We start from the raw sequence: 546,470 nt of genomic DNA, 5'->3' as shown, positions 1-546,470 counted from the left end.
CTAGCGATATAGTAATAATTATTATTCTCCGTTGATGAATCTTCCATTTTCATCCAGATGGCCCAACCCTGTCATGTGTACTGACAGCAGTGAGTTTACAAGAGTTATCGGTCACTCATTTTGTGTTGTACAGAGAGAAATGGGTGGCACAATATAAAGGGAGGAGGTGTTGTCTATGCGAAAGGACTGACCAGTATAACTTGTGGGAAATAAAAGCAGCTGGTACAAACTTTTCTGACTAAAGCCACTAGGTGGTGCAGTGGATACAGTTCTGAGGCTGGAGTCAGGGGGCCTGAGTTCAAATGCTACTTCAGAAACTCACTAGCTACGTGACTTTGGGCAAGTCACTTCCCCTCTGTCTGCCTTACTTTCCTCATCTGTAAAATGAGGACCACAATAATATCTACCTCCCAAGGTTATGAAAATCAAATGAGATAATATTTGTAAAATACTCTGCAAACTTTAAAGTACCATATAATTGCTAGCTGCTGCTACTACTACTACTATTACTACTACTATCACTACTACTACTACTACTATCTTTATTTTATTATTATTGTTGTTATTGTTATTATTATTATTATTATTATTATAGCAAGGGAAACAACTTACCCAGCTCAATCTCTTTCCCCCTCATAGAGAGAATGGCTGAGTGGTTCAGTTTTGAGGCAAGGAGGGAAGACTGTAGTTCATCTCACCCAGTTCCCTCTCTGCCATTGGCTCTCAGGGCAGCGAGGATTGGGCTTCTTTCTCCAGCTGTTACCTCCAAACAGCAGCTTTCAGAGTCTTTGTGGGAAGCGACAGAGCATCGCAAATGCTTGACTCTGCAAAGTCCACAGTGTTAAGATGAAAGGTGACCCTCTGGGACGATACCGCATCCCCCAGTTTCTTGAGAACGCATCCAAAACAACTCCTCCCCAGCCCCCAGTTCCAAAATGTTAGGGGTTGGTGGAATCCTTGGGAAGTATCTCTTTGTCTCTCTCTGTCTCTGTCTCTGTATGTGTGTATGTATCCATGCATATGTGTATATGTATATATGTGTGGTATACACGTGAGTATGTGTGTGTGTATATATATATGTATATATTTATTTTGTATATTCCTGAATTAGAATCTGAGAGTCAGAATAATTATATATATATACATATATATATATATATATATACAGACACATATACATATATACATATGTATACATATGTACATGCATAATTATTCCGAGTCCCAGATTCCAATTCAGGAATATACAAAATAATTTTCGATATAAATACAACATAATTTCCATATGCGTATATAAAATAATTACATATACAATAATATACATTTATTAAAATGATGTTGGTGACAAGGATGGAGAAAACACTAAAATTGGGAAGATCAAATTTGGTTTCTTGTCTGAGATGGACCCTAAGCTGTGCTTTGAAGGAAGCTAGGAATTCTACAAAGTGGAAGTGAGGAAGGCTGGAAGATGCCTTATATAATGTTGCCTAAAGGGAACAGCAAATACGTCAGTGTGGCTGGAAGTTCAGATTGCAGGAGGGAACAAAGGGAGATCAGGATGGAGGCCACTCATGAAGAGCCTTAAATGCCAAACAGAGGCATCTGCATTTTAACCTAAAGGCAAGAGGGAGCCAGTGTAACCTCCTGAGTGGTAGAGTGGTATGATAAGTCCCATCAATTTAATGTTGTGGTTAATCCTTCATTTGTGAAGAGGATCAATGATGTCAGGTTGATGATGTCTTGACTCCTGAGTGAACTGGACTCAAGTGAGGCAGAGCTGTATAGTCATCAGCCTCACCCTCTCTTTCAGAGTCACTATTGATTTAATATCTGTGTGAAGGAGAGGTTGAAGAAAGGAAAAGACTACAGGCAGAGAGACCCAGTAGGAAGCTACGGCAGTAGCATAGGCAAGAAGCGATGCGGGCAGCTTGTATGAGCAGAGAGGCAGGGATGGACGGGAGAGATGTTGTGGCGGAAGGATCGTCAGACCGTGGCAGGTGACTGGCTGTGCCGTTACAAGTGGGAAGCTTAGTAATAAGTCAATACACAAGGAGTAAAAGGGTTATTTACAACAGTGAAGGTATAGGTTAACCAGCACGCATTCGTGGTGGGCCTGGCATGGTTGTGTGACTTTTCCTCAGCAGTGCTCGGTGACAAGACTGGAGAACATCGATGGTGGGGAGAATCTGGGGTGGGAGCTCAGAAAAGAATGAGAAGGAATGGACAGGGATGGGGGAGCGAGGGTAGAGAACAGCATTGGGGTGAACTAGTTAAATATGTAATAAAATTGAGAAAGAAGGAAAATGAGGCCAGAATAAATAAGGTCAGTGGACTAGGAAAGCCGGAAGAGTAAAAGTAACTGAAGGCTGCAGTGAAGGTGGATAGGTGTAGCAGGGATGAAGGTAGGGGAAAGCTACAGGAACAGTGAAAGGACAGGTTTGGGTCAGATACAGGCAGAATAATTGTGAGTGAGGAGATCAAAGGATTTGTTCTGTGAGGTTTGGATTCAGTCAAAGGGCTGCACTTGAGTACCTAGAGGGCCACAGATTCCCCACCCAACTTATACTTTCACTCCAGCTTAGCCACACACAAGGAGAATCTTATTTTTGATCTTCTCACTCACAATTATTCTGTCTCCACTATCCATGTGGCTGAGGTTCCTCTATCTAACCCAAACCTAACCTTCACTGAACAGCAGGACACACTTTTAAGTTTCATCTACTTTATTAGCATTTAATCCATCGCTTTCCTAAGCCTAAACAATCAATAAAACCATAACTCAAGGTCTGATTTGTAGCATTTGGCCGTTTCCAAGGTTGGGTGGTTGCTGCCCTTCATTCTCGAAGAGGACCAACATGGTACCACTATGTTGGAGTCAAGATACAGTGTGTCTGACTGTGGCCAATATGAGCTTGGGAGGTTCTACCACAGGTCAGGCACAAATAGTCCATGTGAACATTTGGGGTGGAGATGTCGCTAAATCTGTGCATCTCGTGTTTCTTTTGAGCCACCGCAATTCTGCTTTGCTCATAGAGCACAGCACCTTCTCTGATGTGGGCACGCCATGCTGGGTGGTCCAGTGCCAGTGTCTCCCATGTCTCATGATTGATTCCCAAGTTCCTCAGAGAGACCTCGAGGATGTTCTTGTATTGTTTCTTCTGACCACCATGTGACCATCTTCCTTGTGTGAGTTCTCTGCAAAATAGTCTTTTAGACAAACATACATTTGACATTTGAACAATGTGGCCAGCCCATTGGAGTTGGGCTCTTTGAAGTAGAGTTTGAATGCTCAGCATTTCAGTCCGGTACCTTATCTTGCTAGGGGATCTTTAGAATCTTCCTAAGACAATTTAGGTGGAAGCAATTTAGTCTCCTGGCATGGCTTTTCACAGATTGTCAGCTACAATGTATTAAATACAGGCCATCTTAGCAGGGGCATTCCAAAGGCGATAAGACCCAGTCAACAAGAGCTCAGGACCTTCCACGGGTCATAAGTCCCTGGCAGCAAGGCCTTGGATTTTCCACATGCCATCGAACACTGGTGTTTGACCAATAGCATCCTAAGGCAGTGGATAGAGTGCCAGTCCTGGAGTTAATTCAGTCTCAGACACTTACTGGCTGTGTGACCCTGGACAAGTTACCTAACCCTGTTTGCCTCAGTTCCTCAGCTATAAAAGGAGCCTGAGAAGGAAATGGCAAACCACTCCAGTGTCTTTGCCGAGAAAACCCCAAATGGGGTCACAAAGAGTTGGACGTGACTGAAACAACAGAACCACGAGAAATCCAAGAGATCTAAGGAAGTTGTGGTTTTGAAGCAAAGGTCACTAGGGAATGGGGGTGAGGGGAACTTGCTGAGACTTAAGAACCTTGTTTCCAGTGTAGTGTGCTTAGGAGTGTATGTGTGGGAAGGGGTAGAGGTAGTACTAATAACAACGTAATCCTTCTAACAGGCCTAACTTATACAGTATGAATCTATCTGGTAATTCTAACACAATTAATATACTCATCAATACGTGTGTATTAACTAATTGTAACTCTTATTCCAATAGCACTAATTAACAAAACTAACTCAGACTTAATCCTATTCTACTTCACTCACTCACTTGCACAATCACTGATACCCATTAATGAACCGAGTAGATACTGATTAAATTGTCTAGGGATATCAAAACTATCTTCACACAGTTCTTTTGGTCTGTAGCCGGTTAGAATGAATTACCCACATCGTGGTTTGCCAAGGAATATGTGTTGTTTCAAAGACAGCCACCTCTTCCCCACAGGCCGTTCTACAACTATTACAATTGGATTATCACCCCCTGGCTGGAAGTAGAAGGAGCCAATTCTATGATTCTGGACTAGTCCAGAAGGACAGGGCACTGAGTATTGAGTGACCTGGGTCCTCACTGGTTATACCACAATAGATTCATACACCTCCCTAGCCAAGAAGAATAAGGTTCCAGCTTGGATATTGATTGGGAAGAGGAAGGGAAGATAATAAGATTTATTAAACACTGTAGGCCAGACACTGTGCTAAGCGTTTTACAAATATTTTCACATTTGATCCTCAAAACAACTCTGGGAGGCAGGTGCTATTATCCCCATTTTACAGATGAAGAAACTGGTAAAGTGACTTGCCCAGGGATATACAACTGGTAAGTGTCTGAGGCTAGGTTTGAAATCAGGTCATCTTGAATGCTGGGGCAGCTAGATGGCACAGCGGATAGAGTACTAGGCCTAGAGTCAGGAGGACTTCTCTTTGTGAGTTCAAATCCAGCCTCAGACACTTACTAGCTGTGTGACCCTGGGCAAGTCACTTTACCTTGTTTGCCTCAGTCTCCTCATCTATAAAATGAGCTGGAGAAGGAAATGGCAAACCAGTCCAGAATCTTTGCCAAGAAAACCACTAATGACATCATGAAGAGTAGGACGGTTGAACTGAAAAAATGATAACTGAACTTCCTGAATCCAAGTCCAGGGCTTCATTCAGGGCTCTACTCTGCTGCCTTCAGATCTGTTTGGATTGCCACGCACCACCAGCACCACACCCCCAGCTCCTTGGCTCAGCCCATACTTCCCAATGTCACCATGACATCTGCTGCCACGGTGCCAGGAAGCTCATCACCTGCTGCTGTGCCCTGTGGACACAGATGTCATTTGCTAAAGTTCCCTCCCTCTGGTGACATTTACCTTACACTCGATGCTACCTTATGGAAACACCATCCCTTTTGAGAGCGAGACCAGCTGAGATGTTGGGCTTAGGGCCATTCGAGACAAGGCAACAAGCATTTATTAAAGGCTTGCTATGTGCCAGGCACTATGCTAAGTGTTGGGGACACAAAGAAAGGCAAAAACAGCTTCTGCTTTCCACGAGCTCACATTCTAGTGGGAGAGACATCATGCACCCAGCTGTGTACGTACAAGATATATCCAGAGTAAATGGGAAATCATCTTGGAGGAAAGGCATGGAAGGACTGCAAGCCCAGTCTTCTGAGTCGGATAGGGTAAATTCCTTCCAACTCTTCCTTCACCTTCGAGTGCAGACAGCACACTTCCCCCACCCCCCCACACCCCCCACATAATCTGTGAGTCTTTCTTAGGCTGGGGAAAAACATATCCTGTATACCACTTTCCTTCTGTCCTTTTACCTCCCACCATTTTCCTAGTAACTAGTATCTGGCAATACAAATTGTTCTAGGCCAGTTTTGGTAAGCCTCAAGAACGCATTAGGAATTGTTGGTGGAGTTGTGAACTGATCCAACCATTCTAGAGAGCAATTTGGAACTATGCCCAAAGGGCAACCAAACTGGGCATACCTTTGTTCCGGCAATGCCACTTCTAGGTCTGTATCCCAAAGAGATCATAAATAAGAGAGAAGAACCCACATGTGCAAAAATATTGATAGCAGCTCTTTTTGTGGTGGCTAAAAGTTGGAAATAGAGGGGATGCCCATCAATTGGGGAATGGCTGAACAAGTTGTGGTATACGAATGTAATGGAATACTATTGTGCTATAAGAAATGAATAGGCAGACTTCAGAAAAACCTGGAAAGACTTGTATGGACTGATGCTGAGTGAAGTGAGCAAAACCAGGAGAACATTGTACACAGTAACAGCCACATTGTGTGATAACCAACTCTGATAGACTTAGCTCTTAGCATTACAATGACCTAAGACAATTCCAAAAAACTCATGATGGAAAATACTATCCACATCCAGAGAAAGAACTAAGGAGTCTGAATGCAGGTTGAAGCATACTATTTCACTTTTGTTTTTAGTTTTTCCCTTTGTTCTGTTTCTTCTCTCGCAACATGACTAATGTGGAAATGTGTTTTATATGATTGTACATGTATCATATATCAGACTCTGCTGTCTTGGGAAGGGGGGAGGGGAGGGAGAAAAAATTAGAACTTAAAATCTTATAAAAATGAAATTTACATGTAATTAGAAAAAGTGCTATTTACATAAAATAAATAATAATTTATATAAGATAACATAATAATATAATGTATTTTATATGATATAACAATATATTATATAATATAATAAATAAATAAGAGTTTAAAAAAGAAGCATTAGGAACATTGGAAGAGAAGGATATGAATAGTTTTCCTCTGCTAGTGAAGCCTTGTCCTCTTCACACCAGCAAAGATAGGGACACCTCAAGATCTAGAAAGCTAAGGAAGATGCCACCAAAAACAGTGCTTGTTAATCCATTCTATACACTGTAAATGAGGAAACAACCTATAATCCCATATAAAGAATGTCCATTTGATTAATATATAGCATTGCGTGATGTCATGGGAAAAGCACCAGACTTGCTGTTAGGATTCAATTCAACTCAACAAGCGTTTCTGATTCTTACCTTTGTCACTAGTGTGATCTCAAGCAAGTGACTTCTCTGTAGGTGTCAGTTTCCCCATTTGTAAAGTGATGAAGGGGCAGCTAGGTGGTGCAGTGGATAGAGCACCAGCCCTGAAGTCAGGAGGACCCGAGTTCCAGTTGGACTCAGACACTTAGTTAGCTATGTGACCCTAGGCAAGTCACTTTACCTCAATTGCCTCAAGAAAAAATCTAAGGTAAAGTATGTAAGTTGGACTATGTGATCTCTCAAGGTTCTGTGAGTCATTTTGTTGTTATTAATGGCACCTGGTAACAAACAGTTCGTTTTTCCACAGGGGATTACAAATGTAAATTAATTAAGAGAAGGGGCACTGGTAAGAGTAATAAGACAGTAGAAGGCAGGCATCACACACACGGAGGATGAGAGTATCAAGGGTCATACTTCAAACTGTAACTCTCCACAAACTAGAATCTCACCAAAGGGGAGGAAGGTATGGGCCCCATAACATGAGGCAACATCAATGAGTATATGGACAAAGGTGTGCAAAATTGGATTCAGGTGGTCTCCATTAAAAGCAGCTCTCTGCCCCTTCATCTCAGACTGTGTGTATCTATTTCTAGGGTCTTGTCTTCAATAGCTTAGAGGACTTTGGGGATTCATTTCATTTTATTAATCTCTCTTTCTGTTGATATTCTCTCCCATAAGTCAACTTTGAGTTGGCTCATTAATATGATTACAGAGTGACTGGGAAGATTTGTGACCTGGGGGTAGGGGTAGGGATCATCATTTGCCCATCTCCCTACACACCTCCTACCAGATATGGCATCCCTTCTTTTTCACAGACTGACTATATTCCTCAGTCTCTATCTGTGGTACTAGCAGAGGGTGCTGGAGCCAGTGAATATTTATACCTTGGATCTCAGCTTCAGAGGCTGCATTGAGTACATAGTTATCTGCAAACAGAAAATCATGCACCAACACTCCCTCCACTTTGGTCTTGGCTTGTAGCCTTTTCAAGTTGAAATCAGAATTTACCAAGGTAGCTGACCTTGATAGATGTAACAAAGCCTGGATCAATTCTCTGCTGCTTGAGCTAATTTTGGCCTAACAATTAACACCAAGAAAACACAGGTGCTCCATCAGCTACCACTACACCATCCATACGTGAAACCATCATTTTCAGCAAATGGAGAAGTTTTGAATGCTGCAGATAAGTTCACTTACCTTGAAAGTACTTTCCAGGGATGTACACATTGATAATGAAGTTGGCACACAAATTGCTAGAGCTAGCTCAGTGTTTGGGAGGCTCCAAAGGAAAGTGTGGGAGAGAAGAGGTATTAGACTGACTACCAAACTGAAGGTCTACAGAGCCATTGTGCTGATTTCATTGCTGTACGCCTGTGAAACCTGGATGGTATACCAACGCCGTACCAGGAAACTGAATTGTTTGCATTTGAATTGTCTTAAGAAAATTCTGAAGATCACCTGGCAGGATAAGATACCAGACACTGAGGTCTTTTCTCCAACTGAACTGCCAAGCAATGTGCTCACCACATTGTTTGATTGCAAAACATATACTTGCCAAAAAGATTCTTTTATTGAGAACTCACACTGGGGAAGCATTCACATGGTGGTCAGAAGAAGTGATACAAGGACACTCTCAAGGTCTCTCTTAAAGACTTTGGAATTGATTGTATGACATAGGAGACACTGGCATATTATGGTATGGCGTGCCCTCATCAGAGCAGGTGCCATGCTTTATAAGCAAAGCAGAATTTAAGTAACTCAAAAGAAATGCAAGATGCGCAAATTTAGAGAATCCACCCCAAATGTTCACATGGACTATTTGTGCCCAACCCGTGGTAGAGCATCTGAGCTCGTATTGGTCTGATAAGCCACAGTCAGACCCACTGTAACTTGACTCTAGCATAGTGGTGCTATGTTGGTCCTCTTTGAGAATGAAGGGCAGCAACCACCCAACCTTGGAAACGGCCAAATGCTACAAATCAGACCTTGAGTTATGGTTTTATTGATTGTTTAGGCTTAGGAAAGTGATGGATTAAATGCTAACAAAGTAGATGAAACTTAAAAGTGTACCCTGCTGTTCAGAGAGCTGTGTTAAACACTGACTAGCACATCCCTGGTTAGTAGCTAATAATTTATTTTATATAAAGGAGGACATTAAAAGACATAATGAAGAGAAGGTAAAAAGGTGATTGAATACTCTAACTGAAGGAGCAGAAAATATTTTTTCCCTGTTTAGGTTCCTTCCGCTGTGAGAGAAAGAGAGGAAAACCTCAGAAAAATTTTTTAGTTAGCAGGGGTTGACTCCCCAACTCAGAAAAAAGGGAAGAAGGGTAATGTCTCTGAGGGGAACTCTGCTTATTTTACAAATCATTATCTTTATCAATGCAAGAAGCACTTTCATACCCCTCAGAGGCTGAATCCAGCAGTGGTCATAGTCTTTTTTGAAAGAAAGAGCTGGGAGTACAAGTGCCTGAGAAATCAAAATTTCCCAATATGACTCCAAAATGAGGGGTGACATGAAACTCCAAACCTGCTTCCTTACTCTCTCTTTCTCCTGGTGTCTTTTTTCTGGAATTCTCTGGGAAAAAACAGTCCCACCGTCCCCCAATTCCACAATGTAATTGCTGGTAGATTCTGGGGAAACACTTCTCATATCCATGATGATTCCAAAGTGAGGTCCCTAAATCTTTCTTGGGCCAGTGGAAACGGAGGGAAGAAGGAAGAAGAAGAAGAAGAAGAAGAAGAAGAAGAAGAAGAAGAAGAAGAAGAAGAAGAAAGAAGAAGAAGAAGAAGAAGAAGAAGAGAGAGAGAGAGAGAGAGAGAGAGAGAGAGAGAGAGAGAGAGAGAGAGAGAGAGAGAGAGAGAAAAGGAAAAAAGAAAACAGTGAGTGATGGGTGGCTTCTGTCTCTCTGTCTCTGCCTCTGTCTCTCTCTCTCCCTCCCCTCCCCTTTCCTCTCCTTTCTTCTCTTTCTTCCTATCCCTCTCTCCCTCCCTCCTCCCCTTCCAAAAGCAGAGCAGCTAATTACATCTTGGTTTGCCTTAATGGTAATTTTATCCTTCATAAGGTGAAGGAACCAGCCAGATCAAATTCTGTTCTGGATCTGATTCTCACTCACAGAGGGCTGGCTTTCACTAACCACAGAGGCCCTGGTTACTGGGGTGGAAATTATGGGGACCCTGGGGAGAAGTGACCACTACCTCCTAGTGTTCATAATAGAGGAGAGGAAATCAGGGGATATTCTGACTCCTGCCCTAGCTTTTGGGGAAAAAATGGATTTTGAAGTGTTCAAAGGAAAGACTATGGACTAAAATGCTTCAGAGGAAATCATCAGAGGAGGGATGAGTGACATTCAAGAATGAAATTCTGGCAACACAAAGGGAAATAATTCCAATGAGGAGTCAAAAAATGGATTTGTCTGAAGAGACTGATGCAGATGCATGGGGAATCCACCAATACCCTTAGATAGAAAGAAAGAAAGAAAGAAAGAAAGAAAGAAAGAAAGAAAGAAAGAAAGGAAGGAAGGAAGGAAGGAAGGAAGGAAGGAAGGAAGGAAGGGAGGGAGGGAGGGAGGGAGGGAGGGAGGAAGGAAAGAAAGAAGAAAGAAAGAGAGAAAGAAAGAAAGAAAGAAAGAGAGAAAGAAAGAAAGAAGAAAGAGAGAGAGAAAGAGAAAGACAGAAAGAAAGAAAGAGAAAAAGAAACAGAAAGAAAGAAAGAAAGAAAGAAAGAAAGAAAGAAAGAAAGAAAGAAAGAAAGAAAGAAAGAAAGACAGAAAGAAAGACAGAAAGAGAGAAAGACAGAAAGAGAGAGAAAAAGAAAGAGAGAAAGAAAGAAAGAAGAGAGAGAGAGAGAAAGAGAAAGACAGAAAGAGAGAGAAAAAGAAAGAGAAAGAAAGAGAGAAAGAGAGAAAGAAAGAAAGAAAAGAAAGAAAGAAAGAAAGAAAGAAAGAAAGAAAGAAAGAAATGTACAGAAGCCAGAAACAAGTCCTGACAACAGAAGGAGGTTATGAGAGAATGCACACGGTCCTATAAAAACAGCGTCAGGATGCTGAGTGAAGTGAGCAGAACCAGGAGAATATTGTACACAGAGACAGCAACATTGTGTAATGATCAACTTTGATAGACTTAGCTCTTCTCAGTAATGCCCTGATCCAAGACAATTCCAAAAGATTCATGATGGGAAATGCTATCCACATCCAGAAAAAGAACTATGGAGTCTGAAGGCAGATCAAAGCATACCATTTTCACTTTTTTTGTTCTTTTTTCTTTCTCGTGGTTTTTCACTTTTGTTCTGACTCTTTTTTCACAACCTGACTGATGTGGAAATATGATTAATATGATTGTACATGTATAACCTGTATCAGATTGTTTGCTGTCTTGGGGAAGGAAGGAGGGAGGGAGAAAAACTTTGGAGGTCAAAATCTTATAAAAGTGAATGTTGAAAACTTTCTTTACATGTAATTGGAAAAAAAAATAAAATACTATTAAGTAGGAAAAATAGCACCAGGCATTCAAAAGCTCACAAATGAGCTGAAGTTGGCAAAGGAAGGGAAGGACAACAAAAAAGGTTTGTTCATTTTTTTAATCTATACTGAGATAAAAATAGAGGTCAAAGAAAGGACCTGTGTTTGGGGTGAATGGAGTGATTATAACTGATAACGCCAAAAAAGGAAGAAGAGCTGCTCTTTTTTTTCCCCCTATTTTCTCTGCCAAGTAGAATGACCTTTATTTACACTGGAAATGTCAGAACAAAAATGACTAAGAAGGAGTTAATGCCCAAGATAAGTAAGAAGATAATAAGAGAGCATCCAGATGTCCTGGATAAATTCAAGACACCTAGGCCAGACTTCAATAATAATAAATTCAAGTCAGCCTTAGGCCCTGAAAGAACTGGTGGGTGTGATGGCTGAGCCACTGGCAGCGATACTCGACAGAATGTGGAAAACTAGAAAGGTACAAGATTGGAGAAGGGCTAATGTATTGATTTTCAAACAAGAGAGAGGAATAAAGCCTGAATGCTGCAGGATGGGAGTTTGGCTTTGATTCCTGGGAAATTCTAGAATAAATCATTAAGGAGATAGCTGCTGAACACCTAGAAAGAACAGCTAGCCATCAAGAAGAGATTACGCAGGACAAACTTCATTTCCTTTTTGAACAAGATGACTAAACTGGTATATGAGAGGATTGTTGTGCATGTAGTTTTTCTAGATTTTAGCAAAGCTTTTGATAAAGGGCTTCATGTTACTGTGAAGGAGTTGGGAAGAGACGGATTAGGTGATAGCACAATCAAGATAAATTCATAACTGGTAAGATGGCCAGACTCAAAGAGTAGGTGTCAAAAGGTCAATGCCAACATGGTGAGAGGTCTCTATTGGAGTATCCCAGGAATCTGTGCTTGGTCCATTTTTATCAACATTTTGTATAAAGGCCCAGATGGTATGGTCATCAGATTTGCAGATGACACCAAGCTAAAAGGGATAGTAGACACAGTGGATGGCAGGGTCAGGAGCTAAAAGAGTCTAGACAGGCTAGAACATTGGGCTGAATTGAACAAGAAGAAATTCAAGGAGGATAAATGTAAAGTCGTCACTGGTACAAGATGAAGGAGAGGCACAATTAGACAGCAGTCATTCAGAGAAACAAAAGATCTAGGATAGTGGATTGCAAGCTTAATATGAATCAGCAATGGGATGTGGCATCCAAAAAACTCTAATATACCTTTGGGCTGAATTAAGAGGGTTATGGCTTCCGGGAATAGGCAGGTAATGGTTCCACTGTACTCAACAGACCTCATCTGGAGTCTTGGGTTTAGACCTGGGCATGATTAACTGAAGAATATTCAGAGGAGGGATGATGAAGGGCTTTGAATCCATGATATATGGAAGGGTTGGTCAAAGAAACTGGGCATCTTTAGCTGGAGAAAAGAAGCCTCAATGGGGCATGATTTGTTTGTTGTTCAGTTGTGTCCAACTCTTCATGACCCCATTTGGGGTTTTCTTGGCAAAGATACTGGAGTGGTTAGCCATTTCCTTCTCCACCTCATCTTACAGATGAGGAAACTGAAGCAAACAGGATTAAGCAACTTGCCCAGGTCACCAGCTAGCAAGTGTCTGAGGCCAGATTTGAACTCAGGTCTTCCTAATTCCAGGACCAGTGCTGTATCCACTGCACCACCTAGTTGCCCATGGCAGCTATCCTTAAATCATGTGGAGAAGCCATTAGACTTGTTTTTTTCCTGGCCCCAGAGTCTGAACTAGGAGCAAAGAGAGGAAGGGTCAAAGAGGCTGATGCTGGCTTGGTGTCAGGAAACACAGTGAGCACTGACCCAAGTAGAACAAGCCACGTCAGAAGATGGCAGCCTGCCTTTCCTTGGAGGACTCCAAGTCTAAGCTGGATGAATCCCTACAGGATATCTTCCTTTGGGGTATGGATTGGACAAGATGGGCCACTGGGAGGGATTATTTACATCGTCCTGTGGCTTCTTCCAAAAACATCTGGCAAAGAGATGAAAAATCACAGAATTTGGGAATTCGAAAGGACCTCAGTGGCCATCTTGACATTACAACAAGAAGTGAATGAGTAAGGTACCCTAATGGGAGGCCTAGAGTAAAGCTCTGGGGAAGAGAAGAGGAAAAATGGATTAAGGCAACATGAAATCAGGGAGAAAGATTTGCTTATAAGGTACAAAAGAAGATGGATTCTCTAGTCCTTGAGGCACCTCATGGGACTGTACAGGGCCTCAACCTAGAAACAACAGTGCAAAAGAAGGCTTCAGAAACAGAGACACCTGGGTTTGGACGTGTGTTTTTTTGAGTTGGAAGTGGTCTCTGGCAAAAGGAGACTGCCAAGAAGTGCTGTAAGGGGTCCTTGTAATGGGAAGCAACTGGAACCCAATTGCTGGAGGTCAAGGAAAACTGTGTTAAGAAAACTTGGAGGGAGGGATGGCAGTGGGGACCAACTGTTGCTAATATCTTCTGAGAGCAGCCAGAGTTAAGAGTTACAAGAAGAAGAAGAAGAAAAGAGCTACAAGAAAAAACAAAGCTGTGTAGACAGAGACACCATGGAGAGGGCCACCCAAAGCAACACCCCAAGCACCACTGCCCAGGCCCTACTCAGGGCCACTGGAAGCAAAGGGACTTTCTCAGGGAAAGGACTCTTACAGATGAGTGTCAGTATTTTCTATAGCCTCCAACTGAACTTCTGTTTATTTACTTTAATCATGAATGAGAGGCAACCTGGCAGCATCCCAGGATAGGCCTGAGATTCAGGAAGAACCAGGTTCAAATCCCATATCTGTGTTGGCTATGTAACTCAGTCAGGCATTTAACCCTTCGGTGCCCTGGACATCTCTCTAAAAAAGAAGTTTCCTTGGTAGGTGAAATTCACTGACCCATAGCTTCCTACCCTGATGAAATCACAGGTTCAGACCAAAAACAAAACAAAAAAACCCCACCCCAATATGTAAATAAAACTGTTCATATCTTGATTCTTGTGAGCCTTCATGCTTGTAATGGAAAGTTGTAACTACACCACTAGTTAAGGGTGGAGGGGAGGGGAAAATCAGCTACTGGAATTATCACATTATCAATGAGTGAAGGAAGTGAGAAATTCCCCCAAATGTGCCTGACCTCTTTCACAAAAGAGGAAGACATAAACACCATGGTTACATTTAATTTTAGTTAGGATTCAAAGTAGCAGACACTAAGTGAACCCTGTCTGCCCAGGTACGAAGTTTTAATAATATATTTTAATTAATAATATAATAATGTATTTTTCTGTAGTATGTATGTATATATATATACATGCATATACATATGTGTGCATATATGCTTATATATTATATTTCACTATACATCATTGAGTAACAAAATAAATGGTACTTATCAAACCGAGTCTCTCAGATCAAAGAGAAACTCTGCTACAGTCTAGCTAACCACATCCTCTTCTTTCAACAAATTTGAGTTAAGCAAGTAATAGAAGAACATTTCTCCTTTCCTCTATAGAACAGAATACTACTAGGAGAGAAATGCCATCAGAGGAACTCTATTCCATCATGGGAATTTGGATCGCCCTTACAAATGGAGACAGACAAAGTAGTTGAGGCTGCTAACCCAGCACTTCTGCTAGTAAAACCTTTGTCACTGTTACTCATTATTCCTTCATCTTTAATAAAGACAAATAAAAATGCACCCCCACTGCCTCACAAATGACTGCCTTTTTTCTCAGTAAGGGTCAAGGGACAGGATGTTCTGGTAAATCAAATATTCTGGCTTTTGACTTTGTAAGCCCAGTGACTATCACGTCACAGCTCCTGGCAAGGAGCTGACACTCAATAAATGCTTGGTGATGGACTGATAGTGTAATGTACCATACTGGAATGCCCATTTTAAAAGTTAGAATGCTGCCCAACACATTTAGCACTTAAATTAAACTAAATGTAATTTCATCTTTCTGTGATGATTCAGGCAGATGATTCAGAAATCTATTGAAGGCTACTACAGAAATATCATTTAAGAGAGATTTGCACTGGATAGTGGGTTTGATTTTTTTTATAATTAGACCTATGATCTCATTGATGTGAGTAGGTCCCAGTGTAGAAATGACATATCCAGGGCAGTTAGGTGGTACAGTAGATAGAGCACTGACTGGATCTGAAGTTAGGAGGACCTGAGTTCAAATCTGGCCTCAGACCAAACACTTCACACTTATTAGCTGTGTGACCCTGGGCAAGTCTCTCATCCCCAATTGCCTAAAAAAAAAAAAAAGAAATAACATATCCAGTTGCAGATAGGAAACTGATCGGTAATTAATAAATAGTCTGAAAGCAGTAGTTTTTACCCTGGAAGTGAGGAACTTTTTTTTCAAGAAATATTTTTATTGACTTCCTTTGTAATCCTTTGTATTTTATTTTATGCCTTTAAAAACATGAGTCTGTGAAGTTCAAAGACTTAATCAGACTGCCAGAGGAGTTCATGATGCCAAGTTTAAGAACTGCTGTCTTACAGAGTTGCCCAGAGGCAGAGGCCAATTAAGTGGCTTGCCCAGGGTCACACAGCTCGTATATCAGATTTGCTGTTGTTCAGTTGTGTCCAACTCTTCTTGACCCCATTTGGGGTTTTCTTGGCAAAGATACTAGAGTGGTTTGCCATTTCCTTCTCCAGCTCATTTGACAGATGAGGAAACTGAGGCAATCAGGGTTAAGCGACTTGCCCAGAGTCATACACCTAGTGTCTGAGGCTGGATTTGAACTCAGGGAACTGAGTCTTCTTGACTCCAGACCCAGCACTCTATGCATTATGGTGCCATGTAGCTGTCCTTGTCAGAGGCAAGACTTTAAATCTTTCTGACTCCAAGGCTGCCTCTCCAGTATGCTGGAAAATAAACCAGTTTTATTGTTTTCATAGAATTTGGAGCTGGAGGGGACCTTAATGAACATCTAATGTAACCCCCTTATTTTACAGATGAGGAAACCCAGACAGAGAGAGAGAAAGTGAATTGGAATTCAGAAAGGTAGCAAATGGAGCAGTGGTATCTAAACTGAGGTTTTTTCAATTCTAAATCCATCACCCTGCCTGCTAGGCCCCTGGCCTCATTCATGACTCTCTATCAAAGGAAATTAAAGTTTGCTTCCCACAAAATCTTGATTGGGAGTGTGGGGAGAGGAAGGAGTGAGATAAATTGTCAACTTGGAGAAAAGAAAATAAAGATCGAAGCACAGTGAGGCCATAGGGTAGAGAGGACACTGGGCCTAGAGTCAGGAAAGAAGTCTGTTTGGAACCAACCTTTGGATATTGGTTGTATGACCATGACCACGTAACCTAACTGGGCCTTAGTTTACTCATCTGTAAAATGGGAATAAGACTGTGAGCTCACTGAGAGCAGGGACCATGATTTTGCCTTTCTTTGAATCCTTACTGCTTAGTATCACAGAACCTGGCACGTAGTAGGTGCTTAATAAATGCTTATAATGCTTGTGATTGACTGGCTCAAGGGTTAAATGAGATGATGTATATAAAGCATTTTGAAAACACTGGAGAAATGCAAATCAAAATGACTCTGAGGTACCACATCACACCTATCAGATTGGTTAACATGATGAAATGATAAATGTTGGAGATGTGGAAAAATTGGAACACTAATGCATTGTTGGTGGAGTTGTGAACTGATCCAACCATTCTAGAGAGCATTTGAGAACTATGCCCAAAGGGCTATAAAACTGTGCATACCATTTGACCTAGCAATACCACTACTAGGTCTCTAACCCAAAAGAGATAAAAAACAAAAAGGAAAAGGCATGATGAAGGCACCTGTCAACATTCACAGGAAATTATGCATGATGGAATGAACAGAACCAGAAGAAGCCTTTACACAATGACCACGGAAATGTGAAAGATAACAGCTCTGAAAGATTTTAGAGCTCTGATCAATGCACTGACCAACCCTGGCTTTATAAAAGACTGATAAGAAAACATGTCTCCAACCCTTTAGCAAGGGTACAGGAGGAGGCATCCATCTTCAGACATGTACAATGTGCTGATTTATTTTACTTGTCTATATTTATTACAAAGTAGAACTTGTCAGGAGAGTATGAATTAGTGGGGAATGATAGAGATGCTATAGGTGCACATATATGTGTGTGTGGGTATGCGTGCATGTGTGTATATGTACAGTTATCCTTTCTACATTGCAACTTTGCCCGTTGCCGTTTCAGTATATCAAGGGTCTGCGTAAGAAATTAAATGGGAATTTTTTGAGAGTCTTGCAGAAGCCGCAGACGACATGGGAAGGCCAGCAGGTGACACAGAGCCTATGACCAAATACTTAACCCAAATTCTACAATAAGGTACTGTAAACACCCCATAAAAGAAAAAGAAAAACAAATTCTGACTTCTCTGGTGTGAAGGGAAGGTGAAAAATTGTGTGTAGATTTTCCAGATTGCGGGGTTACCATGCTCCTAAATGTGCCACATCCACCCCGTGATGTGGAAGGGATGTATGTATGTTTAATTTAAAAGTATCGATGTAACATGAAAAGTACATAGGAGGGGAAAAAATCAATAGGGGATACAAACATGTCAATTTTGTTACTACCTTGTTAAATGTTACACTCATTTTTAAAGTAGCAAGCAGTTCATAACAGAGGTGAATAATTTTATACACCATCTTTTTTGTTCTTTTTGTATTTTGAAATGCTTGTGTTCACTGATGATGAAATTGACAATGAAAAAGGAAAAAATTATAGATTTGAGAGTCTCTCCTTCCCTTCCTCCTCCCTCCTTCCTCTCTGCATCCCTCAGTTCTTTAACATGGAGGCTCTGGAGATGCAGGTCCCCTAGGTCGACTATGACTAAAGCCACGTGGTATTTAGGAAGCTCTGTCTCAAAGCAGACCAGCTGAGGCAGGAATTGAAAGGAAATGATTAACTTGCAATGGTCAGCATCAACCACCAGAGGTCAGACCTCTAAAGGAGAAAGGAATCTCTAACCACATCCTCATGCCCCACAAGTTCTCCATGCTGCAATGAACCCCCGAACATTGCATCAGCTTCCCGGTCAGGCTTCTATATGACTCACAAAAGGGACCTACATTCGTCAAACATCTGAAGCTGACAGATAAGGAGAAGATAAAACTAAATGTCTTTCTAGTAAATATGAACTATTATTATTAGAAAACTGAAGGTTTCCCAGCTCTGGTTGACTTACTAGGTGAATTAGAGACTATTATTGGTTTTTGGGTTTTGGGGGGGGGTTGTTTTTATTGTTTTTGGTGAGGCAGTTGGGGTTAAGTATTATTGTTTTTATACAACTGTGTCATAGGCTAGGGTAGGTGCTGATTTTTACAGAGACAAAAAAGACAAAGCTTGGACGTCTTTCCTGAAGGCCAGAGTAATAATGGATAAACTACAGGAATTTTCTCAGAAAAGTAACTTATCAGAATCACTGGATGCATCCCAGAAGATAATGCATGGGAGCCAACTTTTTATTTTTTCCTCCTTGTTCTTAAGCAAACCTAAAGTAGGTTTAATAGTATTTTTAAATTAATTTTAAAATAGTTTTTTAAATTAATTTTTAAAAAATCAGTCTTCAACAATTTCAATACATATTCTAAGAGTATTTCTGCTCCTTCTTCCTCTACCCACAGATGGAGGGACACACAGACAAGCTCTCTCTTTGCATATTTACCAGCCAGTTTGTGGCTATGGTGGTGTCAGGGAGCCATGGGAAGAGCTGCAGGACACACTGGAAATAGATCCACACCGGAAAATGATGGGTTCTTAACCCAGCTCCCTGTGTGGCTGTGGGCAAGTCACAAGTTTTCTGGATCTCAGTTTTCTTTCTTTGAAAACTGAAACAGTTGAATTGGATGACCTTCAAACTCCTTTCCTGCTTTAAATGTACCATCCTGTGGTCAGCCTATGTTAAACTGTCCTAAACTCAATATCAATTCTTCATTTCTGAGAAATAAGAGAAGACTTAAATGGCCCTAGAACATCCTTAAAACCACCCACATGCCTACTGCTATCCCACACAAGGAGTCACCAACTCATTCACATGCATACTATTCAAGACAGGGCAAGTTGTCACACATACAAATAATTGTGTAAAAAGGTTGAAATAGAATCTATCCAGAGGTGTTCTGGTGAATATTTAATAACCAGCTCTCTGAAAAGAAAGCCACGCTTTTAAGTTTAATCTGCATATTAACATTTCTCTTTCACTGTCTTAAATCTAGATAGTCATCAAAATCAATATACCATCATAAACCCCATCATAAATCAAGCTCTGCTTTGTGGCATTTGCCAATTTCTGACATGTAAATGCTCACAATGAATAAGCTTGTATGAACTGGTTCCAATTCACCATTGAATCTATCTACATTTCCTGGTAGAGTGGGAAAAACGCATTTCTCTGTACCCTATCCAATTCAATCCAATTCAGTCCAACAAGTATTTTCATAAAAAAAAAAACAGTTATGTAAATAATTGTTAAGCAAACATAGATACCTGGGATAGCTACTCTTTTTTTTCCCTTTCCTAACCAATCAAACCTTCATGATTATTCTTATTAGAGTATATTAAATGTTTAAGATCTCCATATCCATGCTAAGGGCAGATAGATGGTGCAGTAGATAGAGCACCAGGCCTGGAGTTAGTAAGACTCCTCTGCCTGAGTTCAAAGCTGGCCTCAGACACTCACTAGCTGTGTGACTCTGGGTAAGCCACTTAACCCTGTTGGCCTCAGTTTCCTCATCTGAAAAATGAACTGGAGAAGGAGATGGAAAATCCACTCCAATATTTTTTGTCAAGAAAACCCCCAAATGAGGTCCCCAAGAATTGGACACAACTAAACAACAATGCCAATCTGTGCTAGGCCTTGTACAGAGAGCTAACCTGTAGAGGCTTGATAGAAAAGAAAGCACCCTGAATTTGGAAGCCGGAAACCTGAATTCAAACCTGAAAAGGCCATGAGTTTACTAGTCCTGCATGTGGGCAAGTACCTGGGATTCATTTACTCAGCAGAGAGGATTTCCATAGCAAAGTTCCCCAGGCTGACGAAATCTATGTAATCTAGAATTATAGTAGTTGTTAGCTAGAAGTTAATCAAGTTGGAATGCTGTATCCAGAAGAGTTGCTTCAAAACAAGCATGCTGTTTTTGTTCCTAATAATCATCACCTGGCCTTGCAAGTTTTTTTACTTTTAAATTTTAAAGAAAAATTTAAATTTTTAAAATTAATTTATTTTGATTCATCAACAATCACTTCCATATGCTTTTGAGTTTAAAATTTTTCTCCCCCTCCCTCCCCACCACCCTCTCCAAGATGGCGCACAATCTGATATAGGCTATACATATACATTCCTATTAAACGTATCTTCACATTAGTGATGTTGTAAGGAAGAATTAGAATCAATAGGAGGAACCACTGGAAAGAGGAAACAAAACTCAACAGAAGAGAAAAAAACAATAGCAAATAGTACGCTTCGATCTGCATTCAAATTCCATAGTTCTTTCTTTGGATGTGGATAGCATTTTCCATCATGAGGCCTTTGGAGACGTCTTAGATCTTTGTATTGCTGGGAAGGGTTAAGTTTATCAGTATTAGTCACCACACAACATGGCTGTTACTGTGTATAATGTTCTCTTGGTTCTGCTTATTTCACTCAGCATCAGACCATACAAGTCTTTCCAGGTTTTTCTGAAATAAGCTTGTTCATCATTTCTTATAGCACAATAGTATTCCATTACATTCATAGACCACAACTTGCTCAGCCATTCCCCAGTGGATGGGCATCCTCTCAGTTGCCAATTCTTTGCCACCACAAAAAGAGCTGCTATGAATATTTTTGTACATGTGGGTCCTTTTCCCATTTGTATGATCTCCTTGGGATCTAGCCCTAGAAGTGCTATTGCTGGGTCCAAGGGTATGCACGTTTTTATAGCCCTTAGGGCATAGTTCCAAATTGCTCTCCAAAATGGTTGGATCATTTCACAACTCCACCAACAATGCATTAGTGTTCCAATTTTCCCATGTCTTCTCCAACATTTATCATTTTCTTGTTTTGTCATCTTTGCCAATCTGATAGGTGTGATGTGGTAACTCAGAGTTGTTTTGATTTGCATTTCTCTAATCTAATCACTATTAGTGATTTAGAACATTTTTTCATATGACTATTGATGGCTTTAATTTCTTCATCTGAGAACTGCCTGTTCATATCCTTTGACCATTTATCAATTGGGGAATGATTTGTATTCTTATAAATTTGACTTCATTCTCTACATATTTTAGAAATGAGGCCCTTATCACAGAGACTGGTTGTAAAAATTCTTTCCCAATTTTCTACTTTCCTTTTTAAAAAATTTTTAAATGTTAAAGAAAAATTTAAATTTTTAAAAAACTCCATATTTGAGACCCTAAAAGCTCCTAGCCAATGTTGTTCTCTCTTGTAATTCTTTGAAGAACACAGAATGAGGTAATTCATAAGGCAGGAGACTTGAGTCATCTCCATGAGTGGTTCCCTATACAACTTCATAACTTGGTTGGAGGAATCCCATAAGGGGAGCATGCTGGAGCTGCTCTAACAACCTGAATGGGGCCTTCCTACCAGCAGGGTAAACTGAGGCATGCTTGAGAGACAGGAGACTTCTGTGCTGCTGCTTACCTAGCTTTCAGTGCCTTTTCTGTGGCATCTTTCTATGCCCTTTGGGCTACATAGACCCTCCAAATAACCCTTGCTCCCCTTCACTCAATATTGGCTCTGGAAAGGGAGTAGATCATGTATACTTTAGTGTAAATGGAATACCTCTCCCATGGGCATTTGCATTTTACATTTTATCTCCTAATACAGAATGGGTCTCTTGTTAAAAAAAAATTGTAGATATCTTCCGGAAGTGGGGGAGATAATTTTTTTAGAGTGGGAGGCTCTTCCCAAAGCCTCCAAAATCACAGCAGTAGACCTCATGCTCTGTCTAGGACAGAGTCAAATCAAGTCAAGTCCTGCCCAGTGCTCTTTAAGCCTACCTTTGAAGAAACTCAGGGATTTGGAAACATACAAAGTTTAGTCTGGGTTTTGCCAGCCCATACAGATAAATTAGGACAAGATGTCCCTTCCTCCAGCATTTGCCTTTTGACAGCCCTCAGTTTCATTGTGTTACTATCAATTTGTCTAATATCCCAGAAATCGTGGGAGGAGTTATGCATTTTCTAGTTCTACCCACACCCACCCCAAATGAAACTCAAAACCACCAGAAGTGATCTATGAAAAGATTCAACATTCCAGCAGCAAGCCAGGTGTCAATACTATGGCTTTTCCATTAGACTGTTAGCAATCAGACGTAGAAACCAATGATTCCAAGCACGGCAAGGGGCCATACCAGGGAACATGTGCCCAGAGCTCCCCTGGAAACTTCTAGAGACTCCGAGGATGCGGTGACCCATTTCTCAGGCTTTTGGGGAATGAGAAACTTCCTTGTTTCTTCTGGCTATGTGTCAGCCCAACAGCAAAAGGTGTTGGCATTTTAGGATGAAACCTGAATGGTCCCTGTCTTCTCTCCAGGACTTATGAAAGCACCAGCGGGGCTGACGGGCTGCATTTGTTAAAAGGAAAGATGTTTTCTAGCTTGGCCCCTTGGCTACTTCCTAGGTGGCAAATACTTTGAACTTGGACCCTAGACTTCCAAAGAGAAGGAGTATGGGAATGGACTGGGCTCTTCTCCCAACCCACTCCATGCGGTATGTGTCCTCAGCTGGTGTCTGGGGCCTCTGTCAACCTTTCCCACTGTGTATGTCCTCATCGGAGTTGGTGACACTATGACTTTGAAAGGTCTAGGGGTTTTTGAGTGAATTAGTGGCAGCAACCACTGGGTCACCAGCAGAGCAGAGACATATATGGGAAGCAGCTGAGCCCAAAGGTCAGAGGTTTATGGTTTGGAGTGGAGCAACTGTTTCCCACAGGGGAATATAAAATGGTTGATTTCTTTCGCCTTGCAATAAGGTTTGTGTGTTAGCCTCCTGGCTGATTACAACTGTTGTTATAAATTAAATGACTGAAGCCAGTCAATCCTGCTCACTCTGTTGACACACACTAGGATTCTTCTTTCTGTGTATACATAAACCACCTGTCCCACACCTGAATTATATTGCACATTGGGTACCTTTGTTGCTCCCCTCTTTGGCAGAACTATAGACTTGTAAGCTATAACTAACACAGTCCCAGGGTGTCAGGGTGGGAGATTGTTAGTGAGGCAGTGCGTGTGAGAGAAGGGAGCTCCTCTCAGCAGAGGCAGCCTTCCCCAGCAATGAACAAAGCATAAACCTCCATGGATGGGTTCACAACAGGGAGGAGCCGGTGCCCCAGCTCCTACAGATGTAATCAGCTCACAGGTTCTTTGCTAGACAAGTGTTCCATTCATTTTGACAGTTTGAGTTTTATTGTGATTATAAAAGGAAGGAAAAAAAGGAGGCCAAGGTTTTACAATCTCCAAAGATTCATAAAGACTCCAGTCAGTCAACAAGCCTTTATAGAGCTTGCCAGACACTATGCCAAGCAATGAAGTTATAAAGACAGGCAGTTAGGTGGCTCAGTTATGATAGAGCCCTGGGCCTGGAGTCAGGAAGATCTGAGTGTAAATCCAGCCTCAGACACTCACTAGCTGTGTGACCTTGGGCAAGTCTTAAGTCTGTTTGCCTCAGTTTCCTCATCTGTCAAATGAACTGGAGAAGGAAATGGCAAACTACTCTGTGTCTTTGCCAAGAAAACTCCAAATGGAGTCATAAAGAAATGACACAATAACACCACCACCAACAAAACCCCACTTTCTCTGCCCTAGAGGAGCTCACGTTCTAATGGAGGGGATAAAATGCAAACCACGGACATACGACGAATGAATGTAATAAGCATTTATTGAGCACGGCCTGTGGGAGAAGTACTTTGCTAAGACTGGGGATACAAACAGAACAGTCAGCCAGTCCCTGCTCTCAAGGAGCTCACCTTCTTAATGGGGCAGATAATGCCCAGGGAAGGTTTCAGCTGTGAATCAGATGCAAGCTCCCATGGTTCTTAGGTACAGTGGCAAGGCAGATGTGAATGCTGCCCCTCTCTCTTTCTCTCTCTTTTTTTCAAAATGAAACAGCTTTATTAAGAAAAGTAATTGCTCTCCAGGTTCCAGTCCTGATTTTCTTTTTTTTTCCCATTTAATTTTTCTTTTCTTTTTTCTCAATTGCATGTAAACAAAAACTTTTGACATTCATTTAAAAAAAATTTGAGTTCCAAATTCTGTCCCTCCCTTCTCCACTTTTTGATAAGGCAAGCTATTTGAAATAGATCATACATGTGCAGTCATGCAAAACATTTCCATATTAACCATGTTGCAAAAGAAAACGCAGACAGAAAAAACCCCACAAATAATAAAGAAAGTTTACAAAGTCAGCTCTGATCTGCATTCAGACTCCATTGGATATTTCTCTGCTGGCGGATAGCAATGCCTCCTCCTTCATGTTATTTCCACTGATAAAAACATATCTGTTTCCAGATGCGGAACCATTTGACAGTGCTGAAGACTTTGGTGGCAAGAACTTGCTTTTCTGGGTCTTTAATAGATGCAGCTACAGTACCTGGAGCAGCTGTTACCAGGCAGCATCTCCACAGGGGCTGATTCCCAGTATGGTACTTGAGGGCATTGGGCTGCAAACATTACTATTCCCAGGACTCTTGGGTTCAGTGTACTGGGATGTCTCTGAGAGGATTTGAGTCTGTTTGTGGCCTGTTGTTTGCTGACGATGGCTGGCTTCTTTCCCACAGCAGTTCTCTCCCCAAACCCTCGCTGGTGGTTGTGAGGACTGGGCTGGAAGCAGGATCGGTAGAAAGTGGTATCACTCCCAAGGACTGTTGGTGATGAGGAAAGTGGGCCCCCTCTCCACAGTAATCTCTCCCCCAAAGACAACTATGAGGGCTTGGCTGGAAGCAGGTCTGGTAATTCAGAGAACACTGCTATTCCCAAGGCTCTTGGGTTCAGGGTCCTGGGCTATCTCTGCTGAGGTCTGAGGGGAGATGGTGGACAAGATGGTAATAGTGGTTTAACTTGCCTGGCACATTCTGCCTCCTGTCTCTCCCCTATGGGGCCTTGCTACTTCAGATAACAATTCCTACCCATTGTATCCAAGATGTATACAGTGTATACTGTATACTATATACAGTATTCCCCAAAGGGAAGTCAATAGTATTGGGGACATGAGAGTGGGGAAGGGAAGGAAGGTTAGTGATGGAGGATAGATGAGTAAAGGCCTCTCGAAGAATGTGGGATCTGAGTTGAGTTTGAACTTTGCTTCCTAGGTACAGGGAACAGAAGAATTTTGAGCAGAAAAGAGACACGTCCAGATCTATACATTAAAAAAAAAATCACATTAGCACTGGCATAAAGAACAGATTGCCAGTAAACAAGCATTTATTAAGCACTTACTATTTGCCAGGCACTGTGCTAATCATTGGGAATACAAATACAAGCAGAAAGACAATCCCTGCCCTCCAGGAGCTTACATTCTAATAGGGGAAGATAACACATAAAAGGGCAAAGAAAAGCTTGGGCTGGTGGGGAGGAGAAACCAGGGCACTGGAAAGTATCCATTGTTGGGGCTTGGTAGAGAAAGTATGGAGTACAGCCTGAAAAGAAATGAAGACATGGCAGGCCTGGGCCCACTCCCTCCTTAAATAGAGGTTCTGGGAGGAGCCATCCAATTAGAAGAGAGGCAGCAGCAGGGATGGAGGGTACTTCCAGTGTGTGAATTCCAGGCTGGAGTGAGCTTCCAGATGAAAAGGTTTCTGGGGCATGGTACAGAAAGACCAGAGTGCAGCCTGGGGAGGAGGAGATCAGAGGGAGAGGAGAGTAGAGAAGGAAGACCGCCGGGCAGGCTGTTGCGATGGTCTAGGTGGCAGGGTGTTCCTAATTCGAAGAGAAACAAATTCAAGAGAAATTCTGGAGGTTAATCAACAGGGCTTAGTCATGGATCACATGTGGGAAATGAGGGAGAAGAAATGAGAATCAAAAAGAACCCAGAGATTCCAAACCTAGGCATCAACATCAGGTCAGAGGCAGAAATGGTAGAGCCAGAAGGAGCAGCAGGTTTACGGGGAAAAGTAAGTTCGGTTTTATCCAAGTTGCACTTGAGATAGTTATGGGGCACCCAGATAGACATGCCTATTAGGCAGTCAGATAGCATAATATCATAGATGTTGAGCTGGTGTAGACCATGGAAAGCATTTGGTCCTATCCCTGCATTTTGCAGGTGAGGAAACTGAAGACTAGAGAAGTTTAAGTGATTTGCCAAGGTCCCATAGGAAATAAGTGATGAAGTCAGGATTCAAATCCAGCACCATTTCCATGGCGCCACATTGCCTCCCAAATCACACTTCCTCAGCCCAGAGATCAGGAACTAGAGCTGAGAAGAAAACTCCAGGGAAATCGAGAGGAGCTCCAAACACAAGGAAAGACCCAAATCAGAGGCACCAGAAAGCATCATGGCCTCATAGCTTACCTCAAGCATTTCAGAAGAAGTGGCATGTTCTGTCTAGATTTCTTCACCTGTGCCACATCCACAGGATGTAGTCACAATTTCTGTAAAGACTGCATCTGCCAGCGCATTCATTCGACTTGTGGGGATGGTTTTAAATGTCTGGAGTGCCAGAAGAATCCCTGGATCAATCAACAACTGTCCATAGTAGCACAGTCCTTCAAATTGCTCCAACCTCCCTTGAGGAGGAGCCCGAATCAGAGAAAAATAATCGAGACAAAATTACCTGAGGAAATCACTCTGGATCTGGAAACTGCCCATCTAGGAATCATCATATCCATAGATACGGAAACAATGAGAGAAAGAGATTCATGGAAGAAATTGCATTGTACTGTGGAGAGATCTGATCTATGTGGTCCTGTTCTAGCCACTCAGATCTTCACGTCTGGAAGACAGTATTGGGAGGTGACTGTGGGAAACAGTTCTGCTCAGGATGTTGACTTTTGTGAGAACTCTGTAAATACAACTGGGGAGGTTTCACCATCTTCTTCTATTGGATACTGGCTTTTGATTCTAAGACAAAATAAGTGTATAGTCTGTACCACACCTAGGACCAGAATTCCCTTCAGAGGAAAATTACAAGCTAGGGATCTTCCTGGATTACGAGACAGGAGACATAGTGTTTTATGATGTAGACAATAGATGCTGCATTGATAGATTCACCAGCTCCTTTTCAGAGCCTCTCTGGCCTGTATTTTTCATTGACCTCTACTCCAAGAATGAAAATATTCTGACTGTTGACTCAGTGTCAGATGAGGCTGAAGAAGCCCGAGAGCATGACCATGACCATGATCGTGACACTTCCTTCATGACACTTTGTGACACTTCCTCCAGACGGGAACCCCAGTCCCTGACCCACATATATGATCTTTTTATTCCTATATTGTGGTGTGCTTCACTTTGGCAGCAGGGAGAAATTTTGTAATATGCAGGCAATGAACTGCATGCTAGGAGGAGGTCAGCATAAGATAATAATAAGAAGAAGAAGATGGTCCCCAGATGAGAGACAAAATATGCCCCCAAAACCATGTGAGTTAGAAAATTCAAAAATGAGGAAGTTGATTTCCAAGAACAGTGGAAGAACAATGACGCATCACAGAATCAAAAGTAAACATAACAAAATTATAAAGATCAAGTGGGATTCAGAGGCAGAGATCCGAGAAGATACCCCCAACCTACAGCTTGGTGGTAGTGGGAGCTCCACGGATGTTACACACTGTACATCTTTTGGTGCTGTCTCAATCTGTCAAACAATTATGCTGATTTTTTTTCTCTCTTAAAAAACCCCCACTATTTGTTTTATGAGATGGCTCTTGGGGAGAGGCAAAAGGGAGGAGCATTCATGGGACACTATGGTCATGTAAGAAGCAGAAAACACCAATAAAAATTATTTTTTTAAATGGAAAGTAAGCAGAACCAGAAAAAGGTTATGCCCTATCATAAATATTATAAAAAGCAAGAATTTTGAAGATTCTTATAAACTGATTAAAAATGAAATGAATAGAACTTAAAAAAGAATTTATACAATAAGAATGCTGTTTTTTTTTAAAAAAAAGCAACTTTGAAAGCTGAATGAACTATGATCAATAAAATGGCTGTCTGTGATTCCAGAGGACTGGCGGTGAAACAAGCTATCCATTACAGAGATGTGAAAGACTTAGGGTAAAGAATGAGACATGCTTTTTTTTATTCAGCCATTGTGGGAATTAGAATTTTATCATGCATGTTTGCTGCAATAAATTTTTTCTCCAATGCAGTGGAAGATAAGAGTGAGAAAACTGATTTCTCTTAGGTTTTAAAAATAGTGATGGGAGGAATGTTGAGAAGTGTTGGTTGCAATTTCAGATGACATCACTGTATTATTAATTTTACTTTACTGTTTTACTCTTGTTATAAAAACCTTTCACAAAGTAGGAATGATTTAAATGTAATGTAAAAATGGAATATGAATAAAACTTTTTAAATACTCTAAAAAAAATAGAAGTCTGGAATAGAGGTACAGATGTATAGAGTCAGGAATTATTTACGTAGTGGTAGTAATTGAAACTGGGGGAAAGGATGATATGGTCAAGGGAGAGAGAAGAGGATCAAGGGCTCATTAAGGGCTAGAGAAGCAGATGACAAGTCAGCGAAGGAGGCAGGGAAGGAGTGATATGAGAGACAGGACAGGAACCAGGAGCTGTGATGTCTCTGAAGCCAAGGGAGCAGCATATTTGATAAACTTTTATTAAGTGCTTATTATATACCAGGCACTGTGCTAAGCACCAGATAAAACAAACAAACAAAAAAAAGTATGAGAGTCCCTGCCCTCAAGGAGCTTACAATCTAAAGGAGAAGAAGAAATGCAAATACACAGAGAGAGAGAGAGAGAGAGAGAGAGAGAGAGAGAGAGAGAGAGAGAGAGAGCTACATTCAGGATAAATAGGAAATAATTAACAGAAGGAAAGTACTGGAATTAAGAGGGGTTAGAGAAGGCTTCCTGTAGAAGGTGGGATTTTTGTTGGGACTTAAAACAAAGTCAGGGAGGTCAATAGTCAGAGTAGAGGAGGGAGAGCGCTCCAGTCACGAGGGACAACCGGAGGCTGGAGCGATTAACAGTGTTAGAAGTTTCAAATAACAAAACCCAAAGAACTCTGGCATTTTGTCGCCGTGCAGTATCCTTCCGTGATCTCTTTAACAAATGGGCTCTGTGGCCTAGCGCTCCTTTCCTCCAAGCCAGGTCACCCATCACCGTCTGCCATGGCCCACTGCCTGACAGGGGCAGCTTGGGAGCCACCACTAAGGTTTACATCATCACAAGAAGAACAAGCAATATGGCAGCAATCCTGTCCAGCGGTTCACCCGTAGCAACCCATGACTAGTACCGAAGGCGTCTGGGCTCCACTTCTAGAACAGCTCCTGAAGTGCTGAGTACCGTGGGGAAGTGACCCCCCCCCCAATGCCTTGGTCTTCCCAAGTCAGACCCAGGCCACTGGTGGGCAAGCCACTTCTTTGAGAAGTCAGAGTCATCCATTCATAACAACTGTATCGGAATCCCCAGAGCACTCAGGAACTTTCCAGGTTGCTCATGGCATGATCATCTGTGACCTGACTCAGGAGGCCATGAGGAAGCACCAAGTCAGCGAGCCCAGTAAGACCTGCCCTGGGCCTTCTGCATGAGCAACAGCACCCTCTTTGCTGCTTCCCACCCCCCCTGCTTCTGAAGTGTGCTAGGCATCAGAGCCCATTTCCCCCTCTCCTCCCCTCCCCCCCTTCCCTCTCCCACCTATTCCCTCAGGGTAGACAGTTGAGTGCGTGTGTGTGTGTGTGTGTGTGTGTGTGTGTGTGTGTGTGTGGTTATTTTTAAGGAAAACCAAAGCAAAACACCAAAAAAAATGAGTAAAAACCAGGTTTTTTTTACTATCTGAATCACCTATGTGCTTTCCAGCAGCCTCAGTAACTTACTTACTTTGTATTCAACAGACGCTAACAAACTTTGAGCAGTCAAAAAAAAAAAGACAAGGAAAAAAAGAAGTTTCAAATAGGTCAAGGAGGATGAAGACCATTATACTTGGCAGTAAAGAAGATAATGGGAGGCTATGTAGCATAGTGGGTAGAGCACTGGCCCTAGAGTCAGGAGGATCTGATTTCAAATCCAGCCTTAGACACTTACTATCTGTGACCCTGGGCAAGTCACTTCACCCTGTTTGCCTCAGTTCCCTCATTTGTCAAATGAGCTGGAGAAGGTAATGGCAAACCACCCCAGTATCTTTGCCAAGAAAACCCCAAATGGGACCACAGAGAGTTGGACACAACTGAAATGACTCAACAACCAAAAAGAAGATAATGGGGGTAGTGGAAGGGAACAAATGTTTATTAAGCATCTACTATGTGCCAGGCACTGTATTAAGTGCTTTGGAAATATTATTTCACTTGATCCTCAAAAACTCCTGAGAGATAATTATAATCTATTATAACCCCCATTTTACAGTTGGGGAAACTGAGGCAGAGGTTTAAATGCCTTCCCCAGGGTCACACAGCTAGTGAGCGTCTGAGGCTGGATCCTAACTCCAAGTCCAGTGATCAGTTTATCTGCTGCCTCAGTGGTAACCACTGAGAGAACAGTTTTAGTATAGTGATAGGGGCAGAAGTGGGGATTCAAAGGTTTTCAGAGAAAGTAGGTAGTGAGGAAAAAGAGGTATCAGAGCCAACTTTTTCAGGAAGATTATCAGTGAAGGAGAGAGAGAGGTGGGAGATTAGCTGAATGGGGTAGCAGAGTGAAGACAGGGCTTTGATTGAGGAGATCTGAGCATGTGTCTAAGCATATAGGAAGGAAGAAAACCAGATCTAGAGAACTGATGAAGGGACTGACTGTAGTATAGAGGATGGTCCCTCTTTTGTGACCAGGGAGGAGGAGAGAGAGGGCAAGGATGAATGCAAAACATTCAGGAAGCAGGAAACTTCAGGCTTTTGGTCCAAGGCCTCTCAGGCTTCTCCAAATGAAGGAATCTAGGTCATTTGCTGCAAATATGGGGGGATGGGGATGGAAAAGGAGAGAAGAAAATGTTTATAACCGATCTATGAAAAACAAGATTGAGAGTGGATAAGGGAAAAACAGAAAAGATCGTGTAGGCACGGCTAAGGTCGTATAATAAATCTGCGTGGGTGAAGTCAGCCCAAGCCTTCCATGATCAGCCAGTTACAAAGTTTTTATGAGCTGCAGCAAATCTATGAGGTAGATTAGTATTTTTATCCCTAATGAAGTTCACAAAAGCAAGATGACTCACTCAAAGTCACGTAGAGAGCAGACATAAATTAATTTATCTTTCTTCTCCCATCCCTAAACTATTCACTATTCCTATTACAGTATCTTTTCTCCTGACAAATGGGGTAAGAACAACCTTCTTCATTCCACCATTCTCAGGGTTCCTGGAGCTACAGGGAAGAATAAGACCCCTCTTCGTAGCCTGAGACAGGACTGGCACTAGACAAAATTCTACAGAAGGTCAAGTCCATCATCCATTTTCCCTCCCGTCATGTTTTATCTACATCCCCACTCCCTCCTCAACAAAGTGGCCTCAATCATTCTGCAGCCCTAGTCAAAACTTACCCCCAAATCCTTTATGTAGGATTAGCCTGGGAGCTTTATTCCTTTTGCAGCATTTTACTAGGGATTGGAGGCTTGAGCCCTTTAAAGCGATTGAGCTCTAAAGTAGAATTTCAGGCACCTGCTCATGGGTAAGGGATATGGACACCTTGCCTGGTGTCCCTGACACCCCACCACCTGGCATTCTGGCAAGCTCAGTATGAGTCAGCAGTATGAAGTAGCCGCCAAAAAAACCAAATGCCGACATTAATAGAAGCAGAGTGTTCAGAAAAACAGAAGTGATAATCCCACCATACCCTGCCCTGGGGTGAGACAATTTCTGGAGTAATCATGTCCTGGTCTGGGAACCACATTTTAATGTGGACAAGTTCCAGGAAAGGACAGCCAAGATAATGAGAGTCCTTGCTATACAAGGACTAGGGGTGTTTAGCCTGGAGAAGCAGGGGTAACAAGAGACCTGTTCTATCTTTAGATATCTATCCCCATCTGAAGGGTTGGTTATGTAAAAAGTGAACTAAAATTTATCTTGTTTGGCCCTGGAAGGCAAAGGCAGATATAAAAAAAAAATTAAGGAAAAACTACTTGATAATTCAAGTTGTCTCCAAATAGACTACACATGATTATCATTCTTGTTTGGCAGCTATTGGGGAAATAGCCCTTACAGGAATTACAACGATTGGCAGTCTAGCCTTCAAAGATGAAAACTGGAAGGTAGACAGAATGCTAATCATAAGCTAAAGTAAAGTTGCTCCCGGACACCCAATCCCAGTCCATAGGAATTTGAGTCTAAAAAGATTAAGCCTGAAAGGATTAGCTATCAAGTAGGACCCCAGTCTATGTCCTAATTATTTTGGGTACTTATGGCAAAGAACCTGCTTTGGGAGATTAAAAAGTTTCCTTAGCTAGGAGGCTAGAAAGGAAGAGATAGCACATTCTATAAAAGGTGGGGGAGGGGGAGCAAGTAAGTTTTTCCCCCATAGGAGGGCTACTGTTGGTGATATTGCTGGGGCAAGAATGGTTGTTTTTCTAAAAGAGCTATAAAAAAGCACCTGGCTTTGAATTATAAGAGCATGGTAGAAATCACTCTTCTTATGAAGGAGGATAAGTTACAATACAGATACGTATAATAAACAATACTGCATGATAAATGCATCAGAAAGGTATAAGACAAAATTTTATGTGAAATCCCAGTGGGAAAGCTGGTAATTCACTTGTAAAGTAAACAATTTCATTTTTCCTGGTTGCAGTCTCTCCAACCTGAAGATCTGAATATGTTATCACTTACTCAATAAACTCCAAACACTCTTGTTATCTCTAGGATAAAGTATTGGCATTTAAAGCCCTTCACGAGCTGGCCTCCTTCCTACCCTTTCAACCTTTGATGTAACATGAATGCTCCGGCTTTTTTCTCTTGGAGAACGAAGCAAACTACATCTCCCCTCAGAGTTTGTAGGGGTCTCTTCTCCACTGCTGTTAGCTCAATCCTCTACCAATTGTGCTCTTCCCCTTGGCAAGGGGCTAACTCCGAGCTCCTTGGTTCCATTTAACCTCTTGACATCAGGCAGCTTTTATAAAAACAGACTTACTTCAAAGATACAACAAGAGCAAACCTATAAACATTTTCCCGAGTACCTCAAGGACATACTCTTCCCTATGCTACCTTGGTGTCTAGATGAATAGGACCCAACGAACCTTAGCTCAGTTCCTAAATAGCACTGATTCTGCCAAGTTCATGTCCGACGGTGATATCTCTAATGGATGAGTCCTTATGTCAGTTTCTGCTGGATGGGGAATCCAGAGGTCCTCTTGAAGCATTGGTCCTCATGTCACATTATCCTCCATCTCCTGTTTCCACTTCTATGCACACTATCTGTCCTCCATGTCAGGAATACTTTCCTTCCTCACTTAGACTCCCTGGCATTCTTCAAGACTCAGCTCAAATTCTACTTTACACAGGGGATCATTCCCAGTCAGATGGTAGAGACTTCCCTTCCAAAGTGACCTTTTAGCTACTTTGTATGTATCTGGCATATACCCTTTCATGTACAGGTCATCTCCTCCACTGAGATGTAAGCTCTTTAAAGGTACAGACTGTTGCATTTTATTTTTATCCCCAGCTTTTAATACAGTAAGCACTTAATAAATGCTATTTAATTGATTGATGTCACATTATTGATTCATAGAGCTTTTAGTCTACTAAAGCCTACAGGCCTTTTTCAGACAAACTGTTGCCTGGCCCCTTCTCACCCATCTTATACCTGAAGCCATTTTTTGTTACCTGTGGGGGACTTAGCACTTACTGCTATCAACTTTCATCCCAACTGATTTGGCCCGATGTTTCCGGCCTGTCAAGATCACCTTTGGATACTGACTGCCCTTCAGTATGTCAATTATCTCACCTAGCTCTGTCCCATACACACACACACACACACACACACACACACTTCCACTGTCAGTTCTTTGCAAGATTGAATTAATCAATCTGAACTGATTCCTTACTGAAAAAGAAAGCAGCTTTCTCCTCCCTAGTCCTCAGGTATCTCTCTTTTGCTTTTCAGAACACAGGTGACCTCCCTCAAAAGGATAAATGGAAAGAAAACTGGGCATCCCAGACCACAATTAGCCCAGATGGAGAAAATTGCTTCACCAGCATTCCACAGTCCTTAGCCTTTTTATGCATCTCTTTAGCTCTGGGCGAGGCTTTACTTGGTACCACCTTCACACTTTCTCTTGGTAATTGCTCTATTTCACTATAATTAACAACCACGCCAAAAACTGATTAAGGCTTTGATGACCCCAAGGTGGAATGCTGAATTTGCTGGGACTGGGTTTTGTTTATTACTTCATAAACAATTCCATTTGTCACCAAGCGTTGACCCAACACTCCCGTGCTTATCTTCACAGTTGCCACATTCTCTTGCAGTGACATGCATTGGTCTGATGGATGGTGACCAGTCCCAGTGCAATTGAATCTATCGAAGAGCCAGGCGGTCAGGGAACAACAGAGCAGTGCTCGAGACTATGTCACAGCTAAGGTTGGCCGCTGGGATTTGCTTCAAGAGAATTTGAGGGTGCAAAGTAAAATAAACAGGACTTCCCTCTGGCTGGTGGGAAGGTCTTTGGACAAGGAGAACAAGACTCTTCAGTTTCCTATACAGCATCACTATATGTCCAATGCAACTTAACTCATAAGATCATAGGATCCTTTGTTTAAAACTTAAAGGGACAATAGAGGCTAATGAATCCAAACCCCTCCCGTTTTACAAGTAGAGGTTCAGAGAATTTGAGTGAGTTGTTTGGGGGTCACACCGCTGGTAAATGTTTGAGGCAGATTTCTAACACAGTCACAGAGGCTTCCAATGCTCTATCTACTATTTCAGGTAGTCATTCTTCAATAAACTTTTATGACACCTTTACTATGTGTTGAGTTGTAGGTGAACATTCATTAGATGTGATGCTAGAAATGTCCACCTTTCCAAAACTACTCTTCTTCCAGGAATGCTATCTATTTATGTATCATGGAACACCACAATCTCCAGAGAATCATAATTGCAATTGCTGGTGACCCAAAAGGTAAGGGGAAAACATATCATGTGTCTGCAGAAGGCTGCCCCTCATGTTACCAGTGATGATTTGGCCTCAAGAAATGGCATAGGATGATGAGATCATAGATATAGAAGATTTAGAAAGGACACATTGGAGATAATCTCAGAGGGAAGGCATTAAGAAGAAAGACTTCACAAAAGGTATAAAAGATAGGCTCCTTGAAACTGAAAAAGAAAATGAGCCCATTGTGCCTTGAGAAATAAGTCTAATCGATGGCCAACCCAGTGTATCCTTGTGTATCCATGAGATACTAAAAGAACCCATGGAAGGCCTCCCTCATATTGGGTAGATTCTCTTTGGAAGATTATGGAAAGACATGGACAAAAATTACCCGTTATAAGAGTATAACGTCATAAGAGCAGATTAAGTATTGGATGGGTTTAAATCTGCATCTGTGAATGGAGTGCCCACACCAGTGAGATCAAAGATTCACTGTAGTATTGAAGAATAGGTGCAAGACACTGTGCTAGACCCTGGGAGATCAATGAGATAAGACCCCCCACCTTTCTAAGAGCTTACAATCTAATGAGAGGACAAGCATGTGGTAACTACATTAGAGTGAGATAAATGCACAGGAGTGGTTAAAGAACTGCTATGAATATGAGTAAGTGATGATCATCTTCACTTGGAGGAGGGGAGGGTGAAGAGGAGAGAGCCACCATGGAAGTCTTCATGGAGGAAGTGGCACCTGAGTTGGGCTTTGAAGGAAGGAAGGGATTTCAACAAGAGGATGGAGGAGTCCTTTTCTAACATCAGGGACTGAGGTACAATTAGTATATTTGGCACCTCCTGGAGCACATCATTATTTACCACCCCTATCCTATAATTATTTTCAGTAATAATCATAAAATGAAATTAATAATGACAGGCAGAAAAGAAATGCAGACCGCACTTTGTACAGATAATCATGCCAGTAAAATTTTTTAAATAAAAAAATCACAAAAGGAAAAAATTAATGATGAATACTTTTTAATTACATAAATGTATATTTGAGAAAAAAAGGGAGGGGACCATACCAACGAATTGGTCTGTTGCAGTTTACTTTTTCCATTTTTGAGTCTCCTGCAAATTTGTCAATGAATCTGTCAAAATTGATCTTCACATACTCATGTTCAAATAACCAGTTTGGTCAGATTTGTAAGTCAATAAACATTTATTAAGTGCCTACTCTGTGCCCAGCACCGTGCCAAGCACTGGATCTGTCAGACTCTCTTCACTCATAGTTGATTAAAGAACACTTTATTCATTTTAGTTTTTAAATGTTTCTTTCACATGAAAGAACAGATATAGTTAAGGAAAGTCTTACAGATAAGAATATTTGGCAGAAATTGATAAAAATCCCATTTTGCAAGTGAATTTTAACAAAACCAAAACACCTGCAGAAAATATGATGTAAGTAACCACTAAATTGTACCACTGATGCAACATTTTATTTTCTTGGTTCCTTCTTTATTTTTAAAACAATTAACAGCATAAGAAAAATAAATTTCCAGAAAATTTTATTTTCTCTAGAAAATTCTGAGGACAGAATACTTTCAGCTGGGGGAGTAAGGGAAAGTTTAATTGAGGAGCTATCACCTGAGCCAAGCCACTGAAGAAGAAAACAGAGAGTGCATTTTGAGCACGGAAATCAGTCTATACAAATACACTGAAAACTGAGAGTGTAGGATGAGATCCAGGAACAGCTGATGGTCTAGTGTGGCTCCTATGCTAAGTGCTTGAGGGCTAGTAACGTGAAAAAGAAGGCTGAGGTCCATGAAACCACAGCAGTCAATATAGTATAAGATTATGTGCCCAATTGTGTGTGAGAAGCACACACTGGCTTTCTCTTACTGAAGTGCTTTGTATAGGGTTTGGGAAGAAAGGAAGAAAAAAGAAAGGAAAGAAGGAACAAAGGAAGGAAGAAAGAAGAAGAAAAGAAGAAAGAGACAAAGAAAGGTAGAAAGAAAGGAAGGAAGAGAAACTAACATCTTTCTTAGTGATAATAATAGACATAATAAATTCATTTTATATATTTCCTCCTAAAACCAGCACATTATATGGTGGATATTTTTGAAGAAATGGATTACTCAAAACAAACCAGTGAAAGGTACTTATACTTATATTGAGATCCAGAAAAATAAAGTCACCAAGTATCTATTAAGCATCTGTTATGTAGCAAGCACTGTGCTAAGCACTAGGGATACAAAGAAAGGGAAAAGATAATCCCTGCCCATTGATTGATTGATTCAAGCAGTAATTAGTCTTACTTTTAACTCTATAGCTTACATTCTACTGAGGGAGACAATGTGCAAATAATTATGTACAAAAAAGACATAAGCAGGATAAATTGGAGATAATTAAGGCACTAACATTAAGGAGAATCAGGAAAGGCTTCTAGTAAAAGGTAAGCTGGAACTTGAAGGAAGCCAAGGAAATAAGATATGGGGATAAGGAGGGAGAGATTCCAGGCACAAGGGACAGCCAGTGAACATGCCCAGATTTGGGAGATGGAGTGTCTTGTTCAAGGAACATGCTGCAACAAAGCCAGTGTTACAAGGTCGCAAGTACATGGAGGAGAGTAAGGTAAAAGGCACTAATTGTAGATAGCCTTCTCAAGGAGCTTAGCCATGAAAGGGAAGAGTGATAAAGGATGAGAGCTAGAAGGGATGGATGGATCAGTGAAGATATGAGGATAGGGGAGCCATGGGAGTGTTTGTAGGCAATAGAGAAACAACCATTAAACTAGGAGAAGTTGAACATTAGTGAGAGAGTAGGAATGGTAGAAGGAGTGACCTATTGAGAAGATGGGAAGGAATGGGGATCATTTGTGTACCTAAAGGGGTTTGCTTTGGCAAGGAGAAGGGCCACCTCTTCATGGAAGGCAGAGTGAAGGAGTTAGTAGCAGAAGGCATCTGCGTGATCTGAAATGAGGAGGAAAAAAGGGAGCTCTCAGCAAATCGCCTCAATTTTTTCAGTGAAATATGAGGCAAGGTTCTAAGCTGAGAGAGTAAGGGGAGGGAGAGCCATGGGAAGTTTGAAGAAAATTGTAAAAGTCTGGAAAAGTTGTTCTGGTGAGTGAGACAGAGAATCAATGAAGGAAGTGTAAAAGGATTGCCTCTATGAGATGGAATAATGGATAAAACAGTTACAAAACATTTTTGATGTTTCCCAGTTTTAAAAATACCTGTCCTGCAAATGAAATAGGAGTAAAGTCATGCTTATTGATTACTTGATTGGTTGAGAGAAGCAATTCTCATTTTTCTTAAAGACTCAGATAATTACAAATATAAGTGGGTAAAGAATCCATCAGCCATGGACAAATATGACTCATTTGTTCTTGTTCTATCTTGATAACAATGGTTAATAGGCTTGTCTTGTGATAGTATTTTGAAGCAAATAACATGAACCATAGAATTTCATTATGTCTTGGCTATGGGTATATCAAGAGTTCTCTGGTTTATCAAAGTGATGCAAATTCTACTGCCACTTCTAACATCTTATTCATGTAAAATCGGGTTTTCTGTTATAGCTGTTATAAAGACAGAATACAGATTCTTAATGAGTGACTGAAGAAGCATGAGAAGTAGAAACATCATTCATGGTGCCATATTTTAAGAAAAAGCAGTGAAAAAACAACATCATCCTTCACATTAATATTATGTTTGTTATGATATTACCATATATTTTATGAATTATAAACATGAAAATTATAAAAGATTTTTATCAGTAAGGTCTTGTGGTCATTAATGTTATTTATATATTTAATATTTGTATGTTGTTATAAAAAGTATAATAAATTTTATTTTGTTTGGATAAAATATAAGCTTTTATAAAGAAATCTTTCCTGCAAAGATTTAGCATAAACACGAGTTATAAAGCATTTCCACAGCGTGGGAGAGGGAATCACACTCTTCCATCCACCTCCTCCATCCCTGGGAAGCATGGAATCACACTGGAAGCAGCTGCTACAAAGAATTCCCCTAACCAAAGTTCATTTTCAAACAGAGCATCATCACTGGATGGATGAGTTCTGCCTCAGCTACCACTCGGCCGGGCCCAGTCTCAGCTACTATCTCATCTGTGCTTGGCCTATCTTGGCATACAGCCTAGCTCCTGTACTTGTGGTACTCACTTCTCTGACCTTTCAAAGCTCACAAGTTCACAATCTACTCCAACATTCCACCTTAAAGCAGGAAATAATAAACACAAATAGGAAAAGAGGCCTATATGCCACAAGTCACTCAGGATCAGAAATAAGGGAGGGAGTAAACATTTATTAAGTACCTCCTATATGCCAGACTTTACAAATATTACATTTGATTCTCATAACAACCCTGGTGCTGTTATTAGTCCCATTTGACAGCTGGAGAAACTGAGGCAGACAGACGTTAAGTGATTTGCCTACGGTCATACTGCTAGTAACTGTCTGAAGCTGGATTTGAACTCATCTTCCTGATTCCAGGTCCAGCACTCTATCCACTGGGTCACCTGCTTACCGGATAAGCAGTTGGCCCCAGAAGCCTGCTGCTTCCGTTGCTATTACCTCTGACGGGAGCGGCAGCAGGGCCATGCAATCTCTTCTTCATGCTAAATGAGAGAGGACCCGTCTCTAGCCCAGAGTCCACAGTAACTCGCTCACCTTGCTCCAACACCAACCAAGCAGAAAAGAATACACCCTGTGGTCAGTTAGTGCCTTCCGAATGCGGCTTTAGTTCTAGTTCAGCCATCGGTTTAAAAAGCTTATTTCTTCATCATGCGGTTAGCAGACTAGAAAATAGTCACGATGGTACACGCTCCAAAGTCCATTTGGGAATTACCTGAGAACGTGCTGCACATGCTCAGAAGGACGTGGCTTTGTTGGCCCGTCCCCACCTCCTTTATGCAAGGTGTTATGCTGGGAGCTGGAAATCCGAAAGTAGAAATGACAAATTGTTCTGGGTTTTAAGGAGCTCAGATGGAGGCTGAGGAGAGGAGGAGGGGGAGAATACAGAGTATAAGCAGGTAACCCAACAATCCGAGGACGGACATAGCACTGACGTCGAGCTGAGAGGTTCTTAACATTTTTTTGGTGTCATAGATCCCTTTGCTTTACGAATCCCTTCTTAAAAGAATATGAAGAGATCAAACAACATGCTAAAGTTCACTTAAGGGGTACTGAAAATAAAGATGGATTTCCACCCCACCCCACCCCCCAAATCGCTACAACCCTTGGTGTAGGAGGAACAAGAAAAGAAAGTCTTCTGTGGGGGGTGACGAGAATTCAGTCTTAGATGAAGCTCTACGTTCCTTTCTGCCATGGGTGTCTGATTCTTAACGAAAGAACCTTGGAAAGAAAGGCTCGGTGAACTAAATGAAACTTAGCATTTCAAATACTTTTTCAAGTTAACTCGGGCTTTGGAGAGTCCTAGAAATCCTAAGTTCACACAGAGGAAAAAAAACTGCCTATGATAATAAGATGGACTGTCCATTTATTAGCTCTTTCAAAAGAAGTTTATCATTGGAATCCTCCTTCTCTCTGGTACTTTTTGTTTACTCTTCAGTGTTGCCTGAATTCCTCCCTCTTTATTCCTCCCATCCCCTACCCTACATTCATACCAGAATCCGGTGCTATTATGGCACTTGTGTTCAACAGAAATTGCTCTTTCAAGAAGGAACTCACCAAGTTATGCTTCCCTGTAACCTGAGAAGACTTGAGTTGGATAAGCCGGCAGAATATAAATGTTTTGAGAACAGAATTGTTTTGAGATTGTGAGAGAGAGAGAAGTGAGAAGATCCTGGGGAAGAGAGGAAAAGATAGAAAATAGTTACTTGGCAGAGCGCAGATGATAAGAAGCTACATCATCTCCCCACACTGCTGTTCCATCACTTCCTATGGCATCATGGGAACTATAAGAGCCAAAACCATCCACTTCTGGGCTAACCCTACCCCAACTCATTTCCCATTAGACAGTAATGCTTCTATATCCAGCAAACACAACAACAACAAACCAACCACAAACCACCCTATAATTGGAGGAGGGGCCCATGCACAAGTTACTGTACCCCAGTTCCCTCATCTACAAAATTAGGGAGTTGCCCTTGAGAGCCTCCAAGGTGCTCTTCAATTTTAAATCTACAGTCCTTTGATCCTATGAACTATAATTTGGACATATTTTTTGCATGTGGGCCTTAAAATACACTTAAATGTGCAGAAAACACACAGTACATAGACATATTGGTGGAGGAAAATGTGTGGGTTGTTTAGAATGATTGATGTTTGGGAACAAGTTCTACTTAATAGAGGCATAAGAGGGTTTTTCTAAGATTTGTTATCTCCAGGCACTTCTATAACACTTATTAAGGAGGTGGCTGGGTCAGCACATTAACCTTATTTACAGATGGCTATCGAGAGGCACAGATAGGTTAAAGGAATTGTCAGGTACCACACAGAAAGCAAGATACAAACCCTACAATTTTATTATTTGGAAAAGGAGGTGGCCCCACCCCCATAGCAGTAGATTATTTAAATTGTGCATTTAATTCTGAAGGCTCTTTTTAAGAAAGACTCCTTCAAGAGAAAGGAAGAAAGATATAAATTTGTAAGCTGCTGACTAATGGACCTCAATGATCTGTGTTTAATGGGACAATCTTTCAAACAAACAAACAAACAAACTGGAGAAACCTTAATTATTTGGATAGCAAGGAATGTCCTGACCCTTTAATTATTGATATAGATGGCAGGATTGGTGATAGCAATATTCATGGACACAAATAGGGACATCTCATTTTGATGTTCTCCTTGAAATGGTTCTTTTTTAATAGTATTTTATTTTTTCCAATTACATGTAAAGACAAATTTTAACATCCATTTCTTAAAAATTTTTGAGTTCCACTTTTCCTCCCTTTCTCCTTCAACTCCCTCCTCTCTAAGATGGTAAGCAATTTGATATAGGTTATATATGTGCAACCGTTAAAACATATTTCAAAATTATTCATGCTATGAAAAAAGAAACAGACCAAACCAAAAAACAACATAAAAAAATAAAGATAGTGTGCTTCAGACTCCATCAAGTGTTTCTCTGGAGGTAGATAGGATTTTTTTCTAATTTAATATTTTATATTTTCCCCCAATTACATGTAAAAACAATTTTAACATTCTTTTTTTTTTTTTCAAATTTGGATTCCAAATTCTCTCCCTCCCTCCCTACTCCCCTTCCCCCACAATGAGAAGACAAATAATTTAACATACATGTGTAATCAAGCAAAACACATTTCCATGTAAGTCATTACTGTGAAAGAAAACAGACCAAATAAAAAGGAAAGAAAAACAAAGTAAAGAAAAGTATGCTTTAATCGGCATTCAGACTCCACCGGTTCTTTCCCTGGAGATGGCCAGCCCCTTTCATCATAAGTCCTTCAGAATTGTCTTGGATCATTGTATTGCTAAGAAGAACTAAATCAGTCACAGTTGATTTTCATACAAGATTGCTGTTACTGTGTATAACTTCTCCTGGTTCTGCTCACTTCATTTTGTATCAGTTCATGTAAATCTTTTATATACATATATATATATATATATATATATATGTATATATGTATATATATATATATGTATATATATATATATATATATATATGTAAAGGTTTTTCTGAAATCAACCTGTTTGTCATTTCTTATAGCACAATGGTATCCCATATTCATATGTATTCATATTCAATAGTATCCCATTACATTCATATACCACAACTTGTTCCTTGAAATGGAAGGCTTCCTTTGATACCTCACCTTGGTATGAGTTCTCAAAGGCTGTTCCTTTAAGGTGATATAGAACGGTGAAAGAACTCTGGATCTAAAGTCAAAGGACTGGGCTTTAGTTCCTAACTCTACAACTTACCTTTGATCCTCATAACAATTCTAGAAGGGTTGGTGCTATTATTATCTCCATTCTACAGATAAGGAAACTGAGGAAGACAGAGGTTAAGTGACTCGCTCAAGGTCACACAGCAAGTAAATGTCTGAGGCTGGATTTGAACTTGGGGCTTCCTAACTCCAGGCCTGGCACTCACTATGCCATGACCTAGCTGCCTACACTCTCTACTCTTATCTACTCTCTACTTCCTCCTACTGCTCCCCTCTGCCTCAAGCAAATAGATATAAAACACAAGTCCCCAGTTGGCAGGAGCACTCCTAGCCCATAGCACCTTCTAGTTTTCTTATTGTTTCTGGTCCAGATCCGAGTTATTACTGGTATGAGGAATTCTTGGTGTGGAAACTCCCTCCACCATGGAGCTCACCCTCAATTCCTACAGTCTATAGTCTTAGCTACAGGAGGAGTGGACTACATATAGTGCATGTCATGGGGTGCACACCCAGAGAATTAAAAACAAAAATGAAAAGTGAACCTTCATTAAACACTCAGTCATAAAAGACATAATTTTCATTCATCAAGCCAAACAGACTAAAAATTGTCTAAATTTAAACATAATACTTAATGTGTAGCATGCAACAGCACGTATGGCATGTTGCTGAGTCATGTCTGACTCCTCATGACCCCACTTGGGGTTTTCTTGGCAGAGATACTGGAATGGTTTGCCATTTGAAGGCAAACAGGGTTAAGGGACTTGCCCAGGGTTACACAGCTAGTAAGGGTCTGAGGTCAGATTTGAACTCCCAAAGATGAATCCTCTTGATTGCAAGCCTACTGCTCTACCCACTGTACCATGACTATACAAGAACTCATTGCTGGAGAAAACACCCAATGAGGAAATGTTACTCTGAAGTCAGTAACATTTTAAAACAAATTTGTCATTTATTTATAACAAGAGCTCCTGCAATACGTTTGAAAAACAGTTCATATGTGTGAGACATTATTTAATTCAGCCTTCAAGACAACATTTTCCTTATGCTCTAAGCTGAGTCCTATTACATATTTAGTTGTCACTTAAAAAAAGACCAAAGCAACAGTTCTAGGTACACCTTTGGATACGTTGATCCTCTGCAGCACGCTAGGGCCTTCGGGGAAAGGTGGCCTATGGTTGAGAACAGAACATTTCAGGTTTACAAAGTGCTTTTTCTAACATTGTAGGACAGGCAATACCCGTGTCACGGGAGGAGATAGTAAGATTTTGTGTTAGCCAGATTACAGCACAAAAGTCTTCCCTATTATTATTATCCTCATTTTTACAGAGGAATAAACCACAGCTCAGAGAGGTTGTGATTTTCCCAAGGTCACCCAGCTGACAATGGTTAAAGACAGCATTCAAACCTAGGTCTTTGGAGTCCAAGAGCAGATTCTAAGACTTCCAATAACACAAGGCCCCTTGACTTGTATTTATTCTCAGTAAAGTATAAATGACAAATGTCAGATCCCTTCCTCAAAATGGATTGGGGTTGGGGTGGGAGGAGTGCTGAGAACGGTGAATGAAAGTGAGGGTAAAAAACAGAGGTGAAGATGGAGGACCATAGGAGGCCCCACCTTAAATGTTCTACTTACTATTCAATTTTTCTAAGGCCTGAGCTCGGTTCTCAGGGCTTTTGTTTACTAACACAAGTCTTTGGGGAATAGCCAGCTCACAGCAGAAAAAGAAAAACCAAACTCCTCCCTCCCATACACACACCCATAAAAGAAGAAAGATGCAAAAGTAAAGGAAAGGTCAGCGATTCAGTTTGTGAATTAGAAAGCATTTGAGAATCAGTGAGGCAAGATATCTCTAATTTTCCACACATGGCCCATTGTGTGTGCCCTTCAGACACAGAATGCAAACAACTCCATTCCCTGACCTGGGGCTTCTCTGGCAGCTCATCTGGAAAAGTGATAGTCTGGTGACAGTTTGATTAAGGCCTCAATCTTTCTACTTCTACCGTTTTAGATGGGAGTAAGAAGCAAATGAGTCTGTTTCCCACTGGTCTTTGAGGGAAACTTGTGAAGGAGGATTGTGCTTCCCCAACTAGGATGTGGTAGATCACTATTATGACCAACTTCTACTTTCAAAAAGCATCTCATGAACAAAACAGTGGAATTTTCTAGTCCTGGAGAACACTGAATAGAAAGAAAGAAGAACATTGGCTCTAACCCAGTGTCCACCTATGGGTAGGGAGGTCTGTTCATAGAATCCAGAACCAGAAGGGATGTTAAAGATTGCTTGTTCTCACCTCCTAATCTTATAGAGAGGAAAACCAGGGCCCGGAGAAGGAAAATGATTTGCCAGTGGTCACACAGGTAGTAAACAGCAGAACCAAAATTCAAACTCAGGTCTTGCCTCTGATATTTGCTACTGATACGACCTTGAATGAGTCATGTAACTTCCTTGGGCCTCAGTTGCCTTAATAGTGAAATGAAAGATTTAAACTAGATGGCCTCTGAGGTCCCTTCCAGATCTAGACCTATGATCCAATGTTCCTACGAACTCTAGGTCTGGTGAGTTCTCCATTTTGTGACTCGGTTGTTCACTTGTGATCTCCATTGCTGTCAGTTCATTCCACTGTCTTGTATCTCTATCTTGGGTTCTTCTTCCTCTGTCTGCCTCCCCTCTTTTTAAAACAGTTCCTAAAGGATCTTCAATAAGTGAGTTTGTGTTCTTTCTTAGCCCTTGTTGACATAGTCCAGCCCCAATCCCTCTGCCCCTGAGTCTCTGCTTTGGTCATTTGAGGCCACAGAGAGTTTTCCTTAATAAATTAGAGGAGGGCGGAAAATCTCCATGCTAGCAGCCACTGCTAGTATTCTCCCTTTCCCACCACATCCCACCATTACAGCTTGAAGGAATTCCCATAGAGACAGAACAAAATTTGGCTACAACCCCTTAGGGAAATTTTAAAAAATCTTCATCAGAAAAAGGTTGGGATTGACACAGGCCACAGAGACGTTGTATAATAAACAAGGAAAGAACACCAGATTTGAAGTTAGAGGCCCTAGGTTTGACTTCTAACTCTGGTACTTACTCCTCTGGTGACCTTAGACAAGTCACTTCTCTGGGGCACAGTGCAAAATTGAGGGGCTAGACTGAGTGATTTCTACTGTCTTTTCTGTCACTATGAGCCCATAAAGTGTCCTAGGCTAACCTGACAACAGAACATCTGTATTAGGGATCAAGTGAGTGGGGCTCAACTCTTCACAGTCAGGATGGGATAGTACAACCTCATTCTACTATTGTACTTTGTGCTTTTATATTTAATATTCCACAGATGATGATAATAATTAATGAGAGATTAATTTATTTTTATTATTATTATTCATTAATGGCACAGAGATTAGAGGTCAGTCCCAGAGTCAGGAAGTCCTGGATTCAAGTTCTACCTTGAATACAATACTAGCTGTATGACTTTGGGGAAGTTACTTTACCTTTCCTTTCTACAGTGAAATCAATAAAAGTTCAACCCCTTCCCCCATAAAAACTATTATCATTATTTGCAGCTTTCCCACTCCACCCATGGACAGCTTGCTTTCCTCTCCTCCCCTAGAAAAAAACCATTATCCTCCTTATCTCCTTTCTCTGGCTCAGTTCCTCAGTCAATAGATCTGTGGTACTGGGCAGGTACCTTGGATGACTCGTGTTTGTGGTTGACTTGTTGTTAAATTCACCTGCTTCAACTGCAGAGAAATTGAGGATCTGGACTTTGTGCCATCCTTGACCAAACATCAGACACCGCACAGGGTTTGCCCATGTTATCTTTCTGACGCATGGGAAACGAGCTTCCTTTGAGCTTTCAGTAAAGGTTGAGTTACCTTGACAGCCATGACATAGAGAGAAGGTGAGCACCATATTGTTGAGGGATCTGGGAACGGACTCTGTCTTACTGTAAGCTAGTGAGAGAAGCCAAAATTTGAAGGGACCTTTGGCAAGAGCAAGATTGAGTGGGATACTCACTGCTTCCAACTTCCTGGTACTGCCATGACATCAACTAACTCACCCCAATTGACCCAGGGAATTATTAGCGTATCTTGCAACTACTCATACAATTTTTATAAATCTAGCTGTAGAAAAGCTAGGTGGTGCAGGGCGTAGAACTCTGGACTCGGAGTTAAGAAGACATGAATTCATGTCCCGATTCAGATACTTACTAGTTATGTGAATGTGGATAAGACACTTAACTTCTAGGTGCTTCAGTTTCCTCATCTGTAAAATGGAACAAATAATAACCCTTCCTCCTGGGAGTGTTATGAGGATCAAACACTTCATGTGCTATGATAGTCCATATGTAAAGTGCTTTACAGACCTTAAATATAGCATTTATAAAGCACTATATAAATGCTAGTTATTATTATTGAAGTTGTTGTTATATCTGAACCCAAGGCCTTATACCACACTGTAAGGTCAGAACCAGGTGGCTGGCCTATTCCTGCCTTCCTTAGGGACAAAGTATAGGAAATTTAGGGGATGTGAAAACCCAAAAATTCCTGGAGGAAAGACAACATTGTCACATGGGTACCTCAAGATGAAAGATAGCTATTGGGCATTCTGGAGTGGGGAGAGAAAGGGCCAGAAAGAAGGTAGGAGTTAACGGAAGGGTTGCCAAGTAACCTATTTGTTAAGAAGCCTGAATGGACTTCTTTATAACATCTCCTCTTTACCAGTCAAGTCAAGTCAAGCCAAATCAAGAAGAATTTATTTCAGAGGAAGCAACCACACCATTCAAGAGGGTGCCACCATGTACAACCCTTGAGGTCATCTACAATTAAGGTAAATGTGTATAATAATTGCACATCATTTCTCTAGAATATAGGGTTTACAATGCTTTCTCCTCACAATTATGAGGAGACAATAGTAGCATTACTACCCGATTTTGCAGAAGAGAAAACTGAGGCTCAGATAAAGGAAGTGACTGGCCAGGGTCACAGAACTAGTAAGTGTTGGAGATGGGTTCTGAACCCAACTCTTCTGTGCTTTCTATACTGCATCTCCCAGAAGGAGAATGAGAGTCATCAGGTAATATACTACTTTTGAAAGAATATTGGCTTCAGGTTTCCATTAAAGATTCAGCAGTAGTATGCCATTTGGCAGGGGCTAAGATTATAAGGGAGGAATATAATGGAGTATGACACATTTTAGCAAAAGTATGAGCAATCTGGAAAACATCCAGAGGAGGGCAAGACTGAATACTATTCCAAATAAGTATAATTGGAACATGAAGTTCCCCTGTGTGAATCAATCCCCATAAATGTTGCCCTTCCCAGAGGAGGTAGGCTACCCACTCACTCTCTGGCCTAGCTTGATCACTCCAACCTGCCCTCATATTGGTAGGTCTGGGTTCCTGGACCATGCAGTTATAATACATCCTCTCTCAAGGTCGTAGAGGTGGCCCTGTCCCAACTACACACCAACATAGCTCTTGAACCCCCCATCAGTGTGCTTCCATGCATACAAAACCTTCAAGTTAAGTCAAAAAACATTCATTAAGCACATACTATGTGCCAGGCATTGTAGTAATTTTTAGAAAAGCAAATATAAGCAAAAAAGAAAAACAACTCACAGTGATGATGCCATTCACTCTTAAACATAATTATTTACTTAACAATAACAAATACAGTAACAATACAATATAGGAATTCAATGCAAATGTAGGAATAACCAGTATATCATAGTCCAAACATACAACTGGATCATACTCTTCCACAGTGGACTGAGCATCTATGGGGAGAGGGGGTACACCAATAAACCTAGCATGAAGACACATGAATGAGAAAAGCTCGCTCTTTGGGGGTAACTCATAACTCTGAATTGCAGACCTTGATGTCATTGGTCCATTCAGGAATATCTACACCACCCGAAACCTTTTCTATGCCAACTGCCCTCTTTCTGGTCCCCACTGCTTTCCTGCCAGGCAGATCCCTTCTCTTCTACTCTCAAAATGATGAAGCATTGCATAGTTCATTTAGCTAATAATCACCATTTTAAAAAAAGATTATTTATTGCCAACAATCACCCTTAACAGATGATCACAGATTTAGGGTTAAAAGGAATCAGGAAGGTCAGCAAAGCTAATTCCCTCATTTCACAAATGAGAAAACTGAGGTCCAAGAAGGCTGGATAATTTGCCCCAAGATCATACAGGTTGAAAGTAGATGGGCTAAGAAGGATTCTCTATAGATAATGGGTCTTCTGGATATTCTGATTTGCAAATTACATAGTCCTGAGCATCAAAAAATAACAGAAAAATCACAGAGCCTCCTCAATGAAATTCATGATTTCTCAAGAGTTTGGCCCAATAACTTAGTTGAAGAAAAGCAAAATTAATGAAAAATATCTATAGTCTTTTGCGCATGGCTCATAGAGCACTTTGATTGTCCCTCTCTATTGTACTTACCATGTATCACAGTTACGTGCATTACGTCCCGCATCCCCCTCTTGGATTATGAATTCCATGACAGTTGGGACTGTCATATCTCAACGCTGTATCTCCCTCAGCCCTAGCCTGGGGCTCTGCTCATAGATCACATTTAACAGATGCTCATAGAGAGAGTTTAATAGATGTTGATGGAAAGTAAGGGACCACTGGAACATGCAGAGTTTATGTGTCTTTACCCCAAACCTCACAATCAAATAAAGGATGGAAATGATTGATCATCTCCTATCCTACAGTCTGATCTCTTAAAGTGAGACATGCATTTAGGTACATGATATCAGACACATCCTAATGTGTGATTTCTCTAAATCAAAGCAAACCTTGAGGCCTCATCCATCTTCTATCAGCCTTCTAAAGATTATCACAATTTATCTGAGATGTTGTATTATGGGTATTGGCAAAATAGGTGTTCTCATGGTCTTATGGGATTTAAATTTCTTTTGATTCTTTGAGGCAAAAACCCCAGAGTTCTTTGCAGGAGGTGACACGTATCAGGCATACACGCCTCTACAGCTATGACCTGAGCTGGGTTCCTTCTAGAACTAAACAGTCATTTCCAGCTATTTCAGATGATCCCAAATCCTCCTTCCCCCACTTCCTGGGGCTTCACTGAGTACAGCCCAAGAGATAAGCCAATGAGGGTGAAAGCACCATCCATACATTTTACTTCCAACCTCCAACTCTCTGTCATTTAGATAATAGATAAAAATGTATTCCACATAGATCACATAGGCAGCATTTTCCCCAAAATAATCATGTAAGGTCAGCGGCACAAGCATTATTACCCCCTTTTACAGAAGAGAAAGCTGAGGTTTGGGAAAGGGGAACAGCTTGTCCAGGATTGCCTAAAGTGCAGAGGCTCAATTTGAACCAAGGCCTCTACTAAAACCAAATCCTGCATGCCAGTCTGTCTGGAATGAAAGTACTTTGTGAACCTAAAAATACTTTGTGATCTAAAGGATTTCCCTAATGAGACAACTTGGCTGGGAGGTCTTCCCAGATATGGTTGGGAGATGGAGTGAGGGAAATTCCCCATTTCTTTTAGCTTTATCAGGACTGCCAGAGAAGCCTCCTCATCTTAGTGATAGTAGCCTGAAACCAGCCTGTTAAAATGTTTGACTATTTTCTCTCCTCCATCTAACAGATCAATAAGAGACAGCACAGGGTATTAGAAAGATCCCACACTAGAAGACAGGAGAAATGGGTGCTGATTCATGTGCTGTGTCCCCTTGGTCAAGTCACTTTCTTTGAACCTTACAGAGTCCATCCAGCTTTAATATTTTACGATTTAATGAACAGAAATAAATCCACCTTCACTTCAGCCTGTCATTTATTTACAAGATTATAGGATTTTGTTGGAAGGAACCTTAGAGAGTATCAAATCCAACCCCTTCTATGATCCTGAATTCTGAAATTCCTCTCTGATCATAAAATCCTGTCCTTTCATCTCTCTTTCTGGCTTAAGACTTTTAAACCTTTTCATCATCCTCAATGGCATCTCCACTCCTTCCAGGACCCTTTTTTTCTAGTCTATCACGCCATATTTGGATTCACTTTTTTCTCCCTTTGCAGTCTTGACCCAGCAGTCAGTCAATTCAACTCTGTCCTGTTTTCCTCTCTTGAATCCCAAGATCTCTTACCTTTCCATTGTTTGCATCTTGCTACCTCAACCCCTTTGCTACCTTCCAACTTTTCTGTTCCTACTCCTGTGCTGCTAAATTTCAATGGAAGAAATCATAGGCGAGTGCTCGCTGGGTCCACCTCAGATTCATGTTATCCAATCCTAGCCTTGACTGCCACAATCAATCCTTCCATTCTTCCCTGATCAGCTCCCTATCAAGCTCTTCTCAGCAGCATTTCCAGCCTTTATTCTTTTTCCTCAAGCCCCCAACCCCACCCTCAGCCCCACTCACTCATCACTGGTTTTACCTCCTACTTTAGTGAGAAAATCACGGCCATTTGTCCTTGGGGTCCCCTTGACTCTCCCCAATCTATATATCCCACCCAGATCCGTACTGAACTACACTCCCACATCACCAATTGCCCGCTAAGCAGCCCTACCTAGACGCACCTCAGGCATCTCACACTCGTTATGGCTGACATAGAACTCATTATCTTCCCCCAATCAGTTTGCGCTCCTGAAGGCCCCACTCTTCCAACTGAGTCATCCATGATTTTCCCTTCTTCCTCATGTGCTTGTTAGTGATGACAAACACCTACTATGTGCCAGGCACCATACTAAGCAGTGGGGATGCAAAGACAGGCAAAAGACAGACCCTGCCCTTCAGGAGCTTACATTCTAATGGGGGAAGCTACAGTAATTAAGTCCACATGAGAGATATAGAGAATGTTGCCAATTCTTCCAATATAGGAACTCCCCAGTGGCCCTCTCTCTCATCACATGGTGCGCCACTCTGGCTTAGACTCTCATCGCTTCATGCCAGGATTATTGTACTAATCTCTCTCATTCTACTCTCTCCCCTCCTCAATCCAGCCTCCACACACATGCAAAAATAATTTCCCTAAGCCTCTGGTCTATACATATCACTCTTCTATTCAAAAAACTTTAGTAGCTTGCTATTGTCTCTGGGATAAATTTACTGTTTGAAGTCTTTCCCAGTTTGACTCTAATGGACTCTCCTCCACACTCTCTACATTCCATCCAATCTGGATTGTTGAGCTGATCCCTTAACCTGACATGCTGCCTCCTGCCTCTGAGGACTGCATTCACACAAGCCATCCCCCAGGAGTGGAATATACACCCTTCTTCTTTGTATCTCAGAATCTGCATCTCCCTCCAAGGTGCCACTCTCCCTGTAATGCCTTCCCTAAACCCATCTCTCCCTCTTCAAATGACTTTATATTCATTTATCCGTGTACCAGTAATCTGCCCCCATCCCTTCCCTCTCCTCCAGTAGACATAAGTTCTTTTAAATTATGTTGTATCTCCAGAGCACATGGCAAACATTTATTACACTTTATTTTATTTTTTCCTTAATGTAATAAAACAAGCATTTCCATAGCATAGTACAATAAAATAAATAAAATAAAAATAAATAAATAAATAAAAAAGATGATTGTACAGGACACTGCAAACCTACTGAGCCCAACTTGCTATTCTTTTCAAATATACAACAAAATCATCCTGTAATTTTCTTTTTTTTTTCTCCCCCACCACCAGAGATGACTACCATTAGACACAAGTAGGTGTATAGATAGATAGATAGATAGATAGATAGATAGATAGATAGATAGACAGATAGATAGATAGATAATTATTCTATACACAAACTTCTATTTATCAGTTCTTTCTCTGGAACACAAGGCAAGCATTTACTATACATTTGATGAAGGGAATTTTACAGAAGAGGAAACTGAGGCCTGCAGGGAAGAAATGTGTCATCTGAGATCTGCAGGCTCAGAAGCCAGTTCTTCTGAGACTTTGGTGACACCACTGTTGTACCTTTTATAACTCACCTCTCTTCTCCTGCTGTCTGTAACTGAACTAGGCTGCCTGCTAGAAAGTCAAGAACCTATCTTGGGGTTCATGATTTAACCCCCATCCTTCAGCCTTGCCTGGAGCCAAGTTTGTCATGGTTGAAGACACGGTCCCCCCCACTTCTGTGACCCCTCTTGCCATTTCTTCAACCATTGCCTCTTCCTTAGAAGCAGTCACGTCACAGGGTCACAGTTGGCCTTAAAACCAGTCTGACCCAGGTGCAAATTCTGTCTCTGATAGCACAAGTCACTTAACCTTTCTGTGCTCTGGGCCCCTCTGTGAGACTATGAGTTACAGACCTGCATTGGTAGAAGGACTTTCCTTACCTAGACCAGTGAAGGAGGCTCAGCCCTGACTCAAGTTCAGGGGAAGCAGAATAGGTTTTGCTCCATAATAGGCTTTTGCCTTTGTTTTGATTCTGTGTGAGTCCTTATGCTTCAGGTGTTTCTTATAAACACCATACTGCTGGCTTCTGCCTTCCTCAGTACCTGCCTCTCCAGCCTTTGAATGAATCCCCTTTGTTGGTACCAGTGAGCCCCTTGACCACCACATGTACCAATGTACCACACACACACACACACACACACACACACACACACACACACACACACACACACACACACACTCTCTGACCTCTTTTGCCCTCAAATACCCATCCACCTCTCCAGGAGAATGCTGTCCCTTTTCCTGGTTTTTCTCCCTAAGCTCCAACATGTAAGAGTTCTGATTTTCTAATTACAGTGCAAAGCTTTGGCAGCTGTTTCTGATGCAACTCCACAGCCAAAGTAATCTCCGGTGGCAGCATTGAAATGCATGCTCCCCTCCCCAGACAGGCTGGCAACAGAAAGTGAGCAATTCCAAAGCATCTTGCATCAGCCACCCAGCCCCTACTTACATGGGTGGGACCTGATCTCAGCTCAAGAGAATAGCCTTAGGAAACAATACCATATCATGGGCCCACACTTGGCAACCTGACTGCTTGGGTTCATTTATAGAATGAGAATGAATCCGCTCCCCGTAGGCTCACCTTTCTTGAAAGAAAGAAAGAAAGAAAGAATGCTGTTCCACCTCTGTGTGGGCAAGGATATGGGTGCAGGGGACCAGCCCAGGAAGCATCTGGCTTCTTGGATTGAAGTCAGATTGCTGCTTGTGGAGCACGGGATTATGTCTGTGACAAAAGCTCAATTAGAGACAAGAGACCCTCTTAGAGTCTACGCTCAGCCACAACTGCTTCAAATAGGATCACAAGATTTAGAAACCAAGGGGCCTCTGGGATCATTCCTACACTGTCAGTCATTTTACAGGGCAGGAAACCAAGAAGCATGGAGCGATTTGGCCAAGTCCACAGGGAGCAGAGCCAGAGTTTGGGAGCGAGGCTTCTGATCTGAGATTCGTGTCTCTTCCCATTATACCTGGTTGCTTCCACCATTGGGATGGTGTTGTGCACGACTAATTCAGCTCACCACAAGAGCAAGGATCCTATACTAACTTTGAAGGCATAAGGCCAGTTTAACCTTCTATCTCGAATGCGCATTGAGGAGGCGGGAGACAAGATGGAAGCAACTCCATTTAATTTTTACAAAGCATTCCCTGAAGTAGTAAAGTAACAGGAACTTCTTCTCAAGTTACAATGATGTAGAGCTAGTATATGCACAGTGTATGCACGTCCTGTGCATTTATCTGACTCCAATCCCAGAATAGACTGCTAATGACCATACAATAACTAGGGGAGTTAAAGATTGTTAAAGATCCATAGAATGGAGCACGGAACCAGGTGACCTTTGCTCATAGATCAGTCACCCAAGAGGGGCCTCGGCCCATCAGTGAGACCTCATGAACAGCCTGTGGCCCTCAACATCCTTACAGATCCCCAACAGGATGGAAGCAGATGTTAGAAATAGGCTTGTCACCAAAAATTTAGTATCAAGAAAATTTATTACAGAGAAAGTCCAGAGGATTTAGACGTTTCTGGCCAGAAGCGGGCTCCACCCCTCTTCAGGAGGGGTGGGGCCTGAATGCAAGGGCAAGTGTGCTTTTATGCAGTTGAATTCGGCGCGAAACCTCCCAGGCCTGGATTGGTTCATCCCTTCCCAGGTTACACCTTTCCTTACATGTTTCCCCTTGATATGCTCAAGTATGTTCCCCCTCCTTTGGTCACATGTCCCATGACTCGTTAATGAGGCTCTAATTTTATGTGGGGTGTGTCAGATAATAGTAATGAAGTTAAGTAAGCAGGCGCACTAACATTTTTCAGGTGTCCTCAGGTTGACCCTAACTGGTCTGAGCTTGCTTGACCCTTATCTTGATTTTAGGGTCTTTTTGGAACAATTTACTTACTTTTTATTGGCTAAGCCCCAGCCCACCAGGAAGTGTACTACTTCCTGGAGCTGTTGTTCTTTAAATCTCTGCATTATTCTACCTGTGGAAACATAAGCCCTTCTAACTCTAACATACAGAAGTGGAGATAGCCCTGGTGGAGATAGACCTGGATTTGGTGACAGACGACTTGGCTCTTTAAACATCTGTTTTTCTTCTCTCTGGGCCTCAGTTTCCTCAACTGTAAAACTCAGTTTCCTCACCTGTAAAATGAGGTGGGATGACTTTTAAGGTGCTTTTCAGCTCTGCATCCTATGAACTGATTTCTAAAGTGCCTTAGGTAAAACTATCCTTAATTTTTATGTATGGATGATATAGTCAAGAGAGGCCCCAAGAAAAGCTTCTGTTCTCAGATCATACAGAACGGAGTTCAATCTTGGGTCCAAAGAGAGGAGGTCAGGTTTCTCACTGTGGTGCTGTATCCCTGCCCTCCAGAATAAGTCCAAGAAAATCTCTGAAGCAAAGTTTAGGTATGGCTCATGTCTCCAGTCTCCCAGAAATGTGAATACGCTTCTAGGCATTCAGGATAGACTGTGGATATAAGGTATAGGACAGCTATTTATTTCCTCCACCACAGGAATAAGATGTAAAATACTTATAAGCACCATTAACAAATACAGAAACATAAATGATCTCAAATAATCCAAGGAAAGCATATCAAGTATAATGGATTATTTGAGATGTTTTATATTTCTGTATGTTCCTCCTCTCCTTTCTCTGGGGCCCTGTAACTACCACCTCCTCTGCTGACTTAAAACAGAGCTCTGTACTGTGGCAAGCAAGGAGCTCAGGACCCAAGCAAAAGTAGAAATGGTGGCCAAAGGAACGCATTTCTGTCCAGTGAAGGTGCTCAGCCTGGCAGTGTTCCCTCCTGCCCCACTGCCAGGTCAACCCTGTTTGCACTTCTTGACTTATAGGCTCCAGATCTGCCTGGCTGTGCAAAGGAATGTCCTCTCCCAGGTGGGGTAACTAGGAGTGAGGAGGAAGAAGGCAAAAAGGGCAGGCTGCCCACTCACAAGGCCTGGAGGCTAGGCCCATCCTATCCTCTTTCTGCCACAAATCATCTGTGTGACCACGCCATGTCCCTTCCCCGTCTATAAAATAAAGGGGTTGGACCAGAAGCGTTCTAAAAGTCCCTTCTGGCTCAAAAATCCTATGATTCTGTAGTTCATCTTAGGTCATAAGGAATTAATAATAAAAAGTCATATATGCTATATATCATAATCAAGATTATTAATAACATTTATGTTATTAATATAATCGATAGTGTTACTTAATATTATAATTGATTATAATTTATATATATTATATATATAATTTACTTAACATTACTAATCATATAATTTGTTGTTCACAGTCATGTCTGCCTCTTTGTGACCTCATTTGGAGTTTTCTTGACAAAGCTACTGGAGTGATTTGCCATTTTCTTCTCCAGCTCGACAGATTAGGAAACTGAGGCAAACAGGGTGAAGTGACTTGCCCAGGGTCACACAGCTAGTTCATGTCGGAGGCCAGACTTGAACATAGGTCTTTCTGATTCCAGGCTGAGCACTCTTTCCACTGAGCCACCTAGCCTCCCCAGTAATATTATTGTTATTGTTATTATTATTGTTATTAATATTATTGTTATTATAACATGTAATGTTATTCATTATAATTGAAATTATGTACTGAAATTATTAATAATATAATGTATAATGCTATTAATTATCATTGATATTACTAATGATATTAAATATATTATATGGTATGTTATTAATACTATAATTATAATAACAATAGCTAGCATTTATCTAGCACTCTAAGGTTTGCAAAGTGCTTTAGAAATATTATCTCATTTAGTTCTCACAGCTATGGAAGGTGGCTGCTATATTATCCCCATTTTATAGATGAGAAAACTGAGCTTAAGAAAGGTTCAATGACATTAAGGTCACATAGCTATAACATGGGATACTTAAAGGATCGAGACAGATTCATACTTTAAGAGAACTGAGGAACGTGTGACTGTACTTGTGATTTAGTCCACTTGTATCTAGTTTGCACCACAAAATTTCCTCATACTAATTTTAACTAAAGAGATAGCACGGCACAGTAGAAAGAAGGCCAGCCTTGAAGTCAGAAAGCTCTGGGTTCAAATTCAGCCTCAGAAGCTTAGATCGGTGACTCTGGACAACTCACTTCACTTCTGTCTGCCTCAGTTTCCTCATCTATAAAATGGGGAAATAACCTACCTCCCAGGGTTATTGTGAGATAATTATGAAGCACTTAACACATAGTAGGTGCTTAATAAATGCTTGTTACCTTCCCCTTCCACTTAACCCCTTTGATGAATTACCAATCTGCATCAAAGAAGTGAGTTTCCCCACATGGAGTTGTCCATGCTAATGAAATTACAAGTTTGGACCCCTCCAAAACAAAAAAAAAACAATTGTGAACTGAAAGCATCTGTTTTTGATCTGCAATCAAAGTGTGTGAGTTCACATTCTACATTTAGTAATAGGACCTGGGCCTCTGTTCAGTCTGTTAGGAAACTCCCTCCTGATAAATAGGGCCCAATTACACTTTGGGAACCTCCTCACTGCTCTATCTCACTGACCCCACTCAGACCGATTAAGCAGTCAATTAACAAAAACCTATAGGGTACCAGATGGTGTGTTTTAAGTGTTGGAACAGAGACAAAAATTTTTAAAAATTAAAAAAAAAAAGACAAACGCTCTCAAGGAACTGGGAACTGCCCGATTTGCAATTCCCTTGAGGTCAAGTCACCCACAACCCTTATAAGCACACAGGTTTACAAGGCTAGCAATATAAACAGGGGTTTATTTAGCCATGAAAGGAAACTGGTAGGACTCAGGCCAGAGCTCACAAAATTAACAAGCCTCTTCCTCCTCCCCCTCCTCTCCACCCTTTTTCTCCCCCAGGCCTGTACAGTACTTGTACCTGGTACACTGAACGTGCCCTGGGAAGGTCTCCAGCAGGGAATGTGGGAGGATTTGCTGCTTCTCTTCACAGTTCTCCAGAGTATCCCATTTCTCCCCGGAAGCTTCCCATTCTAGCTGTTCTCAGCAGATTTTGTGGGTCACTGCTCCCCATCTCAGGCCCCTCTCCCAGCCCTGCACTGCTCCTCCCTGGGCTGACATCTCTAGAAGACAGTGGCAGATGTCTTCAGTAGGGGATTGAATCCTCCCTTTCTCTCTACTTGGTCATTCTCCTGAACTCCCCAAACCTATCATTCTTCTCAGCTCCTAGCAGATCTCAATTGCTCTTTTTTCTCAGGGGACCAGGTCATTATCAGAGGCCAAAGAAGGGCACTCTAGCTCTCTCACTTCACAGGATGGGTCTCTTACTGTAAATGTTCCTCCAGATCAGAGTTGGTCACATTGATTTGTGCATAATGACTTAAGACAATCCTCTAGAACTTCACTGACCATTCACATCAGCATCCTTCAAAGTTAGAAACACAAATTCTTAACTATTTTTTTTTTTGACCTGGACCCCTTTGGCAGTCTGGGGAAGCCTATGGGTCCCTTCTCAGAATAATGTTTTTAAGCAATAGAAGGAAATGTCAAATTTCAGTTAGAGGTTAGTGAATAAAGATGTAACGTTTTCCCATCCAAGTCTATGGACCCCCTGAAATGTATCCATGGACCCCAGATTAAGAACTCCTGGTCCCAAAGTCAGTCAAAAAACCATTATTAAGTGCCTACTATGTGCCAGGCATTGTGCCAAGTGGTAGGGATATAAAGAAAGGCAAAAGACAGTCCTGCTTGCAAAGAACTCCCAGTCTAGTAGGAAAGACAACATGCAAACCACCACTACAAACTCTATATAGGATATATTGGGTTAAGTGTCAGAGGAAAGGCTCTAGAATTTAAGGAAATTGAGAAAAGCTTCCTATGTACTTTACAGCACTTTGAAGCAAGTACTCCAGTACTTTACAATCTCATCTGATCCTCACAACAATCCTGTGAGAGGTGCTATTATGATCTGTAGAATACAGGGGGTCACACAGTTAATAAATGTCTGCTATAGGATTTGACCTCAAGGCTTTCTGACTCTAAGCCCACAGCTCTATCCGTTATGCCACCTAGCTCCTTCTAGAAAGCCAGTGTAAATGCTCAAAGTCTGGAGAGGGAGTGACTTATCTGGGGAGCCGTAAAGAGGCCGGTGACATTAGATCACAAAGAACTTGGGAGTAAGGTATACAAAGACGGGAAAAATAGAAGGGACAAATGAGAACACACCTCTTTCTCCCCATTTGTCTCACAGTTCATTGTAGTTTGCTATGGGTATGTGGGCAAGGTAATCACAATTTTCCAGGGCTCTTGCTTGAAACATGTCAAGGATCACCCAAGGAGGAGCCAAACCTTCCCCACCCACCCCCAGCTTTACCACATGCTAGAGGAAGAAGAATTTATCATCTCCACTAGTAGCAAAACGACAATGTTCTGGTACTATATCATCTATGGGATCCCTACCTGTTTTGAAGCCTGTGCTATGGGTGTGGTTGGGAAAGAAGTAAATATGTAAGAGCATAATGAATAATGGAGGGGATGTGGAGGCTGACATTTGGAAGGAGGACCTTCTCAGAATCACATAAGTGCCTCAAAGCCCATCCAGTCAAACCACAACTGAATTTATTCCTTCTCACCTCCATGGCCTCACAGAGTAACCCAGCTACACTCTCAATGGCTCACCATTAAAGGTATATATATATATGTATGTGTGTGTATGTATATGTATATACATATACACATACACATGCACACATATATACACACACATAAATACACAGATATAGAGATATAGAGAGATTTGATTATATATATTTATGTATATAAAGATATATGTTTCTATGTGTGTATGTATATACATACATATATACACATACATACATACATATATATGTGTGTGTGTGTGTGTGTATATATATATATATATATATATATATATGTATATATATATGATCAATAACAGACTGAAAGATGGCAGGGCTCACAGGGTCTGATCTCAGAGGTTCAGGAGCTGTCTCTCTAAATCCTGAAGCAGATTCATGGTGAATCACCCACTTTCTACAGCTATGCTCCAACATATGGGCCACATCTTCCCCATAAACCACTTCCCCCTTCTTGACCACAACTAAAAATACTGCCTTCTGTCTGGCAGGTGCCAGCACCACCAGCCAGGTGTTTCAGAGTTCCAGAGCTTGAACATCCTAACACATCTGATAGGCTGGGAAAGAGAGTCAGCTCCAACCCTCAAGTCAAACTTGGGCTGGATTTCAGAATGGATATCATCTCCTCTGATGTCCTTAAAGTGTGATCATTGTGCTTAGAGTTGGAATGACCATCTAGTCCCAGGGTTCTAGAGCTTTCTATCCATGAACTTTAAAAAAAAATTGATAACTATTTTGATATCATTGGTTTCCTTTGTAATTCTGTGTTTTATTTTATGCATTTAAAAACACGATTCTGAGAAGGAGTCCATAGGTTTCACAAATCTGTCCAAGGGGCCCAGGACACACAAAAAGGTCAGGAATTCCTGATCCCATCTAACCCCATCTTTTTACAGCGACATTTTCACCTGTCCTGCCCCTAATACATCTAGTAGATAGTACATCTGATGACCTCCTATCCATGATATCTTCCCTAATTAGAGCTGGAGTTTCTTGATAGCAAGGATTTTTGTTTTGATTTTTCTATTTGTATCCCCAGTGCTTAGCATATAATAAATGCTTTTTTGTCCATACTGTCCATTGATCATTCAGATTGAGGCTTGAGAACTTGCAACTTGTCCAAGGTCACACAGGTAGAAAGTCACAGAACTGGGATTTAGATCCAAGTCTTATGACCCAAACAAGTCTAGGGCTCTCTCCACAACACTGTGCTGCTGCAGTGGGGCCCAGGTGGATATTGGCCCACTCCTCTAGGGGTTGGCCAGAAGATGACTAGTGAGAGAAACAGTCCAGTCCAGTTGGCTATTCTTGACTGTGACCCCAGGCAAGCACGCTGATCAGGGCTCATTGAAGAAACAGGAGCTAAGCCTCCCTCCAAGCACACACCCATGCCCAGAGAGCTCAACTTTGTGACTTGACAGGCCCTGAGCGGAATCAGATCTCTGGCCTGAGCTTTTGAGGCAAGGCTGCCAATGGGTTCACAGATTGGGGAAATGATCCTTTTGAGGTTTGCTGGCACCTAAGCACTAAGAGGAACTGAGATCTCTCAACTTGCTTTGCACAAGACCATTTGAACAACCACTTAATGCAGAGCGTAATGAAGTAGGGCCTATGAGTGTAGACCCTGGGGAAATAAGTCCCTGAGCCTGGAATCCAGCAATCTGACGTGGGAATGAAGTTGAATCTATTCTTGCACTGGAAGTTGGGGCCCTCCTCCAATGATTCATATTGGCCTGCATGTGATCTCAGTTTCTCCGTGACTTATGCCAACAGCCTATAATTTCTAGAACCTACTACTAATATTTTTATTTCATTCTAACAATTTCCCACAAGGATGCCGCTGGCATCCCCAATTGAAGCCTCCTTGATCACAAAGAAAGACAATGAAGCAAAACTACAGGATCCACCACTCTGTTTTTTTAGAATTAATTAATTTATTTTAAGTTTCCAACATTCATTTCCATAAGCTTGAGTTTTAAATTTTCTTCCCTTCCCCAAGACAGTACGCAATCTGATATAGGCTCTATACATACATTCCTTATTAAACATAATTTCACATTAGTCAAGAAGAATCAGAACCAATGGGAGGAGCCATTGCTTCTCAGCAATGTGGTCCATTGATAACCAGACTCGGTGGAATGGGATAGTTGCCAGGGAGACTGGCTGAGCTGGTTGGAGATAGGAAAGGGGAGTAGAACATAAAGCTATGGAAGGCTCGTGGAATTTTAGGGAACATCTAATCTAACCCTCTTGCTTCATGGGTGAAAAGGGATTTAAACGTCTTGCCCAAGGTTATATAGAACGAAAAGAAGCTTAAGAGTGGGATGGAGAGAAAGGGAGGGGTGTGTGTGTGTGTGTGTGTGTGTGTGTGTGTGTGTGTGTGAGATGGCTGGTCATATACCCAAAAGTCTTTGAAAGTGATCCAGGAAAAAAGCTGTCCTCCATTACTTTCAGCAAATCACAGAATGAAAGGATCAAAGCTTTATAGTCAGAAGGGCCCTTAGAGGTAAGCTAGTTCAACTGACTCATTTTACTAACGACTAAACTGAAGTTCATAAAGGCCATAAACAGCAAAGGCAATATTTTAATTTAGCTTTTCTGACACTCCTTTCAGCACTCTTTACCACATGCCTAGAGGCCATCTCCAGTCGTCCTGATCTATATCTTGCCACTGGACCCAGATGGCTCCAGAGGAGAAAGCAAAGCCAGTGACTTTGCACAGCCCTGCCTCACTTAGAGCCAATTCACTTGCAAGTCATGGTGTCATCTTCCCGACATCGTGGTCCTCTTTGAAAATGAAGGACAAACAATAACAAACAGCAACAACCATGTGCCCAAGAGAGCAATATGGTGTCCTATAGAGCGCCAGTACTGGAGTGAGGAAGACCTGGGTTCAAGTTCTGCCTATGACACATTCCAGCTGCGTAAAGAGAAGCAACCTCTCAAGGTCCCCAAAGCCAATCCTCTTGTCTGGGCTATAAAACTTTCCAGCGCTGCAGAATCTAGGGAACGTTTAACAAAATAATAAAGACATAATACAACAGAGATAATGTGAATTTGTAGTTTTCTAAATCAATATGTGACCCTGCTTCTCTTTGAGTTTGACGCTATTGCTCTAGAGCACAGGTGCTTAAACTTGGATCAGCCCCACCACCGCCAAGGGGGTACGTGGAGAGAATGAGGGGGGGCAGTTTGTGAACTTAGGGGGGAAATGACATCTTTATTTTCACTAACTTTAGCATTTCCTTCAATTTATGAATGAAGGCAATAAACATTACTCTGAGAAGGGGTTCATAGGATTCACCAGACCACCTTGGTCTAGTCTAGGACTATAAATTGCATCAAGTAGCCAGTCTGTGTCAATGGGGGAAACATACCAAAGAGTTTCCTATACCAATGAACTCATAGGATTGTACCAAAAATAAATCACATTTGCATTCTCTCTGTGGATCCTGTTCTGGTAAAATATGAAGTGAAGGATATTACCAAGTGTTAGGACCTAATTCTCAAGCAATAGTCTATCAGTATGTAAGAAAGAAATTAATTAATGAACAAATGCTTTTCTTCACAGACTGGGTTCACTAAATGCCCAAATATGGAAAAGGATTTTTAAAATATATTACCGACCTAAAAATTACCTTCTGCTTCCCAGGCACCACCATCACCTAACAGGGTCTTGGCTCCACAGTTCATATTTTGCATATTTAAGTGGAAGCACCAATTAAGGTAAACACAGAAGGCCCAGACTTCTGGAATGAACCAATCAATCAAAAAGGTAAACTAGGTGCAAACAAGGTCTTAATCAGTTTGGGAGGAGTGAAGTGCTTTAATGTGGGATAAAAGCAGAATGAAGTTATACAGGAAAATATTTTGTGATTACCAGCTGAAAGAATCAGGCACACCTCTGGCCTATGTACACATACATGTAACACAGTAACTTATTTCAGAATTATGCATGCTGGCAGCAGACCTGTTTAGTAATGGAGCAATTCTGGCCCAATTCCCTGACAGGGAATTGCTTGGCAAACTCCTCAGCTCACAAGTTCTATTAGAACTGTCAGAGGTCTCACTGATGATGATGATGGCAGTGCTTCAGAGTGACTGATAGCAGAGTCTGAATTGGGAGCTGAGTGACACACCCAGGAGAAACAAGGCACTCAAAGAATGGTAGCTTCAGGGATGTTCAAAGACACTGGTTTTTGAAGGTCATGTCTAAGAACAACTTTGTTCCACAAAGAAACAAAAGAACTCCCAGTAATCAGGAGCTATGAGTCTAAACTTTAGCTGCATCTGCTCTCTGAGTTTAACCCCACTATCCCCAGACACCCCTGTACATGCAAGGGGACAGTGTGCCACGGGTGATGTTTCTGTAACAATTGACTTTGCTATACCTGCTTAGTAAATACCTTTTCTAAAAGCTAATAAACTGGCTGATAATAAATGAAGAACATATTAGATTGGGGCCCGTGAATGACAATAATAGAAACCTTCAGCTCCTTAGACTTATCCCTAGAAGAGTTAGGGGTGAAGAATTCAAAGGCTTTCTGTGGATTCTGCCTGCCAGTTTGAGTAGGAGTTGAGGACAGTAGCTCAGGCAGGAAAACTACATAAGGATAATAATTTAAAGCTAGAAGGGACTTCAGAATCCAACCTTTTCATTTTATAGATAAGAAAACTGAGACCTAGAAAGTTTAATCCTAAATTCTTCAGATAACAACATCAAAAACAACAACAATAATAATAGCTAACATTTATATATCACTTTTAGGTTTACAAAGTGCTTTACATATATTATTTTATTTGATCCTCACAATGCCCCCATGGGAATGTGCTATTATTATTCCCATTTAACAGATAAGGAAACTGAGGCTGAGAGGTTAAGTGATTTGTGAAGGGCCATACAGCTCATAAGTGACTGAAGCAGGATTTGAACTTACACTTTCTTAACTCCAAGTTCAGCATGCTCCACTGGGATGCCTAACTACCTCCAGCACTTTCTCTACTATACAAGGTAGATTCCATTCCCAAGTCGAACCCCTGGTGGGTTTCAAAGCTGATAAGATCTCCTAATGTTCTCAAAGTCACAGAGTATTTTTAAGAATGGATCAGCTAATTATACCACTGTGTTTTACAGATGAGGAAACTGAGACCCTGGATAGTAAGGCGGCTTGTCAAAGACATGTAGGTAGTGAATAACAGAGCTGAGATTCAAACTCATGTCCTCTGAGTCCAAATTTAGTATTTCATTCACTATTCCAAATTACCTACTACCATATTCAGGCAAAACAAGTCAAATTCTCCTTTTGAGTAGGAAATTCTAGTCCCAGAGATAACTGGATCTTCCTAACACTAACACACACACACACACACACACACACACACACACACACACACCCATAGATTAGCAAATAGTACCTTCCCATCTACTAATGGGGATCATTTAAACATTTTACAATGTCCTCTATTCTTAGAGCCCTTATCAATCATAGATAGCTCAAATATACAGTTTCACATAAACGTCCTAGGGCACCTCTCAGCAAGTGATTCACATTCAACATGTCTCAGCAGAGCATGCTCTGGGAACATCCCCAGTTTCCTCCATCAGGAGCCAACGCTTGGGGAAACAGATCAATAAGCCTGGAGAGCAGGCTTTCAAGTGACATCGCGAAGGTTCAGAAACATGCCTTTTAGTACACGCTCCAAGCCCCAAGCCAAAACAAAACAAAACAGAACAAAAAAAAAACCACATAGTTAACCAGTGTTGAAACATCTTGGAAGACCTGGGAACATACAGTACTCAACACAGTCTGTTAGAACTTAGATACAGGTGTATTAATGAATGGTTGCCAGCCATCTATCAGAACTGTGAGCAGAGATTTCTTGAACAAAATCTGGAGAACCACACGAAGACCCTTCACTGGGTCTGTGAATCTAAGGTCACTAATCTTGGTGCAATTATTTCAGAGGGACTAACCTTAAGCAAAAGTTAATTTTAAAAATTCTTATTTTCAGAGGAAGAATTAATTGATGGAGTTTGAATGTCGATTGAAGCATACTTTTTACTTTATTTTTCTTGGTTTTTTGTCTGTTTTCTTTCACAACATGGCTAATATGAAATATGTTTTACATGATTGCACATGTATAATCTATATCAAATTGTTTGCTTTTCTCAAAGAGGAGGAAAGGGAGGAAGAGAGGGAGAGAATTTGGAATTCGAAATTAACAAAAGATAAATGTTAAAAATTGTTTTTTCCATGTCATTGGAAAATAAAATATGAAAATTTCCCCCCAAAAATCAGATTCTCAGAATTAAAATGAACTTTAAAGGTAATCTCATTCAACTTTTTCATTTTACAAATGAGGAAACTGAGGTTTAGAGGGGGTAACTGATTTGCATAAGATCACAGAGCCTGGATTTGAATCCCAGACCTTTGGTTTCACCCTCACTCTTTCCACATGGTTGTTGCCTCCAAGGTTGGCTGCCTATATGGTATGAACTGAGGGACACTGGTCCTATTGACTTGTTATCTTTGATTTCTACCATTACAGATTATAATTGGAGGGTTAAGAAATTGCTCATTGTTAAAATGAAAACTCCTTTGAGGCTACAGAGTTGGGTCTGGATCCTAGGTCTGTCACTGACCACCGGGGCAACTGTAGGCCAGCAGCTCTCAAACTTTTTGTTCTCAGAATTCCTTTATGCTCTTTGAGGACTAACCCCAAAGAGCTTTTGTTTAAGTGGGTTATACCTATCTGTATTCACCATATTAAAAATTAAAACTGATGAATATTTACAATGTTTGTTCATTTATGAATATAAATAATAAACCTAGTACATATTAACATAACATGTTATTGGAAAATAACTATATTTTAAAAAAAACAGTGAGAGGAGTGGAATTATTTTACATTTGTGCCAATCTCTTTAATGTCTGGCTTAATAGAAGGCAGTTTCTGCGTTCAATCTGCTGCAATCCATTGTTTTCACTGGAGTATATGGCAACAGTGATTACCCTGACCCCCACTACATGAAGGCCAGGTATGCTACATTTCACCCTTTCTCCTAGATTCTCTGGTATATTTAAGGAGTTTGGGGCTGTCTAGTCTCTTAGTCATTAGGGAACAATGGTGTTCCCTCAATTTTGGAGGTCCCCTGAACCTTAGTTCCATCGAACCACTTAACAGTAGGATTTGCTTATACAAAGGAAAACTTACTTCAAAGATATAGCAAGAAGAAACCTATGTCTGGGAGGCCTAATCCCTCATCCCCACCCCACCTCAGTTTTGAGGAGAGGAAGAGGATTACATTCATAGTTTAGATCACTTCCTATATAGCACAGTCCCATCAACTCCCAAATCCAAAGCCTCTCTTGGGCTTTAGACACCCTGGCTTCTCAGGGCTTCCCTGATGGGGCTGACTACAACATCCCCCTGTAATCCTTCCTCCAAAATCACCATGATGCTCTTCTGGGTCCAGGGATTCTACCACCTGTGACTAGAACTGAAAAGGATGAACGAAACAGACTACACTAAAGCCCCTAAGCCTATTTCTTGGGGTCATAGAGTAAAAAGGAAATGGGGAGAAGATTACCCTTCTGACTCAGTTCAATTCATAGTGCCCATGCTGTGGGTGAACAGAACCTTGCATCTTCTCGATGCAACTGGAAAGAGACCAAGAGTGTCCCAGCCTAGTGATTTTAAAGATGGCAGCCTGTTCTAGTTAAGCAGCCCATGAATGGAAAGACACTCCTCCTGCCCACATGGTAAGGAAACACAGAATGTCTTCTCTCAGAAGCAAGTCCTTACCATCACCTATGTGGCTCTGTTGGGGTGCTTGGGTGCTTATGTTTGGGTGCTTGTACTTGGACCCCAATTTCTCCTTAGCCTCAGAAACACCGTCTCTGACAGTTTCTCCCCAGCCCAAGGGCACTGTACCTAGCAATTACTCATGAGTGAGCCCCAGCAAGACCCTTATCTCTCTCCCTGATGCAGTTCCAAACAGCACCTGAAGGATTTATTAGTTTGAACTGGCTTTGCACTGGGTCATAAAGACATTTTTACCCACTGGACTATCTCCTACCACCCTACCTCATTATCTACATCCTGGGCTCCTCATTAACTGTATTCTAGACTTAAGACATATGTATACTCCCTACATCTATCTTGTCAAACAAGACACTGATTGGTGGCAGACTGGACAACTCTCAATTACCCCTGAACTCTAGTTGACTTAGTGACTTAGCAGGCCTAAAACCACACCTCCATGTGGCCTCCCTTGTGGGCTTTTCCCAGTGAACTCTGGGTAAAACGCCTGTACAGTAGATACAAGTGAATGTTTCTTTAAGAACTGACCACTCCTTAACCACTCCCTAATCCCACCCTGAATCGCCTAGTTAGCATATTTGACACATGTCTCATATTTTATACTATATAAACTTTAGCTATACTGTTTTAAGATTGCAGGTTCCTTAAGAATCCTTGCCCACTGAAAAGCGTAATAATAAACTTTTTGCAACTTGACTTAAGATTGCTTGAGTTTGTGAATTCATTCCAGATGAACCATTTTGTACTTTGGTTTTTTTTTTTTGAGGGGTCCCAACCTCTCAATCCTCATCAGCTCCTTCCATGTTAAATGAGCTGGGCATGACCCCAAACCCTATTACACTATGGAGGAAATCCAGCTTCACAAAGATATATACTTGAAAAAGAGAGGAGTACCTTAATAGTGATTCCAGATAATTACAGATATTCTTCTTTGATATTATACCAAAACTCGGCAGCAGTAGCTGGAAGATACAGTGGATAGAGATCTGAACCTGGAGTCAGAAAGACCTGAGTTCAAATCCAGCATCAGACATTTACTAAGCCATGTGAATGCAAATCATTCAACGTCTGTTTGCCTCAATTTCCCCTGCAAGCTGATAATAATAACACCTACTTCCCAGGGTTGTGAAGATCAAATGAGATAATATTTGTAAAGTGCCTGGTACATAGTAAGAGCTTTTCAATAAAAGCTTGCTTCCTTCCTTTCAATGCATAATTTTGTAACATCACACCTGGGTCATTTGGAAAATGTTGGCTCACTGAGTTATGCAGATCTTCCAAATGATGACATATTACATTATGCAGTATTAAGAAAAACACATTCATTGATATCACCAGCAATCTAATCAGAAAATCTTTCACTATTGGGAAGCTGCCAAGTCACAATGGTAGATACAAGATTTCCAAAATTATAATTTTCACTTGAATTCTTGAATTTTATCATTGGCCACAAATACTTGAAGTTGTTTTCCTTGAAGTGAAAGGCTCAAGAGTTAGCCAAATACTCATGTTTGAATAACCATATTTTGTTAGTCATCCTTTCAAGTAAAAATTATTTTCCATGGAAAAAAAGTGATGAATTCAGCTTGCAGCTCAATGGTACTTGGGCTTTTCCTTGGACTTAAGGGTCAAGATTTACTAAAAATTAAACATTTTTATTTCTTCATCAAGAATATTCTGAAATAAACTGCCATTCAATCATTCATTTATTGTATGTACTCATAAGTGCATGGTGGTGAAGTATCCAGCTGTTAGCCTAGTTTGATGCCAACTCCTTCGATTTATGGTAAAGCACCAGTGGTTTTGCCTACCATGACTTGTGCATTCAGTATAAACACCAATATAATTATTCTTGTGGGGGGGAGTGGGGGAAGTTGGGGGTGATGTGAGATTTGAAAAAGTTATTCAACACTTTGCTTATCTGAGCACCACTTGTGTTTGCTGCCAAGCATTCACTTAGATCTTTGATGATAGTAGGCGCCGATAATTAGCTGAATACAAATAAAACAGCAAATCCAGACAAGTCCCCGGTCTCTACGTTTGTCCACTTGTAAAGCAAAATCACTGTTCTACTGACAAGATACTAACTCAGTATTCATATTAACAGCTAAATCTTGAATTCACAATCATGTAGCCTCTGGAAAACTCATGAGAGAAGGAAAGTGGAAAAAAAAGGCAAATAAGGTCTTAGTATTAATTAATTAACTAAGGGGCAGCTACATGGTGCAGTGCATAGAGCACTGGGCTTGGAGTCAGGAAGATTCGTTTTCATGAATTCAAATCCAGCCTCAGACACATACTAGCTGTGTGACCCTGGACAAGTCACCGAACTTTGTTTGCTTCAGTTTCCTCATCTGTAAAATGAGCTGGAGAAGGCAATGGCAAACCACCCCAGTATTTTTGCCAAGAAAAGCCCAAATGGGGTCACGAAGAGTCTACTGGTACCAAAAATGACTGAACAACAATAAAATTATTATGAAAATAGTTTTGACTTTGGGGAGCTCCTAGAGGTATGCAGACCACACTGTGAGAACCCCTGCCTTAGGCAATTGCCCTCCTGTCTCTGGCTCTCAGTTTTCTCATCTAGAAAATGATGGGTTTTGACTGATTTCTAACATAACTCCCAGTTCAAAATCCTCTAAACCTATCATTAAGGCATTAAGTTACTGTAAGAACAGGTTTTCATAAGAGAGGGGGGTCACAGAAAACATGAGGCTATTGGGCTTCTCAGGAGAAAGAAAGCATTGAAAGAAGCTCTTTCCACTATGCTAGACAGCATTTTCTAGTCTTTTTTTTTTTAATATTTTGAAAAGAGACCTGGATTTGAGGTCCGAGTCCCTGCTCCTTATTCTAAGTGTAACTGTGAGTCATTCCCCCCACTCCTTGGACCTGAGTTCCATCATCTGTAAAATAAGGGGGTTGGTCTAAACAATCTCTGAGGCTCCTTTCAATGCTATGCTCCTCAGAGACAGAAGAATCAGAAGACTAAATTCAGTTAGTCCGCAGACATTTTTAAAGCACCTACTATGTGCCAGAGGTCACACTAGCTAACTTTGAGTGTCTCGCAAGGCTCTGTCCTGGGCCCTCTTCTCTTCTCCCTCTATAGGATTTCACTTTGTGATCTCACCAGCTCCCATGGATTCAATTATCTTCTCTATGCTGGTGATTCTTTTTTAAAACCATTAATTAATTCATTAATTTTTAGTTTTTAACATTCGCTTCCATAAGCTTTTGAGGTTTAAATTTTCTCCTTCTCCTTCCTCTCCAAGATGGCATGCAATCTGATATTGGCTCTACAGATACATTCCTATTAAACATATTTTCACATTAATCGTGTTGTAAAGAAGAATTGGGACTAATGGGAGGAACTATGAGAAAGAAGAAATACAACAAAACAACAACAAAAGAGAGAGGAAATAGTATGCTTTGATCTGCATTCACACTCCATAGTTCTTTCTTTGGATGTGGATAGCATTTTCCATCATGAGGCCTTTGGAGATGTCCTAGATCCTTGTATTGCTGGGAAGGGTTAAGTTTTTCAACATTAGTCATCGCGCAATGTGGCTGTTACTGTGTGCAACGTTCTCCCAGTTCTGCTCACTTCACTCAGCATCAGACCATACAAGTCTTTCCAGGTTTTTCTGAAGTCCACTTGCTCATCATTTCTTATAGCACCATAGGATTCCATTACATTCATAGACCACAACTTGCTCAGCCATTCCCCAATGGATGGGCATCCTCTCAGCTTCCAATTCTTGTCCACCACAGAAAGAGCTGCTATAAATATTTTTGTACATTTTCCCATTTTTATGATCTCTTTGGGATACAGCCCTAGAAGTGCTATTTCTGGGTCAAAGGGTACACACATTTTTATAGCTCTTTGGGCACAGTTCCAAATTGCTCTCCAAAATGGTTGGATCACTTCACAATTCCACCAACAATGTATTAGTATTCCAATTTTCCCCACATCTCCAACATTTATCATTTTCCTGTTTTGTTGTGTTGGCCAGTCTGATAGGTGTGATGTGGTACCTCAGAGTTATTTTGATTTGTATTTCTCTAATCAATAGTGATTTAGAACATTTTTTCATATGACTATAGATGGTTTTAATTTCTTCATCTGAAAACTGCCTACTCATATCCTGTGACCATTTATCAATTGGGGAATGACTTATATTCTTATACATTTGACTTGATTCTCTATATATTTTAGAAATGAGGCCCTTATCAGAGACACTGGTTGTAAAAATTCTTTCCCAATTTTCTACTTTCCTTATAATCTTGGTTGCATTGGCTTTGCGCGAAAAATTTTCAATTTGATGTAATCAAAATCATCCATTTTGCATTTCATAATGTTCTCCATCTCTTGTTTGGTCATAAATTCTTCCCTTCTCCGTAGATCTGACAGGTAAACTATTCCTTCTTCTCCTAATTTGCTTATGGTATCATATGCTGATGATTCTTAAATCTACTTATCAAGCCCTAACCTTTCAGCTGACTTCCGGTCTCACATCTCCAATCTCCTATTGGCCATCTTGAACTGGATGTCCTAAACTCAATACAACCAAGACTGAACTCATTATCTTTTTCCCTAAACCCTGCCGTCTTCCTAACTTCTATATTTCTGTCAAGGGCACCACCATCTTCCTGGTGATCCAGGCTCACAATCTAGATGTTGACTACTCATTCTCTCTCACCCCTCCCCCATATCCAATCACCATATCTCTGTATGTTCACAGTGCCTATAGGGTTCTGCACACAGTAGTCAGTTAATAAGTATTAGCTGAATGACTGACTGCTTTTGAATAAATGGACACTACTTTTTGAAGAAATGATTTTGAATTTTATCAAGAATAGGCCTTATGCTTAGGGAATCCTTGGCTTGGATACTTTTAATACATTAACATTTGTCTACAAGTAGGAGTAAAGAACGGTCTATGACGTCTTGGATGGGGACATGGGGTTTCTCCCAACCTAAGGAGAGATTAATGAATGGTCCAACCAGAGGATGAGTCTTTGCAGGAATGACCAAAAGAAGATGAGCAAGATTCTTTGACTACACAAGTGCTTTTTACCAGTCCTGGAGAAGACAAAGGTCAAAGGTCAAAGGTCTAGGATGCCTTCTGCCCTTTACCCCATAAGGCTGTCTTTTATCCACAAAATGAATCAAATGAAAAAATATTTATTTCACATCGACTGTGTACAAAACGCTGTGTTTAAGTGCCATGGGAGATATAAAGGAACACAAGACAGGTCACTTTCCCCAAAAGCTTATGATCTGGTAGAGGAGACATGGCTAGAAGTCAGGAGACCTGTGTTTAAATCACAGCTGGACCAGCAGCTCACCATGTAAGCATGGGTAAATCACATCACTCCTCTGGACCTTAGTTGCCAAATGAGAGGGGTTGCACTACATAATTCCAACTCTAAAATTCTCGATGCTTTTGTAACACTTCCATCACTGGGTCTCTTATGACATAGAGAGCCCAGGTATACTTTTGGCAACTTCTCCCTCATCTGGTTAATTATCCCCACATAGAAGATCTAGGGATTTCAATATCTGTTGTGGTAACATTGGAACCATAATGAGGGTGAGTCCATCAGGAGTCTCACCTAGGGCAGAAAATTTAATGACCACCAAAATACCATTCCAGGGCCTGCTTCCTCTCCTGCTCATCCCACCACCACAGAGCTGATAGTGACAGCACTAAGTTTGTTCCATATGTATATTCTCTTCCTTCAGCAGTATAGAAATCTGTTTTCTATCTAGTGCAAAAATGTGACCATATGACCCCTCCCCCCTTTAATAAACCTTAATGGCTCCCTATTACCTCTGGGATCAATCCGTTTAGCATTTAAAGCTCTCCTATTATTATACATTACTCCCCTCCATATACTCTACAATGGAGCCTTATTGGATTATTTGCTGTTTGGGATGCTCAATCTCCCTCCTCCCTACCTTTGTCTTGGGCGTCCCCCATACCTAAAATGTTCTTTTTTCATCTCCTCCTCTTATGATCTCTTGTTTTCCTTAAGAGTCTGTTCAAGACACTATCTTCAGGAAGACTTTTCCTATCCCCCAGCTGTTACTGCCTTCTCCTTTAAGATTACTTCTATTTGTGTATGTGGCTATGCCATCAGAAAGTTAAGTTCCATGGGGGCAGAACTATTTTCATTTTTTTTCTTTGTATCTCTAAGACTTAGTGAATGATAAGTGGCTGATCCATAGCAAAAGCTTGATAAATATTTACTGGTTGGTTGATTTACCTCTGACCCCCTCCTTTTCCACAATAATCTATTCCTTGCCCCAGGCACAAAATTGCTAGTCTGGGCTATGGCAATCACCAGCTTCCCTTTTAAAGCTCACAGGTTCACAAGGCTCAATTCATTAATAGGTTTACTTAGGATTTAATGGAAACCAGGACTCAGATTAGAACCTGTAGAAAATATCACTACTCACCTGGGAACAACCTTCTCCCTTTCCCCCATCTGTATTTCAATCATTTCCAGTACTGTCCAGGGTAGGGGTCTAGCAGAAGCTTCTAGGAGTTGCTCCCCCAAATCAACGTTCTCCTGCGAGACTCCTCACAACATTGCTTGTTCTTTGTACGTCTTACATCTATCTGCTAAGCGATGTATAGGCCACCAGTCTTTGGATTTCCTCAGTTCCCACCCAGTTTAGACCAGACCCCCTTTGCAGTTCCACATTATTTTGTCTGTAGTTCTTTGTAGATCCCAGGAGATGGCGCCAGGAATCCTTAGGGCAGGGTACAGCCCGCTCTCAAGGGAGACCCCAAAGTTTAAGGGAGAAGTGCACCACATTTCCAATTTTGCCACAGTGTGTTTTCTGCCCAACATACACAAGAAATCCACCTTCCAGGGACTACAGGGATCCTCTCCCCCTATACCTGAACAAGCAGGTCTTCACACCAATTCCAAATTATGCCATGACACCCTAACAGCCTGCGCTCCCATGTCCCCTAACAAGCTGATGATGTACTTCTTGCACGATGGCGTCATCACTCCCCAGGGGTACAGAAGCTTCCATTTGATTTCCCTCTGGGCACCTGGAAAAAATATTATGCAAATTACCCAGGACTGCTTCCTGAAATATCTAAGGGGAGGAGGGAGGAGGAAGGAGGAGGAGAGAGGGAGGAGAAGGGAAGGAGGGGGGAAGAAGATGGAAGAAGGTGGAGGAGAAGGAAAGAAGACAGGGAGGAGAAGGGAGAAGGGGGAAGGAGGGGGAAGGAGTGGGGAGAAGAGAAGGAGAGGAGGGGGGGGAAGAAGCAGGGAAGGAAGGGAGATGGGGGAAGACGGGGGAAGACAAGGAGGGAGGGGAGAGAGGAGGGGGAGTAGAGTCGAAGACGGGGAGGATAGGGATAAGAGAAGGAGGAAGCGAGACCCGGGTACTCGCTCAGGTGCTACTGACCACGTAGGAGACGGAAGGATTTGTGGTTCTTGCAACAATCTAACAATACAGAGAAGTGTAAACGTTTCACGTGTAAATAATCGAAAGATAGCTTTTAAGCCCAGGTCTCCAATATATACCCATGTAAATCTCTGCACCGCTATCTCGCTCATTTTAAATCGTGAAACCTTTCTTCCTATAAATTAATCCATCAAGTAATAAATATTTGCTGAGCAGTTACTCCGTAAAAAGACCTCGCTGTAGCCCGATCACCTAGTGTTTGACCAGTTGGCCCAGCAATTATCACAGGAACAGGGGCATGTTCCTGATGAGTTCCAGGAAGATGATTTTTTAAAAATGTTTGTAACCCTAAAGCCACTGTGCTACATGCTTTGGGGATAAAAAGACTGATAACAAGTGATCCTTGTTCTCAGGGGTCACACGGGCTAGCTGGGGTGACAAGACACAGAAATGTATTCAAAAAATAGCTAAAAACTTTTAACTTAACTTTGTTAAGTTCAAGGTTGTTTCTAAGTTTAACTATTTATAAGCATATTTAACTGGTTTAGTTATTATTCAAAGTTAAAATTTGATAGTGAAAGAGGGGAAAAGAGAAAGCAGAGAGAGGAGAGAAAAGGAGATAGAGAGAGAAGAGGAGAGAGAGGAGTGAGAAAGGAGAGAGAAAAGCAGAGAGAGGAGGGGGGGAGAGAGAGAGAGAGAGAGAGAGAGAGAGAGAGAGAGAGAGAGAGAGAGAGAGAGAGAGAGAGAGAGAGAGAGAGACAGACAGACAGACAGACAGACAGAGACAGAGACAGAGAGAGAGAGACAGAGAGAGAGAGACAGACAGACAGACAGACAGAGAGAGAGAGACAGAGACAGAGAGAGACAGAGAGAGAGAGAGAGAGGAGAGGAGAGGAGAGGAGAGGAGAGGAGAGGAGAGGAGAGGAGAGGAGAGGAGAGGAGAGGAGAGGAGAGGAGAGGAGAGGAGAGGAGAGGAGAGGAGAGGAGAGGAGAGGAGAGGAGAGAAGAGAGAGAGAGAGAGAGAGAGAGAGAGAGAGAGAGAGAGAGAGAGAGAGAGAGAGAGAGAGAGAGAGAGAGATTGGTCTCATAGCAAAATTAAGTGAGGGACAGGGATGTAACATAAGAATCCTGGCATCTGGGTCAAATTCAGTTGAGAGACAGTCTGATTATGGCTTTAGTTGTGCCAAGCAAAATGGTGGCCCACTTTCTCCTCAAATCTCTGCCCTCTCTCCCTTCTCCTGACAAGACAGCACCATGCCACAATTTAATTTAGCAAATGTTTAATAAATACCCAGTATGTGTCGACCTCTGCATGGGTGGGAGTACAAAAAAACAAACTAAAACCATCCCCGAGTTCAAATGGCCTACATTCTGCTGGAGGGTAAGGAGGATAACACTATGTACACAGAGAAATACAAGACATCTCCAAAGTAAAAATGAAGTCATTCCTGGGGTGGGGGTTGGGACAGAGTTCAGTAGAAAATGAGAACAACATTTTCCCAAGAAGGCTCTGTGGCTGTGGGTCATCCAATAACATGACCTCAGAAAAATTGTTGTTTGGTCGTTTTTCACTGTTGTTTGACTCTTCTTTGTGACTCCATTTGGGGTTTTCTTGGCAAAGATACTGGAGTAGTTTGCATTTCCTTCTCCAGTTCATTTGACAGATGAGGAAACTGAGGCAGACAGTTTGCCCAGGGTCACACAGCCAGTAAGTGTCAGAGGCCAGATTTGAACTCTGGAAGATGAGTCTTCCTGACCCCAGGCAAGGTGCTCTATCAACTGCCACCTAGGTACCCCTCTGAAGAATTACAATGGATATTAAAGAGGCAAATATCATTTTCATCTCAAATGTTCAGAGAAACTTTAAGAACATCTGAATAAGACCCTGAAGGAGAGATTAGATTTGAATAGCCAGAAAGGAAGAGAACAGTGTAGGTGAGTTAAATACTATGAATATATTTTAGGCTATGGCTAATATGGGGGGGGGTTGTTTTTCAGGACCGTGAATGTTTATGATGACGACTTTCTTCTATTTTTGTTCAATGATGGAGGAAGAGGAGGAAAAAAAATCCTAGAGAAATGGGGAGTAAGACCAATGTGGTTGGAGTGGAAGGTTCATATAAAGGTATAAAGTCATGGGAGGGGACTCAGAGATGGTCGAGTTCAACTCACCCCCCCCAACATAGAGGAAACTGAAATCCAATGAAGAGTTGACTTGCTCAGCAGAGGTGAAATTCAAGCCTACCTGTTATGAATTTAAATCTACAATTCTTTCTTTTTAATTATTAATTTTTAAATATTTTAAAATAATTCTGTTACTTTCCAATAACTCCTCCTTCTCCATGGAACTCTCCCTTCTAACAAAGAAAAACAGTTAAACAAAATAGAAAAAGTGACACCACATAGAACATTTTGTACCTACCTCCTCCTGAAAGCAGAGAAAACTGTTTCATCAGTCTTCTCTGAGATGAAGACTAATACACTCTAAGGGGGTTGTGTATATTGTCCTCTTCTGCTTGTTTTTTCTGCTATGAATCGATTCATATGAGTCTTCCCATATTTCTCTAAATTCCATACACTCATCATTTCTTACAGAGTAATACCACAAAAATCCCACATTATATTTGAATACCACAGAAAGCTTTGAGTGTGAGCCCAGAGATCAGCTGTAATCCAAGGCTCAGTCTTGCTAAGTTCAGAGAATCTCGTTGCTGGAAGGTTGATTATCAGGTGATGATGAGTCTTTATGTCCAAAGTATCTCTTCAAACTATCTAAGAGAGGAATTCTTAACTAGGGGTCTGAAAACATGGTTTTTAAAATATTTTGATAACTGCATTTTGGTATGATTGGCTTCCTTTGTAATCCTATGCATTTTATTTTAATAGTTTAAAAACATTCTGAAAAGAGGTCCACCGACTTCACCAGACTAAAGCTATAAGTCACAGTGGATAGAGCATTGGACCTAGAGTCAGGAAAATCTGAGTTCGAATCCAGCCTCAGACACTTACTAGCTATGGGGCTCTGGGCAAGTCATTTACCACCTGTCTGTCTCAGTTTCTTAATCTGTAAAATGCAGATAGTAATAGCACCTACTTCCCAGGGTTGTTGTGAAGACCAAACGAGATCATAATTATCAAATGCATAGCAGAGTACCTGGCACACAGTTGTTTGTCCTTCATTTTTGAAGAGGACCAGGGACATCACAGATAATGACTTGACTTGCTTGTGAATTGGATTCAAGTGAGGCAGATTTAAGTGCTTAAAGTTGTCAGCCTCACTCCTTCTTCTAGAGTCACTGAAGTCCAGTGGTGAGACAAAAGTCAGGATGACCAGAGATGGCCTGGGATGCAATGGATGCCCAGGAAGTGAATGATTTCTGTAACAGGGCCACTTCTCCAAGGAGAAGAGCATCAAGGCCAGGAGAATTCTTTAGGGGAAGGACTGAAGAAAGTGCAAGCCAGGCCTAGGTTGGCCAGGAGACCTGGACCTTCTGAGCTGTTTGACTAGCACAAGTGTGAGATGGATATAAAATATCCTAAATATCTGTTCAGCAGCCCCACAAAGTCCTCCAATGCTACCACTCAAACTGTTGAGATAGTCAAAGATGACTCTCTTCCATGGCAGAAAGAAGTGAGAAAATGATATTAATGGACAAATTAACCTTGAAGATCAATACTGATGCCCACATCCAGAGGCCAACAGCATCAAGCCAACCTCTTTTAAAGCAATTAGCTGTTCTCTTTCTCTGTCTCTCTTTCTTATCCATCCCTATTCAGATTGATTTTGTGGTCATTTCTTTCTGTAGCAGGAAGCAGTTGCCATAGACTATTAGAATGCGGAGGAGAGAAGGAAGTAGGGTGAAAGGAGCTCAGAACTGGAAATGGTGGGTGAAACTAATAAAGATTAGCCCCACTGAGTGGAATTTCAACAGACTGGTAATTTTTGAAGAGTATTTATGGGCTTGGGTTAAATCTATCCTGATTTTTGGGAGTGAGGCATTTAATTATTTTACATGAACATTAACACCATTTTAAAGTCCCAGGAGCCAGGACGGTGGAATGAGCAGTAAATCACAGTAACTTTCCCATATTTACCTCCAAACCACTATAAAATAGCACCCCCAAATAAATCCTGGAACAGGAGAACAAGAAAAAGATGGGGTGAAACAGTCTTTGAGCCCAAGAACTTTGTAAGATCAGCAAGAAAGGTCTATTTCACTTGGGTAAAAGGGGAGCACAATCCCAACAGGCCAGCAGCAAGTCCCACCTCAGCGAAGGAGTGGTAGATCCTGAGCCCTGGTGTGGTGGAGCAGGGAAACATCAACACCAACACCTGGACCCCCCATGTGCTTCAGCATAGCCAAGGGAATGGGGCAGACTCCAGCTCTGAGAACTGCCACGTGTAGCCCTGGACAAACAAGCAAACTCCAGAGGCTAAACCACTACATGCTTCAGTGTATCCCCAGGGAGGCACAGAAACACCCCACTGGCCTCAGCACATGCCAGACACCAGCATTAGACCCCAGCTCAGCACCAGGTAAGCTGCCAGACCCCTACAGCTTCCAGCAGCATCAGCCCCTCCCCACCCCACCCCCGCAATGCAGAACCAGACACGAGTGTTCTCTGTGGGCCTCAGGGCAAAATCAGTGCACCACCAGGTAAACAGCCAGAGCCTGAGCCCCTGGCACAAGAAAACTGAGACACTGCCCCTTCCACCCTGGGAGCAGAGCTTATAATTTAAAGCAAAGGAAAAAGGCCAAAAAAAGATGAGCAAAAAAACAACAAAAAATGAATCTGGCCATAGAAAGTTATTATGGTGACAGGGAGAAGCAAGACACAAACGCAGGAGAGGACAACAATGTGAAAACACCTACGGGCAAAACCTCAAAGAAAAATGGGGAGTGGTCTCAAGTCCAGAAAGAACTCATGGAAGAGCTCAAAAAGGAGTTTAAAAATCATATAAGAGAAGTAGAAGAAAAACTGGGAAAAGAAATGAGAGTTATGCAAGAGAATTTTGAAAAAAAGAATCAACAGCTTGGAAGAAGAAAACAACTGCTTAAAAAGTAGAATTGGCCAAATGGAAAAGGATGTACAAAAATCCACTGAAGAAAACAACTCCTTAAAAAGTACAATTGGTCAAATAGAAAAGGAAGTACAAAAGCTAACTGAGGGAAAAAAAATCCTTAAAAATTAGAATTGGGCAAGTGGAAGCTAATGAAACTATGAGACATCAATAATCAATCAAACAAATTCAAAATAATGAAAAAAATAGAAGAAAATGTAAAATTCCTCATGGGAAAAACAACTGATTGGAAAATAGATCCACGAGAGTCAATGTCAGAATCTTTGGACTACCTGAAAGCCATAATCTAAAGGAGGACCTGGACAGCATCTTTCAAGAAATTATCAAGGAAAACTGCCCTCGTATCCTGGAACCAGAGGGCAAAATAGGCATTGAAAGAATCCACCAATCACCTCAGGAAAGAGATCCCAAAATAAAAACACCAAGGAACATTAAAGCCAAATTTCAGAACTGTCAGGTCAAGGAAAAAGTACTGCAAATGGCCAGAAAGAAATAATTCAAATATCGGAGAGCTATACTCAGGGTTACATAGCACTTAGAAGCAGCAATATTAAACAATCAGAGGTCACGGAACATGATAGTCCAGAAGACAAAGGAGCTAGGACTACAACCAAGAATCACTTACCCTGCAAAATTAAGCACAATACATCAAGGGAAAAATGGTCATTTTATGAAATGAAAAGATTTCAAGCTTTCATAAGGAGAAGACAAGAATTAAACCAAAAATTTGGTCTCCAACATCAATATCCAAAACAAGCATAAACAGATAAAAAGGGAAAAGAAAACATAAGGGATTCAACAGAGCTAAACTGTTAACATCCCTACATGGGAAGATGGCATTTATAAATCTTAAAAATTGTGTCACTAATAGCACAGACAGAAAGAATACACATGGACAGAGGGTACGGGTATAAGGTGAATTTGAGGGAATGACATAAAAAAATTAAAGGATGAGAAAGAGGGAGAAGGAAGGGAGAGGTAGAATGGGTAAATTATTTCACGTGAAGAGGTGTGAAAGACCTATTACAGTAGAGGGGAAGATGGGAGGGTGGGCGATGGGTATTGCTTGAACCTTATTCTCATCAGTATTGGCTCAAAGAGGGAATAATGTACTCAATTAGTTGAATATGGAAATCCATCTTACCTGACAGAGAAGTAGGAGGGCAGAAGATTAAACAAAGGGGTAGGGAGTGGGGACAGACAGAAGGGAAGGCAGATGAGGGGAGGTGGTAGACAGAAGCAAAACACTGGTGAGGAAGGAAAGGGTGAAAGGAGAGAGAGGACAAACAGGAGGAAAACTAGGATGGACAGAAACACACAGTTAATAATCATAACTGTGAATGGGAATGGGATGAGCTCTCCCATAAAACAGAACTAGATAGCAGAGTGAATAAAAAACTAGAATCCTACAATATATGGTTTACAAGAGACACACTTGAAGCAGAGAGACACACAGAGAGTAAACATAAAGGGCTGGAGCAGAATATATTCTGCTTCAGCTGAAGTAAAAAAAAAAAAGCAGGGGTAGCAATCTTGATATCAGACAAAGCAAAAGCAAAAATAGACCTAATTAAAAGAGATAAGGGAGGAAGCTACATCTTGCTAAAAGTACCATAGACAATGAAGTAATGTCAAAACTAAACATATATGCACCTAGTGGTATGGCATCCAAATTCTTAAAGGAGAAGTTAAGTGAGTTACAGGAAGAAATAGACACAAAACTATACAAGTAGGGGACGTCAACTCTCAGAACTCAATAAATCCAACCAAAAAAGAAAAGAAAGAAAGAAACTAAAGATGTAAATAGAATATTAGAAAAGTTAGATATGACAGACCTTTGGATAAAACTGAATGGGAACAGAAAGAAATATAACTTTTTCTCAGCAGCATGTGACACCTACACAAAAGTTTACCATATATTAGGGCATAAAACCTTCAAAATCAAAGGTAGAAAAGCAGAAATATTAAATGTATTCTTTTTAGATCAAAATGTAATAAAAATTACATTCAACAAAGGGCAGTGGAAAGATAGATTAAAAATTAATTGAAAACTAAATAATCCAATCCTGAAGAATAAATGGGTCAAAGAACAAATCATAGAAACAATTAATAGCTTCATTAAAGAGGATGAAAATGACGAGACAACATGCCAAAATTTATGGGATGCAGTCATAGCAGTACTTAGGGGGAAATTTATTTCTCTAAATTCTTACATCAATAAAATAGAAAAGGTCAGATCAATGAACTGGGCATGCAACTAAAAAAAAAAACAACTAGAAAAACAACAAATTAAAAATCCCCAAATGAGCACCAAATCGGAAATCCTAAAAACCAAAAGTGAGATTAATAAGGCTGAAAGTAAATATATATATATGGAGAGAGAGAGAGAGAGAGGGAAAGAGCACTAATAAATAAATCTGGCAGCTGGTTTTATGAGGAAAAAAAAGGCAATAAGATAGACAAGACATTGGTTAATTTGATTTCAAAGAAGAAAGAAAAAAACCCCAAAATATCCATTATCAAAAACGAAAAGGATGAAATCATAACCAATGAAGAAGAAATTAAAGCAGTCATCAGGAAATATTTTGCCCAATTATGTGTAGATAAATCTTATAATCAAAGTGAAATTGATGAATATTTACAAAGACTAAAGATTAAATTATCCAGATTAACAAATCAGGAAACAGAATGCCTAAATAATCTCATTTTAGAAAAAAAAAATTGAACAATCCATTAATGATCTCCCTAAGAAAAAATCTCCAGGGCCAGATAGGTTCACAAGTGAATTGTAATGAACGTTTAAAGAACAATTAATTTCAATACTATATAAGCTATTTGGAAAAATAGGTGAAGGAGTCCTACCAAATTTTTTTATGACACAAATAACGGTACTGATACCCAAACCAGAAGAGCTAAAGCAGAGAAAGAAAATTATAGAACAATTTCCCTAATGAATATTGATGCAAAAATTTTGAACGAAGTATTAGCAAAGTGATTACAGCAATATATTACAAGTATTATACACTATGACCAAGTGATATTTATACCAGGAACACAGGGTTGGTTCAATATTAGGAAAATTATCTACATAATTGACCATATCAATAACAAAACCAACAGAAATCATATGATTATGTCTGAAAAAGTTGAAACAGTTTTTAACAAAATACAGCAGGGGCAGCTAGGTGGCACAGTGGATAGAGCCCCGGCTCTGAAGTCAGGAGGATCTGAGTTCAAATCTGGCCTCAGATTTGACACTTACTAGCTGTGTGACCCTGGGCAAGTCACTTAACACCAATTGCCTAAAAACAAACAAACAAACCCCCCACGAAAAAAAACCCAAAATACAGCACCTATTCCTAATTAAAACAATAGATAGCACAGGAATAAGGGGAGCATTCCTTAAAATAACAAGCAGTATCTATCTAAAACCATCAGCAAGCACTATCCGCAATGGGAATAAGCTGGAAGCCTTCCCAATAAGATCAAGGGTGAAGAAAGGAGGCCCATTAGCACCACTATTATTCAATATAGTACTAGAAATGTTAGCTATAGCAATAAGAGAAGAAAAAATAAGTAGAAGGAATTAGAATAGGCAATGAGGAAACAAACTATCACTCTTTGCAGATGATATGAGGGTATACTTAGAGAACCCTAGAGAATCAAGTAAAAAACTACTTGAAATAATTAACAACTTTAGCAAAGTTGCAGGATATAAGATAACCCCCCCAAAATCATCAGCATTTCCTTATGTGACCAACAAAACCCAGTAGCAAAAGATAGAAAGAGAAATTCCATTTAAAATAACTGTAAACAACATAAAATACTTTGGAGTCTACCTGCCAAGACAAACCCAGGAACTACATGAACCAAATTGCGAAAGACTTTTCACACAAATAAAGTCAGATCTAAATAATCGGGAAAATATCAGTTGTGTCAGGGTAGGCTGTGCTAATATAATAAAAATGACAATTCTGCCTAAACTAGTTTACTTATTCAATGCCATACCAATTAAACTACCAAAATATTATTTGATAGAGCTAAGGGAAAAAATAACAAAATTCATCTGGAAGAACAAAAGGTGAAGAATATCAAGGGAATTAATGAAAAAAAAAATACAAAGGAAGGTGGCCTAGCAATACCAGATCTCAAACTATATTATAAAGCAATAATCATAAAAACTATCTGGTACTGGCTAAGAAATAGAGTGATGGATTAGTGGAATAGATTAGGTATGTAAAACACAGCAGTCAAGACCATAGTAGCTTAGTGTTTGACAAACCCGAAGATCCCAGCCTTTGGGATGAGAACTCATTATTGGACAAAAACTGCTGGGAAAACTGGAAAACAATAGGACACAAACCAAGTATATACCAGCATCTCACACCTTATACCAAGTTGAGATCAAAATGTATAATTCAGACATAACGGGTGATACCATAAGCAAAATTAAAAGAGCAAGGAATAGTTTATCTGTCAGATCTATGGAGAAGGGAAGAACTCATGACTAAATAAAAGAGAGAGCATTGCAAAATATAAAATAGATAATTTTGATTATATTAAAATAAAAAGCTTTTGAATAAACAAAACTAATGCAACCAAGATTAGAAGGAAAGCAGAAAACTAGGAAACAATCTTCACAGCAAGTGTCTCTGATAAAGGCCTCATTTCTGAAATATATAGAGAATGGAGTCAAATTTATAAGAATACAAGCCTTTCCCCAATAGGTAAATGGTCAAAGGATGTGAACAGGCAGTTTTCAGATAAAGAAAACAAAGTTATCTATAGACATATGAAGAAGTGCTCTAAATCACTTTTGAGTAGAGAAATGCAAACTAAAACAGCTTTGAGGTATTACCTCACAACTATCAGATTGACTAATATGACAAAAAAGGAAAGTGATAAATGTTGGAAATAAATGTGGGAAAATTAGGACACATACGCTGTCGGTAGAGTTGTGAACTGATCCAACTGTTCTGGAGCAATTTGGAACTATGTCCAAAGAACAACCAAACTGGGCATACCCTTTGATCTAGCAATACCACTAGTAGGTCTGTATCCCAAAGAGATCATAAAAAAGGGAAAAGGACCTACATACGCAAAAATATGTATAGCAGCCCTTTTCATGTTGGCAAAATTTAGGAAACTGGGGGATGACCATCAATTGAGGAATGGCTAAATAAACTGTGGTTTATGAATGTGATGGAATGCTATTGTGTAATAAGAAATGATGAGCAAGCGGATTTCAGAAAAACCTGGAAAGACTTGTATGAACTGATGCAAAGTGAAATGGGCAGAACCAGGAAAACATTGTATACAGTATTAGCCACATTGTGTGATGATCAACTATGAATGACTCAGTTCTTCTCAGCAATGCAATCATCCAAGACAAAGGACTCAGGAAGGAAAAGGCTACCAACATCTATATAAGGAACTTATGGACTCTGAATGCAGATTGAAGCATATTTTTTTTCACTTACTTCATTTTGTTTTGTTTTGTTTTGTTTTCCTTTTGATCTGTTTCTTCCTTCACAACTGTGACTAATACAGAAATGTTTTACATGATAGCATATGTATAACCTATATCAAATTGTCTACCATTTTAGAAAGAGGGGAGAGGAGGGACAGAAGGAGGGAGAAAAATTTGGAACTCAAAATCTTGTAAAAATGAATGCTAAAAATTGTCCTTACATGTAATTGGGGGAAAAAATAAAAATACTATTTAAACAAAATAAAATGTTACCTTTTCCCACCCAGGCTACACCGCTTAGCCATTCTATTTCTTGTCTTGGTACCTTATTACAGGCTGCCACCAATGGCTGAAATGTACCTCCTCCTCCTCCTCCTCCTCCTCCTCCTCCTCCTCCTCTTCCCCCTCCTCCTCCTCCTCCCCTTTGCTTCTTAGAATATCTCACTTCCTTAGAATTAGAAATCTCAGTTCCTTAGAATATCTCACTTCCCCCAAGCCTTTTCCGATCTCTCCCCACCCACTCAATTATTAGTAACCCCTCCCTCCTCAGATTGCCTTACATTGTGACTTCTCTGTAGATTTGTAAGCTTCTAGAGAGAAGGGACTGTTTCTTTTTTCCCTCTTTTCACAAAAGCACAGTCCCTAACCTCATGGTTAAGATACTGACACAGATAACACAAGACATGCTACAGGGGTCAATCAGAAGTCTTCTGCTCAACTGAGTCCCCCCAATCCGCTCAGGCTACTTCCTTACTCATAGTCAGACTAGCAGGTTGGGTTGCCAGAGTGCTGTTGACTATTTCAACCATCAAGGAAGGCTCTATGGGTTACCCTGAGAACTGAGAACTAGTACTGTGGTTCATGAGCCTCCACCTGTGAGTTCCCTCATTGATTATCAGTTGATATCAGTTCACCAACCGAACAGTTCATTTATAGAAATAGATATTTACTAAAGTAAAGAAGAGCAGATGACATAAGACATTCTCCAAAACCAGGGACATACCTTCTCTGCTTATACAGAGTCCAAGAGAAAGTAGATCCACACTTGGAGAGCACTTGAGGCAAAAGGTTGATTTCCCATTCCTGGTTTGGAAAAGTCATCTTCTCCCTTTTGTGTGGAACTCAAGAAGGTCCTTAAGCATGGAGTAACTTTCAGCTGGGCACCTTGTAGAACACTACTACATACATTTGATTATGTAACTCAATTAAAAAAGCATTCTTTGTATCAGGATGTACAACAGATCCTTCCTTCCTCCGTCCCTCCTTTTCTTCCCCTTTCTCTTCCTCCTTCCCTTCTACCCTTTTCTCCCTTCCTTCTTCCCTTCCTCCCTCACTTCTTCTTTCCTTCTCTCCCCCCTCCCTCCCTTCTTTCATTCTTTCCTTCCCTCCTTCCTTCCTTCTTCTCTCCCTTTTTCTTTCCTTCCTCCTTCCTCCTTTCTTCTTTTCTTTTTTCCTTCATTCCTTCCTTTGGTCCCACCTTCCTTTCTTCTTTCCTTCTTCCCTCCCTTCCTTCTTCCCTCCCTTTCTTCCTCTTTCTCTTCCTTCCTCTCCTTATCTTCCTTCCTTCCCCCTTTTCTCTCTCTCTTCTTTCCTTCTTCCTTCCTTCCTTCTGCTCTAAGAAAAATCAAGGGAAATAGATTCTTTGGGCTCCTTCAGGACTCATCCGGTGCTTTTCTCTGTTTGGACTTCAAGTGGAAGGGGATTTTTTAGCTGCCCACTCCCAGAAGCAGCAGCAATGAAGGCTAAAACCCTATAACGAGGAGAGCGTGGTTTTGCCTTGGCAAATCTGAAGCCCTGACTACCTTCTTCTGCTTCTGTTTTCTATCCCAAGCACAGACCAGGAAGCAGCGATCCTGAAAAATGGATGTTTCCTTTTCCTGTGCTCAGAGAAGAAAGCAGCAAGAACATGTTCCCCAAGCCAGGCATTGGCAGCTGCTCTTGCTTCTGGGGCACTGGGAGGGGGGCCTTATGAGCTTCTCAGACAGTGAAATTGTGAAGTGAATATGAAATGTCCTCAGTATCTGCTCATCAGTCCTACGAAGCTGTCTACTCTCGGAAGGTTGTTGTTTCATGTTCCTATACTTTTAAATGTAGATTTATGAGTCTTTTGTGTTTAGGCATTTTCTGTGTTAGAAGAAATAAACCACTGTCTTCTTATTGATATGCATTTTATTCAATGAGTATTTTTTTTCTAGACCTCGTTACCCACTTTTTAGGGAGGCCCCAGACACAAACCCTATCTAAGAATGGTTTTAAAGATTTTCCCTCCAAAGGCCATGGAAATGCCCCTCTTTGACAAAAGCCCTCTTCCTTTAATTTCATCAAGTAGTACAGGAGACTCAGTTAATCAGAGGACTTTGATCAAACCTCCCCACTCCTACTGTGTTATTGTTTAATCATTTCAGTCATGTCTGACTCTTCGTGACTCCATTTGGGGCTTTCTTGGCTAAGATACTGGAGTGGTTTGCCATTCTCCTCTCCAGCTCATTTGACAAATGAGGAAACTGAGGCAAACAGAATTACGTGACTTGTCCAGGGTCACACAGTTAGGAAGTGTCTGAGGCCAAATTTGAACTCGGGTTCTCCTGACTCTAGGCCCTGCTCTCTATTCATTGCATCATCTAGCCACACTATAACATGACAAGGGCTTCAGAGAAAGACAAAACAGTGCTATGTGGATCTCCCCCTCTGAATTCCTATAGCACCTGCTTCCTAAACCAGTTGATGGGTAGTTACCATCAACTACCTTGTGTCATTAGTCTTTTTTAGGCTTTGTTTAATTTTTTTTAATTAATAAAAATCTATTTTCTCTTCCTCTCATTCCCCCGTCCCTACTCCCACCATGGAAAAAAAGAAAAAGAAAACCCTTGTAACCAATATTCCTAGTCAAACAAAACAAATTTCCTTATTGGTCATGTCCAAAAAATACAACTTATTCTGCACCTTGAGTCCCTCCCCACTCTCCCTCTCAGTAGCTAGGTAGCAGCCTTTAGGAAAAGAGGTCTCAAGACTTTCAAAGTTGTTTGTTTTTACAATGTTCTTCTCAATGTAGAAATTGCTCTCCTGATTCTACTTTGGTTTATAGAAGTCTTCCCATGCTTCTTTAAAACTGTCCAATAGAAGTCTTTCCATGTATTTATGTCTTTTCTCTCCAACTAGATCAATGAGGGCAGGGGCCATATCTTATACTTCTTTGTATGCCCAACTGGGCCTAGCACGGTGTTTTCACATAGTAGGGGTTCAACAAATATTAATTGATTGAATCCAAGGACCTGGACATTCATGCAAATGATAGAATAGAATTGTAGGCTTTCACCCAACATTTGGGACCAGAAAAACCACTGAATAGCTGGTGACCTTGAAGAAGTCTATCTGTGCTTAATTCTCTCAACTGTAAAAATGGCACTACCTTACCAGGTAATAATAATGATAATAACAACAACAATAATGTTAACATTTACATAGTGTTAACTACGTGCTAAGCACTATGTAAGCACTTCATAATTATTATCTCATTTCATTTTGACAACAGCCATGGAAGGTAGGTGCTACTATTATCTCCATTTCACAGTTGAAGAAACTGAGGCAAATAGCAGTTAAGCGACTTGCCCAGGATCACACATCTAGTCAGTGACTTGAGGTTGGATTTCAACTTGGGTCTTCTTGACTCCTGGCCCAGAGCTCTATCCACTGTGCCACCTAGCATCGTTAGGTGAATTCTAAAGTTCTTTCCAGCTTTAAAATGTTAAGATTCTCTGAGGATCTATATGGATTTGGGGCCTCTGAGTTCAAGTCTTCAGTTAGATATTGCTGAATGGACATTGGCAAATCCCTTCCTGTCTCTGAGCCTCAGTTCTGTAACCTGGAAGATGAGGGAATTGGATTGTATCACTTCTCAGGTGCTTTCCAGTGCTAAATCCTCTTTGGACCTGGCATCGCCAGCCAGCCATGACCGAAGAGCAAAGACTCGGGGCTCAGGAAACTTTTGCAATATAAAAGTAAATCCCAGTGATTACCAGTGCTTTTAAGTCAACAAGCCCTGTCAGGGCTGAGTGTTTCAGAATGGCTAATTACTGTGGGACAGACAATGCAGGAATTTTGAATGTGGTAACTACCAGTGCCTCAGGCCCATAGCATCCAAAACAGCATGTCCTTGATACACAGAGTACCAGTTAGGGAAGCCAAGAGACTTTTCTACAAACGGCCAAACTTGTCGTAAGGACATAAATTTTCCTCATGGGACTAAGGTTACTCAGAGGCTCTGACTCTCACCCATGGTACTGAAGGAAGACCCAGAGATGTTAGCTAAAGGATGGTGGAAGAAAAGACTCAAAGTCAAGGATGAAGAATTTAGTCTTAGTTCCAAAACGACCTAGCTCCTGCCATCCATCCCTCCCTCCATTCATCCACCTACCCATCCCTCCATCCATCCATCCATCCATCCATCCATCCATCCATCCATCCATCCATCCATTTATCCATCCGTCCATCCCTTCATTCATCCATCCGTCCATCCCTCCATTCATCCACCCACCCATCCATCCATTCATCCACCCACCCATCCATCCATTCATCCACCCACCCATCCCTCCCTCCATTCATCCACCTACCCATCCATCCATCCATCCATCCACCTACTCACCTACCTGTCTTTTTATGTATTTATTTGTGAAGGGCATCGAACATCTGAAATCCTCTTAGGAAACACACATGAGTCTCATGGCTCTCTGGAAACAGGAAAATAACCTGAGTTTGCCAAATATGGGCTACGTAGAAGGAGTTCTAAACAAACAAATCTTGGTCTTGTGCCAGTCTAACTGTACGAAAGGACTGCATGTACTTTTCCCACTTTTGTGTGTGGTCTGCAAAGACTGGGAAGGGCCTGCAGTTATGCTAAGATCAGAGATCCAAGCTGGCCTGTTTGAGGGTTCCTCTACACAGCACTCTATCCCTCACCTTTACCTCTTTGTCTAGATCTATGACCCATGCCTGCCTGGAATGCTCTTCTTCCTCACTTCTACCTCTTGGAAACCTCAGCTCCAGGGCCGCCTCCTCCAAGACACCATTCCTGACTCCCCCATTTGTCAGATCTCCCTTGTTCCCCCAAATTCATTTCAGCCTTAGACACATACTAGCTGGGCAAGTCACCTAACCTGCTTGCCTCAGTTTCTTCATCTGGGAAATGGCAATAACAATAGCACCTACCTCCCAGGGTTGTTGTGAGAATCAAAGAGATAAAAATTTCAAAGCATAGAGCTGGGCACATAGCATAAATGCTAGTTATTAGCTATTATTTGTATGCATTTTTTACTTGGGAAATAATGTGGTATGGTGATGAGTGAGAACCGTCCTTGGAGTCAGGAACACCTGAGTTCACCTACCACCTATGTGACCTTAGGTAGGTGCCTTAACCTCTTGGGGTCCCATGTAACTCTCCATGGGACTGTATATTCCCTAGGAGTCTGCTCTACACCACTTGAGGGAGTTTCCTCTCCAAAAGTTCTTGTACCAATGAAATCACAGGTCTAGACCTGAAACCCATTTTGGTGGGGGGGGGGGTACTTATCTGCATACTGGAATGTAAGATTTTTGAGAGCAGGGACTTTTTTGGTCATTTGTCAGCATCTCCAATGCCCAGCATATATTATGACAAGTTATAAAGCCTTAACATTCCTTATAAAATTGACTAGAAAGGAAGACTGCTGGGCCAATCCAGTGTCCAGGGGGGCCATTGGTTCACAAGAATCATCTAATTCTGTCATGCCCAATGTAAGGATTCCTTTTCTAACATCTTTCAGAACTGTATAATAACACAAATTTTCCCAGTTCTATTATATTTTGGGGCTTACAAAGCACTCTCCTCACAATAATTTTATGAGGTAGGGAGTATAATTATTATTATCAACCTTTTTCCAATGAGGAAAATGAGGTTCAGAAAGATGACCACGAAACAAATCACAGAATTTTAGAACTGAAGGTGCCTCAGTGACCATCTAGTTCAACACCCCACTCATAAATATCAGAGCTGAAATTCTAACTTTAGTTGGCTCTGCCCATTACAGCAAGGATTTCTAAACTTATTTGTGTCATGGGCCCCTTGAGCCCTCATGGTAAAGCATAGGGGCCCTTTCTGAGAACAATATTTCGAATGCACACAATATTTAGGATTACAAAGGAAATCAATTATATTAAAATACAGTTATCAATTTTTTTAAAAGTTCACAGACAAAAAATAAATAAATAAAAATAAAAGTTCACAGATCCCAGGTTAATAACCCCTGAACTATACCATGCTGTTCCCAAATTATCTAACTTCTTCCTAAATGCTTTCAGTAACAGGGAACTCACTCCTTCACAAGGCAGCTTTTGCCATTTAGGCAACAGTAGTTGTTAAGAAATTCTTCCTAACATTTATACAAAACCTGCTTCCCTCTAACTTTTAATTCTCTTCTCTGTAGTTTATGCAAAACAAGCTTACTCTTTTTAATTGATAGTTCTTCAGATATTTTAAGACGATAACCATGTTGTTGTTTAGGTTTTTTTTTTTTCAGTCTTGACCAACTCTATAATCCCATGTGGGTTTTTCTTAGCAGAGATACTGGAGTGATTTACCATTTCCTTTTCCAGATCATTTGACAGATGGGGAAACTGAGGCAAACAGGGTTAAGTGATTGCCCGGGTTCACACAGCTAGGAAGTGTCTGAGGCTGGATTTGAACTTAGGTCTTTCTGACTCCAGGCCTGACACTCTCTTCGCTGTGCCACGTTGCTGCCCTATGTGCAGATTATTTGAGTTTTATTTGAGTTTGACACCACTGACCTAAGATCACACAACCAGAATCTGGCCCTGAACCTGGGTCTTCATGGGCTGGAGGCCTGCTTTCTCTGTTACATTATAACCCAACTACCTCTTACACCAGAGAGATGCCCAATAAATACGAACTGTCTCCAGACAGACTGCAGCGAGCTTGTTAGATGGGAGAGAGGGGTGAATTCTTTGCCTGTCTCAACCCATTTTGCTCAGATAATAGCGAGAGGATGTCTTCTTGTTCCACCTCAGATTTGCAAAAGCAAGTTTTCATAGAAATACGGTCACCCAGACCTTTGAGCTGCTCGTGTTTCTCAGGCATCTGTGCTTTTACTTGCAAAACTGAGTCACCCTTTGCCTGCGGTGGAATAAAGGGTGTCTTGTTAGAACTGGCGCACAGGAAGCTGAAGGGGAATTATGCAGCGTGCTTGTCAGGGCTGCACGCACAAGGCAGATTTATGAGGCTTTTTCTGGCTGGGAAATGGTGCTTCAGGCAGACAGGGGGGCTGCTGGGAACCCAACAGGAGGCCGGGGCTGGAGAACAATGCCTTCCAGGTCCCAGGTTTTGCCCAGTGCAGCAGGAGCCAGAGCCAGAGATCATGGTTTTAAGCTCCAGGAGAAAGAATTCAGTTTAGGCATGTGGACTAAATTGTGCAGAAGGCATATGTCCTGTCATATCCTGGCAGGGGATAGGGGGATGTTCTTAGTAGGAATAGGATTAGAGGGAAAGGACAGAGGGCTTAGAGTCACGAGACAATCACGTTATTAAGAGTTGGAAGGAGCCGCGGTGACCAGCTAATCTAAGTCACACACAAAAAGGAATTCTCACTATAATCATACCGCAGCTATACCACATAATAACAAGGGATTGTTCAGTCTCTACTTAACACCTGCTAGGGTGGGGACCTCACCCCCTCTCCAGGCAGCCCGTTCCGCTTTTGGAGAGACCCGATAGGAAGTTTTTCCCGAAAACAAGCCAAAATTCACCTTTTTTGTGTGATCTCCTTTTGGGACATAGCTCCTGATTTATTGTTGCTGCTTGGTCATTTCAGTCGTGGCTGATTCTTCCTGACCCCATTTGGGGTTTTCTTGGCTGAGATACCGGAGTGGTTTGCCATTTCCTTCTCCAGCTCATTTGACAGATGAAGAAACTGAGAGTTGTCCAGGGTCATACAGCTGGGAAGTGTCTGAGGCCGGATCTGAACTCAGGAAGATGAGTCTTCCTGACTCCAGGCCCCCAAATTCTGTTTGACACCTAGTTGTGCCCTAAGCCCAAATAGAAACAAGGGGAAAAGAGGTTCACAGAAGATAAAATGAATAATTCTGATTAAATAAAATTAAAAAGATTTTGCACAAAATAAAATCTAGTAAAACTCCAATTAAAAAGGAAACAGTTACCTGATGAAAAAAATCTTTAGTCTCACTTCCAAAATATAGAAGGAACTAATTCAAATTTATTAGAAAAAGAGCCATTCTCCAATTGATAGATGATCAAAGGATATGAACAGGCAGTTCTCAAGAGAAGAAACCTAAGTGATCTATAGCCATATGAAAAAAATGCTCCAAATTACCGCTAATTAGAGAAGTGCCTATTACAGCAATTCTTCAATTCCTCGAATACTCTTCAATGTGGCAAAGATAATGAAAAAGAAAAATAACAAATGTTGAATGAGCTGTGGGAAAACAGGCACACTGGTGCACTTATGAGGTGGGTACAACCATTCTGGCAAGCAATTTGGAACAATGCACAAAAAGTTACTAATCAGTGTATGCCCTTTTGACTCAGCTATGCAACTGTTGGGGCTATGCCCCAAAGACCTCAAAGAAAGATGAATGGGTCCTTTATGTACAAAAAAATATTTACAGTACCTCTTTTGGTAATAGCAAAAAACTGGAAATTAAGGGAATGCCTATCAGTTGGGGATGGCTAAGTAAGTTGTGGCATTTTGAATGTGACGGAACGTTATTATGCTTTAAGAAATGAAGAAAGAGATGATTTCAAAGAGATTTATATGAGCCGATACAGAGCAAAGCAAGAAGAACCAGGAGAACAATTTACACTATAAGAACAATATTATATTTGTAGCAGCTCTTTTTGTCGTGGCAAAGAACTGGAAACTGAGGGAATGTCCGTCATTTGGGGAATGGCTGAGCAAGGAGTGGTATCTGAATGTAATGGAATACTACTGTGCTACAAGAAATGATGAGCAGGCTGACTTCAGAAAAACCTGGAAAGACTTACATGAACTGATGCTGAGTGAAGTGAGCAGAACCAGGAGAACATTGTAACAGGAGAACAGTAACAGCCACATTGTGTGATGACTGACTTTGATAGACTTAGCTCTTCTCAGCAATGCAAGTATCTAAGACATCTCCAAAAGACTCAAGATGGAAAATGCTCTCCACACCCAGAGAAAGAACTAGGGAGTCTGAATGCAGATCGAAGCAGACTGTCTGCTCTCTTTGTTGTTTTGTTTTGTTTCTTCTTTCTCATGGTTCCTCCCACTAGTTCTAATTCTTCTTCACATCATGACTAATGTGAAAATATGTTTAATAGGAATGTATAAGTTGAGGCTATATCAGATTGCGTGCTATCTTGGGGAGGGGACAGGAGAGGGGGAGAGAGTTCAAAACTCAAAATTTTATGGAAGTGAATGTTGAAAACTAAAAATAAATAAATTAATTATTAAAAAAGAACAATATAAGAACGAACACTTTTGAGGAATTTTATAAACTGGGAAAGAATGAAATGAACAGAAGTAGGAAAACAATTTTTATAATAAAGTCAATATTATAAAAACAAGTAACTTTGAAAGTTGCAAAAACTGTGATCAGTATTTTGATGATCTATGATTTCACACGATCCATGATGAAACATGCTATCTATGAAGAAGCATGCATTTAGGGTGAGGAATGAGACATAGGCAGCACAGTGGGTAGAGTGGGGGATGTGGAGTCTGACTCATCTTCCTGAGTTCAAATCTGGCCTTAGAAATTTGCTAGTTGTGTGACCCTGGGCAAGTCCCTTAATGCTGTTTGCTTTAGTTTCCTTATCTGTCAGATGAATTGGAGAAGGAGATGGCAGATCATTCCAGTATCTTTGACAAGAAAACCCCAAATGGGGTCACAAAGTGTTGAACACAACTGAAATGAATGAACAACAGATGGAGGGAATTTGTTTTGTTTGTGCATATTTGTTACAAGGATTTGTTTTTCTTTTCTTTTTCCAATATGATAGGGAAATGAAGGGGGAAAATAGATTTCTGTTATTTTTTTTTTAATAGAAAAGTTGGATGTCAAATGGGGCATGCACTTTCAAGTGAGATCGTTATATTCTTAGTTTTACTTAACTGTTTTACTTTGTTCCACTTCTTGAAGCAGGAGTAATCTCTGATTGTATATAATATGAAAAACAAAACACATCAATAAAACTTTTTTAAAAGATCTCTCCTTTACATAATAGCCCTTCAGATAGTTGAAGGCGGCTATCATGTGTAATCAATAAACATTTATTAAGCACCTACTAGGTGCCAGGCGCTGTGCTAACTACTCCATCTCTCCTTCACATAAAAGTCCTTCAGATATTTGAAGGCAGCTATCATATATAATCATTAATCAATAAACATTTATTTTTTTTCATGGTAAATTCCTTTTTTTATTAATTTATTTTGATTTATCAACAATCACTTCCATAAGCTTTTGAGTTTAAAATTTTTCTCCCCCTCCCTCCCCACCTCCTTCCCCAAGGTGGCATGCAATCTGATATAGGCTATACATATACACTCCTATTAAATATGTTTTTATATTAGTGATGTTGTAAGGAAGAATTAGAACCAATAGGAGGAACCACCAGAAAGAAGAAACAAAACGGAACTGAAGAAAAAAATAGCAAATAGTATGCTTCGATCTGCATTCAGACTCCATAGTTCTTTCTTTGGATGTGGATAGCATTTTCCATCATGAGACCTTTGGAGATGCCTTAGATCCTTGTATTGCTGGGAAGGGTTAAGTCTATCAATATTAGTCATCGCACAACGTGGCTGTTACTGTCTACAACCTTCTCCTGGTTCTGCTCACTTCACTTAGCATCAGACCATACAAGTCTTTCCAGGTTTTTCTGAAGTCAGGCTGTTCATCATTTCTTATAACACAATAGTATTCCATTACATTCATGTACCACAACTTGCTCAGCCATTCCCCAGTTGATGGGCAATCTCTCCATTTCCAATTCTTTGCCACCACAAAAAGAGCTGCTATGAATATTTTTGTACATGGGGGTCCTTTTCCCATTTGTATGATCTCTTTGGGATATATCCCTAGAAGTGCTATTGCTGGGTCAAAGGGTATGCACTTTTTCATAGCCCTTTGGGCATAGCTCCAAATTGTTCTCCAAAATGGTTGGATCATTTCAAAACTCCATCAACAATGCATCAGTGTTCTAATTTTCCCACATCTTCTCCAACATTTATCATTTTCCTGTTTTGTTATGTTGGCCATTCTGATAGGTGTGATGTGGTACCTTAGAGTTGTTTTGATTTGCATTTCTCTAATCAATAGTGATTTCAATAAACATTTATTAAGCACCTCCTCTGTGCCAGGCGCTGTGTTAAGTGATCTTTGAATCTTCTTTTTTTCCAAGTTAAATAGGCCAATTTCCTTCAACTGATCCTCGTGAGACATGATCTCAAGGCTCTTCAGTATTCTGGCTGTCCACCCTGGACATTCTCAAGCTTAATAATGTTCTTCATACTCCAGATCAGGTCTGATGTGTGCAAAGCGCTATGGGACTATCCTTGTGTTTTCCTAGAAGCTACTCTTCTCAAGGTCACATTAGGCTGCCATATCACACAGATGACTCATACTGAGCTTGCAGTCCACTAACACCCTCAGATTGTTTTTCCAGAACAGTTGTTATATAACCATGCCTCCCCCATCTTCAACTTGTGAAATTGACTTTTGCCCCAAGTACATGAATTTACATTTATCCCTATTACATTTCATATTACTAGGTTTAGCCCAGGGCTCTAGCTTGGCAAGATTCTTTTGGAGCCTCTGCCATCCCCTATAATAGTTAACTTCCCCAGCTTGGCATCATCTGAAAATGTTATGAGCAGGCCATCTATGCCTTATCTAAGTCATTGATAAAAATGCTAAACAGCACAGGGCCAAGCACAGATCCCTGCTGTACTTCCCTGGAGACCTCTTGCCATGTTGACATTGAACCTTTAACAATTACTCACTGAGTATTACCATCCACCCAGCTCTGAATGCATCTAACCACATGATCATCTAATCTATCTCTCTCCATCTTCTCTACTAAAATAATATGAGGTACTTTATTCAAAGCTTTGCTAAAGTCTGGGTAAACGGTATCCATAGAATTCTCCTCATTTCCTAGTTTAATAATCTTGTACAAAAAACGTTTATCATCACTCTTTCCCTTTCCCTTGCCAACTATCTCTTTAACATTCTGATCTAGGATTTTCCCAGGAAAGTGAGTCAAGTTCACAGAGGCCTATAGTTTATAGCCCCTGTTCTCTGTCTTTTTGGAAAATCAGGACCCTATTTTCTCAGCTTCAAGTTTGTGGTCCCTTTCCTGTTTCCTACAATCTTCCAAATACCACTGACAATCACATATGCCAGTTCTTCAAGGGCCAGGTGACTTGAATTCATCCAGGGCATTTGAGTGTGCTGTTACTGCTGCTGCATTTTGTATGCCTGAGAAATCTGGAGAGTATAGCAGCGCCATGCCAGGAAGCTGAATCGCTTCCATTTGAATTGTCTTTGGAAGAACCTGAAGATCACCTGGCAGGATAAGGTACTGGACACTGAGATCCTTTCTCAAGCTAAACTGCCAAGCATTCAATTTCTACTGCAGAGAGTGCAACTCCAATGGGCCAGCCACGTTGTTTGAATGCCAAACCTATGATTGACTAAAAGACTATTTTATGGAGAACTCGTACGAGGCAAGAGCTTGTACGGAGGTCAGAAGTGATACAAGGACACTCTCAAGGTCTCTCTGAAAAGTTCTGGTATTGGTTGTGAGACGTGGGAGACCCTGACACAGGACCACCCAGCATGGCGTGCCCACATCAAAGAAGATGCTGTAATCTATTAGCAAAGCAGAATGACAGTAGCACAGAAGGAATGTGAGCTGTGCAAATTTAGAGACATCTCCACTCCAAATGTTCATATGGATTATTTGTGCCCAATCTGTGGTGGAGCCTTCTGCACTCATACTGGTCTGATCAGCCACAGCTGGACACACCATAACTTGACCCCAACATAGTGATGCCATGTTGGTCCTCTTGGAGAACAAAAGACAAGAACCACCCAACCAGCTTCTCTTGGGAATTATCTTGGACGTTAAATCCCTGTCATCCCCAGTCTAAAAATCATTCTTCTTGACCAAGAAAAAAATCAGAATTATGCAGCTTTGTCTCCTCTCTGTCATGATCAATATGCCATCCATTCCAAGCCCAGGCCCCTCCCTTCTTTGACCTCTTTTCCCCAGTGTCACTAAGAAACAAAACAGAAACCCGACCAGCACCTTCAAGTCTATTGCCAGGCTGGGCTCATTCTGAGCATTCCCAGGCTCTGTCCTCATCGAACTTAGATTCCACCAGTGACTACAAAAGTGCAGAGAGGTAAACACAAGCAACTGAGAAGTACAAGAAAGTGAGGGAAGAGAGGGAGAAATAGAAAAGTCTTCCTAAAACCCCTGACCGAAACGTGGAGGAGAGGCAAATGGCAAAGGCAAGGAGGAAATGCATCACGGGCAGCAGATGCTGCTGATAGAAAAGTACGAGGCTGGGAGATGGAGTGGAGCTTTTGGGGAGCAGCTAGCAGGCTGGTTGGGTTGAAACACAAAGTACTTGAAGGTGGGCGATATGAAATATCTGGCAAGATAGGTGGGACCCAGAACGTAGAAGGCTTTAATTGCCAGTCTCAAGAAGTTGTGGTTTAGCCTAGAAGCAAGGAGCCGCTGAAAATTTTTGAGCAAGGGAATCACATGGTCAGACCCATGATTTGGGAAGATTAATTTGGTGGTTGTGTGGAGGGTGGATTGAAATGAGGAGAGTCTAGAGACAAAGAGACCGCACAAGAGGTTTTGAACTAGGGTTTGAACTGTGGCATCAACTCTGTGAGAGGGCAGAAGGGGAAAGAGGGGAGAGATGTTGGAGAGGTGAATTACCCAGGCTTGGTGCCTGATTGGGCATGGGAGGAGGAGAGTCACGGAGGGCTGTATGATTGGCCAGATAATGGTATCCTTAACAGAAATAGAGAAGTTTGGAGGAGGGGGGAGTTTTGGGGAGAAGGTAACCCTTTCCTTGCAAACAACCCTGGAAGCCAGAGGGTACAAACGGGATATCCTCATTTTACGGATGAGAAAACTGAGGATCAGAGAGATGATGTTATTTCCATTTCAGACAGGTTGAGTTTGAAATGCTGATGAGACATAAAAAAGTGGAGGTGTCTAGTAAGTAATTGGCAAAGTGAGACTGTTCAGTAGAGAGATCAGGCTTGTATATATAGGTTTAGGAGTCTCATTTGCATACTTTGATATTTTATTGATTGATGTTGATATCAAATATTGATAATTACAAATATAAATAGTAACATATTTATTTATATTTATAATTATTTATTATAAATAATCATAAATAAATTAATTTATAAATGAATAATAATAAATTTATATCTAATTTGCATAATTTGATCCCAGAGGAACCACTCCTTTTTTTTTCTTGATGAACCCAGAGTAGTTTTGTTCCATGTATAAAAACCTTGGGTCTGGAGATCTGTGTTCACATCCTTATTCTCACACTTAATAGCTATGTGAACAAGTCATGTCATCTGCCTAAGACTGTTTTCTTGTTTTCTTTTTTTTTCTTGATAATTAATTTATTTTTAGTTTTCAATAGTCACTTCCCTAAGATTTTGAGTTTTAAATTTTCTCTTCCCCCCACTCCTCTCCCTCCCTCCCCAAGATGGGGTGCAGTCTGAAATAGGCTCTACTTATACGTTCATATTAAGCATATTTTCCTATTACTCATGGTGTAAAGAAGAATTAGAACTAATGGGAGGAACCACGAGAATGAAGCAATAATATAAAACAACAAAGGAAAAGGAGAGCAAATAGTCTGCTTCCATCTGCATTCAGACTCCAGAGTTCTTTCTCTGGCTGTGGACAGCATTTTCCATCATGAGTCTTTTGGAGTTGTCTTAGATCCTTGCATTGCTGAGAAGAGCTAAGTCTGTCAAAGTCAGTCATCACACAATGTGGCTGTTACTGTGTACAAAGTTCTCCTGGTTCTGCTCACGTCACTCAGCATCAGTTCATGTTAAGTCTTTCCAGGTTCTTCTGGTCTGCCTGCTGGCCATTTCTTATAGCACAATAGTATTCCATTACATTCAGATACCACAACTTGTTCAGCCATTCCCCAACGGATGGGCATCCCCTCAATTTCCAATTCTTGGCCACCACAAAAAGAGCTGCTATAAATATTTTTGTACATGTGGGTCCTTTTCCCATTTGTATGATCTCTTTGGGATACGGACCTAGAAGTGGTATTGCTGGGAAGCCTCAGTTTTCTCATCTGTAAAACAGAGGTGTTTGTACCACCTAGGTCACAGAGTTGTGATAAGTGTTATTTTTACCAGGACAGAGTCAAGGACCAGACCAGTGATTTCACTGGTATAAGGAATTCCTAGGTGAGTCAGCACCTTCTCTGTAACTTATAATCTTAGAGAATTTCCTAGGGCCCTGAGTGGGTAACTTGTCCAGGGTCACACATCCAGTATGTTTCAGAGATTGACCTTGAACCCAAGTCTGCCTGGGTTCCCCTCCAGCTCACAGAGCTGGGCTGTCAATCTCCATAGTAAATAATGACATCATAATTCAATTAGGTGGCTTTCCCAAGATGGGAGGAAGTAAACCCAGAAGGCTTTGCTGGTCCTCCTCAATCTTAGTGCCTTCTCTCCAAGGCTTTTCTCCCAAAGTTTATCCTATATCTTGTACTTAGTTTTTTGTGTCTTTTCTCCCCCATATTTGACTGTAAGCTCCTTGATAACAGAGTCTGTTTTTCTCCCCAGCACTTAGCAGAGTAGACGCCTCATAAATGCTTGTCTACCGAGTGAGTAAAACATGAGAACAAGCTATAGGTTCCCAGACTGGCCCCTTGATCTCCTAGATCCCCATATGTAATCTCTTTCTGTGACTCATTGTTAATTAATGCAGGATAATCTTGTCACCAGATACCCCAGGACAACTGTCATCCCAGCCCCCACCAGATTGAAGCTAGAGTTCTTTGTTTTAAAACCAGTAACCAGAAAGGACTCTCCATCTGCCACATGCCTGGATTCAGACCAGCTGTCTGAATTTAGCCCATTGGAGAAAAAGTGTATGGTTGACGAATCCTCCTTGTGTTAGTAGTAAAGGTGAATGAGACTGGAAAAAACTGATGGATGCTTGATTATATTTATTTGTTACAAGGTAGGGCTTGCATGGAAGGTGAGGGGCAGGGAGTGAATTAGTAGGGAGGGAGGGAGGAAGGAAGAAAGGAAGAAAGGAAAGTAAGAAGGAGGAAGAAGAAAAAGGGAGGGAGGGAGGAAAAAGAGGGAAGGGAAGAAGGAAGGAGGGAAGAAAAAAGGAAGGAAGGAAAGAAGGAAGGAAGGAAAGAGGGAGGGAGGGAAGGAAGGAAGGAAGGAAAGAAAGAGGGAGGGAGGGAAGGAAGGAAGGAAAATCCAACAGATGTGACAGAACTACTTTTCCAGTTGAGATACCCTGCCTTATGAAGAGCCATCCCAACAGCCAAACCATCTGTTTGGCCCAGCCCAACAGCAGATACGCCCAGCCTATAAAGACCTTATGCACTTTGAGTGAGTCCAGTTGATCATACGATGATTCATCCATCACCAATGCCATGACCCCACACCTCCTAGTCAACTTCTTGAGAACTCTGAAGAAATAAAAGTCATTAAGGCTCTATATTTCTGAGGTTATAAGTTATAAGTTCTGAGGTTATAAGTGCCTTGGACGCACGTGTTTCTAACATTTATGCCTCATTACCACTATATGAGTTTGTGCCCACTCCATCCCCTCATGGGATCTTTGTGTATTTGGGGGAGTGTGTAACCTAACTTTAAGAAGCATTGCTTTGTAATTACTGTTCTTGCTATGCCAAATGTCTTTTCTAAGAACTCACTGAATCAACTGACTGATTACTCATGGGAAGCACCTCAGTGGGGGCTCACACTGTTAGGCATAGTCTCTCGGTGCTGTCCCTAGAAGCCAAAGCAGCAGATGCTCCTCTGGGGATCCAACCTTCCAGTTAGAGGGGGTTGCAATATATAACAAGTAAAGAACTAATGAAAAGAACCATAATAAAGAATGTCATCAAGGAAATGAACAATTAAAAAAGAAGATGGAAGGGCTACATGGTAAAAACAAAAAGAGCAAATATATGACCTCTGTTCTTCCCTGGTACCATCATGATAGCAAGGGAGAGGAAGGAAGGACCTCAAAACATTAGATGGACTCTCTGTAGAGAACTTATAGGAAGGGGCAGCTAGGTGGTGCAGTGGATAGAGCTCCAGCCTTGGAGTCAAGAGGACCTGAGTTCAAATCTGGCCTCAGACACTTGATACTTACTAGCTGTGTGACCTTGGGCAAGTCACTTAACCCCTATAGCCTCACCAAAAAAAGGGGAAAAAAAGAACTTATGGAATGATGTGAACAAAAGGGACACGGGCTGGGCAGGTTTACAAGAGCTGCAATACCCACCCCTGGAAGGAGGGTCACATAATGAGATCAGAGATGCTTTTGAAGATTTGAGTCATCGCTCACCCATAATAACGGAATATAGTGTATAATCCCAAATCATATTTAGCCTTGGAAAGTAATGGGGTGTTGCTGGTATAGTGGGTAGAGAGCTGGCTTTGGATCCAAGAAGCCCTGAGTTCAAATCCTGCCTCCGACACGTACTGGTTGTATGACCCTGGGAAAATCACTTACCTCTCTTAATGCTCTAGGTAACTGTGTAGAGAGAAGGCGCTGACCTGTATTGGCAGGGGGAGTTTCCTTACCTGGGAGTCCCTATACCAATAAAATTAGACATCCAGGCCAGATCCTTGTTGCTAATTATCATCCTGATTAGGCTATTATGATTAATTTGTATTCCCTAAGAGTTCAGAAATTACCTGAGGGCCAGGATGGGAAGGTAGGAATGGCAGTTCAGAACCTTTCTGGGGACCTAGGGAAGAAAACTGGGGAGAGGCAGCTAGGTGGTACAGCGGATAAAGCACTGGCCCTGAAGTCAGGAGGACCTGAGTTCAAATCTGGATTCAGACCAAACGCTTGACACTTACTAGCTGTGTGACCCTGGGCAAGTCATTTAACCATAATTGCCTAAAAAAAAAAAAAGAGACAGACTATTGGATATTTTAAAGTAGGAATGGTTGGTTCACATTAAGATAGTTGAGACAGTCTCTAATGAATGTCCCAATAATGCAATTTTCTTTTTTCCTGAGGTGTCATTAAAGGGCTGAACTAGGATTACTATAGTCAGACTGGGTCTAGGTCACTCTTGACTGGTTTCCTAATACGTATCTCAAACTGACTTTATCATTTCAATCCTGATGTCTCCAACACAAAACTGGTCCTTTCCATATTCATTTGGCCACATTTCAGCTCAGGTACAGAACTTCAAACCCATTACTGTCTATCAAATGGGAAAAATGGGGAGGGAAGGTGGTAAGGGAACTTGGAATCACAGTAATCCTGGCTCTGCCACTGACTTCTTGGGTGATTTCAGGCAAATCACATAATCTCTCTGGGCCTTAGTTTTCCCATCTGGGTTACTCCCAGAATTCACACTCAGTCTCTAGGGGTGCAGCTTCCCAGGTTCAAGGTAATTTGTGGGTGTGTGCTTCTAAGACTGTATAACTCATGAGCCCCCACTGGTGTATGTACCTTTAACAATTAGCCAATGAACATAATTAGCTCAAAGTACAAAAATAATAACAAAACATCCCCCCACAAACATGTGTTGTACTCTCTTGTGATACCCTCATGATATCCCCCTGGGTCAGCTGCTCTGTTCATCGGGTTTCTCAGTTTCACTCCCTTTTCGTCTCTGCAGCTCAACTCCCATCAGCCGCAGCTGCCTCTTTTAGCTCACAAAGATCAGACCCCTCAGAACTATCTTCTGCCGTCACTGCTTGGCTCACTCCATTCCCTGCTGTGTGTGGCATCTCCTACAATGGCCAGTACAAGGAGGGAAGAGAGAAAAATGCCTTTTTGCTCCACTCCTGAAATAAGGAAGGATTCTTTTCCAGGAGTTGGGTTCTTCAGTCAGAGGCTACACTCTAGAGCTGTCTCATGCTTCAGGTCCTTCTTGGAAAGTATATCCTGATTTTTTTTTTTTTTTGCTGAGGCAATTGGGGTTAAGTGACTTGCCCAGAGTCACACAAGAGTATACCCTGATTTTTAGAAGGGCTATTAAGAACATGTAAAATCCTTGGCCAACCAGTAGTTAGCATTCCTATAATTCCATCAGTTTTGATCAGAGAAATCCTTCACATCTTGTAAAGGAGTAATGAAGTGTAAGACCTTTCTTACACTTCATTTTAAAACTCCTTGTCTCTGTTACTTTCCCTTATCTTCTATATCATCATCTAAGCTGAAGGGAAATCAGTTGATAAGAGTTGTTCTGATCAACTCCTCCCCATATATATAAATGTATATATAAACTCTGAGTAAATGATCCTATGAGAGTTAGCTGTCCAAATAGCCTCAAAGAAAGTAAGTGAAAGGGGAAGCTAGGTGGCGCAGTGGAGCTCTGGCTTTGGAGTCAGGAGGACCTGAGTTCCAATGTGACCTCAGACACTTGACACTTACTGTGTGACTGTGGGCAAGTCACTTAACCCCTATTGCCTCACCAAAAGCAAAAAAAAAAAATTAAGTGGAACAAAAATTGGGGAAGGGGATTACGTAATTTGAAATTCTGGATAGGTTGAATCCAGGCTTACACAATTGCAATTCACTTAGGAATAGAGATTTATAAGTGGCAAATCCCTTGGAGATCTATCCTTCCCCCTTCATTTTACAGAACAGGAAACTAATACCTAGATAAAGAGAGTGACTAGATTTCTAAGTAGCCCCAAACTAAAGCTGGGGCAGATTCATTTGGGAGTTGTGAAAAAGATATAGGAGGTGGAGATATAGCTGGGCAGAGGACAGTCTGGAGAAGGGTGAGGAGGGGGGAGGGAGCAGTGGTAAAATCACAGTGCATGTCCCTGTTTCCAGAAGATCACCAGAGAGGCACAGGACCATGATAGGCCTAGAGAAGGAAGTTAAGGAAGTCTACTCCAAGTAGGTACCCATCCATCCCAACAGCCAATCTGTTTGGCCCAACCCAACAGCAGATACGCCCATCCTATAAAAACCTTATGCACTTTGAAAAGCACAATTGGTCCCATACTGAATACAGGAGTGACTTGCCCAAAAATCACACCAGCACTTGCTGAGTTTTGAACCCAAGCTCTCTGTCTACAAATCCAGCAGTTTTTTTTAACCATTCCATGCAACCTCTTTCATAACAGAATCAAAAACATCTCTCTGTAGTGTTCCCCCCCCCCCCAAATAGCAAAATGTTAGAAGCTAAAAGAAGTTACTGGTAGGATAGTAAGATCGTTTTCCTATCTTGGCTGGTTTCCCAATCTTTTTTTTTTTTAGCAGCACCATCACTTCATTCCAGGTGTTAGTATGGGCCTTTAATTAAAGTTATTCTGGAAGACCAGACAGTGGGAGCTACCAGTCCAAGGAAAGGCTTTGGGCATGATCCTCTGAAGCTCCCAATTTTCCTGTCAGATTTGGGCTTCTTTTCAGGGTTGAAGAGTACCTAATAAATGACAGGCTAATTTGCAAGCCTGTAATCTCCTAAGTCTGTGTTCTTTACACAAGGTTTGCATGGAAAGAAATTAATGAGCCACAAACTGGAGGTATGCTTCAAATACAGGACAGCCAGAGTGTAGGCCAACTTATAAGGTGCTCTTTAAATCATAGCATGCACAAAGACCAGGGTGTCATTAACCCTTCCTTTAAAAAGTTCTTTCCTCTTTCTCCTTCCCCATGACCTTCAAATTCTTGCCCTTAGCTGGGTGGGAATGTGCGGGTGGTGGTGCCAGGAGTTCTAAGTGGATGAACATGCAAGTTTGAATTTAGGAAATAGGGTCTGATGGTGGGGCATATAGGGTCTCCAGTCTCCGAGTTATCAAGGGTTCCAGGAAACACCAGTGTCTCTTGATAAGAAATTTGTCCCTGTTTGGAATTGGGAAGGGCCATGTTTGTATATGTGTTAATGGAGCAGGGGAACTTTAGAATAGAATTTTACAACTAGAATTGAAGATTGGCCAGTCCAACCTCCACGTTGTATAGACAGGGAAACTGAGGCCCAGGAGGTTGGGATCCACCCAAGGCCACAGAGATGATAAGCATGAGGCAAGGTTATGGAATGAGGACAGCATGAAAACTAATAAAGATTGAGGTCCCTTCACAGGGTCATAGGATTTAGAACTGGAAGAGGCCTCAAAAGCTTCTCTATTCCAACCCTTTCACTTTACAGTTGGAGAAACTGAGGCCCACTACAGCCAAGATTCAAGCCAGGGTCCTCTGGTTTCAGTTCAGGGCATGTTAATTCTAAAGCCATAAAATCCAGACATGAAAGAGAAAGGCAGAGAAGTCTTCTTATGAACGTCATGAGATTGGGAACTGATGTAGTGAGATAATTACGGGTGAAGGCAGGGAAACCTCAGAAGTGATCACTGTAGGTAGGTAGGTATACACACATGCCTGGAGCAGGCAATCCCCCAACTATGCGCGGCCACTCTTTAGCCCTACCATTCAGACCCTGGACTATGGGGTCTAATGAACATTTGCCCATTTGGAGTGGATCTGTTAGACTATTAGCTTGTGTTTGTTCCCGGGGATTAATCATGTGATATTGTTGATAGAAGGTAAGCTCCTCGAGGGCAGGGATGCTTTCATTTTTTTCTTTTTATCCCCAGTGCCTGACACTTAGTAGGCCCTTCATAAATGCTTTAAAAAAAATTGATTACTCAAGAGGTCAAAGAGAACTGTTTCCTGCTGGCTCTCAGAAGCCCCCATGTGACTGGAGTTCCCCTCTTCTTCAAGGGCTAACCCCAGTATCACTTTCCTGATAAAGAATCCACCTGGTTTGACTCAAGTCATACAGTCTTGGTAGATTTGCAGGACATTTGCAAGACAGGGCGGTCACTGGTGCCAGAGGCTCTTCGGTGCCTTTGCAGCTCAGTGGGAGTAGCAGAAGTGGGAAAGAAGGACAGGAACCCACCCATGTCCCCTCCACCAGAAAAAGAATGAATACTAGGGCAAAGAAAAGAACAGACCCACAGCAGTGGTATTAGAAATGTAGACAGGCTCTTCTGCTATCTTTTATATTAAAGACACAAAAAAGAGAAACAAAACCATCCACATACAACAGATTGGTTAACAAGAGAATTTTTTAAAAAACTGAATCAAAAACCATGTTATTTTAAAAGTAGAAATGATTAAGTTATTATTATTGGCTGCTGGCTAATGCCAACCTTAAGAAAAGTTAAAGCAGACAGGAACGCAAATATATTAAAGCAACACTTAGGCAAATCATGGCTAACAGGTGTATTCTTTAAAAATAAATAAGAGTCCTACAGCATCTTTAAATTAGCAAAACAGAAAAAATGACAAGGCTTAGCAAAATGCATAATAGCTATGTTTAGATTGATTTTTTTCTTTCAATTTTAAAAATCAGCAACCATAAAACAAGTTCCCAAGATACTTGTTGACAGTACTTTTTTTTCCCCAAGGAAACCTTCAAAAAGAGAAAGATTACTTATCGTGCAAGCATTGTCCCTCCTCCCTTCCCAAAGCTACCCTTTAAAAATTATATCGAACAGCAGTCAGAACCAAGGAAAGAGAGGGCAGAGGGCTTTTTCAAGGGCTGCGTGGGCTTCCTGGGAGATGACTGATCCAGAACAAAGCCTCTCAGGGGGATGGCCATTGAAAGAACACCATGAGAAGGCTTCCTGGACCCATGTCTTCTGAGTCCATTTCTTCCTGTTAAGCTATCAGGACGTGGTCCAGCCCCAAGAGGGGGGTCAAGAAGTAAAGGTCTTCAATCAAGACGTATCTCCCAAAACACCAGGCTAGTTAGACATCCTCTTGTTGGAAGGGACCTACCCTGGTGCTAAAGTTTCAAATATTCCCACTTTCAATAACCTAAAATACTAAATTAATTTTGGAAATTCACCTTGGCTCCTAAGGAACAAAGTGACTGAGCTTCTAAATTTGGAGAGAAAACAATCCCATTGGTAAAGGAGTGCAAAAATGGTGGGGAGCTCTCTACTGGTGTGTAGGCATAACTCGATGAGCAGAGACTGGCCCTTTTACAGGGTAATTTTCAACCCTATATGGTCATTCATCACTACGAATCATGAAAAATTAGAGAAGGCATAGCGTAGGCTGGGAACCAAAGGCTTCAGGCATTTTTGGCTATGGGATCTCAGACAAACCATTTTATTACTCTAGGCCTCGGTTTCCCCAAATTGTTAAGACTAAACTAGCTGGTCTCTAAAGTCCCTTCCAATCCCATTATGAATCTAGTGCCTTGATTTAGGCAACTGGCATGTTTACCTTATAATACACGAGGCTAGATGAGCCTTTTGAGGTCATTTAAACACAAATTCCTCATGTGACGGATGATGGAAGTCAGGCCTGGAAAAGTTAAGCATCTAAGATCACATAAGTGATAAATAATAATAAGTGATAAAACTGGGACTCCAAATCAAGTGTTTCTAGTGCTACCCACCCCTCTCCCTTCTCCTCCTCCCCCACTGTTGCCTCTTTATAGCTGAATTGCTGAATCAAAACCACATTTTAAGCTCACCCAAATATGGCTACTTACAAGCCCACAATGCCATGCTTCATGAACTGAAAATCTAGGGTGTAAAGGAAATTGTACTTATGAAGTGTGGGCAGATATCAAACACTGAAGCATTTAAGAGAAAAGGGATTGGTCAGTAATACGGTCTTGACGTCCTGCTCGAACACAAGTACCCAAGAACTACAGCCAGCTTCAACTTTGACAGGGTCAGAGCCGACTAGGCCTTTTTTCCCTCTATCCCAAGGAGCTTCCAAGGAGCGACGGCTACCAAACACCCATTTCCCACTGACTGAGGTTAAGTGCCCCTCTGTTTCCTCTTCAGAGGTCCAGAGGCAGCTTCAGCTTGGCATACGGATGCTGGTGTTGGCCAAATCTGGCTATTAATTTGCTTCAGAGAAATGCCCTTGCTCCACACCTCCCTTGGGACTTGGTCTAGAGTGCCCCCTGGCTCATGAAGACCCTTTATGCTCACAGTGACTGGTCTCTACGTTGATGTGTCAATGTTCATCAGTACGTAACGTACGGGAGTTGAGGGGGTGGTGGCAATGCTGCCAGCAAGCACATGTGTTGTGCTCACCCACACATCCTGCTAGGACCTTCCAGGATGGATCCATTCACTGCATTGATGGTAAATCCAGGAGAGAGGGAACCTCCGGGATCACACCTAAGCCTCTCTTCACTCACCATCAGGACATGGGAATTGTCAACAAAATCACGTAATGTGGCAGGAGTTTTTCAACCCAGAGGCTAACGGGTCAATTTTTAATTTTCAGTTTGAAAGCCCCATGTCTTGGAAATAACCAGTTTTTACTTCGCAGATCAGCGAACTGAGGCCCAAAGAAAAGTGTCTTGCCTGAGGTAATAGAATTAAACTCATCTTCAGACAGCTCATCCTGTGCAGGATCCGCATCCAGGACAGTTTGGATTTTGGCCTAATGCCCATTTTCCTGCCTCTGGGTCTTCATAATGCCCTTTCAAACCACCCCTGAATGTCAATAGCCTGCTTCGAGGTCAGGCTCTAAGGTCACTTTTCTAGGAAAGCACTCCTGCCCCTCTCTTTCCCACAAACCTCCAAACGGCAGCCCAAAATGTGATCTATATCTTCTGTCTTTCCTTGTACCTTGCTTTCTCCCTGAGGTGCGAATCTTTCTCAATTCCTTTAATGGCCAGCCAGAAAAATCAGAAGAGAAAGATGGCTAGATAAATGATAAACGATAGACATGATGAATAACAGATATAAATGGATGGATGATACACAAAGTGCTAGGTAAATGACAGCAACAGATGCTATAGAGAGATGACATACATTGATGACAGATACATGATATAGAGGATACAGACAGAAAGAAAGCACTTTGAGGTTTGTAAAATAAGACTTTTCATTAATCCATCTGATCCTAACAATTCTGTACTATGGGTTTTATTATCCCCATTTTGCAGATGGGGAAGCTAAGGCTGACAGAGGTTATAAAAGCTGCCCAAGGTCACAAGAATGAGGTGAGATTTGAATTCGTGGTTCCTGATTCCAAGTCTGCCTTTACCCATTATACTGCAGTAACTCTATTAGTCACAGGCTAATGCCTCTCTGAGTGGAATGTGAAATAAAATGAAGCTTCTGTCTTGGGACTTCACCTCTAACTTGTTGGAAATTTTGTTTATAGTGTCTGCACCTATTTGTTTACAGTGTCTGGGGGCCGTGAATTGGTTCTACCCAACCAGGCAATACATGTTTCTGAGTAGGTGTTACCTGTGGCCTGGAAGCAGCCTCTTTGCAATAATATTAGCCACAGGGTTGCCACCCACTCTGCTGTGTACCCACTTAATCCTCTGGATTGCCCAACTAAGAATAAGACATATCAAGGCAGATTTGCTCCATCTCACTTGCATGTGTCTCAAAGCCCACATCAGGGCAATGTTCAAGATCGTCTGTTAGCCATCTGCCACTTCAGGCCCTTGGTGGGCTCTCCACCACGTGGCTGTCTGGGGCACTTCCCCCCACCCCTGCTTCCCAGCCACAACTGGCCAACAGTTGCTACCACTGACAAATTTAGCTGGATTCAGACCCAATACAACTTGCCTGGGATGTTCTCTAAAGGTCAGTTCTTTGTACTATTGAGGCTGCTGGTGACACAAAGATCTATGCCTACCCTTTTCATCTAAAGCGCTCTGAAATGGCCAGAGTTCCAGAGCAAGGTGATAAGTGCCAGGCTGCACTTCCTCAGCACCAGAGCCCTCATCTATTTACAGAATATCATGAAAGAAGGGCAATTTAACTATAAAAGGTCAGTTTTCTCATTCTGTGAGTTCCCAACAGGATTCACCCTTCAAGTAGCCTGCATACAGGTTTCAGGGAAGGGTTAACAAGATTTGCTCATATGGAGGAGACGCTGTGAGGTTGGGGAAATGTATGACACATTTCCTAGGTATAACAATCAAGATGAATATGGTCATGAGTGAGGGGACAATTGTACTTCCACATTAAGGTGGGCTGTGAAGAGTCTTTTTTCACTTCAAAGCAGCAGAAAGACTGGAAACAGATGTCCAACAGGTATGGATAAATAGCCACCACTGGTTTAGGATGGCTTGGGCTGTCAGACAAGCTGGCGGCCTTCCCTGAGAAGGAAGTTGGGCAGAAGGCTCTGGACTAAGTGGGCACTATCAAAACCTACTCCTTTCAGCCCTTTCCTGAAATAAAGCAGACCTTCCTAGCCTTGGCTCTGCAGGGAGTGCCCTTCAGCCCTGACTAAACTGGCCTGAAAAAGCTAGAGTCAACCATCTCGCCTGTGTCCAACCCAGCACGGGTGCACAGTTTCCTGTCCTGTACACCACTGTTCCAGGCTAAGGCTCAGGGACAGCTGCACTCTTGCATCTGTTCTGACCGTCGGAGGGAGGCACCTGGGTCCTCCTTGCCTTCAGCCGGCACACACGTGAACTTGTATGTGTGACTGTACAGGACCAGGCTCCAGGAATGGCCTGAGGCCTTGAGGAGAGAAGGGTGGGAGTGACAAACAAACAATAACGAAATGAGAGCTGCTGAGCCTGACCCGAACAGCCCCTAGAGCCCTAAGCCTCTCCGGACCTCAAACCCAGGGGCCTGGGAGCTCCTTCCCTATCTCTGGCACATTCAAAGATCAGTAAACTAGGCAAGGAGCTCTCTGTGTGGGGGTTAAACTCACTGAAATCTCCACAACGGGGGGCTGCTTAATCATTTAGTTTTGTTCTTTGGAAAGGGAAACCAGCCAGTGAGTAGAAACTACCTCCAGTCCCTAAGGTAAAAATAAAAATCCAGAGGTTCAGTTTGAACTAGCTCCATTTATGACAACTTAAAAAACCACAAACCAACAACCCAACATCATTGTGCGGTAACACAAAATGAGGAGCGGAAGCAGACCCTCCGTGGGCATCAGTGCAGGCCCCCATTTCAAATCAACATTGTATCAAGTCTCAGTAGTTCTGTCCACTTGTGCCCTGGAGTGTCTGGTCTTCGGAAGACCCCCTTCTCCAAAGTTGCGAGACCACTGGAGAAAGGTCGACAAAGGAGTGCTGCTTGAACTGGAGTCAATGTGTCATGCCATCCAGAGGTACGTGGGTACAGTTGGCAGCATTGAAAAAATAATATTCTCACTCGTAAAAAGAAATCGTATCGCCGGCATTTACTAGACTGAACCTTAAGTTAAAAATAAAATAAAATGAAGGAAAACAAAAAAACTCCCCAAAAATAACATCTAGCTTTCAGTCACCAATCCAAAGTCTTAATGCCTAATTCAGCAACTTGTTCCCTGCCCCGTCTGGGGGTCCTGAGGAGGTATCCAGGAGAGATTCATTTGTACCGCGGGTCTGTCTTTCAAAGCTGCCGGGCTCAAGCAGAGGAAGAGAGAAGGCCGGCATGGCAACTCTGGCCAGGCCGTCGGGAGGATGGGATGAGGGCGTGGACGTCGCCGGGCTCACTCGTTTGTCTTTCTGAAGGAATGGGTGGGTGTGTTCTTTCCAAGTGACCTCTGTGTGTTCCCTCTTAAAGGGTTACTGTACTCAGGACTCCTGCGGAACCACCTCCATGAGCTTCTGGCACAGGACTGTCGTGCAAACTGTTTGGGAAGAAAAGGAAACCAGGTGATGTGGACGGGCATGGGTGGGAGCAGCCTGCCTGCCCGTCAGTCGGACAAGAACACTCGCCCTTAAAGGAGGTCAGCCCGATCAGCCCACAGAGTGAACATCTGTGCCTGCACAGCGCAGAGTGCCCATCTGACGGCTTTAATACCAACGAGCCACCGCCCTGTGATGGAGAGGGAAGGGGAGACGGGGGGCAGACAAGCGGCGCCCGCCACATGCCCGCTACGGTGCCAAGCACTTGTTATGAATGTTATGCCCTTTGATCCGCACAAAGATCCTGCAAGGCCAAAGCTCTTATTCTCCCCATTTTGCAGCTAAGGAAACTAAGGCAGGCAGCAGTTGAGCGACTTGCCCAGGGTCACACAGCTGGATTTGAACTCGGGTCTCCTCGAGCACAGGCCCAACCCGTAACTAGAGGAAGGGTCTGCGCCGCGCACCGTGGCCGGGTCCCGACACTCACAGATGCCTTGAAGCAGCCACTTGGGTTTGTTCTGCCACCAAACGCCGATGAAATAAATCGGAATTCCCGTGAGGATGATGACAAAGCCGATTGCGCACTCCACCGGAGTTTTCCAAAAAGAGACAGCTATCAGGAACAGGCAGGCCAGTATGAAAAAGACAGGCAAGACGAGGTTCACCTGGGGGCGAGAGCGGACACCGTAAGCGGCCAGGAGAGCTGAGAGAAGAGCACACGTCATTCGGAGCCTGGCGTTCCCTCACCACTTTCCACTGCTTCTATCCCGTGCCCGCCGGGCCCTGAGCTTCCCGACATCTCAGAGGGACCCGCACGGCAACTTTCACAAGTTAATATACACCCCCGCATGCACACTTTTAAATTAAGTGTCTGCTACACGCCTGGCACCATGCTAAGCATGAGTATTTAGTATCTCATCTGATCCTAACAACCCTGGGAAGTAGGTGCTATTTTGATCCCCATTTTACAGATGGCGAAACTGAGAAGACAGCAGTGAAGTGACCTGCCCAGGGTCACCCAGCTAGTGAATGTCGGAGGCCAGATTTGAACTCAGGTCTTCCTGACTCCAGGTCCAGGGTCCTACCCACTGAGCCACCTGGCTGCCCCACTTGTTGGCAGGAAGTAGATGAGCAAAAAATGAGCTCCTGAATGAGCAATCAGCAAATTAAGCCCACTACTACTCCCTCCGAGCAAAAAAGCTCAGCTTTCACAGAAAATGTGCAGACCTAGCAGGATGTGACCTAGAAGTTGTTTTCTCAGGTTCTAACTTGCTGATGTCCCCAGAGTCTGCTGAGGAGGAGGCGCTATGGGAGCTGAGGAAGCTCCTCAGAAAAGTTTTCTCTTAGGCTGTAAAACAGCACCTTAGGAAGGCACCTCCAACTCCATGTTCACGGATCTGCATCCTACAGAACAGGGAGACTTCAGAGTCTCAAACACGGGACAGAGTTAAGAGTTGGGAAGGTTAGGCTCTGCTTGGCCACTAACCATGCTTAGGCAACCGCAGGCCCTCCCCCACTGGGTACAATACAGGTTAACGCCTGTGGCTTTCTGTCAAGTCCCTCCAGATGATCTGAGAAGGACACTCCTGTTGAGGTCCAGCGTGGCCTAGGGAGGAGGGGCTCACTCCCCACCCCACTTCCAGGCCTTGAGATTCTCTGACCCCAGTCATCTGCACAGCCAAAGGTGCTCCTGCAGGATTTTCATGCCTCTTGGGGCTCCGTAAATGATTCACCCAGTGGACCATCTGCCCTCCCCGTGGGCAATCAAAGCCATCCAAAGGGTCACAGAGCCTCCCTCTCCGATGCTCACGGCCTCATCTCCACCATCCATCGGCTGGAGGGCAGGTCTAGGGCAGTGTGAGGGGAGGCCCTACAGACTCGGTTCTGTGACCAGTCCCAGTGCTTACTAAGAATTCATTTGGATTATCCCATCATAAGCTAGAAACATGGGATTCTGTGATGTCTTCAAGACTTCTCAGGAAAAACCTCTTCCTGGGTATTCTAGGAGGCCAGAAGTAACAAAGGACCAAAGGGAGGGAAGCAGGGTGGGGGTGGGTGGTGGGAAGGTGTCAGCCTGCCACTTTGGAGGCCAGAAGGGGACCGTAGTGAGGACTCGGGTGGGGAGGGGGTGTCCCCAAAGGTCTTCAGGCTTATCCCCAGCAGGTGGAGCCAGAATCCAAACAAGCCCATATTTGCTTCCAGTGTAGATGGAACGGATTTCCAAGCACACAGGCAATGTTTGTGGAACTTGCATATCTAATTTAAACAAACAGGAACAGAGACCTGGGATGTACCCAACATTTGCCAGGACGTTGCAGAACACAAAATTCTAGCTCCTTCAGTGAACAGACAAGCACTACGCCAGGCCTGCCTGTCACCCTAGTTGTGCTGGGGCCGTGAGGAGGTCGCACAAGATGAGCTTGTATGAGGGGGCCCAGGCTCACCTCATTTGGCTTTGTCTTCCTCTGCACTGTGCCCCAGCAGAGCCTGTAGAATTCAGCTAGACAGGCAGATGTTTCTCAGCCAACCCTCAGCCAACATTTTCTCTTCCCTGGCCTGAGTGTCGTGATCTCAGTAAGGAGCAGACGGACACCAGGCTAGGAGTCCTACCTAGGAAGGGCATTCCCTTACAGGTTTTTTTGTAGGCTTTCCCTTCTCCCTCTGAATTCTGCGAGTCAGCTCCACCAGCAGGACAGTGTATTTACCACAATGGTGAGAAGATCTGGGGCCAAAACCAGTGGTTGGAATGATCTGGTAATAACCTGGCCAAACCTTGATAAGGGTGGAATGGAAACGATTTGATCTTTTCTAGAGGAGCCAGGGCAAGTGTCTCTGAAGATGCCAGTTTAGCTGTGCCCTTAAAAGGCAGACAGTGAGCACCACCTTTGACGTTAGCTGGGCATCTCCCCAAAGACACAGCACAGCCTCTGGGGCCTGGCCAGCAGATTAGACTTTTCTCCTTGGAATTCTGGTTTACAGGTCTCTTCTTTAGCTAGTATTTTCAAATCCAATGGCAAAACAGAAAGAGAACTGAGGGATGGATCGGAGGGAGAGAAGGCCTCTCTCCTTTCTAAGGCTTCTGAAGGGGCCAAGGACAGGATGGCCAAAGATAATTAGTCTCCATGCTCCACTCTCTAAAAACAGGCCTCCACCTTGACTTGGAGGGAATACACACAAAGACAAGGGGTCTGTCTATGTGACCTGTTGCCCAAGGAAACTCCTAACTTCTTTGCTAAGCCTGCCAACAAGGCAGGAGCTGCTTATGAATGCCCACTGTGAGGTGGGCACCTGCCAATCAGGAACTGGATGGGCACCAGGAACTAGCTTCAAAGTGCCCAGAGAAGAGCTGCTTACTGCCTGCTTCATTCCGAGGGCTCCAGGTATTGTGTTAACCTCACTGTGTGGCCTGGCCTTTTGCGTAACCCCAGGCAAGTATAACCAGGGAAACAAATTCATGGGAAGCAAAAGTCATTCCCTGAGGAACCAGAAGCCTGAGTTAGTCCCGGCGCTGCTGCCCTGTGGGGACACAGCGGGGACGGGCCCCCTCGGCTTTCACCTTGCTAGGAGGACATTCAGGGAAGACTTGCTGAACAATCTGCAGAAAATCCAGAAGCCCCGAGTTGGAAGCACACACATCCAGGACCTTCCCAAACAGAAAGTAAACCTCTCTGAGCAAGGGAGGAAGATTCCCAAGAAATATAATTGCATCTCTCACCTTTATGGGTCTGTTCAATTCTGGCTTCTTAAAACGGAGCCACATCATCCCGATGATGGCCAGGGCCACACAAAGCCAGTTGAAGAAACTGAAGAAATTGATGACGGAGAAGATGTCATTGGAGAAAGCGTAGAGCAGGGTCATGGCGCACTACAAGGCACAGACAGAAGCTCGGTGAGCCTGCAGGCTCAGGTGCATGGTGATCACCATTTACCACTCTCATTGTCAGTTAGACTGACACCAGTCTGAAGAGCCTGAGCTTCATTATTAAGATGTATTATTTTTAAGGACAAACAAAACACATTAGGAATAAGGTGTGTGTGTGCGCGCGTGCACGCACATATGTGTACATGCACACATGCGTACAAATCCTTTGTCAATGAAAAGGGAGAGTAGCTTATCCTAGAGAACTGGTAAAACTAATGCTATTTTGGTCGTCCAGCAAGGGGTACAGAGTACCACTGGAGAGGGAAAAATGCTGTCTAAAGAAACTTTCAAAGATTTCCTATTTTCATCTGGCTTCCTTGGGTTCAAATCTCAGCTAAAATCCCAGCTTGTGCAAGAAGCCTTTCCCGATTCTCAGCTCCCCAGCCCCTACCAGGGCCTCCCTCCCTCTGCTGATTCTCTCCAGTTCATGCCGCCTCTATCTCATCTGTGTCTTGCCCATTAGAGGGAGGAGTCCCTTGAGAGCAGGGATGGCCTTTCTACATATACCCAGAGCTCACTGTGGTGCCAGGAACCTAGAGGGAGCCTCATCAGCACTCAGTGACTGATTCTCATCTCAAATAATGTCCTCTTCACGAGGAGCAGCGACACAGGAGATACATGAAGTCAGAAGACCTGGGATCAAATCTTGCTTTGGGCCCAGGCTACACTAGCAGAGTCATTATCAACTGCTGAGCCCAGGTTTCCTCATCTGTAAAACTGAGATAACAAGGGCACTTGCGTGGATCAATTGAGATTATTCTCATAAAGCCCCTGTAAAGCCCCTAACACTGTCCAAATGGGAGCCATTAGCCAGGGGATGGGGGGTCCCCAGGGGAGGAAGAGGAGGACACAGGCTGGCTTTGGGGTAACTTCTTCATGATGGAAACGACACTGGATTTGAGTCAGAGCCATGGGCTTCTGTCCCAGCTCCTCAATGCCACCATGATGTATCTCTAGAGAAGTCACTTTCTCCCTAGGGGGCTGTACTATTTCAGGTATGTCCCCTGGCTGTGCCCCATGCCTGGCATGCCCTCCCTCTGGGCTAAGACCCCACCTTCTACAAGAAGCCTTCATTGCAGTGCCTTCCCTCTGAGATTCCCTCCAATTGATCCTGTCTGTATTTTGTCTGTGCATGGCTGTTTGCATGGTGTTTCCCTGTTAGACTGGGAGCTCCTTGAGGGTGGGGGCTCTTTTCTGTCTTACTTTGTAATATCAGCACTTAGCACAGGGCCCAGCACTTAATAAATTCTCGTGAATTTGGTGTGACTAAATGATATCCCAGATCTTTTCCGATGCTAGCATCCTATCATTTCTATGTGCCTATCAGAGCAGAAAGCCTGTATCTGAAGTCCCAAGCTCCAAGCTCAAAGCTGGGCTCTGCTTCTTGACCATGGGCAAATCACTCCCTCTCCTGGGGTGGCCTCTGACCGCTCGTTTATTTAAAATAAAGGTTTGGGCCTGGATCAGGAGTCCCCAAACTGGGGAATGTGCACACTCAGGGGATACAGAGAGAGAACAGGAGTGTTTGGCAAACAGGTATACTGTTGCTGAAATTAACTAATCCATCTATTTCCTTTCTCATGGACTGGGGTATGGGAAGGGACACAGGGGATAGGCTAAGGTCCCTCCCAGCTCAGAAGGTGCAGGCAGGTCACTGTGACTCTGCAGCTACCCTTCCTCCACCCCAGGGTGGCAGAAGTAGGGACTGGGGAGGGCTTACCGTGAATACGAGTGATGGCACAGGAGTGAGGTTCTTGGGGTGGATCATGGAAAGGATAGAAGGCAAGTGGCCCTCCCTGGAGCCTACAAAAAACAACCTGCGGGAAAGAGGAGAGGCAGGCATTTTTTCCTGTTCTAGTAAGACCCCTCCCAAGAACGTGACCAATCCCCTTCCCGGGGTTTGTAGATATTCGCGCCACTTGAGGCACCAGACAGAGTTGAGAGAGAGTGAAAAGCAGCCGGAAGCTACAGTGAAGGAAAGAGGCAGATGGAAACCCAGCCACGCACAGCCCCTTCACTGCCTGGTGCCCACCTCCCTCCCCAGGGCCTCAGTCCAGAGCAGCTACTGGTCCTGACCAGCCCTCATCCTCCTACGCCAGCCCCCAGTATGGCCACTGCCTGTGCCCTGACAATGCCTGGCCTCTCTTTCCCAGGAATGTCATCCCCGGAGGTGTCGACTGACTTTGTGGAAGTGGGAAACCTTTAGGACAGGCCAGAGGACTACCTGGAGGAGGTGAAAAGTGAGCCATTGACTGATCCAAAGCATGACAAGCCCACGAAGACAGGGATGATCCAGGACATGACGCCCAGGTGATAGTTTCCAAAGTCCTACAAACACAGAACTCGCAATTAGGAAGTTACTTCCCATGAAGGAAATGAGGAAATCACTTGTGACTCATTATTTACTGGCATATAATCAAAGTCCTCAAGCAAGAGCTTTCAAATCTCTTTTAGCCCTAAGTCCAAAATCACAGTCCTATAGAGGGAGGTCACTAGCATGCATGAAAACTAGGTAAGAGCCAGTCATTTTACACAAGCTACTCGGCAGGCCCCTCAGTGTTGGGCTCTAACTGGGAACTCACTGGGAAGGCACCACCAGTATGGCTCCTCGGCCTCCTCCTTGTGAGGCCAATGGTAATACGAGAGCAGCCAGGCGCACTGTGATCCCACTAAAGAGACCTCTGAGCTCCTAAGCAGCAGGAGGACGTGTTCAAACCTGCTTACGAGGTAAGGGTCACAAATGAAGGCAGGATAAGACCTTGGAAGGGGGGCCAAGTCCAGGGGAATTTATCTTCCCTTCCAGATGCTGCTTGGGTCAGCAGAGAGGAAGAGGAGGAGGACGACATCATCACAGCAACTCTGAAGATGGAAAGCTAGACGAGCACAAAGTGACTACCCTCCCCAGGGCTCTCTATCCACAAAGGGTTAACTGCTCAACTGTCTCCAAGAACAGTGGAGGGCACTGGAGATCCAGAGGAAACCACTTTTACTACATTTACCAGACACCTCTGTTGCTAGGCCACTGATCTCCAAAGATAATGCTTCTTAAGAAAAGCCAATTTAATCCTGCGCCAGCTGCCCAATCCACCTGAGGACACTGTCCATCAGAACTGGGAAAAGGAACAAGGAACGTACCACGGCCACAGCTTCTGAACTCAGCATCTGCTCGGTGGACAAGGTGGTGAAGTAAGCCAGGTTTGTTAGGACGTACACTAAGGTGACCAGAGGAAGCGAAATGATGATGGCCAGGGGCAAATTTCTGAAAGAAGAACAGTCTGGTGAGCGGCGGGAGTTTGGCAGCCCCAAAGGGCATCTGCCTCTTGGCAGGTCAGCTACACCACAAGGAGGCCCTGAGGGCCTGGGAGGAGCTGGGAAGGGGCATCCCATCCGAGTCTCACCCCCCAGTTTGGCCCCCTTCCCAGCAGAGCTTGAGGAATACTGGGCATGCTTTCTGGCTCTGTTTAAGAGCTCCAGGGAGTCCTCTGGCTGTCTGCATTCTCCGTGGGGTGACAAAAAGGGAATCATCTATCAGATATGTATGTGATACCTTGGAGACCCCATTATCCACCCTGGTGGAAACCTACTCATGTGCATATCTGGACCCTGGTGAGGACAAACGACTCAAATAAAGAAAATGAGTTTTTTGTCAGCCCCGACAATGGGACCCAGGCCATGATTGGCCGAGAGGGTCCAGATCGATGGAATGATTGTCAATCACCCAACAAGTGCATCAAAATTTGGGCCAAAAAGCATAAAACTAACAAGAAGCCTGAAGTACACTACATTTCAATGGGACAGAAACGAATGAGGGGAAACATGGTAATTCCTCTGAACCTCAGTTTCCTCTTTTGCAAAATGGAGATGACTTGTACTACCTACACTTAGTTGCTAGAGTGTTTTGAAAATAAAATTGATATTCATCAATTAGTAAGCATAAACACTATGTTAGCCAGCTCTAGTGCATGATATTAATGTTGATGATTCTAAATGATCCACATGTGTACATCCTAAACCTCCAACAACAGACAAGAAGTGTTACTGAGAATAACCCTAAGGCTCCAAGAGGTTTGGATACTATCCCCTCACCATTAAAATCCAGTCCTATTACAGAATCCAACATGGTGTATACCAGGAGCTACAATGAAGAGCTGATTTGTGTTTCAATGACTGCCCAATACCTATTTTTGCTCTTACCCAGCATCGCAGCAAGTGCTTGATAAAATAATACAAGGCCTGCCTGGAGCAAATTCTACTGTCTTGATTCTAACCCTACCCCTCTCCCCCAATATATATAAAAATAAAAAGACTAACTCAACTTGGATTCTCATAGCCCTAGACCGAGTCTGCCCCTCTCCATTTAGAAATGAGGAAATGGGGGCTCCAAGGCCTTCAGTGACTGCCTAAGGCCTCACATGCAGTAAGGGGCAAAGCAGGGCCTGAAGCCAGGCCCTTGATGGGAAGCCCAGAAGACTTGTCCTCTGCACCTGGAGGTCGCGGTCCCATGAGGAAGCAGTGAAAGCAAGGACACTAAGCCCCTTCCAAACAACGTAAGCAATGTGCCTGTGAACATACCAATCTAAGGTACTCTAACTACAAAGACAGGTCAAACTACTGAACAGGACACTGGAGTGTGAAGCTATTTTCCTAATCCCTACCTACCCCGGCAGGGGCCCTCAACCTTGCCACCTCCCCAGCTCTCAGCCACGGGGCTCCCCCTGCTCACTCTCCCCTAATTCTGAATCTCATCTCCCACGTCTGGCCCCAAAACAGCCCATTACCAGATGGTGAGACAAAAACCTCAATCAGCCCTCCTCCCCTCAGGAACTTCACAGGGCTGGCCTTCTGGTGCAATGGGAATGCACAGAAAGACAGGGGGGCCTGAAAAGCTGCCCCATCGCACCCCAGCCCAGCCATCCTCCTCAAATCCCTCTGCTTCTGCTGATGAAGCCTTTCCTTGACCACTCAATCCAGCCCACAGATGACACGCCCTCTGGCCCAGGTCACGCACTGTGCGTCACTTCAGCTGGACGAGGAGCTCTTTGCAGGCAGGGCCCCCATTCCATCTTAAACGTCTCTGTCTACCCCCAGGGTGCAGAAAATCAGGCTGATAATGTTGGCTGACATTCCACCTTGCGAGTGGAGGTGCAAGATGACTGCCTGTGGGTCAGGGCCTTGGCTGAAATCCTGGACCTACTACCTGCTACCTCTGACCTTTTCCTCTATGAAATGAGAGGGCAGGTCTATAGGATCCCTAGCAGCAGCTACCTCCAAGGTAAGAGAACGAGAAAGGCGCCTAACTGAGAACCAATAACCTTCCACATCAATACACAGTACCGGTTGTGAGGCATCTCCACGGGCCTCGACACCAGCTGGCAGGGACCAAAGGAATCATCTCGGCCGCCTCTTACATAAGTCCTAACTGCCTTCTGCTCGGCTGGACAGTGGCTTGTGCTGGCACTCAGACCGCTCTCATGCTTACAGCTCCCTCCCTTCACACCACAAAGGTAAGGAAGACTGGCCGGTCTTGGAAACGGAGATGGCCGCCTGCCTCCCTTCTCCTTCAGCTTTTACTGCAGTTTCCTTTCTTCCAAGGGAAATCCTCGGTGCATCAGCGTTTGAGCAAACACACTTGAGGGCAAATGCTTCTCTATTTAAAAAATAATCTAATGACAGACCTCCTCATTTAGCTGCCCAGGGAGCTCCCGTCTCCTGCCTTCCAGACCAACCATCTCTCCAGCCTGGCCTGAAGCAGCCCTGAGCTCAGTCCAGCTGCAGCCTTATCAGAGCCCTGGCCAGCTCTCTGAGTCCATGCTCCCAATGGCATCTCCGCAGCTCTTCCAGTGGGTTGGCCTTACCTCTCCTGGCTGTGTGCACTTGTGATTCCAAACACCAAATGTTAACAGGGTGGGGCACAGCTCCTTCCAAGGAGAGCCAGAAGGTGAGGTCCCATCCTTGGGCCCTGTCTCCTCAGCCTCGCACCCAAGAGGAAGGCCAGTGGCGATCACAGGATCGCAAAGTGAGAGGTGTCTGGTCCAACCCCCTCATTTTATGGATGAAGAAGCTGAGGCCCAGAGATGGGTACTGACTTCAGAGGGCGCCACAGTGCACAGCACCAAGAGTCAGGAGGACCTGAGTTCAAAGCTAGGCGACCCTGGGTGAGTCCTTTAATCTGCCTGCCTCAGTTTACTTATCTGTCAAGTGGGAGGAATAGCAGCACCTACATCTCCAGGGTGGCTGTGAGGCTCACACACTTGTAAAGCATCTCGCAGACCTTAAGTTGCCATGTAAATGCCAGCTGTGACCAGCGAGTTCTTGGCATATGTGGTGACGCGAATCAAAGCTCTTTCTGCTAACCCGTGGCTAGATCTGTCCCGAACTCTCAGCACCCCAACCTCCAAGAAAAGGGCAACTGGTTTTTATGAGGGAAGCAGGACCGAAGTGTTACAGGCGTGGGGTTGTGGTAAGTCTTGTTTTATTTGACTGGAGACAGAACACTACCAAGTCCCATCACATACAGCATCAGCTCACACGCCTGAACACTGGGTTCATTTTCAGAAGAGCCCAGATTATTCTGCAGTTCATTAGCATCATAATCATAATGTCTCCATTCATCAAACGTACCTGTAAGGGTTTATCATCTCCTCTGTGACAAAATTCAAATAATTCCTGAAATTTAAAAGACAGAGTTTAAATATTTCCCCTCACCGGGGTCTTCAGAAAACTGACAATGAAATCAACAGAGATGGGAGAATAGGCCAGAAGTAGCTGCCAAAGAAGATCTCCCTCCCACCACCCCTGGGGCTCAGATCTGGTAAGAAAATGGGCTCCAGGGCCTCAAGGGCTGAGGATAAATCCTCTGGACATGACTCGGTTCCAATGGAGGGCCGTCCTGGCTCCAAGGGCTCCCAACATGACACAGAGCTTTCCAGACCCGAGGAATAGATACCTTGGGGTGGGTTCACAGTCCACAAGCTAAGCCTCACCTGCTTCAAAGTTAGGCAATGGCCACCCAGATCAGGAGAGACTCTTAGGGCAGGGTCCCAGGTTATTTCCCATCAAACAGAAACCTAAGTGCTCCAAGAACTCCTAAGGCTATAGTGAATGAGGTAGTAGGCAATGTCACCTCCTCGTAGGGTCCTAAGAAACCTTCTCCTAAGAGGTTCACCCTTCAACCTCTGAACCCACAAGAGCACGGGCCTGGACCTGTGATCCAGTGCTTGGCACGGCACCAGGCGCACAGTAGTGCCCAGCTGCTCTCCACCGCCTGACCAGAGTCCTCAAGGGTCAGTCACCTGGCAGACAGTCCTGGTGACATTCCAGTTAGCCACAAGAGTTCTCTATTCTCTTACTACTGAACTGAACTCTCAATTATCCAGCCTGCTGGAGGGAGAAGCAGCGACGGGGCGCCACAGTGCTCAGAGCACCAGGCCTGGAGTCAAACTCATCTTCCTGAGTTCAAATCCAGCCTCAGACACTTTACTGGCTGCGTGACCCTGAGCAAGTCACTTTACCTTCTTTGACTCAGTTGCTTCATCTGTAAAATGTGCTGGAGAAGGAAACGGCAAACCACTCCAGTATCCTTGCCAAGAAAATCTCAAATGAGGTCACAGAGAATCAAACATGACTACAACTTGAACTGGAGGGAGGGGGAAGTGTTTACACGTTCATATCTTTGGAATGTAGACTTTAATGTGGGCATGTCTGATGTAAAAGAGAGGGCACATCAGAAAAAAATGGAGTCCCTCCAGTCTCCTCAATCTATTCCTCTGTTCCTTGGTATCCAAGCCGGAGGCAGTATTACCATCCATGTGATACAGTTGCTTCACTGTCCCCCTAAACTGCCCTGTCTCTGTAAACTTTGATAGATTAATTAAGTAATGGTTCATAACTTTGGGATGGTATCAAAATATTTGAGTTGAAGAGGCTTCTTATTAGGTGGCAGAAATAAAGGAGAAATTATCGGTAAACAAGGATGCCCAGGGACTCCCATCACAATGATCTCTCAGTGACTGTGGAAGCAGCAAATGGAAAGTGAAGTGTGCAGGGGAACATGGCTGAGCTGCACAGCCCAGGACTGCCTACGAGGCCAGCCATGACCTACTCCATTTTGCTCTAATCAGTTTTTTTCCTGAATCGATGGATACTTGGAAGGTGTGTTTCCACAAGAGCCCCAGGCTCCCAGATCTGCTGCCATCCAGGCAAGCAGGTGTTCCTTGTTGACCAAGTATTCTTGCATCCTGTAGCCTCTTAAAAACCTATGTGTTCTCACTTCACTGCCCAACCTGATCCAGAATTCAGGTGACTATGGGCATGAGGGGCAGCTCAGAGATTGTCTGACTTGTGCCCCAGTATAACACCTGCTGTTCCTATCGGACAGAAGGAAAGGACATCAAAAAGTGGCCCAATGATCACAGAGTGATCACCTCCAAGGGTGGCCAAATGGTCACAGGACACGGTTAACTGAGCTACAACCTACATGAAGACACTCCAGCATCTTACCAGCCACCGTAGGCGAAGAGGCCGCTGTATAACGCCAACACTATGTTCCCAACATCTAAATTGGTGCCTTCGAATGATAACTGGGGGCTCAAATTGGAGACCTCTCCTGCAAAATGAAACAAAATGAAGGAAAGGGTACAAAGTTATCAGAACATCCTCCAAGGGCATGGTACCAAGCTCAAGGAGGTTTGTCAATTTAAGCTGGGACCAGCAAAGGTTAGAAATTCAGATGGGAATAGGTTGATCAGCTTACTCTTATTAACAGACATTTTTATCTATTTTGTTAAACATTTCCCTATTACATATAAAATAATTTTTAACATTCATTTTTAAAATTCTGAGTTCTAAATTCTCTCCCTCCCTCCTAAGAAGACAAGCAATAGACATCAAATATATATATGAAGTCATGTAAAATCCATCAGCCAGTCATTCGAAGCACAAGTCCCTGGCTACCGTATTACTACTGACGCACAACAGCACTGAAGGCTAGCTAGAGTAATACACATTCCTTCGACTCGCTTGTTTCAAGGTGGTTGTGCTATGAAAGCGCCACAGGACCCAGAGTGGGAGGGACAGAAGAGGTCACCCAAGCCCTAAGTCTCCATTTACAGATGAGGAGGGAAGTGAGCGCCAAGGTCACGCACGGAAGCCAGAGGCTGCTTTGCAAGCAGCAAAGCGAGGACTGGAATCCAGGTTCTCTAAGCCCAGAGCTCCTTCTCCTCTGGTTTCATCTCATTCTCATAAGAGCTCAGTGAATAATCCCATTCTACAAACAAGGAAATGGAGTCACTTTGACTTGCCAAAGGCAAAAGCCAGTAAGTGATATTTCCTCTGGATTCTTTTTCAATGTCATCTTTATTCCCAACAGGAAGGTCAGACGGGTCCCACATTTAAGAGGCACCTAAATGGTGCAGTGGGTAGAATGGTGAACCATAGAGTCAGGAGGATCTGAGTTCAAATCTAGCCCCAGACACTTTCTAGCTATGTGACCCCTGGGCAAGACATAACCGCTGTCTGCCTCAATTTTCTCATCAGTAAAATGGGTATAATAATAGCACATATCTCCCAGGATGGTTATGAGGATAAAATGATAAAGTATTTGTAAAGTACTCTGCAAAGCTTAAAGTGTTATCTAAATACTATTTAAGACATGGGCTATCAAATAGTATCCACTGAACTGGTATCCCTGTCGGAGGCTATAAGCTACTTCCTGCCTGCTGGTGACCACACATGCACAGAAATCATGGAAAGGTAGAGCTGGAAGGGTCCTGACAGAATATGGCTTTAGAGTAGGCCACTTCAAGGCCTGTGCTTTTAACCCTCTAGGTGTTCCCTCTACAAACAGGGAGGGCATTGGTTCTATGGCAGACAGTCTCTATGAGCTGCTATGGTCCTGAACATTGACTGACCACCTTGCAGCCCATCCTTCCAGTCTGGTTTTATTAGCATAACCTTCAAGAGGGAATGTGGGAAGACAGCATGGAATCCATGCTGCCCCTTCCCTCTCTGAGCCTCAGTGTCCTCAGCTATAAAATGGGAGATGTGGACTAGACCTCTCAGTCCCTGTTAGTTTTAATTCCTACAAGCCTTTGAGGACCCTCAGGATCACCTCCACCTTCTGAAAAGGCAGAGGAGGACTTCAAACCACGGGACTTACCATCAGCACACAGGACAGAGTGCACAGGTTCAGAGAACTTAGGCTCAAATCCCAACCCTGACATCTATTTGACCCTGAGCCTTGGTCTTCTCACCTACAAAATGCACAGGCTGAGTGGGCCTACAAGGTAGATTACAGCTGTACCTCTATGGACCCGGGATTTTATTTATTTCAATGTTGCTTTAAAACATACTTGCCTTAAAATACATAATTGCACCATAAGAGCCAATAAAATGTGATGAATACAGAAATCGGGGAAAGACATGAGTGAACTGATGCAAAATGAAGTATGAAGAACCAGGAAAACAAAATACACAATGACAACAATGCAAATGGAAAGCACACAAGCACACAACACGCTGAATGCCATGTAAATAATTACAAGCTAAATAAAGCTAGACTCTCAAGTGGAGACCTAATAAAACGCCCCCCCTCCTTTTTGCTGAGATGGGAGTTCATGGGGGGAAAACCCTGCACATACACATTAGTGCTAGCTGACTTTGCTGAACTTCCCCTGCACTTTTCTATCCTTTGTTTCCAGTTTGATGGCTCTCTGCAGAAGTGAGAGAGATATTTGGAGATAAAAACAAGGTAAAAAGATGTCAACAAAAACCATAAATTTAGCCGTGAAGTCCAAGTGCTTTCTTCTCTAGAATCACATCATTCATTTTAATAAAAGAGCTTTATCACTTCTTGTGATGGGATCCCCATGGTGATTCCCTGGTGCAGGAACCTGCAGATGAGCCCACGCTCAAAGTCCCACAGACACAGCGGCCAGAACACCGAGAGGCTGAGGGATTTGCCCAGTATCCCACAACCAATACACGGCAGAGGAGGACACAGACCCCCCCCCCCCAGACTTCTAAGCCACTGACATGGCATGTGTGGATACCTGTAGGCCGCGTGGTGACTTAGTTTTAAAATGAAATCTTATCTGTGTTTTATTATATTTTATTTGCTTTGTTCAACACTTCCCACTGGATTACAGCGGGAGTAGCACGTGGCAGTTCTGTGGGTTGCACATTTGCTCCTCTGGGCATTCTCCTATGCTGATTCTCATGTTATTTCTTGTGCCCCTCCCCACAACAGACCATCACACTGACATGCTTTACTTCATTCAGCCATCCCCTAACAAGGCAGGGTCAAGACATGCTTGGCTATATTACACACAGAATCACCACCAGGTCTTGCATATGGATGGTGCCCCAAGGACAGCGACCAACATGTCGAAGGTGAAGATCAGGTGTAGAAAAAAACCTTCTTTGCCTTTTGGCCACAGGGGCCTTCAGCATGCACCCCAGGCTTTGACTGTAACTGAAGCTGTTTCCTGTTGTAAAGCAAACCATGAGGGCCTCCAGTGCACTCTTCCTGCCACGATTCAGGACCCGCAGTCCACGGCCAGGAAACAACAGCTGTGCACAGTCAAGAGGATCTGGGGAGTGGATGCTTTAATTAGGAGACCACCTGTGGCCATTCTGGGGCTGGCGCCTCACAGGAGGAGGCAGTGGGCAGGGGACCCTCTGGCCAGTTAAGGGAGCCCACAAGCAGAAGGCTCGGGCTGAGCCATGCTGACCAGCTCAAAGCTAACGGCTGAGGACCTCTTGCTGCTCCCTGTCTTCTAGGGGCCACCTGACATGGCTGCAATGGACGGGGGCCAGAGAGAAGACCCAAAAGAATGCTGCAGAAACAAAGCTAGACCTGAGGCCCCCAAATGCCTGGCTGTTAAGAACAACAACCATAGCTATGTTTGCAAAGTGCTTTATAAATATAATTTCATCTCCACATCAACCCTCGGAGGTTGGTTCTACTATTATCCCCATTTTACAGATGAGGAAACTAAGGCAAATAGAAGTGAAGTGACTTGCCTATCACACAGCTAGTAAGTGTTGGGGGCACTATTTGAATTTGTATCAGGTCTTCCTGTTTCCAGGCCCAGAACTCTATCCACTGCAACACCCGGCTTCCATGGTTTCACCACGGACCTAGTGTTAACAACTAGGAGTGGGCCCCACAGTAGTCTGCTACTTGGGGCTCTCTCTGGGTGGTTCCTCAGGAATGAAGCTGCCCCCTTCCCCAAGTAAAAGGACACATTTATCTCTCATCCCTTCTTATAACAAAAGCAAACTACTCACCGGCCAGGGAATTCAACAACAAGTATTCTTCCTTTATTCGATCAACAAAAAATACACTAGAGAGAAGAGGGGTGCCATCGGCCACACTGCCTGCACAAAGCCCCTGCGCCTCAAGCGCTGTGGAGCTGTAGACAAATGACTTATTCTCAGTAGACAGAGGAGAAGAGAGGAGAGATCAGTCAAGAAGAGGGGCACAACTATAGCAGAATGAACAGTGCATTCTGAGTCACATGATCTGCCTTTTCTTGGGACCCAAAGAGAGAGCAGGAGTGGGCACAACAATAACATATAAGACGTGTTTAGATGAACACCTGCCCCATGTAACACCGAAGGTCCTGTGGGTGCTAAGGGTCTGTAAGATTCTGCGATTCATCCTACTTCCAGACTAGGTGGGCTTACCACACTGCTTAGACTGCTCTGAATCAGGGCATGGCTGCCGTGGAAGCCGGCTGGCGCATCGGCCCTCCAGGCCCCACTGAGGGGTGAGCAAGGGGGTCAGCCTGGATCCAAAGGTGAACACAAGGTTCAGCTTCCTGTTCACTGGAATTGTGTGTTCTTAAATTGGGAGTCACCATCCCCTCAGCATCTACAACAGAAAAAGCACTGGATCTGTAGTTACTCCCCAGCCTCATGACCACCGGCAGGGACAAATCCTCTGGGTCCCCTGGGGATGGGACTCTATGGCAGGTGGATCTTTTCCAGCTTTGACCTACGGTACTGAAAATCCTGGGGGCACGCTAGCTGTGTTCTGGAGGGATCCAGCAGGGATCATTGTTCTAGGGCTGGAAGGGGCCTCAAAAGGCCCTCTGGTCTAGGCTAGCACTCTCCTCACATAGGAGGGCAAAGGTTTCTTCAGGCCAGAGATTCCTGTTACTCAGGCACTGACCTAAGAGTAATAAGGAAGAGGCACTGATTCTGGTTGTGCTCCAGAGAACCAGGAATAAGGAAAAACAGCTTCTGACAATCTGAGTTATCCTAAAAAAAAACCTCCCACCCACCCACCCCCTTCTCTGTAAAGGTGAAAGGCTCTGGGCATTTGACTTTTCCCCAGGTGTTGGTGAACTTTACTGTACAGATTTTTCTTCCTCTTTTTCATTCTTTCTTATAAGGGATAGAGCTTTAGGAGGGGCAGGAGAGGGAGGTACTGGGAAAAAGAGATGATGCAAAAACTAAAGACGTGAATAATCTTTTTTCTTAATCAGAGCTAGCCTGGGGTAGTGGGTTCCTCCCCTCACTGGAGGTCTCCACACAAAGTCTGGACCGGATAACTCCCTGGTTGTGCTGGAAGTGCGGATCTGTCTATGGTCACAGACTGCACTAGATGGCCACAGAGATCCTTTTCAATCTGAAATTCCAGGATTATGGGGACAGTTTTAAAATAAAGAAAAGGGCTACAAAATTACTTATTTACAATACACTATTTTCATCTCTCCTAACACGAAGCCCGAGCAGGCATCCAAGACAAGCACAGGATTTCCTACAGGTAAATGGGCACACAAATTCCATAGGCTCCAAAGCGGTGGGAAGGGAAGCGAGCACCTTTAGAGCAGACTACCAAAGTGCCTGAGGTGTTGTCCACTACTCCACTTGATTTGTTTTTCTTAGAGGCTCGGAAGTTATTTGGTCTAAAGTCTTTTGATCTACAGCCTGAAATCCAGGCCAAGGGGGAGGGAAGAGAGTGAAGAGGAGACAGACAGCTGCCATTGTTCATCTACCGGATGAGACAAGCGACCTCCTTTGAAGAAGAGGAAGAGCAGACTCCGTCGGGCCCACCTACGTCCGACTGCCAGCCCCCACATGATCTACCTCAGCGACGCAGGGCTTCTCAAACCACGGCAGGCGGCAAGGTCACACAGCAATCAGCAGAACTGGGCTGTGACCAGTAGAGGAAAGGAGGCTCAGATGCCCCCCGAGGAGTGTTCCTTCCCTACCCTTTGAATTCCCCAAGAAAAGGCAGCACGCTTCCCCATGTGCCCATCCCATATGGCTCCTGCAGCAGCTAGCAGCCTTGACCCATCGCCATCACCCCAACAAGGCTATTCTTTTATTTGGGGTATTCCCTGCCCCTGCCTTGCTATAAAGTCCTTTTCCCATCTGTGAGCTCCTAGAGGCAGACACCTTGTCTTCATTGGTCCAGGGCAAGAAGGGCACACAGTGCAATGCCCCCAGTGGGGGGCTGGGAGTGACGAGGGGGCCCCCCAGGAGAGAGAGGGAGAGAGAGAGAGAGAGAGAGAGAGAGAGAGAGAGAGAGAGAGAGAGAGAGAGAGAGAGAGAGAGAGAGAATGCCTTGGGTCTGGGCATGGATGAGACTGGTTAGATTAGAGAGAGGCAGGCAGACAGCTGAGAAGTGGCTTCATTCTGGTCCAAGCACAGCCCCTGCCAGAGAAAAGTGGTCACTTTGCAGACCCCTGAATCTGGATGTGCTCACAGCCCTTCATCTCATAACCAGAGGCTCAGAAATGAAAGCATCCTCCCATGTGGCCTCAAGGAACAGCCAAAGTCTGGAAGGAAAGCTCCTTCAGGTTCTAGGTGTCCTCTTTAAGCAATGGAGAATTATGAATTGGAACCTCTGGTTTAAGAGAGGCTTCCTAAGGGGGCAGGGCAGTTAGCACAGCCTACTACCATATGCCACTGGGCCTCAGTCTCTTCATCTATAAAATGGGGGAGGGGGCTGGAGAAGATGTTCTCTGAAGTCTCTTTCAGCCCTAAAGCTCTAACCCTGATTCAACAGTCTCAATCTTAATGGGCAACAAACCATATGTTGCTCAAATGTATCAAAAATGCTTCCCACCCTTCCTCTTCAATTATTCTTTGGATACCCTCCTCCCCATTCCCCCCACCAATACTCGACATTAATGTAGGGGGGAAACAGAGAGAGGGAGAGGGAGAGGGAGAGAGGGAGAGGGTTACTGAACAAGCCCTGGTTCAGGAGCTTCAAGTTTTAGACAGGCAATTAAACGCTAACAAATATTTTAGGAAAGTGAGTCAGGGCCTCCTCTTTTTGGTGGTCTTACTTCCTAATGACAGTGATTGAATTTTTCTCCAGGAGTCGGGATATTTTCTTTAATTAACTAACTGGCGTCTACAACGTGCTTTAAGATCCTCCGATGACAGCTGACACTCAGAGTGCATGCAGGGACAGACACAACTACCAGCCTCTCCATCCTTTCAGCGCCAGTAGCACAGCCTGCCCACATGCTTGGGCTTTGGTTTGGGTTTTTCCCTTTCTCTTTTTTCTCCATGGGCAAGACGTTGTCAAGAACTCTATTCTTTGGGGGTCTCACTGATGACTCGGTCCAAAGCCCCATCCCTCCCAAGGCCATCCATCCCGGCTCCCTGTCTCTCCCTACTCCTCTCCCCTACCTCTCCCTCCACAGCCCTTTCTGGCTGTCTTGGCTACAGCAGACAGAACATGTCTGTCTGGGTGCTTGCCGCTGACAACGGGCAGAGCTTGGCTGGCTCTATGTGCTACAAAACTGACTCCTATTCCCTAAGCCCCTGGCAACTCCAGTCTCCCAAGGCCTGATACCCAGTAGGGGCTGGGGCTTGCTGGCCTCCTTCCCTAACTGCTGGGGTTGGGTGGGAGGAGGAGGTGCCAGTGCAGCAGCAAGAACTAGAACAAAGCTTCCCACTTGGACTGCAAAGGGGGGATTTTGCTGTAGTTATCTGACAAACACTGAAGTGCCAGTAAATGCTAATAAGCAAGGCACTTTGATCAGGACCAGAGGCAAAGACATAGGCCCTGTCCAAGAAGCTTACAGAGGCCTCGGCAAACAGTGGCTGGCCTACTAGAAATTGGCCCCCACCAAATCCTAAAGCAGCTTGCTATTTAAAGGGATTATAACATAAGGAACCCTTTCATAAAGTGAATGACTGTCCCCAAATCTGTGCAAGTCTGGATAAAAGCAAGTTAACAGAAAAGCTATCTCAGTTAGCTAAGGCCCACGACAGTCAGATGAGGGAACTGGACAAGAACAATCCGGCTAAAGGTGCTCTGCAGTCTGGGTATTCTCTTGAGGGCCCTGCCACATGCACCATCCAACAAACAGGACCCACTGTTGATGTCTGGTTAGAGGCTGGGAGGAGCGTGGGTCTCCAGAGCTAAGTTCAATCACTCCTTATTGATTATACCACGTGGAAACCAGCAGCCTACACCTAGGAGGAGAGCTGGCTTCTCCTTCTGGCTCTGCCACTAATCAGCACTGAGATGCTTCTCTGGGCTTTTGTATCTATAAAAAGGGAGTTAGAACTGCAATTCTAAATCAACAAGCACTTATTAAGTCTTCACTATATGCCAGGAGCAATGTTAGGTTTGGGAGACAGGACAAAAAATGAACAGCTGCTGCCCTTGAGAAGCTTGCCTTCTCTGAGACAGAAAAAAAATGGACATACAGTTAAGTGTGTGTATATGTGTGTGTGTGTGTGTGTGTGTGTGTGTGCGTGCACGCGCACATACATATAGACACAAAGTAGTTCTGGGAGGAAGGGCTCTAACAGCTAAGGGAAGAGGTCTTCATGTAGAAGAAAGCGCTCAATTTCCATCAAGTTCAGGGATTCTGTAAGGTAGAGATGAGGAGATGCCTTCCAAGCTAGGATAAAGGCATGGCAATAGAAAACAGCCAGAAGGCCAGTGCAGCAAGAGCAGAACTCAGGGAGGGTAAAGAGCTGTAGAGAAAGGTGAGGGCCGCTGCTGAGCAAGAGGGCTAGCTACCTCTGCAATGATGCCTTACAGAAAACTCTACAAATTTTCATAATGCTAAATTATAGGATTGGCTCCCCCTCCTAATGCCATGATTTCCCTAGCTCTGGCCCAGTTCCTCAGCATTTTTGTTTCTTAGGACTCAACACATACTGCGTGCCCAAGCAGACAACTGAAACAAGGTGTGGGAGGCATGGCAGGAGCTTCCCCCTACCTGTTTCCTTCCCTACAAAATGAGAGAGACAGGTAAAAGATTTCTCAAGTCCTTTCCAGTTTTAATGTTAGAATGGGAGCTCTCAGGACTCCTAACACAGGCTCTACCCTTGAGGGATTTAGAATAATAACCATCATTTATAGAGAGCTTTAAGGTTTGCAAAATGCTTTACAAATATCTCATTTTATCCTCAGAACAACCCTGGGAGGTAGGTGGTGTTATTATCCTCATTTAACAGCTGAGGAAACTGAGGCAAACAGAGGTTAAAGGACTTGCCCAGGGTCACACGGCTAGGAAAACCTGAGGTCAATCTGAAGTCCAAGCTTGGTGCTCTACCCACTGTACAACCCAGCTGTCTGACCAAAAGCTCTATTATCCTTTCTTTCTTCTACTTACCTTGTTTCTCTCATTAGATTGAAGTTGTCTTAAGGACTTTAATTTTTTTTTTGCATGGTACCCAGTCCAGGCAGCAGCATATACCGAGCATCCACTATTTATTTAGAAATATTTTGTCTACTATCTTATTCAGAAATAGTGGACATCTGTCTTTAGGAATAAGGAGGGTGAGGGGGGTCCAGAGGGCTTGAATTCACACCCATCCCTACTAAGGCCACCTGCTTTATCATCCTAGGGCTATGGCTTCCTTTGTAGTCTGTGGTGGGCTCCCTCCAGGCCAGTGAGCACCTTGGCTTACAAGTGGCAATGAGCAAGCTGGGCATTTTCCCTACTGCCAGATTATCTAAAAATAAACACATTAAGATAAGTGTGTGTGGGGGGGGTGTTTGCAGCCAGATTTGCCCCTCCTAAGTTGCCAGAGTTCTTTCTACCTACTTTACTAATTAAAAACTCTTGATGTGTGTTTGTTTGCTGCTCAGCTCACACCTACCTGACAATAATGTGTGTTTTGGTCTTTTCCCAAATGTGTAATTGGCACTAATGATTAAACAGAGGCTTTCCCAAAGTAGCCCAGCACCAAATCCAGAAGGCAGCTTGGGGTTTCCCTCTTGGCCCATTAGGGCCTTTCTCAGCAATGACTGAGGGACCACAGTTTTCCCCATTTGTAGTCACTTTTCTCAGGGTAAGTCTCTGAACGATGAAATCTTACAGGCTGAGAAAATCTTACAGCCCATCCTGAAGCTGCTCTGAGAAACCACTCACTCCATGCGGGACACCCCTAACAAAAAAGTCAGTCAAGTTTTCCCCTTCTGACTCCCCTTAGGGAGTCCCAAACCCTGCAGTTTCCATCAGGATGATTCTCCAAGCTCTAAAGGTTCTTCACTTCACCAGGGTTGGTGGGTGAAAAAACTAATGGAAGAATGAAACTGATACAAAAGGCTCCTTCCAATAGGGACCTTGGAGACCTAGAGAGCCCCTTCTTTTTACCTATGAGGAAGCTGAGAGGCACACTTCCTCACCCTGCTACAGCTGCAGCTTCCCAAGAGAAATGGAATTTCCTAATTTGGATGGCTCATCTAGGGCCCTGCACCCTCACGGATGAGGAGCTGGAGGCTGTAAGTCCATGAAGTGAATGGCTCTGTTGAACAGCTGCCTACAGCTGGGAGAAATCAGGCCGAGAAGACAAAAGACAATCTGTGCGACACCGTGAGGGCTCTCTCTCTGCCTGCTCTCCACAGGACTAAGGGGAGCACACAATGGCTCCACTTGTTCCACCCTCTAATTGTCAGTGGCTTTTTCTAACCTTCATTACAAACCCAAGACTTCTCCAGGATCAGCCTGAAATTAGAACAGTCTTGTTCACTTAATGCTTTAATTCAGGCAGCCCCTCCCCAGCAGCCTGAGCCCTCCGGTGTCGCTACTCCTTTGCTCCTGACGTTCTCTCTCGGTGCATCTGACAGCCACAGGGCACCAGTGGGCCGGAAAACGGGGGAGGCAACAGTCCAACTTTCCATCTTTTTGATCTAATCTGGGGGCTCCACACAAGTGAGGCATGTGATTTTCTGAAAAGTTATTATTCCAGATGCTATATTAACATAAAATATCGCAAATCAAAAAGGAACCAGTTAGAACGTGTCCAGCCCCCATCCCTAAAGCTGAATCACAAGTCTTCCCACCGTGGGTCTTTTTAATGTGTGCCTGAAACAAGAGGCCACGTGACCTTGCTGCCTGGGGTCAGATTCTCACTCTCCCAGAGTATTCAGGCCTTCTTTCAAAAAAGGGCAAGAAACAGTCCCACATACACTGCATAGTCTGCCAGACAATTGTTCTGCCAGCGAATCTCTGAAAGAAAGAACAGTATACAGCCCAGGCTTTTTTTCTCCATCTCTTCCCCACCAAAGAGGATTAGATGGTATGTATCATTCAAGTACCATAGCTATATTAACCCAGAGGGAGCAGATGCCTTGAACTGCAATGCTCCCGGCTCAAGTCTGCCATTGGCCTGGTCTGACCTTGATCCAAGACACCTCCAAGACGGCACACTGCTCCCAGGGTCAGTCAGACATGGTGAGCAGTTCCACGGGAGGATTCCAGGGCCAGGCAGCTTTAATTACAAACTTTGTTTGGCAGCTGGGAGTCAGATTCAGACTCATGCTCATTTCCCCACCCCCAGCCTTTATTTAAACGAGTCCTTTGGTTCACTGCCACTTAGTAGAGGGTTCGATGTGCTTTTCCCACCCCATCCTAAACCCCTACAGAGAATCCTTCAGCAGCAGTGCCACAGGAATAACTGGCATGACCTACTTCCGTTGACCATGAAATCGTTCTTAAGGCTCAGATCCTATACCCAAAGAAGCTTGCCTGGCCAACAGACACCAACCTTTCAGCTTCTCCCCACCAGTGTGGCTTCGGAATTCTCCTGACTCCTCTGACTCCATATCCCACTGCAGTACTCTAGAGACACAGATGCTAGGTTCTATTTAATGTAACTCTTCATCACACACTATCCTCTCTAACTAGTGACAGGACTGAGTCTCTCCTCCCCTGACAATGTTACCAGGGTAGAGACTTCAATAGAAAAGCTTGCCTCCGGAAAACTCACCGTCACCAAACACATGCCAGTCAAGAGTGGACAATAGGAGAGGAGCAGAGTGCAATTCCACAGAAAGCTCTGGCCTTGGTTTCGGGGCTCCTGAGGCCGAGTTTGTACTGAACATGGGCGAGTTCCTCTCTTGGAGCCTTGGAAGAAGCTGACTGGACCAAATGATACAAAGGCAAGCAATGCTCTGAGAAGCTTTGTGAAGGCAACCAGCAGTTTTGCTTTGAAGTCAAAGCCTGCCCTCCTTCCCAGCCTAAAAGCTACTGCTTGGTTTCTAGCCCTAGGGCCACCTGTAATTCACCATGCTACACTTAAAGTTATTTCTGTTCCACTAGAAATATTTGGGAAGAACCATCTGGCTTCTCCAAATGTCAGGGAAGAAGGCCTCTACAGCATCAACGTGAGTAGTCATGAAATGTTCCTGTTTCCTTGATACTGATAAGGTGTATGATGGCAGGCCATTTCATCTCTGGACTGCAGTTTACTCATCCGAAATGAAGATACCTTCCAACTCTAAATCCCAGAATCTTATAAGACTTAGTTAGGATACCATAACTCTTTTATTTCCCACTCTCTGGAACTTAGGGCTGGACTAGACATCTCCAAGTTCTTCTTCCTACTCTAACACTCCAAGATCGTTAACAATAAGTTGGGGATAGATATTACAGATAAAGGCCTTCTTTTATTGGGAAACTTCAAAGCTTTCTTAAAAATATCAAAACTGAGATGCAAGACCATAGCATCACTGGTTTAAAGCTGGAAGGAACCTTAGAGATGAAATGAAACACAGCTCCATCTCTCAGTGATGGAAGACTCACATTCGTGCAATTCTCACCAAACATCTCTAGGGGTCAGAGCCATGGGTATGAGTCTAGAAATTCATTCCCAAGGATGGAGAGAGCTGACATTGAGCTTCCTAATGGTGGGGACAAAACAGAGGATTTGGTTCATTAATGACAAATTTCTACTGTGTTTGGATCTCAAAGAGAACAGGCTTGAAAAGGAAGTCTTCACATCTTCAAGAAGCAACAATGTAGCCAGTAGAAATCTCTTAGTTCTGTTTATGGTCTATGTAAACACAAACTTGGGAGGCAGGGGCACTAACCCAGAAAGTGAGGGCAGAAGCAAGAAATGAGAAGACCAATACCATGAAAAGCTATTGAATTTCACTCACCCACGAAACAAAGTGTCATGGGAACTAACCACCCCTTCCACTTCCCCCGCAGTTCAAGGCAGCCAAATTATTGGAGAAGTATATTCAGCTTGGCACGTGTTTTCCTACAACAATGGTTATTAGCCAATGGTCAGGTTCAGTGGGCCCAGGAGCCATGATTGCTCCTCCTGTGATAGGCCCCTTTGTTCTAAAATCAAACCAGGACTGAACAACACACATACACAAAAACTACAACCAACCAAATTCTTCCCCCCCCTGCATGAAACAGAAGTCCTCACAGCATCTACTCTCATCCACATGCTCAGAAGGCAAAAGAGCTCCTGCACAAAAGCCCTCCCTCCAACCATCTCTTGTCCCTTAAGTCAGCTGTCCTACATATCAACCGCAGAAAGGCTGGCAAAAGGCCCGGCTGGGACACTGCCCCCAGACTACAGAAGAAGAGCATCCATGGGTACTCTTTACTGCAAAGACTCAGGGGTAAACTCTAGGAAAATATCAGCTAGGACCTACAGTTTATGAACAGGAGGCCATCCAACGTTCACAGAAAAAGTGAAAGAAAAGAACCACAGACAGTCATCCTCCACTAGCTTCAAATGGGGGTAAAAAGGGTGCCACAACATTCCACAATAGTCTTTAGTCATTACAAGGGAAATCAGAATGGCTGATGTTGTATTACTAAGTATAATAAATCAAACCTTCACAAAACTTAGTGAGAAGAAATTTGAAGGGATCACTTTATTTTGAAGCCGAGGAACTGGATCTGGAAGACTGCCAGAACCTGGCTGAGGTCACAGATCCTTCTGCTACCTACATGAAGACAGTCCCTTGGAATAAAATCCAGCCAAACAATGAAGTTGCTCCAGAATCTCCTGTCTCCCCAAATGGAATTCCCTGTTCCAGGCACACTAATCTATTCTTCATGCAAAAGAATCAAACAAAACGATGAAATAAAAGGCCTCTCGGATGGGGAAGGGAGTAGCTGTTTTGGGCTGTTCTATTTTGTAACTACATAACACAGAATTTCACAAACAGGTTAGTTTGTTCTAAAAAACAAAGCCAGGCTGAACGGCCAGTCCACTTGTCATCAGGGAGGACCCTGGTCAAAGAGAGGAGTGTCTGTCCCTAGGCCATGGTTCCACACTATCTAGTGTGATGCAACCTGTGGCTCCTTAGACATGGACGCTGGGGGGCCTGCTATGCCTCCCACTAAGACGCATTCAAATTACGCTTGGCTAAAGATGCCATAAGGAAGAAAGATGACCTGACATCAGTGTCCCCCAGGAAAACTCTTTGGTTTAGCCTGGACTGAGGATTCCTGGGATTCACAGACCTGTGCATAAGGGAAGAGAGAGGAGCTCTCCAGGACCAAGGTGCAGCAAGGCTTTTAAGGCTCTTTTCAGGCTAGACTAAAAGACAGGAGGCCAAGGGAAACAGGAAAGTTCGGGCCCAGAGATGGTAATGCTGTAGGTCACATTCTTCTATGTGCAAGGTGTAGTTAACAAATCACATCTGATCAAAATACAACAAACACGTTTATTTCACTCTGCCTGGGGTAGATTTTGGATTCTCTAGCTGGTTATCAACACAATGATCAAATTAGACTGACATAGGAATTCAGCTTGTGAAGGGAGAGCAAGTTCAACAAGCAATATGGGGAGTATACAAAATGCAAAGAATGGAGAAAGGGGGGCAGAACTTTCAAAAACTGGGGCAGGAGGTATTTATTTCAGAAATCTTTGAAGGAGGAATTCTACAGAAACAGCAATTTTTCTAAAAGGTCGGGCAAGAATTAAGATGGGAAAGGAGAGGAGCATGGCAGTCTTTTCTACAGAAACATACGCACTTGAATAAAATTCTTTTCCAATGAAGTTTTTACCTGGTGTTGATGTGATCATAGCAGATGACAAGTCAATGCAAATGGACTCTTCACATGACTCTTCAGACCAATATTTCCAAAAGTACAGAGAGCTGGATTAGACCAATAGACTCTTCCTCAAGTACAGAAGTGCATTCAAGTGGTATCTACTAATGACGTCACTAAACAAAGGCAGGAAGCATGGTGCATTTCAAGTGAGTTGATAAGATGAGTCTGAATCTCATTTCAGAGACTTACTAGATGTATGACGCTGGGGTTAGCCGCCCTCAGTCTCAGAGCTTTGTCCATCTATGACAACAGTCACATCAGATGACAACCATCATTGGCTCTCTGCTCCCTGATAGCACTTAATCCTCAAAGTCCATAACCAGCCCCAACTACCTGGACATTTCCAGCTTCCTCTACCAAGAAATAAGAGTTAGGAGTACAAAAACCCACTGTCATTATCACTAGCTGTGACCACCCAAATCTATTCACTTCTCTCAATCTCATCTGTAAAAGAAGGGGTTGGACTCAGATAGCCTCTATGTTCCCTTTCTGTTTTGTGTTTTTGGGGAGGCAATTAGGGTTAAGTGACTTGCCCAAGGTCACAGAGCTAGTAAGTGTCTGAGGCTGAATTTGAACTCAGGTCTTCCTGACTCCAGGACTGGTGCTCTATCCACAGCACCACCCAGCAGCCCCTATAAGTCCCTTTCTTAGACTCCCATGTTATGGGGAAATACTTACCCTACCTACCTCACTGAGCATGTTTGGACAAAAGTGCTTTAGAAAAGCACTTAAATCATAAATAAAGTCTAAATTAAAGCAGAGTTACTGTTATCACTGTGATTTTTAGAAAGTCACTCATCTGTAAAATGAAAGTTTTGGACTGGGTCACAAACTCCTTTGCCACAATGTCCTCCCTTCTCCTTAATCCCTATTTGAATCACACTTGTCCTGCAAGGATCAAATACTCCATGAAGCCCTGTGACCAGCCCAGTGATCTCGCTCTCTTCTGAGCTGCCACCCCCCCATACACACTCTCGGCCTGCAGCACGGGCTGGCAGTGTGTGTGCGCCTGGCCTCTCCAGCTGGGACTGCAGGACTGGAATGTCTACCTGCAACAGACCAACAAACAGCCCTATGCCAAGTGCCTCGGCAGCCTGGCATTTCCAGCCTTCAACACTCTCGTTTCACATCGCTGCCTTTTGTGCCCTGGGTTCCCACCTCCAACAAGAAACCCTCCTTTTCTGATCCCGGGAAGAAGCTGAAAGGGTTTTCTTGGAGCATCATCACCACCACCATCAACTTTTATCAGACTTGTATGTGTACATGCCGTATTCCTCATTAGGAGTCAGCTCCTCTAGAGCACAGACCACGTCACCTTCACCACCACCCCACCAAAATAAAACTCAGGACATGGCTTTACACAGTCAGTTTTAAAAATATTCCTTTGAATTTGAATTCTGACCATGTTCATGCCCCCATCTATGCTTTACTGCTTCCAAAGGAAGGGCAACATTGTAGATATCCACTCATGAAAAGGAGTCTTCATTTTTCAAAGAGGGGCTCTGTCCTATGGGACAGCTCTCATGGAGGGGCCAAGGGGAGAGGGGTACATATGATACTGTGGTAATGTAAGAAACAGAAAAGATCAATAAATAAAAGCAGGGCTGTACTTACCCTTTCCAATTTGAATGAAGCCAAGAAGAATGATCAAGGCCAAAGCCAGCAGTTTTGCTGCAGCAAACGCATCCTGGACCCGAGTAGCGGCCTTCACGCTGTAACAATTCACCGCTGTAAGTAACACTGGGGAGGGGAAGGACAGAAACAAAAAAAGGTTAGTTTCCATTGCCGCAGTAACAAAGTCTCTGGTGTAAAGAAAACACACAGTAAAAATCAGCCCGCCTCCCAACTGTGGTGCTGGCATTCAGCGGCCACCAGGCACAGCACACCTCAAAGCAGCGGTGCCCATAATCCTGGCCTCACAACCCCTCCACCGGTGCCGGGGTTTTGTTCTTGCCCCATTCCTCATTTCCATCCCTGCAGCCAACAGCCTCATGGGGCCCTCCCAACATCTCGTGGAGCCGCTGCTGACTGCCACTCCAAGCCAGGAGCCAGGCCCTCCTGCCCAGGCCTGCGCCTCTGCTCCGAGCATTGCTATCACAGGCCCAAAGTGTGGCCAAGTCTAGTAGGAACCAAAAGTAAATGAAGCTTAGCATATATACTGGGGCTAGAGGAAAAAGGGGGAAGACCATAGCGAGCACGGATGCTTGGCATGGCTGGGCTCATGATAATGACAACAGAGAAGGCCGGGCTGCTCCACCTCAAAGATGAATCATCTTTGGAGAGAAAAGGTCACAACCCAGATGGTTACTTGGGGCTTGAAATCCAAGATAAATAGGGAGACAGTAAGAGAACATAACATGCTGTCCAGGGCCTGATGAACCCTAAAGGTACTGAAAGAACCATCCAGATGGGATTGCTGAGGCACTGTCAGTGACCTCAGGAAGATCAGAGAGAGTGAGACAGGCCCTACAGGACTGGGAAAGGGGAAACATCCCAAATGTTAGAAAAGGGAAGAGATAGGAATCTGCCAATTCCACTGGTCAGTGAACTTGGCTTCACTGTCCGGCCAAATTCTACAACTACTGAAAACAAGAGTCAGCCAACATCTAGGGAAGGATGGCATGATCACAAAGAACCACACGGCTACACCAAGAAACTGTCACAGCCGGTTAACCTCACTCTCCCTTTTGTGGTGGTTATTCAGATGCATACTCACATATAGCAAATGCTTATCCAATTTGAAGCTGGAGGGCGGGAAGAGACAGAGACCGAGGGAGAGAGAAGAGAGGAGAGAGAAGAGAGGAGAGAGAGAGAGAGACAGAGACAGAGGGAGAGAGAAGAAAGAAGAAAAAGAGAGAGGAGAAAGAGGGGGGAAAGAGAGAGAGAGAAGAGAGAGACAGAGGGAGAGAGAAGAGAGAGGGGAGAAAGAGAGAGAGACAGAGACAGAGGGAGAGAGAAGAAAGAGGGGAGAGAGAGAGAGAGGAGAGAGAGGGGGGAAAGAGATAGAGAAGAGACAGACAGAGGAAGAGAGATGGGGGGAAGAGAGAGAAGAGAGAGAGGGGGAGAGAGAGAGAAGAAAGAGGAGAGAGAGAAGAGAGAGGGAGAGAGAAGACAGAGGATGGGGGGAAAGAGAGAGAGAGAAGAGAGAGGGGGAGGGCAAGAGAGAGAGAATGTTATGATTTTAGACAACAGAGCCTTACTTCAAAAAGACCTTGCCCCATTATAAGAAAAAGCCAAATTTTGTATGAAAATCACTATGGATAAAGGCAAAAAATTCTGAATGCTTGTGTTGAAAAAATTCAAGATAAGAGAGGCATGGGCAGAAAGTTTGAGAAAGATCTGGGTATTTTAGTAGACTGTAAACCTAATATAAATCTATGAGTATGATACAACAGGCCAAAAACAAAAGCTTTTTTTATTCCTTTTTCTTTTGTTCTTTAAAAAAATATATTCTTTGGAATGGCTCTCATAGGGGGTGGGAAAGAGGGATAAAGATAGAAATTTAGGTGGCATAAAACAATTTTTAAAATTATTTTTAAATTGACTTTCCTTTCTAGCTACGCTTTTTTACTTAAAAGTAAACTCAGGCTTCCAAGCACATCATTCTACTGAAAACTCTGCTCTCCCAAGCTGCTGACTTGTATAACTTCCAAACGACAGCATCTTCCCACTCCTTGTCCTCAATGGCCTCCCTGCGTCTTCCCCTGATGACGGCCTTCTTCTCTTCTAAGACATACTCTCCAGGTCCATGGCAGTGTTCTCTTGGTTCTACCTATATGAAAAGTCTCCGCTGCTCCGTCACCAATCTCTAACCACAGGTGTACCAGAATGACACTGGAGCAATCTGCCATGTCCTTCTCTGGCTCATTTTACATATGAGGAAACTGAGGCAAACAGGGTTAAGTGACTCACCCAGGGTCACACAGCTAGCAAGTGTCTGAGACCAAATTTTAATTCAGAAAGCAGAATCTTCCTGACTCCAGGCCCATGCACCACCTAGCTGCCAAGGCCACCGCACCACTCTAAACTCTCATCACCTTACCCATGGTCTTCCTGTTTCCAGGGTGTACCCTCTCCACTCTAACGCTACCCAGCTACAAATCTGAGCCTCCCAAGGCTCAGACAGGTCTGACCATATTTCCCCATTCAAAAGCCTTCAATGGTTTCCCTATTGCCTCTAGGATAAAATCCAAAGTCCTGAGCCAGTGCCAACCTATGTTTCCAGCTTTATTTCATATCACTCTCCTTCACCCACTCTACATTCCAGCCAAACAGGGTTCTTAGCTGTTGGAAGAACTAAAAATTCCATCTTCCGCCTCCAGGAGTCTGCAGAGAGCCCCCTACTGCCCCCCTTACGCCTCCCCACATGCCTAAAACGCATTCTTCCTCTCTGCCTCAAAAATTCTATTGTCTGGACCTCAGTTCAGGTAACTCCAGTCCTGTGATGGCTCCACGCCATCCCACTCCCCTCTGTGCCCAGAAGTCAGTGCTCTGTCCCCTTCCAGAAGTCTCTCTATGGATTCCAAAGAGAACGCAGCTTTCTGCGGCCAAAGATTATTTTGGTTCTTTTTCTGTATCCCCCAGTACGCAGAAGTGTCACATCACGTAAAGAGTGAACACAGTTCATGGTTATTTTGAAATAAACGCTCGTTAAAATAGCTTAAGATCGCACAGGTAGTAAGTATTGGAGTCTCTGTTAGACAATTTCCTTAAAGAGACTCCTTTTCCTCCAAATGCTCTTTTGGGAAGTCAGGACCCAAACCTAGGTTTTCTCCTTCCAAATCCAATGTTCTTTTCACCATGCCACATGGGCCTCCCTTCAAAGTAAAAAGTCTTCCGACTATACAAACAGTATAGCCGGCCATATCACATTCCTATCCCAGTATGGATCTGTCCCTTGTCAAGTACAGCCCACACCTGTAGGTCAGAACCTGATGTGCAGGACACGAGGGCTCTTAGTCACCTCCCACAAGAAGCGCTAAGGAGAGAAGGGAAAAAAAACTACTTGAATTGTTTAAAACTGTAAAAGAGATCCATCTCCTCTGCCCCGGAGGGAAGCCCAGGCCTCCTGTTGGGCCGGCCCACTCAGGGTTGTCCCCATCTCTCCTCACACATTCTTGGGCTCCCTCGGCTCATTCAGTGTCTGTCAGGCTGTAACCAAAGGCCAGGGTCAAGCTCTGTGTACCTTTGAGGAAACGAAGCTTTCACATTTGGGTGGAGTAACAAGCTCTGGCTGAGTTCTGCTCAGCTAGGCTATTAACCAGCAACAGAGAAGAGAAGTAAGAGGAAAGAAGAAAGGCTGGAAGGGAAAGAAATCTCCCTTAGGCTTCCACCTCAAAAAAAATGCTCTCCTGCGTTTTTCTTCTGCCCGAGTGTGGAGTTAGATCACCGCACTAGTGTCATTTCTTCTCATCAGTAACAGCCATAAAGGTTCTGAGGAAAGGAAGTGAGACTCTTTTTCCAGACTGAGTGAGGGTGTGTGTTGTGGTGGGATCCCCTAGAGATTGTCTCAAATTTCCCTAAGTATTCTACTCAGGAAATGCGCTCAGTGACTCACAGAGCAAGAGAGTGGGAATATTGCATCATTCATTCATACTGCTTCTACAGTATGTCTGGACCCCTAGAAACTACAAGTCCCAGAATTCAGTGCAACAGCACAACAGATCCAGTGGGGGCTGCCCTCTAAAGACTGCCCCCAAGCCCATACTTCTAGATAAAATGTGGCTACAAATTCTGACAGCTGGAGCAGGAGATAAAACTGAGTCATCGTGGACAGATAACCAACTCCCCCAGGGTTATATGGAAATAACTGAACAAATTTGAACTGTGCTGCCTCCCTACTCCCCACATATGCAATTTTATAACTTTTTTTTTTTAATAAAAAACTCCTTATCCACATCCTGTTATGAAGACAAATAGAAAGTGCCTCAGTTTTATCTGTCAAGGACCACACCTCATCACTTTAGCCAGAAGCAAAAAACTATCAAACCCAGGCAGGAGCTGAGCCCAAGAGTATATTTTGCTCAGTCATCCTTAAAGCAAACAATCAGACAGCGTAACGGCTGTCTACCTAATTTCTGGGAGTCGTCCTGGAAAGAAAGGCCCTATTGGGGTGGACGTTCAACCTCCTCCTCATAAAAAACAACAACAACAAGCAGCTGACCCCTAGTTCTGCCATTCAAGGAAGAGCAGCCCCTGACCTCAAGGTAATTGGCAATCGTAGTGACCTGGAACCCTGGGCGGGGGTACCCCACATGTTGCCCCTACTCAGATCTCCACTGTGTCTTTACCCTTACCCTCCCTATCACCAATACCATGATAAGTCTATTGAGAATACTTCTCTCCAAACAGTACCAATTCTTTGACTCCCCTAGGCAGCTTCTGTAGTTTTATTAGATGGAAAAGTACAACAGAATTAAGAACATCTCTGTGCCAGACTGTCCAAAACACCAATTGTTAAAAACCTCATGCTTTTCTGAGCATCCAGAAATGTCTGAGGCACTGGTCCTGGGATTTCCTCTTGTCCCTGCCCCACAGCATCCTAACATCTCAGATGGAACTGTTTCCTTTTCACTATGTGAATGTGTTTATATTTTCACTTGGGATCCCTGGCAAAAAGTGCTTCTCACTTTTCTATGCTCGTGTTTATTTTCCAGCTAATGCAATGCCGTCTTGTTGGAATGAATGAATTATAAAAACTAGTAAAGCACTCCCTGTGTGCCAAGCTCTACATAAATGAAAATCCAGACAGCCTCTGCCCTCAAGGAGCTTACATTCTAAGGGGGGAAACAACACATAAGGGAGCAAGCAGCACCCAGAGAGGGGGATGTTTCTGTCTGAAAAGTCAGGGGGATGGAGAGTGGAGTCACTGAGAGGACCAAGGGATGGAAATGGGGGGGGGTAACACATATTTTTACAAGCAGATGAGATGATAAGATAGCTAGGATGAAGCAGGAAGCAGAGCTAGGGCCAGCCTGATATCCACATGAGTTTATGCTAACTCACAATGAGGGCTGGTTTGAAACCAGTGGGAAACCTGTATCTACTATGAGTCTGAGACAATCAGGTGTGAGGCTAGCTATACCTGGGTGGGGGTGCTATTCAGAGTAAGACCCCAAAGTTCAGTGATCTGCCCAAGTCATTAGTAAAGGTCAGTAAAGGCCTTGCTTCTCCTCAGTCACCAGTGGGCTTTCCACTTTTCCATCAATGACCTCCCCGAAAAGCAGAGCACTGTGGGGCACATGAATGCTCAGCACAGAACACAGCTAGCTTCTACTGTCTGACTTAGCCCTGCTCAAGGCTGCTATTTCAGGAAGGGAAAGACTCACCACACAGGAAGGGCTTCCCAATAACTGCAACAGTGAAAAAGTCTCCGCAGGTCACACGACACCATGCTCTCATGGCACTTGGTCAGATAATGCCAATGACCCTTCTATTCTGTCACCTCACTTAACCAGGTGCTAGGTTCTGCCTCCTCACTAGGTGGGCATCTTGCTGTGCTTTTAGCAGCCTTCACTAGCACAAATGTGAATAAATGAATGTGGCAGGAGGGGAGGAAAGAGAAAGGGGTGCTAACTATTCTTCAATCCATAAGAAGCCTCACTGAGAATAAAGTTGGAAGGGCCTTGTGTCCTCTCCCCTTACTTTGCAAAATAAATGGACAGTTCATAAAGATAACAAAAACTAACTGAGAAGACTCAATCACTGGCTTTGCTTCTCGAGCCCGACACAGCCAAAGAGAGCCAGGTACCTGTAACGTTGCTCCTGCCTGGCCCAAACTAGCTTTTTTCTGCCAATCACCCTGCAGCAGAGAGCACTGAGTGATTTGACTTCCTTTCACATGAACAGGAATAGCCACAGGGTTTGGCTGATACTCAAGATAATGTAGATGAAATGTCTGATTTTACAAACTGCCCCTTTTGAAGCTTTTAATAACAGCTGCCCAACTGGCTGCTGAGTCAGCTCTCTGAGTCCCGAGGAATTCGATACATTCCAACGTGTACATACTGGATGTCTCAAATTTTGTTATGTGAGCAGGGAGCATGAGATCCAAGCTCTGGGGCCTGGTTTTGCTGATAAACAGCTGTGTGACCCCGATGAAGTCCCTTCCCCTCTGTGGGCCTCAGTTTCCTTATCTGTAAAGGGAGAGGTTGGCCTAGATGATTTTTTAATTTTATATATTTTTTTCCCTTGGGTGAGGCAATCGGGGTTAAGTGACTTGCCCAGAGTCACACAGCTAGTGTTATGTGTCTGAGGCCAGATTTGAACTCAGGTCCTCCTGACTCCAGGGTTGGTGCTCTACCCACGCGCCACCTAGCTGCCCCCTAGATGATTTTTTAAAAGATGCATCCTAGCTCTAAATCTTATGACCCTCATATTATTAACATCCTAGGCACCACATCTGGTCAAGTGAAACCCAAACCAGTTGATTTCCTCCTATTCCACTGCAATGTTCAAAGCCTCTCTGGCCAACACTTTTGAGCCTGGAATCCTTACCCTGTTGTATATGAAGGTTTCTTAAGTTCAAGAATGAATGGACCCCTTCCCCTGCCCCCTGTATTCTGCTCACCATCTCTTCTATTGCTAAGAGAAACCTCAGCACCTGAAATAGTGTGTGTGTATGGGGCGGGGGGGGGGGGGAACCACACCCAATTTTAGAGGTGGAGATAAATAGAGACCAGGCCTCCTGCCCACAGTGACCAGCAGTCAATCTGGGGAACAATAAGGGAGTTGTTTCAGTGGCCTGATCTAAACTCCATACCACACCAAAGCAAGATGCAAAAAAGAATCCCATCAAATGGTTCACCAGCACATCAGAGGCCCCAGAGTGCTCGGAGGGCAAAAGAGACAAAGACAACGGCCAGCACCAGACTCGTTGAAGGACAGCAAGATTTCAGTCAGCGAACCCTTTTTTCCTTCCTCTGGTATGGGGAATTATTAAAGGTGTACATAGTTTAAAAAACCACATTACAAAGCTGAAGCCAGCTGGTGAAGAAGGGGAAAATGAAGGCCCAAGTGGGTACTATCTGGTTATTTTTAGGGTACATCAAACACAGACTTGCCATTCGCGGGACTTTATAATTTTTTAAATATTGGACAGCAAACCGTAGAGAGACTACTAGGAGGCCAGACGTGGTCAAACGGCCATCAAGAGGCTCTCTGTCTTGGCAGACTGTGTCTTTTCCAGCTTGGTTCTTGGTAGGGTAGCCAGGGGATTCTGTCTGCTTCACTTCCTACCACTTCCATAGCTGTGAGACCTGGGACAAGTCAATTCCCTTCAGTCTCCATCCCCGTGCCAGGCAAATGCCTAGCCCACTTGGGGTGCTTGGGGAGGGAGCCTGACAGCGTCTTAGAAGGTCTGGGCTGAGCAAGAGAAGGTAAAATGCTCACCAACCCTGAGAAGTTTTATTATCTCCACTTTACAGATGAGGAAAGTGAGGCTCAGGTGAATTGCTCAAGGTCAGAGTTATTAAGAACCAGAATTTGAATCCATCTCTCTAGCAATCTTTCTACCATACCAATACAATTTCTGCTCCTAAATGATTCAGAGATTTAATCCTATTTTCCACTTGTTTCATTCATCTCCATGTGGGCTGACTTCCTGATCCTGAGCAAGAAGCAGCAGCCTGCAACTGAGAATGCAGTTTAAAGGAAGTGAGTTTAGCCCAAAAGAGAAAAGGCACCCCAATTCCTGGAAAGGCTACCTAAGGAAGAATGAAAGGCTTCCTAGTGTTTCAGTCATTTCTTTTCACTAATAGGTGGTGACCTGAGCAGAGACCTAGGCTTGCAGACATGACCTTGAGTAAGGACTAGTTTCTTTACCTGTAAAATGGGGCTAATTTCCTCCCAACCTACTTCACAAGGATGCTGAAGGACAAGATGAGAGGTTTACTGTGCATGTCTTTGGTAAACTAAAAGAAAAAAGAATGGCTTCAGTTTGACATCTGCAAGCCTTCCCCGTGCTCTCCACCCTGCCACCCTGGCCTCCTGTGCTATTCCCTGAAGCCCTCCCTTGGCATCTTTGCAGAGGCCATCCCTCAAGCCCGGCTGTTCTCCTTCTCACTCCTGCCTCTTGGGATCCCTAATGTCGGTCCAGGCTCAGCTTGGGGCTCACTTAACCCTTTTTGAGGTTTACTCTTGGGTCCCATCTTTTCTGATTCCCCTGGTTCTCAGCATTCCCTCCCACAGACTATGCTGCATTTACCTCTCTGGCTCCAGGTTGTTTCCACTCAGTAGAATGTAAGCTCTATGAGGGCAGGGCCTGGCTTTCATCTGGTCTTTGTAAATGCTTGGTGGATTGCCAGAGTCTGTTCCTACTCTTAGTGTGGCTTTTGAGTGACTGGCTCACTGGCCCTGCAAGCTTAACAAGCTGGAAACTGCCCTAAGACTTATGGGACATCCTGTACTTTGTGAATTCCTGGTCATCATTATTTAACTTTAAGCCTAAAATAATACTCATATCCCTTTGAACCCAGAAGGGAGGCAAATGCTGGAATGAAGTTAAGACATGCTCTATTTCAAAATCTTCAATTACCGTAACCACAACACTTTGAACTGCATTAGACCTTACATCTATCAAGTAGTTAAGCCTAAAGGTGGTACCTAAAATGCACCTCCCACATTTACCTTTTACCAGAAAGCTTAGGAAACCACGAACTCTTCACAGGAATAGGTTGGCACATCTGTTATTTCAAAACAATTCAGAGTATTTAGGTGATCTGAGAAGTGAAAAAGAATGCTGCTGGTCCAAATCCCTCATTTTACAGATGAGGTAACTGAGGCCCTGGGAGGGGAAATAATTTGTTCAATGTCAACATTAGGGGCTGATCGCCAGGCCCCTGCCAATAGCCTCTAAGTGGGAGAAGAGAAAGCAGAAGGCACCACAGAAGTCAACCCAAACCATGCAAAGATACAGTTTCCATCAGGCCTGGTGGGAACGTAACTCCCCCCGCCAACACACACTCAATGACCTATCCAAACCTCTGCCTAGTTCTAGGCTCTAAAGAATTGCCCATCCCTGGCTCTGTCTGCCAGCCACATGCTCCCAACTTACATCAAACCTACGAGTGCAGGCACACTGCAGTTAGAGGTGGGATCCTGGGGCTAGATTAGCAAAAGGTCAGCATAGCCCAGTCCCCACTATCTGGTACCTAGCCAGACTGCTTGCTTCACTCGGCACCTGAAATCTTGCATGGCAATCTCTTTCTCTGCTCCTACTTCCTGCTGCTCAGATTATTTCTCCTGAGCTTTTTTGGAGGGGTTGGGAGGGTAGGGTGTTGCTCAGGTTTGGAATGTCTTTTCCTTCTTCACTTGATTTTTATTTCTTTAAAGCCTAATTCAAATGTCACCTCTCCAAAAAGGAGACAACTCCCCCCAGTCACCTACCCCTGGGCCTTATCTGAATTTGTGTCTTATCCCCCCTCCTAAGTCCAGACCAGAAGCTGCCGATGGGCTGGGCCACCTCTTGTCTTTCTGACACCAGGCCCCCCTCCCTTCCTTCCCAGCAGCCCAACAGAGTTCTGCACATGGTGGGCATCAAATAAGGGCACAGAACCAAATTTTGAACTTGTTCTCTCCATGACTTTTCCCCCCCTTTCTTAGATGTCTATGGCTCAACAACCTTGACTCTGAACTTGTTTAACAACAAGAGCTGACTGAGAGGTCTCATGCTCAAGCCTGGCTGCCACCTCTGCTCCCATGTAGCAGAAGTGCCAGGTGAGGCAGACTCCTGGCATCGATGTCGGTACCACAGCCACGTCCCAATAACTTGGTGGGCCACCCCCTCTCTTCAGACCACCTGGCCGACCATGCAGGCTGCAGTCCAATACACTGCCTCCCCCTGCCCCATGGTGGTGAAGCTCAGCACTGGGCGACACAAGGGTAGGGATGGCTCAGATCCTGGATCACAGCTTTTGTAGACAGTCTGTCTAGAGGTAACAGCAGAAGACCTGGGTTCAAATACTGGCCCCTTCATTTACTCCAAAAGGGCAAGCCACTCAGCCTTTCTCAATATTTGCAAAATTGGGGTGGGGGCAGGGAGAAGCTGCATGCCAGGCACTGCACAAAGACTGCTGCTTTACAAACATTCTCTCATCTGACCCTCCCGACTACCCTGGGAGGGAGGTGCTATTATTACCCCCATTTTACAGTTAAGGAACCGGAGGCAGACAGAGATTAAGTGACTTGCCCAAGGTCACAGCGGAACTCAAGTCTTCCTGACTCCAGGCCCGCTCAGCTGTTTTAGTTTGAACGAGCTGACCCTAAGGTTCCTCCCAGTTACAGAACTGGCCCTGGGACTTACAGAAAAGCACTCAGAGGAGGGAGTTCACATCGAGCCCAAGGAGTGCATGCCAACAACAGAATCCCAGCTCAGGTGGTGCTGCCTCCAAAGAACACAAACTGACAAGGTACTGGGGAGGAGGCCCAGGGAGAATCAGTTACCCTAACTGCCGTCAGCAGCACCAAAGGGTCATCTTACCAGGAAAGGGCAGCCTAACTCATGCTGGGCTAGGAGGGTGGGGTTGAGAACAGATGGGCTCACCTCTCAGCCCACAGCCCAAACTGCAGGGATGTTTGCCCATTTTAAAGAAGCAGGAGATTCTCAGGGTCCAAATAAGTTGGAACAAAGGCCCCATTCCCAGAATACTGCAGACAGAGGAGCCCTAGAGTCAGCTCTCAGGACCTTAAGAGCTTGGAGGGACTTTGCAAGGCCTTCAATTTTTACAAATGAAGAAAAAAGGCGCAGAGGTTACAGCATACGGTATTCCATAGCAGAGCCTGGATTCCAACCCAGGTCCTTAGATTCTATGCCTAGTGGGCTTTCAAGCGTCTCCTCATCTGCCAACAAATAAAAAGGGACCACCATGGAATCCAAAAGGCATGCACTTGGCTTCTACCTGGGGGCAGAAGTTGTTTTAAGGAGACTTTCCCTTAAAATAGGTGGCTTTTTCCCTATACCATCACAGAGCCTAGCTGGCAGGTGAAAAGGGGCATGGAAAAAAGTCATAGGATTCAGAGGTGGAAGAGATGTCCTAAAGGGTTAGAAGTCAAATTCTAATGCAAACTTCACCACTGAGGAAACGGAATCCCTGGGAAGTTAAGTGACTTAAGTCGCAGAGAGGTTAAGCAGTCAGCAGGTAGGATTTGAACCCATGTCCTCTGAATCCAATCTTCTTCTCACTACGTTAGGGAATCAGGAGAGAAAAGTCTGAAAACATAAAACAGATTCCCAAAAATGTAGACAGAGTCACAGTTAGTAGTCTCACATCAGGCCACTATCACAAGAAAGCAGGGGTGCTGGAGAGACAAATACAATAAAATAAGCAATCTCTACTCACAAGAAGCATACTATTCTAATAGGGGATATGACTAACTGTTGAGGCTGAAGTAATTTAAGACGTACCCTCCCTCACCTTAACAGATCTAAACCAGAATGACCCTTCTTTGGAGTAAAGGATCACAGAACCAGAAGGGACTTTCAAGCTCATATAAATCCCCTCACTGTACAGATGAGGAAAGTGAGGCCCAGAATGAGGAAATAGCATGTCAGAGACTACACGAGAGGAAACCAGGTTTACTGCCTCCAAATCCAATGTTCTTTCTACTACAATCCTATTCCATGGATGGTTGCCCCAAAACAGCCTCTTCCCAAACTCCCCAAGAGACATATTTTCTCGTATTTGCTGGCAGTGAAGAAAAGGGCTGAAGGACATTCATCCCTCTCCAATGTGCTCACTCTTAATTCACTTTGCATTTCCTAATTCAACCAGACTTGCCCCAGTTTTGAATTTGGCTTGACCAGTTTGTTTAAAAGGCCTAGCTCTGGAGCTATAGCTTAGGTGATGGGAAGTAGTGTGGAAAAGAAAGGGCTGCTCGTAAAGAGGTGCCCTGAGGATGAGGGCCAGGAGCTGCAAAACTAAAGGATGCTACTTACTAACTAACTTCAGTTAGGTCTGCCCCTTAGGACTGAGTCTGACACATAACAGCCCTTCCAACATGTCAAGGGAACCAGATTCATTCCTCCGTGTTGTCTTCTCCAGGCCCCAGGTCCTTCAAACAACCCTTGACCATGGGCCTCTTCACCATCTTGGATGTTCTAGATTTTCAATGCCCTTCTGAAATGTGGTCTCCAGAAGTGACTTGGGGGGAGTGGGGAGGTGTCACGGAATCCTTCTGTTCTGTAACATGAGGGGGCTACTCCAGATGACCTCTAAAGTTCCTTCTCATGTAAATGTAAAGCCTATGTCAGATTGTGTACCGTCTTGGGGAGGGTGGGGGGAGAAAAAGGGAGAAAAAATTTTCAACTCAAAAGCAAATGGAAAAAAAAATTTAAAAAAAATAAAAATTAAAGAGATTTGGAAAAATAAAAATAAAAAAAATAAAGTCCCTTCCCACTCTAAATCTACGATCCCATGATCCATAACATTACTATGAGGAAAGATACTGGACTAAGACATAGGAGAAACAGGTTCTCAACTTTATCTCTATAAAATGGGAATAAAAATCTCTACCCACTTTCCCTGGAGATGTGGGGTCAAAAGACAGACATTTAAGATGATATAGCATTTATTTATTATAATATTGGTATCTGAAAGAAACAGATATTCCACAGGTGACTATCTACCTTCCAGGCAATAGGTAAAACTGCCAGCTCAAGGTAAATGGGAATGGGAATGGCATGGGGGAAACACCTGAGAGAGGAAATCCATTTTACCTCATAACTTGCAGTTTAGAAAAACCACTGTCTTCTTTATGTAAATTTCTGACACTGTGCCACTGGTGGGACGGTAGTAGTACTTTTAACAAGTTCTGAATTGAGTAGTGACTCATATCAAAATCAAAACCAGGCAAGGACAGCCCTAGGCAATAGGGAAACATCAGTGTTTAACAGTAACAGGCTCATAAATATCAGATTTTGTAACTGCTGCGGAGGAAATGTGTTTGGTACATTGGGTTCAGGAACCCAATAAGAGCTTTACTGGTATTGAAAGAACTTGTTAGAGCTGAAGATATTTCTGTTTAAAAAAAAAAAAGTCCAACAAACGTTACTCATAGGACCACATTTTAAAAAGCATCTCAGTCATGGGGTTAAGTGGAAAATGTTGACGTTAAATAGTTCTATCCTGAAGTAAAATGTTACCTTTTCCCAGTCAAGTTCTTATTAGTAAGAAGCCCATTAGGAAGTCCAGTTGTCCCTCTCCAGTACTTCTTCAAAGCAAAACACTAGACTTGGAAGTCAAAAGACTCAGTGCTACATTTGAGTCCCAGGACCACCACTTTTAACTGTGTGTCCCTGGGCAAGTCACCTCATCTCCTTGGCCTCAGTTTCTTTATCACATAGTACTAAGAAATGACCAATATAATACTGGAACTAAATAAGATGTTTTCAAAAACGTTTTTAAAGAGTGGAATTTGTTAGCTCTATAAACTCAGATCCTACTTTCTAAAGGAGGCTCCCCCCTCCCTCATTCCCCTGCCAGAGCCCTCATAGAAAACTTCCATTCATACTACGTCTCACAGGAAGATTTATTTGCATGCTGTCTTCCCTGGGCAAGGACTGTGGTTTTTGCCTTCATTTGCACCCCCGGCACTTAGCCTAGTATCTGGCACATCGTGAGACCTTAATAGATACTTCTTGGGCAGTTAGTCTGACTGGATGCTCAATAACATGTTCACTGGGTCACAGGCGTTAGAGCCAAAAGGGACCTTAAGAAACACATTGTTGCTAGAGAAATGACAGGCAGAAATCACTAAAGCTTACATGGTTTCATCATCATGTGTAGTCATGACTGACTAATCTCATTTCCTTTTTGACCACATTAGTAGATCAGTAGTAGAACGTGGGAATGTTACAGACACAGCTTAGCTAGATGCCAGTAAAGTCTTTTTCCACATAGGCTAGACCAGAGGTGTCAAGACATGTGGCCCGAAAGTCACATGCGGCCCACAAATCCTCTCAAGTATGGCCAAATCAGATTGAAATGTAAGTGGGGAATATTTAACAAAAGAAACAAAAATATAACAAAACATAAATACTACAAACATATAAATAATGTTAATATAAAATTAAGTCCACATGCATCCCACAGGGATCCTTACACATAGATTAGTGGCTTCCCATTTCTATGTGAGTTTGAAACCACTGGGCTACACAGTAGGGAAGTTAAAATGGATTTGGATCTGGATGAATGACCAGAAACAAAGAGGAGCTTGATCAACAAGGAGCTGGCCATATAACATTTCCATCCATGACTTTACATGACAGTAAAGGTGGCATTTACAGATAACAAGAATATTGGAGGGTTAACTAAGACAAACAGACAGAATGCAAAAATTCAAACTGATTTAACAAGCATCATTGGGCCAGACACACTGGGGACACAAAAACAAAAAAGACAATTCCTGACCTCAAAGGCCTTCCCTCTCCAGAAAAATCCTGGCACTTATGATGAAAAATGCTCCCCACCACCTGAAAGAGAACTAATGGAGCCTGAGTACAGATTGAAGCATAATTTTTTCACTTTCTTTATTTATCTTGCTTTGTTTTTACAACACGGAAAAACATATGGAAATATGTTTTGCATGATTTCACATGTATAATTGATATCACATTTCTTGCCTTCTCAATGGGGTAGGGAAGGGAGGGATAGGAGGATGGGAGAGAACTCAAAACTCAAATTTAAAAAACAATGTTAAAAATAAATAATTGAATTCATTTATTAAAAAATGAAAGGAGAAAAAAAATGCATTGTTGTTAGGAAAAAACAAACAAGAAAGAGAAGGACTAAATAAAACCAAATATAACAGTAACTAGTTTGGGTTTGCATGTCAATGACAACATATGACTCAGGAGACAGGTCTAGACAGCAGTTCCTGTACAAATGATCAGAAGTACTCAAGCTCAGGAAGCCCATAAACGGCAAAGAAAGCATAGTGCCCAGCACATGGGAAGTACTGGTCCCACTGGACTATGCCCTGAACAGACTAGTCAGGAGTACTGAGGTCACTTCTGGGTACCACATTTCAGAGGAACACTGAAAAGCTCTAGTATCCAAGATGGCGAAAAGGTCAAAGACAGTGCTCAAGGGTCGTTTGTAGAACCTGGGGCCTGAAGAAGATGAGACTTAGGAAGGATGTATCTTGATGTATGGGAATATCTGTCATGTGTCTGACCTGTTCTACTTGGCCCCAAAGGCTAGAACTAGAAGAAAGGAGGTGGAAACTGCCAGAGAGTACAACTGTCCCCAAATAGCATAAGCTGCTTTGGGAGGTGGTTAGTTCCCAGTAGGAGGCAGTTACCTAGAAACAAATGGAGCCACATACTGCCCATTTATCCTAGTGAAAATAGGTGCCACACAGCCCAGCTCACCCTGTCTCAATAGCACCAAAATGTTACACTTTGGGGATCTGTCATGTTAAGGGAACTACTGTGTGTACCTATATACAGTTTCCATAGTCCTTGGCACCTGGGACTATCAGAGGCATGGGAAGAATGCTGGAGGCCAATGGTACAGGTCATAGAGGTCAAAGTGAGGCCTGAAGACATCTAAACATGAAGCTTCCTTATGCAAGCAGTAGGTGTTAGGTTGCGTAGAGGTCAAACTGTGGGGTCAAGGATAGTTCGAGTTCTATGAGGAGCTCAATTAAAGAAGCCCATGTAAGTTTACATGTACTGGACTGGCTTTAGGAGTGACCCTGCATTCAGAGTTAAATGTCTTCCCTCCTTGGTGGCTAAGTGCATCAGAGTTTTAAGCTACCACTGAGATACCTCTGTAGCCAGTGTCCTTACAACCACAGCCAACAAGACGGCCCAGTATGGTGGTGTACATCTTATACATGGAATGTTAACGACATGCTACTGAACTGGGGCTGGATTTCTCACACCAATGCCTTGACCTACACTCTCTCCCATAACTGTTACCTTGTAGTATGGGGAACCATTCTCACTACCCACCTTGGGTCATGTGCTTATGTGAAATGTTCCCAATCAATTAAGACTCAAATCCTATTATTTTTGCTTGACTTACCTGGAAGCAGGGAATGATGTTCACGTGCTGACTGATGGAGGCTGATTTCAGTTCTAATTATCCCCACTCTACCACACTCACACACTATTCATACCCCACCACAGGGTTCTCATAATGCCCTAAACCATCAGAGGCAAAAAGCCTGTAAGTCCATGCCTCAGAGTGACTGGGTCCAACTGTGTTTCCTTCACTAATACTTTGGGCTGGAATGTTTCCATATAGGATTTTTTAAATTGCAAATGACCTTAGGGATCACCTCTTACATGAATCACCTTGCTATACAGAACCTCCCTGGGTCGGCTACCCTCGGTGGATATGAAAGCCTTTGGTCACCAACATCAGTCACCATCTAAAGCGCTCAGGCCCACAAAAGATTAGGTGAAATGCCCACTGCCCAGTAGCCTGCTGTGTGCTAAGAACTTAGGAATACAGAACTCACTATCTCTACCCCAAACACAATGCAACAGAGATGAGGATTATATGAACACTGCCCCCAGTGCTTGCTTTTAAAAACAGATAGCATTTTTAAAAATACCAGAGCTTTGTAAATACTAAAGCTAATTAAAAAAAAACAAATACTCTCTTTGGCAGAAGGAAAAAGTCTTCTCTCCTCTTTGAAAAGTGATGCTACTTAGAGTGATCAGGGTAGATACCTCCAAATCTCTTTGGCAACAAATATTCACTCCTCTGTACTTTCCCCTCAAACCAACCTTCAAAGACCAAAGCAAAAATCCTAACTTTGAAATTCTCTAACTCTCTTACCCTCCAGATTTAATATCCCCATGGGGTCTTGGATGCATGCTAAAAATTAATGCTGGGAGCTAATTAATTGAGAATCGGCACTGTTTTCAAAGGTAAGACACTGGGCGCAGAGATGCAGAAAGCTCCCTTGTCCCCTGGCCCAACTACACTGCATGGGGGAGTTAAAAAGGAGAAAAAACAAAACAAACAAAAGGCCTGGATTCAAGGGTGAGGACTCAGATTTGAGCTTGGGGAAGACACTTCACTGCTTTGGGACTAGATCATTTTTAAGGTTCCTTCCACCTCCAAACTTCCTTGGAAACATTCTAAGCAGGGAGGGCCTTTGGACAGGAGCAGAGACAGCCACCTCCGAGCGCAGCCTCCAAGGCCTGTTCCCTGAGAAGCAGATGACTCGGGCACTGGTCTCTCCTTTTGGTAAGCCCTACTTTAGAGGGGTAATCCGAACCCCTGAGAATTAGCTTAGTCCTCTCTACCCTAAACACAACGGGAAGAAGAGAGGGACTATGTTAGCATAGGTGGTGCCTATCTTAAGTACAAGCTTCAAATACTAAACCTGGCCAGAAATCCATAAGTACCAAGCCTGGTAAACCTCAGTATCTTTTTGCTAAAGGGCCAAACTCTGGTCAGGTGATGCCCTGACGCCTAGGTGAAGCCTTAGAGCTACAATCACATTGATGTGGAATCTCCACCAGGACAGGCTGCCTCTTATACTACCTGGCAGTCTGCTTCACCTCTGTATAGAGGCTAATTACAATAGGATTAAGTCAGGTTCATCACTTCGAAGTTTTTCCCTCCAATGAGTGGACCTTTCTCACTGCAGAAACACCAGAGAACAGGAATGGAACTCCAATCCAATCCAGAGAGCATTTGATGAGCACTGATATTCCCAAAAGCATACCTCTGGGGGAACAGCCCATCTATGGGCAAGTTCAATTCCATGTTTTTAGCAAATTGAGCCCTAGATAAAAGCGCCATGATACTGTCAGCCCCTTAAAAAGAACCCATATGAAAACAACTGTCTCAATAGTTGTCGATACCATGTGACATCCAGAGGCGCAGGCACTGTGGGGTGGACTGGCTAGAGGGCTGGCCTCAGTCACGGAATTCCCAAGTCCTGTCTCTGAAACATCCTGACCGTGAGATGCTGGGCAAAGGCTCCTGCTCTCGGGCCTGGTTCATTACCAGTAAGAGGGTAGAGCTGGACAAGAAGAGTATGAAATGCCTGCTGATGCACGGAATGGCTTGTGCTATACTCTGAAGGCTTAATGAGAAAAAGCAGCTGGGAAAGGGGGGGAATCAAGGACACACTTCATCCAATTCAACAGACAAGCTGCAGGAAAAGTTAACCTTGGTGCCTCAGCCCATTAATCCAAAGTTTCCTTTTCTGCCACAGTTATTTTTGGAGTCCACATTTATTCTTACTAATAGCTGTCCTGATAAGAAGTCTGCCTTTGTGCAGAATCTGAGTCAACTGGACAGAGGAATTCATTAAACTGTGGTTAACCTTCACAGTCCTTGTGAGGAAGAGTTGTATGTGTCCCCTCACCAACTTCCATACAACACCCCCACCCCACAGGACAATTCTCCTGACATTCTGATCACTAATTGGCACTCCCAGGCCTGTGGAAGAAAGGGTTTTTAGTTAACAGAAGAGGGGACAATGTGGGAGTTAGAGTTAGTGGGATGGATGGTCTGAAATCCCATAACGGATCCTTTATCTCAGACTAGCTATAAGGTTTTCAAAGTGCTTTAGAAACATTATTTTATCTGATCAACACAAAGCCAAGCCCATGTAACTTTTCAAGAGAGCAGTAAAAGAAAGCTTTCCATGGTGGGACATGCCCAGAATGCCAGAAGGAGGTACAAAAATCCAACAGAAACAAGCCTGTTAAGGCCATAAAATAAGTTTTCAAAGAGATGCCACTCTGGCACATCAAACAGAAGGCAAAGGCTCTGTGAGTTGGGAATGCAGGGCATTTGTGAAACCATCAAATGGCATTGAAAGCTTTGGGTTAGGATTAGGCTCAGGAATGGCAGGGATTCATTTTCTTTTCTCAAATTTAATTCATGTGGAGAGCCTAGGTCCTTTCAGGCCTCACATGCAATGTGAAGTGAATCGGCAATGACCCAGGGGCTTCAGCTCAACTGTAAGTCGCAACACTTTAAAAAGAAATGGAGGGAGGGAGGGAGAGGAGGAAGGAAGGAAGGAAAAGACAGACAGACAAAGAAAAGAAAGAGTAATAAAAGGATAATGCAAGATCAAGAGCCAGCAATTCCAATGTTTTTAAAATCTGCAAAGTGCTTTACAGATTCCATTTCATTATCACAACAGCCCTATCAAGGAAATGTTATCATTATTCCCAATTTAAGATATGTTTCCAGACCTGTAATTCCTTATGAAGAACTCTCAGTGATGGAAGTCCCTCTACCAATACAGACTGGCACTCTGCCCCAAGCCACCCACACCAGAGCCCCTGCAGGAGATAAAGCTGGGGCACCACCTCAGGACTGGCTCCAGTCCTGCTTTAACCTGAGGTTATTATGTCTTCTGCACTCCACAAGCCTCCCACATATTGTGACATTTATGTCATAATCATTTATCCATATGGTTTATAAAGCATATAATCCAAGGAGATTGGACAGAGTGGTCCAATATACATCGAAACACATAGAGCAGACCCTTCTGTGGTTGCAAGGGACTTACTGGGAACAAAGCAAATGCCTCTGGACTGTGCAGTAGCTAAACCAATCATGGTACCTGAGTGTCACAGAATGTGACAGCACCAAGAATTCAGAGCAGCCCAAGAACAAGCCAGCCAGAAGTTTCTTCCCCCTCCTGAAGCTCACACATACGCTCATCTGCCCGCCTAAGGATCTGACTTTTAGACCAGTCTTCAATGTCACTCTCCTCCTTTTCAGCAGCTGTACCTTGCCCGTGGCTGTATCTCACAAGCTTTCGGTGGCATCAAGGCTCTCCATGATGGGGCCCCACTGCCCTCTTCTAGCCTCATCTGACAGTTCCTCCAGCTAACCCAATCTAGAGAGGATGTGTCGGAATAGGAGCCTGTGGTGGTAGACAAGGCACTGGAGCGAGAAAGACCTGGGTTCAAATCCTGACCCTAAGCAGTCATTCCACATCCCTGAGCGTCAGTTCCTTCATCTAATAAGCCTCTAAGGCCCCTTCCAGCTCCCCTACATTCACACACCCTAGCTTACTCTTTGAAATGCTTCTGTCTAATTCTACCTCTCCTTGGAGCATCAAATTAAATACCACCTTTTTTTCTATCCTCCCATCTACTCTATATCTCGGGGCCACCAAATATATCACGTACCTCTTACTACACTGGCATACCTCAGCACCCCAAATGGACTAAAACAAAGGACGTGGTACCTTCAAGTTTAGCTTTGACATCAAATGCTTTCATTGTCTTTTAGTTACAATCAGGAGTGGTTTTCTTACAATTTTTAAAAAGAACAATTTTTTTTTTCTGTCAAGCATGTTCTACTGGTACTTTTTCTGGGACCCATCAAAGTACACATCAGTACACATGCTTCCTGACTCTCAGCAGAAACAGGGTGTGTTATAGATTACAAAAACAAACACTGAGTGTGCTTTTATCAAACAAGGCCAAATATGTTGATTAATTTTGCTTGACCTTATCTGTTAACAAGGGATGGTTCGGGGGGGGGGTGTTATTGGAAAATGACAGTAAAACATTTATAATTTTTTTTAAAATACCAAGTCACCATTCCTAATTCTACAGAATTTGGCAGACTCTAGGTCTTGGGCTAGATAAGGACTTCCGTAGAAGGAGCAAGTCCTACATGGACGAGGGCAGAATTAGGAATGGAGATCTGGGGGCTCCACTAGGTGCTTGTTTACCGACTTGCCAGATCACCTCTTTCTAGTTTCTCTTTGGCAATAACACAATATGGTGACATCTGTAAACCATCTGTAAAACCTTCTGGATTCTCTTTAAAAGACACAGCCCTGCAAGTCATGAGATGGGCAGAAATCAAAATTAAATGCTACTTGGGGGAAGATAAAAATTTGAATAAATAAAACAAGTCTTCCAGGAAATCCCTAAAAGAAAGAAAAATCTTAAAGTTCTAATAAAGACAAACTCTTCTGGAAGGGTTCCTCTTCCTTCAAACATTCAGTATTTTTAAATGCTAAATAAGTGCCACATTTTTACCCAATTGCAATTTCTTGACAGGTCTTTTCTAAAATTTCCTGACAACTCCTACTTGCTACCAGCCAGAGTGCTGATTTTTTTATTTGGATGGCTACATCTTAAATTAAGCCTTAGATCCTTACTAGCCATAGGACCCTGGGCAAGTCACTGGTATGCTCATGGGTGAAATGGGGACAGCAGTAATGGTAACCATCTCCAAGGGTTATTGTGAGGATCCAAGGAGATAATTTCTAAAGACTTTACAAACCTTAAAGTGTTATATAAATGCTAGCAATTATCTTTTTAGGTCTTCATACAGGCTTTTTCAACCTTAAAAAGAATTGAAAAATTTTAAAACAAAAAAATTAAATAAAATAAAACTACCAGCACAATTACATGTCAGAAACATCCAGTGGCTCCCTGCTGTCTTTAGAATGAAACATCAGCTCTGATTTGTGGCACTGTAAGACTGTCCAGCCATGGGGCTTTAATCTAGACTCACTGCTCCCCAGCTTAAAGCAGCTACTTGTCTAGCCTGGCTCTCCCTAGCAGTGACCCAAACATCACAGCTCCCTCCATCCGTCTGCCAAAATCTGTGTGTTCCTTCCAAGGCCCAGCCTCAGGAAGCATCCCCTTCAATCAGCAAATACTCCCCGACTATCTCCCAAATTCCTTACATGTTCCTCTCTTTGGCCCCTTTATACAGCTTTTATACAGCTCCCTGGGTACACAAAGTACCTCGCCACCCTCACACACGCTAGTGCTACGTAAATTGGACACTACTTAAAGGCGTAGACTCTGTATGTGCAGAGCTTTGAAGGAAATCAAAAGCACTGGATTGTCAGGGGGTGCACAATCAAAAGAGCCAATCCTGAGTGAATGGCTTTTCTTCAGAATGCCTGGGAGCTTCCTAAATGGTCATGCCCTGAAACTGGACATGTAACTGCAAAGACCAGAGAGTTAATGCTGCAGCTGAAGAGCCCTGGATTCCACAAAGAACCTAGGTTCAAATCTCAGCTTTTTCCCCTTGTGACCTGAGGCAGGTCACTTACCTGTGAGATGCTGGACAAATCATTTATATAGGGATTTACATAGAGGTCTGCCAGGTGACACAGTGGATAGAGCACTGGACTTAGATTCAGACACCCAAGTTTAAATATGCTCTCCAACACTTACTGGCTGTGTGAATCTGGGAATTCACTTAACCTCTTTCTGCCTCAGTTTCCTCATCTGTAAAAAGAAGATAATAACAGCACCTATCATCCAGGGTTGCTGTGAGGATAAAAAGAGATTTGTAAGTTGCTATATAACTGGCTGCTATTATTATTAGCACCTCCTTTGAATCTCAGTCTCCTCATCTATCAAATGAGAGGATCGGACTAAGTGTCCTCTAAGGTCCTATGACCAAATAAAGCCTACGTATTCTATGGCACCTGGCTACAGTACCATCTATACGGCCTCCAGAGAAAGAAAATCCTTGAGACAAATCCATTCTGTCTGGAGTTTTTTCCCCATTCTCAGGAAGGGAGTGTGACATCCCATGTTCAGCACTGTATTTTTTTCCTGCCTTCCTTTGGTTCTCCCCAAACAAAATACTAGGATCTATGTCTTAGTTTAATTTAGGATAATTTCTAAGACTCAGCTAAGACAAGAAAACCATCAACAACCACAAAGGTTGTTTTTATCCTTAAATCCCAAGTTAACAAGTCTAGACAAGCTGATTTTGAGCCCTCCGCCTCCCTAAAGGCGGGAAGAACAGGTAGAAAGGTGACCAAACTCACTGTCACTGGGACTTCTCTTCCAGGGACAGTCAGTACCTCTCTCTTCCACACCTACCTCTAAAATAGAATAGAAAATTCTGCAGCTCAAAAGCAAAAAACAAACAAACCAAAAAAACCAGTTTCCCTCTCTTCAAAAAAAAAATCACCAATATTGTCCATCACACAGTAAAAAACCCACCAAGCCTGCCAGTTTCTTCCAGAAAAAGGGAGCCCTATAGCAGCCTTTGGCAAGGTAAGAGAGAATCAGGTTTATATCCTCGTTCTTCATGATAAGAAGTAAATGGGGTGACTGGCCTGAGAGGCGCAGAATGAAGAGCAAAAAATCCAGATACAGCAAAGAGGAAAGAACAAGTGTCTCGAGGCTAAGAGGAGCAGCAGTATCCCACACATTTTAAGGGGACTACAACAGCGCCAAAGTTTAAAGAAAAAGGGCCAATCTATGATCAAGGATCATTCCTTGCCATGGAAGAAGACCCAGGCTGGGCCAATGGAATTCTTCCTCTATGCTTATTATTTCCTGTAAGAATGGATGCTCCTGGAGGAGAAGGGGCTATTCTGCTTGTCTTTGCATCCCCAGCCAGGATTCGTAAGACACAGTACTTGGCCCCCTCTAAGAGTTTAATTAAGCAAATGGTTGTGGACTGACTACTCCATCCATCCATCAGGTCCTTCAGCCACACAGAACCACACGTCTGAGGGGCAGTGTCCAGAGGGTCAGATAAAAGATGGGGTCTCAGAGTGGAATCACTGCACATGGGCATCTCACAAGCATGGCTATCCATGGGATAGAGAGTGACAGAACAAATAAAGTGCTTACTGTGGAGAGGGAAGGAAGAAGGGTGATAATCAGTCAACTAGGATTTATTAAGCAGAGAGGGAAAGGAGTCAGTCATTCATCGGAGCATTTAATTAAGCTTTACTATGGGGGTGGAGGAATTGGTTGTTTGGAAAGCATTTATTATGGGGGGGTGAGTCAGTCACTTAGTTGGCCTTTATTGGGAGCTTACTGGGGGAAAGAGAGGGGGTGAGAGGAGGGGAAGGAGGAGGAGGAGGAGAAAGAAGGAGGATAGGGGAGAGGGAGGAGGTGGGGGGAGAAAGGAAAAGAGAAGGAGGACAGAAGTCCCTCAGTTGCTGGTCCGCCAGCCAGTACTGCTCAGGTAACTTACTGGGAGGCTGCCAAGTCAGCCGGTTCTCTAGCTGCCTAGTCACCAGCATCTATGAGGAACTAACTGTGCTGGGGGTGGGTGGGGGGAATGGAGGCGTTTGTCTCTCCTTGGTTCATTCATTCTCAGCTGGCCATGAGGGATTGGGTGCTGGGAGGGGGAAGGGGATCTAGGGTGCCATGATCATTCATTCTTAACCTGCCCTGGGGGGTGGGGCCCGCTAATCATTCATTCATCCTTACCCAGCCCTCACGGGGGGGGCACTTTCTGGGGGTGCGCTAATCATTCATTCATCCTTACCCAGCCCTCACGGCGGGGGGGCACTTTCTGGGGGTGCGCTGATCATTCATTCATCCTTAGCCCGTCCTCACCGGCCGGAGGCGGCAGCGAGGCTCCCTCCCCGGCGGCCGCCTCCCCCCACTCCTGCCCCGGCCCTTCACTCACGCACGCAGAGGCAGGCCACCAGCTTGGCCGCGTCCTCGGGCACCGGGCAGCTGGGGAAGAGCGGCTTGAGCAGGTACGTGGCGAAGACGAGCGCCACGATGTACTGCGACGAGGGCCGGATGATGAGCAGCTCCACCCAGAGCTTGAGGAAGGCAGGCAGCGGCCCGTAGACCTCGAGCATGTACGCGTAGTCGCCGCCGGACTTGGTGATGGTGGTGCCCAGCTCGGCGTAGCAGAGCGCGCCCACGATGGAGAAGACGCCGCAGGCGGCCCACACGACGAGCGCCAGGCCGGGCGAGCCGGCCTCCTTTAGCACGCCCGTGGGCGCCACGAAGATGCCCGAGCCGATGATGGTGCCCAGGATGATGGCCACGCCGTTGAGCAGCGTGATGGAGCGCTGCAGGGTCACGCCCTCGTCGTCCCCGCGCCCGTCGCCGCCGCCGCCGCCGCCGCCGTTCCGCCGCCGCAGCATCTTCTCCCGGGACTCGGAGTCCTCGTCGGGCCCCGGGCCGGCCCCGGCGCCCGGGCCGGCGGCGGCGGCGGGAGGGCCGGCAGAGCGGCGCTGGTGCGGCGCGCTGGTCATGCGGCGGCCGGGTGCGTGCGGAGCGGCGGCGGCAGCGGCGGAACGGCGGGAGTGCGGCGGCACAGCGGGGCCGGTGGTCTGGGAAGGAGGGAGGGACGGAGGGAGGAGCGAGGGAGGGAGGGACGAGGCCGGGAGGCGCGGCGGCGGTGCGGCTGATGCGGCTGCGCCCGCCCTTTTGTATCCCGAGCCTGGCGCCGGGGGCGGGGGCGGGGTCGCGCACCTCCTACAGGTGCGGGGCGCGCGTTCCCCCTCCCGCTCTAGGCCCCGCCCACCGCGCGACCTGGGGCTGGGGAGGGCTGGGGAGGGGGCTGCGCTCCGGCGGTGCTGTGGCGCCCTATAGCGGCCGGGGTGGGGGGCGGGCGCCCGCGCTGCTCTGCGGACCGAGCTGGAGCACATGGCGCCACTCCCTTGCCCCTCCCCCCCCCGCCGGCGCAGCCCGCGCGGAGCCGGGGCACCTTCCCCTGCCCCGCCCCCACCCCACCCCCCCTCCCGAGGCCACATGGAGGCATTACTGCCCCCAGCCACGAACTTCTGCCGGGTGGAAAGCGATTGGATGGGGCGGGAGGGGGGAGATAAATGAGGAGTGCTATGAGGGGACCCTTAGTGTGGACATGAGCGAGAAAACGAGAAAAAGGCTTGGGGAAGGGGAGAGAAGGGGAGGGGCGCTATGGGGGGGCCCCTAGTATTGGTATTAATAAGAAAAGGGGAGAGGAAGAATAAGAAAACGAGAAAAGAACGTGGATGGAGGGGGACAATAAATGAGGAGCGCCGTAAGGGGGACCCTGGTATTGAAATTAATGAGAAAAGGACTTCGATAAGGGGAGGGAAGTGTTGACTTTAACATGGAAATAGGAAAAAAATAGATTAATATTAGAATTAACATTAGAATGAAAACTTCTTGAGACTTGTGGAGTCCTGAGAGGGCGCCGTAACTCTTTATCTTCTATTCTGTTCTGCTAACTTAGATTATCAAGTTTTTAGTAACTGCTTGATCAAGTCACTTAAGTTCATTTAAGAAACATTTATCAAAAACTTGTCAGTCAGTAAGGATCTATTAAGCATTGTGCTAAGCTCTGGGCTCTCCCTTTGATTTTTCCAAATGACTGGGAACGCAAAAACGTATGTGTATAACGCCCCCAGCCCGCCAGAAATTTTCATTCTACTCTGATCTTATTCTCAGAAATTACGAATATATCCACCCCGAATTGAACAACTTACCCACAGTCATACACCTAGTCAGTGTGGGAATCAAAGCTCAAACCCAGCCAAATAAAACTCCCTCGAGTCCAAGGCACTTCTGCTAGACCCCCTGGGCCACTCGATGATGTTTCTAAAAAGGATGTGCAATTCTAAATGATCACAGTTCTGCAGCCCGGCCAAGAGTCTCTTTGATCCCTGGACATCAGAGACACCGGTTCTGAGGAGTTCTTTTCCCACAAGGCATTAAGAATCCTCCCGTTTCCACAAAAACTATACCGAGGTGCACGGAAGGAGTAATCTTTGAATAAAGTCAAAGGTTTTTCCAGGCTGTTATTGTCTATCCTAACACTGCATTGTGCCTTTTACTTCCCTCAAATAGCATCATGTCTAAAGTACTCAGGTGACCAGGGTGGCTCTTTTGAAGTAGGTCAAAAAAACCAGATGGGGGGGTCTTTTTTTTCCATTTGTGCTTAACCATTTTGTTGTGTGTAACTTACAAATCTTCAGGCAGATGAAACGTGTGACAAATGGTCTTCAGAAAATGGATGGTACGAAGGAATTTTATATTATAGACATTATAGACAAATTTTAAAAGGTCTTGAAAAATCAACTTGTATTTTTTAAAGTTCCTTACAAACAGTAAGCTTTCGAAAAACTTCCCTCTCCGTGCACAAGTGTTGACAGAAAGATAGATGCAGCTGAGTCTATGAACGTGTGTACTTTTTTCCAAATATGCAACATAAACACTGAAGCGATGACCAGAAGGCTCATTATCAATACTGGAACAGGACCAACTTAGGGTTGTCGAAGAACAGGTCAAGGTTTTCGTATTACACACCTGAAAGGAAGGACTGGGATATTCATAAAGGTTGGAGAGGATGTCCATAGAAGTTTTATTGTAGGATGACCCCAAGGAGTCACAGTGTCCAAATAGGTCATTTAGGGAATATATTTGTCAGGAAGTGGGACAAGGAGATAACTTGGACGCAACAACGGATGAAGGATAAGTGATAAAAACATTAATTAAAAACTTACTGTAGTGCTGTGCTAAACTCTGGGGAATCAGATATAAACAAGCAAGATAGTCCTGCCATCAAGGAGAAGACAATATAAAAAGAAGCTAGAAATAGAGGGAAGTTAGGAAGGAAGGGGGAGGGTGTCTGGAAATGGCCAGGAAATGATGAGGTCCTCTCTGGCCAAGAATTCAAGATTTCTTCTCACTATTAGCACCCTAACGGAGGACCAAGTGATTCCAGTATCGAGGTATCCTGAGGAGGGCAAGTAATAAACAGCCACTACCCCTATGCATATGAATAGGAGTTCTGTGTTAGGAATCAGGAAGGAACTTTTTACTTGACATCTATCTGGAAAAGGTTTGAAATGAGCAAACATCTTCTATTCCTTGGGGCTTCTACAAAGTTCATACTATAAGCTGGTATTCCCCCTCTCATGAAACTTAAGAGTCTTCTATGTAACTCATTTCTCATTGACAAAGTGCTTTTGGCCTAATAGCCTTGTAAAGGAGTTATAAGCAAAAGATCCTAGCATTCCATTTTATAGACAAAACTGAAACTCAAGGAGGAATAAATCTTATTTCACTTAGTTTCCTGTGGAATTTAAGTGGCCTGTGCACAGTTACACAATGGTAAACAGAGAACCTGAGGTTTTGTTTTGGGTTTTTTCCTCCTTCCATTTATCCCTGCTGCTTAGCCACAGTTCCTGGAACATTATAGATATTTGATGAAAATGAGTTGACTGATCCATTGAGACCATATGAGTACAAGCCTGCTGGGGGGTTTTCCCTACTATACCATTTTATTTCTGTCATAATAAATTCTCATTAATAAATATAAAACAAAAGTGAACTGGGTGTTTCCTGTCTTATGGTGGGGGGGGGTAATTCCAAGAAATGATTTGGCTATTCCATTTAAATTCACAAGTGGATTAATTCATAAGTGTGCTACAGAATTGATAAGGCTGATAAGCATGGTATCAGACCACTCTAGATGGTGTTAATTAAGCAGGAACTTCTCAGGAGTACCATGTTCTTGCTATAACTCATTAAATTGCATTTAAAACAGTACCGTGCTTTGCAAATAATACACGGTTTTTCATTCATTCATTAAATAATAAATAACAGGAATTGAAGTTGGAGGTTAAATTCCCTGTTTCCTTCTTTTGATAATCCAACCAACCTTCCACCCTCTGATTACAGACTCGGTCCATGCATGAAATCTATTGAGTGCAAAAGAACAGTGCCATGCAAATTATTCATCTCTTCATAGGATCATAACTACAGAACTGGATGAGACTTTAGAAGTCGTTGAGTCCAACTCCTTCATTTGACAGGTGAGGAAATTGAGGCCCATAGGATATGATTTACCCTTCTTCACTGACACTAAGGAGCAAAGGTAAAATTGGAAGTCGGGTCATCAGACTCCAAATTCTGTGCACTTTCCACAATACAATGCTGTATTTACATACAGTTCTCCTGAGGTCACCACAGCTGATGATCTATCCCAATATTTATATATTTAAATCTCTGGCTTCGATAATGTAAATGTATCTCAATTCCATTTTGCACATCTCAATGAACAGCGTTAAGCGTAGAATGCTAGCAAAGGCTGCCACCTACTGGTGAAGGATTTTGTGATTTATTTTTTTTTTAAAGAAACTTTCCCACACAGATCATTCATTGATAGTCTAACCTTAAGGAACTCCTACTGGGACCACTGGGAGGATGGGGGGGCTGGGGTACAGAGCCCATTCCCTATGTTGTATCTTAAGCATGTGTTTTGAACCAGGCTCAGTCCCCGGGAGCCTGGCTTCTAATGAGATGGAGCTAGGTCCCCCGTTCTCCCTGGAGCCCTGAAATTGTTTCACTTATAGCTTAGGTTATCTCAGGGTTCCCCCAAAAAAGGGGGAAGTAAAGGGTACTTGATGCACATTAAAATGAGGTCTCAGACAAGTAAATTGCTCCTGCACACCGAAGAAATGCCAACCACAAGGCATTCACATTTGACAAAAACAAACTTAAAACAGGATTCAGTAAGTTATAACTCCTGGTAAGTCTACCAGGAGGCTGATACTTAAATAACATCAGCACATAAAACTGTTCAAAGGACTGCTAATAAGGCATTTTACATTTCTCTTTGGCTCTTCATTGCCTGAACAGCTACTGAGTGAGTTAGAGCTGGTTGGGAACATAGATGTCATCTATCGTAATTCGTTCATGAATGAATGAATGAAAAAGCATTAATACGTGCAAAGCACTGTACTAAATGTTGCCGATAAAAATGGAAAAGTATCTTCCCTTAGAATTTACTTCCAATGCACTAAACTGTTTGAGCTGATTGTTAAATTTGCAGTATGAGAACTCACATCTCAGAAATCAGTAACGTATACATCAGGGCTTGGTTTATTGTGCTTTTGTTTGTCTGGATTTAAGAAAGTGATGGGAAAATGTTGATAACGCAGGTTAAACTCAGACGGGTGCTGAGGTTTTCAGAGGCTGATTGTCCAACGTTTACCAGCCTGCCCCTATTTGCATATATCTTGAATGGATGATTGTTTGGATGTCGCCTCCTCTAGTAGAATAGGAGCACCTTGGTAGCAGTTACTGTTTTTATCTCTCTACACCCTTAGCAGTGTAGCCCTTCCTACAGCAAGCCTTTCCTAGCCCCTGAATTCTAGTGCTTTCATTGTGTTGGTTATTTCCAATGTGTCCTTTCTATAGCTTGTTTGTACACAGTTATTTATACATCGTCTTCTCCCATTAAACTGTGAACTTCACGAAAGCTGGTACTAGTGTGTTTTTTGTTGCTGATGGTTTGTCTGTTTTCTTTTCTTTGCACCTCTAGGATGTAGCACAGTGCCTGGCACATTTGTTGTTGCTAAGTCATTTCGAACATGCCCAACTCTTCCTGATCCCATTTTGGGGTTTTCTTGGCAAAGATACTGGACTGATTTTTCCATTTCCTTCTCCAGCTCATCTGACAGATGAGGAAACTGAGGCAAACAGAGTGAAGGGACTTGTCCAGAGTCACACAGCTGGTAAGTGTCTGAGGCAGGATTTGAACTCAGGTCCTTTTGACTCTGGCCCCACTGTTCTGTTCACTGCACCACCTAGTTGCCCAATTGGCACATAGTAGGTGCTTAATAAATGCTAATTGACTTGACTTGCCCCTGCTTTCAGTGAACTCGTGAAGACCTGTAGGAGTTTTCAAATGAATAGCCCCATGAGCCTTAGGTATAGCATTGAAGCAGATGGTAATGCATCTTCCTTAATGTCATTTTCACTAACACAATCACATCTGTTTCTGATGTGGAGCTCTCTGACAGTGCCAAGGAGCGTGATGGCTACAACTTTCTTGTCCAAGTCATCAGGAGCTGTGGCTGCTGAGGAGGCAAGACTGCCATACCAAGTGACACTTCCATGAGGTTTGTTCGCCTGGATGATGGCTTCGGGGTCTGGGCTAGAAGCAGCGTGGTAGTCTGGAGGGAGGTGCCTCCATTGCTGGGGCTCTTGGGCTTACCGATGATCAACAGCAGTTTGTCAGAGGTTGGTGTTGAGGATGGGAGGACCCTTTCTCTACAGGGTTCACTGTCCTTCATGATGTCTTTGGAAGCCAGGCTGAAAGCAGGAATAGTGAGATAATGGGGAGAAGGGATACTATTTCTGTGGTTTTTCTGTTCCAGTTGTAAATAGCAAGTCCCGGGATCCTCCATCTCCAATTCCAGTATTATTAATTTCCCAGAAAATGCCTTAAAAAATTTTTTTTACTAATTATTTTTTTGTTTTCAACCTTCACTTCCATAAGCTGTTGAGTTTTAAATTATCTCCACCTCACTCCCCTCTTCCCTCCCCAAGATGGCATGCAATCTGATATAGGCTCTACATATACATTCCTATTAAACATATTTTCACATTAGTCATGTTGTGAAGAAGAATTAGAACAAATAGGAGGAACCACAAGAAAGAAGAAATAAAACAAAAGAAGAAAGAAAAGGCCAAATAGTGTGCTTCAATCTGCATTCAGATTCCGTAGTTCTTTCTTTGGATGTGGATAGCATTTTCTATCATGAGACTTTTGGAGATATCTTAGATCCTTGCATTGCTGAGAAAAGCTAAGTCTGTCAAAGTTAGTCATTGCACAATGTGGCTGTTACCGTGTACAATATTCTCCTGGTTCTGCTCACTTCACTCAGCATCAGTCCATACAAGTCTTTCCAGGTTTTCCTGAAGTCAGCCTGTTCATTATTTCTTACAGTATAATAGTATTCCATTATATTCATATACCACAACTTGTTCAGCCATTCCCCCATTGATGGGCATCCCCTCAATTTCTAATTCTTTGCCACCACAGAAAGAGCTACTATATATATATTTTTGTACATGTGGGTCCTTTTCCCATTTTTTATGATCTCTTTGGGATATATAGGCCTAGAAGTGGTATTGCTGAGTCAAAGAGTAGGCATATTTTTATAGCCCTTTGGTCATAGTTCCAAATTGCTCTCCAAAATGTTTGGATCAGTTCACAACTTCACCAACAATGCATTCGTGTTTCAATTTTCCAGTACTTTGTCCAACATTTATCATTTTCCTGTTTTGTCATGTTAGCCAATCTGATGGGTGTGATGTGGTACCTCAGAGTCTTTTTGATTTGCATTTCCCTAGTGATTTAGAGCAAGAAAATGCCTTTTTAAAAAAAAAGTATTGAGAGGTACAATTTTAAGCCCCCAAACTAAAAAGTTTAAAACAGCTAATAAGAAAGAATGGACATTCTACCTCCTTTTCAAAGATAAATTTTATTTCACTTAACTCCTTATCTCTGAAGGTCTCTGAACTGAGGCTAGAGGCTCATTTGTTTGGGATATTAGAGAAAAAGTTCCTATTAAAACGAATCCCCCACACTCACCGCCACCTCCATATATGCCACTGGACCAAAGTCAACTGACCAACAAAAAGCTGAAAATGAAATGGCACCCACCGTTGTCCAGCTATTTGGACAAAGACAAAAACAGCAAGAGCTTGGGATTCCTGATTCTGCTAATTTGTGGAAAGGGTATGAAAGGACAGGTCTGAATTCGAATATTTACCCAAAAGTTTCTCAGTCACGAATATCTTTATCATGCAAATATTTGTTCTTTACTAGTTGATAAGTAACAGCCATCTACTAACCTTGCCATAACTTTGATTTTTGACCCAACTGGTCCGTTGATTTTTTTCCTCACTGTTCTGGATGGTGTACATGTAGTCTCCATAGTAATCAAATTCCTGTTTTAAGATTTAACTCTTTCTGACACAAGAATGCCCAGTGTTTGAGCCACAGGCCAAGAAGGAGGGGGAACATATCCAAATTCCTTCGGTCAGGTTAAATATAGTCAAGTCTCAGTCTGGGGAGTAGACACATGGATAATCAACAGTAGCACATGGATGCCCACCTCCTGCTTTTGCTCACACTTATTTTTCCTCTGCCTGAAATGCCTTGCCCCCACATTCCCACATGATGAAAGCCCATCATTCCTTCAAAGTTCAATTGGTGCCATCTACTCAGTGACGCCTTTACTGATTGCCCCAGACGGAAGTGAGCACTCCATCTAAAACCCACAGTACTGTTTATATATCTCTTACAGCACTTCTCACATGGTAACTTTGTAATCATTTCTGCAACAAAAAGGCCATCTTGATCAAAAGCCCAATATACATATATATATATATGTATATACATATATATATATACATATATATATGTATATACATATATATATATGTATATACATATATATACATATATATACATATATATGTGTATATATATATATATATATATATACATACACACACGTTAAGTGTTTATTTTCTTTCTATCACTATATACTTAAAGACAGGAGCTGCTAAGCTCCCATTCTGCTCAGGTCTATAGTGTTTCCTTTCTCTGTGTTGGAAAAAGTTAGGAAATGCTTTCCCAAAGCAGAATTCCACTTCCTGAATTTTTGCTTTTCCAACAGTTGTAGTTTTCTTATCTTGTACCTATAGTTAAACAAAGCTTTAATATTCTTTTGAACATGGACTCTTAGCCTTTTTGGTATGTCCTGGACCCCTTTGCAGTTTGGTGCAGCCTCTGGACCCTTTCTCAGAATCATGTTCTGAAATGAATAAAATAAAATAGGATTACAAAGGAAGCCAATTAATAGAAATAAAATAATAAAAAAAATTTTTAAGTTCATGGAGCGAAGAATACCTGCTTTTGAAGATTTGCTAGGAAAAAAATATATAAAAATAAAAATATATAAATATATAAAAATATACAAAACATGTAAAAATATAAAATTATATATAACAAAAGAAAAAAGAAAAAAAGATTTGCTAGCACAGTGCATTGTTGTTTTTTTTATTATTTGAATTAACTATTCTATATACTGAGCTTCTTTTTTATTCTATGAGTAAAGGTTGAGCTCCTTTAAGGTTAATAGTATGACATCATCCACCTGAAAGCATGTTTGTTGTTCTTAAAGATGTGTTACAAAGTGTCATTTGAATATTTTACCCTAATTAACTGGAGTGAGAAAGGGGAAAGTGAAAGGGGTAGGGGGAAGAGCATATTTTAGGGAGGTAAACTTCATTCCCAAAGTCCCTTTCTTTGTTCAAATGCTAAGCATAAAACATAAACAGAAAACCTTAGCAGCCTGTTTTCTCTATTTCCACATAAGTGAACTTCACACATCAGTGTGGCAACATTGGAAAAGAGTGAAGTCACAGGACCTGGGCTCAAATTCTCCAATTCTGCCTGTGTAACTTTGAATCTAATCTCTCCAGACTGCAGTCTCCTAATCTGTAAAATGAAGGCATTCAGTCTTACCACCTTACGGTCTCAAAATGGTGTAATGGAAAAAGCAGCATCTCTGGGGTCAGAAGCTTTCACTGTTGTTGGGTCATTTCAGCTGTGTCAGACTCTCCATGACCCTAATTGGGGTTTTCTAGGCAAAGATACTGGAGTGGTTTTTCCATTTCCTTCTCTAGCTCATTTTACAGATGAAGAAACTTTCAAGTTTAGAATGTAAGCCCCGCCTCCCAGTTAGAATGTAAGCCCACCCCCAGTTAAGGGGGTAAGGGATAGTGGTGGGTGGAAACTTGTTTGCATAGTGGGTGGAGACTTTGTGTGGTAGGCAGAGATTTGCTATTGGGTTTGTTGGGGGATGGGCCATGTGGGCCAGACTTTTAAGGCAAGGACTAGTGGACCTGGGGGAAACTCAGGCTACCAGCCACCAAATTCCTGATTGGGAGTGTCATTGAGGTTGAATCAGGATGTGGCCCGAGGATATCGGACCAGTAAAAAGACAATGATGGGCTAGAGTAGATAATAAAGAAAAGCCAGTCTAGTGGGGTGGGAGTGGCCCCAGGACACTGGACCTGGTGAAAGAATTCAGAAAGAAAAAAAGATCTTTATTGGGTCTGTTTTAAGTTTTTAATATACTGCTTACATATTTCTGAATGTGATGTAATCTAGTAAGCAATTGTATTAGTTACGTTGTTGGAAGGGCAATTTATTTTATAACCCAGAATGTTAAATTAAGAATTGTGCCTTCAGAGAAGAGAGAAAAAGGAATGAATGGGCTGTTGGGACATTCTATATGGTCCTGTTTTGTAACATTTCCTTTTAAGTATTGTAATTTAAGAAATGAGAACTTCCAAGTTTTGTCTCTGTTTAAAGGGAAGTTTTAGCTGGGATTATCTGGCTTTCACTTATGAAGCTTAAAATTGTTAACCAAGCTATTTGGAGTTATTGTTTAAGCCAAGCACTGGTAAAAGTATTTTGTGTTGTGAAGAGAAACTTGATAATTATGCAAAAAAAAAACAAAAACAAAAAACCCAATTTTGTAAAATCTCATAATTCTCATACAGACACCTTTTGACTAGAGAATTTAGGTAACTAGGAATTTTATGGTAATTAGAAAATTGTAAGCTGTTTTTGAGAAAGGGAGATACTATTACAAAAAAAAGTTTTGAAATCTTTGATACTCTTTTTAGAGAGCCTACTAAATTTCTATTTGCAAGAAAATTATGTCCAAACCTACTATGAACTTAGAGTTTCGTTCCTGGGTTTGTTGTATTCTTGGACTGGACTTAACTGGGTGCTTTTAGAGAAACAGTCTCAATGGGAGCAGTGTCAGAGATCTAAAGCTAGTGATTAATACTAAAGCATCTAAATTTCTGTAATAAACTGTAAGTAGGAAAGATCTTACTGTTTTGATCTGAATTCATTCCATGGCCTAGAAAGAGCTAAAATTACTATTTGAACTTATATGTATAAGATTCGAGTCCTGAAAGTGTCTCATTCTTTCAGATTAAGGATGGTTAGAGAGGATAGATAAGCTTTAGAAACAGAAAGGCAAATCTATTTAGAGCAGCAACTTATGATCTTAATGGAAATTTGCTTTTACTTAAGGATGTTATTAGAAACCATAAGGTGTAGGAAGTTGTGCAAGCTACTTAGAGCTCACTTTGGAGATGTTCCCTAATTAATGTGAGACTATAGTCACACCTGAAACTCTGATGAGGGGAATTTGCTAAGACCTTGGAATCTGTTAATGAACTATTATTTTGAGTCTAATTCCAGGTATGGTTAACAAAGAACTGATTGAGCTACTGACCCATGACATCAGCAACCTGCAAAGAGGTTTGTGAGCTGCACCTATGAGCTACAAGAAGGTGTTCTCATGGGAAGGTTAGGAGAACGACTTTTCTGCATGGCTGAGGTAGGATTCTCCTGACTCAATTTCCCCACTTTGACACCTGGCAGACTTTAAACCTGGCTCAATGCAGTTAGTTATTATATAACTTCTGCCTGGAGTTGACCTGAATCTAGGGAAGCATTGTTCCCTTTAGTTATGTTCTTTCATGACAAATTCCTATATTCATAAGTTTGTAAGCATAAATATCGAATCTATTAAGCAATAGATTGATGTGGGAACATCTGAGGTTATTACAGTAAGATACAAAAGATTGAGTTATTTGGCCTAGAATTTCAGAATTAAGCATATTCCTGTATAAGTCAGGATCCTTTAATTTCTCATAATGGTTATGATGAGGTCTGGAGGTTTGGGGGTGCTGGGACTCCAAGGTCACAGCATAAGGGTCCCTCCTGAAGAAATTCAGCCCAGGTCTTTTTAGCCAGGGGGGAAGTTTGTTAGAAATAAACATATAGGCCAGGTGATGCCCATAAGGAAGAGCAGGCATGAGAAAGTCTCTGGATCTTACATACACTAAAGTAACTTCGACCAGAGGAAGGGCTGAGAAAGGGGTCTGGGAGAGAATTCTGATTGGAATGTCTGAGAGATTGAATAGATATAATGAAGGGAGAAGTTTGAAAGGCATCTGAATAAGATCAAAAAGTAGGGCCAGGGCTTTCAAAGGAAGATGGAGAGCTGGGGCCCTTAGACAAAGGAGAACCACATTCTTGCTGGGGCGAGGGGCAGGGGTCTACTTGGACCTTACCCCATCATTAGGGGATAATTAGGCCAGGAGATTGTGGAATGAGGATATTATTCTGTTACTTAGTTAATACTTAGTTAATGTTAAAGTTATCTCAGTTCATTACAATTAATGTTAAAAGAGGAATAGCTTATGGCTTATCTTGTAAATGCCTTGAAAGAAGCATCTATTTTAATTAAGGATTATTTATTTGTACATGACTAGAAGTTGAGATTGTTTTGTTATTTGATATGTACTGTTTTTAAATTAGCTACTATGTATTGGAGGATGTTATTAATTCCTTAGTGGAATCTCATCCTTCTGATGGGGAATATGAATAGGAATGAATAAAGGTATAAAACTAGAAGTAATGCACAGTGTAGGACTAGGTTCTGATTTTTTTAATTTGAGCATCCTGAAACATGACAATTGGACAAAGTTCCAATTTTGATCTGGTAATGGTAAAGACATAGGGGTTGAGTTAATTTTCATTATTTGCCCTGGTTATTGGCAAGGTAATTTAAAATTGTGTTGAGATCAATCTTGTAGGAGAGTGGATACAAGAAGGAGAATCTCTGCAGGAGGGAAGTGAGAGTCTGCTGGACACTGCTTGAACAGTACTTAGACAAGAAGACTTCACCAGATGATGCCCAGAGTGTCAGACAGCGGTATGAGAAGACTTCTGAAGCTTTAAATGGACAGTTTATCATTATTTTTGGGCCTCCATATCTGTAAGGTATAATATTTGTGAGGAGGCTTCAAATTGTAAGAAATGAGAAAGGGAAATTGTGAGAGATGAACTCTCAGAGGTGAAGCCTCCTCAAAAGGTCAATAATTTTTTATCATTATTTGCAAAATCCTCCTCCACTCAGACCCTGTTTTTAAGCACATAACAGAAAGAATAAGCCCTGCCCCACCCCCAACCTGAGCCATTTGCCATTGGCTTCCCGCCTCTTTCCTTGTCTTTGAATTTTGGGCCTGCAATGTAAGCCCCACCTCCCAGTTAGAATGTAAGCCCACCCCCAGTTAAGGGGGTAAGGGATAGTGGTGGGTGGAAACTTGTTTGCGTAGTGGGTGGAGACTTTGCGTGGTGGGCGGAGAATTGCTTTTATAAGGCGGCCCCTGTTATAAGCACGCTCTCGCGCGCGCGCGCGCGCTCTCTCTCTCTCTCTCTCTCTCTCTCTCTCTCTCTCTCTCTCCCTTTCCCTCTCTCCCTCTCTCCCTCTCTCCCTCTCTCCTCTCTCCCTCTCTCCCTCCTCTCTCCTCTCTCTCTCTCTCTCTCTCTCTCTCTCTCTCTCTCTCTCTCTCTCTCTCTCTCTCTTTCTCTCTCTCTCCACGTGTATTGAAGGAGCAGACAGCCATCTCTCGAGATTGTAGTAAAGGTAACCTTTGCTTTCCACCTTGAGAAGTCTCTGAGTTTAATTTGGGTTAGAGTTGCTGTCCCACACAATCTGAAGCTGGATTTGAATTCTGGTCTTTCTGACTCCAAGTCCAGTGCTCCATCCACTATGCCACCTAGCTGTCCTCAGTGACTAAAGGTTTTCAATCAGCAGAATTAATGTAGTTACAACTGTACCGTACAAAAATTACCTCTGAAACTGTGTGAAGAATAGATTGGAGAGCCAAAGGTGGGAGGCCTGTGGCTGCAGAAGATTGCATTTGCTGTTTGTAGCCTTGGTTGACTTTGTTGAACTGTTTCTTTTCTTTCTTACTAGAGAAGATTCCAAGGGGGAGTTATGTAAGGAAGTTGGCAAGCATTTATTAAGTGCTTACTGTATGCTAGGCACAGAACTATTAGGGATACAAATACAAAAACAAAGACAGCTCCTCAAGGAGCTTACATTCTAATGGGAGTAGAACATAAAAAGTTGCTGAAAAGCAGAGGATGGGGAATCTTACTCATTTGGGGCCTGGTGAAGTCTGGAGAAGGGAGGATACAAAAGGTATCAATTACAGTTTGAATTGTAAAAATTGGATTAGAGAAGGAAAAAACGTGGGGTGGGAGAGACCAGTTGGAAACATTAGCCTCAGCTAGAGTGGATGAAGGCCTGACCTGAGGGGGTGGAGGGCAAATGGAGAGGAGGATGTTATGGAAATAGAACTGACTGGCCTTAACAAGGAAGTAGGTGTGGAAGGTAAGGGAGAGGGAAGAGTTAAAGATGGCACAGTCATTTTCTTTGTTAGCAGAGGTATCATTGTGCTTTCAACTGATTTGAGACCCAATATTGTCAGAGTTGACATGAATTTTTACCATTTTTCCCACACTCCAATGCCTCTCCCATTTTTGTTATTTCATGCAGAGTAAAGACCATCAAAGCAAAGAGAGGAAGCCTGGAACCTTAAAAGTTCAGCCAGAAATCTTACAGTCCCGTCACCTGCAGTCACAATACAAAGAAAATCCCATCCTCAGTAACAGCGGCCTCTTGCACATCTGTTATTGGCTCTAGTTCAATGGCAGGAGTGAAGGCCTTCTCTGTTTATTTTTTGTACTATTGCTTTGAGGGTAGAAATCAATGTCCTTTCCTCTAGGTTTGTTTGTGAATTCATCACATATCTGCCCAGGCTTTGTTGAGCTCCCAGGGGTATTCCAGTTTCTTAAGGTTCACATAGGTTTTTAAAAATAACCATTAAAAAATCCTGACAAGGGACAAAGACATTTATCTATTCTCAGAAAAGGTGCTCTATTAATCTACATCAGGACTTCTATGATTACTCACATTTGTCCCCTCCTTTCTACTCACATGGGACTCCACCCTGGTCCAGGTCTGCCTCTTAAATCTCCTCTAGCCTGTAGCATTATAATTGGTCTCTCTGCTTTCTAACACTATGGGTACTGCCCCACCAATGTAAATCCCAACCTAGCTACAGTTTACTAGACCAGCTTCTTGAATTGCCATGCTGAAAAAAAAATCATCTATGGCCAACCCTCTGATTGTGAATATTTTCACACGTACTGGCCCTTTAATGGGCACACCATCTGCCTTTAGGCCATGGTACTCATAGTAGTCAAAGTGGTCTTCTTGACTGTTTCTCAGACATAGTATTCCATCTCCCAGCTAGGTGCCTTTGCATTGGATGTCTCCAATATACTCCTTTTCTTCTGTCCGTCACAATCCCTAGTTTCTTTCGAAGCTTGACACAGGTGACACATTTTACATAAGTCTTTCCTCATTCTAATAGCTACTAGTCCTGTTCCCTCAGATCACTTTGTCTTTATTTTCTACATACTCATTTATGTATATGTTTTCTTCCTTAGCTAGAGGTAGCCTCCATGGGGTCAGGAAGTGTTTTAGCTTTTGTCTTTGTATCTCTAGCACCTAGGACAGTGCCTGATGAATAAGAGATGCTTTAATGCTTGTTTATTGATATTAATTGATTGGCAACACAGTGTCCCCTAATTTACATACAGAAGTCATTGCGATCTCAAAGGCAATATTGTGTTGGGAAGAACCAGAGTCAGAGAATCTCAGAATTATTTCATATTACTCACTTTGGCATACCCTACATTCCAACCAAAGATTACTTGCTGTTCCATGAACTCAACATTCTATTTCCTTCTGTAGTCTCTCCTTACCTCTGCCTCTTGAACTCCCCAGCATCTTTCAAGACCCAGCTCATCAATTATCTCCTACTCAAACCCTTTCCTGATTTCCCTAGCTGTCTCTTCTCTTTCCCTCTTCCCATTATATTTATCTGTTGACTTCTTATATCCCATTGCTCTTTGGGGGTGAGAACTGCCATTTTGGTCTTTGTAGTCCTGGGACCCCCCCCCCCTTACATATAGTGTTTAATCAATGTTTGTTGAATTGAATTGGATTGGAGAAGTCCTCTGACAGCCTCTACTTGGTCCCCTTCCCAAACAAGGATCTCCCCTACTTTATCCCTTACAAAATAGTCATCTAACCTCAGATGAAAGAAATTCAAAAATATGAAAACCACAGCCTTATGGAAGCATCCCATCTGCTTTTGGACATCACTGCTAAATAACATCCTTCCACTGAGCAGAAAATATTTCAGCTAATCCTCCCTATTCTTCCTAGTTCTACTCTCTGGGACCAAGCAGAACAAGTCTAATTTCCCTTCTGAGTAATAGCTCTTCCTCATTCAGTCAATCAGTGAACAAGCATTTATTAAGCACCTACTATGTGCCAGGCACTGTGCTCAGCCTCAGAGATACAAAAAAGCCAAAAAAAAAAAGTCCCTGCTTGCACTCAAGGAGCTCACAGCCTAATGGGAGAAATGACAAGAAAACAACATACATACATACATACATACATAGATACACAGAATAAGTTGGAAATAACCCACAAAGTGAAGGCACCAGCAATAACAGAGATCAGGAAAGACTTCTTATAGATAGTGAAATTTTAGCTGGGGCTTGAAGGAAGCCAGGGAGGCCAAGAGACAGAGATGAGTGGGAGAGGGAATTCTAGGCATGAGGAATATTAGAAGGAAAGGAATTCTAGGCATGGGGGACAGCTTAACTGCTGAGGACAGCTTTCACATTTCATCTTTCTTCTCTTGTCCCTGGCTTAACCAGACGACTCTCAACTAAGAAAATCTTCCATTTGGCCTCCCTATCAAAGATCAGGATCTAGGAAGAACATGTGGTAACTACTGATCCCTATGTTCACAGCAGACCAAAGCCTCTGACCTTTCTGGGTGCAAAGGAGTACTAGAGCCAAATTGCTCCCATTGGAAACCACTTTCAGCTTTTACTTAATGCATTAACATGAAAATATTTTCTATTTCTCTTCCCTCATCTGTATCATTTTGTTAACTACCCCACCCCACTCCCACTGTCTTTTTATGCCTATGGAGAAGGGAACACTTAAGACTTTCATAAACCGATACAGAATTGACCAATGAATCATATCAGCAGACATAATTCAAGGTCAGATTACACAGGACACAGTTTTAAGTTTAGTCTACATTAACATTTTCTCCGTCACTTTCCTGGGTCTAAAGCATAAACAAGACAATAGATCAAGCCCTTATTTATAGCTTTGCTGATTTCCAAAGTGTAAACACTCACAGTGAAAATTTAACAGTCTTTCAGGATCTGGTTCAGTTAGCTCCAGTGAACTGACAAAAGTTAAAATGATTTCTAGAAAAATTCAGGTTCTTTTTTAACCTCTCAGTCTAAGGGTTCTTAACCTTTTCTATGTTCTGGACCCCATAGTCAGTCGGATGAAGCCCATGGACCCTTTTCAGAATCGTGTTTTTAAGTGCATAAAATAAAATACAGAGAATACAATAAAAAAAATGAATCATATTCAAATAAAGTTATCAAAACATTTTAGAAACCAAATTCACAGACCCCTGATCTAAGGTATATTGAGAAGAATAAATCAAAGAGCCTAGCCAGAAAGTATCTGTCATGAATACCTGTTGTTTTCATTATACTGCGATTGCCGAGTGGGGCATTATAAGATTTCTGGCTTCACTTTTAAAGGTCTAGGCTTCCTCTTTTTGATTTGTTGCTTTTTTCTCTTAATGGAATAATAAAAATGGGAGGGACACTTGCAGAAAATGTTGTAGAGTGTCTTGAACCCATGGAAAGCACATCTGTGTGGACTGATAGCAGATTTCTGGCAATTTCACCACCAAAGCGTAGAAACTGATCATCTCGAGCTCTCAGCCATTCTCTAAGATTATAGGTTACAGAGGAAATACCAACTTGAATTCATAGAGGGGTGTCCTTAGCTAGGAGTGCCCTACATAAATGAACAAAAACATTTATTTCATCCTCACTATGTGCCAGGCATTGTTCTAAGCACTGGGGATACAAATATTTGTTCATTTGTTTATTTAAACATTAGGTCTCCCTAGGTCTCCTGGACTAAAAGTACAGGGGGCTGCTCATAGGCCCACTCCACTCCGATCAGGTTGGAAGCTTTAACCTGCTTATTTCTGCCCTGAGCCAGTTCGGCCCCTACTCAAATAACCTGGAGTTTCCAGAGGCCCACCATTTTAAAGTCAAGCTTAGTATGGACTGCCTATCAGCTTAACCCACTGAAACTAAGAAAACCTGAGTTTAAGAAAACCACCAGCCTCTCCCTATCTGGTAACAAAGATTACAGGCCTGTGCCACCAGGCTCAGTTGGATACAAATATTTAAAAAGAGATAATTCTTGTCCCTAAAGAAGTAACATTTGAATAGAAGACCATACATGGAGGGGAGTAGTGATCAAAGATCAGTGTTTTGTTCTAGAAAGGTGGAAAGTAGAGTTGGGGGAGGGGGCTGGGGGAAAGCCACATCAAGCAGTTGGTGAAATGGCCAGGTTGGATGTCTGAATAGGATATGAAGCTGAAACATAGGGCTCTAGGACTACCCAGTAGATATAGAGGGCTAAGTGGGCTAGTTTGAACATAGTCAGCCAACGTCAGAGTTGAACCGTAGGGCTAGAAATCCAGAGATTAATGGCTTAACTTCCCTTAAGGGTACTGAAGGCTGGATTCTGAAAGACCTAGATATTAAAGTGCAGGCTTCAGGTTCAGGTGGGCAGGAGCGGATCAGCAGAGATGTCCTTGTTTAATGGCTGAATGGAATGTGATAATGAAACATATGTCAGTGAAATCACTACTCTGGTCCTTGCCCTATCTACCTTGAATGAGGTAGTCCACATAAATACATTTTCAGATTATGGAAATTCACTCCTTTAAGGGCCAGAACTTTACAGGACTTAGAGCTAGAAGGATCTTAGATACCACTGAGTCCAATTCACTGTTACTGATGAGAAGCCTGAAGACCAGAGGTTGTAACTTGCCCAAAGTCACATTAAGTAGCAAGTAGTAGATCTAGGATTCCCTCACCTTCTAACTCTAATGCTGATAATCTTTCTGTTATATTATACTGCCTTTCAAAGCATCTGGGACAAAAATTTCCTAACAGATTAATAAAAATGAAATTCAATCATTTAACAAATATTTATTAAGTACCTACTATGTGCAGTTAAGAACTAGAAATATTAAGATAAATTAAATCATCTTTCCTTCAAAGAACTTATATCCTACTGAAGGTGTATACCAGGGGTGGGGAACCTGTGACCTAGAAGCCACCCCTGGTGTATACCATGAGCACAGATAAATAAACAGGAGATAATTAAAGAAGGGAGAAAATTAAAAACTGGGAAAATCAGGGAAGGCTTCCAACAGGAGATGAGTCGTGAAGGAATCTGAGGATTCCAATAGGTAGAGATGACTAGGTAGAGCATTCCAGGTATACAAGAGTACATGGAGTCAGACAATAAGACGTCCAGTCTGAGGAGCAACTATATTCCAGTTTGGAGGAATGTAGAGTGTGCTAAAGGGAATAGTATTAAATAAGACTAGAATTGTAAATTGAGGCCAGGTTTGGGGTGGGGTGAGGATCAGGGTGGGGAGGGGAGTGGAGAGGCACTTTAAATACCAAGCTAAGACATTTAGATTTTGTCCAGGAAGCAACAGGGAGCAACTGATGTCTTCTGCTCCTAAATCCAGTGCCTCTTCTATCATACCAAGCTATATCTAACTTCATTATAACAATGAGGAGACTGAGGCACAGAGAGGTAAATTAATTTGTCTGGTGTCTAGGTATAAATAACCAATTGGTTGCAAAGCTGGGACTAGAACCCAGGTTTCCTGGTGTCTCTCCTCCTTCCACCATATCCCATTTCCTCCACTAACTCAGTCTAACTCAGTGCTATCAAGTGAAGCTCTCAGTGCAGGTATGGGGATCTTAATCTGGGGTCCAAGTCTTTTTTTTTATAGTCAATCAATCAATAAACATTTATTAAGTGCCTACTGTGTGGCAGGCACTGTGCTAAACTCTGGGCTAGTATTAGGGTTAATATTTGGATAAGTATATTTCCACATAATTGTTTTCCTCTTGTAATCTTTTATTTTGTACATTTTAAAACATTACTCATTCCCCACAACATTTATTTCAAACCTTGCCTTCTTTTTCCAAGCCCTCAACTCCATCCTTACTCTCCCATATTCACAACAGATTTTCTCACCTCCTAATTCACTGAGAGTTCACTAAGAGCTCCACTGTCTTTAGCCTTTCTTTGTATCCCCAGCACCAGTAGGTGCTTAATAAATGCCCATAGGCTGACCAATTGATAGACTAATATGGGGTCCACAGATATCCCCAGACTGCCAAAGGAATCCAGGACATGAACAAGGTTAAGAACCCCTGGTCTAGTAGAAACACTGCTGCTAACTCTTAAATCAGGGGATGGGAATTTAAATCTCAGCTCTACCATTACCATAACTGCTCTGAGCCTAATTTCTCATCAATAAAATAAGGGAGTTATTACAGAACATCTCTGAAGTCCTTTTCAGCTCAGAATCCTACTATAATACCAAGTCCTAAATTAGTACTTGTCTGAAGGCTGACCTCAAATGCATTGAGTGTTGAGGAGGGATGGAGGGTAGAAGGGACACAAGGGTGGCTCTCACCATTGCTGCCCTACCCTCCACCATATCTCTGGGATTTCCAAGGTACATGAGATACTTTGTAGGGATAGCCAGGACAATCTAAGAATCATTGTCTAACCTGATTCCCCACCCTTCCAGTTCAGCCAGAAAGGAAGAGGAAGTTGGGAAATCTGTATAGGACAGGTCCCTCAAACTTTTATTGTCTCTTTTGACCCTTCTAACCTTGCCTTGCTTCATTTTGCCCATCTCTCTGATTTCAAGACGAAACTGATAAGGCTGGAAAATGGCATCCATTTACTCTGACCATAGTTCTCAAGTGTTTGTTGAATTGCTGTTTTGCTTTGAAGAACCTGTGTCCTTAAAAGACATCTAGCCATGTTATTCCCTGGCTCCCAAAGCTGTATGTTGCATCTAGGATAACACACAAACTCCTTCGGCATTTAAAGCTGGGCTTTAACTACACTGGGCTGGAAGCTTTCTTTCTAGAGTTAATACACATCAATCCCTTTACGCACTCTACATGCTAGACAAAATGTCCTACTTGTAACCCATAAATAATTTCCATCTGCATAATTCTAGATTATTAAGTCAGGAAGACTCATCTTCCTCAATTCAAATCCAACCTCAGGCACTTACTGGCTGTGTGAACCTGGGCAAATTGTTTGCCTCAGTTTCCTCATCTGTCAAATGAGCTGGAGAAGGAAATAGCAAACCTCTCCAGTATCTTTGCCAAGAAAACCCCAAATGGAGTCGTGAAGAATCAGACACAACTGAAACTACTGAACATCAACAACAAATACAAGTACCCATTTGTCCATAATAGTGTGTGCACATGCAAATTGTTACTTTATTGTCCAAAAGCACAGCCTGAAAGAATAACTGAATGTAGACCTAACCCTGTATACCTCTCTCTTGAGGAAATAAAAGGACAAATTAGGTCTGTTAGAGTCTTCAAATGATATCCCAAATCAAAGAAGAGAAATTATCTTTTGAATGTCGTTTATTTTGGCAGAAATGTGCATCCTATTATTTGTTGATGTTGTCTCTAACAGATTTCCTTCATTCTGCTATCAGCAATTTACAGCCATACAATGTCCTGGCAGGCACTACAGACAAAGGTATACATAACTTCCTTATGTTTCTTTGCTGAAAAAAATGCAGTCACTGAGAATGTTGTGGTGTTTAACCCAAGTGTGAAAAAACAAGGCTTTAATGTCTGTATATAAAAGAGATGCGATACTATTTTTACTTGCTAGATGGTTTGCCTGAGGTAGAGACACATGAGCAATTCAATTTCATTTCCTCTAATGCCACAAGGATTTACTAAGTGGCTACTATGTGCGAAGCACTACAGTAGGGCTCACTCTACTTAATTGATTGGCAGGCTCCTCAAATTGCCTCAGTCATAAACAAGATGGTACTGGAGGAAGGAGAAACCTTTGAGTGAATTCAGCTGTGTCTGAACTTGAACATACATAATTGGTCATTTTGAAGAGTTTCAGAAAGGTAGTGTGGGTAATGGGGAGAGCACTGGAGCTGAAGGCTGAAAATGCTCAGATCCCTAGTGTCAGCTACTTACTATCTAAGTGGTAACAGTAATAATAATGAATAATAGCTAGTTTATGTAGTACTTTAAGTTTTGCAAATTTTATGTAATGTTTTAAGGGTTGCAAAGTACTTTTACAAACACTTCATTTAATCATCACGATAACTTTGTGAGGAAGATGCTTTTATCTCCGTTTTACAATTGAGGAAACTGAGGTAGACAGAGGGTAAGTGACTTGCCCAATTTCACATAGCTAATATCTGAAGCTGGATTTGAACTCTGGTCTTTCTGACTCCAGGCTCAGCAGTCTATCCACTACTCCACCCAACTGCCCCTGGTTTGACTATTTTAGGCTTCCTTATGAGTTCTTTTGTATTTTCTGTCTCTGATGCTTATTATCTGTGTGACTCAATTTCTCTGAGCCCAAGTTTCCTTATCTGTAACATGAAGTGAGTTAGACCATATGGTTTCTAAGGTCCCTTCAAACTCTGAATCTATGGTCCAATGGCTATAGTAGATGCCTTCTATTTCCTTCTAGCACTACAATGCTAGTATTCTAAACAACTCATTTATTCATTAAAAAATGTCTTTGACTAATGTGCAAATATATTCAACATGATTGCACGTGTATAACCTATGTCAGATTGCTTTCTCTCTTGGGGAGAAGGGGGGGTGGGAAGGAGGGAGGGAGAAAAATTTGAAAGTCAAAATCTTGTTTAAAAATCAATGTTGAAAACTATCTTTACATGTAACTGGAAAATAAAATACTATTTACATAGAAAAAAATGTCTTGAATGGATGACCAACTGAGGAAGACGTGGCTATTCTGATTAAGATGATGATCCGAGACAATTCCAAGGGATCCATGATGAACAATGCTATCCACTTGCAGAGAGAACTGATGAGCTCTGTGCAGATTGAAGTATACTTTTTTTAACTTTATTTTTCATGTGTGTGTGTATGTGTTTGGAACATGGCTATATAGAAATATGTTCTGCATGACTTCACATGTATAATTAATATATTGCTTGCCTTCTCAAGGGGTAGGAGAGTGTAGGAGGAAAAGAGAATTTGAAACAAAAAAATTTTTTAAGTAATTGATGTAATTAAATGTAATTTTATGTAATTAGGAAGTATTCAACAAAAATAAATAAAAATATATTAAAAAGAAAAAATGTTTTGAGTGTCTACTCTGTGAAAGGCACAGTTAGACACGATTCTGGCCCTTCAGGGATTTACAGCCATTCTACAAACAGAATGGGGTGAGTTCCATAAGCAGCATACAAAGAACATCAGTGATGGCAGCTATGCAGATGACCTTCAGATCTATACATGTACCTCTAGAACCATCTCTACAACTTCCTGGGACTTCTACCTAGAAGTCTCTATGGCATCTTAAATTCTTTGTATCTCCCTCACCCTCCATGTCCATATCCCTGCTGTCTCTATCTCTACCTCTACATCTCTCTTATCTAAAATGTTTCATTCGTTCATTCATTCATCCTGGAAATTCCCTCGGCTCCTGGAGCCTCCTCACACTGGGTCTATCTTGCCATATCTTAGCCTGCTCACTCTGGAATATCCCTCAGAAAGGCTTGCCCTGCCCCTTTTCTCATGGGCTCTTTCTGGAGCCTCCAATTGGTGAAGGGGACAATATTTTAAGATTTACAAAGCATTTCACACACAAAAACCCCTTGCGTGAAGCAGGAAGAATGAATAGTACTATTCCCATTTTATAGATGAGAAAACAGAGTCTCAAAAAAGTTCAGTGACTTGTCCAGGGACATACAGCAAATGCCAGAGGTCTAGGTCTCTATGAGCCTTGAGTCTAAACCTATTTTCATTACATTACTTTTTGATTCTTAGACATGGTGGCCTCCACTATCACTACCAAATCTCCCATACAGCCAGCAAATCCCAGAAATGTGTGGATGGCTGTAATGTAGCCTCAGTGCCTAATAAGGGAATTCTAGATAATAATTGTTGTTACTGTTCAGTCTTGTCAGACTCTTTGTGATCTATGAACACTGTCCGTGGGGTTTTCTTGGCAAAGATACTGGAGTGGTTTGCCATTTCCTTCTCCAGTGGATTAAGGCAAACAGAGGTTATTAAATGACTTGCTCTTGGTCACACAGCTAGGGAGTGTCCAAGGTGGGATTTGAACCCCAGTGCTCTATTCCTCTCAACCACCTAGTTGTCTCCTAGATATAATAATATACAAATCCAAACAACATATATTTTGGTTTAACTGAATCAAAGAATTCAAGAGAGGGGGAGATATTTTGGAGGCAAGAGGAGAAAGTGAGGAGAGAGGCAGGAATCAGATCTACTTTGCTTTGTTAGACTTAACCAAACCTTGCCAAACTCAGAGAATGAAAGGCTCTTGTGAATGCCTATCAGCCTTTAAGGCAAGTAGGAATTCTCAGGAATTTAGGAGACAGAAGTAGACTCCGGCTGGTCTAATAGGATTATAGGCCTAATAGGATCATTAGTGGAGGAAATTAGATTTGGTTTATTTTTACCCCCTTACCTGGCAATGAATTAAAAAAGCATGAATTAAGCACTCATTGTGTGCCAAGAACTATGGTAAACACCTGGGGTAAAAATCCAAAAGGGAAGACAATCAATCCCTTCCCTCAAGGGAATATTCTAGTTATGAGAGACAACACTAGAAGGAGGAGGGGGAAAAAAACCCACAGAAGATTTCCCCCCTTAAAAAAAAATTAGATAAATAGGATCATGGGATTTAGAGCCAGAAGAGACACTAAAAATCATGTGGTCTGACCCTCTCTTTTTACAGATCAAGAAAGTGAAGCCCAGAGAGGCAAAACCATCTGCCCAGAGTCCCACAACTATTATGTAACCAAGGCAGGACTCAAATGCAGGTCCCTTCATTCCAAATCCAGTCTATCTTTCTACTATATCATCAACCCAACGCCTAGTCCTCAGCCCTGTAATTCAGAAAACACCCAGTTGTTTTATGAAACCTCTGACTTAATTTCTCCTCAGACTTTCATTGGGTCTATCTCTGCAGGTCTAGAATCCCCCTGTGATCCCTCCTTCCAGTGTCCCCAGCCTGTCACTGCTCTCCATTTCAATTTAATTCAATAAGTATGCACTAGGTGCCTACTTCATGCTAAACGCAGTACTAGGGTCTGGAGATGCAAAATGAAAAATTAAATTGCCCCTACCCTTGAAGAGATCATATCTCCTGATACCTTGAAGTCTATGCTTATCCTCTGGGATGTGCAATGCCAAAGACTAGTGGTGATTGGAGATTGTATGGCTGGCATGACCAGTAGAATATACAGTCTTGGCAAGATATTCAAGATATATGGGGAACTAACACAAATATCCAAGATCGGGAGCTATTCTCCAATGGATAAGTAGACAAAGGATAGGAAAATAAAAGTTCTCAAAAGAATTACAAACTATAAACAACTTTGTGAAAGATGGTTCTAAATCACTTGTAATAAGATAAATAGAAATCAAAACAACTCTGAAGTTTCACTTTATACTTAGCAAAAAAGATGACAAAAGATGGGATAGACAACTAGAAAGGGTTGTACACACTAATGCAGTATTGGTGAAGTTGTGAATTGGTCCCAATATTCTGGAAAGCAATTTGGAATTATGCTAAGAAAGTGACTGAAATGCCTATGCCCTTTGACCAAAAGATACTACCACTTACAGGTAGGCATACACATCTTCAAGGAGATCAAAGACAGAAATAAAGGTGTCAAACGCGTGAAAATATTTATAATAGAACTTTTTGTGATGGCAAAGAACTGCAAACAAAGTAGATGTCCATTGATTGGGGACTAGCTAAATAAATTGTGGTACATTACCATAATGGTATGTTAGGGAGTAGTAATAAATTTCCAAGATGAAGAATGCAAGAGGAACATGAGAAGATTGTTATGAACCGATACAAAGTAAAGTAAGCAGATCCAGAAAATGGCACAATATCTTTTGTTTTTAAAATACTTTAATTTCCAAATATATTCCTTTCCTCTCCCATACCAATCTAGCCATTCCTGTAATAACGAATGAAAAAGAGGGCAGCTATGTTCATAGCAATGTAACTGGAAAATAACAATAGCAAAAAGAAAGTGAATATTATTTAATTATAGTAACCAAAATTGGCCTCACAGAAGAGAGGAAAAAAGGTAACTCCCTCCCTTCTTTGAAGAGGTGGAGGACTATAGGTAAATATGGAACATTGCATATTATGCCAAACTCATTTGATATTTGTTTTTTTTTGCTGAACTATTTTTCTTTTTTATTCTTTTTTTAGGCAATTGGGGTTAAGTGACTTGACCAGGGTCACACAGCTAGTAAGTGTCAAGTGTTTGGTCTGAGGCCGGATTTGAACTCAGGTCCTCCTGACTTCAAGGCTGGTACTCTATCCACTACGCCACCTAGCTGCCCTCTTTTTCATTCGTTATTACAGGAATGGCTAGATTGGTATGGGAGAGGAAAGGAATATATTTGGAAATTAAAGTATTTTAAAAACAAAAGATATCAATATCAAACTTTTTTTTAAAGGTATATAAAGTCAGACGCTGATTCACTATTGGTGAAACTGTGAACTGATACAAACATTTTGTAGAACAATCTGGAATTATGCCCAAAGAGTTTGTATTCTTTATATTGTTTATACCCTTTGTCCCAACAAAACCACTATTAGCTCTGTTTCCCAAGGTGATTAGGGAAAAAGAAAAAGAACCTATTTGTTCTAAAATACTTATAGCAGCTCTCTTTGTGGTGGCAAACAACTGGAAATTGAGGGGATGCCCATCCATTGGGGAATGGCTAAGCAACTTGTGGTATATGGTTGTGATGGAATAGTACTGTGGTATTAAAAATGATGAGCTGATTGGTTGTAGAAAAACGTAGAAAGCCTTGCATGAAATAATGAAGAGTAAAATGAGTAGAACCAACATTGTACACAGTAACAGCAATATTATTCTAAGAACAACTTTGAACAACTAAGTCATTTTGAGTATTATAAATACTCAAATCATCTGCAAAGGACCTATGAAGAAAGATGTTATCCACAACCAGAGAAAGAGCTTATAGATAGATGTATAGCATGGTTTTAGAGATACATATATGTATATGTATAGATACATATATATATGTATATGTATATATACATATATATATGTATATGTATATATACATATATATATATGTATATATATTCCTTTAAATATATGTGTACATTTATATATGTATGTATACACAACTCGCGTTTAATAGTGGTCTTCTCTAGAATGAGATGGAGAGGGAAAAAGAAAAATAAATTAAAAATGCACAGTAGAGAACAAAAGAAAACTTAGAAGGAAGCACAGACAAACAGCCTTGAAAACAATGTGTAGTATTTTTTACTTAGTTGTTTCTTTTTAAGTAAGCAGTGTGAAATGGAAATTCATGGCTTTATATTGAATCCTCTTTTTATGTTGTGCTGTATACGTGGAAATGTTCTCTTTTTTTGGTCTTTTTGTATTTATGAATAAATATTTATAAAAAATGAATAAAACTTTTTTTAAAGAAATAAATAAAAGGAGCTTGGAGGTAAAAAAAAAAGGTATATAAAGTATTTGAGAAGCAGCTTGGTGAAATGAATAGAGAGCTGGCTTTGGAGTCAGGTATATGGTATATGGTTGTGATGGAATAGTACTGTGGTATTAAAAATGATGAGCTGATTGGTTGTAGAAAAACGTAGAAAGCCTTGCATAATTCCAGATTGTTCTACAAAATGTTTGTATCAGTTCACAGTTTCACCAATAGTGAATCAGCGTCTGACTTTATATGTCCTCTGACACAATGCTGGCTTTGGGATTTGGGCAAAACACTTAACTTCAGTGGTGTTCAGATAGAAATCAAGGCTGGTAAACCACAACCTAAGGATCCTTGTGGGATACATATTGACTTAGAAAACCACATATCAATGTTATCTGTTTTAATATATTTTAATTTATTTCATTAAATATTTCCCAATCACATTTTCATCTGGCTTGAGGCTCACTGGAGTGTTATGGGCCGAATTTGGCCCTGGTGGACACCATTTGATACCTCTAATCTCAGTAATTTTCTAAGCTCTAGGCTGCAGAGAAGGGCCCGACATGAATTTGTAGAAGTAGTTTTCTCATCTGGCAGTTAGTTCCCTATATTAATGAAATGTCAAATCCAGTTTCTATCCTAAGAATATTGAAGGCAGGAAGCTTATCTTTTCTGATCATCTTTATCCCCTGGAATGACCATAGGTCTTTGTGCATGGTAGATGCCTGATAAAGTCCTTAAATTTGAATTACTTTCAAGGATGAGCTCAAGCTTCATCTCAGTCTCTCTCTCTCTCTCTCTCTCTCTGTCCCTCTGTCTCTCTGTCTCTCTGTCTCTGTCTCTGTCTCTCTGTCTCTGTCTCTGTCTCTCTCTGTCTCTCTCTCTCTCTCTTTCTGTCTCTCAGAAGCTTTTAGGTAGCACAGTGGATACAGCACAGGTCCTGGAGTCAGGAAGACCTGAGTTTCAAATCTGACTTCAGATACTTACTAACTGTGTGACCTTGGGCAAGTCACTTAATCCTGATTGCCTCCCCAAAAAGAACCTACTGTGCGCTCAGCACTGAGGATACAAAGAAAGGCAAAAACAGTCCCTGCTCTCAAGGAGCTCACAGTCTAATAGAGGAGATGATATCAAAGAACTATGCACAAACAAGGTACGTGTTGGCTAAATCAGAGATTAACATAGAGGCAAAGAGCCGGCATTAAGGGGGGCCGAGAAAGGCTTTTTTTCCCAGAAGATGGGATTTTAGCTGGTACTTGAAGGAAGCCAGAAAGATCAGAGGCAGAGGTGAGGAAGGAGAGAATTCCAGGCAAGGAGGACAGCCAGTACAAAGGCCTGGAGCCAGTGGATGGAATGTTGTGTTGGAACAAGGAGGTCAGCTATGTTCTAGAAGACTAGAAAGGCAAGAGAGGACCTGGTTATGAAGGGTTTAAACAAAAAACCCCAGAGGATTTTTATATTTGATCCTGGAGGTCATAGAGAGCACTGGATTTTATTGAATGGGGGGGAGGGGTGGTACGTGACCTAATCAGATGTTAACTTTAGGAAGATCACTTTGCTAGTTGAGGAGAAGGGCTGCAGTGGTGAGACATTAGAGGCATGGAGACCAATCTAGGACCATCCAGGTAATCTAGGCTTGAGTTGATGAGGACATGCCCCAGAGTGGTAGTTGTGTCAGATGAGAAATATTCTGAAAGGAGAAAGCATTTCCAAGGAGGTTAGCCATGAAAAGGAGGAGAAATGCAGGATGATAGCTACCCAGAGGTTGTTTGAAGATGGGAGGGACATGGGCATGTTCAAGGCAGCAAGGAAGCAGCCATTAGACAGAAAGTAACTCAAGATCAGTGAGGGTATGGATGAAAAAAGAGGCAGTCTGGTGGAGCAGTCAGGGTGGAAGGAGATCCCTTGTGCATGTAGAAGGGCTTGCCTTGACTAGGAGAATGGCCCTATCTTCATGTGAGAGGGAGTGAAGAAGAATCTGGTGGTAGAGAGTATCTGAGTGTTATGAAATGCTGAGGAGGGGAGAAGAGGAAGCTCTCAGCAAATGACCCCATTTAGTTAAGTGAAATACAAGACAAAGTTCTCCGCTGAGAAAGGGTAAAGGGGGAACACTGGGAGGTTTGTAAAGGGATGAAAAAGTTTGGAAAAGATACTGTGGTGAATGGGATATTGAATCAATTAAGAACCTACAAAAGGATTGCCTTGGGGCAATGAGGGCTCAGTTGAGCTATATGATATAAATTTTTAGTGGACCCAGTTAGCACAATTTTGTGATTTTCTCCAGCTTCTTTCAGGAGCATGTAAATAAGAACAAAGGCAGCAATGAGTAGTCAGAATAAGTAAAAGCTAGCATTTGTCAGGGCAAGATTGGCTGTAGGATAAGGGGACAGGGGACTTGAAGGAAGAGGATAATGTATACAGTTGAACTGATTGGCCAGTGGGTCAAGCTGGGGAAAGGAGAAGACTGTAGCCAGTGCCTGGAAAAGAACTAGGGGACTAGAGGTCATGTCGAGGACCAAGAACAGGCCATTTCAGAGTTCATGAACAAGGAAATATCGCATTTATGGGTGATGGCAAGATTCAGAGGATCTCTCTGTGCAGCTAAGATGGGGTGGAGGAGCAGGTCATGTGAAATAAGTAAGTTGAAGAACCTAAAAATTAGGGCATTTGAGGGAGTATCAATATGTATGTTGCAGTCCCCTAGTAAGAAGGCAGAAGTTCATGAGGAGAGAAAGACTGTGAGCCAGACACTGAACTCTTTGAAGAAGGAGGAAGAGCATCATGGAGATTTGTCAGAATCTTGATTGATAAATATGGATTGAATGAACCTCAGAGGAGAGGTTGCTGAATGATGGTGGTAGAGGGAGAACTTGGGAAGCGATAAAGGAGAGCAAAGAGAATTACCAGCTCCCCACTCCAGCCAGTGAGTGGTAATGAATGAAAGTGCAAACAGGGTGGCCTGGGAAGCTGGGTCATCTGAAGGGAGGCAGGTTTCAGCGAGTGCAAAGAGATGGTAGGAGTGAAAAAGGAACAGGTTTGAGATGAAAGTTAAGTTTGTTACATAAGGAACAGATGTTCCAGAGGGCACGGTGGAAGGGGTGGGATACACTCTCTACCCCTACAGTGTAACATTGGGGTGCTTGGTTGGGTTGGGGGGGGAGGGAGGACTGAGAAACAGAGTTTGTAGAGTGACAGCAGGGGATTCAGAATCACTGGGATGGGAAATTGTCAATCATGGAGGAGTGAGTTCAGGTGGATAGATTATTATGGTCCCAAGGAGGTAGGCAGCCAGTGAAGAGTCCTGAGGTGCAGAACATTATCTCCATCCACGTGGGAAGAAAAGGAGGAAGGAAAAAAGCATTTATTAAGCTTTTACTAAGTATTCGGCATTGCCCTAAGTGACAAATACAAACAGAAAGAAATTAATGCCTGTCCTCAAGGAGCTTACTGTTCTAACAAGGGAACACAATACACAGTGAAGATACCCTGGGCCAGGGCAGAATTTGAAAGTCAATAAACTCCAGGGGCTCCTTTTGCTTCCAGGATCAAACACAAAATGTTCTATCTAACCTAGCCACCGCCTACCTTTCCACCCTTCTTACACCTTTCTTCCCTACCTATGCTCTTCAATCCAGTGACACTGGCCTCCTGGTTATTTCATAAACAAGACAGTCCAACTCTTGGCTCAAGTCTATTTCCTCTGGCTGTCTCCTTGCCTGGCATGTTCTACCTCCTCCATTTCAGCTACTGACCTCCCTGGCTTCCTTAAAGCCACAAATAAAATTCCATTTCTTATTGGAAGCTTTCCTCAACCCGTCCTAATTCTAATGCCTTCCTTCTGCTAATTATATCCCATTTAGCCTGTATATCTCTTGCTTTGTATGTATTTATTTGCATGTTGTCTCCCTTATTAGACTGCAAGTTCCTCTAAGGCAGGGACTGTCTTTTGTCTCTTTGTTTATCCCTGGAGCTTAGCACGTTGCCTGGCACATGGCGTATACTTAAGTCCAGAGAAAGTCAAGAACCGGGAGGAGAGGAGAGCAAAGGAACTCCGGCTCTGGCTTCTTCACAAAACAGAGGCTCCAGGAGGAACTCAGCAACGAGAGAAGGCAAGTGGACCTTAGTGGGGTTGGGGCAACTAGTATGGAGTTGTAGCAGGTGCAAAAGGAATTCCTTAAGGAATCCTAATGTCCAGTGGCAAACCTTTCATACAGCAGGTACTTAAGCAACTTTCATTGAATTACATTAAATTGAATTGAGCCAAATTGAGTGAAGAGGAGTTTTACAGAGTTAGAACCTTGGGAAAGGGAGGGCAAGGACTGCCAGAAAGCCTTGGCCAGGGATCTAGTGGCATTAGCTTAAGAGAGAGTCTGGGTTGGTTTGGTTTGGTTCTGTTTTTAAACAGAGCATGACTGGCCCTTATGATATGCTCAGGCAGCAGCCTGATTCCACTTTCCAAAATAATACTAGATAAAGTTTAAGGATATCAGTGACATGCAAGATTATAAACCCTTTTGTCTCCTAGGAGCCCATTGGCCCTGAGCCACAGGACTTACTGACAGCTTAAGAGGAATTGCAGCTCAGATTCTGAAGTCCAGCTGAAGTCTGAAAATCCTACTGAACTTTAAGGAATGAACATTAATACATTTCAGTCGAGTCAGACAGTGGCCTGATAATGTATTTGTGTCAGCTAAGCACATCCTCCATGGTCAGATAAATCCCTTTGGTATCTGGTGGTCAGCTGCTAGCCTGCTCGGCATGTGGAGACTAACATATGTTGGTCAATTCTCAGCCATTGAGTATTCCATTCCCTCTTGTCCTCTCTTCCTTACCCCAACCCCCAGCCTTGGAGATATCCTTTGAGCAAATTAGACCCTTCCTCTTCATTCCCTGGATTTGACCTGGGCCTCAAGCCAGAGAACCAACCTGGAGCTGGCTTGAGCTATACTGGGTTCATCTTACAACCCTTGAACGTAAGAGGTAGAAGAAGGCGTACTAGGACACAGGAAGCTGGAAGGGACCTTAGAACAAAAAGTGTCAGAGCTGAAAGCCACTCTGGAAAACCTGTAGTCTAAACACCTGATTTTGCAATGAGGAAATACTTCAGAGGAAATGAAGTCATTCATCTAAAAATCCCACAACTAGTTATTGAGATAGTGCTAAAACTAGGGCAAAAATCCAGCTGTCCTGATTTACAGCTGGTACCCTTTTCATCTAGGCAGCTAGGATAGAGCACTGGCTTAGAGTCACCTAAACTGCCAACTGCCTCAGTTTCCTTACCTGTAAAATTGAGATAATTATAGCACCTACCTCCCAGCTTCTTGTGAGGATCAAATGAGATAATATTTGTAAAGTGCTATGGATACTTTAAAGCACTTAATGCTTTGCATAATCCTTATGTTTCGTTTTGGTTTTGATTAGGCAATGGGGGTTAAGTGACTTGCCCAGGGTCACACAGCTAGTAAGTGTTATGTGTCTGAGGCCAGATTTGAACTCAGGTCCTCCTGAATCCAGGGCTGCTGCTCTATCCACTGCACCACCTAGCTGTCCCCTATAATGTTTATATTTCAACTATACCTTGATACTAATCTAAAAATCCAGGCTGTCCCTAAGATTTCCCAGAGGTGCCAGGGTTACTGCTGGCTTCAGTGTTTGAGACAGAAGGCCATGTCCTCCTAGCAGCTAAGCAAGGATTCTCCATGTCAAACCCAACTATTCTTGCATTTTTTGTGTTCACAAACTTTCAGAGTCTTTCTCTTAAAATGATGTCAGAGTGTCAAATTGATTGAATCCTTAGCCATCCTTTAAAGCTCATCTCAGATACCACTTCTTTCAAAAAGCTTTCTCACATTTCAGATTATTATATTGTTTTGTGCCTCTCAGATAAGCTTATCATGGGATATTGTATACCACAATCATATAGGTGTTTACATCTTATCATCCTAGTAGACTATGAGTTCCATGAAGGCAAAGACTGGGCCATCCACGCTCTGATCTCCCCCAATGCTTAGATTAGTGCTCTCTAAGCAGTAGGTACTTAATAAATACTCGTTGAAATGATTGAATGAATGAGTCACCCAATGAGCAGATCAAATGTATGAACTGGATGGATGAAATGGATCTATTTTTCTTAGTTTATTGTGGCATAGGTCACATCAATTTCTATCATGCCTTTCTTAGAAAATTGGAATGCTGAAATATCACACTGGCCCTTTCTTAAAGATAGCTAGACATGAGTGGATTGGGGGTGTGAGAAGGGGATTCTATTTGCAGATGAGTCCTGTGTTTTAAAAGTGCTAGGCTTGAAAGGATGACCACACAGTACGATTCATAAGAGGCTGAAGTGGGCGAAAGTTGTTCACCATCTTCTTCTCTTCCTCCCCAAGGGCAGAAAACAGTAGCCTCCGAAACTCAGCTAGCTAGAAAAAAGAGCAAGTAACTCATCAGGGTTAGGGGGCCTACATACAACAGACAACAATGCTTGGATATGGATGCCAAGGTTTCTAGACTTGAATATCCATGCTTCAGAGACAGCAAGAGTTCTGGCTGTGGACAAATCCAGAAACAACTTTGGTAACACTTTCAAGAAATACTTTATCAGTGTGGAGGTCAGATTCTTCAATGTTTACCAGTCACTTTCCCCATAGCAACCATGGGAGGTACACAGTGGAAGTATTTTAATGTCCATTTGACAGATGGGGAAAATAAGACCCAAAGAAGATGCTACCTGCCCATGGTTACACAGTCATTGAGGGTCCAATCTGGAATTTTCCTGACTCCAAGTCCGTTATGCCACACTTATCTCTCAAAGCTAAACATATCCCTGTCCCTCCACGGGCCCCGTCTAGGCCTCTAATACAAAGGCATCTGGTCCCACCATTTTTCTGCATTTGCCTTTTTCTCTTGGGGGAAAAATCCCTTCCTTAAAATTCTATCCCTCTTCAGCCATAATGTAAAGTGAGTTGAAGAAATCCCACTTGGAGACTTAAGTGACCAAACTTTGATTCTTAAAGGCTGCTAGTACCCCTAGAAGGAGTCAGCTTCTTCCTGGAGAGTTCCAACAACCACCTACCCTCTACTAATCTTCATGAGGGCTTTTCTAGCTCACCACCACAACAAACCACAAGGCAGTAAAAGGACTCTGTTTACAAACTGAAGGACTTTTGCATTCATTCACTCATTCATTCATTAGTCAACCAGCATTTATTAAGCCAGTACTTAAAGGAAGCCAGTGAGGCTAGAAGAGTTAGATGAAGAGGGAAAGCATTCCAGGCATGGGGGAACACAGTGAGAACCACAGTTGGGAGATAGAGTGTCTAATGCAAGTGACAACTAGAAGACCAGTGTCATTGAATCTTTGTGCACATAGTGGGGAAGTGTAAAGTACAAGAAGGGAAAGGTGGGAAGAGGCTGGGTAAGGAAAGATTTTGAACATCCAACAGAGGGTCTTACATTTGATCCTGGAGGTAACAGGGAGCCATCGGAATTGATGGAAGGTGGTTTGGGGAAGGAGGATGACATGGTCAGGCTTATTCTCCCAGATCTACCAATTGTAACTGCTTTTTAGCAAGATGTCATATTATCTCTGTGAGTGCAAATCCTGGTGCAAGCACAACCCAGGACTTGTCTAGAAAGGTCATGATCTCAGCCTGTAGGTATCAGGACGTTGGGCCAGGGCCCTCAGGGTGATTTCCAGGACCTTGATCTGAATACTGAGTTGTACTTTCTACAGTACAGAACAAAATGAAAGGTCTTTCTCAAACCTCTGTCAACAGTCATTTCAAAGTGGTTGAATAGGTGCAAGGTAAAGAATCCAGTTAGGTATTTGCCAGGGAGCAGGAACATAATGGACTTTCAGGCAGGGCAGAATGGGCTGGGCTGGCTGGGTCCAGACTGCAGTGCAGGGGATGCATCAGATAGAGTAGAGGGAGCACTTATATAGTTATGTGGAGAAAAAATATATAAATAACTGCACACATTATTTATATATTTATATGGGAGTATTTAGACATTTATATGGGGCATTTAGATATTTATATGGGGTATTTATAGATCTTATGGAGCATTTATAGATTTATATGAGGCTTTTATAGATTTTTGTGGGCATTTATATATCTATGCAGGAATTTGTGTATTTATATAAGGCATTTATATATTTAAATATGTATTTAATAGTATAAAATAAAAAATATAAAAAATTAAAAATAGTATTATATGGGGCATTTATATATTCACATAGGGCATTTATGGAAGGACTTGGAGAAGAATCTCACAGTATAGGAAGCTCTAGATGGGTTGCGGTCTATATGTACAGGACTTCACAAATTTGAGAGTCTCTCCAACTAGAAGCTTCTGGTCCTTCTTTCTTATTGCAATAGACTGTATGCCACTGATCCATTCAAATGCCATGGAATGCTGTTGATTAGCTGGATACCCTAGGCAATCTGGAAAAATCTTCATAAGCTAAAACCCAAACCTTAAGAAGTTAAAGCTTCTGTTGGCAAATAAGCTTCCTTAGCATGCTAATATTTTTTTTTGTTTGACTACTCAGTCTATTTGACCTCCAGTCTTGCCCACTGGCAGGTGAATATCTCCCCAGACTCTCTAGGAATCCAGGCTGAAACATTTCCCCCAAAAGTCACAACTCGTTGATGTCTGCTCATCTTGCATAATTCTTGTGTAAATCCTCCTACAAATCCACACGGGAGTCCAGCCAACCTCATGAGAACCTTCTTCAAGGCCACTTGTCATTATGTACACAACATCATAGAACCTGGGTTGTCCCCATTTTAGCTCTCATGCTTGCCATGTGATCGATTGGCTTGCCTCCTGTTTGATTCATATGGTCATCTTTTGCCGACTTAAAATATGAAAGTGTAACTTCTAGCTATCGTGGGATTTCTTAAATTCAACCAGGAAATCTAGTCTAGGCCAAAGATTTTAAGAAGCTGGTTGCACACATGACTCACCTGATTATGACCAACCTCAATAGGTTTTTTCTTAATGATCCAAGTGACAGATTCTGTAAGTGGTGGGGTGGTCAAAGATCCAGCATAGGTCCAATAATCTTGACAGGAGGGCAAAAGACACAAGGGATCAAATCTGTCAAAGACTGCACGCATATCCTAACGGATCAATAAAACCAATAGAATACATTTAATTCATACACTAATAAATTAAGAATTATAGGAGGCAACTTAAAGTTATAGCAATTTTTATCTTGGGTCTCTAAAATGTAATCATTCAATAGGTAAGAGAAAACATACAACATGTTCTACTAATTTTATTTCTTATATGGTTCAATGTGTGCCTCTCTTCTGGAAAGAACCATGAAATTCCACAAGAAAATCTGTATTACCTTAAAATTATTCATTTGAGGATGCCTTAGTTGCAAAGAAAAATTCAAGACGGTGCCAATCAATTTTCCTAGTTCTTCCACTGTTCAAAACTCTTCAGTGGCTCTGCATTGACGACTTATCAAAGCCAAACACTTTGGCATGAAGAAAATACTCTCCCCATCCAATCGTTAAACCATCCTATTTTTGACAGATTCATCAAGAAAGATGCATGGTGCATCCAGAGAGTGCTGGAATGGGAAAAGCATTCATTCCAGACTCAGAGAATCTATATTTAAATTGTGGCCCTGCCACTTACTACCTGGGACATCTCTGGACTCATTTCCTCATATCAAAGATGTAGGGTTTGTACAACAATATCTCTAAAATCCCTTCTACCTCTGAGTCCATGATCCTGTGTGTCTATGCTTATTATATAATATAATATAATATAATATAATATAATATAATATAATATAATATAATATAATATAATATAATATAATATAATATAATATAGTATAATATAGTATAATATAATATAATATAATAATATAATATAATGTAATGTAATATAATGTAATGTAATGTAATATAATGTAATATAATATAATTAATATAATATAATCTCTATATATGATATATAATATTAATATATATTAGATATAGCTAATATAATAATAATATAATCAATCAAATAAGCATTCAAAAACACAGTACCCCTGATGTACCAGGCACTGTGCCTATATACCAAACATAGTCAAAATCATGGAAACAATCCTGCTACATTCACAAAGAGACAGGTAGAGCCAAGATCGCAGGGTAGAGAAGCTCTCAGCTGAGCTCTCTCAAATTCTCCTCCAAAGCATCTCTGAAGTAATGCCTCAAATGAAATTCTGGAGTGGCAGAACCAACAAAAATCCAAGTGAAACAATCTTCCAGCCCAAGACAACTTAGGAGGTCTCCCGGAAAGGGTTGTCTCACTCAGTGGTGGGCAGGCTTGAAGTGCAGTGCAGACTGGGCAGCACAGGCCATGCTGTGGGCCCAGCAACTCGTCCTGGAGGAAGCTGCATTGGCAGCAGTGGCAGCTTTAGGAACTTCTAGCCCACAGATGGTGGTGTGGTCAGAAGGAGATTGCAGGGACTCTTTGCTGGTACTGGATTCAGTACCCTGTTGTTGCCAATGAGCAGATCTGGGTCACAGTCCCAGGAGTGATAGCACTTGTAGCCACAGGAGAGCAGGGCCCCCAGTTGTGGTTCTAGAGTGAATAGGAGTACATGTGGTCACTCACAAGGCAGTAGGAACCTTGGTCTCAATTTCAAGACAGAGAGGAGCACTAGCAATTGTGGCTACAAGACAGCAAAGGTCACAGTCTCAAGGCCAGGAGGATTGACAACACTGTTAGCTACAGGGGAACAAGGTCCCCTTCCTGGGTAAAAGACTAAAGCACAGGCCAGGAGATCAGTGATCACACCTTTCCCTAGATCACTCCTCTTGAAAACCCTGAAAACCTACAGATCCCAAAGCTAGCTCTAAAAACAGTAACAAGTAAGAACTGAAGCTTGGGACAGTGGCCCCTCCACTCCTGAAGCCGAGCCCAACTTTAACATAAAGTTAAAAGTCAAATGGAAAAATGAGCAAAAAAAAAAAAAAGAACCTAACCATAAAGAGTTATTGTGAAGATCAAGACACAAACTCAGAAGAAGGCAACAAAGTCAAAATAGCAACAGACAAAACCTCATAGAAAAGTGTGAATTGGTCACAGGCCCAAAAAATAATTCCTAGAAGAGCTTAAAAAAAAATTTTAAACTCAAATAAGAGAGGTAGAGGAAAATCTGGGGAAAGAAATGAGAGTGATGTGAGAAAATTATGAAAACAGATTCAACAGCTTGGCAAAGGAAGCACAAAAAATACTGAAGAAAATAGCACCTTAAAGAAACAGAATTGACCAAATGGCAAAAAAAAAAAGGGCACCAAAATCCACTGAAGAGAAGAACTTACTAAAAAGCAGAATTTGCCAAGTGGAAAAAGAGATACAAAAGCTTACTGAAGAAAATAATTACTTAAAAATTAGAATTGGGCTAGTGGAAGCTAATGACTCCATGAGGCACCAAGAAACTATGAAACAAAAATGGAAAAATTGAAAAAAATAGAAGAAAATGTGAAATATCTCATTGGAAAAACTACCAGCTTGGAAAACAGATCCAGGAGAGATAATTTAAAAAATATTGGAGCACCTGAAAGCCATAGTAATAATAATAAAAAAGAGCCTACACATCATCTTTCAAGAAAGTGTCAAGGAAAACTTCCTTGATATCCTACAGCCAGAGGGTAAAATAGAAATTGAAAGAATCTGTCAATCACCTCCAAAAAAAACACCAAAATAAAAATGCCCCGGGATATTATAGCCAAATTTCAGAGATCACAGATCAAGGAGAAAAAGCTTCCAGTATCCAAAAAGAAACAATTCAAATATCATGGAGCCACAGTCAGGGTCACACAAAATTTAGCAGCTTCCCCCTTAAAGGACTGAAGAGCTTAGAATATATATTCCAGAAGGCAAGGGAGCTAGGATTACAATCAATCACCTACCCAGAAAAACTGAGCATAATTCTTCGGGGAAGGGGGGGAAATGGATATTTAATCAAACAAGGACTTTCAAGCATTTCTAATTAAAAGACCAGAGCTGAACAAAAAATTTGATTTTCAAATACAATACTCAAGAGAAACATAAAAAAGTAAAGATAAAAGAGAAATCATAAGGGAGTCAATAAGATTAAAATGTTTACATTCCTGTATGGGAAGGTGATAATTGTAACTCATAAGAACTTTATGGTTATTAGGCATTTAGGGAGACTATACATATATATAGGGCACTGTCATGAGTTGACTATGATGGGATCATTTAAAAAAAATAAAATTAAGGAGTGAGGAATAGGGATGCATTGGGAGAATAGGGAAGGGAGAGGAAGAATGGAGGAAGTTCTCTTACTTTTAAAAAGTGTGAAAGGCAGAGATTTTACAAAGGAGTGGAAGTGGTCAGCAATACTTAAACCTTACTTTCATTGGAATTGGCTCAAAGAGGGAAGAACTTGGACATTCAGTTGGGTATAGAAATCTATCTTATTCTTCAGGGAAGTAGAAGGGGAAGGGAATAAAAGAATAGGAGGGAGGCTGATAAAAGAGAGGGTGGATTAAAGAAGGTAGTGGTCAGAAGCAAAAGAGACTTGAGGAAGGACAGGGTAAAAAGAGAGACAGAAGGATACACAGGGGGAAATAGGATGGAGGGAAATACACAGTTAATAATCATAACTATAAATGTGAATGGGATAAATTCACCCATAAAATGGAATTTGATAGAAGAGTGGATTAAAAAACAGAATCCAACAATACATTATTTACATAAAACATACTTGAAACAAAGAGACACACAAAGAGTAAAAGTAAGCAGAATCTATTATGCTTCAGCTGAAGTGGAAAAAAAACAGGTGTAGCAATCATGATTTCAGAAAAAGCAAAAGCAAAAATAGATCTAATTTTAAAAGATAAGCAGGGAAACTACATTTTGCTAAAAGGTACCACAGACAATGAATTAATATGAATACTAAACATATATGCACTAAACGGTATAGCATCTAAATTTTTTTCTCCCCAGGAATACTTACATTTTATTTTTTTAATTTTTAAAATTAATTAATTTATTTTTAGTTGGCAACATTCACTTCCATAAGCTTTTGAGTTTTAAATTTTCTCCACCTCCTTCCCCTCCCTCCCCAAGATGGCATGCAATCTAATATAGGCTCTACATATACATTCCTATTCAACATTTTCACATTAGTCATGTTGTAAAAAAGAATTAAAACAAATAGGAGGAGCCACAAGAAAGATGAAACAAAACAAAACAGAAAAAAAGAGCAAATAGTATGCTTTGATCTGCATTCAGACTCCATAGTTCTTTCTCTGGATGTGGATAACATTTACCATCATGAGACTTTTGGAGATGTCTTAGGTTCTTACATTGTTGAGAAGAGCTAAGTCTATCAAAGTTAGTCATTGTACAATGTGGTCGTTACTGTGTACAATGTTCTCCTGGTTCTGCTCACTTCACTCAGCGTCAGTTCATACAAATCTTTCCATGTTTTTCTGAAGTCAGCCTGTCCATCATTTCTTATAGCACAATAGTATTCCATTACATTCATATACCACAACTTGTTCAGCCATTCCCCAATTGATGAGCATTCCCTCAATTTCCAATTCTTTGCCACCACAAAAAAGAGCTGCTATAAATATTTTTGTACATGTGGGTCCTTTCCCCATTTTTATGATTTCTTTGGGATATAGGCCTAGAAGTGGTATTGCTGGGTCAAAGGGTATGGACATTTTTATAGCCCTTTGGGCATCGTTCCAAATTGCTCTCCAAAATGGTTGGATCACTTCACAACTCCAACAACAATGCATTAGAGTTCCAATTTTCCCACATCTTCTCCAACATTTATGATTTTCCTGTTTTGTCATGTTAGCCAATCTGATAGGTGTGATGTGTCATTTTGATTTGTATTTCTCTAATCGATAGTGATTTAGAGCATTTTTTCATATGACTATAGTTTAGAAATGAGGCCTTTATCAGTGACACTGGTTGTAAAAATTCTTTCCCAGTTTTCTGCTTCCCTCCTAATCTTGGTTGCATTGGCTTTGTTTGTGAAAAAACTTTTCAATTTACTATAATCAAAATTATCCATTTTGCATTTCATAATGTTCTCTATCTCTTGATTGGTCATAAATTCTTCTGTTCTCCATAAATCTGACAGGTAAACTATTCCTTGATCTCCCAGTTAGCATCTAAATTTTTGAAAAAGAAGTTGAATGAGTTACAGAATGAAACAGACAGTAAAACCATATTAATACTGACCTCAACTTTTCCCTCTCAGAACTAGATAAATCTGATCCTAAAATAAATAAAAAAGAAGTTAAGAAGATGAATAAAATTTTTTAAAGGTAGATATCATAGACTTCTGGAGAAAATTGAATAGGAATAGAAAGGAATATACTTTTTTCTAAGCTGTACATGGCACCTTGACAAAAACTGACCATGCATTAAGACATAAAAACCTCACAGCCAAGTGCAGAAAATCGGAAATATCAAATGCAGTCTTTTCAGACCATAATGCAATAAAAAATAAATTCAATAAAGGCCATAAAAACACATTAAAATTTATTGAGACTAAATAATCTAATCCCAAAGAACGAGTGGAGTTAAAGAACAAACAATAGAAACAATAAATAATTTCATTAAAGAGAATGACAACAATGAAACAAGATGCCAAAATTTATGGAATGCAGCCAAAGTAATACTTAGGGGAAATTTTATATCTTTAAATATTTACATCAATAAAATGTATAAAGAACAGATCAATACATTGGTCATGCGACTAAAAAAAACTGGGAAAAGAACAAATTAAAGATCTCCCATTAAATGACAAATTAGAAATCCTGAAAAATCAAAGGAGAGATTAATAAAATTGAGAGTAAGAAAGCCATTAAACTTACAAATAAAACTAGGAGCTGGTTCTGCCAAAAAAAAAAAAAGATAAGTCATTGGTTAAGTTTATTTTAAAAAAAGGAAAAAAGAAAACCAGATTAATAATATCAAACAATGAAAAATGCAGATTCATCACCAATGAAGATGAAATTAAAACAATTATTGGGAGTTATTTTGCTCAATTACATGCTAATAAATCTGACAATCTAAGTTAAATGGATGGATATTTACATAAATATAAATTACCCAGATTAACAGATGAGGAAAAAGAATGCTTAACCCTATTTTAGAAAAAAAGATATTGAATAAGCCATGAATGAGCTCGCTAAGAAAAAATCTCCAGGACCAGATGGCTTCATGAGTGGATTCTACCAAACATTTAGAGAACAATTAATTCCAATACTACATAAATTATTTGGAAAAATAGGCAAAGAAAAATCTTACCAAATTCCTTTTATGACACAAATATGGTGCTGCTAGCTAAGCCAGAAAGAGCAAAAAACAAAGAAAGTTATAGGTTGATTTCCTTAATGAATATTGATGCAAAAATTTTAAATAAAATATTTGCAAGGAGATTACACCAATATATCACAAGGATCATACCCTGTAACTAGGTGGAATTTTTACCAGGAATGCAAGGCTGGCTCAGTATATGGAAAGCTATTAGCATAATTGACCATATCAATAACAAAATGAACAAAAATAATATGATTATCTCAATAGATGCAGAAAAAGCTTTTGATAAAACACAACACTCATTCCTATAAAAAAAAACCCACTAGAAAGCATAGGAATAAATGGAGCTTTCCTTAAGATAAGTAGTATCTATCTAAAACCATCAACAAGCATTATCCAGAACAGGGGTAAGCTAGAAACCTTTCCAATAAGATTGGGGTGAAGCAAGGATGACCATTATCACCACTATTATTTAATATTGTTCTAGAAAAGTTAGCTATAGCAATAAGAGAAGAAAAAGAAATAATTAGAAATTAAAGAAATAAAAAGAAGGATAGAATAGACAATTAAAAAAAAAAACAAAACTATCACTCTCTGCAGATAATATGGTGGTATACTTAGATAATCCTAGACAATCAACTAAAAAACCAGTTGAAATTGTTAGCAACTTCAGCAAAGGTACAGGATATAAAATAAATTCACACAAATCATCAACCTTTCTGTATATTACAAACAAAGTCTAGAAGGAAGAGCTAGATAAAGAAATTCCATGTATAATAACTTCAGATAATATGAAATACTTGGGAGTTTTGCCAAGACAAACCTAAGGACTATATGAACACAATTAACAAAACACTTTTCACACAAATAAAGTCAGATCTAAACAATTAGAGAAATATTAACCTGTCATGGGTAGGCCAAGTCAACAAAATAAAAATGACAATTTCACCTAATTTAATTTACTTATCCAGTGCCATACCAACCCAATTACCCCAAAATTATTTTTATAGAGCTAGAAAAAATAATAACAGAATTCATCTGGAAGAACAGAAGGTCAAGAATATCAAAAGAATCAATAGGAAAAAATACGAAGACAGGTAGCTTAGCAGTACCAAATCTCAAACTGTATTGCAAAGTGGTAATCGTACAAAAACTATCTGGTACTGGTTAAGAAATAGAGTGGTGGGCCAGAGGAATATGTTAAGTAAACAATACACAGTAGTAAGTGACCATAGTGATCTAGTGTTTGACAAACCCAGAGATCCAAGATTGTCGGACAAGAACTCACTATTTGACAAAAACTGCTGGGAAAACTGGAAAGCAGTTTGGCAGAAACTAGGTATAGATGAGCCCTGAGATACTGGTGTACTGAGATAAGGTCAAAATAGGTATATAATTTAGACATAAAGAGTGATATCTGAAGCAAGCTAAGGGAGCATGGAATATTTTATGTGTCAGATTTATGGATTAACGGAAGAATTTATGACCAAACAAGAGATCGAGAGCAATATGGGATGTAAAATAGATAATTTTGATTATATCAAGTTTTAAAGCTTTGCACAAACAAATCCAGTGCAGCCCAAGTTAAAAGCAGGAAACTGGGGCGGGGGTGGGGGGATAGGGAGGGAGGATTATAGCCAGTGTTTCTAACGAAGGCCTCATTTCTCAAATATATAGAGAACTAAGTCAAATTTGTAAGAATACAAGTCATTCCCCAATTGATAAATGGTCAAAATATATGAAGTTTTCAGAAAAGTAATCAAAACTATTAATAGTCATATGGAAAAATGCTTTAAATCATTATTGTTTAGAGAAATGCAAATTTAAACAACTCTGAGGTATCACCTTACACCTATTAGAGTGGCAGATATGACAGAAAAGGAAAATGACAAATGTTGGAGGGGATGTGGGAAAAATAGGGACACTAATGCACCGTTGGTGGAGCTGTGAATCTATCCAACCATTCTGGAGAGGAATTTGGAATTATGCTGAAAGGGCTATAAAGCTGTACTTATCCTTTGACCCAGCAATACCACAACTAAGTCTGCATTTCAAAGAGATCAAATGAAAAGGAAAAGGATCTATATGTACAAAAATCTTTGTAGTAGCTCTTTTTTTGTGGTGGCAAAGAATTGGAAATCAAATGAACGCCCATCAGTTGGGGAATGGCTAAACAAGTTGTGGTATATGGTTGTGATGGATTACTATTGTGTTATAAGAAATGATGAGGGGGATGCTTTCAGAAAAACCTGGGAAGACTTACATGAACTGATGCAAAGTGAAATGAGCAGAAGTAGGAGAACATTATACACAGTAATAGCAATATTGTACTCTGATCACCTGGGAATGACTTAGCACTTCTCAGCAATACAACAATCCAAGACGATGCCAAAAGACTTAAGATGAAAAAGTCTATCCACTCCCAGAGAAAGAACTGATGGAGTTTGAATGTAGATTGAATTATAGTTTTTAAAACTTTTAAAAATTATTCTTTGGGGGGGATTGAGGGGAAGGGTCTGTATTTTCTTTTGCAACTTGGCTAATATGGAAATATTTTGCATGACTGTACATGAATAATCTATATCAAATTGTCTTGCCTTTTTAAGGAGGGGAGATGAAAGGAATGGAGGAAGAGAATATGGAACTAAGAAAAATTTTTAAGAAGAATGTTAAAATGTTTTGTTTACATGTAATTAAGAAAAATTAAAATTAACATTCACAAAGACAGGGGCAACTCTATCAAGTCAAAAGGTAAGGCACTATTGTTGAATGAAAAGAGAAAGAATAAGTAAGGAGGTCTAGATTCTAGTCTCAATTCTGCCAGTAACTAATAGTGAGCTAGGCTAGGTCAGTTAGTCAACTAGCATTTAAGTGTCCACTATGCACCGGGCACTATGCCAAGCACTGGGGATACAAAGAAAGGCAAAAACCAGTTCCTGTTCTCAAGGATCATATGGTCTAATGGAGGAGACAACATGCAAATAACTATGTACAGAGAAGATGAAGACAATATAATTTGGGGGTAGTGTCAGGGTCAGCTGTTCTCTCTAAGCTTCTGTCTCCTCATCTATAAAATGAGATGGTTTGGGGGTTATCTAAACTTTTTTTGTATCTTGGACACTATAGGTGGTTTGGTGAGATCTATAGGTTTCAGAATGATGTTTTTCAAGGCATAAGACAAAACACATAGGATTACAATGGAACCCAAAGGTTAGTGAAAATAAAGATTTTTTTTTCCCATCCAAGTTCATGAGCTCCTGGAAATCTATTCATGGACCCCTTGGCCATTCATAGACCCCAGGTTAAGAACCCCAGGGCTAGATGATCTCTTAGACATTGAGTTCTCCATGAAAATGCTGCCTTCTTCCATGTTGATCCCACAAAGGTCCATTTGAGCTGAACGGTACCTTAGAGCTCATCTTTATTTTACACATGAGGAACACGAGGTTTCAGGGTAACTTACCCAAAGTAAAAAGGGTTAGTAGTTATCCTCCCAGGGGGAAAAGTTTCCCAGAATTTTCAAAGAAGAAAAAGAGGGAACCCTGAGTAAACAACATTGTTGAAGTTGGTTCTTTGCTGCCAGATCTTTCCTTTCCTACCAAAAGGCATTGTGTCGTCGCCTTCGTTGGAAAACATCCAGGTTTAGCTTGGCAAAGAAAAGGATGAGGGCTCTGGGATTCACCTTGAACTTGTAAAGTTCTGTAGTTCGCCGACATGTGTGTGTGGAGGGTGGGACTGACTTGATCTAAGCTCCCTTTAGGGTGAGGGGGCCAAGAGGAAGTCCAATGCACAGATCAAACAGAGGCTCTGAGGAAAACTCATGCTTTCCGAAGCTTTAATCCAGCGGTGGCCAACACCATTGTTATAGGGAAGGTTGTAGCTTTCCCAGGGATCGCATCTTAATATCGTTGTTTATTCACAGCATCTAGGAATCCATCAGGATGCTTATACATTTCACTTCTTGTTTGACCCTGAATAAATAAACATTTCTTGAAATTTCCATTCCATATTCACCTAACAATCAGAAAGCCCTTTTTTAACTAAAATTGGAGCAGAGTGACATGCTCATCTTTGCCATGGTTCCCTTGGATTATGGAGTCATAGATTTCAAGCTGAAATGGACCTTAGCAGTCATCTAGCCTAATCATTCCATTTTACAGATGAAAAGACTGAAGCTTCAGAGAGGTGATATCACCTGCCCAGTGTCACGCATGTAATAAGATAATTTTAAAAAAAAATCAAAAACAGGACTTGAGCCCAGGTCCTCTGACTGCTGAGGCAGCAGGCACACTGTACAAATTGTTCTTCTGATTCTGCTATCTTCACTCTGTATCAATTCATCAGAATCTTCCCAGAGTTCTTTGAACTCTTCATATCCACCATTTTTTATGGTGCAATAATATTCCACTACATTCACGGACTACAATTGTGTTTGACTATCCTCCATTTCTTGGGTGCCCACTTTGTTCTAGTTCTTTGTAAAAAATAACCAACTCTCTTTGCACTGCACCAAACTGCCTCTGTTACGCTGTGATTAAATCAGTAAATTTAGGATGTTTTAGTGACTGATGCAGTGAAATCCTAGAAGGTCAGCTCTGGAAGTAAAGAGGAAGGGACCAAGTATTTATTAAGTACCTACTGTGTGTCTGGTACTGTGCTAAGTGCCTTACAAATATTATCTCATTTGAGAATAGATTTGAATTAGGGGCCTTAAAGATCTTCTCATCTAACCCCTTCAGTTTATGGAGGTAGAAACCGAGGCCTAGAGAAATAAAGTGACTTACCCAAGGTCATATCACTAGTTATTAATAGAACCCTGGACTTCTGACTCTCGCTCTGGTCTCTTTCTGCCATAGCATGCTTTGTATGGTAACAAGAAATTACAAAAATGATAACAAAGCATTCCTTTGGCACCAAAATACAGCTAAGCTGGTCAACTAGCATTTCTTAAGCACCTCCCATGTGCCACAAACTGTGCTAAGCAAGTTTTGCTTTCCAAATTATGTTGATTTCAGGATAAGCATCTCACCTTATGCTTAATCTCTGGTAAGACATCAACCAACTTCTGTAGCTCCTCGTGTTCTGCTCCCAGCTGTAAGATGCAAATCCAAGAAAACTTGAGTTAAAAGTGCTGTGCATTTTTTAAAAAAACCATAGAGGTAAGAGTAGCTTGATAAGACAAGATGACAAATGCATACCCATCACATTTAATTTTTTTAAAAATGCAGTGTTTAATTTTTTTTGCCCACATTGAATTCCTGAGTGGAAGAGCTATAATATTGTAAGAGTTTACCTTCAAAAATACTCCTATTACGGCCAAGCCACTTTCTCCCATTACTGCTTCTTTGTAATTTTGGTATTTGGCAGAATTCCAGTGTACTAAATGAAGCTGAAATGAAATTCAAAAAGAATTTAAACTTCCCGAGACAGAGCAAATATTAAGACTAGACTTCATTTGAAAGCTATTGCCCTTCTTTGATCTTTCCTTCAACCTCCATATTAGGGAAGTTGAGGTTCGGGGGTGGAATTTAGAGGGAAGTTGGAAGAAGGATGCCACAGTCTCTCTGCCTCAAGTCTCTCTACTCCAGGCCATTCAAAAAACTCTGCTGACTCCCTATTATCTCCAGGATCACATAAAAAATCCTCTGTTTGCCTTTTAAAATCCTTTCTAACATAGCCCCTTCCTACCTTTCCAGCCTTCTTATACCTTATTATCTCTCCCAACCTCCAACATTTTCTGCAATCCAATGACACTAGCCTATTTCCTGTTTTTCACCCAGGTCCCTCCATCTCTAGATGGGAGCATTTCCACTGGCTGGCCTCTCATGCCTGGAACTCCTTCCCTCCTTATCTCTGCCTGCTTGGCTTCACTGACTTCCTTCAGATCTCAGATAAAATCCCATCTTCTCCAAGAAGCCTTTCCCAGTTCCCTATAATGTTAGCAGCTTCGCTCTGTGATTAGCTCCAATTTATTCCAACTCCAGTTTGTTCATTCATAGTTGTTTGCATGTTTTCTTCCTATCAGATGGTGAGCACCTTGAGGACAAGGGCTTTGGTCACCTTTTTTTTTTTAAATATCTCCAGTGCTTAACACAATGCCTGGTATATAATAGGTACTTAATAAATGCTTGGTGACTTGATCATAAAATTGCGTGATAACTTATCTCCCTACTAAATTATAAGCTTCATAAGGGTGGCAAGATCAAATTATCAAATCAGATAATATTTGCAAATATTAGCATAGTGCCTGGAACATGTTGTTGAGCTGTTTCGGTTATGTCCAACTCTTTATGACTCCATTTGGGGTTTTCTTGGCAAAAAATGCTGCAGCAGTTTGCCATTTCCTTCTCCAGCTCATTTTACAGATGAGGAAACTGAGGCAAACAGAGTTAAGTGACTTGCCCAGGGTTACCTTGCTAGTTAGTGTCAGAGGCCATATGTGAACTCAGGAAGAGGAGTCTTCCTGATGCCAAGCCTAGTACCCTATCTATTGTACCACTTAGCTGCCTCCTGGCATATAGTAGGTGCTTACTAAATGTTTCAGCTAGTGACAATGTCTTATTTAGACTGTACCATTATTGTACTGATGTGATGGAATCATCAGATGTCAAAGTTGGAAGGACCTGTAGAATGCTAATAACATTACTAGGTATAGACCTGAACTCTGTATGTGACAGATCCATCCTGGACCTCAGACCTCAAAGGTTTAATTCCTGAAGGGGCTAATGGCCTTCCTCATAGGGCTAATTTCATCTCTGAGCCATTGCAGCAGAATTCCAAGTGTACTTATTGTTAACTAACTGAGGAAATATGTTCTTTTTCCTTCAATGGATTAAATATCAGTCCCCGAAGGTTGGTTACCAGGTGATCAAATGTCTGGGCTACCTGTAGTCCATCTACTCAGAAAAAGCTGAATTGTAATCTGCACTGGTGGAAGGAGTAACTATGGCCGAAGTAAAGAAATCACCCTCTCTTGAAATATTTATGTATTCAATTAAATTAAATTTCCCGAAATACTATTCAAAGTGTGAAAGTTCGGAAGCTCCTCATATTTGTTTGTGAGCTCCCCTTTTAGACAGAATAAAAACTTAACAAGGTTGTCTGGCTTTGAAACTGAGAAAGAGTGTTTTGGTAATACTAAATAGGCTGCAAACTTCTCAATTAAACTGGAAGTTCCTTGAGTGCAGGGACTGGGTCATAAATATTCATCTTTATATTCTCCCCCTTCCCCTCAAATGGTCTAACACAGTAGGAACTCCATTTTAAACACTTCAATAATTCAATATAATATTCAATATAATAATTCAGATAATCAATAATTTCCCAGTATTGGTACTTCTTTCACCCATGTAGATCTCAGCCCTTAGTACTTCATTGTACAGGAAATAGCACATTGACTCTGTAGTCAGAGGTGTTGAATTCAAATCCTATCTAATGCTTAAATATGTTGATAAAATCACTTATCTTTTTTTGGACTTCAGTTTTCTCATATGTAAAATGGAGGGGGAGAGATTGCTGGACCACATGGCCTCTGAGGTCCCTTCTAGCACCATATATATGATCCTGGCCATCTGTCTCCAAAATTGCATTAAGACTTATGGGACACCGTACAATTTATTAGACGGTCTCAGAGAGTTGTTGCCATGGGCAAAAGAGTTGTGATTCTTGAATCATTGTGATGATGGGCCTTTCCAACAATCACCCAGGCTGGTTCTTGAATAATAGACTTCCAGTCTCTTTCTGAGTTTTCTAGCTTGGCAAGACTCAGCAGAAGTTATGTTCTACCCCCTCCCTTTTAATAAAAACATAGATGATTTTGAGCTAGATGGGACCTTAGAATGTCTACAATCCAATCCCTTGATCTCAGATGAGGACACCAAAACCACAAGACAGGACATGACTTGTCCAAGGTTATATAGATAATGCCTTTAAATTTCTGAAAATTCCCGAAAACATGACTTCTGTGAGGCTGACCGTGTCTTATCTGAACTTCCACAGATTAGCTACTAAACAAATGTTCATTGTCTTGTTGTAAATAAATGTGGCCTTTCCCCCCGTTTATTTATTTATTTATTGCTACTTTTGAGACTGCCACTGGCTGTTCTTGCTATGTTTTGTTTCTGGCCTTTGAGTCCTAAGATACTATGTTTCTTTTTTTGCTCCTCTTCCCCTCCTGCTTTCTCCTGCTTCTCCTCTCCCCCTCCTTCCTCTCACTCCCCTGCTTTTGAATCTTCATCCAGGCATTTCATTGTCTTAGTCCCAGCCTCCATTTCTTCATTTACCCAATTTCCGGAGAATAAATATCTGATATATGCTTGAGCCTCCAAATTACTATGGAAATGGAAGAGAGCTAACCAGACAGGTTCTGTCGGCAGTGAACTCTGCCTGGGGAATGACCTCAAGTCAGCTGGCCCTTTCTTCCCCCACCCCCTCCATCCTATTACTCCAAAGGCCTGCAGATAGGGGCTAACTATAGAATCGAGGTGGCACAGTGGATAGAGGGTTAGATCTGCAATCAAGAAGACATTAGTTCAAACTCTGCTTTGGGCACTTGCTAGCTGTGTGACCCTGGGCAAGACACTTAATCATTCTCAGCCTCAGTTTCTTCATTTGTAAAATGGGCATAATAGTAGTACCTACATCTCAAGCTTGTTGTGAAGAACAAATGACATAGCATTTATAAAATACTTAGAAAACCTTAAAACCCTATAGAAATGTTAGATATTATTGTTATTTAGAAACAGTACAAAATATGGGCAAATTGAATAATGATCTCATCTTCTCCTCCAAATTGGGAGATGTAATTTGTTATATAAATAGAACATTCTATACTAGCAGCATGATTCAAAGACTTCTTTTCAGATCTGTAACTAGGTGGGACAAAGGGAACTGTGCTGCAGGGTGCCAACATCCAGGAGAAGCATATTCTCTCCCCACAGCCACATTTCCCCCCCATGCCTATTTTTGTGGTTCTTTGGAACATCAGGGTAACCCCCTCCCCCCGATTTCTGGCCCTCATGCCTTTGGTGGGATTGTTCTCTGCACCCAGCACTACCCTCCAACCAAATTTGCCCCAGATACAGTCGCATCTAGTTGCATCTGGACCTCTCATTCCCTCTATACCTACCCTTATAGTAAGACCATCAGGCTCGGAAGAATAATAAATAACAACTCAAATTTTTCTAGTGATTTAAGGTTTACGAAGCCATTTCCTGTGAGGTAGGTAGTGGCAGTATTTCCTGTTATGTTGTTTCAGTTATGTCCAACTCTCTGTGACCCTATTTGGGGTTTTCTTGGCAAAGATACTGAAGCCGTTTCCTTCTCCAGCTCATTTGACAGATGAGGATATTGAGGCAAACAGGGTTAAGTGACTTGCCCAAGGTCACATAGCCAGTAAGTGTCTGAGGACGGATTTGAACTCAGGTCTTTCTGACTCCAAGCCCAGTACTCTATCCACTGTGCAACCTAGCTGTCCCTTTATGTTTATAAACCCTCTCCCATATCTAAAATCGAATGATGCTCTGCTTTTGATACCTGCCACTTCTGCTGCCTTTACTCTTCCCAGTATGATTTTTTTCAAATATTCATGTTTTTAAAGTTCTCTGGGCCCGTGGTTCCCTGATGGTGAGACAGGCATCCTTAAATCCTTTGAATAAAGCCATGGTCACATGTGCAAACCTCAGCTGGATAAGCTTGGTTGTCCACTGTGTGCTCTGAGCCCCAGTCATTCATTTCTCCCCAGTGGAAGTGGAACTGCTTGAGTTTGTAGTGATTGTCCAAGGGTCCACCACTAATTCCTAGAAAAAGAAGCCAGAGAAGCTTTTACAGCAAGCTGCCTCCCCGTCACCCTGTTTTCACAATTACTAGGTTGGACTAATTGGGTTGTAGATGTTTCAGCCTGCAGATTTGACTTTGCAGAGGTTCACTCACCACTCAGAAGAAGCGAATCTCTACTTGGGGGGGAGGGGATGGCAAGTGGGAGTTCCTGGGATGAGAATTCTGAATTCTAGCCTTGATACTTCATATCTACATCATCCCAGGTAATTTCCTTTCCTTTTCTGGACATGAAGAGAATAATCTTGCTGTTCTTGCCTTTAGGCGGACCACATGGGGAGTTTGGGGTTCAATTCTGAGCCCCACACTTGAGAAAGGACATTAATAAGCTGCGAACATGCAGAAGAATGGTCAAGGGTCCCAAGTCCATGTTTTATGAGGATTGGTTGAAGACAATAGGGATTTTTAGCCTGGGAGAAGGCTAGGGTAGAGGGGAGGGCCAAGGAGGTAGGCTGGAGAATTGAAGTGGTAACCTTGTCAAAAACTTGAAAAGTGGTCACAAGGAAGAAAGATTATTAAGCTTGCCCTTCTTGGCTAAACTAGGAGCCATGAGTGAAAGTCACAAAGGTCAATTGAGCCTTGATACCAGGAAAAACTTTATAATAATGAGAACTACTAAAAAGTGGCTCTGAAATTCTATGACTTCAGTTTTCTCATCTATTAAAAATAAAAGGACTAAATGATTTCTAAAGGCCCTTCCAGATCTCCATCCTATCCATCCTGTCCACAATTTGAACCAACCCTGCCTACCAAGTCTCATATCCTGCTATTCTTCAAAGCTGTTGTGGGTCCCTAACACTTCCACCTATGTAATTCTGGTGCAAAAAGTCACATTCCAAAACTGACGGTCCACAGAGCTCGTCATACAATCAACAAGGAAAATCAGTTCTGATCATTCAGCATACATGTCAAGGAAAGCAAACAAACCTTGCCAAGACAGAATAAAATAATCTGATTAATTTGATTATAAAAATAAAAGCATGAGCCTGTTCCTTCCAGTCTTTGTACACAAATCAATGGAAAACATCCTATTTCGGCATCTATTCCTGGAGAGGTATCATAGTACAGCTGGCACTGGCCTGGGAGTTAGGAGTTCTGGGTTCTCTTCCCAGTTCTGCCCTCTCTATAAGGTAGTTGGGCAGGTCACTTTCCCTCTGTGGGAATGTTTTCCCAACCACAAAATGAGCGGGGTCAATTATCTAATGACAAATGCTCTCTAAGGGACCTTCTGGCTCTAACTTTCTTTAAGTAGACATTCCAAATAGTAAATGCCAATTTCAGGCCATTTCTATTCCTAATTCTCTCCTTTTGCCCCATCACCGTGTAACTTGCATTCTATTTCTTTGAGAACATGTCAAACTCTCCCTAAAAGACTGAAAGCTGTTGGTGTTTATTCGGTTGTTTCAGTCATATCCTCCTTTTCATGACCCCATTTGGGATTTTCTTGGCAAAAATATTGGAGTGGTTTGCCGTTTCCTTCTCCAGCTCATTTGACAGATGAGGAAACTGAGGCAAACAGGGTGAAGTGACTTGCTCAGGGTCTCATGGCTAGTATGTGTCTGAGGCCAGATTGGAATTCATGTCTTCCAGACTACAGGCCCAGCACTCTATTTACTGTGCTACCCAGCTGCCCATAAGACTAAAAGACTAGACGCTGCCATTTTTATATTCTCATGTCCCCAGAACCTAAAAATGCTGTGTGTGTGGTAGGCACTTAATAAATGTTTATTGGAATAGAATAATGATTGACATTTAGCCAATGGGTTACAAAGCTTTCTTCACACACATTCCTACCCTGTGGGGGAGAAAATTAAAGTGTCATTACTGCCTCCCCCATCTTCTTGATGAAGAAACTGCTCAAAAGGGTCAAATAACATGCTAAAAGACACCCAGCTCTTGAACCATAATAATGTAACAGAAAGGGAAGCTGAACTCTGAGTGACTACAATGACCAGTTTAGTCTCCAAAGAAGATGACAAATGTACCTCTCACCTTTTGGCAGAGGCTGTGGTCCCTTCACTAACATGCCCTGTTGGTTTTGCTGAGCAGTTTCCCTTGTCATTAGGAGGATGTTCTCTCACTGGGGACTGTGAGGGAGTATTGACTATAGCTCAGGTATCAGTTATAGCTCAGGTCCTCAGACTCCAAATTGAGGAGAGTTTTACCCAGCTGGGAAGCAAGGAAGCCAATGAAAGATTGCATGGGTTTCCACGAGCTCTGTGATTAAGTGAGCGTCCTGGGAATTATGCAAAACTTCTCTGGAACAAAGTGTCCCAAAAAGATGGTCACAAACTTGACCTGGAAAAGAGCAGCCTCCAGTGGTGGAGTGGTCAACCTGGGGCTGGGTAACACAGTCCTTCCTTTCTTTTGTCCTTATCCTGAAGAACCCACAGAATCTTGATCCTTCCTTTTCCAGAAAGAGAAAAATGACAAATAAGAAACTCTAATATGTCCCCTTTAAAAAATAACTTAAAATACTGCCTTCTTATTTTATGTCACCATCATTTCCTTACATACTTCCTCTGTATCCCCAGTGAAAGAACATCCCTCCTTATAACAAGAGAAACCATTGGGCAAAACTAACAGAGTATGTTAGTGGAGGGATCATAGCCTCTGCTAAAAGGAGAGAGCTACATTTGTCATCTACTGGTCATTACATTCACTCAAAGTTTGGTTTCCTTTTCTCCTACGTTACTGTAATTGTGATGAATAAAGGCTGGAAGGAAGGGAAGGAGGGAGAGAAGAAGGGAGGAAGGAAAAAAGGAAGGAAGAAAGGAAGGCAAGAAGGGAGAAAGGAAGGGAGGCAGGAAGGGAAGGAAGGAGGAAAAGAGGGAGGGAATGAGGGAGAGGAAGGAAGGAAAAAAGGAGGAAGGAATGAAGGGAGGAAGAAAGGGAAAGAGAGGAAAGAAAGGAGGAAGAAAGGAAGGGAAGAAGGAAGAAAGGGAGGGAGGAGGGAACGGATGAAGGAGGTAAGGGAGGAAGGAAGAAAGGGAGGAAGGAAAGAAGGAGGGAAGGAAGGGAAAAAGAAAGGAAGGAAAGGGAAAGAAGGAAGGAGAGAAGGAAGGAAGAAAAGAAAAGCTACAACAAGCATGTATTAAGTGCCTGCTATGGGCCAGGCACTGTCCTAAATGCTTTACAAGTATTATCTTATTTGTTCACCTGGCCCTGGTTCCTTCTCTTTGCATTAATTCATAATGGTTCATAGGGTCAAAGGGTAATAGAATAGGCAAGGAGAAGTAAAATGATTTGTCATAGGTCACACAGGTAATAATTGAGAGGGTCAGGATTTGAATCCAGGTCCCTTCACTGCATCATTCTGGCTTCAAGTCATGTTTGTTGAATAAATATTGAGCAAACACATGATTTTCAAGGCGGAATCTAAGCTAGGATAGGTTTGAGACAGTTAATATTTTCTCAGCAATTCTGAATCCAAGAATAAGATATTTCTGTTCTCATTCTTTTAACATTATTAAGATTAGTGGCCTTTCTGACAAGTCTAGTTGTTCTGAGTCTCAAAATAAAAGTTGTTGAAGTTTCAGATGTTCTAATCTGATGAAGTTGCAAATTCCATGAAGAAGCAGGAAAGAGAAAAAGTCCAGCCAGGGTTCAAATCCTGGCCATGCCACTGACTTGAGCAAGACATTTCCCCTGAGAGTCAATCTCTTCATCTGTTCAAAGGGACAACAATATTTGTACTCCTCACCCCACAGAATGGTATTGAAAAAAGAACCTTTTCCCTTAAGATGCTATGTAAGCATGTTGTTATTAAATTTTAGACCACCAGCATAACCCTTTGGGGGTGCAAGAGGAATCTAAGACATGGCTTCTACTCTCAAGGAGCTTATAATGGAACTCCGAGCGTCTGCTAATTCCAACATCTGTCTGTCATCCCTCCACTCCCAGGGCAGGGGGCGAAAAGCCAATCTTGAAAGAAGGTGTTTTTTTGTTTTTAAATCAAACCTTCTGCAAGTTTGGAGTATTGGAGGACCGCTGCAGAGATCTGTTGATGATTGCAAAGGGCGCAGAGCAAATAGAGCTCCTGAAAGGATCTGGAGCTGAACACAACCTTAGAGATTAGAGAATTCCCAGATCCTTAACCTTTTGTGTGTCCTGCACACCTTTGGCAGACTGGGAAAGCCTACAGACCCCTTCGCAGAATCATGGTTTTAAATGCATAAAATGAAATACACAGAGTTACAAAGAAAACCAATTATGTTGAAATAAAATGTGATTTCCCCCCACCCAAGTTCATGGGCTCCTTGAAATCTATCCACAAAACTCTGGATCCAGGGAGCGCAGGTTAAGAACCCTTGATGGAGTTGAACTCCATTACCTTACAAATGAGGAAAAGAAATTGCCCACAGCTGCTGTAGAAGGCAGGAAACAAGCATTGATTAAGTACGTACTACGTGCTAAGCCCTCCACCTTGCTCAATTCTCACAGGGAAGATATGTTGCTACTATTATCCCCATTTCACAGTTGAGGAAACTGAGTCAGGCAGAGTTTAAGTAACTTGCCCAGAATCACACAGCTAACAAGTGTCTAAGGCCAGATTTGAGCTGGAGTCTTTCTGACTCCAGGCCCAGCTCCCTATCCACTGTACCACCTGACTGCCTCTGTTAAAGCAGCATTGGGAATTAAGTTCAACCTAGGTGTTCTGACTTCCAATCCGGTATTCTTTGCACTATATCAAAAGAACACTGTAGAAGGTCATGGTACAAAACCCGTCTCCAAGTCCTAAGACCTGAGATCTGCTCCTAAGCTTATAAGCAGGTCTCTCCCGCTCTCTGGGTCTCCATCATCATCATCCTCCAAACCCCTTCCAGCTCTGACCTTCTATAATTCAGCCGATAATGTGTTCCTGACATTCTTGTTTCTTTTGTCATTCTGCAAAATCTGAGAGTGACCAAAGAGGTACTAGCTATGTATCTAAATCTTGTTCAAATGACGCTTCAGAACAACTATGTCCTACTCTCCCACTCACTTCTTTGATAAAATAGACCAAAGATGTTCTGAGAGGACTGGAATGCATTTTCTTTTATCTGATCAGGAGAAGGTCTCTTCCGGCTTCTCCCAGGCCACTATGAATTCTTTCTGCTATGTACCTCTTACTTGTCTGGATCAACAGTCAAATAACATTGAATAAGCACCTACTATGCACCAGATGCCATGCTAAGGGCTGGGCATATAAAGAAAAGCAAAAGCTAGTCCCTACTCTTAAGGAGTGGGAGCGACAACATGCAAACGACCATGTGCAAAAAAGAGAAATATGTGGTAAGTTGAGAGTAATCTCAGAGGGAAGGCATGACATTAAGAGGGATGGGAAAAGGCTTCTTGCAAAAAGTGTGACTTCTGCTATGACTAGAAGAAAGCTAGAAAAGCCAGGAGGGGGAGAAGACACACACACACACACACACACACACACACACACACACACGCCCATGCACAATCACATGCATATGCACATGTATATACACAATTACACAGAGAGACAGACAGAGACAAAAGAGACAGAGAGATAGAGAGAAAATTATAGGCATAGGAAACATGAGGAGAGAAAGTATTCTAAGCAAAGGGGGTAGCCCTGACACATGTTGGACACTCAGAGTTGAGAAATGGAGGTTCATGTGGGAGAAACAGCCTGCAGGCCCGTGCTGCTGGATTACAGAATACATGAAGCAGAGTAGAGCCTAAGAAAATTGGGAGGGTAGGAAGAGATCAGGTTAGGAGTGGGGAACCTGTAGTCTTGGGACCACATGTGGCCCTTGGTGGTCCTTGGGTGCAGCCTTTTAACTGAGTCCAAGTTTTACAGAATAAACCCTTTTGTGAAGGGGATTTGTTCTGTGAAGTTTAGATGCAGTCAAAGGGCTGCACTTCAGGACCTAGAAGGCCACATGTGGCCTCCAGGCTGCAGGTTCCGCAGCCCTGGACCAGGTTATTAAGAGGTTTAAAAGTCAAATTGAGGGGGCTGGTAATTCTTGATTCTGTGGGTAATAGGGTTTACCTTCAGTTTTAAACTGGAGTTTACTCTATAGGGGGAGGGTAAAACACGGCAGGACATGGGTTTTAGGAAGATTTGTTTGAGAGCTAAGCGGAGGATGGATTGGTGGACAGAGACTTAAGACAGGGAAACCAATAAGTTTTGTTTCCATCGTATAGGCATGAGGTGATAAAGGCCCACCAGTGGTGGCAGTTTCAGAAAGGAGAATGGGGGTATGCAAGATGACACTGCAAAGATAAACCAAACAGGCCTTGGCAACAGATTGAACATGGGGGCTGAGAGAGGGTGAGGAATCCAGTGTGACTTCTAGGTTGTGAGCCCATGTGGCTAGAAGGATGATAGTACCCTCAATGTTAGCAGGGAAGTTAGGATGAGGGGAAGGTTTAGCAGGGAAGAAAATGAGTTCAGTTTTGGGAATGTTGAGTTTAAAAGTTTATAGGACATACACTTCAAATGTCTAATTAGCAGTTTGAGATCCAAAACTAGAGCTCAGTAGAGAGGTTAGGATTGGTCATGTAGATCTCATAGGCAACTGCATAGAGTTGATGATAATGAGATCACCAGGTGAAATTGTATAGAGGAAGAGCAGAGGGTCCAAGAGAGCACCTTGGAGAACCTCCACTCTTAGCAAACATGACGTGGATGAAGATACAGCAAAGGACCCAGAGAAGGAGTGGCCAGACAGGTAGGAGGAGAACCAGGAGAAAGTGTTCTCATAAAAACCTACAGGAGAGAGGATCAAGAAGAGATTACTTAGCAGTGTCAAAGTCTGGTCCAAAGAGAGGTCTAGGGGCAGCTAGGTGGCACAGTGGATAAAGCACTGGCACTGAAGTCAGGAGGACCTGAGTTCAAATCTGACCCCAGACCAAGCACTTGACACTTACTAGCTGTGTGACCCTGGGCAAGTCACTTAACCCCAATTACCTAAAAAGAAAAAAGAGAGGAAGGAAGAAAGAAAGAAAAGAAAGAAAGAAAGAAAGAAAGAAAGAAAGAAAGAAAGAAAACAAACAAACAAACAAACAAACAAACAGAGGTCCAGAAGCATGAAGATTGAGAAGAGGCCATTGGATCTGGTGATTCAGGGATCATTCAGTTGAATAAATGATGTTGGAAACCAGATTTTAGCATTAAAAAAAGTGAGAAGAAAGAAGTGAAGGCACCTATTGTCAATAACCTTCTCCAAGAGTTTAGCCACAAAAGGGAGGAGAGATATAGGATGATAGATAGACAGGATGGATGGGTCAAGTGCGGGTTTTGAGGATGGGGGAGACATGGATACGTTTGAAGGCAGTAAGAGCAACCAGTAGACAGGGGAATGATTGCATAATAATGAGAGTAGTAGGGATGGGGAGAGAGTAGGGGAAATCTGCGGGAGAGGACAAGATGGAATGGGATCCCATATACACATAAAGAAGTTTGCCTTGGCAAGGAGTAGGGCCACCTCCTTATGTGAATCTGGGATGAAGAAAGAGTGGCAGAAGACATCTGAATGACTCAAGATGAGAAAGAGAGCAGAAAAGGAGAAGAAAGAGCTCTTCATGAATAGACTCCATTTTTTTCCTACAAAATAATGAGGCAAGGTTCTCACCTAAGAGGAGAGCTGGAGGGGGAGCCAGGGGAAATTTGAGGAGGGATGAAAAAGCTTGGAAAAAGCAGTGTGAGTGGTGAGTGGGATAATGAATCAATTAGAGAGGTGTAAAAGAATTGCCTTGCTGCAATGAGGACCCAGGCTGCAATTATATAATTATATAATTATGTAACATAAACTTATAGTGGACCCAGTCAATGTAGTTTTGTTGTTTTCTCTAGCTTCATTTAGCAGTGCATGAGTAGGAATGAAGGCAGCAGAGGATGGTGGGAATGATCCAAGGCTGGCATTCAGAAGTACAAGATCTTCTATAATCAGGAAAAAGGAGCAAAGGCTTCAAGAGAAAAGGAAAATGTGAGTTGAATTGGTCCATTCGGACATTAAGACGAGAAATGGAAAGAGTTTAGCTGGATACAGGGGTGATAGCCTGGGAAAGAACTGAGGGTCTGAGGGATAGGAGCATCATTGTAATTTCTTATATAAAGATTGAAGACTTATGTCTTATGCCATGTTTTATCAGCTTTGAGGTCAAGGATTTCTCCTTATCTGGTCACAATAGAGAATGTGTTGCAATACGATGGCTTTGTTGTGATTGTTGTCATTCAATTGTGTCCAGCTCCTCATGACCCCATTTTGGATTTTCTTGACAGAGAGACTCCAGCTCATTTTACAGATGAGGAACTGAGGAAAACAGGATTAAGTGACTTGCCCAAAGTCACACAGCTATTACATGTCTGAAGCCAAATTTGAACTCAGGTCTTCATGACTCCAAGCCCTGCACTCTGTCCGCTGCACCACTTGGCTGCCAATACTATGGCTTATAGTCATCTAGTCAACAAGAACTCCTTGTGAACCAAGCACTGATAGGCACTGAAGATACACAGGCAGAAATGAAATGATCCCTGCCCTCAAGGGGCTTATACTCTATAGAGAGGGACAACACGTATAGCATGTGCAACGAATGCAGATGTAAATACATATATAAATAATAACATGTAAAAGATGCAAAGGTGTGGTCTCTTCAGAGGCAGTATGACATACTCAAAAACATTAATTCGGTACTTACTGCTGTTAATAATAATTAGTACTTCATAATACTAACAGTATTAAGGACTTAATAAAGTTCTTAATACCTGCTAACATTTATATAGCTCCTACTCTATGCTAAGCCCTTTACAAATATTATCTCATTTGATCCTCACAATAACCCTGGGAGGTAGGTGCTATTATTTATCCCCATTTTACACATGAGAAAATTGAGGCAGACAGAGGTTAAGTGACTTACCCGGGGTCACACAGCTAATAAACGTCCGAGACCAAATCTGAACTCAGGTCTTCCTAACTTCCTAGCTGCCCATGTGCAAGTCACAATGAAAGGCTTAGACTTGGAGTCAGGAGGCTTTGAATTCAAATCCTGCCTGACCAATGCCCCAAGGCAAATCATTTGCATGGACCTCTATGAGCTAAATTTTCTTCACCTGTAAAAGGCGGGTGATTAATAATAACATCTACCTCACAGCATTATTGTGGGGATCAAATGAGATAGTACACGGATAAAAGGTGTAAGTGTGAGAAATAGAGAGGAAAATGAGGAAGTAAATAAGAGGAGGGAAAAAAAAACAACTCACAAAAAAAGACCCACTCTTTCCAGGTGGAAATTCATTCATTCCACAGCCAAGCACGAATTTTCAATTTATTCCAGGCTTACGGAATTACTGCTTCTCTTGTTTCTCTTTTCTGCCATCTAGTGGACTAAAGAGCAAACAGCAGTATGACCCATCCACCAGACAGAAATTCAGGATTTTAAGGGCTCTCTCCCCTTGGAAGGGACCTCAGAAATCACTTAGGCCAACATATTCCTGAGCAGGTATCCCCCTTTTAGCATCCTGGGAAGGTGATTATCCAGCTCTAAGGTCTCTAGGGAGGGAGACCCCAATACCTCCCTAGGAGGGAAATTAGGAAAATTTCCTTATATGGGGTCAAAATTCCCTCCTCGGCAACTTCTGCCCCTCACTTGGAATTCTCAGCTGGCTGCCCTCCTCTCTGCTCTCTGGACTAAAGGAATGGAAAATCTAACACACATGTAATACATGTGTAACACATATATGTATATATACTTACATACATATACATACATGTATGCATGTCTACACATATGTATATGTGCGCACATATAGCATCATTACTGGAGTAGCAAATACATAGAAAACATCCCCAATGTGTGCTCTCATCAGGCTCCTAGTCACATGGGACATTAGAAAAAGTTCTTGATTGGGAGTCAGAGGACCTCAGTTCAAATCCCCCAAATTATCACCTGTGTGACCTTGAACAAACACTTGGCACCCCTAAGCCACCATTGTCTCAACTGTAAAATAAGGTGGCTTGATTAAATAACCTCTATGATCTTTTTTTTTTTTTAGCTCTAATATTATGCCCCTATGACAGTCAGCCAATTTTGATGGGCTTTGGCTATATTTTTACCCAGAACTTGGTCATTTCTTATTACTGGGTCAGGTTATGAACTTAAAAAAATTATTTTTTTTGTAATCCTACCTCTGAAGAATATGGAAATTCAAGGAGCCATTTGTATAGGTCAACAGGTCTTTAGGTCTCCTGGAATCCCATCTTAAGCTTCGGGGAAGTAGCAAAGCTAGAATTTCATTCTTTCATGAGGCAGTTTATGGATAGGACAGGCAAGGTAAAAAATAGCTTATTTTAAAAAGAAGCTAGTTATATTTTAAGCCCACAAATATTGACATTTTATTATGGCCTTTTTGCATGGATATTGGTATCAAGAATGAAAAGAAATCTTTTTTATTAATTTATTTTGATTTATCAACAATCACTTCCATTCGCTTTTGAGTTTTAGATTTTTCTCCCCCTCCCTCCCCACTTCTCTCCCCAAGATGGTGTGCAATTTGATTTAGGCTATACACATACATTTCTACTAAATGTATTTTCATATTAGTGATGTTGTAAGGAAGAATTAGAACCAATAGGAGGAATCACCACAAAGAGGAAACAATACACAACAGAAGAAAAAAAACAGCAAATAGTATGCTTCGATCTGCATTCAGACTCCATAGTTCTTTCTTTGGATGTGGATAGCATTTTCCATCATGAGACTTTTGGAGATGTCGTAAGTCCTTGCATTGCTGAGAAGGGCTAAGTCTATCAACGTTAGTCATCACACAACGTGGCTGTTACTGTGTACAACGGTTCTCCTGGCTCTGCTCACTTCACTCAGCATCAGTCTACATAAGTGAAAAGAAATCTTTTTCTCTGCTCACCAAAAAAGGGTCACTTGTTCTAGGTCTATAACCAGAAGGTTTGCATGAAGTCAAGTAGTTGGTTTATGGAATTTGACGTTGGGCGTCTATCTGGGCAGGCGTTTTATTCTTCTGTATGACCTCAGTCTTTCCTCTGGCTTTCCCCATTCCTATAAAAATCATTTGTCTCCTTTTTTTCACCTTGGCTTCCAGTTCTGCTAGCATTCCAGAGACTGAATTCACAGTTCCCTGTCTATTGCTGACCAGGCCTTGGGTGCAGAATCTTTGCCTTCGTTTAGCTCTCTTGGGCTCCCAGGAGCCGAAGGAAAATCTGCATGGTTATTTAGTAATGGTTGGCCTCGCATCTTGGGCCCTTACCCAGCTGGTAATGCCCCAACACCTAAATAGCTATGGGTCTACATATATTAACTCGTATACCACATGTCTTTGCAACTCGAAATCTTTCCCCCTTCTTACTCTATTCTTTGTTTCTTTGTACCCTTGCTTGTTTTCACTAATTTCCTTTTTTAAAAAAATGTTTTCAGTGATATTTTATTTTTCAGATACTATATTTTAAGTTTTTTTCTTTACATTTCTATCATGTGCACTCTGACCTTCTCTCCCAAAGCCAAGTCTGCTACAAACCTGAAGGGTTTGGAGACACTTTGTGTCTCTGCTGCCATTGGCTCAAACCTCCATGGGTGACGCTTCTCTCCATCATTAGGGGCCAGTTACAACCACCCCAGGTCCACTTAATTACTTAACATCGATTAGCTTTTACAAGGGGATCCTCACTTCAAAGATATAACAAGAACAAATATTCCTTACTTCCTATCTCCCAATGCATCCCATATACCACCTGGAGGAATAAGATCAAACTTAGCTGAGTTCCTATATATGATTAGTCCCAACAAGTTTGCTTCCAAATGCAGCCCAACTTCTGGATGACCCTACAACTCAGATACCACTGGGATGGGGTCCTGGAAGCCATTCCCAAAGATTTCTCCTTGTTCCTTGGGGCATTGATGTTGTACTATGTGCAAAACCTGCCATGGACTCTGGCTCCCAGATTCGTATAGCTTGCTCTCCCAGCGTTTTGAAACGCCCATAATTGATGTGGTCTGTCACCAAAGCCATGAGCCAGGAGTCACCAAATGAAGCCAAAAGAAACTGAAGCAGTAAATATTTGTTGTATCTACCTTGTGTCAAGCACTATGCTAAGCGCCTGGGGATGCAACAGCCGCTGAAGCTGATAGATCTTTTTGAATGCCTTGGCAGCCAAACAGCTTCTTCTTGTCAGCCAAACAGAATTGTGGATTATCTATGCATGCTCTAAGGCATTTCCCCTTCACATCACCATGATTCTCCCAGAAGTAGGCTTTTCAGTTTCTCCACGAGAAGGGATGCCTTCCTAGGAGCTCTGTGCACATGTCAGACGTCCTCTAGAAATCTCCCAATTTCAAGTATGGTTGAATAAGTCAAGAAGAGAAACATAGAAGAAGTCAAGAGGAAAGAATTGTAAAGAGAACCCAATGTCAATGTCCACAAGTGTTAATATTAAGTGCTGTCTATGTGCCAGACACTGTGGATAAAAAGAAAGGCTAAAACCATGATTCCTACCCTCAGGAAGCTCACATTGGAATGGAGAGAAAGCATGGAAGTACCAATGCACACAGAAGACCTCTACGGTATAGGTGGGAGGTAATCTGAGATGGGAGGTAGACTCAGGGCAGTCACTAGCAGAGGGAGGAGGGCCCAGGACTGGACCACAGAGACAGATGAGAAAAAAGACAGGCAAGAAAGATAAAAGAATGTGAGCCATGAGATCATAGAATTCGGAGCTCAAAGGTACTTTAAGAGGCCTCCTAACTCCCTTGTTAGATGCAGAACCAAATACAGATTGAGATATGGGTGATAACTTGTCCAATGTCACACGAGTAGTCAGTGGCAGAAATAGGATTCAAACCCAGGTCTGCCAGACTCCAAATCTGAAACCCTTTCCTATGTGAACTGTTTATAGGCAACCTTCGTTTACTGAATTTGGCAAGGAATGTAAGTGGACAATTGGCCAGTTTATCAGCTTGTGGATTAGACAGGCCTCTCATCCCCTTTCTACATCATTGCCAGTATATTTCTGGTCATCAGCTCTTTCCTCAGTGTGCTAACATTTACACATCACTTGGAGTTTTCCAAAATGCTTTATATACTTTATGTCATATATTCCTCACAGAATCCTCATGTGGCAGGAGGACATTATTGTCCCCATTTGCCAGATGAGGTAACTGAGCTTCAGAGGGCTTGGCTTTCTCATGGTCACACAGCAGAAGCCAAGCCCACCTCCTCTACAGCAATACTTTTTTTTTTTTAAGGCAATTGGGGTTAAGTGACTTGCCCAGAGTCACACAGCTAGTAAGTATCAAGTGTTTGGTCTGAGGTCAGATTTGAACTCAGGTCCTCCTGACTTGAGGGCCAGTGTGCCACTTAGCTGCCCCCTAGAGCAGTTCTTCTTAAAACTGTGGGTCACAACCCCATATGGAGTCACGAAAAATTTGGCAATAGCAAAAGTTTTCTGAAACAAAAATGAATTAAAAATCAAACAGGTGTTTCTGGCAGCAATTTGCTAGTGTTGCATTGTGCCACTTCACTGTAGCCCTGGTTCTGAGCACAAAGCATGTGCATTTTGCACTGGGCGTGCCCTCAGGCCAATGAACACTGCCAGAAGATGGAAAGGGTTGCAAGTAAAAAAAGTTTTAAAAGCCCTGCCCTAGAGTCTAAGTGCATTCCTCTTTCCGCTACTTCAGATGACTAAGTAGTTTCTTTAGGCCACTTGAATAAAAAAAGTTTTGACAAAAATTAGTTTGAAAAATGTATTCCCCTTGGATATTATCGTCATTACTATTAATATGCTATAATTATACTCTAATTAATAATAATAACCCTACACAAAATCCCACTGCAATACTAATTGTAGTGTGAAGATAAGTATGGGTTCCTTGCCACTGGACCACAAGGTCTGACAGGGTCTGCCATGATGGAATGGTCTCAATATGGTCCTAGCAATAGATTTAATCTGCCTTCTGAAGTCTGGCCAGCCTCAGCACACAGGCTCGTCATCAATAGCCTGTTTACTTGGTGATGAATCTTTTGGCCACGATTCATGAAATAAAGAAAAACACCAAAAAAAAAAAATCAGTTCTCAGTCCTACGCAGCCTCTTTCAACAGTGACAAAGATCAAGTGTCAGGAAAGAGGGCAGAGAGGGCTAAGAATCACATTGTTTTTAGACTGTCTGCAAACGAGAACACAGCAGTTAGTGTCTACATTTGAGATTCTTGTCCAATGGCCAGTGAATGGACACACTGGCAGAAGAACCGAATTATATCAACGTTGACATTCTTACTATAAATGAAACCAGAAGGCGTAACAACACCGCAGCGGAGTGAAAGGAGAGCTCACAGGGCTTTTTTGGGGAAGCAAACAAAGGAGCTGGTGGAATTGTATTTATTGTGTGCCCAAAGGCGACAAAAAAGATAATTTCATGAGACATTTGGTCATCTCATATTGCAATACTCATAAATATTTACCAAAAAAAAAAAAAGGCAGCCATGAAAATAATCATGATTGCAGCTTATGCACCAACATCCATTACAAAGAGTAAAGAGGTTGAGAAATCTTACGAAGAATTTAGTAAGTCTTTCCAAATTGAATCAACATTGATCATGCAAATCTCTTGTACATATGCAGTTTGTATATTGTCCCTTCCATTAGAATGAAAGCTCCTAGAGGGCAGGAACTGGAGTGGTTTGCTTTTGGTTTTGCTTTTCTTTGTATCTCCAGTGTTTACCGAAAGGCCCGGCACATATTAAGTGCTGAATAAACACTTCCTGTGGTCTGAAATATACTTTAAAACTCAATGACTTCAAACAAGAGTGGGAATAATTAAGAATCACAGGAACATAATGGAAAATATGTATCAGAAATAAGGAATGAGTGGGGCAAAGACATGAAGGCTACACGTATACCTCATACTCATATATTGATTCTTGTCTGTATTTTAAGAGACTGGAGATGACTCCCTATGGCTGGTGAGGTCCTCCAGTGCCTCTTGCCTGCATGTGAGATTATGTTGGGTACATCGGGCCCTCCAATGCTGAAGAATGTCCTGGAAGAGACTTATGTCTACTCAAAAGAGTTTCACCTAACCATTCACACAGGCAACACCATGTGGATGAAGAATATCTGTCATGACACGGATAACCTGTAGAGCTTATCAACCAGTATAGATGCCTTAGATAGACAGTAAAAATGCACAAGTAAAATCATGGAGGATGAGAGAAGTCTGGCCTTCAGAAAAATGATAAAACACCTTCAATGACCTGAAATTTGTTTCAGAATGAAAGGTCCATCTCTTAAATACAGGTACTCCACTGGCCTTTATTGTAAGGCTGTGAGTCATAAACACTACCTTCTCCAAAGAATTAAAAATGTGTATTAATCAGAGAACAATAGAAAGGTATATGGTGACTGTGAGCAGGCTTCTACAAATTAGGAATGTCACAGAAGAAGGAATGGAGTAAAGGTTGCTCTGGGCTGGGCCTCATTCAGGTTAGCCCTTTGGTAGTGGTACCAAGTGAGATAACCATAGGTTATTAAACAGTTAAGAAAAGGAGATTTTCTTAGTAGTAGAAGGATATTCAACAAGGATAGGTATTGAGTATAGCTTAAGTTGATTTAGCTGGGTGAAGCTCCCTTGCTTGAATTGCCCATTATTTTTCAGCAGCCAAGCACCAGAGAGGGCCAGGAGCTCCTCACGGCTATTTTGGACTAGGCCGCAGGGGTGGGGAATCTGCAGCCTCAAGGCTACATATGGCCCTCTAGGTCCTCAAGTGCGGGCCTTTGACTGAATCCAACCTTCACAGAACAAACCCCCTTAATGAGAGGATTTGTTCTGTAAAACTTGGACTCAGTCAAGAGGCTGCACTCAAGGACCTAGAGAAGGCCACATGTGGCCTCAAGGCCTCAGATTCCCCACCCCTGGACTAGGGTGACCAGGAAGTTATGTCAATGATAACTAGAATTTATAAAGCCTTATAAGGCTTGCAAAATACAAATTTTATCTCATTTTATTCTCACAACAATCATGTGAGGCTGATATTATTATTATCCCCACTTTACGGTTGAAGAAACTGAGACAGACAGCAGTTAAGTGACTTAAGGGTCACATGCCTGATAAGCATCTGAGGTAGGATTTGAACTCAGCTCTTCCTGACCCCGGGCCCAAGCACCCTATCCACTGTACCACCTAGCTGCCTCGACAGCCTTCCCCTTTAGTCCCGAGAGCCAGCAAAGGCCTGAGAGTGGTTTCAATACCATTTAACGCAAACCAGCCTAAAACCTTGCGTGGGATTGAGATATCACTCCCATTACAATAGTCAACCGGGAAACATACAATTATGAAAGAAAACGGACTGCTCACATGGCAAGAGTGAGCGCTAGCAGGCATGGCGCCCGAGTCCTCACTGGTGTCCTCAGCTGTCAGGAGAAAATGAGAAAGGCTCTTAGCTGCTGGCCGGACAGCCTGTGGGAATCCTGCTTGTGGGAGGACAGGGCAGACGTGGATGGATTGAGATCTCGGACCAGAGCCTGAGCATAATGAAGGGTTGAAGTAGAGGTTGAATAGCTGGGAATCATTGAAAGGAAAATCCAAATTGGTGAGATCATAGAGCCACTTGAATTTTTGAGTAATAATAGCAATAATAATAAGTGACATTTATATAGCAATTGAAAGTTCCCAAAGTGTCTTGCAAACATGATCTCATTCAAACCTCTCAGCAGCGCTGCCAAAATGCCAGTGTTCTGGTACATGTGAGATCTCTATCCCCATTCGTACTGACATTGGAGAATTTCTTTCTTAGTTCTCTGAGGGAGATAAGCTTGTTTTTATTCTAAAACTAAACACGTCATCAATAAATGCAGATAATAAATAACTACACTGTCCTTGGGAGATGAAGATCACACCATTTACCCATTGTCAGTCTGATAAAAGGCTTTGAATGGCTATCAGGATCAATGACTTAAAACTGGCAAAGTTAAGTGACTTGGACAAAGTCACAAAACTGATACGTGACTGAGTTGGGATTCAAACCCTCTGACTTAAATTCAGGACACATTACCTTTCCTCAAGCTGTCTCTCCCGAAGGGAGGTGGATTTGCGGTAAACCATGCACACTGAAGGGCCAGGGCCCCTTCGTGATCAAAGAGTGAACACATTTTGCTAGTTAAGCTGGCGAGGATCAGGGGCGTAGTCTGGATCTGTGCAACAGAGCAGAGAAAACTGGCTCCTGTGGATTTCGAACCCATGACCTTGGATCTCTTTAGCACAGTGGGCCAATGTTTTCCTCCCTGAAGAAACAGGATACTAGCATTTGGAATCAAACCCTAACCTTGCCCTCACTCCCAGGGCTCCAATTGCAACTTTGGGCTTTTGGACCAAAATCGGTTTTTGTTTCATTTGGTTTGGTTTGGTTTTCTTGATTAGGGGTCTCAGGCTTCTGGAGAGTAAAGAGGACCCTGCTTACTAGAATTCAGCACATGGTTCCTGGAATATAGCTGTTCTCGGTGTTCAGGGGAATGGAATTCTTAGGGGACTTCAACCATTAATCGAGGCAGTGTGAGTACAAATGTTCTGCCAGGACCCAAGCCTAATGACTCAACCAGAGACATCCAAATAATAACAGCAGAAGCAGCAGTGGACAGAGACCCAGATGAGCGCGTTCAGCTAATTACCTTGGACAGGTCTAAGGCTCTTGGCACATCAAGGGTCTTAAAAAGCAGATGAGAAGCACATGGACACACTGCTCCTCGTCTCCCCTTTCTTTTGATTTGGAAAAAGGGATGATGGCCATCACCCCCAAAATAACTGTTTATGCAGGCCAGGAACTACAGAGAGAAAGACACATTGACCTAAAACTCTAATGGGCTCAGGGAATTCACAATCAACAGCGACTGAAAGCCAGGGGTAGAAGCAATAGGTCCGCCAAGCTGTCGGTTTGGGGTTTCCTAAGGTAAGTTTCTAAAATATGGAGACATTTCTTCATTCATTCAACAAACATTTATAAAGCCTACTATGTGATTCAGTGGACAGGAAGTCAGAAAATCTGGGCTCTAGTCTTGATTCTATAACTTATTAGCTCTCTGACTTTGTGCAGGTCACATTATCTCTTAAGATTTGTTTTTTTTGTTTTGTTTTGTTTTTAAGGCAAATCTCAAAGACAGAAGAGCCAGGTAACAGCAAATGTGACATCGACTTATGATAATTACATTTTTGTTGACGTTCAGTTGTTTCCAACTCCTCATGACCCCATTTGGGATTTTCTTATCAAAGATGCTGGAGTGGTTTGCCATTTCCTTCTCCAGCTCATTTTACATAGGAGGAACTGAGGCAAACAGGGTTAAGTGACTTGCCCAGGGTCACACAGCTAGTAAATGTCTGAGGCTGGATTTGAACTCAGGTCTTCTAGTCTCCAGTCCCAGCACTCTATCCATCGTGTCCCCTAACTGTCTGGCAATAATTACATAAGAAGTGCTAAGACCGAAGATAAGCTGAACAAAGGAAAAAAAGCATTTATTATGCACCTATTAGGTGCTTAATAATATAGGCACTGTATTATTACTGAGGAAACTGGGGCTGACCTGCCCAGGGTCACACAGCTAGGAAGTATCTGAGGCTGAATTCGAAACTGAGGTCTCTTCTGATGCTGAGCTCAGCGCTCTATCCACGGAGCACCTAGCCACCATCAGCCGATGCCAACTGAAAGGCATTATCTTGCTTTTACATTCTCTTTGTTCCTTAGTGCTACTTCTACACACTCTCTCTGGTGCCACCACTCAGGAACCTCTTCTCCTTGGGGGTAGACTCTGTCCAAATTTATCAGCCAATATACATCCCCATGGCTGTCATCCTCCAGCTTCCAGGAATTCTGCTTACTTTCTTCACGGGTTCAGTGTCTGGCTCAGCCTCCCTCTCATTCTACCTCCTGCTTCCATACTTGAGGATTCTAACATATGTGTTGATGTTGCCTAATACTCTAATTTTCTCATTCTTGAATCTAGTCCACTCTTATGATCTACTCTTGTACCATTCAGCTACACACAAGGACTCACATCCTGGACCTTGTCATCATCCACAAAAATCTATTTCCATGCTGGAGAGAGCACTGAAATTCCTTTATAGGACCATTCCATCTCTCCCTAAGTCTTATTCTTCCTAATTCTCTTCTCTATACCCATTGAGACCTTCAGTCCTTCTCTTTCTCAGCCCAGGCCATCACTCCTGCTCGGGGTACAATCTCTTCCCTTCCCAAGCTCAATCCCCTTAAGAAATAAGTTTTACTTGATTGTCACTTCCTAATAACTTCTCCCCCCGTAAAGCTCTCTCCTATAACAAAAAAAAATACTTATTTCTTCAGTTTTATCTTTCTGCCAAAGAGTATGATCTTTGGACTAGAAAGGATCGAACAAAAATGACAATAAGAGAGTTGTTCATAAGATTTATAAAAGAGCCTAATTGACCTCAATGCACTCAAATCTCAAAGCTCCAAGAACTGTAACCCACTTTCTTTTCTAGCTTCCATTTTACATTGGCTTCCCCCATTAGAATATAAGGGCAAAGATTGTCTTTCTTTCTGTTTGTATTTGTATCTCCAGCACTTACCATAGTGCCTGGCTCATAGTAAGTGCTTAATAAATGCTTGACTTGACTATATCTCAGGGTACTAAAATAATGATTGCATATGATTGTTTAATCATGGCCAGTAATCTCTGAAACATCATGGAAAAGAAGGAAGGTGTTATAGGACTGGGGAGAGGAGAAAAGGAAAGAGAGTTGTATCTTTATAGTTGAGTCTAGAGAGCTTTAATTTGATTCTTAGTAAAATTCTAAAAAGCATTAACAAGAGGATAATTAATGAACAGCTAGAAAAGGAAACAGTGAGCACCAGGAGCTAGCATTGATTCCCCAGGAAAAAGTCCAGCACCTACAATAACATAAATGAAAACATTGAAAGGTAATTGAACCTTGATGAATTATGATGGCCTCCATTGGCCCAGAGGCTAGATGAAAAAACATTTTCCTCTTTCCATTAGAGAGGTTATAGACAAGTAGTGAGTCAGCTAAGTGGCATAGAGTGCCAGGCTTGGAGACAGGAAGACTCATCTTCATGAGCTCAAATCTGGCCTCAGACACTTATTAACCGTATGACCCTGGGCAAGTCACTTAACCCTGTTTGCCTCCATTTCCTCATCTGTCAAATGAACTGGAGAAGGAAATGGCAAACCACTCCAGTATCTTTGCCAAAAAAAACCCAAATGGGGTCACAAAGAGTTGAACATGACCGAACATAACAAAGACAAGTTAGCATCACATGTGATGTTAAACAGTCACTGTGTTGGCTGGCTTTGCGTAACTATTTTCTTCTTATATGTTTGTGTGTATGTGTGTGTGTGTGTGTGTGTGTGTGTATGGATAGATAGATAGATAGATAGATAGATAGATAGATAGATAGATAGATAGATAGATAGATGGATAGATAGATAGAGATGTAGATAGATAGACAGATTTTTTTTTTTTGGTGGGGTTAAGTGACTTTTTCTTCCCATATTTTAATGAGGACTCAATGACAGAAATAGGAAGATACATTCAGAAAATAACTATGATATTTTAAAAAGCATCAATAAAACTTTTTTTAAAACCCCACCTAGTTCATAGTTGACTAACCTACCTATTTTTCTTTGTTGATACAGAAATTAAATTGGAAAATATGAAACACCATTTGCCCAGATTTTGGCAAGCATTTGATGAAGCTTCTCGCCTTAATCTTGTGAACAAGTTGGAGAGATATGGTTTAGACAATAGCACAGTTAGGTTATTTCAGAAGGGACTGGCTATCAGTACAATTATTTTGGAAAGTAATTTGGAATTACATAAAGTGTCTAAAATTTTCATGCCCTTTGACCCTGAAATTCCACTATTAGGCTTATACCCCAAGGAGGCCACTGATAAGATAGTCATCATATACATAAAAATATTTATAGCAGCACTTTTTTTGATAGCAAAGAATTGGAAACAAGGTAGATGCCCATCAATTGGGGAATGGCTAAAAAAATTATAAGAAATGCTCACTATGATGAATAAAGAAAAGTATGGAAAGGTCTATATGAACCAATGTGGAGTAAAGTGATCAGAGTCAAGAAAAACAATACATACATTGACCATAATAATTTAAGTAAAAAGGACTCTCCTCTTCCATAAAAATAAAAAATGAGCTTTGCAAAATTACAAAGCATGGTTCCAAAAGAAATACGAGAAGATGCCCCCAACCTGTCCCTTTGCAGAAGCAGGCGACCTACTTAGGATACATTGCACATATTTTTAGACTTTTGTAATGGATTGATCAGTTTGGCTGATTTTTTTCTCTTCATTTTTTGTCTTTAAAAATATTTTTTGTTATATGAGATGGCTCTCAGAGAGGATAAGGGGAGAAGATATTGGGGAAATTTTTGGTGATTAAAAAAAGAAAAATACGGAAGATCAATTTTAAAAGAAATTTTTTTGAAAAGTAGTTGAATGGCTAGATTTATACTATAGTCATTAATGGCTGAAGGTCAATTTGGAAGGAAAATACTGGTGGATTGCTCCAGGAATCTATTTTGTCCTGTGCTGGTTAATGTATCAACCAACTGGATGAAGGCACAAATAACATACTTAACATATTCACAAATGACACAAAGGTAGGTGAATTGGCTATTATCTAGTGGAAACAGCATTGGACTCGGAGATAGGAAAAACCTAGGTTTGAATTCTGCCTACAAATGAGATCACGTATATCAAGTGTTTTATAAACCACAAAGTGCTTTTAAAATACCAGCTCTGATCATTCCCGTGGTATGACCAAGTCGATTGGAAGAGATCTTAACAACATTCACTTTTGGTTTTTGGCAGTTGTCCTTTCAGCTTAAAGAGATCTTGACAAGTAAAGTCTAAGAAGATGAAATTAAATAGAAACGTAAAATCTTCTGCTTGGGTTGAAAATGAAATCAACTTCACAGGTACAAGACAGATGAGATAAAAACTCATCTGGAAAAGATCTGGGGTTTTTAGTGGACTCTAAGTTTAATATGAGTCAATCTTTTTATGAGGTTATGGCAGCCAAAAAAATTTAAGATAATCTTGGACTTCATTGAGAGGAATTGTGTCCAGGAGGACCATAGTAGGGCTGCCACACTCTCCCCCCAAATCCCACCGTCTGGTTTACAATCTAGTGAAAAAGGATCACTCAGTCAATCGACAAGCATTTATTAAGTGTTCCCTATGTGACAGGCATTGTGCTAAGCACTAAATTAAATATATTCACAGGTAAATAGAATTCAGATCTGAATATAAGTGCATGAGAGGAATGACAAATTCCATAAGATGAAGGAGGAGAGATATAAGGGACGGAACTCAAAACTTCCAAACTTAGGAAATTTCACCAGCTGGTGTTTGCTTTGTCTCCAAAAGAAAATGGAAGCCCTGATGTAAATGAAAAGAATAATAAAAAGAAACTTGATATCTCCATAATTGTAATGAACAATCTTGACCTTTTGAAGAGATTAGGAGATATACCTCCCTTCAATGAAGAAGAGTGTTGTACATGTGATTAGATAAGATGGATGCCTATATTGCCTTAGCTAATTTTTTTTCTTTTATTTTTTCTTTTTGCTTTTTGGTGAGGCGATCAGTGTCAGGTGACTTGCCCAAGGTCACACAGCTGGTAAGTGTCTAGTGTCTGAGGCCAAATTTGAACTCGGGTCCTCCCGACTTCAGAGCTGGTGCTCTATCCACTGTGCCCCTTTTCCTCTTACTCTTGAGGGTACCAGAATATTTCCAGTCACTCAGGCTCACAATCTCTACGTAATCTTCCATTCCTGACTTTCCATCACCCTACTTACTCAATTAGCTGCCAAGTCTTGTCATTTCTATCTCTTCCACAACATCTCTTCCACCTGTCTCCTTCTCTGTATTCACACAGTCACCACCAGAGTTCAGGCCCACATCCCCAATCACCTGGAAAGACAACTGCAGTAGCTTCCCACTTGGTCTCCCGGCCTCAAGTCTTTCCCACTCCAATCCAGGTGCCAAAAGATTTTCCTTAAATGCATCTCTGATGAGGCCATTCTCCTCAATAAACTTCAGTGACTCTAAGAACAAATATTATTTCTTCTTTATCTCATCCTTTTAAAATATCTATTTATGTAAGTCTTATGATATACCTAATTATTAATATTGTCACAGACATTAATAAATAAGTAAATATATTTGTTATTTAGTTGTTGCAATCATATCCAAATCTTCATGACCCCATTTAGGGTTTTCTTATCAATATACTGAACTGGTTTCCTTCTCCAGCTCATTTGACAGGTGAGGAAACTGAGGCAAACAGGTTTAAGTGACTTGCCCAGGGTCAAACAGCTAGTAAGTATCTGAAGCCAGATATGAACTCACCAAGATGAGTCTTCCTGACCCCCAAGCCCAGCACTCTATCCACTGCATCACCCAGAAGTAAACATATACATAAGCTCACAATACTTAAAATGTTTTTATTGATCAAGTGTTCAATCAGAAAAGTTTGGAGACCATTGCTCAAGATACATGATAACTCAGGCCAAGGCCAAGACTTCTCTTTATTAGAGAGATCTTTCCCAGACCTCTTAACATCTCCGAGTATGGACCCTCAGTCTCTTACCTGATCCATTGGTAGAGTCATCAAATTCAACCTGGAACAAGTATCCTGTATTCCATACATGAAGACAACAAGATGGGTCATACGAGATTTTCAGGGGTTTCAAGTGAGGGTCATAGACACTGTCTCTCCACTGGATGTTGATAGGAGATTGCTGAGTGCCTCCTGGTACAGACATGGGGCTTGTCCAGAGTGGATGTGCTATAATCCAGAGAAAAGTAGACAGTGTTGATGAAGCCAATCTGGCCATCAGCCCATTAGCCCAACCTGAAGCATTAGAACCTTGGGCAAACCAGGCTGCCATTTGGATTTAGACTCAGTGAAACCAGACCAGACACTCTAAAAGAAAAGGAATTAAAGTAACATTTGGGGTACTTGCCTTTAGGGTTGATGGTTAAATTTTCATTGTGAGCATTTATACCTTGCAATCCACAAACACCACAGATTAGAGCTTGATTTATTGTTATGTTGATTTCTAGGCTTAGAAAGTGATGGAGAGCATATTAATAATGCAGATTAAGCTTAAAGGTATGTCACGTTTACATAGTTCTTTTGGAGAGCCAGTGGTTAAATATTAAACACCACCACCGCCACCACCAATCCCTGCATGCCCATTACTTGGCAAGGCAATATAGAGTAGCCAACAGAAGACTGGAATTAGAGTCAGGAAGATCTGGATTCAAATCCTGCTTCTGAGACCAAGTAGCTGTGGGATGGTAAGCAAATTACTTAACTTCCTCAGGTGTGTTTCTCCATTTACTAAATGGAGGTAGCCTGGCAATGAGTCTTTCACAATTGTGAGAGCTTGTGAGGCTCAAGTAAGATGAGGTAGATAGATAGATAGATAGATAGATAGATAGATAGATAGATAGATAGATAGATAGATAGATAGACAGATAGACAGATAGACATATGTATGCATGTATAATATATATATACATGTATAATGTGCTTTTCCAACTTTCAAGGGTTATATAAATTCATTAGTTCAGTAGAATTAAGGGAAATAGTACCTACTATGTGCTGGGCTCTAGGGAATAAAAAGAAATAATGGCCAAGTTCCTGCCCTCTAGGAGCTTACATTCTTTTTTGAGAAGATACTACCCATATATGGAGAAGCAAATATAAGGTATAAATGAAGTTATATGAGAATAACTTCAAGGAGAAGAAATAAACAACCATGCCGTGGAGGTGTCAGGAGATGGCTCTCAGGAGATGGCACTCGAGCTGGGCTTTTAAGGAAGGCAGGGACTCTTGGAGGCGGAGGGAAGGAGGACACTTGGACACACCTGGGGGTACCTGTGCAAAGGCACAGAAGTGAGAGATGAGGGTCAGGCCCTGAGAGCGTACTTGGAGGGAAGCCATACCAGGTACAGTCATTGGTTTCCCTAAAGCACAGGTCTGAAGCTTCACTGCTTCCCTCTTGCCTCTAGGAAAAAATACACATTCCTTCGTTTGGCTTTTAAAACCCTTTCAGGATGTGGCTGCTGTCCACTTCACTTGCCCAGTGACCCTCCCTTCACGGGCTCTGCAGCCAGGCCAGACTGACCTTACTTTATTCTTCATTTCGGCCTTTCTACCACTTCACTCAGTGCCTTTGCAGAAGCTTGTGATCCCCCTTCCCCCCACAGACACACACCCCATCCCTGAAATGCCCTCCAGCCTAGCCTCTGCCTCCTCTGAAGAATCCCTTCCTTCAAAGCTCCGTTAAAAGGCCTGATTCCCATAGCTGCTAACAACCTCCCCTCCCCCAAATTACTTCGCACCAACTATGTGTGTGTGTACATTCATATAAGCATGTATGCTCATATAATCACACACATGTGCACATATATGTTCACGTATACATATATGGGAGGAAGAAATGAGAACAAGTCGTTATTAAGTGCCTACTGTGTGCTAGGCATTCTGCTTGGTACTTTGCAAATATTATTTCATTTGAGCTTCACAACAACCATGCAAGGTAGATGCTTTTTTTATTCCCATTTTGCAGCTGAGGAAGCTGAGGCAAACAGTGGTTAAGTGATATATGTATATAGTTTGTATTTCCTTTTCTGTACATATGCTGTTTCCTTCTAACAGAAGGTAAACACCTGAAGGGCTTGCCTGTTTCTTCTTTCTCTGTATCCTCAATTCTTAGTAAACTGGCTGGCACTTAAGTGGTTAGTGGATGAATGAATGAATGAATGAATAAATGAATGAATGAATGAATGAATGAAAGAAGACTGGGAAGGCATTTTAACTTAAGATGAAAACTTATTGACTGCTCCCTATGGTTCTTGCTTAAAAACCATTTTTCTGTCTGTCAGACTTTTGAGTTTATATGCCATTCATTGCTAATGTCTCAGGCATAATTTTGATTTATTTTACTCTTATTTTCGCAGAACTTGGTCACAATGGGTGGACTTTCCTGGTGCCCAATGTCCCTGAATGACATGAGCACAGACTCAAGATGATGAAGTCCATGGCCACCATTAATGTTTATTGGTAAAGAACCAAGAAGGGTCCTTACTGTTCTCTTGCAAAGTTAGCCGATGGAAGGGGAAGGGTTAAAGGTAGTGAGCCATGGTAGTTGTACTAGGGAGGGTCCTGTTGTAGAGGATAAGGAGTTCCTGAGTTCAAATCCGGCCTCAGACCAAATATTTGATACTTACTAGCTGTGTGACCCTGGGCAAGTCACTTAACCCCAATTGCCTAAAAAGAAAAAAAAAGTTGAAGGACCTGAGTTCAAATCCAGCCTCAGACCAAACACTTGACACTTACTTGCTGTGTGACCCTGGTTGTGAGACTCAGGCTGTGGAACTTTCAGTAAATGTCTCATTGTCTCCAGCAAACACATTTATTTTTAAATTGCACTCTTTAACTTTTACTGTAAGTGAATGGTATGGAGGTGACCTATTCTTCACAATGATGAAACTCTGACAGGTCCTACCAGGTTGGAAAGGTTTCCAGGACCAGGCCAGGCATGGATTGTTTGCTCTCTGAGGACCATCCTAGCTAAGTTCAGAGAGGATCATCACCAAGTTAGTAGCTGAGGATGAATCTTTTGGGCGCAGTAATAATCCCCAATCTTCTACTAAATTATAGAAGAGCTGTGACCTTTGCTGGTGAAGGGAATACTCACCCCTACAAAATTCCAGATCATTGAATTCTAAGCCAATGATAAGGGAGGTAATAGAGTTTGGTGCCAAGGGAGCCAGACTTGAGATTAGAAGGACTGACTGAGTTCTCTACCTATTGCCTGCTAGCCATGCTAAAGGGAAAGCACGCCCAGCTGGGGAACTAGAGAGTGCTGGTGCTAAAGAGAGGTACAGGTGGTGGAGGGCAGGGGGTGGGGCTTAGAAGGGTATGAGGCCCTGGGAAAGCAGGCACTGAGAGGGTGAGATAGAAACCTCCTTCATAGTTTTGTCTGGTCTAGTCCACATGTTCCCCCTCACATACACGTTTCCTTTTTATTTTTATTTTTATTTATTTATTTTGGCTAGGCAACGGGGTTAAATGACTTGCCCAGGGTCACACAGCTAGTAAGTGTTATGTGTGTGAGGCCGGATTTGAACTCAGGTCCTCCTGAATCCAGGGCCAGAGCTCTATCCACTGCACCACCTAGCTGCCCCTCACATATACATTTCTAATAATATTTTAAAAAATCAAGAGATCATAGAGCTGGAAGGGATTTTAGAAGGCATCAAGAGCAATCTCATTGTATAAGTAAGGAAACTAAGGCACAAAGAAGTTAAGTGATTTGCCCAGGGTTACTCGTAGCTGCTGTTTGGTCACACCCAACTCTTTGTGACCCCATTTGAAGTCTTTCTTGGCAAAGACACTGAAGTGATTTGCCGTTTCCTTCCTTCTGCAGCTCATTTTACAGCTGAGAAAACGGAGGCAAACCGGGTCAAGTGACTTGCCCAGGGTCACATAGCTACTAAGTGTTGGAGGCCAGATTTGAACTCACGAAGATGAGTCTTCCTGACCCTCGGCCTGGCACTCTATCTACTGTGCCACCTAGCTATCTGCCTAAGGTCACACAACTAGGAAATATCTGAGCCTGGATCTGCACAGAGATCTTCTTGGGCTCCATCCTCTACACCAAGTTACCTCTTAATACCACTACAATCAAAATGATTAGTTTGGTTAGACTACGCCTCCACTGTCAAAACAAAATGGAAGATTGTGTGCCTTCTTGGGGAGGGTGGTGGGGAGGAAGGGGGAGAAAAATTTTAAACTCAAAAACATATGGAAATGATTGTTGATAAATCAAAATAAATTAATAAAAAAAGAAAAAAAACAATGGAAAACAGAGGTAACAGTTGGGAAAACCTACCTTTAATGCTAATTAATTAAAGAATTTCCTCAAATTTTTAGTTTCAATATCAGCAGTAGCATAAAGTGGATAGAATCCTGGATTTACCATCAGGAGAGACCTAGGTTCACATACCAGATTTGACTCTTAAAAATTACATGACCTCAATCAAATTACTTATTCTCCCAGAGCCTCAATTTTCCTTATCAATAAAATGGAGCTAATAGCACTTGCATAGCAAGCCCTTTATAAACCTTCAAGGACTATATGAATTATCATGAGGCTTATCCTTAGTTGTACTTACTTGGAACAAGGAGCTGAAATGGTCTTGCAATAGATATACTTTTAATAATCTAGGCAAAAAAGGCTTTTTAGTCAGGCTAACAAAACACCTTTACTTAGGCCTAAGGCAATTTGTATCAAATCACGTAAATTCAAGAGGAAAATTGGGAGCCTGTCATACCTACACAAAATTACAGGAGCTTGTGATACCCATTTCTTCCCTGAGTTGACCTCTGGTCTCATTGCCAAAATGGTTTCCATTGATTCCTTCACCTCTCTCTATTGTCCCTTTCTTTGAGTCTTAGGGCATTAGGGACAATGGAAAGGTAAAGGATATGAGGAGAAGATCAGCATGGAGATAGGGAGGGGGAAGAAACTGGCCAGGGTGGGAAGGATAAAGGCAGATTCACAAGACTACAGGGGAAGCTAGTTCATTAAGCCATTCATAAGGAAAAAAATGTTGGGAATTTCAAAAGAGGGGAAGAGAAGGGTATATTTAGCACTGAAATTAATTTCTGGACTGGGTGAGGGTCTAGATAAGATGTTCTAATTAATGTAGCAATAAAGTGGCATAGATCGTACTGGAAGATGTGTCCATTGATCCAATGAGAAATATTAATATGCAACAATTCAATTTATTTCTGCACATAAGTTCTCCAGTGACTGAGTCGGGGTTGTTCATGACTATGCCAGTGAGACACAAGCTTGGGCCCATCCTACCAAGCTGAAAAGCCTTAGAATGCTCTTAGGGAACCTGCCCAGTTAGGGGAGGAGGAACTCATCGCCAGAAGGCTGATGCTAGGTGATGGGTTCTTTGGCCATGGTGACTCATGAAATAGATGGGAAAAAAACACCAAAAAAAAGGCTCCTAGTCCTGTAGTACTCCCTGTTCACCAGGCACAAGCATTAGCAAGGTCATGAGCTTATTACTGGAAGGCCTATACTTTATGCATGCTGTCATTAAGGTCTTCAAATAACAAGCTTTCTGTGGGATCCCCAATGCCTACCAAATACGGTACAAACTCCTGATCCTGGCCTTTAAGATTTTCTGCAATTTGGCTCTAACCTGTCTTCCCAAAACCCATTTCATGTTGTTCCTCTTTATATACTCTGAAATCCAGCCAAATGGGACTACCCTCTGGATTCCTGCCCTATCTTGCCTCCACCGTTTTGTTAATGCCATCATCCAAACCTGTAATGCAATCCTATGTCCTCTGCCTCACCCCATTTCTGTCAGTAGAAGCCTATTCCTTCTTTCAAGGTCCAATTCAGGGGCTTCTTCCTCCATGAAGCTCTTTCTGAGCTCCCTTACTATACCCTACAGAGAAAGTACTATTTCTTCCCTCAAACTTTTCACTGTGTTTTGCTCGGGTCCATCTTCCCTCATATCAGAGTTATCTGCGGGCATGTTTTTTACCTATCCCCCACCCCATTAGAATGTAAGCTTCTTGAGAGTATAGTCTATGTCCTATTGTGCAAGGTTCTATGTTTTCTTTGCATCTGCTGCACCCCACATATAGTATTCATTGAATAAACATTATGCCCATTTTAATCATCTCCTGGACTCTTTTCATATGGCAAAATCCATAAACCAACCATTCATTGCCATCTTTCCAAGTACAAATGGAAGTTACATTTCCTAAGCATGATTTCAGCTAGATAATGTGTGGCAACATCAGGATGAAAGCAAAGCCCCTGCCATCGATGACACAGTAACTTCTGAGGGGAAAAGAACAGAAGTTCAGTGTCACAGAGCAATCCAAAAAGTTAATGCATTCTTAGTCTTGCAGATGGAATGGTATGATCAGGAAGATATGTTTGAGAATCAAGGAGTAGTCCAGTCTAAATAGAGCAGAAGGTTCTCATAGAAGAATTAGCAAAAGGATAATCCTAGAAAGATGGATCAAGGTTCATGGAGGACCTAGAATCATAATGTAATTGTTACCTTATGGTTTCATATAGTCCTTATAACAACTCTGTGTTCTAAGTGGTATAAATATCATGATTCTACAGCTGAGGAAATAAGCCTGGAAAAACCTGATTCTACACATTAATAGAAGCACAGTATCCCAAATGAGAGAGTGATAATTTGAGGGAACTCTGCCCTGGTTGGACACATTTGGAATATTGTTCTAGGAACCACATCTTAGGGAGGAAATTGTCAAGCATGTTCTAAGGACAGTAGCAAAGATGTCAGGTGGACTGGAGGCCAGAAATATAGCGATTAGCTAAAACCTGGAGAAGAGGACCTAGAAGGAACATGACTCCTATCCTTGAATATTTGAAGGGCTGTTATTTAGAAGAGGTATTACACTTGTCCTGATGGACCCCACAAGGTAGAACAGAGAGCAAAAGTTAGAAGCTGCAGAGAGGCAAATTTTGGCATGAGAGAAGGAAAAAACCCTGATTTCTAACCATTAGGATTGTTCCAAAGTGGAATGGGCTGCCTCAAGAGAAGGTAAAGTGTATAAGAAGGACCCTACTTGTCAGTACATTATAGAGAGGATTTCCATGTATACTCACTGCCCTTAAACCAAGAACAACCACGTGTTGACTTACAGGACTTATTCCTATTTCTTAGAACACAGGAGCCCCTGGTGCACGCTCTTTCTGGTATCATCTGGTGGTGCCTGGGACTTCCTCTCGCCTGCTTGCCAAAAAACAGTGAATGCAAACCTCTGAGGTTGTTGAAGACCAAGATCTTGGCTCTGAACATCCTGGGCTGTTCCACTCCTGAGCCCTAGTGTTTCACAGCACCCAGTGGACACTCTGGTTTGTATCTGATGGATGGACGCTTGTTCTCCCTTTGACGATTATTATGCCCAACCCAGGCTGTGCCTCCTACACCATACAGAAGGCCTCCCAAATCTCAGGGCCAAAGAGTTAATCTTCAAACTATCCCTGTCCTGACCCTTCACCCCAGGCTGAAGCTAAATTTTGTTTGAGAATGGAGCGGGACAGCTGGGATTGGCTGTATGGATCTGATTTGTATCTCTGTCCTTCGGTTTTGTCAACATGGGTTAGTTGGCCAACATGATGGGGTGAATTATTCTCAGAACAGGACTTAAGGAAGGATATAAGATAAATTAGAGGATACATGATCCTGACCCTTAGTAAATTACACTATAGCTCGAGAAGATAAGACTTTACTAAATCAAACACCTAGAAAGAATGAAAAATGTATAAATTGACACAAGAAATGACCTTCCTAACACAGAGCCAGACGAAAGCAAAATCATGAATCCTAAACTTTGTCTTGCTTTCACTTTTCTCTCACCTCTCCCTATCTCCCCTTTAAGTATCCAGGCCCTTCGACTCTTTTCAGAGATCCAAGATGATGTGATTATAGCTCCCAAGATGAAAGGGATCTTAGCAGTCATGCAGTCTAGTCTCCTTGTTTAACAAGTTAGGAAACTGAGACCCATAGAGTCCAATGTCGCACAGATAGCTAATGGCAGAATTAGGATTTGAACTGGTTTTGTGACTTCAAATTCAACACTCTAGGCTCACCTCACTTTCTACTGTTACTAATCTGCTTCTCCAGCCAAGCTCTTCTGTCTCTTTACTTGTCTACATCAAAACCTCTTTTTATGGAAAGGCAATATGTCAGTCATTTATACCTTCATGGGAACTTAAATCTAGTTGTTATCTTTCCCAAGGGAATATGAATTTTAAGTCATTTCTGAAGCAGGGGAAGGAGGGAGTAAAAACTTTTGTCTCTGGTTAAGGAAGTTTAAACAATTCCAACAAGTGGGAGGGTTTTTTGTCTGTAGGAAATTATTTCTTCTGTAAAAGGGAAAAGTGCTTTGAATTTGGAGTCAGAGGACATGGATTCAAAACTGGCAGTTACTACATGTGTTACTCTGAACAAGTCACATCACCTCTTTCTGTGCCTCAGTTTCCTCATCTGTAAAAAGAGGAGATTGGAATAGTTGACTTTGTTGAAGTCTCCTAGGTCCAATGAATCCCCCTGATAATACTTCCAAGAACTGGTCATTTAAGTAGTGGTCTTAAGAGATTCTGGGGGGCAGTTAGGTGGCACAGTGGATAGAGCTCCAGCCTTGGAGTCAGAAGGACCTGAGTTCAAATCAGGTCTCAGACCAGACACTTGATACTTACTAGCTGTGTGACCTTGGGCAAGTCACTTAACCCCAACTGCCTCACCCCCCCAAAAAAAAAGAGATTCTAGACTTGGAGTCAGGAAGACCTTAATTCAAATCCTGCCTCAGACACTTACTAGTTGCACAACCTTGGGCTAGTCATTTAACTTCTGTCTGCCTCAGTTTCCTCATCTGTTTAAAAAAATGAATGAGTTGGACTCAACAGTGTCTAAGGTCCCTTCTGGCTCTATATCTATGAGCCTATGATCAATGCTTTATGCATAGGAGGGACCCAGCAAATACTCTTGAGTGAATGAATGAACAAATGAAAGGGCTACCATGCTTGAAAGCTACTCAACTAGACAGTTCCAGCTATTCTGTCCAATCATCATCACACTTTCCAGATTAATTCAGGCTGAGTAAAATACAGGTCAAGCAAATATTTAAGCAAGTGGTGTTTATCTTAAAAGCTCATGGAAAACATTGGCTTTCAGTAATCTGCATGCCTGGAAAAATGAAGGATATTCTCTTGTTAGGATTGATCCATCCCAAAGGTAGATATTAAAGGGACTGGCCCCATCCCCCATCTCCAGGCATGGCATCACCTAATCTTTCTGTGCTTCAATTTCCTCCTCTGTAAAGCAGGAGTAGGTGGTCTAGGAGTGGTGTCAAACTCAAATAGAAACAAAGATCTCTAAACTGCACATAAGGATTCCTGTGGACTGTATTTCAACTTCGAAAACCATTTCTTTTTTCTTTTTATTAATTTGCCAGCATATTAAAATCAGATAAGAACTACATTTTAATCTGATTCATTCTTGACTCAGGAGTGTTATGGGCCACATGTGGTCCATAGACTGGGTTTTTGACTCTTCTGGTCTATATGCCTTTCAAGGCCTCTTCAAGCTCTCAATCAATGATCTTATGGTCCCATTCTGTTCTTTACTGCAAAGCCTGAACACTTGGGTCATTGAAACACACAAACAGCAAATGCAGAGATGTCTAATTTATGTGAATAGGACCATGCTATGGTTCTTTGTGTGCTACCATTATTCTTATTGTTTTAATTATTTTTGACTTCATGAGACTGGAAGACTTCTAACTGTATCCTCTGACTCTTTGGAACCTTTCAATTGGTCAGTTTGGAAAGAAAGGAAAGAAGGCAAGAAAAAAGAAAGGAAGGAAAGAAGGAAGAGAAAGAAACCATTTGGACTTCTAACCTAATAGTATTTTGGTTAGACTTATTTCTGTCCCCTAATCCCTGTTGTTTTTGTGTTTAAAAAATTCTAGATCCAAAAATAGTGCTGGAAATGAATGTTGTAGATAGGTAGATTAGTCCTGTGGATCATCTTTTAAAGTCTTTGTTTAAATCAACCTCTTCCTGGAAGTCTTTCTGCAAAGACCTCCTTTCCTTCTCTCTTCTCCTTGAAAGTCAGCCAAGACATGACAAAATTCACCACCCTCCATTCATTGAATAATACAAGGGCGCTATGGGTGTCAAATGGTGCATGCATAGTCAGAACCATTTGCTATGTTGGTTATTTTTTTCTCAGCTGTTTTTCTTTCTTTCAAGGGAATACTTTCTTGGGGGGAGGGAGGGAAGAGGAGAGGAAAGGTAGGCCAGGAAATTACTGTGATGTAAAAACAAGTATCAGTAGAACTTCTAAAAATAAGCCTTAGAAGATGATGGAGTACAGGTAGTGACCCAGCTGAATTCTCCCAACACTCCCTTCCAAACAACTTTAAATTAAAATAGCTCCTCAAATCAAATTTTGGAGCGGCAGAGCCAACAAAAGGTCAGAGTGAGACGTTTTTCCAGCCTGAGATAACTTAGGAGGCTTGAAGGTGAGATCTGTGACCCTGGGGAGGGGTGGGAGCCGCCTGGAGTGTAGCAGTGGCAGTAGTAGGGGTGTGCTTTGGAGGTGGCCCCCACAGCAGAAGCAGCAGCTTTGGAAGCTCGAAGCCCAAAGATGGTAAGAGGGGGTCAAACAACTGGTCCGGTACAACTGGTTCTGACTGGCAACTCTTATCCATAAGCAGTTCTGGGTCACAGTTCCAGGGTGAAGAAGTATCCTTGTGGTTGGTCACAAGGGAGCTGGGGCCCTGCTCACAGTGCCAAGGCAGAAAGCAGGTCTAGCACTTGCGGTTGCAGGAAAGCAGGGCCCCTTCCTGGGTAAAAGCCAGAGCCCAGACCAGAAGAGCAGTGACCACACCTCTTCCTGGATCTCACCATCTTGCAAACTTGCAGAACCCCAGAACAGGCTCTGAAAATAGCGGCACAAAAAAGCCTGAAGCTTGGTACAGCATCTTCCCACTCTCAGGTGAGCAGAGCCAAACTTGAACATAAAGTTCAAAGTCAGGAAATAGACTGGGAAAATGAACAAACAACAACAAAAAAGAATTTGACCATAAAAAGTAATATGGTGGTAGGGAAGACCAAGACATAAACTCAGAAGAAGACAACAGTATGAAAACATCTACAAGCAAAGTCTCAAACAAAAATACTAATTAAACACAGGCTCAATAAAAATTCTTGGAAGAGTTAAAAAAAAAAAGAAAAAAGTGGTAGAGAAAATATTGGGGAAAGAACTGAGAGTGATGCAAGAAAATTATGAAAAGAAAATTAACAGTTTGGTAAAAGAGGCACAAAAATTCACTGAAGAAAAGGGCTCCTTAAAAAGCAGAATTACCAGAGAACAGCTAGGTGGTGCATGGATAGAGCACCGGCCCTGGATTCAGGAGGACCTGAGTTCAAATCTAGCCTCAGACACATATCACTTGCTAGCTGTGTGACCCTTGGCAAGTCACTTAATTCCATTGCCTAACCAAAACAAAAAAAAAGCAGAATTACCCAAATGGAAAAAGGTACAAAAGTTCTCTGGAAAAAAACCCCAACTAATTCCTAAAAAATTGGAATTGGGAAAGTGGAAGCTAATGACTCTATGAGACATCAAAAAACAATCAAGGTCAATATCTCATTGAAAAAATAACTGACCTAGAAAATAGATCCAAGAAAGATAGTTTAAGAATTATTGGACTACCTGAAAGCCACGATCAAAAAGAAAGAAAAAAACCTAGACATCAAATTTTAAGGTAGCATAAAGAAAAACTGCCCCAAGGAGATCCAGAGGGCAAAATAGAAATTGAAAGAATATAACAATCACCTCCTGAAAGAGATCCCAAAATGAAAATTTCCAGGAATATTATAGCCAAACTCCAGAGCTCCCAAGTCAAGGAGAAAATATTGCACGCTGTCAGAAAGAAACAATTCGAATATTATGGAGCCAAAGTCAGGATTTAGCAGCTTTAATATTAAAGGAGCAAAGGGCTTGGAATATGATATTCCAGAAGGCTGTAATTTGTTGGCAATATATAGAAATGCTGATGACTTATGCGGGTTCATTTTATATCCTGCAGCTTTGTTAAAGTTTTTAATTATTTCAACTAGCTTTTTAGTTGATTCTCTAGGATTCTCTAAGTATATCATCATATCATCTTTAGAGAGTGATAGTTTTGTTTCCTCATTGCCTGTTCTAATTCCTTCAATTTCTTTTTCATCTCTTGTTTCTATGGCTAACATTAGCTCTTCTCAGTAATACAATGATCCAAGACAACCCCAAAGGACTCATGATGGAAAATGCCATCCTCCTCCAGTGAACTGATAGAATTGATGGAGTCTTGAATATGGATAGAAGTATACTGTTTTTCTTCCCTCCTCCCTTCCTTCCTCCCTCCCTTCCTCCCTCCCTCCCTCCCTTCCTTCCTTCCTTCCTTCCTTCCTTCCTTCCTTCCTTCCTTCCTTCCTTCCTTCCTTCCTTCCTTCCTTCCTTTTTCTTTCTCTTTGTTTCTTTGCTTCTCTCTCTCTCTGTCTCTCTCTCATTTGAGTTTTATTCCACAAAATGACTAATAAGGAAATGTTTTACATGATGGCACATGTATAACCTATATCAAATGGCTTCCCATTTCAGGAAGGGGAGAAGGAAGGGAGGGAGGGATAGAATTTGAAACTCAAAATTTTAAAAAGATAACAAATATTAAAAATTATTTTACATGTAATTGGGGGAAAATAAAATATTATTTTTATTTCTTTAATTTCTTAATTTTTTTTTTGGCTAGGCAATGGGGTTAAGTGACTTGCCCAGGGTCACACAGCTAAAATATTATTTTTTAAAAGATTAATTTCAACCTATACAATGTCAGTCAATTAATAAGGATTTATTAAGCACCTACTGTATGTACTAAACACTGGAGATACAAAACAGGCAAAAGACAGTTCCTTCCCTCAAGGAGCTCACAATCCAATGCGGGAGACAATAAGCAAACAAATATGTATAAACAAAGCTACATTCAAGATAAATAGGAAATAATTAAAAGAGGCAAGGTACTAGATTTAATACAGTTGAGAAAGGCTTCCTACAGAAGATGGAATTTTTGTTGAAACTTGATAGATAGGAGGCAATGGGTTTAAGAAGAAAGACAATGAGTTTTCATTTTGGACTATTGAGCTTAAGATGTTTACTAGACATTGGGTTCAAGATGTCTGGAAGGCAGTTGGAGATGCAAGATTGGAAATCAGCAGAGATATTGGAGCAGGAAAGGTAGATTTCAGAATCATCAGCATAGAAATGGTAATTAAATCCATGGTGGCTGCGGAGATCACCAAGTGAAGTAGAACGGAGGGAAGAGAGAAGAGAGGCCCAGGGCAGAGGAAACCTGAGGAACACCTACAGTTAGAAGGCATGATCTGAAGGAGGATCCAGCAAAGCAGACTGAGAAGGAACAGTCAGAAAGGTAGAAAGAAAACCAGGTGGTGTCCCCAAAAACCTAGAGAGAAACACAGAGCCTAGCATGCCATAGGTGCTTAACAAGTATTAATGTATTGATTGATCACTCTAGGCAAGGCTCCACATGCTAAATGCAGGGGATACAAAAAGAGCCAAGAGATAGTCCCTGCTTTCATGGAGCTTGCAATCTAATAGGAGAGACAACATGCAAACAAATCTATACAAAGCAAGTTATATACAAGATAAATAGGAAATAATTAAAAGAGGGAATGGGAGTTGAGAAAGGCTTCCTATACAGGGTGGGATGAAGCAAGGCAAGGCAGCCAGTAGGCAACGATGAGGAGGGAGAGCATTCCAGGAACAGGGGACAGCCAGAGAGAATGTCTAGAGCCAAGGGATGGAGTGTCTTGTTCATGGGACAGCCAGGAGTCTAGTGTCCCTGGATCAAAGAGTACATGCTGCGGAGGAAAGTGTAAAAAGACTGGAAAGGTAGGAGGGGGCTGAATTATGAAGGGCTGTGAATGCCAAGCAGAGGATTTTGTATTTGTTCCTGGAGGCAGTAGGAAGCCACTAGAGTTTATTGAATAGGAAAGTGACATGATGAGATCTGCATTTTAGGAAAATCACTTTGGTGAATGAATGGAGGATGGGCTGGAGGGGGTAGAGACTTGACATGGGCAGACCCAATCACAGCTATTGCAATAGTCCAGATATGAAGTGATGAGGATCTGCACCAAGGAGGTGGCAATGTCAGAGAAGAGAAGGGGCATCTTCAAGAGATGTTGCAAAGGTGAGATCAACAGGCCTTGGCAACAGTCTAGAGACAGTGAGAAGCTAGGATGACTCCACTGCTCCACCTAACTGCCCCGACAAATGGCTCTTAAGGGGTTAATAAAAGGCTATTAAGAAATATCTTCTTGAGGCAGCTAGGTGGCACAGTGGATAGAGCACTGCTCTGAAGTCAGGAGGACCTGAGTTCAAATCTACCCTCAGACCAAACATTTGGCTCTAGCTGTCTGACCCTGGGCAAGTTGCTTAGCTCCAATTGCCTTTAAAAAAAAAAGGAAAAAAATCTTCTTGATAGTAGTCTTCAGCTACATTCCCAACAATCAGATTTTTGACTCAAGATGTATAATGTCTTAGAGTATGCTTCCAGATTTTTCTCCAGAAAGATTCTACCAACTGTGAGTTTGACCAACCATGTAAGTGTTTCTCCACAATCCTACCAGTGCTATTTTGTCACTTTGGGGATTGGGGAGGATTTGAAGCCATGTCTCCAATCAGTTTTCATTTTTAAATAGTGTTTCTTTCCACTCTAGTCCTACGTCTCCAATTGCCTATATCATAGCTGTCTCCACCCGGACGTGATGCCAGCAGTTCAAAGTCAATAGGCTCAAATCTTATATTCACCCCAAAACCTGTCCCTGTCTCAACTTACTTCATCCTGCTATGACACCTGTGTTCTCTCAGGAACCCAGATTGAAGATTCAGAGTGGTGAAGAGAGTAGCCAGGGTGGTCCTTGACTCCACTTGACATATGAGGATTGGCTAAGGAAACTGGGATGTTTAGCTTGGAAAAGAAAAGATGTAATGGGGGCGAGAAAGCTGTCTTCAAGTATTCACAGGGAGTCATGAGGAAGAAGAGAGGGTGTTTTGCACAGTCCTAGGGGTTAGAGCTGGGAGGGATGGATAAAAGCTTCAGAGAGACAAATTGGGATTGATAGAAGAAGTGACTTCCTCACCATGTGTGCTTTCTGAAGCCCCGAAGACAGCAATTTCTTGTTGAAGCCTTTTAGGTGAAGGCTGGTTGACTGCTCAGCTGGTATGCTGCTGAGCAGGGGTTTCTTAAACTTTTGGGGCATAATTGACCACTCTGTTGATCTCATGAAATCTATCCCAGAACCATGTTTTTAATTTTTGTGGTTGTCAGTTGTTTTCAATTGTGTCTAACTGTTCATGACCCCATTTGGGGTTTTCTTGGCAAAGATCCTGGAGTGATTTGCTGTTTCCTTCTCCAACTCATTTTGCAAATGAGCAAACTGAGGCAAACAGGGTGAAGTGATTTTCCCAGAGTCACATAGTTAGTAACAGTTGGAGATGGAATTTGAACTCAGGTCTTCCTGACTTCAGGCTTGGTACTCTAGTCACTGAGCCACCTAACTGATCTAGGTCAAGACCTGGGTTCAAATTCTGCTTCAGTTTCTTACTAGCTGTGAAACCCTGGGCAAGTAATTTGTCCTCTCAGTAGCCTCACAGGGAGAACTAGACTAATGAAAGCAGATAGGATTTTTAAAAATATATATACTGAATTCATGTTTCTTCTCTTGTAAATTATTTGTGTCCTTAGATTTTGACCGTAATGAGGAATGAGTACTTTCCTTAAATATCTGTCTCTAGACTCTGTTTTGGAATTTGCTCTACAGTGCCCATTCTAATAACAATGAAGCCACCAAAGATGAGTTTTAAAATATTGGCCATTTGGAAGTCTTCTTCAGTGGTTTGGCCACTGCAGAAAACAGGCTAATTGCAAGTTAAGTTTAAGTCAGCAAAGTCTAGCCATAACACTTTTCTTACCCCATGGTGACTATTCTGTCTTCTTTTCTCTCCCACCTCCCACTTTTGAGTCATTCGGGGACTTTTCAACTAATCCTACCAAGCTGGAGAGGTAACGAGACTAACCAATCCATAACTTTATCCTTTTGTCTCCTTTAATCCAGGCTCTTCCTTCTGAAATGAAGCAAAGCATAACTGACCTCAGTCATTGCCCAGGAATCAAACCAAATACTAACCAAACCCCTGGAAAAAAGAAAAACATCTTGGTGCAAAAACACTCTCCTCTTTGTATTACATAATTTAAGGATCTGTAGCAAACAATTTGACTATTTAATAAAGATGGAAGAGAAATGTTTCCATTGCCTCTCTGTATATAGGAAAGGTCATAACTTATTATGGAACTAAGGAAGAAGGCTTCGTCTTCTTAATTTTTCCACCTCAGTAGTTAAACTTGTAGATTTTTATAAGATTTTAGGGGTAAGTCATTCATCAACAGAGAGTAGTTCTCTTTCTCTGCTTATTCAAACTCTTTTCTCCCTTCCCAATAACCTCAATGTAAGATAGTGGATCTAAGGTTCCACCAAATTATCTGCCTCCCTGCACTTTGATTTTATTTATACATTTTAAAAAGTAAGTTTCATTGATACCTTTTGCATCTACATCATAGTCATTTCCAGATTGTGACATGCCCAGGGTCACATAGCTGCTAAGTGTCTGAGGCTAGATTTGAATTCAGGTCTTCCTGACTGCAAGCCTGGTGCTTTATCCACCTAGCTACTCCATTCCTCATTTTGTTCTGGGGACCAAGTTTGGTTCCTCAAAGGTTTGCTTCCGTTTGGTGTCGTTTTCTTTGTTATTGTAGTCATCATGCAGTTATATGATCATCTGTCTGCCTCCTTTCCTCACCCTGTAAAATGAGGTTAATAATAGCACCTACTTCCCAGGATTGTGGTGAGATTAAATGAGACTGGGTATGAAGTGCTTTGGGAACTTGAAGGCTCTATACAAATGTTAATCATTGTTCTCTCTGCGTCAAACCCTTTGGATTTAAAAGGCAGCAGGTTAAAACTCATTCATTAATTCAACGAATGTTTCCTACAAAGTCTTTGCAATGTGCAAGACTACAGAATGTTGTGGCCACAAGATAAAAAAAACTACACTTTCCCTGCCCTTAAGGAGTCAACACCCTCCCAGGAGGAATTCCAGTGTATACAGATAATGAGTTGTGAGATCTAATCAATCGCCAGAAGACTAAAAGCTCCTAGTAAATTAAAGGTATGGGCAGTTGATGGAGCGGTGGCCTGCGGTCAGCAAGACCTTAATTCAAATCCAGCCTCAGACGGTTACTAGCTGTGTGACCCTGGGTAAGTCACTGAACCCTGTTTGCCTCAGTTTCCTCATCTGTGAAATGGGATGAATAAGGAAATGACAAACCATTCCAGCATCTCTGCCATGAAAACCTCAAATGGGGTCACAGAGAGTCGGACCTGACTGAAGAGCAGCAATGACAAATCAGAAATGGGAGAGTGCAGCTGCTGCTGGGGGTGAGAGGAACCAGAGCGAGCGTAGGAAAAGTTTTCATCAAGCACACGGCTCTTGAGCAGAGGAGACTTGTAGGAACCTGAGGATTTTGAAAGACAGAGATGACGCCAGTACTTAGCATAGTGTGTATTGCACAGTGTAGGCTTTTAATAAATGTTTATGGACTGTGTTTCCATGCATGGCTTCTAACCTTCCTGAATGTATAGAGCCGAATCAACACATTTTTATTAATTGCTTACTGTGTACCATGCTCTGTGCTAATCTTTGCGGATCTAAAAAAAAAAAAAGGCAAAAATAGTTCTAATATGGAACAGCCGGTAAACAGCCATCCATCCAGTTTGGCTGGAAGAGTTGGTTGCTTTCCCTAACAGCTCGTTGATTTATACTTAGGAAAAAGAAGCAAAACTAGGATATTTTCAGGGAGGAGCAGGAGGGAAAGGGGGGGATTCTTTCTCTAGAGCTGCCTGCCTGCTATTGATTCATTGCTTTTAATTTGCTGTGATTTGGGAATTAGGCGAGAGACCACTTATTGCAATGGTGCAGCCCTGACAGGTGATCAAAATAATGATTGGCCTGCAGCTGTTTTCATGGGTTTATGAATTTTAAATTTTCATTTGCAGCTATTCCCTAAGGCTGCTCCAAGGAAGTAGAGGTCGGCGCACAGATTAATAAAATAAATGAGTGAATTGCAAATCAGTCAGCTGGGCAAAGATGCTTTTAAGAAAAATCCTAATGGGCTGGGCTTATTGGGTGCGGGTAAGGTGGTGCAGTGGATAGAGTGCCCAGCTTGGACTCATCTTCCTGAGTTCAAATCTGGCCTCAGACAAGTGTCTAGTTTTGTGACCCTGGACAAGTCACTTCACCCTGTTTGCCTCAGTTTCCTCATCTGTAAAATGAGTGGAGAAGGAAATGGCAAACCACTCCAGTATATCTGCTAAGAAAACCCCAGGTGGGGTCACAGAGAGTCAGAAACGACGGAATAAGCAGAGCATCGGGTGAGAAGCCTCCTGAAAGACGGCTAGAAAGGGATTGATTTGTGGTCTGGGGCTGCAGAACGTGTCCGTCAGGGCTCGGTTTGCAAAGAAGAGAGAGGATGCTCAGACACTCTAGGAGAGCAAAGACCAAGAAGGAAGTGCTTGAAGGGAGTGAGGCTGCTGGGTTGGGCAGAAGAGCTTATCTCCCTTTCAAAGGGAGAACCTGGGGAGGAGAAGCGCCTGCCGCCGTAAGGATGTGCCGGTGATATACCCCGAGAACCCATCCACAGAGTCAAGGAGCCTCTTCCAGGCTCACTGCACTTCAGGGGGAGGGATGCCAAGAAATGTCCTTTTCGTTGGGATTTTGGACTTGACTTTGTTCGAAAAACCTTCCGTGAAGTGTTTGGGGGGTGTGACTAAATGCAGGGAAGCAGATAGTGGAGTGGGGAGGCGAGAGACTGAAGCAAATGAAAGGTTTGAAAATAGATTTGCTTTAGATTTGTTTAGCTCAACTTATCCGCAAACTAGCACTTTTTCCACCATATTTTTAGAATGCAGTTAAGAGCAGTGGGCATACATAGTCCAATGGGGAGAAAACCCTACTTAGTTATTACTAAATTTTATTTAAATGTCTAAGTTTCCAAAGGTATAATCAGCCTCAGTGGGTACTACTAGTCACTAGTGTGACTTTGGGGAAGATACTGGATCTCCTTTTGCCTCAGTTTCCCCATCTGCAAAATGAGGAAATTGAGCTTGATGGCCTCCAATGTCCCTTGATTTTTCAGGATGTTGGTGGATTTGTGATCATATGCAGCTAGCTTTTGCACTGACAAAGCATGGGTCCTTCCGGGAGTTCAAATCTCCATCCTACCATGTAGCCTGGTTTTGAATCTTACTGTAACACCTACTTGTAGCTGTTAGACCATGAACAGGTCATAACCACTCTGCGCCTCAGTTTCCATATCTATAAAATGAGTGTAATAATATTTGTACTGTGTACCTCACAGGGCTGGGTAAGGACCTGGCATTTTATAAACCTTAAAGTGGTGTGTATGTGTATGCATGTGTCTGCCTGTGTAATGGGAACTGGTATGTGTTCAGAATGAATTGGTGTGCTTTGTTGATGCAAATTCCTCACCTAGGAGTGGCTGGGGAGACTGCTTTTTGAAGTGTTGTAATAACTTACTATGACATTTCCTCAGGGAGACATTGGAACAAGCATACACATATTGTGTAACTGGTTCCAGTCCACTAATATACATATATAAATGTGCATGTGTAAATATGTATATATGTGTGTGCATATACACACGTATGTGGAAAATATAAACTTCAATAAATATTAAGTGCCTACTATGTGCCAGGCACTGTGCTAAATGCTGGGATACAAATAAGAAAAAAAAAGATAGACCCTGCCTTCAGGAAGCTTACGATCTAGTGAAGGAAGACAATACACATAAGGAAGCTGAAATGGGGGGGGCATGACGATGGTGGAGTGGATTCCAAGGAATGCAGCTGGTGGGAAATGTCGTAAGCTATGAACTCTCTTTAAATGGGGGCTTTGGGAGGTTTTTGCTTCTCCCTCCAGCCCTCTGATCAGAGAGGCAGAGGAGCCTCAGGACACTGATAAGGTGTGATTACCAAAATAATGTCATCTCTGGGATGATATGAGCTTCCTGGGGATGAACTTGGGGGGGGGCATGATGTCCAATGCAAGGAGTGCAGGCTTTCCCCTGAACAGCCAAGAACTCGGCCACTCATTGTCTGTACAGACTCAGGGACTTCTCAAATACCTGAGGAGAGATTGTCTTCTGTCAGTCCCCGCTGAGTTGTCCTCTGTACATGGGATCATATCTCAATCAGGGCCTTTGGATTCTTGTGATTAACAATTGGGATGGGGTAGAAATACGCACTATTTTGGTGGTCCCCAAACAAAAACTGCAAAAGGAAATCCATTTTACTCTTACTGTCAGAATAAAAAGTTAGCAGAGAGCTCTTATGGAAAAGAGAAAATTGATTATTCTGAATGACTCACCTGTAGCAGGGGCAGCAGCCATCTCAGTGAATGGGCTAAACCAGGTTGAAGATACTTATGGACTTCAAACTTGTGGGTGAGTTTGGGTGATGTCTACCCCAAGCACGCGAAGGCTTCCCCAGCACAATGGGCAGATAAGAACAGTTTGTTCCAAGGGCCATGAGGCAGCTGAGGCAGGTTCTGTGAAGCAATTAGAGCTTGGTCAATCATCAAAGGCTCCAAGGTCACCCACTGTATCACAGGCCATTGCCAGTAGCGTTGACTTTCATCTTGCCACTGGACTTCAATAACTTTGGAAGAGGGAGGGAGGCTGACAACTTCATGCAGCTTTGCCTCACTTAAATCCAATTTATTTGAAAGTCAAGACATCACCAGTGATGTCATTGGTTCTTTTTTTTTTAAAAAAAGGCCATATAACAACTCTAGAGTTACCAAGCAGTCTGTATTCTCACTCCTTACCTTTTCTTTCTCTTCATATAAATAATCTACAATGGGCTTGTGGTCTTTTGAACTTCGCACAAAACCTTGCTATCTATAGTAAGTTTGGACTCCTGGTTACTCAGAGCAGCTTCGAGCTGGAATCATTTACTTTAGTTCCACTCATTTTACATCTGACTCATGTCAAAGATCTAGATATACTTTGAGGACCTCTCCTTTCTCTGGCTTATATTCTCATTGACAACATCAGTATTGCATTTGACATTCCCCAAGGATAGTCACCAGCTCCCTTTAAAAGCAAATAAGCTCACAAGGCTTAACATATGAACAGTTTATATTTATTGGTTAATAGAAACAAATAAAACCAGAATCTGAGGCCAGAGAAAGTAACAACATCCTTCTTCCTAAAGACCCATAAAGACTGTGAGCTATAGTACTGATCTAGGTAAGGCTTCATGTTTGTTCGTTCCTGGCTACTCTACAGCTTCTCTGTTTATGTCACATTCTTTGTTTTCTGCAGCTCTCCTATACTCCTGGCTGGTGTTTCCAGTTACTGTTTCCTCCTTGTACTTTCTACTGCTGGCCTTGCCCAATTATGTAATTTAGCTCCTCTCTACTCCCAACAAATGGTAATCCTCTTGTCTTCATCTCTGGCCTCCACCACTGCCACTGCTCCCCACTCACCTCTCCCTTGGCTTTATTGTTTTCTGTAGACAAGCTGTCTCCTAGCATCCGATGCTAGTCATTTACTCATCTCTTGTCTCCTTGGGCTTTCTTAATTCATCTCTCTGAGGTGATCCCTCACCTACTTTCTCCTACTTTCCAAATTTCACTTCTCCTTCAGAAGGTGGCATTTGTCCCATTTCCCAGGGGACCATTTCTTTAACCAGACCCATATGAGACAAGTGTCATGGAGCATCTTATTTTATTTTGTTTTTATTGATAAATTTTGTTTCGGTTACTTCCAACCATGAAGGCAAATCACTCTAAAAAATAAATCACCCCCAAATAGTTACACAAAAGCTGCCTAATAATGTGATTCTGAGTAATGGTACACTTCACTTTCCACTTTTGTAGTGTGACTAATATTCATGAAAGGGACAGTGTGTTCTTTTAACACAATGGTGGTTATTAGGTGGATGTCTTTCCGACTCTTTGTGACCCCTTTGTATGGTTTCCTTGGCAAAGATGTTGGAGTGGTTTGCTGTTTCCTTCTCCCCCTCATTTTACAGTTGAGGAACTGAGGCAAACAGGATTAAGTGACTTATCCAGGGTCACATAGCTAGTAACTGTCTCAGGCCAGATTTGGCCTGAGGTCTTCCTTACTCTAGGCATGGCACTCTATCCTGGGCGCCCTAGCATTCAGCTGCCCTAGCAGAATGGTAGGAGCATATTATTTGACCGGGGCTTCTTAAATTATGTGTTTTAAATTTATTTTTTTTATTCTTCTTCTATTCTGAAATCTTTTTGCACATGGTTCCCATTGCTCCAATCCTGTGATGGATTTATTTGGGACAGAGAGGGACACAGTGAAGGGTTTTTCAACACACAAGTATATTTTTGGTTTTAACTCATCAGAGGTTTATGATGAGTCAGTACCATTTGCTTCTCTCCCTCAGTTTCTGGGTGGCGTGTCTCCCACCAATGTCTCACAATCTGGCAAAGGACATACTGCCTTTCTCCTGGACTGTTCCTCCAAGATTGGAGGCAGCTGGGCCAGGATATTCACATTATTCAGGATTGCTTCTAGAAGCAGCACCAGCTCTTCCCAATGCTGGAAAAGGGAGGAATTTATCATCCCTGAAAAGTATAATTAGGAAACTGGACCATAGATAGGCTAAATGATTTTCCCAAGGTCATACAGGTAGTAAATGGAAAAGCCAAGGTTCAAACATAGACCTTTTGAATCAAAATCTGTTTCTCTTTCTACAGCTACATTATTTAACTGTTTAACAGGAAGAAATTCCCATGAGGAAAAGGCATAGTAACATATAATATAATTTCACTTTTCCACTCTGGGTCAAGCACAAACATTCTGTAACTGATTCCAGTTGGCTTCCATGATGAAGAGACAGACTGCTAAGCTTAGCTGCTTAGCCTTAAACTAGGGCATTAATCAAGAGCCACTAAGTTGCTAAAGAGTGATCAGTCTTCATTCCTGCCTGGCTGTCTTCAAGTGATGAAGCAAGGATTGAGACTTGGTGAAGACAGAAGCCTTGTAGCACATGAACTCAAGGCCTTGGGGCTTCTGGCTGTGTCTGAAAGTAAATTCCCCTGATATTTGTCATGTAGTCAAGTAACCCCTTACCTCTCTGTATGTGGAAATTGTCATGTACTGGCTACCTTGGGGAGGAACTGGGATGCAAGGGCCCAACCTCTTTTGCTGACTGTGGTCCTATCTGAATTGTCTTTATCTCATTATGAACATTACGAATACAAGCTGGCCCCACCTTGGAGCCATGTCTGATCTCCAATGATCAGTTCCTCAATGTGTGGCTACTTTGATGTAGTTATAATAAACTCCTTTTAATTCTCTTTGTCCTGAGTTTTGCCTCACTAATCAAAGGGAAATCTGGAACAGAGAATTTTCCTTTCGATTTTCCATCATTTCCTAAAGTTTTAAAAAATGCCATAATTACACGAAATTGGCATTTTCATTAATGTTTGTAATATGGCACTGGTGATGTCACACAAAGCAGGGAAACAGGTCTTCTGAGCTACCAAAATGAAGGCCTAAATCTGCTTCTTCCAGCGGGAACACACCAAATAGTGACTGCACTGATCTTATAGACACATGCGCAGGACAGCTGGCCTCATCATGCCATGCAACTAAACTCATCTGCTGATGCTTGGCATTGTTCAACATGCAACACTGATCATTAGGGCTCCAGAATACATTTCCTAATTAATCATGCTGAATCAAGTTCCTGATTGGCTAATGACCTCCTGAGCATTACTGAGCAGCACTGTCTTCTGTCCACTGATGTGAACTGTAGCAGTCCTTGCATCCTTAGATCAGTTTTGTAATTTATGATGTGAAAATAATAGGAGAAGTAATTGGGACAAATTTAGTTGAAGTGGGGAGGGAATTATTTACATTTGCTGTCTTCTAAGCTGGTGAAGGGAAGCTTGGGTTAAATTTGCGTGCCTTCTAAATTTTGGTTGCCCCAGAAAGCCTTTGTTGCTGTACCCTAGCTAAGGATCTGCATAGGACAGAGGGCCTCTAGGAATGATGGGGGAAAGTAGCAGAGCCGGATTGTGGCAACTCAATTCAATTCAATTCAACACTGCAACGACATTTCATTCTTGGGTGCTGAATTTCATTTACAACACTTTCTGCTTCTGCATGGAGTCGGTGTTCCCCATGCCTGAAATGAGCTTCTTCTTACCTTAGAGAACCTCAGCTTCCTTCAAAGCTCATGTCAGAGGCCACCTACTATAGATCTCCTTTCCTAATCCTTCCACTGGCTGGGGCTGCTCCCACTACCTGTATACCCCATTACTGGCTCAGATATATTTTGTGTTTAATTTGACTTTTTTTTGTGTTTCCCCCAGTAAGATGTAAAGTCTTTAAAGGCAGGGACTGTTTTGTTTTGTTTTGCTTTTCCTGGTTAAGTCACCTGGTAGTGACTTAACAAGTGTTGAGCCATTACGGGAGAGCTAGCTTTAGCGGAGGGAATATTCACATAACAAGTGTTTCATTTTGAAGACCTATCGGTCTAGGGATGGAAGAGACCTCAGAGTCCATCTAATCCAACTCCCTGAGAAATTCTGAGGCTCTTTCCCTCCCAGACTGATTATTTCGTAAGGGCAAACTAGGCCGTCTTTTGCCTTCATTTTTACCTAGCCTTAAATCACTGAGTGGGTGTTGCCTCAGACAAACTGACACCTGGGAAAAACCTTAGCTTAAAAAAGGCCAAAGTCTCCCACTGCATCCAGAGCCATGTCTAATAGTCCTGACCTGTGTCTTGTTACTGGATTCTGATAACTCTGGAGGAGAAAGTGAGGCTGAATTCTTCGCACAGCTTGCCTCACTTAAATCCAATTCACTTGTGAGTCTAGACATCACCCTCCTGACGTCATCGGTCCTCTTCACTAAGGAAGGATGATTAATAATCCAACTCCCTGTATTTTACAGATGAGGGTGCTGAGATCCAGATAAGTTAAGAGACTCGATTAAGGTCACACAGTAAGTAATAAGATAGTAAGGTAGTAAGATCACACAGATAGTAAGTGCAAGAGGCACTATAGTTTTTGAATTTTAATACCTCGCACATATTCCCTCTACTGGAGGTATCCGAACTTGGCCAGCTGCAGTTTGCAAAACTCCCAGATGGGGCCCGATTAGATTAAAATGTAATTGGGATCTGTTTAACAAGATTAATAAAAATACAATAAAACATAAACAATGTTAATTTGTGTTTTTCTAAGTCATTATGGTACCCATAGGGATCCATTTCTAATTGAGTTTGACATCACTGCCCTACACTATATGGTAGTCTTGGAGTGAGACTGTGTCCCAAAGGATTTTCAGCCTGGGTTCCTGCTAGCCTGCTTGGTGACTGTCTTTCTGGGATTACAACATCAGGAAAGTCCCAGCCAGTCTTCACTTCATTCCTTTCTCTCTAAATACCTTATCCACACTCTCCTTTGCTTACTACCTAGACGTACTTTCCTTCCCCCTAGTTGTCCCCTCACTGCCTTGTTCCTGGATGGTGTGAGTCAATCCTCTCGCCTTTGGTCCCATTCACCAACCCAGTAACACCAATGTGCTATTCCCTAGTCACCACTCTGCTTCTATATAAGCTTCTATATTTGTGTCCTCAGCCCTTACCACAGTACTTAGCACATAGCACATAGTTTTAAAAAATTAATTCATTTAGTTATTATTAATCAATGCTACCATTAATTGAAATTTTTTCATGGAGACCAGATAGAGCCTTGTGCCCAATTACCCCTCAAGAGGCTGACTGGCTAAGCTTCAGTAAGCAAAAATCTCACAGTTTAGAGAGTTTAGCTGAATTGATATTGCATATAACTGTAGTATTTGATGGTTTTACAGGATCATAGGATTCAGGACCTTAGAAATAATCTAATCAACCAACCAACAGCCTTTATTAAGTACCTACTGTGTGCCAGGAACTATTAGGCACCGGGGACACTAGGAGAGAAGCGTAGCAGAGAGTCCCTGCCCTCAAGGAATTTACTGGAGAGTGTATGAAGTGGAGCTGGAGAGTTAAGTAAGGATCTAGTGGTAAGGAGCTTTCACACCCCAGGAGGTTAGATTTGTCCCTAAAGGCCAGAGGGAGCTATTGGAGTTTCTTGAGTAGGGGAGTGACATGGTCAGTCGGGATTTTTGTTGGTCAGCTGTTTTGACTGTGTCTGACTCTTCATGACCCTGTTTGGGGTTTTCTTGGTAAAGATGCCAGAGTGAGTGGTTTTTGCCATTTCCTTCTGGGTGACTGGAAGGATCGTGGTAGCCTAGACAGAAAGAAAGTTTGGAAAAGGGGTAGATTTGGGAGGAAAGATAATGAGTTGTGTTATGGACATATTGAATTTGAGATGCCCATGGGATACCCAACTGGAAATGTCCCACAGGCAGTTTGTAATATGGGGTTGGAGCAAATAGTTCATTTTATAGTTGGAGAAAGGAAGACCAGAGAAAGAAAGTAATTAATCCAAAGTCACCAGGAAATAGCTTAATTAAGTCCAGTAAATATTCATTAAATGCCTACTATGCATAAGGCACTGTGCTAGGTTGTTGGGAATTTTAAATAAGAAAAAATGGCATTCCTTCTTCTTAAGGATCTTACAATCTAATGAGGGCAGGACAAAACCTTTAGTAGTCTCTGCAAAGGCATACTAAATGTATTGATTGAGACAAAGTTTTCTCTTGACTGTGATGTCTAAGATGAATTTGTTTTTGGTTCCTGATTCCTGAAGGGACTTGCAGGGCTTGAGTGGTAGCTATGCACAAGATGGTTGGAGTAGGGGATAGGTCAGAAGTTAATTAAGGTGCCAAGTCTGTATGCTAGGAATCATTAGAACTAGCAAAGTCCAATGTTATGATATAAATCAAGGGTAGAGAACTGGGCATCTAGATTGTCAGCAGATGTTAAAAAATTACGTATTTTTATTCCAATCTTGATAAACATCAAATAGAATGGGCATTTAAATTGCACTTTGAATCACCTTTTACGTTATAGAATAGAAAAAGAAGATTGTACCTGAAACTACAGGACTCATCAGATACAGCTTACTTTTCTTTAAAAGTATATAATAAGATCAACCTGTAGCTTTTAAGCCTTGTCCTTCTTGCTTGGTTTATGTTCTTTTCTTCCATTATTAAAAACAAAAATGCTCTTATCCTCATCCCTCATTTCTTCTTCTTCTTCTTCTCCTCTTTCTCCTCCTTCTCCTCCTCCTCCTCCTTACACTCTTACATCCCTATACAGCCACTGGAATTAAAAAAAAATCCCTTGTAACAATATGCTTAGTCTGGCAAGACAAATTCCCACATTGGCCAGTGTCTGAAAATATGTGGCTCATTCTGCATCTTGTGACTCAGCAGAAATTAGAAGAAAAAACCCATCTCCTCTGCAATTCCATTGAATAAGCATTTACCTATGAAATGCTTATCATGCGTAAAGCTTTGTGTTCGGTGCCAGGGCTGCAAAGACAAAAATCTTTGTCATCAATTTGGAAAGAACGTTAACAACTAGTGGGAATCAGTGGGGCCTTTTGTAGACTGGGGCACTTGGGCTGGGTAGTGGAGGAAAGCTGATAATTTCAGCAGTGAAACTTTCACCCATTGATTCTATTTCTGTCCATTGAAGGGCAATGCAAGAAAGTCTGTTCCCTTTTGTACAATGAGAGCTCCTTAAATACTTGGAAAAGATGGCTGAGATAGTGTTTTGGTTGGCATAGACAGGATGAAATAAACAGCATGAAATCTGTTAAACATCAATCAATCAATTAACACTTATTAAGCACCTACTGTATGCCAGGCATTGTGCTAAGTGTCAGGGATACAAAAAGAGGCAAAAGATTTATATGCAAAACAAACTGTACCTACACCATAAAGCAAGCCAGGAGAGAACTGTTTACTAGAGATTTTAAAAAAATAAAAAATTAAAACGTTAAAAACTCATCAGAAAGACATTGATATAGGGAAGAATTTTGAGGGGGGAAAAGTGGTTTTGTAACTATGCCTTTGAAAAGTATAGAATGTGCAAGTGTGTTTTTTTGTGGCCAAGATTGCAATAAACCTTAAAAAAAATGAGATCATCCAATCTATATAATGTTGGAATCACCTCTAAAACCTCGGTGCCTCAGTTTTGTCCTCTGTCAATTTAGGAGGTTGGTCTCTGTGGTTTCTCTAAGGGCCTTTTTGGCTCCAAATGCTGACTCCCCTGACAGGTTATCAATTTCAGGGAGGAGCAGCTTTGCAGATAAATTTACCAATTAGAGAAATCTCCATCAAGGGACCCAGGTCATCTGATCTCCAGTCTGTTTCCAGACAAGGCCTCCAAAGGTCTAAATATATGACAGAAAAGAGGGACAGAGGGAAATACAGAAAATCACCTTCGAGGGATCGAATAATTAAATTATCTTAACTACAAGTCCCAGCATTCCATGCGGTGGGGAAACGGGCTGGAATGGCAGCCGGCTGGGCAGACTACAAGTCCCAGCATGCCCTATAATATTACAGCACAGAATGGACTACAACTCCCAGGATGCGCCTTGTGGGAGCAGCGCATCCTGGGATTTGTAGTATTCCCCTGCTGGTTCTTTAGGGGTGGGGGTGGGGAGCGGGAAACGACAACAATAAACAAATCCCAAAGCCTACAAATCAAATTATTTTATCGCTCCATTTAAATAACTCCCCCTCCCCCTTTCTACATTAAGCCGAAGAGGCTGAGAGCACACGCTTGCGTGGGTCCTGGAGAAGCAAAACGGGACGAGCCCGAGAGGCGGCGCGCATGCGCTCTGACTGAAGTAGCGACCAAAGGGAGCGGGATCAGGTTAAGGTGAAAGCGCGCGCACGAAGATAAGGGACGAGGCCGGCGCTCGCGCGTCGTTTCCTATTCCTTCTCCGAGCGGGTGAGGGTAATGCGTCTGCGCAGGTTTGGGAAGACGACCACCGCGGGGGAAGGGAATCGCGGCGCCTGCGCACTGCAACAGCTCCTCTCGCGAGGACGGACGCCATTATCGCATCTCCCCGACAAACACCACGAGAATTCCGCAGCCCACACGGTAATTGCAGCTCCCGCAGCCGGTCGCGTCTCCACCTCCCCCCCCCTTCCCGCGGGGCGAGAGCGAGAGCGAGATCTCCCCCTCCCCCGCCTCTCCCCTGCTCTCCTCTCCCGGCCTGGCCGGGCCCAGTTCCAGATCCCGCCGCCCGGCCCGGCGTCCGCCTCAGCCCCGGTGCTGCCGGGCCCAGGCCTCGCCGCGCCCCCCCGGACCGGAGCCGCCGCCGCGGGAGCGGGAGCGTAGGCCCGGCCAGGCCTCGCCGCCAACGGCAGCCTCGCTTGGGCTGCCCGCTTCCCGGGGCCCGCGGATACTGGGGCGGGGGTGGGGGAGGCGGCGGCGGCTCCTTCCTGGGCGGTCGTCCCAGGATCCGGGCCCGGCGGCGGCCCCAGGGATCCCAACTCCCTCCCTGACAGATGAGGAAACTGAGGCCCGGCCAGGGAGGCGGCTTCCCCTGCGCGACCTCGCTCTTGGCCTCTAGGGATTTAGAACTGAAAGCGGGGAGCCTCAGCCTTCATCTTACAGATGAGGAAACTGAGGCCTAAGAGGGGGAGAAGCTTCCTTGGCACGGCCACCTCCGTAGGATCTGGGAATTTGGAAGTGTGAAAGGGACCTTAGCAATGATCTGGGCCGGTTCCTTGACTTACAGACGAGGAAACTGAGGCCTAGAGAGGTGGAAGTGAAGTGGCCCGAAGCCGAGCAGCTAGGAAATATTAGACTATATCTGAGATCTGGCAGACCCTGGGAGAGCTTGTCACCTAGCCTCCTCGTTTGGGAAACCGAATCTCTCCCCCCCCCCCATGACTTGAGAAGATTATTTAGTGAATTATTCATGATCCTCTCCCCCCTTACTCTTTCTCATACAGAAAGATAATTGAGTTTCTCTTCCAGCTCCCCTGATGCTCTGTGTATTGTAAACAGTCAACGTGCCTGTGACCCACCTTTGTAAATTTCCAGTGCCCTCAATTTCTTCAGTTAGGCTTTCAAACAAAACCTTTATGCTTTTAAAAAAAATTTAGCCGTTTGCCTTTGCTTTTTTCCACCACCGACTTTGTATTAGAAGAGAAATTCTGGTAAATTATAAAAGCATCAGAACTTAGGAAATTAAATACTTGAAAGTGAAATTACTATTGATTCTGTGATTATTGAGCTTCTCTATTATATTTATACTGTTGGTCAGTGTCCTGTCAGATAATACTTTTTTTTTTTGTGAATTTTTGTTTATATGGAAGTTCAAACTTAAATGATTTTGATGATATTGGGGGATATAAAACGTGTTAGTTGAACAGCTCTAAAGGTGCTTTCCAGTTGCTGAACTGTTAAATGATTCTACAGTATATTTGGAGAAGGGCTAACTCATTTTAATACTATGGTGCCAAACAAGACTAATTATAATTAGACATTGTGTTAAAAGGTGTGAGTACCAGATGGCTGTATTTTTCCTGTCATGCTCAGTTTTTTCTTCTTAGATTGGGGTGTGATAAAGTCTTAGCTCAGTTGTAGTCTCACAGGAGTGTTAAATTCTGTGGTTGTATCCAGAGTATACCAGAAGTTATGTTGGTGGGATTTTTTAGAATCGGAACAATATTAGTACAAAGAAACTTGTTAAACTTATCATTGGTCCATAAATAACACACATAGACCTTTGAGTTACTGATTGTATATGGTTAATTTGTTTCAGAAAAGAAATCAGGATGCAACCTACTTTGAATTTTAGGAAAGCAATCAGAATTTTAGAAGTGGAAGGATAAGAGCCTCAGGCCAGTTCCTTCATTGATTTAATAGCTGGGTTTTTGCCTCACTTCATATTATTTTTGGGGATACTGATTTAGCTCTTTTGAATCTTAGCCTTGATTTTTGCTTTGGTTAGGTTTAAATTTTTTCATTTTTTGGTAAGCTGGGGCAAAATTCAGACAAGTATACACTCAAAACATGAGCATTCTTGAAATGTGTTTTAATACTCATACTTTGAGTATAATTTCTTTGGTTTGGTACTCTCTCCATAATTGTGGATTGCAATTTCTCTCCATCTTAGTTTTTAGTTGTTGCTATAGTTAAAAAAAAATTAATCAGTGCTGCCTTCTTGGTGAGGTCTCCCTACTCTGGCTTGCACTGTGACAGACATAGCATCTTAACTGGGTCCATCCTCAGAGCCTTTGCATCCTGGTACTGCTTACTAGAGCTGGTCCTTTGGAGGGATTGAGAACCCCTGGCCACATTGATGTCTCAGCTGGTCCCTCCGTGGATGTGTTCTTAACATAACTTTTAGCTTGTGAAGAGGAGGGGAATGTTTTCACCTGGGAGAAAAGAAATTTCTGAAAGAGAGAGGAAGATGGTGGATGGGGGAAAGGAATGAACATTTATTAAGTGCATACTGTGTGTTGGGACACTTTACAAATATCATCTTCATTTAATAATTATTCTGCCAAAGTGGTATGAGATGTGAGGAAAGCACTGCCAGTGAGAAGAACCTTGACTGGAGGGATCCAGAGGTGGGACTCTAGCAGTCTGATTTGGCTTGAGTAAAGGGCTGAGTGACCTAGGCCGGTAACTTAGTCTTTTGTTTTCAGTGCCCTCTTCGTTTGGAAATATGCGGGGCTTAGACTAGGCCTCTTAGGATAGTAGCAGTTGGAAAATTCTGATTATTTGTTTACAATAATAGAACTATTTGTGGAATGGTGGTGGCTTAGCTTTGCAGTCCACGGCTGTGAAAATTTTTTTCTTCTAGGTGAGGAGTGATCTGAATGGCTCTGGCCCAATTATAACTCACTATGGCTGAACTTTGACCCTGCCAGGCTAGTTGCCTTGTGAACGTTCAGCTAGATTAAGTCAAACAAATGGCACCCAAGGGGGTAAAGTAGAAGGGTTTAGGATGGGCATGTGGCTGGTAAATTCTTGGTAAACTGGAACTTAGTGAAGGAAAGAGGATGCTGCTTTGGAACAACCTGGTGGTTAGGAGGGAGACACAAAGTAATGAGAAATATGCTGCCTTTCACTTGACTCATATCAGAGTTCTGCATAATTGCCAAATATAATAAAGATTGAACAACTTAAGTTTTGCATTGTAGCATAACTAGTGTCTCAGGTGTTTATTTGAATAGTGAAGATGAAGATATAGCCTAGACATGTATGATAGATGTATTCCAACAAAACCCACTGTAAAGTGAGATTTAATTCGATAAAGGTGTATCACTCACTGTGTGGAAGGCATTGGGCTAGGTGGTGGGAATACAAAGGTGACATAATTTCTGTCCTGGGTGAGCTTAGCCTTTTGGGGTGGGGAGTCAGAATGTGGCATACATAGATAACTAGATTAGAAGACAGTGAAAGGTGCAAAGGAGATCCAAAGTGTCTTAGGAAAATTTGAGAAGGGGGGGAGCATTTTAATTTGGGGGAGGATGGGACAGGTGAGATGTAACTTCATGAAAGAGGACAAACCTGAACTTCAGTCTTGAAAGAATTTGGATTTTTTTTAGCAGGCAATATATTTTGGCCTTTGAGGACACAGGCCAGGACATAGGACAACCTGTGTTGTATACAGAGGTGGTCAGATATTTGGGGGAACAACCAGGAGTCTAGTGGTTGGAATGTATAGGTTGTAAAGGAACTTAATATTAAATAACCCTGGAGAGTTAAGTTTGGAGCTAGATTCCATATGCAAGCCCCTTTGTCTCTTTTCCTCCAATATAAGGGAAATTTGGTGGCAATCTTGGAACTCTGGTGGGCCCTTGCTGAATGCTCCTGATAATATCTGTGCCAGCCATTAGGGGGCCTGAGCCCATGAGTAGCTTTAGGCTGCTTTTTTGGTCACATAACTGCCATCCCCTAAGGCCTAGTTTGGGAATTAAAATTTTACCAAATGATTAAGAAGGAACAACATATTTCAAAGCAGAATTTTCAGGCACAGATTTGATTCTTTGCTTTTTATCAGTTTACTGAGACAGAAATGTTAGGAGAGACCTGCAGTTATACTGAATGCCATATGAGGCATTATCTTAAGTGCCCATATGTTGGTTGATTGCCAGACATGGTTCCTGAGGGGAAGAGCAGCACAGATCATTACCACATAGCCAGTACCTGATTTAAAAAGCCATCTATTAGACTATTAAACATAGGTGATTCTTAAAACATTTTAAGTAACTTTTAAGTCAACCAGCATGTCATAGCTATGCTAACTATTATTTAAAAGTGGTCACTAAGGCACGTGTGCCTACTTAATTTTGTAATCTGTTACCTGTGAGAAGGTTGCCGCATTTCAAAATTGTGGCTATTATGCATTGGTTATGTGTTAGGGACGAATGGCTGAAGAGTTGGGTGTAAGTAAACTTTAAAAAGTGGTAGCTGCTATTGCAGGTTTTAATTACACTGTGTTCTGTCATTGATTCAGAAACCTACCATACAGTTGGAGCCACTTACCTTTCTTATCTCTCTGGTCTATTTCATTCAGGGTATTTCCCAATAGAATGTAAGCTCCTTGAGGGCAAGGACTCATGTTTTTTTTGTCTTTGTATCCTCAGTGCCTAGTACAGTGCCTTACACTTAGTAGGTGCTTAATAAATATTTTTTGGTATGGTGTCTTCAAGTTAATCTGTGCAAATGAAGGATAAATAAGATTTGAAACTGAATAAACTGCTTATTATGACTATGACCCACTTAAAATGACTGTTTAAATAAAAAATAGTGTTTTTAAAAGTTGCTTACTTACCAGGTTTTATGCATTCATATTTTTTCTTTATAAAGTCACTCTTTTCCCTTCCTCCCTCTATGTTTTTATAAATATGTTTGAATTCAGAGCATGGCAGTATAAAAGAAAACACATTTGTGGTCAATAACTCTCTTAGCACAATTTAAAAAACTACTCTAATTGCTTGTAATGCAAGTGTAGTAAATAAAGGTCTGTTTTGTATTTGCATTCCAAATGTGTAGTGTTCACATAAGATCATACCAGGAAAGATAAAATGTAGTTCACTGTAAACTTAATCCTTAAAAGTTTTTCTCAGGAGATTTTATTAGGAAAAGTGAAGTTTGGATTCTAGGAAAAATTAAAACCGAAGTGTGCTTCACAATTATGTGGTTCAATTTGACCACAGCCTAGAGTAGAAAACAAATGAGTGTGTACATTAGAACAACTGGCAATGGGTGAGAAAAAGGATTCTGGGAGGCATTGTTCAAGGCATTGTTTCTATAGTTTACTTGGAAGTCCTTGAAAGACATTTTAAAATCTTAGATCTGAGTAGTATTAGTGTTGATCTATTAGGAGTTTTGAAGATCAGATTAAAATAAGGAACCTTAGCCCATTTGTAAATTCATCCCTATGTTGACTTTCCACCATTCTATTTTTTATTCTTTTACCACCTTCTAAGCAGAAAACTGCTTTGTTGTATTTATTTGTGGGGCAGGGCTATGATGGAGAAGTGGGGGGCCTGGTGGTAGTCACAGTGCTAGGGGTATGAGCGGTATTTTCCAAAAGATTACTTTTATTTTGTCTCTCCACAATGATGATGACCTACCTTCAATATTTTAGTTACTTTTGTGTTTTTCTAGCAGTTATGATTTCTACTGGGCCATTCCCATAGCCGTGTCTTCCTCTCTCCTCCTCCAATAATCAGACAACATGGATATACAAGTCAGCTGGACGTCAGAGGTGTAAACTGTAGTCACAGAATAAAAGAAAGTGATCCCCTTAGGTACTGAACCCATGATCAGTTGTACTAATTAGCATGGTGATTGGATTGAACTAATGGATTTGACAGGAGAACAGATTGGCATCTGCACCTCACTGTTTATGGTTAGTTGGAACATTAGATATCCTAGAATTAAGTAAACATTAATTTATCCACATCCATTAACAGGATGGCAAAATTCACAATATATTCTACAGCCAAGCACAAATAATTGATTTTTTTCTGCTGTGTTAAACAAAGCTTACCTCCACTGTTTTCTTTGTGTGAGAAATCAAGAGACATCTAGTGATAAGGTTTTAATTAAAATAAAAAGCACAACAAAAAAATCATAGGAGGCAATAATATAGAAAGGTGAGAATTGACTCCCAAACCAAACCCATGCTAAGTTCATTTGTGAAAGACATGAGCTTTTTTCTTGTATAATAAAAGTATGTTGTCATTCAAAGAAAGCACTACATATAATCTATCATTATACTTAAGGTAGAACATTATTAAACATTTTCTCCAACTAGAATCGATGTTTAGTTGAGGCTCAGGGGATGGTACTGGTATTTCTCTTGTTAAGACAATTCAGTATATGGAGTTTTGACATTGAACTGATGAAACAGGTATTAAATGCTGGAGGGCCTACTTTTGAATCCCAGTTTTGCTTCTTAGAATACAACAAAAGCATTAAACCCCTACTATGTGCAGAGTGAGCCTTGTGCTAATTGTGGGAAATACAAATTCAGCTGTTTAATGAAGGATTAGATCTTCACACAGAATTCGCACAATCCAGTGATAAGTAAACAGGTGTTTCTAAATGAAAGCTAGTCCTTTGAGAATTCATCTTGCAAGGTGAAGAGCCTTTCCACAAGGGCTGGTGGTGAATTGGTAATTTGTTGTTGAATCTGTATTGAACCCTCTGCATCTTGGACTTATTCCCCACCCCTGGAGGAAAAAAAGAAAAAGAAAAACAATACCCTTGTAACAAATATGCATAGCCAAATAAAACAAATTCCTAAGTTGGCTATGCCTAAAGATGCTGGTCTTACAGTCTTTATCTGTGTCATGGGATGGGGTGGGTAACATTCTTAATCAACAGTCCTCTGTTTATTGAGGTTGACCACCGCATTGATCAGAGTGCTTGAGCCTTTCAAAGTTGTTTTTACATGGTGAAGTTATAGTGTAAATTGTTCCTGTGGTACTACTTGCTTTATTCTGCATCAGTTCATACCAGTTTCTCTAGGATTCTCTGAAACCATCCCCTTCATTTTTTAAAGCACAATAATACTGTTACCTTCACATCATTCCCTAGGTGACGGGCCGGCTCTCCCTTAACTTCCAGTGTTTAGCCACTAGGAAAAGCTACTGTAAATATTTGTACAGATAGGACTTTCCCTCTCTTTGATCTGTTTAGGGCATAGGAAGCCTCTTATTGGAAAGTCCGAGGTTCTTCCTTTGGAAATGTTAAAAAGTACTTTATATTTCTTTTGCCGCTCTCAGGTTTTGCCTTGCTTTGTTATTTTCATCTGTCACATCCTCCCCATAGATTGTAAGCTTGTGTCCTTTTTTTCCTTCTAGATATTTCAGTATCTAGAATGGTGCCTTGCTCAAGTTAGGCACTTAATAAACATTTGCTGAACTGAATAATCATCAATATGAAAATGAGAATGAGTGCATAATGATTACAAGAAGCAATTTATACATGTACTAGGCAGAATTAAATGGAGTAGCAGAATGGTGGAATGGGAGTACTTACATGTTACTTTTAAGATTAAGTTCAATCAGTCACAAGCATGTGCTCGGGAATTACAGTAGCTGCTAAGGATACAGAAACAAGCATGATAAAGCCCCCTGCCTTTAAGAAGCTTCTGTTCTGTTGGGGAAAACAGTATATCACAAGGATTCTTAAAAGGTTCAAAGGATCCTTTTAGCCAATCCCATAAAATGGAAATTCCATATCCTTGAAACCCCTCAATGAGTGCCTTCCCTCTGAGATGACCTCTGATTTCGACTCAGGAAGACCAAAATTCAGATCTGGCCTCGAGACACTTTCTAGCGGTGGGACCCTGCTCTGTTTGCCTCAGTTTTCTCAACTATAAAACAGGGTTAATAACTTACCTCACCCGCCTCACAGGGTCGCTGTGAGGATGAAATGTGATCATATTTATAAAGCATTTGGCAAAGTGGCACAAAGTAGGAGGTATGCAAATGCTTATTCCCTCCTTTTCCCCAATTTACCCCATATATATCTTGTATGCACATATTTATGTACTGTCTTTCTGTTGAACTCTTTGAGACCAAGGATTGTTTTTTGCCTGTCTTTGTATCCCCAGTGCTTAGCATGTAGCGTGTAAATAATTAATCAGTGATTGGCTGACTAGTACAGTTTTGAAGGCCTTTGGAGGGGGGGCCAATCAGCAGCTTGTCATGCCTGTTCTATTGCCCCAGGCAGGATCTCCACGTTGTATCTCCCATTACCTGGATGTGCCATAGTTACTGAATACAAGCTAAGAGGAGTAGGAATGGGTCTGCCTAGGTACCCACAGGATCCTGAACACACGTGACTGATACATTTTGAAGGGGAAAAAAAAGTTATTGAATAAATGTCCACAGTGGATTTTTCCTGCCCCAAGTCTTATTTAAGGCTCCAGCTACATCAAGAGGCACAGGAAAGTGGAAAGCCCTACATGAGTAGTGTTAAGAGTACTTGGGGGAAGAGAAAATGAGAGCCTTAGGGCAGGAGACTACTGCTTTAGAGGAAGAAAACAAATGCACATCAGGGAAAGCAGTGGGAGGCGGGAGAGCGGGTATTGCTTGTTTTTATTGCTTGTTTCTTCAAGTCTGAGGACTCATTTTGTTACCTGGGCCTGGTTAGCTGTTAAAAGTCCCATTTACAAATTTAGCAGTTGCCATTTGGAATTTTAGATCTGCTTTATTTGAATTTTGTCTAATGGAGGGGAAGGAAATTAGGATACTGGTAGGGTTAGTTGTAGATACAGATTATAGGCCAAGAAAAAAGAAAAGAACTTTTGGAGCAAGTTGGGAGAGAAGGGAGGACTAGATGAATGGTAGAAATGTCACATCTTTGAAAGTCTCAGCTGAAAGTCCACCTTCACCCTTCCAAGGCCTCCTTAATCCTAGTGCTTTCTCCTTATCCTGGCTATAGCTTGTTTGTGCATGGCTGTTTGCATTGCTGTCTACTCATTAGGTTGTGAGCTCTTTGTGGGCAAGGACTGGGTTTTTTTTTAATTCTTTGTACTCCAAACACTTAGTGCAATACCTGGCACATAGTAGGTGTCTAATAAATGCTTGTTGACTTGCTGGAGAAACCTTTGGAAAAGTTGGGAGAAAGTAATAGAATATTGTGTCTGTTGAAATTTAGAGGTCTGGGACAGAAGAGAAACACTGTAAGCCTGGAGACTTGCCCAGGATCACATAGCTAGTAAGTGTCTGAGGCTGGGTTTGAACCCAGGTCTTTCTGACCTTTCTGCTACCTTGAGAACTGATCCCTCAGTGCACTGAGAATGGTGCAGCCTGCAGTAGAGACCTCCTCTGTTTGTACTTGTGGCATTGGTAGACAAGATCAATTACAAAAAACAATCAGCAAGAAGACAGGTTAGAAGACTATCATAGTAGTAGGTGATAAAGGTTGAAGCAAAGGAATGATACTTGAAACAGAATAGTAATTTCCTTGATATATTTTTAAAATTGATTTAAATTGATTGTTTTTTTAAAAAATATGTTTTTTTTTTATTAACTAGCATTTATTCTCTGTCTCAGTCTCTCTCTGTCTCTGTCTCTTTCTCACCTCCCCTAGGTGAAGGAAAGAAAACTGAACCTTTGTAACATATGTGTGGTCAAGCAAAGCAAATTCCCACATTGGCCATATCCAAAATGCATTTTGAGTCCATCCCTTCCTACAGGAGGAGGTGGGTAGCATCATAGCTCAGCCTTGGCCCACTGCAGTCGTGGTTTGTCACTGCATGGATCAAACTTCTCAAGTGAAAGAGAAGCTTCTAAGAGAATACACTGTATCTGGTGACCTGTCAGATAAGGGGGGGGAAACTCTATACTTCTTATACCCACCTCTTGCTTTGCTTGACTGCATATTTGTAACAATAGTTTAGCTTATTTCTTTTCTTTCTTGCTTTCTTTTTTTAAATTAGGGGTCGGAGGGAGAGAAAATAGATGCTTGTTAATGAAAAACCACAATAATTTAAAAAAACCCACTTCTATCAAGGAATCTACCATTCTTCTCTGTTTCTGTTATCATTAGCTTGCTTCAGGCCTTTATCACTCACTACTATTATAGTGGGAAGAGTCAGGGATGGTGCCATGAGTTTATGGCTTGTAAGGTGAGAGAATGGTTGTGCCATTTGCAGATATCTACAAGAGAGCTTTTTGGTGGTGAGGGGGAAGAGAGGAGAGACCAGGTGACTGGCCTCTTTGCTCATATTGAATTTGAGATGATAGTGGGATATTTAAGTGTTGGGAAATATATGAGACTAGAGCACAAATGAGAAAGCAAGGCAGGAGATGGAGCATTGGGAGTGTCTTGCCAAGAGTTAAGGCCTTGAGAGGAAGAGAAGAGCCAAGATCTGGGATAAAGCCTTGGGGGGAAGACCCTTAGGAAGCTGTCAGCAATATACAGGATTGGTTTGAAGAATAGGAGAACCATAGAAACCAGAGGCTGGGAGAGTGTGAAGAAATAGATGATGTTTAGCAGTGTCCAGATACCAAAGAAGAGTCAAAGAGGCTGAGTTCTGATAGAAGGGAGTTGAGGGAATTTCTGACCCTGGACACAGCAATTTTCGTTAAGTATTGGCAGTGAAAGCCCAACAGTGGGCGAGTCAGGAGAACATTCTGGTCTTTGTTCTACTACATAGCTTTAGGCAAATCATTCAGCCTCCTTGGGTCTCAATTTCTTCATCTATAAAATGGAATTCCTAACCTGAGGTCCATGAACTTATTTTAAAAATGTTTTGATGACTATATTTCAATATAATTGGTCTTCTTTGAAATTGTATGTATTTTATTTTATGAATTTAAAAACAAACAAAGGGATCCATGAAACAAAAAGGAACTGTGGGACCAGATGACCTCTGGGAATTTTAGATGGGAAAACTGGTGCAATAAGGAAGGAACTGGAAGGTGTGAAATATTTAACATGCTCTAGAGGAAAGGGATCCTTGAGATAGAGGGGTCCCAGGGGAGGCAAGAAGAAATGGGATCTAGGAGTATAGGTGGAAGGGCTCACAGGTATATGTTTTCTTTGATATTACAGGGGAAAGATGATTGGATAAATGTATGGTATTGTGGAGCTGAAGGACAAAGTGCCTGAGGGAGCTCATGCTAGACGAACTCAATCTTCTCTGTAAAGGAGAGAAATGTGTACTTGTCTTGTGAGTGATGGAGAAAGGACAAGGCCGAGAATAACTCCTTTAAACACTAGAATGATATTATGGAGATGTTTTGATGATGCCGCAGTAACGAGATTTTAAGAAAAGTAATAAGCCACATTTTAACTCCCTTTAGACTAGGTCATTAGTGGTTTATTAGGTATTAGAAGGTTCACCAAAGTAAAAACAATGTTTCTGACAGTTGAGATTTTGTTGAAAATGCTTTTTTAAAATAGGATTTTAAAGTAGTTACCAGTATTGGACAAATCAGTAGACTAATTATGTTCAAAGAAAGAGAAAAAGTTCACAAGATGTTCCACATGTGGAAAAAGTGGAAAATACGGAGTGAAAGTGATTTGCCATAACAGATTTTTTGACTGCTGTGCAAATTGTTCAGGTATTTAAACAGCTCTTCTGGAAAACCTGAGACATCCTTTGTTTGAATGGAAACATTAGACCAAACCTAATTATTCTTTGAAAGCTTTGTTTTCTTGAACTTATTGCAATTAGATCAGATTTCGATGGCAAGAAGTTGTCACGTCATTGCCTTATCATAACTCTGGCTGCTTTGGGCTTAAATTGTTAACATCCATTTTGTCATGATTGTTCATTATTTTTCCTTTTTATGGTGTGACTCACAGGAAGTTATGCCTTGTAATTGCAAAAGAGTGGTTTGGTTTGGTTTTGCCCTTTTAAAGTACCTACTGTGGGTAAGTCCCCTTATCACCAAGGCTCAGAACCACCTTGCTGCCCTGTTTCCTTTGGTGGTTGACTGGATTAAGAGCAGAGTGGAATTTAATCTAGAACAAAGAAAAAGTATGGTCCAATTAAATTACAGTCAAAGCAACATCTGCAGAGAAGGGCCTTTCTTCCCTTCGAGTTCGTCCAACCCCCCCAGTTGCTTTTCCTGTTTTACCTCAACCAATGAATCAGCAAACATTTCTTAAATGGTTACCGTGCTAGACCTAGTGTGCCATATGTAGTTGGGGATTTATTTTTAATCCTAGAGAAATAAAGGGTAGGCATACCAGACAGAATTAATTGCCTTTCACTCCAACAAGCTGACTTATATTATCTTAATCATGGCATACTAAACGCTTTGCCAAATAACCCCACAGGAATTTTGCTTGCTGGGTTGGCAGAATGAGTGAAGTCAAGAGCTCACAGTTATTTGGGCTCAGCAGAGACAGTTATTATTCCGAGGCTCTTCCTGTGCCCTTGGGGGGTTTACTTGGACCTTTCTCTAAAATGCTAGGGTACAAGGTTGTCTTCACAAATTAGCACGTAACTTCAGAATACAGAACTGAATTCATTGGCCTGTCTTCATAAGCATACTCTGTTCCACTAATTTGTATTGTTATGTAATATTGGAAGCACATCCCTTGTTGTTACCATGGATTCTTCTGTAGTGAATGGTGACAACTCTCTCTCTCTCTCTCTCTCTCTCTCTGTATAAACACATACATATTATATAATATTCAAGTTTTTTCTAAAATCAGGGTTGTTTATTGAAGAGGCACTAATGATGAACATGTGAACTGTAACCTGTAGTGACCTCTGGCCCCAAGAATTTCCAAATCTTCCATACACTTTGGGATGCTGCAGCATCATGCTTATTTTACTAGTGGAGTGCTCAGTTGGGTGGCCAGCAGATGTCATACAAATACTGGTGAGGGCCGTTGGCCACTGTCTTAATGTGGGGTGGAATGACCTTTAAGGATAGTGGTTCACTGTTCATGACGATGGTCAGCAGGATGGGAAGAGGATGGGCTGTAGTAATAAATGCCAGCAGGCACAGTTTTATCCTCTGCTCCATGCTGATGCCATCGCTGCTAAAGGGTGAGCAGTTCTCATCATTGGCATTGTAGAGCCGCCATGCAGGGTGCTGTCATCTTCCCTGGGTGAAGAGGTGAGATCACAGCTCCTCCTGGTGGAAGAACCCACCACGGAGGGAGGAGTTTTTCTTTGTATAATGCAGCCATTGTTTTGTTAGTCAGGCCTCAAGCTTGATCTTTCATCCATTTCTGATGATAATCTATCACATTCTCTTTGTGTTGCCATGTTTCTCTCCCTGAGAATCACGAATGAGGTAGTTTTAGTAACGTAGGCGTGGTCATTCCGCTCTGCCAGGCAGCCTTCTGGCATAGAACCAGGTTTTGTCCAAGCACAGTAGTGTCTTGCTCTCAGTGACTTGGACGCCCAGCAGTCCATTGCATCCTCAGAAGAGGTCACCTGTGCTCTCTGTGCTTCTGTATCTATCCCTTCTTTGACCTGGTTGTTCTCATATTGTGCGTGTGGACCAGAGAGGTTTCCTTCAGGATACCTTTAAGTGTCTTTCTAGATGTTTTTTCCAGTTTACCCTTAACAATTTCTACTCCATTCTCATCTTTTCATCAGAAGTGCTCGCAAGTCCTCTGTTCTGAAGGTCTGCTCTCTCCCTGTAGGCTTATGCTCAGTTTTATATGGTCAGTTGTTCTGCTTTCTTTGTAGTGTCTCTCCTCCCTACTCTGTTGGTCTTTTCCTGCAGTTCTAGGATTGATGGATCAGACTGCTTCATTTTAGCTTGCTTTCTCATTGATCCTTCTCAGGGGTTTTTTTTTTGAGTTGTTTGCTGTGGCTTATATGGGAGAACTGGGCTTCTCCACCATTCTTCATGTCACCTGAACTGGAAGACACTATGGGACCATTGGCCAAGCTGTAAATTGATCCAGCCATTCAGAGGACCCAGGCAGCTACTATGATCCTGGCAAGCATGGATAGTGAGAACTGTTAATGTAGATCCAAGTGATGTTTGGAATTTTCTCTGGTTTTAAAAATAGGAAATCCTTCAATTTTTTAACTCTGTATGGAAAAAAGTCTTGCTTTCAAATTGGAGTGATGCAGTTAGGCCCAATAAGTTACAAAGTCATAGATTTATGGAATTAATACATTTACTTATCTATATACTCATAGTGGTCTTTTCAGTAAAAATGCCTGCTTATCTCCCATCATTCAGAAAAGCCATAAAGAGAAAAAATGATTCTAGTTGATGTTATGCTGGACACTAAGCTTCACAAGTGAGGCTAAAAACTCTCCAAGTCCACAGGACTGGGAAGCACGAAAAGCATTTGTTTCCTAAATCAAGCCTTCCAGATACAGCCCAATTATGCCGTTTGACACATGGTTGTAGTCACCATCCTAGCAAGCCTTCAAATGTGATAACATCTAGAAGTCAGAAGAAGGGCCCTCTAAAATTTCTCTTTCTCTCTCTTTTTGTTTTTGCTTTTTGGTGAGGCGATTGGGGTCAGGTGACTTGCCCAAGGTCACACAGCTAGTAAGTGTCAAGTGTCTGAGACCGGATTTGAACTCAGGTCCTCTCAACTCCAGGGCCAGTGCTGTATCTACTGTGCCACCTCGCTGCCCCACACCGTACATTTTTGCTGGAGTTAAATACTTGGTGTGCAGATGGATTTGTGGAACCCTTGCCATAGCTCCTTGAGTCTCTAGGGGGCCTTGGCATACAGGTTGGGAACCACTATTTTCATTCTTGAAGCACAACTGTATTTCTTTTTTTTTTTCTTCAGTCAATCAGTAAACATTTCTTGAGTGCCTACTGTGTGCGAAAGGGCAGCTGGGTGGTGCAGTGGATAGAGCACTGGGCTTTGCAATCAGGAAGACTCATCTTCATGAGTTTAACTTTGGCTCCAGACACTTGGTAGCTGTGTGACCCTGGGCAAGTCACTTTGCCCTGTTTACCTCAGTTTCCTCATCTGTCAGATGAGCGAGAGAAGGAAGTGGCAAACCACTCCAGTATCTCTGCCAAGAGAACCCCAAAGTGGGGTCATGGAGAGTCAGACACGACTGAAAACAACTGAACAGCAACAAATTGTATGCCATGTGCTGTGCTAAGTTCCGTGGATACAAAAAGAAGTGAAAGACTGTCTAACTATATTTTTAAAAAAAATTATTTTTCAACTAACAAGCACTTATTTTAAGTGTATCAATTTAAAAAAAAGAAAAGAAAAACAAAATCCTTGTGACAAATAAGCATAATCAAACAAAAAAAATCCTACACTGGTCATGTCCAAACATATATGTTTCATTGTGAATCTTGAACACATTGTTGCTGTTAAGAGGTGGGTAGTATAGTTCCTCATCAGTCCTCTGGAATCATAGTTGATCATTGTATCTTAAGATTGTAAGTCTTTCAAAATTATTTGTTTTTACAATGTTTCTGTTATTCTATAAACTGTTCTCCTGTTTCTGCTCACTTCACTCTGCATTAGTTCATAAAAGTCTTCCCAGGTTCCTCTAAACCAATTCTTTTTGTCATTTCCTAATTGTATTCTATTATATTCATATGTCATAATTTGTCCTACTTTCTATGCCACTACAGAAATAGCTGCTATCAATATTTTTGTACAAATTGGTCCTTATCCTCTTTCTTGAATTTCTTCGGGTTATAGGCCTGATAATGGTATCATTAGTCTAAAAGGTATGCATTAATTTAGTGACTTTTTTTTTGGCGTAGTTCCAAATTGCTTTTGGTGATAGCTAGACCAATTCACAACTCAGCTGACAGTGAATTAATGTGACTTTTCCTACCATATTTATCATCTTTGTCAATTTGATATACATTGCAATCTAAAAAAATTGCAAAAGTCAAATGAAGAGTTTACTTAAGCTACCATGAAATCTTTTTGCTACCGATTTCTTCCTCTAATACAATGTGTACAAATTTAAGAGCCCACTATGTTCTTTGTAGGTCTTCAGAGACAAGAAATCCTTGTGGGTTGGCATAGTTGGGGAAATCTTTGTGGAAGAGATGAGATGTTAGCTTAGCCTTGGAGGATGATTAAGTTTAGGTTGGAAGTAAGAAAGGAGAGAGGAATAGAAGAGTTGGGAAATTAATAGTATTCTCTCTTCCTTAGAGTCACGTTGGTGTAGTCGAAAAAAGGAGAGCCCAAAATTTGAATCCTGCTTGTGACATTCACTTTATAACAACAAGTCATGGAACCTTTCCGTGCCCATTTCCTCCCCTATAAGATTAGGCTAATAATTGGTACCATACCTCCTTGCTAGGGTTGCTGTGAGGATTAAACTAGATAATGTCAATAAAGGGCCTTGCAAACCGTAACACACTTTATAAATGTCAGTTATTAGTAAATATGACCACCTGTCTTTCCCCACAAAGTAAAGCACAGCATCAGAAATAGTTTTGTGTTGTACAATGTCTTTGCTGTTTATATTTTTCTTTAAGGTCATTAAAAAACAAAATAAAACAAAACCTTCTTATTCAAAATGAACAGAACTGAAAGGGGCCGCAGAGTCTACCTAGTCCAGTTCCCTCATTTATGTTAAATTAAAGTGAGTTGTTCAAGGTCAAACAAGTTGTAAGCATCAGAGGTAGGATTTGAACTTGGGCTTTTTACTCCAAAACCGATGTTCTTTCTGCTCTAGGATGCTGCTTTCTAGAATTAGGTTTGAGTCATTAGAACTTGCTCCCAAGAGGACTAACTAAAGGGAAGAAATTGTCTGGCAATGTCTTCTACACTCTGGATCTAGGCAAGTAATTATTTGCCCACCCTTCCAATCATCCCTCTAGGCTTGGCAGTTAGCATGGGCTCAGACTGGGAAAATCACTTGGTTGTCAGTGGCCAGTCCTTCTGGGATGTAAGACTTCAGAAAGAGGCCAGGAGTTTGACAAGCCAAAATGGAGTTCATCCTATTGACTTGTTTGCTGTTGAGTAGGGTATAGTGGAAGGAACCTTGGGCTGGGAATCAGCAGACCTGTATTCTAATTTTGAGTCTCCCATTATCCAGTTGTATGACCTTGGCCTCAGTTTCATCCGCTCTCTCTATTTTCTTAAAGGTCAAATACTCTGTAATCTCTGAAACAGTGTGTAGTGGATTTAGAGATGGGCCTAGAGTCAAGAAGACAGACCTGGATTTTAATCCTTCCCTGCATCACTGCCTCCTGTCTGTGTGACTTACCATCCCCTCAGTTTTACTTTCTTCATCTGCATGTTACCATACTTGCATAAATGCTCAGCCGGATTCTGTGATAGTCAGCAAACATTTATTAAGTACCTACCATGTGCCAGGCACTCTGCTAAGCCCTGGGGATACAGAGAAAGGTAAAGACATTTCGCGCCCTTGAGGAGCTCACAGTGTAAAGGGGAAGACCACATGCAAATAATCATATACAAACAAGCTATATACAGGATAAATTGGAAGTAATCAACAGAGAGAAGGCACTACAATTAAGATGGATTGGGAAAGGCTTCTTATAGAAGGTGGGATTTTAGCTGGGATTAGAAAGAAGCCAGAGGGGCAGCTAGGTGGCGCAGTGGATAGAGCACCGGCCCTGGATTCAGGAGGACCTGAGTTCAAATGTGGCCTCAGACGCATAACATTTACTAGCTGTGTGACCCTGGGCAAGTCACTTAACTCCCACGGCCCAACCAAAAAACAACAAACAAACAAAAAGAAAGAATCCAGAAAAACCAGGAGGCAGAGATTAGAGAGAGCATGGAGGTAGCCAGTGAAAATGCCCATGTTTGAGATGTAGAAGAACATCAGGGAAGTTACTGTCATCAAACTTCAGAATACATGGTGGAATGTAAGGTGTAAGAAGACTGAAAAGGTAGGAGAGGACCAGGTTAGGAAGGGCTCTGAACACCAAACTGAGAATTTTCATATTTGATCTTGGAGGTGAGTGATAGGGAGCCTCTAGGACAGGGGTGGGGGACCTACAGCCTTGAGGCCACATGTGGCCCTCCAGGTCCTCAAGTGTAGCCCTTTGACTGAATCCAAATTTCACAGAACAAATCCCCTTCATAAAAGGATTTATTCTGTAAAACTTGGACTCAGTCATAAAGGCCGCACCCGAGGATCTAGAAGGCCATATGTGGCCTCCAGGCCGCAGGTTCCCCATCCCTGCTCTAGAATTTGAGAGGGGGTTTGGGGGTATATGATCATACCTCTGCTTTAGGAAGGTCACTGACAGCTGAGTGGAGAATAGACTGGAGTGGAGAGAGATTTAACGCAGGCCAACTAGCAGGTGATTTATTACACTAGACCAGGGTTGTGGCAGTATTAGAGGAGAGAAAGAAGCATGTAGGAGAGATTTTAGCAAGGTAAATTTGCAGGCCTTGGCAAAAGATCGGATATGGGGAGTGAGAGAGAGTGAGGGATCGAAGGTGACAGCTAGGTTTTGACCCTGGGTGACTGGGGAGATGGTGGTACCTTTGACAGCAGTAGAGAACTTATCAAGAAAAGGGGAGGGTTTGGGAGTAAAGATGATGAGTTCTGTTTGGACACATTGAGTTTGAGATGACTACAGGACATTCACTTTGAGAAAGGCAGTTGGAGACGTGAGACTGGAGGTCAGCACAGAGCTTAAGGTTGGATAGGTAGATTTGAGAATCATGAGGATAGAGGTGGATTGAATCCATGGCAGCTAATGTAGTAATACTGATGATGATGATGATGATGATGGTGATGATGGTGATGATATCATCTTTCAGAGATCATTTTGATATTGCCTTGTCTGAAGAGGGAAGTTTGGGTGGATTGGTTGACCTTTCGTATTCCCGTCTGACACTATATCTCTGAATATTTGTGTACACACTTAGGATCATAGGATTTTTAGCTGGGGGAAATCAAAGAGATCATTTATTGCACCTTCCTCATTTGGCAAATGAGGAAACTGATGACTTGCTCAAGGTGACCCTGATATCATAGTAAGTAAGAGAGAGCTAGGATTCCAGTCTAGCTCCTCTCAAGCCAAGTCTCCTTATTCAGTCTTTCAGGTGAAGGGGGGGCACCGTTTTTTCCCTGTTTTAATTGTTTTGGATGAAAATGTTCAAAACATCAAGGCACTTAAAATTCAAAATACAAGTATTTGAAAGATTCATCTTTTCTTGGTGGCAGACATTTATTATTGTATTGTGTTATAACATAGTGATTCTTCACAATTCTCTGATTTGTCTAAGGCTGTTTTCCTCTTCTTGGGAATCCCTCGATTCTTGGGCTCTTGTGTACTTTTAAAAATAATTGTTGTTTGGTGCTCTTTGCAGATGAAGACTTAATTGTGTTCAGCCCTTTTCCCATTTCTGTTTTTTGATTTCTAAACTGCTGTGGGGTAGGAAATTAAGTCACAAAGCTTATTATAATTGTATTCAGAGTAAGACTAAACGGACTTAAAGTGAGGGCATGAGAGGAGGGATAGTTTATGAATAAAGTGCATGAGCTTTAGTGGATTTTGGACCTTGAGGCAGGCTGGTGTAATAGATTGACTGCTGGACGAAGTTATTAAGAAGGCCTGAGTGAGAATCCTATCTCTCATACATAATAGCGCAGTGGCCACTTAATCTCTTGATCATAAACATAAACTTTCCGAGTCTCAGTAGTGTCCTATCTATAAAATGGGGATGGATCAGTCATCAAGCATTTATTACGTACCTACTATGGAGATTTAAAAAAAAAATCTAGAGTTATGATTTCGCTGAGGGAAAGAGGCTTCCAGTAAAGGAGCTCCCTGGACGAATGCTGTTCTACAGTGGCCACACAAGTTAAAGACTTTCTTGGGGCCCTGAGAGGTTCAGGGATTTGTTCAGAGTCACCATCCAAGACGTGACCAAAGACAAGACTCGAAGTCAGGTCACATTGACTCTCATGCCAGGATACTTCTCACTATGGAGATACAGAGATGGAAACAGAAAAGGCCTTGCTCTCAAGAAGCTTACGTTCTATTAGAGGAAACAACACGTGTATATGTAAGTAAAAAAAAATACACCTGCAGTTGGGCGGGGAAAGGAGGGTCAGGAGAGCCCTTGTGCAGCAGGTAGCCTTGAGCCAAGAGCTTTGCAGGGGCTAGGAATTCTAGAGGGTGAGATGAAGAAGGAATACATTCCAGGTCTGGAGGTCAAGGAATGGAGGTGGAAGGTGGATGATCATATATGAGGAGCAGTGAGAAACTCAATTAGACCGGATTGTAAAGTGTATGAATTGGAGCCGTGCATAATATTGAGAAATGGAGTTGGGGAGGGGTTGTGAAGAGCTTGGAATGCTCAACAGAGGGGTTTATGGTTGACCTGCAAGGTGATAGGGAGCCCCTGGAGTTTACTGAGTAAAGGAGTAATGTGGTCCATCCTGGACTTTAGGACAATCACTTTGCCAGATGTTTGGAAGATGGATGGGAGTGGATTGAGATCGGAGGCACCCAGATCTTGGCAACCAGATACTGCTGCTGCGGCTGTGGCCACCGACTGTACTTCAGAGCATCGTTGTGTGGCTCAGACGCGACTCAGTGTATGCAGAGTGCTCTACAAATATCCAAGAATTACTGAAGGGCTGCTGTTTCCTGGGTGGGACCCTCTCCTCAGAGAGTCAGTCAGGCTTTTACACAGCAGTTAGAAGTCAGGAAGACCCAGACTCACAGTGTGTCAGTGACACGTGGAGACTCTGCAGGCCATGGATTGATTGAAGGGAGTCCATGAAGTTGGACAGGGAAAAAAATAACATTTCTGCTTTTACTAAGTTCTAGCTGAAATTTAGCATTTCTTTCATTTATGAATTAAAAACAAAACACAACATCAGTGGTCTTCTGTGAAGGAGCCCATAGGCTTCACCACTCTGCCAAAAGGGTCCACAGCACCACAGAGATTCTGAGCCCCTGATCTGTGTTCAAGATGGGAAGGTTCCTTGTGTTAGTGGGAGCGCTTGGGGCTTCCTCCGGGCACTGTCACAGCTCTGGACGCTGCTGGACCCTCTCTTCCTCATCTCTGTCTTCGTTATTTTGTGGCTGCTTTAGGTGCTTTTTTGGCGTTTTCCTCTCTGTTCTGAGAGTTACAGATATGAGGGTGGAGTTGTAGGTGCCCCGAGAAAGTGTGTAGACGGTCTGTGCTGCCTACCTCTTGGTGCATTGTGATCTGGGGATCGGTTTTGAACTCTGCCCAGCTGCCTTTGGGCGTGGTCCCACTCCATGGCTCTTTTCTTTGGAATTAGCCAGCGTGATTTACTGAGTTTCTCAAGCACCTGAGGGATTAGGAATGTAGATGCTGTACCTAAGCGTGGGGGAGGACCTCGGCCCGAATCCTGGCCCTGCCGTCTGCTACCTTTGTGACCTTGGACAAGTCATTCTGTCTGGGCTGAGATGTTGGGCTGCCTGGCCAATAAGCTCTAAGTCTATGAGCCTGGATCCTGGCTGGTGGGCGGGGCTTCCCTCCAACAAGAAGGAGGCCCGAGGCGCCTTTCTTTCCAAAGCTGATGAGGAGGGAATGCTCAGAATGAATCTGGAGATTCCCTGGGATGGGTCTCCTGCTTTGTTCCCACACCTGGACCCCTGTTCTGGGGACGCATTATAATGATGGGAAGAAATGAGTATGGGGAGAGCGTGTGCACAATCAAGGACTAGTCTCTTGAATCGTGTGCCGTAGGGATTGACTGTAACTTGTTCTTCACGGGGCGTCAGCGCTCTAGAACATCAGGAGATCGGACACTGTCGGTGAGGCTGCACGCTGCCGGGTTTTCCTGGGTGAGCGGTGTTGGAGCCTGTCAGGCCGAGTCATTCAGTGGTCAGGTGGTGAAGCAGGTGTCATGAGCGGCTTGTTTTTGAACCGTTGATCTTCTGAAAGTGTTGAAATAAACTGTTTGACACTCTTTTGTTTCCCTGAACCAGATCAAGAACAGGGAATCAAATCCCAACATTTAATTATGCATATGAACTTAAATCATACTTTTGACCTTAAACAAAGCTAAAGGTTAGTAGGCTCAAAAGAGAAAGGCACTGAAATGTGAAAGAGAAACCGCCTCAGATGTGAGGCACTGCTACCCCACACATGTTGGGAAAGGTCTGAGGCTGGAATAGTTTCACCTGCTTAGAAAAAGACCCTCCAGGATCAGGAACTCGCTCCAGGGCACACAAATCTCCTTCACACCTTCGTCCACAGCCATTCAGCAGATATGATTCGTAAAACGAGTGTGAAAAGTGTGCTGGGGGGGTGCATTTAAAGGAAAGGGGGAGTACCTCACTGGGGACCCCGATAGGAGGCAAACTGGAGACCCCAGACCTTTTTTCCTACCTTTGGCCTGGAGTTTTCAAGCCTCAGATCCAAAGCTCGAAGGAGTGAAGGCCTTGCTGAAATGAGGACCATATCATTCCAGCAGTAACAGCAGCCCAAGCCAGACGCCAGAGATGGTGAAGACATCGGCGGCTCACCAGAGAGTCGGTCTGTGGAGCCGAGAGAGATGCTGCACCCTGAGAAAACCTCCAGAAGTGGAGCGATCTGCCCTGCCCAGCCCAGCCTCGCCTGGGTCTCGGCCAAGCCCAGTGCAGGGCCGGTGGAACGGCCGAGCAACCTGCTTGACCCATCCCTGAGCGCCCTGGACTCTGGCTGAGCTGTCATGAGCTCTCCCGAGCTGGCCCGGACAGTGGAGAAGGTGCCCGAGAGGGACCGGCCAGCCTACTGGAGGAGCAGTCTTCCATCATTAATGCTCCTCCCCACCCTGAGCTTCATGAGGACCCTCCAGAGAGAGAGGACACTGAGGACCTGCCCTTCCACAGCCGTGAGCTGCTCTGGCCGTAGATCTTCTTTACCATTGTACTTTAAATCTGTGCCCACTCTTTCACCTGAGGACTCTCACTTTATAGGAGAGTGTGCTCTAGGTTTTGGGGGACGTGCTTTGCAAGTACGGCTTTTGCTAGTCCCTTTGGGTAAATGCTTTTTCTGAAAAGCTGATTGAGTCTCCTGGCTGATTGTTAAAGGGAAATGTACCAGTGGTGAGTCTGGGGTGCTGTTAATGTAGTGTTAACAGCCACTTCTGTGGGTACCTTTGCGGTGCCATTGATGATGTGAGGGCTATGCTTATAAGCTAGTTTTATCAATAAAATGTGTAGTCCTTTCAACTTCCAAAAAGATCAACATGCAAGGGAAATTGACAAAGGAAGATGTATTTTCCTGTGTTTGACTTACTGAGATTTTGGAAAGAAAATTCATTTTATGAAAACATGAATGTAAATGGTATATTTATTTCCTGAGAAATAAAACACATCAAGTAAGTTGAAGGGATTTAAAGTATTTCTAGGAAGACAAGTGCTCATCAGAGTGGCCATCATTTTGTCTGTGGGGGTATTCCCTCTACTGATGCAGCCTCTGGAACAGTTGTGGTCTCTGAACAATTCATCACTTTGTGGTTGTGTGTGATGAGATTACCCAACCGAGCTAGACTGTTACTCAGATAGCAGCCCCTAAGCTCATTCTTTGTGCTTTAGGACAGCTAGGCGGCACAGGGGATAGAAAACTGGGCCTGGAGATAGGAAGACCTGCCCTCAAATTCAGCTGTGGACATTTACAAGCTTTGTGACCCTGGGCAAGTCACTTAACCTCTGTAGTTAACAGTTTCTTCGTCTGTAAAATGGAGATAATGATAGCATCTGCCTCCCACAGTTGTTGTCAGGATCAAATGAGATGATAATTGTAAAAGCGCTCAGCGCAGTGCCTGGTATAGAATAGGTTCTGCATAAAAGTTGTTATTATCATTTGCCTGCACTTGGAAGCTTTGTGCCTTGGTAAAACCTGTCAGAGTTTATGTCTTTACTGGCACAGCCTCAGTGATCCCAGTGACATGGAGCCGTGAAGAGGCATCAGATTACAACTTCTTTGTTCAGGTGTTTCAGTCTCTTTGTGACCACACTTAGGGTTTTCTTGGCAAAGATACTGGAGTGGTTTGCCATTTTCTTCTCCAGCTCATTTTACAGATGAAGAAACTGAGGCAAACAGCATTAAGTGACTTGCCCAGGGTCACACAGCTAATAAGTGTCTGAGGCCATATTTGAACTCAAGTCTTCTTGTCTCAGACCTGGAATTCCATGTGCTGCACCACCTAGCTGCCCTAAGATTACCACTTTAGCAGAGGGAAAAGACAAACAGCCAGAGTTTCTCACAAAACAAAGGGGTTAACCTAACATATCTGTAATCAGTTAAGTATCAGTAGCTCATTCGATTTTGCTGGGTTTAATATTTTGTATTACTTTGCAATGTAGCCAGCTGACGAATGACCTTATGCTTAGGGGCAGGCATTTATCTGGCACTGTGACGTTTGATGAGCGCTTTGTACGTCATCTCATGTTGCTTTTACAATGATCTCAGAAGTGGATGCTGCTGCTGCTTCCATTTTACAGATAAGGAAACTGAGACAGGCAGAGATTAAGTGATTTTCATACTGTCCAAGACTATATCCACTATACCACCAAGTATGTATATACAACTGTGTATTTTAATGTTTGCCATAGTGTCCACAGATCAGTTCAATCCAAGTTAATCATAATTGGGCTGATGTCTTATATTTGAGGCAAAGATTATTTGAAATCCATCTTAACTCCTATAAGGATTTTATACAGTCTTAGCAGAATTGTGCCTAAAGTGTTCAAGCTAGAAATCCTTCCCTTTCCCAGTCAGTGCTTATTTGACAATTATAAAGATTTCTTTCAGCTTTAAAATGAATTAAATTGCCATCTGAATAGCTTCATCCGCAGCCTTCCTGCTGGGTCCTCTTTTCTTCTCCCTCTATACTGTTTTGTTTAGTGGTCTCATCAGCTCCCATGGATTTGGTTATCTTCTTCATGCTTATGATTCTCAGCCCCACCTTCTCTCCTGACCCCTCCCCCCCCCCGGTCTCAGTTGTCCAGCTGCAGTGGGCATCTTAGGGTCACCTAGGTAGCACCATAGTGGATGGAGTGCTGGGCGTGGGGTCAGGACTCCCCCACTTATTAGCTGTATAATTTTGGGCAAGTCACTTAACCCAATTTATGTCAGTTTCCTCATCTGGCGATTGAACTGGAGAAGGAATTGGCAAACCATTCCAGTATCTTTGCCAAGAAAACCCCAAATGGGATCACAAAGAGTCGGACGTGAGTGAAAAATGATTGAACTGATTAGACATCTCAAACTGGATGTCCTGTAGATGTGATCAAAACTAGATTCCTTATCTTCATCCTCCCCACCCCCCAACCATCCTTTTTTTTTAGGCATTTGGGGTTAAGTGACTTGCCCAGGGTCATGCAGCTAGTAAGTGTCAAGTGTTTGGTCTGAGGCCACATTTGAACTCAGGTCCTCCTGACTTCAAGGCTGGTGCTCTATCCACTGTGCCACCTAGCTACCCCTCGACCATCCCTTCTTTCAAGCTACCCTATTACTGCTGAGGTCACTACCATCCTATCGGCTGCTTAGGTTCACAACCTAGGCGTCTTCACTCCAAGCCAGTCTGTTGACACTTCTGTCAGTTCTACGTGGGAAACATTTCCTGCTTGTGGTTTCCCTTGATGTGTTAGGGAATTTTATTTTACTCTCTTGTTTTGATTCTCTGTATGGCTTTGCTTTTTAGGTGCTTTCTTTTCAGCAACAGAACATGAGGTTTTGTTTTATCCAGAACCTCACTGTCTTGAAACAAGACTGGGGTAGGGCTGTAAAAGAATAGGATTACATCAAAGTAAATGAAACAAAACTAACTGTAGGGGAAAAGTATTGACTTAAAAAGGAATAGGATCAAATCTGGGCCGCCTTGTGACCCTGGGCAAGTCACTTACCCAAAAAGAAAAAAAAAGGAATAGGAACAACCAAATGCCTTTTTTTCTTTTCTTTTTTTTTTTTTTTGGTGAGGTGATCGGGGTTAAGTGACTTGCCCAGGGTCACACAATAAGTGCAAATGCTTTTTTTTAAAGGCAGTAGTAGGGAGGAGGAAAACGTACACTTAGCCTAACTTAACTTTTCCTGGAATGGATAAAAAAATCCAGTAACCAATCAATCAGTCAACATTTATGAAGCATCTACTAAGTGGAAGCACCATGCTAAGGCTAGGGATTCAAAGGGAGGCAAAAGACAGTCCCAGTCTTCAAGGAATTTACAATCTAATTCGGGTGGCAACATGCAAACAAATAGGTGCAAAGTAAGCTTGATACAGAATAAATAGGAAATAATGAACAGAGGGAAGGAACTAGAATGAAGAGGGGCAGGGGAAAGAAAGATTCCAGTAAAAGGAGGGATTTTAGTTGAGACTTAAAGGAAGCTGGGGAGGTCGATGGGTGGAACAGAGTAGGAAGAATGCCCTCATTACCTCGGGCTCTGAAATTACTGTGATAGTTTGACCTCCTACTTTCCAAGCTTTTCTTACTCCAATCCTCCATCCCGCTGCTAACGTGCTTTTCCTAAAATGCAGGTTTGATCATGTCACCCCCTACTCAGTGAACTCCAGGAGCAAATACAAAATGTCCCACTTGGCACTCAGAGCCCTTCATAGCCTACCCCACTCCTACCTTTTAGTCTTTTTGCACCTTACTCCCTTCCAGGTACCCTTTGATCCCATGACCCTGGTCTCCTGGCTTGGCTCTGGGCATTTTCTCGGGTGTCCCCTTCCCCCCCAAGTGCTCTCTTTCCTCATCCCTGCCTTCTGGCTTCTCTGGATTCTTTAAATCCCAAGTAAAATCCCTTCTTTTACTGGGAGCCTTCTCCATACCCCTGTCTTTCCTCTATTAGTTATGTCCTATTTATCTTGTATATGGCTTGCTCTGTAGATGTTTGTTCACATGTTGCTATTTGTTATTTTAAAGTTTATTTTTAGTCTTTTATTAGGTTAGACAGTTCCCAAAGAGTGCTACAACTATCCATTAAACAGGTAATTAGTTTGAGAATATAAACATTGGGTATAACCTTCGGTTACAGTCTTTTAATATGATGACTTTGGGTGGACTATTAGCCAGATCTTGTACTTTTCAGTGTAAATTAAAAGCCTTTGGGAATATTTTCAAAATTTGCTTCTGTTAATTGAAAACAACAAAAAAGTGTAGATTAGGGGCTAATGGCTTTTATGCATGCTTTATATTTTGATTTTAAAAACTAATGATTGATTTTCACGTATTCCGCACTATTGGTATTAGTCTAATAACACACCATGTCGCTGATTCTTACCTAGTTGGGAAACTTGTCTTATTGGGAAGATTTGTGCTTACATAAAATTTCCCCTCATGTCACTTGTCTGTTTTAATTATTTTTCAATTTACCATAGGCATACTTAGCCTGGGAAAAAGAATGTTATTTATCTCTTCTCATGATAGCTCTCTTAAGATATTTTGTTGTCTTGTGGAAGAAAGAGTACACCATTTCTGCTTGGCCCCAGTGCATGGAACTAGGACCAATGTGTAGGAGTTAAAGCAAGGTTGATTTTGGTTCAGCACAAGGAAAAACTAACTGATGATTTGAGTGGTCCAGAAATGGAATGGGTCGTCTTAATAGGGAGTGAGTTACTCATCACTGGGGATATTTCAGCATAGGTCGGATGACCATTTGTTAAGGCTGCTGTGGGATTTGTGCTTCATTTAAAGGGTCTACTTGACAGTAACTTACCAGTCCCTTCTAACTGAAGTGTATAGTTCAAGACATAGGTGCAGAACTTAGTTTTGGGAAAAGTTCTTAGTCTCTGGAACAGTATTTTTTCCAAACTCAAATGTACTCATGGCACCACTGGGGTATCACTATAAAAGTATAGAAAGCTTCTCATATTTAATAAGATTTTGCTATGTTTACCCCCTTTCCCTGTGCAAATGAGAAGATGCGCCTCTTCAAGGACAGGGCAGGGTTCTAAATAGTAATTGCAGATAGTGACATTATGAAACATGAATCCTAGCACAGATGTTTTATTATGTTAAGACTGGATAGTCCCCAGGACTTCTGAGAAATGGCAAATTCAGTTTGCCAAAATGGCAACCACATGTGTAAATCTATTGCCAGTTTTCTTGGGCTGGTTGCCCTAGTCCGAAAAGTTTCACCATGAGCAGAATTTTAAATGACTCTTTATGTTGGCAAAAGAATCATTTTGTGTAAACAACTTGGATATTGTGTGGTGTTCTGGTTTGGAAGAGATTACATGATTCAGGCTTTTATGAAGTATAGTGCTGTCTTCGGCCAAGCTTGGAGCCATTAGTAACCATACAAAAACATTGTATTGTGCATTTTCAATTGTTTTCCACCTGTCACTAATTTATTTCCTCCTTAGATAGTAAAATGAGGAAAAATGTCTTTACTTAACCATCTTGAGTTGGTTTTAATGTTTATGTTGAGTGATAATGCTCATGTTGGGAAACCTCAATGTAGACTGCCAGTAATCTTTGCTTCAGGTTTTCTCTTTAAAAAAAAAGCAACATTTAAGTTTATACATATGCTGTTTTTGATTGAAAATTGACAGTCTTTCAAATCTGAAGAATACCCTTCAGAAAACAGTTGCTTTTTTTGGGAACGTCTTATAATTTCATTGTAGTTTGGTAGTCCTGATCAGGAAACCAGCAAGCATTTATTAAGCTTCTGCTGTGTGCCAGGCATTGTGCTAAGCTCAGGGGAATACAAAGACAGAAAAGAAGTATTCCCTACTGTCGTGGTATCTATCTGATGAAACAGCAGATGTGTGGATAAGTATGCATACATCAAATTAAAAAAAATTGAGGATAGTTATTAATAGTTGGAAAAGCTTCATGTAGAAGGGAGCATTTGACCTGAGCTTTGAAGGAAATAAGGGAATCTGAGAGGTGGACCTGAAGAGTGCTAAGGGCCTCTTGAGTGACAATATGGAGCTCCTCTGTTACTCTCCAGAATAACCTGAAAGGTTAAGTAATCTCATTAAGACTAACAGATATGGGGCTAATGTAGAACTCCACTAACAGTGTAAAGGAAAGCTGGTCTCCAGAATAGGCTGTCTTCATTCAGAATTCTGAGAAGTTCATTATCAATTAAGTTTGTAGGAGGTGCTGGAGAGAGAAGATCATAGATTCAGAGTTAGGAAGCTCCTTAGAGGTCATCTGGTACAACCCATTCATTTTACAGTTGAGGCACGGAGGTCCAGAGGTTAAATGATTGCCCAAGGAGGTAGAGATAAAACTGTTTCTCATCTTTAATTTTTGAGAAACTTTTAAAACTTAATTTAATATATACACAAGCATGTGTATGTATTAAAGGGGCAGCTAGGTGGCGCAGTGGATACAGCCCCCAGGGAAACCACTGATAGGGTCACAAAGAATCGGATATGACTGAAACGACTCAAAAACAAGTCATCAGTGGATTTAAGCAAAGGCTTAGGAGTTAGGGATTTTGTCATCCAAACCTCTTAATTGTTTGAATTATGACACTGAGCAAATAATGTACTTTCTGTTTTCTTAACACATTGGCATACCCTAAGTAAGAGAAGAAAAGAAGTACGAAGAGACATTATTAATATTGATGTTATTATAAAGTAGTTTTTTGTACAGGTATAATTATTCTTTTGTGTGACAAAATTAAAAATTTTCCCTTTATATGTATTTTAATAGGTTATTAAAAGCTGACCAGCTCTTCCCATTTGGAATTTATATTTGGCTGCTGTGATAATTGAACCTTACTGCATGATTCTGGATGATGTCAGAACAGGATTTGGCCGATGTGGTCCAGATTGCTGTGGAAGACTTGAATCCTGATCACCCAGGTACAGTAGGTATGGGAGCAGAAAGTGAAGTGTTAAAAAAATACAATGTGAGGGAGACTTGTTATACTTGTAAAGTTAAAAAAAAAAAGCTATTCTTCCCTCTTCCAAGTCCCTTTCCCCTCCACTCCAGTGATCCCACATACATATGTTAATGATTCTTAGTAACATGAAAGTCGATTTTTTGAGGATCTATGATTTCCCTTGTGTGCACAGTCCCTCACCAACACGGATCACCATCTCTCCTTCACTTAATAGATGGTCTTTAAAAAAAATTTGTTCTAATCAGCCTTCTAGCCCTCTCATTGAGAGCACAAGAAAAGCAAAATCCATTACAAACATGGATAGTCAATCAAAACAAATTTCCACATTGACCATGTCCAAAAAATTTGGTTATATTCCACGTTCATGTCATCTCTCTATCAGGAAGTGGGTGGCATGTTCATCATTAGTGCTCTGCAATTGTGGTTTGTCATTATGCTGATGAAACGTGAACGCTATAGCCTTCCGTCACATTCATTAACATAACTTGTTCATCTATTCCCTAATTTGCAGGCACCCCTCAGATTCCTGTTCTTTGCTTCCCTGAAAAGAGCTCAGTAGACAGTCTCCAGAAGTTGTTGTGGCCACAGCTGTAATCCTGGGTGGGGCAGCACACACCTGTAATCCCAGCTACCAGGGAGGCTGAGGCTGTCGGATCTTTGGAATTTGGCAGTTCTGAGCTGCGGTGGGCTCTGCAGATTAAAAGTCTGCCTCAAGTTCAGCATTAACATGGTGAACGTTTATGGCCTTTCCAACTTGATAAATCTTCCCCAGACCTTATACTTTCCTGGCATAGTCTTTAAGAAGCCAGGTGAGGCATCAGAATAGGTCTGTAGTCAGAGTGATGCTCAGTAACATAAATTTGTTTTGAATATTTGATTAAGTGGCTCCTTTAAGTAGAAGCCACAGAATGAAGTACTAAATTCTAGGTGCTATAAATACGGCTGTGTTATTTATCTTTGTAACCTTAATATTTTTAAAAAATGATCATTTGAAGAAATTTGATTTTCTATTTTTAACCTCTGTTTTTCTTTGTTGGTCCCTCATCACCTCCCCACCTCTCCCTCAGTAATTCCTCAGTGTTTTCACCTGAAATTGAATCAGTGTTATTTGGGAAATGTGAAGTTTTAAATGAAAAACAACAAAAAAAACCCCAACCAAATGTTTTCATTTCTAAATGTACAAGACGGGGCAGCTAGGTGATGTAGTAGATAGAGCTCTGGCCTTGGACTCAGGAAGACCTGAGTTCAAATCCGCCCTTAGACACATGGCACTTACTAGCTGTGTGACCCTGGGCAAGTCACTTAATCCCGGTTGCCTCACTAAAAAGCAAAACCCCCCTAAAAAACAACAACAAAAAAACAAGACAGAATTTTTAGGAACGCCATTCAGCGCGATATAATGCCTTTTTTTGAGTTGACTATTTGTTTTACTAATAGAAAATTTCTTTTGGGATACTAATATTTAAGTATATTAATACAGGTAGTTTTGGAATCAAATGAGAGAAGATGTAAGCAATCACAAAGAAATATATTGAGTTGTTAGCCTTTTAAGAATCATATTCCTTAATGCATCTTTTTTGTTTTGTTTTAGATGTCTTTTTATAGGAAACACTAAAAAAATTCTTGAAGTATCTTAATTGTTTGAAATTTTAAAAGTTTTAGAAGGTTAATAATAACTTTGTTACAAAAGCATGCAACGTGAAACACTACATGAGAAAAACATTCCAGTTTTAAATTATGAACATTTATATAGCGATCTAAATTCTAACCGTTTACTCATCAGAATGATTTTATCTGCAGGCCATAATACCAAAAGATGCTTTTCAGCATTAATTTGTAGCCTCAGCTTTTCAAATGTTGTCATTTCCCTGATAGTCCCAGGTGAATGGACTCGAATTATGTTTCAAATAGAATGCAAACTGCAAATTCCGTGGTATGTTGCTCAGAACTCTGAACAAGCTGTTTACTTTATTGCTTGTTTCAACAATCCATCTATCTGCCAGGTGCTGGAGACACAGGTACAAAGAATGGAGCAGTTCTGGCTTGCAGTGAGCTTACATTCCAATGAGGGAGACAACAGGTGCATGTAAAAACACATACAGCATAAATGGAAAGTGAATAAATGCAAGTTATACAAAACGGGTGACTGTAGTGGTGTGTGGGATGGGGAGGACACTAGCAGTCAGGAGGAATCTTCCTGAAGAAGATGGTGACTGAGCTACATCGTAAAGGAAGAGAGAGAGAGAGACTCTGAAACGCCTCCCAGCAGCGGTGGGTGGGCTCAGAGGCCCTTGCACAGGTGCTGGGGTGCCGTGTGGGAGGGAGGCCCCGTGAGGCTGCCAGGGTAGGTCGGGGCCAGGCTGGGGCAGGCTTTGTGAGTTGGCCACGGGGGTAGTTTATCCTGGAGACCGTGGGAAGCTTTGGAGCTGGTTGAGTGGGGGAGTCACATGCCTGCACGCCGTCTTTCTTAATGTGTTTTGGACTCTTCCTTGACACGGTTTTCCTTTGTGGTGCTTTGAAACCAAATATCTGTGTACAGAAAAGATTTCGTTAAGATTAAGAGGTTTCCAAACCTGTTTTTTGATGTGCATTTGAAATTTGGAACAGTTAGACCCCCGGTTCTGAAAAATCGCCTGAGTGGAGATTCAGAAAGATTCTGACCTTGTAACCGGTAAAAAGCCCATTTTGCCTTTGGCAGCAATAATAGTAAAAGCAACAAAGGCCTTAGAATCATAGATTTAGAGCCGGAAGTCCTACTTCCCCATTTTACAGATGAGGAAACTGAGCCCCAGGCCCAAGGTCGTATTGTTGTACCGAGAAATCAGCGAGTGAGACCCAGACGTAATTTAAGATGTAGATTTTATTAGCGCGTGGCTGCCAGGGGCATGCACATCCAAATCAAGCAGCCCCCAGCAGGGGTTGAGCTAGGGTTTATATAGAAAAGAGCATGGGAAAGAAATGCGAGGAACACTGATGAGGTAATCCAAAGATGCAGGTGTCTTTGGGGGCTATGGATGGGAAAGTACAGGGAGTATACCGGACAGGGAGGGGGATGGATCTTTGGAGTCTGGCAGGAGGAAGAGTCCTTGGGCTGGCCAAGGACACCCCTCTCCCTCTGTCTTGATGAGAGAATGCTCTGCAACAAGAGAAAGCTTTCTCACAACACAGGAACTTACTGAGGAATTGGGAGGCTTCCAGAGACATGATCTGAGGGCTGGGGCCTGAGCGGCCCAGCTCTGTGTAGCTGTACCAGGGAGAGAGACAAGGGTCATGCTGAGGCCCATGCATGAATAACTGCTAGGCACAGTGTCCTTGGGCTGGGGAGTGGTTGTCAGAGACAGTGTTTCTGAGACTGGGGAGAAATTGGGGCACAAGTACAAGCACCCGAGCACCCCATCATTACAGGTCAGAGATCACACAAACCAGACCAGGCGTCCTGGCCTCTGGTATAAACATAATTATCTAAAGCAATTATATCTCAAGCTTTCTTATCCATTTGCATTGGAGGTACGGGCTATGCTGAGCTATGCAAGAGTACATTTCACTATTGTTTAGATTTAGGAGGAAAGAGGTCTGGGGCAAGATGAAGCACCAACTTTTGCTTTCCATGGCTTAAAGGGCCCTACTGCCTAAATGGCAAAATAGTGTTGTGCATTACAGTATGAGGCAGGATTTGAATCCCAGGCCATTGCTGATTTCAGTCAGTCTCTTCTTCCTGTGACCTCCTTTTATTTTCTGTACGGTTCAGTTGCTAGTTAACCATTTCACACTCTGTGACCGCTCAAGCTGTGGCCCTGTGTAGATGCTGGAAGCTCTTGCTGCCGGGGGGTGTTTTGGTTCTCGCCTTCCCACCCTAGCCAGTAGGGCCCAGGTCCCCTACTCTGTCTCGTGGGCTGCCTCCTTCCATGCTTTGCATAAAGAAGGCACTTAGCACACATTTGTTGATTTAATAGCTGCTCTTCCAACGTAGCTTAAAGTCTGAATCCAGGAGAATTGATTTATTATTTCATTATTATGCTTCAGGGTTGGTGGCTGTTTTTCCAGTGGACAGTTCGGAACGGGGGTGGTGCCGTCACCACCAGGAAGGAGATGGCGGTGGAGTTTGTGTCGCTCGTGCTAAAACCTATCAATATGGGCTTCGGATGGGCCCAGGTACTCAGAGGGTAGGAGGTGGTGGCCCTGCTGTTCTCTGGTGGATTACTTCTGGGGCGCTCTGTTGATTCAGGGCAGCACCTTTTAGAATGGGCATTGAAAAGGGGGACCAGACTGCATGGTGACTCAGAACCATGCCATGAGAACACTGGTTGAAGGAACCTGGAGTAGTAGATAGAGGAGGGGAGGAGGACGGGATAACTGCTTTGCTGAGTATGGTGAAAATGGTACAGGTCCTGCAATCAGTGGGCCTGGGTTCGAATTCCACTGCTGACACTTGCTACCTGGGTGACCTTGGGCATGGTATTGAACATCCCTTTGTAAAATGAAGGGGCCTGTTGGCCTCTGAGCCACCTTCCAGGTCTGGACCCACTGAAGTTTTGTAGGGTTGTTGTGTGGAAAACACACTAGGCTTTTTCTGCTTGGCTCCAGAAGGCAGAACTAGACCCAGGTGGGGGCTGGAGGGAGTTAGAGGAAGCAGATTCTGCTTTAACATATAAAACCAAATGAACACAGAAACACCCTTCTCAACAGTTAAGAGCTGGCCCAGAGTGGAGCAGTTTGCCTGTGGGGGAATCGTGATTTGCCCATCACAGTATTTGATTGAAGCCAGAAATCATTTCTAAAGGACAGGATTCAAAATTTGGTTTGGATTTGGATAGAGAGTTGAGATTCTGTAATTTAATTATTAATGGGATGAAACCTTTTTAAATTAAATTTTTTCCTTTGCCTTTCTGAGCAGAGTGGATGTAACTTAGTATCTTCTTAGTGATTAAGGATCATTAGGAATATCAGTGATCATTCTGTGCTATTAAGATGTGTTAGGGATTTTGGCCTCTACATGACCTTTCAAGTTTTATATATTATTAGTGTATGTCGCACTGAGCATGTCACAAACACAACCTGTCTTTTACCACAAACCAATCTTCCAGAGTTCCCTCTTTCTTCCAGGCCACGCCACAGTCTCCCAGGTTTGTAATCTGGGTGTTTTTCTGAATTTAGCAGCCTCACCCTGCATATCTTTTCATTTACCAGATCTTGCTGTTTTCACTGCTGTGTCTTTTGCTGTGGACCCTTTCTCCCTATTTGCATAACCACCTCTTAACGAAGGCCCTCTTCACCTTTCACCCAGCATCACCTCAACAGCCTCCTAATTGGTTTCCCTTACTCAGGCCTGCCCTCCCCTCCTGTCTTGTCTTCTACACAGCTGCCTGATTTTCCTCAGGCCTACACCTGACCGTTCCTCTCTGTTACTAAACTAACTGCAGTGATTTCCTGTCACTCTTAGGATAAATATGAACTCTTCTGTTTAAGTAGGTGGCACAGTGAATAGAGTGCTGGGCCTGGAGTCAGGAAGACCTGAGTTCAAATCCGGCCTCAGACACCTACTAGCCGCCTGACCCTGGGCAAGTCACTTAACCTCTGTCTGCCTCAGTTTCCTCCACTGTAAGATGGGAACTACAATAGTATCTGCCTCCCGGGGTTGTTGTGAGGGTCAAATGAGATTAGCCGAGTACCTGGTGCATAATAGGTGCTAGATAAATGTGTATTTCCTTCCTTCCTTCCCAAGTCCTTCAGTACCTGATCCTAGCCTCTCTTTCTAACCTGCTTGTGCATTATTCTCCCTCCTGCACTGTGTAGTCCAGCCACCCCAGCCTTCTCTCTTCCTCACACATGTTATTCCATCCCCTGTTCTCATGCCTTTGCCCTGGCTCTACCTCTGCATGGCATATACTCCCTCTTCACATCTGCTTCAGAGAATCCCTCTCTTCCTTAACGTATAGCTCAAGCGTGGCCTTGGGAAGGCCCTGGAGTTTATTGAAGTGGTGTGTTGATTACTGGCCTGGTCAGACTTGGTCTTGTGAAAGATCACTTTGACAGCTGAGTGGAAGCTGGACTGGAGTGGAGAGAGACTGGAGGCAGGGAGCCCATACTTGGACCATGGTCCAAATGAGAAGTGACGAGGGTCTGCAGAAGGACGGTAGGAGTGTTGGATTAGAGGAGGGCACATACACGAGGGATGGTATGAATGTCAAGATGGTAGGGCTTGGCAAGAGATTGGAAATGGGGGATGAGAGAGTTTGAGGAGGTGAGGATGAAACTTAGGCTGTGAGCCTGGGTACCTGGGAGGATAGTGGTACACTATATAGTAATAGGGAAGCTAGGAAGAGGGGAGAATTTTTTGGGAAAAGGTTTTAGACATGTTGAATTTAAGATGTCTACAGGACATCCAGGTTGAATTATCCAATAGCAGCTGGAGAAGTGAGACTTGGGAGGTCAAGAGAGAGGTTAGGGCTGGATAAATCTTAATAATCATCTGCATAGAGATGATAGTTGAAAGCATGGGAGCTGATGAGATAACCAGGTGAAATGTATAGAGGGAGAAAAGGACCCAGGACAGAGCCTTGGGGGACACCCACATTTAGGGGCATCACCCAGATGAGGGTCCAACAAAGGAGGCCCAGAAGGAGCAGTCAGGTAGGAGGAGAAGCAGGAGAGAGCAGTGCCCTAAAGACCTCGAGCAAGGAGAATAGGGGATGTTCACATGTTTCTGATGAAAAGCCCAGAGATGAGAAGGAACTTTGAAATGCCAGCACAGAGGCAAGAAAAACCTAAAAGGGGACCTTTGTGAGTAGGCTGCTACATGTAACCAAGGAGGAGCTCCAGGAGAGCAGATGAATTGTGTGGCGTGATGAGGACACGGCGGGGGACGGGGGGGGGAGGAAGAGAAAGGGTGGCAAGTGTACGGCCAGGGTGGTTGGGTGGGCTGTGTGGAGAATGTGGACAAGCGGCATCACCCAGTGTGGCCAGTCTTGGCTGGGGGGATTTGCAATGTGGAGGGAGCTCTTGAGTTGATGAGAGGATGGATCCCTTTGAGTAGTTTGGATTTAGAGTGTATTAATTGGTGTCTTTTTTCTTTTAACCATTACGGGCCCTTCCCCACTGACTTCTCTGCATCTCAGGACAGCCTCCCCTCATAATCAGTGAGGAGTACAGTGTGGCATTGGCCAGACCTGACAAGAGCTAATGACTTACAAAATCTGGTGCTTTGAAGCTGGCTAAGGTTTTCTCATTTGTTTTGAAAAACCAGACTCTGAAGTCTGTGGTATATAGGTAGTGATATCCCCATTTAACAGGGGAGGAAACTGAATCTCATAGTGGTTGAGTGACTTTCCCATGGTCACACAACTAGTAAGTGTCAGAGGTAGAATTTGAACCCAGATCTCTAGCACTCTTCCCACTTTAACTTTCAAATATTACTTCTTTTATTTTCTGAATGCACTCTGTTTTTGACTCATCTGTCCATTGAAGCAGAGGATATTTATAAACTGGAAGTTAGAGATCAATTTAATTTGGAAGTGAACAGCTCTGTATACATCAGTCCACACTTTAGACATTTTGCTATTTTGCTATTAGAGGACACAAGAGTAATTGCTAAGAAAATTTAATATTGAAAAAAAATTCATCAGGTGCTTCCAGTGAGGAAATGCCCTCAATCAATGCCCATCTCCATTTGCTCTCTACCTCCTACAGCTTCCTGGGGCTCACAGTGATAGGTCCCTCGCTCAGGGTCATAGTCAGCTGATGTGTATCTGAACCAGGATGGCATTCTAGCCACCAGGCCATATTGCTCTGGATTTCTTTTTTAATAATAGAAAGAGGTGATGGATAGGAATGAAAAAAAAAGTTTTTCCTACAGTGGAAGGCAGTAACGTTGTCATTCTGCTTAACGTTTTGCAGTTTGATCAGTAGAGTAATTTAATAGCTAGAACAATGAATTGAGAGTCAGGGTGATAGGAATTTAGTTCTCTCTTCTATGATTTAGTCATTGCCACCCTTGGCAAATCATTTATCTAGTATGTAAAGTTTTCTTTAAAATTTCCTAGAGACTTTAAAAAAATAAATATAAGGGCTCAAATCTCTCTCCATCTCTGTCTTTCTCTTGTTCTTTCTGTCTCTGTTCTCCACCCCCCACGCCCAACTTTTTTCTGGTTCTGTGTGTCTGTTCTGTCTCTTACTCTGTCTCTGTCTCTCACATAACAGGACTTTGTTTCCTACAATATCTACCTACCTGTCTTCTTGTGCATACATGTTTATATATGAAATACAAGTTTATCATACCCCGCCCCCATACATACACACACGCCCCTCCTCCAGAATGAAATAGAATTAATTCGATGCTCTCGCCTTTTTTGGTTTGCAGTTGTGTTAGAGAATCATGAAGTCACAGATGAAGAAGTAGAGCCTCCTTTGAAACGCCAGCGAATAGAAATCAACTGCCAGGATCCCTCAATAAAGGTAATCTTGGAGAAATGTGCTTTTTCCCAATTCGGTTGTACAGAAAACACTTCTTTTGGGAAATGTATGAAAACAAGCCTAAAATGAAGTCCTTTAGACTGTCAAGATTGCTGGCGTAACTTCTCCCTCCCTCCTACCTCCGGCTTACCCATGCTAACGTGCAGAGTTGGCTGAATGATCGTTTTAGACTGAAGACGAAGTAAAGCATATGTCCCCTTGCTGACAGGTCTGCTCACCCTCTCAGTGAGGCCTGCTAACTTTTCATGTTATTGTTACAGTGATTCATTTCTGGATCCCTGAGCTACTCGTTTGGCTCCGTGGCTTTTAGAGTCAGACACATCCCCTCCGTGTGTAAAGCAGGACTTTGTTCTGCATCATGTTTTATGTGTGTGCTCTGTCTGCCTTGCTTAGCACAAAGTGTGTGCACGCGCGTGGAGTATGTGTGTGTGTCTGAGTGTGGAGGGTGGACAAGTCCTGGGAAGTTACATAAAAGAAACAAAATATCTGTAACAGTTGCAAACCAGTCTTAGGTGGCAAAACCTTAGAGTGGCTACAATCTGATGACTGAAATGACTTAGGCGGCTTCCCTGAATGCAAGTAGCCAGTCCCACAAGGATCATTTCAATTTCTGCCACTTAAAGTAGTCCTGTATGCACTTATATTTCTGTTGTTCTGGTGGTTTAAAACAAAACAAAACAAAAATGTGTTGTGTAGCATTTGAAGCAGTTGTAATTTGTAGTTTTCATATTATTAAACATATGAAGGAAGAGATATGGATATGGCAGTAGCTCTATAGGCTGGAAACCTGGATCAGATCCTGCTGCTTGTTGCCTTAGTGGTTTCAAATAAACCGATTTTCCTCCCTGGACCTCAGTTTCCCAATGTTGAAAAAAGATGGTTGGACGAGATTATTTTGATGGTCCCTCACAAATCTAAATCCTACAGCCCATACAAGCCCATAAATGTTAAATACAGTTCTCAATTATTTAGGGGTAGTCGCGAAGCTTATCAGGGCAGCTAGGTGGCACAGCAGATAGTGCACTGGGCCTGGAGTCAGGAAGACTCAACTTCATGAGTTCAGATCAGACAGTTGGGGGAGGATACGTAAGGTAAAGGGGTATCTTTCTGAAGTAGCTTAGAAATTTAGGTTTTAAGTACGTGACTTTTCAGAGTTAAGATTATATTTGGGGTCAGATTTATGTTTTTTGTCTCTTTGTGCATCCTGTCGTAACTCCTAGCATCTCTTGAAGAGGGGGGCTGGCTGGATCTCGCTTCACATCCTTTTAAAGTCTAGATAGCAGATGCACATCCTAGAGATGGCAGGGGCCCCAGATGCTCCTGGTTCCAGGTGGCATTGTGTCCTGGACATTGGAGAACCTCCTGGGCGAGAGCCATCGCTGTGCAGAAGAGTTTGGCCCAGCAGCCCACCTAGGAAAAGAACCAGGTGAATCAAGAGTGCACATTGTCCACACTGGCACACGACTAGCTGGATAGTCCGTTGGGCTGGTGCCGCAGCGCAGGTTTTGGACAGATACCGCAAGTAGACACTGAGAATTCTATAGGAGGAAGCTGGCAGTCTGGATTGCACAGCAGTGTCCACTACCTCAAGGTTTTCCCTGAAAACAAAAACAAAAACAAAAAAAACCAAACCAAAACCCTCATTTTAAAATCAGATATTCTTCTGGTGGTGCTATGTGGTTGTGAATCATGGAACTTCTGAAAAATCAAAATTTCAAGTAATAATAGTTATCTAGCATCACTATTAGCACTTTAAAGTTTTCAAAATGCTTTACAAATATTACCTCACTTTATCTTCCCAGTAACCCTGTGATGTAAATCTCCATTTTACAGATCTGGACCTTGAGGCAGATAGAAGTTAAGTGTTGCCCAGGGTCACACAGCTGGTAAATGTCAGAGGCCACATTTGAACTCAGGTCTTCTTGACGCCAGAGCCAGCACTGTCTCCACTACGCCACCCCCCGCCTCTAGGTCACCCAGACGACAGTAGGGAGATCTGTAAATAGGCTGTGCCATGTTGCCAATAATGGTCTGCATACGCGAAGCTATGTAAAAGAGATCGTGGAAGAGAGGGATGATAACATTGCCATGAGCCTGTCCCTGGCAGATCGCACACATCGTCTGCAGCAGGTTAGGAAAGCATCCAAACAGGGTAGTTTAGTGATGGAACAGATAATCAAGTATGAAAATGATGAATCTGTATTTATCTTCTGTAACTCTTTCCTAATGAGTAGAAAAATGACTGAAAGGAGTTGAGAGAATGACAGAAAATTCAGATAATCCAAAAGCTGATAAGCTACGCTTTTTTGTTTGGTTATGTTCGACTCTTCATGACCCCATTTGGGGTTTTCTTGGCAAAGATGCTGGAGGAGTTTGCCATTTTCTTCTCCATCTCATTTTACAGATGAGGAAACTGAGGCAAACAGGGTTAAGTGGCTTACCCAGGGTCACACAGCTTGCAAGTGTCTGATTTGAACTCATGAAGATGAATCTTCCTGACTCCAGGCCCAGTGCACTATCTGCTGTGCCACCTAGCTGCCCTGATAAGCTTTGCTACTACCCCTAAATAACTGAGAACTGTATTTAATATTTATTTCACAAAGCCTGTTTTAAAGAATAGACAGGGAAAAGGTCATTCTCCCTGTGACTTTCCAGGACTGTCCTGTAGTATTTGGAAAGGATCCTGGTTTGTGTGTTTTTTTTTATTCTGTCTGAAGACAGTTATCCAATTATCAATCTGAGTTTCCAAAATGTTTAACACTGTATAATACCTTTCAGTGACTGGCTAATAGCAATTAAGTTTTGTTTTGCTGAGTTTTAAGAACCATTTGTACTCATTAGTACACTTGCTAATTCATTAAAACTAAGTAGTACTTTAAGTGGAAATTTGGTTAAATACCACAGTTTACCTTATACTTACTTGTCCTGTTCTGGTTTCTGATGTTGGAGTAATTGATGCTTAAGGTTAGCCAGACTTTAGAAGTAGTTTTTCTGTGGCCCACTAGGTGGCAGGCTTGCCATTAAGAACACCAAGATGGCCATCCGCAGAAAGCCAGGGCAGGTGCCGCTTTCAGTAAACAGACGTGTGCTTCCGTGTACGTTTTCTGAAATGTCCTTGTTTGTCATTCATCGCTTTTGAAGTTGGCTGTCTAGAGCATAGACTGGAAGCACCTGCCGGCGGGCTTTGTCTATTGTGTTATAATTCTGTGGGAATGAGAGTATACTGATTAATGTGTTAATATGGTCGAGTTCTTAGGCATTTTCTTTTGTTTGTACTTGGCATTAGCACATTCTTAATTTTCCATCATGTAGAGCATTCTAATTTCATAGACGATTGGCACCAGTATTGACAAGTTATGCTAAATATTATTAATGAAAAGGGCTTGAATAGGTTTATGAAGGGTGGGAACCACATGTGGCCCTCTAGGTCCTCAAGTGCGGCCCTTTGACTGACTCCAAACTTCACAGAACGAAGGGTAGCTGCTTCTGGGTTATATAAGTCAAGAGCAAGCCTAGTAGTATGGATTGTACTTTTGGAATATCTGAGAATGGTGGATTCTCTGAAGGTTGGTGAGTGCCCTTTATAATTGTTTGTGGTGGCTTCACCTGCCACAAAAAGGCACTTAATACATATTTGTTTCATGAATATGTACATTTTTCTTTAAGATCAATTCACCATTTAAAAAGTCTTTTTTTTTTCTCACTTTCAGTCATTCCTGTATTCCATTAATCAGACAATATGCTTACGGTTGGATAGCATTGAGGCCAAACTGCAAGCCCTGGAAGCCACGTGCAAATCGTTAGAGGAGAAACTGGACCTGGTCATGAACAAGCAGCACAGCCCCATCCAGGTGCCCATGGTGGCCGGCTCTCCCCTCGGCGCCACGCAGACGTGCAATAAAGTGCGATGGTAAGGAGCTGCTGGAGAAGCTATGGCTTCCGAATGGATTTTCTGTGTCCTTTGTTTTATTCACGTGGAAAAGCTTTCACAGTGTCTCTCTTTGGGATGTTTCTAGTATCTTCCATAATATCAGCCCGTTGGTCCCCTGTACATCGGTCTTGGAGGTCCTTGCCTCACCATTTTTGTGGGGCTGATTTGAGTTATACTGAGCCTGAGCACTTGGGATATGGGTGCGATGAGGGTGCACGCACAGCCCAAGATCATTCTCATCCAGATGTCCTTTTGGCCTAAACCAGATGGATAGATCTTGGTTTTGGAAAAGACATGCCAAACCCAGGAGAAGGGTATTTGTTCTTTTCCTTATTTTTTCAGTGAGAGTACAGCTAGCTTTGTCCTTACGTATTTTTTTTTCATCGCATAGATTGCATCTTTTTCATCTCATTTTATCAAAATTGCAATGAATTTCCAATTTTTCAGAGCCTCTTATTTTCATATCTTTTTTAAAAAAAGGAAATATGGAGCTGATCTAATCAGGGCATGAGGAATGATGACAGGTAGAAGGGATGGTTTGTGTATAAATTAAACCCTTAAACTTTGCAAACAGCTTGATAAACCGAGCAAATTGAAAAGATTTCATGTAAAGTCCTTGACCTGCTAAGACCCCTATGATTGTATGCCATTGTCTGATAGACCTTTGTCAGGGAATGAAGAGGCTTGGGCTTTCATCTCTAGGCTGTGGATGGCACCTTCTCACTCACCTCTTTTGCCCTTCTTCTGCTCTCTCTCTCCTCAGCTGTCCTTGAAGAAGTGATGGGGTCATTTCTCCTTTTCTCTTGACTTGGACTTCAGCATGATTTTACTGGGAGTACTCCTTTACAGGGTCTGCCAGGGACCGCTTTTCTGTCCAGGACTTTTGTCCTCGTTTCTGGGGCTTTGTTGGGCAACAGTGTTGTAGCATGTCCCCCGTCCCTCGGCCTCACCAGCCTCACCCTTACCAGGAGTGGGGTAAGGGATGGCCATCACAGCAGGCCCAAAGGGAACATGGAAACACTAGCTATCATTATGCCATAGTCCTTCTCATGCTTTGGGGGTAGTGGCCCCAGCTGTGTAAGGAAGGGCAAGGTGGGGTTCGTGCCTGCTGGGGAAAAGTGGGTCAGGGTGTGAGGGGAGAAACCTGTGCAACAGCTACTCCACTGTGGTTCCCTCAGAGGCTTCCATGATGCAATGGTCTGGACCTCACATCTTGCGTGAGAGCACATCCACTGTGTCTTTGTGTGATGTGGGTGTATTGAAAGCCTTGGGGATACTGGGAGTGTACTGTCTAAAATGGTCCAAGGGTGGGTTATGTCTTTGAAATCACAGGTCTAGATCCAAAACATTTTTGTAATAGGATAGTCCTGGCTTCCTGGATAAGGTGTTAATACAATAAATATCAATTCGGACTCTAATAAATCTAATTTGTGATCAGATAAGCTGTGTCTGATGAAAGCGTATTTGTGTATGTATTGTCTGTGGTTAAAAAAAAAACACGTGAAGCAAATTGGTGATGTAAAGAGACTTCAGGACCAATTTTTGACTCCTTAAAATTATTTACATAGACCTGGCTATCTGCAGTTATACTACTGCAAAGTAAACCTCCTCATCATAAGTAATTCATTTATTTGTTGAGGCAGGTACAGTGACACCGTGGCAGTATTTGCTACCAAGAGGCCTCAGGCTAGTTTTGATTGATTGATTGATTCAGCCATCCAACATTTATTGCATATCTACTATGTATAAGGTAAAGGGTAAGATTCTGATAATTGTATGAGGTACAAGATGTTGTGTTAGCAGCAGGCAAAGAATGAGATGTGACTCCTGCTTTTGTGTAACTTAAAATCGAACAGGAGAGGTGGGAGAGCTATATTTCCCAGGACTTAAAATCCTTTATAAATTGTTTTGTAAACTTTATTGATAGAATGATAACATATATTGATGAAATAAGTACTTGAATTTATGACTTATTTTGCTATAATTTAATGAAGACAACTTGGATTTTGCAAGGTATATAAGAGTTATGTACTCAGCTACATCATCAAGGAACCCACAGCCATCCTAAGCCCCCTTTACTCAGTTGTCATTTTTTCTGATGAACGTTTTGTGCCCTGTGTCTAGGATATAGAGTGGACCTGGGATTTCAGTGATATAGGGAACTGCCTCTACCAGGATGTGTCAGCACCTGCTCTGCAGCTGGGAGGATCAGAGGGAGAGGTGCCTAGAGTGCTTCTGTGACTTAGCCAGGGTCACACAGCCACCATGTGTCAAAAGCGGACCTTGCACCTAGGTCTTGGTGTAAGGTGCTTACACCAAGGCCTCTCAAGGACCTTACGTGCTTAAAAAATTATTTATAACTTTTGTTTCTTCATCACTTTCATTTTCAGATATAGCTTTACCCTCTCCCTTACCCATCGAGCTATCCCTCATAATAACAGATTTTTTAAAAAAACAGTGTAGCAGAACTAATGAACATAATCATGAACTAATGAACATAAAGCAGGTGTATGAATATGCATGTATGCCTACATGTATGTGTGTATATATGTATATACACGTGTGCATGTACTAATAGCTAACCTTTATAAGGCACCTACTATGTGCCAGGCACTGAATTAAGTGCTTTACAATAGTTATCTCATTTGATCTTCACACCCCTGGGAGGTGGGCCATGTTATCATCCCCGTTTTACAGATGATGAAACCGAGTCAGCTGGCGGTTAAGTGACTTGCCCAGTGTCATACAGAGAGTAATATTAGTTTTCTACCAGGCTTAGGATCAAGCCAGGACAGGAAAAGCTATTAACCCTAAAAACCAGGGGAGTACAGAGGGTATGTATGTACTAACACCCTACTGAGGCAGAAGTGACCAACAAACCAGAAATACCAATTAGACAGAGTTACAGGCAAGCGGCAGCTGGCCCTCGAGATTCCAGGGAACTTTCCTTGATTTCTGCTGCCTCTCAGGAGGCTCTCAATCCTCTGAGCGTCTCTAGCACTAGCTCCTGTGGCTGTCTACTATACTTTGTGTGGGCGTGTGTTTATAAACATGTGAGAGTGTGTGTCTATGTGTAGATAGACAGTGGGTAGAGTGCCGGACCTGGAGTCAGGAAGACTGGACTCAGTTACTTACTAGCTGTGTGACCCTGGGTAAGTCACGTCACCCTGTTTGCCTCAGTTTCCTCATCTGTAAATGAGCTGGAAAAAGAAGTGGCAAACCACTCCGGTTTTTCTGCCAAGAAAACCCAGATAGGGTCACAGAGCATTGGGTGTGACTAAAATGACTCAGTAACAACAACACAATTGTTGTATCTCAACTTTGCACTTCAAAAAAATCAGGGTCAGGTTAACAATTCTTTCCTTTATCTAAGTCAAGAATGAAAAAAATAATCTGTACTTGGATGGTTTAAACAAAATTTGAAAAAAACCACAACTCTACCCAGATGCCAGATCTGACATTCCCATCTGCTTAAGTTCTGTAAGTGAGAAAACAAAAACTGTCAACAATTAATCAAAAGCTATAAAGAAAGAAATTTGGAGGAGAACAGCAGAAGGACTCAATCCCTATGAAGAAAACATTTGGATTAAATAGAAAGACGAACACCAGAAAACCTAGATGTCGAAGGCAGTGTGGAATGTAGGACAGTCCTGGTGAAGATGAGCCGGGGCGTGGCTGGTATTGACTGTGCAGCAGTTATCATAGAGAGAGTCTCCATCACTGACCTCTGGGTCTCCACCAGCGCCCAGCACAGTGTCCTTCACACAGTGTCCTTCACGCAGTGTCACTGCTTATTGCCTGGGAGCTCTCTCCCAGTGGAAATGAAAGATTTAAAATTTTAAGTGTTGAATGAATGAACTGAAAACTATTGACAGCTTACAATGTAGCCAAAATAACAAGGTACTTCTATGAATCTTTTCACTTATAAAATTTATGGCAGTCTTTTTGGAACAATTGGAAATCCATAAAAATAGTAACTTCTTGAATATCCATGTAGTACCTTTTCATGAATAAATTCTAAATTCCCCAAAACTTAACTTGTGAGCCAATTGGCACAAATTCAATTCAGCAGATATTTTGCAGCAACTCTGCAGGATCATTAGGTAGACAGTGACCAGAGCATGACAGGACAGTCTACCCCCTTCCCTGCTTCCATTCTTCTGGAGGATACAACAAGCCCACAAATGCATCTCCGGAGGGCAGTTGAGGAAGAGTACCGGCCCTCACCTGGGGAGAGGAGAAGGGATCAGGGAAAGTGTCCTAGGGGCATTAGCACCTTTGTTGAAACTTGAAGGCAAACAGGGTTTCTGAGAAAGAATGTTCTTTGTTTTAGAGGACAAATGTAAGTCACCTCAAAGACCTTTCAGCTTTAATAAAGCTTTCAGACAGTTAGACCAAGAGTTGTCAGTTTAAATACCAAAGACTTTTTCATTTGGAAAACATGCCTACTCAATTCTGACCCTGCACAGCTTGGAAAATGGTTGGCTCTGTTTCACAGTGACGAAATTCCCTATCTCTCAGCTAATAGAACCCGGTTCCACTCGTTGATTACTTCTAATTAAAAACCTGCATTGACCATTCTTTTGTATCAGCTTTGTGTTACCATTTTTTTCTTTTTGGAGCACAGATAGCAGTGGACTGTTGCCAATCTTAGTCGGTGTTTTGGACCCAGATTTTCAGATTCTACACATGAAAGAGAGTCTTAAGACAATGCTTGAGATCATAATGCCATAATAATACCATGGCTTTACTTCTGTGGCAGAAGTTGTGTGCAGTTAGCAGTGCGTGTGTGTCTTCTATGTATGTAGTTGTTTGTGCGCTGTCTCCCCAAATGGAACGTGAGCTCCTTGCTGGCAGGAATCATGTTTTCACTGTTCTTTGTGTCTGATTTTTGGTGCAGTGCCTGGCATGTTTACATTTAGAATATTCTGACTGAGTAAATCAGATTTGCTCCCCAGTAATGTCCTAGTTCAGACAAGATTAATTACTCTTGGTTACCTCTTCCTATTAGGGCAGATACATTTTCTCTCAGAAAGAAAATGAAGGGTTATGAATTGGGGTTAGTAGTTTTTTATCCTCCTTTTCTCTCCCCCTTTTTCCTTCTCTCTTCCAATTCACATGGAATTCCTTTTCTCCCTTTTTTTTTTCAAAGAGCTTAGACTGTAATCTAGAAGCTTAAAAAATTTTTTTTTTTTTAGGCAGTTGGGGTTAAGTGACTTGCTCAGGGTCACACAGCTAGTAAGTGTTAGGTCTGAGGTCAGATTTGAACTCAGGTCCTCCTTACTTCAGGGCCGGTGCTCTATCTAGTGTGCCACCTAGCTGCCCCAAGAAACCATGTTTTCTGATTTTATTATTGGGATACTATATTAAAAAAAAAAAGCAGTACTCCAGTGTTTCTAAGTTTTAAAACATCTCAGTGGGTAGATGAGACAATATTTCTATAAAAAATTTGCAGAAAACAGGAGCTTATTAGCTCTCAACAAAAATGGTTCAATTAATTGCTCTTTCACTCTGATATATCATTGTCAGGGTTAAAAATCGATTTAACTAGTTCTTTATGTTTCCCTAAAAATGATTATTGCCATGTGGTAAACTGCAGCACATATTATTTAGAACTATTTTCATGCCATACTTTAAAAATTCTATTCCATATAACTTGGATTTGTTTGAGAAGAATGTTTAGTTTTGGTATTTTTTATGTGAGGCAACATGTCTTACTTGAAAGTATCCTCTGTCTGGACTCAGGAGACCTGGTTCTGATACTTTCTAGTTGGTAATGCTTTGACCAGCCAAGTCACTTTGAGGAAACTGTTGGTCGGTAGGGATAATACTAGTACTACCTACCTAACCCAAGCTTGTCTTGAGGAAAGTATTTGGTCACCTCAAAGTGAACATGAAGGAGTGACATGCTTCCCATCTGTTTTCACGTTAAGATGTGGCTCTTATGTATCTATCATCAGTCAAAAATATTTTTGGGGTCAGTTGTCAAAATTGTTAAATTTTGCTTTGACACAATCAATATGTCTTAATACTCTCCCCTCCCTTCATAGTGCCCTTTAAAAAAAAATAAGCAAAACCATCTGATACAGTGATGGTGGTTGGATAGAGCCCATGTAACTTTTAGCTACTAGTAGCTGATAATTTCCTAAGAGAAAGTAAGTGTATTTTAATATCAGTCATCTGGAACCACCTGTGTTTGATCTAAATTCTTTCAGTATTTATATTTATATATAGATTTACATTTAACTTAAGTATAAATTAATATAAATTATATACCACAATATATTTAATATAACATAAATTATATGTATAATTTATATGTATATTATATATAAATTTCATTTCCTCATTGTTATGGTCAATGAGTGTGTATATATATATAATATTGTTGTTACAAATATCCCAGGTTTCTTCAAATTCTTGTCAGTCTTTTAGGATACAACTTTTTTTTTTAAAGCTAAATTGTGCCTTTGAGTAATAGGAAGCACCATTACTTCATTATTCCATCAATTAGCTGATAATAATTTATCTGATAGTAAAGTTACTAAAATTTTTGGTCAACAAAGATAGTGTTTCATACTTTGCAGTGAATAATGAAAAAATACTATACTATTTTGAGGAAAAAATTTGGTCCCAGCCCCTATGATACCTTGTTAATCCTTTTAAGTAATTTTGTGTGAATTTTATTTCTTCACAACAAGAAATTGTCATCTCTGTCTTCAAGCAGTAGGATTGGTTTTTTTTTTGTCCATTCTTCTCTTCAAACATTAGGAGCTCCAAAAGTGTTTGTTCACTAGCATGCCACACTCAAAGTAAACAAGTTATTCTAATCACAGAAAACTTTGAATTCATATTCTGTTCCTAAATTACACACACGTTATTCGTTGACCTCTAAAGTGCATGACAAACCTATGATGCAAAGAGTCAATGAAACATGTAATACAGAGATCTTCTGAGATGCAGCAGCCTGACCTATGAATTTATAAATTTCTACCAAATTAATTTGTTAGACATTTCCTAAAGACATGAGAGCAGTATAGCTTAATGTAAAGACCACTGGGTTTAGAATCAGAGCATCTGTGCTTGAATCCTGGATCCGCTGTTTTTTAGTTGTGTGACCATGGACCAACCTCAGTTTCCTCATCCATAAAATGAATGGATTTAATTATATGATTTCTAAGATCCATTCTAGGTCTAAATCCCATAAAATCATGTGAAATTATAAAATTTCAAGTTAATAATTTGAGCTAACCTGCTGTTACTTCATCAAGACGTATTGCCATATGTGAAACTGTGCCAGTTTTCCTGATGAATGTCTTTCAGTCATGTCCAATTCTTCATGACACCATTTAGGGTTTTTTTTTTTCGGCAAAGATACCAGAGTGATTTGCCATTTCCTTCTCCAGCTCCCTTTACAGATGAGGAAACGGAGGCAAACATAGTGCAGTGACTTTCCCAGGGTCACACAGCTAAGAAGTGTCTGAGGCTAGATTTGAACTCAGGAAGATTAGTCTTCCTTACTCTAGATCTGCCACTCTATCCACTGTGCTACATAGTTGCCCCACATTCTTAATGACTACAGATACAAAAATAATAAAATTATTTAACAGCATACAGCAATAAACATAATAAAAAATTGTTCATTTATATGAAGTAGGCAAGGTTTAGATCACCATCATAAAATCTAGTAGTGTAACAACGTAGATTTTTTTTCCCCTTCTATCCAAGGAGTTTTGAGGGTAGTCTTTACTGGATTCCTCTATTCATATCTGTTTCTACATCTGCATCTCTATTTCTGTGTATAAAGTATACACAGGCAGGTACACAATAGCATTTCCTTCATGTGTCTCTTTAATCACTCCTGCCACAATGTCTTCATAGGTTTAATGCATTTTAGGTGCCCGTTAAATGTTTCCTAAATTTATTCCAGTTAGTAGGTTACAGGCTGTGATTAGTAGCCACCCAATATCTTCTATCAGAAAAGGGAGTCTGTATTCAAGCGCAATGGGTAGTGTATTGCAAAGTTACATAGAAGCCCATTGATGTCTGGGAACATTCCTTAAGGATTAGAGCATTGTAAAAGTGAAATTGGATGGTGAGGAGGGGAAGGGGGGAAGAGAGAAGTGAACTTTTCCCTTCTCCCACTTGCCTCCAGGTCTTCAGGTTGAGGCTGTTGGGCTTGTGTTGTGGATTTTCTTTTTCAGTTGTGGGCTGATTTAGATGACCTTGGAGCTTGTCATTTCTAATTCTTTGCTTGTGTGCCGATGAGTCCCTTGACTGAGGAGGTCTGGGTCCGCTGGTCGTAGGTCGACCCAGGATAAGAGCCATCAGATCCCTGGGGCCTGGGTCCTACCCTGCTGCCCTGTCCTTTGCCTCATGATATCTAATTCTTTGCCAGTTTTCTAAGATAAGTAGACACGAGAAGGAACCTGTGACTTTACAACCAATAGGAAAATGTAGTTTATTTTTGACTTTTAATTTGTGTTCATGATCTTTACTAGCATTTGTTTTATAGTTAGCAAAGGGAGCCATGGTATGGTGGATATAGAGCTAGCCTCAAAACCACCCAGCACCTGGGTTCAGGTGCCACCTCTGACACAGCCTGACCTTGGACATTAACTTCTCAGTGCTTGAGACAGGTGCGTCTCTATGGGTAAGAAGAGTTTTCCCATATCAGTGAAACCACAGGTCCAGTCATTAGTAGGGTATATTAGAAATTAACTAATTTTTGTTCTGGTTTCAGTCTCTTTTGTCACTGGAATGTCCTGGCCCTCTATGGCCCTGTTCCAGGAGATATGGATTTGAATTTCATCGAGAAAGCTACAGATCATTCTGAAGTTCTTTGTATTCTGTCCTTAAAAAAAAAAAAACAACCCCAAACCAAAAAACAAAAACAACACCTTAATATTTGAAATAGACTAAAAATAAATGTTGCAAACAGATACAACAAAATCCAGAGTTATCTTTTTGAACTTTAGAATTAAATGATATGTAAATAAAAAAGAATCCATATTTGTATATCCAACTGTGCAAAAAAAAAAAAAAGAATTACATCCCTACTGTGATGTGCATTTGAAACAGACTTTGGAAGCCATATAAATACATTTCTGCAGTGGTTGACTTTAATACACTTAGTCTTTCTCATTCTTGTTTCCAGCTGGTGGTTTTAGTTGCTTCATCACCTTTTCACTATAGTTTAGAGCATGGATTTCTCTACACAAACCTAGAAGCCAAATGCTACGGGGCAAGCATATAGCCAAGAAATACCTTCCCTTTATTCTGTAGACTTCGTGTTAGCTCAAGCTTCAGCGGGGGGGGGGGAGATCCCCACACAGGGCATCTCTCATATACCAAGTGTGTCTGTGAGAGATACCAAGATTTCCTACACGGTCTTTGCTTCATTTGGGAACTTGCCAAGAAGCGTTTTACACCTTCGACTGAAGTGATAGCTGGGCAACAGCCTTGATAAACAGTCTGTTGGCGTTCCTTAACTTTAGCGTGAGCTGAATCATTGCAGATTGCTCAGTGAATGGGACATTGCCGTCTGTGAAAGCATCTCAGGAGAGACAAGGACAAATTTATCCAAGTTACAGAGTTATGTTAATTTTTGCTGAAAAGTATGTGGGAAGGTACTCACCTAATTGATAAAAAAAAAAATCAGTGAAAAGATGTTCTATGGGGACCAGCAAATTTATGTTCTTTATAGTGGCAAGCATATCATAACTTAATTTTTTTAGTTTGTTAAATGCCATTTATCAGTTCCTTTTGTCTTTATATCACAACCTCTTCTGGGGAAAAGGTAAAAATAACCCCTTCTCTACCTTTTGGATCAAATCCCTTATGAAAAGAAAAAACAAGTAAATACAGTGACTGTATCTAACAATGTGTACAGCATTTTGTCTAGTAGTCTCTTTGCTGTGAGAAAGAAGGTGGAGATGTGTTTCATTATGAGTTTGTCTCCTTAATAGTATGCTGGTAAATATTTGACAACTGCCGTTACTGTTCAGTGGTTTCAGTTGTGTCTGAATCTTTGTGATCTCATTTGGGATTTTCTTGGGGAGTGATTTGCTATATCCTTCTCCAGCTCTTGTTTTACAAATGAGGAAACTGATGCAAACAGGGTTAAGTGACTCGTCCAGGGTAACCCAGCTCGTAAGTGTCTGAAGCTAAATTTGAACTCAGGTCTTCTTGACTCCAGGCATGGTGCTCTATCCACCGCGACACCTAGCTGCCTTGCTCTCAGGGGTGGAAGTTGTGGGGAGGGCGGGAAGTACCCTTTTAAAGTTTGATCTGCATCCTTCACATTTTCTGTATTTGTTTCTTAAGTCAAGACAGTCGACAAAACCGTAAACCAAGCCCTGGTTTGCAGCAGTTGGTGACTTCTCAGGCATAAACGCTCCACTGAAAATTTAACCACCGGCTCCACTGAGCTGTTCCAGGCTGGCTGCAGCACACTGTGTCTGAGACCTTTGCTGGCTTTCCTGCTGCCGGCTGCTCAGCTTGTTTTAGTGATCTTTTCGTCGCCTTTATCATAGTGAAACTGTTCAGATGCCTTCTCGCTTCGGTCTGAAACCCTCCGTTGGTCGTTTCTTACCTCGTAATACTATTCTGTTGCCTTCCCACGACCATGGTTCTTCAGCTCTTCCCTCAGGTGATGGGCAAACCCTTTATTTCCACTTCTTTGCTACCAGAAAGAATAATTTTGTAAGTGTCTTGTTATCTATTGGATTGTAGTTTCTGTCTCTGACCTCCTTGGGGTGTGCACATACTGAGTAGTAGGTTTGCTTAGACAAAGGGTGTGTGAGCATTTTAGTCAGTGAAGCGTAAGAGTGCAGAGAGTGTTGGACTTGGATTTAAGAAGACCCGAGTTCAAATCCTGCTTCAGATGCCTATGAGCTCTGTAACCCTGGGCCTTCAACCTCTCTCTGCCTCACTTTCCTCATCAGTAAAATCAGAATAATAGCAGTGCCTCCCTCACAGGGTTGCTGTGAGGATCAAATGAGAGAATATATGTGAAGTGTTTTGTAAGCCTTAAGTTGCTAGATAAATGCGCGCTGTTTTCTTGTATGAGTGAATGAGTAAATGAATGAAAAAGCATTTATTAAGTGCTTATTGTATACTGAGAGCTATGTTAAGTGCTGGCCCTCTACTTCTCTGTTCCAGGAAGTCTAGATTTGAATTTCATCAAGGGAAAACCCATGTTCTAATAGGGGAGATAGTACACGTAGGATGGTTTAGCTACAGAGCTGATGGAAAGGCCCCGTGGTACGAGGGCAAGGCAGCGAGGCATTTGGTAATGCATTTTCTTTACCGCCAGTTTGATTGACAGAACTGCATGCGTTTCTGATGTTGCTGTCTCTGACAATGCCTGTGATTTTTGTGAAGAGTGACATTTCCGTGTAGTCAGCGGCTGTGGTGGCTGAGAAGGGGTGGGAGTTGCAGCTCTCACAGAGGCCTTTGCCAAGCTCTATCCCCTGATGGTGGCTGAAGGGCTGGGCTGGTAACAGGTAGGGGTGGACTGAGGGTACTGCTGATCCTGAAGTCCTTGGCCTCACCTGCTCCTCTGGGGCACTTGGTTGGCAGTCAGTATTGATGGTGTGGGAATGGGGGAGCCTTTTCTGCTTGGTTGCCCTCCCTGTATGATGGTGTTGGAAACAGGTTCAGTGATCTGGGAGGCTCTTCAGTTCCCAAGGCTCTTGGACTCTTGGTCCTGGATTGTTTCTTACAGTGAGACAACAGTGAGAATAGTTGGACCAATTAATTTACAGCACCGCCAGTGTTTGTCATAATTAATTTTAATTAAAAGCTAGCTGCATCTCAAATTCTAGGTTACTTTTGTGTTTAGCAGCTTACGTTATCTTTGTTATTCAGAGTTTAAAATGGGGTTTTGCTATAGTGGAAATTATTTGGAATCAAAATACCTGGATTTGAATAGACTGATACTTATTAGCCATATAACCGTGGTCAGTTGCCTAAGCTGTCAGCCTCAGTTTCTCCAGTTGCAAAGTTGGGATAAAAATATTGAGGATTATCTACTCCAGAAGGTTATTGTGAGGATGGTAATTTGTCATCTCAAAATGCTGTAAAAATATGAGTTAATATTATTTAATGGGTGTTTTCCTTTTTGTATTTTTGGGCCTTTTTCTTTTCTTGGGTTACAGTTAAAAGACTGGAGATTCTAACATGTGTTACTGTCTTTGATATAGTATTATTTTGGTTTTGGAAATCAAGAAGAAAAATGGAATTCAAAGCCGTGCAATTGTGCCATTTTTTTTTTTTGGTGCGGCAATTCAAGTTAAGTGACTTGCCCAGAGCCACACAGCTAGTGAGTGTCAAGTTTGGTCTGAGGCTGCATTTGAACTCGGGTCCTCCTGATCTCCAGGGCCAGTGTTGTACCACTGTGCCAGCTAGCTGCCTGATTATGCCATTATTTATTTATATTGTACATACCTTGACCTTGGTCCCTTTGGTGGGTTTCAGCAGATGAGACGGTGAATGCAGGTAGTCTTTTGCCAAGGTTGGACTTTTATCATTGAAGCTCTCCAGCTTGTTCAGGGAATGGGAATGGTGAGAGCTCTTTTGATGTTCCAAACCATCATAAACTTAAAGTAGTCAGGATAACTTTTTCCAGTTATCCTGGTAAAAATACAGTATTAGTTTCTCAAAGAAAATGACCTCATTGCTACATTTCATATGCATGTCACTAGATTGACAATTCCAGTGAACTGCACCCCTGGCCCTTCTTCTGCCTTCTTGGGCAAATCAGCTGGAACCTTGAATGCTGAGAAATGAGGGCCTTCTCCCTCCAGAGACTTTGCTCACCTTGGATATTTGGAAATTTAAGAAGAGGTCTAGTTTGCACTGTGTTTTGATTAGCCTTGAACAGATATGGATTTTTTCATTGCCTTGTTTTTTAGAGCAGGATATATTTAAATAAAGGAGGCTTTTTTTCTCTCCTATTTCACTTCATCTTAAGGTGAATGTAGTTAATTAATTCTAGAACTAAATAAAGAGATGTTTTGTATTGTCTGACATGTTCATCAAGGACAAATTATGTCTCTAGTCAGTGAAGGATGATATAACTTGTGCCAAGTTATATGTTATTTTATATAACCAATGTCAGAATTTTACACACACACACACACACACACACACACACATATATATATATATATATATATATATATCCCATCTAATGCTAATGTTCTCTATTTCTAAAATGATATTATTGTAAATACATATTACAAGTGAAATATTGAAAATGAATATCTCTAAAATTCTTAGACAGCCAAAAGTCATTTTATGTTCACCACTTCTTGAGAAAGAAGAAAGGATTTGGGACACATGTACAATAACCATTATGATTAATTTTCATTAAACGTTTTGCAGGCACTTAGGCCTTGCCTATGTTTGATGATTGATTAATAAATCTTAATCTATCCTTAATTAACAAATCTTAATAAATCAACCAGAAGTTGTATTGAAGTGGTTTGCATTAGTGGAAAGATTCTCCACTATTTTTCACTCTTCCCCAGTTACATTATATATTTTTTGAATGAATTTTGCATTTACCTCTCTGTGCAAATATTCTTTTAAACTGATCGACTATAAACTCATTGAGGGCAGAGGCTTTTGTTTTTGTTGCTCTATCCTGATTATCCAGCACAGGAGCAGAGCACATTGTACGTGCTTGTTGCTTTGAACTTGTGCCTCATACCAATGTAATCATAGGTGTGGCCAGAAATTTTTTTTTAAGTCGATTGGGGTTAAGTGACTTGCCCAGGGTCACACAGCTAGTAAGTGTCAAGTGTTTGGTCTGAGGCCGGATTTGAACTCAGGTCCTCCTGACAGCAGGGCAGGTGCTCTATCCACTGTGCCTAGAAATTTTTTTTTTAAAGTACATATAAATATTCTTATGTTGAAGTAAACTTTAGAACACAGAAAACTGTTCCAATCACATACCCAGAATCCTGTAGTATCACTACGTTAATTGTTCCAGGGGGCATCAGTTTTTATTCTCTTATATATAGTTACTACTGGGTCTCACGTCTATTTGTCTGTCTGTCTGTCTATCTATCTGTCTATCTATTGGCTAGGCAATGGGGGTTAAGTGACTTGCCCAGGGTCACAGAGCTAGTGTTATGTGTCTGAGATCACATTTGAATTCAGGTCCTCCTGAAGCCAGGGCCAGTGTTCTATCCACTGTGCCACCTAGCTGCCCTATAGGTCTCTCATTTATTATTCCTAGTAGTAACAGTTATCTCTCCTGAATCATTTTTAATACATGAAGTTGGAGCATTATACTGTGTTATGAATTAGGTCACTGAGCCATGTTACCTCTTATCCTCTGCCAAGTACTGTATCTAAGAAGTATTTAACTAGTTAGATCAACTGTGCACATCTAGCTGTTATTTATTCCTTTTTTTCCTAGATTTTGTTTAGTTTTTTTTTTTTGGTACCTGTATGTAAATGAGTTCTGTGTCCATATCCTGGATTTTGGTATAGAGATGTAAATAAAAGAGTGAGGAAGGTGTCAAAGTCTGATATTTGCGTAGGCAGGATTTAAAAAAATTATAATTATAGAAACTTTTGACATATCCCCCAAGTTAGCTTACAGATAATCTAGACCTAGGAATTTTAAGCCCAGAGACTTAAAACCTCTTGAAAAAAATTTGTAAAAATAATCTGAAAGAAAAAAAATTAAATCATTGTAAATCGGTCATCTTTACAGTGATCTCTTTGCTTAATGTCCCTGAGCAGCAGTGGTAGGTACGATGTCCCTTGTCTTTGGTCAGGAGGACCTAAGTTCAAATTCGGCCTCAGACACATAACACTGACTAGCTGTGTGACTCTAGGCAAGTCACTTAACCCCAAAAGGTTGCCTTCTTTCTTTGTCCTAAAAGAACCTGGGAATCATCCTTTGGTTCAATTTCAGCTTATTTATAGCTTTTGTTTCTTGTTCATAGTGAGAAGGTCCATAATATTTTGATACCTTGGCTGTCAGAGGAGAATCTCGCAGTTAGCATACTGACAATAAAATGAATAGGTTGGGAGGTTTTAGTATGTTTTAGTAGAGGAAATGCTGTGTGTAGTAGGTGTTCATTATAGTGAAACCTTTGGATCTTATAGACAATCATTCTAACAGCTATATTACTTGGCTTCAAAACTTCCCAGTAAAACTTTTGTTGGAACAATTTGCCTTATTGGTTGGGAAACTTTACCTGGAACCAGCAAATTAACCCACCCCTATGTTACCCCCCACCCGATGATTAGTAGCAATATTCAGAGTTGCTGTATTTGCAGTGATATTTCTAGGCTAAGAATTATGAATTCTAAATTATCAGGATTTTTTGGGGGACTGGGGAATTATGGTTCTAGAATTTTATTTTTAATCAATACAGCTTTTGCTTGGTTAAAAAGTCTTATAATTATGTGAACTTTTCTAGTACTTTTTCTGTTTTGGAAATTTAGTGGGCAATGATTTTGTGGAATAGTTTCTAGCCTGGATCCATCTCTAGGAGGGCTGTTATCCACTTTATGGGTTGAGATTTTCCAACCACTGTTGGCTGTGTACCCAGTAGGACCATGAATGTACCTATACCTGGTCTTTCCATTGTGTTTATTGGATGTGGCTAGTCAAGGATGTGGGGCTTTGGCTGTGTTGGTGAAAGGAACAATTTAAGTCTTGATCTCCAGACATATTTAGCTTCTTACTTTATCAGCCTAACTTTTCCATCTTTACCATTTTATGTTTTGCTTCCTGTTGGCCAGGTTCCTTCTCTGGAACCTGGAACACTTCAGCCAGAGGAATGGCTGTCTGACATCTGCTTCATCTTCTCCTGATGATATTAATTTTTTTCTCTTCTCTTTCATTCATTCATATATTTCTAACATTCCTTTAAAATTCTTTTTGAGTTCCAAATTTTCTCTCTTTAGCCCTTTGTATCTTCAGTAGAGATAAATCTAATCTCATTAGATTTGTCCCGGTGTGCTAGCCTGTCACCAGACCTTATTGTATCCTCCTTTTCATCCAGTCATACCTTCAAATCTGTCACTCTTTGAATCTTTACTCTTGATGACGAACCATTCCCATCAGTTGTCATGGCTTAAAAATTCTACCTCTTCAGTTGCTTTTCTTGTATCTGTTTACTTCTCTGCAGTTACATCTTAATTATCTTAGTTCGAGCTCCCCTCACTTTTCATTTGGACTATTTAAATGATTTCCTAATTGGATTCCTTGAATCTACCTTCTCCTCTCTGTAATCCATCTTCCACATGGTTACCAAATTGAAATTTCTGAAGTATAGGCCTGACTACATTCATCCCTCTCTTATTCAAGAAACCGCAGTGACTTTTTATTTCCTCTAGGATAAGCCACAGCCTTTTTTGTGTGTCATTTAAAGCCCTTCAAAATCTGACTCTAGGCTTCTTGTGAGCTAGCATTACTTCTGATCGCACATTACTTCTCTTTACATAGTCTACCAGACTAGCTTATTTGCTGTTCCTCATACATGATTTTGTTCTCCCACTTCTATGACTTTGCACAGGTAGTGCATTCCTCATGCCTGGAAAGCTGTCTCTTCTCACCATTACCTTTTGGAAACTCTAGCTTCCTTCAAAGTCCAGCTGCAGCACTCTCCTTCACCTATGCAACCCCTTTCCCCCTATGCAAAGTGACTTCTCCTTATTCAGTTGCATTTGAATGAATCTATGTTTTCAGAAGTAGAGTTTAGGAAGCCTAGGAAGGTAAAGGAAGGTCTGAAAAATAAATGATCGGAAGCCCGTGAGAGCCTCTAGTCAGGGACCTTGACATTTCTATCTTTAAGTAAGCTTCATCTGGGAGAAATTGGAATAAATGGTTAGGTAGTCCTTTGTTTTGAATTTTGCATATTTAGGAGATGTGATGCTTAGGTATTACCCTGTTGGTGACCTATAGGAAAAGACCCTCTGAGGCTGTTTTTTTTTCCTGAATAGGGATTTCCATAAAGGGTTGAAAAAGAAAAAAAAAACCCAGAAAGTCCAGGAGGCAAAAGACTTGTCCATGGGTACACTGTTCCTGGCCTGTCCCTGATTAATTTAGTGAGCATGAACTCTTGCTAATTGGGATTTGGGTCCTTCTGAGCTGCTTCCATTTAGACTTGGCTGTCCTATAGCATTCATGTAATTGGTCATTCATTTTTCTAGGAGGGGATCATGACTAGTTTGTTGGTGGGCAAGATGTCCACCATTGTTTTTAAAATCCCAATCCCCAAATTCCTGAGAGTGAGTACAAAGAACACAGAGTTCTATCAGAATGTGTCTGGCAATTGAGTTATTCCAGGGAGAGGACGCTCCTGTTGTCAGCTCTTCAGGTTAGATGCCAACCCTTAACCACATTTCTCAAATTGATTGATCTATTGTCCCAGATCACAAGTTTCAGAAAGTAAAGAAAATGGAAGAGCATGTTGGAGTGGGAGCCAAGACGCTTGGATTCCTGCCCTTGACCTGTTAGGAGGTTAGCTGGGTCACTGTTGGCAGGCCATTGAATGCCTCAGTTTTCTCATCTACGAAATGAGATGTTCTCTTAAGTTCCTAAAACACTGTGATTTTTAATGAAAAAGGTTAATTTAATCAGTCCTATTTCTCCCATATACTCTTAAGCCAAACCATTTTCCTTGACTTGGACTGGACATTTGAATAATTGTAGTATCTGATGCTCCAAATGATTATTGTTGTATTACTTCAGTTTAATTGGGGTATTATATTCTCATGCTTCTCTTCTATTTATGTGAATCCTGAATTTTAAGGGACTGGAAAAGAGGTAGTAGGTTTTTGGGCTGGAGGATCGTTCCTTAAAGCCCTCGTTAAATGCCACCCTTTACATGAAATGTTCCTGAAGCCCCTATTTATGTTTTTCTCCAGTAGCCTTCAACTATCACCCAGTTTTCTTATGAACTCCTGTTGAAACGTTTTGTATTATAGTGACCTTTCTTTATGTCATCCTAATGCCAGACTCATAGCTTCCCCAAGGTAGGGATTGTGTTTTATCTAAACTTTTTACCTCTTTGATTACTATGTGCAGTGCTCTCTGTACATGGTAGCTGCTTAATAGATGTTTATTGGCCGATTGAATAATATTTGTGCTGATGGTAATCAGGTTGACTAAGCATAAACCTATGGTGACAAATATTTATATAACTGTAAGTTACCTATTTCTGTATTTCTTACTGTATTTTCTACCTCTTATTAGTAATACATTTTTAGAGCAGACTTACTGTTCTTTAGGGTAAAGATAAAAGTTGTATGTGTCTTTCTGTTGAATTGGAAGTTCTGGTGACCCACAGGCAAAGTAAAGTAATCTAGAAACTTTTAAAGTTTTGGTGACCTGCTGTTGTTATGTACTTAACAGCAATTATTTGTAAGAATCATAGCAGATGTTAAGCTGATATGTGTTAACTATGTGTTAACAGTGATCATGTTATAATTACTTGTACTATATTGGAAATTAAATAACACTTGAATACCCAGTTCCATATAAACAATCTTGACAGCAAGTCATTTTTAGGTGAGCACAGTGCCTTCAGTTACTAATATAAAATATAATTCATTGAAAAGAGATGTATAGGGCTGTGTCTGCTGGCTCTCTGGGTGTATTTCAGAAACCTGTATATTTAGGCTTAACTTGACTGCCTTCTGCTTCAGAAGTCAGTGCTGCCTGTCTGGTTCTTAAAGAATTGATAAAGAAAATTTATAAATTCTTCCTTGGTTTCCTTCTGTGTTTAACTTTATCACTCACTTTCCCATTTATTGATGGATTCATTGATCCTAGTGGAGGGGAAAGCATGCTAGACTTGGAAGTAGGAGACCTTTATCAGAATTCTGTCTCAGGTGACCTTGGGAGTCACTTAAACTGGAGTTTCCTCGTTTGTCAGATGGGCTAATAGGACTTTCCCCACTTCCTGGGGTTGTTGGGGGAGAAGCTCTTGGCATAGACTTGAGCTGTTATTGTTATAATTTACCGTGTGGCACTGGGTGTTTAGCACCCTGTATTGAGGTCTGAGCACTGCCTAGGATCAGGAGCACCTTCACTATACTTGGGGAAAGTTGTCCTATCCCAGAGAGCCCGTGTCCTGTCTAGAATGCACTCCTCAGATCGCTCTTTACTAATAAGGGGCTGAAAGATCCAGAGGATTCTGTGGTGTCTGTTGTTATACTGACAGCCATGCATCCTAACAGCATTGCTGTGTCCTCTCTGACAAGCTGACTTATCAGGTACACGTCAGGCCTGGAGCTTGCTCTCATCTACTATCGTTAGCATTTTAAAAAGGTGGTTGGATGGGATTATGGTCATTGAAACATCATACAGTTAGCAATTTTGGAAAGAAGAGGGCTCTTTCCCCCTGCCCTCTCTGTGAAAGGGTTACTAGTTACCTATTTTTTCTACTCTTCTCTCCTCTTCCCCCTATGCAAATGGAAACCTCTTCTGATCCTTAGGGTGTAGCATCAAAGCAGATGGAAATGCATTTTCTTTAATGTTGTTTTCACACTGATAAAACTGTCTCTGTTTCTGATTCTGAGCTGTTTGACAGTGTTAACCTTTGGGGGCAAGGATTTTCTTTTCTGGGTCTTCAGTAGTTATGGCTGCTATTATTTCTTACTATGAAGTCTTCTCTTCACTTTGACTCATCAGCCTAGTATATAGAGATAAAATGTGCTTTATTAATACCAGTGCATATTTATTTCTAATGTCTGGATTGTGGGTTGATCAGTAGAAGAGTAGTGAAAGTAAATTATTTGTCTTTTGTTACCCAGCAGGTAATTCTGTATTCAGGCTATTGTGCTATCAAAATGCTCTTTGGGGGCAGCAAGGTGGCCCAGTAGATAGAGCTCTGGCCTTGGAGGCAGGAGGACCTGAGTTCAAATGTGGCCTCAGACACTTGACACTTACTAGCTGTGTGACCCTGGGCAAGTCGCTTAATCCCAATTTCCTCACTCCCCCCCAAAAAAAAATACTCTTTGGATTTAACAATGAATGTTAAAAATTGTTTTTACTTGTAATTGGGGAAAAAATAAAATATTAAAAAACAAAGCAAAACAAAATACTTTGGACTATATATGTTAACTATGTGTCAACAGTGATCATTTACGTAACAGTAAGTGTTAACTGACCACTTCCATGTTCTCAAAAGTGTATAGGATTTATGTGGTATGGTCTTTATATGCAAGAAACTGTGCTGAGGGATGGGAATAGAAAGATACCCCCTCCTTTCCTTACTTCCTACCCCCAAGGAGCTTATCTCTACTTTTAGGACATAACATATACATAGATGGGCAGCTAGGTAGTGCAGTGGATGGAATGCTGGGCCTGGAGTCAGGAAGAGTGTTCTTCCTGAGTTCCAATCTGGCCTCAGACACTTATCAGCTGTGTGACCCTGGGCGAGTCACTTTACCCTATTTGCCTCAGTTTCCTCATCTGTCAAATGAGTTGGAGAAGGAAATGGCAAACCAGTCCAGTGTCTTTTCAAGTAAACCCCAAATGGGGTCAAGAAGAGTCGGACACAGCTGAAAAACAACCAGATAGCAGCACCAAACACACATAGATGGGTAAATAGAAGTTAATGTGGGGAGGGGGGGAGAGCCTGAAAAACTCTTGGAGACGGAAAAGGCTTCCTGGAAGAGGTGACACCTGAGATGAACCTTCAAGTATGAAGATGTCATCCAGTCAGCAAGCATTTATTAAGCACCTACTGTGTCCTGAGTATTGTGTGAATGTGGAGGGGGAAGGCATTTCAGGCACAAGTGACAGCGTAGCTGGTATAGATGCATTGAGTGGGAAGACAGAATGTCAGGTCAGGGGAGTGATGGGCGGGGCGTTCCAGTGAGTGGCAGCTTCAAGGCTTCAGAGGGGTTAAAGTCAAGTAAGACTTGAAGGTGTTCTGGATCCAGGTTATATTGTGCCTTGAGTGCTAGGGGGGGAAGTTTGTGGTTTTACCGCAGGCAACAAGGTGCCACAGTGGGTTTTGGAGCAGGGGGATGATGCTTTAGAAACATTATCTTGGCAGTCGTGTGGAGGGAGAGACTGGAGAGGGGAGAGCCTGGGAGCAGGTGGACCCAAAGGGAACCATGGCAGTCGAGGGCCTGAATTGCAGTGGTGGTCATGTGAATGCATAGAAAGGCGACTGCACTGGGAAGTCCTTGGCTGTGGACTGGATGTGTAGTAGAGGCAATGTGGAGGAGTAGCAAGAGTGAATGCTGGGCTGGGAGGTGGGAGGGAGTGAATGCTGCCTTTGACACCAACTGGCTGTGTGACCCCGGACGGGTCATTGAAACTCGCCTGTCTACGGTCATAATATAATTATCTACATCATACGGTTGTTGTGAAGTTTAACGAGATCATAGTGAGGGAGGAGAATCAAGGACTGCCCCAGGGTGATCAAACTTGTGAGTCTAGGAGGGTGGTGGTCACCTCAGCAGAGATGGAGAAGGTTAAAGAGCCGGTAGCATCAAGAGATGGGATGAGAAGTTATGCTTCGGAGGCGTTGGCTGTGTTTGGTGTCCTGTGGCAGATCTGGGGGGACTGGTCCTCTTGATAGGCAGGGACGGTGATCGGGACGGAGCTCAAGACGGATAACGGCTGGAAATATAGACTTGGGAGGCATCTGCAAAAAAGGTAGTAATCGAACCCTTGGAAGCTGAGCTCACCAAGGAAGAGAATGTGGAAGAGATTAGAGCATCCAAGACAGAGCCTTCTGGGATGCCCCAGCTTGACAGGGAGTAGGGGGTGTATGCCACGGAGACTGAAATGGTCACGGTGATCATACATTTAGATCTGGGAGGGACCCCAGAGTCCATGTGGCCCATCTCTCTCATTTTACAGGTGAGGATGCTGAGGCCCAGGGAGGTGATGACTTGACCCAAGGTCACACAGGTAGAGTGACGAGTGGGCTTTGAATCCTGGTTCTGACGTCAGAGCTGATGAGTCTGTGTTGGTAGTATTTGGCATTATTTGTGGTTTGGATTACATAAGCCAGTGAGATGCATGAAATGAATTGTCATGGAGCTTAAAGTGTAAATGTAAGATTGGTGCATAGGACTTTACTGATGGGAAATACTCCCAAATGCATTTTGATAGTAAGATGGTGAAAATAAAAGGATGGAGAGGGAAAGGAATAAGCATTTATTAAGAGCCTCCTCTGTACTAGGCACTATGCTAAGTGCTTTACAAATATCGTATCATTTTTTATATATGGAGCTTTAAAGAAAGACATCACCACAGAAATAGCAAAACTAAATTCATTTTAAAAAACCTATTTGATTAAAATTAAGATTATTTTTTTTAGCCTGGAACTAACTCAGTAATTTAGAGATTTTTTCAGATGCCAAGTGATGCCATCTGTGAATTTGGCTTTTGAGACAAAGTAGATGCTGACCTGTGGCAGGAGATTTCACTTTGCAATCCTGACTAATGCTGCACTCCGAGGATCAGTGATTTAATTGGTGGGAGCACTTCTTGCATCGCTGTAAATCGCAGGCCTTGTAGTAGCTAGTCGTTGAGAGAAGTTGTGGCTAGTAAGGTTTCGCCTGGTTGCCAGTCTTTTGGTCCACACCACAGTGAGATAGGGTAAGACTTTGGTGAAGGTTAATGTTGATTTATTGAAATATCAAACTTGCTGTTTAAACAATGAATATACTCTTTTCAGTTTTAGATGGTGGTGTCCCAAAATGCCCAACTTAGGTAATTATTTGAGGATATTTTTACTTACCTCCCCGCTCCCCCAGCAGTTAAGTGAACATTTCCTCACACTTAATTTATGTCTAGTTTAAAAAATGTTTTCAGTATGATTTTTCTTTATGGAAGTACCACATTTCAAAAACTAATTATTCTTTGAATACAATCCATTGTATCTGGGGTTTTTTTGTTTTTGTTTTTTGTTTTTTGTTTTTACTTTTTAGGCATTTGGGGTTAAGTGACTTGCCCAGGGTCGCACAGCTGGTACATGTCAAGTGTTTGGTCTGAGGCCGGATTTGAACTCAGGTCCTCCTGACTTCAGGGCCGGTGCTCTATCCACTGCACCATCTAGCTGCTCCAATCCATTTTATCTGATAAAATTGCTACGTATGTTGCTTCCCTTCAGAGAAGAAAACCGAAGTTTCTTTAGCTTTGTGGTTTAGAAACTTTTCCCATAGAATTTGTCACTTTAAAATACCAATGTTATACTGCCAGTGGTCAACCACCAACTTGTATAATTCTAATAAAATTAGATCTGATTGAAAAAAAAATCTTGGAATGATTAGATAAAAAATTTAATCAATTAGAGCTTTAGGCTTTGGATTATAGGAGATAGTTGGGATAGAATGGGTAAAGATTACAGTACATTTTTGAAGCTATTTCAAAGACCTTACTGAATAAAGGTGGTGTCAAGTCTTGTTTATCTTAGCAGAGATATGGAGAATACTTTCAGTCCTTGGAATATCTTTTCTTTGCAAATCAGTATACTACTTGTGGGGTTCTTTGGGGGTGGAGGTGGGGAGAGAGGGTTTATTTTTTTTAAGGTTAGTGAAAGATACAGATTTCCTATTCCTTAATTCAGTTCAATACAGATAATAGAGAGCCAACTTTATTAGATTAATCTAATGTATGATTAACATATTGTTTCTTTAAGTTATTTTTTCTTTGTGATTTTTGTTTCATAGCGTCGTCCCCCAGACTACAGTAATACTGAATGATCGACAGAACTCCATTGTAGCCAAGCTGGTTGGGCAAGAAGAACCTTTGAGCAGGGCAGCGGATTCCCTGGAAAATATCCTTAGCAAGTCAGTAGCTACAGCACCAATCCCACTTCTCTTTTTCCATTTGACACTCTTACCAGTCTTTTCCCCATGACATTTAAAAGACCAAACTCAAAATCACTTCTATTTTTGTTATGCTAAGGAAAAAATCAGAATGTGTTTATATTACTATAGGCATTGGAATTGTCTTAAAAAAGAAACCACGCAGACTTTTTGTGTGACTGCTTATGAAATTAGAATGTAGTTAAATTATTATGAGGGCCATTGTCCTGAGTGATTCATGCTATGAAGTGGGTGATGTGGTATAGGTTGATATGGGATTTTGGAAATTTTAAAGTTCTGAGTTTAGCTCAGACATTGAGGTCTTACAAAATGGCAGGGAATTGTTCAGACATTTCCTCAATAGTAGACTGAGATTACTCATCTTGTTCACAGGAGTATTTTTTCCCCCCACTGGTTTGTTAAGAAAATTGGCCAGCATCAGAGATAATTAAGTGCTAACCATTTTTCTGAATCAATAGGTGCAATATTAAGATGTTTACAACACCTGTTTTTCTTTTCAGCGAATTCTGTAGGCATATCTATTTTATGACTTTTTCAGATAATAACTTTAAAAAAAAATTTTTTTTAAAGGCAATTGGGGTTAAGTGACTTGCCCAGGGTCACACAGCTAGTAAGTGTCAAGCGTTTGGTCTGAGGCCAGATTTGAACTCAGGTCCTCTGGACTTCAGGGCCGGTGCTCTATCCACTGCACCACCTAGCTGCCCCTGATAATAACTTTTTTTTAAGTTAAAAATTACAAATTTCAGAATGCTTAGGCATAGGAAAAAGCATACACTTATCATTGTTACTTTCTGGTAAATTACTTCTGGCCACCCCAACTATGAGAAAGTTGCTTCTTCCATTCTTCTCCCAAAAATACCTTTTCTGCCACTTGTTTCCCATCTACTGCCTTATAAAGCCTTGGGTTGCTTTTTCTCCCAAACTTTCTCTGGTAGCAGACTGCTTCCTCTCCCACTTTTAGTGTATGTTTATTGTCTTGGCCAGCTGGGAAACCAGCTGGGTCTATGGAGAATTGAGAATGACCAGGATAGGAAAGAAAACGATTTCCCCGAGCTTTCCTTTTGGTCTACTTTGTTAATGACTTGACATGGGAAGGGTTGATTCGTCTCACTGAGCATCATTGAGATCAGTTAGGACACCTGCTGCTTCCCTCTAAGAAGAACCCCAGTTTGGATAGTCAGCATTGCCAAGATGGTGGTCCAGGAGCAGCCCATGCCAAACCAGCCGGTCCCTCCGGTTTTTGTTATGTAAAGTGACACAGAATATTGTCTTCCTCTCCAGAAATCTCATTGTTATTCACCAGTGCCAGTGAAGGGGTTAGAAAGAGTCAGTAGAGAAGTCTGGTATTAAGAGAGGGTGGAGAAGATGTCAGAATCCCCTCCCAGCTGTCATCTGGTTTCTCCTAGTTCTCTGTTTCTCTAAATGTCTGCTCTCTTTGACTCTGAGATGGCTGAAGTACTCGGTAAAACCTTCTCCGGGAGGACTATCTGCTTTCTGCTCTCTTCGACTGTGTTGGGATCATCAGCATTTCAGATGCCGCAGTACTTGTTAGAGGGGTTGATGTCTTGCACTGAATCGACTCAGGGAAATTTTCTAAAAACGCAATTTTTTTTTGTCCCAGCCTGGTATTTTAGAAAGAGAAAGAGGGTAAAAAAATAGTCATTGAGGTCTTTCCCTTGTTAATTCTCTATGGGCTGCCCTAGGGGATCGGGAGTCAGTGTTCTATATTTTGTCATAGAATAAATTTACCTGTCTAAGTCACAGAGAGTGCAGGCATTACTTTTTATCTTCAAAATATGATTGGCATCCCTAGATCTTCAGATGGATGGCTTTTGTTTGATTCTGACATTAGTATCATGGAATTACTTTTTAATGTTTCAGCCTTTTGCCTTGTTACTTAGCCCTTGTTGTTAATGATCATAATAGGATATGTGATACCATGCAGGAAAATACTTTGATCTTTGAGAAGTATAAAACCTATTCTTTAGAGAAAAAAAAGTCCCAGTGATTCAATTTTAGACTCTCCTTTTTTTTTTTATTCCATAAATTGACAAGATGTGGGTCTGCTTTGTTTCTGTTTCAGTGCTGTTCCTGCACGTAGGCAAAACACCATAGTGGTGAAGGTTCCAGGCCATGAAGATAGTCACAATGAAGACGGGGAGAGTGGATCAGAGGCCAGTGACTCTGTTTCCAATAGTGGACAGTCAGGAAGCCAGAACATTGGAAACAATGTTACTTTGATTACATTGAATTCGGAAGGTATGTGGTATCTAGTGGGTATTAAAGGGGTAAAGAAAACGAATGAAGATCATCGTGTTGAGTTAAGACTATACTAACTTTAAATGAATTCCATTTCCTTTGATTCCCTTATGGGGTGATTTTTAAGACAACTGTTGCCTGGTTTTCTGTGGCATTAAAATAGAACCCTCATTTATGGTACATGGTGAATATAATCCAGATCAAGGTCTTAGGAGTTTTTACATCACTTCACAGCCATTTGTTGAATTATCTTTTCAAAATTATGTTGTATTTTGTAGAGCTAAAATGGAACATTCAGCATTGTGTTCATCTCTTAGAACAGAGATAGAATTTTAGAATCATAGATTCTCAGAGTTCAGAAAGTACTTGGAGACTATATCTGTTCTACCTTGGACCTGGACGAGAGAATTCCTGGTATCTGGTCTTTTCTTGCAGACCTCTCTATTATCAAGAGCCTAACATTTACCAAGGGAGACCATTTTACTTGTGGTCAGCTTTAATTAGGAGGATTTGTTTAATGTCCATCAAGCCTACCTTTTCCTCTTTGCTACTAATACATACTGTTCCCAATTCTGTCCTCTGGGGCCAAGCAGAACAAATCTAACCCTTAAAAAATTAGAAAAAAAATTAGTGATGTCTTTATAAAATTCCTTGCCCCTTCTCAAGGAGCCATGCCTTATTACAAAGAGTTAAGAAAGGAAGAAAGACAAAAAAAATTCTTAACTAATGTGAAAAAAAAATCTGACTTTTATGATGTGTTCTATACCCATGGTCCTTCATGTCTGTAATGAAGTGTTTTGGGTGGGAAGGGAAATGTCTTTTCATGTGGTTCCTTTGGGGCCAAGCTTGGCCATGATAATTTTGTAGTCCTAGTTCCTTTTCAATGGTGTGGTTCTTTAAATAGTGGAAAACAGTTACTATGTGCTTCTCCCTCCCTTTCTCCAGTTTCTTCAACCTATCCTTCAATGCCTTGAAGCCAAGGCCTGTCACCGTCCTGGCTGCCCTTTGAAACCAGGCTTTCTCTCCGGTTTATCAGCGTTCCTTCTAAAGTGGAGTGCCCGTGACTGAATAGACTGTTTCACTGTGGTCTGACCAGGGCAGGGCTCAGTGGAGCTATCCTCCTCCGAGACCTGGGCATACTGCTTGCTTCTGGTGTAGTCTGAGATGGAAGGTGCTTTCCACACTGTGGATTCCTACTGAGCTTGCAGCGTACTGTGATACGCGGATGTTGTTTGCATCAGTGACTGAATACCTTCACCCCTCCCTTATTTTGTACATGGACAGTTAAGTTTTTTATTCCAAGTAGTGGACTTAAAAATTACTCATATTAAATCTTATTAGATCAATATTTTTAAAGTCTTAGAATCTCGGGCTTCCTTCAAGGTTCTATTTCAATATTACCACCTATCTAGGGTCCTTTCCTGATCTCTCCACCCCAGCTTTTCTTCCTCCATTCCAAATACTACCGTCTCTCCCAGTTGTTAGGGTCCACCTCCCCTAGCAACATTACCTAAGATTTACGAAGTATATATTTTGTATTTTCTTATTTGTGTACATGCTCCCCCTTCCCTCCCAATCCCCCTTGAATGTAAACTCCTTGAGGGCAAGTGCTATATTGTTTTTATCTTTGTGTATGTAGTACAGTACCTGACACATGGTATGTGCTTAATAATGGCTTATAGAATTGAAAGTCTCTTTCACTCCTCCTTCCCCTTTCAGACTCTACAGATCTTTGAATATCATTGCCTTTGATGAGGAGGAGCAAAATGTTTCGTATATCACTTGTAATTTATTGACTTATTTCATGAATGTGGAATTCTTTAGAAAAATAACCAGTGTGTTAGTTCATAAATATGTAAGATTCACAACAGGAATAGGTCATTCATTTATCTTGTCAGTAATTTCAGGGCTGTATAGAAACTTTATTTTAAGCACAAAAATATCTATACATTTCAATTAATAGGTCATACAAGGCAGAGTTGAACTTCGAACATTTAATTTCTGTGTTTTTTTTGCTTTAGCGTATGTGGTGTTAATATAGCTTGTCAAATTTCATTAAGAAAATGGCAAATAGGAAGACGCATGAAAGGATCAGAGAGAAAGGGTTCAGATGGAGAATTCCAGAATTTCAGAGCTGGAAGAGGCCATCTAGTTCAGCTCCTGCTTGAGGTCTCTCTACAGCAGATGAGACCATGGTCACCTGGGCAGTGTTCCCTTGCTCTTGCACACCGGGTGTCTCTTTTTCTTGTTCTGATGGTACAGTGTTTTCTTGGTGGCCGTATCCCACGCTTGATTCGTACCAAGTTCACAATTCACCAAAACCCACGGATCTTCACTTCAGTGCTATTTGCATTCATTAAGCACCTGCTGTTTGCCAGGCCTTATGCTTGGTTCCAGTATACAAAGACAGAAGTGAGACAGTTGTTGTTTCTAAGGAGTTTGCATTTTCCAGAGTCGCTTCCCTGAGCTTGAGCTCATGAGGATGCTTTTTTGTACTGGAGTGTAATGATTTTCATTTTTTCTATATTAAATGTCATCTTATTAAGGCTAATAATACACATAGCATAATCAAAGCATGAGAGAAGACAGTTTAGAGAGTGCTTTAAGATCTCATTTCATCCTTCCAACAAGGAGATGAGATAGAGGAGGTTGGTGCTTTTCCATTGTCATATAGCTACTACCAGACCTTTAGGCAGAATTTGAACTCAGGTCCTTCTGACCCAAAATCTAACATTCTATCCACTATACCAGATAGCTGCCTAGTATAGATATTGCAGTTCTTCACTGGTAGATGGATTTTCCCATGGAAGTTCCCTCCATTGATGAAACTGTGTGCATGGACAAACCAGACCAGACCCACTGTGCTTCTTAACACTTCATGGCTAGTTGTACAGTTGTATTAATAAATAACCTATAATGGTGTCATGAACTGTATTCCTTTAATCATGACCATCTTTCACTTTTCTGTAGTAAGTGAACACAGTCTGGGTGTTCTATCTCTGTTCCTGCATTTTTAGAGACACTGTTATTTAGAAAGTAAGTGTATTATGTAAGCTTCCATCACATATTCTTTTGAGAGGTTTGTAAAGCACAGCCCGTGGACATATGAGGAGTGTGACAGGACTTCACATTTTTTCATTTTATTTGTTCATTTCTTAGTTTTCAGGCATGTTATCTCTGGAACCAGAGATGGCACAGGCTGTCCCCTGCTTATGATGTTTTGTGTTCCTCAGAGTTCCTTTTTAAGTCATTTGTTTGGAAGCTGGAGCACATTTTTCTGTGTGGTGGTTAGGTTGTGGAAGCTTCTGTCACTTATCCCATGGAATAGGGTTGTTCAGAAGGTGCTTTATAATTGGTAAACTATTAAATGAACATGGGTTATTAATATGACTCTATTATTGTTTCTATGGGAAAATACACTCTGAAATCCAATTTGGGATTCCCTGACCACATCTTCCTGTTGATTATGAGGCTGATAGCTCTGAGTCTTAGGATTGTGGGGCTTTGTGAGGCACAGGATCGATGTGAGAACTCGGGTGTAAATTGGTGCTAATTGCTGGAGAGGAGGAGCTGGGATAGGGCTGAGAGGGGGAAGGCCCTGGGGTGGCCATGGCATTGTGCTCTAACATTACTCCAGGAATGCTTCTTGGACTGAGGTACTTCTCTGGTTGAACTCTTTTTCCTATGAGACTTGGGGTTAGGACCACCTATTTCCCTTTCGGTTTCTGCTACCTGTCACTTCTGGTCAGAGTTTCTCTCCTTACTGGCCTTCTTACCTATTCTTTTCCTTGAACTATGTACGTAGCCCTTTCAGTTTTTCAAATAATTTTTATTGACAGTAGCAGTAGAAATTGAAGGGGAAAGGGAGGGGGGTGTGAAAAAAGTTTCCTCCAGTTTCCCCTTTTCTCTTATATTTTTCCCTCATAGCTGACCATGAGCGCTAATAATGATCAGTGTTGGGATGCTCTAGAAAGATGTGTTCAAGAATTAAGATTGATGTACATTTCAGAGGGGCTAACCCAGCCATTCATCATAAGATTTGGAGCAGGGTTCAGGAGAGAAAAACACGGTAGAGCCTTAGAATTAAGGTTAGAGGAGCCTCTGGGGATAGTAGTGAGGATGGGATGAGGTTTGGGGGTGCAACTAATGGGGTCAGCACTGAGAATGGAGTAGTCAGTATCAGAAGTGGCCTTACATATTTAATCTGCTTCTCACCAAGATTAATTTTGCTCAAACCATTTCTCCCGTACCCACCACGTGCATAGTTAGAATCTGTCAGTCAACAAGCATTAATTAGGCACCTACTAGGTGCCTGATACTGTGCTAGGCATTGGAATACATAAATGACAAACTCCTGTCCTCAGAGAGTGTGTTTAATCTTGTTACTTTATGTGGAGATGAAACGGAAATCTATAAATATGGGCAAACTGTGTACGAGGTAATTGTGAATTATAAGCACAAGACAATCACAGTTAAGTATTAATAAATAAGACATTAAATAGAAGAGTGAGAAGAAGGAAAAGGAAGAGTAGAGGGTGCGGTTCTAGGTAGTAGGCCATGGAGGTAGAAGGGAGAAGTGGGAGTGGGAGAAGAAAAGGGAGTTCTGATCTCTGTGCTGCAAGGAGAACTGTTCTGGTGGCTATTGATTGTTGGGAATTAACTATATTCTCTGTTTTTTTATTTTTAGTTTTCAACTTTTATAAGATTTTGAGTTCTGAATTTTCCCCCCATCTCCCTTCCCCCTCCCCAAGCTGGCATGCAATCTGATATAGGCTATACATATACAATCCTGTTAGACGTATTTCCACATTAGTCATGTTGTAAAGAAGAATCCAAACCAAAGGGAAAAGAACAAGCAAATTGAATGCTTCCATCTGCGTTCAGACTCCCTAGTTCTCTGGATGTGGACAGCATTTTCCATCATAGTCTTTTGGAGTTGTCTTCAATCACTGCATTGCTTAGAAGAGCTAAGTCTATCGAAGTTCATCATTGCACAGTGTTGCTGTTACTGTGTACAGTGTTCTGGTTCTGTTCACTTCACTCAGCATCAGTCCATACAAATCTTTCCAGGTTTTTCTGAAATCTGCCTGCTCATCATTTCTTATGGAACAATAGTATTCCATTACATTCATATACTGCAGTTTGTTCAGCCATTCCCTAATTGATGGGCATCCTCTCAATTTCCAGTTCTTGGCCACCACAAAAAGAGCTGCTATGAATTATTTTTGTACATGTGGGTCCTTTTCCCATTTTATGATCTCTTTGGAATACAGATCTGGAAGTGGTATTGCTTGATCAAAGAGTGTGCACATTTTTATAGCCCTTTGGGTCTAGTTCCAAATTGCTCTCCAGAATGGTTGGATCAGTTCACAACTCCACCAACAATGTATTAGTGTTTGAATTTTCCCACATCTTCTCCAACATTTATCATTTTCCTGTTTTGTCCCATCAGCCCATCTGATGGGTGTAATGTGGTACCTCAGAGTTGTTTTGATTTGCATTTCTCTAATCAATAGTGATTTAGAGCATTTTCTCATATAATTATAGATAGCTTTAATTTCTTCCTCTGAAAATGGTCTGTTCATATCCTTTGACCATTTATCATTTGGGAAAATTTGTCTATATTCTCTCATGCCAGTTGTAGTTGTGCATTTCCTGTCTGGGAGCGACTGAATGCCGTTTTCCACTGAGCCTTCTGTTTGTTTTGTCTACTACTTAGAGAGCTTCTTGACACTTTGAAGCTCTGGCATACCTTTGTGACCCAAATTGTCTTCCAGAGCCGGGGGGGGGGGCGGCGGCGCGGGGAGAGATAAGGGTAATAAAAAAATTTTTAAAGAGATGAAGCTGCAGAGCAGAACTTCCTCTCCCTCCCCCCCCCCAGCTAAACATGATAGTTTAAGGAAAAAAAATCTTATGATTTAAATACAGATTTCTAACATCTTTATTTAAATTTACTAGTTTGTCAGACATAAACTTTTAATTACATGTACTCATTTGTGTATCTTTGTGTAATTGAGTCTTCCTGTTTTGGTAACTGATCCCTCTGGAACTCCAGTAGCAGTACTAAGAATTTCTTTTGTCAGTCATTGGTAACTCTCAAAGTCTTTTCTTCCTTATATTGTTTGATCTTCATAACATTTTCAAGGAGGCAGTGCCCCAGGAGGTGGCATGAACTTCTTTGTAGTTGAGGAAGTTGAGATGTAAATGACTTGACCAAAGTCTCGTAGCTAATAAATGGTGATGTTGGACCCAGAACTGACTCGGAGGTCAGGGTGCTCCAGGACAGACTTGGATGTCAGCACAGTTCGTATTTTTCAGTTGTTTCTCCCATCAGACGTGGCTTTGAGGATGCACAGAGTGGGCAGGCAGAGTTGGAGTGAGGTGCATGAGCTGTCTCTCTTAGTAAATTACTCTGAAGTTTTGAAGGGAAAAAGAAGTCTTCCAACTGTTTTGCTTACATAGTTAACCGTTAGTGAAATCTCGCCGGTATGCGTACTGTTGGGAAATGATTGGGCAAGGATGATTCTTTCCCTGTTTTATGGGGATAGTGTTTAGAGGATGTGTATGACCTACACCTGGCACCTGAGGTTCTGGGTCCAGTTCTCTTATCCTGATATTCATTCAGCGTATGCTTCTGTCTTTCCCCCCAAGGGCATGGAGACAAACCATGATGTTAGGAATTGACAGTCTTCTAGGCCAGGCCTAACCTAGGCTACTCTGGTCAACCAGCATTTCTTAAGTTGTCACTATATACCACTTTACTGTGCCTGATTTGGGATACAAAGAAAGGCAAAGACTATCCCTGCCCTCAAGAAGCTTATTTTTTTTTTTTTAGGCAATTGGGGTTAAGTCACTTGCCCAGGGTCACACAGCTAGTAAGTGTGTCAAGTGTTTGGTCTGAGGCCGGATTTGAACTCAGGTCCTCCTGACTTCAGGGCCGGTGCTCTATCTACTGCGCCGCCTAGCTGCCCCAAGAAGGATAGTTTTTAATGTGGGAGGAAGTATGTAAATATCTATGTACATATAAGATACACACACACACACACACACACACACACACACACACACACACACACACACACACACACACACACACACACCCTTGTAAACTGGAGGTGCTCTCAGAGGGACAGCATTGTCACTAAGAGAGAAGGTGGAACTTTAGCTGAGATTTGAAGGAAGCCAGGAGACAGAGACAAAGAAGAGGAGTATTCCAGGCCTGGGGAATAGCCAGTGAAAAGGTAAATAGCTGGGAGATGGAACGTCACGTGTGTGGCATACAGTAAGGATGCCAGGGCATTGCATTGTGGAGTATGTGGAGAAGAATGAAGTGTATGAAGACTGAAAGGGCAGGGAGGAGCCAGATTGTGAAGCGCTTTACAAGCCAAATAGGATTTTATATTTGATCCTGAAGGTGAGAGGGAGCCACTGGAGTTTACCGAATAGGGAGATGACATGGTCATCCTTAGGCTTTTGGAAGAGCAGTTTGACAGCTAAGTGGAAGACAGACTGGAGTAGGGAGAGGCTCTGGGCAGGGAACAGGCAGCAGCCCACTGCCGGAGTCTGGGTGTGAGGCGACGAGGGCCTGCCGGCCCCGGGGCTCAGGCAGTGTCAGAAGAGAGAAGTGGCGTGTATGTAAGAGGTGCTCCGAAGGCAGAAGTCACGCGACATATGCTGTTGGGTAACAGAAGTGAGAGGGAGGAGTTGAGGTTGGTGCCAAAGTTGGGAACCTGGGCAAATGGGAGGATGGTGATGTCTTTGACAGAATTAAGGACATTTTAAGGGAAAAGATAATGAGTTCAGTTTTGGACTTGTTGAGCTGAAGATTTCTATTGGCTACCTACTTTGAGAAGTCCAGTGAGCAGTTGGAAATAGGAGACTGGTGGTCAGGACAGAGTCCAGTGATTCAGTCTGGGGGCCGAATGCAATAAGGTCCTCACAGACTGGATAATGCAATAAAAGCCACTTTATTAGTGTCAAAGAATGAACGTTTTAAAAGCATATTAATGCAGATAAAACATGTTATTCCCCTCAGCCGTGGCATTCATTGGCCAAACTAGGTCAGGAAAGCATTCCTGGATCTCAAATACGATTTCACCATAGATTGGACATTTTATACTTAAAGTAAGGAAGTCCAACTTCCGATAATCCCAAGGATGATCTCCTTGCCTCCAAAAGAGAAACCAGCCCAGCTTAGGCTGTCTAACATACATATGACTCCTTCAGGGAGCATCATGTAAAATAAGAAAAAAAATTGCCCCCCCTCCATGTTTTTTTCTTAATATGACCTACATTACTTACATTTTAAGATGAACGTGGTCCGTGGTAATATAAATTTATTTAGAAAACATAAACAGATGGAAAATGTTCTAAAATGGTTTTAGGTCGTGTCACTGGAAAAAAATTCCCTTTTTGTATACATACATACATACATACATACATACATACATACATACATACATATATATGTGTGTGTATATGCACAGACACACACACACACACATATATTTTTTTTATATGTATCTCCATAAAAGGTTACTTCAGGGTGGTGTTTTCTGTATCTGTGTCAAAGTAGTGTGTGAGTTTGGGATTTTGGACTTCTTGGATAAAAAATTTAGTCTGGGAAGAAAGTTGCTTTAGGAAGGTAAATTTTTTTTTTGCAAAGGTCTTTCACTGATAATGTCTCTGATTTTAATTTTGATGTTACATTTGAAAGACAGGAATTGTATTTTGGAATTATTTTATTATAGCCCTTCTAAGTGTTTATATGTTATGCTTCATACAGCTATATCCTTGAGGAAATGTATTTATCCCAGGAAAATTTTTAATGCTACGAAAACATTTCCTGGAGTTTTTCCTTTTAGATATGATTGCTTGGCACAGATTATATTAAGACAGATGTGGTCTTTTTTTCTTTTTTTAAATGTGATTGTTGTTTACATAAATGGCGAAAAAACAGCTAATCCATTAATGTCCCTTGGATCAGATTTACTTTGGACCTTTTATAGTATCATCCATTAAAAATTTTTCAGTGAGATTTATTTTGTGGGAATTGGATTGGTGTCCTCAACACCCCCCATGACTGGAAAGAACTTTGCTCAGCTGTAGGGAATGTTAAGTAGGCTAGTTGGTTTCAGAGAAATTGCGCTATTAACATAAAGCTGCTAAAGAATGATAGGCTTGTCTTCTTGATTTAGTCATTTTATTTCTTGATAAGAGCCAAAAGTTGCAACTAGGCAGCTTGCTCTTATCTTCTTGTAAGGGAGAACTTAAATGCCTAAAGTTAACTTTGGAATTACCCAGATCTCTCAGTGGCCATGCTCTACCAACTTCACGTGGTATGTACTAATTGCCATGTAGTCTTTAAAGCAAATTTGGAATTGATTCTGAGCTATTTAGAAGATCCTGTGGCTTGTTACCCTATGGTATGATGCGGTACTGCCTTCTGTCATGTAACAAAAAGTCTATCAAGTTGTGCCCCGTGGGGTGCTCTCTTTATTGGGCTTTTTGGAAAATTATGAGTTCTGGTTTAGTTAATTTTCTACTTAACAAATGATTAGAACAGTTCCCTCTTCTCTCTTTTTAGTTCTTGTAGAAAATAGGCTAACACCCATTTGATTGAATAGAGGGGCAGTAGGTATAACATAATGATGGGTGTCTACAGTATTAGCGGTATCACCAAGGTCATGTTTAGGAACATGAATTGTGATTGCTCTGAAGTGGAGAAGAAGCAAACGTAGGATTCAGTGCTTGAGTGTATACTGACCTCTCACCATATTCCATCTGTATGCCAAAGCTTAATAGGAAAAGCGCTCTCTCTCTTTCTATCCCCCCTTCTCTTCCCTCCCTCTTTCCCTCCTTCCCTGTCTCTCTTCTCCCTCTCTTTCCCCCTCTTTTACTCTCTCTCTCTCCTCCCCATAAGTTTAGAGCTTAGATTCAGTTGCAGTATTTTTAAAAAGCTTAGAGGCCTCTTAACTTTTTGTAATTGTCCTTTGTTGAGTCAGCATAAGCAGAATTGAATACCTTTGGGGTGCTCCTATAGCTCCTGAACATTTTTGATTGAAGACTTGGAGGCTTACTGGAGTATTTAGTGACCCTTGAGTTGAGGAAGTTTTCTATTTTGGGAGCAAGGAGGCAGGTGACTCAGTGGACAGAGCAGGGAACCTGGAGTCTTGAAGACCTGAGTTTGAATCCAGCCTCAGACACTTTACTAGCTGTGTGACACTGTGCAAGTCGATTAACCACTATCTGCTTTGGTTTCGTCATCTATAAAATGGGGAGAATAATAGCACCTACATCCCAGGGTTGTGGTGAGTGCAAAATGAAATATTTGTAGAGTGCTTTGCAAACCTTTCAAGCACTGCATAAATGATGGCCATTATTATGTCAATAATTACTAAGGCAGATTTGGCCATTTTGGAGTTTTGAACAACATAGTCTCTAAAGAATTGAAATCATGACTCTTGGTGAACGTAAGGTAGCTGCCATGTATTACCAGCATCTTACTCTGAAGACAGGGGGTAAAAACCATTCAGGAGAAGTAGGTTTGGAAAAGGTCTAGTCGGGTAGCACGAACATTGTATTACAGAGGAGCTACATGTGCTAGCCCAGGGACTACAATGAAAATATCCAGATGAAAGCTTTCAGCTTATTGAGTAGATCTTTTTTTTTCCTGGGTAATTTAATTATTTTATTAATGAAAGGATAGTCATTTGGCTGTCTCTCTTAGACCAAAGACCCCTCAAAGTGATGGTCTCACAGTTTATATGCTCTTTGAAGAGCAGATGTTCCTGAGGGTGACAATCAACTCTGATTGGTTAATGGTTAATGACAAAATGAATATTACAATGAGAGGCTGGGCTACATTACAGTGAGGGTCTTGAGGTACATGTGGGGTTGATCTTTTAAGAAAGATTTTTAATTTAATGTGTTTAAATCAACATCAGTCAGCTTTTTCTACTTCCTTTCCCCCAATTTCTAATGAAAGAACAGCAAAACCTCTGTTACACAAGCATGTATGGTCAATCAAAATAGATTCCTGATTTGGTCACATCTAAAATAATATGTCTCAGTTTGTGCAAGCTTTATCAGTCAAAAAACATTGATAAGTGCCTACTGTATGCCAGGCACTGTACTAGGGATACAAAAAGAGGCAATGGTCCCTGCCCTCAAGGAGATTATAATTTAATGGGAATGTGATATAATTAGACCTCTCTGTGCTAGATTTGGGACCTGTTCTGCCCCTGGTATACCTGCACTGGCATGTTCTTCCAGGCTGATTCCTGGATCGACCTCCTTCCCAATATCTGCAGACTTCTTTTGTCTCCCTCTGCCTTCTTGGTTTGGAAAAATACCTTACTGTGAATTTTTCTTGGATTTCCTAATCAATACTCAGTCTAGTGCATTTTCTAGACCTCTTTGGAGATGTGTGGTAGAGTTCTGCTGTCCTTCCTGCTGCTCTGCCATCTTGGCTCTGCCTCACTCATAGATCCTTTATGAAGAAGTTTTGGGAGTACACTTGTTGTTTAGTTGATTCAGCTGTGTCCCACTCTTCATGACCCCATATAGGTTTTTTTTAGCAAAGATGCTGGAGCGCTTTCCCATTTCCTTTTTTAGCTCATTTTATAGGTGAGGAAATTGAGGCAAACAGGGTTAAGGACTTGCCCAGTCACACAATTAGTAAAGAGTCTGAGGCCAAACTTGAACTCAGGTCTTCCTTGACTCCAGTCCTGGTACTCCATACACACTACAGCACCTAGCTGCCCTTTGGGAGTACATAGCTGAGGATTTCATAGAATGAAAAGACTCGGTTTTAGTCTGCACCATTGGAGGGTGTATGCATGCGGCAGTAAACTCATAGAGATTCAGAAATACTTAGGTTGTCTTGAAGTTTGTTTGTTTGTTTGTTTGAAGCTCATTTATTTTGAGCTTGTAGTTCATTTGGTGCTTAGATTTCTCTTGTTTAGAGACTTAGGTGGGTCAGTGATCCCAGTGTTGTTGGGGTTGTGCAGAGAGGGGTACCTCTGTGCCTTTCCCATTCTTGTCCACATGTTCCTCTACATCTTTCCCGGAGGGGCTGCACAGTGTGCTGGGTTCATCTCGCTCAGATTCTCTTGCTGTCTCAGTGACAGCATGGTAATGCTCAAGAGTCTTTGTTATTTCTCATTCTCCCTGCATGACTGACTCATAACCCTTTCAAGTCACGACTCATTCTCAGTTATGCCTTTTACAGGATTTTTCAGGTGTAAACCATTGTTGATAATATGGCCACCCAACTTATACTCAACTTGTCATCTAGTTGTGTTTTTTTTGGTTGCCCACACTTAGACTATGCGTGGTCCATAGTGGGCACTTAATGAATAAATGCTTGTTGGCTTGACTTGGGGTTACTTATCATTACAACTCTTTGAGATTGTGGTGTTCCATGATTCACAGCTGTGTGGCATCACTCTGAGAATGTGTAAATAACTTATTGGTAAAACATAAAATTGTATAAGTCTTTAGGGCTTTAGGTGATGAATATAGTTATATCTCAACAAATACTTACATGAATGGGAAAAGAATGTGGTGTTTGACAAGCTAGGGATCATGTTCTGTGATGCTTTGTAGCCCTCACAGTACCCAGCGATAGTTCTTGTGGTCAGGAAATATTTGTTGAATGTTAAGCACTTTTCACACTTTGTAACATGGTACATCAATACCGCTGAAAGAGGCCACGGTGATGTGATTTATTCATGAACTTAAAAAAAAAAGTAAAAGCCGCGCATTTTTCTGTCAAAAAGAGATCGCCAATTTGCTTTTAATAAGCTATCAAGGTTTATGGATAATGTATGTAATAGCTATTATTCAAAAATTATCTAATATGTAGATTTAGCCTGAAAAACTGGCTAATTTTCAGTGTAAACAGTAGAAGGATGAGACAGTTACTGTACACCTTCTTCTTTTGGGGAGATGAGGGTTTAGAAAACCCTATAGTCCCCCAGTTCTGCCACCATAAGCTGTGTGACCTTGGGGATGTCAGGTTGACTCTTGGGGCTTTAATAGCATCTTGGATTCAAAGTAAGAAGGGACCTTAGCTATTGCCTTCTACAGTTTTTGTTTTCTAGATGAGAAAATAGGCACAGAGCAGGGGATTGATACACTTAAAGTAAGCAGATGCAGGATTTGAGTCATGGTTCTTTAAATTTAGTGTTATTTCTTCTACGCCAGGCTCCCTCTTCCATTTTTTCTTATTTGTGGACTTATGGAGCAGGACTAGATGCTTTCTAGGGCATATTTCAGGCCTAAAATTCATAGGATAATAGGATCGTAAATTTAGTGCTAGAAAGGAGCCTTTGCCCAGGGACACGTAGACAGCTAGTTTTTGAGGCAAAGTTTGAACTCAGGTCTTCTGATTTCAAGCTATCCACCTTGTTAGTTTGCCCTCCTTCCTCTGATAATGCTAGTTAATTTTTATTACATGATTATATTCAATAGAATGGTCTCTGAACTTTACTACCATGTTTATCCCGTTTTTTGATGAAACAGGTTCTAAGCATGTGTTTAGACAACTGACTGAAAAAGAAACTTTTACATAAGACATTCCGTATTTGTGGCAGCTGCTTAAATTGAAAAACCATTTTATACTGCAGGGGGAGCTCTTTATTAAGTCATTTTTTAAAAAGAAAGGTCTCCCCTCCCACCTCCATCCCTCACGTAGGTTAATTTCCTGAAATTATTGGGGAGTGAAATTAATATTTTCTGGTGTTTGAATTCAACAGTAGACAAGGATTATGCTCATCATTTCTCTTTGTTTCTTTTTTTTTTCCCACCCTACGGTTATTTCTCTTAAATTTTTTCCCCTGATTTAAGAAACTCTGCCTTGGGAACTTGGGTCATGAAGGACAGTTTTGTTAGAGGCTTTCCCTCCGTTATTACATGTGCTGTGACAGTAGCATTTTGGTCTACTCTTGTGAACAACATGTTTCTGTCTCTTAGTAATTCATTTGCTGAGGTATGACTTGTAGAGAACAGATAAATCATCCTTGTCAATTTTATTGAGTAAACTTGGTAATGTTGAGATCATCTTGTTAGGGAAGGAACATGATGCGATGGATTTGGAACACCCATCGACTTCTGCAGGCTATGTACCTTCTTGGAATCTCCATTTCCTTCTTTGTGAAGTGGGGATGATGGTGTTTGTGCTTCTTATGTTTCAGGGTGGAGTACTTAGCAAACAACAAAACTTTACTAGAAAAATAGCCTTAATGTGAGTGGGTCCCAAGTGTTAGCCATTTCTTTGTTTCCAAGCACTTCTACTAGATGGAGTAATTCAGAGAAAAGGGAAGCTGCAGTTATTGAAGTAGGATCATAACTTCAATGTGGTATTTGGGGGAAAAGAGAGTGATAAACAACAAATATTTTCAAGATATTGTGATGGAAATCCAGTGGGTTAAGTAAGGAAGAATGGATGCCAATGAGAATAAACTATGAGTGAATGTACCTTTAGAATCTTATCTTTTAGATGGTAATATATGTGGTAATATAATATTCCATACAATTATAACATTATTAATATATAACATAATATTACACGTGTGTATAAAGTATATAAACATATACATGCAAATATACATGTAATATAGAAAATAAATATATTCACATAAATATAATGCAATTATATTACATGTGTGTATAAAGTATGTGAATGTATACATGCAAATATAATATATAAAATAAACATATTCACATAAAACATACATATTTATTATAGTAAGAAATGTGGATCAGCATATTACATAATCACACTTACTATAAATTAACATTTTATATATAGATATATGTGTATATGTGCAATATGCATATATGCACATAATATACACATGTATGCATATATACATACATACATGTATGCACGTGCACACACATGAAATAGAAGTTCCAGGTCTCTCTTGGTGACATGGGACATTGATACAGATTGACACTGGTTGGATAGTGAGTGAGGCAGAGAGAATAGATGTTGGGCGTCTTTAGTATATTTGTGGTGAGTTGGTGGCTCTCAAACTAAGGAGAGATTAACAGTAGCAATGACGATGATGATGATGATGATGATGATGATGATGATGATGATGATGATGATGATGATGATGATGGCTAACATTTATATAGTTGCTTACGTCGTGCCAGGCACTGTGCTAAGCTCTTGCTTTACAAATATTATCTCATTTGATGACCAAATCAACAAAAACCCATGTATTTGTCTTGTAGCTTTATATTTCCTTCATTTTAATAAATCCTTACATTAAAAATAAGAGTCAAGAATATTATTTAAAATAACTTACACTAGCAATTCCATAAATGTACAATAAAAATATTTTTCTGAGTTGAAATTGATTTTGGTAAAACTCTATAAACTTCTCATATATATGTATATGTCTATGTGTGTGTGTGTGTCTACACATATATGTGTGTCTGTCTATCTATCTATCTATCTATCTATCTATCTATCTATCTATCTATCGACACATATATAGACTCCTTTAAGCAGAAAGAACCTCGAGGGAGATCATTGAGTTTAACCTCTATTCCTTTGGCACAACTGTTTTTTAAACCATTCATGACAACTGGTTAACTCTCTTATTTAGTTTTTATTTACAATATGTTTATGAAGTTCTTATTGTGTGCTTGGCAAGAATAGAGTCTCACTTCTTTCTGGGGCAGCCTGTGCTAGGATCTATCACCTTTAACATCTAGGATGTTTAACCATTTAGGCTGTTTCAGTTAATAAGTTGTGACAAACAATATTTTTAAACATATATTCCTGATACTCAGGGTCCTTAAGTGATACTACTGTACAGGCTCATTTATGGGATAGATGATTTATAAGTAGCTAACTGCTTCACATGTATCATGTTCATAAAATTTTTCTGCAATGTAAGAAGAAATTAATTTTTGCACTTGTATTTATAATTAATTTATCTTTTGGCTTTGGAAAACATTTCGAATTATGATGTAAGTACTCAGTGATGCACCATGAAATGTATTACTCAGTGTAACTGACCTTTTGATTTCTTATTCTGTTAATTTTTGTAAAGGAAATATCTGATAGTTACAGCCTCCATTGCTTTGGATTTTAATGTATTGTTGGAATGACTTTTCCCACTTTCTATATAAGGAGATTTTGACATTCACTGAACAGTTTGAACAGTTCTTCTAAAAAAAAAAGAGTTAGTTTCCGTTATAAATTGGAAACCTCCTAAGTTTCCTACTTTGCTGTCTCATTGTGTTGTAATGGTGACCCTGGGTTGTCAAAGGCTGTGGTAGCCAAAGGTAACTTCTATACAACAACAGCAACAACAGCAGTTAAAATTGATGGAGTGTTTGCTTTGTGCCAGGCTATGTGCTAAGCGCCCTCCAAATGTTATTGAGTATCAAATCAATGAAAACTCAAGTATTTCTCTTCTAGCTTTATATTTTTTTCATTTGAATAAATCCTTACATCAACAATAAAAGACAGTTTTTATTTAAAATAGCTTACCCTGGCAATTCCGTAAATACACTCCATGCAAATGTCCAGGATGCGGTCTTGCCAATGTAAGCAAGCTTTGAGATCGGGCCGTCTAGCCCGCTGTGTAGGGATCAGTCTAGTTGAGTTGGGTGAGGCTCATCACCAGATTGATTGCTGTCATGTGCATAGGTGGAGGGAGGACGTGTCTCTGCGTGTTCATGGATTTCAGCAGTTCTCATGGATAATGCAGGAAAGCAATTCCTTATATTCTCTGGTGGTGATGACTCTTGTGAACCTAGGGTGACTTTCGTGGAAATGTCATGAGAGTTGGGCTTTAAGAGCTGTCAGAGGTGATGTGCACGCGGTTTTTAACAGCATTAACAAAGGTCAGTATGCAGACTAGGGATCAGAAAGCTTCCTTTTTTGGTTTGTTCTTTGGATTAATTGTAGAAACTAAAAAGTCATTCTTTGCTCATTTCCTATCCCTAGGGATTCTTTGCTAAGTAATTTCACTTAATTGGTTTTGAAATACAGAATATAATTTCAATAATAACGAACTGAAAATATGTAAGTTAAAGCTAACTCTCAAATAGATGATAGAAAACTTCAAATGGAGAGACTAAATTGGATAATTGAGCCTCATCTATAATTTACACACTCACGTTAGATACTAGTTTTAGCCTGTTTTTTAATCTGTCCTTTCATCAGAACTTCTGACAATGAGCAGAAGAAAATTATTTTGAGTTTCCTTTTATAGTTCATCTGTCTTTATCCTCTATTAAGGGAACAAGATGCAACACAATGGTTAGGATGAAGTGGTGCTGAGAGCCAGGGCAAGCCACTGCCTGAATAGCTGACAATTAAATCAGTGAGACAAAGTGGACTCCCTTTACTATCAAGGCTCAGGTCCTGTTGGCCCCAGAGAACACAGTGGGATGGGTGATGAGGAAGCAGAGATGGGGAGTACTTTTTATCAACCAAGAAGTACCATGTTATCATTGCAGAGAAGTAGGGAAGTTATTATTTTTTTTTAAATAAAAAACTTTACTGCATTTTGTTTTTAGACTATAGTCATTTTGGCAACTAAGTGGTGCAGAGTGCCAGGCCGGGAGTCCGAAAGACCTGAGTTCAAACCCAGCTTCAGACATTTACTAGCTGGGTAAATCACTTAGCCCCTATTTGCATCAGTTTCCCCATCTGTAAAATGGAGGGGTGGGAATAACAGGATCAAGTGAGATAATTGTAAAGTGCTCAGCACAGTGCCTGGCACGTAGTAAGCATCATATATATATATATATATATATATATATATATATATACGTGTATATATATATGTGTATATATATATGTGTATATATATATATACGTATATATATATATATATATGTTAGCTATCATTGTTGTCGTTACTATTTTCCCTGCCTCTCCCCCTTTCCCCCCCACTTCTGCCCGATCGCCAATACAGACAGAATCCTTTTTTGTAGTACTATTTAAGCAAAGTCAGTGAACACAGTGACTGGATTTGGCAGTGTATTCCATGTTCCACATCTGTAGTCCTTACTTCTCTACTGAGAACCTTCTGTTGTTTTGTTTTGTTAGCATTGGTCCTAAGTTTCCAAACAATAATGTAGTACTAACAGCATCTCACAAAATGATTTGATTTATGGATCTAGTCTTTCTCTCTGGCGTCTTATCTCATCTTTTACTTCCCTGTAGCTTAGCTTAGAACTATTCCTTAATCTAATTTTTTTCCATTTTCAGATAGGAATGTTCATTTTACATTTTAAAAATCTTATGCTTGTACACAGTCTTAAATGGACCTATACTGGTTTTCCTCTCCTTAGGTTATGTTAAGTTTTCTTTTCATGGATATATATATAATATGTTGGACCTGAGTGACTGTTGTTTTTGTCCTGCAGTGTCTTTTATCTGACTCCATATTGAGACGTAGAAGCACTATTCAAAGTACAAAGAAGGGATATTTGTAAAATTATCCTATATGTCTATATGTATAGATATATATCTAGAATATCCAACTGATATCCTAAATTGTATCTTCTTTAAAGTTTTAATTTGGCCTGGTTGTCTTTAATATGATTTCTATAAATAGTGTCAAATTTTAAATTTTTTAGGGGAAGTATGGCATATTTCAAACCCTGAGGATCTTTCTTATTCAGCTACACAGCTCATATTTTTACAACTATTGGCTGTTTACCATTTGGATCAATAGCTGTTTTGTTCATGGACCCCGTGTTACATAATTATTTGGGTGTCTTGTTGATCACCATCTTTCCCACCATCTTTTCACTTATGCAGCCCCAGGTCCTCATTACCTCTGCTGTGGTCTACTGTAATAGCTTCCTAATTGATCTCTCTGCTTCTGCTCTCCATCCTCTCTAATGTATTCCTGCACACGGCTACCAGATTGATATTCCTTAATCAGGAATCTGACTTTGTCACTCCCTTGCCCAAAGATCTCCAGTGGCTTCCTTTTTTCTCTAGGATAAAATAGAAAATGCTCAGTCTTACATTTAAAGCCCTCTGTAGTCTGGCTCCAACCTGTCCTTCCTGTCTTATTTAATATTATTTCTCTTCTCTGGGTCAATCAAACCAGACTTCTAGCTGCTCTCCTTCATGTTCCTGCCTTTGTACAAATGGCCGTCCATATCTGGGATGTAGTTACTTCTAGCCCCGCCTCAGAAAATTCCCAACTCCTTTTGGTGATGGTGATTCAGGTACATCTTCCTGCAGGAGACCTTTGCCAGACACTCCACTTGTTTAGCATTGTCTTCTTGAAATGACTGTTACTTTATCTAAGCTCTTGGATAGTGATACTGTTTCATTTTTCTTTCTGTATCTGTAGTGCATAGCACAGTATTCTGAACATAATTCTGAACACTTAATGTGTTAAAAAATTCAACTTGAGTTTTGCTTGTGGTCCAAAACACTTGTCAGAAAAAACACTTTCCACGGAAAAACGTCAAGCTGTTTAACTGAACCATCTCCAGATGACCGTAAAGGCCTTAGAATTTAGCTTTCAAAGGTCCATAGAAATCACCTGTTCTTCACATTTTATAGATGAGGAAACTAAGTTCCAGGAAACTATAAGTTGTCTTGGATCGCAGAGATAGTAGTAGAGCTGAGATTTGAATCTAGGTTTTCTGACTTGAATTACAGTGCCCTTTCTACTATGACGTGATGCCTCATCATTTTCTCTCCCCCACTCTGGAGTTCCATACCAAACAGAAAGCTGGGGGAGGGGGTAGAATCCTCTTTACTAAATGTATGACCATGGGCAAAATGAGTTACCCTCTCTAAATCTCTGTTTTCTTATCTCTAATATAGGAATAATAGCAGTACCTACCTCTTCAGGTTGTTTTACATACTACATATACACATATGCATACATATGTACCTACATGCACACATACATATATGTGTAAATCTTGAAGCACTAAATGGAAGTTAGGTATTTTTATTGTTGAATAGTACAAGTCAACTCCAGGTTTTTCTTTTGTATGGAACCCATATGTTATGTGCAGCATTTGTGGAACAAGGTGAATTGCTTCAGACGGATTTATACGACTGTCTTAGTTTTTGAAGGCCAATGACATTGGTCATTTATTTCTGGAACACAAGCATGAGAAGGACCTGTGCTAAAGTTACAAGTATAAAAGCATCTTTGAAATGTCTTTCCTTCGATACCATACTCTTTTTGGTGAGGCGATTGGGGTTAAGTGACTTGCCCAGAGTCACACAGCTCGTAAGTATTATGTGTCTGAGGTCAAATTTGAACTCAAGTCCTCCTGACTCCAAGGCTGGTGCTCTATCCACTGTGCCACCGACCTGCCCCATGCCATACATTTTGAAAGTATGACTCTGCACTTATTTTCATCTGTTAAATGTGAAATCTGGTTTAAATGGTACTAAAGCTGAAAGTTAGTGTCTGAAATCTCAAGGAGAGACTTTGTAGTAGGCATGTTGTAGTGATAAAAATTCCAACTTACTGATGTAGTTTTATTTACAGATCCTCCAGGATATAATTGAATAGTTCTAGGGATTAAATTACTTGAGTCAGTGCCTATTTATTTTTTTTATAACATATAGATTTGTAATTGTGTAATGCATCTACTAGAACCTTTCCATTGATTTAAGTGCCAGGGTCATCCCAAGTTATTTTATTAAAAATAAATATATCTATTCTGAATGGTAGAGCAAGCTAATCTCTCAAATATTTACGTGGGAAGGCATTACAGCTTATTTTCCATATAAAAAAGATGATTCATAGAAGCTAGTATGGAGCCCGATATAGTCATCACAATCATCAAACATTGGTTCAGGCTGGGGCATTCTAGTGAGGTGAATATTAGGAATGAATAACTGGTTAAAGTCAGTTATTGCTTTGGATAGAGAGTGTCTTTTTTTAAAAAAAATATTTATTCTCAGTTTTCAGCATTCACTTTAAGATTTTGAATTCTGAAATTTCCCCTTCCCCAGTCCCCAAGGTGGCATGCAATCTGATATAGGCTTTACATGTACAATCATATTAAACATATTTCCACATTAGTCATGTTGTGAAAGTAGAATCAGAACAAAAGGGAAAAACACAAGAAAGAAAAAACAGAAAGACAACATAGTATGTTTCAGTCTGCATTCAGACTCCGTAGTTCTTTCTCTGGATGTGGATAGCATTTCCTATCATAAGTCTTTTGGAATTGTCCTATCAGGGGTAGGGAACCTGCGGCCTCGAGGCCACATGTAGCCCCCTAGGTCCTCAAGTGCGGGCCTTTGACTGAATCCAAACTTCACACAACAAATCCCCTTAAAAAAAGGATTTGTTCTGTCAAACTTGGACTCAGTCAAGAGGCTGCACTCAAGGACCTAGAAGGCCACATGTGGCCTCGAGGCCGCAGGTTCCCCACCTCTGGACTAGGGTGACCAGGAAGTTATGTCAATAATAGCTAGAATTTATAAAGCCTTATAAGGCTTGCAAAATACAACTTTTATCTCATTTTATTCTCACAACAATCTTGGGAGGTGGGTATTATTATTGTCCTTACTTTACAGCTGAGGAAACTGAGGCAGATAGCGGTTAAGTGACTTAAGGGTCACATGCCTAATAAGTATGTGAGGTAGGATTTGAACTCAAGGCCACAGTTTCCCCACCCCTGTGACTTAGAGCATTGTATTGCTGAGAAGAGCTAAGTCTGTCAAAGTTGGTCATTGCACCATGTTGCTGTTACTGTATACAGTGTTCTATGTATGTTCTCCTGGTTCTGTTCATTTCACTCAGCATCAGTCCATACAAATCTTTCCAGGTTTTTCTGAAGTCTGCCTGCTCATCATTTCTTATCGCACAGTAATATTCCATTACATTCATATACCACGAGTTGCTCAGCCACTCCCCAATTGATGGTCATTCTCTCAATTTCCAATTCTTTGCCACCACAGAAAGAGCTGCTATGAATATTTTTGTACATGTGGGTTCTTTTGCATTGTTTATGACTGAAAGTGTATGTCTTAAAGGTGATTTTATAATGTAGTCATCCAGGAAGCACTTTTTAGTTTCTAGTGCACCTCTTCTCATTAATGATTAAAAAATAGAGCTCGTGCTCTACTTCCTTTGGGAGGCCTTTCCAGATCCCCAGCTCTGCTGCAGTCTCGTACTAGAAGCTAGCCCCTATAACGAGTAATAGATTGTAAGCTCCTTGAGAAACAGGACAGCTTCATTTTTGTCTCTTTACTATCCATGCTTAGGTATAGTGTCTTGCACAAGTAGGTGCTTAATAAGTGTTTGTTGAATTGAATTAGGGATTGGCCACATTACAAGTACTTTCCCCCTCTCCTCACAGGGGCTTTCCTAGGTTATCTGCACACAGTGGCTTTTGCTTTTTTCTTGTCTGCCTGATTTGAGGGATGACAACACAGCTCATAATGCATCTATCATGTGTATACCTGAAACCAAGAAATTGATTTTGGAGGTAAACAGATCTTGGACCGTTGGAATGACAGATATGAAAAAATTTTAAATAGCCCTTACATGTTTAGTCTTGTAGTTTGGGAAAGTAGCTATCATGTAAGATGAAAGATGCGAAGGTTATATTGTCTGATTCATTTTGTCTTCGGGGAAAGAAGCTACCCCAAAAGAACTGTCAGCCTGCTTCCAAAGGTGTGGAGTCAGATGATGTGGGCTTGGGTCTCAGCTGTGCCTCCTCCAATCTGCTTGACCGTGGTGAAATCAGGTCTTTCCTTTTTTTTTTTTTTTAAATGTGGGGGCTGGACCAGATGGTCTCTAAGGCCTTTGACAACTGCAAATCCTGTGATCATGACTGAGAGCAAAGATGTTTGGTTTATTCTTTGTGATTAATGTTGTTTTATGTACAAAGGAATATGTGAGACAGTTTTAGCCAAGGAGATAAACCACATATTATTAGAAATTGTTCCATGTGACCCTCACAGTAAAAATTGCTGCTGTTTATTTTTTGACCCATTCTTTATTTCTGTTTTAATAGAGATGCTAAGGTTGTACATAGTGTTTTAATTAGTAATTTACCTCCTTTAAGAACATTTCTAAACTAGGATTTGACAGTATGACTAAGGCTTCTTCCAGCTGTCTTATGATCCTAGGTTCACACCAGTGGTACCTATAAGTACCTGTTTAGTTATAGCTCCTTGTTCCCTAAGATGGACAAAACTGTACCAGGAATGGTCAGAATAAAGGAAATTATCTGTTCTTAAGGCTCTGAGGTTGGACTCCACACTTGGAGGGATAACAGAGCTAAAGACGTACAAGCAGGAGCAAATGAACTCTTTCACAACATGCCAGTATTTCCAAAGCAATTCAGTAAACGTGAGTGAAAAACTCGTGGTCCTTTAAATTTTCCTTTTACTGAAGAGTCAACATGAGCTTAAATTGAACAAAAATATTACCAGTGGAAGGTTCAGTTTATTCATTCTATGTACCAAGTCTAATTAGCAATAATTAATTTCAACCAACACATGTTAAATGCTCTTACGTCTAGGGCTCTCTGCTAGGTTCTGGTAACAAAAAAGATTAAACACGATGATAAAGGAGAGAGAAGACAAGTAATTGATGATAACTGTGGTCCCAAGGAGACATTCAGGCAAAGTGCTCTGACAAATCCTGAGGTCAGGGAGGTTGGGGGAAGTAGTATCTTTGCCAAGAAAACCCCATGGACAGTATAGCCCACGGGGCTGTGAAGAGGCGGATGTGACTGACCATCTGAATGACAACAAATTATTGTGTATATTATCCTCCTGGTTCTGTTTCCCTTCTGTATCAATTTACACAAAGTTCCCTATGTTTTGAGAGTTCCTCATGGTCTTCGGTTCTTGGAGTGCATTCCATTCCCTTTATATATCACAATTTGTTGAATTATTCCTCTGTTGATGGGCACCTGCTTTTTCTCCAGTTTTTTGTTATTATAAAAAGTGCTGTTGTCAATATTTTGGGGTATGTGGAGGCATTCTGTCTTTGACCTACTTAGAAATAGGATAGCAAAATCGGCAGGTATGGACAGCTCAGTGACTTTATTTACTTGGTTCCCAACTGATTTCCAGAAAGGTTGGGCCTATTATATAATTTTATCTTGATGGTTGTTTTCTGTGAACTGTTTTAACTGTTCCTTAATTCAGTTCAAAGAAAGTTTGTATGTGTCATACCACAGTATTGCTCTTTATTTTAATATTGACTTTGACATGAAACCCTTCCTAACAAATAGAGACATCTGGAAATGGAAGTAAACTGTTCTAGGTGATGAAAGATGTGGGGGTTTAACTGGCCTGATGTTTCTGTGAAAAAAACAAAAAAGTAATGTTGCAACTAATTTTCCTTTTATTTTCTTCTTTCTACCTCTCTGGAAAATTAGTAGAGAGCTTGGCACACAAATTATGAGCAGTTTAAATAGCTACTATTTATATGGAAAGAAATCATCCAGAAATCCTTTTACTTGGATATAAAGACTTCATAGTTCTAAAGCTGAAAGGTATCTTAGAACTTGCTATGTTTTGATCTTTTGAAAGAGAAATTAGACGAATTAGAAATTAACCAAAATTATATGATATGTCTTCAAGTAGTTTTCATTTTGAAAAATGGGACTGAAAAAATGGATTAAATCTATGTGTCATGTGGGACAACTTTTCCCTTTGTGAAGTAAGACAATTAAGGACAATACAGTACTGACAAATTTTTCCTCTTTATAATTCACTCTTACTTTTTTTTTTAGGCTAAATGGAAATATTTCTGAAACACAGTCTCTAGAGCTAGTTTGGAGTTTATTGATTTTTGAATCAGTAACTTGTTAATAATGTAATAATACTTCGTTTGTACTTTATTGTGTACTTGTCTCATGTTATTACTTGTCTTATAATCATTCACGTACAGAGAATCCTGTAGATAAAAATTTATATTATTACCCAGAGAAGAACTGAAGAGGCACACAGTGGGTTGGGGTAGGTTGCAGCAATGAGCTTCCTAGAAGAAGGGAGGTGAAAGATGTCATTAAAAAATGCATGATAGTTTAAAAAAAAGAAAAGACTGATCACATGATGAGAGCAAGAAGTGATGTCAGAAGAAAGCCAAGAAGGCCTTTATCACATTAAGCAGTCCTCCCAAGCATTTGTTTAGGGGACTCTTGGACATGGACAAGAGTCACAAAGGACGGATAGGCCTTGGGTAGATGGGGGTCTGCATTGTTGGAGAGCACATCCACATAGTGAGCTCACAGGCAGGTCCATTGGAGTCTTTTGAATTTGACTCCTGTAGCAAGACTCTGACATTTCTAATTGCACAAGGGTAGAGTAGGGAGGGACTTCAGAGGCCAGCCATTTAGTCCGTTTATGTGGATGAGAAGGCTCTTTCCAGTACACCTGATCAGTCAGTGGCGTTTTCTGTAAGACCTCTAGGGACGGCAAATCTGTGATTTCCAGGGAAAGCTTACACTACTTTGGAAAGGGCTAATTTTTAACAGGTTTCTCCTCTATATTGAGCGGAAATACCTCTCTGTAATCTCTGTTGGTTTCTTCTGTTCTGTCTTCTGAGGCCAACTAAAAGAAGTCCCTCCTAGGCATGAGAGTTCTTCAAATACTTTAAAACAACAATTACGAGGCCCCCTAATTTTTCTCCATGTAATTTCCACAAGCATTTATTAAGGACCTACTGTGTATCAGGATACTCCATCCTTCTCACAGCTGCAAAATGATATTATGAAAGCACAAGTCTGACCAAATTACTTTCCTGGTCACTGAACTCTGGGGGCTCTGGATTACTAGGAACAAATATAGATGACTGTGCTTAGCATTTAGAGCGCATGACAGCCTGGCTGCAGCCTACCTTTCTGTATTTGACACGTCACTCCCCTTTCTGCATTCTGCAGTCCAGTCACAGTGGCCTCCTCATTGCTTTGGTCTGTCCCCAGTGCCTGGAATGCACTCCCTCATCTCTCAGCTCTACCTTGTAGAATGCTTGGTTCGCTTCAGAGTTCAGCTCGTTGACCATTTCTTAATGTAAGCCTTTCCAGATTGTGTGTGTGTGTGTGTGTGTGTGTGTGAAAGGGAGAGGGAGAGATACACAGAGTGTGTGTATGTGTGTGTGTGTGGTATGTGTGTGTCAAGCATCTACAAGAGATGTGTGAAATACTTGGGATAAGCAATAATTTTGATTTAGTTCTACTTTGTGACAGCAGTGGTTATACGTATGCGTTTCTGTATAATACCAGGCTGGTTCAGAAGTCTGACCATCATCAAATGACCCCTAAATTAGCTGCTTACCTCATCTTTAGAGAGTTCTTTGTCTACTGAGTGTAAGATTTCCTGCCATAGAGGTGTTTCATTGTTCGGTTTTGTTGTGTTTTTAGTTCTCTGGTTTGTAAAAATGAATATCACTCTATAAAAATGTGCGAAAGTAGTATCTCTTGAAGAGCACCCTTTAGTGACTGTTAGAAATAGTGCTGCTGCAGTTAAGCGTCAGTCAAGCCCACATTCGGAAAGAAAGATCATTCCTACCAAAACACAAAGAAAAGTGCCATCGAAAGCACACCTCCTTTCCCCCCCAAACAGAAACAAAACCACTGTGCCAAGAATTGACAAACTACTGCTGTGAAACAGCCTGATTAATTCTCAGAAAAGAAAGAGAGTCTTTGGGAGGGATCTGGCAACCAGGAAATTTAAGCCCTGGCATGTGGGGCTGTGTCTGGCCAGCAGCCGGCAAAAGGCTCCTGCTGCCCTGAGCTGAGTGCCACGGTGAGCAGTTGTAGCCTTGTCTGGCTCACTGCTGACCTGATCAAGGTTCTGAGCGATGTCGCAGGACAGAACTTGGTGCTGCTTTGGGACCCGGTGAATTTCTTCTCCATCCTGACTCATCACAGTCTGGTGCACTGACATCGGTCACTCAAGAGGGTTTCTCTTCATAAAGCTGAGGCCTGACCTCTGCTTAGGAAGCTCCAGTGGCTCCTCATCACCTCTAGGATAAAACATGAAATTCTCTGGTGTTCAAGGCCCTTCATCACCTGACTGCCCCTTCGTCCCTCTCACCTTACTGGGCCTATTATACTTTACTCACTCCCTTTTTGATTCAGTGTTGTCACTTCTCTTTGCTTCCTGGCTTACTTAAGTTCCAACTAAAATCCCCCCTTCTACAGGAATCGTTTCCCAATCACTTTTCACTCTTGTATCTTCCCTCTGTTATTTCCTGTTTATCCTGTACGTAGCTTGTTACGAGAAAGTTCTTTGCATATTGTCTCCCCCATTATAGGCAGCTTGGAGACACCGTAGGGCATAGAGCACTGGGCCTGGAGTTAGAAAGACCTGAGTTCAAATCCAGCCTCAGGTACTTACTAGCTAGATGACCCTGGGCAAGCCACTTCCCCGTGCACCTCAGTTTCCTCATCTGTTACATGAACTGGAGCAGGAGATGGCAAACCACTCCAGTAGATTTGCCAAGGAAATCCAAATGGGGTCATGGAGAATTGGACATGACTTCAGTGACTGAACAACAACTGCCCCATTAGATTTTGAGCCTTTTGAGGGCAGAATCTGCCTTTGCCCTTGTTTGTGTCCCCGGTACTTAGCGCAGCACCTGGAGCATTGTAGGCGCTTGATCAATGCCTGTCTCCCTTAAATCTTACCTAGGCACTGGCTGTACTTACTTTACAAGGAGTTTTGTCTTCAGATAAAGACCAATTGACTTTTGACGCGTTCTGAGCCACTGTTAGCTATGAATGAGTTTACACACTGTGAGGTAAAACAGAGGGGGCACTTGGACAATATCCCTTGATGGGACAGTGAGTCTGTGTCTGTCTGTCTGTCTGTCTCTGTCTCTCTCTCTCTCTGTGTCCCTCTCGCCTATCACATTTCCTTGCGAAAAATAGGTGCTTAATAAATGCCTATCTAATTAAATAAAATTAAATGCCTCTTATCTAGAAAGTGCGTTCAAAGATGAAACCAACCACCCAAACAAACTTCAACAATTCTTTCCTTTAAGAAATTTTCTTTCTCTAGGGGTAGCTAGGTGGCATAGTGGATAGAGCACCTGCCCTGGAGTCAGGAGGACTTCAGTTCAAATCTGGCCTCAGACACTTGATACTTACTAGCTGTGTGACCCTGGGCAAGTCATTAATCCCAATTGCAGTGCTTCCCCCCCCCAAAAAAAAAAAAAGAAACTTGCACTCTCGTATAGTAGGCAGAACTAGAGTTGGGCCTTGAAGGGAGAGAGAGATTTTTCACAAGTGCAGATGAGAAAGGTGTGTATTCCAGGTATGTCATCTGGCCCATGCAAGTGCTTTAAGGCAGGAGAGCAGAGGATAAAATGAGAGCAGAGAACAGGTTGATTAAATATTCTGTGCATGAGAAGAAACAGTGTGAAATGTGACGCAAAGGGAGGTGAGCGTCAACGTAGAAGTCTTTTGATGCCAGGTGAAGGAAGAGATTTTGTTTGACAACGTAGGCAACAGTGGACTATCATGTAGAAGAAAGTGCACAACCGTAGATATGACTAACTTCAGATCCCAAGCCATCAGTAATGGATTCCATTCTTAGCCACAACTGTTGATCTGGAAACTTCAGTGTCTCAACCTTATCATAGCAAACAGTTTGGATATTGAGAGGTTAGGGGTGGATGGAAGGAATTGTTGGCATGCAACTAGATAGGATACAGATTCTCATCCATAAAAATTAGGTTCAGAGTAAGTTTACTTAGGGTTTATGTAAATAGCTCACATTATGTAAGCCAAAATTCACAAACATTTTTCAACATTGCATATAGTTTGACTCTATGTTGACTTACTGAATATGATAAACAATATTGTATTTGATAATATGTAATGTTTGCATTACTTAAACAAATCATCTAAACATAGAAAATGTAAACAAAAAAAATTGGGTCCTGCTCCAATATTCTTTATATGCAGTGACGTGAATGTCTTCAGTAGCTTTAATAGATAATACTTTGTGTCAAGGTTCCTAGAAGTGTTTTCTTCATCAGGATGACTGGCAAAGTTAAATTATTTCACTTTGATATCAAAAATAGGAATGTTACTAACTAGAGCAAGCAAATTTAACCATACCAGCTCAGGTGAAGAGCTAGCTACTAGTACCTATCAATGCCAGAGCAGTGCTTCTTTGCTTTCTTTTCTTATATTTTGGTCTTCAACAAAGAGACATTCCATCCATAGTTTTCTTGTCTTTTCACAGCTCATCCCCCATAACCATAAGGTACCCCCTTCTCTGCCTCTTATATAGTCTGGGCTGAGCTTATAGGTCATCCACTCTAAGTTTGGCATGAGTATGGTGAGCCCCTGGGAATAAGAATCCACTGGATTGCCTAAAGAAGGGTAAACTGACCCAGTTGGAAAGAGAGCTAGTCAAAGTTCCCTTTGAGAGGCCCATGCATTTCCAGCCTGGTTGAGCTAGGAGACCTAGTCCTTTAAAAAAAAAAAGGCAATTGTATCAGCCACTTCCTCATCACTTCTAATTCTGTTTGCTCTTTTGTATGTAATCTTTTCTTTTCTTTTCTTTTCTTTTAACTTTTGGCCATTTTAAAACATTTTTTCTGCATTTTTTTTAGAGGACTACCCTAACGGCACTTGGCTTGGTGATGAGAATAATCCTGAAATGAGGGTTCGATGCGCGATCATCCCTGCTGACATGCTGCACATTAGCACCAATTGTCGAACAGCAGAGAAGATGGCGCTAACATTACTTGATTATCTTTTCCATCGGGAAGTTCAGGCTGTCTCCAACCTCTCTGGGCAGGGAAAACATGGGAAAAAACAGCTTGATCCCCTCACCATCTATGGAATTCGTTGTAAGTATGTTTCATGTGTTGTATTTCTGGAGCACCGATAGGTTTGGTAGATTTGTTTATGTATGTATTACATCCATTTGTTCTTAGACATTGGATTGTTTCCCCCCTGCTCTGGTGTTAGAATGGAAGAGGGAATTACAGAAATGACATTTCAGTGGATAGTGTTTTGACATTATGGGTGCAGTTATTAGATTAGGTGAACATTTTTAAAAATTATATGTGGGCTAATGCCATGCTCTAACAATAGGCATTTTGTGTGTTAATATGGGTGACTGAGTTAAAGATGGCCCCCAGACAGTTGAAAGTTCTGTATCTGTGTGGTTGATAGGTATCCATGGGGATGAATAAGAATAGAGTTGCAAGCAAGCCTTCTTCTTCTCTGCCCCACCAGAAGTATCATTTCCACATCTAGAAATGAAGAAAAGTAGAAAGACAACTCTAAGCTCTAAACTCTGACTCTACGTATAGGAACAGCTCTGCTTTTCTCTACTTAATTCCAGGTTTCAAGCTTTTGTCAGCCAGGAATGATGTAGTAGTAGGCATTGTTCACATTTCTATTCAAATTTTTAAAGGGATTTCCCTATGAAACAATACAACACTTTGGAAAAAACTTAGAACCATGTAAATAACCCCAAAATGTCATGATATTAGAAAAAATAATAAGAGTTAGAACTTGAGGAGAAAATAAGAAGAGGAGAGTGGATTGACCTATGGGATTGTAATGAAAACCTGATGTTGTATTTGAATTTTTCATTTATATATTTTTTCCATTGACATATTATTTGATGTGAGGTTATTTCTATTTCCCTATTCTCTTTCTCTGTGTCTCTCTCTCTCTGTTTCTGTCTATCTCTGTCTCTCTGTCTTCTTTCCCTTCCCTTCTCCATTCCTCTCTCCTTCTCTTTCACTCTCTGTCTTATTTTTATCTCTTGGGACTTCAGTTTCATTCTAATTTTAAAGAAGTTGTGAGCATCCAGTGAGGTAATATTTGTCAACCGCAATATAAATACTAGTCATTATTGAATTTCTAAAAATGCCATTCACTAGGGATATACACCTGAACTGATGTATGCAGAACTTATCAGAAAAGCAAATAGGAACCCCTTAAGCCTGCATTACCAAGAAAACTTATTTTTTATTTGGTTGTTGCTTCTCAGGGAGCATCCATTATAATAGTGTTGGAAGAGAAAACATATTCTTATCTATCTGTCTATCTATCTATCTACTTACCTGTCTTAATAATCTTATGATCTCTTAGAGTAAAAATTACTCACTCCCAGAGGATCTCTCATGCCAGTCTGTGGAATTTCTCTCATGTACTTACTCATGGTCTAACTTGAATTACAGTTGTATGTGTAGACACACACTCACTCACACACACTCTCATTCATCCCTCTTATTTCTTTCCTTCCCTAGGAGATTTTAAGTTCCTTGAGGACAGACACCCTGTTGTTCTTCTTTGTGTCTTTTGTGCCTCTCATAGTATCTTGTGTACATTAGCTGTGTGTTAATCAAGCACACTACGCTGTCAAGGATTCATGTGTTGATCCATTTGAGTGGTCCTGTTACTCATGCAGATGCAGCCTCGTTCCATGTTGAGACGGTGTTTTAAGTTGCTGTGACTAAAAATATTCGTCATAGGGTGGCTAACATCCCAGCTGAGGCTAGTGTTTTCACAATGAACATGCTAATCTGGTCTCTACTCAGAGCTTTCCCATATCGGTGTAGGACTTGACAGAGTTTGGGCTCCTTCAGCACCACCGTTAGCACCCAGGGTCATCTGTGTGGTACTGGTCTTGTCAGGAGAAACCACCTTTGCCCACCTCTTTGCAGAGCTTGATGGAGTCATGATACAGAACGAGACATATGTTTTAGGACATGGACAACGAAGAAATTGTTTTGCTTAACTATGCATATTTGTTGCAAATATTTGTTTTTGTTTTTTTCAGTGGGGAAAGATGTGAAGGAGAAAAAAATTACTGCTTACTAATTGAAAAAATAAAAAAAAAAGACAGCCAGTTTCATTAGACAGTGTTAAAATTTTCGTCGTTGAATGGCATTTGGTCTACATCAACCACACATTATCCAAGTGTATACTTAGACTACTGAACATATTTATACAGGCAGTAAAGAATTATAGGCTTCTTTCTCCCAAGAGCTTTGGCTGATTGATTTCGCTGTTTTAGTACTATCACGCTGAATGTAACACATGCTGTAAGTTCAACTCTCTCACACCACCATTTGTCTCAGAACTAGAGTCTGGGTCAGCTGAAAGAAAATATGACTCTGAAACGATTGCATTTACTCATCGTACTTGGACCCACTGGAATATGAAGAAATGTAGACATACATGTCCACACAGAAGGTCACAAGTTTAAAAGAATTGTCATTTCATAATATTTTTAAATGCAGGGATGACTAATTATTTTGGCTTGTATGTTTCACTCCCACCTTCTGCCTTAGTCAACTCTTATACATTCAGTCACAAAGATTTAGTGGATTAGCAAGAGGAGATATAAATAGAAAAACAAATCATAATCCAATTTTTTGTTGTGAATAAACTAGGGAGAAAATTTTTGTTGATCCACAAGTGTGTTTTCATTTGTTAACGTAAGAACATTGTTGGTTGTCGATTTTCTCCCGGTATACATGTAGTCTCAAGGTCTAACTCCTAATTTTATGTATTTGACCTCGTTCCCCCCACCCCCGGAGGTTGGACAGACAAGTTGGTCCATATGCCATTAAAGGTAGTTTTACTGGTGTCTTTCCTTTTCCTTTTTTCTTTTTTAAACATGGCAGTTACTACCCAGTATATACCCTGTATATCGTTCCATCCCTGGAACCCTCCTCTCTAATAAAGAAAAACAGTTTAGCAAAACCAACTGATAAAATGAAGGCATGAAAGCATAAATAGCAGAGGAAGAAAGTATATTTTATTAAATGCCCTTTGGGTCCTGGATGCTTCATTGTAATTGGTTTGTTCTGACTTCTTCTTATTTGTTAGCTCAATATCAGGCTTACAGTCTTATAGCTTGATGATGGACTGTTACATTTGCATACCACCCTTTGTTCAATCGTTCTCCTGTCAGTGGCCACCCACTTATCTCCCATCTCTTCTGTAGATAGCTCGCTTGTTTGTTGTCTTCTCCTTAGACTGTAAGCTTCTCAAAAACAGGCAGTGCCTTTCCCCTTTCTTTGTAATCCTCAGCACAGTGCTTGGCACACGGTAGGTGCTTAATACATATCTGTTTACTGACTTACTGTTCTATGGGACAGCTGGCTGGTGCAGTGGATAGAGTGCTTGGCCTGGAGTCAGGAGGACTCCTCTTTGCGAGCTCAAATCTGGCCTCGGTTACTTGCTTGCTGGGTTATCCTGGGCGAGTCATTTAACCCTGTTTGCCTCAGTGTCCTCATCTGTCATATGAGCTGGAGAAGGAGATGGCAAACCACTCAGTTTGTTTGCCAAGAAAACCGCAAAGAATCAGACAGGACTCAGAAATGACTGAACAGAATTGTTCTAATGGTTGCTATTTTGTTGTAGCGCTAAGTACGTGAATTAATTCAGGTAGCATCCTACTTTATGGCGTATTGATTGGCATGGGCCGGTCATTCACATGTTATTCATAGAACCCAACTAGGTCAGATCTTAGCTGACTCATCCTTGGTGCTGTAGGAGGGTGAAGGATTTTATATCGGTATTATGGTGGATGGTGGGAGGCAGAATAGAGACTACAGAGCAAAAATGGCGCACCCTAATAACGGCGACTCTGATGCCTGTACGCTCTGTCAGCACATTTGATCTGTGTAGCAGACCTGGATGATAAAAGGGCGAATAATAATATTCCTTAAAAAAAAACCCAAAAAACCAACCAATCAGAAAGGTAAAAATTCAGGAGGGTTAAGTATGTCGCCTCAGGTTATATTTACAGCTAGGACTTGGAGCCAGGAGTGGAACACAGGACTGGTTTCTACTCACGCTCCTTCCGGTAGGTGCCACACCATCTCCCTGCACGGTAGCTGGAGACACAGAATGAGAGCTCACCATGGTCAGAGCTCTTCTGTGTGAGTGGGGTTTGTCTCTCAGACCTCCTTGCAATTTTCTAATGATTCTCAAATGGAAAGATCCTGTGTTAAATGAAGGATAGCTACTGTTCATGCAACTCCATTCAGTCGAGTAGCCATTTACCCATTGTGTGTGAGACACAGGTGTCGGGGTTCCAGGACACAATGAAATGCAGTACCTGTTCTCATCTTCCACTGTAGCCAAGGCCAAGAATGGGCAATAAAGGACTATGCTATTTAATGTAAATCCCACCCCGGGGCACCAAGTTCTGACACCCTCGCTTATCGGTTGTTACTGGCTTTTGTAGTTCTTAGTACCATAACAGCTTTTTTTTTTTTTGGCAATTGGGGTTAAGTGACTTGCCCAGGGTCACACAGCTAGTAAGTGTCAAGTGTTTGGTCTGAGGCTGGATTTGAACGCAGGTCCTCCTGCCTTCTGGGCAAGTGCTATCCACCGTGCCACCTCGCTGCTCCTATAACAGCTTTCTTGTGTGCGCAGTGGAGATGTGCCTTTTGATCTTTCTGTCCTTTTGCCCAGTCTTTCCTCCATCTTTCCATACAGATAATTAATTGCCACATTCTGTTATCTTTGGCTATGAAGGCCAGCAGTATTATATACTGTAGAATACCTGAAACTCCCATGTCTTTTTGCAAGAGCCACAATGTGCTGACTAGTTAAGTTAATTAATTGACATCATTAAATTTGCCAGATATTACTGATATACTAAGAATAATGTGCTCACAGCTTCTCGGAGTTTGGTGTAGATTGGCTAGAATGGTTATGATGCGGTGGAAAAAGGTTCTTGATGGGATACTAGTGTTGGTCTGGTCACTGGGTGGTACCCAAAGGAGAAACTGTTTAGGGACCCAGGCTGTATCCCTGTTCCAGGTAGCTGTGCTGATAGTGTGCGCTCTTTTTTTGATTTAAAGAGGGGCTAGCCAGAGAGGCTTTTTAACTGTCTTTGTGCTTTTAGAAAACAGCTCGAGAGCTCATGTTCTTGTGCTAGTTGGCCAGTCACATAATTTTGTTATGAACAGCATGATTTTAGTATGCTGAATATTTTTTTTAAATTCCAAACAAAGTGATACAAATTTTATTAACAAACCAAATGGTAAAGTGACATATTTTCTTTTGAAGAAGAGAGTTTGTTGCATGTGACTTTTGTGTTCCCTGGTGTGGGTGGCTTACAAAGCGATTTTGCCATACGAACGACTGTGGGTAAAGAGTGTGTGGGGGTCTTGGTACCGAGCTCAGCAGACAGCTGCTTCAAGGAAGCAGCCAAAACCCTTTTAGAAAGGGCAGTGTACATTTTCTTTCTCCAGATAGGGAAAGCATGTGAAATTTTCTCAATAGACGAATTCTTGACTCAAGCCATGTCAATTTGCTGTTTAATTTATGTATAATGAAGAATGAAAGAGTATATTATTATTTTTTTTGAATCAGACATCTCCTAATAGTTATACTGAGAAACATGGCAAACTCTTAGGAACACTTTTCAATTCATGTTTCAAAAAACAAAACAAAACCCCCCCCAAAAAAATTAACCACTTTGTGCAGTTTGTAAAGGGAGAGTAAAAGAACTCTTAATGGTTGGCTGCTCAAGCCAGGGAAGTTCAGAACAAGAAGTCAAAATTGGCCTATTTGCAACCCAGAACAGCATGAGCTCCTGTAATTAAATTGTGGCTCCTTGTAGCATATAAAATAAATCCCATGTTTGCCAAGTCTGTATGTTTACTAGTTTTTACAGAAGAAATAATAATACAAAGGGCGACTGTTCTTCTGCCTGGCAGTGTTTATCTATTTTCCAGACAGGTCCAAACTTTAAGGAGAATAACAGACTTTTGGTGAATTCACAGGGTTGTACATTCTTGAAATTCTTTTGTACTAGAAAAGATGTACTGCCTCTAATGAGAGCATGCCATGTCTGCTTAGGGACATAGTGTAACCAAAAAGTTCCTGTAGAGACTTTGAAAAAATACCATATTCAGAATTATGGTGCCCGACTACTTTGAACATATTTAATGGTGAGTAGTTATTTTTGATTTGGTTGTAGTGCTAGCATTTAAGTCATGCAGAAGACAATTTAGATCAAATAATAAAACAGGAATGGCTTTACACTTATACAGTACTGGGAAGTCTTCCACAACAGTTTATTTGCCATAGCTTTTGAGGTAAGTAGTACGCATGATATTACCCACGTTTCACAAGTGAATCAATAAAGCTCACTTTGTGACTTACCCATGGCTCAGAACCAGTTTTATGATAGCAGAGATTTGGACCCAAGTCTCCCACCTCCAGGTAGAGAAGGAGAGGGAAGTTGAGTGGAAAGAACATTGAATCTCCATTCAGAAGACCTGGGTTCAAAGTATGGCTCTGTCACTTATCTCCTTGCTCTGAGGCACTGCCCCTATGCCTCAGTTCTCTTCCCTTTAAAATAAGAGATTCCCCCTAAGCTCCCCTCTGGCTTTGAATCCCATGATAAGGATAACTCATTATTTCATTTTGGGCAAAAGTTACAGAAGAGCATATGAAGAGTTAGTCAAAGAGCCAAAGTCATTGTGAGATAATTTTCATATAATCTTAATGATGTATATCATTATCTGTTCTTTTGAATGTGGCAGGCATATGGCATCTATATATTAATGGCTGTTGTCGTCTTTCAAAAAAAGGTCTTTTTGTTGATATTCTGGAGTGCTTCCATCATATATCTGTGTACTCCCATGCCTGACACTGAATCAGCTCCTTTGGTTTGAGCAGATTACTACTAGTCACTGTTACATGACCAAGCCTGTTCTTGTACTGCTTGTTTTTTGAGTTACCTTACATTGTCCTCAAAAAGAAATTGCTATGGAAAGAATAAAATTGTATATTTAACTTTATTAAAGAGCAAAAAAAAAACCCCAAAGCAAAAACCTTTCAGAACTCAACAGCTCAATGACAGCTCTTTTACCTCATAAACTCTGCCTCTACCTGCAAAATGAAGACGTGAACCTTTTACTTGCCACTTAAGCTCTACTGTTGACCTTGCTCTGATCCTTGAACATCTCATGAAATTGGCTCACATAAGATTTCTTTATCTTTCTCTTTTCTGGTGAGATAAAGTGAGTGGCCACAATATGAAGAAAGTTATTTTCTCGCCAATTCCTAGTCCACCATCTCTCATTCTAGCCCCAGGAAGTTTTTTGGAATCTTTTTGAAAGCTTTGACAGTCTTCATATTTTCAGTATTTTGATAACTTGCTATGAATATTGATTGCTGTTTCCTATAGCTATAGACCATTTTCCTCTCCCTTTTGATTACTTTGTACTTTGGAAATCCTACCTTAGGTAGAGATTTCTGCTGTTTGTTAAAATAGTCACCACTTGTTTCAATCACACTTTCATTCAGTTTATAAATTTTAATTTTTTTAATGACCTTTTACTTTTTCTCTCTCTTGTCTCCCTGACCCCAGGGAAAAACAAAACCTTTGTAACAAAGGTTTGTAACAAGGTGTGACGTCAGACCAAAAACGAAGTGTGTTTCTTGTTCTGCATGTTAGTAGTCATTCACTTTTCTGTCAGTAGGTGGTGGCATTCTTCATCTTTGGTCCTCTGGGACAATGGTTGGTCATTGTTCCTTTTTATAATGTTGATATTATAGTATAAATTGTTCTCCTGGTTCTGTTCACTTTGTATCATTTTATACAACTCTTCCCATGTTTCTCTAAAAATGTCTATTTCTCTATTTCTTACAGCATGGTAGTGTTGCATTACATTCGTATACCATAATTTGTTCAGCTACTCTTCAAATGAAGGCTGTCTCTTATTTTTTTACTTCTTTGCCACTATAAAAATAGCTGCTATAATTTTTTTTTTTGTACATAGAAGACCTTTTCTTCTTTCTTGACCTATTTTGGGGGTTCAATCCTAATAGTGATAATACAGAGTCACAGGTGTAGAGTTTAGTATCGTTTGGGGCATGGTCCTCGATCGTTTTTCCGAATGGCTCTACCAGTTCAGACCTCCACCAGTAATACACTGAGGTGCCTGCTTTTCTGTAGCGCCCACATCATTTATCATTCTCCTTTTGTGTCATCTTCGCCGAGCTGATGGTATAAGGAAGAACTTCAGTCACTGTAATTTGAATTTCTTTTATTATTAGTGATTTAGAGCATTTTTTTCTTGTGACTGTAGATAGCCTGGAATTCTTTCCTTGAATGCTGCCCGTTCATATTCTTTGACAATTTTTATCAGTTGGTAAATGACTCTTATTCTTATGAGTTTTAATTAGTTCCTTTTGTGTCTTAGAAATGATACCTTTGTCAGAGAAACTTGATTCAAAGAGCCTCCCCCACACTACTCCCCAGATAATGATTTCTCCTCTTAATTTAGCTGCATTAGATTTGTTTGTACAAATACTTTTAAGTTTTATATAATCACATTGTTCATTTTGCCTTCTGTTTGGACATGAACTCCATGGATCTGAAAAGGGAATTTTTTTGTTGTTCCTCTGATTTGTTTATGAGATAAGCTTTTATCCATTTAGAGCTTATCTTGGAATATGGAGTGAAGTATTGGTCAGAACCTAACTCTTTCTAGACAGTTATTCAATTTTTCTAGTAGTTTTTGTCAAGTAGTGAGTCCTTACCCCAGTAGGTGGGATCTCCTCAATTGTTTTTATAGCTTCAAACTTTGGAAGTGAAGTCAAATTTGTTGAAGTGTGGTATATGGCATACATAACTAGATCATGCTTATCTCATTATGAAGATGTTTTTAGCTGAAGAAAATTTTTTTCCCCTTCCTTTTTTGGAAAAAAAAATGCTCAACATAATATGCGTTTAGTTGAAAGTATTTAGGAACATACAGTAGGCAGAATTTGTATCACTTTTTCCAAATGAAGAAATATTTGTTTGAAAAAACATCAGCATATATACACACAAAAGAAACTATTTGGTGTATTGCACAAACCATACCACAAAAGACAGTTTGTCTTGTGAGATAATCAGCTTTTATACGGTTACTTATGGAGGCAATACAATTTGGGCCTATAATTGGTTCTTTTAGAAATCTTTAAATTTTCACAGAGAGACATGATCTGAAAACTTTGCCAGGCTGGCTCTTTTGCTATAATTGAAAATATAGACTTTACTCTTCTCACTTTTTTATAATGGTACATGTAAGCCTATATTTTAAAAATCAAATCAAAGTATTCTGTATGTTGTTAGAAATGTAATGAAAATGTGTAGCAAAATAAGTCATTAGATTTTTTTTTCTCTTTTTACAATATGTAGATTCATTTCAAAGTAAAATGCCATTTCAGCCGACTGGCAATTTTGGGAATTAATTTAATTTTCCAAACAGTAAAGCTGATAAGTTTCTTTTTTTAACTGTTTGTTGTTCAAACATTTCTACTGTAGTCTTAATTTTACTCACAATATTAGATAGCAACAGTAGTGTATATCAGTGGTGTCAAAAACTCAAATTATGACAGATCTCTGTTGGCCACATGTTGACTTAGAAAACCACAAATTAACATTATCTTTGCTGTATTGTATTTTTTTTTTTATTTTGTTAAACATTTCCCAATTATACTTGAATCTAGTTTGGCCCCACTCCTGAGTTTTGCCTTGTAGCCTGGCCCAAGTTTGACCCTCCTCTCTGTTATAATGCAAAAGCAGCCCATGATATGAACAGTATTTTCTTCTGGTGTCAGTATTTGTCATTGGTTATCCCAGTTCTTTGCAGCAGGTTTCTGCCTTCTGTTTGACATATTTGAACCTCATCCCTCCATGAGCTCCTGAATTTCTTCTTTATTCTTTGCTGCCATTATCACCTATCCTCAGGGCTTTCTGATTTATCAAGCAGATTTCATTGTTGGATTTGTAGATGGGGCCCTGGTCTGGAATTCCCAAGATTGAAGTTTCTTTTGTGGGCAAACTGATTAATCTTTCTGTGCTTAGGTTGCTTACCTGTGTTTACACACTTCCATGGTTTCATGGTGTCAGCGGCCTAAGGGCGGGCTGCCTCTGCCAGTACAGTAGGTGATAAGCCATGGAGGCCTTCTTACCCTGTGCCCTTTCTTGCCGTGTCTTTGCATCAGTCCCCTGTAGAGGATCTGCCCAGGGTGCCGGAGGTTGTCCTTTCACGTTTTGTGGTTCCCAGGCTCAGGCTGTTCATTTGTTGTCTTTCCCTCTTGTTGCATGAATGGCTCCCCTGCTTTTCTTGTCATTCATATCTTAAACATCCTATGCCACTTACTGTGTGTATGTTATGTTAAGGAAATGGCAAATCATTCCAGGATCTTTGCCCAGAAAACCCCAAATGGGGTCATAGACACAGCTGAAGCAACTGGACAACAACATGGAGTAATCCACTGCAGCCTCCTCACAACCAGTCTTTTTGTCTTTGACTCTTTAAATCTGAGTGCAGATAGGAGTGTAACATGTACACACATAAAAGAGGTTATTTGATGTATTGAACAAACCATACCACAGAAGGCAAGAATTTGTCTTTTGAAATATAAGCTTTTGTATGGTTACTCGTGGGGACAGCACAACTTAGGCAACTAACCAGTTGGCAACCATGACGTGGCATAACTTACAAACATAGAGTCTCACCGGGAAAACATTGGTTTTGGGAAATTGGACCCTAGTGTCAGGGACCAGCACGTGGTCATTGAACGCTCCGTGTAGAACTTTCTAACACAATCTTAACACACTATCTTTTTTTTTTTTTCTATTAAATTAGCCCTATATCATCTGTAGAGTGGAGACAATGGTTGCTGGCTATTTATGTATTTCATGAGAGGCAGCATGGCATAGTGGATAGAGATCTGGCTTTCGGGTCAGGAAGATCAGCAGTCCAGTCTGGCCTCTGACCTGTAATGGCTTTGTGAGTGACTCTGAGATGTCACTTGATTTTCCAGTGCTCTTCACAACTCTCAGAGACAACATGATACCAAAAAGGGGCCAATCTTCATTGGTAGATAGCAGGAGTTTCCTCATCTAGGAGTTTGCTATACCAGTGAAATCTTAGGTTCAATCCTGTGTTTCATAGGAATGGTATGACTATGACTATGAATGATAGGACATCTTGAAAGTGTTTTGGGGGCTTAAGGGAAAGGTTACACTATAAATTTATTAATATTGAGCTACTACCTTCAATAAACACCTTTAAAATTGATTCTTAAAAGTGGTCAATTTAAGTTGACCCATCTGAATAATAGATTTCACTAAGAAAGATCAGAAACAAATTTTGTTTTCCTTTGATACCTCAGTTAAATGACTTGCTATGCAATTGGCATTTCGAATCTCACATGGTTAATAGGGAGGCACACATTTGGAATGAAACATCATTCCGTTCAAGCCTCAGCTTTGTTTCTCTCGAATTTGTGATCAGATGAATGTATTCTCTAAAAGCCTCATGTCAGTCCTTTTGTGCCATGGTATTTCTCTTGCCATTTCTATACTTAAAATATTTTCCCTAGGAGCAGTGGGTATATCACACATTCCTTTAAATAGGGAACACAAAGTGTCTTAGGGAATGGGGAAGGGAAACAACCATGTGAGAACAGGATTTTTATTTATTTTTTAAAAAAATTTTTGTGAATTTACTTTTAGTTTTCAACCTTCACTTCCATAAGCTTTTGAGTTTTAAATTTTCTACCCTTCTCTCCCCACCTCCCTTCCTAAGACAGCGTACAATCTTAATAGGCTCTACATATACATTGCTATTAAACATACTTTCACATAAGTCATGTCGTGAAGAAGAATTAGAGCCAATAGGAGGAACCACAAAAAAAAAGAAGAAACGAAACAAAACGGAAGAGAAAAAAAAGCAAACAGTAGGCTTCCATCTGCATTCAGACTCCATAGTTCTTTGTCTGGATGTGGACCGCATTTTCCATCATGAGACCTTGGGAGATGTTTTAGATCCTTGGCATTGCTGAGAAGGGCTAAGTCTATCAAAGTTAGTCATTGCACAATGTGGCTGTTATTGTGTACAATGTTCTCCCAGTTCTGCTCACTTTATTCAACATCAGTCCATACAAGTCTTTCCAGGTTTTTCTGAAGTCGGCCTGTTCATCATTTCTTAGAGCACAATAGGATTCCATTACATTCATAGACCACAACTTGTTCAGCCATTCCCCAAAATAGGCATCCTCTCAATTGCCAATTCTTTGCCACCACAAAAAGAGCTGCTATAAATATTTTTGTACATGTGGGTCCTTTCCCCATTTGTATGATCTCTTTGGTATCTAGCCCTAGAAGTGCTATTGCTGGGTCAAAGGGTATGCACATTTTTATAGCCCTTTGGGCATAGTTCCAGATTGCTCCCCACAATGGTTGGATCAGTTCACAACTTCACCAACAATGCATTAATGTTCTAATTTTCCCACATCTTCTCCAATATTTATCATTTTCCTGTTTTGTCATGTTAGCCAAATCTGTTAGGTGAGATGTGGTGCCTCAGAGTTGTTTTGATTTATATTTCTCTAATCAATAATGATTTAGAGCATTTTTTCATATGACTATAGATAGCTTTAATTTCTTCATCTGAAAGCTGCGTATTCATATCCTTGATCATTTATCATTTGGGGAATGAGAGGAGGATTTTTTTTTTTAGGCAGTTGGGGTTAAGTGATTTGCCTAGGGTCACATAGCTAGTAAGTGTCAAGTGTTTGGTCTGAGGTTGGGTTTGAACTCAGGTCCTCCTGACTTCAGGGCCACTGCTGTATCCACTGCGCCACCTAGCTGCTCCTGAGAGGAGGATTTTTAAAGAGCATTTTTACATAATATTTAGTGATGGTTTTTTGGACAGATTATTTTTGGAAAGATGCTCCTCTCTTCCCATGGCATTCCCTCAAGGAACTTGCTGGTCTCTTTATGCTGGTTATCCCCCTTGCCTGGAATGCTCTCCATCCTTACCTCTGGCTCTTGCAATCCCTGTTTTCATTTAAGACTCAACTTTTACCACCTTCTTCATGAAAGTTTTCCTAATCTCCCCAGCTGCTAGTTATACTCTCTCTGAAAACCACTTTGTATTCATATATGCATACATATAGGTGTTTGTGTACATGTTGGCCTCTCCATTGGAAAATCAGATCCTTGAGGAGAGAGACTTTCACTCTTTTATCCTCAGTCCTTAGCACATAGGGTTTAATAAATATTTGCTGATTGATTAATTTATCAGTGACCAGAAAAATAGTAAGATGGAAAGAGTGCTAGGTTTGGGAGAGAGGTCATGGGTTAAAAAATCTAGCTGTACTGTTTACTACCTATGTGACCTTTGGCAAATCACTTGTCCTGTATGGGCCTCAGTTTCTTTACCTATAAAAATGAAGGGGTTGGACTAGATGACCTTTGAAGTACTATCCAACTATAAACCTATGAAATAATGATTAAAAGACAAAAGAAAACTTGGTTGTTACGCCTAAACCATGGATTTTTTTGGTAACAGGACTTTTATGCCTACAGTCTCTGTTATACCTCAAGTCAAGAAGCATTTATGAAGTGCCTATTGTGTGTCAGGAGCTGTGGAATATAAATACACAAGAAAGTCTTCTGCCCTCAAGGAGCATACATTTCTGATGGAGGAAGACAGCACAAGAAAGGGAGGTGAAAAAGGAGTGGAGAGGTTGTGAATGAAGGCATTCAGTGCGGCAGGGGCATTGTAGAGAAAGTCAGAGAAAGGGAGAGTCAGGACTGGGAACTAGGGGAGGAATGAAGACATGATTGGTCTGGGCCACCTCCTTAAAATGAAGGTTCTGGGTGAAACCAGCCAACCACAGGAGCAGAGGGTAGTTCTAGTGTAAGGAGTAGTCCAGGGGTGGAGTGAGCTTCCAGGGGGGAAGAAGAGGAATACATCACAAATCCTGTGGAGCTGAGTCAGGAATGGAGCCTGGAGAGGGATGAAGGTGTGCATGACCTAGGCCTCCTCATTAAATACCCAAATGGGTATTTTACTCATTCTCCTGCTTGTAATGCTTCATCAAAGGAATCCACGTAGGAATGACTCCTGGACTGCGGTCAGTGCTAATTAGAGAACCGTGTGCTTACAGAATTGTTTAAGTCATGCCTTTTATAGGTGCAGTAAAATATGGTCATTGGTGCATTCTGCTCATACCTATTTAAGTCCAACTACAGTTAAGCTCAATGCTTTGGGCCAGTCAAAGAAGTGTAACACATAAGACACTACCCTCTGAAAGTCTATAGTTTCACCTGGAGTCATGAGGTATGCAGATATGGAAAGGTTGATAGCAATATAAAGTACTGTGATTCAGTTCTAAATGAGCGGTTCACAGGATTTAGTCGTAAGTGTTCAGAGGAGGAAGATATCAGGGAGGAGAGGAGAGGGCTGGAGTTGACTTTTGAAGGATGAGGATTTGAATAGGCATAGAGAAAAATGGGTATAGGGAAAAGTATTCCAAGGAAAGATCCTGTAGAATGAACAGTGCTGTGGATATAGGAAAATAAGAAGCATATGACTTGTGGAGTGGCATGGGCATTCTTTTATTAAAATAAGTAGTCCCTCTAGATTTTTGGGACACTACTCTCACCTGACTTTTCTTGCTGCTTATCTGGCCGCCCCTTCTCTGTTTTCTTGCTAGATCTTCCTCCAAATCATGCTCTATTTTTGTAGGTGTCATACAAGGCCCATTTTCTTCTCCCTCCATACTACTTCATTTGGGGATCTTAGCAGCTCCCGTGGGTTTAATTCCTGTCTCTGTTCTGATGATCTATCTTACCTACCCCAATCTCTCTGCTGACCTCTAGTCTCACATCTTTAGCTGCCTTTTAGACCTCTCTAACTTGATGGCCATTTGACATCTTAAACTCAGTATATTCAAAAAGGAAACTCATTATCTTTCCCTCTAAACCCTCCATGCCCCCCACCTGTTCCTGTAGAAGGGCTACCATCTCCTCGGTCCTTCAGGTGCACACTTCTTGCACTTCTCCCTCTCTCTCACCGTGTGCCGCCCCCCCCCCCATATCCAACCTGTTGCCAAGGCCTGTCCATCCTTTGCATCATTTCTTGTTTATGTCCTCTTCTCTTCTCTGATCCTGCCACTCCCCTGGTACAGGCCTTATCACCTCACACACAGACTTTACAACAGCCTGCTGGAAGGTCTGCCTGCCTGACACTGAAGTCCATGCTTTGAGCTGTTTTTCTAGATGAAAGCAGACATAACCATTTGCATCCTAGATACTGATGTTCTCATTTTTGCACTGAGTCCTGTGGACACAGAACAAAGTCCAGAAGATATTGTCTTTGGCGTCATTAGCCATGTGCTCCAACAAGCCGAACTAACCAGCTTTTGCATCTTCTCTGATTTGAGACTAGACAGTAGGCTCCGAGCAAGGGAGAAGAAAGAGGTTATTATTATTATAAGATAAAGGGTTATTGCTTTCATTTTTTTTTTGCTTTGGAGAAGTAATAAAAAAAAGAGAGAGGATAAGGTGGCTTTCTTTTCACAATCTTGGAAAAGGTAGAGCTGAGTATTTATTTTTCTCTTGAATAAATGAATTACCACTGGAGAAAAGTGACTAACTTGGCTTTGAGGCTGGGAAAATATGGATATGGGTAATCGTCACATGGAATATTAGTTGAGTAGCGCTGGCTTTTTGCTTCTACTTTTTTGGGTATAAAATACTATAATTTATTCTAGGCAGTCTTTCCCTGTTTATTTCTTTTATTTTCCTGGGCCAGTCACATATCAAGACAGTAATTTAAAGAAATGAATTATTGGCACTGAGTCTGACATTTCTTTTCCCCCTTAAATTTCCGATCACAGTAGTAGTGAATTTGTTTTTTATTCCTTTATGAAAAATGAACTTGATACTTCTCCCTACCTCTTGACCCAAGCAACTTTAAAGCTTAAAAATCCTAGTACTTTAGTCTGTCTTTGCCTTTCAGTGTCTGTCACAGGTTTTGTTACAAGTAGTTTAATCTGAGATTCCATAATCTGAATATTTGAATGTCACCAGTTATTGAACGGGGCCGTACTTGTAGAAGAGGTTGCAGTGGCAGGGGATGTGAAAGGCCCCCCTTCCCCAGCTCTTATCTGGACACTTGCCGAAGGAGTAAGAAGGAAAAGGCGAGCAGCTTGCAGCACCCTGGGGCTGGAGGGGAGCTGTTGGAGTCTTAGGTATCTCTTGTGAACTAATAGAGGGAAACTAAGCCATAGAATTAAAGTAGATCAAGTCTGTCGGCCATCATTGGTGCATCAACAGCAAGGGGAAGGGCCGTATTCCTGTTTGTGTGGAGCAACAGCTCCAGTGGATTTCACCTTTACGATTCAGTCCAAAAATATGAATTGTGCTCAGCACCAGATGTTAATACATAACAAAAACAGTGGCCGAATGAGAAACATACTCAGTATGTTGCAAAACAGGGTGGACAGGACTTGGAGAACGGTAGAAGGATGAAGAACCATGTTCCATGTGCATCTTGTGTCCGACATTCAGCTTCTCTAGCCTCCTCCACAGCACCTGGTGCAATATTTATGTACCAGAGAGGCTCTTAGTGAACACTCAGATCAGTAAGGAAAATGGTGATCAGGAGAGCTAACTCATGTAGTGCCTTAAGGTTTACATGATGCTTCAATCTATGATTGTTATTTTTCATTAGCTTGCTGGGAGGGGCAGTGAACCTGAGTTCAAATCCAGCGTCATATACTTATTAGCTCTATGACCCTGAGCTAATCACTTAGCCTCTGTCTGTCTCAGTTTCCTGTCTATAAAATAGGGATAATAGTAGCACTTACTTCCCAGACTCATTGTGAAAATAAATTGACATAATGTTTATAAAGTGCTTTGCAAACCTTAAAAGCACTGTATTAATACTAGCTGCTATTATTGATATTGATGTTGTTATTGTCATTATCATTTTGCAAAGTGCCTTCCATATCCATTGCGGTTGTAGTGGTGGTGAACTCTTAGTGAGAGTTTTGGGATTTGAGCAGTGCCTTAAAGGATTTATAGGATTGCTAGATTGAAAGGAATTGGGAATATATTTTGTGTTAGGTTGTTTGTCTTTCGTTTTTGAAGAGGATCAGTGACATCATGGGTTGTGCGTAAGTTGGACTTAAGTGAGGCAGAGCTGCACAAAGTCGTCAGTCTTACTCTCTCTTTCTGAGTCATCCAAGTGCAGTAAGTCAAGATGACTGGCGATGGCCCAGGATGCATTGGATGGCCTTGGCACATCTCTGATGCCTGCCCAGGCTCTAAGTGCTTCATAGCTCCTGCTTCAGCGGCCTTCATGGCTATTGTAACCAATTATTCTCATCCGCCTATTCTGCTGAGGAAAGTCTTCACGTGCTTGTGTAGACATATTCCTAACTCACCAGCAGGTTTGAGGCCTGTTGTTTACCCTCAGCCTGGTCTGGGTCACCTGCCGAGATGGTTTTACTGGGGTGTAGTTCTTGTATATGCTACAGCTTCTTGGAGTCACAGGCAAGAACTGAGTGTTGAGAATTAGACATGAAAGGTTGATGAGCAGCCCTGAAAAGGGCTCAGCAAGCCCTCACACCAGAGGTGATAGTCCTCTGTGAATACCCTGCACAAATTAGGTAAACTGCTAGAGCATACTAATTATCTTGTATTACAAAAAGACATTTTTAATTTTATTCTATTTTTCTTAGCTTTTGGTTAAGCCAGATTAGTTTAGATAAAACCAAAACTATTTTCATCTTCTATTTGTATTGTATAGAAAAACCTTATATTATGAGACACACAAAAATCATATGCATTTTGTTTTAGTATTTATTCATTCAGCAAACTTTAATTAGACACCTACTGTATGTAAGTTATCATTCTCAGTACTGAGGGAGATACGAAGATAATGAAGACATACCTGAAAGGATATTAGAATATGATAAGTTCAGGAGATGTACAAAACAAAGCCTGTGAGAGGGAGGACAGAGGAGAAATGACCTCTTATATCTGAGAGAAATCAGGTCAGGCCTTAAAGGATGGGCAATAATTAGTCCAAATGGCAGTGTTAGGCCTGGGCACGGGGACATCATGAGCAGACATCCAGACTGAAAGGCAAGTAGTCTGAGTTGGCTTAGGTGTAGGGATCCTGAAAGGAAAGGTGTGGGAAACCCAGGCGGTAGTTTGGACCAAGACTGTGGAGGTCTTAGACATTTCTGAAAGTTACAGGACGTCATTGGTAATTTCTAGTCAAGGTAATAACGTGATTAGAACTATGCACTTTGGGAAAATTGGATCAATGAAGCCAAGAGTCAATGTACAGGAAAGAAAAAAACCCATGATTTTGTATCGTCTGATAGACTGTGTACCGGTAGATATCTGATTCCCTCAACTGAGAAGGAAAGGTGATTTTTCCTTCTTCCCTCCTCCTCTCCTACTGGCCCCTAGCTCTGAGAGTGTAGTCCAAAGCTCTTCCCCTATTCTTTTCCCAATTATTTCTTACGCCCTCCTTTTTGTCATATGCCCATTTTTAGTGTATATGAACTCACAATGGAGGAATTTTTGTCAATCTCCCTTCCCTAGGACATTGTTGTCTTTTTTTCCCCCTTAAATATAAAATTAGTGATTACTTTCTAAGGTGGAGTTATTCACTTGGTGTCAGTCAATATCCATCCAACACATTTTTATGAAAGGTCTGGTTAACTTCTACCAAACAGTCTGTGTGTGTGTGTGTGTGTGTGTGTGTGTGTGTGTGTGTGTGTGTGTGTGAGTGAGAGAGAGAGAGAGAGAGAGAGAGAGAAAAGAAAGATGAGGGCAAGATGCACACTTGCTTGAAATACTACTGGATAAAGAAAGTTGGTTGAGCCCCAGTTCAAACAGTTCTGGAAATAAGGGGATGTGGGAATGTGTGGAGTAGATGGATAAAGGGGGAGGTAGGTAGGTAGGTAGGTGCAAACACCCTGAGGCCCAGGTAGTTAGTGACAGTATAGAGCTTGGACCATAATAGCCCAAGTCAGCCAGTCCTAAAATACAAAGTTGGGGGAGTATTAGCACATGCTCTCAGCCTTCTCCACAACTAACTTTTTGATCTTGAACAAAGATCTTTGATCACTTAATCTCTCTTATCTGGTTACTCAGATGTAAAATGAGAATCACCATATATCTCTTACCTGCTTTTGGGAGATTTTGAATATCAGATGAGAAAGCTCTTTGAGTAATAGAAAAGCAATATACAAGTACAGAATGTTCTCAGTATCTCATTAGAGAAAAATACTGACTTGTTTAAAAAAGCATGTATTTTGTGCCACCTTGCCAAAGTTCATGCGGAAAATTATTATGAAAATCAAGGAAAAATTGTTATTTTGCTCAGTTCAAATAGATCAGTTCCGGAAAGATCACTTCTTTTCTTTAATGGCCAAACTGGGCCTGATCCAGACTTTGAGGTAGAGTTTTTGTTGTTAAGAGTTAAGTGTTCAATCAGAACCGAGGTCCGATGATAGTGCTGCTGTTGGTAAAATGTAAATACATTTGTGCACTAGCTGGGTTTCTGTCACACCCGTCATTTCTAAACCCGCAAGCTCCTTCAGAAGGGTAGAAATTTTCATTGTTGATTCATAAGCTAGTTTTTCTTGGCAGCCTTTGTGATGGCATTTGCCATCCAGATGGAATTCTGTGTTGCTGTTGAAAAGGCTTATATAACATGGTGTCTTAGAAATTTTTGTCATTTATAAATATCAATACAGTTTTTTTCTTTTAAAGAGATAATACCATTTTTTTCATTTGCTAGAATCTAGGTTCTGAGCTGTCAGATTAACATAAATTTAAATTAAAATTTTTGTTTTCACTAGAATGGATAAAATTCATCTTTTTCATTAAAAGGTTGTAAAAACACTTGGCAGATTCCATTTAACTCCTTTTTTTTTTGGTGACAAAGAGATGATGAGTTTTTAAGAATTCATTTTAGTGGGCTTCCTTTTCTTGTCCTGCATTATTAAATATTCAGAAACATGCTTTTGTATTTGTCTTTTGTTCATATTCAGTTGCCTGTCTGTGGAGTTGGAAGGTGTGTGTGTGTGTGTGTGTGTATGTGTGTTTGTCCTATTTACATCTATAAGAAAAATTAATGCAAACAGAAAGGAGTAAAATTTTTCGTATATTTGACCTGCTTCACGAACCATTTTGTTTTTCATTCATTTCCATTCAACAAGGATTTCAATGTTAGGGTTCAATTTTGGTGACTCTGCTGTCATTCATGGGAAAAAAATTGTAGAAATTTTGACAACAGATCTTTTCCATTTATGAGATGTTTGTTGTCCTTCTAGTTTCATTCTTCAGTTCTCTTAGGATCATTTGTATTAATTGGGCCTTTTGCCAAGCATTCTATGAGCCTGCTTTTCCTTATAGTAGTTCTCGCTATTATATGAGAAGCCATCTTCCTCCTTAAGATTTTACAAATTAATTCTAAGATGCTATTGGCCCTGGCTGACATTTCTATTCACCTGGTAAAGATGATAGATCATAGATGTAGAGCTCTGAGGGACCTTAGAGCTGTTCTATTCCAGTCCCTTATGCTTATGAGGTTATTGAGGCTTAGGAGGTCATGTAATTTGCTCACAATCACCCAAGTAGTTATTGGCAAACCTGACTTTCTTTTGCATCTATATCTAGTTTTTATGGGGCAGGTTGGAGATGTTTTGATTGTACTGTACCTTCTCACATTTATTTTTCTAATTTGGTGTTAATTTTTATCTTGGTTCTTATAAGTCATGGTCTGCCTCTACACTGACAGATGATTTAGAAATACATCCTATGGCAATAACCAGTCCTTACCTTTTTGTTAAGATTAATGTCCCATGCTTCTCTGAATTCTTTGTATTGATTCTTTTTTTTTTATGGCACAGTAATATCTCCTTATATTCATGTACTAGGGTTTGGCCAGCCATTCTCCAATTAATGGGCATCTGCTTTGCCAGCTTTTTTTGCCACTGCAAAAGAGTGCTGTTATAAATATTTTGCTTTATGTGGGGCTTTTCTCCCTGTCTTTAACCTCGTTGAAGTATATGTCTAACAGTAGTGTCTTTAGGTCAAAGGGAGGCAATTTCTTCTTGAGAAACTATGCATGGTGTAGGTCAGAGCACCGAACTTGGTATCAGAAGGTATGCCTTTTCTACTTATGTATGTATGTATGTATGACCTTGGGCAAGGGGTCTTGACTTTCTGGGTCTCAGTTGCCTTCTCTGTATGTAGTATAGATATATGATTGTAACTATATAACTATGTATAATTGATTCCCATGATTCTAAATTTCCTTGCAAGTGTATGAACCTATCCCCTGGGCTGTTAGGATCAGCTGCAATAACATATATAAAGTAGATTTTTTACATTTCATGGTGCACTATTTGCAAAACATCAAATGCGATTTAAATGCTAGCTGTCATTAGCCATTCCTTTAAATTTTTTTTTTATATTTTAATTTTTAGGCAGTTGGGGTTAAGTGGCTTGCCCAGGGTCACACAGCTAGTAAGTGTTAAGTGTTTGGTCTGAGACTGGATTTGAACTCAGGTCCTCCTGACTTCAGGGCCGGTGCTCTATTGTTATTAGCCATTCCTTTGTTGTTGTTGTTGTTGTTGTTGCTGTTGTTGTTGTTGTTTTTAACAAGATATACTCACATATATACTCAAGATATACTCATGGTGTTCGGTTCATGGATTTCATTCCATCAAGTTTTAGTGATGCCTATGGAGCTAAATTAACCTGCTTGTTAAGATGTCTAATTCTTTATTTGTTGCCTAAACTTTGGACATTTCTTTATAAGCATTTGAGGCCATGGGGCTTCTTTCTTGGATTTTGTCTTCTTTGAAGGTCAGGTGTTTGAATTGTTCTTCCTTCCTTCTTTGTGGCTCCCTCTGAGATAGCTAATTTGAAAATATTCAGACGGTTTTCTTCCTCTCTTATCCTTCTTAGTTTAATGTTCTTCAGATTAGATTTGTCAGTCCCTTTCAGGAATACTCCTTTTGTTAAGTTAATTTTCATAGCTTGCCCAACATTGCTCACTTAAAAGATTTATTATTTCTTGCTCATAGATTTTGTTTGATATATATTCTTCCCTTCCTTAGCAAGAAGGCAGATTACTGATTACTTTAGATTTAGTTTCAATCTCAGGGAACAAAGCAGGAGTCATTTCATTAAAGATTTCCATTTGTTTTAAAGGATTTTGAAGTGCCCTTTGTAGCTTCTATAAAATCATTATTGTGTTGCACGCTATAAATTATCTCCCTCCCACTTTTTTTGCCTAGATCTGATCCTGAAGGTTTTTTTTTTCCCATTCGGAGTCAAAAGTCTTGAATGTGTGCTATTAGAACTGTCTTCACCAAGTAATATTCTGAAACAAAGGGGGCTCTTGATCTTAATTCTAGTACTTAAAAAAAATCTCCAAACATTTCCTTTGTTTTGATTATTATAAGTATTTTGGTCCTGCTAGGAAGACACTGTGAAAATACATTTTAACTCTCAGTAGATAGTCCAGCTTCATTGCCTTTAGTAGTCAAAACATTAAGTTTTCCAGCTTAAACTTATTACTAAATAGCTGAACTTCAACCGTATTTTTCTATGTTAATCAGTGAAATTTCATGGGCCCTCTAGAGAAGGTCACATATTTCTTGTGATTTGAACTTTAAAGTCAATAAGAAGGTTGAGAATGTTTTCTTGAGAGCACTTATTCCCACATTCATAATTATTCCTTTTGTAAGTGTTAAGGGAATACTAGGTGTAACATAGAATGTAGAATTGGACTTAAGCCCAAATTTAACATATGATTGAAATTAAATAAAAGCCAATTAACTGTTTATTAAATCTTCTTGTACTATAGGAGGGGCTTGTAGGAAATATAAAAAAAAAATGGGAATCTTGGGAAGATGGTAGGATGAATGGTAGCCTAGCATGTGGCCCTCTCCCCACCACACACCAAATGCATGTGAAAAATACCTGCAAATGGAGTATTGATAAGCATAGGAAAAGTGAAAAAACTCAACATTATCGTTCTTCTAGAAAAAAAAAAGTACTAAATACCAACTGACCAGCCTGTTTTTGTTCCTGGACCTCCCACGATACTGAGACCCCCCTGATCTATAGTCTGAGACTTGGCTAGCTCTTGGAACATTTTGTTGCCTGAAATTTTAGGAAGCAACCCTAGGAGTTAAGTTCTTGGTAGCATCCCAAGGACGGGCCCTTTTGCCAGGGCAAGTTGAAGCCTCTGAAGCAAAGCAGTCCTGAGGCTTGAGATAATGGGGTTGGGTGCTGGTGGTGGGGAAGTTGTAGCAGAGTTTGAAGCCCCATGGAGAAGAACGTGAAGAAGTCAGGAGACCAGAAATACAGGGCTAGTTGTAAAGGTTTAATACCATACAGGAGGAAGCAGATAGTCAGGAGATGGAAAAAAGTAGTTGCAAAGAGTTTTCTCCAACTGGGTCTAAGGGGATCCTTAATTTTTTGTCTTTAGCCCTTTGGTGTCCTTCTAGGAGTTAGAGAAGGCCGGTGACTAAGGAGATGGTAAAACCCAGAAGAACAGGACTAGAAGAGTTGAAAAATGGGTATAGTGACAAGAGTTTCTGATTCTCCCTGCGGTATTGTCGCAACTGGACAGCCTTACTTATTCCCGGAGGGCTGTAGAAAACTGAGGAAGGCAGCAGGGATTCAGATAAGGCCACAGGAAAGCTAAACTGTAGAAGGGAAGGATTGACAGGATATTTTTGCAGCAGGAAAACGATAGAAAAGTAAACAAAGTGGTTGATAAAGACAAAAACTGCTGGGGTCAGGGGAGGCAATGAATGAAGAAGAGTCAACTCAAAGAACAAGTACAAAGGAAACGCTTGAGGATGATGAAGGCGTTACCAGAGCGGTTCCAAAGAGCAGTCAGAGAGTTAAGTGAAAACTCAAAGCACAAAAATATCCAAAAAATGGGGAGAAATGAGAGCTGTTTAAGGAGAAGTCAGTCTGACGTGAGTAGACAATTTAGAACCAGAGCTAGGCATTCTCTAAAACAGTTAACTCCCTGAACAAAGGAACATTCAGGCAGCATTTTGGAGCAGTCCCACAGAGCTCAGAGGAGGGGTGTGATATGAAACAGGGGGTTGTGGCAGAGCCTACTGGATTGAGGAGAATGCAGATACATGGATGTTTGAGCGTTTCAGGAGAAGAATTTCCCTTTGTGATTCAAGTATGTGTGGGGGGGACCCAGCTTAGTGAAGGTTGAAGAGGGAGTCCTAGGTTCAAAGGGAAAATGGTATGACATCAAAATGGAAAATTTGAGAGGGGAAAGGTAATAGGGGGCGTCTCTCCCCCAGACTAGGGTTACAAGGTGCCCTGCTGCCTCAGTGGAGAATTAACAGTTTTTAGAATAGGCTTGAGAATCCTAGAAGGGGAATGATGTAAGAATGGGAGGTGGGGGGAGGGAAATAAAATCAACTTTTCTTAATGTCATTGAAAGTATGAGAATGAATAAGGCTGGAAGCAGGAAGGATTTGGGCATATCTATTCCAACAATAAATATTGATAATATTAAGAAAGACAAAGTACACAACTATATTATACTTTAAGTGACCAAAGAAAATGAAAAAAAAAACCCAAAACAAAACAATTAAGTGTAAATGCACCAAATGAAATAGGGTTGAAGTTCTTAAAAGAAAAACTTGGTGAATTTTGAAAAGATATTAATAGTAGCACAATAATAGTAAGAGACTGATGATCTATCACATCTGAGAAGATACAACAGGAAAAGCAATGAGAAGGAAAATACAGAGCCTAGTAGATCGTGGGAAATATTGCCTTTTACTGGCCTGTGGTGCCTTTGAATTGGGAACACCAAAGAATACATGTATCTCAGGATCCTATAGTGCTTTTTACAAAAAGTAACAATTTTTAGTCCTCAGAGGTATCACAAGCATGTGTAAGAAGGAAGACAGAAATTACGTGTATCTCTGTCATACACTGTAATACAATAAAAATGGTCCTAAAGGACATACAATTATACAGACCTAAATGGAGGCTAGAATCATAAGATCATGGGATCATATACTGGGAGGCAGAAGGGATTTCACAGGTTATTTAGTTCAACTCCTTGCTTTACAGATGGAACAAATGAAGCCTAGAGAGGTATCACTATAATAGTAAGTGTAGAGCTAAGTAATGACATCCTGAATGGGTGGGTCAATGAGCAAATCATAGAAGCAATAAATTGTTTTTTAATTATAGTGATAATAATGAGACAATACATCTAAACTTACGGGTTGCAGCTATGAATTGCTCCAGGCATTCTGAATATCAGTGTGTGGGAAAGTGACTATCTACCATATGACCCAGTGAACCTAGCCAAAGAAAGTCAAAGGCAGAAAGAAGTATCCAATATATGCAAAAATATAACAATAATAAAAACAAGCACCATTCTATAATTCTTTTAATTTTACAGAATGTTTTGCATATTTTTCTCATTTTAATTTCACAATAACTGCTTGAATTAGGATGCTGTTATTTTTCCATTTAACAGATGAGGAAATTAAGACTAAGAGAGGTTACATGACTTGGCCAGGGCTTCATGGCTAATAAATGCCTGAAGTTTGATTTAAACTCAGTTCTTCTTTACTCCAGGACCAACACCCTATCCATTGTGCCACCTGACTGCCAGTTGTAAAAATATCCTTTGTATTAGAAAGGAAGTGGAAACAAAGCAGGCACCCATCAGTTATGGAGTGGATGAAAAAAACTGGTTTATAAAACATAATTGAATACTATTATGATGCATATGAAGGAAATGATGCATATGAAGATTTCTTAATTAAAACAAATAGAGCAGGGTTTCTGCTCCCCATAAACAAATGAAAACTTAAAAAGTAAAATAGCAGTACAAGGCAAAAGTAGTTAATTGCCAAATGAGTGATACAGACAGATGGATTTAAGATAAGTTGAACAAGTGGCATTGTTGCTATTAAGCAGGTTATGATTGTTGTAGAAGACAAATTTAACTCCTATAGGAGACACATTTTTGCTCCCTTAACTCTGGGGAAGCTAGGTGTTAGAGTGGATAGAACTCTGGATCTTGAGTCAGGAAGACAGAAATTCAAATCCAGCATTAGACATTGATTACCTGTGTGACCTTGGGCAGGCCGCTTGACTGTTGTTGGTCTCAGTTTTCTTATCTGTACAGTGGAGTTACTAATAGTTCTTACCTTATAAGGTCGTTGTAAGGACCAAATTAGATAATATTTATCAAAGTGCCTAGCAGAGTGCCTGGCACATAGTAGACACCATATAAATGTTAGCTGTTGCTATTGTCATTGCTACTGTTATGCCATTATTGATAAGACTCGCCCTGTAGGCATTCCTTTATGAAATTTCTATTCAGATAAAAAAAATAGGTGGAAACCAAGTTGATATGCATATTGACAGTCACCCTGGTAGCAAGGTCATCTTTTCATGTTGGAGGATGATTATTGTTTTTAATTATTAAACAACTGTCATTTGGAAGAGGGATAAGACTTACCCTGCTTAACCCTACAGAGTTAGGAGCAATGAATCAACTTTTCAGCTTGATGTAAGGAGAAACTTTCTAGCGGTTAGATCTCTCCGTTCTTGAAGTGGGCTGCCTTGGGCAAGAGTACATGCCCTCCCACTGGAGGCCTTCAAATTGAGTCTAGATGGCCATTTGTTAGAGGAATCATAGAAGAGATTACTAATCATTCAGGTGTAGATTAGGCTCCATCACCTTTGAATTCTTTTTTTGGTTCTAATATATGATGAGATATGATCATGAGAAATGCTGTTTGGTAGGTATTAGGAAATTCTTTTGATGGAGGGTATTTAACATCAAACCAAAGAGGTGACATTTGATTTAAAAAGCATCAGAGAGCCACAGAGGCTTCTTGACTGGTGGAATGACTGGAAGAAAATGATTTTTGAAAGGTATCCTGGTAGTGGTGTGTAGAATAAACCAGAGCAGGTCTCAGTCTTTGTAATGGCTATGGAAATGTAGGAGGATTAAATTTCAGAGATATAAGAGCAAAATAGTCAGCAAGTTTGACTTAAAGATTGTGAGGGACATAGAAGGGAGGGAAGTTGAAGACTTCAGGATTTTGAGGCCAGGGGATTGAGAGGATGGTGATGCTATTGATGTGGTTGGGAAACTTCAGATAGACTTTTTGGGTGTTTTTTGTTTGTTTGTTTGTTGCTTTTCACAAATTGTCACCATCTTAGAACTTATAAATCTAAATAATATAAAATTTATTTTAGTGGACTTTTTTTGGGGGGGAGGGGGGATAATCTTTGTTCTTTACAAATACTCCCCTATCTTGGGCTTTGTTTCTCAGCATAAGGTCATCAGGCAGATTATTGCCAGCTTTCTTCACCTCAAGGACTGTACATTGTGTGCAAGCTCAAGGAATAACTGACCTGAAGTCCTGAAGAGCCATAAACTTCTGATATCTGTAGTCCCTTGTTTTGGGTACTGTCCACTTAGGATCTTAGGATTCTAAGTGATGTAAAGTAGAAAGAGCCTGGACACTGGAATTGGAAGACTTTGGTTTGCGTTTAGCTCTTCTTAACACCTGTATCATCACTTTGGATGAATCATTTGACCTCCGTAGGGTCCCTAAGTTTCCTCATCTCTACAATGAGGGGTTTGGACTAGATGGTGAGGGCCATCTAGTTTGAAATCTGTGATCTTGTGGTTTCAGAGTCATGTTAGATCCTTACTGGAAGGGACCGTGGAATTCACTAAGTATTCTTTATTTTATAGATCAAGAAACTCAGCTCTGAATTCAAAAGTGACTCTTGTTCCAAGTCATTGGGAAGCAGGCTGTTATTTGAGCCTATGATTTCTGATTCTGTGATACAACCTCTTTAATTGGGAGCAGCACAGTTGGGGATAGCTTAAGTTGGTCTAAAACTAAATAGATATCTGGAAGTTAAAATTTTTGATTTTGTAAATATTTGGTCTTGTTTTTGAGGTAACCTCTGGCTGTATTTGTTACTCAGGACTGTCTCATAAAATAGTATTTTCAGATCACGAGCTTAGCAGCCAGAGAAGACCTTCTGACTTTGCTCATTGCAGTGGCGGTGCTCTTTGGGCTAGATGTTATGGGCACCATTTTTGTGCTCCCTCTAAGTGTGCCCATAAAGCACATTCATCTCACGCAGGGCTTTTTTGGGATGTGTTTTTCAGGTCACCTTTTTTATAAATTTGGAATCACAGAATCTGACTGGTATCGAATCAAGCAGAGTATTGACTCCAAGTGTAGGACAGCCTGGCGGCGAAAACAAAGAGGGCAGAGTCTTGCAGTCAAAAGCTTCTCCAGGCGGACACCTTCTTCATCATCTTATAGTGGCTCAGGTAACAGTTGTCAGAAATTGAATCTTTTGTTAAGTTTTTTATGTTTATGATTTTATTATGCTTTCAAATTAATTTGAGACTGATTCTACCTATCTAGCCAGCTTCATGGTAACCATTCATATTTGTATATGATACTTTATAGTTTGCAGATCACTTGACTTTGTTGGTAGGTTAAGTTTTATTACCCTCATTTTCCAGCTGATGAAACTGAGGCCCAGAGGTTAAGTGACTTTGACTATTCTCACACAACTAGCCAGTGGCAAAGCCCAGAAATTCTCTTTGATTCTTAGATTCTTCCCTCATTTTATTTTTAAATATTTTTTTCTAACCATCAGTGAACTGTTAACATCTATTTCATTGAAATATCTAGAGTCAAAAATTCTAATTTATTAGGTAGCCACATAGGATCATACTTTATTTAAATTATTAAAAATTCAAACTAATCCATCAACAAAAATCAAATACAAAATGAGGCAAAATTTTAGAAGTACCTCCTTAATAAGGTAGAAACGAATGAATTAACAAACAAGCAAATAAAGGGATTTTGTTAAATGTCCCCTTCCTGAGACTGCCCAAAGTTCTACTTTTGACCCAGGTTTCCTTCTTCCCTCCTTTTCTTTCTTTTCTTTTCTTTCACTGTTTAATTGTAGTCCTGGCTCTGCTGATTCTGCTATGCAGTCCCTTGTATAGGTCTCTATATTTCCTTGTTTGCTTTGTACTTACTATTCCTTCCTGCATTCTCCTGACCGTAGGATCTTTCCTTCTGACTTGGTGCCTCCTATATGTGTTGTTCTGTTCCCCAGTAGTGTGTTAGTTCCTTGGCAGCAGGGACTGTATTGTCTTTCTCTTTCTGTCCCCAGCTTTTAGCTCAGTGTTTTGCATATAGTAAGAACTTAATGAGCTCTTTCTTTGCTTCTTTCATTCTCCCACCCTTTCCTTTCCTTTCCTTTCCTTTCCTTTCCTTTCCTTTCCTTTCCTTTCCTTTCCTTTCCTTTCCTTTCCTTTCCTTTCCTTTCCTTTCCTTTCCTTTCCTTTCCTTTCCTTTCCTTTCTTTCCTTTCCTTTCTTTCCTTCCTTTCCTTTCCTTTCCTTTCCTTTCCTTTTTCCTTTCCTTTCCTTTCCTTTCCTTTCCTTTCCTTTCCTTTCCTTTCCTTTCCTTTCCTTTCCTTTCCTTTCCTTTCCTTTCCTTTCCTTTCCTTTCCTTTCCTTTCCTTTCCTTTCCTTTCCTCCCCTCCCATCCTTCCTTCTTTCCTTCTTGACTCAGTAAGTCCTTTCCTCTCCTCCCCTCTCCTACTCTCTCTTCTCTTAATTCCTTCTTTTCTCTCCCTCATTCCGTCCATCTCTTTTTTCTCCCTCTCTTGTCCTTCCCAACACTCCTCCTTTCTCCTTCTCTCTCCTTCCCTGGGTTACTGAGCAGTTCTGGGCATTGCTAATGGTCACCCAGCTAGTATGTCCACCCAGCATTCTGGGGAACTTCTTTATATGTTTTTGAATCAGAAGAATGCCAGTGTAGCATGTAAGCTGTCTATATGCTTTGCTTCACTTTTACCCATCTTCTTGGATTGTGTTTAATGACATCTTTTGTACTGTGATTTTGTACTGTGATATACTTTCTGTGTGATTCTTTGTCATGTGTTGTATCCTGTCCAGATCTACCAATGACTCTCCATTTTCCTTTGGATGATCCTCAACTTCCATTCTTTGAAAATTGTACTACTCCCTGCTTCATCGCCATGTAACGTGGCTGGAAAATGCCTACAGCTGTTCTCTAGTTGTTGGAAGTATAGGCAGTTTCTACGTTTGTTTGTTTTTTTTCTCCCTTTTTTAAATTATGGATATAGCGACTGTGGATATAATTGCCTAAAACCACAGTTATTCACACATCTATTTGTAGAGAGAAGCCTTTTTTTTTTTTGATGATTTTTTGGGCTAGAGTCTTAGCAGTAGACTTACTGAGTCAAGAGGTATAATCTGACTCTGCATAATGGCTTATTGCTCTCCAAAATGTTTACATCGATTTGTAGTCTTGCAGATAGTACATCGGAGGGCTTCTTTCCCACTAGAAAGATCCTGGCAGTACAGAGCTCTACCATTTTTTAAATTATTGAAGTCATTTTAATGAGTGAGAGTGGCCTTTCTTTGTTTTCCTCTGGGGAGAGAGGCAGTGTAGGACAGTGGAAAGAACACTGGATTTGGAGTCAGGAGGACTCAAATTCAGATCCTCATGCCTTCCTGAGACCTTGGGCAAGTCACTTAACTTTCTGGTCCTCAGTTTCTTTGTCTATCAGCAAAGGGGCTAGACTAGATAACTCTGAGGCCTCATCCATTTCTAAACCTGTGGTCCTGTGACTATTAGGGAATTTGAAAATGTTTTGATGCGATTACCAGCAGGTTCATGCTGACCATTCATTGCTTTGTTAAGCAATAGTTAGGTGTTAATTCCTTAGATTCTGGGTATCGTCAGTTCTTTGATGTATGAAGTCACTGAAAAATTTCTCCTAATTTACGTTTTTCCTTTTAATTTTATAGAAACTTGCTTTGTTGGGCAAGATCCTTTTCTGTTTACATAATCAAAAGAATTAAAGGTCTTTAAAAAGCAAGAATAGACCCTAAATGGGATGTGTACTGCACAGCCCTAAGAAAATTCCTATAAATGTCATCTATGTCAAATACAATTTAATTTCAAGTAAAAAAATGTATAGCTTGATGTATTTGGGAATAAGGGAAGTAATAACCTTTTCCTTTTCTTGATTCTCTCTTGGAGCATCATATGTTTAGAGTTCAGACTAAATATTCCAGTGATGTTTGAAAGGGGATTGGAAAATTTGTAGGTATTGGTCTCTAAACCCAGCCATGTCTTTGTTATAATTATATAAAAAAAGTAGAACTAAATGTTTTCTAAAGGGCTTCCTTACCCCACCCACCCCATCCTACCCTGCTTTAACTCATATGCAAGAAAATATTATATTGGGGTAGGATTTAACTTTTACTTTAAAAATGAGTGTCTGTCAGATGCCATATTCCTGTAAGTTTGCACAGCCACTGGTTATGCAACTTATCCCTAAAAGCAGTTTCCAGTGCAACTGGAAGTTGAGATTTCCCAGTAGACTTTTGATAATTTCTTTATACAAATCAGTTAAAATCTTCCTTTTAGTTCAAGCATATATCAAGTATTCACATTACTAAGGCTTCTGCTAATTTGACTCAGTGTTGAAATGGACAGAAGAGACGAAACAATGATATTCTATCAGATTAGGAATAATGGAATATGAGTGGAGAAAAATGTAATAAATAACATCCAAGCTAAGAACTCCCACACCCTCCCCCCAGTGATGAAAGTATTTTGATAGGTAATATTTCTTGTTATGGTCCTTTAAAAAAACAAACAAACAAACAAACAAATTCTTTGTATTTTCATCTGTGATGGTATATAAGAGAAGTTATAAAGAGAGATTGAATTTAGGTAATGGCAGCTAGGAGGTATAGGAGGTATATATGTGGAACAAAAAAGACCTAAATTCAAATCCTTCCTTAGACATTTATTAGCTGATTGTCCCTGGGCAAGTCACTGAATCATTATTAGCCTCAGTTTCCTTATCTGTAAAATGGGGATCATGATAAAACCTACCTTATAGAGTTGCTGAGGCTCAGATGGGAAGTGCTTTGCAAAATTTAAAGCATTATGTAAAGGTTATGATTATTGATGGGAGAAGTTTGGTGGAGTGGATGGTATGTTCCTCTGAGATTGAATCTAAAATGTAAAGGAACAACAAAGGAGAAAGTGTGAAAAGAGCAAGCCCTGAGGTAAATGGCAGCCAAACAGATGTCACTGGATTTCCACTCAAGCACATTTCCATTTAGTGGTGTGTATCCACACCCCAGAGTCAAAGTGTCAAAGTAGGCTTTAAAAATCAGGGATGATCATGGTGTTTGTAACAATCAGAAAACCTCACAGAGTGGAGCAGTCATTGAGTCCAAATTGCTCTGGTCTTTGGCTGACCTCACAGGTATAAATACTGATCAGATAAATCACAGTGTTGCAGGGGAATGCACTGAATAGAGGCACACTCTCTATTAGAAATGAATTTATTTTTGTAATTAAAAAAGAAAAGGGAACACCTTTTTGGAAAATTTAAGTTGTGGGCCGTGAATTTGAGTTTTGGTCAGTTACTGAAGTCTCTGGGTTTGAGTGCTGTTTGGGTTAGGTCTGTTCGTTGACACGGTCTTCACAGTTCTTCATGTCAGTCTTGAGTGTTCCACAATCCTGAGATTGGGTCTTTGAATGGGGGAGAAGGGGGGAGTGGGTGCCCTGCAGGTTCCGTTGAATCTAATATGCTCAGAAGTGTCTGTCAGCCCATACAGCACACAGCCAAAATGAGGTTATTGGCGGCGAGCGTCTCTGAAGCTCTGGGCTGTGTCCATCCTAGGCTCAGTGAGTTGAATTCTGAACCCGTCGAGTTTGTTGAGTACCAGAGCAGCTTAGGACATGCAGTAAGTGGAACGGCTGCTCTCCCTGCATTATTCTTCCTGTTGTTCAGCTCCTGAGGCATATGGTTGGCAGGTTTTGTTTGTAGAATGCCCAGAGCTTCATACAGTGAGTGGTGAACTCTTTCTTGGGGGCTCTTCCATCTGGTGATCCTGTTCTCAGCAAAATGAGAATCCTATTTAGACGTGATCATTAGCCAAGACAATGTGCTCACAAGCTTTAGGGCAGGCTTTTAAAAGTTAATTACAGTCTACTCATAAATTCATCTTTCATCTAGGGGATTTCGAAATACCTTAACGTCTAATCTTAGAGTCATGTTTTTTAAAAGTCATAGGGAAAGTGAAGGTAAATTCAATTTATAATAGCTCACAGACTGAGAACTAGAAGGGACTAGAGAGGCCAGCCAGCCCACTCTACTCATTTTGAAAGAGGCCTGTGGGGGTGGAGTCACTTGTGTAAGGTCACGCAGTCAGTAAATATCAGTGGTAGGAAGCGAAGCCAGGTCCTCTGACTCTACATACTGTTCCATCTAGACAGGTATCCTTTCTTCTGAAAGCCATGTCACTAAATTTTAGGCTGCTTGAAGTAGGAACATGTGCATTCATCTTGTGTCCCTCACCATGCCTCACAATAGGCATTCAATAGACATTAATTGGTTGGTTGAATTCTCCCTGACACAAAATACCTTTTCTTCAGTTCTTCTTAAGAACTTAGCCCTCCTCTGCTACATATAATTTTAATTTAGAATGGCCGTCTAAAAAGACATGGCTGATATGAAGATGAACTCCCCCCTGAAGTTTCTGGCTCTGTCCTGTCTGTCCCTCTGACTGGCCTTTACACAGGGGCACACCCCCATCTGTGTAGCTTCTTATGTCTTTGGATTTGGGAGCCAGCTCTTTCCCAGGAGCCCCATGTACCTCCCTCTTCTTGCTCCATCTTCCCCTTCTTGCTTTGAATGTGGAAGAAGTCAAAATCAATCAACAAGCATTAATCACGTACCTTTCTCATGCCTGGTGCTGTGATGGTGCTAGAGTCACAAACACAAATAATGCAACAAGTCCGACTTCTCAAGGAACTTACATTCATTCTGAAGTGGGAAGAAGCATGTGCAGATGATATGTGTATACCTTCTAAATACAAATGACTAGAAGACCATCAAGGAGGGAGGTCACTAACAGTTGGAGTCAAAGAAGGATATCTTGTAGAAAGTGGTGTTTGAACAGAGACTCTGGGAGACGAGGGTTGGGAGGGAGCATGTTCCAGGCCTGGGAGGCGGTCAAAGGAGAGTCATGACACCAGAGATGGAAAGCTGCATGAAGCACAGAGAGGAGGCCAGTTTGCATACCTAATAAGAGTGTGTAAAGGATGAAGCAGCAAAGATAGTGAAATGTGGAGGAGAGGTTTATTTGGGAGAAAAGATGGTGGATTTTGTTTTGGTCTTGGTGAGGTTGAGATGTCTTCAGAATATTTAATTGGAAATGTTAAGTAGACTGTTGGTGACGTAAGACTGAAGATCAGGAGATAGAATAGGGCTGGGTGGACTCTCTGCATAAAAGTGATAATTAAGCCTATGGGAGGAGCTTATAAGGTCACCAGTGGTTGCAGCTGTTAACAGTATGTCTGATCATAGGCCCCTTAACATTGTAACTTACTGTGAGGATCAGATTCTATCCATTCTTTGTAGGTGAGTTTGGTGTCCTGGTACTCACCGAACCAAAGGATGACCCAAGCCTAATGGGATGGAATCCTCCCTGAAATAGTGACCTCCTAGGTTCAGAAGCTGGACAGTTTATCTAATCTAGATGCTTCTTTTACAGATGAGCCAGCTAAGGGCACTAGACAGTTTAAAATGACTCTCCTAATGGCCTGACGGCAATAAATAGATGGTAAAGCTAAGATTTCAACCTAAGTTCTCTGATGCCACATGCTGGATTCTTTCACTACCAGTGCCTGTCCCAATATGAGAATAAACTAGTCAGGGTTCTTAACCTTGGGTAACTGTATTTCATTATAATTAATTTCCTTTACAATTCAACATTTACTTTGTGCATTTAAAGACATTCTGAGATGGGGTCGATAGGTGTTACCAGCCTGCCAGTAGGTCCATCACGCAAAAAAGTTTAAGAACTCCTGAGCTAAATTAAGAAAACAATAGTCTTTCTGTCCTTTTATGATATATTCCAGTAGGCAAATCTTATGCTTCCATACGGTTTTAAAATTAAATAGTAATAATGAATGAGAAATATTGATCTAGGAAATGTTCACAGAAAATGTTTTGGCTCCTAATGATATGTACCATCATGGGACATTTGAATGTTACCTATCGAAATCAGACCTCTAGATAGGAACAGGAAGAAAAAGCAGCAGGTTTAGCCAAGATACGAAACTTTGATTTACATGTTAACACTGTCACTTAGGCAATGCCAAGAAATATGGTTTTACAATGGAAACACTTAATTCTCAAGCTGCATATTATTTTCAAAAATCTTAAATGAAAACAACATAAACTAGTTACTTTAATTATAAACATGAGTTTTTTTTTATTGCATTTTCATTTGAAGAATTTTAGGCTCTTAGTGATGCATTATTTTTATATAAATTGTGCAGTATTTTTATCTTATTTGTGCATCCTTCATATTAAAACACTTACTCAAAATAAAGTACTTCCTTGTGGGCAGATATGATACGGTTTGGATTGGGAAAGAACAGGAGTGGGGTGTCTTAATAGTCCCATGAGATTGAGAATGATACCCAAACTTTAAAAATGTAATTCAGGTGTTGTAGTTTCCTAACACTTCTAACAATGGACTTTCCTAGCAGTATACTTTCAAATGAGATTAGTATTATTGATCACTTTTACCTGAAATCTCTTCCTTGTAACAGGATTAAATGACTTTCATAAATCAGGCTAGACAAATTCCAGATTGATCATTATGTGCCTTTCCTTCTGTTGTTTCACCTATTTTATTGTCAGTAAACATAAATTTATTAAAAGCTTTCTATGTGCCAGGCACTGTGCGAAGTGTGAGGATTATATAAAGATACAAACAATCCCTACTGTGCCATCAAGGTGCTCATTCTCACGAGGGAGGTAGAGTGCAAATAACTACACACCTCTAAGAAATATGTAGTGTAAATGTAAGTTAATTTCAGAGGGAAGACTTGGTAGGAGATGGGAGTTGGGGGACATAGAAAGCTTCCTGCAGAAAGTGGGATTTGAGCTGAGTTTTTAAAAAAAGTTATGTATTTTTATTTTGAATGAACAAACACCAAATAAAACTGGCAATTATATATATTTCTAACAGGAAGAAAGAGTTGAATGTAGAACTATAAATATCATGTACAGCTTGCCTTTTCTTTCCAAATATGTAATAGATTCAGTCTGTAGCTTTCAAAGCTATCCTACTTGTCTGTAATTCTTTCTGTCTTTCTCTTCTCTTTAACTTGAGCTGTGTTTTGCAGGAAGTCAGAGATGAGAAGGGAAAACGTTCTGGGCATGGGAGAGAGCCAAATAAAATGCTTGGAGTCTGGAGAGAATGTATCCTGTAATAGGAATGGCAAGTAAGCTAGCATAGCAGGATTGTAGAGGGGAGACAAGTGTAAGAAGAGGGGAGAGGTGAGAAGGGATCAGACTGTGAAGGGCTTTAAAAGCCTAAGGGATGATTTTGTATTTGATCCTTGAGATATTAGAGAGCCCCTCAGTTTATTGAGTGTGGGAGATCTAAATGATATGATCAGATGACACCTGGGCTTTGGGAAAATCCCTTTGGTAGCCAGCTGGAGAATGGATTGGAAAGGGGAGAGTCTTGAAGCAGGTACACTAATTAGAAGAATATTGTAATAGCCTCTGTCAGAGGTGATGGGAGCCTCTAGAGGGTGGTGACTGTCTTGAGTAGAAAGAAGAAGACTTGCAGGAGAGATGGTGTGAAGGTAGAAAGGTTGAGATTTAACAACAAATTGGATCCGTGGGATGGTATAGCTGAGGGGGGGGGGGAGTGACACGGAGGTGGGGCGATTGGCTGGATGGTGGTACTATTGAAAATAACAAGGACGTTGGGAAGAAGAGAGAGTTTTTTTGGGGAAAAGATGAATATGTTTTGAATGTGTCTAGTTTGAGTTGTCTATGAGATACCCATTTTAAGAGCAGCTTAAGAAATGGAAATGTAAGAGCTCAGCATTTCCATTTCAAAAAGAAGGAAACATATCTAAGGCCAAATTATTGGGAGGGAATTTTTGATTACTACTTTGGTGTTTAATTTGTTGGGAGATCTGTAGCCTTCTAAAATATAAATATTCCATTCTAGGTGATTTAACAAACCCATTAAGATGTACTCTTGGTCAAAATAGATGAAATGCCTTAAAACAACAACAGCAACAGCTATTCATCACAACCAAAAAAGAGGAAATAGAAGTAATTATTAGAAGTGATTTTGCCCAACTCCATGCCAATAAAACTGACAGTCTAACTGAAATAGATGAATATTTATTATTGTTGACTCATTCCAGTCTTTTCCAACTTTTTGTGCCCCTATTTGGGGTTTTCTTGGCAAAGGTACTGAAATGGTTTGCCATTTCCGTCTCTAGTTCATTTTACAGAGGAGGAAACTGAGTCAAATAGGGTTAAGTGACTTACCCAGGGTTACACAGCTAGTAAGTGTGTGAGGCCAGATTTGAACTCACGAAGATGAGTCTTCCTGACCTCACACCTGGTACTATATCCACTGTGCCACCTAGCTGCCCTTGGATGAATATTTACAAAAATATAAGTTGCCTATATTAATAGAAGAGGAAATATAATACTTGAGTAATGCTATCTCAGCTGGGAAAAATAAAATCAAACAAGACATAAATGAATTCCCTAAGGGGAAAACAAAAACAACTAAAACCTCAAGACCAGATGGATTTATGTGTGAATTCTATGAAACATTTAAAGAACAATGAATTCCAGTAATGTATAAATTGTTTAAAAAAATAGGTAAAAGAGCCCTACCAAATTAATTCTATGACACAGATATGGTCTTGATATCTAAGCCAAGGAGAGTCAAAACAGAAAGAAAACCAATTTCCCTAATGAGTATTGATGCAAAAAATGTAAGTAAAATACTAGCAAGGAAATTACAGTAATATATTGCAAAGATATATGACCAGGCTGGATTTGTATCAGGAATGCAGGGCTGTTTCAATATTAGGAAAACTAGAAGCATAATTGACCATATCAATAGCAAAAGCAACAAGAATCATATGATTATTGTTGAAAAAGCCTTCAACAAAATGTAATACCCATTCCTGTGAGAAATATTAGAAAGCATAGGAATAAATGGAGCTTTCCCTAACATAAATATTTTCTATCTAAAACAAAGAGGAAGCATTGGTGAAACAAGGATGTCCATTATCAGCAGTACTATTCAATATTGAACTAGAAATGCTAGGTATAAAACAAGAAAAAAGAAAATGAAGGAATAAACATAGGTGACAAGAAAACAAAACCATCACTTTCTGCAGATGACATGGCTGAACAAGTTATAGCGTATTAGTGCATTGGAATATTATTGTACTGTAAGAAATGATGAAAGAGATGGTTTTCAGAAAAAACCTAGGAGGACTGAAATGAACTGACGCACAGTGAAGTTCATCCAAGTTTTCCCAGATTTAATAATAGCTAGCTAATAATAGATAGCATTGATATAGTGCCAGGCAGTATTTTAAGTGCTTTATCATTATTATCTCATTTGATTCTCGCAACAACCCTGAGAAATAGATTGATATTCCATTTTACAGATGAGGAAACTGAGGCAAAAAGAAGTTAAGTGACTTTCCCAGGGTCACACAGCTATTAAGTGTCTGAGGCTGGATTTGAATTTAGGTCTTCCGACTCCAGGTCCAGTGCTCTATTCACTGCATCACTTAGTTGCCTAATGCCATATCTTTTCTCAGAAGCCATACCCTTCATCATTTCTGTAGTACAATATTATACCATCACATACTTGTTCAGCTGTTCCCCATTTGATGGATACCACCTCAGTTTCCAATTCTTTGCCACTGCATGAAGAGCTGTATTTTTGTATATCTTTAATTAAAATTTAAGAAATAATCCCATACCTTAATCTACTGTCCCTTTCTCCCATCTCGCCCTCCTTTCCCTCTTACTTCCCTATTGAATAAAATATATTTCTGTCCCTAGCTGTGAGTGTGTGAGTATGTTTTCTGATTCCCTTTGACCATTTCAGATGAGAGTGAGGTGCAGATGTCACCACCTCCCCCTTCCCCTTCTTCCTTATCTGTACAGACTTCTACTTGCACATTCTGATTATGGGAGATAAATTTCTTCCTCTACCCCCAACAGATTCCTCTTTTTCTCCCTTTCTGTTCTTCTTTTAAGATCATCAGAATATAACAAAACCGCTCTCCTAGGCTTTCTGTCTAATTAGATTTCCTGCATGACTCCAGATGCTTATAGGGCTCAGAGGGTACTTGTGTCTTTTCCCGGTAGTTTATCATTGTTCATTCATGTTGACCTTTTTATGTTTCTCTTGACTCTTGTGTTTGTGCTTAAGAGTTTGTATGTAGCTGTGGTCTTTTCATCAGGAATGCTTTGAAGTACCGTATTTCCTGTTTACTTCCCCAAGTCCATGAGAAAAGGGAACAACTTGGTTTTGTTTTGGGTCTCAATCTTTCTAGCTTTAGGCTTGGTGTCAGAGGCTGTGGCTGATCTGGTGCCATTCCATTGTCTGAGGTCTCAGGCTTCTGGCATGGTGCCTGACACAGTTGTTTTTATTATATTTTTAATACTTCAACTATGCTTTAATCTGTTAATTAACCAAAACTGCCAAATAGATGCATAAAAAGTACACTGATAAGGTTACACAGATGTATTGGAAGTGGTGCCCATATTTAAGGAACTAGCAGTCTAACTGGGGAGATGATATGAACTTATTAAAATTAAATTGCAGTATAAGAAATAACTAGTTTATTTAGGATCATAGAATTTTAAAAGCTTAGCAAAAATATAGTACATGCTTCTTATTACTTACTGGTCCATTAAAAAAAAAGACAATTTTATCTCCTTTTTTAAAAATAAGCATTCCAATGTGGTAGCAGTGCTTGACTTGAAGTAAGAGGACCTGAGTTTGGACCTTGGTTCTTCTGTAGTCCTTACTACCTTGGGGAACTTGGGGGCAAGTCCTTTAACTTTTCTAGGCCTCAGTTTCCTCGTATATGACATGAGGTGGTTAGACTAGGTCCCTTCCAGCCTTAAGTCTATGATCCTATAAAAGAAAGTTCAACTAGTTGGGAATATTTTATATTTATTTCAAGCAAATTTCTTCTCTCACTTTATGAATCAGTTTTCCATCTTCCTTCACTACTTTTTACTACTTCTTCCTTATAGATGTACTAGAATCATTGACCCTTGGAGTCACAAGGGATCTATGAGGTCTTCTCTTTAAACCCTTCCTCTCTGTTTCCCCCATCCTGATGTCTGTGCTTTCTCTTCAACAACCCTTCCAACAAATATTTCTCTCTTCCATGGCCAAATTTAGAATAGAATGCAGTCTCATGCATAGCTTCCTTTCTGATTTTCTGACCCTGAAACTGGTGGTAGGCCCTTTTGAAATTTTCTAAGGGACTTTTCCTCTAGGCACAATAAAAACTATCTAATTGGATTTACAGCAAAAGGGACTTTTGAGATCACCTAGTCAAATCCCTCCATTTTGTTAATGAAGAAATTGAGGTCCAGAGTCATAAGGCAGTATGTAACCAAAGTGAAATTTGAATTCAGTCTCTTTTGCCCCAAAACACGTCTTTTCTATGGCAATATATATTTTTAATTTTTTTATTAATTTATTTTGGTTTATCAGTAATCACTTCCATAAGCTTTTGAGTTTTAAATTTTTCTCTCCCTCCTTCCTCCCTCCCTCCCCAAAATGGCACACAATCTGATATAGGCTATACATAATACATTCCTATTAAACATTTTCACATTAGTGATGTGGTAAGGAAGAATTAGAACCAATAGGAGGAACCACCAGAAAGAGGAAACAAAGCACAACAGAAGAAAAAATAGCAAAAGTATGCTTTGATCTGTATTCAGACTCCATAGTTCTTTCTTTGGATGCGGCTAGCATTTTCCATCATGAAAGATGGATGGATGTGGAGATGTCTTAGATCCATTGCTGAGAAGAGCTAAGTCTATCAATGTCAGTCATTGCACAGTGTGGCTGTTACTTCTGCAGTATTATATTGTCAGAGATAAGATAAAATGCCTCATTGTGATTCTATTTCTCTTCTTTAGTCCTTGAAGGGAAATACATAAATAGGAGGATAGGTAATTTATTAAGGTCTTACTGCATGCCAGGCACTGTGCTCTAAATGCGGGTGATATAGATATACCACTAAACAAGGCGGTGCTAACCTTCCTGGAGCTTGTGTTCCAATGGTGGGAAGACACCGCATAAAGGCAAGGTATAAGGCTAGGGGGGAGAGGGTTCCATTGTGGAAGGCAAAGGTGCTGTGAGAAAGTAGAGAAATGCAGAGGAGGAGTTGACCTGAGGATGAATTGGCCATCGCTGGAGGTCCCTTATGGAATGGCTGTCCCAGGTCCTTACCAGTCCTGAGAGTGGGTCTTAGGGTAGATTTGTCTCTATGGTGGGAAAGCGGCTGCTGAAGAGGCGATGTTAAGCCAGAAAATCTATAGTTAACATGAGACCGATTGCCGACAGCGGGTGCTTTTAGTAGACCAAAGGCTGAAGTGGTCTTCATTTACCTCTTAGAGGAACACCAAACTTGTCCTCGTCATTTCTTCACAAGAGCTAGGCCAAAGACTCTGGCCTAGGAAGATACCAAAAGAAGAGTCCCTCAGCCTTCTCGGGCCCAGGTTTCCTCATCCATATGCTGATAGTCTCTGAGGTCCTTTCTGGAGAGAGAGAAGGGAAGTGTGACTCTTCCTCATGAGAGGGTCATGCTGGGGGGGGGGGAGCGGCCTGCTAAAATGACGTCATTCAGAGCAATCGGTAGTATGGAGCGCCATTCACAACCAGATGGAGAAATCTGGGAATGACTCTCTCTTTTAGGTAAGTTTAACCACATTTACAAATTTAACTTTGCTTGCTTTGTTCCAAGCCTTTGGAAATTTTGCCCTTTTAATTGTGGAGACAGGAAGAGGTTTTGAAAATTTGCATCCACTTTAACGTATAACCCATCTCTTGGAATAAATACTACTGGTGAAAGAATGTGTGTGTGTGCGCAGTATTATAAGTGGTATGTGATAAAACTTGGATGGTCCCAAGTTCTTTTCTGTGTTTTTTTTCTTTGGTTTTTCATACCCAGTTGTTTTGGTAGTTATCAGACGCTAAGTATTAACATTGCCAAAGATGGTTATAGATAGGGAAATAGTCTACTGGGCCACACAAGTAGCAGTTCTAATTGTATTGTTGAGCTGCATTGTGGTAGGAAGTGCTTCCTGGTGCGGAACCCGAGACCTTCTCTGTTAGAATCCCTTGACTCTTAGGGACTCAGTAGTGACAGTAATCAAATCATGGCTCCAGATGGAAGTTTCCCTGGCTTTTTAATGTCTCTAGCTGTTTTTAAGGGAAGTAATCTTTTTGCATCAGAAGAGGGAGGCAAAATGTGAGTGACATTGTGGTACAGCATCTGGATGGCTAAGAAAGTTCTCAGTGCACCTGGACAGCAGCTATTGGTGGTCCGTGACTCTTGCTCGCCACCATTGAGTTCTAGCTGCTGTCTCAGTGCTGGAGAGGGATGAAAATTTAGGGAAAGCAGCCAGCTTTTATGAGTTCTGTGGGGTGAAGGAAAGATAGTGGACAGAAAGCGTGTGGCAGAGATGGAGGGAAATAAGACAACAGGCAGTCTTCAGCTGAATGTTCTTACTGTCTGTATTTATTTGCAGAAAAGAAGCTTCTCCTTCATGACCAAAAACCTGCCTTTGGCCATTAGTTGTATTTATTATATACCAGTCACAGAAAAGCACAACCATGATTGAAATGGGTAATAACAGAGGGAAAAAAGCAAGAGAAGTATCTTGTTTTAAACATTTTTTTTTCTCACCACAGTTTTACCCCAACACCTCCCATGGCAATGTCTCTCACTGGCCAGCATTACTAGGCTGAGTCAAATTTACGGATGGCACCAGCTTATCACCTAAAGTTCAGCAGTCCTGTGTGTGTTATGCTAATGTCTTAGGGGCACCTTGATTCAGCTTGGTAATGTCAAAAAGGAATATTGATAGTGACAAGTTTTTAAATAGGATCATGAAATTCAGCTGTTTGATATTTTGCTAATGCTCTTCCTGGCCAGAATACTCACACGTTTTTAGGAAAGTTTTCTTTTTGTCCTAATCTGTGGTTTCAGTGGTACAGTATATGGAGTTCTCAGTGAAGAAACTCTTTTTACCAATGTAGGTTGACAACTGCGTTGGTACTTCAAGTCTTTGAAAATTGCCTACAGCATTGAGATTTAAAGTCCAAAGTTGGTCCCTCATTCAGTAAGTGTTAGAGGCAAGACTTGAACCCAGAGTTTCCTGATTGGAGAACAATTCTCTGCTATGCTGACTCTCAGAAATATCAATCATCTACAAAATTTTTGATGTTTTTCAGCTCAAAGTCAACCTCTTCCCTTTAGACGTCATGCGTGATGTCTGAATTATATATGTGGGTTTTTTTCCTTTTGGGGGGGGCGCGGGGAACCATATCACCATGTCAGTTTCATGGTTGGCTAAGGGTAGTAGTCTTTTTTCCCAGATATCTTTGAAGTTTACTTTTAGCTTTTATTACACTTTTTTACATTGTCCAAGCATTTAATCAGGGAGCCTAGGACTTTAGAATTCCCAACAAGTATTCGATTTAATTGCTACTAATCAGCCAGTATATCTCACAATAAAATCTCCTCAAAATTGACTTTACAGCCAGATCTGCATTCCTAATTTGCTAAACTGGAGTGAGTTAGTATTAGGTAACAGTCCAGTATCCCATTTTATTTCTATTTTAAGATTTTCCCTTTTCAGGAGGTAAGATGGTTTATCAGAAAAAGCAGTCACGTGAGGCATTTGTCACTTCAGCCTTTCGTTTGAAGTAACAGATGAGCATTGTGCCTGGTGTTTAGCTGTTTGTCAGGGCCTTTTTATAAAGATAGCAGCACTCACCCCCACTCATGTTATTTGAGATTTCATTTTGTTATTCTGGTTACTCCTGAGGACTCTGACAGTAGATCATGATCCGAGGTAGGTCCTACCACACTGGAAATGTCTGGAACATGTGCCCAGTGCTGCACTGCTGTACAGAAGAAGGCCCACCTAGTTTTGTTCGAAAGGCTCATCACTAGTACTGCTGCAGTGTGACAAATTTTTTTTGGCAATAATAATTCACAAAGACCAAGCAGAGGTCATAGAGCAGGAGAGGGAGTACACACCCAAAGCATTGCTCTTTGGCATTCTTAGACCAGATGCTAAACAAGAGACCTACAGAAATATTTTTGGAAAAAACAAACAGCAGGAATCACTTCATCAATTAGTTTGTAACTGAAAGTAGTTGCTCTCCAGATTGAGACTATGAAATGGCTAAGATCCAAGAAGGAAATCAAAAGGCTTTCCATGGGTCACATCCCTATGAACTCAGCCAACAACATTTCTTATGTTAATTTCATAAGAGTACCATTGATTTAGCAGTCACGTCTAAAGGGAATATTGCTGGTTTTAATTTGAAGGCTGGTGGTGGTGGTGGTGGTGGCAATGGCAGTGGCAGTGGCAGGGATGATTGAATATACTGCTGATAGGGTAGAAGCACTAAATTATTGCAGTTTTTCCCATGTGAGTCTGCCTTTTTAAGTAATGAAACATATGTTTCAACCATACCAGTGCAATTATTTATTTCCTCAGAACTATAGTCAACCAAGCATTCATTAATGTCTCAGAATTGAAATCTAAAGGCAGTTTGTTTACATCATGGTGATTGCTATATTAAAATCAAAAGGATTAGAGCTATAAGGGACCTTAAATATAATCTAATAGTTAATTTTATAGATGAAAAAATTGAGGTGCAGAGAAGAGAAGAAACTTGTCTAAAGTCACACAGGTAGTGAGTCTCACTTATTTTTAAGGTGGATATTTGAAAATACCTAAAGGTTACGTGTTCGTGGTTAGAGAATTAGGAGGCGGAGGTTAGAGGAAACCAATTATACTTGAAGGATGTTTATTTAGATTTAGGGTTTGCTCAATCTTTTCTCTCTTGTTTCCTTATGACTGTGACCATTACTAAGAGTTATTTGTAGGAATTGCTTTCATCCGTTAGTTCACTGTGATCTCTGGATTCAAGCTCAAAGCTTGTAACCTCCATCTTTCCTTGTGATGTGTTAAGGATGTTACAGTTTTTGAATGCAAATGAATTTTATCATTGAAGAAAGACTGCATGAAGCAAAAGCTCTATCTCATGTGTTTTTTGGTTGCAGCCGTTTTACTTGATGTCACCCATGTGCAACAAATGATTAATAAGATGGTTTAGTTCATCTCTGTCTTTGATTTGGAAGCTGTATTTAGTATTACTTAAGAGAAATGACAATACATTAAGGCTAGGCAGAACCTTGATGGGTTTAATGATGAAGACAATGATAGTTGAATACATTTTTTAACCCATAACAATTGTTTTTATTAGTAATTATTAGTTTATTAGTAGTATTAGTATCTGTTGCTTATTTCTGTGGTGCATTATGCTCCTAAAGAAATAAATTAGGTATTTTTATCCTCTTAAAAATTTTTTTTAAGTACGTGAGAGGTTAAATGAGTGGTCCAAGGTTACAGAACTACTAATTGGCATAGCTTGGACTTGAACTTCATCTTTTTTGACTCCATATCTAAGATTCTTTCCATTATGTTATTCTCTGTCTGGATAAAAATGAAGATGAATTTTTTTTTTTTACGTTTTCAGAGGCAATCCTCATGCTTAGTCTCTTATTTGAATTTCTTTAAGGTGTTGCAGGTTTACTAAATCATAAGTATTTTTATATCACACATTATTTGGGAACAAGAAATATCCTTATAATGAGCATGTTTGCTAGTTTTCTCAGAAGTGCAATACTGTCTACATGTACTTTTAAGCTAAATTTTACTAGGAAATGTAGTTTTTAATGTTATGCATATGTGACATTCATATATTCATCAATTATGTTTTGAATTCATTGTCAGCTGTCTAAACAATAAAGCGAACTTACAATAAAATAATGTCCAGATATACCTTTCTTCATTTGTACAATTAGTCTTTTTCAGTAAATTCCCTCTGTATATAGAGAGAACAAATGTTTTATATCCCTCTGTTTAGTCAGCTGTTTTCCATTTCTCCAAAGATGAACATTGTCATACCAAATGAAAATTACAGTTGAACATTTGATCTGAGTTTCTATGACCCAAAAGTTTGGAGAGAGAATGAGTAAAAACCATTCCTGGATAAGACTTGAGATGAATTAAAGGTTTTGTTTTTATTTTATTTTTTTTTAAATGTGAGGAATTTAGCATAATTGGATTCCTTTGGCAATGTAGTTGTGTTTGTCTAGAAAGGAATAAAAATGAGTTTTTAAAATATCTTATCCAGTTTTGTGCTACTACTAATAAACTGAGACAGTGCTTTTTTCCATGGTCTTTTGTTAGAGGTTAGAAACATTGCATTTTAATAGATGGTCTTTTGCAGTAGTAGGAATTGAATGAGAATTTAAAGGAAGCATCAAACATACTGACATATTTGTTTGTACTGACAAGTCAGGTTTGGCTAACATTTTTGTTGATTTTAATGAATTATGTTTAGATTAAATTTGGTTGAGTGATTGAATTAAGAGGAGCCTGTTAAATAATTGTTCCCAGTATCAGATGTTTGGTAAGAGCTCACTATGTACAATGCACTCCATTTTCTTCTCCTTAGCTTTTAGACTTAGTTTTTAATCTGAAATTTGTTTCCTTAGGCCACTTTGCTTAAAGAAGCATTCCCGTGGAACTTTAGTAGTAGAGAGACATTAGGATAACCACCAATCAGAATCTTTTTACTTTGAGTTTCTGGTTGTTAGATCACTCTGTGTGGGTAATTCTGCCACTGTCACGAAGCAGATATTTGGGACCCTTTAAAATGTTGTCAGAGATTCACTCTGGATGCCTTTTACAGCAGTGAGTTCTCCAAGAGCTATGTTCTCTTAGATATTATTTATCACTATCTGTAAGTGTGAATTGATCTTTGTTACTTGGTTTTATGTTGATATCAGGAGGGAATTCTGGAATTGTGAATAACTCATCTGATGACACCAGGGATTACTGCTATTGTGCACCTATTTTTAATCTTTTTCTGCATGAAAAGACTGCTTTGGCTTCTTTCCAGTGATTATTTTTGTGCAATAAGAATTCTTACCTGAGCTGGAAAATTTAGCACTTGTGATAAGTTTCTCACTAATAAATGGAGAACTGTTATTTGAACCACAAGAATAGATAACATTTTAAATCATGGATATTAATTTATGGAACTTTTGCCTTTTTTATTTTTTATTTTTTTGCCTTTTTATGTGCCAGAATTCTATATGTAGAATATAAGCACATAATTCTACTCTTTATAATGATTATACTTACAGTTTTAATGGAATTTAAATATATGAAAGAATGAAAAACATTTATTAAGTATCTACTATGGCCCAAACACTATGCTAAATACTTAGTCAGTAAATATTTGTTAAGTAGCTACTGTGTTCCAGGCCCTGTGCCAAATGATGGAGATACAAAGAAGGGCAAAACACAGTCTTTGCTTTGAAGGAGCTCACAATTTAATGGGAGAGACTACATTCAGACAATTACATACAAACTATATACAGGATAAATTGGAAATAATTAACAGAAAGAAGACACTAGAATGAATTAAGACTGATTGGGAAGGGCTTCCTGTAGAGATTGGGATCTTAGTTCAGGTTTGTGAAATGCTTTGCTCACAACAGTTAGGTGAGGTAATAGTAGTACAAGCGTCATTGCCCTCATTTTACCAGTGAGGAAATGGAGCCTTTTAGAAGTTGAATAATGTGCTCATGGTCACAAAGCTAGGTACTGTCTGAGGGTAACTTGCAATCCGGTTCTTCTGCCTGCCAGTCCAATACTCTACTTATTGCATGACACACTGCCTCTCAATCTACAAGGTAGGGATAGAACCTGAGAGAGGAATAAATATAAGAAGTATAATAATAATAATAAAGAACAACTTATCTTGTGTACTAATCGTTTAATCACAGACTTTATTTATAATAATGAACTATTCATTTGTTCAAGTATCAGAAGGTTTCTCCTGTACATTTTTACCAGTCAAGATGTGGTTCTTGCTGCTTTTCAGACTGGAAATTACTAGTCGGTGTAGTGATTTCAGTCATAGGAATGAAAAAGGGGTATTCTATAGAACTTAAAAAAACCCCTAAATCAATGTGATGAAAAAGAAGTCTAGAACCTGGGGAAGGGAAAAAGTGAAGGAAAAAAAGGGAATAAGGAGGATAGGGGAAAATATTACCATCCCTCAAACTCCTTAATGAAGCAACAATCATCAAAACTCTTAAGTTCTGGTTAAAAATTAGAAAAGTAGATCAGTGGAATAGACTAGATAAGGGAAAACCAGTAACAGTTACAAAAAAAAAAACCAAACCTCAACTGTTGGCTTGATGTTTGATAAAACCAAGCACTTAAACATTGCAAATAGTAAGAGTTGCTTGTCAAACAGAAAAGTACTTTGACAATCTCACTCTCTGAAACATATATCACAGTGTGCTCTAAATAAGGGATGAAGTAAGAAGATAAACTATACAATTTCAGGTCAATAAAAGTAAACTTTTGCATGAACAAAACTAATGCAGATAAAATAAAAAAGAAACTCAACAGGGAACTCAAATCTTTTATATCAAGTATCCTTGATAAAATTAAAGATATATAAAAATTGTCTCAAATTTGTAAGCTCAAGAACGGTTTCTTAGTGTATTAGTAGTCAAAGGTCATGTACAATTTAAAAAAAAGAATTGCAGTTATCAAGGACAATATGAAAGCAAACTGGCAATCACTATTAATAGGTATGCAAATTAAAATAACTCCGAGGTTTCACTTCATGTACATTACACTGGAAAAGATGACAAAAAAATCAGAATGTGGGAGGCTTTATGGGAAGACAGGCACATAAATGCACAGCTGGTAAAGCTCTCACTTGGTCCAACTGTTCCAGCAAACAGTTTAGAATTAGAGAATAGTGACTAAATTAGTAATGCACTTTTGACCCAGCAATTCCACTATGGAGGCATATACTCTGAGGAGGTCAGAGGTGGAAAGGTCTAGTATGTCTCACAAAATTCATAGTAGCTCCTTTTGGGGTAACAAAGAGTGGAAGCAAAGTGGATGCCTATTGATTGAAGGCGGGCTGAATAAATTGTGATACATGAATGCAATGGTAGATAAATATATTTGCAGGAAGAAATAGAAAACATGAGAAATTCAGAAGCTCTGAAGAAGAAAGAAGGCAGAAATGGGAACCGTATGCAAAACGATTACAAAATGCAAATAAAGCAAACACTAAAATGATATACATTATACATATTTGTGTGTGTGTGTGTGTGTATACACACACACACACACACACATATAAATTGTTAAAATAAATAGCAGTAATTGTAAGAACAGTTAAACAACAACCCATGCTTCTCAGTACAGAGACTTGGGAGAGTACTGGATACATTTTCAGATATAGTCACTACACTGATTGTTTTTGCTTAACTGTTTTTCTTTGTTATAAGAGAGGATTTATTTCCTGGTTAGGGGTAGGTTGGAGGTGAGGAGTATATCTAGCATTGACGATGTAAAAACAAGAGGCATTAATAAAATATGTTTCAAATTCATCTATCACAGCTGTCAATTAAAGAGACATTTGTATCTTTTATGTTGTTACTGTCTTTGAATATTTATCAGTACCCTAATGACACATGAAGCTATATCATTCTATATTGTATATTGTAACACAGTACAGGATGCTGAAGGTAAAACATTTGGCTGCATTCAGTAGATGGTTTTTATTCACATTGTCATTATAAAATATTTCACTAGTCTCCATTTAAGTATCTCTTGGGATACATAGTATTCATTATAATAGAGTCTGTGTTCTTTCTCCCTCTCACTTGCTGTCTTTCTAGCTTTCTACACACACACACACACACACACACACACACACACACACACACACACACACACAGATATGTGTATGTGTGCCCACGTAATTCTTCTCTCTTCCCCACCCCCTACCCCTCAACCTATAGAAACTTGTATCAGGAGGTAGATCAGTGGAACAATGGTCAACTCTTGTCTCTCTTTTTTTTTTTTCCAGAGAGTGTTCAGAGCACAGCATCGGCTTCTAATGAGATCCAGCAACCCCAGCCTCAGGCATTGCATTACACACTTGCCAATGCCCAGCAGGTCCAGATCCACCAAATTGGCGAAGATGGGCAAGTACAAGTAGTATGTACTCTTTATTAGTAGCCCTTTCTAAGAGGTGCGGACATCAAAGCAGACATCTTTGGGGCGGAATAGCATTCGTGGCGAGGAATGATTTAATATTGACCTAAGCTGTGTGATAGTTAATAAGCAATGTGCGTATATGTGCACTGATGTCTTTGGGTGATGAAAGAAAGTACCTTACCTTAAAGTGAATGGAATTTGGGTGATGGCCATGGGACTTGTAGGATTGAGAGGGACTGTAGAGCTCTCTTGCTCTACCACTCACTTGCTTCAGTTTTTTCTGATATGGGAACAGATGCCCACAAACATGAAGTGAGTTGCTATAAATCCCACAGCTGGGTTGTTTTACCAGCAAGGCTTTTGGTATGCATCTCTGAGATGATGCTAAGTACCTCTCAGTAAGTAGTCTAAATGTCCCTTTTCAGCCATTGCTCTTTTGTCCTGTGAAGGTGATTTGCATGTGCATATGGGTAGCTTGTGGTGAATCTCAACAAGCCCGGGGTAGGCTTTTTGTCATGCATTCTGCAATGCCTTTGGCCCTGGAGAAATGACCCCAAGTCTTCAAATTTTAGTAATGCTGGCCCTCCTTTTACTTAGAGACAAGAAGAAAATTTGTTTCTATGAATAACTCAACAATTTAAGAAAATATAGTTTGCTTTGTTGAATTGAGTTCTACTTATTTTGACAATTTCTCTAAAATTTTCATGACTGAGAAGTCAAAATTCAAGAAATCCAAATTACTTAATATAAAAAAAATAAAATAATTGAACTATTTATCTTCAGTGGTGATGGAAAAAAAATCTTCCCTGTTGCTCTTACTAATGAAAAATAGTTACTGTCTCTTCCTTACAAAAGATTAATAACCCAGGCTAAACAAAATGTAGAGAGGACTGTAAGATCAAGACAGATGTGCAAATACATTACCAATATTTAATACATCTTCAATACGAAATGAAGGAGGCATTTCCTCTTTTCATGTGTTCCTTTTTAAAGGATAAGACTCCTGAAAATTTTGTTAAGGAGCTGAGAATTTAAATGTGTTCCACTGGTATACATTCTTTGAGATTTTTTTTTTTAGCATCATGTGCATATAACATGAAGATTATCATTTTCATGCCTACTTAATTTATAAGGTCATGGAACCTTGGAATCGTACATGTTAAGAAGGAAAAGCAGTCCTGAGTTTAATGAGAATTGAGATCTTTTCATAGTATTACACCATACCACTCTCAGTTGAATATTTTCATTAGTTTTTTCCTGCTCCTGAAGGAAAGGAAATAATTTGAAATAGAGAATTTTCTTAAAGACAATGCTGGCATGGAATTCTAAGTAGATATTTTTATCCCAGGTTTTATATAAACATATTAAACTATAAGCAAAATGATATAAAATTTAAAATAGGTTGCTTAAGAAACTGGTTTTTCTCTAATAAATTTTATATTAAGATATATTTTAATAATAGAGCTTAGTTTCATTAGTCAATTGACATGAATTTTTTTTCTTCCAAAATAGGTATAAAAGTCATGTTGACTATTTTGTGACTTAAAGCTTGATTTTCCCAATAATCTCTTAGTTTAGATTTTTTTATTGCCATATTTGTCATATTTATAGCAGTTACAAATCTGTTTACTCTTTTTCTTTTTACTAGCGTGCTATTTTGATAAAAATGTATCACAATGGCTAGTTCTTAATGTTGAGGTGTATGTGTAAAATTGCCCACATGGCCCAAAATAGAGCCCTGTAAATCTGTAGCTAGTCCTTCTCCCACTTTCCTGGTTCTGGGTATGTGTTTTGGAAAGAATTGTAAGAAGATCTTATTCTAATGCTCCATGTACTGAGAACCAGGCTGGTAGGTATTTTCATAGAGAAATGGAAATTCTCTCCCCTAAAATTTGATTAACTTGAATTTATAACTTGATTTTAAGTAACACTTTTGTTTTAATCATCTAGAAAATTTTTGATAAGGAAATAGTTCTCCCTCTTTTCTACTAACCTCTTTACTAGCTTCTTTACCACAATATGAGGCTTAACCTAACATTTGTGACTCATCGCTTCATCAAAATTTTTATATAGATAGGTTTTTAGTGTCAAAGATGCCATATTTAAGCCCTTTGCAATATTTGTCATATAGATTTGAGTTGTTATTATTTGATAATAAGGAATGGCAAGAAACTATACTGTTACTATATTATAAATGGAGTACAATGTGTTATTCAAGATTTAAATATCTGTTCTGGGTTTGCTATTTTGGGGGAGGTCATTTATTGAACCATAATCATATAATTAGGAGTTCCAAAGATACTTTTTTTCCCCTGTTCTTGATTTTCTTCTGATGCTTCTTGATGTTTTATTTTGCTGTGGATTCCACAGGGACATCTCCACATAGCTCAAGTGCCCCAGGGGGATCAAGTCCAGATAACACAAGACAGTGAGGTGAGTGGCCATGGCTCCCTAAACCCAAGAGCCATTCCTCCAGCTGCACCCTGTATTCCTTCCTTCATTTTTAGCAATGGTCTTCTCCTGCATGACACTACACATCTGAAAATCAAACCTGTATTAGGAAAACACTTTCTCCACCAATACTTCAAAGACCTGTAGTTTATTTAGTACGGATCTTCCTTGCACTGATATAGCTCATAGTCCTGTAACTTAGCTGATGATCCTTGAGAATTGCCATGGCTGAAAAATCTGTTTTCTCTGAGCAATTCCATTCATCAGCCCTCTGAACTGGTCCTGTAGCTGGTCCTTTGATGACAGATCTGCGTGGCGTGCCGTTGGGCTTCAATGCCAAGTCTTTTGAGTTTGATTCAGAGCTAACGGTTCCCTGGAATATCCTTTGAGAACGCAGGAGTTCATCTAGGACGTGATGAGGTACCCTAGGGTTAGGGGAAATACAATTAAAAGAGGAAATTCTGGAATCGGATACATTTCTCTGGGGTTTTTCTGAAGCATCTTTTGTGTCCCTAATTTTATGCTAAGGGGGAAACCAAAGACAGAGGGAACCCAGTTTTCAAGAGCTTCACTTTGTTTGGAAAGATGCACTCAGTGCTGTTAAAATTACTAATAAACAGTACCATAGAAAAGATCACATGATCATAGACTGACAGAAGGGACCTTGATAGAGCTTATTCAATTTGAGTGCATATGGTATAGAACCAGGGGTGGGGAACCTGCGCCCTCAAGACCCCATGTGGAGTTTGGAGTCAGTCAGAGGGCCACACTGGAGGACCTAGAGTCCCACATGCAACCTCGAGGCTGCCCCTGGATAGACTCAATGCACCATTGGAATTTAGAGAACATTGAGGCTGGAACTGTGAAGGAAGGACTCACAGATGAGATGATATGAGAGCCAACCCATGGTAGATTTGAAACTTAAAATTTAAGTGAACTATTTTTCAGATAAGTTAAAGGCTCATGTTGAAAAAGAATTGACTGGATATAGTTATTCCCTTGAGTCAGCAAATGTCAACTACTTTTTCTTGGAAGCCAAGCAGTTATATGTATCCTATATTAGCCAAATGTGGTTTATAATTGATGATCTCCTCTTTTAATATACTTCAGGGGATGAAGGGTTTTCTTGTTTTTAGGTCGTGAAGATAGAACTAGCTTTGTGCTTACTCTGCATGCACGTCAATGTGTTAAAAATGTTTTAGATCTCTTCAGATGCTGAATGCATCTAACAGATGCACATCCAGCAGGCCCCAGGAAAGGCACTGGATCGCAAGGAAAGCTCTTGGGCTTGACCAGATTAATTAGGTGGTTAATGGCCATTTGCTGGGGCTCTTTGCACTATTTCTCACACTGCTCAGAATTATTTTGAAGTTAAGGGAAATATATTATGGGAGTCAGTAAAAAGCTAGCACTTTTAAAAAAACATACTATTGATGAGTTTACAGTAGACTTCTTTTTGTTAAGGGGGCTTATTAACATAGTGTTTCTATATATCTATGGTGCAAAAATTACCTCTGAATACTCTCATATGGGTGTAGCAAAAACTGAAGCCTGAACTGAGAATTCAAGAGATATCAAGTAATTTCTGTCAGTGCTACGAGAAGGCATTTTCATTGAATGGTTTGAATGACAGGAATATTGGTCCAAATAGAATGTATTTTAGGGAAAAAAATCATAGCAAAATGGCTAGCTTTTCCTCATTAAACAAACAAAACCACCTCATCCTCTGCCACTTTTAACAGTTGTGTTCAAAAAGTATATTTTTATGTATTTAATGTATGAAAAGAAAGAGCTTTTCTCACAGACACAGACAGACAGACAGACAGACACACACACACACACACACACACACACACACACACACACACACACACACACACACACACGAACACATAATGACCAGTGTTTTTATTATTAGAGTTTCAGTTTATACTCATAAGAGACAAAAAACTGCAACTTTCTCATGTGGACCTGGTAATAAGCATTTCATGTTGGGTCTGTGCATGTTTGATAAAAATGGAAGAATTGGAAAAGAACAAGATTCTCCACAATGTACCTCATGGAAGCTACATGACCAGACTTTAATTATATTTTAGTAAATTACATTTTTTTCCTTCATTGGGAGACCTTTTTTTTTAAGTTGTAAAACTCTGGTCCACGTGGTTAAATATTTTAAATGAGGTGTACTTTCATTGTTTTTATTGGCCAAGAAGGTCAGACCCTAGGAGCAGTTCCTGAAATTAATTTTGCTTAAGTAAACAAGTGAAGTATTAAATAACAAACACTGTAAATGTCTCTTGAAATCAGCATTCTGTTGCCTGATTCTTCTCCTTGTGTGTGTGTGTGTGTGTGTTTTTTTTTTTTAACAGGGCAATCTACAGATTCATCATGTTGGACAAGATGGGCAGGTAATAACTATCTATTCTGATCACTTGTCAGATGTTGGTGAATTACATGGAGTTTGCCTGAATATTTGACTTGACTTTGCTGAGTTGGCACGTTCTCATTCCGTGAAGTCTCCATAGAGTCTAAACATATAGATCTTAACACTGGAGGTGGAACATTTCTCCTTTGTATCATAAAGTAACTTAATATTCAAACAAAATTTTCCCTTGATTGATGAAATAATAGCAGTTCAGTGACCTTTTTTCTTCTTCATCGTGGATGAAGAGTAAAATTTTTATTCCATGTAGTCTTTCTATACCTTTGCCATGATTTCTTAGTTTGCCAGACCCAGAATTATGTTGATTGAAGAACATCTGTAAGAATTATGTAAATGTTGTTTCATGATCACAAGTCCCCCGAGAATGCAGTAAATTTTAGTAAGATAGTTTTATTATTGTAGGTCGCTTATAAAACTGAGACAACTTAAATTCTTTCTCATCTGTGGAAGACAACGCCCTTGAGTAGAAACCTCATGATGAGAATCAGCTGTAAAAAGTGAAAATAGTCAAAACACAAAATAATCACAAGTGATTTGCCTTACAAGCCCAAGCTAAGTCTGTACGAGTGGTCCTAAATCTTTTGGGGTATGATCACAACTTATGAATAGAGAGGAAGATTATTTCAGAAGCTGCTCATCTTTCAGAATTAGCTAATTTGTTGATATGGATATACCAATCAGAGTAAATTTTACAAACAGTGAGTATATGTAATGTATAAACATGTTTATTACATCAGTTAACTGATATTTATTCAAGTAGTATTATATCTAATACTAGTATTTCCACATTTGGAATATCTCACTTTCATTTGCATATCTTAAGTGTTTTAAAATCACCATTCTGAGAGATAAATGCCTCACGTGTATAATGTCTGTATGCGTTACGCATATTATCTAAACACATAACCTACATGAAGAGATCATTTGTACATGTCTAGGCACATAGGCATCTTATGCCATGCATTTATGTGAATATTACATGTTATGTATGTATATGCAGATGCGTTCATTATATTTATGTGTATGTGTTTCCATAAGTAAATAACATTATACCAGCTTATCTTTTATACATGTCTATACATGCATATGTGCCTGCATGTACACATGCACCATGTTTGGAATGTATTATACTGAAGCTTTCAATCATAACATACGTGTGTTTATGTTAAGCATGTAATATATTTAGATTCAGTATAGAACAAAAAGATTTAATAAATCCAATATTGGGTTAATACCCCTTTTGGTCTTTTGGAACCTAGACCAGAGACTTCATTATCAAAGGTTATAAAGCAGAATCATAGAGCCTTGGAGCAGTTTCTCTTGAAAATGGGGCTGTTGCTATCAGGAGTTTGTGCCGCTTCAGAAGGAAGGATTCCAGGCGTACCAAAGAGGAACGAGCCACTTGGAGTTGTTGTTGTAGGTCTCCGAAAGGTGCTTTGGGCCATGTGTTTTAAATAATGTAATTAAGTTGAGCTACCTTGGAGAGGCAATTGGGAGGTTTTAAAAATTCTGGATTTTCCCCCTCCCCTCTTTTTTTAAATTAGGTTTTAGTCAGGGATAGGGCTAGTTTGATTTTGAAGTTGTAGTAGCATTTGGCATCTAGTTGTCTGTTTAAAGAGCTAGATAACCAAATAAGTGTTAAACTTTAAAAAGTTCAGTAATTGCATATTACAAAAATTGGTACTTCAGTTGAGAGGCAATGGCTAGTTGTCAGGTCTAATATCAGTAAATTGTGATAAAAATTTCTTTTGAAAAGTTCTTATGTTTGTTCAGTTGAGAATTGTTTCATTTTGGGTGGGTGGAATACCAGGTTTAAAATCGGTATCTGGGCATATTGTCTTTCATAAATTATTTTGTTTCCTTTTTTCACTGCTAATGATATTTCAGTATAATACAATAACAGGAGCTCCTTTGACTGACTCATAAAAAATAAATTATTTTACTTAGAAATTCCTCTTCCTTTTCCTGTCTTGGAGCAATATTCTGTCTTCTATTTACTTTGTCCTCAATATTCCCTTTTTTCACATCTCAAATTTTTAATGTTCTAATTTAATTCTACTTCCTGTGAGGATGAGTTAAAGAAGACTGCAGAAAACTCTCCCACATATTATGTAAAAGTAGAAGCCGAGGCTTATATCTAAAAGACACATCAAGTTTGTAGGAAGGGTAGAAAAATGATTACAATCCATTTTCAGACACAAGTATATTGATTCTTACAGCATTCTTTTGAGGGGCCAAGAAATAGTAAGATCTTATTTTTTTTGGAACCAGAACACTCAGCTAACCACATAGCGTGATTTTATCTTTAAAAAAAAACCCAAAAACCAAAAAACAGTCATCATAGCATGAATTCTGTTCGGTTTGCTGAATTTTTTTATTAAACACGTTGTTCAGAGCACTGTGCTGGACATTTGGTTCAATGAAACAATTAAGCATACTTACTGTGTCCTTTAGGAGCTTCCAAGTAGTAGACCATGGTTCTTAGGTATACTAAGACTGTTCATCTTTGTATCACTGTTGCCTAGCAGAGAGCATCACTAGTAGGCAGACACTTAACACATGTATGTTTGTGCTTGAATCTGGGAGGACGATGACATTAACTTATCTCATTCACTTTCACTAGGAGTACTGTGCAGCGACCCTTCATGTTCATGGGGATGACCATGAGTCACTCTATAGTCCTGAGGCATCTTCTGAATCCTTCAGAATGAATGGCATTGTATTCTGTGTAATTTAGCATTGATTATGTTTTATTATATTTGAATACTTTGATGATTGCATTTTGTACTTTCAGTTAGTTGTAATAGTCCATAATTCCAACTACTCAGTTTCCCCAGTCATTCTGAACAAATGGGAATTTACCTTATGAATGAAAGTACAGTTTAAATAGGTTCAGCTTACTAAGAGTACATCATGGCTTAATTCCAAGCTGCCTCACAGAATTTCTTCTTTTGGGTTTGTATCCCCCATTTTTAGCCCCAATTAAAACTATCACGTCAGCTTTTTCTACATTTGGATACCTTGAATCATAGATTTAGAGCTCTGAGGGACCTTATATAGGGCAAATTAGTACAACTCCATTTTGTAGATGAGGAAACTGAGGCCCAGAGAGTGTAGTTAAGTTGGCATTTGATTTGCTACATAAATACTGGCTTCTCTTTTGATGTTAATTTAAGGCAGTCACATACATCAATGTACAAGCTGCTTCCTTCCAAGGTCCTGCAAGTAATAAGTGGCAGAGCTGGATTTGAATCCAGCACCTGCTTCATCCTTACTGTTTCACTTCATACCCTCTTTTTTAAGAGCTACATTTGAAAGGTGACATATATATACACACACACACACACACACACACACACACCCACACACACACACACACACCACACACACAATACACAAAAACAGTTCCTTAGAAGCTTCAGGGGAAAAGCAAATTTAGAGGTTAGAGGTCCTTGCAGTAAATGGATGTCATTTTGCTTGTTCTCATTGAATGTAGGGGGTGAATTGACAGTTTTCCCTTTGTCACTGGGCTCCAAACTGCCTTTGGTGGGAGCATGCATGATTGGCAAGAATATTTTGGCCTGACAGTTTTTATTTTTAATACAATTTACGTGAATTACAGTATTTACTTCTAATTGTTTGTATGTGCTTGAGTCTTTTGATTGGCAAGGTATTGTGCTGATCTAAATGCTTCTTTAAACTAAACTTAAGAGAGAGAGATAATTCTTTGTAAAGGCCAGTGATTTAAAAATTACCCTGTATGATTTAACTCTTTTAATTTTTAAATTTTCCAATAATTGCAATTGCTTTAGATCATTGAAGAAACATATATCATAAGCCCCTGGAGAGCTGGCGAATGAATCTACCTTAGGACGTTTGAGTTCTGAATCTGGCTTATGTTTCCATATTTGACTAAGTGTCTGGCAGTCGTGCCAAGTAAGACTCCTTGGACTAGAAGGAACTTCATGAGCTATTCACCCTCCTGCCTGCTTGGAAAGATTGTCCTTAGTTCCCCATCAGGAAGAGTTTTCTCTCCCTTTCTTTTTAAATAATGGCCTCAAGATTGTTTTCTGGCTGCTCTTTGTAAGGTCCTCTCATTGCCCTGATGCTCCGAACCTGAATTCCTTCTCTCTGATCATGAGTCCTTTCCTTCCTGTGATCTTTCTAGCCAGAGGAATGACTCAGAACTCATGGAACAGAGCTCTTACTGCTGCCTGTGCAGAGGAAGTCATTGCCCCGGCTTCTGTTAGTGGAGATTATTTGTCTTTCCTGAATAAATTTGGTTTTGGTTCCATTAAACATCCTATTTACATCTGCTTAGTTCTTCTACTTGGCAAGGCAGTTCCGAATTCAAATTGTCTTTTCTAATATGCTAGACGCCCAGTTCAGCTTCAAGCTTTTTGGTAATGAGTCTGATTTTTATCCCCACATCCAGATAATTAATGCTGTAGAATCCTAGTCTATTGCTATAAATTTCTAATGCTAGGGGTTGCCACAGAGCACAGAGAACCAGGCTTGGAGTTAGGATGACCCCAGTTCAGAAATGGCCTCAGACTTAGCTGTGTTACCCTGGGCAAATCACTTAACTGCTATCTGCCTCAGTTTCGTCATGTGCAAAATGGAGATAATAATTGCATAATAATGGTCATTGTGAAGATAAAATGAGATATAATTGTATAGTGCCTAGCACAATGCCTGGCATGTAGAAAGTGCTCTATAAGTGGTTTTTTTTTCTTCTTCTTATTATTATTTTTACTATTATCATAATTGTCATGTCATAATTGAGGTTAGGATAGGGTTATTAGCCTTCTAGTCTGACCCACATTCTGAGTTTGTTCTTGTAGCCAATAAAATCACTGCAGCATTCGTCATAGAACTGTGGTGATTCTCTGTAAACAAGAATTGAAAATGATTTTATTGAGCGTCCATACTTTCTTTAGGAAATCATTTGAAGTCTTTTCAAACCGATAGTCATATTAAGCCTCACATGGGCCAGTAACCTTAGCTTGCCAGTTTTTTCTTTTGCTTTGAATTTTCGATCCTCATAGCTCTGTTGGGTTTAATTTAGATCTTGTTTTCTCTGGCATGATGGGCCATGGAACAAACTGAATCATGCCAGAAGAGCTCTTTCTCCCAAATGTGGATTCTGTTACCTTGGAGTTTTGTGTTGCAGGGCACGTTTAATAAAAATACCAAATTGGAGAAATAATTAGGCTTCTGTACTTGTGTTTAAAGCACTTTAACCTGTTAGATTCACTCCTCTCCCCCCCACCCCCCCCCATCTGGTTTGGTATTGTCTTTTAGCCTCAATTTTTCTCTCTCCATCACTTTCCCACGTTCCCATGACTCTGCAGTGTTTCAGACTTTTGAAGATTCTAATGACAGCCTACTTAATAGTTGCTATACATCTTCCCTTGCCCTTTGGGCCATCTGCAATTTTGATTCTTCGGAGATCCTGGTGTCCCATGATTCATAGCCATAGAGCATTACTGGGAGAATACTGATTTTTCAAGAGTAAGTCTTTCTCTTAAAGAGAAAGCAGCAGCAAACTGCTCTGAATGCTTGACGGTTGTACAGTTTCCAAATTGCAATCCAGCCACCTGTCTTTACTTGATGACATTCTTTGTCCAGCTCATGCTCGTGATCTGTCTTCTGTGTCAATCAGCATGTATTTGTTGTGTGGCCACTGTGGGGCAAGTACTGTGCTGTGACACAAAGAAGATGAAGCAAACAATCTACTCACAAGGGGCTTGAGTTTTAATGGGAGAGACATGTCTCTAAGTAAGAATACACCTAATAAATATAAAGAGAATCAATACAACATAGTTTGGGACGGAGAGCACTAGCACTTGAGAGGATCAGGAGAAGTTTTGTTCTGAAGGGGCTGCTTGATCTGCATCTTGAAGGAAGAAGGGCACACTCAGGCATTTTTGAGGAGGGAATACATTCTAGTTGTGAGGGATGGCCACCGAAAAGGCCTGCAGAGCAGAAATGGAACAGAGAGGCCAGTCTAGCTGGATCTCGATATGGACGGTGAGCCTGGAAGGAGAATGGCTTGTAGTAAGCATGTAGAGAGGCAGCACAGAGGCTGGGGAGTTGATTGAGGAGGGGGTGATCCTGATCTGTGCATAAGGAAAATTACTTGGTCAGCAGTTTGGAGGATGAACTGGACCGGGGAGAGACCTGAAGCAGGTAGGCCACGTAGGACACCATTGCAATAATCAAGGGGAGGAGTGATGGAGGGCTAAACCAAGGTGGTGGCCATGTGAGCAGAGAAGAGTCGGGTTCAAGAGTTGGTGTGGAGGTAGGTATGGTGAGATTTGACAACTGATTGGGTATTTGGAGTGAGGGAGGCTTTTCATAAATGTGAGGAGCACCTCAGCTTGAATAGCTAAGAATCTCTAATGGTTCACACCTCTCAGTGTTGACAACCAATAGGAAAGAGCAACCTTGACTGACCCATTCTGAGAACAATGGTAGTTTTATGTGCTGTGTTTTCAATTTTTATCAACATTAGTGATTGTCAGTCTTAATCACCACCCTGGCCACACAAGGATTTCGTGGCTATCCCATCTCTCCAAGACCATCATGGTGGCATGCAGGGACCACCAGATCATACATCTGGGACTGGAAGGGGCCTCATAGGCCATCTAGCCCAGCCCCCTCGCTTTACAGATGAGGAAACAGAGTCCTAGGGAGGCTAAGTGATTTATCTTAGGTCCCATGGGCCAGGTAATGGTCAAGACTGAAGGGGTCCTCTGACTATAGGCAGTAGTCCCTTCCCCTTTTTCTTTGCAGGTTTCATTACTGAAGGCAATAACTAACTGATGCCAGCATAGTTTCTTGATGTGGAATTATTATCATTCTTATTTTTCTAGATTTCTTTAGGGAAAACCAATTTCTCTCAGGGCCTTACCTTTGATACATTTTTATCTCTTTGGATCGGCTGCTATTTCTAACAGCTAACATAAAGATCTCACTGTAAGTATAAGTTGGCAGTTGTGTGAAATTATGCTGTTCTTTGAAGAGGCAATATAAGACATTTTAAAAATGCCATACTTGTTGGAAAATGTTTAATGGGAATAATATCTTTGATACAAAGTAACAAAAATAAAAGTCCTCCTGGATTTCTTAGGGAGGGTTTGAGAGTTGCCCATTTTAAAATATTTCCTGTGTCTTTTAGATGAAGGTTACATAAATTCATCAACCTGTTGCAAAAGGAATTCTGAGTGAAATATTTCTTTTTCAAGACATATAATATTTTTCCATCCTCATGTGGGAGACCTCATGTGCTTTCCCTGAATCCTACCTGAGCAGGCAAGTATTTTTACACGCCTGATTCAGATTCATTGCTACTAATGTATTTCTTTTCGTTTACTGTGTCACTGTTAACAGTAGAGGGCAATGCTGTTAAATTCACTATAGTATTTCCTCTGCCTCATTTTGATTTTACAGTTGGGGATAAGCTGTACTGTCAGGGAAACACTACAGTCCTTTGCTCGCTGCTGTGCTGTGGGACTTAGAGACTCATGTTACATAGGCGTATTTTGCACATGCCACTGGGTACAGAGTTTGTTCTTCCCATTTTGGTGTGAAGCTCTTATAACTCTAAGGATTGTTTTCCTATTTCGGAGAGTACACTACATAGGAAAACACAAAAACACAGAGTGGATGGAGGGTAATCTCAGAGGGAAGGCGGAGGAGGTAGGTGGGTGGGTGAAATTCGGAAAGGCTCCTTGCAGAGTCTGGAAGGAAACCAGGAAAGCTAGGAGGTAGAGGGGAGGAGAGAAAGTATTTCAGGCATGGGTATGCCTACACCTACAAAGGAAGGCTGAGTAAAAGAAAAACAACACTAGAAATTGCCTGACTCCAAATGGAGTCTTCAAAAAATACCTTTGATGCTTTTTAAAATAGTATTTTTTGAATGTTTATTATTCTGTTATCTTGTAGAATTACTTTAGTTTACAGTAAAAATTATATTGAGCAGGGAATTTAGCAAATTAGCATTCTCAAAAAGCTTTTAGAAGCTCAGTTATTAAATTTTTATAAAAGAAAAACAATATAATGCCAGAAATGTGATTGTTTTAACTGGAAAGTATTCTTTTTGAATTATTTGAATCTTAGCAAAATAAGCATATATTGTTGAAGTTTAAAGGATTATCTAGGCAAGTAATGGTTTTAAATGTAAATGTTGCTTTGGGATTGTAAGCAATTGGCATTTTCTATATAAAATTAAAGTGGCAATTAATTGTGCTGGAAAATTGTTGACATTTTCACTTTCTGATGTGAAAAATATAATCACAACAGTTCCTCATATGCATTTAAATCTTTAGTCAGCCAGTAGGCCGGTAAACATTTATTAAGTGCCTGTTGTGTGTGTGTCAGGCATTGGGCTGAGCCTGGTCCCCAGAGCTCACAGGAGGAGACAGCGTGCATCATGACCTTCTTTCTGGCCATTCCCCATTCCCCATCTCTCCTCTCCTTTCTCCTCTCCATGTATAGGCTCCCCTGGTTCCCTTCTAGACTTTGCAAAGGGACTTTCTGAATTCTACCTGCTCGCCTCCTTTGTCTCTGAGGTTACCCTATGTCCACTCTGTGTATACTTCATTGACCATTGTTGTTTGCATAGACTCTTTCCATTAGATTGGGATCCTTGGGTCAAGGACCCTGTGTACCTTTCTTCACATTCCCAGCTCACAGCACCATGCCTGTCACATCGGTTAATAAACAATAGTATTAATAAATAAATAATAATACTAATTATAATTAATAAATGCTTATTGACTAACTGTTCACATGCTCTTTGTGCTTTCTTTTTCTTCCCCTTTTGAACTTACTTCACACACCACGTAAGTAGTAGCTTGTGATATGTTGTCCTTACCACATAATTTGACATTTTTGTACCCTTTGGTATTTACTATTTCCTCAGTTTGCCCTTAGATCATCTCTCCAGTCGATCTAAGTTTCTTGTGGGCAGGAGCATGTGTTGCTATGTAGTAGAATTTTGTCCCTTGAATCCCAAATCTAATATGTATCACAGGCAGCCAAGGCCTGCATAGAGCTATTGGGCCTCATTAAATACTATGGCAAATACTTTACATTAAATACTGTGGTTTCTATGGCAGTGGTGGGGCCCTATTAAATGAATGGCCAGTGCTGCCTCTACCCTGGCACTGCCAATGCTTTTTGTCCATTTGTTTTCTACCTTTCTGAGTATGAAGAGTCCTTCTTTTAACAACAGCAACAAAAAATGCCACGGACCCCATCTGATAATAGTTGTACTATTAATATTCACTGATTGAAAAATACATAATGGCAAACAAAACCCTACTGTGAATTTGCTAAGATTTGAGATGAATTTGTATTTTATTAATCACAACAGCTTCTGTATACATTTCATATATGGTTAAGGCATAATTTATTTCTTCTATAGAAGGGATGTTTGTTGTTTTATGTGTTTGCATGAGGATTTGTGGCACCCTTATGTGGAGATTTGCAGATTGGGAAATGGGGCTCTAAAAATGTTTTGCTGCTTAAAGTTGGATTTCTGTAGAATTCGTGGAATAGAAGAATATTTTATAGAGCCAGTAATTAAGTATCTGTTTATTGAGTAGTAAAATAGAGAGAATACTAGACTTAAACACAAAAACTGACACTTAACTTTTAGCTCCCTCACTTATTAAACTCTGTGATGCTGGGCAAAGTTCTTTGTCCTTGTTCCTCAATTTTGGCATCGATGAAATGGAGATAATAATTTTTTAATGTCTAACTCAACAGAGTTTTGGGGATAAAGTACTTCCCCCCACCCCTGGCCAAAGCACTGGATAATATGGATAATTATTCCAAGCTGATAAAGAGTTTGTATTAGATGATCTTAAAGGTACCTTCCAAGTCTGAAATTCTATATTTTTATCAGGTAATACTCTTTCCTCTCTGTCCATCTTGTAATATGTTTGCTTTGAATGAACAGCATGTATTATTAAGATTACAATATTAACATTATAGTCTAAATATATTAATATTCCTTTGTATCTTAAAATATCAAATACTAAATTATGTTATCTATCAGTTGCATAAAACTCTAATTTTTAATTTTTAAAAAATATTTATTTTTATAAATTGCATTTAAAATCAAGAACGTTGAGATATATTTAGTGATATGAACTTATATAGATAAGTAGTATTTTGGCAGTATTTTGGGCTTGACAAGCATTTCATAATATTTTTAAAGAAATATTTTGGTTTACCCAACTTCAAATCTCATTTTGTTAAACACTCTCCCTTTTAATTTTCAAATTAAAATTTCAGGAAAATCCAGTGAGGCTACTTCTAATTTGTTTATGCTTTGCTCCTCAGCACTTCGTTTTTGAACAAAAGCTGCTGGCTCGCAGAGCTTTTTGATACATTTTTAATGAGCTTTTTTTTCCCCCTTGAACCAGGAAGTTGAGTTTTGCCAAGCATAAATAGAACTCAGACCTCAAAACATTTGTGTTTGGTTTGAAAGTCAAAGGCACGAAGTTCAAGTCGGGCAAATTATGTGCTCTTCACCCTGTTCCTTTATACCTAGAAAATATTTTTGGAGTTATTTAGCCATTAAAAAAAAATCTTGGCAAGTCATGCTTAAGAAATAGTTTCAAATTAATAATACAGGATTAGAATTTGGCCCCATTTTCATGCTTCATTTAAGAATGACGCAGGTAAAGATTTGTTTTGGGAGCCAACTGTAGATTCCAGGGGTTAGTTGGCTGCTCTTCCATAGTATGGCATCTGTATTTTAACTCAAATATACTTCTAACCTAACCCATAAATTTTAGACATTATGTCATATAACTCCTTATACTTACAATTCATGCTCCTTTTCATTTGTAATAGTGTGCCAGTTTTGTTAATGAGTTATAATAACTGAAAAAATATTCTTGCTTTCCTTTTTTTGAAACTAGTTGTTTGGTGTGGGGAGCTAGGAGATGCCTTCGGTCTCGAGGAGTGGGAATGGATGCTTCCCAAAGCGTGGAAGTCGTGTTTATTTTTCCACACTTGTTTCATTAGCTTTCTGCAGCCCCTCATTTCCAAATATCTTAGGAAATGGAAAGGCTTACTAATCTAGAGATGTTCTTTGGATCCTGAGGTAGCAGAAAGAGTAGCGAACAAGTCTTCAAGGCAGCTTCTGGGAAGGGATAATTTGTCTTTCAAAAAACACATGGTTACGTAAATTTAGCACGAGCAAATCAGAATTTCTAACCTGAGCCCTGTATTCTGGCCTATTTATGTGGAGTCACCCACATTTTTCTATTAGTATGGACTGTAATTTTCACCCAGTTTCTATTTGGTTCTAATCAAGTAAATGGTTAGAAGTTTTTCTGGCTTTGAAACAATGTCATATATTTAGGATTTATCTTTCTATAAACTGCCAGATTTTTTTCTAAGGAAGAAAGCTGTTCTTTGGGAAGAAATGAAACAGGGCTTCAATACTTGTAGCCATGAGGCTATGACTTCCTAATTGATGCTATGGCATTGCAGGGACTGTGTTATAAAAAACATCAGGGGTGAAAGTGCAGGGGAGAAGTTGTTACTCACCTGCCGCTTTGCGGGCCGGAATAGACCTCTATATGTTGGACTTTTTAATTACATGGTAAAACTGACATTACTCCATAAGCCTGATGAAAGACAAAGAAGGGGGGCGTTTTATTTGCTGTTTGGTCCTACTGCCTTTAACTTGCCGGGAGAGTTGAACCGAGTGTTGTAGGAGTGAGAGGTGTTAAAAAAAAATGGAAATGGATATCTTCCAGTGACCTAAACAGTCTGCTGTCAATGGGAGATTCAGTTTTGTACTCCCTCAAAAGTAGAGAAGTGTAATTCCAAAAGAAATATACTTTCTACCTCAGTGACAATATAAAGCACACCTACAATTAAATCCCCAGCTACGAAGACATAAGCATCGGAGACATAGGCACAAGAAGGGCATTCTCTACTTATGGATTAGAAGTTGGCCCATGTAGATTAAATTTTTAGGTTTAGAATTGTGTGACTGAGAACCAGGCTAGCTGTAGTTAATTGGGCATACTTTGTTTGAATCAATCAAGGGAAACATGTAAATGAGATAGATTTCTTTTAGAAGATTTCATCACAATTCTGGATTTGAAATTAGAAATATTAGACATTACATAGGGTGGTTTACTTCAACAGGGAGGGGGCATTAAAATATGAGGAAATATTCTTAGGATATTTTCATGATCTCAGACTTCCATAAAGAAAATTGTGCAATGGAAGTATACCATATGATTTGCTTATTAAAGTTTAAATATATGTCACTATTTTGGGGGGTTGTTTTAAAACTTTAGAAGTATCTCACAACCTCACATAAGCCATATGGTGGTTTTACTAACTCAGTCACAGTATATGATCCGTTCCATCCCTGGTGTACCACAGTATGAAGAGTAGATTACATAAGTCATATGATTAGGGAGAATTTGTGACATTAAGCTTTCAGCCGGATGATTTCATATCAAAACCAGATATCTTCTGTAATTCATTTGAGTTTATTAAAAGATAAAATGTGTTTTTTGTATATATTTTTTCTAAAAGTAATGGTTTTCTTGCAATTTAGATTGCATAAAACTCAGGAAAGTGTGTGTATGTGTGTGTATATGTTAATTAAAGTAGAGTAATATTTTTACAAATTGAGAGCATACTTGTTTTTAGGAAAGAATTGGCATGTCTGTGCTCTGTTTTTGGTATTTTCACCAAAATGGATATTTTAGTAACTTAACATTTTATTTGATTCATATTGTTTTATTCATCTACCTGCTTCGATTCCATTTATGATCCTTACAAATTTGGGCCAAATCCAAGAGACTTAAGTCTCTTGCACAGAAATATGACAATTGTTAATGGTGTTCATTCAGTCAAACTACAAGCATTTATTAAGATCCTCTCTGTTCCTGGCTCTGGAAGGGCAGAGCCCAAAGTACCATAGTACCTACACTCAAGGAACTTCCTCTGTTGGAGTCAGCCCTACACATACCTCCAAGTGTATGCAAAGCAAATTTCAAGGAAGTTCCATGAAGTTGGGGTTGGGAAAGACACAGCTAAGGGGTGGAATAAGAGAAGTTTTTGTCTAGGAGCTGGCTTTTGAACTGAGTTTTGAAGGAAGCTTGGAATCCTGATAGGCAGAGGTAGGGAAAGAGTGCACTCTAGGCAGTGGGAGCTTCCATTGTAAAGGCATAGAGACTGGAGATGGCCAGTTGTGTGTAAGGAATGGCAAGAAGTCCAGTTTGGCTGGACCCTCCCCAGAGGGCATGAGTAGGAGGAATGATAAGCCAGGAACATTGGACTGGAGCCAGGTTATGAATGGCCTTAAATGCCAAGCAGTGGATTTTTTTTACTTTATTCTAGCCACAGTAGCTTACTCGGCAAGGGAGTAGTGTGATGAGACCTATGCATTAGGAATGTGACTTTGCCAGCAAAGTAGAGGACGGATTGGAGGGTGGTAGAGACCCAAGTCATGGAAATCCATCAGGAGACTAGAAAACAGTTGCACTGATTGCCTGCATATTGCCTCTGTTTACACTATTAATGTTTATATTGAATATGATTTATATTGCATATTTATATTACACTATTAATATTTATATTGTGTATTTTGTATTAAATGTTTTCTGTTATTTGAGAACACAGAAAATATTGTCTAGTCTTCTTTCATATGTCTAAGTACATCAATTTAGGCATAATTTTAAGGAAGATCCATGGTAGCAAAGGCTTTCACAGACATTTCTAAGATTTCCAACTGGATGTCCCATTACCTGTAGAGAGTCATTATTTTCAAAATAGGCATGTTCAAAATAGTCTTCTCTTTTTTTTTTTTTGGTGAGCAAATTGGGGTTAAGTGACTTGCCCAGAGCCCCATAGCTAGTGAGTGTTATGTGTCTGAGGCTGGATTTGAACTCAGGTCCTCCTGACTTCAGGGCCACTGCTTTATCCACTGCACCACCTAGCTGCCACCTCAAAATAATCTTGCTTCTATTTCATGGAGTGGCGATTTTATTGTGGACCTGAATTTATGACATTTGCTAATTAGTCATAATAGTGGACCTGGTTAGTTTTAAGGCTGTAGTGAGCAAGAGTAGATAGGAATTTAAAATCTAAATGTAACAGAGCAGGGTCAAGTGGAGTTTGGTGGGCACACTTTGTGTGGAAAAACTAATGCTGGCTCTTAAGAGGAAACTCTAGAGAGAAACAAAAGAGAAAATCCATGAAAAATATGCCTGTGAGTATATAGACATCAGGGACAATTCTTGAATAAGTTCCTTGAGTGTTGGGACTGTTTTATTTTATTTTATTTTTTTAATATTTAGATCCTTAGAACCTATCACCATGCTATGTATGTAGTAGGCAAGTAACAAAATGTTTGTAGAATTAATTTTAATTGAACTGACTCTTGGAAAAAACTATAGTTGACAGGTAAGAGATTGTCACCTTAGCTGCTACTACAGAGATGTTTTCAGAAAACTGATGTTTTCTGGGTGTTTTTTGTTTTTTTGGAGGGTTGACAGGGTTACTTTAAACTTTTTCCTTTTTTTAAAAGATGGTACGTAAAAACCACTTTGATTCTTGGCTCCTGGCTTCTGGGTTTCATGGTTGAGATTTCTGTGGTTGCAAACACATTGAAGGCTCAATGGTTGTTGTGATATTACTGAGAATGTACCCTTGATCTTTCCATGCTTGAAACAATGAGACCAAATGAGCAACAAGGAAGATGAGTTTCAGTCTGAAAATGTGCTGAATGCCCCCTTTGAGAATCTAGACTGGTCAGCACATAATTTGTTGGTTGGCCTAGCAGTGTAGTTACAAAGACCAATTCAATTAATGTCAAGCTGCACAGATGTAAGGGAGTCTTCACAATTCTGTGTCCTCCGTTTCTAATCTTCATTACCCATACTATCCCCTTCTCAAAGAAAAAGCACTGAAAGATAAGGCAGCTGCAAATCTGGCCAGTTAGTGAACATCTCTACATCCAGGACCTTGTCCCCTCTATTACATTGTTGAATTCGTCAGGTCAATTTGTTGTTGTTTTCTGTTGCCTAGATTGTCCCCTCTTGATTTATAGATTCCTAAACATGTCAGCTTGTGTAGTTTCTGGGAGATTTAGCTTTAAAGAGTATTAACATATTGATGAATTACAGTAGAAACTTTGAGCTGTATTATCTCAGTATATATGCCTTCAATTACTGACAGAAATTTACTTATAATCCCTATAAACCATAGAACACAAAGCAAATATCTTCTGTCAGTGAAATGCCCAATTTTTTTTTGTTGTTTTTTCTGTTTTGCAGACTTTTATTTATTTATCTTTACATTCACTTAAAAATTTTTTTGGGTTCCAAATTTTCTCCGTCCTACTGCCCCTCCTTCACCCATTGAGAATGCAACCAATATGATATCAACTATACGTGTGAAGTCACACACAACATATTTCCATATTAGCCATGTTGCAAAAAAAAAAAAGGCCAAAAAAAAAAGAAAGTGAAAAAAATATGCTTCAATCTGCACTCCGAATTCATCAGTTTTCTCTCTGGAAGTAGACAGCATTTTTCACCACAAGTCCTTTAGAATTGTCTTGGAACATTGCCTTGATCAAAAAGTAGCTAAGTCTTTCACACTTGATCATTGTTATGATATTGCTGTTCTTATGTACAGTGTTCTGGATCTGCTCAGTTCACATTGCATCTCTTCACATAAGTCTTCCTGGGTTATTCTGAAACCATCCCACTTGTCATTTCTTACAGCAGAGTAGTATTCCATCACAGTCATGTACCACAACTTGTTTAGTCATTCCCCAGTTGGTGGGCATCCCCTTAATTTCCTCTTCCCCTTTTTCCTTTTCCCTTTCTCCCAGTGCATCCTTTTTTCTCACCCATCCCATTTTTTTAAAAAAGATCATCCTCACATAATAGAATCACAACTATGCCGTGTCTGTGTGGAGTCCTTCTAACCGCCTTAATAATGATAACTGCCTTAACACTAATAATAATTCTTAGGAATTATACTTATCTTACCATATAGGAATATAAACAGTTTAATCTCATTGAACCCCTTGTAATTACTCACTCAGATTTACCTGTTAATGCTTCTCTTGAATCTTGTATTTGAAAGTCAGACTTTCTATTCAGCTCCTGTCTTTTCATCAAGAATGATTGAAAATCCTCTATTTCCATTAAGTGTCCATTTTTTCTTCTGAAGGATTATGTTCAGTTTTGCTGAGTAGGCTTTTCTTGAGTCTAATCCTAACTCCTTTGTCTTTCGGAATATCATTCCAAACCCTCTGCTCCTTTTATGTGGAAGCTTCTAAATCTTAACTGATCTTGACTGATGGTATTTGATCAGTTTCTTTCTGAATGCTTGAAGTGTTTTCTCTTTGACCTAGGCGGTGTCCAATTTGTCGGTAATATTCCTAAGAGTTTTCATTTTGGGATCTCTTTCAGGAGGTGATTGGTGAATTCTTTCAATTTCTATTTTACTCTGGTTCTTGGATATCAGGGCACTTTTTCTTTTTAATTCCTTGGAATATGATGTCTAGGATTTTTTTTTATCATGTCTTTCGGGTAGTCTAATAATTCTTAGTAATTCTTAGATATCCTTGTTTTATATCCAGATCAGTTGTTTTTTTCCCATGAGCTATTTCACATTTTCTTCTATTTTTTCCATTATTTTTATGTTGTTTTATTGTTTCTTGATGTCTCATGGAGTCATTAACTTTCACTTGCACAATTCCAGTTTTTAAGGAATTATTTTCTTCAGGGAGCTTTTGTACCTCCTTTTCCATTTGTCCAATTCTTCTTATTCTTATTCTGTTATTCTTACCAGTGCATTTTTGTGCCTCTTTGATCATTTGGCCAATTCTGTTTTTTAAAAGGAGTTATTTTGTGCCTCTTTTGCCAAGCTGTTAATTGGTTTTTCATAATTTTCTTGCTTCACTCTCATTGCTTTTCCCAGTTTTTTCATCTACCACTCCTGTTTTTAAAATCACTTTTTAGCTCTTTTATGAATTCTTATTCTGTTGCGTCCGATTCACAGTTTTCCTTTGAGGCTTTGTTTTTAGCTGTTTTAAAATCATTGTCTTCTGAGGTTGTGATCTTCTCTGTCACCATTGTAACTTTTAATGATCAGGTTCAATTTTTGTTGTTGTTGTTTTTCTACGATATTTCTTGACTTTGAATTTTATGTTAAAGTTGGACTCTGTTCCATAGTGGGGTTGGGAGAGCACTGTCTCAAGTTTTAGACTTTTTTTTTCACTACTGTTTTCAGAGCTAATGCTAGGGGTTTGGAAATTTTTGGTGCTTTCAAGGTGTTAAGATCAGGGGAGAAATGTGGTCACTATCCTACTGGTTTGCTCTTTGGGCCCCTGATTCCTTGAGACAGTGATACTGCTCCTCGGGGCCCATGCTTCCTTGGGACCACAGGGGCAATATTGCTTCTCAGGTCCCTGCTTACTTGCGGCTGAAAGTAATACTATTCCTCAAGGCCCCTGCTCCCTTGAGATTGCACGCCCTCTTCTCTACTCTGGAACTGTGACCAAGAAGTGGGTATGGGCAGTAGAGTTGACAAATAACTGCTGGTCCCGTGCCCGGTGCCAGCCCAGCGGTCTCTTGTAATATCTTTCTGACCAGTTACCCTTACCAGTTACCTTACTTGAAAGCCCAGAAGTTGCTGGTGCTGATGTCACCACTGCCTCCATGGCCTTCCCCTCTAGTGTTACAGACCTCTCCTTCTAGTCTCCTCAGTTTCTAGGGCTGGAAAAATGTTTCAACCCGACCTTTTGTTGGCCCTGCCACTCCAGAAATTGGTTTGAGGAATTATTGTAAAGTTGTTTGGAGAGCTTGGCAGTAGTGCTTCCTGTCCTCTGCCCTCTAGGCTTCCTCCTAAAATCTGTTTCTTAGTATTGCTTGCCAAAATCAAGTGACAACTGTTTTCGGGTCGGTAACCTGCCCCTAATGAATAAATCAAACTTCATTTTAAAGTGCTTACTCTGTGCTACTAAGCCTATGCTAAGTCATTTTTTAGTCAGATTCGACTCCTCATTACCCCATTTGGGGTTTTCTTGCCAGATACTGAAGTGGTTTGCCATTTCCTTCTCCAGCTCATTTGACAGATGAGAAAACTGAGGCAAATGAGTAAGTGACTTGCCCAGAGTCACACAGTTAGTCAGTGTCTAAGACCGGATTTGAACTCAGGAAGATGAGTCTCCCTGACTCCAAGCCCGGTGCTCTATCCATTGCACCACCTAGCTGCCCCTTTACACTCTAGACAACATATTTAAAAAGAAAAATTGGCTGCAGGATTCATAGAAGGAAATCCTGAGGTCAAAGAAGCAGGGTGGATAGCAAGGTCTAGGCTTCCGTAGGTTCATCAGTTGTAATTGGTATGCTGCCTAGTGGGAGTAGATTGGTTCTGTTAGGTCTGTTTTAAATAGGAGAGAATTGAGTTATGTTCAGTTACCATCTTTACAAAATCTGTAATACTACAGTGTAAAAATATTCACAAAAGGCAAGGATTCTGGGGTACATCCCACTTAGCATGGTTAAGCACTGTACTGACGAAAATGCAGCTAGTTGGAATTTGTGAGTACTTGGACGGGGAAATATCTTCTCCCAGAGCACTTTTTTGCTTCCATAACTGCTCTGATTATTTCCTCTCACATACAATAAGATACTGCCAGTTTGTTCACTATTGTTGTTTACAACTTCAGAGTGAAAAATTCCACCAGATTAGATCTTTATTGAGAATCTAGTAGGAAAGGACTCCCTGAGACCTTCACTTGTTTATTTTGCTTCACTGTGTAGCCTTCTTGTTCTCAGTGCAGTGCACTTTCTTCCATATCATGCAAGCTTTGGTGGAACACAAATATTTTGTTCGAGACTAAGAATTTTTAAAATTGTGCCAGAAGAGTAGTTAGAAGATCTCACAGGAGGTTTCATTTCTTAAAGAATATGGCTGTAGTTTAATTTTTGAAAGCATTAGCTTCCCAAATAATTTTCCTCTCAGAGGAATGAATGCATTTTGAAGTTTTCTTCAGTTCAAATAAATGTATTTTATTCATTTTTATTAATTGCAAAAATATGAGAAAACCTGGATTTGGAAATGCTTGAGAACAATGAAAGAGATGTGCAATATAAAAGACTCTTTAACAAATGAATTTGATTTCATCCTATTTAAATGTGTTTTCAAAGAAGTTTTGTTTATTGAGATCCATAACTATTGGTTCCTAATTCGTTTATTGCTTTCTTTGAAGGGGGAGGTGTGAATAATTTGTTTAAGAACATGATTTTGATTTTAATTTGGTATTAATTTAAGGCAAATATTTTATAGGTGTTAATATTTCATAGCTGATTAAAAAAAAACACAACTACTAGTGTCTTGTCACCAGACTGCATTCATTAAGTTGATTGGTTATCAAGAAAATGTTTGGATGCCTCTTTTGAAGATTTTATATTCTTTGATTGATGTTTGGCATGGATAGAATATGTCAGAAGGTTTCAGAATAGGATTGGAGCCCATGGAGACAATTCATACAGACGTTCTCTTGGCAACCATTAATGTTTATTCGGTGCCTTGAAGATAGGGCTATGGAAATTTCAAGTACTGCTGTTTTTGTTATTAAGAAACCTTAGAATTTGAATAGAAGAGCAGAGTACATTTGGCTTCACTTTCAGTAGACATTGTTTTAATCCTCAACTAGGCTTCGAGTAATTTAACCTTATTGATTGCTGTTCTTAATATCTCCCCCAGTTGGTCTCACATTAGTTAGGCTTTAAGAGATCAAGTTAAGTTCTCTCACTATAAAGAAACAGCTTCTTTTGTTAGCTTGAGTTTTCACCTCATTGTTGTATATACATTTATTTTAGCTTCCAGAGGGTAACCTGGAATTGAGGAATAAAATTCTTGGTAAGTCATCCTAATATAAGCAGAGGAGAATGGAAGGTGAAGGTAGGATTTCCCTGTTCACTAAAAATGACATTTCTTGGGGCAGCTAGGTGGTACAGTGTATAGAGCACCGGCCCTGAAGTCAGGAGGACCTGAGTTCAAATTTGGCCTCAGACCAGACACTTGACATTTACTAGCTGTGTGACCCTGGGCAAGTCAATTGCCTAAAAGCAAAAAGGAAAAAAAAAAAGACATTTCTTTCCAGAGGCATTTTTAGTCATTCAGACCCTTGCAATTGAAAAGTTGTATAATCTATAATGGAATGTGTAATAGAAAGAATTTTGGTTTTGCAATCTAGAGAGATCTAGCTTTGAATATTCTTTGAATTATAAACTTGTAGAAATCACTTAATCTCTCTGAGCCTCTGTTTCCTTGTCTGTAACAGGAAAAAAAAAATGTACCCTAGCTGTTCCATAGGGCTTCTTTAAGGAGAGCTCTGTAAAGCCTCAAGTACAGTACACACGCGAATTAGAATATCTCAGCAGTAATTATAACATTTGAAATAGGCAGGGAAATCTTAATTGTTGATCCTAGATCTTGGAAGAGAGTGATGACCTGTGTTGAGATCATTTAAATGTATTCATTTTTTTCTCATAAGCTTCAGCCTTCCCATTTGCTTCTCTCACTAATGGCTCTCTGCTAGGTACTACATTGGTAATGCATAGAGTTGTGATCTGCCATTTTACAATGAATTCTGGCTCTGCTCCAGCCAAGTGGACAGGATGCCTTGGAAGAGTGCCCTCATTTGAGAGCAGGGACTGTCCTATGCTTCTATCTCCACAGCCTTTGTTTCACATGTTAACAGTATCATAGAACTGGTGGGGGCCCAGACTTGTTGCCTCCCTAGTGTGGGTATCTTCAGGCAGGGGAACATCTCCCTCCCTTTACCTAGGCAGCCCTAGATGTGTCGTACAGATTGACACATGGGAAGTTTTAGCAATAGATTGTTGCCTATGTAAACAGTTGAGTTATTTTTTAAATAAAGAATTATAACTTTTAATTTGATTTTTTAAATGTTTTTTGGTATTTTGATACTGTTGATATTTTTTCCTATAGTTTAATTGCCTAGTCCCTTTCCTGGCATTCCCAATTTTTGCTTTGGACCATTAACTACCAAAGGGCATCATAGCTAGCAGATGAGTGCCAGATTTTATCCTTCCTTTGAAAGGGTAAATTCAGACTCTGGGAGTGCAGCTTCATGCTAGAGTATAGCATTCATTGCTTATGGCTTATAAAACTTGAGTTCATGGTACTTTCAGAATTTGTCACACATGAACAAACAGTAGTTTTTTTCCTGCTGATATACATCTCAGTAATGACAATTTGGATAATTGTTCCAGTTGCTTTTGTAAATTTTACCTCTTGGAAGGTGTACTCACACAACTCTGGTAATGTGTAGGAAGAGGTCTACACAGTAAACTAGATATATTCTCAATTCTTGGACTTGAAAAAGGAATGAGAGGCAGCATGATGTAATGGCTAGAACACTGAACTTGGAGTAAGAAAAACTTGAATTTGGACCGTCTGATCAGCACTAGCTTTGTGAGCCCGAGTACCAAGAAGGGTGTGTGTGTGTGTGTGTGTGTGTACACGTGTGTACACATTTATACATACATTTATATCTTTAAATGCAGGCTATTATTACTATTATAGTTGAGAAGAAATGAAGGGTTATCACATTCTTTATCTAAAGATCAGGTATTAGCCTTACTCTTGAAGATAGAAGCCGCAGGCATTTTTAAAAACTAGGACTGTTGACAGTGTGCTAGAAAGTAAGTAGTTCCCTTAATTTTGGAGCCCTTCCTCTCAAAAGCTTTTTATTGCCATTCCCATTCTCGTGTCCAGCTGGTTTCAGACAACTAGCACCAAACCCCACTGTTTAGAGCTAGGCAATAAAACAAACTTCTGAAGGGAAGAGTAGTTGAGTGACAAATTGAGAAAATGGATAAGGACCATGGCCAACCAACAGGATTCTTTCCTAAACCTCCCTCTATTTGGTAACGTGGCCTTTTGGACCCTGGTTCCAAATTGTCCAGTTCTACACAAGTAGCAGTGTTATTTGGGACCCACCACTACTCAAGCTAAGAAAGCAAGTACCGCTTTCCAGGCAGAGGGGACTTGTTGCCCCAGAGATAAAACGACTCGCAAGTTCACGAATGAAAATGCCTTCTGCTCCTTCAGTTTCCAGAGCTTCAGATGGTTGGTACATGTGGCCAATAGTTTTCTCCACCTTCAGTTTATTCATAAGAGGAAAGAGAATGGAAAACAGTAGATTTTCAAATGGCTCTATCTTTGTGTCAGCCAGATAGGCTTTACCTCAGTCATTTTGTGAGTACTTTATTAAAAAACAAAACAAAACAAAACATCCTCTTGTTAACAATGATGGCTCAATTGGGTCTTTTAGATACCTTACAGTCATTTTGCCAGTGGTTGCAAAATTTGCTGAGGACCTTTTCCCTCTACTGTTTTTCCCCTTTAGGTTAATATCCCCTTAGAGAGATCCAGGAATCAATCCACTAGTCAATGAAAGATGAGAAAATAGGGGAAAAAATCAGAGATGCCTCTCTGAAAGTGTATTTCCTCCTTTCAGTTCTACCTCCAGGAAAATTCTTGCACTAGCACACACTGAAATGTTACCAAACCCAGATGATTGTTAGGGATGCTTTAAAAAGTCTTTGTCCTCAACCACTGTATGGTAGTGTGTACCCTGATCACATGTTGACAGGGCATGGTTTCCTAAGCTTAATGCCCCATGCCACAGGAATCTTTTTCAACAAATTATTTGCCCAGCAGGTTTTATTCATTAAGGTCAGCCTAACCACAAACCTGATCAGAACATAATGGTATTTTGCTAGAGGATAAACAAAGACAAGTTTGTGGCCTTGAGTATCAGACTCGGAGTTAGTGTGGGAAACATTGCATTTAGGTTTTCTTTCTTGCTGTGGCTTTCAATTTCAATCGTAGACTAATTTGAAAAGGCAAAATCGATATGGTGGGTAGGCACATTGTCAGTTTGTCTCAACATTAATACTTGGAGTAGGAATCCTTTCTCTCTTGGAATTACATAAATGGAAAACCATCCTCCATATCTCATGGACAATGATTTGTGTTAACTTAGAAATTATAATGATGGTACTATGGCCATATGGAAAGAGGCTTCTATGGTTGCTTATTTGCCCCATACTTCATTGTCCATATTTTGTCAATCAACAATTAACAGGCATTCATTAAGCACCTTCTATGTGATTGGCATTGTACTGAGCATTATTAGTTAAAGTCTTAGTATCATTCTCAAGATTCATAAAACTTTTATAAAACTGTTTGAACGGAAATTTGAAAGTGTTTGGGAAGCCTTGACAGTTTTCATTAGAATTAGAGGGGAGACATTGCCATTTGTCATGGAGAGTTGGGACTTGTAGTTCTTCACATGACATGACATTGTGTGTGTGTGTGTGTGTGTGTGTGTGGTAAAGAATATAGGGCTGTCTTTGACAGGTCTTTCCTTAATCCTCCAAATTGATGATTTTCTAGAGCTCATGCTTGGAGACCTGGAACTCACGAGACTTTGTCTTCTTCAGCTCTGTAGCAAACTGAGATTCAAGATTAAAAATAGAGCAGAAGGGAGGGTTCTTCTTTCCTCAGTACATTTCTGTAATAGAGCTTTCTGCCTTCAGGAGCCACACTAACAACTCTGCTGTTTTCTGTTCATGCCATGAGGCATGAAGACCCTGTATGGGGAAGGTACTTCCACCTCTGAGTTTTCCTGGCAAGATGTCATTCTCATCTCTCAATCTTAGTACCTTCCCCCTGAGACTATAACTTATTTGTTCATAGTTGTCTCCTCCATTGGACTGTGAGCTGTCTTCTGCATCCTTAAGCACTTAGAGCAGTGTCTGACACATAGTAGGTGCTTAATAAATACCAGTTGACTTGATTTTCCTTTAGCCTTTCCTCTCAGACTGAAAACAATTGTGCTTCAAAAGGAAGATGGGGTTTAATTTTCAGGAGAAGTCAAGCAAAGAGAAAAGCTTTGCCTAATAGGCCTTTTCAGAAATTGAGCATTGAAATAATAAGGAGAACAGTTGAGAAAATGTATTTTCCTTCTCTCTTTTCAGAGGCAGGGGGCCAAGAGTGTAGAATATCATGTATTTTATCGGTTGATATTTTGGTTGGTTTTGTTGAACGTCTTTTTGCCATGGCTCATCCCTTCCCCCGAGTCTTTTTTATGAGGGAGGGCTTGCTATGTAGAGAAGGAAGAAGTGTGAAGGGTAGATTCTGAAATAAGCTGGAAGGAACCTTATGGGTTATTTAGATCAACACTTTAATTTTATAGATGAGAAAAGTAAGGTCCAAAGAGGCTAAATGTCTTACCCAGATTCACATGAGGAGTAAGTAGCAGAGGCAGGTTTGAACCCTGGTCTTCTGACTTGAAATATAACATTCTTTCCTTGTAGCAGGCTGCCATTTGTAGGACAAAGTTGGCTCATGAAAATTAACATGAGTTCCGCAACCTTTTAGTGTTGTTTTTGTTTACATTCTTATGGTCATTTTATATATTGTTCTTCTGGTTCAGCTTATTTTGATCCACAAGTTTTCCCATGTTTTTTCTGAATCTGCTTTGAGTTATATTTTCTTGTGGTATTTCATTAATACAGACATTATGATCTTTTTAGTCATTCCCTAATCAGTCTGTACCAACCCATTTTTGTTTCCAGTTTTTAGGTGGACAAAAGTACTGTTGCAGATATTTTTGTATCTATAAGACCTTTCTATCTTTAACTGTAGGGTTGGAGTTCTAGAATAGGGGAGAAAAGAGAGCTCATGACAGATGTCTTCTGTTTCTTTTAAAAATTATTTTATTGATTCCTTTGTGCAGCATAGCCATTTCTACAAATCCCTCTTGGTATACCCTTACCCTTATAAATATCCTTATCTCCCTGTGGAGAGAAGGGATGTATGTTTCATATTGGAGCCACAATTGGTTATTCCAGTTGTTCATAATTTGGCTTCCTGTTAGCATTTTTTTCACTTAATGATTATGATCAGTGTGTGTTATAGGTGACAGGTGACACAGTGGATAGAGCACTGGGCTTGGAGTCGGGAAGACTCATCTTCATGAGTCCAAATCCAGTTTCAAATAACTTACTAGCTATGTGACCCTGGGCAAGTCACTTAACTCTGTTTTTCTCAGTTTCCCCATGTGTAAAATGAGCTGAAGAAGAAAATGGCAAACTACTCCAGTATCTTTGCCAAAAAACTCCAAAATGGGGTCATGAAAGGTCAGAGAAGACTAAAACAAGTGATCAACAACTACAGCAGCAGGTTATGTATATTCTCCCAGTTCTGATGATTTCATTCTGCATCAATTCATGCTAATTTCCCCATGTTTCTCTAAGTTCCTCATGGTCATAATTTCTTATTGCATAATAATGCTCCATTTTATTAATTTGCTCGGCCTCTTCTTTGGGAAGTAAGAGTTTCTGAGAGTGAGTAGGAAGGTTTGGTATGGAAGACTTGAACATGGATGATTTGAAACTGTTGCTATGGAATGTATAATAAAGACTTAAGGAAGAAGGAAAGAGGTGTCCTGCAGTAGTGTAACCTAAATTTGTGGTGGACTCAGTTAGTAGGGTTGATTGACTCCTTCCAGTTATGATTGCAAATGGAGAAGGTAGATGGTAAGGGTGACCAAAGAGTGGGATTTGATAAAATTTTAGCAAAAAAATAAGCCAGGAAGGCAAGAGATTCATTGTATAGTCGTGGCCAAACAGGTTAGCTGTAAAGTTAGCTGCAACAAGAGGAAAGTCAAGTCAGAGCAGAGGTGATACATTGGGTGCACAAGTGATGAGATCTTGATGAGAACAAAGAGCAGGTTGAGAAAGAGGGAGACATGGAAACCTAAGAGGTTTTTCTTTGGCAATGGATATCATGAAAGTAAAACTTTGTTGGTTATAGTGAAATTAAGTGGTATGATGGGGCCTGCATGTAGCTGGAGCAGACTAAAGGTATAGTTATTAGAACTGTGGAAGCTGATGACATGAGAAGTCAGGCTGTTTTAGGAGGGTGTCAACTGTATATTTAAGTCCTTAACTCTCAGGAGAAATGTTGGGGGAAAAGAAGAAAACTGATGACATGTATATTGATCTCTTTTGTTTCTGTGTCCTTTTCATGTCTCAATATATTCTGTCTTCTTTTCCTCATCAGAGAGCCATCCCTTATAAAACAAAGAATCATAAAGAGAAGGGGAGTTCAGTTCAGCAAAGCTAATCAGCACATCATAGTCTGGCAGAATCTAGACTGTTCCACATCCATTCAGAGCTCTCTCTGCACAGAAGGGAAGGAGGTACATTTTCTCATCTCTTGGGGGTCATTATAATTACACAGCAGTCAACTGTTTTTGTTGTTGGTCTTTCCATTGAAGTTGCAGTGTGACTCTGGGTTCCTGTAAGTTTTCCCATGCATATTTCTGTATTCATCAAATTCATTTTTTCATAAATCTGTGTAATATTCCATTACATTCATGTACTGCAATTTGTTTAGCCGTTCTCCAGTCGTTGGGCATCTTTGTTTTCAGTTCTTTACTACCACAAAAAGTGCTGCTATAAATATTTTGGTGCATATGGGAGCTCTTTTTGTGTCTTTGACCTTCTTGGAGCATATACATAGCATCAGCATCTTTGGATCAAAGAATAGGGACATTTCAGTCACTTTCTGGATGTAATTCCAAATTGCTTTTCAGGATAATTGGACCAGTGCATGGCTTCACAAAGAGGATATTTGTGTGCTTCTCTTCCTACAACCCCTCTGACATGACTCTTCTTGTCTTTTGTCTTTTGCTAATATGCAGGGTGTGAAGGGAAACCTCAGGTGTTCTGATTTTCATTATTAGTGATCTGGAGTATTCTTTCATAGGTTGTTAATAATTTGCAATTCTTTTGAGAATTGTTTGTTCATGTCCTTTGACTTCTTCCCCATTGGAAAACATCTCTTGGTTTTCTATTTGTGTTAGTTCCCTGTATGTGTTTTGAATATCAAACCCTTATCTGCCATATTTGATGCAGAGTTTTCTTTCTCAGCTGGCAAGTTCCCTTATCCTAATTTCATTGATGGTTTTTTTTTCCCCCGAGAAAGCTTTTCAGTTTAATTTAATTGGAACCATCTGTTTAGTCTATTGCACTTGCTTCTCCTCCTTGTTTGTTTAAGAATTCTCTTCCTAACTAAAGCTATGAGAACCTGACCTGATTCTCTTCTAATTCTTGTAATGGTGTGATTGTTAATCTTTAGGCCTTTTATCTGTTTTGACTCATTATTTTCATTTTAGACACTCATCTAAGAGGCAGTAGAGATTAGAGCAGAAGTGGAAAAAGTGCTGGTTTTCAAGTCAGGAGATATATATTTAAATCTCACTTCACTTATGCGACCATAGATGAGCTCCTTCCCCACTCTGAGTCTCTGTTTACTTATATGTAAAATAGTGATACTAAGTATTTGGACTACCTACCTCATAGAGTTGTGAAACAAGTACAAATGTAAAAAGTCTATATAAATGCAAGTTGTTATTTTCACGTAAAAAAATGACTTGGAAGGAAACCGCAAATAATGCCAAACCCTTCTAGACTGCGATGGGCAATATTATTATGTAGTCTTTCTATAAAAGAAAAACATCCATTGTTCAGTCGTCTCTGACTCTTTGTGACCGCTTTTGGTTCTACCTACCACTGAACAGACCCCTTTTGGAGTTTTCTTGGCAAAGATACAGGAGTGGTTTGCCATTTCCTTCTCCAGCCCATCTGACAGATGAGAAACTGAGGCAAACAGGGTTGAGTGACTTGCCCAGGATCACACGGCTAGTAAGTGCCTGAGATAAGATTTGAATTATTCCAATCCTAATGCTCTATCCACTGTGCCAATAACAACAAATCTGAAACTAATATAAGAAACTAAAAAAAAAAAATTTTTTTTTGGTATAAAATGCCTCTTGGCTCGAGCTGAAATCAGTTCTTAGTTTCTATGGTTTTTAATTGCATTGTTCATTTTGACATTTATTAACTATCTTACATTGGGTGGTGTGTGTGTGTGTGTGTGTGTGTGTGTGTTCATTAGTACAGTGAAGTTCAACTCATTTTTAATTTAACTTCATGAAAGAAGATGGTGGTATTTGGTTTGCAAAGAGATGTATTGGATGTGTATTTCTACCAGGAAGATTTTGTACCATGTGGCCAGCACTGTCGATATATGGGAGCAGTTATAGGAAGAATTGTACTTTGTTAGTACGTGAATCAGAACAAAGTATTAGACTCAAGGGGTCAGAATGGAATACTTAGGGTACAATCTCAACCCACCGCCATGTTCTAGTTCTACCAGCAGGGACATTCATGTATGATCACGGTGCTATTGTTACCTCCCCAAATATCCATTCCAACAAAGTACTCTGTCCCTTTCCCCCCCATCCAGGCTGTTTTTGAGCAGCAGTTCTATTTCCTTCCTACCCTGCCCCACCCTCTTGTCCATTTATGCCTCTTTTGGCAATTGTTATCACAGCCAGGATTTGAAAGAAGGGAATACTGGTGTGGGTAAAGTTGTAGTGTATCCTTGTAACTTTCAGATAGGCTTGTAAATTACATGACCTCAACTACTGTGAATTCTGAAGTAATGGAATTGGATTTATTGGCGAGTCATTATATACATATGACCTAAAAATGTTTGTTTTAAGAATTTACCAGGGGCTTTGTGCCACAGTGGCCACAAGCCATCCTGACTTCTATCAGGCCCAATTCGTGACAGGAAGCTAGAAACATTGCTCAGTGGCCTAAGAATAGCTGTTGGAATCAGAGCAAAACTGCACTGTGGTAGGCAGAAGGTTAAGGGGAGGAGACAATGAAGAGTCTGATTTTGTTATCTGAGCTTCACCTAGAGGAGTGGCCAGTCTGTTGGATAACAGATGACCTCTAGATGCTGGGTTTGAATTAGAAGGTTTGGCCGTTGATGTCAGCACCAAAACATTTCACTTTCCATAATAAATTCCTAGAACTTGGCCTTTTTCAACCTTTTATAGTATAGTTGTCCCTTAGTTCTCATAGACTGGTGAGTAAATCTGCATTGACCCTATCCATAACCTTCATGATTGTACATATTTTAGTTGTCTTCTCTCAGCCCTTGGCTTTTCACACTGTGCAGTTCCATCCTCATGAGGCAACTGCTCATCCCCTAGATTCTTCTGGCTGCCCTAAGGTGAAGCTCTCATAGACTTTTCCAGAAAATCATCATTTTCTTTTGTATGTACCCCTTTTGTATTTCACCCAGCTCCTACCTGTGTCTCCAAGAAGCTGTAGTATGCACAGTGGCCACACCCCCAATAAAACCATCCTGGTAGAAGGGCTAAAACAGGTTCAGTTTTGAGACAGGCCTCACGCCCATTGGTGAGTTAGGGGGATGTCCACATAAGCATATGAAGTCTTCTCTTGGTGAAATGAGTGGATGAGAACAATTTGTTTCAGTGGTCATGAAGACATGCACTCTGGAGTGTTTAGAGCTTGGTCAGACCTCAAAGATGTCAAGTTCATCCACTGCCTCCTCCTGAACCATCACCAGTGGCTCTGACTTTTGTCCTGCCACTGGATGACGATAACTTGAAGAGAGAACAAGGCCGACAACCTCGTGCAACTCTGCCTCACTTAAATCCAATTCATACAAGTCAGGACATCCCCCATGATATCACCAGTCCTCTTTGAAAGGAAGGACAAACAATAACAGTTTATCCCCTGGTCTATGACTTCACTGCTGGAGGGAACTGAGATGAGGAAGCGCCTTTTCCCAAGGCAGATCAGCCACCTTGGAGGGTGACTCTCTGGGCCCTCACATACCTGGTATGTTTCAGATGTGGGACTTGCACCACAGCTGTCCTCAGTGAGGCTAGGCCTCTGTGAATGCCACTTTCCTACGTCTCCCCCTTCCTGGTCATTGATGACCCATTCAGTGTTTAGTTGTCCCTATATGATTTACGTGGTTACCAAATGTAGCTAGCCATTTAACACATTTTTATTTACAATGCTGAGGCAAGGGTAAATTATTTTACTGGGACAAAACGTGCTTCAGAACCTGTCAGCAATTCACCTTTTCCTAGTATATTTCCTTCCCAGAAAACCATTCTGAAGCCTTCCATTGTCTGAGTACCTTATACATTTTTAAGCACATTAGTATCCATTGCCTCATTTGATTCTCATAGTAATCTTGTAAGGTAGCTGGTGCCAGTGTTATTATCCCCAGTTTACATACAAGGAAACTGAGGTTGAGAAAAGTCGAATGACTTTCCTTAGGACAAAGCACGAACAAATGTCAGAACTGGACCTAGAACATAGATCTCTTGACAATTAGGTTTTCTTAACTTGTACCAAAGGGAATCCCTTAAAAGAGTCTCCAGAATTTCCTGTTTTCATTTTTTACAGAAATAAGGAGAATCATGATATGCTTAAGATATAACATGCTGTGGTGGAATGAACACTGTGCTAATTAGGAGAGAAACCAGATTATTGGTTATTCTTTGGCAGATAGCACCACTTCTCTAGTCCATGTACAAAATGGACATCACTGAGTGTGTGTGTGTGTGTGTGTGTGTGTGTGTGTATGTGTGTGTGTGTGACAGAGAGAGAGAGAGAGAAATTGATTGATTTGATTCTAAGAAGAACCTTGATGTGAGTTCTCTAAAAACGTTCAGATCCTGCCTCATACACTTACCTGGCTCTGTGATCCTAAGGAAAAATTACTCAATTTCCCTTAGACTTGGTTTTCTCATCCATAAAGTAGCTCCCACCTTAAAGAGTTAGTGTAAGGATCATATGTGTCAAGTGCTTTGTCAGCATGGTTTAAATGTGCATTCTTTAATGTCTTATTATTATGGCAATTATTATTGTAGCACTTTGTGATCTCGTGGGTTTCCTCATGTGTGTAAGGGAAAGAATGCTTGATTAGAATTATAGGCCACAAACCATTTAACTTCTCTAGGGCTTCTTTCTTTCTTCAAAATAAAACAGGGTAGATTATAATTCAGTTCAATTTTTCAAGCAGTAAAGTGCCTATTATGTGCCAAGCGCTCTGCTGGGTACTGGTGATACAAAGACAAAAACAAAACAATCCTTGTTCCTTAAGAAGCTTATTTTCTACTTCGGGGATCAATGCCATTGATACAGAGTCATGGGAGAATCAGGAAAAGCCTCTTGTAGGTGATGACATTTGAACTCTGCCTTAAGGGGCTAGGTGGGCCTTTGGCTAGGTGGAAATGTGGATAGAGAGCATGCCAGTCTTTGCAGACTTATTCAGAATGTTGAAGGCTGTATTGGGTATGGGATTATAACATGCCCCAGGCAAGATGGCAGGTACCACCTCTGCACTCAGAACCTAAAGTCTTTTATGAGCACAAAGGTGGAATCTTCCTTGATGGAAGTGGGGCCCGAAGAATCTGACCTTTATGGTTAAAAGTCGGATAAGTAGAAACTTATAAGTCAGAAAGCATTTGAGGATAGGAGTCGGGCATGATTGGAAGTCAGAGAGCAAGTTGGCAGCATGTTTCGGTGGTAAGAATTTGAAGAGTACAGAATAGAGATAGGGTTCAAAGTGGTAGTAATGGACAGCACCCCAGTGAAAACAGTCCCTTCGAGATAGAGGGGCTTGGAGTAGAGTGGGTTAGGGAGGAGCCTGGCAGAATCTTCCAAGCCCCCTCCAGTCCCTTCCACCTCTGAACAGATGGTTCTGTGATTTTTTTTACCAACTCAGCTCCCCCGATCAGTGGTTTTCATGGCTGACTTCATCGTTTGGCCTCTGGCCTTTGGGGGGTGAGAACCTCCATACTTAGCAGGGCTCAGCCTCAGGATGCAGGCACATAAACTGTCTGCTGCTTGGCCCCCATTTCTAACAGGGCAGGATGTGCCCGAGCTTGTGTGCTGATAGCATATATAGCATTTCAGACCCCAGGGTCACCTTGACAACACTGTGATGAGGCCCAGGAGGTCATTGGGAGTGGCGTGATTGATTGCCTTGTATCATTTTCATTTGTGTTGATAGAATAGTCCTAACCTCATTGCTGAGCTTCACTAAATCAATTCAGTTGAATTCATATTATGATGATGGTAGGACTTAATATGGATTTGTTAATCATGCTGTCTTCCTTGAATATAGATAAAAAGATTGTTATATTTGTTTATTATTAGTTCAAGCTTTTGAGTTGAGTTAATTTCAGGACCTTGAATTCCCCTTTTTGATAAATGCCTTGATGATGAATGAATGTATATTTTTGAATGGAGTTTCCTAAGTCAATAATACAGGATGGTGTCCAGAGAGATTTATTATTTATGCTTGAGACAGCTCGCACAGCAGCCACCTCACAAATGCCTTTGGCACCATTAAACTTTAACCTTGTGCTCTTTCTTAGGTTTTTTTTGTTAAGTAAATTTCAGTAGATTTCAAATCTTTTCCATGAAATGAAGCCTTCTAAACCCGGATGGGGAAAATATTGAGAGGTGAGGAGTCTCCAGCAGCATTACATATGTAAGAACGTGTGGGGCGGAATGTCAGGGGTTTTATCTACAGGAGAAAAACAGTCCCTTCAAACTATTTCCAAGAGGCCTTAGACCAGTTTTGAATGGTTTGTCACATAAGGGAGAATAATCTTAACTCAACAGACAGCACACTGTGTCACTTCACTTCTAATAAAAATGTTCCTGCTTTGTATGCCAACGCAAAAACAGAAATCTTGGAGCAGTTGGGCAGCTCAGGGAATTAATCCCTCATGGAAAACCCTTTTCTACCAGAATTAGTGGAAAATATTTAAGCTGTAAAAGGTTAGAAGTGGAGTGGGTTTGGTGTTGACTAGCTCCACAAAGCATCCTGGTAAAGTCTCCAAAACAACTGAACATCTCTTGGTGTCTGGCAAAGGAAATGGGAGCCAAAAGAGGCCCAGGACTGAATGACTGAGAAGCTGGAATATCTGCCCCAGACGAGGCTCTTTGCAGGTTCTTTTACTGTTGTCTGATGGAGGTTGTGTTTAATGGGACAGAGGCATTTCTGCACCGTTAACTGCTTCAGGGTCTCATTACTCTTTTTTTTTTTGGAAAGTAAAATTGTTATGAAGTAGCTGAATGAGTGCAGAATTCCCCAGGACTCAATAATATACCCTGCCATGACTTCCTTCTTTTCCACTCATTTTACTTGCTATAGAAAGATTGGCCTTCAGTTTTAGCAGAGATTGGTGCATTTAAGGGAAAAAAAATTGGATATTTTAAAATAGTTATATAGTGCTTTTACATAGTGCTTTGAAGTTTGTGAACACTTTACAAGTATTATTTCATAACAACTCCAGGAATTAGGTGCTATTATTATTATTAACATTTTACAGATGAGGAAACTGAGGCAGGCGGAGGCTAAGTGATTTGCCCAGAATTGCACGGCCAGTGTATCTGAGGCTGAATTTGAATCCAGGTCTTCCTGATCTTCAGTTTAGCGCTCTCATCCATCATGCATTCATCACCTACCTGCCTCAGATGCATCTTTCCTGTATATTTTGAATTTTTGTTGCCTTAAATTCTTCTAAGCTTTTCATCTGCTTTCTGAGGTAGTAGTAGTTTGTTTGTCAAACTACTTCCCCGTTCCCCCTAACCCCGGGTTTTACAAGCAGACTGGATGACCACTTGTTAGCTACATTGTAGAGGGGATTCCTGTTCAGACATGGGTTGGGCTATGGCCTCTGAGGTCTCTGCACTCTGAGAGAATCTCTCATATTCCAAAGTAGGTAAAGGCTTAGGAAAAAAAAAACCATATTGGAAAATCTTTTGAAGTTGGAAAATATTTAATATTTTCATTCAAAAGGGGAAAAACTGGTTTGATTTAATGCTTTTAATTATATTTGAGTCTTTTAGACCATTGAAAATCTGAAACCTTTGCTTGGCATTGTGTCTGTCACACCTAGTGTATCTTGAAGGGGTCTTCCTTGAAAGAAACAGAAATTTTTAGAAATGGTTTTTAAAAACATACAGAAAACACCTACTGCACTTATGTTAACATTTTTTCACATTAAGATATAATTTGGTTGCTCTTCCAAAAACAAAAGCCAACAATGAACCCAAAAGCAGCCTCCATTTTTCATGCGTAGATACAAATGATACCTAATACATAGATACAAATGATTAAATGATATTTAGTGCATAGATACCGAATGAGGTGTGACTTGGGATAATAGGAGTTTGAAGGCAATCTAACCTATTGAATTATCTAAAAGTATTTTAAAACATTCAGTATCAGTACTTAAAAGTAATGTGTAATATGAGCTAAGCTATACAAGGATACTCATAAGTTTAAAAAAAAGTTTAACAATTGTAAGCCTGAATGATTTTTATGCAATTTCATATCTCTTATAATCTCCCATATATAGTAGCCTCTCAGTTATTTGCTGAATAACTGAATGGACAAAGAAAATAAGATAGGCCACAAATAGGAAAGTCTTATTAGTGATTGGCCTTACACTGAAATGGAAAATATTTTGAAAATTAAATACTCTTCTGCTTCCTGAAGTCTTAGTTTCAACATGTTACTGATGTAGAACACAGAATGATATATTTTCATAGAATGGATTTCAGGGATCACCTGGACTAGATGATGAATAAGACCCTGAAATTTTATAAAGAGAAACAGAAAGTTTTCAAACTTTTTATATTTCAAACTCATCATGACAAAATTATTATTTTATTTCCAATGAATGAGATATGAATTTCAGTAATAAGATTTTACTGGATATGAAAGTGACATGACTGTGACTCTTAGCTATTAGTTCTTCAACAATGTTATTATATTTAGTGTGACATTTAATATCTCTAGCTAGTTTGGTAGCTTGGTATCATGGATAATGTAATGATTCTAGGAAGGATTTTTTTTCAGCCCTAAGAAATAAATTTTGAAAGAAATATTATCGTTAGAAAAGCAATGAGGGGCAGCTAGGTGGTGCAGTGGATAGAGCACCAGCCCTGAAGTCAGGAGGACCTGAGTTCAGATCTGGCCTCAGAGCAAACACTTGACATTCACTAGCTGTGTGACCCTGAGCAAGTCACTTAACCCCAATTGCCTTTAAAAAAAAAAAGAAAAAGAAAAGCAAAGCAATGAGCATTAGTTGAAAATGAAAGAACATCACCATTATTGAAATGTGGCTTTATTTCTGAACCAAGTGTTGGGCTTTTAAAAAAAAAAAAGAGTTAAGCTGGGACATCTCTTCAGGATCCAACAGGAAAGTCCAGCTGCTTAACTTGTTCATAGTAGTAGACATTAGACATGGAAAATGCCAATTAGAACATTTAATTCCTTCTTTGACTGGTACCCAATTTAACCATGGTGTAAAACCTCTAGAGCTCTGGCTAGTCTAAATTTAATAAGATCTGGAAGACTCTGTTCTCATTCTACCTATTAGAACAGTCTTGAACTATGCTTGTTACATTGTATACGGGAAGTTGCTTTTCTGTGCAAAATAGCTGACTTCAGAAGAGTGGAGAAAACCCATTGAGTGGACAAAGGATCGTATACACTAAGTGCACTTTTACCGTGCTGGCTGGCCTTCAGGATTTGAGTGGCACTGGGAGTGAGTGCTCATTAAGGGCCTCTGAGCAGGGGGAAGGGCAGGGTATTGACTCCATAGCCAGGGACAGTGAAATGGAGGGCTTGGGCTGTGAGTCACCAGGGCCTCCTCTAGTATTCTAATGCCTTTGAAATCAAACCAAGATTGGCATTTAAGCAAACACAGATACTTTGTGTGGGCGAATAAGCCTAATTTAAATGTCATTTAACCCTGTTGATCTGTCAAGAAACAAAATTTACTACAGAAAGAAAAATTTCTTAAGGAGCTTTTAGAGTGAACTAAGATGACTATCATTTCTTTAGGTCTTTGTTGTATCTTTTGTACTGAAAAATGTGGAACCTTCTTTCAACAGGATCAGTAGTTAAAAACTTTAAAGTTTTAGCTACCACCATTCATGTTGAAATGAACAAGACAGTATGATATGGACTTAATGCCATTTTCTTTTGGGGGGAGAGTCTGAAAATGACAGAAATAATACTACTACTAATACTAGCAGCTAACATCTGTATAGTGCCTGCTGTGTGCCAGGTACTAGCACTTTACAAAGTATGATAACACCTACCTCCGAAAGATGATATGAGGATCAAAAGAGACAACAATGGGAAGACCTTTACAAACCCTAGAGTGCTACAGAAATTCTGGCTATTGTTTTGCTTTTATGCTTAGAGGCATGCACTAAAATCTGAATCAGAGCCTAGGAATTCAATTTCCTAGTCATACTCCCATGCTATCCATTCTTTCACAGGCACTTCCAGATCAAGACATACCAGAGTAGAGGTTTGTCTTTTTCTCTTTCTCAGAAATTGAAAGGACTCACAGTTTCATCCTGTTGTAACAGTAATCACCACCCCCTCCACGTGTACACATGCATATACATGCCTATATACACATGCATATGCATGTATGCACGCGTAGATGTAAGTATATGTGACATGTCTTCTACCCCTTTCCATTTTATCCTTTTTTTTTTTAAAGCAGTTCTCATTCCTTATACTCCTTTGTACACGAGAGGGACATTATCAAGTGAGTTTGGTTTTTGTTTTGTGAGGAGGTGGTGTGGACAAAGGGAGGGAGAGAAATTAGTTCATGTTGATCAAATCTATTGTATCTTAAAATAGCAGGTTTATTTTCTTTAAAAGAACATTTAAGACACATTGAATTAATTTGCATAATTGGCTGCATTATTGTACTAACCTCATGAGGACTTGGTCAGGGGAGCCTAGGAAATGTTTTAATGCTTGAACAAATGTCTCCATTTGTTGTTAATTTTTGTTACTCAGGCCTTGCCTTGGAATGACTTTTTGAGTTCTTAAAAGAAAAAATAATGGTAGGAACCCAAATCTGCTCATCTACAAGTTCTGTAAACAGTTTTCCTTGCTCTACCGTCTGATGCCAATCAGAACAAATCTGATCCCTCTTTTACCTGACAACCCTTCACATACTCGAAGACCACCATCATGTCCTACTTTGAGTCTAATCTTTTCCAGACTAAACTCCCCCATTTCCTTCAACTAATCTATATATGACATGGTCTAGAGGCCCTTTACTTACATCCTGCTTCCCCTACAAGCTGGTCACTCTTTAGTTTGTTTATATCATTTCTGAAATGAGGTGCCCATGAGAGAACACAGTACACCCGAGGTGGTCCAGTAGGGGCATTAGAACTTCCCACATTCTGGACTCACAATTAAATTTAAAAACACAGTAACTGTCTGGGCTACTGTTTTGTAGGTAAATACACAGGTGACACTGTTTGTTGGATGGAAGAGCCCAAGAGGGCTCCTAACACTAACAGGTATTCTAGCACAGGTTCACTTTTGATCTGGTCAGAGAGAATGAGCTTATTTTATTTTAGTCTAGTCTTCTCAAGGGGAGTTTGCTGATAATGGGAGCACCAACTCCTACAGCAATTCCTAATCATACTTCTCACAGGGGCAGGCCAGAATAGTAGGAGCTACGGTTCCTACCAGTCCCCCAAAGCCTCAACGGCGTTAGTGGGTTGGGGCAAGCTTGCTGGTCCCTTAAGCCTTGATGGGGGCTGATCAAGGCAGGTACATGCATTCCTCTATGAATTACTCAGATCCCAAAATGGGTTCCCTTCTTTCTGACCAGTGCCCACTTGCTTTCTAGGGCAACAGACAAAGAAGGCATCTTGCCAACATTAAGCTCACAGGTTAACTTTAGCAATATCTTCATGACATAGCATACACATACATTATGTCATCCCTATATCTCTCTGTATAAGGGTGGTGGAGATGACTGTGAAAAATATCTATTTTGGCCATGGATCCTGGGACCTATTATCCAAAAAAAATAACAAAATCCCCCTTACACACACTAAAATCCACCTTACTTATAGCTACCTTTGGACTTTTCTTGAGCTTTCATTTTACTTAAAAAAAAAACCCCAGATCTTGTCCGTAGGGACTATTTCTGTTGCCCTACCTTCTGCCATCTTTTACTTAAACTGATATTTTTGAACCTAGAACTTTACTACATTATATGTATTAAATTTCATCTTATCCAATTCAGCTCATTCTAAAATGTCAGAATATTTTTTGGATTCTGACTTCACTCAATACATTGGCTATATCTCTTATCTTTATGTCATTTGCAGATTTGATAAGCTTCATCCAAGTGGTTGATAAAAATGTTGAAAACAAATGGGTCATGATCAGATCCTTAAAGCACTCTATTAGAGAATTTCCTGTCCCCAACAAACTGACCTCATGTAACTAGTATCATTTTACAGTGACGTTATTAATAAACAAACACCTGGTTAACATCATTCATCCTGCCGTCCATTTGTTACTTTGTTCTGGTGCACCCCTGATTCACCAGAAAGGTTTTCATCGGACCAATTGATGTTTATGTCGAGAATTCCTGATTATTTTAGATTTATCTCATCAAGTGGATTTTTATTAAACAGTTATGTTGAAAAGTTGGATCTTTGCACAATGAAGTGACTTGAGATCATAAAAAATACTGTCCAATTTACCAAATGCAATCCATTCTCCTCCTCCCTCCTCCGGTACCTTTGTTGAATATACATCTGCCTATCAGATGCCTTGCTTGACATTCATTATTGTTAATTGTCAGAGAGATGTCAAATAAAATTATAAAATCCTCTGTTTGGTTCGTTCACAGCCCTTCAGCGGTTGGCCCCTTTTAGCTTTGCAGATTTCTCCTTACTCCCTCCATGTAGTCTGCTGCCTCATCACACTGGCCTTTTTGCTGGCGTGCGCACACAGACACCCCCTTTTCCATCTCCCAGCTCTCCGCATTTTCGCTGGTTCTCCCTCCTGCCTTCAATGCTCTCCTTTCTCATCTCTGCCTCTTGGCTTCCTTCGCTTTCTTTAAGTCTTAAGGAAAGGCTCACCTTCTGCACGAGGCCTTTCCCACCATCCTCCATAAACTTGGTGCCTTCCCTCTGAGACTGCTCTCGTTTGTTCTGTCTGTAGCTTGTTTGGTCTCAGTTGTTGCCTGCTTCTTTTGAACCCTGTTAGACTGAGCTCTTTGAGAATAGGGACCATCATTCGCCTCTCTTTGTATCCCCAATCCTTAGCACAGTGTCTAAATGCTTGATTGATATAACTTGACTCTATGGTTTAATTTTTGAAAGCATCATCTTAACACTTCAAAGAGAAGGCTTTATGTTTTTACACAAAGACTTTGCATTTGTCATCATCTTAGCACTTCAAAGAGAAGGCTTTATGTTTTTGCACAAAGACTTTGCATTTGTGTTTTGTTTTACGGAGTCAAATCAGTACTTTTCTCTAGGCATAGGAGTAGCAGGTAGACAGATTTGGGTGTTCTGCTGGAACACTTGAAACATGCAAAATTGTAGAGGAAGACTGGGAGGACATGTTCTGGCTCCTCTCTGGAGGATCTAGTGAAGCACATGGACAAGAATCATTGAGGAGAAAAGGCATGGGGTTGGTCATCCTCTGCACCAGCAGATCTTCCCATGTTAGTGAGAGCATAGGAGTATAAAGAAGGTTTTATTTGCCATGTAATAGAAAGAGTCCTGGTCTAAGAGTCAAGTGTCTGCATGATAGTTGTGCTTTTTTCCACTGACTTGTGATATTGGTTCAGTTATTCCATCTATGTTGCTCTCTACTTCCTGTCTCCAAAATCCTTCCTGCTCTAAAAAGTTATCATTTTCTGTATATAGGTATTGTTGTTTAACCTTAACATAAGTAGCTTTAAGAATCTCATGATCTTGATTGCATATATATCTATATCTGTATCTATCTATCTATCTGTCTATATCTATCTATCAATATAGGTTGATATATCTATATCTGATTGCTTACCGTCTAAGGGAAGGTGGAAGGAGGGGTAGAATTTGGAACTCAAAACTTTTAAAAAATGTAAAAAAATTGTTTTAACATGTAACGGGGGGAAGTATCAAGTTTAAAAAAAAAAAGAATCTCATGATCTGAAATCTTCTAAAAAAAATCCATTTCCCTCTATCTAGAGTTTTGGCACCATGCTGCCTCTGAAGAGAAGGTGGAATCTGGTGATTCTCTGGTATTGGATATACATACCATTGTTGTATAGCGCATCTCTTCAGTAGGGACTAGTTTCACATTTGAAGGTTTAATTTAGTCTGACTTGCCTTGCAAGGTATTACCTGTAATGCAGTTAGTTGTAAAGTCTTTTGACTTCAGTGGCTCTTAGAATATTCATTTGAATGCTCATACTTAAAAATATACTAGTCAGTTTTACATTTTCTTATTTTCAAGAGTAATTTGATCAGCTCCATCAGTTATTTTGCCAATTATTTTGATTTTATGGAAATTTGAACTGCAGTTATTATTCTCATTTTACAGATGAGGAAACTAAGGCCAATAGAAGTTAAGTGACTTACCAAGGTTACGCATCTAGCTCACAGGAGTCTGAGACTGGATTTGAACTTGGGTCTTCCTGATTCCAGTGCATCATCTAAGTTCCTTTATTGTTCATAGCATAGTTGGGATTTGAACCAAAGCCAACTAACTCCAAATTCAATGCTCTTTTCCTTTCACCAGGCTGCCTCTTGTAGTTAAAAAAAACAAACAAACAACCACCCTTTTTTTTTTGGTATTACTATTTTATTTTATATCACTTTTATTTCCCACTTCATCCCTTCTTGTGCCCCTCCCAGAAAGCATTTCCTATAACAGACAATAAGAAGAAAAGAATAGTGCAGCAAAACCAGAAAACACAGTACAAAAATCTAATGGAATGAATGAATGAATGAATGAATGAATGAATGAATGAATGAAAGAAAAAGCAGTGGTGAAGTTCTTACCATATGCTGCGATGCTGGGGAGACAAGTACAAAAGTGAAGTCAGTCCTTGCTCTTTCATTCTTTACAGGTGGAGATAACACGTGTAGATAGAGGAGTAATAGCCCTTGGGGGACATTTTGGTTTGGAAAGTGGCAGGGATGACGAGTGGAGCCACAGGGGAATAGGTTGACATCCCCTTTCCAGGAGCAGCGACAGTATAAATTTACTTGTGGTTCCAGGATTGGAACAGGTGGAATGGAAGCACACATGGCTGATGGGGCAGTGACTGAGAATGAAGTGAGGTGCAGCTCGAGTCAGGAGTGGATGTAGGGGATACTGAGGCATCCTCTGCCCTGGACAGCAGGGCTGTCGGGGAGTGCCAGGCATGTGGAGTCAAGTCCACTGGGACTTGTATCTAGTTTTCCACACTCTTAGCCCCCCGCCTCGTCAAAGTAAAATGAGAGGGGTAAAGAAATCTCATCTCGGTTTTTTTGGGACCAGGCCTGATCATGATAATGTCACAGTACTTGGCTTTGATCGTTGTTTTGTTGTTTATTCCACTTACATTGTAACTGTTGCATGCTGCCTCTCATTTTTTTGGTAAGAGATACTCATAGTGGCAGGTTATATTTATTTAGAACTTAAAGATCTTTCAGAGCATGTGTCTCTCACCAGCCTCGTGAAGTTGGCATTGCAGTAACTGAGACAGCGAGGTACCACAATAGATTTGAGTCTGGGACTTGGAGTCAGGAAGACCTGAGTTCACATCCTGCCTGTCATTTACTAGCTATGTTATCTGGGCTAAGTCATTTAACCTCTGACTCAGTTTTCCCATCTGTAAAATGGGGCTAATAATAGCACCAACCTTCCAGGGTTGTTGTGAAGGTCAAATGAAATGACATATGGGAAGTGCCTTGCAGACCTTAAAACATTATATAATAATGCTAGCCATCATTATTATCTCCCTTTATTGGTAAGAAGAATTGTGGTTTAGAGGGGAGTAGTGATTTTTCTTCTTTCCCCAAGGTCATAGAGACAATAAGTGGTCGTGTTTTCTGATTCCAAGAAGCTGAATGCTTTTTCCACACTATCTTTTAACTTAAGAGAGCAGACAGTTCTATGTATAGCTCTGATGACGCAGAGAGAGGGAAAACCTTTTATATGAAACTTAACTGATAAAATATTTCCCAAACGTTAGTCAACAAAACCAAACAACTTGGTGACTTGGGATTTTTGTTTTTTATTCTTTCCCTCCTTTAGAGAGAAACTTTTTAAGGTATCTTTGCCCTTAAGATAATGTTCTATAATATTGGTGATAAAAATTTAGTTGTCTGAGTCATTGGTGGTATTTTGTTTTTATTCTTGTATGGAAAAGGATTAGGTCAGGGGTCCAGTAGGGCTGAAAACTTGATCCCTAGAGGGTCTGAAAGGAGATGGTGCCAGCACCCCTGGCCAATCTGCTCTTTCTGTCTCCAGGAGGAGCATAGCAAATTGCTTCTTAGTTTCCATCAGAACTTTTTTTAAGCTCTGGGACTTCAGATTAGTCTAATTGTTCCTTATACCAGGATTACTTTTTATTATTTTTTTTTCCTGCTTAGACTCTTTATATTCCCCAAGAAACCAAAAGGAAAGAAAACTTTCTGAAAGAAACTTATGTCATACTCATGAGTTTAAAACTTCCCAAAGAATGCCCAGAAATGTTATTCAGTTTTTCCCCCCATCTTAGTGTTTCACTGATCATTGGAATTCCGCTAAACAGTGATTTAAAAGACTTGGTCTTTTGAAATCTGGCATCAGGCCTGGAGTTACAAGACTCATTCTCCTTAGTTCAAATCTGACCTCATACACTGACTAGCTGTGTGATCTTGGGCAAGTCACTTAACCTTGTTTGCCTCAGTTTCCTCATTTGTAAAATGGACTGGAGAAGGAAATGGCAAACAGCTCCAGTATCTCTACCACAAAAACCCCAAATGGGGTCATGGAGAGTCAGCTACAATTGAAAATGAACGAACAACAGTAGCAGCCATTGTTTCAGACTCCTGCCGGCTATTTCAGTGGCTGTTCAACTAGATGGAAAGCATTGAAGACAGCACTAGACTTGGAGTCAGGAAGACTTGCGCTTGAATCCACCTTCAGATACTTGCTACCTTTGTGACACAGGGCGGGTAATTTCGCCATTCTGTGCCTTACTTTCCTCATCTGTACAATGAGGAAGTTGAACTCAATGGTTTCTGAGGTTCTTTCCACTTCTAAATCCATAATCAGTGATCAACCTTAAAGTTGGTTTTTGGGGTTTTTTTTTTGCTTATGTGTATTGGTTCAGTGTGGCAAACATTTATTAGTTAATTACCTTGTACATGCTAGTGGTGAAGAGCATAAAGATGAAAAACCACATCATTGTTTAAGTTTCCTCAAAGAGTCTACTGTCTATGAGGGAGCATCGCTCACCCAATGACAAGTATGATATAGAGTGTTGTTGGTGCAAAGGGGACATCCGGGCAGATGCTTTGTGCTCCAGGAAAATACGAGGAGTTGTGCACTTCCCTCACAATGGTGGTGGGCTTGGTATTGGTCCAAGTTTTACAACCTTCTCTCTTTGTTTCTGCTGTTGAGAAAAGTTAGATGAGAACCTTACCTACGCTGGTGTGGCCAGTGGCCACATTGTTCTGGCCAAAATGTTCTGTTAGGAAATAAGGGAAGGCAAGACAATCTGCTCCCAGTTGGGGGTGCTGAGGGCTTGTGTCATCTGTAATTCTCACCGCCCTGGTTTCTCCCTTTCCTCTCACCTTTGCTCCTTCTTTACAGGGGACTCTGAGTTGTCGTATGGTGTCCTTAAGTCAAGGTAATTCTCCCCTCATTGTATATTCTCTTCTCCCCCTTCACCCAGAACAGTTGGGGGGGGTGCTGCCTTGTGCAGAGACTTGAAGCACATGCAAGGCAAGATCTGTCTGTGGTTGTCTTAAGTGCCACAGCCTTCTTATTTAGCATGTAAAAAAATTTTTTTAAAATGTTTATTAAAATCTTTCCAATACTGCTCATTAAAATTTAACTCCAAAATATTCATCTCTGTTCCCATGAATCTCAGAATAGGGGGGAGGACACCGCCAGATCCTGTATGAATTCAGCAGCTCTCATTTAGCACGTTGGTGGTCTGGGCAAGGTCTCGGATCTGATGAGTCTGAAGCCAGAGCAGTCCCATTTCTCTTCCAGTAGATTTCATCATATGTAGCATGAGTAGATTTTTTTTTTGTTTCATTTTAGCCAGTGCAAGAAAACCAGTGGGCGTTGTGTTTTTGAACAGCATTGCTGCTCTGAGAAACCAATTTTCATCTATGTAAATGATACTCATCGTGTCCATTGTTTCTTCAGAGAAGACAAGAAGTCTGGCCAAATAGGAAAAACCGCTTTTTTTGGGTGGCAGCTTCCCTGTACATGGGGTTTGCGGCATTCACATTCACCCTCTGCAATAGCGGTTCTTAGACTTTTTTGGGTTCCCCAACTCTTTACAATCTTAGAAACTTTGAGAAACATCTCCTTCACACCTCCCACTCCTTTTGAAGATTTATTTATGTCAGTTATTTCTATCAGTATGTACCATATTAGAAATTGAAATGTATTAGTATTATTATGAAATTAATTTTGACCTCAGGGACCCCCAGAGGTCCTCAGGCCACTCTTTAAGAACTGTTGTTCTATAGCATCGTCATGAATAGATGGGAGTATTAAATCCAAATGATTTCAAGACAGATCTTTGTCATTGTACGTTCCTGGCCAGATCACGATGCCCAGATCAGACCTGGGCAAAGGGACATTACAACTTAACTACAATCAAAATGGTGCATCCAAATGAGAACCTGAGATTTAGCTTTGAATTAATGAGTTTTACTTCCATCAGAAGGACAGTTGGAATTAAAAAATATTCCTCTGTATGATTGATAAGATCACATTCAAGAAATATGGATTGAAGGGCTACTACTTGGGAGGATGCTGAAATAACAACAGCTCTTTTACACAGAGCATAAAGACTAGAAAAGCCCCCTCCCCATAACAGCCCAGTGGGTAGATCATTGTGAGCCCTGTTTATGGAGGAAGAGTCTAAGGCCCAGTGAGGTGAGTGGACTCACCCAGATCCCACATGAACTTGACTCTCTTGATTCCCAGCTCAGTGTTCCTTCCATTAACGGCCACATCTGTTACAATGAAGACCATACAGCCACCATCCTCCTGGAACTCAGTGTTAGGTGAAAAAGGTAAAACTTGTCCCTAAGAAGAGTACAAGGCAGAATGTGAAATTGCAATGAGAAAAGTAAAAGATACTTTGTAGTCAATTAGTTGGGATAATTATTATTATTAATTAGCAGCATTAGTACAGTATAAAGAAGCAGGACTTGAATTGGGGCTCAGAAGTCTTAGGTTGGAATCCTGACGCCGCCACTTACTGTGTGACCTTTGGTAGGACACCTGCCTTCTCCGAGTCTCTTCCTTTCTTCATCTACAAAATGAGTGGGTTTGTAGAGGTATTTTCCAACATCCCTTCCGGCTCGTAATCTCTGATCTACGTTCAGGTGAGAGATTGGTTCCTTGTCACTAATCAGATCAGGAAGATCTGCAGTATGTGAAGTGGACCATGTGGGATGCCTGGAATTTGAACAAGGCAGGCACATTCTAGAGGAATGCTTCCTAGTTTGTGGGTGTGTCTTTTTAAAAAATTCAAACTATTCTAGTTACACATAAATATTACAATATTATAAGAATAAAAGCAAGAGCTTTAAAACCAAAAAAGATGATTAGTTTCTGTACTTGCTCATATACTCATAAACATGTGCTTCACGTGATTACTGAACCTATCTCTAAAGGTCTCCATGCTGGACCTTTTAGTCTAGTGATCTCATCATGGTCCTGGTTCTTGTCACCCTTTCTGAGTTTGTTGCTGTTGTTGTCTTTAATTTCATAGTCTTAGTGCACAAATATTATGTGGATTCCGCTTTCTTCGTTTGGTATTACTTCCTAGAAGATTTCACATTTCTTTGAAATCTTCACATTCGTCATTTCTTATGGAGTAGTGATCATAGAAACGCAGAAGTTTAGAGCTAGGGGTCTCAATGGCCACCTAAGGGATCCCTGAGAGAAGAGATCTCAGTGGCCATCCAGTTCCCCCTATCCTCAAAGCCCCCCTTTCAACGTACCAACAAATGCCTTTCCTGGAAGATCTGGGCAGGTGTTCAGAAAGTGGGGGGAGCAGGGTGGGATTTGGGCAGGAGAGTTTGAATGGATGGATAGAATGGAATGAAAGGCAACAAGCTAAAACACTGCTTTCCGTGAGGCTCCTCGAGCCACTTTGTCTCAGGCTCTGGGACTCAGCTGCTCAGAATTCCAAAACTTTTCTGAGAGGAGGGCGGATAGGACCACATTGTCAGCCCTGTCCTGAGACTAGGCATTGTTTCATTCTTTGTGTTTGTATCCCAGGGCCTGCGACCGTACTTGAAATGTAGCAGTAGCTTAATAAATGCTTGTTTGTTGGATTAACACTCCTCCTTTTTGATCAAAAGAATTCAAGGAAATATATTCACATTGTTATAGTACTTGATTGTTACAAGTGAACATAGTATTATTATATAAACTATGATAATTGAGGCTTATTTTAAGTTAGTTGCTTAGGGTCACACATTTAGTAAATGTCAGAGCAGAGGCTAGTCTCTATGTTCTGACTTTTAAAAAAAATTTTTTTTAATGTTCTGACTTCTTGACCAAGGGTATTTCCACCATTCTGCAGTGCTAATAAATGCCCTTGTGGGGGAAAAAATGGGTGACCCCTGTCTGGTAAGATGGTTCACGTATGTCTTTACATGAGAAGAATAACACATTTTATTTTGATATACATTATTAGGAGCATTTGAGTCCCTGTTATATGCAAAACACTCAAGCTGGTCAAGATATGCTAGGTTACAACTTGCAAAGTTGTTCTAATGGCTGGATATCTTAAGTAGCTATTTTGAGTTAACTTTGGATGAATTTTTAATAGAAAGTTTGATCATTTTCCCTGTAGGTAAAAAAGGGGAAAAAAAGGAAATTTGTCACTTTTTCTTACTTTTTGCTTAAAGTAGGAAAGGCCCTCTTTTGAAAATGTTAAACTCTCTCAAAACAAACAATTCACTGAAGACAAATGATGACCATTGTCTGCCAAGACAATGTTATGAATGTTTAAAAATAACCCACCATGTTTTAACAGTACACACATATTTGGAGGCAGGACACATGAGAATATAGCATGTGGGGTGCAGGTGAAGAAGGAGCAAGAGCCTTGTCTATTTTTCTTTCTGTTCATTCATTTGAGTCATGAGAATCCTTTGGGAGTTGTATCACAGAACAGATCCTTTATGTTCTCCCAGCACCCCCTCCCTATCTTGCTTTTTCACTCGCTGAAGAGGTTAAAGATCCCAGTCTCTTAATGTCAAGGAACCACGTCAAACATTGTCCTCCGTGATGGCTTAATAAACTCCCACAGATTTGTAATGGTTTTAAAGAAAGGTTTTACTCAATCCAGAGCTGGGGGTATAGTCAAAGGGGTTCTTTGTAAATAAAATTTGTAATGGGTATGATCTAGGTTTTCTAGAGCCGTTGAAAATAACCCAGTAAATGTCATAAGATAGTTACTCCAGTTTGTATGAATAACATGACAGTTAACTTTACATCATAGAAAATTAATACTGTTAACTTTGAACCCAAGGTCAAAATATCAAGGATTCACCAAGAGGTCAGACATAGTCTTTCTCCCCCATACCCTTCTTTCTCATAGCAAAGATCACCAAGAGTTTAAATTATAAGCTCTTTCTCATTTGTATTAATTAAAACTAGTTAATATATAATGTATTTAATGTAGAATAATAGTATATAATATGTAATATAGTGTATAATATATAATAGTACATTATAATATCTAATAATATAATATATTTCAAATTCATTTCCTTTTTTGCATTCAAGTGGCCACTGCCCTGAGTGCTTTAGGCCCTCATCACCTTCTAGTTTTGACTCTTAGCTTGTAGTCTCTGCCCCCCACCTCCAATCCCCCCCTCCCATGTAGCTAGCAAAATAATCAACAAGTCTCATAATGCCATTTCTCCCCTTAAGAACCTTCAGTGACTCCTTATTTCCTCTAGGACAAAATATAAATTATTCCACTGGCCACTTAAAACTCTTCATAGTGTAGCTCTATTCCACTTTTCAAGTTTTATTTAATATAATTCTCTGTTCTAAGCCAAACTGTCCTGCCTACCATTCCCTGAATTTATCATTCCATTCCCACCTCCTTATGTTGGGGAGGTGGGTCTGGAGCCTTAGCCTGTGGGCCAGTCAAGTCCCAGAAAAAGTTTTGTTGCCTTTCAGTGAAAAAACTCGCCTAACCAATATGGTAGGAGAGGGGAAACCTCAATAGGAATTTTATCACAACCCGTATTAATATTTTTATATAATAATATTTTATTATATTAATAGTCCACAAATTATTCATTCTTCAATTATTGGGTATAGATTCCCTTCCTTCCTTCCTTCCTTCCTTCCTTCCTTCCTTCCTTCCTTCCTTCCTTCCTTCCTTCCTTCCTTCCTCCCTCCCTTCTTTCCTTCCTCCCTTCCTCTATTATATAGAGAACAATGAATAATATTTATATACAGATAGGTTCTTTTTCATTTTTGTGATTATTTTCAGATAAAGATCTGGTAATAGAATTGCTGGGTAAAAAGGTATGGTAAATTTGTTCACCTTTTGTATGTTGCCATATTGCTCCAAATGTATTTGTACCAGTTACTCCATCCCCTTAATAATGTATTAGTGTATCTATTTCACTGTGACCCTGCCAAGGTTCAATTTTTCATCATTTTAAAAAAACTATTTTAGTTACAGGTATGGTGATATATTTTAAGGTCATCTTGAATTTCATTTTTTTGATGATTAGTGAATTTGCAGCATGGTGGACAGAGAGCTGGCTTTGGAGCCAGGGATTCCTAGCTTCAAATCCTTCCCATGACCCAGATGGGCTTTGTGCCTGGGGCAAACTCTCAGTGCCTCGGAGAACCTTCTCAAAGGCCTGTGTTGCAGAGAAGGTACCAGCCTGCATTAATGTGATTAAAATGTCTTTGTCTTCATACTTTTTCTTCCATTTTTGAAATGCATGTTTAATGTTGACATTTCCCAATTATGGTATAAGGTTTGGGTCCAACTTTACTAAGGTCTTAGATTGCCAGTAAAGGCAGGGCCCCTCACTATGGTGAAGAATTTACTGTAAGTCAGAGCCCAGACTCAGAGGAACAGTGGCATAGCATAGAATGGGGTCATAGCGGCTCCCAGGATGCATCTAGTACTAGTAGGGGGGAGTAAATTATCCCTAGGTACCTGTCATTATAAATAATATATCAGTGAGAACATGGGACAGGCAGATAACATTAAAAAGTCTTCTAAGGTACATTTTACCTATATGCTATCATTAGAAATAAATATTATCAACGATGTTCTCATTTCATTTACACTGCAGAATCATACACTATGATCATAATGCTTCTTCCTTAGTTCTCCAAGGTCAGACATTTCCGTTGTGCTAATTGCTTGTGAGACTTTTTCAACTACCTTGAAAGCCAATTGTAGTGGCTTTTGGCCTCATTCTTTTCAGACTTTGAAACATGTACATTCTTTAGTATAGACAATTTGGAAACCTCATAAAAATTTAGCAGACGTGAATTAAGGATGTCAGCCAAGCAAAGCCATCAGTGAAATGCTGAGATATGAAGTTGAAGTAAGGAACTGTCTCTGTCCTCAAGAAGCTTACACTCTCATGAGGGAACCCTTTACTTGTGAAGCATGTAAGTGTTAATTTCATTTATATTTTTAGTGCATGTTTTTATGTGTCTGTGTTCTTTTACATATTGGTATGTGTGTGTATGCATATATACACACACACACATACAAAATACACGTGTATATGTGTACGTGTGTACAAACATACATATGTAGATGGGTAGGTATGTAGATATCTGTATTTCAATTATTGCTCATTTCATTTTTCTTATCTTTTCCAATAGAATTCAGATAGAAATAGTCTTGGGACCACTTGTTAGCCTGTTCGTTTTCTTTTAGGTTTAACGTTTTGCAGATTCTTGCAGAGGTGGATGAAAGCAGTGTCTCTTGTTCTTGGTTAAAAGTGTTAGGCTCTCTGCAGGCTCACCTGAAGCGTTCTTGGTACAACTTGAGGAACGTTCAGAAAAATAGGGAAAATGTGCCTCTTATCTAACGTGGGGTCTCCTCTAAGGTCTCTAATTTGAAAGCCTTTCAGTGTGGTGTGGAGAACATGAATATTTAGTCTGGCAACATCTATTCAGACCTTGCTCTTAAGCATTTTTTGATGGGTCAGTGTTGTGTTCAAATGATTATGGGCAGTTGCAGTTGGTCTGTGATAATGATGTGGTTGCACTATAATTTATTAGTTAAGTTCTCCAAGATATTTTGAAGTCTGTATTTGCAGTATGGAAATGGGTCACTTTCAGTCCATGAAAAATAATGAGCTTCTGTTATGGTGCTAGCCTCCTGGTCATGTCTTTCTAGGTATTCTGTAGGTACAAAATTTTGAGAGCTTATAATGATGTGTTGCACATCGTTTGCTATTTCCTTGCATAAGCTATGCTAATTACTAGGTTTCCATGATTCCTAAGTATAACCCTTAGTGAATGAGCCTTGGACCTGAAATCAGGAAGACCTGAGTTCAAATCCAGCCTCAGACACACGTTGACTGGGTGACCTTGGGCAAGTCATTTAACTTCTGTCTCTTCAGATTTCTTATCTGTAAAATGGGGATAATAATAGCATCTACTTCCCAGAGTTGTTATGAGGATAAATTGAGATGATAATTTTAAAGTGCTTTGCAGATCTTAAAGTATTATATGAATGTTGTTGTTGTTATTATTGTGATTAACTGTTGCCGTCTTGGTCAGTTAGGTGGTGTAGTGGATAGAGTGCCAGGCCTGGAGTTAGGAAGGCTTATCTTCCTGAATTCAACTCTGGCCTTAGACACTTACTAGCTGTGTGACCCTGGGTAAGTCGCTTACCCCATTTGCCTCAGTTTCCTCATCTATAAAATGAGCTGCAGAAGGAATGGTAAACTACTCCAGTATCTTTGCCTAGAAACCCCAAACGATGTTGCAAGGACTCAGCCACAACTGAAAAACAACTGAACGATAAAATTGCTATCTTAAAATCCTCCGTTTCCTGCTTCAGGAAGGGCACGTGGGAGACAGCTCTTGAACTGCGCGTTTTTCTTACATGCTGCTTTCACTGACGGCTCAGCTCCTTGTGCAGTTCTCTTCAACTCAGACGCTCTAGCAGAAAATTTTAAAGATTAACATTGTTTTTATCCTTAAAACAAATTCGTGTATCATTGTTTCCTCACCTCTTAGTTGTATAAAAGCTCCTCACATAGTCTCTTAACCTCCAATTTGATCATTACAGTTATTTTCTCTATTCTGTACAGTGTGTGTACCCAGTTTGAAAAGTCCAGGCTTTGGTGGCATTCGGTTTGCCATGCCAGTGATGGATATAGCCTAGGGAAATGCTTGCGAACTTCTTTCTTTTCTAAACTGAGTGGCAATTTACTTACTCTCACTACATGCTTAAACAACTGACATAGAGATGGGTTTCATTGTTAGTTCTGATCATTACAAGTGGTGAAATGTAACAGCTGAATTCCAGGGTCCAGCATTTTTCAGGTTATATTTAAAAAATAAATATTGAGTATGAGCCTAATGATAGACTGTGTATATTGTTCAAGGACTGATAATATTTACATTAAACAACAGGCCAAATGTATCACAGGGTGATACATTTTTTGGCCATGAAAGAAAGTTCTTGAAGACTTTCTACCAAGTTCATGGAATGTAACTCCTTGAGGCAGAGACAATTGTATTTTTATCTGTATTACAAATGCTTAGCATAGTGCCTTGTACAAAGTTGATATTTAACATATGTTTGTTGAATGAAGGGTTGTATGGAAGGAGCTATCTACAAAATTATGGACCTTTGAACTTTTAGGGAAGTGTTGAATCCCTCAGTAATTTCTATAAGTCTAATGAGGATTTGTTTTATTTAAATGAAGAACAAAAATATTTTGCACATTCTCTCACACCTTTTTTCTTCCTGTAGTCCCTCCCCCATAGTAAAAGGAAGAAACCAGATTATCATAAAATATATAGCATAGAATGCAGAGACCTTATATTTGATTCAGACCATGATTTACAACAAGATATAAACAAAGAATTTTCATTGGGAAGGCTTTAGGACACATGGAGAAGATTTGTTGCTTGGAATGCTATCCTGTTTGGAAAGAGAAGAGTCCCAAGTATCTTCAGACTTGTGTTATGCACATTTGACCAAAACTTTTTTTTTTTGTTTTTTCCCCAAAGGTCACCTTTGAGCTGCAAAACCCAGAGGCTAGAATCAGCCATAGTACATGCACATGAAAAGTGGTTTTTTTTTAAATTCCTGCTTGCTATATGGAATTCTTTTATTAATAGCATATTGACATTTTGCTTGCCTTGGGGCCATTTTAGCCATCATCTCTGAGCTGTGAATCCGGTTCATTAATACTGTAGTTTGAGGGAGGATCAGGCCTTTGCTGGCTCCAGGGATACTTGCCACAACTGCCTTTTTCAATTGTTTCAAACTTCAAAAGGTCCAAGAGGCCGTTTTAAAAATAAGAAATAAGTTCTTCCTTTGACTTTGTATTCCTGGGAGTCCAAGTTGTTGTGACCTGTCTCTAACCTTGCAAAAATGAGAGAGGTTTCATTTGCCAGCCAATCAGCCCACATTTATAAATCACCTAATGGGCACCAGGCAGTGCAGATACAAAAACAAGACTGAGCTAGCCCCTACCCTGAGGGAGTTTGCGTTCTACTGGGGAGATATTTGTTCACAAGAACTTAATCTAGGGTATATGCTGCAGATGTTTGACTGCTCACAACTAGAGGAATCCCTTTGTTTTTAAAAGTGACCTGCAACTGCCCCTTATGGAATTTAAGGAGAGTTCTTTGCATTATTTTCCATAAACTTCATCTCCTTGAATGCCTAAGAATTATAATTTGTTTCTTGACCTTTAAAAACCATTTTGTGAAAGTGGTTTTAGGTTGGCACACTGGAATTTTCCTTCTATCTTTGAGAATAGAGTTAGAATAGGCAAGGCTCCTAATCTCTGATAAGTTGTTTTTCTTGTATTAAAAAAAAAAAACAAAAACCCAACCAAACAAAGCACTTTTAAGCTTTGTCTCTGATTTAAAAATATCATGACTTGCTTATGTAATCAGGCTAACTTTTCAAGTAGAGATTAGTTCAAGGTGGTTCTTAGTGGCTCTTATTAGTCTATTCTGCATCAGCATTTTTTTTGGGAGGAGTTAGTTTCATGAATGTTTTGTGAATTTGTGAACACAGAATCTCAGCTCCAAAAGGGATACCATATAGTCCAACTCATGCCTGAAGAGAGTCTATCTTCAACCCCTGTGATAAGGAGCCAGATGGTTTCTGCTTGGGAACCTTCAGGGAAGGGGACCCCATTACCTCCTATCACCTCCTAAGCAGCACCAGGTGTTTTTAAACAGTAGCTTTCCTTAGATTGAATGTACATTTCCTCTCCAAGTTCCATCCATTACTTCTATGTCTGCCTTGTGGGCTCAAGCATGAGGAGTCTAATTCTGCTCTTCTCTACAGGGGCCCTGCATATATGTGAAGATGGCTCAAATCTCTTCTTCCTCATGACTGATGCATTGTTTTAAAAATCAGATTTTTTAAAAGCTCAGTGACGTAACAAATAGAGTGCTGAATTTGGAGTCAGATGGATCCGAGTTCAAGTCTTATCTTAGTCATAGTAACTATTCATGACTCTGGGCAAGTCATTTAATCTCTTGCAGCTTCAATTTTCTCATTTGTAAAATGGGGATAATAATAACACCTACCTTACTGGCACTGTGTGGATCAAATGAGGTAACATTCAAAACTCTTTTCAAACTTCAAAGTGCTATATAATTGCTATCATTATCATCATCATAGGAGTTTACATATCCTTCTGAAATGAGATTTGTATTTATTTAAAGTCATTGAAAGAGGAAACAAGATTAGAGGTCAGCCCCCTCCATTTACATCATGATGCTTGTCCCAAGGTCATGTCACTCCTAAGTGCTGAGCCAGGATTATACCATAGGTTTCCTGACCCCACATACTGGTGCTTTCCCCACTGTACTGTGCTTATATGCCTCATGCATTTATTTTAGGTTCTTCACCAGTTTTGCATTACCCCAGCTGGATTTTAAACTGAAATTCAGAATTGGCAGTATATTGGGGGAAACCAGATGTGTACAGTTGAAATGTCGTGCTTTCGGGTCCAGGATTCTCATGGAAGGCTGTTGCAAATCATGCCCTATGTCATTCGCCCTTCCCCTGAAATAAATTGAATCTAGTTCAAAAGTACATTTTTTAAAAAGCCCAAATGATGATTGGAAAATTTAAGAGACCTACAAACACTCTCTGGATGTCACTTTAGAAGGAAGAGAACTTTGGCCAGTACATTCCTTCAGCTAGTAGCTCAGTATAGGGCCACTTGGGAAATCTTTGTTCGAGCTGACTCGCAGGCTGGTTGTAGCTGGAAGCATAGAGGGGATGCTCCTGGCCACCAGGAAGGGAGCAAGGAGTTGACTGTGCTGCCGTTAGAGACGATCTAGAGGTTTGAGTTCTGGTGCAGTTATTACAGAAATGAGAAAATGACTTTTCAGAGCATCCCCAAACCTTTGATAACCCACCCCAAAACTCTGGGGAGAGCTGGCCGTTCCTTCTGTAACAGGATGCGCTGAGGGGCTTGGACCTGCATGGCGCTCACATCCCAGCTGCACGGACAAAACTGCCTCAGGTTTCTCCTTGATTGCTTTTCTTCTGGAATCACAGCAGGGCTGCCCAAGAGGTTCACGCTTCAGCCTGCTTTTGCTGCTCTTAACGTATGGCTTCGAGCAGATGGATTTCACTTATCCATAATACCCTGGGTTTAACATCAAAATGCAAAGATGGCATTGGATCTCTAGTCTGCTGTGTTCAAGGCACTTCAAATCTCCCTTGCTTGGTGTTTCCTGAGCAGCACAGCACATGTGAGCTCTGGAGCAAATTGTATTTCTCTGGTGCTTGAACACACACACACACACACACACACACACACACACACACACACACACACACACACATGCATCCATCCATCCATACACACATATTAATTTATATATAATTTATATAAATATGCATTTTATACTGTAAAAAGCATGATTATTTTTATAGTTTGTTAAACACTTGCTTTGGTGCAAGTTTAAACTGGCTTCCAAAGAACTCTTACTCAGAGAGAAAGAAAAGATAAATGTGAGAATTTTACCTCAACCCAAAAAGTGAGAATGATAAATAACAACCAACTTAAGAGAAAGAACCTTACAATAGTAGGACAGTAACTCTTGTCTCCTTCCCTCTCTGCTTCTGGAAGCTGTCCTAGGTCTAGGCCTGTTTGGTTTTCAAAAAAAGGTTGGTTTTTTTGTTGTTTGTTTTAAAGCATTTTAATGTATTCTTTAAAAAATTATACTTTTTACAAAACACTTTGTGTTCTTGAGCTATATTTCAGCTAAAGGAGAAGCTGCAGCATAGAGCGAGGTAAGCACCAGGCTTGGAAACATTGGTTCAACTCTTGGCTCTGAGATGTCCCAGTTAGGTGACTTCAGTTTCCTAATATGGAAAATGGGGAGAGTGAATCTTGTATTTCCTACCTCACTAGGTTGTTGGGAAATGGAAGTTTTGTAAATGTTAAAGTGTTCTGAAAATGTATATTGTGATTTTTGCCAAGGTTAGCTAAAATTCTCTCAGTACTTTCTATAGGTATTTGTATAATTGTTTCATATCATTGGAACATCAGAGGTTAAAAAAGAGAGGAAGTACCCAGAGAAAAAGAGCCCTTCATTTTCAGAGGTAGTTACATTTCTTTTTTCTTTAGTTCTTAGGTTTAATACAGGGTATCCATTACAATTACTAAAGAAGGAAATGGCAAGCCACTCCAGGATCTGTGCCAGGAAAACCCCATGGACAGTCTCGTGTCCGTGCGTTCACGAAGCATTGGACAGGACTGAACAGCAACAACAAAGCATTACAGTTGGTTGTCTTTCAGTACTCTTGTTGCCTTCATCATTTAAATTGGAATGCTTTTCTTTGTCTCATTGAAGCTTGGAGTGAGTAAAGTACCAGTTCTGAGTGTATTTCGGTCCCACAGAGGAGGATGGATATAGAATGAGAAGGGAGGTCACTCTCTTTCAGAGCCCTCATTTACCAGAAGAGGATTCTGAGACTCACATAGTTCCAAGGACGTGTCCAAGTCACCTGGTGACCTAGTGGCCCTGGACTCCATCACAGCAGGAAACACACAGTCCTCCCTGGTGTCTTCTCCCCTACTCTCCAGGATGCCCTGGTGTTTGCCTCTAGCTGGGTGATCTGACTGCAAGGCATTGAAGAATGAAAAATAGCAGAAAGGTTGGGGACCTGTGTTTTGGGTAAAGTAAGCACCAGCTCACTCTAGTGTTTTAGGGAAAAACATTATTTATGAAATCGCTGGGCTAGATTCTGTCCCTGATGAAAAAGGTAAAATTGAAGCTTTGAGGTGAGATTAGCAAATGCTCTCAGGGAAGTTTGACTTTTCTAATATTATTTATTTCTAAAGCTCCTGAGCACCTATAGAGAGTTATCATCAATGAATAATATTTAGTAAAAAGGAGTTTAAAAAATAAATCAGTTAAAAGCTCATTGAGGCAATATCAGAGAATTCCTAGTCATGTCTCCTTCAAAGTGATTAGGTGATACCCACCCACTGAAAAGTGAACTTAGGAGTGAAGACCAAATGGTCTTGCTTCTCATGTACTTGCTAATTTCACCTCCTGTCATAGCGACTAAAGAGTCATTCTGGCTGCTTCCATGCCCTAGTTTGGATAGTAGCAAGACTCATTTTAGTGTGTGAACCACTAGGTATCAAAGTCACCATTCTGTTCAGTCAAAGGGCCACACTTGAGGACCTAGAAGGCCACATGTGGCCTCGAGGCTGCAGGTTCCCCACCCCTGCTCTAGTATCTCCCCAAATTACCTTGTATTTGCTTTGAATCTACAGATATAGACACATGTTGTCTGCTTCAGTAGACTGTAAGTTTCTCGAGGGAAGGGAGTGGCTATTTGATTTCTATCTCTGTATCCTTAGCATCTGGGAAAACACACATTCAAGTACAGAGGTACTCAGAGCAAAGTAGACACTTTTTTCCCCTTGTAGTTTTCAGGCATAATATGGAATGTGCGTTAAAATTGGTCATCTTTCAGTATTTGTGTTTCTTTCATTTAAATTACAATACATTCCTCTGCCTCACTGTAGCTTTCTGTGAGGGAAATGCCAGCTCTGAGTATATCTATATTTAGAGTGAAAAGGGACCTCAGAGATCATCTAGTCCAAATTCCTTATTTTACATATGAAGAGACTGAGTCTGTGTCCGTGGTAACATAATGAATTAGTAGACCTGGACTGGAATCCAAGTCTTCGATAATCAGGGAGCACACACTATCTCAGACACTTACAAGTCATATAAGTGACCTTGGGAAAATCACTTAAACTCTCTTGGCCTCAATTACCTCATCTGTAAAACTGGGAAAATAATAGCACTTACCGGCCAAGGTTGTTGTAAGGATCAAATGAGATATCCTGTGTAAAAGTGCCTTGCAAATCTTAAAATGCTGTATATATTCTCACTAATATTATTAGGTGCTTAATAAATGTTTCCTGATCGATTCTACCTTCACTTAAAGAGCCATAAGGTAGCATCTGACAGCCTGGGTTTGACAGCTTCAGTTCTTCAGAAGAGCTCCGTTATCTACCGGCTGGTCTTATTGTTCCCTTGGACTCTGATCAAGTGTGCATCCTTATAGGATGGTGCCCTGGGTACTAGATCAAAAGGCAGGCATTCCTTGTTGTGTTCCTGGATGGCCTGGATCTCTGCTTGGTGCCCACTCATCTGTGTGTGCAAGAGGACGCTGGAAACCAATCCCAAACCAATCACATTTTCAGTGCTGATGATGAGAACCAACTTTGCCTGTCTGGAGAGACATGTGCCTGTGCATGTGGCAGAAGGGAGTTTTATTAGGGAAGAGGAAACATCCATAGAACCCTTTAAATCTAAGATCACTGAGCAAATGGGGTTAAAGGGGAAACAGTGAGAGCTTTTAACAAGTACAGTGCCCTCTTTGGGCCAGAGATGCTGGGTAAAAATAATCAGGCAAATGCTTATCAGCCCTAGGCCTGTGTTCTGCTTTGGGCCCAGGGCTGCACAGAAGGTTGAGCTCTCATGTATTATGGTTTGAAGGACAGAGTGGACTAGTAAGGGTCTTCTGCCCAGACCATGCCTACTCCAAGTGGGCTTCAAGACTCCTGCAACTGGAAGCTGTCATCTCCAACCCTCCCATTTTAGAGAAGAAATGGAGGTCTAGAGAGATGAAGATCCTTCCCTTGGGTCATAAAGGTCATGAATAACAGACTGAGGGCCGGATGGTCTGCTGCATCACAAATGCCAACATGCCTCTTACTATAATGCTTATCTACTTAGACTGATGTAGTACTGATATGTAGTGGTTTTGCTTTTCCTTTAAATGATGTAAATAAAATTACTTAGCATGTAGGAAACATCATATCAATGCCCTTGAAAATATCCCCAAACTTTTTTTTCCACATTTATTTCTACTTATGAGCTTGTGAGATAAATATTATGAGGAAGAAAAAATAAACCAGCTTCTGGATGGGATGCTTGCTAAGAAAAATAGCACTAGAGATTCATAACATAAATTAAGTTTCTTTTTTAAACATCTCATTGCTTCTCTTCAAATGAGAAACTGATTTTGAAAGCTGCTTGTAACTTTTGTTTTTCTTAAAAAATATCTACCTACACACAGATATATATGTATATGTGTGTATATGTATATACATGTGTGTATATATGTATGTGTGTATATGTATATACATATGTGTATATATGTATATATACACATATGTGTGTGTGTGTGTGTGTGTGTGTGTGTGTGTGTGTGTGTGTGTGTGTGTATTCCTTGTAAGAATCTTTCTGCCCACAAACTTCCTTCAGTGGATGATTGCCTGGAAAATAGACTCGTTTTAAAGTTGTGCTCTGTTTATTAGGTTTGATTTCCTATTCTAGTGTTCACAATGAAAGCAGTCTCCATGCTTTTGATATGTAAAAAAATAAACCAGATGTGGTGTTTGGTTCAATTTGATGCAGATAGTATGTAACAAGTACCTGCTGTATGTAGCATTAGAGGAAGAAGACAGAAGTTAAGTAGTCTCTGCCTTCCAGAAGTCTGGGTTCTTAACTTTTTCTCCTGCCTGGAATCTTCTCCCTCCTCTGCTCTGACACCTGATGTTCTGGCTTCCTGCCAATTAAAATCTCACCTTCTACAGGAATCTTTCTCTCGCTTCTTTTAATTCCACTGTTTTCCTTCTCTTAGTTATTTCCTATTTATCTTGTAATATAGCTCCTTGAGGGCAGGGACTATCTTTTTTTTTTTTTGTATCCCCCACACTTAGCATCATGCCTGGCACATAATAGGTGCCCAATAAATGTTTATTGATTGATTGATTTTTGTGTCCTGGACTTGTTTATCAATCTATTGAAGCCTTCTCAGAATACTGATTTTAAATGCATAAAATATATAGGATTATGAAGGGAACCAATTGTATTGAAATGCAGTTAAAATATTAAAAATTCCAAGTTATGGACTCCAGTTTAAGAATGGGTATATGACATGTACACACGCAACAAAATCTAAGACAATATGAGTCGGGGAGAGAGCTCTGGCCCAGGTTTTATAAATAAATATCATTTATCACCAACTCCTGGTACTGCCACGTCATCGCTATGATGTAAGACGACTTACAATCCAAGTAGCTACTGTCACTCTGTGTTTCCTCGTCTTCCGAAGGGGCAGTAGAATCTGGTTTCTACAGTCTGTTGTAAGGGGTTCCCTACCTTCCCTGCGGTGCCTCCATTAGGACAGCAGCAAGAAAGATAAGTATTAGTGCTCCTCTCCTGGGATCCAGGGCCAATTACTACGAGAAAGCAGTAGAAACCAACTTCATCCTTCATTTTCACTGATTGTTCTAGCCCACCTTCATCTGAGAAAGGATGGCCCAGGTCTAGAGGAAGGAAGGAGATGTGCAAGGAGAAAAGCACAGTTTTTTATTTGTTTGTTTATTTCTCTTTTTTGCACGTGGTAGCTACTCAATTTATATTTGAATTGAATTGAGGGATAGAACAGAAGGAAGAAAGATGGGATGGGGAAATATCTAAAAAGGGGAGATGAGTTAGTAATGATACAGAGACAATAAGAAATTCAGTCATGTGCAGTCAGTCCAATGTTTTGAAAATAGAATGGGCTTAATGAATGATTATTCAGTTGAATGTTGTAGAATTAATAGACTTTTCTTTGTGATAAGAAGGATACTAAATGCTATTGATGAATCCTGGTAAATATCTAGTTTTCATGTTTCCTTTTAAGTGAAGGACTTCTGTTGTGGAATGTTAGCGTGCATGTTAGTTCAGGCTCTCCCTTAGGTGCTCTTGTATACTAGATCAGAGCATAACCCTAAGAACTATAGAACCTATTTAGTCCCCAGTGGTTTCTCAAAAAAAGGGGATAAATAAATCCCTGGGCTCATTGAAGACCTTCTAGTGTCCACAGTAGGAAGTGATTTGACTGGAGATTGAGACCTGTGAACCAGACAGTTCTCTGTATTTTCATTTATGGGGTTGGCAGGAAATCATCAAATTAAAATATAAAAATGGAAAGAAATCAAACCAATTTGAGAGTATTAGTGATCGTGTTTTTATGGTCACGGTATGCCCCAGCAGAGACCTTCCCATCAGCCAAGTTTGGCAGTGACTCACCATTTATGATTCAGGGAGTAACCTCTTTGAGCCAAAGAGCAGTAAGTACAAGGAGTCTGGGTCACTCCCTTGTCCGGCTGCTTAAGTCTGTGGTTTATAAATGAGCTGTGGTCAAGTAAAAAAGTTGCTAAGGACTCCAGGTGTGTACATTGTAGCGGAAATGAAGACTCAATTCTGCAAACACAAAATTCAGTGAAGTATTCTTTTCCAAGTTTTTTAGAAAAATATATTACAGATTGCGATAATAATTCCTTTTCAAACAATGTGATTCACAGTTTAAGCTGGCTTTCTGTGATTTCTTAAGCACATGTAAGCAATGATCAAGTTGGACCAAAGGCACGCGCTCAAACTTCGTAGTTCTCTTTTGCCCTGAGAAAAATGTTTCCAAGCAAACACTATCAATTTGATTTTCTTATAATGTAGAAACTTCTCTTTTTTTTTTCCTCTGTGCCCTGTGATCACATATATAGCTCCTTTAAACCTATTGTTGAGGTGAATTCTGAAGTATGACTTCATTTGGCCTTAAAAACTCACAGAATTTAGCACTCGAAAGAACTTTAGGAAGCTATCTTATTGCAATGTTCTCTCTCCCTTTTTTGACTGGACCTGTGATTATTGATCTAGGGGAACTCCTGAGAAGGAAACACCATCCACCGTTTCAGTTCACTGTCACCTGCTCTGCTTTAGTCTTAAGTGAGCTGTGTAGGGACCGTGCTTCTGTTCTTAAGGAATTGTCTAGAGAAGTGTTGTCAAACTCTTTAAATAGAAACCAAGGCCGCTGATCTGTACATAATCATGTCATCTGTGTTTTGTTGTATTTTTATTCATTTTGTTAAATATTTCACAGTTACATTTTAATCTGGTTCTGGCCAAGCCAGTGTTTGGTCTAGAGCACTAAAAGTTTAGGTGACGTGCCCAGGGTCCTACAGCCAGCATGTGTCAGGGGCAGGACTTACACCCAGGTCATCTTGATTCCCAGGGCAGTTTTCTGTCCGCACTGCCTCTATCTTTCAGGTTTTACGTGAGAAAACTGAGGCTCAGAGAGTGGACTAGTCACGGTTTCTACCTGGTAGAAAGTAACAAGGTAGAAGGTAACAAAACAAGATTTGAGCCCAGATCTTACGATTCTGTTATTTTTCTTTCAGTTGTGTCCGACTCTTGTTTTGCTTTTTAGGCAATTGGGGTTAAGTGACTTGCCCGGGGTCACACAGCTAGGAAATGTCAAGTGTTTGGTCTGAGGCTGCATTTGAACTCAGGTACTCCTGACTTCAGGGCTGGTGCTCTATCCACTGCTCCACCTAGCTGCTCCTTGTGCCTGACTCTTCATGACCCCATTTGGGGTTTTCTTGGCAAAAAAAAAAACTGGAGTGGTTTGCCATTTCCTTTTCCAGCTCATTCTATAGATGAGGAACTGAGGCAAACAAGATCAAGTGACTTGCCCAAGGTCACACAGCTAGTAAGTGCCTGCGGCCAGATTTGAACTCAACAAGATGAGTTCTTCCTGACTCCCGATCTGGCCCTGTATCCATTGGACTACCTAGCTGTCCCATTTTATCATGCCAAGTCTAAATCTGGTATCCTTTCTGCTGTCCTATTTCCCAACATCCCTGTCATATAGAAATGCCATAGTAGGCAGAAAAGGTCCTAGGATTCATAGAATCACAGCATTTAGAGTTGAAAGGGACCTTAGAGATAATGTTATTCAGTCTACTCCCTTTTAAAATGAGGAAATCTTAAGTGTCTTTTCCTAGGTCACACAGCTAATAAATGGGAAACCTGAGTTAAGACCTTGGGTTCAGAAAGCAGACTGTGTGGTCATTGGCCAGCCATGTAAACTCGCTGGATCTGAGCTGCAACAGTCTTTTTTTTTTTTTTTTAAAGGTGTTTGACTAGCTGACCTCTATTTGGCGGGCCCCTTCCAGCTGTGAAATGTGACTCAGTGGGAATGGGGCCCTTGGGAGAGCTATCATCCCAGATGAAGACAGGCCCACACTTGAACTATTAAAGACAACATGAAAGTTTGTCCTCTTGGTAACGATCTCTGAAGAAGTAGATTGTGCGCCTAGTATAGCATCCAGCCCAGTAGAATCTTGCACACTCTTTATTGTCAAGTAGTCTTTATATAAACATGTTATATGGTGGAAGGTATATAACTTTGGTTGAATCTTGAATCTGCAACTGACTTCTCACTGACCAACCCTTCTTTTTTTTTTTTCCTGAGTGTGTCATCTTTTACAAATCCTTGCTTTGTGATTGGTGTGAAAGGTTTCTGCATGTAAAGTTTGAAGATGTGAGAATAGATAGGAATAATGATTACTTTACTAAAAGAATTTTTCCTTCACTCATAAGCCTTACATGCTTAATTTACTTCTGTAACGTTTATCTAAGCTCAGATACTGTGAAAAAATTAAAAAGTCATTACTTTTAACTAGGCTTCTAATTGAAAAAGGTTTTATATTGTCCTTTTCTTTTATCAATCTGGTTAGTAACCTGTTCACTGTTATAGTTCTGCAAAATCAGATTCTGATGCCTCTTACAATGTAATTCATAAGATTTAATCAGTGACACAAATCATGTGAAAATCACTTCATTGCCAATCTGAGGAGGGAAAAAATGAGCAATATTAGGTTAAGAAGTTGTCCATTTGTATGGGGTAATGGATTTTGGCCAAAAAAACAGAGTACAAGCAGAACTTTCTCAGAATAAATTCCATTATTTCATAAGTTTCATTAAAAAAAAAAGAGTTGCAAGATTTGACCTTAAATTCCCTTAATAAATTGTCTTTTTGAACATCAAAAAAGGTTGAAAATATATAACTGCAGTGTAATACTTAGTGTTTTGATTTGAGATTTCAAAGCACTGAAAAGATTCTTGAGTTCAGGCCAAGATTTTGGCCATTAGGCTCTAGTTAAAGGAATTATGATGAAGAACTCCCATCCTTCTGCCCCTAGGGAGAGAAAAAAAAAGTTAGATGAGCAGAACCGTCAGCTCTCTTTGAACCCCTCATTCTAACCCATTGAAGAATTGATGATCCAGTTGTACCATTTTATCCATCTGGCAGGCCTCTCGCAACCCGGCCCCTTCCTACCTTTCCAGGCTTCCTCAGCTAGACTTGCTTCCCTCCATTTAGTCTCTCTCCTTCCCTCTGCCTCATGACCTCTCTGGCTTCCTTCAAGATTTCAGCTTAAATCCCAAAGCCAAGTTTTTGCCTTTCTTTGTATCCCCATCCCTCGGCACAGAGTGACCTTAACGAGGTGTTTAATAAATTCTCGTTGTCTTCACTTGGATTAACAGTTGGGCAGTACTGTGTGCGTGTCTGATAGTGATGACTTTTCTTTCCCTAGTTCTTGTTTATAAGTGTCTTCTACGTGTTTTTCAAGAGTGAACATTAGCTAAACTCTGTACCCAGGAATCTGAATGGCTGTGTTCCATTAGCTCTCTGCAGAGAAAGCTGAAGGCCCAGCTTGTGTGCCCCAGAGACCATTCTCCCTATCTCTGCATCAGAGATAATCACTAGAAGCACACTCTTACACCCTCCATTCATCAAACTAAATCAACAAAAGACTCCCTGAAAGCTGTGTTTTCCCTCAAGGTGTTGTACAAGTGTGATGTGTCTGCTCTAAGAGCTTATGGACTAGCTGACAGTAAGCCCTGATCACCTGAGGTATCAAATAACAATAGAAGAGATGCTACAGAAAAGAACATGATTGATTGACAACTGAGTGGTGTAGTTATAACTCCCCTTTGTGTGGTGCTCTACGATTCACAAAGAGCATTATCTCTATATTACCAGTGAAGAAACCAGGACCCATTATGGTGAGGTGATTTGCCCAGGGTTGTTGTTATTGTTCAGTCCTTTGTGACCCCATTTGGGGTTTTCTTGCCAAAGACACTAGAGGGGTTTGCCATTTCCTTCTCTAGCTCATTTTACAGAGGAGGAAATTGAGGCAGAGAGGGTTAAGTGACTTGCCCAGGGTCACACAGCTAGTGTCTGTGGTGAATTTTGAACTCAGGTCTTCCTGACTCCAGCCTCAGTGCTCTGTCCACTGCACCACCTAGCTGCCCAGGCTTACCCAGTTATTAAGTGGCAGACTGGAGATTCAAACCCACTGCTCTGACTCCAAGTTCAGCATGTAGGTGTTGATAGACCAAAGAGATCGCTTGTGGCTAGAGTGGTCGGGAAACCTTTCTGGATAGGTGGGATTTTAGCTGAGCTAGTCCTAGATGGTCAGAGAAAAGGGGGAGAAGAGTGGGGAGCACAATCTAGATGAATAAAAAAGTCTTTCTAGGGAGATGATTGGAACTTGAATACCACACCTATCTGAAGGCAGCATCAAGAAAGCTTTTATCATAGTTTATTTGTTAGCAGGCAGCATCTTTGGTAGTTTTTCTGTGTTTATATTCTAAACGCTGAGTTTCTGTGATATAATGAAAATATTTAAAACATAAATAGCCTTCACTTTATACATAATTTTGTGGCCAGTTACTTTTTTTTTTTTTTAATTTAAGGAAGTCATTTCCCCCATTAAATGCATACTGTATTAATTTATCCTGGGGATAGGTTCTGGAGAACACCAGGTACAGAAAAATCCCTTAAGTATTTTTGGGTGCTCTGTCTCTCTAGAACTCTGTCTTTCACAATCTTCTTCCATTCTCCTTCACAGAGGCAGGTTATAAAGATTGCACAAAGAAAAAAAATAAAATAACACTTTTAATCACATTACATAATGGGCAGCCTCAGGAGGTTCTCCCTTACTAGAGGCCTTCAAGAAGAGGCCAGATGGCCTAAAAAAAAAAAGCATTTATGCAGCACTTTAAGGTTTGCAGACTTCTTTGTATGATCTTACCTGATCCTCATGACAATCCTTTGAGGTGAGTATTATTATTTTTCCCATTTTACAGATAGGAAAACAGCCTGGAAGGGGTTCAGTGACTCACCCCAAGGTCACACAGCTAATATGTATCCAAGGCAGGTTTCGTACGCAGGTCTTCCTGAATCCAGGTCCAGCACTCTATCCACCCTGTCACTCATCTCCCCCTCTGCCTCAGTTTCCTCTTCTTTAAAATGAGGGCTAAAATAGTAGACTAACTCGTCAAACATGGACTAGTCTCTCAGGCTCCTCCTGGCTCTAAGTCTACGATCCTTGTGAACAAGAGGATTCAAGGTTTGGGTGGACGTCCTGTAACTGTCCCCTCCAGCTCTGAGATTCTGTGATTTTCATTGTGTAAGAGAAAAATCCTCATTGGCTTGAAAAAATGTTTGGTTGTTACAGCCTTTTGCTTTTATATCACAGTCACGACAGCCTATACCCCATATATAGTCAGCTTTTCCTTGGGACACATGGAAAGAAACAGTGAAACAAAACCAACAGACACGTCAGCTGTCTGACAGTGTATGCAACGTTCTGTATCCATAGTCCCCCACCTCTCCAAGGAAAGGAGGAAGGTGCTTTCCTCATTGTTTCACTAGGCTGACATTGGTCATTATAATAATGCACCATTCAGTTTTATTTTTTTAATTACATTTTTGTAGTATTTCTGTATATTATCCTAGTTCTGCTTGATTTAATTGACATCATTTCATACCAGTTTTCCCCTATTTATCAGAATCCTCGTATGTAATTTTACATAGGTGTCATATTTACATAGGTCTCCGATATGTGAATGGATTCAGAGATAATTTCTGCATTTTGTAGTTTTTTTGAATGAGATTTCTCTGTTCACCATTTCCTCCTGGTTTTTGTTGCTAGTACAAGGAAATATTGATAAATTTTTAGAAGTACTTTTTATCCTACTACATTACTTAAATTATTAATTGTCTCAGTTCTTTTCCAGATTCTCTGGGGTTTTCTAAGTAAATCATCATGTTATCACCAAGTAGCGATTTTCTCCTTAATTGCTGTTTTGATTCATTTATCTTTTATTTACATCCCTAGAATTTCTAGAATTATGTCAAATAGTGTGTGGGGGGGTATTAGCATCCTTTTTTTTAACCTCTTTTGTTTATTGGGGAAGTTTCCAGTGTTTTTCCATTGCCAAAAAAAAATGGTAGCTTTTAATTTTCTCTGTTTCACCAACTATAAAAAAAAAACCAACCAGAACAACCCACTTTAAAATTGTCCCCAATCTAGGAGAACTGCCCGTCTTTTTTAAATAAGGAGGAAATCTACTCATTCAACATCAGAAACTGGCCAGAGGTGATGGTAAGAATAGGGATAGAGGGGTACCAGGATAGGAAGCAGTTCAATTAAAAATCCCATAGCAAATATTGATAACTCTGAATCTTAAATGACAGTGTACATATGTAGCTGATTTTCAGCATAGTAACTATGAATCTCTCCATGCTGTGGTGAGGTACGCAGTTCTGGCCAAACAATATTTCACTTAGAGTACACTTACCTCTGCCTAGGTTTACCCAGTAGGCTTTTTTCAGCTCTGGGAATACCTCAGAAGATATTTTACATAATCCAGATTATATTAGATTCCTCATAAAAGACCAGAGATTGAACCAGATGCTATGTACACTCATGTGCAAGACATTTTGGAAAGCAAAGAGAAATTCACAATGTTGTGATAAATGTGGATTCATGTGAACTTAGCAGATGTAGATACAAATGTCATGAATATGTAGTGCCAAGTTTTAAAAAACCCATTTTTCATTAACCACTTCACTCTATTGTTTTTGGTCTTGTACTCATTTGGGTGGGGCCTTGTAGAATTATACTGCCCAGTTATGAACAAAGTTACATACATTTCTTTGAGATGATCCCCACATTACTTGGGTGGACCTAGCGGAGTCTCCTTATTCCCATCAACATATTTACACATTCAAACATAATAAAAAATGTGATTAAGAGGGGTCATTCGGTTTTTTGGAGGGCTAAAGTTAAGAAAAATAATGGAGTTGGAATTCCTTGACCTCTAAATAGTTGCAATAATTAATTTCAGACTATGTAGATCAGGATGAAGTAACTATCCTTGTAGTGAGATGATGACAACCTAAAACTGATTAATCAATGAATTTGCTTATTTATTCATTATTTTAGTTTTCAACATTCATTTTTATAAGATTTTGAGTTCCAAATTTTTCTCCCTCCCCTCCCCTCTCCCTAAGACAACAAGCTGTCTAATACAGGTTATACATATATGTTAAACATATTTTCATATTAGTCATGTTATAAAAGAAGAATCAGAACAAAAGGGGAAAACCACAAGAAACACACACACACACACAAAAGTGAAAATAATATGCTTCCATCTGCATTCAGACTCCATAGTTCTTTCTCTAGATGTGGGTAGCATTTTCCATCATGAGTCTTTTGGAATTGTCTTTAATCATTGTATTGCTGAGAAGAGCTAAGTCTGTCCTATCCATCATTGAACAGTGTTGTTGATAACAGCCTAAAATTGCTGCCCCACCCAAGTCAGTGATACATACTTTACACAATACAGCCTTGGAACATATCGGTTTGAAAAAACCACATTTCGAGTGGTTGAATGTTGTTGACAGTTTACAGGGGTGACAAAATTGTTTAGATTTTTGCATGTCTTAGACAAAGTTTTGAAAAGGTTAGAACGTTATCTTTGTAAGAGAAACTTGCTCTGTGTCCATTCCCATTTAGACAGAATGAGGATCTAATTTGCTTAAATTGGAATGAGGTATATCATTGGCTCATCTGAGGGAAAGCTGTGGTAAACAGAAAACACAGAGCAAAGGTCAGGCGTGGTCATTGCCAGTGCCCCCAAATTTACAACTGCAGTGTGCAATAAGTGATACCTTTTCTATAGTGTTTCTTGCTTACAAAATCTTCCGTTTGGAAGAGTGCTTATGTGGCCCCCACTGAGCATTACCCAGACCTAAAGAACAGCATGTAACATTAAATTACTGTAACATATTGGCTCCTGTATTTCCATCCTTTGCATATTTGTGCCTCTTTCTCCCCTTAAATTTTGGGGACAGAATTTAAGATTATTTTTCTTCTATATAATTGTAATCATACTATTACATTTCCACCTCACTCTCTGGTTGGTAATTATATGCCTTGTGAAAGCCAATAACTTTGCCCCAATTTGGTGGGCAATTGAGGAGGTTTCCTTGTGATTCACTTACATTTGCTGATAAAGCAAATTTAACATTTTGTTTTGATACCTTATTTTTCGGTTGCTGAAATTTCCCCTTCTCCTTCATCCCTGTCCCATCTAAGGGAACCATCCCATATGACCAAGACTAATTATTTTAAGAAAAAAAGAAAAAGAAAAAAAAATCAGCAAGACTGATCAATATATTGAAAAAAAAATCATAAAACGTATGCAGTATTGTACACCTCTGCATAGAATACACATCTGCCTCTGTGATTTTTACTTATTCATACTGTTTCCATTGTTTTGGTCAAGTCCTCTGAAGTGCCCCCTCTGCTGCCTCTGCTGTTCTGTCAGAGCCCCCTGCTTGAGAGTTGTATGCATGATTTTCTCAACTAAGCCCTCCTTGCTATTTTAGTAAAATGTCTGGAGAAGTCTTTATAGGGACAATGGCCACGCACCTTACACTGGCCTTGGCACTAGAGGAAATTAGTCTTTTTTCCCCCCTTTCTGTGGGAAGTTTCCGGTATCAGAGTTAAAAGGTCTCACATTCTAGACAGACACCCCTGGCTTGGGCTGTTTCAATAAGCATCAAGGTTACCTTTGTTATTATTCAGTTGTTTCAGTCATATCTGACTCTTTGTGACCCCACGTAGGGTTTTCTTGGCAGAGACGCTGGAGTGGTTTGCCATTTCCTTCTCCCACTCACTTTACAGATGAGGAGCTGAAGCAATCAGGGGTAAGTGACTTGCCTAGCATCATGCAGCTAGTTAAGTGTCTAAGGCTAGATTTGAACTCAGGAAGGTGAGTCTTCCAGATTTCAGGCCTGGCACTCTATCTGCTACACCACCTAGCTGCCCTTAGCAAGGTTACCTACTTGGTACTGAAAATGGTTCCATTCCCCATGTCCCCCACCCATTATTATATGAGGTATTCCCAATGGTGGTAACTAAAAGGCTGTGAGAATGTTGAGACTTCAGTATTTCAGCTCTGTCAGTTCACTTTTCTCCTGTACAGAGTTGAATAACTCCTAAATGAAAGGTATTTTGTCTTTTATTTCCACTTAAAAGTAAATTAATAAAAATGCTTTGTTCTATCAATGGCTTTCTGGGAGGGGTGAGAGGGAAAGATAACAGGGGAAGATTTATAAAGGTGATTTAAAAAAAATAGACAAAGTAAGATATAAAAAAAAAGTAGATGAATTCATAAGAGCACTAGATTTGGGGTCAAAGGTTCTGAGCTAGAATCCCATGGCCAAGTCCCTTTACTTCTCTTGTCTCATGTATGAAATGAGAGTGTAGTGCTAATTGACCACCTCTGAAGTTCCTTCTTGAAATCTAATGATAGAAAGAAAGATTATATACAGCATTCTGATGAAGAATGTGAAGAAGCGAATGTACTTATTGTTACACTACAATTTTCTAAAGATTATTTCATGATTTTTTTACTATGAAAATAAGAGCTGGCAGGTTTATGTTTCATTTGCGTCAAGTGTATTCACAGCTAAATAACTCTCAATTCTCTTGGATATGTTCAGTTTACATCAGCATTCTCAATTATGTCATGTAACATCTCTCTGCTTCTGTCTGCCTGATACAGTAGGCCAGGAACAGTAGCTTTGGAAGGAGAGATGGAATTTTTTTTTGGGGGGGGGAATCCATTTAAGGAGTTTTCCAACAAGCTTCCCTTCTTTTGAGGGGCATATAATTTAAGAGGATTTCTAGGCAATTAAAGGAAGAGTTGTTCCATCCCTGAGAACACCAGACTTTCTCATTTCCCCATTTGTACACTACTAACGTGAGATTCTGTGAATATATCATTGGCACATGATCATTGCTGTTGCATTCCTGCCATTGAACTCTTGTGGTTGTATCATGTCTTTTTCACGTGGCAGCTTCCATTTCATTTTGGCACCCAGTCTAGATCCTTGTCACTTTTCATGTCTTTTAAATGACACATAGCTGGTAAACGAGGCATGCCTTGATCCTCCAAAGGTGATGGGACAAATGTTGGTTAAGGAGAAGCAACTTATAAAACATTTGAAGTATATTGAAAGACGGGTATAATCAGTAGCACACAAGAAGTAGGCCCGTCCAATCCCTTTCAGGAGTTTTCCACCATGTTGCCATTCTTTTGAAGGGGCATATGGTTTAAATACAATAATAGCCTATGGTTTATCCTACCCATGCCAACCATAATAGCCCAAAATTGGCATTTTTCATTAGATTTCTGTCATTAACCTCACATCTGTGGTTTATATTTCCTGAATTCCTCTACTTGTTAGCCTGGGAACATTGAAGGAACCTGAAAATAGACATTATAGACTATGTCTAGGTTAAATGTATGCTGGAAGCAAAAGCAGATGATAGGCATGACTTTTATTTCTACAAATAAATAATACAGATAATTATAATGTCCTCTAAAAACATTCTTCTCATTTTGGTCTTCATCATAGGAGAAATGGGTTTGGTTTGGATTTTCCAAAGCGTTTTGGTCTAGCAGTTTAGAGGGCGGTATATGGAATGAAGATTGTCTGTAAGGTTCTCCCAGGTAACCTTAATGTGCCTCCCTAGTTTCCTCATCATTTTTGTCTGCACATCCCCAGGGGCTAGCACAATGCCCAGTGTGGGCCTTGATGAATTGAATTCGAAGGAGGCTAACTTGCAACCTTGCAATAGTATTTCCTCCTAAAGTTGTGGGTCCACTTGGACGGTGTATTTGGTGAAGCCAGATAAAATAAGATCCCGTGTCTTCGGGGTTTGCATGTTTAGAATGTTGGCTTCTTGGGAATAAAGATAAGTCCGTTCGTTGTGTTGGTATGCCAGCACCAGTTACAGGGCTGGCTTAGTAATGAATGCCTAATACATACCAGGATGATTGGTTGATTCATTGATGGTTGTAGGGGAAGAAGCACTGCAGCAGACATCAGGAGGCCTGGGCTCTAGCAGTAGGTAGCTGTGTGACCCTTAGTGAGGTGTCTTTGGCCCAGTCATGCCTAGGGCTGGGCTGCCTCTTCATCAGTCTTGGGAAGATGCTTTCCCCCAGGTCCCATCCCGACATGTCGCTGTCCTCTGTGGGCTCCACCAAGAATGTTCTATACCAGGGCTGGGGAACCTGTGGCCTATGTTCTGTAAAACTTTGACTCAGTCACAAGGCTGCACCCAAGGACCTAGAAGGTTACATGTGGCCTCGAGGCCGCAGACTCCCCAACCCCATTCTGTGCCATTGTCACCACTTTGTCCTCCTGGGTTTGCCTAGTTTGTCCCCTGCCTGATCGATCCTTTGTATGTCACCCCATCCGGTACAGCTGCCTCATATCCTTACCTCCCTCCTGGTTGCTCTGGCTCCATCCTGCCTGTTGCTTCCTCAGCTGGATTGACTTTTGGGATTTACCTCCCCCCCTCAGCCTCCTCTCAAGTATTGTTCACTGAGAACGACTGGGAGGATTTCTCTACCCAAGTGCATGTACTACCATCAGGATTCTGCCTCACCTCTTTGAACCCATCTGCCATCTCCCCTTCCCTCCTTCAGCTGTCTCCCTTTCCCTCCTTCTACCATCTTCCCTTCCCTCCTTCTGCCTCCTCCTGGGGGTTGCTGAGCAGGATTGTACCTGTCTGGAAGAAAATATCTTCTGCTAAATCAGGAGACCATCAGACAGTCCATTTTTATTTCTGCCTGGCATCAGACAGAGTATCTTGTGATATCTCTGCAGACAAGGTGGGGCCATATGCACCGAATGGTCATATAGCTTCCAGGATTCCCAGCTGTCTGAACCACTAGAAACACAGAATTGTGGCATCCCTCTAAGAAGGCGCTTCAGAAGTACCAGAGACTGCAGTCTGTGCTGGGAGATAGGATATGACTCAGATTCCTGCAGATTTTTATTGTAAACATGGCCTGATTTGTTCTGATTTGTTTTTTCTCTTGGTCTTCCTTCCCAATTCTGTTGGAAGCTCCGAGGTGACAGAAAAGGGAATTGCGCTTGGTCATATATCCTAGCTAATGATGATATCTCTCTGTGAGTGACCAAAACCACCAAACAGGTTCAGGTTTTTCTTAGGATTCAAAAGCAACTTCAGGTTGTTCCAGTGTTTTAAGATCAGGATTGTCGTTTCTCATTGTGCTGTGGATGTTGAATATTACTCAGGAAGTTAACTTTAAGCCTATTTCTGCTTCCCATTTCTGGTTTAAAAAATTGCTAAAATGTTGTCAAAATGATCTTATATTTCACCTCTCCCTGTACTTAGAACCGTATCTACTGTCACGTTTTTTCTCCACTCACTCGTCTTTAGGGAGGTTGGATTCAATAGTCAGTCGTTTCCTCTTAAAAGACACATTAGCATCAGTACCTGAGCCTTTTCAAGGTTCAGTAAAAGAATGGAGTTGAGAGCTTCAGAGCTTAGTCTGGTTGCAGTGACAGGACAGGTCTATACAGCGGCAAACCCCACACTCTTATAGTCATGTTCGTGAAGAGAAAGGAAGACTGAATGTCTTGCCTTCACTGACTTGAAGAAATGTGCCAGTGAGCCTTGGCATCCTCATGGAGTGAGCCAGAGAGCTCTGAAATAAACAGATGAGGGCCAAGGGTTTTTTTTGACAGCTTTTAAGAAAGATCTGAAAGCACTGCAAACCACAGTGGCCGCTTGGCTGCCCTTGTGGGGTCCGCCCAGCTACAAGGGACTCCACGTGTGGGGGGGGGAGGGGGAAGTCCCTTCCGGTTGTAACTGCTGTCTTGTATGCATTTCTTTTTCCGGCATGCATACATTGTCATCTTACCCTGACTTCACTGCTCCAGGTTCGTAAGTCTCGTTGACATCTTGAGCCCAACATTTTATGTTCACCATCTCTCCCTTGGCCTAATAGTCTCTTTTCAAATGTTATAATGTACGTAAAGCCTTTCATAAACTTTAAGACGTGATGAGGTAGCAGTAGCAGTTATCGTAATTTTGACCTCACAATCCTTGTTCGTCCTCAGGCTTTAAACTTGCATCAGCCGCTGTTACAGTGTGATCCTTGCCAATTGCTGTTCTGAGTAACAGAAAGGTAGCTCCCAAGGCAACATGCCAGGAACATTCCAGGCGCTACACTGAGTGCTGCGGATGCAAGGAAAAGTAAAGCTCACCTCTGCCCTCAGGGAGCTTACAGTCCAAAGAAGGAAGCAGCATGTACATCATTCTGTACAGACAAGACAGATACAGCATCAGTGGGAGATAATTGAAGAGAGAAAGTAGTAGCATGAAGGGGCGCCAGGAAAGATGTCTTCAAGGTGAAGACATCTTAGCTGAGACTTGAAGGGGGAGATGAGGAGGAACAGCATTGCAGGCATAGGGTGTCCCCAGTGACAGTGGCCAGAGTCAGGAGGCGGAATGTTGTTTGTGAGTGACCCCAAGTGACGGAGTATTGGATCACAGAGTGTGTGGAGGGGAGTAAGGTGTAAAAAGATGGAAAGGTGATGAAGGAAGGGCTTTAAAAGCAAAACAGGATTTTATATTTGATCCCAGAGGTAATAGGGAGCAACTGGAGCTTATTGAATGGGGAGGTGACACGGTCAGTGGGTCTGATGGCCAAACAGAGGAGAGCCTGGAGTGAGTGGGAAGAGCCCTGAGGCAGGACGATCAGCTGGATGAATACTGCAGTTTAACTGGCCTGCACCAGGGTCATAACAGTGTCAGAGGAGAGACAACGAGGGTTAGAAATGGTAGGATTGGGGGGTGATGGGGAGAGAGAATGAGGAGTGGAACATGACACCAACGCTGTGAGCCAGTGTAACTGGGAGGGTGTTGGTGCTTTCAACAGTAATTGGGAAGGTAGAAAGAAGGGAGTGTTTGTGGGGGAAGATAATGAGTCAGAAGATTCAGGTTAAAAATATTCCTCTATTTGTAATCCTAGGCCAAGTGTTTTGTATTTCTGAGCCTCAGTTTCTTCATCAGTAGCATAGGCATCCTAGTAAGTATAGTACCCCTGAACTGTAAAACAAAGCTTCCTTCTTGTATCCAGTGTTCTCTCCTCCTCCTTTGAACATTGTTCTATCAGGAAACTAGAAGTAATGCATTCATTTGGGAAAATAAATCTTAGTCTCTTCTTCCAGGGAATGGATTTGTTGGTCTCATTTACTTAATTTCAAAGAAACAAAACATGTTATTTTGAGTGGGTTTATAACTTTTGCCTCTATTGCAAAAAAAAAATCATATTCCCTTCATAATGATGGACAGATGGTCTTAAACATCTGTCTCATGATTGAACACAGCTTTCTGAGTCATTGGAACTGATAGCTGTCCTCTTGTCTTCAGACTTAAATTGCCTTTTTTAAAAAACCGATTTTAAAATAAAATTTTTCCTTTCACTAGCATTGGGCGTCTTCCTTGCCCTCCCCACCTTTCCCATCTTATGATTCCTAAATAGTGAATGGTATTACTTTGCTAATACTGTGATATTTGTCAATGATATTTAGGAGGTGGTGTGGAGGGCCATGTGAGGGGGAGAGAGGGAATGAGAGAGACAGACAGAGACAAGAGAGGAGAGGAGAGAAAGAGAGACCCAGAAAGTCCGAGACAGAATATTTCAGGTAATTTTCTAGTTGCTTCTGGGTCTGAGACTATCTCTTTTTGCATAAACAGGGGGGAAATAGAAACTTTTCACTAGTTTATGTCAGCAGTAGGGAGGTTTGGGATTAAGGGAGTAAAATAAAGTGGAATAGCCTGGCAGTTAATTGCACCACCATCTTTTTAATGCATCCTAATCTCTCGGGGACCCCTAACTGGGTACTCCTAAGTGGCCAAAAATGGCCCCAACCCACCCTTTTAACACTTCTTTTAGACAAAATAGATTCTTAATATGTATCATAGACATGAAAAGGAGATTTAAAAAATCTCTAAAGCTAAACTCAGAAAGGACAAGAAGACTACTTGTCTTTCCTCCACAATGAGGGAACACAGAAAAGGGAATCAACCGAATAGTCCCTAGTAATGGCCGGAATAGTGGATACACCGTGAAGTGCAATGACATGAATACTTGGGCAGAGCGAGATTTCTTGTGGTTGCTGTTGCTTTTTTTTTTTAACTGTAGGAAAATACATTAAGTCTAAGAACAACAAAGAAAGCCAGATAGCTAAGTAAGATGGGATAGCATGAACCCAGTACTACTTTAATCATTGCCTTTAAAGATCACTTCAACAGAAAGCACATTGAAAGCAACATTTCTTCATGAAAACTTTTGTGGTGACGACCCAGAACTTGTGTTGTTTTTTATGAATATGTTATCTAGAAAATTCCATTTACATGTTCAGAAGGAATCAATTGAGGACATCATGTGAGTAGTATAGAATTTGGAAATGTCTGTGCAAGTGGTTTTGGAAGATACAAGAGGAAAAGTTGTTATGGCTTCCTGCCCCTTCCTCTCCTGTTCTAGGTGATGAGAGCAAAATAAGGGCTAATGACTGAAATTGTTTGTATTGGAGGATAAGAAAAGAATGGGAAGGAGTTTGCATTATTTCTAAGTGCAACACCCTCCCCCCAATAATGTGTAAAAGAGGAAAACATTAGGAAAATCTAGGCTATATTTTAAACTTTGCTTGTGTTATGTATTAGTACTCCATTTAAAAGGGTAACATTTTAATAATTCTAATGAAAATTCTGGAAAATAGATTTGTGTTGTTTTATACTGCATTGACTTGACTGTGACCATGTTGCATCTTTCTTAGGTACTTTCTACCCCCCTCATCCTAAGAATGGAAGCTCGGTGAGGGCAGGGACTTTCAGTTTTGTATTTGTATTCCCAGCACAGTGCCTGGGTCCATTGGCTCAGGCAATGGCAAACCACTCCAGTGCCTTTACCAAGAGCACCTGAACAACTGCAGCCACCAGATAGAGCAGGCATTCAGTACATGCTCGGTTGAGTAAGTCTGTGAAGAATACCGTAATGTTGAGGAGAGGGCACGAGGCAAGAGTCCACCTTTTAAGGGGAATCCGCTGCTCTGACTGACACTGTGTGTTGAAAGGTTGTGTTCTTTATGATACTTGTCTTTGCTTTTCGGCGCAATATGCAGTAATCACTTTAGAGTACTTACCATATCTTAAAGCAGTCTTAACAGCACTTTTCTTTTGCTTGGGGACAAGAAAACAGAGAGTTAATAGAATTGGTATAGGTTCCACGAATCCACCATGTGACATGGGCTGGTCACATAACCTCACTCTGTTTCCATTTCTCCTTCCAAATCTCCAAATTTCCTTTTCTAATTTACCAAAATGTTGTGAACATGAATTTGTAAGCATGCCTCAGGCAGTTCTGAGAAAACATGCCATCTAACCATTTAGAGAGTACTGTATCATTATTAATATTATTATAATTATTTTAGTGTATGGCTGGACAATTAGGATATTGTCTTTCAGCCCAGTTTTATGATGCATAACCCCAAACGGTATCAGAAAACCAAACTAAGCATGTGACTGTATGAAAGACCTTCCTCAGATTCTTTTATGATGATCTTATGTATCTATCAGCAATTTTCAGAATCAACATGTCATATGTCTTCTCAGAGACCTATAATTGAACGAACAGTAAGTATGGTTTGGGTTAGCCTAACCACTCTAAAAGTGATATTTATGTCTAAAGAAAAGGAAGAGTATTTTTGTGATTCTCCTCTCAAATATGGTTGCTGCCTTAATTAATTTATTCCATTGCAAGAGAAGCTATATTCTGTAGTTCAGACATTTGGCAACAGTGGAAGAGGATTAGAGGAGGGGAAGGGAACAAGCATTTGCTTATTTTTAATTTTTTAATTTTAATTTTAAATTTTTTTAGGCAATTGGGGTTAAGTGACTTGCCCAGGGTCATACAGCTAGTTAGTGTTAAGTGTTTGGTCTGAGGCCAGATTTGAACTCAGGTCCTCCTGACTTCAGGGCCAGTGCTCTATCCACTACACCACCTAGCTGCCCCAGGAGCAAGCATTTATTAAGTGTCTACTGTGTGCCAGGCACCTCACAAATATCTCTTTTGAGAAGGCCAGAAAGTGAGAAGCTCCTGTTCTTAACCAAATATTTAGTTCAATATACCCACTTCATGGATCTCTGATTTCATCAGTGTGGATACTTGCCTTCTACAGCTAGAGTGGTCTTCAAGAATGGTAGGCATCTGTAGGGTGAGGGTAGGGAGGGAAGAACAGAAAAAGCATTAATGATAAATATATATTTAAAGGTAATAAGAAATTGTACATAATAGATTTGCAATGTCATATGCAATCATCGTTTATTATTCTGCTGTGTTTTGGAAATGCTTTTTTATTTCATAAATTAAAAGTAAAGAAATTTAAAAATTAAAAAACAAATGGTTCTGGGGCAGCTAGGTGGTACAGTGGATAGAGCACCTGCCCTGTAGGCAGGAGGACCTGAATTCAGATCAGCTTCAGACACATGACACTTACTAGCTGTGTGACCCTGGGCAAGTCACTTAACCCTGATTGCCTTGCCCCACCCCACCCCCCAAAAAAATTGGTTCTGACCAAAACTTTATCACCCTGTGCCCAACTTGATGGTTTGTAATGCAGCTAAGCTAGTTCTTGAGGCTTTTCCAGTAAAGCGCCATGTGCCAGGGTATTCATTCTGTTGGCATTAGCTAGCCATAAGTTTCCTCTTCCCCCCTCTCCCCCTGCCCCAGAAATCCTAGGAAAGTCAGCCAAAGACAAAAGTAAAAATTACCCTGAATAAAATTACTGTAAAGATGTGAAATCTTGGAATTTTCTGTTTTCATCAGTGTGGATAAAAGTTTTATTTTTCAGTTTGAACAACAAACATATTTAAAGTATCCTAAAGCTATTTTAAATGCATTTTAGAATGTATTTATTTCTACTTTGTAAGTGAAATAATTTGGTATCTTAACATTAATAATAAAATAGACTTTCATTGCCTTTTCTCTGCAATGTATTACATTAGGTTCTGAGAGAGATACAAAGATAAATCAGACAGGATTCCTATCCTAAGGAGTATATACAATAGCCTTATTTGATTCTTTTTTGGAAAATAATTTTTCTTCTTCTTTAGTTGTTTGCCCTTTTATAAACCATTCTTGTCACCTCTCATCAGTAGCTTCCTAATTAGTGTCCCTGAACTCAATCTCTCCTTTTTCTAATCTGTCCATGACCCAGCTGCCAAACTGACATTCCTAAAATGCAGATCTGACCATGTTCAAGGAGCTCCGCATTCTGTGTAGGATGAAATACAAATGTTGACTTTAGAGTCTTTCTAGATAGGCTCTAGCCTACCTTTCCAAGCTTGTTACACATTACTCTCTTTTACACCCTCTAGATTCCAGGCAGATGCATGGAATTTCATCTTCCCCCTCCCATCAGACAGGTGGTCCCCATGCTTCTCTTCCTCAGCTGTTCCTTGGAATTCTCTTCTGTGTTCAGCTAAGTGGCCACTTCCTTCACCTCCTTTGCAGTGGTTAGTGTCTGTCACCATCCCCTTACCAGCCTCACTTTTGTGTTTATTTTATATGTGTCCTGTATTTACTTATCTGTGAACACGTTGTGTTCTGCCAGGAGAGTATCAGCTCTGTGAGGGGTGAGATTCAAGCCTCACTTTTGCATGTGTGCTATTGGTGCCACACTTGGCATGAAGTAAGCTAGTTATAAGTGCTCATTAATTCATTGATATTTCAATCTCATCAGTCAACAGTTTGATCAAAGTTTTTCAGTCTCTTAAGTCATTCTATCTTTGCTTTACTTAGGAGGTTAGAGTTTTTTTTTTTAAGTCATCATTTCCTCTTTGACTTGGATGAGTTATTAAAAATGTAACTGACTACCTTGTGCACTGCAGTAGAACCTGCTCATTCCATTTTAAAACATATTTTTTGTCCATTCATTTGGCCTGACAAAAGCCTGGAACTCTCAAGGCTTCCTAAGAGGAGCAGTGCCAGCAGGGAAGGAATTGGGAATGAGTGGCCCTTGTGTTGTAGGACACAGGGAGGAAGAGTTAGCCAAACTGTCATGGGTGTGCCACACCGACCAGATCTTCAGAGAGCCAGAGCACTTCCCCTTCTCCGGCAAAGCATCAAAGCTCTAATCTTGCCATCCTCTACAACTTGGCACTGCTGTTTTTCAGCTGATATCTGCCAAGAAACTGCAAGAAAAGTTAATAACTAAGTTGACCTTTGTTGTTCATTCCTCTACCAAATGGATAACTGTAGAAATGGACATTTCTTATGCCCTTAGTACAGATCTTCAGTTGCTTAACCTGTTCAGAGTCAGGACAACACCTCAGGTTTTTGAAAATTTGTTTGTTATTCCTATTGTGGTTTTCTTTTTTGGGGGGACTTGGGGGGTAGATCAGTTAGATCTCTACCTCATGGGGTTTTTTATTAGATAATATCTTTTAATTTCCTATTTTCTGTAGGTCTTTGAGAGATAGCATAAGAGAAGAATGAGGAAACCACCTGAAACAATATCTAGTGAACTCAAATTTTTGGAACCCTAATTCCTAGTCTTTTCCAATGAGACCGCAAAGAAACAAAACAAAACAAAAAAACCTGCCACCACTGCATTGTAAAGTTTGGATTGTTCATGCTCTTGTCCCTCCCATCATTGTGAATAATGGGGAGTTGATGACAACTTTCCATGCCATAAAATGTAATATAACTCTTTAATATGTTTCTTTACTAAACAGTTCCAAAATGAAATATAGTAGGCATGAGAACAAATTTGTCCACAAGTATTATGTATTTGTTCTATGTTTTCTAAAGTAACATTTCAATTTAATTGTTACTTGGAACATTTTGGGTTATGTGCATCTCAGAAGAACATAGGAGAGCTGGAGAACAGTGGACTGAAGGACACTGTCTGAGGATGGCCAATGTTCACATATGATGGCAGACAAAAACCATTAGTGTACCAGCTTCGAAAGAGGATGGTTAGACCTAGAAATAGCATGTGGTCCTCCTGTTGTTTCTTGCACGAGACCTTCCATCTCCTGACTCTGGGCATTTGCACTGGCTGTGCCCCAGGCCTGCAGTTCTCTACCTTCTCATTTTCACCTCTTGGCTTCCTTGGCTTCCTTTAAGTCTTAGCTAAATTCCCGCCTTCTCCTCTTTATGCTATGTGATTATCTCTAATTTGACTTGTCTGTATCTTATTTGCACGTGCTTATTTTTATGTGTTTCCTCCCCCTCCTTAAACTGTGAACTCCTTGAGAACAGGGATTTTTTTGTGGGTGGTCTTTCTTTGTATCTCCAGAGATTAGCACGGCGTCTGGCACGTAGTAGGTTCCTAATAAATGTTTGTTGACTTGAGTTAGAGAGAGTGTGTGATGTAGTGCTTTATATACAGTAGGTATTTAATCAATATTTGTCAAATTGAATTGGAAAGAGTACTGAACTGGGAGTCAAGAGAGCTGGGTTCTCATGGTGCCTTTCTCACTAATAGAGGCTCTGAGGTCTTGAGTAACAGTCTTTCATGGCCTCTTTTTTCCTCTTCTGGAAAAAGATGTCCTTGGACTGTATGGTCCCCCCAGTATTCCTTCTCACACTGAAAGGCGGTGATGTTGTTGTACATTGGGAAAAGGGCCTTGTTGGGAGCAGTGGCACTGGTAGAAACTGGAGAAGGGGACGCGTAAAAGTGAATATTCTCTTTGAGAAAGACTTGAGTTTTTGGTTGGAGAACTGGCTTTAGAGAGTCAGGAGGACCTGGCTTTGAGTTACACTTCTGACAAGTACTAGCTTTGCAACATCGAGTAAGTCAGCTTACCTGTCCTAGACAACTTCTCGGGGTTTTAAGTTGCAGATAAAGTGGAGGTCTGTATTGTTAGAGAGAGTTTCCTTATCAGTAGTTCCCAATGTCAGTGAAATCACAGGTTCAGTCTTTCTCCTGTCCTTGGGTGTTTTAGGAGCCATGAAAAGTTGGTGGTGGTTGGCACTAACACCAAGGATTCATGTCGTCCTGTGGAGTCTATTAGAAATAGGACTCGGTCCATAGATGATCAATATAGATCGAGGACTCTTTGAGTAAATACTATCTGTCGTTAAGTCATTTTCAGCTTCCTAACTTGGGGAATCTGGGTGAATGAATGTTGATGACAAGTATTTAATTATTTGAGTCTTTCCACCACTTCTGAGTTCCTCTACTAATGGAGGGATGAGAATGGAAGACTATGCCAGGCTGCTGGTGGACAAGCCATTAAGAGATACTTAGACCCAGGATAGAATTTTCTGTGACTTTTCTGAATCCTAGTGAATATCATGTTAATTTTACCTTTGTAGTCACTGACCCACTCCCTCATGTGGACATTTAAAAAACCAATGATTATTTGGTTTTTAATAAGACACTTGTCTGAGTACCTGACAGTGTTTGCCTGTTGGTGCGTTTTAAGTACATGTACCCTTTTTTTTTTTGATAGCAGTATTGAGCAGTGACTTAAAAGGGTGTAAGTCCTTCATGTAAGATTTTCCAACTGCACACATCTATTCTCACTGGAAAATTTGGACTGAGGTCAATAAGAGGCATGCCTGAGTAATAGAAGGATAGCATTTGACCCATTATTCTGAGTACACGTTCCACCCAAACTGTGTCCTCTGCTACTCTTAGAACAAATTCTTGGTAAAGGTAAATTCATCCCAAGTGGAGCTCTCATGTTTCTGATTTCCCTTTAACCTTACCTTATAGTAAGTAATTCATGTAACTCAGGTGGTTGCCACCTCAGCTTCAAAGATGGACGCTGTTGTTAGTGAATTCCAGCAGGAGAATCCACTCCATCAGCCCCCTTCCCCCAAGCACTCCATGTGTGCCCTGTGTGTACATTCTTCTTGAATGAAGCTTGTCATTAGTTTCTCAATGTCGACATCTTTTTGTAGATTAAAAAGTGACTGGGACATCATGGTTTTAAAACAGACCTATTTATCAAAAAAATTACTAAAAACAAATTTAAACCATTCCCTTGAATCAATATAGTTCTACAATATCACCTGGTAATGAAAAAAGCCACTATTATTGGTATTTTCTTTAACAACAAAAAAAAAAGAACTAAACTAAAATGTTGGCCATTTTTAAAGGGCTTGATCTTCTGGATTTCCATGCAGTTTTATCACAGGTCATTGAAAATGTACACTTTGTGTGCTGGGAGGTGGAGTTGGGCTACATCTTTCTTGCTGAAGAGTAATTTTCAGAACTTTGGTATTAGCTGGTTTTTGAAGAATAGTAATGTTGGCATAGCAGTTGCTCCAAGACATTGGATACCAATGGAACACTAGTCATTGCTAGAAACATACATCACATAGGAACTTATTGTAATTATTATTCATAATTACGTCTCAATCACATCTCCATCAATTTTAAACTTGGACACCAAGATCATTTTATTCGTATGTGAGATTTCTATCTTTCTGCCTTTTATAGTTAGAAAGGGCACACACAAAAAAATCCTGGTTTATTGAAGAAATTGCTGGCAGTGGTACAACTCAGTAACGTCTTTTGTTGGTATAGCATTTTCAACTTTGCACAGTGTTTTTCCAGTGTTTCATGACCTGCCCCAGTCCCTGTATTTGTTCTCTGTGTTTTTTCTGCATATACTCCTAAATGTGCAGGTTGTTTGCCTTTAGAGGGATTGTTTTCGTTGTTTGTCTTTTGTATCTCCATTGTCTGGCTTGTTGATGGACTGATCTCATCAAAGAGGTGAGTGGTGGGTAGGGCAAAGGATGTTATTACCAAGCCGGGGACCTGATGTTCTATCTCTCCATTCAGGTGTTTGGGTTAGAGCCAAGGCTAGGCCCCTGTCTTCTGACTCTTGTGTCCCCAGGCTCCTTCTGTTAAACTCTGCAGCGCATAAATGCTTGCTGTCTGCCTGCACGTAGAATGCTTGTCTTCTTCGTTCCAAACTGAGATAAACTGGCTGGAATTCATGTAGCCAAAAAGAAAGAAAAAGACATTTTAAAAACAAACAATTCTTTGGTTTTTAATGAGACATTCATTTGAGTACCTGACAGTGTTTTTCTGCTTGTCCATTTTAAGTGCGTTCAGTGTCCATTTTCTTTTTAATGAATATAAATATTCTTAGCAACAATTTTAAAAAAAGAATGTTAAGTTCAAAGCTGGCTCAAGAGAGAGTCTTCAAACAAAGCAAGAAAGGTCTGTTTTGAAATACTGGGCATTCTAGAGCAAGAGAGATTTGAGGGTGAAAGGAAGACTTCCTTTCTTCTCCCACCCCCAACCCCCTAGATACTTTCTGATTGCTGCTGCTTTCATTTGGCTTAAGGGAATGAGGTTGAAAAGCCGTCCTGTTAGGCAGTGGTGTTGTACGGGCCTTTCTGGTCTTCCCTAGCGGCTCTGTTCAATTCTGGGTTAGAACAAAAATGTTGTAATCCCTGCTGGCTTTGTATCCTTTCTCCCAGTCCAAATGTCCTGGGCTTTCAGATTGGTTCCAATGACTTTGCCTTAGATTATGGTACTAAACCCACTGTGATTTAGGTCATTTCAGCAACTGTAGAGAGATTTATGCCTGTGTTAGTTTGCACTGGATTTCATCTTCCTTTTAAATAACATTTTCAAATATATTTTAAAGGTAAACCCATCCAGGGCAGGGAAAGGCATCTTTCCCTCTTTCCAGAGGTGCTGCCGTTACTTAGTTATTGCTGACTGACCAGCTGACCTCCTTGCGTTAGTGCAATTAGGACAGAGAGCAGCCATGCACTGACTGACAGCTCAGGATGAGGCACTATCATTTCCAGGCCAGTTACAGTGTGTTTACATACTTGTGAGCAGAAGAAAAAAAAAAGTTGAAACTGAAAACAGTTTTTTTCTCGCTTTCTGGTGGCAGCTTTTTCAGGAATTATGCAAGTCAGCATAGGATGTGTGATTGTGAACTTGTGCACTAGATCAGAATGTGTGTCAGTTGGATCTTTCTGAATAGAAAAAAAAAATCAGCCCCCCTACATACCGAACTCAGAGGGGGAAAAAAAAGTTTTAAACTAATGCAAATTTAGATATGATTATATATGCCATTTAAAGATAAAATGTACTGACAGCAGCCCTCCCAACCCTATCTCAGTCCTCCCACTTACTTCTTTCTTTGTGACCACCCCCATCCCACTGGAATTGTAACTCTTCCCTTGGCTACCCCTAGCTCTGATAAGTGAGACCCCTTCCTTCCTCTCTTCCTCCCTTCCTCCTTCCCTCCCTCTGTCCCCTCTGGCATCCAGGGCCATCTCCAGTTGTCCTGATCTATACCTTGCCACTGGGCTCTGGAGGAGAAAGTGAGGCTGCTGACTTTGCACAGCCCTGCCTCACTTAAATCTAATTCACTTGCAGGTCATGGCATCGCCTTCCTGATGTCATGGTCCTCTTCGAGAATGAGGGGCAAACAACCGCCCCAACACCCGCCCCCTACCTCTTGCTTCACCTAGGTTGCCCAGGCACGCTCAGCCTCGGCAGGCGGACCTCCTTTAGCCTTGTTTGTGGATGTTTGGTCCTCTTCCTTTGCCCTGTGTGGCTGCGTCTGTGCACATCCCCAGCCATGCTAGAATTCTGCACTGTGTTCCTGCCGTTGTATTTTGCTGCTGCGTCGGGGACCTCCCTACATCATTGTATGCTCCTAGAGATTCCCCAACAGAACCATTCCTGTGGGGATTGGAGGAGAGTCTCCCAGGGACCGTTTTTTAGTGAGAGTTTTGAAGAACTGGCTGTAGAATAAGAGCAAAGGAAAACCCCTGGAGATTCAGGCACTTCCAGCTCCTGCCTTTGGAGCAGGAATAATTTTCCACATATATTGTTTTGTATTATAACGGATACAGTCTGTGCTGGGCAGACATTTGCATATTTTTACATCAAGTTCCCAAAGCAATGAAATTTTTCTGATCCAAAGTACGTTTACTTAAATAAGGACAGCAACACAAACTATGTGTGTTCAAGGGCACATTTCTGAAATGGCCCACTACTCACTGAGCCACATTTCTCCAAACTGCTATTATGTTTTTCTACAGATTTTTGATCTATCTTTTATCATAGACCACCCCCCTCCCTTCCTCCTCCCTTACTAAACCTTCACAAAAGGCTTTAGGCCATAGAGTACTCCCTCTCTCATTCAAGTTCACAGCATCCATTGGCCATATGACTTAATTAGGATATTCCTAGTAGAATTATCACTAATGGTCCTTAGCCTTCCAGTCCCTATGTCTCTCTCTGCTATTATTTTACCTTTTTTGTGTCTTATCTCCCCAACTAGACTGTGAGCTCCTTGAAATTCAACACATTTTCTCTTAACTCCTTTTTTCTTTTTCTTTCTTCCCCTCTGAACAGCATGGTAGGTTCTAAGTACCAAGATGCTACAGGTTTCCTTACAGAGAGCCTCTAATAGCCCAGGTGGCCGCCTCTTAATGAGGTCTCAGTAGTCACTAAACTTATACCCCCACCCCTTTCCCATAGATTTAAAATATGACCTTGTCACTTTTAAAAGGTTTCAAAAGAAAATACTATATACAAGTTCTTTTCTTAATGTTTTGAATTCACCACATGTATGTTCCATGCATCGTTGACAGTGTAGTTTGGAAGCTTTTGGGAACTAAAACCAGCTTGGCTCTTTTATATTACTTTGCACATAGCCACACAGTACTACATCATCTGTACCATGAGCTTTCCATGAACATGCTTTGACTTACCGCTTGTCTTTTTTCGAAGTCCTGGCCTTGTGTTTTTTCCATAAAGCTTTAAATGTCGTTTATCCTTTCTCTGTATGATATGTGGGTTTAATACCTTTGACAGCAATGGGAGTTTGTGTGCGTGTCTGGTAGTGGAGGCAGGTTGTATAGCAGAACAGTTTGGGGCTGTGTATGTATGCGTTTTATTTTCTTTTAACTATATACCAATCCCATATCATTTAAAAGTAATTTAAGAAATGCAATTGAACCTGAAACTATTTAGCATCATCCCCTGGGATCATTTAATTACATTGCTTAGCAGTGCTGTTTTTGGAATGCGGTATTCTGTTGTGTAATGGGACAACAAGAAAAATAAATGGTTCCAGGTGTGCTGAATATTAACTCTTTCAGTGAAGATTCAGATGAGTTCAGATTTCCTCCAGGAAAACAAAAATGAGAAACAACCAGTGACAAATGAAGATGATAAGAGGGCCATAATTGGCATGCTGCCAGGGAGGAGAGGAATAACTGAAGGGCAGGACTGTGTCTTTAACAGTCTTGTGCAGCACCTAATGATTGAAGGGTGTTCAGCACTGTTGAGCTGCCATGGAGTAAACTGTGACCGTACTCTAGGTGTTTATTGGAATTAAAATGAAATCTTTTTGCTTAAAGAGGTTGTTATTTCATATCATTAGTGGTCTTCCCTTTCATATTTCGTTGTTACCTGTAGGTAGTGCTTGGCCTCAGAAGTGGTGGTTATTTACAGTTTGTCCTCTGGGGCTGTTTTTGCAGGTGTTACAAGGTGCTCAGTTGATAGCACTAGCCTCTGCTGATCCAGCTGCCGCGGGAGTCGATGGTTCATCTCTCCAGGGAAGTGATATCCAGGTCCAGTATGTCCAGCTGGCGCCGGTGACTGACCACTCAGCCGCGAATCAAGTATGTCCTCTCCCCATTGGAAGTGGGTGCATTATAAAGGAGGGTGTGGGTCGTGGTGGGGTTGGTGGGTTTCTAACGACTTCATAATGAAGTCCACAAGTCCTCTGTTTTTAGCCAAATTCTTATTTTGCAAAAATCAAAAGATAAATCACACTGAATCTATCCCACTAAGGGTTTTGTATCCATTTGGATCCTTAACATTGTCGAGCCCTGCTGACTCCCAAGGATCTTATCTCCCAGCAGGTCCCAGGCAGCCTACAGTCTACCTATCACATGCTACATGGTTGCCCTTCCTCTCTCTTATGCTTCTGTCTTCTTCTCTTACCTAATCCTCCCCAGTCCAGGCCTTTCAACCTGATATTCTGTCTCCTCTTCCTCATTTCAGATCTTTTGCCCTTGGGCCTCAGACCCTTTCTCCCTTTAGTGTATCCTTGATGAGGATTTTACTCCATGTTCTAACTCTGGCTAAGTCCTTAGTCATTGACCTCCATGTTGTTCTTGCCATAATTGAGGCCAGTTGGTTTATCTACTGGTCCAGGTGAGGACTCCTCTACTGGGATTGTCCCTTCTGTGTGGCTACTCTTTGTCCTGACAGTCCAACAGTGCTGCCTCAGGTGGTGGAGAATCACCTTCTTGTTGCCCTCATGGCCCAAATAAATAGAATTCTAGACTTGGGGATGACTTGAGGGCTCATCTAAACCAACTCATTGCCCTGTGCATGAATCCTCTCTACAGCATCTCCAACAAGTGCTCAGCCAGCTTCAGCTTGGATACTTTAGGGCAGTGAACTCACCGCCTGACGAGCAGATCCATTTCATTTGGGTGAGACTCTTAATTGCTGTTGAGTTGTTCTCTGGACTGACCGCCTTCTATCACTGGCCCAAGTTCTGCCCACTTAACCCACCCAGGATAAGCCTTACCCTCTCCTTTACATGGCAGCACTTCCAGTATCAAAGGTAACAATTGTTGCCCCATCCACCAGGTGTTCTCTTCTCCAGGCTAACCATTCCTAGCTCTTTCTGCGGATACCCATTCTGATGTGGTTTGGAGTTTCCTCATCAGTATCCTCCCGTATAGCCTTCTGTACAAGTGTTTTCCTTGGTTTAGAACATGGTCCCCAGAAAGAAACATGATGTTCCAAGGTGGTTTCACCAACATAGAGTCTAGTACAATGTGGAGGAAATGTGGGTTGATTTGACTAGAATGGAACGATCGAGTCCCTTTTTCTGGACACTTCACCTCTGTTAACATAGCCAGAGATCAGCTGGGCTTTTTTGTTGTCTATCACGTCACTTTGGAGTGATTGAGCTTGCGATGAACTGAAAGCCCAGTTCATTTTCTCATGAGCTAGTGTGTAACTCCATTTCCTCCATCCTGTTTTGGTGGAGTGTTTGATGCATTTAAACATGAGTGCAGGACTTGACATCGATTGATTACCATGTAATTTAATCCAGTTAGTAGACTGGGCCAAAGGGATGAAATGTTATCCAACATGCCAGCTATCCCTTTCACTTTCACGCAATTCACAAATTTGATAAGTAGTTTATCTGTCTCTTTAGTCATTGATAAAAGTGTTCAACACAATAGGGTCAATGATAGTTCCTTATTTGGACCTCTCAGACTGGGTATCCTATAGATGTATCAAACTCCACAGCTGATAGAATCATTGGTCTGCATGCTTTCCGGCCCTCTGTGGCGCGCCCCCCCCCCCAATTCTCTCAATTCCTGTTTCTACCTTCTCTGTTTTCCTGTCCCTCTCAAGTGTACCACAGTGATCCCAGGAGCCCAGGTTCAAACCCCATGTCACCTGCAGCTCCTCACTCTCACTCTCCCTTCCCCCCCCCCATGACGTGGCCAAATTGTGGCATTTTGATCTTCACAACACCTCTGTTATGTGTCTCCTTTTTTCTATTCACCAAGCCTCCGCTCTGGTGTAGGCTGACATCACCACTCACCTGGACTCTGGCAGTAATTGGTCAGTGCCCATCCCCAGTCCATCCTCATTCACCTCCTGTCACCTCCAGGATCAGACATATGTCTTTTGCATTAAAGTTCTTCACAACCTGGCCAGTTCCCATTTTCCTCATTTTCTTATACTCCGTGCACTCTGCAGCCCACCCACACCAACCTCATCAGCTGATGAATAAGCCTGTTGTAAGCATCTGCTGTTTGCCAGAAGCTGTGCTAAGTGCTGGGGATACAAAGACAGGCAAAAACAACCCCTGCCCTCCAGGAGCTCAGTCTAATGAGGAAGCCTTCGTGCTGTTCCTTTCACACCCTCCACCTCTTGTCTTCAGGCTTTTCCACTAGATGTTCCCTATGCCTGGAATGCTCTCCTTTCACTCGCCGCTAAGTGTCCTTGGCTTCCGGCTGCTTTCCCAACTGCTAGGGCCTTTGCCTTTGAGATTCTACTCCATCTACTTCATATACACATACATATACATATACATATACATGTACATGTACATGTACATATACATATATATACACACACACATATGGGTGGGGGGAGAGAGAGATGCACACATATGTAGGGTTTATCTCATTTTCGTATATGTCCTATTCCATTGGATAGTGGGCTTCTGGAGGGCAGAGGCTATCTTTTTCTTTCTTTGTGTCCCCAGTGCTTAGCACAGTGCCTGACATAGAATTAATGCTTAATAAATGTTTATTGACTCGCTGAGACTTCCATCCAGATGGACATTGATACCCTACCTGGATTTGGTCATCTCACCCTATTGTCTGCACTTCTCCATCTTGCCTACAGAGGTCACCTTGAGGACATCCAGATGTGTGTCTTCACGGCATTGACCTAATACACTAATCTAGTGACCCTGTGAACCATCGTGAATGAGGTTAATCTGGCATGCCTAAGTGAACTCATGTTAACTCCTAGTGATGCCTGCTTCCCTAAGTGCTCACAAATTATCCATTTAATAATTCATTCTAGAACTTTTCTGAGGATCAGTTATGCTCCAGCCTCCACCTTCAGCCCAGTGCTTCAGCTCCCGTCATGGGTCCTTGGGTTTCTGGTTGGTGAAACCTCACCCTGTCTAGCCTGACTCAGACCCCCCCCCCTGCTGCTGTTAGCCGGCCATCTCCATGTCATGCTCCTGTGTGTCAGCCTGCGGCTCCAACCTGGCCCTCCACCTTCTGCTTTGGGGCCCCAGGCTCCCGCTTGCTCTAGCCTGAATCAGGGCCCCTCGCTGCTGTAACCCGGCCACCTTCACGCCACGGTCCTGTGCTTCAGCCATCACCTCTGCCCCAGCATGTCAGCATCCACCCTGGGTGCCGGGCTTCAGATTGGTGAGACGTCACCATTTCTAGCCCGACTCAAATCCCTGCTCTTCTCTTTCCTGCTTACCTTCATGCTGCGGCTATGCGAGTGCCGCCTTCCCCGCGCACGCCCCCCCCCCCCCCACTCCAGTAATAAAATAAACCAACACCACTGTGCCTGGAAAGCACACCTCAGTCCTGTGACTGCTCTGTGGCTGCACTCGCTGTCTCCGCAACTCCCCTGACTTCACTCTCTTCTCTGTGTTGTCCTCCCCTGTTAGAATGTAAGCTCCGTGAGGGTAGGGACTGTTGTCTTTTGTATTTGTTGCTCCATTGCTTAGCACAGTGTCTGTCACATAGCATGTGCTTAATAAATGTGTTTTTGTTCATTCAATCATTATCTTGATGTGACCACCTTGTTATCTGTGCTGTGAATCTGCACTTTGTCCACATCGCCCATGGGGGATATCATGGGAGAATCTTCTTTAGATAACCCTGCTGAATTCCAGATGTAGGTCTCCATAGCATTTGCCTAATGTAGTCATCTGGAAAACTTGCAAATAAAAGGAGATGAGGTTAGTTCGGCTTGACTCCTGGAAATCACTGCTTCCCTCAGAGCTCACAAATTATCCGTTTAATCATAGGGTCATCGGTCTAGAATTGGAAGGGACCTCAAAGGTCATTTATCACTCTAATCCCCATTTGCCCATTCTGTCCTAGGAGTTTTCTGAGGATCAGTGGCAGGCTCCCTAGGCAGCCTTTAACTTCCCTGACTCATTTCTGCCATTTTTAGAAAATTGAAACATTTTGCTCATCTCCCTGACCCTTAGCATCTCTGGATCATTGGTCCAGCCTGTTTGCATGTAGGCATTTTGGACATTGATCAGTTTTTGCCTTATGATTCATAACATACAGTCACATGACAGAACTGCAGTTTGGAAGAGACTTCGTCCTGCACTTTTATTCAAGTTTAAATTGCTTTATGAAAGTGTCCCATATTCCCATCCAAATCTAGTAGTGTTTTGTTACTTGTCTTCACACACTTTTGCTCCAACTAGACCCCCACTTATTTGCTTCCAATTGTAGCAGTAGACCATCCAAATCTTAATTTTAGCTCCCTTTTCACGTAAAAGGCTGGGCATGTGGTACACACCTGTAATCCCAGCTATGGGTGGGGGAGGTGGGAATCTGAGGCTAGTGGGTCACCTGAGTGCAAGAGCTCTGAGCTGCAGCAGGATTAGAGCCCTTTGGGTGTCCTTACTCAATCCCGCACCAATATGGTGATCTCCTGTAAGAGGGCCCAATTGGCCTAGCTCAGAAATGGAGCTGGTCAAAGCTTAAGTGACTTTCAGCACTGGGATTGAGCCTGAGTGGCTGCTGTACTTCCAGCCTAGGCAAGACAGGGAGACCCAGTCTCATCGCTGCCACCCCACCCCACCCCCCAAAAAAAAGTATACAAGAAGCTTCCTGGCTAAAATGAGAAGTTTTCTTAGACTCAAGTTGTCCTTAGTGTCGGGTCCTCAAAACCATTACTCTTCCTGCTGACCTGTTTACTCATCCTTTTCATGGTGTACTTTGTTTTCCACTTTTTCTCTTCCTGTCTGGTGTGATTCATTTTTAATCCTGTAGGCCGTGTCTCCTATTTACCCACCTGCTTCCCCTCTTCAACTGTTTCGGGCTGATCTTCAGTTCACATGTGCTTTTGGACAACCAGATTCATTGCTGACTTTAGTCTAATGCTCCACCCTCCACCCCCAAACTAACTTAAGCATGTTCCTGACTCCTGTCACATGCTGAGCATTTAATTCCTTCTGCTTCTTCCCTTCTTTCTTCCCTCTCCCCATCACTCCATCCCTTCTCCTTTCCTTCTGTCCTCTCCACCCTTCACTGCCGCCCACAGTCCTAGCTCCTAGCGTCGATGGCAATGCACCATAATTCAATACGTAATACAGTCATAGAGTTTTTGGAGCTAGAATGGACCATAAAAATCTTTTAGTCCAACCCTTTCATTTCAAACAGGCCTAGAGATAAAGCCATAAAAGTAGCAGGTAGTAGCACCTAGGTCCTCGCATGACAAACCCAGCACTGTTTCTAGGACTGCGTGTTTCCTTGTTCTGGCTGACTCAGATGCTTACATCTCATCTTCATTTTTGTGGGCTTAACATTTTCCCCTCCTTTTTTCCTATTTTTGGACACGTGAGCCACCACAGCATAACTCAAGCTATTTACGTGTTTCCATCTTCACACATGCGAAGTGACCCATCCAGGGTCACCTAGGTGGTAAAGAGCAAAGTTCCATCTTTAATTGTTGAGGGCTTAAAATAACATTTCTTGACATTTATTCTAAGCCGCTTTAACAATATATTCGTATATAATTTTTGTGGTGTTTTAAAGTTTAAGAATTTTGTTTTTAAATATTCCATCAAATTCATGAATATTTTATAGAGCATTAGATAATAATTAAGTACACACGATTGTTTGGTAACTTCTTGTGGATCCAGCAAAACATGGGCCTGGTCTTAGCGAGGCATTCGTTTCAGTGCCAAATCTCATTCTGCCTTGCAACACCCTCGTATGAGTGCGAGTTTGAGAGAACCTTTGGATGCATCAGTGGGGTTTTTTAATCTCTTCACTTATCTCATGTCCCACAGAGTGGGTAGTTCTTTCCATTTCTAAGCACATGCATCTGTTACCCACATGATTGGTAACAATAGCTGAAGACACTTGTGACACTTTGCATTGTGTTAAGTTTTAATAGTGTGGTTAACCACAAAGATTTATACCACACTCAAGATAAACTGGAAAGGAATGTGGAACAAGATGGAGGAATAAAGTCAATGGTGAAAAAGAGGGAGAAGAACCCATCCTGAAGCTAAAAACAGTTTCCTTGTAAATCAGTCTTTGCTACAAAGTTAAGGAAAGGAATCTGTACATGAAAAGACATGTGGGTCTTAAAAAGTACCTTCCCTACCCCACCCCAAATAGAAAAGGTAGGTTGATGTAATAGAAAGTCCATTAGACTGAGAGGAAAGAGATCTGGGTTCAGAACTCTCTATGGGACACAGGGACAAGTTGCCTTGTTTCTTAGCCATTTTTCTGCAGCTATAAATTAAAGGGTTCAAGTCAGCCAATCTTTAAGGACCCTTCGAGGACTTAATTTCTGTGATCTACAATCTCTGTGTGTGTGTGTGTGTGTGTGTGTGTGTGTGTGTGTGTGTGTGTGTGTGTGTGTGTAGATAAAAAAAAATTTTTTTTGGTCAGGTCATTTTATTATTCATTCATTTATTTATTTTTTGGCTAGGCAGTGGGGTTAAATGACTTACCCATGGTCACACAGCTAGTAAGTGTCAAGTGTTTGGTCTGAGGCTGGATTTGAACTCAGGTCCTCCTGACTCCAGGGCTGGTGCTCTATCCACTGCGCCACCTAGCTGCCCCTTTTTTGTAAATCTTGCATTAGATTTAGACAAGAGTTTGTCAGTTGTGTTCTTTCAGTTAGGGAAATGGGTTAGACTCCGAAGTCCCTCTTGACTTTTAAATCTTATGTTACTGTCAATTTAATTACTACTTACTAGGATTTCCTATTAGATGCATGCGTCTGGGCACAGAGGTCTGAGTACAAGTGTTTGTCAGATATCATAGGCTTTAGAGCTAGAAGGAATCTTAGAGATCTTCTAGGCCAACTCCTTCATTTACAAATGGAAGGAGCCGAGCAAAGAAAGGAAATGATTTGCCCAGAGTCACAGAGATAAGTGTCAGTAGTTGGATTTGAACCCAGATCCCCTGATTCCAGAGCCAGTGCGTTTGTCACTTTATCAAAGCTGCTTCTCATTTCCGTTGTCTAGTTGTCGTTTGAAGAGAATGGGCATTTATTAGCCTCTTTAAGTGTTAGTCATTATTTTATAGTCATTTGATTGACAATTAGTAAATAATTATTGTAAAATAAATAGTATTTAATAATTATCAATATTATTTGATAATAATCGTAATGTGGAAGGGCTGTCCTATGAATATTTTTAATTTATTTGCCTTTTCAGTCACTTTTCAGTTGTGTCTGATTCATGACCCCATTGGGGGTTTTCTCGGCAGAGATACTGGAGTGGTTTGCCATTTCCTTTTCCAATTCATTTTACAGATGAGGAAACTGAGGCAAATGAGGCTAAATGACTTGTCCAAGGTCATATAGCTAGTAAGTGTGTAGGTTGGATTTGAACTTGTGAAGATGAATCTTCCAGACTCTGGTCTGGTGCTCTATATACTGCACCACCTAGCTGCCCTTTGTTTGCTTTTAGATACCTGCAAATCCCCTTTGCCTTAATTCACCCAGTCAGAGCATAAAATGCTTTTTTTTTTCCATTAGAGGAAATAGGGCTTATTTGGAGCATCTAGAACATTTTCCCCAATCAACCAACCAACAGATATTCAGTGTGCATCTATTATAGCGTATGAGGTGCATCAGAGAAAAGGAAAGGAATGGAAATTGAAAAAGTGTTTATTAAGCACTTACTACGTGCCAGGCATCATACTGAGCACTTTGTAAATATCTCAGTTGATTCTCAGGACAACTCTACAAGGTAGGTGCTATTATTAACCCCATTTTACAATTGAAGAAACTGAGGCAAACAGACTACAAGAGAGGTTGCAGTGGGGCACAAAAGAAGCAGGAAGAGGTTATACAATTATGTTATACATTATATAGTTTCCTTTCGAGATAAGACATTCACATCTAAAATCCATGATGATGATGACGGCAGCTAGCATTTATGTGGTACTTTAAGGTTCATAAAGCACTTTACAAATATTACCTCATTTAATCCTCACAATAATCCTGAGAGGTAGGTCCTATTAAGTAAGGTAAGCTATTAAATGTATGGGGCTGAATTTGAACTCAGGTCTTCCTGACTCCAGACTCCACACTGTATTTATGGTGCCACCTAGCGGTCTTATAGAGGATAAGCTAGAGGAGCCTGTGTTTATTATGATTTACTTGGCTTGTCCATTACGTTCGCAGTCTCAGTCAATTCGGCGCAACTCACGAGGTAGATAGGAAAGCTGAAGTTTGCCATTTCAGTAGGAAAAAGTACTTTCTTTTCCTTTTTCTATTTTGACTCTGTGATCTTCACACTCAGAGGCAAATGGGCTCACATAGTCAGCCCTGTATTCAAGTGGCTACTTATTTGATAGTTTGTGCCCGAAGTCTGCAGGATGACTTGGGTATTTTGTTTACAAAAATGGAATGAAACTGACACTTGTGAAGTCATTGGGAGGCCAGCCATCTTTAATTCCATGGGTCCATCATAGATGTTGGGGGCGTGTTTTTCTCACACTCAGCAGGAGCGCAGACATCCTCAAAAACGGATGTGGACGTTGTTTTACTTCACTTCTGTAAGTGCTTATTATTCCTGATTTTCTTTCGAGGATTTTTTTTTACGTGTCAGAAGAAGCCTACGTCACTTTGAAGTCTTCAACTTATTTTAGTTATAAATGTGTATCCTGACGCTGTGGATGCGTAAGAGTTACCTAGTTACCTTCTGAGGGCTATCATGCTTTTTAAATTCGGCCAGTCCCCACTCACATCTCACCCAGGAGCATGGGAAACATTCCCTCATAGACAGCCTGCAGATTGGTACTCAGATGCTCATAGCTCCCTGAAAAGGGCTTTGACATCAGAGGGCTCTCAGTTCAAATCCTGGCTGTTCCTACACTATGTGGATGAGTAAACATGGCCAGATCACTTCATCTCTCTTGTCCTCGGGTGTTCTTATTTCTAAAACAAGCTCTGGAGTTCCTTCTAGTTCTAAAGCTTAGGAAGGAGCTAGGAGGCACATTGTATATAGACTGCTGAACCTGGAGTCGGGAAGATCCGAGTTCCAGTCCTGCCTCAGAAACTTTCAAGTTGTGTGACCTCTGGACCAGTCATGTCAGTTTCCACATCTGTAAAATGGGGATAATAATAGTACCTATTTCCTTGTAAGGATGAAATGAGATAACACTTATAATGTATTTCACAAACCTTAAACTGCTGTGTAAATGTCAGCTATTATGATAATGATAAAACAAACATGTAACTTTTTGACAATAACAGTGGTAACATTATTATCTGCGGTCATGGTTGTGATGGCACATCCTTGGTTCCAACCTCTTTCTGACCTGTCTCCTACCCCTAAGTCACTTAGGATCTGGATCCTCAGTAGGTGTCCTCCCCTCCCCCTTCCCTGAAGTTCCCTGTCTTCTCTGTAGATCCAGGGTTGCTTTGGCATTGCTGACCTCTGCCCTTCTCCACTCTCTTAAGGAGTGATTCTTTAAACAGCATCATGTTCAACAGTCCTGTTGGGTGGCGTTAGGGAAGCCGGCTGGTGTTTTGGTTTCTCTCACTGCTACTGCGCCTGAGAATATAAACTCCTCCATGGCAGGGGCAAATTTATTTTTTGTCTTTGTAACCCCCAGTGTCTAGCATAATGCCTGATACATACTAGACATTTAATAAATCCTTATTGATAGATGGATTTAATATCCTTTAATAGTTATCATAATAATGTTCTTTTTTGGAGTATATTGAAGGTTAATAGTGCTTTACAACTACCTTGTGATTTAGGTAGAATAAGTATTACCCCCATTCTACAGATAAACTGAGTCAACAAAGAGGTTAAATGATTTGTTCCCCTTCTGTTTATTTGTCTTATTAATTTGTTCAGAGTTACACAGCTAATGTCGGATGTCTGACTCAAAATCCCGTCTTCTGACTCTAAACCAGTGTTCTTTTAATGACTCTAGAGTATGTCCCATATGATACCATGGAATGCTGGGAGTGATATAATAAAATGTTCAATCCTGGCACATTGTATTTTCTTCCATTCTACCTGTCGAAAAGTTCCTTCCAACTTGTCCCAGTGGACTGAGGAGGAGTGTGTGTGTGTGTGTGTGTGTGTGTGTGTGTGTGTGTGTGTGTGTGTGTAAAATGTTGTTTTTAATGTCAACTTGTTTTTTCTCTTCTAAAGAGGAAATACTTTTTTCCTCTCCTGCTTTTTTTTACTCATTCCTTTTTGTCGTTTTCCTTGTTCTTTTCTCTACCTTTCACAAATAGTAGCTCGTATTTCTTTCTTTCTTACTTTGTCTTCTCAGTCCTGCAGACTTTGTGTTTTTCATCTCATGGCTTAGTGACTAGCTTAAGCAGCAGTCCTAGCATTGTTTCAGGCTCCTACCTTGTCCTTAGTCTGATACCAAGAATGTAAAGATGGGGGAATAGCTTTACTGGGTCAACCTTATGGTCCATCCAAGTCAGGATTTTATTTTTATCCCTGATGGGGAGGGGAGCATCATGGAATATGTGCCCTCACTAATAACAACCTTGAAGCATTCTAGTTTCCCCTAGTGACTCCTTCTGGTCCACCTTAAGCCTTTTTGGAAGCCAGTTGTCTTTGCTGTCCTGCAGGATAATGAGGGCCACTCCCTCTATGACACATCCCATCTTTTATTTGTCCCACTTACCTTTTAACTTTCCACGAAAGCCTCTTAGCTCTAGAATCCTAAGCTATGTTTACCTTATGCTGCGAGCTCTTTGGGATGAGCTCTGGCCATTGGCCTTCTAGAATAAAAGGTCCAGCTCCTTTCCCCTTCCCCCAATCCAATATAGTTCTCTTCAGGTGTGGCAGCCAGAAGAGGGTGTGGCCTGTCATGTCCTGGTTCTGTTCAAGATTAGAATGTGGTTTCTCATACCCTTCCAGGGGTTACTAGATAATTGTAGGTAGCCTGGGCACCTGGTCCAGCTGCTGTCTTTAGGAAAATGTCTCAGCACAGCAACTCTTCACATTCTCTGCCTTTTCCTTTTCATCCCTCTGCAGACATTCTCCAAAGAGATTTATCAAGTGGTCCCACTGATTCTCTAATTGGCCTCTTAAGTGAGGAGATTGATTTCTACCAGCATGGTGGTGAGGCTTTTGAATTTGGACTAAAAGTACCCGAGGCTTGAATTCCCACCTTTGCTACTTACTACCTGTGTAACCAGGAAGAGTCCACCACCTTCCCCTCTCCCCTTCTCTCTTCTTTTTCTTTCTTTCTCCCTCTCTGTCTCCCTCTCCTTCTTTTCTTCCCTCCCTCCTTCTCCTTTCCTTCTTTTTCTCTCTTTTCCCCCTCCTTTATCTATAAATTGAGGGAGTTGGACTGGGTCTCTGCTAGCAGTGCATCTATAATCCATCTGTCCTTCAAATGAGAGTGTCTGTAAAAGTGCTTCACAAACCTTAAAGTGCCATCTCTTATTTTTATTCAAGAAAACCTGTCTCATTTCTTGAAAGTCACTGTATATATTTTAAGAACCTCTCTTTAATCTTGGAGTCCTTTGCCAAGGGACTCCACAGGTTTAAAATTTTTTTTTTATAGTAATGCCATATTTGTGTTACTAAAGATATAATATATAGATTAAAAAGTCTAAAGGTGTTTGTCAGGTGAATAAGAATATTGGGTGGGTATGGGCACAAGAGCTGTTTTAAGAGAAGAATTGAAAAAATGGATTTTGTCATCCAGGTGAAACAGGATCAGGGGAGAGGAAAGAGAATAAGCATTTATTTAGTTCCTACTATGTGCCAGGCACTGTGCTAGGTGTTTTACAATTATTATTGCCTTTGATCTTTTTTAACATTTCTGAGAGGTAAGTGTTATTATTCTACCTTTTTTATATTTGAGGAAACTGAGGCAGGCAGAGGGAAAGTGACTTGTCCAAAGTTACACAACTAATAGGTGTCTGAGGTAGGGTTTGAACTCCTGTCTTCCCGACTGCAGGGCCCATGCGTTATCTACAGCGCCACCTAGCTGCACAGTAGAGTAGAACGACCAGAAGATCCGCTTCAAGTCGTGCGGATTCTCATGGGTGACCTTAGTCCAGTCACCTCAATTGTCTAATCCTCATTTCTCCCATCTGAAAAATGGGGTTAATATTACCACTTACCTCAAAATGAAGTAATGTATGTAAAGCATTCTGTTAATGCAGTGGTGTTATTTTTGCATGAGAAAATAGTGCAGAAAGAGAGAGAAGTGGACAGGATGACGGGAGACCCTGCCAAATGAGAGCAGCTGGGCTAGTGCTGAGTTCTTACTATTCTTGGTGACAACTTCATGTCTGGGGAGAAGGAGGCCTGAAGGTGGTTTCCTTCTATTCAGTGACTTCTGTTCATATATCCTGATAGATGTCCTTTTTAAAACTTTGTTGTAGAGCACGGATGCCCTTCAGTCCACTATCCAGCCAGAAATGCAGATTGAGCATGGCGCCATCCAGATCCAGTGAGGCAGAAATGGGGACCCAGGTGCTGCGGATCCGACTATGCTGATTGGTCGTGGCTTCCATCCAGAGACCTAAGGGGAAAATGATCGCCAGCCAATAAGGCTGGCGATCCCCTGTACGTGATCATTGTTCTGAAGCCATGTTGTCCTCATGGTTTAATGCATGGGAGGTCAATATATATATACACACACACATATATATATATATTCTGTTAGAGTGCACTTACAGACAGCGAAATCCTCCTCCAAGGACAAAAAAAATTCTCCTGCAAAATCAAAAGTTCAAAAATAAATTAACATCCCCCACCAGCAGCCCTTCCCATTTCTTCCGAGTCATATACTGTTTGGGAGTCTAGAGAAATATGGAAGCAAGCTTGGAGCAGATACTTTACTACATATAGAAAAATCAAGAACTAAAATATTTTTCATTGTTTAAATGGCTTTTTTTAATTTGCTATGGTGTTTATAACAAAAAGAAAAAAAAAATTGGAAAAAAAAATGAGTGTAAGTATCCGAGGCCTTTGGCTAAGTGTTTTCTGTTCAGTGTAATGAAATAGGTATTTGAAAAAAAGACTACTAACAATTTTGATGGAATTGTTGCTTAAACTACTTTTCTAGGAGAAAATGCTATTGAACTGTAATTATGCATTTCTAATGAAATAAATGTGTATTTATGAGCACAGTAGCTTTAATGCTATTGAACTTTAGGGGAGTCCGATTTCAGTAAAATTTGACGTCACTCTTGGCTTGAAGTGTGGGGCTGGCTAGCCCACATGCTTATAGTCTCAACCATTGCTTAGAAGGTGCTATTCCGGTGCTACTTTGTGGTACTCACAATACTTGTTAGCTTCATTTCGAAGGAACTGGTGCAAATGGTTTCCCATATATCGATTTTAGAAATGGACAGAACTCTGTAGTTGCATCTCAGGAACTTCTCCTGCAAAGCGGAATCTTTCAGTGGTAGTAGCCAGCTTTGGGGAAGCATACGTATGTGTGGAGCAACAGCATAGGCTGCTTGAGCCTGTCACTAGTATTCAAGACTAAGGTCCCCTCAAGTATGGGTAAATACTGTACCACGGCACATGTGTCCCATTCTGGAAGATATGCTCATCTCCCAAGTGGGAATAACTTGGGCCGTGAAGGGGACAGGAGTGTCTTCCCTAATTTCTTTTGGTCAATTTGCTTATCTCCTATAGCCTTGACTTTCTGTGGCTCTGAGGGTTTGAGCAGAACAGGGAGTGGCATGGAGCTTTAGGGACCAGAGGTGGTGTCCTTGGGGTTAGTCCTGGGAGTGGATCTCCTGGATCACACCTCCACCCCACTGAATCCTCTCAATGAAATCACCTGCATTTGGGCTGAAGAAGGGGAAACTCTCCTTTAAAATCTGAACTCCTGTTCTGGAAAGTGTTCTCTGGAAATGGCAGTTCTCAGCGGAGTTGTTGGGCCAAGAATGGCCCAAAGCTTGCATGGGATCTTCCCATGCATGTATCTATCTTCCTCTTCCCATCAGGTGCCCCTCACAGCCCACCATCCTCTTCCTCACTGTGGAGGTGACAAAGGCAGGAACAGCCAGTCTCCCAATCTGCTGATGCCTCATCCCCTAGCATGTGTTCAGGGGTGAGTCCTGGGAGGTGGAGAGGATAGTCTGTGATTTTATATACAGTTTGCCTCTGGTTTCTGAAGTGAAGTGACTTAACCCAGGGCACACAATAACAGTGGCAGTACCCGGTTTAAAGCAGAATGTTATTAAAATACCCAGCAAGTCTGAGTAGCTATTACTGAGTAGCTCAATCTGAGTCCTTTTGAAATATCTGCCCTCATATTTGCCACAGGACACTTCCTGCCCAAACGCCACAGTCTTGCCAACACTTGAGTGTTCTATGTGAGATTCACCGTTGGGACTTGAGGAATCCATTGCAAAGGATCCTCATTTACTATGGTGCAAGTGGAACAGATATGAATGATACATTGGTTGAATATATTTTCAGATCTTAAAGCATCACTGAGAAAATACATACTCATTATCTCAAGGTCCAGAAGTCACTTTCAATATTTTTAAGTAGTTGCATAGAAAAACTGTATACTTGAGTAAGGCCACCCATTTTCATCTTTGGAGAGTGAGATGATTGAAAAAATAATAATTCAGGTTTCTCTTGAGTTAGAAGAATTATGGAATATTGGGGCTTTGAGGGATCCTCCACATCATTTCACTGACTTGTAGGTAGAAGATCTTGGTGAACATCTAGTCCAACCTTCTCATTTTACAATGAACAAGGAGACAGCTAGAGAAGTGAAATGCCTTAGCCAAGGTTAGACAGGGAGCGACAGAACCAGGTTTCATGTCCAAAGTCTCTGGCTCCCAATCCTGTCTTCTTTCTACTACAGCAGCCTGCCTCCCACCCCCACCCCCATGTTGCCCATAAAGAAACTGAATCCCATCAAAATCATGGTAACTATACTATTAATTACATAAAGCTAACTCAATGTCAATTATTAGGGGCAGCATGGCATAGTAAGTATAAAACACTGGACTTGGAGTGAGGAGGACCCAAGTTCAAATCCCGTCTCTGACATTTACTAACTGTATGACCCTGGGCAAGTCACTTAACCTCTCTCTGACTTAATCTTCTCATCTGTAAAATGTAGGGGATGGCCTAGTTGATTTCAGGTCCTTTCCAGCTCAAAATCTATGATTGATGAGCCTATGTTACCAGAAATATACTTGCTGAGAAATTCACACTTTATTTTCTCTTGTCCCTCAGGAAAAAAACATGCCTCCCTATTCATCTCTAGTGCTTAGTGCTGGTCCAGATAAATAGAGAAAATAACCAAGCAAATGTATGTTCAGGCCATTTAAACTACATTAGCCCACATCTCCTGACTGTCTCTCATCTATCTATCTATCTATCTATCTATCTATCTATCTATCTATCTATCTATCTATCTATCTATCCATCCATCCATCTATCCATCCATCCATCCGTCATCTATCTTTAAATTATTCAATGGAAATAGGAAAGAATTCTAGATTTTGAGTTAAAGGACTTAGATTTAAACTTCAGTGCTACAATGTATTATACATGTGACCATGGAAAATCATTTCATCTCTCTGGCTGGACCTTAGTTTCCTCATCTGTAAAATGATGGGATTCAATTAGATGATCTCTCAAGCTTCCCTCATTCCCTGATGTCTTTGATCTCAAAAGGTACCATGAAATCTCAAAGTAAAAGTTTTGTTGACTCTAATATGGAAAATACATTCTGTTTGGCATGTGGTTTTTACAACTTAAAATAAAATGGTTGGTGATTACTTTGTAAGTTTGCCAGCTAAAATAGGTAGTGTGGGAGTGTCAGGTAAGGAGGAGGTAATGCCACCAAGTGCCACAAGGTGGCTGTCACCATCCATTACCTGCTAGAAGCCCTCGTCTGCACCTGTTGGCTGAGAATCATGGGACTACTGAAGGTAAGCATCATGTTTGGGACAGGCTACTTTGCAGTGCTTGGACTAGCAGGAGGATGTAGAAGAAATGTGGGCTGGGCCTAGACTAAGAGCTTTATCTGTTGGAATAGGAAGCCTCCTGGAATCACCTTTTATCTCCTGGTCAAGGAGATTGGCAAGCTGAGGTGATCCTTTTAGGTCACTGCCTTTCATCAAGCTATATGAACTGATTAAGACTGACAATGACTTCTTTGGTGTTTTCCAACTCAAAGATTCTATGAGAATTGAAGTGGACAAAAGAACAATTCAAATTTCTCCTAAAGAATGAGTTTTTTTGTTGTTGATTTTTTTTTTTGGCTGGTTTTCTACTTCTTCTGCCTCTTATCATATACCTCTACCTCTGCCCTGGATGAATGTGGAAATCTAGGTGCTTTTGACAGAAAATAGTGGTCAGAAGAAGCAGATTTAGGGACTAATATCATATGCTTGTTTTGGTACATGTTTAGATTGAGGGGCCAGGAGATCTTTCAGGTGGTCTGAAAGGCAGTTAGAGATGTGATTCTGCCTCAAAGAAGGGAGGTTTGGATAACAGATTTGGAAGTCAACTCCTTAGAAATGGGATGGCATAGTGAAACAGTGCTTCAGCACCATATGGAGCTTTGGTACATAAATCAATAATAATAATACTATAGCAATGATAATCATAAGAAAAAGGATCTGAGTTGAGGAAATGCTTGACCTAAGTTAGAACATTGGAAAATGAAAGAATATTACATAAAAGAAAAAGGGAATAAGAAGGGCTATGGTGCACTCGTTCCTAAGAAACAGATTGGTGCCCCTTCCTGAAAGGCAGGGGTCAGCGTATTCTGAGGAGGAACCAGTTCCTTGTCCTCTAAGGAATTATGATGTAGGTCTATCCATTGGTGATGGGAGGTGGGAGATCTGCTGGAAAGGGTCAGAGGAGGAAGAGAAATGGTAGTTGTTGAGTCCTTAGACTGCCCTTGACCAGCCCAATAACAATAGAGAAGATGTCTATATCTTCCTGGAGTGTATATGGAAGACATGATAAGGAACCTCCCAAGACTTGCCCAGCTGGATAATTAATACTCTCTTTTGGTGATTCACGGGGGTATAAATGATACTGCTTGAAGAAACCTGAAAAGAATTAATGAAGATTTGGGTGAGAAACTGAAGACCTTAAGGGCATAGTGGATTTTATCAGTCATCCCTTGGAAGCAAACAACCCAGAGATGAAAAACCAACTGGTTAAGAAGATGATATCTGAGAATGGGATTTGAATTTCTGGACGATAGATTGAACTACAGGAATATCAGTCTTAGAGAAAGGTTTTGTTTCACCTAAAAAAAGGTACTAAAAATGTATTTGCAGGGAACTTTCAAATCTGATTAAAAAGGCTTTAACCTAAAAGAGGGCAGGAAGAAGAAAACTGCTTATATACAGCCACCAAGCTAGATGCCATAAAATCTAACTATGAATAGCAGTAAAGATGTCCCAAGGGGTCTCAAGAGACCCAATTCAAGAAACCAGCAGTAATAAAACTTATGGCAGTACATGTCTAGACTCAGCAAAGTTTGGCTAAATTAAAAACAAGAAGAACTGAAGATCTTTATATAAGGTGGCAATTTGACATCATAAGTATTACTGAGATCTAGTAGAATGTAACCCATACCTGGGTTATGGAATTAGAAGAATGTGCCTTATTCTAAGTAAGATGATAGTTTAAAGGGGGATTAGAAATTGCTAACTGTCTAGATTAAGAAGATACAACTGAGAAAATTCAGAAACATTTTGGGAAACATGATGGAGAGCTTTTGGATGAAGATCAGTGAATCCCTCAAGAATAAAAATATTGAGACATAAAGAGGCATAATCATGAAGTGGAAAGGGGGAGTTGTCTCAAGAGATGAATATAGACGCATAAGGAACTCTCCCAGCCAATTTACATCTTATGAAATGGAGCAAAAGAGTCTGCAAGAGCAAGTAACAGAATGAATACACTGTAAGAATGGTGTAAATGGGGCTAAAGCTAAGAATGAGCTGAAGCTGTCAAAGAAAGCTAAGGACAATGACAATGGTTTTGGGTTTTAGCTATATTGGAGGGAAGAGGATGATCAGAGAAGGGATAGGACAGCTACACTCAGTGGGAGAAGAATTACTCAGTGCTTACTTTGCTTCTGCTTTCTTTGACAAGGAGAATGATCTTTGGACTGTGAAGGGCAGGGGGAAAAAAAGTATAGCTCATAGAAAGTTGATGCCCAAGTTTGATAGCCTTGTCAATGATCTTTGAAAGATTGTAGGAAATGAAAGCAGTACCATGAGACTGCAGATAGGTAAATATCATGCATGTTTTTTTAAAAGAGAGTGGGGGAACATGGAGCCTGGCAACTATAGGCCAGTGAGCTTGACCTTGATTCCTGGAAAAATTCCATAACATATTATGTAAAGGGATAATTATTGAGCCTTTAGAAAGGGAAAAAGTCATGCCCATCTTACTTCACTTCCTTTTTTGAATGGGGTTTTTGACATATGGATCAGGGGAATGCTGAAGATCTAGTTAACTAGGTTTTAGCAAAGCATTTAAGTCATACTGTTTTTAGAGGGGGAAATGGAGAAATGTGAGCTTGATGATAGAATGATTAAGTGGGTTTAGAATTACTTGAATATCTAGATCCAAATCATTAATGGTTCAGTGACAGTTTGGAAGGAGCTCTCAAATAGGAGCCCCAGGGATGCTTGGACCTGTATTATTCAATGTTTTTTAATCATATTTTCAGATGACACAAGGCTGGGAGTCCAGCTAACACCCTGGATAGTAGGGCAAAGATTCAAAGATATATTTACACGGCAGGACGTTAGGTCAGATTGACTGTGATGGAATTTAAAAGGAATAAGTGTGAAGGCTTAGGTACACAGGTGGGAAGAGGAGCTGGGGAGAAGCATGGTGAGGCAGAAATTTTCCTGAAACAGGTCCGGTTTAGCAACCTGCAAGTTCAATGTGAGTTAATGTGCTATAGAAGTCAAAAAAACTAATGAGATCTCTGGCTGTGTTAAGGGTCTGAGCGTTCAGAAATTAGATGGTAAAAGTCCTATTGGACCCTGGTATGGCCAGAACATATTTGATATATTATGTACAATTCTAGGAAACATGATTTAGCCAAGACATTGGTCAAACTGAAGAGGATCCAGAGAATGACAACTAGGATGACAAAGCAATTTGGGTTCATGTCCTATGAATGTTGGTTGAAGAATCTGAGTGTTTAGCCTATTAGATAAGAGTAAATCTTGGGGGGGGGCATGATGGTTGTGTTCAAGTATTCAAGGTACTATCATGTGGAAAAGGAATGAAATTTGTTCTTGACTCCAGAGCAATGGATAAAAGTTACAAGGGAGCCAATTTAGGCTTGAAGAAAATTCTTCACAATTATAGCTTTCTGAAAGTGAAATGGATTGCCTTGGGAGGTAGTGGGTTCCCCATCATTGGAGGTCTTCAGGCATGGTCTGAAATGATGTAAAGCAGTTGCTGCAGTGAGGAGGCTGTTTGCCTAGAAATCAACTTAGCGAGAAAAATATTTGACTCTTTGTCAAGTGGAGAGACGCAATAGCCAACAGAAAGTGTGCTTTAGAATACAAATTCATGTGTAAAAATACTACCAGGGAGAATGGTGGAAGATATAAGCAGTATAACTTCATAAAGCTGAAATAAAATAAAATCAATGGCGGTGAAAGGACTGCAGAAAGCTTGATGTGGGACTCCCCTGCCTTATCATCCCAAGACCATTTGAGAGATGAAATTGGTAGAAGGATAACAGTTACAGCATTTTTGTAATTATCGCTTTTCATCATAAGTGACAATTGGGCTACCACATTTTGACTACAAGAGATCACTTCCAGATGTGTTACGTGAAGAGAAGATAACCTTATTGAGGAATATGAAGCTAGGCTAGAATGGAGATTGCAGATGGACAGAGAATCCAAGCTCAGGTAACAAAACCCTGGGAGCTTTGAGGGGTTGTTCAACAAGACATCTCAGAAAGGGGAAGATACCAAAAAAATAGGGGTAAGGTAGGAGAAATCTAACTAACAAGGCACCAATACCACCCACCTTTATGCCCATGAGGATCAAAGGAGATAATGTTTATAAAGTACTTTACAAAACCTTAAAGTGCTATGATTACCAATGGGGAGAAAACATGCTCCCCAATAGATTGCATACTCTGACCCCAGAGTGAGGGCCTTCTTTTCTATTGTGTTGTGCTGCCCTGATTCCAAATCCAGTATTGCCCCAGTGTTGATCTGGGGCCTATAATTCAACCTCTTGAGTGAAATCAGGGTGTTGGGTTGGGGAGGGGACTACTGTTGTGATTGTCCTCTGCTCCTTTGACTGATTCTGCTGTTCTGAACAGAAAAACAAGCTGTAGGCACTTCTTGGAGTAAATAGCCAGAAAACAAGTTCTGCCTTGTTTGCACTAACTCTTAGCAGAGAGGGTTTGGCAGCATCTCTTAAGGTTATGTTGCCTTCTGACAGGGCAGGGTGTCCTCCACTCCACATTTAACACTCATTTCCAGTAAAGTAACTCATGCTGTAGCAATTTGGACAATAAATGGACAAATGGTCTTAGGGCATTGGAGACTTCGAATCTCAGAACTAGAAGAGACGTCATCAATTATCCAGTCCAAATAGCATACCCAAGCAATAATGGGACGCGACCGTGGTATGACACTAGGTTTTCTGGTTCTAAATTCAGTGCTCCATCCTCTGATCTGTGAAGTTGAATTGAATTGAAACTACTCTAAGATCTTTCATTGTAACCTCAGCAATCCAGTAAGCTAAGCACAGCAGTTACTACTACCCTCATCTAATAGAGTGAAATGAGGCATGGAGGAGTGGCAACTTGCTCAAGGACAGACTGCCAGTTAGGGACCAACCTGGGATTTGAAATCAAGAGTGCCAGTGCAGAACTCTGCAGAGTAAGACTTTGTCTCCCTATCAGTATGCAACTAGTGAAGCTGGACGAAGATGGATGAATGTGTGTGGTAGGGGGAGGTTAATAAGAAATCCTGATAGAAGAGAGGAGAATACAGAAGAAGGAAATGTGGAGGAATTGCTGCAAGAGGCATAGGGGTCACAGGATGGGAAGGGCGGGAAGTTGGAGGGAGGTCATGGGGCAGTCATAAGCTTAGGTATCAAGTGTCTGGTCAAGTCTCTATTGTTTACATCTCTATTATTTCTCTACTTCAGAGTCAGAAAGAACTCTCATGCAGCTGGAGCCTAAAATGTGTCCAAGACAGAGTGATGAATCACTGGACACTATTTCCTTCATACATTTTATCTGAGACCATCAGGCTCAGGCAGCCGTGAGCATGATGGATGGGTCCAGTGTAACTTGTAACGAATGGGAATATAACAGACTGAAGTTACCCCACAATTGAAATGACAGAGAAAGTTTCAAGAGCAACAAAGCATTTCCACATGGTGGAAAGGAAAATGGTTGTAGCTTGTAAACTTTTTTTAAACAGTAGTTAAAATTGGGACACAGGGAGAGCTCAGTCATAGAATTTTAGAGCTAGAAGAGACCTTAGCCCGATGTCCTTATTTCATAGATGATGCAACTAAGATCAAGAGAAGGTAAATCACTTGCCCAAGGTCACAGGGCTAGTCAGTGGCAGGGCTTGCACTAGCACTTATTTTTCTGATTCCTGGCCTAATACATCCCCTTCTATATCAGGGTACCTCTCTTTTTTCCCCCCTATATCAAAATATGGTCCTTTTGTTTTTGGACAGATGGTCTACAGATCACCTACACTTTAAATTCTTCTATGTCAGTACTGCAATGGATTTATGAACTTCCTTCACTCTTGGCAAATCATGACCTATCCATTCATTTCTACTCTTTGTGAATATTGTCCATATATTTCATAAATCTTCCACAGAAGGACTACCAAATATGGTACTCAACAGGCCTTCCTCAAAGTCTTAATAATTTGTGCACAGGGCAAGTGCATTCCATCTGTAATCTCTTTCTCTTGCTATGTGAACAGCCCATCTCCCTTTTCCAATTATACATGTCTTTGCTAACACCTTTTATACTACTTCTTACCTGTCCTTGTGAACATACTGTAGCCTACTAACACTGCCCAGGTATCTCTGAATTGCTTTTTCAGCCACTTGCAAATCAGACTTTTTGGGACAGGCATATTAACATCCCCAGGAGAATATTGGTATCAAACAAAATGAGATTTGATAGCAGGGAGCAGCCTGTGATCTTTGAAAGTGCTTCACCTTTTCTTCCCAAGATGGGCTCTGATTTGCTTTCTTCCTTGAGTTCATCTGCAGTGATTATCCAAGGTATCTGTACTGATGAATTAACTCAATGGGCTGCCCACCCACTTGCAGGTTCAAACTAAAATAATAACACTTATACAACAGTAAGCCTTCCGATGGATTCTCTCCTAATAGATCTCTCATAATTCTATTCCTCTTCTATTTCAGCATTTTAAAGGGTCTGCAACTACATTATAAGCAACTTGAGGGCAAAGCTCTGCCCACCTTTTTTTCCTCCATAGTCTCTAGTACAATGGGGTCCCAATTAGAGTGAACAAAAAAATCCCCTGAACAGGTTGCATTATTCAGATTTGCATGCCTCATTTCCATGGGGCTGGAACCAATCTTTTACATCATTATACCTTTGAACAGTGTGAATTTGAATACATGCAGCCACTTCAGGGGATTTGTTATTATTTGCATTAACTGGAACCCAACCCTACAGTGCTTTGCATTCAATGCTGGATGAAACACTCTAAGGATCATTCATTAGAAATGTAGAAGTGTCTCTTTAGAAAGTCTCTAGAAAGTCAAAGAAATTCAACAAACATTTATTAAGTGCCTAGTATGGATAAAGGACTCACTGGTGGAGGATATGAAGATGAAAATAAAACAGTTCCTGCCCTCAAGAAGTTTACATTCTATAGGTGCTTTTACTACAATATGGGCTTTAATAATGAGAACTTATATTTGTGTAGCACTCTAAGGTTGGCAAAACACAATGAGCCCATGAGAATGTAGATAGTACAAATGTAATTTCTAGGCAGAGTTGTTGTAGAGGGTGGAGTTGGCCAATTAGAACTCACTCCTTATTCTTCATCTGAAGAAGCAGCTCCTGTGAAGAAGGGGCTGGATATCCCCACCAACTGTCAAGCAACTGCCACTCACTGGAAAGGTGAAATAGCCTAACTGAAGCAGCAGGGCCCCTGGGGAAGAGACAAGAGGCAGCATGTGCCATGCAAGTCAAACACTACTACTACTACCTTGACCACCATGTTCCCTCAGACCAGGACAGTCCAGAACCCTAAACTCAGGAGAATAATAGCAGAGCTTCCAGCCCAGAGCCCTTGGCCATCATCCTAGGAGGCATCTGGGGAGGGGGAGCTGCACCTGCAGGAGCAACAGCTACCAAAGACCCAGAGAGAAAATTCTTGTCACCAAAGTCCTTGAAACTATCAAATGACTCAAAATCAGAAACTGATATGATTGTATCAGTGGAAGTGACATGAAGGAAGAGGTATTTACCAACAGTTTTGCTGATGCATGTTAAGTACCATGGGACCTTTTCATCTGACTTGCAGCTGAAACCATCCATATATGCTGTCTCCTCCGTTAGAATATGAGCTACTTCAGAGGAGGGACTGTCTTTTCTATTTGTGTCCCTGGCACTAAGCAGTGCTTTTCACACTGTAAGTGCTTAATAAATCCCTTCCTTCCTTCTTTCCTTCCTTCCTTCCCTCTTTTCCTCCCTCCCTTCCTTCCTGACTCCTTCCTTCCTTCTCTCCCTCCTTTCTTTATTTCCTTCCTTCTTTTCCTCCCTCCCTTCCTCCTTTCCTGTTTGCTTCTTTCCTTCCTTTCTTCCTTCCCTCCTTCCCTTCCTCCTTCCTTCCTTACTTCCTTTTTTCTTTCTTCTTTCCCTCCTTCCTTCCTTCTTTCCTTGTTTCCTTCCTTCCTTAGATCCTGTTTTTATCTCTCTATACAGCATTGGTTCAGAGGTAAGACTTTCTCCTCTGGTCCTTACCTATACTTCTTTCCCTTTCCCTTCCTCAAGGGATGGAGAATGCCACAAACTGCCAGCATTCAAAACAAAACAGACTGCTAGAGATCATCAAAATAAAAGTTCGTGGTTTTTATTGGGATGAGGTCCTAAATCCACATGGATCATTTCTTCAATTGATTTATAGAGGCTAAAAAAAATGTAGATGCTTAGCATTGCTTATTTGTGAAATATAACAATAAAAAGCTCAGAGACCCCAGGTTAGAGAAGGATTTTTTTCCTAATCACGGGCCAAATACTGGGATCTCTGCCTAGTCTTGGGTTCTGCATAAATCCCAGTTAGCCAGTGCATTTCATCTTTCCTTAGTATTATTCTGGCAAGATACAAGGACATACCACACGGTAGTCAGGCATAGTGTAGGCAGTAGCACGGTAGATAGAGTATTGGGCCTGGAGTTAGCAAGACCTGAGTTCAAATCCAGTCCCAGGAACCTCCTAGCTGTGTGACCCTGAGGAAGTCACTTAGCCTGTGTCTGCCTCAGTTTCCTCAACTTGTAAAATGGGCATAATGCCAGAACCTATTATTTTATTATTGTGAGAATCAAATAAGCTAATATTTGTGAATTGTGAATTACCACAGTGCCTGGTACATAGCAGGTATTTAATAAATGTTTTAAAAACATTCAGGACATCTTTATGAAAACTAAAATGAGGTCAGTATAAAAGAAAGGAAAATGAGGAAACAAGTTAGAAGAAAATTCTAGGTACTTACAACTATGGGAGGAGTTGTAGAGCTGAAAAGGAAGAAAAAAAGCCTTTTGCATCTTTTCTGCAGTTCTTAAAGCTTTGATTCATTGCTATCTTTAATCTGAAGTCTTTTTGATCCTTGGAACAGAGGCTGTCCCTGATGCTAGCCTCCACACCCTGCCTTTAGTCCCCAGCCATGTATTCATTGCAGGGTGTCTCCAGGGATCTGATGGTCAGCTCCCCTGAGACAGCTTCCCTGCTCTGTCCTCCCTTGCTCAGGCTCTCTCACTCTTCCCTACCAGCTGCCTTTCCATCTCTCACTGCACTCACTTTGGTGATGAGTTTTCAGGATGTTGGACTATAAAACACCTGATGCTTATTATCTAGCCCTCAGTTGCTTCCTACTTGGCCTTCAAAGACAACTGGCTCCTTTAAAAAAATGGAATGTTCCTCAAGTGGTTTATCATCCCTGTTTTAGAAGTGAAGAAACTGAGACTCAGAAATTTAGTGGCATGCCTTTGTTTACCCAGAGCATTTGGGACCTGGGCCTCTGGAATCCAATTTCTAATAGTCATTATTATTTCTAATACTCTAATTTCTAATACTAATGCTCTTTCTAATACGTTATGATGGCCTCACAAATGTGGGCCAGACCTGACTCCAGTTGGTCTAGTGGTTTGGGCTTACAATTATAAACAAATCAGACACTTGCACATTATCTGACATTTATTGAGAAAGAGGGTTACTTAACAATATCATGGAAAGGATACATAGCAAAGATACAACATCGATTCAGCTGGTTGTAACTGCCCTGATTCTGCATTTGCCACACACACACACACACACACACACACACACATCAATTCTGAAGAGCCCTCAACTTCTCACATGCTGGATTTTCTTTACTTGGGTGACCAGGAAGCTATGTCAATAGTTAGACCGTTAGCTGTCTCATTTGTGAGAATAGTTTCATTGCCTTTTTAAGGGAGAAGTAGACATGCCTTCATGGCACAGACCTTAGCAAATATGGCTCCTGCCACAACAATCCTACTTATGGTTCAATATAGATCTGTATTTGGTGGACAGAAGACAATAAGCCCCAGAGAAGACCAAGGAGAATACATTCAGGGCAGGGAGAGGTTCTCTCTCTCTCTCTCTCTCTCTCTCTCTCTCTCTCTCTCTCTCTCTCTCTCTCTCTCTCTCTCTCTCTCTCTCTCCCCCCTCTTTCTCTTCCATTCATTTTAAAATTTTGAGTTCCAAGTCCCAAATTGTCTCTGTTCCTACAGCCCTAGAAAAGGCCAAGAAGAACACATTTGGGACAGGGAGAGGGCTACTTTCTGTCTGCTTCTGTCTTTCTGTGTCCCTCTGTCTGTCTCAACTCTCATTCATTTTAAAATTTTGAATTCCAAATTCTCTCCCTCTAGCCCCTCCGCTATAGGTAATGATGCTCATTATACATGTGAAGTCATGCAAAACATGTTTTCATGTTAACAATGTTGCAAAAAAAGTAAGAAAAATAAAGAAAGTGAAAAAAAGGTTATGCTTCAGTCTGCACTCAGAATTCATCAGTTCTCTTTCTGGAGGTAGACAGAATTTTTCATCCGAAGTCCTTTGGAATTGATGGGGATTGTATTGATCAGGGGAGCTAACTCTTTCATAGTTGATCATTGTTACAATATTGCTGTTACTGTGTACAGTGTTCTGGTTCTGCTCATTTCACTCTGCATCAGTTCATGTAAATCTTTCCAGGTTTTTCTAAAGTCTGCCTGCTCATCATTGCCTACAGAACAATAGTATTCCATTACATTCATATACCACAACTTGTTCAGCCATTCCTAATTTGATGGGCATCCTCTTAACTTCCAAGTTTATGCTGCCACAGAAAAAGAGCTGCTATATTTTTGTACATTTAGGTCCTTTTCCTTTTATTTTCTCTTTGGGATACATACATAGTAATGGTATTGCTGGGTCAAAGGGTGTGCACAGTTTTCTACACCTTTGGCATATCTCCAAATTGTTTTTTTAGAATGGTTGGACCAATTCACAACTCTACCAACCATGCATTAGTGTCCCTATTTTTCCATATCCCCTCTAACATTTGTCATTTTCCTTTTCTGTCATGTTAGTCAATCTGATAAAAGAGAGTTGGTACCTCAGAGTTGTTTTAATTTGTATTTCATTAATTTCTGAATCATAAATGGTGATTTAGAGCATTTTTTCTGTGACTGTTGATATCTTTCATTTCTTCTTCTGAAAACTGCCTAGATTCATATCCTTTGACCATTTATCAATTGAGGAATGGCTCTCATTTTTACAAATTTGGCCCAATTCCCTCTACATTTGAGAAATGAGACCTTTATCAGAGAAACTTACTGCACCTCTCCCTCCCCCTTTTTTTCCTTCTAATTTTGGCTTCATTGGTTTTGTTTGTACAAAAACTTCTAAATTCCATGAAATCAAAATTATCCAGTTTACCTCCTGTGATCCTCTCTATCTCATAAAATTTTCCCTTATCCATGCTTATGGTGTCACCCTTTATGTCTAAATTATATGGAGAGCTACTCTCTTTGAAGGATGTTAACCCTTCACAGATGCAATAAAAGTTCTCCATTAATCAGTAAACAGAATGTGTATTTGGTTGTGAATATACAGCATATTCTGAAAGTATGTTGGAATGATGACGTGAAAACAAATGGAAACAGAAGGGTGGTGGTCCTTATGGAGTGTGGTAAAAAAGAAGGCTAGTAAGACAAATTTCCCAGCATACCTCCATCCCTCTTCAGGGTAGAGGATTTTTTTTTTATTAAAAAAAAGTTTAGGGGAAGCTAGGTGGCACAGTGGATAGAGCATTAGCCCTGGAGTAAGGAGGACCTGAGTTCAAATTTGGCCTCAGACACTTGACACTAGCTCTGTGACCCTGGGCAATTCACTTAACCCCATTGCCTAGCCAAAAAAAAATTATTAAAAAAAAGTTTAAAATTTTATTTATTTATTGTTTTCAGCATTCACTTTTTATAAAATTTTGAGTTCTAAATTCCCCCCTCCCCAACTTTCCCTTTCCCAAGATGGCATACAATCTGATACAGGCTATACATGTATGATCATATTATGATATTTATTTCCACACTAGTCATGTTACGAACGAAGAACAAAAGGGAAAAGCCATGAGAAAGAAAAAAAAAACCAAGAGAAAGAGAAAAGAGTATGTTTTGATTTGCATTTACACTCCATAATTCTTTCTCTAGATGTGGATAGCATTTTCCATCATGAGTTTTAGATCATTGCATTACTCAGAATAACTAAGTCTAACAAAGTTAGTCATCGAACAATGTTGCTGTTAGTATATACAGTGTTCTTCTGGTTCTGCTCACTTCACTCAGCATCAGTTCATGCAAATCTTTCCAGGTTTTTCTGAAATTTACCTGCTCATTTCTTTTTTTTTTTCCCTTTGGATAGGCAATGGGGTTAAGTGACTTGCCCAGGGTCACACAGCTATTAAGTGTTATGTGTCTGAGGCCACATTTGAACTCAGGTCCTCCTAAATTCAGGGCTGGTACTGTATCCACTTTGTCACCTAGCTACACCCTGCTCATCGTTTCTCGTGGAACAATAGTATTCCATTACATTCATATGCCACAACTTGTTCAGCCATTCCCCAATTGATGAACAGCCCCTCAATTTCCAATTCTTTGCCACCACAAAAAGAGCTATAAATATTTTTGTCCATGTAGGTCCTTTCCCCTTTTTTAATAATTTCTTTGGCATAGAGATCCAATGGTGGTATTGCTGGATCAAAAGGTATGCATAGTTTTATAACCCTTTGGGCATAGTACCAAATTGTTCTCCAAAATGGTTGGATCATTTCACAACTCCACCAACAATGCATTAGTGTTCCAATTTTCCCACATCTTCTCCAACATTTATCATTTTCCTGTTTTGTCATGTTAGCCAAACTGATAGGTGCAATGTAGTGCCTTAGGGTTGTTTTGATTTGCAGTTCTCTAATCAATGGTGATTTAGAGAATTTTTTCATATGACTATAGATGGCTTTAATTTCTTCTGAAAACTGCCTGTTTATATCCTTTGACCATTTATCAATTGGGGAATTACTTGTATTCTTATAGATTTGACTCAGTTCTCTATATATTTTAGAAATGAGGCCTTTATCAGAGACATTGGCTGTAAAAATTGTTTCCCAGCTTTCTGCTTTCCTTCTAATCTTGGTTGCACTGGATTTATTTATGCAAAACCTTTTTAATTTAATGTAATCAAAATTATCCATTTTGCATTTCAAAATGTTCTCTTTCCATTGTTTGGTCATAAATCAGTGTAAAGGATGTTTTGATGAGTGTGCAGGAAAAAAATTCTTGCACTTTTTTCTGGAGAAGCTTAACTACTTAGGCTGATGAATTTAGTTCAATTTAGCAAGCATTTATTAAAACCCCAGTGGCTCCCAATTATAATCACAAGCAAATGCATATTCCCCATTTGGCAATTAAAACCCTTTACAACCTAGCACCAACTTACCTTTGTTGCACATGATTCTCCTTTACACATTCTCTGTCCAGCCAAACTGGACTTCCTTTCTCAGTGCACTTTCACAAGCTCTCCTCCATGCCTGAAATACACAATCTCCTCACTTTCACTTCTTGGAATCACTAGTTTCCTTCAAGACTTATTTCAAGTATTAACTTCTTCATGAAGCTTCTCTTGGTTTTCCAAGCTGCCAAATACCACTCCCCTACATTGCCTTATATAAATTGTGTACATATTTATGTATGTGCATGTTTTCTAGCCCAATAGAATGTAATCTCCTTGAGGGGCTTACTTGATTTACTCCACTGTTTTCCTTTTGTCTTTGTATTCCTAGCTCCTAGCATGGTAGCTGACATGTGGCTGGTGCCTCATAAATTGTTGATTAATTGATTGATTGATATACAGGACACCCTGGTAGGCTGTAGGGGTACAAAGTACACCAAAACAGTCCCTGCCCTCAAGGATCTTATCATGGGGGTGGGGGTTGGTGAATGGAAAAGTGGACTAAAGGAAAAGTGATGGATTGAGGGTGAGAGTCTTCTAGTCCTAGGTTAGCTACCAACTAGTTCCATGACCTTGGGCAAGTTTCTTCTCTCTGAATCACACTTTGCTTATCTTTAAAATGAAGGGTTTACATTCAATGGTTGCTTAGGTCCCTTCCAGCCGCAACACTTTACAGTTGTAGGATTCTGTTAAAAGAGCCCTCCTAGACTGAAAGCTCCTTGCAGGCAGGAACTATTGAGACATTTACTTTGTATCTCCCTTAGTACCCAGAGCATTGTACATTGCTGTCATCGAAGGCTCACCAAAACAGCTTTCTGATGATTAATTAGGCTTTCTAGGTATCTCAGCTCTGGCAAAGGCTCTAACCAGTGCATATGAGTAATTTAAAGAACAAGAATTTGGCAGATTTGGGGGTCATGGAATCAGCAAGATGGCAGATTAGACACTTTCGCCAGACCCCATTAACTCTCAAAATTCTTCCCAAAGGGAATTATGTACCAGATAAACAATAACATCTGAAGCCACACTACAAAGTGAAAAAAACCTTAAGAAAAAATCCTTTTGAATTAGCATCAGAGAACTCTAATTCTTAAAGTGAGCACTCAGCATGCCCACTACTCCTCCTATGCTCCCAGCTAACAACAAATTCCTCACATGTATCTGGGTCCCACCTTGGGAACCCTGATCATTGCACAGACTCTGCTGTCGCTACTCACCCTCTGCTTGACCCCACTGACCAAACTATAAATCAGACCCTGTCGTGGTAAATTAGTCCACCAACAAGTATTCGTTAAACCCTTACTATGTGCTAGGTATTATGCTAAGTGAGGGGACAAAGAGAAAGCAAAAATACAACTCGTGCCCTCGAAGGTCATTGTATTAAGATGTAATACCATGGAAAGTTCTGCCTTAAATAGTTAGCAAAAAATTCTTTATTCTAGAACTTTTGACTGTAGCCCTGGCCTGAGATATTATTGTACAAATGTGGAAGGAAGGAAAGAAGGAAGGGAGGGAAAGAAAGAGAGGAGAGAGAGAGAAGAAAGTCCAAAGAAGGAGGGAGGAAAGGAACAGAGAAGAGAAAGAGGGAATGAGGAAAGGAAGAAATGAGGGAAGGAGGAAAAGAGGGAAAGAAGAAATAAAAGAGGAAAGAGGGAGGAAATAAAAGAGAGAAAGAGGAAGGAAGGAGGGAAGGCAGGCAGGCATTTCTTTTAGGATTTAAAGAAAAAAGAAAGGTCCCATATAGATGAAAATATTGATAGCAATTTGGGTTGAAGTAAAAAACTGTAAACAAAGCAAGTGTCCATTGATTGAGGAGTGGTTGAATAAATTGTGATATAGAACGTAAATATAATGGAATACTATTGTGCCATAAGACATAATGAATGCAACAAATATAGAGGAATATAGGAGCACTTGTATGAACTGATTCAGAGGGAAGCAAACAGAACCAGAACCACTAGCCACCAATTACTATAATGTAAATGAAAACAAAACCAAAAGATAGCCAAATTAAGATTAATTGTAACAACCAGTATAGGTTCCACAGGACAGGTAATAAAAAACAACAACAATAATAACAACAATAGTATTTGTATAATGTGTTAATGTTTGCAAAGTGTTTTATGTATATTATCTCATTTGATTGTCACAACTTTAGGAGGCAGGTGCTATTTTTATTCCCATTTTATAGATGAAGAAACTGAGGCAGGGATGTGTAGGAGCCAACTCTAACTTGAGAGCAGATTGTTAAATTTTCAGTGTATTTATGTCTTGGAAATTGCCAAATGCTACAAATTATGGCTTGGTATATTGTTTTGTTAATTGTCTCAACTTAATAAAATAATAGAGAAAATATTAATAATGTAGATTAAACTTCCAAGTGTGTCCTGCACACATTGTTTTCTTTTGGAGAGCCAGTTATCAATGCTATCAAATGTTTACCAGCGCACTCGTGCCATGATCACTCAGCTAGTACATGTCTAAGGCCATATTTGAACACAGGTCTTCCTGATTCCAGATCTAGTGCTCTGTGCTTTATGCACTGGGCAACTTAGGTGCCTGAAGATAAACAAACATACCTTCACTTATCTGCAGAGATATGAATGACTACAGTTACAGAAGGTGGGATATGGCGATATGGGTGCTGTGTCAGCTAGTTTTGCTCAACTATTTTCCTTTGTTCAAAAGGAAGTTTAAAGTGGGGAGGGAAATTATATAAGCAAATATAGTATAAAGACCAAAGACATTGATAAATAAACAAAAAATAAAACTGAAACAAAACAAACTAAAACAATCTGATTTATCTTTTTAAGCCTAAAAAAGCCACAAGTTTCTAAAAGCTTAGATGTATCTCTGCCGACTTTGATTTTGTTAATGGCAGATTTTATCCTTGAGCATTTACAATTAAATACTTGTTAAAATAGCAAATTACATCTTCCCTAGATATTAGG

General features: G+C 41.0%; 3 protein-coding genes across 14 annotated transcripts; 1 reads left to right on the top strand and 2 right to left on the bottom strand.

Annotated features, from left to right (window-relative positions):
- Nucleotides 1–113,336: 113,336 nt before the first annotated feature.
- On the bottom strand, nt 113,337–168,365 carry SLC7A5 (solute carrier family 7 member 5). The gene is made up of 10 exons (XM_020989202.2): nt 167,695–168,365; nt 142,958–143,083; nt 126,549–126,654; nt 124,671–124,715; nt 121,185–121,308; nt 120,274–120,377; nt 119,770–119,866; nt 117,843–117,992; nt 114,615–114,792; nt 113,337–114,129 (listed from the first exon to the last, which is right to left on the bottom strand). The coding sequence occupies exons 1-10, from the start codon at nt 168,275–168,277 to the stop codon at nt 114,074–114,076; spliced, it is 1,569 nt and encodes a 522-aa protein (XP_020844861.1). The 5' UTR covers nt 168,278–168,365; the 3' UTR covers nt 113,337–114,073.
- Nucleotides 168,366–201,619: 33,254 nt separating this feature from the next.
- On the bottom strand, nt 201,620–251,676 carry CA5A (carbonic anhydrase 5A). Its single transcript, XM_020989461.1, has 7 exons — nt 251,431–251,676; nt 244,293–244,490; nt 220,498–220,616; nt 216,113–216,208; nt 215,849–215,911; nt 204,459–204,614; nt 201,620–201,908 (listed from the first exon to the last, which is right to left on the bottom strand). Exons 1-7 carry the CDS (start codon nt 251,585–251,587, stop codon nt 201,786–201,788), a joined length of 912 nt encoding a protein of 303 aa, XP_020845120.1. The 5' UTR covers nt 251,588–251,676; the 3' UTR covers nt 201,620–201,785.
- A 21,632-nt stretch (nt 251,677–273,308) lies between these two features.
- Nucleotides 273,309–527,441, top strand: BANP (BTG3 associated nuclear protein). Of its 12 annotated transcripts, none has more exons than XM_078149386.1 (14): nt 273,311–273,553; nt 302,950–303,101; nt 307,166–307,294; nt 311,499–311,593; nt 315,322–315,521; nt 339,216–339,335; nt 341,458–341,633; nt 371,201–371,440; nt 399,623–399,790; nt 421,648–421,778; nt 424,140–424,211; nt 426,599–426,637; nt 514,045–514,188; nt 514,924–520,664. In XM_078149386.1, exons 2-14 carry the CDS (start codon nt 303,032–303,034, stop codon nt 515,146–515,148), a joined length of 1,809 nt encoding a protein of 602 aa, XP_078005512.1. In that variant the 5' UTR covers nt 273,311–273,553; nt 302,950–303,031; the 3' UTR covers nt 515,149–520,664. The 12 variants fall into 12 exon arrangements, 11 of the variants coding, with proteins under 11 accessions (XP_078005518.1, XP_078005512.1, XP_078005513.1 ...); XM_078149387.1 differs by having other exon boundaries at nt 273,312–273,553; nt 424,149–424,211; XR_013484520.1 differs by lacking the exon at nt 514,924–520,664 and adding an exon at nt 452,854–452,992 and having other exon boundaries at nt 273,313–273,553; nt 514,045–514,131.
- The last annotated feature ends 19,029 nt before the right edge of the window (nt 527,442–546,470 follow it).

The sequence above is a fragment of the Phascolarctos cinereus genome, unplaced genomic scaffold, assembly GCF_003287225.1.
Source record: "Phascolarctos cinereus isolate Bilbo 61053 unplaced genomic scaffold, phaCin_HiC Scaffold_2;HRSCAF=192, whole genome shotgun sequence".
NCBI lineage: Eukaryota > Metazoa > Chordata > Mammalia > Diprotodontia > Phascolarctidae > Phascolarctos > Phascolarctos cinereus.
This window is presented reverse-complemented; position numbering and strand designations above follow the sequence as displayed.

Excerpts from the sequence above, each read along its gene's own strand:
- SLC7A5 (XM_020989202.2), bottom strand. The coding sequence starts at position 168,277 with ATGACCAGCGCGCCGCACCAGCGCCGCTCTGCCGGCCCTCCCGCCGCC. Across the intron at positions 121,309-124,670 it reads GAGATGATAAACCCTTACAG|AAATTTGCCCCTGGCCATCA; the intron begins GTACGTTTGATG and ends TTCTTCTTTCAG. Across the intron at positions 114,793-117,842 it reads AATTGAACAGACCCATAAAG|GTGAACCTCGTCTTGCCTGT; the intron begins GTGAGAGATGCA and ends TCTCGCCCCCAG.
- CA5A (XM_020989461.1), bottom strand. The coding sequence starts at position 251,587 with ATGTTCAGAGCCAAGATCTTGGTCTTCAACAACCTCAGAGGTTTGCAT. Across the intron at positions 215,912-216,112 it reads TAATAGGAGTATTTTTGAAG|CTGGGAGCAGAACACGAGGA; the intron begins GTAAACTCTTAC and ends TGCATCTTACAG. Across the intron at positions 204,615-215,848 it reads TACCAGAGATTAAGCATAAG|GATATGCGTGCAGTCTTTGA; the intron begins GTGAGATGCTTA and ends TTGATCCGTTAG.
- BANP (XM_078149386.1), top strand. The coding sequence starts at position 303,032 with ATGATGTCAGAACAGGATTTGGCCGATGTGGTCCAGATTGCTGTGGAA. Across the intron at positions 311,594-315,321 it reads GCCAGGATCCCTCAATAAAG|TCATTCCTGTATTCCATTAA; the intron begins GTAATCTTGGAG and ends TCTCACTTTCAG. Across the intron at positions 315,522-339,215 it reads ACGTGCAATAAAGTGCGATG|CGTCGTCCCCCAGACTACAG; the intron begins GTAAGGAGCTGC and ends TTTGTTTCATAG.